The sequence below is a fragment of the Nycticebus coucang genome, chromosome 5 (genome assembly GCF_027406575.1).
Source record: "Nycticebus coucang isolate mNycCou1 chromosome 5, mNycCou1.pri, whole genome shotgun sequence".
Lineage (NCBI taxonomy): Eukaryota > Metazoa > Chordata > Mammalia > Primates > Lorisidae > Nycticebus > Nycticebus coucang.
In genome coordinates, this window is record NC_069784.1 from 16448861 (window position 1) to 16901689 (window position 452829).

At 41.6% G+C, this 452829-nt stretch overlaps 7 protein-coding genes, 3 non-coding genes and 1 pseudogene across 24 annotated transcripts; 3 read left to right on the top strand and 8 right to left on the bottom strand.

The window, feature by feature from the left end:
• Window positions 1-484: 484 nt before the first annotated feature.
• LPAR3 (lysophosphatidic acid receptor 3) lies at window positions 485-85811 on the bottom strand. Of its 3 annotated transcripts, none has more exons than XM_053592761.1 (3): window positions 85792-85811; window positions 57487-58243; window positions 485-2487 (listed from the first exon to the last, which is right to left on the bottom strand). In XM_053592761.1, exons 2-3 carry the CDS (start codon window positions 58220-58222, stop codon window positions 2159-2161), a joined length of 1065 nt encoding a protein of 354 aa, XP_053448736.1. In that variant the 5' UTR covers window positions 58223-58243; window positions 85792-85811; the 3' UTR covers window positions 485-2158. The 3 variants fall into 3 exon arrangements, with proteins under 3 accessions (XP_053448736.1, XP_053448734.1, XP_053448733.1); XM_053592759.1 differs by lacking the exon at window positions 85792-85811 and adding an exon at window positions 80735-80817; XM_053592758.1 differs by lacking the exon at window positions 85792-85811 and adding an exon at window positions 80269-80468.
• An 8211-nt stretch (window positions 85812-94022) lies between these two features.
• On the top strand, window positions 94023-94129 carry LOC128586872 (U6 spliceosomal RNA). Its single transcript, XR_008380331.1, has one exon. It is a non-coding gene; the product is annotated as a U6 spliceosomal RNA (small nuclear RNA).
• A 16753-nt stretch (window positions 94130-110882) lies between these two features.
• Window positions 110883-168036, bottom strand: MCOLN2 (mucolipin TRP cation channel 2). Of its 2 annotated transcripts, none has more exons than XR_008380275.1 (14): window positions 167798-168036; window positions 150140-150299; window positions 143981-144154; window positions 141984-142137; window positions 135219-135303; window positions 135017-135113; window positions 130604-130703; window positions 125277-125389; window positions 124003-124152; window positions 122106-122207; window positions 121886-122008; window positions 115351-115557; window positions 114187-114334; window positions 110883-111676 (listed from the first exon to the last, which is right to left on the bottom strand). XR_008380275.1 is itself a non-coding variant. In XM_053592643.1 (14 exons), the coding sequence occupies exons 1-14, from the start codon at window positions 167872-167874 to the stop codon at window positions 111640-111642; spliced, it is 1701 nt and encodes a 566-aa protein (XP_053448618.1). In that variant the 5' UTR covers window positions 167875-168036; the 3' UTR covers window positions 110883-111639. The 2 variants fall into 2 exon arrangements, 1 of the variants encoding a protein (XP_053448618.1); XM_053592643.1 differs by having other exon boundaries at window positions 114187-114308.
• LOC128587104 (U1 spliceosomal RNA) lies at window positions 122431-122594 on the bottom strand. The gene has a single exon (XR_008380519.1). It is a non-coding gene; the product is annotated as a U1 spliceosomal RNA (small nuclear RNA).
• A 14953-nt stretch (window positions 168037-182989) lies between the features above and the next one.
• MCOLN3 (mucolipin TRP cation channel 3) lies at window positions 182990-216029 on the bottom strand. 6 transcript variants are annotated; one of them, XM_053591203.1, is made up of 13 exons: window positions 215679-215688; window positions 211742-211969; window positions 208404-208571; window positions 201944-202097; window positions 200198-200282; window positions 200034-200130; window positions 197432-197531; window positions 193407-193519; window positions 193172-193321; window positions 189400-189501; window positions 189170-189292; window positions 187610-187816; window positions 182990-185183 (listed from the first exon to the last, which is right to left on the bottom strand). In XM_053591203.1, the coding sequence occupies exons 2-13, from the start codon at window positions 211967-211969 to the stop codon at window positions 185049-185051; spliced, it is 1662 nt and encodes a 553-aa protein (XP_053447178.1). In that variant the 5' UTR covers window positions 215679-215688; the 3' UTR covers window positions 182990-185048. The 6 variants fall into 6 exon arrangements, with proteins under 6 accessions (XP_053447178.1, XP_053447175.1, XP_053447174.1 ...); XM_053591200.1 differs by lacking the exon at window positions 215679-215688 and adding an exon at window positions 215469-215580 and having other exon boundaries at window positions 208425-208571; window positions 211742-211971; XM_053591199.1 differs by lacking the exon at window positions 215679-215688 and adding an exon at window positions 215469-215580 and having other exon boundaries at window positions 211742-211971.
• BCL10 (BCL10 immune signaling adaptor) lies at window positions 187721-426648 on the bottom strand. 2 transcript variants are annotated; one of them, XR_008380127.1, is made up of 4 exons: window positions 426323-426648; window positions 418847-419135; window positions 413935-416647; window positions 187721-187732 (listed from the first exon to the last, which is right to left on the bottom strand). XR_008380127.1 is itself a non-coding variant. In XM_053591205.1 (3 exons), exons 1-3 carry the CDS (start codon window positions 426377-426379, stop codon window positions 416274-416276), a joined length of 720 nt encoding a protein of 239 aa, XP_053447180.1. In that variant the 5' UTR covers window positions 426380-426648; the 3' UTR covers window positions 413261-416273. The 2 variants fall into 2 exon arrangements, 1 of the variants encoding a protein (XP_053447180.1); XM_053591205.1 differs by lacking the exon at window positions 187721-187732 and having other exon boundaries at window positions 413261-416647.
• Window positions 230886-289483, top strand: DNAI3 (dynein axonemal intermediate chain 3). Its single transcript, XM_053591198.1, has 23 exons — window positions 230886-230967; window positions 237499-237600; window positions 238351-238389; window positions 242121-242302; window positions 242909-243013; window positions 244960-245109; window positions 246213-246412; window positions 249801-249917; window positions 253741-253931; window positions 254955-255079; window positions 256308-256397; window positions 258320-258406; window positions 259700-259828; window positions 261238-261311; window positions 266554-266698; window positions 268069-268165; window positions 270448-270566; window positions 272376-272439; window positions 279596-279726; window positions 282227-282431; window positions 284232-284323; window positions 285480-285602; window positions 288773-289483. Exons 2-23 carry the CDS (start codon window positions 237513-237515, stop codon window positions 288914-288916), a joined length of 2697 nt encoding a protein of 898 aa, XP_053447173.1. The 5' UTR covers window positions 230886-230967; window positions 237499-237512; the 3' UTR covers window positions 288917-289483.
• On the bottom strand, window positions 303092-361177 carry SYDE2 (synapse defective Rho GTPase homolog 2). 6 transcript variants are annotated; one of them, XR_008380126.1, is made up of 9 exons: window positions 359687-361177; window positions 346145-346840; window positions 343318-344420; window positions 338668-338794; window positions 324626-324807; window positions 322381-322612; window positions 313846-313923; window positions 313177-313224; window positions 312606-312619 (listed from the first exon to the last, which is right to left on the bottom strand). XR_008380126.1 is itself a non-coding variant. In XM_053591195.1 (8 exons), the coding sequence occupies exons 1-7, from the start codon at window positions 361002-361004 to the stop codon at window positions 313187-313189; spliced, it is 3696 nt and encodes a 1231-aa protein (XP_053447170.1). In that variant the 5' UTR covers window positions 361005-361177; the 3' UTR covers window positions 312496-312619; window positions 313177-313186. The 6 variants fall into 6 exon arrangements, 5 of the variants coding, with proteins under 5 accessions (XP_053447168.1, XP_053447172.1, XP_053447167.1 ...); XM_053591195.1 differs by lacking the exon at window positions 313846-313923 and having other exon boundaries at window positions 312496-312619; XM_053591194.1 differs by lacking the exon at window positions 313177-313224 and having other exon boundaries at window positions 312511-312619.
• Window positions 341707-341813, bottom strand: LOC128586871 (U6 spliceosomal RNA). The gene has a single exon (XR_008380330.1). It is a non-coding gene; the product is annotated as a U6 spliceosomal RNA (small nuclear RNA).
• Window positions 367405-367735, top strand: LOC128585428 (cytochrome c oxidase assembly protein COX16 homolog, mitochondrial-like; annotated as a pseudogene).
• Window positions 402700-409901, bottom strand: C5H1orf52 (chromosome 5 C1orf52 homolog). The gene is made up of 3 exons (XM_053591206.1): window positions 409281-409901; window positions 408451-408649; window positions 402700-403392 (listed from the first exon to the last, which is right to left on the bottom strand). The coding sequence occupies exons 1-3, from the start codon at window positions 409554-409556 to the stop codon at window positions 403319-403321; spliced, it is 549 nt and encodes a 182-aa protein (XP_053447181.1). The 5' UTR covers window positions 409557-409901; the 3' UTR covers window positions 402700-403318.
• Window positions 426649-452829: the final 26181 nt, after the last annotated feature.

Below are 452829 nucleotides of genomic sequence, written 5' to 3' on the forward strand. Positions count from 1 at the left end.
CCGAGGATTTGAGGAGGAAAATTATTTATTTTGGGTTTTTTTTCTCCTCCAATTAAGTTTAGGCTTGTCAAGTGAGCTCCGTGACCTCTGGCACTTGTCATTTCTAAAAATACATGACTTCCCTAGAAATGTATGTGTTTTAAAAACAAAAGCTATATATTCCTCCCTGAGTTTCCACACTTTGGACCCCCTCCAGACACCATTCTGAATATGGCACTCTGCTACAGGGTACTGAAAATGTTTCTTTCCTCAAAATAAAACCTTTAAAGATCCCTTAGTAGCTATTCGGGGACTGGAATTCAATTTCAATTCTCCACCCTTTGGCCAGCTGTAGATTTAAAAGGCTTACATAAAACATCAAGAGTGTGTACTTCATGGCAAATTTGATTTCTCTTCTGCTATAGAAGTGTGTGCTGTGGTTACTGCAAACTATATTGTTACTTAGAAAATGCACAAAGCAATAATGCACCTCCACAAGAGAACAGATCTTTTAACATTTTATTTTGTAGGGAGCTTTGATATAAGTGTCAGATAGACCCACTTACTACACAGAGTTTGTGAAATCTGCACTTTCAAATCACAATACTCTCTATTTTAGGCTATTATATCTAAAAGCATGACTTCTCAAATCCTTTTATTACAAGTAGTTCTTGCACATAAATGTTACATCACAATAGCAAAAAAATGTAAACCTTTTTTGCAAACTACATAAATACTATAATATCCGCCTTAAAGTTATTCTTATCTTAAATCAGAATATATTCTAAGTGCTTTACATAGAAAACTTTGGTCAGTAACCTATGTGTATGAAACATTATTTTTCTTTTCTGCCGATTTGCTTTCCATGCTGCCAATTGGGTCTTTGAAGGAGATAAGTTCAAAATAGAACCCAGATCAAAATTCAGTTCACAAGTAAAACAAGTACCAGCAGTATATTGAAAAGCTGGGGCAAAATGAGATGTGAGATGATCTCACACACTAAATCTGACATCTCATCAGTGGTGTGGAGGTACCTGAAAATACGAGCAGGAGTCCAGCTTCATCTTTGGTGCTAATGAAAGGCATCGGCCTGCTATGGATAGGCCTCCCGCCCTGCTGTATAAAAATGTCTATTTTCAAGGGACTGCCTCTTTCTCTATTGTCTTAGAGCACAACAGGTCACTTCTACAGCGATAGTCCTAGACTGGAAAGTCGAGATGGCCAGTGGCTTGGCTTTACCATGACTGTCCTTGCAGTCTCCAAATACAAAGTTAAACTGTACAAGTATACACACGTGTGCAGGCTTAGAGGACCACATCAAGGCTTTCTTTCACTTCAAATGAGGTTTTGAATGTTTACCTTTTTTGTTATTCTTCTTTTTTTTTTTGTAGAGACAGAGTCTCACTTTACTGCCTTCAGTAGAGTGCCATGATGTCACAGGACTCACAGCAACCTCTAGCTCTTGGGCTTCAGCGATTTTCCTGCCTCAGCCTCCGAGCAGCTGGGACTACAGGCGCCCACCACAACGCCCGGCTATTTTTTGGTTGCAGTTCAGCCGGGTCTGGGTTTGAACCCGCCACCCTTGGTATATGGGGCCAGCGCCTTTGTTATTATTGTTAAGTGGCTTTCCTCAGAATGTTTTTTTCAGTTACAAAGTTAAGTTCAATCTGGAGCCCTCGCTGATTTGTCCTTAGGTTCCTATTGAACACCTAGCTACTGGCCATAGTTTCTTGGAGGATAAAACTATTGTTAGGGAAGCATTTCTAGAAATGTCAAATGCATGCGGAGAAAACTATACAGGGTTTCCAAGCAGCTACTTAAGGTGGCTCAAGTAACATTATTAATTATTTATTTTGGCCTAAGCCCTTTAACAACATCCTTTAGAAACACAGAGAATGGCTCCAAGAAGGGGGCCAGCCCCAAAGGTGCCTGGGCTGGAGGGGCTGTGCCAGTTCCCAGCACAGCAAGCAGGACCCCACTACGCTGTCCCCTCTTTCTAAATGTATCGTGTCATCTCTTTACTGCCCAGGCTTTTAGAGTATGGGAAAAAAACCAACCCTAGCAGTGATTCATTCAGACCTCAAATAACACTGTGCCTGTGCTTCACGGGAGACAGGTAGCCCTCCATTCTCTACTACACCCCCAGAGGAGACGCGGCGGGCAGAGAGGCGCCCCCAGCTCAGGAGCTGCTCTTACTGCAGACGGGGCCCTGGCTAACACTATCTTCCGTGTACTGGCTGCCCGTGTCGCTCCTGCTGAGCACCGTGGAGGGCACGCGGGACGGGCGCCTCTCCAGGCTCTTCTCCTGCGAGAAGCAGCAGACCATCTTCTTCATGGTGCTGTACATGTCCTCGTCCTTGTAGGAGTAGATGATGGGGTTCACCACGGAGTTGAGCAGCGCCAGCAGCAGGAACCAGCGCTTCACGTGCTGCACGCCGCACTGCGTGCAGTTCAGGCCGTCCAGCAGCAGCACCACAAGGCCGGGGGTCCAGCACACCACGAAGGCTCCTGCAGGAGAGAAGAGCGAGCCACAGGGCTCAGACCTCGGGCTGCGGCTCAGGGTCCTCCCGCCCAGCCCGCAGGCACTGGCGCCCGGGCTCTCCACATTCGTTTCCCCTGCAAAGCAAATGACGCCCTTCACCTGGGGCGTTTTAGACCCGGACTTGGGACCTCCTTGACTGTCACCCACAGTCTACTTCACTTTCTCATCTGCTCACCCAGGTCAGGGATGATGAGGCGCGCCCATCGCCCCCATCCCTATCCCATTTTCCTGCCGCAGACAGGCGATCTGTCAGCTCTCTGAACCATACGGGAGCTGCTGCACTAATTACCCACATTTGACAGATGAGAAAACTGAGGCCCACTTCAGGGGGAGACGCCAGGTGTTTAACTCTATATTCTGCTGTCCTCTAAACCAGATGTGCTAAATGCCTACTTGAAAATAAGGCACATTGCATTCCTCATTCTGCCTTAGCAGTTGCATAAATCCATGCTGGTGATTAGTAAGCACTAGAGTCTTTTTGACATACTCACAGGCCATCTGCTTAATCATCTGCCCTGGATTTAGATGTTTTTTGGTCAGAAATAAATCTTCCCCAAGACTTAGTTGGAAATGTACTTTTTAGTCTCTGCAATTGAACACGAATGGTAGTTTCTTTGGAGTCTGTAGTCACTGGAAGACAATTATCTCACCTCTAGACCTCAGGGTATTTTTCTCCTAAAAATGAGACATAGGTTCAGTATCCTTTCACTGAGTTATCATAACTTCAGGTAACAGTAACAGAACTTTTTATACTGTGCTTATCTTAGCCAAGCGGTGATGTAAATGACTTCTCTGATTCCCAGAGTGAATTTTAGGCATGAGTCTCCGCCCCTGGCTTTTCCTTGATTAACTTAGAGGACCACACAATAAGGTTGGCATTATTATTATTCCCAGAAAACCAAGGTACAAGAGAAGCTAAGTAATTTGCCTGTGACCGACTAGCTTTTAGGAGATGTCTGACTTTGAATGCGAGCAGCCTTTCTCCAGAGGCTGTGCTCTTGGCCACTACGTGACCCACCTTTGCAGTGTGATGTGGCTGCTCACTCCCAGCATTTTTATTTCTCAAGGCACGTGCTTATCCATTCAGTAAACATTCATTTCAAGCTTATAATGTGCCAGGAGCTGTACCAGACAAGGTGAGGACCATGAACTCAGGGAGCTGCAATGCTAGCAGAAGAGACAGAATAAACAAGTACATCTGTAAACCATATCACCAACTCGTTACTCCTACTTGTTAGAATTAGTCCCAGGTAGTGTTTCTCTCGTTGCTTCATCTTCCTTCTGAGAGATGTCATGCTAAGCAAGCCAAGTCCTTACAGAGAAGTGACAGGAGCTCTGCGGTGAGACAGGCACGCACAGATCCCCACCTTGGAAGCTGCCTAAATTAGGCAAACTACTAACTGCTCTTAGCCACCACCCCCTGCTTTATAACATCAAGATAATAAACCAACTATGGGGGGTGTCTGTGTGGGTCAGAGGTGATGAGAGGTGGTGCCCAGGGCTGTGCTGGGCTCACCGAGCAATGGTTATTGTGAGAAATATGATTTGTTTCTCCCCAAATTAGAGGCTAGCAGATGGCAGGAGGGCTTAATCCTCCATCCGTAACTGCAGTTCACCAGTGGCTCCCTGTTTTCTCCATCTTGTATTATTTTTGTTCTGGCTGATATACGTGAATAAAGAACAGGACTCAGATATAAGAGAACAGAGATTTGGTCCCTCACTCTTCACTTACTGAACACTTCTGGGATACCTATGTCCTAACTCTGGGCTTTGACTTCCTCAGCTGTAAACTGAGGAATTTAGGGTAGGTGTGGGGTTTTTCAAATTGTGGGTCAGAATCCCTTAGTAAATGTGCAATCAATTGAATGGGCTCAGACTATTTTTTTTATTTTTATTTTAAATGGAAAAACACTTATCATCCCTAATCACCAGACAAATGCAAATCAAATCATAACCTAACCCCAGTAAGATTAGCCCAAAGCTGCAGATTCTGGCATGGATGTGGAGAGAGGGGAACATTTTTACAAAGTCCCAAAGCTGCAGATTCTGGCATGGATGTGGAGAGAGGGGAACATTTTTCCACTGTTGGTGGGACTAAAAACTTATACAGCCTCTTTGGAAAGAAGTATGGAGAATCCTCAAAGATCTCAAACTAGATCTCCCATTTGATCCCACAATTCCACTACTAGGCATCTACCCAGAAGAAAAAAACAATCATTTTACCATAAGGACATTTGCAATAGATTGTTTATTGCAGCTCAATTTATAATCACCAGGACGTGGCAACAACCTAAATGCCCATCGACTCAGGAAGGGATTGATAAATTGTGGTACATGCACACCATAGAGTACTATTAAGTCTTTAAAAAAGATGGTGACTTCACATCTTTTGTAATATCCTAGATGGAGTTGAAACACATTCTTCTTAATAAAGTACCACATGAATGGAAAAGCAAATATTCAATATACTCATTACTAACATGAAGCTAGTAGATGACCCAATGCTGCCCAAATAGGAAAAATACTCATTTCAATTCAAGTTGTGGGGAGGATGGGGTTGGGGTGCTCTCACTGAATTCAAGTTGGAGGGGGAGGGGTTTGGTGTGCTCTCACTGAATGGGCATGGGGTGGGGGGTGGGTTGGGACACCTTTTGTGTGTTGGACATAACCACAAGATGAATTCTACCTGACAAAATCAAATATTTTGACCTGATTGCTTGTATCCTCATATTAACCCGAAATAAATTTACTTAAAATTAAAAAAAAGCTTGAATGCAATAGCTCAGAGTATATTAGATAGATCAAGTGAAGTATTGTTTCATGAAAGTATTGTTTTAGTTTTATAAACTATTTTTATGTGTTCATTGGTTATGAAGTAAAGCATATAGTAGAAGCTTTGTAAGTTGACCACCCAAGAGACGGTAACAAATTAGTCAACATGAGGAACTAGGCCTACATACAGGAGGTGCATGTCCGGTCTATGAAAATTCAATGGTCAAGATAGAGAGGTGGTCAACTATGGAGGTTCCACTGTATTTCTTACTGTTAGGCTTAGTCAAAAGAGTTTAAAAAAACACTAGTTTATATGATATTTGCCTACTCTAATAGCCTGTATTTCCCGTAACTGTAACGCTTTTATTCTCTTTGCTTCCCTTGTCAAGAAAGAAGAATGAAACAAGATAGATATCAAAAGTTATACCTATAAAACTTTCTATATAAAATTGCATAATGCCAAAGAAATCTCAGTGGGAGTGTTCCAAGGTCCTTGTGTTAATGGGAAGCAGAGAAAAACACTGACTATACTTTGTTAAATACGTAAGTGTCTATAATGTTATAAAGTAGGAAAATGAAACTAAAGGAAAAAAAGATCTTAATACAAAAGAAAGCAGGGAGAAAAAAGTGGGACAGGGTTGACCAAAGTCAATGTCAAATTGGTGAATTAAAAATTATAATAAAAATTCACCTATTAAAAATAGGGGAATATAAACAATGTGATGTGTAACATTACATCCATATATGTTAAAAGCCTGAGAAAAAGCAAAAAGATGATTAACACAAAATTGACGACATGGATATCTCTACACAAGGGAGGGCTTCTTGGGTGCCTCCCAGGAGGCTGTAAAGATATCAGTAATGTTCTATGAAACTGTGTGGCAAGTACACAGATATTCTTAGTTTTTAGTCTGTTATGTGTTATCCTTTAAAATCTACACATATTTTATACAGTTTTGTCTGAGTGATAAAGAATACACACACCTGGGTGGCGCCTGTGGCTCAAGGAGTAGGGTGCTGGTCCCATATGCTGGAGGTGACGGGTTCAAACCCAGCCCCGGCCAAAAACCACAAAAAAAAAAAAGAATACACACACATCAAAAAAGGGCAAAAGTAAACTGCCAATGTTTTCCTAAAACCCCACTCCCATTTTCTCAGATGTGATTTCTTTTTTTTCTCCCATCCAAGTACTAACTAGCCCCGACCCTGCTTAGCTTCCGAGATCAGACGAGATCGGGCACGTTCAGGGTGGTATGGCCATAGACGATTTCTTTTTTAATCATGAAAATTTTCTCCCCCCAGCATGAAACTTGGACTTGAATTAATCAAGTGATCTTAACACTCTAAATAAATATTGAAATTGATGCCCTATTTTTTGTAATATGGTAATTCATATATATTTGCCTTTTGCATTGAATTGCATAAGATAATCATCCAATAAAAACTTGACAAACTTTGTACTGAGCAATGATTTTGTGTCAAGTTCAGTTCTAAGCATTTTATAGAAATTAATCCATTTAATCTTCATAGCAACTCTTGGAAACAGGTACTAACACTACCCTCATTTTTTTTTTTTTTTTTTTTGTAGAGACAGTTTCACTTTATTGCCCTCGGTAGAGTGCCATGGCGTCGCATCACACGGCTCACAGCAACCTCCAACTCCTGGGCTTAGGCGATTCTCCTGCCTCAGCCTCCTGAGTAGCTGGGACTACAGGCGCCCGCCACAACGCCTGGCTATTTTTTGTTGCAGTTTGGCCGGGGCTGGGTTTGAACCCGCCACCCTCAGCATATGGTGCCAGTGCCCTACTCACTGAGCCATAGGTGCCGCCCACACTACCCTCATTTTAAACCTGAGAGAACAGAGGCACAGAGAAGTTACGGGATACACACGTGTGCTCAAGGGCAAGTAATTGGTAGATGGCAGGGCCAGGATTTGAACCCAGGCAGGCTGGCTACAGCCTGTGCTCCTGTCCATATGCTAGGAGCCATCGGCCACAAAACAGCTTATTTCTAGAGGGGGCAAAGTGGGAGGAAGTGGTGCTTCAGACTCAAAAGACCCTCCATAGTGTGTCATACCTGACTACGAAGCTGCCTTCATCGTAAGTCATTCCCTGGTTTGCCAAGAGAAGGATTTTCTGGCAGGATGAGGAAAGAAGGGAGGGAAGGAGAACAGGGAAGGAAGAGAGGGAGAGAGGAGGAGAAAAAAGGAGACAAGACAAGAGGAAGGAAGGGGGAAATCCAACAAAAATATTGGCCGGCCCTGGGGTAAGAAGAGAAATAGAAATACCTTCTGACGTTATCTTTATACTGCTTCCAATGAACAACAAAAAGCAAGAACAGGCCCCGCACACCAGGCTGCCAACCTGGAGGGTGGGTGATTCAGAGATGTGGCCTTGAGCTGGTGATCACACTCCCTGGCAGTGACCCTGGGAAACACGGCCATTCTGAGAATCCCCTGCCTGGAGGCCAAGCTCTGGCTCCACACACGTCTCAGAATGGAGGCACGACATACCCAACAGTTCATTCTTTGGGTGTTTTTACTGTCTATCAGCAGGTAGATATGAATGCCCTCTCCACCACACACACACACAAAACAAACAAACAAAAAAAATCTTAAAAGGCAAAGAAGTGTCAGGAATGGTTGTGGTCCTGGGAATCTGTCATCTTGGACACTTCTTAGATGTCAGACATCTTCTGTGGAGATGTCAGAAACACAGAAATGGGAAACTGTAGTAATTCTTAAAAGTGAGGGAGAGGGTGTGTGTGTGTGTGACAGATCCTGGAAAATATAAGTTAGTCGATTCTCTATAGATCTTCAATTCTAGAAGAGAAAATTAGAAGGAGTGTCTTGTGAGTATTTAGCCTCAGTGCTCAGACTATGACTGCTGGGAACCAGCAGGGATCAAGAATGAGTTCAGGCCAAGCCCAGCTCACTTAAAAAAAAATTAGGCATTAACCAATAGGAGTGGGACCAGAGGTGTCCATGCGGGAACCAGTGGAAGAAATGAGGTATGTTTCTTCCGAGGGAAAGGCTAAAGAAAGACACAGCATGTTGTTAATTCTCTCCAAAAACTTGAAGGGCCATCACAGAGAGAGGAAGCACAGACTTATCCTGGCCCATTTCACTCCAAACAAATGGTGAAGTAGAAGGAGGAAGAATTTGGGGATAACATTTCTTTTTTTATTTTTTTTTTTGCAGTTTTGGCCGGGTGGGTTTGAACCCACTATCCTGGGTATATGGGGCCGTGCTCTTTTCCTTGAGCCACTGGTGCCACCCACAACATTTCTTTTTAAGCAAATGAAGGTATTTAAGAGAGGAATCTTTTGTTCAGCAGGGAGGGAGCCTACTCTGACCAGGGCATTTCCTTTGCTGGGATCGTCCAGAGTTCATCTTGAGATGTACAAAGAAAAGAGATTTTTCTGAACTGAAAGTGCTAGGTGGTTCCTGAACTCTTTTCCAAGTAGAAATTGCCAACTTCTTTAAAACTATGAGGTTCAACTCCCCATAAAATTCAAACAAATTTGACTTGTTCCTCAGACATAATTATATGATGATATGTCTGAAAACTTATTAGTATTATTTTTTTTGAGACGGAGTCTCACTATGTCACCCTTGGTAGACTGCCGTGGCATCACAGCTCACAGCAATCTCCAACTCTTGGGCTAACGTGATTCTCTTGTGTCAGCCTCCCAAGTAGCTGGGACTACAAGTGCCCGCTACAATGCCCACCTATTTTTTTTTGTTGTTGTTGTTGTTTTAGCTGGCCCGGGTAGGTTCGAACCTGCCAACCTCAGTGTATGTGGTCAGCGCCCTATTCACTGAGCTACAGCATCGCCTGAAAACTTATTAAGAAGAATTCTCTGAACTGACTCCCCAACTTAGCTGGCCATCCACATGACCAGTGGAGCTTTTCAGTAATGCAGATTCCCCAGTCTCATATCAGACTCAATAAATGGTATCTCTGGAACGGGATGTAGAAATCTGTAGGACCAGAAAATTTTGTGGGTGTTGAGGATACACAGCCAGTTTTGTAAACTATTTCTCTATACTCAGCCCAATGCTTTAATCAATCTGGCCCCTTTGACAAAATTGTAGACTTCGTGTAGACTTTAGCAAAAAACTATGGAAAAGAGAGAAGGGGCGGAATTCTTTAAAATGAGAAAATAAGAATCTCTAGAGATCAGTGTCTTCAGCCTGTGGAAAAATGTTTGAACACATACACATAAAGAAATATACAAATACTAGTAGTGGGCTTGGAGCCCATAGCTTGAATGGCTAGGGCACCAGCCACATAAACTGGAGCTGGAGGGTTTGAACCCAGCCCAGGCCTGCCAAACAACAATGACAAAACTACAACAAAAAACTAGCTGGGCGTTGTAGCAGGCACCTGTAGACCCAGCTATTGGGGAGGCTGAGGCAAGAGAATTGCTTAAAGCCCAAGAGTTTGAGGTTGCTGTGAGCTGTGATGCCACAGCACTCTACCCAGGGTGACATAGTGAGACTCTGACTCAAAAAAGAAAAAAAAAAAAAATACTAGCAGTGAATGTTGTCTACAGGCAAAACGCACACATCCCTCTGGGCCTCTGTGATTTGCCCAGCCAGGAATGCCTTCCACCTCCTAATCTAAGGCCTACTTTTCTTTCTCAGCTTAGCTCCTCCACTGGAACTGTCCCATCTCTCCAACCCACAAGGACCATTCCCTCCTATCAACTCCTGCGGCAAATTCTAACTACAACACCCACAAGGCTCTGCTCACATTACTGCTTCATTTCACCTGCCCCTTCCCAAGAGCTCTGGGCCAGGCAGTGTGCTCAGGGCTTTGTGTGAACTTCCCATATAAAACTCACAGCCTGACAAGGTTGCTCCTCTTATTGTTATCCTAGTCTGACATTCAACAAATTCAAACTTTAGAGCAGTTTCATAGTTTGTCCTCAAAAAATAGAAGAGTCATTTTGAACCCAGGCCTGACTGCCCCATGCAAACTCTGGAGCATTGTGCTATAATGGAGATAGTTTTTTAATACACATGTCCTATCTCTGAGGCATGTTATAAACTCCAGAGGCAAGGAGGCTCTGCCTCATCTGTTTTTATCCTTAGAACTTAGTACAGCGCCCCACACTCAGTAGCAAAGATGAGTTGGGTCAATTAAGAGCTGACACAGGGATGAGTACAGTATTAGCTACAGCACCTGCTGATGTTAACAGTGTACAATCTGCCTTTCAGGTATTGACAAGGACAGAACTGGATCTGGTGGTTCTACCTACTATTCAAGAAGGTCTCAGTTACAGTGACACTCGGTTGAGCGTCTCTTGAAGGGCATGAATGACTATGACCTGGTAAGAATAGTTCCAAATAGTTCAGGGTGATTTTAACCCAGGTAGGTGATTGAGGAAGTAAGAGAAAGTCCAAGGTGAATGTGGGCCAGAGCCAGGTCCTGTGTGCAATACTCAACAGTTAGGATTTATTGTATAGATCAGGCACTAGTAAGCCTTTTTCAAACAGGAGTTCATTCAGAGAATCAAGTCTGAATGCCCTTAGGCATCCATTGTGCATGTAATTAACTTCTTTCCCAAGCACCTAGATTGGTATGCGTTATGTACCATCCTTGAAAGCATTAAGAAAATATTTCTATTTGCCATGGTTTATAGAGGAACCCCATTGAGAAATATTAGATCAAAGGTTTCTTCAGACCCAGTAGCCCTCAGTGGGCTGTGAAATCAATTTAGTGTGTTGCAACCAGCAATTTTTTTAAAAAAGAAATAGAACAGAAAATATCAGAGTGCATCAAGTTTAGTAAGGGTATATTTCATGAAACTCATTTCAATTACACACAAAAACATGTTGTGTGCTGGGCTGTGACACAGAATATATACGATTTCTTACTGTGGGTCCTGATTTTTAAAAAAAATCTAAAAGTTTGAAATCTACTTCTATAGATTAGTGGTTTTCAAACCTTTTTTTTTTTTTTTTTTTTTACCTAGAGGAATACTTTTCCCAAAGGAAAAGTTTAAAAGTTTCCTTGTTAAACTTCAAAATCAGAGCTCTGGCTAAAGAAAGAAATGGAAGGAGTGTAGATGAAACCTCATATGGTAGGACTTGCCCTCACTTCACACTGCAAATGTCCCCCGGCCACACACACACACACACACACACACACACACACACACACACACACACACACACACACACGAGGAACCCCTGGCTAATCCACTGACCATAGTTTGAAAACTATTGCTGTAAACTGGGTGTCTGTAATCCCAGCTACTCAGAGGCTAAGGTGGGAGGATTGCTTAAGCCCAGCTGGGCAACATAGCAAGATCTTGTCTATAAAAAATTGAACAAAATGCCTGTAGTCCCAGTTACTTGGGAGGAGGCAGGAGGATCCCTTGAACCCAGGAGTTCAAGGCTACAGTGAGCTGTGATCATGCCATTGCACTACAGCCTACATGATAGAGTGAGACCCCTTATCTCAAAAAAAAAAAAAAAATCAAGCAACCCTCTCTCCACCTATTGCTATCAAATGGTAGTTCTTTGAGGATGTTGAATCAGGGATGTAGATACATCTTAAATTTTAGAGCAAAGCTTACAGTGATGCTCAGGTGCTCGGGACAGAGAATGGATGTGCAACTGGAAGTCTGCTCCCACCTGCTTCATAAGCTCCATCTGCTTGAAATTCAGATTTCTTAAAACCCTGTCCTGCCAAAGAGAAACTGAGGAGGGTATGATCCAGGCACTTCCAGGGCTGGCTCCCCGGGAAACTACTGGCCTGGGCTGGGAGACTCAACTGAAGACTGGCTACAAACAGGTGAAAATGATCAGGATCTGAAAGGCAGCGACTGTGGCAATGCAGAGAGGGAGATGATCAGAGGGCCAGGGAGGAAGAACCTGATGAATACGAGGGTCTGGGAAGTGAGAGGAGGAAAGAACCCAGGGTAGCATGTGGTTGCGATAACCAACCAGGGACACAGGGTTGGGGGGAAGGTGGGGAGACAGCTGTTCAGTTCCAGGCACTGGCACTGGGAGGATACGTGGCTCTTTCAGCAGGAGGCATGTAGGAGGCAGCCAGAAATGTGGGGCAGAAGTCTGAGAGCTCCAAACTAAAATGTTGACGTGGGTGTCATCACAGTAGCTGGTAACTGAAGCCATATGTCCTTCCATTAATAAATATTTACTAAGCAATCATCTGCCATGTGTCAGCTACTGAGAGCGTATGTCCTCATGATGATTAAGCTTGGATAACAAACCCATTTCCTTCTATTGCCAAGTAATAGGTCAGTTGTATCAGTAAGAAGCCATGATTTTTTTTTATCTTAATGATGTTCTATGTTCTTTAGTACCTGTTTAAGAAACTCACTAATAGTCCAATTAGACTATAAGTGAGCTTTCTTCTAGCAATTAAATAAACTAGTTTGGGTGCTGTACTCACAAATCAATAACGTGAGTCCAATGTTAATATTTAAAGTATAGCGAAAATAGTGTACTAGAATATTCAATTACACTACTGAGATGATTATCTTAATGACTGCAATTTAAGGTAATCAGAAACAGCAAACTAAAGAGTGTCTAACACTTTGGAAGGTACAATTACAAATAAAAATCTTGGTGACAAGTGAAATAAAAGATCTTTCAAAGTCCCTAGTCAATATTATTGTTTACAATCTGTAACCACTCCCTGCCCCGATTTGGAAGTTTACAAAAGACCTCAAACAATACCCTGGCTAATATCTCATCTCCTCATTATAGGAAACAAGAAGGGAGAACACTGTTGCCTCTGGAGAAATGCTCCTCACTGGAGTGTATTTAAGATAACTCAGCATTCCTAGGGTTTGGGCGATATAAGATCTCAAGTTACATGAAGCTTGTTGTTCAGGACTCAAACTCTTCTGTTCCTTCTTGTTAGAGTTGTAGCCTTATTTTCTTCTGTTTAAAAATTCACACATGCAATTAAGAAAAAAAATCTTGACCCATGAAGGGCACACAAATAAAACATTCATAATGATAAAAACACTCACTCACAGAGAATAGTCTCACTCTGGCACATGGACTACTAATTTCATCAAACAGGAGGATATATTTTAAATCTGTTCACTCTGTTATTCTTTCTTTTTCGTCCAGGAAAAAGCAGAAGGGAACAAGCAGTAATACAAACCTAGCAAACCACAGGGCTGTCTGATTTACTAAAATAGAAAATTACAACTCTACATAAACATCAGGTTGCAGACCTCATCCTAGGAAAGTGCTCCTTCTTATTGGAAACGAAATTTTACAAGTCAAATTTCAAAGTAAATATCTATTTGGGGTTAGAAGCATTCTAATGTGGAAGTCACACATTCATAGAATATTCAAGTGAAAATGCTCTTACGGTATTAAAGAATTTGTTCAACAATTTAAAAATAACACTTGCAGATGTGATGTGCGGTCAAAGGCATTTTCATTTACCCACTGCGTTTTGGAAGTCCAACGATTCAGAAAATAGACTGTCACATATGTGAAAGGAATGAAAATATACACTTTTAGTAAATCTGACTTCTTTTGATTGCAGAAAGCCAAATGCTAAGACGATGAGCAGTTGAACATTCCACAAATGATTTATTTCACACTCCTGTCACTACTCCTGGGTTTTGTCACTCTAACAACTGGTTTTAGACACTTGTTTTAAATTTGTGGTCCACTTTGGAAAACTGAGAATCTTAATGCCAAGGGGTTATGAGATAACATTTAAAGCAGAGGCATACCAGCTAGAACCACTGCCTAGGCCTAATTCTAGGGTTTAACTCTGGGCAACAGCTGGAAGTCATAAACTGTTTAAGTAAGAAAACATCATCTCCACCTCTAGATTCCACTTTAAGCATTATATGTATTGTCTAACAATACCTTGGTACCTCACTGTTATATCAAGGGCTCTCTGGCAGCTAAGAGAAGGTGTGAGGTCGGCTGTGCGTACCGGCAGAGTAGCAGCCATTCTCCTTGGTAATCTTAAAGACTGACAGATCCCCACCAGCCTTCCCTGGGATCTGACTCTTCCTGCTGAAGGCATTCCTTTGATTAGGAAGGCCTCTGTTGTATCTCACCTAGACATGCAAACCTGAAGCTGTAGGCATGTAATATTTTATCACATAAACTACCATTAATACAGAACAGAGCCCTGGGGGAACGTAAAAGTGATATCGTGGATGGGTTGAAAAATTGTGCCAGGACTGCAGCATGGGACACTGCACAGGAGAGTTGACCTGAATAGAACCCAAGCTTCTGAACATCCAGATGGCACAAAATACCACCCTGAGTGCAGAGGAAGGGAACGGGAGGTAGTCAGCACTGAGGGAGGGGGCTGAAAGCACAATGACACTCAGGGAGACGGGTCTGGAAGGAGCACAGCATGGCATACAGCTCAGCAATGATGAAGTCCTAACAGGCTACCTCCTCCCATCCTACACCCATGGCCACCGTCGTTAGTCAACCACAGCGCTAGTGGCAGCTGAGCCCAGATCAGACCTCGTACCCTTTGCAGCACCACGCCCCCAGCAGCCTCTAGCAATCAAATGGAATCTGTCCTTGAGATGAAACCCGTTTACTATCCCTGTTACAGTAAAAAGAGCATAGGTTTGAAATCAAGTAGATCCTGAGTTGAAATGCTGGTTATGATCAAGGGCGAACCAGTTCACCTCCCCAGGCCTCGTTTTCTCAGTTATGAAATGAGCAGGATGACACAAACACACAGAAAACCTCCAGAAAGTGTTGGTTCTGGGTGCCCACGTGGTGCTGTTTACAAGCAGACGTGGGAGAATGATGCATGAGCTGCTGCCGTGTGAGCGGGTGTGCTCACACGTGCATATGCCATTTGTGCACTCTGCCCTGAGGGACTCACATCCTCAGTGGGGGGGATTTCTTTTGTATCTTATTTGACTTGGGACACCAGTACCTACCCAAGTGCCGTACCCAGGTAGCTGCTTAATAAATTCTTGTTAAGAAAGAATGAGGAATCCAGGTCTACAATATGATTTTTAAAGGTCATTCTATTCTATTTCCCCGCTCCCAATTTCCTCCCCTATATATTAGTGGGGCTGGACTAGAAGCCTGGTTAAGTTTCCTTCTGGCCCTTACACTCGATGATCGTGGGTTTCTCTCGTAGCTTCCTTCAGTCACAGACAATGTATGGTCCAATGTATGTAATGGAGGAGAAAGGCAAAAGCAGATGCTCCGTGTGGTGACATGTGAGAGAACCCCACAGTGAAAGTTAAGATGCATGTCACATGATTCCAACAGAAACTGCTATCTTGATGGAGCACAGAGGATGCTCTCAGAAATTCCGTTTATTCAGCTAGCACACAGGGAGCATTTGCAAGTGTCAAGCTCTGTGCTCCTCACGGGGAAGGGCAAGGTAAGGAGACAGAGGGGTGAACGAGGACCACACAGGTGAACCTGAGATGATGTAGGGACGCCCTGCCTAATGGCCCCATAAGAGTTAGAATTCGTGTCCTCTGGAGGATCGCAACAAACTGTGTTGCTAAATGAACAGCAGTTTTATTTTTTTCTGTTTTTAGTAGAGATGGGATCTTGCTTTTGTTCAAGTTGGTCTCAAACTCCTCAGCTCAAATGATCCTCCCACTTTGGCCTCCCAGAGTGCTAGGATTATGGGCATGAGCCACCCGGCCAGGCCTTTTTCCTGTTTTGAATTTAAATAGTCATAATGACGCTGGGTTAGTTTTCTATCTTCATGGAAGAGAATAAATTCTTAAAATTAGCTCATATAGATATGAACTGAGTTTTCTTTGTGTCCCTGAAATTATTTAATCTATGAAAGAAGCTCTTGGCAACCTCACCCAAGAGAGGTGGAAAATGTCCTCTGAACACAAGCAGCTGTCTCAAAGCCTTCCAATGTGCTTTATTGCTGATTTCATTCTTCAGAGAGCTACTGACTTTATTCATTTGCAGCTCTTATCAGACATGGATACTTGCACTCTAAGCCCACATAACACATTAGAAGCAACAAACTACATAGGGTGGGCACCTCAGCTGATTAGGGACTACTGGCTCTTGGTCCATCATGAGCAGCTGTCCAGTATCACACACTCTGGGGTGACAGCACCGATGGTGGTAGGCTTCACTTCCCAAGAAAGGGAGGGGACTGGGTGCAGTGGCTCACACCTATAACCCTAGCACTCTGGGAGGTTGAGGTGGGGGGATTGCTCAGGAGTTCGAGACCACCAGCCTCACTCTGTTGCCCTGGGTAGAGTGCCATGTTGTCATCATAGCTCACAGCAACCTCAAACTCTTGGGCTCAGGTGATCCTCTTGTCTCAGCCTCCCGAGTAGCTGGGACTACAGGGGCCTGCCACAACAATTGGCTAATTTTAAGAATTTATTCAGCAAGTAGTTTATAGCTCAGCTAGAAAGTTTCATCTGAGAGCTGGACGCTGACTAGGACTCAGGGAGACACATCCCTCTCTCTCTCTTTTTTTTCTATTTCACCTTCTCACAGGGGCAGCAGACTGAGCAGAGGACGCAGAGCTGCAGAGACATTCTGTCGTGAGCACACCCTGCTAATGCTTAAACACCCAGCTTCTGGGTAACTCATTTTCCCTTTTTATGTTTTCTGCTGCCAAGAGGGAAAAATGCCCAAATGAAAAACATTGATAGTTTTAACTTGGCAGGGGTGTGATTCAGAGGACCATTCAAATTCTGGTGTAATACCTTTGCTGGTACTTGCGATAACATCTAACTTCTTCCTAAGCTAGTTGGAATTGATATTTACCATAATTTGCCTCAAAAGAATACAAGGGAACACCATCTTTGTTTTTCTAAAGACTTTTTTAAAAGTTTGCATTGTAATACACAAAGTAACGTGAGTAAGACCACACTGCTCAGTTGCAATGACAGGGCAGTAATTACTGATTAACCTTTTAACTGGCAGTACGTAAGGCCAAAGCGATGTGGACTTGTTTTCTTTTCTGGACATGGATGTATTTTGTTTTCTTTTCCTTCTTTTTTTTTTTTTTTTTGAGACACAGTCTTACTTACCAACCTCGGTAGAGTGCCTTGGTATCACAGCTCACAGCAACCTCAAACTCTTGGGCTCAAGGGATTCTCTTGTCTCAGCCTCCCGAGTAGCTGGTACTACAGGTGCCTGCCACAGTGCCCCAGTAGCTTTTCTATTTTTAGTAGAGATAGGATCTAACTCTGCCTCTTGCTCAGGCTGGTCTCAAACTCCTGAGCTCAAGCAATCCACCTGCCTCGGCCTCCCAGAGTGCTGGGATTACAGGCGTGAGCCACCGTGCCTGGCCCTGGACTTGTTTTCTTTCTGTCCTTGTTACTTAGCTCCTTAGCTGTCCCATGGCCCACTATGGCCTATTCTCCTCACGTGCTCACCTTTATTTACTTTTCTTCATATTCTGCAAATATCCTATTTGTGATAGCAATCCCATCAACTTAGTCATCCCTTTAAAACGGCACTCTTTGGGTTCCATCTTTTCATATCAATGATGGAATGGGTACGACATGGCTGTCCAGGACTTCATGCATCAGCCAACGAATACGTATTGAACTCCTACAAGGAGCCAATGTTAGAAGTGTTAATTGCTCAGGACACATGTCAACAAGACAGACGCAGGTTCTTTCCCAGCTCCTGACTTCCTCAGTTCCTTCTCACAGTTCCTTCTCTCAGCTCCAAGAGTACCTCTTTGGAGAGGATTTCCTTTGTGCCATATAAAGTAGTCCCTAGCCCAGCTATTCCCTAAAACAGCATTCTGTTTAATTCCTTGTATCACTCCCTGCAATGATTTTGTTGATTAATTGGTAGACTGATTTACTAACTGCCATCACACCAGTTGGAAAGTAAACTGGAGAGTAGTGACTTTGCCCGTTTAATTCATCTCGAGGCACTTTCCAAGGACACCGTGCTATTTAGTTCCCCTCCAGAGATTCTGATTCCATGAGTCTGGAATGGGAGCCCCAGGATCTGAATGTTTAGCAAACTCCCAACAGATTCTCATGCTCAGGTGAATGAAGGAAGTACTCGATTTTAGGATTCACATATACCCTGGTAAGATGCACCACAGGTGTAATCCCAGGTCTTAGCAAAATAACTAAGAAAATGCCACGAAAGCTATGTTAACTAGTGTGATGAAAATGTGTCAAACAGTCTATGAACCAAGTGTATGGTGCCCCATGATCATACTAATGTACACAGCTATGATTTAATTAAAAAAAAAAGAAAAAAAAAAGGAAGTACTCGATTTTATGTAAACCCAGATCTTTAACTCATCTGCCTATCTAAAAGTTTGATGAGCATGTTTGCTTTTACCCCATTGGGAGAATGGTTTCTTGGGGGTCTTTCTGCAGGAAAGAAAAGGGTCTTCAATGTGGATATACTTTGGAGGCTCGTGTGAAATATAATTTGATAATAATGAATGACATATGCCTGGAATTTCCTTCCTTCCTTCCTTCCTTCCTTCCCTCCCTCCCTCCCTCCCTCCCTCCCTCCCTCCTTTCCTTCCTTCCTTCCTTCCTTCCTTCCTTCCTTCCTTCCTTCCTTCCCTCCCTCCCTCCCTCCCTCCTTTCCTTCCTTCCTTCCTTCCCTCCCTCCCTCCCTCCCTCCCTCCCTCCCTCCCTCCCTCCTTCCTTCCTTCCTTCCTTCCTTCCTTCCTCTCTCTTTCTTTTTTTTTTGAGACGGAGTTTCACTCTGTCACCCTGAGTAGAGTGTCATGGCCTTATAGCTCACAGCAACCTCAAACTCTTGGGTCCAAGCAATTTTCTTGCCTCAGCCTCCCGAGTAACTGGTACTATAGGTGCCTGCCACAACACCTGGCTGGTTTGTCTATTTTTTAGAGATGGAGTTTTGCTCTTGCTCATACTGGTCTCAAACTCCTGAGCTCAGGCTATGCACCTGCCTTGCCCTCCCAGAGTGCTAGGATTACAGCCATGAACCACCAAGCCTGGCCAAGAACTTCAAAAATACCACATGAGTCAGTCTCATGCTAAAGAACAAGAAAATTATTGGTAAGGCACAATCTGGTTAATAATTTACTATAATGAACAAACTATGTAACCTGAAAAAGGAGAAAAAAATAAACATTACTTGGAAATCTTTTCTTAGGTTGTACTGAGCAAACTTTTAAAATATGATAGAAGGAATATGAGGGAACAGGTGGTATATGTACAGAGTAAGGATAAAAGCAGAAAGAGGCCAAATAAGGTAGAGGACAGAAGCAGATAACAAGGAAAGGAAAGTAGGGAGAGACAGGGCAGCAGTCCGGTGATGCCGTTAAGTATCCCTCAAGAGCCTGGGAATGAGAGAAGAAATGCTGCAGGCCAGCTCATTTGTCACCCCTTCTGCAAAGCTTTCCTTAGAGTTAAGCCCTAAATCAAAGTCATCACACAGAGATACTATAGTCCTCAGACCTGCAAAACCTTTACTGAAAGCTGGCTGAAGCCAATAACATCTCAGGGGAAAGAAAAATCATCAGAGGCAGGGATGTCTGGAAGAACCTTCTGCAATTCCCAGGGAGAAAAGTTCTGAGTCAAGGTCAGTGTCTCCATTGTTCTGTTCAAAAAGCAGACTCTGATCATAACTAGACTTGCCAGGTAATTATATTTCCTCTGTCCAAATAAATACATGCACATTCTAGTTAATTACACACACACACACACACACACACACACACACTACCCAGAGAGGGAAAGCCACAGGGAGGAAGGAGAGAGGCAAATTTGTTCTGATGCCCCATTCTTCATTCATGTTCTTCCCTCTGCCACCATTAGTGCCTGGCAATCACCATGTCACTCTTTGCAGGCCAGCTCATTTGTCACCCCTTCTGAAAAGCTTTCCTCAGTGACTCTCCCCTAGACTGAGTCACATATTCCCCACCCCACAGCACTCTCCACACACTTAATGTCAACTCAGATGCCATCTGTGGATTATCCCTCTACCTGGCCAGCTGGACTGAGACCACTGCAAGGCCACGACCATGGCCATGTTCACCGTGGACATCTCATCAGACTGGATGCTTACCGGGCTCAATTTTCAGAGAAGCAGGAAAGGAAAGCTGAAATGTCACAAAGAGGAAACACAGAGGTAACCCAATGGAAAGTTAAATGTGGTGCCTGCTGGGTTTTCACATAAAGTGACTCATTCCGATCTATTGTCAGGACATTTCTCAAGCAAGTGACCCTCGTCACTCTGCACGCTCTCAAGGTAAGTGTGAGGCCACAGCACGGTGGGAGACCCACCTCAGGGATTTACTCAACAGCCAGTTCTGTTCTAAGCTTTGCAAGTTGGTTGATTGGAATTCAAAATATCCTCTTTTATAAACACACCGATATATGTGAGCTATAAGTCACTCATAAAAACCTATTTCACCCATATATTTGATTGCTTTATAGGCAATTCCAGACATAGAGCAATTTAATTTGTAGTATTTTTCTTTTCATTCATTTATTCTTTGAAATTTATACCCTTTTTACCCTTGCTAATATTTAGAAGAACTTCCAGTGGTCTCCTCCCAAACTGTGAGCCTCATCTTGCATAAGCCCCGACCAATTCCTCCCAATTCCAAGGGTTAGGAGAGGTGTGTCTCTAGTCCTTCTGATTATTTCTTCAAGACCCTTCCAGTTTTTCCACCACTCTAGATACCTCTTCTACCTCTGTATTTGAAAATAAGCTAAGTTACATCTTAAAATACAAAATCGATTACTTTCTTTACCCTGTAAAATACATATACGTCTATACACACATGCATACTTTAAATACACATACTTGCTTTATGTTATATATAATACAAGTATCTAATTCAGAATTGATAAAATAGAGTATTGGTAAAAATTCCCATTAGAGAGATATTAACATTCCAAGATTTTGGGTGAGAACATAGGTCTCTAGGAAGACATTGTTTCTACTGAAAATGTGATTCAACTTAATTTCGCTCCCTTTATTCTGGAAGGTGAACAGCAAGTTCAAACATGAGGACCGTCTATGCTAACAGAGCTATACTGATAACCATCCCGTGGGAAAGGTCCCTCACAGTTCCAATCTGACCTGTCAATCATAAACAGGCCTGTAACAACACTAATGCAAAATTCTAACGTGCTTTTTTTCTCATTTCTTCCCATAACCATCATCTTATTTACGAATCACAGGTTGGTGTCATTGGAGAAGATGTAATGAAGAAGATAGGGCTTGAGGGTGTCATGAAGGAAATTCAAGAGCTGAGTTATTAGGGGGAAAGAGTACTCTCAATCTGTCTCTCCATCCCTGGCCAAACAAATATCACAGGCAAACACCAAACACCCTTGAGATCAGGCAAGGACAACTCCCAGTGCACCTGTCACTCAAAGGAACTGTCAACCAAACAAACTGTTATCACCACCGCCTGGGAAACCAGGGGCTCCCCCTCTCATTTTGGGATGGTTTATTATAATCTAGAACAGAAAATTCTGAATTCTGAGTCTCTTTTTACATGTTTTTCTGTATTTGGGTAAATCAAACACATTTAAACCACATTACATCATAGTTTGAAAGATTCCTCTCTTTAAAAAGTTACTTTGACTATCCATCAATCAAATTATATTAGTAAGTCAAAATATGGAAGCAACAATAAGTATTTTGTAAATTGTTAACCAGTGAAGAGGAAACTTCTAAATCCTGAGAATGCTGAGGATGAGCAAAGATGCTGAGCAAGAGCAAAGGTTTTTTGTTGTTTGTTTGTTTTGTTTTATTGAGACAGAGTCTCACTCTATTGCCCCAGGCTAGAGTACTTGTCGCATCAGCCTAGCTCATAGCAACCTCAAACTCTTGGGCTCAAGCGATCCTCTCACCTCAGCCTCCAGAGTAAATGGGACAACAAGTACCTTTCAAAATACCCAGCTAGCTTTTCTATTTTTAGTGGAGACAGGGTCTGGCTCTTGCTCAGGCTGGTCTCCGAGTCCTGAGCTCAAGTGATCTCCCACCTCAGTCTCCCAGAGTGCTGGGATTAGGGGCATGAGCCACCATCAAGACCAAAGTTTAAAGGAATGTTTCTTTGAATTAGAAATCAGCTTGGTTGTTTATTATACCCTCAATGAATCCCCCAAAATAAAAGAAAAAAAGAAAAAGAAATCAGCTTGGTCTGGGATATGGGACTGATTAAATACCCTAAATTCAATACAGGGAGTCTGGTATAGGATCTCACTTAAATGGTGGAACTAAAGATAGCACATACTCCAATATTGAAACAGCTCATCTTCTTGTCCCTTGGGCCTCCTCTCTCTTCTCCTGGGAAAAACATTGAAACTTCAAAGTATTCCTTTTTATTTTCCTGGAGCAAATGTGTTTATTATTATGTACAGTGACTAATTTGATATTTTTCCCTAATGATGCAGATACGCCTGACGGATTACTAGTTAGGTAAACTTGGGTAATGCCTCCCAAGCCTTGTTTCTTCATCTGTAAAATGAGGCAGTAAATCCCCTCTTGCAGTTGGTGAGGACTGAAGGAACGGATATAGGGAATCTAGCACTGGGTCACCATCATGATCATGACATTACCTCTTATTAGTATCTAGGAAAGGCCTCTGTGGTCTGACAATAGAACAGCATTAGTCAGAGGGACAATACGGCGCTGTGTTTGAATAGCACAGTTTCCAGAGCCAGAGTGTCAAGTTCAAGTCCCAAATCTACTACTTGCTCATGGGTAACCCTGGGCAGTATAACCCATTAGCCCACCCACACCTCAGTTACCGTATCTGTCAAATAGAGATAATAAGAATGCACAGCTGCTGGGGTTAAATGACTTATTACAGATAAATTACCCAGAAGAGGAGCAGGGCACAGCAAGGCTCTGTGTGTTGCCTTTCTTGCTGTTGATGTCACTCTTCAGCTTTAAAGATGGTTAAAATCAAACTCAAGAGCCTGGGAAGAGTTGGGGAAATACTTAGAAACCAGAGCTATCTTGAGATACACAAATAAACTGTTGTTTTTTAAATAATCCCAGAGCGAGAACAATCTTAAAAAAATAAATTTAGCCATTTAGAACAAACATAGCTGTCCAGATGAAAGACCTGAATGGGAGAAGTAGCGCGCTGAGACCCAGCGAGGTTAGCACACCTCTATGACAGCACTGGCCCCACGCTACAAGTATTTTATTTTCATGTCCATTCTCTCAACTAGAACATTGCATCTCAAGGATGGGGACTGTAAATAGCTTGTTTAACTTCACATTCTCAGGTTTTAGCATAGTGCCTGTCACAAAGCAGGCACCTACTCAATATTTATTAATGAGTAAATGACCAAATTAGTGAATAAACAAGTGGTCTGAAGATACATGTAGCTATTTGCCCAAGTACAAGAAGACTTTTGAATAGTAGTAGACTTTGGTCCTTGGGTTACCAGGCAGGAGCCAATAACAAATGAGAAGACAGATGAACAGGAGTGATATTCCTATAACCTGGAACCTCAGTTTTATAGTTCCTATGGGTCTCTATTTACCAAACAGAGGCTTTATTATAATGATCTTGTTTGTTCGGCAATTCTAATTAGTCCAGGCAGAGCAAACATATTTCATGGGGTCTTTGGCAAGGTTGCTTTTCTCTGTGCAGATAAGGCACACCAATGCATTAAAATATGTAATGTTTGTGCTGAGTTTGAATGAGATCAAGTCAACCTCTCATACTTATAAAAAATCTTATCAATAGATCTACTACATTGTTTTTTGTAGAATCACAAATGCTGGGACTTGCGAGCATTCTTACAGGTTGCCGATCTATCCTTTCACACTAAGAAAGAAACCCCTTAATGACACTAGACAGGAGGGTCCTCCCACATCTGCCTGAACCCTCCAACAAGGAGAGCTCACCCCACTGTGCTAGGCTGCCCTTTCTGTTGAAGAGTAGCTCTAATCTTTAGAAAAGTATTTTGATAAAGACTTAAAATATCCTTTCTGTAATTTCTGATCTTCGTCCCTGCAGTTCCCTCTGTCTTGACAATCCAGTTCCTCAAACAATTACACAGCTTTCAGTACTTGGTTCAATAAAAATGGTCGCTTACACTTACAGTGCAGGGTTCCAGTCAAAACATGTTTATGCTTTCAGACATTTAATCCTCACATCAACCTGTTGACGTAGGTATGGTCCCCTTTCATAGATGAAGAAACTGACATGATTTCCATATCACTTGGTCTGGAAAATGATACTTATTTATTTAAGACAGAGTCTCACTTTATTGCCCTGGGTGCCATTGTGTCATAGCTCACAACAACCTCAAACTCTTGGGCTCAAGTGATCCTCTTGTCTCAGCCTCCTGAGTAGCTGGGACTACAGGTGCTTAATGCAAGACCCAACTATTTTTTTTAGAGATAGGAGCTTGATCTTCCTCAGGCTGGTCTCGAACTCCTGAGCTCGAGCAATCCACCTGCCTCAGCCTCCCAGAGTGCTAGGATTATAGGCGTGAGCCACTGTGCCTGACCAGGAAAGTGACATTGAAAGTGGTATTTGCTAGCTCTTTTTTCTAGATTAATTTGAGTTCTCTATAGATCCTAGTTATCAAGCCTTTGTCAGACTTGTTATATGCAAATATCTTTTCCCATTCTGACGGTTGTCTATTTGCTTTGATTGTTGTGTTCTTAGCTGTGCAGAAGATTTTCAGTTTAATTAAGTCTATTTGTTTATATTTGTTGTTGTTTCAATTGCTATGGAAGTCTGCTTTGTAATATCTTTCCCCAAGCTGACATCTTCAAGAGTTTTTCCCACACTTTCTTGTAGGATTTTCAGAGACATGAACAGAACCTTCTCTGACAAAGACAGATGAATGGCTAACAAACATATGAAAAAATGCTCATCATCCTTAATCATCAGAGAAATGCAAATCAAAACCACCCTGAAATATCACCTAAACCCAGTAAGATTAGCCCACCTCACAAAGTTCCAAAGCTGGAGATGCTGGTGTGGATGTGGAAAGAGGGGATCACTCTTACACTGCTGGTGGGCCTGCAAACTAATACAGCCTCTTAGGAAAGAAGTATGGAGAATCTTCAAAGAACTCAAATTAGATCTTCCATTTGGCCCCGCAATCCCACTACTAAGTATCTATCCAGGAGAAACAAAATCATTTTATCATAAGGACATTTGCAGTAGATTTGTTTATCACAGCTCAATTTATAATCACCAAGATGTGGAAACAACCTAAATGCCCATCAACTCAGAAATGGATTAATAAGCTGTGGTATATGCACATCATGGAATACTATTCAGCCATAAAAAATGATGGTGACTTCACATCTTTTGTATCAACCTGTATGGAGTTGAAATACATTCTTCTCAGTAAAGTATCACAAGAATGGAAAGGCAAATATCCAATGTACTCAATACTAACCTGAAGCCAGTAGATGATCTAATTCACACCCACATAGGAGAAAAACTCAATTCAATTCAAGTTGGGAGAAGGGGGCAGGAGGTGGGGAGTTGGGGTGCTCCTGCTGAATGGGTGCAATTAGGTGTGTATGGCACACCTTTTGGGTGTGGGACATAACTGCAAGAGGCACAATACCGAACAAATTCAAGTATTGTGACTTGGTTGTTTGTACCCTCACAAAAATTTCACCATGAAATTAAAAACAAAGTAAAGTGATATTTGCCTGACCTCTCAAAGTTAGGTTCTTACCTCTTCTACGCACTCCCAGAGCTCCCTGTATTTATTATTAAAATTATTATAAATTATAATTGTGTTTTCATAATGATCTGTCTTCCCAATTTTTTTGCACCACAGACTGTAGGTCCTTAAGGGACAAGACATGTCTCTAAGTAAAGCTCAACAAATGCTTGCTGAATGAATAACCAAAGACCAAACTCTAAAATATGTTATAAGGGGTCAGGTGCACACCCTAGGACCAAGATGTCTGTGTTCAAATCTCAGCTCTTCCAATTACTAACTCTGGAATCTTGAGCAAGTTATTTAACTTCTTTGCCTAGAGTAGGAGTAATGATAAAACATACTTCATGTAAAAACTAAATAAATACTTGCAGAGTGCTTAGATGAGCTCCTGACACATAAGGACTACTTACGTGTTTGCTGTTATAAGTATCAGTGACCATGAAGAAACAAAGATCATTCGTAAAACTGAATAACTACCATTAGCTCAATTTTAGAGGTGACAGGAACTGATAAAGATAAAGTCACCATCTTCAAATATATGTTGGTCCTACAACTAAATATCATCACGCAGATATCTGTTACAAAACACCCAATACCTACCTTAAGGATTTCTTACAAAACACCCAACAACAATAACAAAAGAACAGCAGGTGAATGAATCTGGGTACTAAGAAACTGGAAAGACAAAGAATCCAGGAGTACCATTCAGAGCACACCACTTACTAAGTAAAAGATAAACTTCTCTCAAATTTACATGAAAGTTACAAGAAACTGTTTCCTTAGATTGCTGAAAATGTTTAAGACCAAAGAAATACCATTTTATGAGGAAACTTTTCTGAACTATGTACTCACTGACAGTGAAATAAATTGTGCCCCCAGTCTCCCACAGGGCATTTCCTTGCATGATTGATTGATCGGTTGATTGATTTTGAGACAGAGTCTCAAGCTTTTGCCTTAGACAGAGTGCTGTGGTGTCACGGCTCACAGCAACCTCAACTCCTGGGCTTAAGTGATTCTCTTGCCTCAGCCTCCCAAGTAGCTGGGACTATAGGTGCCCGCCACAATGCCCGGCTATTTTTTGTTGCAGTTGTCATTGTTGTTAAGCAGGGGTTCGAACCCGCCACCCTCGGTGTATGTGACTGGTGCCATAACCACTGTGCTACAGGTGCTGAGCCTCCTTGCACACTCTTTAAATTGAAGCAGATATCTCATTAAAATAATAATTTTATTCAAGAAAAGATACAGCCAAAGGAGTCAACAGTGTGCCAGGATTTTGCGGAGTAATTAAGGATTGCATCCCTTGTCAGGGACACCGTCTTTTGCTCAAAGATTATGGGAATAGAGACCCCATTTCCTGGAAACAGTTGCTGATTTTTATCAAAGAGGACACAGAAATACAAAAATGTTTTATTGAGCATAGACCTTCTGCTGAGCAATCCAAAGCCTTGCTCCTCGTGTGTGGGACAAGTTTAAATGCTCTCTGGAATGAAGAAAGAGTTACTGGAACTTCTACTATAAATGATAACCTGTCCCTCATTTCTCAACAGTTATTCTGCTTTGGGCAATGAAAATAAGAATTCGTTGAGGTTTGTATCTTACCTTTCTTGATCACAGATCAGAAATGAATTCCTGAAACTCCTTTTCTCATTTTTGTGATATCTATTAAATTCTATTTAAAATATAGCTTAATCATGAAAGTCTTTATGTAGCTGAGAGTTTTGCAAGGATAACCAGTGGCCCCTTATGAAAAATAAGGTGTGTTTCACTCATTAATTGTCCAAAATATTTTGAAACAATAAAATTCTATTACATCTAAAAATCTGGAGTTTCGCAGGATTTTACTGGAGTGGAGTTTGTCCTTTAGAAGAAAGCATAAGTGAAGTTCCCATGAGATTCTAGGAAAATTCTCAATGACTCTTCTGCCAGTCTTCACATTCAGATGGACAGCTTCATGTTTTGAGAGTGAGATTAAAATAGACACCTACAAGTCAAAGATCTCCCTTTCTATGGTAATTGATTCTACTTGTACACCCCTCTCAATTAATGCATCCCTCCCATGCACAGGAACACAAACACACATCCCCCACTCACATGGTTACACGGGTGAGACTCCTGACAAGCCTGGTCTCGCCCTGACCAATACTCATTGCTTCAAAACACCTGACCCAGACTGGACTAGTCAAAATCACCTTCCTAAACTCCAGCTTCAGGCCAGACTTCAATGGTCTTAGGGTTGGTATTTGTTTCCAGGCTGGATCAGTGGGGTCCTTTCCCAGAGAATTTGTAACAGAAGGATATATCTATTTAAGAGCTACTGGCTGCCATGTTTTGTGCCATAGAAGCAGAAGCAGGAAAATAAAAGTTTGCAGAAGAAGAATAAATGAGCAGATGAGAAGCGAACAGAAAAAATTTCCAAGGCAACACAGTTCCAGGCGCTCCTTAGGCACGGTAATCTCCATACCCTTGGGCTGCATGAGACACTCCTGTTTCTCCCCTTTTTCACTTAAGCTGACCTGAGTTGGCTTGTAGGAACAAGCTTGGTTCTTGTTTCTGCAATCAAAAGGATAATGAATACCTAAAGAGAACTCTAAGGTAAGAATAGGACCAGAAATCAAAATATATGATTTCTTCCAGATACCTCATAACCACCACTATCAATCAGATCAATAATTTGCTGGAATTTTCGTTTTCCAAACAAAAGAAGTTTGGCCACTGCTCAGAAGTCAAAAAAGAGTGTTTGGAAAAAACCTCAATAATGGATGATTACAAAGTGATTTTAATGATGCAAATGAACTAGAAGAAATTAATCTCATTTGCTTTAGCTTCGTAAGTTACAGGTTTGAAGACACGGTTTAAGAGAAATACACGTAAGCAGATTAGTTTTCATTTTGATAAAATGAACAGTATTAATGCAAATTACAAACCTCATCAGCCTGCTTATTCATAGCATTCTTAAAAATTTGCCCTTAAAAAATATATTCATTAAAGTACTTATGAGTAAGCACATTTTTTTCTTTATGTAGGTAAAAGAGGATAGACTCAGGAGTTCCTTCAAGAAGAAGATAATAAAAACAGTCCTGTGTTTCAATTTCAAGTGCAAGATCACATTTGGCATGGATTTCAAAGTCTTCCAGGGGTGTTGTTTTGTTCACAAGGAGGTTTTTCTTGTTTGAACCTTCTTGCATAATACTCTTGGAGGATAGCAAAAAAAAAAAAAAGATTCCCTACATGTTGAGACAAGGAGGAATTCATGTACAGGAAATGAAAACCGCCCAATAAGAAATGCTTCAGTTTCTGTCAGCTTTCTATCAAGGCAGTATCATCCTTTCCTTCAACCATGAATTCTACAAGGATGGGTGTGGGATAAGGGGCTGAAGAGAACGTCAGCTCCCACCACACAATGCCAAGAGGTGGGCGACAGGGCTGAGCCGAGTCTAGTATTCGAGGAGGCTCTGGCCTGCGGGGAAGTCCACCTGCTGTCCTCATCCTCACACTTACTGCTATCTTTTTTATTTCACCCCCTCATCCTTTCTTGCCCTCCACACGGCTACCTTTCACCTCTCAGCCAATGCCAGAGTCCCTGAGTAGAGGGGGTGGTGACCAGAACTTCCCAGGTCCGGCGAGTGGGAACTTCTCTCTGTGAACCCCTTCCCACAAACTTTCTAATGGTGATTTTTTTCCTGTCCAGTAGTATTAAAATTTAATAATGAATTGGATTTTTACAAGGCAAAGGAGCAGGAAGAAGGACCTGCTGGTCTAAGAGTGTGCTGGCCTAGCCTTTGCCATGCTGGAAGTGAGGTGGGTCTGATGTACACTTGTATAAAGTGCAATGTAGGCCATCTGGTGAGAGGCCGCGTGAAACACCACGCCCGCTGGACCCTGGCAGAGAGCTGCTGATGGATTTCTGAGGTTAAAATCCTACCATACTTGTAGTAATAGCATCACTCATTTAAAGAGACCCAGCAGTTCACAAGTTCATTCATTCGAACGTGGCATTCTATAATGAAAGTTAAGTAGTGCAATTATCCTCCCCGGCAAATCCAAAGTCGGCACAGCCTTGGGGCTATTTCTGGAACCTGCTAAGCTGGCTCCTTTCTCAGGTCTTCTGCTCTCACTGTCTCTGCCTAGAATGGATTCCCCCAGCCATGGCCATTGGGTCGGTCTGGCCTGAATCTGGATCGTGGATCACATGAGCAGAGAAACCTTGCAGGACCATCAGTCTGAAGCAGCCTCCTTCCCCCCGCCGGACACCCTTATCCCTCTCCTTGGTTCCTTTTTTACCTGATTTCTTAACAGTACTTAGACTATAGGTATGTATTCCAGTAATTAATTTGTTGATGGTTCACCCACACTAGAAGGCAAACTCTGGAAGGCAGGGATTTAGTCCTGCGTATCACTCCACTCCCGGGGCCTACAGAGGGCCTGGCCCATTATCTGAATGAATGGATAGGAAGGTAAGTCAAGTATCTCAATTGCTTAGTTTAACGTGTACTCACCTCCCTGTCAGCTTTAATTACCCCTGTATGCTTCCTGGCCTTGGTTTGCTGACAGAGGTTGACAGACGGATAGCTCTTGTCCTTTTGAATGTCTTGAGCTACAGAAGAAATGCTTTCTTTAAAGGCATGTGAATGATAAAAACGTGATGTGGATGAAAAGCATAAGGAGACAGATTTATTGCTGGCTTTGCGAGAGTATAGATGGATGTGATCCATTGGAGGACAATTTAGAAATACCATAACAAAACTTTAAGCAAGCATTGTCTTGACTCACTAGTTCTGGATAATACTGTTAAAATAAAAAACAGTCCCAGGAATACCTGGAGATGTAGCTACAAGGCTGTTCACTGCAGCATTATTTTAGTGGCTAAATATTAAAAATAGCTCATAAAATATCAACAATTCAGTGTGGAATATCGTGTAATCTTATACAGCCACTAAAGGGAGTTAGATATACCCTGAGTATGTTTATAGTGCCACAAAAAATATTCATATATTGTCAAGTGAAATAAGCTGGACACCGCTTATGAATAGTAAGGACACACTTCTGCATAAAAATCATCACTATGTGTGTGAGTAATGTATACACATACACTCTTTTTTTAAAAAAAAATTATTTATTTACTTTTTTGAGACAGAGTCTCATTCTAGAGTAGTGTGGCATCATCATAGTTCATAGCAACCTCAAACTCCTGGGTTCAAGTGATCCTCCTGCATCAGCCTCTCAAGCAGCTGGGGCTACAGGTGCCCTCCACCACGTCCAGCTAATTTTTCTGTTTTAGTAGATACAGGATCTCACTTTGCTCAGGCTGGTCTGGAACTTCTGAGCTCAAGCTACCTACCTGCCTCAGCCTCCCAGAGTGCTAGGATTACAGGTTTGAGACACAGTGCCTGGCCCACACATGCTCTTATTATGTGGATGGAAAAAGTCTGCAAGATGGTGCATCAGACTGTTAATAGTGGTTATAAAATCTCTACAGAGACTACTGAGGAGGACTTCCACTTTCTAAATCATAAATTTTGTAATGTGTACATGTTATTCAAGCACATTGTAGTCATAGTAACAAAAATGATAAAAATTTTAAACCTCATGCCAATTCTGGAGCCAAAGCATTTCAATATTATTTATAAAACTATTGAAATTCTGAGTGCTAGACCTAACAGTTAGACTCACACATTCTGTCATCTTTCTAGGCCTTATTTATTCCTGATCCATAAAATGAGACTGGGGAATGCTTGTCCTGTCTGTCACTCAGGATTATCAGGTGGCTACATCAAATTCACAGGAAGAACATTGGAAAACACTTTAAAATCACTAAGTAAATTCCAAGAGGCCATTATGTCTATTATTTAAGCTTCTTGTTGGAATTATACCTGTGGTTCATTGATTCTTAAGAATACATTCAAGGAGGGATTTGTGTTCCAACTTTTACAGATGAGGTTACTGGCCTATAGAAAAATTAAATTTCTTCCTTGGAAAGCTGAACTAGAATCAAAGGCTCAGACTTTAAACCCTTGTTTCATCTCTAACTCTATTCAGAAAGTAGGTAGGTAAAAAGACCCTGCAAACTATAAATCTGTTCAAGATGAAAGGGAGTAGGATTATAGTATAGTCAAGAGCAGTAATAAGCACCCTTTGAATTACAAAATGAAATAAAACTGTAATGGAAAAACTATATGTTTCTTATCCTGAAAAGTGTTTGATCCATTATTATTATAACCAATTAATCCTTTAACTTATGTTCAGATTATATGCTTTTATGCACCAAAAACAGAAACCAGAACACTTTAGGAAACTTCAGAATAAATATTCGAGACTTTACAAGAAGAAAAGAAAACATAGGCAATGATAAAAAATAAACTTGTTTTTACTTTATGAGAAAATAAGACTTGTAGAGAAATGTAGCAGCAGTGAATTCACCAAGCTATGAAAGGAATACTTTACCTACCTGGAAGTTACTGAAAGTTTGCCTGCTACGGGACTACTACCATTATATACAGACAAGGTACACCAGACACAGGGACAGGAGAGAAGGTTCTACCACTCTACGAAGCCACAAACTTAAATTATTACTCTGACCAAGGCTTCAAATAAGAGGGCACATTTCTAAATAAGAAGGGTAGGCTCTGAGTCCCTCAGCTTCAAGCCAGTAAATTTTAGTCTAATATGACAAAGTTCTACCAATTCCTCAGCACCATGAGTCCAGTAAGGTGATAATCAAGTTCAAGATAATAAGTTCATTGATCATAAAAGACTGTCAAAAAGACTTCCCAGATAAATTTTCCTGAGTATTAATAAAAAGCATTGTAAAGATGCTTCAGCTATATAAGGGTAAAGAAATACCAATTGCATTGCCCCAATTAAGATTAGAAATGTTCTGCCCAATTTGCATTTCCTTGAAAGTTCCAATCCTATCCGGGAGTCTCAAAACCCAATATTGCAGAACCCAGTACAATTTTTATTTTCATGATGCTATAGTGCCAGGCTCCTGTGACCAATTCTGACATACTAGTGACGTGCCGCAGGAAACTAGCTCTCAGGTTAATTCTTCCAAGTCCCTTCTGGCCTTTCATTTATGGCTATTTCTTATTTCTTCATTTCTCTTTATGACTTATCCACATGAAGCATTCTTTAAAATATTTTTGGGCAAAACTTCATTCCAAGCTTCCTCAAGAGTGCAATAATATTGGAAACACAGTTTGCAGGTCACTGTAAGAGGTCAATGAGAAGTCCCCTGGTGTTAATAGCTTGAGTAATACTGTTTTCTCCTTCAGACCACACCATTAAATTGTTTTCATTACCCACAAAGGGATCATCTGTGTCAGAGCAAATGAGACCTCACACAAATTCAAAACTGGCTAATTCCAACCTAGCAAAATAGTTTATTCCTCATAACTGGAAGAATGAGACAATGACAAAAATTTGTAACATCTTTTTTATTTTACACAAGCAGAAGAGAAGAAATGTATTTTTAAAACAGGTCCTACCAGAGCAAAAATTATGCAGCTTCAATGCATTATCTGGAAATTTTAGAGGGTCTATCCTGTAGTTTTTTTTTTGTTGTTGTTATTATTAAATCATAGCTGTGTACATTAATACGATCATGGGGCACTATACGCTGGCTTTATAGACTGTTTGACACATTTTCATCACACTGGTTAACATAGCCTTCCTGGCATTTTCTTAGTTATTGTGTTAAGACGTTTATATTCTATATTTACTAAGTTTCACATGTACCCTTGCAAGATGCACTGCAGGTGTAATCCCACCAATCACCCTCCCTCCGCCCATATCCACCCTCCCTCTCTTCCCTTTCCCCCTTCCCCATATTTTTAGGTTATAACTGGTTATAGCTTTCATGTGAAAGCCATAAATTAGTTTCATAGTAGGGCTGAGTACATTGGATGCTTTTTCTTCCATTCTTGAGATACTTTACTAAGAAGAATATGTTCCAGCTCCATCCATGTAAACATGAAAGAGGTAAAGTCTCCATCTTTCTTTAAGGCTGCATAATATTCCATGGTGTAGATATACCACAATTTATTAATCCATTCATGGATTGATGGGCACTTGGGCTTTTTCCATGACTTAGCAATTATGAATTGGGCTGCAATAAACATTCTGGTACAAATATCTTTGTTATAATGTGATTTTTGGTCTTCTGGGTATATACCTAGTAGAGGAATTACAGGGTTGAATGGCAGATCTATTTTTTGATCTCTAAGTGTTCTCCAAACATATTTCCAAAAGGAATGTATTAATTTGCATTCCCACCCAGCAGTGTAGAAGTGATCCCTTTTTTCCACATCCACGCCAACATCTCTGGTCTTGGGATTTTGTGATATGGGCTAATCTTACAGGAGTTAGATATCTCAAAGTAGTTTTGATTTGCATTTCTCTGATGATTAAAGATGATGAGCATTTTTTCATATGTCTGTAGGCTATGCGCCTGTCTTCTTCAGAGAAGTTTCTCTTCAAGTCTCTTGCCCAGCCTGCAATGGGATCACTTGTTCTTTTCTTGCTTATACGTTTGAGTTCTCTGTGGATTCTGGTTATTAAACCTTTGTCAGAGACATAAACTGCAAATATCTTCTCCCATTCTGAGGTCTGTTTGCTTGCTTTACTTACTGTGTTCTTGGCTGTGCAGAAGCTTTTTAGTTTGATCAGGTCCCAGTAGTGTATTTTTGAAGCTGCTTCAATTGCCCAGGGGGTCCTCCTCATAAAATACTCACCCAGACCGATTTCTTCAAGGGTTTTCCCTGTACGCTCTTCTAGTATTTTTATAGTTTCATGTCTTAAGTTTAACTCTTTAATCCAGTGAGAGTCTATCCTAGTTAATGGTGAAAGGTGTGAGTCCAGTTTCAGTTTTCTACAGGTTGCCAGCCAGTTCACCCAGCACCATTTGTTAAATAGGGAATCTTTTCCCCACTGAATGTTTTTAATTGGCTTGTCAAAGATCAAATAATGGTAAGTAGCTGGATTCATCTCTTGGTTCTCTATTCTGGTCCAGACATCTACTTCTCTGTTTTTGTGCCAGTACCATGCCATTTTGATCACTATGGATTTATAGTATAGTCTGAGGTCTGGTAGTGTGATTCCTCCTGCTTTGTTTTAATTTCTGAGTAATGTCTAGGCTATTTGAGTTTTTTTCTGATTCCATATAAGAGGAAGTATTATTTTTTCAAGATCTTTAAAGTATGACAGTAGAGCTTGAGATTGGGGTCAGGGTGGGGGGCATTTTGCAAAGGTTTTAAATTATATTTTATGTTCTGTAGGAACATCAGATTACACTTTGGGCCTATTTCATCGACCGTCTTCCATTCTGAAACCATCATTTTCTCTGTTTAGTCACCTAAATTTAAAGCTTGGCGGCTGGATTCATCCTTTTGCTACTCCCCTGTGCTGGACATGTCCCCATCTCCTGAGGTTTCAGTTGTTTCAATGTCTTTTAAATCTGTTCTCCCTCTTGCTTTCCCAGCGCCCTCACAGGCGCTTGTGCCTCTGAAATGTTTCTGCCCCCTCAACACCACCTAGATGGCAGCCACAGCCTCTGTGCATCTGCCTGGACCCAGCCACCTCCTCTTCTCCATTAAATCACCCAAGGAGCCTGGCCACAACCTGCCAGCCAGGCGGGCCTTCCACCTGCTGCAGAGCACAGACAGAGGCGGCTGCTGGCAGGGTCCAGTGCTGGCCCTCTGGATGTGGGTGGCCTCCACCCACACTTCTGTAACTTCAAGCACAGGTCCTGCCATCACTATGTGCTGGTCTGGAGTGTTGCAGAAACTCCCCCAAGGGCCCCTCACATCTCCAGGCATCTACTTCCCCACCCCCAGACATGCTACAGAACCATATCTCCTGCAGGAAAGTGGTGCTGTGATCTCTGCATCCACCCTTTCACATTCACCTTGTGAGGGCTGTCTCAGCCCACCCCCCACCCCCACCCCCACTGATAAGCATGGGACACATATTAGTGTGCTCTGGTAAGTCTCTAAGGGACGTTAAGAAAATGAGGCTCTCTTCAGAACCCTCAAGCCCTGGCCTAGCCTGTTCTCTGAAATCCAAGGCTGCCTCTAGCTGACTAGCCCGTGGCCCTGGCTGGCCTATGCTCTGACCCTGCAGGACTGAGCTGAGCCAGTCTCTGAGTGGTGCCAGAGGGCTACTCTCTGCTGAACCTCTTGAGGCTGCCCGTTAAGTCCCCAGAGTCTTGGTGAAGTCGTTTATCGAGAAACTGCATCCTCCCTGCCGATTGTGATGGTCACTAGATCCCCAGGCTTAGCCCAGCCCTCCCTCTACACCCGGGCCAGGCCCGGGCCTGACTCTCCCATCTGTGTTAATCTCATTCTGGAGCTTAAGAGAATCCAAGAAAGCCTGCCCTGAGCCAGTGTCCGTCAACCTTTTTCATGTCACGGCACACTTGAACCTATAGTTAAACTTCTGTGGCCTACTTAAATTATGTTGACCAACCAAAAGATTAAAAAAAAAAAAAAAAAAGAATGTACTTACTGTACTTTGAATTTTTTTTGAAAGTAATTTAATTAATGATCTTTAAAAATTTCCATGGTGCACCTAAGATCCTCTCATGCCACACGATTGAAAAATCACTATTGTAAGAACTCCCAGCATGTCTTTGCCAAGCCCTGAGGTTTCCCTCCCCAGAGGTAGATGTCCAGCATGCAGGGGTGGGCTCTTGGCATTGTCCCTGTAGGGCCATACTCAGAGGGACTCTCTGAGTCAGGAGGCTCTGTGTGATCCCTCACTCTGCAGAGGCCAGTACAGAAAAATCAAGAAGCCTAAAGATTCTCCAAGCTCGAACAGATCCCACCCTCCTTTGAAGCAGGGGGACAGTACTTCCTTTCCAAGTCAGAGCAAATGCAGAAGGATTCAGTTGTCACCCCACAGATTAGCATTAACCTCCTGTGGGACCACCTCTGTGGCCCTGTAAGGGTCCATTGTAGGCAGCTGAGAAGACAAAGTCTCAGTTTCTATGCTGCACACAGACTCAGCTGGCGCCTGCAGAGCAGTGCGTGTCCACTGTGCCACCCTGGCATCTTCGGTACTTCCCCTGGTTCCAGCAAAACCCACTGTGCGCCACTCTGAGGCAGCACTTGTATTTTTCACATGTGTCTGGAGACACAGCGGGAAACCCATGCCATCGCTCAGATCCTAGGAACCTGGCTGCATGTTTTGCAGCTTCCGGACCCTCAGAAATAAACTCAGCACAACATCTCTGGAGCCCAGTGCCTTCAAGGGAACATTAGGCCTAACTATAAGCAGCCCTGGGACCCAGGAGCTTGGGACACACTGACTGTCCAAGGGAGGAATTATTCAAGGGGCATGAAAAGTCTTGACCTTTGGTCTCAGGCCCATCTGTGGGGTGTTCTTGAGGTGAACTCGGTCATGAGGGGGCTTGTACCATAAGCCTTGTCTCAGGCCCAGATAGGCAGGCTTGGAACAGATACAGAGCAGGGACAGACTGTCCCTGACTCATCAGCAAGTTCAGTTATGAAAGCTCAGGAATGTAGAAGCTCTAAGGGGAACTCTGGGACTCACCAGTCACTTAGATAACTTGAGGGAGGTCTCAGCCCCTCTGCCACACAGCCACACAGTACAAGCGGTGCCTTCTGTCAGCGCTCAAGGCCAGTGATAAGGAAAAAGACACTAGCTCTGGAGATCACAGGGAAGCTTCTAAGAAAATACCTCTCAAAATCGAGGAGATTCCCCATGCAACATAGCACAACAGCTAGGCCTCATAATCCTGGGGGAGCTGATTTAATGAGACCTGAGTCTCCCAAGTACCCTGGGTCAAAGCAAGGCTGGTCCTGGACTAGTTATCACCAATGGGTTGAACTCAGCAGCCACCACCAGCCTCCAGGGTGTGTGGCCCTGGGTGGCCACTCAGAGTCAGGGCTCAGAAGGGCTTGTGCTCCTTCGCTGTCTTGCAATCCTCAATGATCTTATCTTTGAACTTGTTTCTTATAAGGGAGCCAAGGGAGCATGAGGGCGAGCAGAGGAGGAGGAAGAAAGAAAGGAGTTTTATATTTCATACCATAAGTGGCACTTTCCCCTGCCTTTTTGAACAAGGGACTCACAAATCATGCAGCAGGCCTGTCGGTGACCCTGATGTAACTCCCTCCCCAAGAAGTTCTGAGTTAAAGACTAATAATCACCAGGGACTCTGGAGATCCCTGGACCTCTGGTCCCAACCCTACCCCCAAAAATGTCCTTTCATGCCCAAAGTCAATTCTGGTCCCAAGCTAACTGAGTGCCCTGGTCAGACTGCCCCAGCTCAAACAAAGATGACCAGGTAGAATAGGACACAGGCAGCCTGTGTTCCAGGCAGCCAATTGTGGCATGGTGTCATAGATTTAGTAAGAAGGGTGCTGAGTGACACAGAGCCAGTCCCTGTGGTTGTGGCTGGTACAAGCACTGAAGGCTGAGGCGGCAGCTCCAGAAGGACCAGCCTGAGGGGAAGGGCCACCGGCTGAGGCCTTGGGTCCCCGCCCCGCAAGAGACAGGATTTCCCACACCTCAAGGGAGGATGTGGGGTGGGTTTCCAGCTCTCTGAACCTCTAATTCCTCATATTTGAAATAGCAGCAGCAACACCTGCCATGCTGGGGTTAAGAAAGTTAAGCAGAGTGAGCATGAAATGCTTGGTGCACACTGGTACTCGGCAAAATAAAGTCCTTTTTTTAATTTCGTTAGGTTGTTATTAGCAATGAGTTGTCATTAGAAATGAGACAATTGTATATATAATAAAAATATCTGACAATTGAAGGTGCTTCATGAATGTCCATTCTCTTCTACGTTCTCCTTCCTGAACCCTCTGATTTTGTTTTTGTGACCAAGCTTTCGTTAACTCTGGGTTCCCATCCCAGGACCCAGCCAAGGGAGTGGGTTTTTTAGTTCATTGTACAAACACTTGTTGAGTGTTGAGTCCCTACTGTGTGCTAGGCACTGTGGAAGTGAAAACAGACATGGTTCTGTCCTTGATCAGCTCCCAGTCTCGTAAGAGACACAGGCACTTAGCAAATAAATTATAACAAAACAGGCTAAACAAATTATAACAAAACAGGCTAAACACTCTCATGCATAGAAACAGTGTGCTATAGGGAATCAGAGACAATATAAAGAGGGAAGACTCGTGAACTGGATCTTGAAAGATGGGTGGGAGTTTGCCACACTACAAACAATTGAGAGGGTCCTGAGCAGTTACTGAGCACGCGTGGGATGGGAGGAGCTTGGTAGAGCAGATACAGGGGCTGGGAGGGAGGAAACTGCTGGGGAAAAGAGCCCAGGAACAGAACTGGGAAAGGAACCTTCTAATCCCAGCTATGGAATTTAGGATTTATCAGGATTCAAGAAGAGACAAGAGAAGACCAGAGTTAACTGTCCCTTTTAGGGAAATGCCTCATCTGGTGGTGTGGAGAAAGGCCTGTGGCTGGAGAGGTCAGAAGAAGGGAATCCAGCCATGGCCAGAGCTGGGTCTAAGGCCAGCAGGAGAGGATCCGAGACACTACAGAAGTAGATTTGGTGACTGGTTAGATCTGGTGACTAACTGCTTACAGATGGTGAGAGGTGATGCTTTTCACTGGAAGGCAGAGCAGGCAGAACATCCACTGTGGAGACTGAGCGTAACAGGTGGAGCAGGCGGACAGAGGCGGTGGATGCATGTGGTGCCTGCAGGACATCCAGCTCTGTGTACAACAGGCACTTGAAATAGAGATTTGGATCTCATGAGAGAGGCTGAGGATGGAGATGCTGCTTTGGGAGGAGTTCACATGGAGGGCTTTGTTCAAGCCCCAGGAGTAAGATCACCTGCAGAGGCCTTGGGGAGCCCAAGGAAAAGGAACAAGGGCATTTCAGGATGGTAAGACATAGAAGGGACAGGACAAGAGACAGGGAGGAACAGAAGGAGGAAGACCCCATCCATCCACCCAGGGGAGCAGGAAGCAGGCAGCCACACAGCGGGATGTCAAGGCAGACCAGTCCACTTGGCAAGTAGGAAGACAATGGTGGCTTAATCGAGCGCAGTTGTCTCAGAATGGTAGGGGAGGAAGCTGGCCTACTGCAGTAGGTGACATTAAGAAAATAGGACAATAGAGTGTAAAAAACATCTGGTGATGAGAGAAGGAGAGAGACAGAGCAGTGGTGAGAAAGGGAAGTAAGGCCAGGGGTAATTTTTTTCATGGTCAAACACACAGGAAACCAAGAATAAGGATGAGAGCAGGCTGCTGGATGGAAGTAAGGGGTCCTAGTGGAAAGGAGGTGAGCGTAGGACCTTTGCAGGTGGACTGAGATTTTGGAGGGGGAGAAACTAGAGGGGTTCATAGCAGACCAAAAAAGCAGGGCCTGGAGGTCAGCTGGGACAGAAGAAAGGTCAAAGCTCTCAGGCCTTAAGGAAGGTGGCAAAGTTGATTTGGTCCAATCTTGTTCTCACCTGATCCTGCCTCTGATTTTAGTTCCTAAGATCGATCCCTTCTCCTGGCTCTTTTTGTCTCTGCCTCCCGTGAGATTTGCAGCAGCCCACACTCTGCTGGCCTGTCACTCACTCCCGTGCACCCACTCTGGCCTCCCCAGCCGCTGCCCTGTTACGCAGACGTTACCTTGCACAGTGACCACCATGATGGACCAGGTCTTCCTCTCTGGGCATCTGAGCTGCCCACCGTGCCCCATGCTGTGGGCCTCTCACGGTGACTCCTAAGTGGTCTCACCCTCTCTGACCTACCTCTCATCTTTTTAAAACCCTGCTTTGCATTTCACAACTCCCACCTTTCTCTCAACCCATCAGTATCCCACAGGGGCTCCTCCTCGCCAGATGAGGCAGTTTAGCTGTGGGCTGAAGACTGGCCACAGTCTACTTAATTTGGCCTGCATTGTCTTTTAACAAAAACTAAATTCTGAATGTCTTCACATAGGGCACAATCTGTCCAGTTTGCCCCAGGGGCCACCCCTCCCTGCTGATTACACCCGTCTCAGGCCCAACTCACAGGCCCATGCTGTCTACTTGGTCTCTGCTAGACATTCGATAATAAAGTCCACATGACCTTAGAATCTCAGGCCTTTCCGTTCTCTGGCTCCAGTACACCTCTCAAAGCAGACGGTCACTACTATTCAAACCTCTTATTCCAGAAATCAGTCTGCCTGGTCCCCCTGGTTCCACCATATCCCCGGCATGGCTGCTCCAGACACATGTGAGCCTGTCTCCTGCCCCCTTTCCTCCATCTGCGACGCCTTGCTCTCGCCTCTCCACCAGTTACACTGAGGTCCGCCTCACATCCTAGCTCTTGGACGAGGTTTCCATGGACATCCAAATTCCAAATTTCTTGCCTAGCCCCCCTTATTTGACCTTTGTGTATATTTCTTTGTTGGTTTAGTTATCTTTTCAGGGTAAGCATCTCATTTCCTCAGATAAGCCTCTAAGTAGGGCTCCCCACAAGTCACACACATGAAAAGCCATTCGGAACAGACCTGCCTCTGTGTAATCTGCTCTCATGTGACACAAGTGTTGACTAATAGACCTTGGTCAACCCCTGAAGCCACAGAACGCTGCGGCAGGCACAGACTCACAGCACCTGCGGGGTACAGGCCATGTCATCATCAGTGCACTGCTCCAAACCTGGTAAGTGGTCAACAGACGTTTGTGATGAGAAAGTATGAACAACAGAAATCTCTCCTTATTCAGAAAATATAAGGCATGACATAAGCCCTCTGTTGGGTGGTGAACTCTCTGACTTGATAAAAGCAAACAGTGTATCATTGTCACTCAGGCATCCAAGGACAGGGATGTCTCACCAAGGCAAGAAGTTGGCACCAAGGCAGGAACTAGGAAGGCCAGAGTTCTGACCACAGCACTAGCAATAATTTACAAGGTGAACTTGTGAGATTTCTCAACAGATAGTGATTCTTCAGAGTTATGGGGTCTTTCCTTCACATACTCTGCAGAGCTATCAATAGCAATCTGGTGGCAAGGGAAGCGAGTGGCTATGCTGGAGGACAACTGTCAGGGGAGGATAGAAGGGCTGCTGGCTGTGGTGCATGCCAGCCAGTGCATCTTGGCTCTCCTGCCCTTTATCCCAGCTTCTATTCTGATCCCTAGGTCTGCGGCAGGGCATGATCCCAGCAGCACCCTTTACTCCCAATCCCCACCCAAGCTGTTGGCCTCAGCCACACTCTGAACACAGCAGTCCCTAGTTGAAATTTTCAAAGTATCAACAGTGTTACATGGAATTTGATAAAATTCTGCCGTGGGTCAGCACACACCAGACTACTCCAGGTATGAAATCAGCCAAGTCACAGTATGCCACCTGAGTCATAGACGATAAACCACATTCTCCCCTGGCAGAAATTAAGGCCCTAAGAGAGGGCATTACTGAGTTCCGGACTTCTAGCCCTGCCCAGATCCTGGGTATTGGCAGGCAGCTTGGAAGTCGGTGGGTAATGGAACTTCTCCCCAAACCTTCCTCTCAAAGGGATCAGATTTGGGAAGTGTTTCTGTACTGCGCACTCAGAAAATGTTCAATAATTGTTTGTCTCAGCTGAAGAGGAAGGTTCCAGGTTTCTAAAAAGAAAAGCCAAACAAAAGTTCTGGAGGAGAGAGCATGAAAGAAGAATAGAAGAAGCTGGGATGCACTTGGTGTGCCAGAACCGAAGGGGTCTGTGGAGGAAACGGAGGAAGGGAGAAGGCAGAGCAGTGGTGACACTAGAAACAAGACAGTGATTCGGAAAAATGACTTTGCACTGGCTGCAAAGGGAGGCACCTGAAATGGTGAAGTGGGGAAAACAAAAAAAAGAAACAAGAGACAGACTTAGATGGCAAACGGTTGCTTCCGGCAGAGGCAGAAGAGCGGAGACAGATTCCTGCAAACGTTCTGGTGGAAGAGGTGTCTAGGTGGCACTTGAAAAGGTGGGACAGAGTGGCAGGCAGTGGGAGCTTTTCTTCTTTCCTTTGAAGCTGTCTTCCTTCTACGATCAGACACTGAGTCTTCTCAATCCCCCTGAGCCCCTTAGAATGTGAGAGATGTGTGAAGAGCAGTGTTGGGGCAGCAGCTGAGAGGGAATTGCATTTCACACCCACTCATCGACAGCCTGCCCCTCCTGGGTCCCCGCTGCCGTGTCACAAGGCACACAGGAAAATCATCTGCAGCAAAGGTGCTCCTGTGATGAGCTGTTTCAAGACGAAAGGACAAACACCCCTGGACTCGATGTACTAAGTGTAAGCGCCTGGATGGCTGGCTGGGCTCTGAAAAGAATTAGTCATTCTCCGTCTGATATGACTCTCTGCACAGCAACAAGAGTGCCCCTGCGTGCCAATGATCTGTTCACTCCACTCAGCATTTCTTAAGGCAAAGCTTCAACTTTTCTTTTTTTTTTTTAACAGATATTTGATTGCTAAGGCATGCAAGGAGCTAGAAGATCACAAGAGCTGCAAACAAATGTTTCAGAATTCCTAGCAACTCTGGTTAGCTTCTCTTGCCTTGGAGTTTCTAAGCGCGCGCGTGCGTGTGTGTGTGTGTGTGTGTGTGTGTGTGTGTGTACATACGCTTTCTTTTTCTTTCTTTTTTTTTCCTCTCTCTCTTTCTGTCCATTTTTTTTTTAATGGAAGAAAGTTTATGGATGGAGCCCACAAACAATATCAAAAGGCTTGGGTTCTGATCCTGATACTTTTCAGACACAGGGGAAATTTTCCAATCCCAGCAAAGGTGATAAGAGCTGTTGACTAACTAGCCACCCTGGGAAGGTTTGTTAGCAAGAAGGGGGCTGTCTCTCAGGAAAAACGCCCTATAATATAGATCTACACACAGGATGTTGGTACTGTTACAGGACTCCTATGAAGCTAATGCTTGGTGGCCAGGGTCTCATTTATAATGTTTTATTCATAAATGTTGCAGAGGTGAAATGAATTATTAATGCAAAGATCATCTGTCAGAGGCAGGAATCATTACCAGAACTTCATGGGGGAAGGGCTGGTATATTGGGACTTGCAGTGCAAGCCCAGAGCTTTTCAGTTCTGTGGTGGCCGTGGGCTCAGACTGTCCTGAGTCTCCAGCAGCAGAGCTGTCCGGTAGCCTCTGCAAAACACACCTAGCCAGCTTCCTCTTGGCTACTTGCTCATGTTACAAAATCTGCCATTACCAGGGCACCAAGAGTAGGCTTCTAGTGCTCATCCCTGGGGAACGTGGTGGCGTTACTGGGATGAAAGGGCACTATGCGTGAATCCGGGGCAAGGCTCTTCAGAGTTAAACTGAGACCTAAGAAGAGTAGCTAATATTTACTTAGTGCTTACTATCTACCAGACACTGCTAGGGACTTCATGTGCATTCACCAAGCCAAAGGTACCAACCATATACCCCTCTTAAAGATGGAAACTAAGTGACAGAGAGGTTAGGAAAATTTCTCAGAGTCACACAACCTGGAAGCAATAAAGGTAGAATTTAAATCCAGTTCCCTCTCTGACTCCAAAGCCCCTACTCTTACCAACTGCTTTAATAAAGTTTCATGAGTATACAGCTATCATTTCCCAGGAGATGTTATCAGCACTGTTGCTACTATGCTGTAAAGTCTTTAGAACAAATCAAAAGTGAGCTAAATGGTGAAAGTGCATATGACTTTATAGAAATAAACTTAAACTTCATAAAAATCAAAGGAGATACAAGTTATAAACATCATGACTTGGGTCCCCATCGTTTGAGCCCCATCACTTAGGAGCAGCTATTAGCGGGCTGTGAAGAGCGGAGTCTGGAGCCAATCTGCTTGGGCTCAGATCTCAGCTCTGCTACTAACCTTGAGCAAGACACTGAACCACTATAGGCTTCGGTTTCCTCATCTGTTAATAATAACAGAACCTCCCTCAAGGGTTGTCATGAATACTCAATGAAATAAAACATGCAAATTGCTCCTACAGTGAATACTAACTATTAATATTTTAACCAGTATGGGTCTTTTGGCAAGATGCTTAGACCACCTAAAATTCCTTGTCTGTAAAACAGATCTATGTAGAGTTGTTCAGAGGGTGATATAAAATCCTAAAAGTATGCAATGCACTGACCTCATCATAAGAGGCATCATAAGAGGCATTCAAGAAATACTCATTTCCTTTCTGCTTCCCAAGACATGACAGTTAACCTTCAGAGACCTCAGTTTCTCATATCATACAAGGAGATGCCCACCCTGCCATTGTCTACCTCACAGGCTAAACTGGAAGAGACAAAACCTGGGTTCTGCTTTTAGCTCTAGCCATGAAAAAGCCACTTAACTTTCTTCAACCTCAATTTCCTCATTTCTTCATTACATTATAATCTCACTTAGCAAGCATGTGGGATAGGGAGCTGCACACTAGATACACACAGCTACGTACACAAGGTGCAGTCCCTGACTTCAGGTGTGCATGCTCTAGTTCAAAATAATGGCAGGTAAACAATTCAGTGCTTTAACTGAGCTATGCATAAGGTCGAGAGGTGGCTCCAAAGAGAAGGAATCAGACTTACCCCAGTAGGGCAAAGAAAGATTCAGGGAAGACAGATCCTTGGGTTGGGTCTCAAAAGATGAATGGAAGTGTCCCAGGCAGAATGAGGGGGAAAGTGAATATTCTAACATCTACAAAGGCTTAGAGAGGCAAAACGGGGAAGTACCTTGAGTATAGGAAGCATCTAGGGGTGGGGCAAGAACATAGGATAATATGACTTTGTAGAAATAAACTTAAATTTATAAAGTTTCCCTACTTACTCTGTAGGATTTCCATGAGACCAAATGAGAACAATGCATTAAAACACTGAAAAAGACACAGTACTGCAGAAACATCACCTCAGTTCGTTGTTAGTACCAGAGCAAAAGTCTTTACAGCACTTCCTTTTCCCCCGTTTCCTCCCAGCATGGGTATGGCTAGAAACTCTGGGTATCTTTTCTTCGCTTACCTCTACTCTGCCTTCTTCCTCTCTCTTCTAAGAGAAGTGAAAGGCATAATGGCTCATGCCTGTAATTCCAGCACTCTAGGAGGCTAAAGCAGATAAACTGCCTGAGCTCACAAGTTCAAGACCAGCCTGAACTAGAGTGAGACCCTGTCTCTAAAAGCAGCCGGGTATTGTGGTGGGCACCTGTAGTCTTAGCTACTTGGGAGACTGAGGCAAGAGGATCACTTGAGCCCAAAAGTTGGAGGTTGCTGTCAGTTAGGACACCAGTGTACTCTACCAAGGGAGACAAAATGAGACTCTGTCTCCAAAAAGAGAGAGAGACAAAGAAAAGAATGATTTAGCAATAATTGAAGTGGAGATGAGGGAGGAAGAAGTGAGAAGAAAAGCATCTAGCTCTTTGTTTTAACTACCACAACCCCCTTCAAAGGTGCTTAACAATGTTTTAAAAGAGTTTAGTCCTTACTGGACAGAAAAGAAATCTTTTCTTTTTAATTAATTCATTAATTTTTAAATGTTTTAAAAGGTTTTAAATTTCATATGAATGTAGGGGTACAAACAATTAGGTTACAGTGTTTGCATTTGTTAGGGAGAGTCCCTGTTGTAGCTGTGTCCTGCCCCAAGAGATGTGCCACGTACCCTTACATTGTGCCCATTAAATGGGAGCACAGCGAAAAGAAATCTTGACCTAAGATTGTGGCTTTTCAAACATTCTTGACCATAAGTCATGATAGGAAATCCATTTGATATCACAATCCATTACACACATATACACACACATGGAAAGGTTATGAAACAACAAGTATTAAATGCAATGTACTCTGAAATAGTATCCTCTTTTAAAATGTTATGTTGTGAAAAACACAAGATGGCGGCCGAGCAACAGCTTCCCTGCAACAGGACACGGTGAGTCTGGAAAGATAAGACTCCAGGCTTCTCTGGCTGGTGAGATATGCCTACAATCATCCCTTTGAGGATACAGGGAGTCAGCAAGGGACTTCTGGACCCCAAGAGGAGGACAAAAACAGTGGAAAACTGGCAAGTGGTTGCGTGTGTTTGATCGACCTAATCCTCCCGGCAGCCGTAAGTACAAGCAGCAGTAAGACTGCAAACCAGAAAGGCCTTACCTGTGAACTGTTTCAGTGTTTTTGGACTTGGATCTTGGTTGAACTGCCTTGGGGAGAGCTTGAGCAGGAGTGCGGAGAACTTTGGGCATTGTGTAGGGCCTCAGACTGAGCCACTGAGCCGGACGGAGCTAACAGTGTTCGGCTGTGGGCCTCAGGGAGCCATTGTGAGAGAACTGCCCCGGCAAGCTCCACCCTCAGGGTCGCAGAGCAAGGATCAGGCGGGAGCTAGTAACCTAGTGACTGAGCAGCCTAAAAGGTGGGGACTGAGCTGCCTTACAGCCTTAACCCTCAGGGGCAGAGTGGGACTGGTTTTGGCACACTGGAGCCTCGGTCTGTTGCCCTGGGTAGAGTGCCGGGACATCACAGCTCATAGCACCCTCAAACTCCTGGGCTTGGCGCCGCCCAGACGTCCATAAGAGCTGCGCCACGACCCCCGACCTGCCGGGCCTCCGCATGCCCTGACCAGGAACTGCGGGAGCCGTGCAACCCTGTGTCCTCCCTCATGTACCCTCCCTGCCTCCACACTAGCCTGCTTGTCTCTGTCCAGGGACTCTGGTAGCCGCGTGCCCTCTGGAGCCCTCCCTGCCTCTGCGCAGAGCCCTTCTTCTGGCCAGAGACTACTGGAGCCTTGGGCTCTCTGTGCTAAAGTCACTGGGTGCCAGGCACTCCCAGAACTGTGCGCACCACCTCCTGCCCTGTTGCTGGATCTGGGTGTGTCACACTCCAGAGCTGCTTCCAAAACCAGAACTCCCTGGCTGGGGCAGCCCTAGAGGAACTACACAGGGTCACTCCCTACAAAGATACAGCAATAATAGAGTGATCCCACTGGGGTCTCATCTTGCAGAGACACCTCCCCAACTCTGAGGACGGCTAGAGGCAATGGTGAAAAACAATCATGAGGTGAAATCAACAGAAAAACTCTGGCAATATGAATAATCAGAGTAGATCAACTCCCCCAAGGATCAATGGGGCAGACACAGCACAAGATCCCATGCACAAACAAATAGCTGAGATGTCAGAAATCGAATTCAGAATCTGTATAGCAAATAAGATCGAATTAGAATTTCAAGCAGTAACCCAAAAGATATCTCAAGAATTTAATGAATTCAAAGACAAAATGACCAAAGATTTTGACATATTGAGACAAGAAGTTGCAGCCCTCAAAGATCTGAGAAACACAGTAGAATACCTCAGTAACAGAATGGAGCAAGCAGAAGAAAGGATTTCTGACATTGAAGACAAAGCTTTTGAACACTCCCAAACTCTCAAAGAGGAAGAGAAATGGAGGGTAAAAACAGATCACTCTCTCAGAGAGCTCTGGGATAATTACAAGAAAACCAATATTTGTCTTATAGGGATCCCGGAAAGCAACGAAGTGGTTTCACAAGGCACAGAGTCTCTTCTCCATGAGATTATGAAAGAGAACTTTCCAGACATGCCAAGAGACTCTGAAATTCAGATAGCTGACAGGTTCAGAACTCCAGTACGACTCAACCCAAATAAAACATCCCCCAGACACATCATAATCAATTTCACTAAAGTTAACATGAAAGAGAAAATTCTGAACGCAGCCAGATGAAAGAAAACCATCACCTACAAGGGGAAGAATATTAGAATAACTGCAGATCTCTCTGCTGAAACCTTTCAAGCTAGAAGAGGATGGTCATCGACTTTTAATCTCCTAAAACAAAATAAATTTCAACCCAGGATCCTGTACCCAGCTAAACTGACTTTCATTTATGATGGAGAAATTAAATACTTCAATGACATTCACATGTTGAAGAAATTTGCCATAACTAAACCAGCTCTCCAGGATATTCTCAGACCTATCCTCCATAAAGACCAGCGTAATCCTCCACCACAAAAGTAAACCCACACAGAAAATTTTGATCAAATTCCAACTTCCACAGTCGCAAAAGGATTAAAAATGTCCACCGGACTCTCGAAAGGCTTATCAATATTCTCGATTAATGTGAATGGTTTAAATTTTCCTCTAAAGAGGCACAGGTTGGCTGACTGGATACAAAAACTCAAGCCAGATATCTGCTGCATCCAAGAATCACATCTTACATTAAAAGACAAATATAGACTCAAGGTGAAGGGATGGTCATCTATACTCCAGGCAAATAGAAAGCAGAAACAAGCAGGCATTGCAATCCTATTCGCAGACGCAATAGGCTTTAAACCAACTGAAATAAGGAAGGATCAGGATGGACACTTCATATTTGTTAAAGGTAATACTCAATGTGATGAGATTTCAATTATTAATATTTATGCACCCAACCAGAACGCACCTCAATTTATAAGAGAAACTCTAACAGACATGAGCAACTTGATTTCCTCCAGTTCCATAGTAGTTGGAGATTTTAACACCCCTTTAGAAGTGCTGGATAGATCCTCCAAAAAGAAGCTAAGCAAAGAAATTTTAGATTTAAGCTTAACCATTCAACATCTGGAATTAACAGACATCTACAGAACATTTCATCCCAAAAAAACTGAATACACATTCTTCTCATCAGCCCATGGAACATACTCCAAAATCGGCCACATCCTAGGCCACAAATCTAACCTCAGCAAATTTAAAAAAAACAGAAATTATTCCTTGCATCTTCTCAGACCATCATGGAATAAAAGTTGAACTCAATAACAACAGGAACCTCCATACCCATACAAAAACATGGAAGCTAAACAACCTTATGCTGAAGGATAGATGGGTTATAGACGAGATTAAGAAGGAAATCACCAAATTTTTGGAATAAAACAACAAGCAAGACACCAATTACCAGAACCTCTGGGATACTGCAAAGGCAGTCCTAAGAGGGAAATTTATAGCACTGAAAGCCTTCCTCAAGAAAATGGAAAGAGAGGAAGTTAATAACTTAATGGGACATTTCAAGCAACTGGAGAAGGAAGAACACTCCAACCCCAAACCCAGCAGAAGAAAAGAAATAACCAAAATCAGAGCAGAACGAAATGAAATTGAAAACAGAAGAATTACACAACAGATCAATAAATCCAAAAGTTGGTTTTTTGAAAAGATCAATAAAACAGATAAAGCTTTCGCCAACCTAACCAGGAAAAAGAAGAGTAAAATCTCTAATTTCATCAATCAGAAATGGTAATGATGAAATAACAACAGACCCCTCAGAAATTCAAAAAATCCTTAACAAATACTACAAGAAACTCTACTCTCACAAATATGAAAATCTGAAAGAAATCGACCAATACCCGGAAGTACGCCACCTACCAAGACTTAGCCAGGATGAAGTGGAAATGTTGAACAGGCCTATATCAAGTTCTAAAATAGCATCAACTATACAAAATCTCCCTAAAAAGAAAAGCCCAGGACCAGATGGCTTTACGTCAGAATTCTACCAAACCTTTAAAGAAGAACTAGTACCTATATTACTAAACCTCTTCCAAAATATAGAAAAAGAAGGACTATTACCCAACACATTCTATGAAACAAACATCACCTTGATCCCCAAACCAGGGAAAGACCCAACAAGAAAAGAAAATTATAGACCAATATCACTAATGAATATTGATGCTAAAATACTCAATAAGATCCTAACAAACAGAATCCAACAACACATCAAAAAAATTATACACCACAACCAAGTGAGATTTATCCCTGGGTCTCAAGGCTGGTTCAATATACGTAAATCTATAAACGTAATTCAGCACATAAACAAACTAAAAAATAAGGACCATATGATTCTTTCAATTGATGCAGAAAAAGCTTTTGATAATATCCAGCATCCCTTCATGATCAGAACACTTAAGAAAACTGGTATAGAAGGGACATTTCTTAAACTAATAGAGGCCATCTACAACAAACCCACAGCCAATATCATATTGAATGGAGTTAAATTGAAATCATTTCCACTCAGATCAGGAACCAGGCAAGGTTGCCCATTGTCTCCATTGCTCTTTAACATTGTAATGGAAGTTTTAGCCATTGCAATTAGGGAAGAAAAGATGATCAAGGGTATCCACATAGGGTCAGAAGAGATCAAACTTTCACTCTTCACAGAGGATATGATCGTATATCTGGAAAACACTAGGGATTCTACTACAAAACTTTTAGAAGTGATCAAGGAATACAGCAATGTCTCAGGCTACAAAATCAACACCCATAAATCTGTAGCCTTTATATATACCAATGATAGCCAAGCTGAAAAAACAGTCAAGGACTCTATTCCTTTCACAGTAGCACCAAAGAAGATGAAATATTTGGGAGTATACCTAACAAAGGACGTGAAAGATCTCTACAAAGAGAACTATGAAACTTTAAGAAAAGAAATAGCTGAAGATGTTAACAAATGGAAAAACATACCATGCTCATGGCTGGGAAGAATCAACATTGTTAAAATGTCTATACTACCCAAACCAATATATAATTTTTAATGCAATTCCTATTAAAGCGCCATTGTCATACTTTAAAGATCTTGAAAAAATAATACTTCGCTTTATATGGAATCAGAAAAAACCTCGAATAGCCAAGACATTACTCAGCAATAAAAACACAGCAGGAGGAATCACGCTACCAGACCTGAGACTGTACTATAAATCGATAGTGATCAAAACAGCATGGTATTGGCACAAAAACAGAGAAGTAAATGTCTGGAACATAATAGAGAACCAAGAGATGAATCCAGCTACTTATCGTTATTTGATCTTTGACAAGCCAATTGAAAACATTCAGTGGGGAAAAGATTCCCTATGTAACAAACGGTGCTGGGTGAACTGGCTGGCAACCTGTAGAAGACTGAAACTGGACCCGCACCTTTCACCATTAACTAAGATAGACTCTTACTGGATAAAAGATTTAAACTTAAGACATGAAACTATAAAAATACTTGAAGAAAGTGCAGGGAAAACTCTTGAAGGAATCGGCCTGGGTGAATATTTTATGAAGAGGACTCCCCAGGCAATTGAAGCAGTATCAAAAATACACTACTGGGACCTGATCAAACTAAAAAGCTTCTGCACATCCAAGAACATAGTAAGTAAAGCAAGCAGATAGCCCTCAGAATGGGAGAAAATATTTGCAGCTTATAACTCCGATAAAGGTCTAATAACCAGAATTCACAGAGAACTCCAATGTATTAGCAAGAAAAGAACATGTGATCCCATCTCAGGGTGGGCAAGGGACTTAAAGAGAAACTTCTCTAAAGAAGACAGATGCACGATCTACAAACACATGAAAAAAAGCTCATCATCCTTAATCATCAAAGAAATGCAAATTGAAATTACTTTGAGATATCACCTAATCCCAGTAAGAATAGCCCACATAACAAAATACCCAAACCACAGATGTTGGCGTGGATGTGGAGAAAAGGGCACACTTCTACCCTGCTGGTGGGAATGCACACTAATACGTTTCTTCTGGAAGGATGTTTGGAGAATACTTAGAGACCTAAAAATAGACCTGCCATTCGATCCTATAATCCTAGGTTTATACCCAGAAGACCCAAAATCACAATATAACAAAGACATCTGTACCAGAATGTTTATTGCAGCCCAATTCATAATTACTAAGTCATGGAAGAAGCCCAAGTGCCCATCGACCCACAAATGGACTAGCAAATTGTGGTACATGTATGTCATAGAATATTATGCAGCCTTAAAGAAAGATGGAGACTTTACCTCTTTCATGTTTACATGGATGGAGCTGGAACATATTCTTCTTAGTAAAGTATCTCAGGAATGGAAGAAAAAGTATTCAATGTACTCAGCCCTACTATGAAGCTAAATTATAGCTTTCACATGAAGGCTATAACCCAACTATGGCACAAGACTATGAGGAAAGGGCCAAGGAAGGGGAAGGCAGGGGGGAGGGGAGGGAGGAGGAAGGTAATGGGTGGGTCCACACCTAGGGTGCATCTTAGAATGGGTACAGGCGAAACTTACTAAATGCAGAATACAAATGTCTACATACAATAACTAAGAAAATGCCACGAAGGCTACATTGAACAGTTTGATGAGAATATTTCAGATTGTGTATGAAACCAGCACATTGTACCCCTTGATTGCACTAATGTACACAGCTATGATTTAACAATAATAAAAATAAATAAATAAAATGTTATGTTGTTTAAAAAAAGGTGACAATCTCAGTAGTGGGTCACAACTCACAGTTTGAAAAGCATCCCCTGGAGAAAGGAAGGTTCATGGAAGACTTCAAAAGTATGGCTTGCAAATCCCTTCACCTTTTCTTTTCTTTTGTATTTTTAGACATTGCAAAATAGAAGAAAGTCCAGCCCATTTTTCTCGGAAACAACACAATGTCTGTGTGCACAGTGCATGTGGTGTATTGTCTGACAGTAAATGAGAGCTTTCCACGGAGGGTTTCTTGTGTGTTTGGTTACTGTACCCGGTTAGGCTTTCTTGACAAGTAGGATTTCAAAACTCTTGGGCAGGGCCCTGGTACCTTTCAGAAAGCTGGATCATACGTCTCCAATGTCTCTTCACTGAGAAAAATCAATACGCGACTTGTTTCACATAAAGGGCCCCATCACACGTCATAACCCAGAAGGGAGCAAGCATTCATTCTGCCTCAGGGCTGCCGAAATGGGAACTCGATGCCCAATGCCTTTCAATCATGCACACATTTGAAACTCACACCACCGTCATCACCACCACCTATACCCTCCAGGACAGAGTCTGCTCCCCATCCAGCTCTGTGAGCTTCTGTGTGCAATACAAATCCTGAAGCTAGAAAGGAATACAAAGGTCATCTGGTCTACCTCTCTCTTTCCCAAGAGGATAGCCAACTAAAATTTTTGGTGCACAGTTGAGCTACTTCCCACTGTACCACAAGTATCTGTGCTCCATGGGGCCTTCTTTGAGCTACTGGATGAGTTTAAATGTTTCCACCATCACAGGTCTGAGGTGTTTCTCCCCCTTAGAATGTCTTCTTCTCTTATCCACACAAATTCCACCTATCCTTCCAGATTCCATCCCAGCCCTCTCCCCAAACTCCATAACCACTGTCCATCCTTTCCCCTCTGAAATGAGGTTAAACTCACTGAATTCATGCAACCATTTGCATCTGAGACACTGTTTAATAGGCAGTTAATATGCATTTATTGGTTGGCTTTGTGATGTTTAAAAGCAGCAAGTAAGAAACTTTAGGATATAATCTTAAATGATCTTTTCCTACATGGTATGTATCAAAGAGTAAATAGAAAGGCTTAGCATTTTATCATGAAGATACTTAAATCATGTCATCATTAGAGAAGTGAGTAGTGCTCTGTTTTTTTCCACAGACTCGGCATGAGAGTGGACACCAGCGCTGCTGATTTCTCTGATACACTATCATTTGGGAGACGCCTGTTTTAGGCAACTGAATTCTTGCATTCATTAGATAAAGCAACTGGGAGCTTTTTATTTAGGAAAATACTGGATATGGCTCCAATGGCAGGTGCTCTGATGAAAGCTTCCAGGCACGGTCAAAATCTACAGAACTGTCTGGCTGTTGCCTTGTAAGACTCTCTCTCTCTCTCCCTGGGAGAATGTCCTATAATATAGCTCTACATGCAAGATGTTGGTGCTATATTTTAGGACTCTGTCTCTTCTCTCTCTGTCTCTCTCTCTCTCTACACACACACACACTTCTCTGTTATTCATCCCTACCTTTGGTTACTTACTGCCATAATAGGGTCATTGAACTTCATAACTTGGGAAGAACTTAAAGATGATCTATTCATGTCAGATGAGGGAATCGAACCAAGAAAAGGTGAGCTAATGTGCTTCACCTCATCCTTGTAGAAAATGAAAGAGTTGGGGGAAAACCTCAAATATCCTGTTACCAAGAGAAATCAGGAGCTAGAAGTTGTAAAAACCTCACACCCCCTGGATTTTCAGTTTCATTTCCCCTATCCCTGAACTTCCTATCTCCCCAGATCCCTCTGTCTGGCCACTGAGGAACTTCCCCAGGAGCCAGACACCAAACTGTTTCCTTCCATTAACCAATTCCTCAATGTCGTCTCCTCTCCATCCTGCCACTTCTCTTACCCTACTTTGCAATTTCATTATTTATTCCTGTTTTTCTTTTGCCTAACACCACATCTGCCAAAACCACACAGCTCCTTTATTTTAAACCCTTTAAATTACACACAAAACTAAAGCTAGTGACCATGGCTATCTCACAGAGAGTCCTGTTCTCTCCATCCAGGACAACAGAAACCTTTTCTATCTCATGTGTAACATAAATAATACGATGAAAAAAGAAAGTTTTCTCTTTAAACAAGCAGGTAATTTCTTAAGACACATAACCAAGCACATGGTGATGCCTACAAGTTATGCCAGGAAAGTGGTGCAGCTCACAGACACTACCTAGAAACACCAAACCTCAACTCTCTAGCATAAAACATCAATATCCTCTCTATCCTTTCAAGAGTAGAAATACTGATTGATATGAACCCTTCCCTTCTTGTTCTTGCCACTGTCTTGTCAAAGTGTTAAACCAATGAGGTGGTCGCAGCAGAAGATAGGACAAAAAGAAGACCAGTAAAAAGTCCAAATAAATCAAAATTAGCTGCAGAGCAATGTATTGAACACATGGACGCTGGAGGCAAACTGCACAGAGAGTCTTGGGTAAGCGCTGTGTGACTGTGGGTATCTTGCTTAGACACTGCTAAGTTTCTTTGCCCGGTAAGCAGGGATAATAGCAGTTCCTCCTTCGCAGGATTGACAGGAGGATCAAATAAGTTAATATTTACAAAAACACTTGGGACAACGCTTTGCATATATTAAGCATTACATAGATATTTGTTAAATAAGCCTTCAGTTTGAAATTTTTTAAATAATCATACCAGGTATCTGCTGACCTCCAGATCCTACCAGCAGTTTCAAGATCTCTAGGCAATGTGCTGGTTCCACACACACCACACATTCTCTAATAATCCCCTAAGAACTGTTGTGCAACCTTCATTCCATATCCCCTTCTTCCTGGGACGTGACAGGAATGTACTCCTGAACTTCTCTCATATAGCGCCCATAGCTATAGCCACTCATGGTGAGAAAAGGCCTCTCTGCCTCCAGAGACGAGGGCTGGAGACCCATGAAAGTTCTTGTTTGCCCAAGAATTTCATGAATTCTACCTGTAACCCAGGACTGGAATTGGGGGACAACAGGTCACCTACCACAGGGGAAAAAAAAGCTAAGGGAAAATCGACCACATCACACAGTGTCTTCTTGGCACAGGGTTCCTGGTGCTAAGTAGAAATCTTCTGAGCTGTCCAAACTTGTTGTCCTAAAGCCTCTTCTCCCTTTCTCTCCTTATTTTACTCTAATCAGGCTCTCAGTTATACCAGACTTGATCTTCTCAAGAGTCAGCAAAAAACCACTTTGGTAAAGGCAGTGGGACCTGGTCTCACTCCACCTGTCAGGAGCATCTACCCAGCCAGCACTCCCTCCCTTTGCCCACTCTCTTCTCCCGGCTCCCGGGCCAGCACAGCCTCCTAGCTTTCCTGGCTACTCCCTCTGGGGCTCCTTTGCTTGTTGCTCCGTGACTTCCTCCTTCCTCCACTGGAGCGCCCTGAGGCTCACTGCTCCTTTCTCTTCTCATTTACATCCAAGTTTGCTTTCAAATGCTGCAGGCTGCAGGGCAAGCTCCTGCACTCTTGTGATTTACAATACCATTTCTTCCCCAGGGTGACTCTCAAATCATATCTCCAGCTCAGACCTAAATTCTGAATTCCTAACTCAAACATCCACCTGCCCACTTAACAGAACAAGCACTCCACCTAAATTTAGCTGGTCCAACTCCTGACCTTCTCCCCAAACCTTCTCTGTCGTCTTCCCAACCTCTCCCTGCCCCTACACTATACCCATCAGCAAAACCTTTCAAAAATATCCAGGATCTGACTGTCACCTCCAGCTGTCCTCTGGCTACTATTATCACCCCTGAGTACTGAGATACCTTCTTAAATAATTTTACGACTTTTGCCATTCTGTCACTCCAGCAAAGAGCGGCCAGAAAGAGATTGTCAAGATCTAAGTCTGATCATGTCATCCCCTTGTTTGAAACCTTCTTGTAGCTTGTCATTTCACTAAGAAAAGCCAAAGTCCTTATCAGTACACGGCCTGCCCCAGCCCATCAGCAATTTGGCCTCATCTCCACTCTGCCACGCGGCCCCTGCTGTGCTCTCCACAGCTTCCAGCCGTAGCTCCCTCCCTGAGACACCCACAGTGTTTGCTCCCCCACCCTTCACTTCTCTGCTCAGAAGTCACTTTTGGGTGTCCCTCACTATGCTTTTCAAAATTGCCAACTATGCCTTCGTGGCAGTCCTTATCTCCTTTCCCTGATTCTTCCACAGAAGACGCATCTATTTTATAAATTTTACTTATTTTATTTATCTCCATTAGAATACTTAGTTTCATCTTTCCCTGTTAGAATCAAAGCCCCAAGTGGGTGGGGATTTATATCCGTTCTTGATCCCTGCTGCCTCCTACTGCTAGCCAGTGCCTGGTACACAGCAGTGCTCCATAAAGATTTGCTGAATGAATGGGACTAATGGTTCACTGGGTTCCTCTTACCTAAGACAGTCATCACTGTCTTCATCAGCTTCATGGGTGCCCTCCGGCGGCTGATGGACCCACTCGTGTGTGGAGACAGGACATTGGTTTTCCTCTTGACATACATGTAAATACGCAGGTATACCACCACCATGATGAAGAAGGCCACGAGGTTGGACACGGTCCAGAAAACGAGGTAACTCCTGCTGTAAATGGGGGCCAGGGAAGAGCAGGCTGAGATGTTGCAGAGGCAATTCCAGCCCAGCGTGGGGACTGCCCCCATAAAGATGGCGATGGCCCAGATCAGCAGAATGAGCAGCGTCACCCTCTTCTTGGTCAGGTTGCTGTGGACCCGCATCCTCATGATGGACATGTGCCTCTCCACTGCGATCACCAGCAAATTGGTCAGGGAGGCGGTCAAGCTACTGTCCAGGAGTCCCTGGCGGAGGAACCAGCGGTTGACAGACAAAGTTTTGGAAACTGGGCCTGTGTTAAACATCAGGAATACATAGGCTATTCCAGCAAAGAAGTCTGCGGCAGCTAAGTTAGCCAACAGGTAGTAGAACGGGAAGTGAAACTTTCTGTTTTTGATCACTGCTGCGATGACTAGAGAATTGGAAAAAAAAATAAACAGGCAGAAAAACGTCCCAACACACAAAACAATCACGAGCTTCGTTCCTGTCCACTCATCGGCAGTGTCGGTGTTGCTCCTATTATAAAAAAAGTCCATCTGCTTGTCATAGTGACACTCATTCATCGTGGAGAAGAACCAAACATCCTAGAAAGAAATTGAAAGAAGAAACAAATATCAGTCTTTGTAAAATCAGTCACTAAACCACCACTTGCTACTGCCAAACCCCTTCTCCTGGCTAGCTCCATTAGGTCCTTCAGGTCTCAGTATAAACGTCACTTGCTCTGTCCTCCTACCACACCATTTAGCTCACATTTTAATCATCTGTTTCCCGGGTGGGGTGCAAGCTCAGTGAAGGAGGGTCTGTGTCTGTTTTTCTCATCATACCATGCTCATAATAACCCCAGGATCCACCTGCCCTGTCTGACTCATGACAGGTGCCTGCGGAATGAATGAATGAGCAAGGAGGCATCCACAGGCCAAAGGTGCTGCCCTGCAGATCCACTCCGTGTTGGTAATAATTACAACACCGTATGTTAACGCTCTCTCCGGATTTCCAGTTCATTTCTTACTTATAGGTTATATTCATTAATCAAGGGCAGGTTGGTGATTCCAAGCACATTCTTGCCAAGATAATGGGGGTTGGATTACTCCCTACATAATCAAATGGTTTCCCCAAGAGATCAATTTTCCACCACTTCTGATTCTCCTTTTGCCATCTTCCGGTTTCAAGCTACAATTAGAATATTCATTTATGAAGCCCATGGTGTAGGGATGGGACTGGGGTTAACACCGCTTCCTTACCTTTTTGTTCACTTCTTCCTTATAGTCTTCTAGTCCAAACCGTACCAACTCTTCAACATGGCAGATGGTGGAGGATCAGGCCTCCCTGGGCAAAACTGAAATTTGGAGTTTGGGCAGATGTCCCCCCTAACGTGGGTGTTACAACATAACTACCAAGCGAAGACAAGTCCTCACAACGTATGTCTGAAAGTAGACCTTACACTGAAATATCCTGCAGACAGGGAAGATACTAACCCTCTCATTCAAAGATCTCTTGCCCCCCAAAGTGAGGGACTCTCACCAAGGAAAAGTGAGCTGGGTAGGGATTCTAAGGATGCTCATCTACCTGTGCTCAGTGGGGGAAAAACAAGTGTTCTGCCTCACAGCAGTCTGGCGCCATCCTACCAAAGGAGATGGGTTTCAGGGCCAAGTCTTCTAGGTAGAATGATTGTGGGCCCCTTAGAAAGAATGAGGCTGTACTTATTCCCTGGAGATCAGAGATCCAGTACGCTCGGGAGCTGAGCAGCCTGCTGGTGGGAATAGCAAAGCTCTGATAGCAAAAGCTTAGTAGAAATCCCCAGCTTCTTAAAGTTCCTGAAAATTCTGAAATCCAATATTACATCCAAAACAGGATAAGCAAACCAGATAATGATTTTAAGTAGTACAAAATAGAAATGGATCTCAGACAATCTTCTTTTTAATTTATATTTTAATGGTATAATGATACTTCTAAATGAATTAAATATTGCCTCTCTGCCCTAGCAAATGGGAGGTAAATGACATTTTATATGCTTAAAATAAACAAACTGGGAGCAGTCTCAAGAGAAAAATGGTTCCACGGCCTTTCAATTACAAAGAAAGGGGACTCAATTTTAATAATGACTAAACAAAAATTATCCTCTTTGGCAGACAGTCGCCAACATTTAACTGTAAATATCAAATAACTTCATACAACAGGCCACTATATCATGTATCTGTACAATATCATAAGTTTTGCCAAATTAACATTACAAATACTATGATAACATTAATAACCTTATAATAGTCCATTATATGAACATACCATACTCTACTTAGCTAATCCTAAATGCTGGACATTAAGAGTCTTTCCAGAATTTCACTTTTATAAGCAAGGCTACATTCTTGTGTGTTCTTTATAGACTTCCCAATTATTTTTTAGGAATGGCCCATAGTCTTCAAATTAAGGTTAAGGATATAAATTTATTTAAAGGTTTCTGATACATCTTCTTGTTAAGCTGTGCTTGAGAGAGAGTATATTTTAATTTCACAAGCAGAAATTGAGAGTTAGATAGAAGGTACTAATTTAACAAAATACAATTTAAATATACAAAGAGAAAAATATAGCTTTCGACCATGTTGAAAGCATATAGAAACTCAGGACAAACGATCTAAGAACTACATGCTTTGGTTTAAATGTTTATGTCCCTCCAAAATTCACATTGAAACTTCACCCCCATTGTGATGGTATTAACAGGTTGGGTCTTTTGGAAATGAATGGGATTACTGTCCATATAACAGAGGCCTAGGGGAATGTGTGAGCCTTTTGGGGGCCATTCTACCATGCAAGGACACAGTATTTGCCCCCTTCTGCCCTCACACAGAAACCAAATCTACTGGTGCTTTGATCTTGAACTTCCCAGCCTCCAGAACTGTGAGCAGTAAATTTCTGTTATTTGTAAATCACCTAGTCTAAGGCATTTTTCTCATGGCATCTGGAACCTTCTAAGATACCACATGAAAGATTTTAATAATACAATTATTATCTGTGCTTTCACTAATTAAAAATAATTTATGTATTTTATTTTATTACCTGCTCCAGATATCTAAAAGAAAGACATTTCTAATTATAAGTTATATTATTGTTAACAAACATATTAGAAACATCAAGATTAATATATCACAAAGATATTAGAATTAAGATACCATAAATGTTAAACTTTTCCTAATTTTATTCTGAAAGGCATCTTAAAATTTTAGTTTTCATTCTTAATATTTGTTTGAATTTGTAATTACATCACGAAATAAAGCCTCCATGATTTTTACTTTAAAAATCTTCAAATTCAATTTTCCCCCCGGAAAATCAAAATGGCATATTTTTGGACATGTTTTAGCAAAAATTGTCCTGAGACTGCAAAGCAGTTTTATTTTACGAAGTTGAGCTGTCACAGAAGAACTATGATTAGCCAGAACTTTCTCTAAGCAGCTCTCCACCTCCAGCCCCAGATTCTATTTTGGGGAGAAACACGTAAGGAGGACAAAAATGTTTATGTAGGGAATTGATTTAAAAAATATATGTAATATTATGCAGAAAATGGAAATCATGTTCACTATGAAATTGGGACAATACACTTATAAGAAAAAGCTCAAGTCATTGTTTTAATAACAAGTACAGTTGAACCTTTGTAAGTTGACATACAAAGGTGGTCAACATAAGGAGCTAGGCCTACTGTACCGATAGGTACATGTATTATATGTCCGGTTTATGAAAACTGGGTGAACTTAAGGAGACAGTCAATGTAGACAGGTGGTCAACTACGGAGGTTCTCCTATAATTATATACACACAAATATTGACCACCTTTAAAAGATACAGAAAAAAGATGAGAAAAAACTCCCAAAATGTAAATAGTTAATTAACAATGGTAGAACTGTGGGTCATTTAAAACAAGTTCTTTCCAGCTTTTTTCTGCATTGCATATTTCCTAAAATGAGTAAATAAATAAACCTTTAAACACTATCTTACAAATTCTTAGGAGCACACATTCTACCTAATGTAGTCTTTATTCTACAGCTAATTATCGTTCTGAAAAATCAAAATTAATGTTCTAAGGGAAAGTCTCAATGATTAGCATTCCTGAAGCTTCACTTGCTGAACCCTGTCCACATCTGAACATAACTATTCACATATCTTTCACCAATTTGCCTACCAGACGCTTCCTAATGGCATCATCTCAGAGCTCCAAAAATGAGTAACTCAGAGTTTTATGAATTTGAGTTAGTACTTTTGATTTTTTTCTCCTCTGCCCTATGGTACCAAATTTGCTGATAGTCCCCAGTACTTATTAACTAAAAATCAGCATCTTTTCTTAGCTGAAAACCACCCAAAACTTTAGCAAGTTTATAACAAATGACTGATTTCTCAACCCTTGCCTTCTTTTAAGCCTTAAAACATGATTCTATGATGTTGACCACCCGAGGGACTGTTTGTCCCCCTTGACACCCCTGCCACATTTAAGCCATTTCACTGCTTTATTTTTCTTACAGTATTTATTTTCAATAAATTAATACGTTATTCCAGTCCTAACCTAAACGTCTCCCCAATTTCAAAGTAGCCCAGCTGCTCTGTTGTCAGAGACCCCTGTGTTAATCTCATCAGAGCCACTCAGTAGCTCATTTGTTACCCAGTATTTTCTTTTATACTTATGTATTTACCTAAGTCTCTCTCCCACCCCCAGACCATTCCACTCTGGCAGAGCCAGGACTCACCTATTATGCTCCCTTCTATAACATCAGCATTTATGTAATGAACGGATCTCTGACCTACACTATCTTTTCCTCCTCCAAAATGAAAAAGTTCAGCTAAATGCCTCTGGCGACTTACATATATGTCAGCCACTAAATATGACAACTAGAGAGCTCTGTCACTTATTAACTATGTGTTCTAAGATAGGTTACATATTATTTCCACCTTATTATTACTATACCTAATTACTAACATTTGCAAGCTTACTCTGTGCCAGGTGCTGTGTTAAACATCTCATGTGGATTATCTCACTTAATTCTCCCAAAAGTGATATAAATACTATCATTACACCCATTTTACAGATGAGAAAACTGAAGCCCTCTTGCCTGAGGACACATAGCTAGGAAGTGGGAGATCCTGGATTCTATTTAGGCAGCCTCACTTCATAGCCCAAATGCTTATCTGAAATGTTATGTTTTCTCTCCATGGGCACATAAAGCACCCGCCAGAACCAAGAGCTATCGTTATATTTACAACAACCATAGAGTTGCCGAAATAGAATAGGCTGATCAAATCATATTCTGTCTGAACCATACTATAAAAAATTGGGGGCGTTCTAAATAACCTTTGGTCTGTCTGTCTTTTTTTTTTTTTTTTCTTCTTAAGTAGCTCTAAGAAGGGTAGAAAAGACACTTGTTTTCTGGAAATAAGTATTCAACGTTTATGGTAAGTAGAAAATGGTGTGGTCAATTTCAGGACCAGGTTATTGTTGCTAAACTTCTGTTTTTTGTTTGTTTGCTTGTTTTTATACTCAGAGTTTAGAGGATTTGATAGTTTTGACCCAGAAACAAAAGATGCTAAACTTTGGAGTGATTACCACAACTTCAAACTTCAGTAATTTAGGACTTCATAAAATGATGGTTTAGAAAGTCTATATGTGGAATCCAAATGAAAACTTCACGAGCAAGACTTTCATTTAGACTCCCAAACTTGCTTCTCTGAAAAAATGTCCAGCCAGCCCAGAACGTGGAAACAATTATGAAAATTAAGACATTTGAAAACCACTCAAGCAGCTTTTATTTCTAGCTCCATCTTAGGAGACAAGTTGCTGCCTGGCCTTTTAGATGGATTTCAGTAATACTCTTCTTCCTCCTGGGAAGAGACATGGTGCATCAAAGACAAGGTCAGTTGACTCTGGGCGTATTATCTTTCTCTGTGGTTCACAAATGTAGAACAGTCCTCTCCTCTCTGAAACCCCATCCAGATGGGAGGTAGTTGGATGTAAGGTTAGTTGGTACCCTAGTGACTCATCCTGCATAAGCAATCATGTTTGTTCATTGAATTATTTTTAACAATTCATGTTAATGGAAATATCAGGATTGCATGGAAGATTTAAATCCACATATAATCTCTGCGGTTCATGTTGGCCATTAGTTTCAAGGCCTTTGCACTTGCTCTCCCCTCTGCCCAGAGGCTCTTCCCCGGGTCTCCCGGGATCACTCCGGCTCACATGTCTCTTCCTCAGAGATTTCTTCCCTGCTGCTTTCTAAAGAGCACCCCACACCCCTGCCACACTTAAACCATTTACACTGCTTTATTTTTCTTACAGCATTTCTCACTTCTGGACACCATCTCCTTGGGATTGTGATTGTCTCACCAATTAGAAAGTATGTTTAGGAAGGAGGCAGGAAGGCTGGGGTGCCATGTGTATCCCCAGTGCCTGCAACAATGCCAGCACATGCAGGCCTCAGTAACTGCTTGCAAAATGTGGAATTATTTGAATTCTCCTTGTGCGCGTACACTCACAGGCCCCCAACCTTCTACCCAAATGGAGCATGATTGCGTTATTCTACCGTATCCTCTCTAATTTGGGTCTCATCATTCTTTCATTTTCCTGAGTACCGCTGGATCCCAGTCCTGCCTGAGAGTGGTACAGAGGAGTGCTTGCCACCCGAGAAGAGCTGACAAGTCAGGGTGGTCTGAAGGACAGTCCCATCATAGCAAGGACACCAGACACTAGGACTCCTCTCTGAATAAAACTCAAAAAGAGAGGGGACCCAAGGGTCAAAGCTAGAACAATTCAAGCAACAAAATAAAGCAATGTGGGATTATAACCCAGAGTATAAAACAAATATGCCAGAGTCCATACTGACATAATAAATGACCGAATCAAATAATAAATGGGAAAGATGAGACAGATCTCCTGGGTATAAGAATCCCAAGTAAATCAGATAGACAGTCCAGCCTACAGGAGGAGGAACGTCACTCCTAGTTCTTGTGTGTGGACCACACACAGAACTTCCTCCCAAAGAGTACAGTATTGGGAAGGGGGAGAAACTTGACCTTCAGCCAGATGCTCACAGTCAATATTAGCAGTGATCAGCCACGTTGCTGGTCTGTAATCCTGAAATGATCACACTTTACCCTGTGCACTTCTGTCCCCAAACCCAACACCCCAGGCTAATCATGAAAAAAATACCAGACAAACCACAGTTGGGGAACATACTACAAAATTCCTGACCGGTACTCCTCAAACCTGTCAAGATCATCAAAAAGGAAAATCGGAGAAACTGTCACAGCCAAGAGGACCCTAGAGAGGCATAACAATTGAATATAATGTATACCTTGAATGGGATCCTGGAACACACACACAAAAAAAAAAACACTGGGAAAAACTAAGCAAAGCCGAATAAGGGGTGAATTTTAGTTAATACTAAAAATATGTCCACATGAGTTCATTAATTCTAATACACCTACCACACGAATGTAAGATTTCATAATAGTGGGTCCTGTGTGTGGGAAAGGGCATAATGTAAGAACTCTCTACACTATCTGCTCCATTTTTCTGTAACTATAAAACGGCTCTACAAATAAACATGAAAAATGATTTTAAATAGAAGATGGTGTTATTTATTCTACTACACTGAAGTGATTTTAAAATAAATAAAGCCCCTGTGTTTCATAAGCAGTTACTTTCATCTTGCTACACAGAGGAGCAGCTTGCTCAGGTAGCTTGCTCTCTCCCTCACTCTTGCTCACGTGAACTTAAACGAATATGGTCTGTGATAGCATCCTAGAAGCCTCACAACGCTGCTTCCCTATTTTAACACTGCAGATAATCTCTACTCAGAAGGCTTTGCTAAAGTTTGGTTACTTCGTCTCCTAGGAGTGAATCTGAAACTCCAGCATCGAAAATTGTTCTCATCTAGATCTTCTGTTCTTCACCTAACAACAAAGTCTATGTGATGCACCCTGGAGGGTTGGTTCCCAGGGGGGCAGCCACGCAGAGGGAGACAGGCATCCAGAGAGTGTGCTGGGAAAATGCGTAACACAAACATGAAAGTGAAGTGACTCTGTCACCGTCAGCTCAGGGATGGTGACGTGCAGGGGGGACTGCGGCCTGAGCTTCAGAATAAACAGGTTATTTTGTCAGCGTAAGTTTATGAACCCTTTAGGCAGGGAGGACAGCCCATAGCATGCCAAGGGCTCACCTACTGCCCTCTCTTCCCCATCAAACAGGATTTATAGAAGGCCGTGGATATACACACGGCTTCTGCCCCAGGACTTGTTTAATAAACAACTATAATCAAAGATATTGTTCCCCAGATGTTCCTGATGACTGTCTTAAAGCTCTTGATTAAACAGGAAAGCAAATGTGAAAACATACTGGGCTAAAGAGGTGGCATGTGGATTTAACGTGACCAGCAAATTCCCTTAGTTTATTCAAACATAATGTAAACCTTTCATTGTTTTTGCTGTGTCTATTAGAAAATTTTAAGCTAAGTTATCTAACTCATTAGGTCACTAAGAAAACAGATACGTTTTGTCCTTTGACCTTCATAAAAGTAAAGATATTAATCAAAATGCTTAAAATATTATGTATAGTTATATAGAACTCCCTATGTTCTATTATATAGTAAATAATCTTTAGACCATTGTGTGATAACATTTCAGCAACTTTACCATTTGAAGGACTCAAGAATGTTGACATTTAAAGTGTGGACATTCAGATCTGAAAGAACTGTGTCATCTGTAAATATATATTTTGAGAAATTTCAATGTGTTTGCTTCCACCATGTGACTTCTGCCATGGTTTGAATGTGTCCCCCCAAGTTCACTGTGTTGGAAACGTAATGCAACAGTTTTGAGTGGGCGGGAATCTTAACAAGCAGATTAATGAATTAATGCTGTTCTCATGGGGCTGGATTAGCTATTGCAGGAGAAGGTTCCTTATACAGACGATAAATTTGGCCATATTTCCTCTCTCTGGCCTGTGTGCACGCGTCCACCTTCCACCCTTCTGCCCTTCTACCATGGGATGACCCTTGCCAGATGCCAGCACCATGCTCTTGGAACTCCCACCCTCCAGAGCTATGAGAGATAAATATATTTTCTTTATAAATTACTCGGTCTGTGGCATTCTGTTATGGCAGCAAAAAAATTGGACTAAGACAATTTCTCGTTAGAAGAAAATTCTATTTCTTTGCGTTGTAAAATAATTCACGACAAAGTTCTTGTCCAAACCGTGTGTCCTAATTCCCCATGTTACTGCGTTCCCTTGCTTCTCCATTTTGTGGCCTGTCTCCTGCCTCTAGTCCTAGGGAGGATATTCAAGAGTCCCTGGCTCTACATGATTTGTTCCAACAATCCCATTATCAGAGACAGGTCTGCAGCGAGGCCTTTTTGTTTCTGGAAGTCACGCCTGCCCAGGGAATTCACTGACTGAATCCTCACGCTCTATGTAGAAAGGAAAATAATATTTTAAAAGCACGCAGCTGTGGTGGGAAACAGTTCTTCTAATCATGGCTTCAGAGATGCCAATGAAGAGCCCTGTTCCTGCTAGACAAGCCCCTTCACATCCTCCCTGCCTTCTTCTCCCACTCCACACCTGTCTGGTAGTGAGGATGGCCAGCTTGTGTAAAAGGATATAAAAGGCATTTAAATGCTGGGCCTGGTCAGCTGCCCCTACCAGCGTCCCTTCCTAACCTTCCCACTTGCCCTGTATCCTGCAGGGCTGGCCCCTAGGGACTGCTGCCTTGCTTTCTCCTTCTCCCTTCCCTCTGGCTTGCTGTGGGTGGCTGGGTTAGCCCTGTCAGGCAGCCCTCTTCATACAGGTAGCCTCCACTTCTCCTCTCCTGGGCCTTCGGGTTGGAGGGTGTTAACTGCTCTTCTATTTCTAGTTCAAGCATGCTGCACCACATCTTGTTGGTTTCTATGAACGCTCCTTCACTCGATAAATAATAGTATCCCCCAACCCCAGTTACCAGATTGCCTCTATCACTACTTCCTGTGGAACTTTGCAGATGTCTTGAAAAGACATTGTAATACAATAAAAACTGTTATTTGAGAAGTTATATATGATATGTTATGGATTTCTCTTAAATATTTTAGAATTACCTAGTACATATAACATTTACTAGTTATAAATATAACAGCCATCAATGAAGGAAAGAGAAATGACTCATGATCCTAAGAGCATGGACCAATGTCACAATTCTTTTGATGTCCCCAGTGTCCCCTCAAAAACCCTAGTAAGTTTCTCCACACACAGTGATTCAATAAGTGAGTGATTTACCCAAGGTTATAGGAATCATATAATACAAAGATGACAGCCCTGTATTCCAATATGTCCTGCATACTGGAGTCTACCTCAGAAATGTGCTTCAATGTAATCCAGACTCATTTCCAACTCTGTCTGTGCTCCTGACCTTGTATACCATGGAAGGTACGCAACATGAACTTAAGTGTTAATTCTAAGGAGTAGCCAGGTTTGAAGTTGGACATCACAGAGAAGAAAGCAGTAGAATTTTCTTAGTCCCTGGAGGCGGGCAAGGGGTGACGACATCCTGAGCCCAGGAACACTGCAGCCCCATGCGAGGCCAAAGCAGTGCAGATGTGGCGACAAGAGCTACATCTGGGTGTGCACCAGTCCACCCTCCACAGTGGTATTGCCAGTGACTGGGCATTTCCAAGGGGATGCTGGATACGTGTTGCTCTCACAAAGTGCTACTGCCTGCAGCCTTGGTGGAACTGCTACGACGTCTACAATGGCAGATGATCTTTATATCCTGGGGTCGTAAGCCATAGTCCCTAAGTAGACAAACAGGCATGGGGACTCAGAGCACTGACTAGGGGCTCCTCAGGATAAGCTCTTCCTATCCTACCACCAGCCTCATCACAGTTTAGCCATTTTAACCTCCCCCTTCCAATCTGAATACTTGGGAAAGCTCAGAGGAAACCCTCAACTTTGAAACCTTTGCAACCTACACAATTGAAACTTTCACCCCCGTGTTAGCGTAGGAGACAGAGCAGAGACTGGATGCAGGGGCTTGCAGAGTGAGGACGGGCATTAAAATAAGCAATGCTCGGGCACAAGCTAATTATGGGGACATGCTGATAACTGCAGGAAGAACCAGCTTCAACCGGCTTGTCAGCTATCTCTGTCACCTTACATGAACTTTGGCTGAGTATAACATCATTTACCTTGAGGTTTTAAAATTTCTCCACCCTTAAAATCACCATGACAGTTCCAAAACAACCACATAGAGTATGAAAATGAGAAGGAACCCAATTCTAGGAATTACTACACAAATTCTTAATAAAAGCTAACCCCTTAGCCTTGAACAGGCTTCCCCTCAACTAGTAAGACCTTGAAGGACTAAAAACCACTTCCTGGAAAAGCTGCTGTTTTGAAGTGGGCTCACTCTCTTACTGGAGAGAGAGTGTACTTTCACTTTCAATCTGTCAATAAAAAGCTGCTTGCTTGGCTTACATGGTACATCCTGAAATTCTTTTCTCCCAACAGTCACCAAGAACCTGGAAAAACCTCCATGCGGGAGTCACCTACACATGTGTACATTGATTCTCCTGCAGAAGCTTTCTAATAACTAGATTCATAGTTAGCACTGGTGGTTTGGGGGGAATACTGTGATACTACACTAGATAAGCATTCTCTACCATGTGTCAGCTTTTACCACCAGACCATGAGCTTTTTAAGGGCAAGAACAGTTTCTTACTCATGTTTTTGCACGAGTCTAGTGGCATGTAGTCGATGCGTAACTAATGTTAATTCATGTGTTAGCAAGTGGGTTAGTTTCAGTTAGTTGGTTGGAAATGGAGGATATGAATACTTGATCACATTGTATTCAATAGTACTTGGGTGATAGAGTTGGAGAAAGAAAGTATAGGCTATCCTTTATAAAAAATTGGCTGAGAAATACTTGTACCTCTGTATGGCATTCAACATACTATTATTAAATACTTATTTGTCTTAATCTCACTTCTAACCTTGTTGGAAGTGCATTGATACCCTTATGTCTCCATGATTTTTGAACCAGAACACAGAATCTAACTTGTAGTAAACATAATTTTTTTAATGTGTTCAATTTGATTGAATAATTCTCAAGACCTCTCTTTGCAGTCCTCAGTTTCTTTGGTTTTACTTGGAAGTTGTTAATAGTTACTCCCTCCTTGACACTCCCCTCCCACCGCCCCTGCATCTCAACTCACCTGGGTTCATTTCTCACTGTCCTCAGCAGCCTGTATTTTGTTCTTTTACCAGCCTTGAAGCGTAGACACTCCTAGACTTGGTTTTCAGTCCTCTATTCTCTTCCCTATAAATTCTCTTTCACCCAAGACACTATGGCTTAAATTCTTTTCTCTATATGAATGATTCTCAAATAATTGCCACAAGCTCTAATGCTCTCAAGCTTTCACTCTCACGCGGAGCTCCCACTTGCATGTCGAACCTCCAACATGCCTTGGCGAAAACAAGAAGAAAGTCACCACGTATGGTCTCTGCAACTCTCAGCCTCCCTCAGTTCAGCTGTTGGAGATGATGGGGCCTCAATAAGGAATAAAGTTTCAAACTTAAACACAAAACTTTCGACAGAGAGTTAAGATGATGATGACTTCAGGCTTCACCAGCTGTTTGTATTGCAGCATTAGCAAGTTGGCAGGGGGGTTTGGACTTGGAAAGCCTAACCCTACACTGTGCAGGACCTTTTGTTCTCCCTCTCTGGCGCTTTGCTTGCTTGGGCTCAGGGTAGACTGAAGGAGCCACTTTTGGCTCAGCACCCAGAGCACAGGGGCTACAGCACCAGCCACATACACCGAGGCTGGCAGGTTCGAACCCGGCCTGGGCCAGCTAAACAACAATGACAACTGCAACAAAAAATAGCCAGGCATTGTGGCGGCTACTTGGGAGGCTGAGGCAAGAGAATCGCTTAAGCCCAGGAGTTTGAGGTTGCTGTGAGCTATGACACCACGGCATTCTACCAAGGGTGACAAAGGAGACTCTGTCTCAAAAAAAACAGGAGCCACTTTCCTAATGACTTGCTGGGTCCTGCCTACTACGGTGCTTCCTGCCTTTGTACCTGCTCCTGACCAGCCCTCTGGACACAGCCTCGTGAATTCTGACTCAGCTCCAAACCTGGGTATTTGGTTTCTGCACTTTTCCCTGAGAATGTCCTCAGCCTCTTCTGACTTAAACTCTCCATTGTTGACATTCTCTAACCCTCAGGTTGCATTAAAGGACCAACAGGACCTCAGATGCCATTCTAAGAAGTACTATTCCACCTGGTGTGACAGTGAACCCACAGCTGTTCCAACTCATTTTCCCCAATTAAACATTGCCTGCGACTCCTCTTACCCCTTTGTATTGTAACTTAGCTGGGTGTTCTGTAGCACTGACTGCTAGACAGGGTCCTCCTTTTCTCACAGAGTAACAGACTTGTAGCTCAGCTGGCAGCTCCATTTCCCAGCCTCCTCCCAGCAAGCAAGGCCAAGGGAAAGGGAAAGGAAGTGCACCCATGACAGTCAGTGCGAAGGCTCTGTGCGGACACCCCTCCATGCTAATTTCCTACATGTAAGCTGGACCACAAACAGGCATGCGATCCAACTCTCTGAACTAGTTTCCATCAAAAAGAAAATAAGCTCAGAAATCGAGAACAAATACTAAAGAAATGTTTACATTTCTGTGATGTGAGTGCATGATCAGCGGACTTGTCTTTGAACACAGTGTACACCAGAAGCAGTGGGTTTTGACAGAAAAGAAGAAATAATTTCTTTAATGGAAATAAAGAAAACCCGCCTTTAACCACAGGGAGTCTGAGAAGCACCACCCTAGTGAACGGCAGAGAAAGAAGATGAGAGGAGCCCATTGAACCTGAACCTGATTTCAGCACTGTGGACACGAGAAAAAGACAGATTTCTGTTTCCTTCCAGTCACTGTATTTTGGGGCCTCTTTGACTAAGAAGCATGCTGTAGGTGAAGGAGTTGGAAATAACTAGAACATGAGCATATGTTGGCTGCTCCTAGCAGCTCTTTGCAAGATACGTATTACAAGAAAGAGATGAGCTCAGGCAAGAATTGTTTATACTTTGTAAGCAAAGGTGGAAAGGAATGGCAGCATCCTGAAACTAAAGGCCTTGGAGGATCAGAAATGTTCAGTGGTCCTGTAACCCTTAAGAAGAAAATATATATGGCACAGCCTTCCAAAAGCCTCTGGATGAGCTGCCACAGTGGAAGGAAGGGTGTTCGCCCTGCAGCAACAATCAGAGCAAGGGTGAGTCTCCCACCCAAGTCCACATTTCAGAGGACCCCAGAATGAACACTGCTAAAGAAAAGAAGAGAGACAGGCCAAGCCAGGAAACAGGCATGCTTGAGAACTTGATCCAGAATGGAATTCGGACGTGGTAACTGGAGTGTGGAACTGACTAGCAGCAAACAGACCACAGTCTTAAAGTTTTTAAGGGACTGTATTGCCAGGGAAGCCACCACATGGCCTGAAAAGGGCCATGTTTGTTTCTCCCCGAAGGAGCACACACATTCTACTACCCACTTCAGATGACCACAGAGGATAAAAAAACAAGGAAGGACTTCTCTGGGGACAAAGGCAAGGCCTCTGGGAGGCCCCAGAAACAGAAGCAGCAGGTACCAGCCCCTCCACTGGCAGGTGGGGGTCTTCATAACTCCTGCCTGGCAGGGCTTCATCATCTTTATGCTCTGTGAATACTGAGTGTTTCCAATTCTTCTGAATGGAGTTTTTATTGTGGTTTTCTTATGGCTACTTTTCCATCAGACACTGGCTATTTATCAGTCGGAACAAAGAAAGGAAAGGACATTTTAATGTGGGTATTTTTTGAAAAGGCCAGAGAAGGGAGAGAAAGACCCATGGAGTTCTGGGGTGACCGACACCCTTCAGGGAGAGCACTGCACTCTGTGATGTCCAGTAGGGGCAAGGTGGTGAGGGAAGGGGAGGGGCATTGGCATCAGCAGGGCCTGGGTCAGATACAGGCACATCCCTTTCAGCTGATCTGGCTTTCACCTGGCACACCACTGATATGGCCAGAACCTTTCCTTTCTTCTCTTAAAATGGCATAATCATAATGATGGCCATGTAGGACTATGGAAATGTTTAAATGAAAGCAATACTTCTAACATATTGTAGCACGGTACATACGAATTACTCAACAAATGGTTGATAGCACCAGAAGGTTAGATGACTCAAAATTTCTAAAACACTCAGGGAAACATACCATTGGCATTCTGTGAGATTAACTGTTCATGCTTTACTACTTCAATTTAACATGGAAGGATGACAAAGTCACCTTGAAACTACATTAAAATAACTAAAGACCAGGAAGGAATTTCCCCTGCCTTAGTATGAGCTCAGTGCCACAGTGACTAAGCTTCAGACACTGGCACTCCCCCCACTCCACTGCTGCTTGAAACAAAGCAGGGAGGCCAGAAGGTAAAAGGGGAAGAGGAAGGAGATAGAACACAGGATTCTGATTCTGGGTTCAAATACTAGCAGATAAGCAGGAGAGAAGAGTGGTGTGGCCCTCACAGCTAATATCACACTCAACAGAGAAAAAGTGAAAGCCTCTCCTCCAAGATGAGGACTGTGGCAATATGCCCACTCTTGCCACTTCTATTCAACACAGTACTGGAAGTCCCAGCCATAGCAATCAGACAAGAAAAATATATAAAAGGCATCCAGATTCGAGAAGTAAAGTTATCTCTGTTCACAGATGAAAGCATCTTCTGCATAGAAATCACCAAAGACTACACAAAAAACCTGTTAGAACAAATAAACTAATTCAGTAAAGTTGCAGGATATAAAATATATATGCAAAAAATCAGATGCATTTCTATGCACTCACAATAAACAATCCAAAACAAGAAATTGAGAAAACAATTACATTTACAATAGCATCAAAAAGAATAAAACTCTAAGAAATGAAATTACATAAGGAAGGAAAAGATTTGTACACTGAAAACTATAAAACACCCATAAAAGAAATTCAAAAAGACACAAATAAATGGAAAGCTATCTCATGCTCATGGATCATAAGACTTAATGTTAAATTATCCATTCTACCCAAAGTGATCTACAGATTCAATGCAAGCCCTATAAAAATCTCAAGGGCATTTTTTACATAAATAGAAAAAAAAATTCCCAAAATTCCTATGGAATCAGCAAGGACCCTAAATAGCCAAAACAATCATGAGAAAGAAGAACAAAGCTAGCGGGTTCCCACTTCCTTATTTCAGAACATATTTTAAAGATACAGTCATTAAAATAGTATGGTGCTGGCATAAAGACAGACACCTAGACCAATGGAACAGAATACAGAGCCCAGAAATAAATCTATGCAAATATGATCAACTGATCTTCAACAAGGATGCGAGAATGCACAATGGGACAAAAAACAGCTTTTCAACAATTGGAGTTGGGAAAATTGGATATCCACTTGCAAATGAGCCTGGCCTCTGGGCCCAGTCAGCCTTGCTTACCAACAAGTTAGTTAATTTCCTTATCCACAAAATGGGATAATCATGGTTAACTTCTTCTTAAGGTTGCTGGGAGATTCAAATAAGATGCTTAGATCAGTGTCTGAGACAGAGTTCTAACTTAATTACTATTATTCAAATGAGACCTAAGAAATTGAGTCTTATTTTCTTTTGTTGTGAGACAAGATCTAACCTGTCAGGTTATTGGGAAAAAGTGACTAACAGGGCAAGTGTAAAGTTCCCTAGTCCACTCCCGGCTCTAGAGGAGTCAGTGAAAGTCCAGTAAACTTCAGAGGTGAGGGAAGAGGGGGTCCCCAGCAGAGGTTATTGAGAAGGGGAGACCAAAGGAGGGATCCCCTCCCTCAGAATGGGTGGGTCACCAGAACAACAAGCCCAAAGCCAAAGCCTTCTCTCCACAACCATCTGTTCTGAGCCACTAGCTGATAATTTTCACTACCACTGAAAACATTTAGTACTGGCTGAATATGTATAATCAGGAGAGAGGGGTTAGTCAGCTGGGTGGAAAACTTGTTGTTTAACTTCCTAACTATCTTATACTTCCTCTTGACCACTGCGTCAGGATCTTAGAATCACAATACATTCATTGATATATCACTGAAAAAAGATCTAAGGGAGTTCACATCTCTTTCCCCACTTGATCCCAGGGTGGGCAATGTAGCATTCTCCTCTTCACAGAGAAGAAAATTAAAAATGGAAGACTGATTCACTCTGGCCAGCTCTCACTCCCCTGGCCCAGGCCTCTTTTAACCACAATGACCACTGGAGCCTCTTTTCGGTAGGAAAGTCTCCTCCTCCTGCCCCAGCTCCCATTGAGAAACTGAAAAGGCATATTTTCTCTCCATAATAACATTAATGCCTTTTGCAAAAATTTACTGATTCTAGAAGAAATACGATCTGATTGTGGTAAATATAAATAAAAATTTGTAAGAGCATCTCTCCTTAGAGTTTCTGACATGAGTGTATGGGGGGAAAGTCCATGTAATCAAATGAAAATATTAGAATAAAACTCTAACTACATGATGGGAAATTGAAATGACTGGTCAGTTTGCGTGTTTCAGAGAATGCTCAAAAGAGAAGAAACTCAAGTTTCCATCTACCCTGATGAACAATGGAAATTAGCACCTTTCCCTAAGGCATTTTTTTTTTTATCCCACAAAATAGTCTATCAGTTGAAATAGGCCACAGATCTCATTATCTGATTATAAGAAACTAGGGTGGAAATGAACTGAGAAAGACTAGTAATTACCTGGTCAGAATCCATGGAAATTTAATCTTGCTACTCCTTTTCATTTCACACTGTTGGGTGTTCCTGGAATTTGCACAAGTAGCAAGCTACATACTTGAAATGGACAAGTTCCACTGGTTCTGTTATAGCAGATTTTACCCAACCACTGATTCTTCTCATCCCTGTCCAGTTAACATGTCCTTAATGATCATAATACACAAGACAAAGACAGAGATAAACATGTGTAAAGATGTGAAAGTCCCTTAGGAAGCTCAGAATCCAGAGCAGCCAGGGAGAATCCTCTCCCCCTCCACAGTTCACTGATGTTCTCCTAATAGACTCCATATCTGGTCCCGCGCTTTGTCTTCAATAACTAGACAGTACCAGTGACTCTGAGCCTTAACTTTGTATTTCCAGCTCTCCTTAGGAAGTGAATGCTGCTGACTGGCTCACTGTAGAGTGGTCTGAATCTGTTTGGGGACAGCTCCAGAATTCCTACAGTGGATGGGCTTTGAAACAGCCTGGCTTATAGAGTGACCAGGGGCTTGCCTTAAAGCTTCATTTACAAGGCAAGTACACTACTTTCATTTATCAGGGGTCCTCAAACTACGGCCCGCGGGCCACATGAGGCAGTGTGATTGTATTTGTTTTGTATTCCCGTTTTGTTTTTTTACTTAAAAATAAGATATGTGCAGTGTGCATAGGAATTTGTTCATAGCTTTTTTAAAACTATAGTCTGGCCCTCCAACAGTCTGAGGGACAGTGAACTGGCCCCATTTAAAAAGTTTGAGGGCCTCTGAAATGTTTGTTTGGATGGCCTTTGGGTAAACTGGCAGGCTTAGGAAGGGGGCTATATAATATGCCCTCCAACCCCAGCCCTGTCACCAGCCAAGCCATCCCATTATAACACCCATGAGACTGCACATGGCTAAGTCAAGGCCAGGGCTAGTGGAAGCTCCAGCCTAGTGTCCCATGGAACAATGAAGACATGGGACTTGGTGGTGAGTAATTAGGGGGCTGATTAACCTCCTTGGGAAGGAGTGGGACAGGCTGTACTGGGTGTATTACCTCCCAGAATGAAACTCAGTCTGGCTCAGCCTGAGAGGTACAAATAATTCACATCTGAGGTGAGGAAACAATGAGAAAGGCAGCGTCAGGGGTCATGGGCAAGGAAGGAGTTCAAGACGAGAGGCAGCCAGACAGGAAGCTAGAAGTCACATGCTGCAGAGGCCAGGCAAGGAAGAGAAGAGGGGAGTGGAACAGAGGGGACACAGGCCTGGGGGGTGATGAAGGTGATGAAGAACAGGTGTACAACCCAGGAGGTCAGCACCTCCATCTCAACGGGTTCTACTCTCCTGACTTGCCAGGTCAGGCAGAGAACAACAAACATCTTTCAGACTGAATTAAATAACTAGCTTAATTGTTTAAAGCAATGCCTTGAGCCAGTTCAGGGCTCTGAAGAGTGAAACGTAGCTGTCAAGAAGGCTCAGGGGAGTGAGGATGGTATGGGGGTGCTCAATTCAACACCCGATATTGCCATCACCACTTTCCTGCTGACTATGTGGGGGGCGGCAGGGGGTGGCTATCTCTTTGTCCACCAAGAACAGAGATGAGCAGACAACATGGGCAATCCTAAGAGGGAATTAAAGCTTCTGTGGAACTCTGCCTTTGACCACGCAGTATTAGGCAGTCTCAGTCCTGAAATTTATCACCCTCTTGTATTCCCCACAGAGAAGTTTCTCAACCTTTGGTACAATTTCCTCCTGGATGTCTAGTATGACATCAGCTGTTTGGAGGGAGGGATGTGGAGAGGCTGCAGCAATGCCCACTTAACACTCAAGACACCCACATGGAAATCCTATCAGCCACAAACAGCAGTGCCAAGAGAGCCTGCGTGGGCTGGCCCCCATCTGGGCTCCCCAACTCTTTAATCCCAGCATTTATATGGCCTTTCACAGGGTACAACCTCTTCCACCTACATAATAACGTAATGGGATCCGTCAACAACCCATGCAGATAAGTAAAAAAGGAATTACTATCTCCACTGTGTAAATGAGAAAACTGATTCACAGATGACAAGTAATATACAGAGGGTGCCAAAAAACAGTATGCATACTTTAAATTTGTAATACTGTAAACTGCTGACAAAGGATCAAAGGATGAATACAAGTCATACTGAGTGCCTCTTGTAATTGCAGAAGTCAAACGTGACTGGAGTATTACAAATTTAACACCATTTTTTTTTTTTGAAGTGTGTATACATTTTTTGGCACCCTCTGTATTCAAGATCACAAGAACTCACAAAAGTGGGATTAGAACCCAGAGCCCTGTGTTCCAAGTGCCTCTAGCCCATCATTTGCATTTGTAAAAGCACAAACTCTCAGTGCAGAGAGCCCCTACCCTCTCCCGGACCTCTTGCATCCATGGTAGGACTAAGTTCCAGGAGACTCCTCCACGTACATACAGAATCCAGAACGAAGGATCACCAAGGCTAAAAAGGAGGAGGCTGGGCACCCGCAGGAGGAACGATGAAGGGAGGGTGAAAGGCTCACGACCAGGAAAGCGAAAAGCAAGTTTAAAAAAAAAAATGTGCATTACATCTCTAAGGCACCCAAGGCTTTGGAAACCCATCTTTGTATTCCCTCCAGAGCAATATGCATTTGCACTCATATGTATACAAATCACAATAGTTTAATGTTTACATGGAGGAAGAGAAGGCAACTAGCATTTAAGAAGTAAGTACTTCCTGTATATCAGAAACCCTGCTAAGTGCTTTCTCTTCTAATCTTGGGAGGTGGATATTAACTTCGTTTTTACAGATGAGGAAAGCCTAGACTGGAACAAGAGCTGTTCTGACTGTAAAGCCCGGCTCTTCCCTTGATGCCACATTAATGATGCCTTGGGCCTGGTCTCTGCCATTTAGAAGGTTGCAATCAGACTTAACCACTCTGTTGGGTATAATCACAGACCAGAAAGCATTTGAACTAATGTGTACTGTAAGGAGAATGGCTAATGGGTAATTTGAGTCATCGGAATTCCCATTTGAGTTATAGTGATTCCCTTTGCCCCAGCCCAAAGGAATAAGAGGTTGGGCCTAAGTTACAGTGAACTGCTGTTCCTCACAGGAAGCTGGGAATGTGGGGGAGACACAGCCAGCCTTGGGCGTGTGTGGACAGCTGATTCTGAGCACTGTGCCTCAGTCGCCTAGCTGCAATGCCGTGAGTCCCTTGGTTCCTTGGTGCTGTGATGTGTGTTTTTGAAAAGAGAGAGTTAACATGTTATAATATCTCAAATAGGTTCTGATGAACCTACAGAAAAAAATTACATATTTTAATATTTTCATTTCTGTCTTCATTTACAGAAAACATATACAGACTTGCTCCATCAAACGTCTGGTCTAACAGCCAGCTACCTAAACCAGATATGATCACATCTAGACAGTCTGGCAGTTGATGTATGTATTTGCCAGATTTAGAGCAGTGGAGCGTCATCTGCAATTAAATCAAAGCTACAAAGTCTTGAATTCTAAAGACAAATAAATAAATAAATAAGAAAATTTTGCCAAAATGATATTTTCCTAGGTACATGGTAGTGACTGTCACTGTGTTGTCCAGATGGTTAGAGGTCCAGGTCTCTGTATGATAACAGGCTCATACAGTCTCAAGTCTGGAAATTTGTCTTAAATACACATTGCAGGGTTTGCTTACTGGTCTTTTAGAATGGTCTAGTTTGTTTAGACAAGCATGGCATTAAAAGAGCCAAGGTTGTATATTTCTGACTGTATCACTTCTGGCCAAAAAAGAGGAAAATTCTACTCCCTTGACTCTGACCAGCACACACAATTGGACCTACCATCTCATAGGAAGCAGGGTTAACAACTAGGGATAGGCCGGTGGAAAACTCAAGAGCTCTCTTCAGCAATACGAAAATCCATGCATTAATGCAATTCTGTGCAGTGCCTATAATAACCAGCTACTGGTAAAGAAAGGATCATCTGTTTGTCACTGACGTTTACTTAATACTCCGACTTAGGAGAAGCAGCTAGGAACTGTGAGAAGTTGAGCGACCCCTTTACTTCTAACGTGACATGCCAACACCAGGAGGCAGAAGAGTGTTGCAGCCACAATAACGAATTACGAAGGACACATTTCCTGGACCTGCAAACGATTTCAAGGGTTGTTCTAACGATTACCTTAATAAGACTAAATTGTTTCCAATAGTCACAGTCACTCCTCAAATTACATGCTCAAGAAATTTCTAAGCGATTTGGGGAGCTGCAACTTGCTACCTGAAAGCAAGAAAGTATCACTGCTACAGAACACAGCACTTTTGTCCTCTAGTGGTGAGGGGGTCACAGGAACTTTCCAGCACCTAGCGCAACCCGGATTGTGTTACTAGTTCACTAATAACTTTTCCCCACCACTGCACGGGGTAGAACTGGAGGCTGGGAGTGTTGTTCCCCCTGCTCCACGGGAGAACCTGGTTGTCTCATCCCCACCGACGGCAGGAAGACCGGGTTTGCAAACAGCACCTGTGCACGCACGGCTCCGGCAGCCGGTGCCGCGCACCCACGCCCCTGCGCTCTGCCCACCAGCCTTCCGCACAGGCGGACGCAAGGCCGGTTTTGCATCCGGATTGCTTTCTGGGAAACGGCGGGGAAAGGGCGAGATGCGCCACACGCCTGCCCTAGAGTCTAGTTCCCAGGGTGTGGAGTTGGTGCGGGGCCCAGGCTGCAGCCAGGCAACCCGGCGAAGCCGCGGCGGGCTCGGCGGAGCCCCAGCGCCCCGGCCTCCCGGTGCGCACCCCGGCCGGCCGCGGCTCCGGGAACCCTCCCGAACCTCCCGCGCCCGGCGCCCCACTCACCGCTCACGCTCGCCCGCGCCGTCGAGCCCGGGAGCCGGGGCCCCCGCGGCTGCCGCATGCCCTCGGGGCCGAGCGCGACGGGGCGGCCGGGCGCCGGGCTCCGGCCGGGCGCCGACGAGCTGCAGAGGACGCGGCGGGCGGGCGGGCGGCGGGGCGCCTCCTCTCCAGCGGCCGCTGCGACGCGCCCCGAGCCCGAGGAAAGTTTGGCCGGGCGAGGGAGGGGACCCAGGGCCCGCGTCCCCGCCCTGCCCCGCCCTGCCCGGCGCGGCCGCCGTTCCCACGGCAGAGCGCCCCGCACCGGCCGGGCCGGGATGTGCGCGCGGGGCCCGCGGGAGCCCGGAGCCGGCTCTGCCCCAGACGCGCTCCCGCCTGGCCTTTGGCCTTGTCCTGGGAGGGTGGCCCGCCCCGAGGGGAGAGGGCACCCACCAAAGGACGTCTCGCACCCACAGTCCCGACGGAGCCGTACCTCGGAGCTCCGTGTGAAGGTGCCGTCCCTTTGTCCCTCTGGCCTCGGAGGTTTGCTTGAAGTGACTGCGGGAAGTGCAGCCCACAACCACAGCCAGCCCAGGCAGGCTCATGCCAGGCCCAGGCCCAGCTCCAAAACGGGAACGAAGCTACTGGAGGGGGTAGGCGGCTCCCGGAGGCCAGGGGGCCAGCGGTGTCTCCTAGGCACCTTTCTATTGCAGCGGGGACCAAAAAAAAAAAAAAAAAAAAAAAAAAATGCTTAAGAGGCTTGTTGGCCGCCCAGGGTAAACAGTTCAAGATAATTTGCTTTTCAAATCTGAAATATAAAGCCTCCACCGACCTACCTTCGGTAAAGAAGAAAGATGCAAAGTAAAACAGAGGTCAGGATGGCGTTGTTCTGTCTGAATACTGCAAAGTAATAATAACAAGGTTACATACAGAAATGCTCAAAGTTGGTCTTTCCCGGTGACCTCACAAGAGGGAAATACTGTGAAGTGAAAAGTCCTTCCCACTCAGGCTTCAAAAAACCTTTGGAAAACACTGAGAGTGGTTCGCCCAGAGGTTTTCCAGGGCCTTGGTGGTTCACTCACTCCCTCAGCCTTGGTGCATTCAGCAAGAATATTGGGCTCTCTGTGTGTCAGCTAGCGAGGACAGCCTAGGAAACAATCTGTCTGTCTGCCCCCTACCATCAAAAAGACTGCTGTCTCCTAAGACAATGTCTCAGTAATGTTACCATCCTTACGGGATGAATCTTACCCCACGGAGCATGACAGCCTAGTGCTATAAACCTTCACAGGGATGTGGCTAGATTATGATCAGCACATGCGAATTATTGTCGCTTCATCTGAGTATTCAGAAAATTACTATGGTGTCTTGTGGGTGAACTGTGTAGACAGAGGTACGACTTGCAAAGCTGGTGCTAAAGAGAGGTCATATGTTTACCAGAAGCAGCAGAAACATTGCCCATGATAAAGAGACTGAGTCAGGGGAATGAACAGCATAAATCAAATATCAGAGTGCAGAAGGGCAACCTGGTGAACAGAAAAATTCTCAACCAGCACTCTGTGAGCACTTGACCCAATGTGTGTAGTGAGTTGAGCAAGCAAGTTATTGTAGGCTGGACTGGGAACTGTAAACACCATTTAGAGCCTTCTTTTGCTGGGGAAATCTGTGCCGAGTTCCATTATTAACTGAAGCACTTTGAAAATATATTTTGTTGTAACTGGGAAACTTCCTGAACTTGAGCATTGTAAAAGAGAACAGGGATTCTGTGGAAAAGCCCAGACTACCTTTAACACACAAACCCTTTAAAATAGAGGGAAGAGAAGCAGGTACAGAGAATTGTGTTGCAAAAGGAAAAATGCATTCTAGCTAGATTTTTCAAATGTGGGTCAGATGAGAGGGGGAGGCAAGAAAGTGATATTGAAAAACAGATTGGGGGAGGGGGTGAGGAACAGCAATAAAACCCAAGGGCAGGAGCTGGGAAGGAAGGATAAGAGGCAAAAGACATCTAAAAGGAAAGATGTGAGCCCCGAATGCCGGTGTTTGGAAGGTAGCTCAGAATTATCCACCAGAACCTTCTACAAGTTCTTGTTCAGTCTGTGGTGTCTCACTCCTCTCTCAAAAATGGTTTTATCAGTAAAACCAAATTAAAATTAACATCACAATGGCAAGCATGAAGCCATTTGGGTACACTTGGCTTTCATGATCCCTGGATGAAAATGTATTCATATCTTTTTCAACAAACATTTGCTGAGTAGGTTTTCTGTATATAAATGTTGTGTTTTGTGTTTCTGGGGATACAACAAGTTATATTGTTTCGGGGATGGTGGGGGGAGGAGGGATATTTCACAGTGTTTGATAGATGGAAATTATGTCTGAAGGAATAACTGTGATCTTGGAGAGCCTGTGTCAGCCAGCGTCGTGGGGCAGATCATGAATACTGCAAGATAAATAAATAATAAATAAACGAATAAAATGTAACACTGCCTCCTGCCACAGTGAGAAGAAGGTGGGACTCTTATAAGAGTTCTTGTTTCTGTCTGGGTTTATGGAAAGACGCCATGTTCCTCAGTCCTCAGCTCTGCCTGGACCTTTGTGTGGGCAGGAATTCACAGATTTGCTTTGCTTTCCTTGACTTTGGGAAGTATCTGAACTGAATCCCTGTTGAATTTTTCTGTGCCATAATCTGTACCATTATCATTAGTGATGAGAATGCCAACAGCAGGTGAATTTTATGGGAAAGTGTATTGGAAGCTGTAAAAGTGATGGATGTAGGTGTACCTAAAATAACACCTAGCTAGAAGGGTCCAAGAAATGACTGTGCAAACAGCTAACTCCATAGAAACCACAGAAATGGAGAGACAGCGAAAGCAAGGCAGGTGGCCCTATGGAATATCTCTCAACAATACCTAAGTAACTTCAAGTCAAAGTCATGGGAATAGTTCATAAATACCAAACCAGAATTTATTTAAGTTCATTTAGATTGAGCAAACCATATCTCATATGAACTGTAAAATAATTTTTCATAGGAAGAAGTAAGAATACTTCTTAGATATTTATCCTATCATTACTTACTTCTACATATTTTTATGATTCAGAAAAGGATGATCAATTTTGAAAATAAAAGTTGTAAAGAAAATCTTCTAACAGATATGAAAATACATAATAAAACAAGAATAACTAAGGTGGCCCATGTGCTGGTTTGTCTGGGACAATCTAGGTTTCTACCTGTCTTCTAGGCATAATTTACTTGCAAAAAATATCTAGTTTAGTTGCTAAATTATATGGTCATCTTAATTAATAATTAAAACAATATGACCCTAAAGTGAAACTAGAGAGACAAAACATTAGACCAGAATTTCTATCCCAAGAACCTAGTAAATATAAAAATGTTTATGTTTGAAGATGTTGGCATCTTAAATCAGAAAGAAAATGCTTAGTGAATGGCAGTGGTAGAAGTTATGGACTTTTGGGGAAAAAATAAAGTTAGATGTTCATCAAAGTATTTTCCATAGTCATTATAAAGTCAGTTTGTTATAAAGGAGAGAAAGTGAATCACGACACAATTAGAGGAGAATAAAGATTAATATTTATTAATAAATTAATAAAGCTTTACATTTATTTGATTTCAAAATATTAATTAGCTTGATGACATGCAAATAGATATTTCTGCACATAATAAAAGAAATCCCATAAATTTAAATAAAAATCAAACTAAAAACTAGGAGAGAAAACTATTGCAAGATATGACGACACCCTTTCTACATCACTGAACGTGAACAACTGGCTGATGTCAGAACACAAATGACTCAAAATTGATGAAAATAAATCTTAAATGATCTAACAATAAAACAAGCGTAAATTAAAAAGAGATACCGGGCGGCGCCTGTGGCTCAGTCGGTAAGGTGCCGGCCTCATATCCCGAGGGTGGGAGGTTCAAACCCAGCCCTGGCCAAACTGCAACCAAAAAATAGCCGGGCGTTGTGGCGGGCGCCTGTAGTCCCAGCTGCTCGGGAGGTTGAGGCAGGAGAATCGCTTAAGCCCAGGAGTTGGAGGTTGCTGTGAGCTGTGTGACGCCACGGCACTCTACCGAGGGCCATAAAGTGAGACTCTGTCTCTACAAAAAAAAAAAAAAAAAGATACCACTTGGCACTTACCACACTGGCAAAAGGCCTTTGATTATAAAGATTCCCAATATTGACTAAAGTTCAAGGGAAATGGGTTCGAGTGGGAGTAAAAACTGGTGAAATTGTCTGGTGAGGAATTTGCAGTATAACACAGTTTATTCATTCTCAGAAGTACTTCTGTAATGTCGCTAAATTAAGATGTGTTTTATGACCATTGTTAGCCAGGCAACAGTTGAGACTTACTTGTCATTGCCAGACCAAAAGCACCAAATTGTAAAGAATGGATGTCAGTGGTTAGAGGAAAATCCTAGAGCAAAGATCAAAGCATATATATTTTTTAAATGCAGCATCACAGTGCTTTTTATGGTGCTCCGATCACAAACTATGTGGCATTGTAAAGTGACTCAGAAGAATAAGGAAGTTCAAGAGTGAATCCTCTGACCAGGGTTTTTGCTTTTCCTACAAATACAACAAAAACAAAATACAAACTACTAATTTTATCTTTAAATATCAATAAGCCCAGAAAATTCTTTCAATAATTATGAAAGAAAAGGTATATATGTCATAAGAAAATATTGCTTTTAAATGGCATCATTTTCTTTCTTCTTATTGAATAAAATAATAAGGGTGCATCTTACAATTTATAAGTTCTTAGATATGACGAACTGTGATATATCAAGAATCCTAACACGTTCATACTATTTAACCCAGTAATTAACATCCAGAAAGGTATCCTAAAGGCACCCTTAGAGGCACATAAATATTTTAATTCAAATATGAACATTTTAGTATTATTTATACAATTGAAATACAATTCAACTATACAATGAATTATATACAATGTTGAAAAGAACCTAAAAAGTCTAACCTAAAAGTCCAATAGAAACTTGATCAAATAAATTATCATACATCCACAGGATTGAATATTATGCAACTATAATAAACATGTTTCAAAGAATATACAATGGCATAGGAACAAATTCATCGCTTCAAATTATGCTTTTTATAAAAACCAGAATGCAAAGCTACATAATCAAATCTGTTTCCTTTTTTAAAAACATTAGTGTTTGTTTGAAGGAAAACATGATTGCAAATAAATACCCCTATGTTAACTGTAATTATTTTGAGGAAATGGAATAATGTGCATTTTTAATTTTTTACATACTTCTCTATATTTTCAAATTTCCTGCAATAAACATGTATAATCCAAATTTTTAAAGCATACCATTTTCAATGAAGAATTTTCAAATAGTCATGCCTTTCAAATAAACAATTATAAAGAAAAATGTCTACAATCAAATGGAAGTTTGAGGGTTTGTTAAATTTAAATGACCCAAGAAACCAGACTCTAAGTTGTGCTTCCTATTTTACTCATTTTCTGCCTCACTGTAATTTCATTTGGATTCACCTGGGTATTAAGTTAGCATACCTGTGAGCTCGGCTAGTGCAATACCATGGGCAAACATTATAATTCTCAGAGGAGAGATTCCATGCAGAAAATAGAAAGCTGGCATTGTAAATCCATTACAAATCCTTTACAATAAGCCTTGGAGATTATGGGATGGGAAATGATAATCCACCACCACCAAGCTTTGTGCTTACAAAGCCCCAGCCCAAGGAGCCTTTGTGTTAGCAACCACTTCACCCACTTCACCCTGGTGATGAAATTCTGCTTGGAGACAACTGGTTTTCTTTTACCACCTTAGCCCACTAAGCCAAGAGCATTTCTTGTTTCTGAGAACATTTATCAAGGGAGGACATAAAACAACAAAACAAACAAAAAAACCCCAACAAATCTTTAAGAGAAAATACCAGAAAGACCAAAAGAAGTCAATTCTCCACTCCTAGGTTCCTCAATAGGTTTTCTGAAACTCAGAACAGAAACAAATAATCTTAAACATGAGGTTTATAGTTTCAAAAGAATGGTTCTCTGGATCTTCAAAGGACCTAAATGGGGAAAGAAGCTAAACATAAGTGTTTTTCTCCATAAACAGTCAATTAGGAGAGAACAGATGAGAACCAGGCCTCTCCCCGTGAAGAACAGACAGGGTTTCCTGACCTGGGGAGGAGAATTTGAGTTGGAGCTGGAGCAACTCTGAAAGCCACAGGCGTGGGTTTTCTGACACCTCACCCTTCACTCCCCGAGCTGTCATTATAGACGCTTGGATCTTCCCTTAAGTTTAGGAACCCAGAAATAATGTGGTTACATTATTACTTAAAATATATAAGCTGTCCCTTTCCAGAAGAGAACTAAAGTTCCCTGTCCCATTAACATCAGGCTTATCCATTTGACTAGCTTTGGCCATTAAAATGTGAGCAGCACATTTTTAGGAGCCAACACAAAATTCACTTTATTCTTTTTCCTCTGTCCTGATGTCAGGTAGCAGTATCAGCAATGGCGCAGCATCAGCTCCGTCAGCCTGGATCCAGGAGTGAGGGAGGCCTGGAGCCGCACCAGGGCTACGGCAGGAAGGCCAGGTGAGTGAGAAATGAGGCTTTGCAGAAAGGCACTGAGATTTGGGGAGCAGAGGGCATTTGTCAGCACAGTGTAACCTCTGGGCCTATACTGACTAATACAAATAGGAGACTGTGCCCTGCTTTCCACCTGTGAGTAGGATGGGAAATATTAATGCACACGTGATTTGTGGGATTGTGATATGGGAGCAGCACTGGTGACATGCGTAGGCAGACACAGGAGGGCAGAGTCCGCAATTCTCCCTGGCCCAGAGTGACACAGAATAGCAGTCAAGTCAGCTCTTTGCTAATAAATACCCAAAAGGAAACATCAGCAGCGGACGTAGCAGGGACAGAGGCCAGTGTCCGGAGACTGGGAGGGAGAATCACCCTCAAAAGAATATATGAGCCAGATGTCCATTACTCACCCACTCCACCCCCAGGCCTGAATACCAGAGTCCCTTCAGAACTTAGATGCCACAACAGGGGGGGAAACGAGAGGGGCAGAAACCTAGGTAAAAACTGAAAATAACCACGACTACTGAATTTTCTTGAGTTAATCTGGAAGCTGATAAGATTAGAGAGGGGGGTTCGAGATAGAGTTTAAATCCACTTTTACAAAAATAGTTATATGTTTGCAGGCTGAGCAATGTGTACACATGAAACAAAGATACCTTAAGAGCGCATCACCAAGGTTGTGTAGGTTCAGCACTTGTGGGATGCTCAACAGCCACTCAAAGATGCAGCCAGTTGTGGACAATGGTAACAGTTTATCTAATAAATATCTCAAGTTCTCCCAAACCTGATGCTTAAGCTATACCTAAATATTGGCCTTTCCTGAAGCAGCCAACAAGAATCTGCTACTAGCAACTCTTTCTGCTGCACAAATATTTATTCCAGTAAACCTAAAAAAGAAAAGGAAATCACTGTAAACAAATCCTGTTAGGATTTTCTGCATCCTATGCACAAAACTTTTTTCCTTATTTTGCAAAAGAAAGCTGCAATATGACACTAAAATTTTCATCTCCAGAATTGATTTTTTCAGCTGGATGTGATGGACACTGGCCAAATTCACATTTAATGGTTTTTGTATATTTGAATATTAACGTAGTAGACTAGAACAGGAAAGCACTGTAAAAACAACCTGAGTTGTCACCCTTTAGACCAGTGGTTCTCAACCTTCTTAATGCCGTGGCCCTTTAATACAGTTCCTGTGGGTCACAACCCACAGGTTGAGAACTGCTGCTTTAGACCATTTAAGATAGAAGAGTGATTCATTTAGAATGGATCTCACTCTTCCTCAGCCTTGAGCTACAGGCGCCGAGCCTGTACACCAGAGCTGGTGGGTTTGAATCCGGCCTAGGCCTGCCAAACAACAATGACAACTACAACCAAAAAACAGCCGGGCGTTGTGTCGGGCACCTGTAGTCCCAGCTACTTGGGAGGCTGAGGCAAGAGAATCACTTTAAGCCCAGGAGTTGGAGGTTGCTGTGAGCTGTGATGCCAAGGCACCCTACCCAGGGTGACAGCTTGAGGCTCTGCGTCAAAATAAATAAATAAATAAATAAATAAATAAATAAATAAATAAAATAAAATGGATGAACGATCAGAGTTAAGAAGTTTTCAGTCTTTAATATTACAAAGTTTTTTTTTTTTTTTTTTTGTAGAGACAGAGTCTCACTTTATGGCCCTCGGTAGAGTGCCATGGCCTCACACAGCTCACAGCAACCTCCAACTCCTGGGCTTAAGCGATTCTCTTGCCTCAGCCTCCCGAGTAGCTGGGACTACAGGCACCCGCCAGAACGCCCGGCTATTTTTTGGTTGCAGTTCGGCCGGGGCCGGGTTTGAACCCATCACCCTCGGTATATGGGGCCGGCGCCTTCCCGACTGAGCCACAGGCGCTGCCCTAATATTACAAAGTTTTAAAATAAAATAAGATTCCATAATATTTTGAAAGAAGCACTTTCAATAATTATATCACGTATTTTATACTCAGCTTTGCAGTCATTAATAACTTTTTACTTACCAATAGATAAACACATCATAATAAATTACCTTACTGTAATAGATTTTCTGGAAGACTCAAATAGTTTCCTTTTAATTAGTTAAACATTGCTCACTCTGATTATGTTGCATTGTGATATGACCAATATAGTGGAGGCAAATATCAACCAGAGAAGTGTGAATATCAGTGAGGAAACAATGACCAATGTGTATAAAAAAAAGCATATAATTTAAAAGTTCTGAAAACCAAGAGAATAAAAAACATGTTATATGATGTAATTAAAGTACCTATGACTTCAAAGACTTGCTGTCAAGTTCAAAAACTTTAGTAGGCACTACTGTATTTACTAGTTATACAACCTTGGTGAATTTCACTTAGTCCCTACAACTATACATGGAATAATACATGGAGTACCTACCTCCAAACACAATGGGAATTAAAAAGAAATAGCATACTATCATAATTTTTAAAAATGAGCTTATTATCAGGAAAAAAAACAGGATTACTTCATAATAATAAAAAGATCAACTCACCATATAATGGACCTTCCAAGTATATGAAATAAAAACCAACAGAACTAAAGACAGACATAGACAAATTCATGATTGTTGTTGGACATTTTAACACTCCCCAGTAATTGGAAGACAGATAGATGAAAAACAAAGTTATAGAAGATTTCAACAATGCTTTCAACCAACTTGACCTTATTATCATTTATAAAACATCATACCCACCAATTATGAAATACACTTCTTTTCAAGCGCGCACACATTCACCAAGCTAGACCATATTCTGAACCATAAAGCAAGTTTCAACAAGTTGATTAAAATTATTACTGGCCAAAATTAAATGTTAATAACAAAAAAAATCTATAAAAATCCCCAAATATTTAGAAATTAAGCAACACACAAATAAATAACCCATGGATCAAAGAAGAAATCACAAGAGAATTTAGAAAACATTTTGAACCAAATAAGAAGGATAATACTTCATATCAAAAATTATAAGCTGCAGTACTTAACAGGATGTTGGCATATTTAAACATTTATACAGTTGTTCCTAAACTTAAAATAGGGTTACCTCCAGATAAAGTAAATAAATCCCAATTCAAACCATTGTAAGTTGGGTGCTGTCTGTATTTGAAAAAAATAAAGTTTACAAAAGTGATTTGAACTTCTACCTTAAGAAGATTAAAAAAAAGAGAGAGCAAAATCTACTCAAAGTAAATAGAAAAAGGAATTCATAAAAATGAGAATGAAAAAATAATGAAATAGAAAACAAACAATAGAGAAAATCAAGGAAACCAAAGTTGTCCTGTTGAAAGATTAATAAAACTCATTGTCAGCATGATGACTTACTAAAACTGTCAGAAAAAGCAATGCAATGCCTATCAACAAAATTCAATATGTAATTAAAGGTCTTCTCACAAAACTCCAGGTCCAAATCTATCAAATACTTTAAAAGGAAATGATATTCATCTCATACAAACTTTTTGAGAAAATAGAGAGAAAACTTCCCTACCTATTTTAAGAGGTCCATGTAGCTGTCATAGCAAAATCTACTAAGAAAGTTGTAAGAAAGGAAAATTACAGACCAATATCATTCATGAAAATATGAAAGACATTCTCAAAAAAGTTTAGCAAATAAGAATTGAGCAGCATATACAGATAATACAGCATGCTAAGTGAGATTTATCTCATTGAATGCAGGGTTGTTTCAACATTTGAAAGATAAATCCAAGTACCATGAGTCACCATATTAACAGCATAAAAATCATGTGATCATTTCAATGCATGCAGAAAATGCACTAGATGAAAGTTAACACCTATTTATGAAGTAAATAAATAAACCTTTTAGCAAACTGGAAATCAAAGGGAATTTCCTCAACCTGATGAAAGGCATCTATGCGAAATCTATTGTTATCATCATATTAATAGTTAATGGCAAAATATTGAACATTCTATACCTAAGATAAGAAAAAAATCAAGGATATTCATTTTTACTATGTCTATTCAACATGATGTAAGAATTTTTAGCTGTGCATAAAGGCAGTTAAACAGAATAAAAATTCATCCAGATTGGATATACATAGAGAGCTATAATAGATACCAACCATGCTGATGGATTAAGATTTTAAATCTCTACAACTCAATCTCCAGAATCAATGCTATCTAATCATGATCCTACCAAGCCTTTTGGTAGAAATTGACAAATTGGGTCTAAATGTATATGAGTAAGCAAAGTATCTAAAATGGTAAAAAAAAAAAAAAAAAAAAAAAAATTGAAAAAGAAGATCAAAGTCGGAAGACTTACACTCCCTAATTTCAAAGCTATAAAATTACAGTAGTGAAGACAGTGTAATATTGATGCAGGTTAGTTAAGAAGACCAATGGGGCAGAAGAGAGTCTAGGAATAGGCCTCTACAGATGTTCAACAAACACACCAAGGTAAATCAGTACAAAAACCATAGTCTTTCAATCAATGATTCTCAAATTTCTAGATATCTATAGGTGGGAAAAATGAACCTCCACTTCAACATCATGCCAAGAAATCATTTTGCAGTGACTCATAAACCTCTGCATAAAGGCTAAAATTTGAACTTTTAGGAGAAAGAATAATATAGGGATAGGCAAAAATGTATTAGACATGCAACAGAAACTAATAGAAAAAATTCATAAATTGGGCTTCAAAACTATAAACTGCTCTTCGAACGATACCACTAAGAAAATGATGATATAACCCTTAGAGAAAAAATATTTGTTCTACGTATTTTTGACAAAGGATTTATATCTGGAATACACAAAGATCTCCTCGAAATCAATAATAAAAGGACAACTTAAAAATTAGCACAATGCTTGAACAGACACTTCATGTAAAGAATATAAATGAATGACTGATAAGCCCATGACCATCAAAACTCATCAGGAAAATATGAACTGAAACTGCGGTGAGCTACCACTTTACACACACTACAATGACTGGAGCAGACCAAGAACACCAAATGTTGGCAAAAAGAGACCTCACAGGGGTCTCTTATGTTGTCAATGGGATTATAAAATGGTATGACCATTTTGAAAACCTATTTGCCATTTTCTTATAAATTTAAACGTAGACCTGCCCTGTGACTCAGTAACTCCACTTGTTGTTATTTACTCAAGAGAAAATGAAAACAAATGTCCACAAAACGTATCAGCAGTATTCAGGGCAGCTAAAAGCTAGAAACAACATAAATGTCCATCAACAGACAATGGATTAACAAATGGTCGCGGATCTACACATTGGAATACTACTTAAAAAAAAAAAAGTAATAAGCTACCGATGCGGCAACAACTGGAATGAACACCAAAAGCATTAAGTTGAATGAACGAAGCCAGACATAGGAGAGAGCGCAGTGTGAGATTCCATTTACGTTAAGGGCAGACGAGACTAAGGTGTGGGGATAGAAATCAGAGCAGCAGGGCTCACGGGATGGAAATGTTCTGTATCATGATTAAAAAAAAAAAATCATTGATCTTCCCCCTGAAAATGGGTATTTGTTATGATTCTTTCTACTTCGAGGCATTTTTTTCATTTCTAAAATAAAATTTTACGGACATTATAAAATACAAAATGATTCTAATAAATGATTTTAGTGGTTTTCTCTCCTTTTCAGTTGTGGCTGACATCCCACAGCCTGAGAATAAAGTAGATACCAGGACCTTATGTTCTTAGATGACCTTTTAGACCCTACTTGTGCAAATATGAGAAGTGATGGTAAAACTGTTGCTTCCAGCACTGGCAACCTTCTCCCTCCATCCAACAAAAAGGTTCACATGGAAGAGGTCAGGCAAGGATATTTTTAAGAAAATGTTACCAAAATTCTGAGATTCTTTTTTTACCTTCGCTAAACCCTAGTTAAAGACAAGTGTTCTTTCCCAGATCTCTAGCAAGTGAGAACAACATTGAATAAACTTGAGGTATTTGCCCTCCAGCCTTGCTACTCTAAGTGTGGTCTGTGGACAAAGACACAGTCATCACTTGGCAGCTTCCTAGAAATGCAGAATCTCAGTGTGAACCCAGACCACTGAATCAGAATCTGCATTTTAACAATATTCCCTAGGTGACGGTTTAGGCATTAATGTTTAAGAGGCACCGGCCTGGAGTTTGGGTGATGATAAGGCCTGGAAAATGGAGCTGTGACCAAGGTGCGCAGAGACTTCAGAGCAGAGAGGGGGAGACGGCCACACTGCATTTGCACACAGCATGTCCCCCCAGGGCAGCACAGAGGTTGTTAGTGTTTCCATAAACCAAATGAAATTCACACAGTGTGTCATTAGCCGGAGGCTGGTCTGAAGAGGGCTTTGCTGCAGAGGCAGCCTTAAGAGCCAAGTGATCCATGATGGGGGACATTCTAAGAGGCAAAGGCAAGGTTAGAGAAACATGCAGTTGTCAACAAGTAAGGTATTGCTGTTGCTGACTCACAGGAACCGTGACTGCAGCTTCCTAATGCTGGGAGAAGAGTGGGTTTCTTATCTCTGAGAAACCCAGAAAAGCATCCTATGAGAGAAAGAGATAGTAATTGAATATTTGCTCTCCAAAAGGTCCCTAAGCCAATTCAGGACAGTATTTGCTCTACAAGAATACACCCTTTGGGCTCAGTGCCTGTTGCTCAGTGGTTAGGGCACCAGCCACATACACCAGGGCTGGCAGGTTCAAACCCAACCTGGGCCTGCTACACAGCACTGACAAGTACAACAAAAAAGTAGCCAGGCGTTGTGGCAGGTGCCAAGTAGTCCCAGCTACTTGGGAGGCTGAGGCAAGAGAATAGCTTAAGCTCAAGAGTTTGAGGTTGCTGTGAGCTGTGATGCCACAGCTCTGTACCAAGGGCAACATAGTGAGACTTTGTCTCAAAAAAAAAGAAAAAAGAATATGCCCTTTGTCCTATTCCCCTAACTTCCTGGGCTAGACCCTAAGGAGGTTAGAAATTAAGGCAACAAACTAGAGGCTGTTTCAACCTTTTTATCTCATGGCACACTTGAACCTATAGTTGAACTTCTGTGGCACACTTAAATTATGTTAATAAAAAACAAGAGTAAAAAAAAAAGAATATGCTTACTGTGCTTTGAACATCTTTCAAAAGTAATTTAATTAACAGTCTTTAAAAATATTCACAGCAACCTAAGATCCTGTCTCGGCACACTGGTTAAAAATCACTGGACTATGTGCTCACTTCGGCAGCACATATACTAAAATTGGAATGATACAGAGAAGATTAGCATGGCCCTTGCGCAAGGATGACACGCAAATTTGTGAAGCGTTCCATATTTTTTTTGGAGAATGCTTAGAGATCTAAAAATAGACTTGCTGTTCAATCTTATAATTCCTCTACTAGGTATATACCCAGAAGACCAAAAATCACATTATAACAAAGATATTTGCACTAGAATGTTTATTGCAGCCCAATTCATAATTGCTAAGTCATGGAAAAAGCCCAAGTGCCCATCAATCCACGAATGGATTAATAAATTGTGATATATGTACACCATGGAATATTATGCAGCCTTAAAGAAAGATGGAGACTTTACCTCTTTCATGTTTACATGGATGGAGCTGGAACATATTCTTCTTAGTAAAGTATCTCAAGAATGGAAGGAAAAGTATCCAATGTACTCAGCCCTACTATGAAACTATTTATGGCTTTCACATGAAAGCTATAACCCAGTTATGACTCAAGAATGGGGGAAAGAGGAAAAGGAGGGGGGGGCAGAGGGAAGGTGATTGGTGGGATTACACCTGTGGTGCATCTTACAAGAGTACATGTGAAACTTACTAAATGTAGAATATAAATGTCTTAGCACAATAACTAAGAAAATGCCAGGAAGGCTATGTTAACCAGTGTGATGAAAATGTGTCAAATGGTCTATAAAACCAGTGTATGGTGCCCCATGATTGCATTAATGTACACAGCTCTGATTTAATAAAAATGAATAAAAAAAAAAAAAGAAAGAAAATTACTGGACTAGTAGGATACAGGCAAGAAAAAGAAAACCAAAGATAGGGTGGTATCTGTGGCTCAAGGAGTAGGGTGCCAGCCTCATATATCAGAGGTAGCAGGTTCAAACCTGGCCCCAGCCAAAAACTGAAAAGAACCCCCCAAAAACAAAGACAACCAGACTTCCCTCTCCCACTAGGTTTTGTGGCTGGAAAAATTTAAGCTTTGGAAGGAGAGAAGATTTAACTTTGAAGCTGGAATATATATATAAATGATATAAATGGAATATATATATATAAATTAAATTTGGAATTTATATGCCAAGTAGGATATTGCAGTTACTGAAACAACAATGTCTTCGTATCTAAAAATAATCACAAGATGACTAATTATCTAATAATAAATAGAATATTTATGAGACCTAAGATTTCACCCAAAAGTTGGATAAAAGGCCAGGTAGAAGGCTTCAATGGGCAATTGGGAAAGATTAAATTTATCTTCTGTTCACATCTTACTGAGTTCAGCTTGTTCAATAAATGGAAAATAGAGTAAGACATTTGAAAAAGAAAAGTGGTCCATATAAAAAGGACTCATAAAGAACTTCTAGAAATAAAAAATTGAGTTACTGAACTAAAAAAAATTCAATAAACCACTTAAAAGTTTAAAAACAGCTAAAGAGAAAATTGATGAACTGAAAGATAAAGAAATTTATTAGATTGTAGAAAAGAAGATGGAAAATATGAAAGAGAGATTAAAAGATGCGGAAAAGAGAACGAGAGGGTCCACCATGCTTTTAATCAGAGTTTCAGAAAGGGAGGTGAATGAGAATGGGAGGAAGAAGTTTTTCAAAAACTAATGACTCAGTATTTTTCAAAATTGAAGAAAGGCATGCCTTTTCAGATTGAAGAAGCACAACTACAATACTTCATGTTTGAAGGTTTAAATTTCATACAACACATATGCATGTGCACACATACACACACACACTAAAACATTAAAGATGAACAAACCTTAAAAGCAGCCATTAAGAAAAGACCAATTAGAGGGCGGCGCCTGTGGCTCAACGGGTAGGGCGCCGGTCCCATATGCCGGAGGTGGCGGGTTCAAGCCCAGCCCCGGCCAAAAATAAAAAAAAAAAAAAAAAAACCAATTAGAGTGACACTAGACTTCTCAACAACAGAGACCAGTAAACGCAGTATCGTTACCAAAGAGTTAAGGAAAATACTGGGCAACCTAAAATTTCATTTATAGCTAAAAAATTATTGAAAACTAAAAATATATATTAAAAACTGAGAATTAAATATTGTTTTCAGATAAAGATGAAGACTCAAAGAGCTCCTCAAGAAAGAAGGGAATTGAACCAAATTGAACCTGGAAAAGTCAGCTGCAGACAGCATTTTTGTTATGGTAAGTGGTAAAAGCACAAGTAAACTTGAATAATATTGTCTATTCCAAACAACAAGTGAAACAATTTAACAATTAATAGGGAAAAGAAGATGAAAAAGGTAACTTAAATATTAGACAAGAAAAACAAATAAGAGAGAATAAATGGAGATTAAAGAGGCCCCTGGGCAAAAAGTCTAAGGTTCCTGTGTTATTGAAGAGCAGCACAGAGATTTTGATTAACTTTAGGTTTTTCTAAGTCAAGTAAAAAGTTAAAAGATTATGAATAAACATCAAAAGAAAAAAGTAGAAGAAAATAGAGTCTCCATTAATCCAAGAGAAGGAAAGGAGGGGAAGAAGAAACAAGAAAAACAAAAAGTATGATTAATGGAACACACAAATCAGGATATCACAATAAATATAAGCAAAATAAACTATTGAGTTCAAATGAATGAGCTATATCTAAATCATAAGAAATATATGTGTATATGAACCACATACTAACCAAATGAAAGCCTATGTTACTCCACTAATATCAAACAAAAACAGACCTTAAGGCAAAAAGTGTTATTTGGGATAAAGAGAAACGCCATATAGATAAAAGAACAATTCTCCAAGAAGTTACTTTGCTCAAAAGCAAGACTCTGTCTACAAAACCTTTCTCACAAAGGTTTCCTGCAATGAAGAATTCTTACTGGAGCGGGCTGGGAGGATAACACCTTCTTATCCCATCTTCCAAATAAATCAGATCTAAAATTACTTAGTTTGGTTCTTTTCTCTCTTTTTTAAATTAACACCAATGGCAATGTAAAAGGTTTAAGGCTGCTTAAAATTTGCAGCAATGTCAAAGGAAAGATTCATGTTCAGAACTTGTGTTATTTTATTTATTAAATCCTGATCACAAAGAGCAGCAAAAGGAATTATAGATTTAAGTGAGGATCCTCCATAGATTGGGAACACTGATCCTAGTATGTTGGCAATTATATTAAATATTATAAAAGAAGTGAAATTTTTCAGGCATAACAGTAAGTAAGTAATTTCAGAAACTGAACACTGCTTATGCCAGGTTTCAGATACATTTTTTATAATCCGCGGGCATTCTAGTTAACTTTCTTTCTTTAATTTTTCTGTTTGTGAAAAAATATAATTCCCCCACCCATGTAAAATAAGGATAGCATTACTTTCTAACCCAGCACAGGTTATTGTAAGGATAAATGTAGAAAATGTCATAAAAGTAAAAGTTCTTTGAAAACTTTTTAGTAGTATATGAATAAAATATATCCTTATTTGGAATCTGTGCTCCTATGATTGTTAGTATAATATTAAAAAGTGTACAGATCATTTCTTGAACATGCTGTAAAAAATCTCAATTACCTGTAACTGTGCCCTTTGTCTAACCTTTAAGAGTAAAACTGCCATTTAGACTACATATATTCACACAAACATAAGCAAATTATGGCTCCATACAACAGTTCTCACCACTCACCTGTTTATCATTGGACATACAACTAGAGCTATATGTATATACAAAGAGAAGAAAATTCGTTTCAGGATTTAGTGTAAGGAAATGTTTTTTCTTAATAATGAGTTTTGCAGATTTTTAGAAAAAATTTTAATTTTTGTAATTTCAGATTAATATGAGGGTACAAACAATTAGGTTACAGGTTTGCATCTGTTAGGTAATGTCCTTGTTGTAGTTGTGTCTGCACCCGAGAGGTGTGCCCTGTACCCTTACATTGGGCCCATTAGACTCAGGTTATGTGTCTGTGGCAAGTACACCACAGAAGCTCTGTGGTGTCATCATATTGCCATATCCAGAGGCACAGGATATTGGTCTGCCCCTCATTGTTGAGACTTATTTCTATCCCAGTGAGAATAGCTCACATCACAAAATCCCTTACATGTGGGAGCACACCAATCCCCCTCCCTCTTCCCCTCTTTCTCCTCTTTTCTCTCCCTCCCCTTAACTTGAATTGAATTCGTTTGAGTACGTTGGATACCTGCTTTTCCATTCTTGTGATACTTTACTAAGAAGAATGTGTTTCAGCTCCATCCAGGTTAATACAAAAGATGTAAAGTCACATCTTTTTATGGATGAATAGTATTCCATGGTGTACATATACCACAGTTTATTAATCCATTCCTAGGTTGATGGGCATTTAGGTAGTTTCCAAATCTTGATGATTGTAAATTGAGCTGCCATAAACAATCTATTGCACATGTTCTTGTAATAAAATGATTTTTTTCTTCTGGGTAAATGCCTAATAATGGGACTGAGGGATCAAATGGAAGCTCTACTTTGAGTTCTTTGAGGATTCTCCATCCTTCTTTCCAAAGAAGCTGTATTAGTTTGCAGTCCCACTAACTACATACAAGTGTTCCCCTCTCTTCACAGCCATGCCAACATCTGCAGCTTTGGGATTTTGTGATGTGAGCTATTCTCACTGGGATAGAAATAAGTCTCACCAATGAGGGGCAGACCAATATCCTGTGCCTCTGGATATGGCAATATGATGACAACACAGAGCTTCTGTGGTGTACTTGCTACAGACACATAACCTGAGTCTAATCATAGGGAAACCCCAACAAATCCAGATTAAGGGGCTGTTTATAAAATAATGACCAGTATTCTTCAAAAGTCTCAGCGTCATGAAAGACAAACAAAAGCTGAAGGACTGTTCCAGATGAAAGGAAACGAAAGAAATATGACAATTCAATAGTGACCGTGGATTAGATCCTGTGCTGGAGGGCAAAAGAATGTTATAAAGAGAATTTGGGGGATAACTGATGAAACTGGGGATTATGGAATGCACATTGATAAAAGCATCGTGTCCAATAAACTTCCTGAATTTCACCATTGTGCTGATTATAACAGATTGTTCTTGATCTTAGGAAATACACAATGAAGTATTAAGCCATCCCTTTTATACTTCCTAGTACTTAAATCATGACCCTTTTCCATAATAGTATGTGAACCTGCTCTCAAATGGTTCAGAAAATTAAATTATATAAACTAGAGAGAGAGAATAGGAAGGGCATCTTCTGACACTGATTGAGATGCACCTACAACTGCTGATTTCATTGATGATCAAATACTGCATTGAGGCTTGAGAAGTACATGAGTGATATGGAGATATGTATCAACACCAACTCTCCTGGCTTCCAGACAGCAAAAAGCTGAGTCCAGGCTTTATGGACTATCTTTTTTTCAATTACAGCTATTTGATGATTCATTATTGCACATGCCAGAAACTCAACCCTGTGGATGCAATCATCTTTTTTTTTTTTTTTTAAGGAGCTTGGTGGATAAGATTATAATTGTGCCGCATGCTGACTTTGACCCTTTAATCGGGACTGCCACACTAGTTTACTGTAAGGGGGTGAGAGGGAGGGGATGATCAGTCTGCCAGTTTGCCTTTTAAGCTATAGAAATACTAAAATAGCAGGTCAAGAAGAGCACACCCAGACATCTGAGATGTCCACTTCAACTCCAATTTTCACAATTCTTGCACAATAAAACAGTTTTATTCCTTTATCACTATTTATCCAATATGTCCAGTGTATCCTTTTCAAAGCTTGCTTATAATCATTTTCTCGTAAATATCACGTCAACCTTTTGAACAATCCCTCTTTAAAGATGGACTGCCTAAGCCTCACTCCCCACTCAAGCAGGTACTCCTGTGTGACATTGGGCAAGTTACACAACCTCTCTGTACTCTCAATTTTATTATCCCTGTGTATGGATTTTGATACTTGAAGCAGCTTAATAATGTGTCTAAATTACTAAGTAATTTAGTGTTAGAGCTGGGAGCCTCTATGGGGCTTTCAACTTCCCAATAAAGATAAAAATTATTTTCCATTAGCACCAACATTGTTTTGAGTTCAAGGAATGTTGCTCAACAAGGTGCTATTTGAAAAATAGAAGTCACATTTCTCATTAAGTAGGCCAAGTTCTGCCATTCAATTCCATTCAGTAAGCATTTGTTCAGTGATTCTCAACCAGTGTGCCATGAGCGAATTTTAGGTGTGCCACGAAACTTTTTAAAGATCATTAATTAAATTATTTTTGAACAAAGTTCAAAGCCCAGTAAGTATATTCTTTTTGAGGGTTTTTTGTTTGTTTGTTTTGGTCCACATTATTTAAGTGTGCCATGGATTTAACTGTTACAGGTTCAAGTGTGCTATGAGGTAAGAAAGGTTGAAAAATACTGATGTTGAAGATGATGGCAGACAGGGAGACAACTGTGTGGTCAGAAGCTTTGGGTTTGAAGCCAGGCTCTGCCACCTGCTTACTCCATGCTCCGTTTACTCTTTGGTGAAATGGAGACCCTAAGAGGTAGCTCGTTTGTTGGGACGAATGGTAATAACACATGTGCACAGTAGGCATTCAACCAAATATAGATCTTAAAAAATACTTCATTTGTTGAATTCCCTGCTTCTCACCAGGAACTTGCGAGGCACAAGAAGTACAGAGTAAGAAAACACCATCCTTGCCACTGGGGCTCCAGGAATTACAAGGGTTCTTCATGCAGTAAGGGTACTAAGCCAGACTTATATGCTGTAGTTATTTTTTCCCCAGTATGCTCTTTCAATTACATGTGCATTCTTACTTTTCTGAAATTTTTTGGTTTTATAAAGTAAAATCTATTTGATTTTTCAATGGTTTTCTGAGTTTTGAACTCAGAAAGCCCTTCTTTGGGGATCAGATCAATATTTATCTATTTTTTTCTAGTTCTTTTACAGGCTTAATTTTTCACCTTTAAATCTGTAACCCATGTGTAATTTTTTGGCTACATGGTCCCAAGGTGTCTTTTGAAGACATATTCCTGATGATACTGGTCGATGATGACAGATCCTTTGGCTTCTACCCATTCCTGTCTCAATAACTCACTTTCTAAGCTGCCTACTGCAAAAATGGATTGAGTTCTTTGAAAAGGACAAAGGAGAAGAAATACATATCTGTGGGTGTTAGTTCAGTTAGTTGCTTCATTTTTAATGCATAATGGTAAATATCAACTCTGTTGTCTCAGTCACAGAGATGTGTAAACTTGAGCAGAGGGTTTGACATAAGGGCCGACGTCTGGGCCTCCCGAAGCCTAGAGAAAAGTGTGAAGGGGGTCAAGTCAGCACTTCCCTTATCTGCTGGCCTCCTCTTATGCTTATCTTTTCCAGATGGACTGTGGTATCATTTATGCAAGGAAGATAAAAATCTGGTAGCAGGATCATCCCTGATCCAGTCATCCCTTTCTCCAACCTTAACAGCTATTCCAGGAACTTGACCTTCAGGAGAAAAGACATGAGAAGGAATCTCCACACTAGTCTGGATTGAAGTTGAAATGCATTTTGCCCAGAGATCAAGCCAGGGCTGGGTGGTGTTGTTCAGGAATGATTGTTATACAATATAGTTTTCCCTCCTAGTGTCTTGATGGTCATCCAGGGTCACTGTGCTGGTGTGGAGCACCATAAAGCTGTGGCTTGGCCCTCTCCGCATCCCTATGATAGCTGAATCTCCAGCGCTCTCTGCTAGGTGGTCCACTGTGCCCCTCAGGGCTGGGGTGGGCTCTCTGCTTCATGGTCAGCCTGCAGCGCTGCAGGAGCTCTCTCACCACCAGCACTCAGCCTGACTCCCCAGACTTCGAGGCTTGGAGAGGTGAGGAAACCCCTGTCTCTGCCCCTATATGTTCCACACATTAAGGGAGAGTTAGGAGTTCACCACCTCTAATCCTTGTGGGGGTCACATTCGTCAGGGCTGGAAGAGTCAGAAGGAACATCGCTAGGGTTGATCTCAACACACAGACTACTGGCTATCTCTACCAGGGTCTGTATGGAAGGAGGCAGATGAGTACCATGCACACCCAGGCATTTGTACAACTCCACATTTTCTTCATTTGTGACGTGGGGCCATGCCACCCTCCCTGCCCTGACTCCCAGTCTCAGGCTACCCTGGCCTGGGAACATTCCTCTAACATGACTATATTTACTACCACTTTGCAAATCCCGCTGGTGGTGGGGTGGACACGACGCAATCCTTTCTCAGAGTTCCCCCATCAGTTCACCTTGCCCCACTGCTGTTCCCCCACCCCCCAACACTGTCCTCACCTCAGGGAGGCCAAGGCCAAGCACCTCCTAGCCTTGGCTGTCATAGCTTCTTCCCCAGGCAGCCACACTCAGCTCTAAAACTTTGAGATCCCACTCCCACAACTTGATAGCAGTCACAGGTGGGGAACAGGATGGAGTTGTTATGATGTCCCTATGGAGTCTGAAAGCTTCAGCTAAGGAAGTCAGGCTGACTTTGTTAGTGGTGACACCTACAAGTCTTGCCATCTTATATAGACAGAAAATTTCTACTGGCCAATTTTAGAGCACTTCAGAGCCTGTGGGTGTAGGGGTGGGTGGGGAGGGATGACACAGAAACAGAAAGTCTAGGATAAGCTTCTTTTCTTAAAATTGTGGGAAGGAGAAATCTCTATGAGCTAGAAGTATGTATTCACCTAACAAATATATTTCTCAATAACAGCCCTTATGAAAAGAAAGTCTCCCCTTCAAAAGCATAATTCAAAAGCATGAACCCTTAAGAAAATAACCGGGTAGTTAGCAAAGTCTTTTGATGAAGAAAAATATATAGTTGGCCTTCCATGTCCATTCGTTCTCAAATCTCACAGATCAAAAAGAAAAAATGGATGTTTGCTGCTGTCCTGAACAAGGACACACTTTTTTTTTCTTGCCATAACCCCCAACCATTACAATATATCAGCTATTTACAAGGCATTTACACTGTATCAGGTGTTACAAGTAATCTAGAGATGATTTAAAATATATGGGAGGATGTGTGCAGGTTATGTGCAAATACTGTACTGTTTTCTATCAGGGACTCAAGCATCTGTGGATTTTGGCATTCCAGGGAGGTCCTGGAACCAATTCCTCCATGATACCAAGAGGTGACTATATATAATATATACAGATGGATAAAACGCATGTATATGCAATCTGGTGTATCACTTAGAGAGTTTGCAGGCAGATTTCTCGCCGTGTCTGTGATTGTTAATGGCATCTCTCTCTTTAACAGGATGACTGCGGCAGCTTCACGACTGACCTACCTGCCTCACCCCCACCCCCCACCCACTCTCCACAGTTCTGCCTTTTCTGGTCCTGTAGCTCCCAGGTCTTCAGTCCTCCCGCGGCCTTACCTTGTCACTTTTCAAGTCTTGTCTTATGTCATTTTCCCCAACATACAACCTATACTCTGACCTCTCCAAAGCACAGATCTCCTGCCTGAGCAGGTCTCTCTCAGATGTCCAAGCTATTGTCATTCTGCTGTCTGTATCCAGAAAGCCCTTTTTCCACCCAACACCATGACCCCCTGGTCACACAGCATAGTCTTCAAGGCTAAGTTCTAGCGTTGTCTCATCTCCTTAAGTGGCAGGCAGGAGCTACCTCCGTTCTGTTCTCATATAGGACCTTGGATTGACCTTGCTTTTTATGTGATTGTCTCTCCCCCCAAACTTGTTGAAGGCCGGGATCTTGTTACTTATTCCTCGCATCCTTAGTACTTAGCACAGTACTGGAAATCAACAAACGTGCATTGAATTGGTCCTTAATAGCACCATCATTTTCCTTCTACCCATCATGTGGCTCTCCACTGTGTCCCCAAATTAAGGGTGCTTATCACTGTCCTTGCTTGTTACTTGGGAAACTTCCATGCTTATTAGCTAAGTCTACTTCTCAAACCTCATCCCCTTAGTTGGAGAAGATTAAATTTGATAGCAGAACTCTGATTTCCTCCTGAAGGCAAACCAAGAGCTAAGAGACTCAACTCACTGTCCTGTCATTCTAGATAACAGATGCAGGATGGTGTCAACCCATGCAAGGTCGAAAAGCCATTATTAATGTCATCGCCTCTGGAGACCTAGCACAGCAGGCTCACACGTGAGGTTGTAAATTCGCTTTGTCAGAGCAAACATTCCTCGTGGGGGACATCTGCACAACCCCAAGGAGAGAGTAATGGCCGCAGTGCCCAGGCGGCAAGAGATGAGTAATTTACTGCTGCTAGGCAATTAGTGTTGCTAGAAAAAAAAAATGGCTTTCATTTAAAATTCTCTTTACACCATATGTATCACGGCCCATGGGGTAACTTATGTATCATTAGAAACTAAAAAACATACATCACCCTAATCGATTGTCTCCCCCATTCCTCGCAGCCAATAGCTCCCAGGGGTCTGGAAGGAGTCAGAGCTTCTCTGTCCTTCTAATGCAAGGTGGTGTGGAAACGCTCGGCTGTAACGCGTTCGCTTTCTCATTCACCCCTGGTTCTCTGGCAGAGATGGATGGTGGGAGAAGCGCGTGCCATCGCTCTCACCCCCCCACTCCACCCCCACCCCACCCCCCGGTGTGAGGCAGCATTTGCTATGAATGAAAAGAGCAGTCATGAGCTGTTTTGTTTTCCCTGACAAGGTCGGAGGCCATATGGCAACTGAACAAACTGGAGTCTCTGTCGGGGGAAAGACTTTAAATGGACAGCCAAGGGGCAGAGTCTGGGGAAGGGGCGGTGGCTCCATGTCCAGCCTTGAAGGTGGCAAGAAAAAGCCCCTGAAACAGCCTAAGAAGCAGGACGAGGAGACAGATGAGGAAGACGAGGCGTTCACGCCGAAACCAAAAGAGGAGCAGAGGGAACTAAAAGCGAAGGCCGTGGGGAAGGGCCCCCTTGCCACGGGGGAATGAAGAAATCTGGCAAAAAGTAAGCTGTTCCTTGTGCCTGAGACGATGAGGACCCTTGATTCCTGCCAGACATCGTTTGCCCCTGTAGCTACATGAAGCGCGTCTTAGAGCCTATTGTACATTTAAGAATAAACTTTCGTTAAAAAAACAAAAAAGTCATACAGTAAAAAAAATAATAATAAATTAAATCAATCAATCAATCAATAAACAAGGAGCCAGGAAATGCAGCCCTTCACTGACGGCCGTGGGGCATGGGACAGGGAGAGAGCTTGGCTCCTGCCTGCAGCACACGGGAGCAGAGCGCTTGTCACAACCACAGAAGTTTGGTCTCCATCTTTGCAAGGTAAGGAGCAGCCCCAGAGCCGCTTGTGTGTGAGCAGAAAGGGGTTCCTGAGTGCCTGTTAGACAGCAATTCCATGAGCGGGCATGGAGGAATCTTAAATGCATATTATTAATATCAAATTAAAGAAGCCAACCTATGTACAGTTGGCTTCCAATGACACAACATGTTGGGAAAGGAGAAATTACAGAGACAGTAAAAAGATGAGCTGCTGCTGGGAGTTCCAGCGGGAGGTGGTGAGGAGGACGAGGCAGAGGAAAGGGATTTTAGGGCAGTGAAACTACTCTGTATGATACTAGGGTGGCTGCTACATGTTATATATTTGTCCAGACCCATAGAGTGTTCAACACCAGGAGTGAACCCTAACATACTAGGGCCTTTGGGTAATGGTGCAGGGTTGATGCAAATTCAGTGGCTGGAGTGTCACAAATGTGTCACCCTAGTGTGGGAGGTGGGTAGTGGGGTGTGGGCGAGGCTGTGCATGTTCGTGGGCAGGATGGTATGAGACCACTCTGGACCTTCCTCTCAAGTTCACTCTAAACCTAAAACTGCTCTAGAAAATAAAGTCTACTTTTTAAAAAAGCAATTCCAACTCAAGCTCTCACTTTCCTTTTATAAATTTAGCTTTTTTTGTTTTGGGGTTTTTTTTTTGAGACAAGATCTCACTCTGTCCCCCAGGCTGCAGTACAGTGGCACGATCACAGCTCACTACAGCCTCCAATGCCTGGGCTCAAACGATTACCCTGCCTTGGCCTCCACAATAGCTGAGACTGTAGGCACAGGCTACTGCGCCTGGCTAATTAAAAAAAATTTTTTTGTATAGACAGGGTTTCCCCAGGCTAGTCTCAAAGTCCTAGTCTCAAGCGATCCTCCCACCTGCTAGGATTACAGGTAGGAGCCACCATGCCTGGCTCTATTCATTAAATTATAAAGTTCAGCAGTTTTCTTAGATGTCCATGCTTTAATCATCAAGTTCTGTATTTATCAGGATTAGCTATGTAACCTGTGGGACCTAATGACTTAAAAATGAAGTAGTAGCTGGGTGCGGTGGCTTACAACTGTAATCCTAACACTCTGGGAGGCCGAGGCAGGTGGGTTGCTTGAGCTCAGGAGTTTGAGATCAGCCTGAGCCAAAGTGAGCCCCATCTCTAAAAAAATAGCCGGGTGTTGTGGCAGGCACTTATAGTCCCAACTACTAGGGAGGCTGAGGCAAGAGGGTGGCTTGAGCCCCAAAGTTTGAGGTTGCTGTGAGGTACGATGCCACGGCACTCTATGTAGGGCAACTGAGTGGGACTCTCTTTCAAAAAAAAAAAAAAAAAAAGTAGTGTTAAAATTTAAGGCAGACCAGGAGGCCACGTGCAGAGTTCTTTGAGAACACACAGATCACAGAGCCGGGAAGCAGGCCCTGAATATTATCACTGTCCAGCGCCACGAATGTCTTACATGGGATGGAGGGAAGGAGAGGCACTCCCCACGACCTCCAGCACACGCAGCTGGCCGTTTCCTGTCCCCATCTCCACTGTTGACTGTCCCTCCTGAAGTGCCTGGTGGCAGTGTGCTAGTCTGTGACGTCCTCATCACCACTCCCCAGGACCCACTGCCCGCGTGCTTTTACCCACCCTCAGTACTGGGCGGAGAAAGCCCCAGTGTCACTGGAAGGCAGTATGTGCACACAGCCCTCCCTTACCCAAGGATTAGCTTTCTGTGGTTTCACTTAGCTGAGATCCACTGAGGACTGAAAAAATTACATGGACATTTCCAGAAATAAACAATTCATACATTTTAAATAGTATGCTGCTCTGACATGATGAAATCTCACACTGGCCACTCCAGCCAGCCTGGGACTAGCATCGTCCCTCTGGCCAGTGGATCCACGCTCTGTAGGCTCCTGTCTGCTCGTCAGCAGCACCGTCTGCTCCTGACATCTAACCGTGGACGTCACAGTGGATCCAGACACGTGAGGTTTGATCCTCCTCCTGATGTAGCAGCAGCAGGTCAATAGCAACCTGCCCTCCATCACACGCCTGCATCCTTAACCTCACCCTCACTTCAGCTCATCCTCGTAGGCATTTTATCATCTCCCATCATCGCATGAAGAAGGGGGAGTTCAGCACCATAAGATAACTTGAGAAAAAGAGAGACTGCATTCACATAACTTTGATTACGGTGTATTATTACAATTGTTCTATTTATAATTGTAGTTAATCTTTTACTGTGCCTAATTTATAAGTCAAACATTATCATAGCTATGTGTATATGTAGGAAAAAACCTAGTACACGCAAGCTGAGTCTCTCATATCCAAAGAGCTTGGGATGAGAAGTGTTTCAGATTTTTAGCTTTGCTCAGTGGCAGTGTGGTAGTTACAGGTTTATCTGAGGTATGATTATTGCTAATGGAGAAGTGTTGCAGATTTTGGATTTTTTGGTGGGCAGAGGATCTTGAAACATTTTCATACACATGAGATATCTTAGGGATAGGACTCAAGGCTAAACATGAAATTCATTCGTAGTTTATATATATGTATATATCTTATAAACATAGCCTAAAGGAAATTGTATACAATATCTGTAATGATTTGGGGCATGAAACCTTTTTTCCTGCATTTTGACTGTTCCCCATCACATGACTCCACTACTGAAGTCATGTCGGCACAAGAAGTTCCAGCTTTTGGAGCATTTTGGATTTGGGGTTTTCAAGTTAGGGAGCCTCGACCTGTGCAAGTTCAGAACTGTGTGTGGTTTCAGGTGTTCTCTGTGGTCTTGGAAAGTATCTTCTGTGGACAGACGGGGACATGGTAGTTACAGGGTTGAGATGTTCCAGCTTTAAGTGAAGCAAAATAAAATGTGCCCAAGTTTCGGGAACATAAAAATGGAACTGATTAGTGGTAAAATGAGGACTAGCAATCCAATGTTACTGCAATTTGTGGCTGTCACAAGTGAATTGTTCCACTATCTGGAATTGTACCTGGAAGCCTCACAGTTCTTTTATTGTCAGGAAAACCTCTGTGGCCAAGGTCATGGCAGTGGTTTATTGGGCGTGCTTTCTCAATGACTATAGGGACCCTGAATACCAGTGACAGTACTGGGCTATTTTTACACAAAGGTCTTCAGGTCCAAAAAGGTGACTGTTTGCCTCTAGATCAAAAGGCTGGGCTACTGTGCTTTTCATAAAGCTGAGATTCCAAGCACTGGCCAGCGCTCCCCTCATGCCATCACTGCAGTACAGGCTGTCAGCAGGAGTTGGGGGCAGCGACTGGAATCTCACAAGGGTTTCCTGAACACCCTCTCCCTCTCCCACCCTTTTGCATTCACCACCTTGGATCGGCAATGGGCTGAGAAGTGGGCTGGCCTGTGTTGGGTGCATTCTGACAAGTTTGGTTAAGACAGGGGGCTCCTGGAAGACTGAGAGTCTTGCCCAGGGGGCAGGAGTGGGGCTTTATGACAGCTCCTGGACCTGTGAGACCTTTTCCCTTCTGTCAGGACTGATAGCTGTGCCCCTAGCAGCAGGGCATTCAGGCTGCTTCTGCATGGCTAAGTGTAAACTTCTTAGGGGTGAACTGATAATTGCCCCCAGGACGAAGCTGGATGGGGAACTTTTCTACAGGTAAGTCCTACCCAGAACAAAGTCCACCAAAAGTGTGTGGGGAGCCCTACAGAACAGAGAGCTTCCTGGCTGGCCCAGGTAAACACATTTGTACATTTGTCAACCGTGCCAGAAAAGCTTTTTTTAAAAGCCAATATTCACTGAACACGGAAAAGTCCTATCCTACGCTAAGCTCTTAGTGTTTTATTTAATACTCACGATCCCCTAATTTCAAAGATGAGGAAATTTAGGTACAGTGTGACCTGCCCGTGGGGACTCAAACAGTGGTAGGAGAAAAGCTGAGCAGACAGGTTGCAGAAGTAATGCGCTTAATCTTTGTACTATTCTTTGGCTCCATGGAACCCACCATGGGAGAGAATCAAAGGCAAAGATGGGTCAGGTATCAATTCAGTGCCAGGCCTTGCAGGAGCCGTGTGACTTAAACGCCCCTATCAGTGTGTTGGCATTTCTTATCGTCACTTAGAGGCAGAAAGTAACTTCCCAGGGCCTCAACGCTACAGGATAAGCTCTTGCTTTTAACTGGGGTCTGTCTAGATGGTTCCCCTGGCTCTTGCTTTTAACTCTAGATGGCTCCCCTGCCCCTGCTCTTTCCTACCACCCAAGTCAACTGGCTTTAGGATACTGCATGTGGCTTTGATGTGTCACAACAAACCAAGGAGGTAAATTCTGCAGAGGTCCGAGATCCCAGAATGAAACCCACAAGCAGAAAGAACGGATCTCCTAACAATTGAACTAAACTGTCCATGGGGAGGCCAGGGGTAAGGGAGAAAATGACTGCTCCTAGCTGTGTCCACTAGCATGTGCCTAGGAGACGACATTGTTCAATAAAATACAAACAGGTGGCACGCTAGGTAAAGTGACAAGTGTTAAAATCATTAAAGAGGGAGAAAACAATGTCTCCACACATGTAGGATAAGCTTGAAAAAGATTTTTCTTCCTGGAGCTTCTTCTTTTTTTTGTAGAGACAGAGTCTCACTTTATGGCCCTCGGTAGAGTGCTGTGGCATCACACAGCTCACAGCAACCTCCAACTCCTGGGCTTAAGCGATTCTCTTGCCTCAGCCTCCCGAGTAGCTGGGACTACAGGCACCTGCCACAACGCCCAGCTATTTTTTGGTTGCAGTTCAGCTGGGGCCAGGACCCGCCACCCTCGGTATATGGGGCCGGCGCCTTACCAACTGAGCCACAGGCACCGCCCTAAGATTTTTCTTCCTGAAAGGGTTTTGTCCAGCTGGAGGGAAAAGAAAGGAAACATGGAAGCCAAGAAAAGAATAACACAGACGTGGGAGATCATCATTAATCTTCTCTCCAAATGGCAGAGACAGCCGCAGGATAAGCGAGAGGCTTTAATGGCAATTCTGCTCAGAGATAAAACGAAGTATATAAGAATATACTCAGAAGTTAATAAGTGCTCCAATTATGTCCCTGACTCCAGAGTCATGTAAATGATCCCAGAACCACCAGTTTAATGATCCTTGGTTTAAAAAATTGAATGTAACGCTTGACATTTTTGGCAAAAAGAGAAAAAGAAGTCTAAAATGGTAATTTTAGCAGAGAATTCTATGTGTAGACACGTGTCATTTACTCTATTACAAACTTTAACTATATTAACTGGATGCTTTTCCCTGCCTAGATTGCTGCGGACACAGAAAGATAAGAGTGAGGGCAAGGGGATGGGAGGGGGACACAGGAAGGAAAATCAGGAAGTGTGTTCAGGTGAGGGGCACAGCTGGGGCCAGGGAAAGAAGGTGGCCCTGGAAGGAAGGCCCTGCTTAATTCACAGTCTAGTCTTCACCAACAATTTTAAAATAACTGACCCCCAAGATAGCTCAAGTATGAAATAAGTCTAGGCACGAAGTGGTGTTCATCTCTTATGTCATTACCATAAATATGTATTGATTCACTTCTATATCCTGGCCCCTGTATCTTCTTCATTGCTTTTAAGAACGTGGGAGATCTCTCCCTTTGGAGATCAGCTAATTAATAGAAGTGTGATCTGAATTTTTCACTGGGTAGATGTTAAGAGACAACAGCAGTGTCATATGGTATGACAAAAATAAATTTATTTGGAAAAAAATATACCGTATTTCCTTACTTGACAAAGGTAAATCTCCAACACAGTGGAGGTCAATCGTCAAAATGAGTGACCAGGCCACAGTTCACACTTGATTGCACAGTGAGTACAAGGAATAAGGCGTCCAAATGACCATTTCCTATCCGTCCCACTGACTATGCCAACAGTTGCTTCATATGCTGGTGAAGAAAACCCACAGGGAAATAGTCTAAAAGACCCTCACTGCGTGAAGTCTTTCATGCATTTAAGTGTGATCTTTAAACAGCTTTATCATTTCTCTAACTTGGAGTCTACAAATCAGTATCACAACCAACTTCATTTCTGTGCAGACCACAAATCAACAAACGTCTCCCAGCCCAAGAATCACTTTTTAAGTAAATCCTTATTTGACAGTAAACACACATCCTTAAATACATGGCTTTAAGCACCATTGTCTCCAGCTCTGCAATGAGGATTTCCCATCCCAACATCATCATGTCATAAATTAACAGACTAATAGAGAATTTCATTATCATTGTGCAATTGCAGTAAAGTCCAGAAGTGGCCCATGGTCTGTTCTTCTTCATATAAGCTTATAAAAGTAACTCTGGAACTTCAGTCATGGTCACCAGGTGACAGTCAGTCCTCTCTTCTGCACCACAACTAAAGAACACAGTCTGCGGGACCTGCTGGTCGCGGGTGCATCGCCGCTGGAAATGGAGCCCTAGACCTTCAGTCTTTAGCAGAAGGACTTTAGTTAATAAGTATCAAGTGATCGCCGCTTCCTTTCCTGTAACAGAAATGGGCAGGAGGAAAGAGAAAAAAGAGAAATGATTTCAAAATCTTTGAGGAGAAATGGGGATACTCTTGATTCTATAGGTTATAGACACATCGAATAGAAAAGGCAGACCATGGAAGAGGAAGAAAAACAGTGAGGGTGATTTGAGGTGTGAGTAGATGCTTCTGGAAACAAACTAGGAGGAACAGTCTCTCTCTCAAGACCCTCCTAACCCCTCTGCTAACAAAGCAATGGCTAGAGCAGCCAATTCTCCTCCTTCACTGCAGTAAAGAAGGGACAAGGTTAACTCGCGTCTCTGCAACCGACCGTCTCTCTCCAAAGACCTACCTCTGTTTAGAACTGAAAGAGGTTGCAGAGGCCGTGTGGTCTGCCCTGGTGACACTGGGGCATCCAAGAGGTTTAGAGCAGGTCACAGGACACAGCTGGTTAGTGGCAGGGCTCAAAGGGAAAGCCCAGGTGTGCCGACGCTCAGGCTAGAGGCCCTGCCAGCAATTCAAAGCAGGATGGCTGTGTGGTGCTTTGGACCGCTTAGCTGGAAATGAGTGACCACACCCATGCCGTGCAAGAGGCAGCAGCCTGTCACGGTCACCAGACAGGGCACAGACACCGTCTCTGCAGTGCTGAATCTTGGCGCTCCCCACACTGCATCAGTGGGGTCCAGTATTTACTCGCCACTGCTCTTCGGTCCCTAGCTTTTGAACACATCGAGGTAAACCTATGTTTACCTATGGTTTTTTTTTTTTCTTTGTAGAGACAGAGTCTCACTTTATGGCCCTCGGTAGAGTGCCATGACGTCACACGGCTCACAGCAACCTCCAGCTCTTGGGCTTACGCGATTCTCTTGCCTCAGCCTCCCGAGCAGCTGGGACTACAGGCACCCGCCACAACGCCCGGCTATTTTTTTATTGCAGTTTGGCCGGGGCTGGGCTTGAACCCACCACCCTCGGCATATGGGGCTGGCGCCCTACTCACTGAGCCACAGGCGCCGCCCTACCTATGGTTTTTGATGGAGTCAAATCCATCGCTTGTGTCATGGCCCCATGGCAATCCATCTCCTTCCATCAGGCCCTGTGGCCTTCATTCACTCAGCACCGCCCATCCAAAGCCCTTGGGGCCCAGGCTCTGGGTTGTGGGTTCCACTGAAAATTTGCTAGCTGACGTCACCTGTCAACATCTTTTGGCCAAAGTGGCTACAGCCCCCTCTGTCTTTGTATTTGTTTAATCATTTTTTTTAAGACTTTCATCATCCTACTTCCCCTCTCCATTTCCTTGGAGGGCCTTCTCGCTCCATCCATTCTCCCTGTCCTCCAGATGGGCAGGTGGGCCTCCTTTACCCCAGGGGCCTCCTCCCTAGCGCTTAGCACATCCCAGGGCAAACTGTCTGCTGTTGCTCCCTTCTCACCACCCAGACCCAGCCTTATCAGAAAACCTTCCAGTCCACCTCTTAAATCTTTCACATTTGTTCCACACAGCGGCACAAGAAAACATTTAACAACCTTCCAGGACTTTAACTGGTGCAAACCACAGTCTCAGTCACTTTTCAGAATTCACCACGACATTCTCCAGTGAATTTTCTCCTCCCTCACAGTTAACCATATAACAGGAAAGCCACTTTAAGAAGCTTGCTTCATATAGGGCGCCTCTTAGGAGGCAACTGTCTGTTAAGAAGATTAATTTCCCTCTTTCCCAGCTTGCACAGCAACGATTTAATGCTCTGAGAGGCTAAAATGTGATTTTGAAAACAGCTCTTCTCAGAAGGCCTCATTTCACATTTCCCAGACCTTCTTTGGATATGCTTAATCATATAATTTCAAATCCCAAGATAAGGTATGAATTGATTAACAGCAAAATATATCCTGTGATTTTAAATAGCAATTATGTTCTCACATTTTCTTCTTAAAAAAAAAAAAAAATGGGTGGGGCATATTTTCAGTTACAAACTTCGACCTTGGCTTCAGATGAAAACAAATATGTTCACATTTGAGAAATGGCCCTCATCTGACCTCCAGCCCCCTCTGTGAGCTGTGTGGTCCACTGAGGTCTAGACCAGTTTCCCAAGGGTCCTGCTGAGCAGGCGGGCAGGCATCCAGCCAATGCAGAGCTGATACCGATGTCCCAACCAAGCCCATGTGCGGCCTCCTCTTAAGCGGGCCTCCCGCTCTGCTCAGGAAAAGACACTTCAGGCAGTCCCAGGGTCCCCTCTCCAAACACAAGAGCTTTGGATTCAGCCTCTTGACTTCAAGGACATAATTCATTTCTTCCCTTACCACTCTCAGACATTCCTAAGAGAGTCCAATCATGTCATGGAACTTTCTTCCAACTCTGTTTTATAAGACGCAATTCACTTCTAAACCCAATTTCCAAGGGAGAAAAGAAAAGAGAGATGACTTATGTTTCACAACGAGCTGATTTCTGCATGTCATATTAATCTTGGGACGGCTCTTTCTCAGGGGAACAGAATAGGCCATCTCAGGAGCGTGGCCGTGACCCGCAGCACTGACCTCCTCAGACAGCAGACGCAGGACAGGAGGCCGGAGGACTCTCTGGGACACTCGGCTTTGCTGCCACATTCCTTCAGGAATTTCTTCAGGTCTGTTTCAGGAAAGCCATTCTGTTGGAATTTCTTTCAAAAGCACACAGTGTTGTTACCTTATTAACAGAACATTGAGAATTGTTCCCTTTGTTGACAAACCAAACCCACCTTTGCTAAAATCAAACTCTCCCACATTGCTAGTTCAGATCTTAGAACTGATATTAGAGATGATGAATCAATCTGTCAGTTCAAGAATACCAAGTCAGGGCAACCCTGGGGACAGAGAACAATCCAAAGGAAAACTCCAGAAAGAAAGCCAGGGTAGAGCCGGCCAGAGGTGTATTAAAAGTCAGCTCTTGTCTCTCCAGCCCAGCCCTGCCAAACACCATTCCCAACTGAACACTAATCTTCCCCCACACTAAAAATATGCTCAGGACCTTTTCCAACGGACCGGCTTTCTTCTGAGTTCCCCAGGGGTTAAGCAGGGGACAGAACCCAAAGGTGCCAACATGGCCCCCCTGGTTGCTCAGACACTGACCCTGAAATGGCATTTCCCAAGCACTTGCCATCTGCTGTGAAGGTACCAGCAGTGGAAAAGTGAATTTCCTTCAAGCTAAAAATGAGTTATCTGGGCCCAGTCTGAAATGATACCGAACTCGCCAGATAACTTAAGAAAGCAGGAAGCTAAGTAGTCACGAAAACCTTAATGTTCAAAATTTAAAGGGAATCTGCACTACACAAGTAGCTGTTATTGCCCAGTGTAAGTTGTGCCAATATTTGGAGAGTTGTCAGGGTGGCAACCACCTCTTGTCACTGAAACTGACCCGAAATCTAAACTCCAGGCACCATACAGCCCGGTGCACCTGTTTTCCCACACCCGGCCATTCCTGCCCCTTCCTTGCTCTGTTCCCCCAACATCCCTGAACCAACCCACCCTCATCTGAGGAACAGGGACATGACCTAAATGTATATTTAAAATTAACCTCCAGTATCCAGAAAGTTTCTTCTCTATACACTTCAAAATCTAAGTAAAATTGTAATGCTTTAATTAAAATATACAATATTTTTCCAAGTTCTAATCCATTCAGAATTTACAGTAATTTGTTGGCAGCAAATACTGAAAATTACTTACCTTAATGGTGTCATAAGAATCTGTAATAAGTGCAATAAAAAGGCTCAGAATCATATATATAAAAAGGCTGATAAAGGAATATAAATACAGGCGACTGAACAGCCACACCAGGACGCTCTTCTGCTGGATTTGAGCAAAGGTTGCAAACATGTCATCACCGTTGACCAAAGAAAACAGACACTCAGCAACTGTGTTCAGATTTTGAAACTGTAAGAGAGAAAACCAAAGTTAGTTTCTGTGATACGATACCCTGAAAAGCAGAGGGTATCCAGTTAGCTCGTTTTGTTAGCTGTCATTGTCGTTTGTGGTAAGAGTAACTTATTCATCTTAAGACAGCTAGAAAACCATAAGAAATAGGATAACATTATTCAAAGTACTTCCTCCATACTCTCGAAGATAATCTCTTGATATTTCCCTCAGTTTTTCCTTCTGCACTTTTTATACATTTATAATTGTATCATCATAAAATGATTTTTGATGCTGATTTTTTCCTACTTGATACAAGCATCTTCTCATGTTATTCACACTTAGAGTATGTTTCTTACATAACAGATCACTCCTCAAAAATGCCAACAAACTAAAACCTTCTACCATCCTAACCAGGAAAATAGGCTTTGCTTCCAAATTTCCCTATTGTGGTTAGTAATTCCAATCTCCTACCAAAGAAACACTTAACTACAAAACAATCAAGTGTTTAAAACTATGTGTTGGAACGGGTGCAAAGACTCATATACGTTAATCCTAGCACTCTGGGAGGCCAAGGCGGTGGATTGCTTGAACTCGGGCATTTAAGACCAGTCTGAGCAGGAGCAACATCCTGTCTCTACTAAAAATAGAAAAAACTAGCTGGGCATTGTGGTGCATACCTATAGTCCCAGCTACTTGGGAGGCTCACACATGCCTGTAGTCCCAGCTACTTGGGAGGCTAAGGCAAAGAGGGTCCCTCCAGCCCAGGAGTTTAAGGTTGCTGTGAACTATGATGATGCCACAGCACTCTGCCTAGGGTGACAGAGCGAGATTCTGTCTCAAACAAAAACAAAAATAAAAACAAAAACAACTATGTGTTGAAAAGACTGAACGTCCTCTCCCTTTAATCTTCGAAGGCCTGTTGGTTCCTACTACGCGGTTCTCTGATCCCAATGGCAATACTTCTCATCACTGATTATTACACAAACCCCTATAAGAGTTTTTGTCACTCCAACCTCTTCGCCCTCCAGTCCAAGCTGCAGTAAAACGAAGCTTCCTTAGAAGATGGTCTTGAGGTCATTTCTCTTACATAAGACTTTACAAAGTTTGGATGCAAAATAAAAATCTGAACCCAGAAGGCTGGGTAAGCGCCTCCCTCAGGGGTCTCATTGCCTTCCTCACTGTCAAGATTGACACCCTGCTCTGTCTCTTCTGACAAGATTAGACCCACTTCTTTGCCTTGGCCTCATGAGATTTATTCTCCTCACCTGGCACCTTCTTGAATCAAGCCCCTTTCCCCAGTCTTCTGCCCTGGTGGCTCCAGTCCCTTCTCTGTACTGTCTCAGTAAGAACCACACAGTGAACACTTGGTCTTCCCAGTGTTTGCTGATCATCCACACTTCTCTATGCCCCAGCCAGATAGCAAATGCTACATCCTAACAGTCCCCAGGGCTGGACCAGGCAGGGTAAAGTTGGTGGCCACGGGAGACGGCATACAAATGCCCCCCACAAGAGTCATCCCTTGGCCATGTGAGCACCACAGAGTCTGATGACCTAGACTAACATTCCCACAGAGGCCCGAGGGAACATCCAGCTGAGCAAACCACTTAACAATATGCAGATTATTTAACAGTCAGACAGGCAGTTCCCAAAGTAAATGTTTTCCATCCCCTCCACCAGCCCGAAGACAGTGAAGTTCAAGCTGGTTTCTGTGGATGTCAGTTATCACTTTGACTGACTAGCACTAGTCATATTTCCAGTAGTTACTTTTAGAATCCGGTCAATTCTTTTCTGTAGTTTCAAGGACCCCTAACAGCCTGTGCTTCAGGTTTCAGAACTGCAAATAGCTACTTGATCCACGCATATCAAATTCATTCTGTAGTTCCCGTGTAATTCTGTATTATCCGTCAAACACAGTATCTGCATGAACATTATTAGGTGAGACGTTATTCAGAACCATCTCACCTTCCCTCCTCTGCGCACATGAGAATTATTTTAACACACCTGAAATTTTAAGTAGTGACTCAATAAATCAGGTGATTGAAACACACCCTGCCACAAGAAGTGGCTGTGAACCAGATTTAATTTCAGTGGTCAAATTCTATAATACCATGTAGAAGTGAGCTTTAAAAATATCTAATGTAAGGTCCTAATGGGTTTTCAGTCTAAAAGGACCAAATTTATGGGGCATGGTCTGTGTTTTGTTATGTTTTTTGAAACAGAATCTCACTCTGTCACCCTGGCTAGAGTGCCAAGGCGTCATAGCTCAAAGCAACTTCAAACGCTTGGACTCAAGCAATCCTCCTGCCTCAGCCTCCTGGGTAGCTTGGATTATAGGCACCGACCACCATGCCCTGGTAGTTTTTTTCTGTTTTTAGGAGGGACAGGGTCTCACTCTTGCTCAGGCTGGTCTGCAATGCCTGAGCTCAAGCAATCCACCTGCATTGGCCTCCCAGAGTGCTGAGCTTACAGGCATGAGCCACCTCCCTCTGTCTGGCTTTGGTTCTTAAGAGATCATAAGGAAAGCAGGCCCTGCTGTCTCTCTGTCTTTTCTCATTCATTCAACAAACTTGTCAAGCACCTACCATGTTCTATGCACCATGCTGGACACTGGGAACAGAACGAGGAGTAAAGCGTCATTTCTGCCCTCTAAGAACTTGGTCTAGTAAAAGCTCATAAATATTTGGTGCGCTGTAGACGTATAATAGACATTAAATGGGTATTTCCATGAGAGTCCCCACAGGTTCTCTGAGACCACAGCAAAAACTCAAGCATTCATTTCGCAAATGAAAATTTTGTAATTGATCCAAAAAGTTTCATTTGAATAAAAACATAACCTGCAATTACGCCATGTTAGCAAACAACATAAAAATTTGCTTCGAAAGCTGGTGCTCAGAGTCTCATACAACTTTTAAGTAAAATGCTATAATTGGCTGACGATTCTTTTGGATAAGAGAGGTGCTTGGCTGTAACCAGAGGGCTTGGAAGCATGAAGATATAATGTAAGGTCTGCCAAACTTTAACCCCTGGCGTCAGCAAAATCCAGCAATTTTTAGTGCCTTACTCTTTTTATTTGTAAAATGGGGACAATGTAAGACTATGATTCATTCTTCCTGGTAAAAAAAAATAAAATAAAATTTAAAGTCCTCTGGAAATGTAAAAGCCACATTAGAGTAATGTTTAATAATTCAAGATGCGGTTTGGAAGAACACCAACAGTCTCCAGCCGTCAGTACCCAGACATTTGAAAGGGTGCTGTGCCGAGGTCCATCAGAGCTGGGAACAAACTCCAGCAGGGCACTTTCTGCTTCTCACTGCCCTTCAGCTGAACCACTGAAATGAGGTGTCTAACAGTAAGAGAGGACGCTAAAGCATCATGGGCCTCTAGCTTTCATGTTCAAGGTTGCTGTGATTTTAAAACTCCCAGAAAACACTTGCTCTAATGCTTATCTTTTCAAGGCTTCAGGCAACACTGGAAGGCCTCTGCTTCAACAGATACCGGCAGAACCTTAAAGTTTTTGATAGTTTGGGTTAATCTGGGGGAAACAGGGCAGGAGGCAGTAAAATTTTCCAGCTATAGATTCAAAGAAGCAATAGAGAGAAGAAAAGCTGACTCCAGTTCTTTCCCTCCTCTAACTCACGCCCTCACTGAATTAACTCAACTATGTATTTCCCAGGGTATCAGCCTGGCTACTCTCCAGCAGGATAAAGGGGAGGCTGGCATTCAGTGAGACGTGAGTGGGAGTTACAAGGTCCATAATGGTAGCCACTAGCTACATGAGTCTATTGAACACCTGATCCATAGCTGGTCTAAATGTGCTGTGAGGATAAAACATACACCAGATTTCACAGACCTACTATGAAGAAAGGAATGTAAACTACCTCAATACCTAACACTGGTTATATACCGAGATAATATTTTAGAAATATTAGGTATGATAGAACATATAATTAAAATTAATGCCGTTTGTTTAATTTTTTGATGTGGCTACTAGGAAATGTTAAAGTATACACATGGCTCTCATTGGCAGACTGCGTTATATTTTTATTGGACACTGTTGGCCCAGAGTGTCCCAAAGCCACCTGGATCCTTTGAAAGGAAAAAACTGAAAATATGGAAATGCACTCAGGTTCACAAAACCAATTACCTCATTTGCCACAAGGTGACTTTGAGGAACATGGAAAACCTGAGAGTGATTAGGGGGCTCCCCTCGCACAGTTGATCTAGAAATACAACACTGCTTCTTGGGTCCAAATGAATGCTCTTTTGCAATGGCCTGCTTTAAATAATAACAAGAAAAGCCCTACAGTGTATTGGTGAAAGCATGTGTGTACTGGGGTCAGACAGATCTGGGTTTGAATTCCTGCCATTTGCTAACCAGTAACCTCAGGAAAATTATTTACTATATCAAGCTGTCTATTCTTTGTCAAAGGATAATAATATTCCTCCATAGAGAAAGAGAAGAGAGGGTTAAAATAGCAAGGCAGGTGAATGCTTGGGCACCGTGCCTAACAAATAGCACTTGAGAAGGTAGCCATCTAGTAAAATTAAAGCAACACTATCAGAGCATGTTCCGGAATACTGATAGGCTAGAGGAGATTAGGATGGTGGTGCGGGGTGCAAAGGAGATAGGACCACTTGTCCTGACATCTCAGGCCAGTGAAATAAAGCCAAACCCTTAGGCTCAATTATTTATTCCACATGGCAACACTGCCCTCTAGTGACAAGGAGCTGGAAAAGCTTTCAGAACATGAGGAAAGTAAGAAAAGAAAAATGTAAATTTTCTTGGGCACTAAGACAGTTAAGCTCTCCAGATCAGAGAGATCATATCAAAGAAAAATCTCTCTCTCATGAGTCACCTTTAAAGCATGACATGGAATTTGAAGAGCAATAAGATGATCAACATTTCCTATTAACCTAGAGATTTTCACTCTGTTAATTTCACAGCATCTCATACAGGAAAAGCAGTAGTAATTATCTCTGGACATAGTAAATGTGACCCTTAAAGAGGAGAGAAATTCTGAATGTACCAGGTTGCTGCGCTTTATTTTAGTAGGACAACACAGAGGTTTGAGATTCAAGTACAGCTTACTGTTTGCCAGCAGTTTGGGAAGCCAGATTTGATCAGATGTTTTGATTAATGCAACTATCTAGATCAAAACTTGAGGCTGCACTGCTACACGAACTTGGAGGCAACACTTCACATTTGTAGCCTCTTTTCTCCTTGCAGAGCACCCAGGTGAGGATGATAGTACTCTGGGCTGTCAAGGTGATTAAGTGAGAGTGACACCTAACGCCTAAGTGGTAAGTATTAGCTGCTGTGGGTTTTGGTGATTTTGTGTTGCCACAGGCCATGGCAGAAAAACTGTAAGATGAAATAATTCCTTTTATTTGGGGGTTTAAAAGCAAGGCCGACCTAGTTTCATTTCCAGAAGCATCTACCGATCAAATACATCATTTTAAAACAAGAACATCTTAGCATAACTTCGATGTCTCAGAGATTAGGATGTCAACTGAACCTCAGTGATAGTTTAGAACTCAGATACTGATCTTAATAAAGCACAATGATGGTGTAATCAGAACCACCTGCACAGACACGACGTGCTGATCATTTAAATGATAAACCTAATGTGGTTATTCTAGGCAATCTTTGCCCACCTTCATTCTTCTCAATTAACTTGGATGAAAACTCTGCTGTTTTAAATTTAAAAGATTTTATACAATTTTCCCTTTTACCATAGTGATCTCATGTCCAAACATTTCTCATTTGACAACTAGTGTGTGGATATGTGACCTTTAAGCCAGTCCCGAACAACTATAATATCTGCTTTCTATATATATATATTTTTTTTTTTTTTTTTTTTGAGACAGAGTTTCACTTTGTCCCCCTGGGTAGAATGCTGTGTCATCATAACACACAGCAACCTCAGACTCTTGGGCTCAAGCAATTCTCTTGCCTCCGCCTCCCCAGCAGCTGAGACTACAGGCACCCACTATAATGCCTGGCTATTTTTAGAAACAGGGTCTTGTTCTTGCTCAGGCTGGTCTCGAACTCATGAGCTCAGGCAATCCACTTGCCTCAGTCTCCCAGAGTGCTAAGATTAGAGGTGTGAGCCACCGTGCCTGACCTAATAATACCTGCTTTCTAGTCTCATGCAATTCTTGTTCCAATATCCTGCAGTCCCTTCAATATCCTGGTAAGGAAAAGAAAAAGAAAATGGATGGAAAGATGGACACTTACTGGTGTCAAGGGCATGTGCTGGAGAAGAGAAGGCAGAAGCTCGTCTAAACCCCATTTTTAAGGGTCCCATGTGCCCAGTGTGCAGAAGGAAGGATGAAGGCTACACACCTTGTCATGATATGGTCCTAAGACAATCCAGCCGCAGAATGTGTAACCTAGATAAATCATGCCGGCACAAGCACAAAACCGAAGGACTTTTGGCAGTGAGGCTTGCATCGTTAAAATGAGCACCTGAAAAAAAATCAACAGAATGAGGAAATGAAAAAGAAGCTACCAGAACCCAAGGAAGAATTAAGACTCAACTGCAGGAACACCATCTCATGCTTACATTGTATGCTTGGAAATAGCCCAGGTATCTGATGACTCCGACCCAAACCAAGAGTGTGGATGTCCCAAGCAAGATGCTGCACAGGTCATAATTCGTGAGATTCTAAGAAATGAAAAAAAAAGACAAATGAGTTAAAAGTCTTCTCCACTCACCTTTGTAACTTCACTTAAATTGACTGGAAAAGAATGACTTACTTACTTCCCTATAGGTGATACTAAAAGTTTTTTAAAAGAAAAAACAAAAATGAGAACATAGTTCCACATGTGTTTCTCATTCCCTTTTAGTATGTCAATTGGTTGAACTGATTTTGTTATTTTTTTTAAATCAGGGGAAAGCGCAAATGCAGTCCCCCACTACCATAAATTATGCAGTTGAGTTTCCCACATTTGGGGAAATCTCAGGGGTCAGCCCATCCGGAGTGCAGTGGATAAGCCTTGCCCTGGGAAAACCACCTTCGCCATCATGGTATCTCCCCTGCCAGATAAGTATGGTCGAACTGATTTTTTTTTTCCTAAATAATATTCTGAAATAGAAATTGCATTTATCACTGCACTTAAGAACATAGGCACTTAAGAACATAAATTAACAGTGTCTGTTAAATATCAAACAATACAATGCAGCTTTTTTTTTTTTTTTTTGAGACAGAGTCTCACTTTGTCACCCTGGGTAGAGTGCCGTGGTGTCATAGCTCACAACAACCTCAAAGTCCTGGGCTTAAGTGATTCTCATGCCTCAGCCTTCCAAGTAGCTGAGACTACAGGTGCCTACCACAACAACCAGCTATTTTTAGAGACAAGGTCTTACTCTTGCTCAGGCTAGTGTCAAACTTGTGAGCTCAGCAATCCACCTACCTTGGCCTCCCAAGTGCTGGGATTATAGGCGTGAGCCATCACGCCCGGCCAATTCAGCTGCTTTTGAAAGAATGCTTCAACATGATCCAAATATAACAATGAAAGACACCATGCCTAGCCTGTCACAGAGGGATTCCCATAAATGTGCCCCCAGTGCAGTACTGGGCCTGCAGGACAGGCTGGGGCAAACACCACAGATAGGTGGACAAAGGCTGAACGCAGGCACATGCCGAGAACAGTGAGAAGTCCTCAGGGCGCTGGGGCAGGAGCAGAGGCAGAGCAAGGACCCTGGAGGCCATGCTGAGGGGAGGCCACTGACTCCCAAAGCAGGCCTCAGGAGGGTTCTAACAGGAAGATAGACACTTCCAGAAAAAGTCCTCTCACAGCAGTGTGGGTGCACACGAGGAGGCCGCTGGAATAGTCCAGGCCAGAGAAGAAGATGGCCTGACGGAAGGGAGAGGTAGTCGGGGGTGGGGGGGAGGGAAGTACTTCAGTTGGGAGGTAGAGGTGGTGAGACCAGCCGACCGCAGCAAACTGTGGGTGATGGGGGAGTCACGGCTTAGCTGTGAGATTAAATCAACTGGTCCATACAAAGAGTCAGGCATTGGAGGACCCAGAATTCCTGCCCCATCCCTCAGCAACTGCCAGTCAGGACCCTCCCCACAAGCCCTGGATTTGCAGGACCAGGGGAAGCGACTGGTCTATAAGTAAGCGTCTCCTTTTGCAACTTAAAAAGAAAAGAGATAAAGCCCAAATAACCAGTCTTTTCAAACTCCATTACTATCCTGAAGGTGTTTCCAAGTTTCCTGGAGGCTTTCACAGGAATATCACCTCCCAAAGTACATCGGCTTCCTTATTTTCCCGATTACTCCAGCCAGAAGAGGCCTCACTTGCACGGGAGTAAGAAAAGAGAAAACACGAGAATCAAGCTAGTCTCCATAGGATCTTACGTCTGAAAATGCCCAAGAAAAAAAAAAGAAAGAAAATGCCCAAGGTCATCTGGAAGAACGTAAAGGACAGAAGACATTAAATGGACTGCTCCTTACTTTGGCTTTGATTTCCATTTTTAATATGGATCCGATTATCGTCATTAGGTCGCTGATGATCACCAGGACATACCAGCCGTTGATGAACTCCCACTGGTCAGCTTCACACACCCGCCGCTTGTACTTCTCCAGGAAGAAATTGAGAAATCTCTATGGAAAACATTTTAAAAGGCATTTCTTACAAACCACACTGCCCTCAGAAAGGAAAAGGCCAGAGCAAAACGGCGCCCTCACGTGCGGGATGACAGGACATTGCCTGTTCCAACTGGAGAGAGCCACTTCCAGGGTGGACAGTGTGGCACGCACTTCCTCAGAATCCACCCCAGCAACAGGAAGCATTCCACTGCCCACTACATTAACTCGAATAAGCTCTAACGCCAACTGACTTGTCATCATAGCTAACATAGGGTATGTTCCAAATACTTTACATCTCATCTACTCATTCATTCTGACAACAACCCAATGAACCGGGCACTATCAGCCCTACCCTCTGGGTGAGGGAACTGAGGCACAGGGAGGCTAAACCAGGACCGGCATCCAGGCGGGCGGCTCCAGTGTGCCATTAACCTTGGATTCAAGGGCATTAGGGAGCAGGGAAGAGAAGCGGATATTTACAAGGTAAATCGACAAAGGTCAAGATTAAGGAAAATAGGATGTGGACTATTTCCTTGCCCCACAGATGGCATTCTGCTGTCTTTCTACTTACCCTGACCCCCATATGCGTGTTACACATACCACAAACCAGAGTAAGATTTAGGGGAGCTGGAACCTCTACTCAAAAGAACTCGGAGGATAGAAAGGTAAAATGAAACTCACAGAAGAGTTTTTAAACCATTTTAAAAAGTAGAAGAAAGTATTTTATGCTTCATTATAATACATTTACCATGCCTCCCTGTCAAAACAAACTCTGATTTGAAGACAAAAGATGAAACCCACATGTGCTATTACTTTGTTCTTAAGATCACGCCTGCATTAAAAGGGCCTCGTTTATTCTGAAAACGTTCAAAAGCTTGAGAGTGCACCACTGCACATCTGTACTGATCAGCTCAGTTTACAACAGGATAATTATCTGATCCCACCTGACATCTTCAGGGCCTTTACTCACTTTCGACCCCCGAGGCTGATCAGCGCCTCACAGGGGCCAATCACTCAAAGGCATCTAATTTAGCCACAGGGCTCCAGAAAGGGCAGATGGTACAACATGAGTTGTCCACTGTTTGGGCGAACAGGGAGCGGGCCAAGAGGGCAGGGAGAAAACACGGACCCACACTTACCTTTCGTAACTTCAGAGCAAGAACAATGGATCTCGTGCACAGGGTAAGAGATGCCAAGCAAATCACAATGACAAATGTGTCAAACACCAGGACATACTGCATATTTTTCTGAGCTGAGGAATAAAAGCAGAATCCGAAAGTTAAAACACACCTTACCCAGGAAAAATTTCCAAAGAAAATGGCAGTGTGAAGAGAGGTACAAATGATACATGTTTTTTATCCTTTGTTAAAACAAAACGGTAAATTTCAGAAACGAATCCCACTACATTCATTCAGGTCCATAAATAGAGTAAAACATTCCCTGATGTGATCATTTATACATTTAAAAACACGAGCTGCTAATAAATGCATAAATGTGTTTATAAATATTTATTATAGAATAGAATTCAATTGAAGGTGATCCATTGGGGTGCCATTCAGAGAAGGCAAAACTACTGACATACTCTGAGTTCTTTCACATGAAAGCACAGACATCAAGTTCAACATCAGTGATAGAGCAAACACATTAAAACACCATCGCTCAGAAGCACCATTTCCGCTTATCACCCTCACTGTGCACTTTTCCAGCACAGTGCCAATTCAAGAAGCTTTCTCTGCATGTGGAGAAATAACTCTTTGGAATGGAAATAAGTGGGAACCTGGTAATGAGATTTGGGGTTTGGCATACACAGTAGGAGGGATTATGTACTGGAGGGAGATGAAACTGTAGCCTTCGCTCCTCTCAGACTTCACAGTGGCCTCCCAGATTCCACTCTCGCTCCCTCCTTCCCGGCCCCCACCTTCTCTCCCCGCAGGACTGTGCACATGCTGTTCCCTCTGTCTGCACATCTCCCCCCCACCGACCCTCATGCATGCTCAGATTATTCAGATTCAGCCTCAGGTTTCAGATTAAAAATCCCCCACCTCACAACAGAGTTCCCTAAATTCTCATCTTAGCTCCCTCAAATCCTTTCATAGCCCTCTCTGCGCCTGCACACGCACACGTGCTTCTTCACTCTCCTGGGCTAAACTTATGTCTCCAAAGACAAAACAGCCTGGAGCAGGGGCAGTGTGAAACGGGAAAGGAGTCTGATGTCCTGGATCTGAATCTCGGTTCTGCCCTCACAAGCCGCAGAGCCTTGGGGAAGAGGCTGAACCCCCGTGTCTCAGTTTCCTCATCTGAAAAGTGAGTAGAATAAAAACACCTACATCATGGGGCTGTTGTAGTGAGGATTATACAAGTTCAAATATGAAAAGCCTTTGAACAGCCCTAAGGAAATAATAACAGCAAACCCTTAGTGGTTACTATTTTATCATTCAGTGTTCATCTTCCCCACCAAATGATGCGCTCTGTGAGGCAGGGCCCATGAGCAAGTGCTGTGGTTTGCATATTTATTCCCTCCAAAACGCCTGTTGCAATTTAATGTGTGGTGTGGCAGTCTTGAGAAGTGGAGCCCTTAAGTGGTGATGGGGTCATAAGGCCTCTTCCCCCACAGATGGATTCATCCACTTAAGGATTAACGGGTTATGGTGGGCGTGGCCCTACGGGCTTCATGAGAAGAGGAAGAGCTGAGCCGGCACGCTCGGCCCCCTCGCCGTGGGACGTGCCATGCTGCCTCGGGCTCTGCAGAGAGTCCCACTGCCAAGAAGGCCCTCATCAGATGTGGCCCCTCAGCTCTGGACTTCTTACAGTCTCCAGAAATGTAGGAAACACATTTTTGAAACAAATTGGCCAGTTTCAGGTGTTCTGTTAATAAGGGACAGAAAAAGAACAAAGATGGTGTTAAACAAAAACTGCACCTGAGCTTAGCAAAATGCTTCAGGGTGCTAATGAATAAATGAAGAGAACGGAGAAGATCACGGGACAAACTAAATCTGAGTAGAACTTGAGAAGCTCTGAGATAAGCAGGGCAAAGGGAAGAGAGAACGGGGCAGAGCTGCAGGAGATGAAGGAGGAAGTCGCAACATGGTCTGCTCCGGGTCGCTGGACCTTGGTTACAAGGAAGAAGGACAACCAAGAATGGCTCCTGGTTTTGTGTTGGGGAAACTGAGTTCAGTCTGGACATTCATGAAAAGAGGACGATTCGGTGGCAGCTGAAGCTTGGGAGTGGACAGTACTCAGGGAGCCGCAGCGAGACCAGCAGTGTGGGAAAGAGAGTGGAGTGGGGGCGGGGGGGGGCAGTGTTTGAGAATTAGAAAAGGAGATGAGCTCAGTAACGGATGGAGAGAAAAGGCCAGAGGAGAGGGACACAGGACTGGGGACAGACACTGTCAGAGGGGGTCTACAGCAGGGGACTCCACAGCTACACCTCTGCAGAGAGGCGTGTCCTCGGATTTAATAACGCAAAGGCGTGGCCGATATTGGCATGAGTGTCTGCGGGCAAAGCAGCTCAGGCAATGCACAGATAGCCAGCCAGCTAGTATGTAATTCCTCAAGCAAATGACTTACCCTTACTAAGCTTCCGGTGCCCCTTCAAAATGGGGAGGTCCAGGGCCTACATTCACCATTGCCATTGTATACTCAAGAAATTTCAGTTAACTTGCGGTATCACCTCATGTGGAGGTGAGAAGACAACTTAGCTCTATCAGAAGACCTTCTTTCTTTTTTCTTGGACTCATAGAATGGAGAAGAAAAATAAAGGCAGTTCTTTCTATTTTAGATGGAGCTGAAAATCCTATGAAATACAAGGACAGCATCTGGTGCCTTCCTTTCTGACATATAACTAGAACAAAAATCTCTAATCCATGGGATTGCTCGTATCACACCATATTTACAGAAGGGAAAACAAATCTAGAAAAACAAGCTATCCCTCCTGACAGAATCCACCATAGCATTCTGTTTTCTTTGAATTATTGAGAAGACTACTTTATAGTAGTCTTTATATATTTATATTTATAAAATATTTTTATATATTTTATAATTTTATTTTTTATATATTTTATAATTTTATATTGTATGTAATACATTATATATATAACATAATATATACATACATATATATTTTATAAGCATCCTAATTGCTTTCTCATTGAAACAATGTCACCCCACTGGAACATTTCCCAAACCTGGGTTTATAAAACTCTAGTCCAGAAAGACGCCCGACCCACGGCCAACCTGGTTAGGGAAGTCCCCCAAACACTCAGCCCTTCAAAGGCCTGAAAAGTCCTACCATACCACCACTAGCCTGCCTTTGGGACCAGGGCTTCCCAAAATTATTGGAACCCATTTCCCCTTAATACTGTTTATATCACTCATCACTGGGGAATCCCACTAAGTCTTCCCCAAGCCCTTCATCTCCAAATGGCTACATTTATAAAATCAAGTTACATAAAGATGAGTGGCCCATTTAGAGATGGGAATCAGAGTCACAAAAGGCAACATGAGGTTTATATAAGAACATGGACATTTGCCTTCATATTCCCCCTTGAGATCATGCGGTAACACAGAGATAACAAGAAGGAGAGGGAGCCCTGGGGTAAGTGTATGAACGTGAAAGGACCTGAGAATTTTTTGGAAATAAGCTAAGAACCCCACCAGATGGCGACCTTGCCTTTGTCCCACTCTCCTCAAAGCCGAGAGGATCTGGATCCATCGGACAGCTTCATATGAGGGGGGAAAATCCATTTTTCATAAGGTTTTCATGGCACATCATTTTATTTTAAATTCGTATTCTCCTGGTGATAGTTTCTGAGGACAGCTCCAGAAGCACAGCTAAATGTCAGCACTGTTACTCCACCACAGGCGAGGCCCGTGTTTCTCCCAGTTTGCCACAGGAGGGGGCTAGGGAGCCTCTCTTCTGAGACAGGCAAGCGGGGCAGGGGTGGTGGCGGGGCAAGGGGAGATGAGGGGACCCCAGTATTGTAAGGGGGGCCCTATGGGGAGGAAGGAAACGCTGTTCTGGCAGCACATTCGACTAACTCGTTCTGTCATTTTGATCTTCCTAATGATCACTTCAAATCACATATGTGACAAAGGTTAGCTTTTTTTCATAGAAAATTGTACCCTGCATTTGGACTTGGAACATGCACCTAATCTCTGTGTATCTGTGAGGACAGTGGTGTCTGCTGGGGACTGGTAACCACTTTCTAAACAAAAACCAAAACAGTGCATTCTGATCAGAGGCTGAAGTCAGTTAGTACAACTACTGAGATCAAAACTTTGACATCATCAAGACATATGATACAACTGAAAAGCTGCAGGCCACAAATCAATTATATTTTAAAACACATCTACAATAGGAAACACAGGTATTTTACAATTTATTTTGTACTGATAAGCTAGTCACAGAGCAATTCACTTAAACAAAACTTGCAAATTAAAAAATACTGACCACCCACCATTAACATCATCCCAACCCCTTGCTGAGCAAATGGAATAGGTTCTTAGGTAGCCCATTTTAAACGTGCATTAAGAGGCATTTTCCCAGTAATCACTGAGTGAATGACCCAGTTTGTTGGATCTCCAGGTCTTGATTCTTTTCCAGTGTCCAAGGCTCAGGTCAAAGCATACCTTCTCCAAGAATCATTTTTAAACTTATTTCTCACTCCACCCAAGTCAAATTTAACTTTCGCTTTCTTTCTCCTCATGCACCACTTATTTCTATCCATAAAAGTTAGAGATTTTAAAAGCATGTCAGTCTCCCTCAATAAGACTTTTCTTTCTCTTCCATGATGCCTTGTAATTAGTGTGCTATGTGCCAACTCTTATTCCCAGCGCTTTGCTTTACATACCAACTCATTTAATACTCAGCATCCTGGAAAGATAAGTGCAAGTTGAGCACCCCTTGCCCAAAATCCTCAGGCCAAGGTGTTTCAAATTTCAGATGTTTTTGGATTTTGGAATATTTACAATATACTTACTGCTTGAACATCCCAAATCCCAAAATCTGAAACCTGAAATGCTCCAATGAGCACTTCCTTTGAGCATCATGTTGGTGCTTGAAAAGTTTCAAAGTCTGGAGCAATCCAGATTTCAGGTTTTCACATTTGCGGTACTTAATCTGTACTGTTATGGGTACTGTTACTGCCCTAATTTTGCAGAGAAAGATATTGAGACAGATAGGTGAAGTAATTTGTTCAGGATCATAGGCACAGTAAGCAGACCCAGAACCCAAACCTGGGTAGTCTGGCTCCAGAGCTTGAGCTCCAAGCCACTGAAGCATGCAACATCTCTTGTGAGGAGTATAACAAACATTTGATGAATTAAACAAAAATTCAAAGCTTTGGGATATGCCTTACAGAGTTTAATGCTAAAAATGTGGTTTTCTGGAAATTTTCTTCCTATTAGCATTTGAATAACCCTTTAAACAGCCCTAAATCCCTAGTGGGTAAGTATGCAGCATACTTACTAGATCCAAATATGTTCAAGTCTTTACACTCTTCAATGTTGGCATCACTGTCAAAATATATTTTGATTTTGCCACTGTGAGCTTTATTGTCAAAGGTAATCTGGAGACACAAATGTAGACAGAGGTTACAGCCCAGCAGAAAATATAACCTGTTTGATCAACTTGGCTTTGAAAGAAATCAATGGCATCCAAACAATGTACTGATCCAAAGAGAATTATACTAGTCAGCAAAATGGTGAACCGGAGTTGGCTGGTGCTCACCCACTCTCCAAGAAAAGAAGCCCAAACAATAAGTAAATATATATATATATATATATGTATATATATATATATATATACACATATGAGAGAGAGAGAGACCTTGTCATGCTCAGTAGAGTGCTATGACATCATAGCTCACAGCACCCTCAAACTCTTGGGCTCAGGAGTTTCTCTTGCCTCAGCCTCCCAAGTAGCTGGAACTATAGGTGCCTGTCACAACTCCTGGCTAGTTTTAGAGACAGGGTCTCACTCTTGCTCAGGCTGGTCTTGAACTCCTGAGCTCAGGCAATACACCACCTTGGTCTCCCAGAGTCCTAGGATTACAGGCCTGAGCCATCCTGCCCAGCCAACAACTATATTTTGACTGGAATGACTGAGGAAGTGTGCTGGAGAGCATCAGGGGAGTGAGGAATGCTGGGGGAGCAGAGAAGCCCAGAACACACCATAGAGAAAGAAGCAAGGTACCCTGCCTCTGCCATACTGTTTACCTCACTGAGATCAGCTCAGACTCAGATTGGAACTTATTGTTATATGAAAAAGTTAAGCCGGAGGCCCCCCCCCCCCCCCGATGCCATTACCATCACAGAAGGCAGCAGTCTTTGCTAAAGGAAAGTCCTCCTCAGACCCCACACACATAATCAGCCAGTCAGGTGGCAGCCTCTGCAGCTCAAAGACCCTCATCCCCCTCTAGCAAAACCATGCTATTGCTGGCACAAATTCCCTCAGTGTAGGCTATGAAGGCAATCATGGACATTGCTGACAAGGATTATGTCTGAAGAAACTTAATAGAGACCACCCAGAAGCAAAGCCAATGCAATATATTCAACTGACACCCAAGAGCCCATCTACAGGAAAAACTCCCTTTCTATGAAAGATACTCCATAAAATTTGGAAAAAGCAACTGTTCCACAAGATGCATAGAGATCAATATAGGGACATAAGAAACATGAAGAAACAAGTAAACATGACACCCCCAGTAGGAACACAGAAATTTTCATGTAACAGACCCCAAAGAAAAGGATGTTTACAAAATGCCTAAAAAGAAATTCAAAACAATGACCTAAAGAAAACTCAGCAAGATACAAGAAAATACAAATGATTCAGTGAAATCAAGAAAACAATTTATGATCTGAATGCAAAATTCAACAAAGAGATAGACAGCATAGAAAAAGATCCAAACAGAAAACTTGGAGCTAAAGAATGCAAGGAATAAAATAAAAAATACTACTGAGAGTTTTAACAGTAGACTATATCAAGTAGAAGAAATAATTTCTAAATTTGAAGACAGGTCTTTTGAAATAACCTAGTCAGAGGAAAAATAGGAAATAAGAACAAAAAAGAATGAAGAAGCCCAGAGACTTACGGGATACCATTAAGTGAACAAATCTTTGGATCATAGGAGTTGCCGAAGAACAAGAGGTGAAGAAAAGCACAGAAAAACTATTTAACAAAATAATAACTCAAAACTTCCCAAGTCTTAGGAGAAATTTAGACATCCAGATGCAGGAAGCACAAAGACTTCAGTTAAATTCAACCCAAAAATATCTTCCTTGAGGCAAGCTATAATCAAATGGTCAAAAGTCAAGACATAGAATTCTGAAAGCTGCTATAAAAAAGCATCGAGTCATATACAAGGGAATCTCCATTAGACTGTCAGCAGATTTCTCAGTAGAAATCTTGCAGTCCAGGAGAGAGCGGAATGATATATTCAAAGTGCTAAAATAGAAAAATTGTGAGATAAAAATATTAAATCTATCTAGGAAAGCCATTCTTCAGAAATGAAGGAGAAATAAAGACCTTTCAGATAAGCAAAGCTGAGGGAATTCATCAACACTAGACCAGTCGTACAAGAAATGCTTAAGGGGTACTATAACTGGAAATAAAAGGACAAAAAATTATTATCAGGAAAACACATGAAAGTATGTAACTCACTAGGAGAGGTAAATTCATAATCAAACTTGGAATACCCCAGCGCTATATAAATCTTTCAATCCTCTAGTATGAAGGTCTAAAGTCAAAATTGTCAAAAATGACATACAGCCAATCAGTGGCTATGGAACCCACAATAAATAAAGATATAAATTAGAGCAACAAGGAAAATTATACTGATGAAAATGTCCTCATCATGGGATTTCTTTAAAATTTCTTTAACAGATTTCATTCTGTTATTAATGAAAAAATATAACCTAAAGGGGGAATACACAAAGCCCATCAAAGCCAGGATTTCAGATCCCTGGTTCAGAGAAATCATAGAGCAAAACAACCAACCAGTTCTGGGAACTTAAAAAAAAAAAAAAAAATAGACTTTATCAATCTTTGACAAGAGAGCACAAAGCTCTTATTATGCTAGATGAAATTTAACAGCATTTCCTTCGATTTAGTCCTTTAGGTATGAAATTCTAGGTTTTTACTAGGCTGAGAATTATTTTTCTATTTGCTTTAAGAACTACAAATTAAGATTATTCCTTAAGCAAAGAAGCTTACTTGCTGTTTAAGATTGCTCCTCAATCAAGGCTGCAAACTGAATTCAGGATGTCCAAATGCCCTCAACCTTCCACATTATGAAATTTAAACCAATCATTTAAAGTTTACAAGTGGTATATGCCAAGTACTCCTTGTGGTGAATATATTAGGAAATCCAAAAAGTTCACAGGTAAAAAGCTGGAGAGCTGAAGTGCAGGTGATCAAACCCACATTCATCTGCATGTCTCTGAACGCAAGCCAGAGTTCTATGTATTCTAAAAACATCCCTACCAGACCCTGGGTTCAAGAATTAAACCAAGAATCACTTAAGCCCAGGAGTTTGAGGTTGCTGAGAGCTGTGATGCCTCGGTACTCTACCCAGGGCTACAGCTTGAGACTGTCTCAAAAAAAAAAAAAAAAAAAAAAAGAATTAAACCACATGACTCTCATTTCTATACCTGCAAACTTTGACTAAACCTCTACTGACACCAAAGGTAAACCTCTACTGACACCAAAGGTCTCCGTTTTTCCCAGAAGAGCCTTTTCTCAAGCCTTGGGAACCTTAAGCAGATAAAAGTCCAAAGAACAAAACAAAAATGAAGGGCCATTATGTTTTGACCCTTGGGTTGACCATATAGTGACAAAGTCCTCCATAACCCATCCTGGAAGACCCTGCTCCTCCAGGCTCTTCTCTTCCCTCCAGATGTTCCCAGGGCCCTTCTGGCCCACCCACCCCAGGGAGGGTTATCTATGCTAATCTCATCTGGAGACGCTCTTCCTTACCATGTCTCACGAGCTGCAGGGACTTGTACCTCTGTTACTTGTTTTTCTGTCTGTTTCCTTTACTAGACTGTAAGTTTCCTGAGGGCCAACGCACCTCTAGAGCAGAGCAAAATGCTTGGTGCACAGTAGGAACTCATTGAGCAGTTACTGAGTATTGTTAAATGAAGCACTCTTATGAATTGCTAAAAGGGAGTGTACATGACTTCCAGCTAAGCATCCCAGCTTAGCTCTTCAAACAGGAAAGGAAAGGACAGAGGGAACAAAAAAAGCACAGAAAGAAGGACACAGAGGAGACAAGACAAATGGAAGGAGAGAGAAGGTGGATCAAAGTGAGAAGGCAGCTTACTCTCCCCACAAAGTGGACAATCTCTTCTACTACACACGCCCCCTCCCAAAAGCAACTGTACCTTTGCAGACCAGCCTTCAGATCAAGGGGGCAATTTCTGCCTCAAGGTTGGAAAACATTTGTGACAATGTTTCTAAAGAGACCTTCCTTAGAAGCTGGTAGTAAAATTATAGATAGTGGTTCTCAACCTTCCTAAGGCTGCGATATATTTTCATTGTTACAAAGGAGTTGCGACCCACAGGTTGAGAACCGCTGCTATACATACTTAAAATTCTTGTCATGAACTTTTTTTTTAACATATTAGAAGAGTAGGAGGTCAAAGCCGATTTTTAAAATTCTTCTTTCAACCCAGAAATCTAGTTTTTAAAAGTTGAAAAGGTTTTGCTTCGTCGGTCAGAAGTAATGGTCTCTGGATCAACAATACCATAACATATCATCAAATCTGTTTGAAACACAAACGCATCTAATTCATGGATACACCAGGGTGTTTTATACTCTGCATCTACAAAGAGAGTAGGGAGAAATAAGAGAAAGTGGCTTGGTAAAATGAAGACACTTGCCGTATTCCGAAAGACGTAACAGTCTGGTAACTCACGGTAATGAATTGTTTGCAGGTCAATGCCTTTGAGTCGAAAGGAGATTTCAACTTTTAGGAGCCTGAATAAAATATATGAAAAGGTGTAAATTATCATAATCTTACTATCCTATTCCACTTCCCCTACCCTCATTTCCTGGAAAATGAGACTTTAAAAATGTATTTACCGATAAAATTCCAGTCTGAAGAATGATGAGTTCTTCCAGTCCTCAGAGTTCCTGGAGAGGGCCTGGAGGTCTAAGTGAAGGCAATCTAGGGCAATGAAAGAACAAGAAATGGTTGTTTTGGGCAAGAATCAGCTATTAAAATTCATGGGCAAAAGTGTGAGGAGAAGCAGGATACTTAGAAAGTATTGAAGTATCTCCCCAGAAAATGCTTACTAATTACATGGGAAGAATAACAGTGACCTTACAGTGGAGAACCTGGCAGAGGCCACACTAACCACGTGGTCAAAGTTAACATCACGAGTAATGAGAAAATAGACACGTGCACCTCCTGATACAACGTCCTGAGGAGGACACAACATCACTTGCATGGTATTCCTGCCAAAAACACATCACCTCAATCTACTCAGGAAGAAACAGAAAAGCCCAATCAAGGGATATTCATTCTACTCTTTAAAAAATGTCAAGATCATACAAGTTAAACAAACAAACAAAACCAAGGAATTTTATACCCAGAAGACCAAAAATCACAATATAACAAAGACATCTGTACCAGAATGTTTATTGCAGCCCAATTCATAATTGCTAAGTCATGGAAGAAGCCCAAGTGCCCATCAACCCAGGAATGGACTAGCAAATTGTGGTACATGTATACCATGGAATATTATGCAGCCTTAAGAAAGGTGGAGACTTTACCTCTTTCATGTTTACGTGGATGAAGCTAGAACATATTCTTCTTAGCAAAGTATCTCAGGAATGGAAGAAAAAGTATCCAATGTACTCAGCCCTACTATGAAGCTAAATTATAGCTTTCACATGAAGGCTATAACCCAACTATGGCACAAGACTATGAGGAAAGGGCCAAGGAAGGGGAAAGGGGGGAGGTTAGGGTGGAAGGAGGGTAATGGGTGGGGCCACACCTACGGTGCATCTTAGAATGGGTACAGGCGAAATTTACTAAAGGCAGAATACAAATGTCTACGTACAATAACTAAGAAAATGCCGTGAAGGCTACGTTGAACAGTTTGATGAGAATATTTCAGATTGTATATGAAACCAGCACATTGTACCCCTTGATTGCTCTAATGTACACAGCTATGATTTAACAATAAAAAAAAAAAGGAATTTTATCTTGCTCCAGATTAAAAAGAGACTGAAAAGACATGACAACTCCATGCCAGATGTGAACCTGGGCAGCATCCTGGAAGGCGCAGAAGGGAATGTTTTTATTCTGATATAAAGAACATTAAGACAACGGATGAAATGTGAGTAGGACTTGAGAGTATTGGGTCAATGTTAATTCATCATCTTGGGCACTGTACAGTACTTATGGAGGAGAATGTCCTTGTTTGCAGTAAATGCACACCAAAGTATTTAGAGGTAAATAAATAGTACGTCTGTTACTTTAGGAGAAATATTTATGCAAAGGAAAAATGATCAAACAAATGTGATAAAATGTTAGCATTTGGGAAATCTGGATTGCAATTGGAGAGCAAATCTTTGTGCTATTTCCTAACTTTTCTTTTAAGTCTTCTTCAAAATAAAACATAAAGAGAAAGGAAAGGAGCTCAGGTTATATTCAAGTAAAAACAAATTATGAGCCATAAACTATAGAAGAAAGATTCCAGAGCCTCACATGTAAATTTGTCCCATTATTATATAGTCTAACACCCTCGCTTCACAGGCAGGAAGCCAGGAGGCCTAGCAAGGTGCACCTTTCAAAGTCACAGACACCTAGAGGCAGAACAAGTGTGAAACCAGCACAGCTGCCCCTTCCCCAGCCTCCCACCCCCACCCCATGTTGCCTAAATGGAAAAGACAAGGCCTAGTTCAGTGCCTGGCACCCAGAAGGTGCTCAAGAGAGTCCTTGGTGGACCCAATGGCTAATTCTTTAAGAGTGTTATCTCACAATTCCAACTCTTAACTTGCTTATTTATCCCTTCAAGTGTAAGGTCTTTGAGATCAAAAACACGACTATGTAGTACCTCGTTAAACACTCTTGCCTACCATATAGCTGGCACTCCTAATAGGTCCTGGCGTGTGGGACACACTTATGTTTAGTGAAAATTAGGCTCCCTCTTAAAGAAAGATGGAGACGTTACCTCTTTCATGTTTACATGGATGGAGCTGGAACATACTCTTCTTAGCAAAGTATCTCAGGAATGGAAGAAAAAGTTTCCAATGTACTCAGCCCTACTATGAAGCCTTTCACATGAAGACCATAACCCAACTATAGCACAAGACTGTGGGGAAAGGGCTAAGGAAGGGGAAGGGAGGGGGGAGGTTTTGGTGGAGGGAGGGTAATGGGTGGGGCCACATCTATGGTGCATCTTAGAATGGGTACAGGTGATTGCACTAATGTACACAGCTATGATTTAACAATAAAAAAAAGAAAAGAGGAAAAAAAAAAGAAAATTAGGCTCCCTGAGCCAAAAACAGAGACACAGAACTAACTCAACAGCTCAACAGGCATAATATTTTATTTAAAAAGGTAGATTTTACGGAGTGTGTCTCCCTGTGTTTGGCAAATAAAGTATTAGTGTCAAGAAACAATTCAGTGTTGGTTTCCTGACTAGACCTCAATACAGTGAGAATAACTCATCAAAAAGAATCTTGTTTTCAGCCAGGAAAAGACTGATGCTGATAAAAATAGCAAAAACATACTGGGCACTTACTCCATACCATGCTAGGGCTGGAGGTGTCCTCTCAATGAAGGCCTCGTGCTGTTGAATCCTCAAACAGCTTGTGAGACAGGAGCTATCTGCCTTTCCACAGATGGACAAACTAAGGTACAGAAAAGCTGAGAAAGTTCCTCAAGGGCACATAGGTAGCTGTTTGTCCAAAATTTAAATCCACCTGTTCCCATCACACCGAGGGGGCTGATCTCTGAGAACATCAGAGGCCCAGGCTCCCTACCCAACTCATTCATTTATTCAGCCAATACTTGCTGAAAGCCGCACACCATGCTCGGCGCTGAAGGTAAAGCAATGAGCGAGACAGACTTGGTCACCACCTCCATGGAGCTCACATTCTAGTGGGGGGATTAAATATATATATACAGTACTTCTAACATAGTGAAATTATTATATATCATAGATCATATACACACATACACACACACAAAATAATTTCACCACGTGAGAAGTTCTATGAAGATGGAGAAGAGTGACTGAGATCAGGTAGGACAGCCCCACCTTAGGAAAGAAAGGTGGTCAGGGAATGACTCTCAAGGTGCTAAGATGTTTGAGCTGAAACCATTTTCCTAAAGGAAAAAGAATCAGCTGTGTATAGACCCAGGGGGTTACTACTTCCCTCAGAGCAATCAATAAAGCCTCCGGGCAAGAAAGAGCCTGCTTGTTCAACCAACAGAAAGGATGATGTGACAGCAGAGAAATGAGGTACAGAGGAGGCGGGGAGGCAGGCAGGTGGCCACGGATTCCTGTGAATTTTATTCTAAATGGAATGGGCAGCCACTAATGGTTTCTAAGCCAGGAAGTGACATGACCTGATTTACCACTGAGGTTGCTGTGAGGCAGGGCAGGCAGAGGAGGAGGAGGGAGCCAGGGAGACCTCTAAGCAAGCAGCAGCTCGGACCGCAGTGGTGGCAGTGGAAATGGAAAAACCAGCTACTTCAAGTGTGGGGTTTGAGCCACTGGGCTTGTCACAGTATGGCAGGAAAGCATTAGTGTCCTTTTCCAAAGTGAGGAAGCCTGAGAAAGGAACAGGTTGGGCCAGGGTAAGCAGAGAGATGGGGGAGGTCTGAGATGTTCTGTGGGACACAAGTTTGACATCTCCACTAGGCAACACAATGGAGTTGTCAAGTAGCCAGTTGAAGATAATGAGGCGTGTGGCCCTCAGGAGAGAAATTTGGGTTAGAGGGGTAAATTTGGGTGCCAGAGAGAGAGGGCATGACTTCTCAGGAGCTGAAGGGTGGGCCCTGCCGCTCAGGTGAGGCTTTTGACTGTGGCCTCGGCTCTGCACTCCTTTGTAACTTGAGGCTGGAAGAGGCCATGCAAGGGACATAGGGTGGCCTGCAGAAGAAGTGTGCTCTGGCACCAGCATCCTGTACACACCAGCTGCATGGGGCGGAGGAAGAGGCTGGGGACCAATGGCCCTGGAGGGGGTCCAGGTGAGAAAGGAGCGGCGAGCACCCTGACGGTGTTGTGAGGGAGGGACACTGATGGGAACGGGTACCTGAGCTGGGTACAGAGGGCACTGAGGACAGGAGGTGAAGAAGTCAGTAAAAGGGAACAAAAAGATGCTTATGTGAAGGGAAAGATCTTCGGTTGGAAAACACTGAATCAATGCTTCAAAAAGTTAACTTAATCACCTGGGATCTCATCAAGATCCACGTTTGGATTCAGGATCAGGGGATGGGGGCTGAGCTCCCAGGTCAAGTCCATGTTGTTGGTCTTTGAGAGCAAAGACCTCCAATCACTAATTCACTGCATGATCTTGGTGTACCTGCCTACCTTGACTGAGCATTAGTTTCCTCGCCTGTAAAACGAGGGCCACGCTGGTGCTTTTTTAAGGTCCTTTTATCTCTAACGTTCTTATTCTAAAGTGAAGTAAAAAGAAAAATTAAACTGATCTGAAAGAAGTTTACATTCCGAAAGAAGGGACTGACGTAGTCTGTGTGCCAGACACTGTCCTAGGTGTTTTTCTCCTGTATTTCATTCATCGTGAGACAAAATGTTTTCACTTTCAAACATCTCTAAAGCAGGTGGGCTACACAATCAGTTGTGGCACACAGGGAAAGCTAAGAGGCAAGTCTGCGTTCAGCACAATGAAGGAATGATTCTCTCAGTAGTAAACTGAGTCTAAAACAGCTGCTGCTAGTTCACCCACCTAAATTAATGACGCCAAACTCAATTCCTATTTATATCGTCTGCATAGTTCCTCCGATGTGTTCAAGAAAAGTGGGGCTGGGCGGCGCCTGTGGCTCAAAGGAGTAGGGCGCTTTTCAAACCCAGCCCGGGCCAAAACTGCAAAAACAGAAAAAAGAAAAAGAAAAGAAAAGAAAAGTGGGGTTCACATCCAGGATCAAATATTCTCAAAATCTTCTTTACACCTTTTGAATAGATGCATCAAAAGATTCTCTTTGACAAGTTATATTTAATAAGTCAAAGATTATAATTAACCTGCTTAAGAAATCTCTCTTAAGGGTCAATTTAGTGGCACCTATGGCTCAGTCAGTAGGACACCAGCCTCATATACTGAGGGTGGTGGGTTCAAACTGGGCCCTGGCCAAACTGCAACAAAAAAATAGCCGGGCATTGTGGCAGGCACCTGTGGTCCCAGCTACTCGGGCGGCTGAGCCCCAGAGTTGGAGGTTGCTGTGAGCTGTGTGATGCCAGGCACTCTACCGACAGTGATAAAAAAAAGATAAGGTCAAGTTAATAATCAACTTTTGTCCATTCAGTTAAAAGTATTCCATATTCTGGTTGAAAGGAAATGAACCAGGCCCCACTGACCAGTGATCCGGGAATAAATCCTGCTTTCCAGCAAACCCTGGCCTGTCTAGCTACTGATACGGACTTTGACCATTCTTTAATCAATTTTTCCAGGAAAAATCAATTGAGAAAAAAACAGCATTTGAATCACTGGAAAATAGCCATATGGTGTATACAGTTTGGGGTGCACATTTTTAAAAGGGCAGGTGACAGATGGCTCACTTGCAACCCAGGGTGACAGCCCCACCTAGCTAGTCCTCTTGTCACAGCTATAGGAAATCACCCACAGGGAGACACACACTAGAGGGAAAGGAAGAGCAAGCCATGCTGAACCCCTGCAGGGGGACAACAGATAGATCTTAGGTTAGCAGAAGCCTCCAGGGCGATAAGACAAGCCACCTTTCAGTGTTGCTGGCCGTGAAACTTAGCCTCCAAATGGTCTGTGAAAGCAGCCTGGGAGCCGGACACCCCAGGGTCCTGAGGGTGCCAGCACACACACTCACAGGCAGCCCGCAGAAGCAGAATTAAAACCTCTATCATATAGAGGTGTCCTTCTGTTGCGTTAACAGGGTACCTCAAGGTCAAATTATAGGAATATTGTCAATGCACTGAAATGTGGTCAAATGTGATGTTCTCATTTTAAAAAAAAACCATTCTGAATTTAAACTGCTATTCAGACCTCTACTCCTGGACTGATAGGTACTTGAGGAACCACATTAATTAATCTTTGCAACCCCAGTATGTAAAACTGAGTGTCTTGACCTGGCAGCTATACGCCAGAGGTGTGGTGAGTGAATAACAAAACCCACAAAGTCTTGTCAAACACTTTGCACTTACATATAGTGTTCTTTTAAATTGTTAACAAAATGGCACGAAACAATTCCACATGGTTAGCTATTAACTTTTTGCCAACCAGTCTCCTGAAAAAAAGAAATGAGTTATTCATGCTTTAAAGAGCACTTAAACACTTTATAAATAAGAACAAGAGTATAAAGCATTTTTACATATATTATTTCATTTAATGCACATTTTTTCAAAAAGTCTAGTTGCTCCTTCATGGGGAGGATAAAATTTAAACACTAGGAAATACCTGCTTTATCCCAAAACCAAAATTCTTGAATTGCACCCCAAATGATCCACAAATGCTATAGTTTCTTGAGCCAGAGCCCTCTGTAGGCAAAGGTCAAAAGTGGCACTCTCCAACAGGCTGGCTCCGAAGAGCCTCGCTGTTCCATCTGGTTGCCAGCACCTGAGGGCGTTTCTGCTCTCACCGCACCGATGATAAAGACATATAAAGAAATCGGCATTGCCTTACCTATCTCAATGTCACTGTCCATGCTCAGTGTCTCATTGGAAGGAAACATGGTCCCTTTCTTGTAGTGCTGCTTACAGACTTTTAAGCCAATTCTATTGTCTTCATTTTCTCCATAGCCAAGGGTCCCCAGGGCAATGTCCTTTAGATGATGATACTATTAAAAAATAGTTAAATAAAAACACATGTGAACTTTTAAACATTTGACCACAAGCTATAGCATATGCTATCCAACTTTACTACTTTTTTTTTTGTTTTTTGCAGTTGTCTTTTTTTTTTAGGCCAAAGCCGGGTTTGAACCTGCCACCTCCGGTATATGGGGTGGCACCCTACTCCTTTGAGCCACAGGCGCCACCCTCAATTTTACTACTTTTTATTGCTTACAACCTGCCTCAATAGAACCTCCCCACTGAAGTTATTGGAAAGAACTTTTCTCAGGTAGTGCAGGAACACGCTGCCTCACAGGGCCCTAAGTTAAAGTAAACACATGTACAGATGGCTGCATCTCATGGACAGCCAACATCGAGGTCCTGCCTTGTCTCTCTGACCTCATCCCTACTGCTGTCCACTGGCTCCGGGCAATTCCTGGAGGTGGCCAGGCACACTTCAGCCTCTGGCCTTGGCTGTTCCCTCTGCCTGGAGCCCAGGTATCCCCACGGTATCCCCTGCTTGGTTCACACTCCTTCAGTTCTCAATTCAGATATCACCACCTCAGTGAGGCCTTCTCTTGCCAGTGAAAACTGCAGATAAACATTAAAGCAGCACTTTGTACCCCATAAATGTATAACATATACAAATACTGTTTGTTAATTAAAAATAAAATTGCAAAGGCCCATCACCACGCCCAGGGACTCCCCACTTCCTTTCCTGCTTGATTCTTTAACAGTTACCACTTCTTTGGCCCAGGCCACACACCCTTCCCCCAGAGCTTGCATCAACGCAGCCAACCTACATGACCTTACGTTAGCTGACATTAGCACCACTTTACTGTTTGACTGCCTGCACTAACAAGGCTTACCAGCCCCATCTTCATTAATCTGGCTTTACTATTCCAAGAAGCTTTGCCCCTGGAACATAAAAGTTGCAAATAACTGTACTATTTATTTTAGGAACATTAAAAAAACCCTTATTTAGACACCAATTTGGAGATTTAGTGTGGTAACAACTCCAAGACTTTTCTTTGAAACTTGCCCCCTACAAGGGATCCTAAACTACTCTGCCCTGATCTTATCACGCTCCTACCACATTGAGGAACTCCCTGTCTCCCCAAGGCGCTCCTGAGAATGATCAAGGCAGATCTCCCTTACCACTGTAAGGAATTAGCTCAGCAAATTTTTGGGATCGTGTTTTCAGGGAGTTGGCATTTAATACAATATATTTTGCTTCTTTTCGTTTGCCTATTTCTCCCCTCTAGAATTAAACTCTCTAAGGGCACAGTTTTTATCTGTTTCATTCACTGCTATATCCCCATCCATGATAAATAATACCTGCTAAATACTAGGTACTTGAATATTTATTGAAAAACTGAAAAAGAACAAGAACAGTTTCTCTCCTCTAAGTTCTTTCTTCAGGTCCACCAATCCATCCTCTCGTGCCTGTGTGGATACAACTATACCATATCCGTGTTCTGAAGATTCAGCTGGGGTTATTAATGCTAAGACATCAAAACTGAGACCACTGAGTCTTAGATTTCATATCAGGTATTCATCAAATTTCCTGATGACAAATCTACTGGCTATTTGATTTGGGGTAACCTCCCCAAAGTAGTGGGTGGGAAGAGATAAATAAAAAAGATAAATCGTAAAGAAAAATCCAAAATAGGCCAACTCTATTGTGTGGAAATACAGCTTCAGAAATAGCAACACATATTTTTGGCAAATTATGCAAAATTTACATCAGAATGTTTTCAGAGATGTATAATTTGTGTGTGTTTGCTAAGAGAAGGCCATGTATCAATATATTCTGAAAGTATAGGTCATTTGCAACCACAGAACACTTGCCTGATTAATAGCAAAAAAGATGCTGTCATAGGCGTCCTCTTGCGTATAGACACTGGTGCTGTAGTCATCTTCATCTATACCAGAATATCCCTTCAAAAACAAGTGCTTAAAAGCCACTGTGTTATCTTCTTTAAAAGCAACTACCAGCTGGTTACTCAAACCAAAACGAACAAGCTGGAAAAGAAAATCAAATAGGAGCACATCAACATCACCATTTACCAGGGAGGCAAATGACTTCCCATTATCATATACCCTCGCCTAGAAACTAGCAGAAGCAAAAGATCAATTTGGGGGTTTATATAACTAGCATCAATGTCAAAACACAAATCCCAAACAATAGCTTCATTAAACTCCATCAGCAATTCAAAGTAGCATAAAATTAAAAGAGATTACTATTTCCAGTGACTAAGGACCCCACTGCTAAGAAAGAAAGACTCCAGTTAAATCTGAATCCACTTTTTTATAATTGGATTTCAAATAACTGTTTTCATATTTGATTACTTAGTAAATAAAGCAATAACTCATTTTTATTGATTTACTATTTAGAAATTGTATGTGTTTTTCAAATCACACTATGTTTTCATGTAGCTTTTTTTTTTTTGTAGAGACAGAGTTTCACTTTATGGCCCTCGGTAGAGTGCCATGGCATCACACAGCTCACAGCAACCTCCAACTCCTGGGCTTAAGCGATTCTCTTGCCTCAGCCTCCCGAGTAGCTGGGACTACAGGTGCCTGCCACAACGCCCGGCTATTTTTTGGTTGCAGTTCAGCCAGGGCCGGGTTTGAACCTGCCACCCTCGGTATATGGGGCCGGCGCCTTACCGACTGAGCCACAGGCGCTGCCCAGTTTTCATGTAGCTTTTAAAAATGTTTTTGAAACGTGGCCTACCTAAATACTTATTCCAATGAGGAGGTAATAATTCTCAAAGGAATTTAATTAATCCAGCTTTGCAAGAATTCTTACATGAGATTTACACCTAAGAATTTCTCCAACCAAGATCTACAATATCAAAGCATTTGAAAGAATAACAAGGCTGCTTTGCCTATAAGCTGTCTCGGCATTTATTGTCACCAAGCGCCCATCTGTTCCTGATCAAACACTGTTGATTCCCCCTTATGCTGTATTAAAGCACAAGGTCAGGTGCCTGAGGGCTGACTTACCGAGTGAAAGTTTTCTTCTTGGAATTCAATGAATGGAGAAACTAGCCAGCACCAAATTTCGCAAAAAATATAGGAAACAAGCTCTCTCTCCCCCTCTCTCTCCCCTTCCCTCTCTCCCTCTCTCTCTCCCTCTCTCTCCCCCTCTCTCTCTCCCTCTCTTCCCCTGCTCTCCCGCTTTTTCTCTTCCACTCTCTCTCCCTCAAGCTCCGTCTCTCCATCTCTCTCTCTCTTTCACATACGCACACTCTCGTTCTCATCCCCTCTCTCTTGTCTCTCTCACACACACACAGGCTGTAGTAATGGTGAAGTCAGAACTCTATAAGCCTCACACACCTTTCCCCATCTCCTTAAGCGATCTCCTCGGCTGCCTTATAAAACAGAGAGGTTCTGGAAAGTTTGCCCAAGTTCTCACTCAACTAAGTCACCAAAGCATCCTGGGACTGTTTCTTCATGTGTGAAATTAGCAAGTTTATCCAGGTGACCCAGATAGTTCTGGCATTTGTTGTCATCCCAGGGTTCAATATGCTATCTCCGAACGATCATATGCAAGATGTGGATTATGGGTGGCTCAGTGAGTAGGACACTGGCCCCATATGCCGAGGGTGGCGTGTTCAAACACTGCCCTGGCCAAACTGCAACAAAAAATAGCTGGGTGTTGTGACGGGCACCTGTAGTCCCAGCTACTCAAGAGGCTGAGACAAGAGAGTCGCCTATGCCTGAGAGCTGGAGGTTGCTGTGAGCTGTGATGCCACAGCGCTCTACCGAGGGGCAACGAAGTGAGACTGTCTCTAAAAAAAAAAAAGATGTGGATCATGAGCAATTCAAATAAAACTGTTAATTTACATATGCAAACTGGCATGAGGATTTTTTTAAGTGGTTTATGTTTTTTAGCTTTTACATTTTGTCTGATGTTTCTTAAAAGACTAATTAAAAATAACAGCCACCATTTTTCAGCAATTATATGCTAAGTGCTGTACTAACTGCTTTACACATATTATCTCCTTTACCCTACAACCACCCTATGAAAATGTTACTATTATCCCCATTTCATTACATAGAAACTGAGATTAAGCTCTATTAAACTGCCAAAGTCACTAACTAGAATAAAAACCAGTCTTCATCTTTGTTATGTTACACAAACAATTTCCTTCCACAGTTGTCTCTGGGACACTTCTCATAAAAACAGTCTAAGTGCCAGCTTTTTAGAATTATGAAAATCAACTACAGTTTGAGAATGTACATAGATATCACCCTTTAGTCTGTGAATCTGACCATGTCACATTCCCCAAATACCAAGTCAAAAGAGCCAGCAAGTGCTCAGACCCAGCAAGTGCCCAGACCCAGCTATTTCAAGGAAAGTTCTTCCAAGCATGTGATGTCTGTCAGTTATGCCTACAGGAGAAGTCAGAAAGGGTTATGTTGCTCTTTGAAAGCTAAAAAGGTAAACTAGAGAACCACATAACTATTTCAAGGTTTTATGAAAAATAATGATTTTTTCTTCTATGGAGAAAAAAAGAAACCCAGTACCTGCCCACGTGAAGTAAGTTCTTCAACCAGGGTTTGCTGAGTGCTTACTCTGCAAAGCTGGGATACGGTGTTGGCAAGATCAACACTGCCTGGTGTTGAACGACAAATCTTATCTGTTGAGTACCAGGCACTTAGCTAAAAATTTTTAATAATTATGGTTCATTTAATTCCCTAAACCTCTATGAAAGAGCTGTTCAAGTGAACACCACAAAGACAGGGAGTTTATTTTTCTTTTTTCCCTGCTCAGAAAATGAAATAGTCCCCGTCACCATGTCAGGGTCCAATACTGAATCGGTCGGTAGATGTGACCCCATGTTATATGGAGACAATCTGAGGTCAAGTAATTTATCGAAGTAGGGACATCTATAAGGTGTTGGAGTGAAGATCTGAACTCAGGTCTGTTTAACTTTAGAACCTGTACATTCTCTCAGCCGCATGACCACAGTGCCCCTTAAACCAAAATGCTGCCAGCCTAACTCTACTCCCACACTCATAGTGAAGCTAAAGAAACACAAAATATTAAAGTAGGGAATGGACAAATTTACCAAGAATGTGTCCTATAATCTGCTAATATTTGAAGGCACCACCTTATTTAAACTTGAATCTCGTCAACTCAACTTGGGAATGAGAGGACACAGAGTTGTAATCTCTGCTTGGAACCACCCCCACTTGGCATCAGGAGCAGAAAATTTCCTCCATTCAATTGTTCATAGAAAACCCAAGATCCACATATATGGCTCAGCATCAGAGAAGGGCTGGGATTTTCAAAGCATCTCTGAAAGAAGACAAATCCTGAGTCGGAAGTCCCCTTTTTGCTGTCCCAGAACCAAACACCCCTGCAGAGCAGCAGTAAGGACGGCTGGTATTGGTTGAATGCCTTTATTTTATTTTATTTTTTTTGTAGAGACAGTCTCACTTTATGGCCCTCAGTAGAGTACCGTGGCCTCACACGGCTCACAGCAACCTCCAACTCCTGGGCTTAAGCGATTCTCTTGCCTCAGCCGCCCAAGTAGCTGGGACTACAGGCGCCCGCCACAACACCCGGCTATGAATGCCTTTATTTTTAAAAAGGAGTTGACAACAGAATTGTATCTTGGTCTCACTACCTAGATCTTAAAATGTACTGAGAATGTAACATAAAACAAACAAACAAAAATGCTCATTAAGTGTAGTCTGGAAAAGATTGTGGGAAAGAGTAGAACTGGCCAAGAATGTAGACAGCACCCTTGAGTTTATAAGTTACTGCAGAATGCAGAGTAAGAGTGTTTAAAGTTTCATCCCCATCGATCTTGATAAAAGGTCACCCATCCCATGGGACGTGGGAATGTAGCACTAAAAGAAAAAGAAGAGAAGGGGAAAGTGGGATTGGATGGAAGGGAGGTAGTCAAGAAATCTGCTCTAATCAGTTATCACCCAAATACTAAATTAATTAGAATGATGCTACAGGGGAAAACAGTTTAATCCCTTCTAATTTTATTAGGGAGGACAGCATACATCCACATGAAAAGTAAATTATAGGTTCCCAGAAACATATCTGAAAATAAATACTTTTTTCTTTTTTTTGAGACAGAGTATCACTCTGTTGCTCTCCGTAGAGAGCCGTGGCGTCACAGCTCACAGCAACCTCAAACTCTTGGGCTCAAGAGATTCTCTTGCCTCAGCCTCCTCAGTGGCTGGGACTACAGGCGCCTGCCACAACACCAGGCTGTTTGTTTGTTTAGCAGGCTGGGGCCAGGTTCAAACCCACCAGCCCTGGTGTATAAGCTAACCCTAACTGCTGAGCTAAGGGCACCGAGCTGAAAATACATACTTTTTATTAAGTAAAGATATAAGAGTCTGTGCTAGTGAGAAGATGGTAAATATGGAAAAACAAAAGTAGATGCAGGTTTTCAGAACTAAGAAGGTTAGTCAAAGTTGGCAATGATGTTCTGTGCCTGGGTGAGTTTACAATTTTGGTAATATTAGTAAATCAAAAGGTTGAAATAGAAGCTGGTTTTAGCAAGAGAAGAAATCGGGAAACAATTAAAATTAACTAAATGACAAAAGAGAGTATTATTTCTTCTCCTTCCAAGTAATGCTAACGATACAGCTAAGTTATTGGTCGCCAAATCTAAAACTTCAAAACCAAGAATGAAAAAAGCTAATAACAGGCATGTACATTTAACAGTGTCCTGTATCTCAACCTTGTTTCTTTTGAAGTCTTTCACGACAACTTAATGAGCTGGTAGACACCATGTCATACAACCAAAAGCCCCCTTCGTGTTTTGTTTGTTTGTTTGTTTTGAGAAAGAGTCTTGCTTTGTCACCCTGGGTAGAGTGTCGTGGCATCATCATAGCTCACAGCAAACTCAAACTCTTGAGCTCAAGCAATCCTCTTGCCTCGGTTTTTCTATTTTTAGTAAAGACAGGGTCTTGCTTTTGCTCAGGCTGGTCTCAAACACCTGAGCTCAAGCAATCCACCCCCTTGGCCTCCTAGAGTGCTAGGATTACAGGCAAGAGGCACCCCACCCAGTCTTTTTTTTTTTTTTAAGACAGAGCCTGACTCTGTCACTCTAAGTAGAGTGCTATGGTGTCATAGGTCACAGCAACCTCAAACTCTTGGGCTCAAGTGATACACTTGTCTCAGCCTTTCTCCAGAGTAGCTAGGACTATAGGCACCCACCACAATGCCTGGCTAATTTGTCTATTTTTAGTAAAGACAGGGTCTTGCTCTTGCTCAGGCTAGTCTGGAACTCCAGAGCTCAAGCAATCCATCCGCCTAGACCTCCCAGAGTGCTGGGATTTTTGAGGTGTGACTCACTGCTTCCAGGCTCAAAAGCCCTTTTGTATAAATGGAAATTAAAGAAGCAACTTCAGTTTTCTCATTTCTAGAACTATTTAGAGGTTTTATTTTAAGTGTATATTTTAGTTTTATTGGTTTAAAAGGGCACAAGTTTCAAATGCAGTTACATAAAGAGAAGCCTCTTTAAAACTGGTCAATGCCACAGGCCCAAACTAGATGGCAACGTTGATGACTGTTCTGATACTGGTGATAAAGTATAGACAATATGAATAAAAGGTCCAAAGGTAGTTTTGGACACTCCCAATAGCACCTGGGGTTAGTACTTAGAACATTTGCTGCTGATAAAAGGAAACTGGCTATAAGTCTGAACACGAAAAAAACAAAAAGCTATTGCAAAAGTATATTTGAATAAGGAGTATTTGAAGAAAGACGAGAGATTACAAGACCACAAATCACTTTGGATTTATAGCCTTGGCCTGTAGAGAGATGACCTTGTGATAACTTACTAAAATAAAGACATCTTCTAAACTGAACTTCACCCTATCGTCTGCCCTTCAGAGTCAACATCATTTTATAGTTTTATGAACTTGAGTGTGGACTTTTCAGAACCAAAATCAAGTACAGAATATGTGAAGGAAGTTTCATCTTGGGGTAAGGAAGAAACTGGAGGAGATGATGGTGTAAATTACCTGTGCAGTGACCATGACTATCTTCAAAATCTGCAAACCCAGTTTCCACGGGATCTGGCGTCTGGCTCGGTATTTTTCACAAGGGTTCATGAAGTAAAACTTCAGGTCTTTCCTCAGACATTCTTCTTTCACCTCGGAATCAAGAGGCGCCATTGCATTTCTGCCACGGAAGATTAGTTTTTAAATACCCAGAACAGGCTGTCCCTCAGAAAGTTTCTGAAAAACACTTTCCGCTCTCATGCTTTTCCGAGTCACACAAACAAACTCTGTCCAACCAGTGAACTCCTTTTCTGTTGAGAAATCTACCCCTATCGCTTGCTTCTCCCCTTAGACACTCTTCTGGTTCAAAATGGCCATTCTTCAGAATGATAAAAAATAGGATCTTATTTGCAAGACTCATCCCTTCCCGCAGCTTAATATAAAGTGTTCATCTGTAACTGAAGTCATTTCAGGAAAAGTGTGCATGCATGTGTGTGTCTGTGTGAGTATGTGTGAGTTGGGTGTGAATACATGTATGGACAAAAACTGGACAGGACACTTTCATGATACTCTAGGTATGAAATTAATGTAATTTAGTAGAGACTAAGCAGGCGTGTCCAACCTTTTTTCCCCTCTGCTACACTTTGGAAGAGCAAGTGTTGTCTTAGGTCACACATTAAATACATAAACACTGATGAAAGCTGATTAGCCAAAAAAAAAAAAAAAAACAAAAAAGGTCCAGGCATACTTTCCATGATATCTGACACTATAGGAAAGCAAAAAAAAAAAAAAAAAAAACAGTCCTCACAAAATCAGTGTGGGGCCACAGGTTGGACACCCCTGAAATAGAGTTGTTAGATCATCGTGGAAGCAAAAGGACCTTTGTTCTGTACTCTAGACTGAGAGAAGGATCATGTCCTCCCTTTTTGGAAAAAAATATCAGTGGTTAGTTATAAGGTTCCAGAATATAAATTGCTTTAAAGTTCAAATAAACTCCCTATTTATGCCTAATCAGATATGTGTCACTTTACAGTAGTAAAATTTTGCTTGTACTGTTTCAAGGACTCTGGACTCAGGAATGGGCACATAACATAAACAAGACCAAACAGAACCAATAAGATGTAGTCACAGGATTGCTACGATAGCTGAACGGAGACATGTAGCCTTTCCAATGATAGTCCCCAAAGTGGGGTGGGCGAGACAACCCCCTGGGAGTATAAATCCCATTACTGCTTCTGTTTTCTTCTTTATCTTTAAAACTGAAAAACTGTGCCTCTAACAGGTATAATAAACACTATTCAGGTGATGGGTAGACTTATAGCCTTGAGTTAAGAATTATAAAAGATATCTACACAACAAAAACATTTGTATCCCCTTGATACTAAAAATTAAATAATTTTAAAACAATAAAACTAAAAAACTGAACTCTACTAATAATAAATATAACAAGGAAATACATATTATATGCAGATAACATAGCAATGTAACTTATAGAATGAATGCAACATAATAATGTAAGGTAATATTTATCATATATAATACACATAAAAGTAGAGTATATATTAGCATGTCATTGATAAATGTACACACATTGGGAATAGCATGCTCAGGTTTTGCTGTTGTACATTTAATCAACAAAGTTTGGAGACCATAGACCGTGAGTGTGGAATTCATAAAATACAGAGACTGGAGCTAACACAGAAAATCAGACAGAATAAAGACACTAAACCTTGTGACAATACTGGAGTTTCTGGATGGATGTAGCTGTTTCGGAAGCTATCTATTTGGAGACTTTCGATTTGAGCCAATAAATACCCTTTGGGGATTAAGCCAGTTTCAGTTAGAATTCTTTTTTCAGAAAGTGTCTTGATGGTAAGTTTAATGAGTCATCTTTGTCATAGCTCAAAGAAAAGTCAAACTCTTGGGCTCCAGCAATCCTCTTGCCTCAGTTTTTCTATTTTTAGTAGAGACAGGGTCTTGCTTGCTCTTGCTCAAGCTGGTCTCAAACACCTGCCTTCAAACAATCCTCCTCCTTGGCCTCCCAGAGTGCTAGGATTACAGGCAAGAGGCACCCGCAACTTCTATTAAGTCAGGCTAATCATTCCATTAACTCATTTCTTGGGAAGTTTTTATAATTGGAGGTCATTTTTAGGGATCTTTTTACTGGAAACATCTACACAACATAATTTTATACTGACCTTCTGATCTCTGTTCATCTACCTTGATAACAAATTTAAAAGAAGTCTGATATAGTTTAGACATATGTCTCCTCCAAATCTCATGCTGAAATTTGATTCCCAATGTTGGAGGTGGGGTCTGGTGGGAAGTGTTTGGTCATGGGGGAGGATCCGTCATGAATTCCTATGGGATTCAGTGAGTTCTCACTTTACTGTTAGCTCACATAAGAACTGGTTGTTTAAACAGCATGGGCCCTCTCTGGCTCCTTCGCTCACCATACGACACACCTGCTCCCCCTTCACCTTTCCCCTTAATTGGAACATGCCCGAAGCCCTCACCAGAAGCAGATGCTGGCACCATCCTTGTACAGTCTGCAGAACCATGAGCCAAGTCAGTCTCAAGTGTTCTTCTATAACAACACAAAATGGACCAATACAAAGGCAACGCACATTTTAAGACTTACACTCCATTGTTAATAATTCACAAGTATTAAATTTATTTGTAGATCTCCTGTTTCCAGGATTAGTGGACTAGATTATTAAGAACTATCCTGCAAAAAAGGAAGGGAAGAGAAAAGGGAAAAATAAAGGAGTGAGGGAGAAAAAGGAAAAAAAAAGAAGAGGAAAGGGAAAGACAAATCCTGAATACGGTACACACTTCTGCAGGGAAGAAGGAGTGGGAAGTACCTTTAAAAGAGAACAGGGCCTTCTGGCCCAATCTTAGGGGATCTGTGGGGAAGTCAGAGCTAACTTCCCTTTCTATACACTTAGACTTTGGTTCTGTAGCCTCACAAAAGGAACAAGGGAGCCAGGACTTAAGCCCCTGGGTCTGACAGGAGACTGTCCTCATATCTAGATGGTGCCCCCAAAGGGATGGTGCTCCCCTTTCAGAAAAATAAGGGCCTTGAAACTGCCTGTCCCCAAACTTTTAGGACTACAGAGAAGGCCAAGGTGGTTCTAAATCAAAACAGAAGAAAAAGGAAATTAAAAAATAGACCCATCTTGAGAAGTAGTGGCCACAAACCAGGCCACCATCAAGTGAAGCTCAAACCTTTGAGCCTCACACCGGCTGAGTCAGAGAACTTCCAAATGTCAGCTTGCCTGGGGACGAGGGTGCCAGACTGGAACTGCATTTTGTATCTCTGAAAACAGACACAGACCTCTCCAGAGGTTCATCCTAGGACTTAGGGGGCACTCTAACAAATATCTTGTAAAACACAATGACCAGCAGGTATTTAAACATAACTAAGCACACGAGGAAACCAAGAATACTTAGAAACAGACAACAGAAAAAGTGCTGACTACATTAACATTAGACATAATGAAAATAACCAAGTTCACCGTCTGTGATACCCTGATAGATACACGTGCTGGTTTTCATCCACATTTCCTGGCTCACAATGCCCATACGCCCGTGTTATAACACTGGGGCACTTCAGGCTTCAGAAGCAGCCCTGTGAAAACAGAATTTCTCTCTCTGACCTTCTGCCCTCCTTTCACCTGCTCCTTTCTCCCCAAGACAGGGATCTTCACACCTGTCTGCCTTGGAGCTGGCTGAGAAGGGTGCTCCAACCTGCCATACAGAATCCTAGGTCGTAAGACCCCCACCCACATTGTAAGTCTTGCTTCAGACCGTGGAGGAAGAAATGCTACAAGCAGGTCAAGAACAGCAGGCCTTGCTGGGCTTCCCCACTCTATCAGCTCATGTCCTTTTTGTCCAACCACATTTCCACATGGTTGTCATTCATAACTATCCAATGAAGTCTCCATAAAAGGCTCAGAGGCTCAAGAGAACAGGGCTCAGAGAGCTTCCAGGTAGCCGAACACATGAGCTTCCTAGAGGGCAGTCTGGGGGGGCGTGGGCGCTCCCTGCCCCTTCCCCGAACCTCGTCCTACACATCTCTTCATCCGTATCCTTATAATAGCCTTTATAATAAACCGGGGAACATGGTTCCCTGAAGTTGGTGAGCTTCTTAGTAAATTAACTGAACTCAACAAGAAGGTCTTAAGAACCCCAACTTGAAGCCAGTCAGGCAGTCCTGGAGGCCAGACTCATGGCTGTATCTGAAAGGGGACAGTATGGAGACTGAACCCTCGGAGTGTGGGATCTCTCTATGCATCAGAACAGAAATGAATTAGAAGACTTGCAGGTGGTCTCCCCTGCAGACCTGAAGGCATGCTTATTGGTGGGCAGACATTCCCACACATCTGCTCCCAGAGGTCTTCAGCGCTAATTGTGGCTGTGGTGTGAGAGCAGAAGCAAAACAGTTTGTGGTTTCCCCACCTCACACGCATTGTCTTTGAAGACAAACAACATAGTAAAAATATCTGTAAGAAAATTTTTGAAAAAACAAAGAAAAAACCTTTAAATGAAAAATCAATTACCACCATGAGTCTCATTTCAAAAGTGAAGACTTCAAAAATGTGTTTGTCAGGCCTAGTGCAGTGGCTCACGCCTATAATCCTAGCACTCTGGGAGGCCAAGGCTGGTGGATTGCCTGAGCTCAGGAGTTCAAGACCAGCCTGAGCAAAGTGAGACCCTGTCTCTAAAAATAGATGGTCAAAAGTAGCAAATAATAAATATCAGGATTGCTCATTGTGTTACATTATTTATACTACAGTATCTTTTCAGAAATTGTTCCACTTGGGTATTTATGGAGCAGTTGCAATGCTTTTAGCAATGTGAAAGGTAAGAAAAATGGAAACTAACTAACTTGAAAAGTATTTCCCTCAAGAGTCCATGAAAGGCTGGGCGCCATGTCTCATGCTGGTAATCACAGCACTCTGGGAGGCAGAGGCGGGTAAATTGCTTGAGCTCATAAGTTTGAGACCAGCCTGAGCCAAGAACAAGACCCCATCTCTAAAAATAGCTGGGTGTTGTGGTGGGCACCTATAGTCTCAGCTACTTGGGAGGCTGAGGCAAAAGGATTGCCTGAGCCCAAGAGTTTGAAGTTGCTGTGAGCTATGAGAACAGGGCACTTTACCAAGTGTGATCAAGTGAGACTCTGTCTCAAAAAAAAAAAAAAAAAAAAAGAATACATGAGCTAATTGGGGAAATTTAAGGTAGTAGTACTAATCAAATTGGACAGAATGATAGAAATACAAAAAAACTGAATATAAATGTATATGATAAATAGGTGTTTTTTTGTTTGTTTGTTTTTTGCAGTTTTTGGCTGGGGCTGGGTTTGAACCCACCACCTCCAGTATATGGGGCCGGCGCCCTACTCCTTTGAGCCACAGGCGCTGCCCTGAATAGGTGTTTTTTAATAAGTTGAATTTAAGTTTTAAAATAACATTTAAACTTGTGAGGAAAAGGTAATATTTTAGTTCAAAAATTTTGATATCTTAAGGAAAATAATGAACTTCCTAAACTTGACTTTTCTGAGTGCTCTTTCTTGCCCCCATCCCCAATTTGTAGGTTTACCCTGGTAGATGTATCAAACACACAGACACACACACCCTCACACCCTTAGACATCTTATTGCTATAACAAAATAAAATGGTGGGGGAAAATGGTGCAAAGTGAAGAAACAGAAAAATAAAAAACAAAAGAGGTTAATACGATAGGACTACAATGTTCCTTCATTTGACACACGTCTACTCAACATCTGTGGCTGAGCACTGCCTGGGTCTTTGGTACAGGAGACTTGAAAGCTGCAATCCCAACTTCATAAGCAAGAATTAGATCAGCAAATAGGAGAAATACTGCAATGTCCATCACGAATCAGGGGACTGACAGAGACTGCACCATAAACCGTCATGGTTAAGGAATAGACTGACCCATCAATTACACGAAATGAAGAAGGGCAATCATGACTCTGACAGATCACTTATGCTTCATGAGACTGTAGCAAAGGCATGGTCTTGACTTTTATAAGATTTATGAACAGACCATTCAGACCAAAATATCAAAGGAAAAGAACCCATAGTATTTGAAGAAACAAGATCTAGAAGAATGAAAAGTTACCCACACTGTGGGCTAAATAAAAACTAGAGATGGTGGAATGGAAAGGGAAACAGAACATAGAAAGAAACCTGAGAGGGTAGGAGGAAACCACGTCAAAACTGTCAGTTATTAGGAAAACCTGCTCTTTTCCTGGATAACCAGGGCTGTGTGAGGTTGGCTAAGTCTGAAGCTATCTTATGACCAACGACAATTTTAGCCCTATGAAACCAACGACTAAAAGTGTCTATGAAAAAAAAAAGTTACTAGTGATTCTTAACCTTGTTAGGGTCATAAATCGCTATGAATAGGACGAGGCTCTTGACCTTTGCCCCAGAAAAATGCACATGCTACCTTTCCGTGATGATGAAATCTTGGAAGCAAATATCCTAATAGCCCTGGCAGCTATTGCCTTTGGCTTCAAACAAGAACGGAACTTGTTTTTTTTCCTGATGTAGAGGTCTCCCAGAGTGCTGGGAGTGCAGGTGTAAGCCACCTCACCCTGCCCTTGGCAATTCATTTTAATATCCTTATCTAAGCCCTTACAATGTTCATTTTATCTTCTGCATATGGTCTCACAGGCAATATATAAATGAATATACACTCAGAAAGGGTGGATGTTCTTTTAACTGATGGAGGAAAATTACAAAAATATATTTGGGAATGCTTCTCTAGGGTTTCAGAGCTCCCCGCAAACCTTAGATGTGCTTATTTTTTGTTATTCCAGCTCATGTTCCTTATCTTTGAAGAAACAGAAGTTTTCTCCTGGCTCCAACAAAAAACCAAAAAATAATCCTGATGGTCACCTTTTCCTTCCAAATGTCTTCAGATGCCACGTGTTGGTGTCATGGAACCAGAACAGAATGGTTTTTGTTGTTTTGTTTTTGTTCACAACTGTCTGTTACGAGGAGCAGGGGATGGAGCAGACAGGCAAGCCACTTCCTAACCCTGTCCTTCATCCTGTATATTCACCACAGCGAGGGTACAATCAGCCTCCCAGGCCCCAAACCAGGAACCCACATCCGGTAGCTCTGTGGGATCTAGTCCCACCTAACTCCTAGCTGGTTTTCTTTTTCTTTCTTTCTTTCTTTTTTTTTTTTTTTTAGAGACAGAGTCTCACTTTATCACCCTCAGTAGAGTGTTATGGCATCACAGCTCACAGCAACCTCCAACTCCTGGGTTTAGGTGATTCTCTTGCCTCAGCCTCCCGAGTAGCTGGGACTACAGAGACCCACCACAATGCCTGGCTATTTTTTTTATTGCAGTTTGACCGGGGCTGGGTTTGAACCCACCACCCTTGGTATATGGGGCCAGTGTCCCCAGCTGGTTTTCTTTTCGCCCCCAAACAAACGTGAGATCATGTACAAAATTTTCAAGGAATAATAATGAACCCCATTGCTGATTTCTGCTCCTTTAAAGCAACTACTTTTATCTATTTTTTTCCAGTCATTTGGTTTAATGTTTCATTTTTTACGTATTTGCTTTAATATTTATATTATGTAATATATGATTTATATTATATAATATATTATATTTACTTTTAATATTTATATTTTATTTATATTTGCTTTAATATTTCTAAAGAATACTTATGCCACTATTTTTTTCTCTTTCAGATAGTATCAATTTGCATTCTCCCTCAGCCAATATGGACTTCACCCTTATACTTGGCCTCTCCCCACCAACACACACATTATACCTACTTACCTTCCCAATATAGTTTTAATAAAAGTTAGGATAAACGTTCAGATTTTAAGAAATGAATATGCAAAAATTCTTCACAGTTGCACTATTAGTCCATTGTAATACTATATTCTTCCTAGTTAAAAAAAATGTTTTTTCTAGAACGAATTGCTTTTTTCTCTGTTTGCTTAATTTTTCTGCATACCCACAATGACTGTATCGCCAGACTCTGACTGACTCTGACAGCACCCTAAATACACCCAGGCCGAGTGTATTCTGGTCATTCCTTCCTTTCCTGGGGATGTCAATTCCTACAGCCTCATCCTTTTCCCTCAACCTACACCGGTTGCTTTCTAATCCCTACTCAAACCCATCCCCGTGGGAAGCTCTTTGACTCCCTCCCAAGTTGGATTCCCCATTTCCTGGGTCCCGTGTTGGCCCTTCCTTCACTCTCATTCTGTGGACAACATCTTTCAGTCACTTCCCGTGAAAGGAAACCTGAAAAGTAAATGTTGAGACTTCTTGAGAAAGACACTGTAAGTTTCCAGCCCAGTATCCATTCCTCTCTTCTTCCTGATTTTGTTGAGGGGAAGGAATACATTAATACCCAAGGATAAAATAACTCAGTACTGGGGCTATCCAAGACTTTGGAGCCATAGTTTTCAAACTTGACTGCAAACTGGCTTACCAGAGGAGCTTCAAGAATACGGGCGCCCAGGTTCCTCCCTAAGCAATTCTGGCCTAACTGATGTGGGTGCAGCCTGGGCACAGGGATTATTTTCAAGTTTCTCCAGGTGATTCTAATGTGCAACCAAGTTTGAAAACCACAACCTTAGAGGTTACCTTTTGTTATCTTTCATTTTACAAATAAATGTTATAACTTTCCCCCAGTTATAAGAATCCAGTTTTACTGATCCCTCTGTCCAGTTTTCTTTCTTGATCCCTGAATTAATAATATTTAAGGAGCAATGGCTTATAAGGTGATGAGGAAGGAAGAAAAATGTTATGTTCAAATATACTCATATTTCAAACATAACTTCTCTCTTTAGAAAATGTTTGACATTTTGGCAAACAGCTACCCTAGTCCACAAATTCAGGAAACTTCTACATGTTTATGTTATTGAAGTAAAAAGTGAAAAACAGGGCAGCGCCTGTAGCTCAGTGGGTAGGGTGCTGGCTACAGGCACCAAGGCTGGTGGGTTCAAACCCAGCCCCAGCCTGCTAAAAAAAAAAAAAAAAAAAACAGCAGGGCGTTGTGGCAGGCACCTGTAGTCCCAGGGACTCAGAAGGCTGAGGCAGGAGAATCGCTTAAGCCCAAGAGTTTGAGTTTGTTGTTTGAGTGATGCCACGGCACTCTACCAAGGGCAACAAAGTGAGACTGTGTCTCAATAAGAAAAAAAAACAAACAAGTACCTGTGGCTCAGTGAGTAGGGCACCAGCCCCATATACCGAGGGTGGCGGGTTCCCAGCCCCGGCTGAACTGTGCAACAAAAAAAATAGCCAGGCCTTGTGGCGGGCACTTGTAGTCCCAGCTACTCGGGAGACTGAGGCAAGAGAATCGCCTAAGCCCAGGAACTGGAGGCTGCTGTTGCTGTGTGACGCCACGGCACTCCACCAAGGGCGATAAAGTGAGACTCTGTCTCAAAAAAAAAAAAAAAACAAGTAAAGTCATCTGGCGGAATGAACCCAAAATTTACCTCACTCAGGTATCTTTATCCTTCAGATTCACTGTAAACACTGGGTTTCCATGTCTATTACTCCACTGAAACTGCTCTGAGCAAACCATCTCCTTCTGTACATTCCAGCAAATGCTTGTTAAGCTTAGTGGTTCAGCAGCATCAGATACAGCTACCTCCCTGGGACAACCTCTGTCCTCTGCTTCCAGGACACCACACTCCTCTGAGTGCCGCAGGGCACAGCCCAGGGCTCTTCTACTCTCTGCCACCCTCATCCTAGAAGAGCTTGTCTGGTCCTGTGACTTTTAAATATTATCCACAGATGTGGACTTTCACATTGGCATCTCCGGCAAATCTCTCTCTCCCTTATGCCAGCTCTTTCTGAAATCTGTCCTCCATCTGCTCCTCTACACATTGGCTCAACACAGTGATCTGTGCACATTCATCTGGATGCTTCAGCTGCAACCCCTAGTCCATTCAGTCCTTCTCTGCTTGGCTGCAAAGAACCACCTAGGGATTTAAAAAATATTTCAGTTCCTAGCTCCCAGCCCCTAGACTGATTTCATTGATAGGAGGTGTGCAGTGGGCATCAGGATTTTGATAAGCTTCCCAGGAGATTCTAATGGGCAGCAAAGTGTGGGAGCCCTGCTCTAAGGCAGACTTGAGTTGGCCCTCTTTTTTTCACATCCAATTCATCAAGTCTCCCTTCAAAGACATCACAGAGGGGTCCCCACTCTCTACGTGCACTGCAGCCTCCCCGGTTCAAGCCCTGTCATCTCTCACAAGACAGGTACAAGAGCCTCCCAATTCTTCATCTAGCAGCCGAGGGGTAATTTAAAAAGCATAAATCAGAAGGCACTTCCCTGTTTCAGAGATAGGCTTTGTCAATAAGCAAACAAGTCACTTCCTTGTTTAAAACTTTTTAGGGGCTTTCCCTGCTCTCAGAGTAAAAGCCAACCCTCCTACCCTGGCCTAAAATATTCCTGCTCACTCCCTGCACACCTCTCTTCCCCTTCCTCACTGTGCCATGGCTTCCTTCCTGGCCATGGCACATTCCCACCTTGCAGAGTTCACTTGCTGTTCCCCATACCCCAGTGCTGTTCCCCCAGTTCTTTGCATGTCTGGTTTTTTCCCATCCTCTGTCCCCTAACAGAGAGGGCTCCTGTTCAATGTGCTTCCCCCACTGATTCTAAAGTCATTTTATTTCCTTTGTAATCAAGATCACCATCTTTGTTGGCCCTCTCTATAAGAGTTTCCCGAAGGACTCTTCTTGCTCATCACTGTATACCCCAGCAAACAGCAGACCACATAATAATAGTTCAATGACTATTTGTTGGAAAAAATAAATGAGTCAACAGATGAGACAGCAGCCCTGATTATAAGAACTTTTCCTTAGTACGTCCTAAGATATTAACAACAGCAACATTAATAAACCAATACAAGTAGAAAGTCTAAAGTATTGATATGGAAAACCAAATTAAAAAGGTATTGAAGAGTCTTGCATAGCCCAAATACATTAAAGTGTTTCAGGGTAATTTAGGTGCCTGGTTTGCTGATAGAAACTCTATTTTGTTTTATTCAGTATTCCTAAAATCCTTCCAAAGAACGACTTATATAATGCGTTGTTATCATCATAATTTGCTATCCATTTGGGAGAGAGAAAGAGTCTTCCCTCAAACCAAATGCAAAAATAAAATTTAGGCACATTAAAAGATTAAGACTGATGCCAGCATACGTTGTAGAATTTTTAAAATCATTTAGCATGCCTTGTTAACTACAACAGAATTCAGAAAACATGAAAATAACTGACAGATCTTGATATACAAATTTAAGATTTCAAAAAGTTAAAAGACAGAGAAATAGCCATAATGTATTTAAAGAGTCAAAATTAACTGTTATCTGTAGATAGCTTGAAAATTATTAATAAGAAAAAGATGATCCAACATAAAAAGAATCTGAACAAGCCAGTGAACATATTTAACAACAATGTAAATTCACTAATAATCAGGTTGGTAAAAATCTATCTTAAGTTTTATTTATGAAAAGCAAAAAAAAAAAAAAAAAGCATCTGAGGAAATCTGAACTTTAAGAGAACTTGGGCTGGGCAGTACCTGTAAGAACATCTGTGATTTAAGAACGAAAATTTTGCAGATTTATACAACAAATTTAAAAGTATAGCAGTCACAAGGGCAGCACCTGTGGCTCAAAGGAGTAGGGCACTGGCCCTATATGCCAGAGGTGGTGGGTTCAAACGCAGCCTCGGTCAGAAACTGCAAAAAAAAGAAAAAGAAAAAAAAAGTATAGCAGTCAGAAAAATAGTTACAAAAATGTTAGTTACGGCTTTATTTGTGCCTCTGCCCTGACTTGAAGATGTCTGTAGGATGTTGTTAATGTTTTTTAAAGTTACAAAATAGATGTATTAAGATTCTGTTTTTAAAATGTATCAGCATGTATGTATGTAGACATTTAAAGAAGTATAGAGTGCATAAAGAAGCCACACACACACACACACACACACTCTTCATCATTTTGGTAATCTCTGCGAAGTAATACTATAGGTAACCTTAATTTTCTTCATCAAGTTTTCTATATTTTCTTTGTTTGGGGTGATTAACATGTGTGCATCCTTGAGACGTTATGAGTTAAAGTCTAGCATGTACTGTGATCAGTTTGTGCCCTTAGTTTTGTGTGATGGGGGAGGGTGGAGGAGCCACCCACAGAGACTAGGAGGCAGCGTTTCTGCAGTAATGACCATGCTATGCCCAAGGTGAATGCCAAGGACAATCCAGCAGATGGAAAACTTCAGACCAATTTTAACTACTCCAATTTCATTGTTTCACTCACTCCAATTTCTACTATGAACTAATTTTCTCATGATCAATTAGTCTCACAAGAGAAAAGAAAAAAAAGTCTAACAAGCTGAGACTCTGGGGTAGTCACACCACAAGTCACACCACAAGTATAAGAAAGGAAGTTGATGGGGTTAAAAAAAAAAAAAAAAAAAAAAGGCAAAGAAGAAACTGTTCTTTACCTTTTTAGCACAGCTCTCCGAACATAAATGAGGGGTAGGTTTTAACCTTAAGAAGCACCCTGAAAGAAGGCCACAGGGGCTTTTCATTTTCCATTTCCATACCACCCACAAAAGAACAGGAATTTCCCTAAAGACAATCGTGTGACCAAGTTCCTATGAAATCATCTCTGGTCACCACTTGGCTACCTCAGACCACCAAGAAAGCAGACGGCATACTTTTAAAGTGCTGGTTCCAAACAACCCAAACTCCATTTGAAAACATTGAGGAATCAGCTATATGGGGCGCAGATAAGTAAAGGCAAATTCAATTTCTCAGCAATATGAGATTCTAAATGCAGTAAAGCTGGGGAAGATGGCTGGCATGATAGCATTTCCAAACATTTTTCTTTCTTTAACATTTTCAGTAAGTTCCTGATTTAATAGAGTCATACTGATGACTCTAAGTGAAAGTAAAAGAAGCTACAAAGAAACAATCATTTTTCCCTCAAAGCACTGAATTTAATTTTGGACTAGCCCAGTTCATTGTGATGATAGTGATAGTCACTGTATCTCTAGCAAATCCCTCTAGTTAGAACTGGTAATATGGTTTTCTTAAAGCCTACCATCTGAATTGTGGGTCTTCTAGAATTACACCAAGGAGAATTTTCAAGAATTTTCTGCTTCGTGAGTCACCAATAGTGCCTGGCAGATGTATTAGCTTGAGATTATAGAGATATATTCAAGGAAATATTACAAAATACAACACTCAAAAGAGAAGAGAAAGTAAACAGCCCACCCAACTGAGGAAAAAGGAATATGGGCAGCAGACCCCTGAGAAGTCTCTTCTATACACACCAGGGAAAAGGAGGCTGAGGCCCAAGCTCAAAACAGAGTAGAAAGCTTGGCTAGAAGTAGGCTGGGGAAAGTGGAAAGAAGAAAACTCACGGGACTGCCAAAGCAAACAAATAAGCCAAAAACATGACTTTAAACCTTTAATACTGAATAGAATGTTGCAGTCTGATAATGAAAATGAAGTCTGGATAAAATTATAGTCAACCTCGGAGATATTGTGGGTCCAGTTCCAGACCACCACAATAAAGCAAGTAACAAAATGTTTTTAATTTCCCAGTGCCAAAAAAGTTATGCTTACACTACACTGTCATCTGTTGAGCGTGCAATACTATTATTTCTTTTTAAAAATTTACATGCATTAATTTAAAAATACTGCTAAAAAATGCTACTGACAAAAATCTGAGGTTTCGGCAAGCCATAATCTTTTCGGCGTCGATGGCTGTTGACTAATCAGGGTGGTGGTTACTGAAGGCTGGTGTGCCTACAGAAGTTTCTTAAAAGATAAAGTTCGCTGCAACTCTTTCTTCCACAAAAGCTTTCTCTAAAGCACACAATGCTGTTTGATTGCATTTTATCCATAATAGAACTCTGTAAAAACTGGAGTCAGTCTTCTCAAGTCCTGCTTCTGCCTTATTGACTAAATTCATAGACTATTCTAAATTCTTCATTGTCATTTGAACGAGGTCACACATCTTCACCAGTAATAGATTCCATCTCAAGACACCACTTTCCTTCCTCATTCATAAGAAGTTATTCCTCATCTGTTCAAATTTTATCATGAGGTGGCAGCAATTCAGTCACAGCTTCAGTCTCCACTTCTAATTCAAGTTCACTAGCTGTTTCCACCACATCTGCAGTTGCTTTGTCCACTAAGTTCTTGAATTCCTCAAAGCCATCTATGAGGGTTGGAATTAACTTCTTCCAAACTCCTGTTAATGTTGGTATTTTGACCTCCCAGGAATCACAGTTGGTCTTTTTTTTTTTTTTTTTGAGACAGAGTCTCATTCTGTCGCCCTGGCTAGAGTGCTGTAGCATCATAGCTCACAGCAAACTCAAATTCTTGGGCTCAAGCGCTTCAGTCTTGCCTCAGCCTCCCACATAGCTAGGACTACAGGCACCTGCCACAATGCCTGGCTAGTTTTTCTATTTTTAGTAGAGATGGGGTGTCATTCTTGCTCAGGCTGGTCTTGAACTTCTAAGCTCAAGCAATCCACCTGCCTCAGCTTCCCAGAGTGCTGGGATGACAGGCGTGTGAGCTACCTATGATGGTCTTAATATCTTCTGAACAATGAATCCTCTCCAAAAGGTTTCTATTTACATTCCTGAGATTCATCAGATGAATCATCATCTACAGCCTTATGAGAAGTATTTCTTTAATAATACATTAAAGAATAATAAGACATGGACTGCAGAAGGGATGTTACGTTAGCATGAAAACAACATTGATCCCCTTGTACATCTCCATCCAAACTCCTGGGTCACCAACACCATTGTCAATAAGTGGTTATATTTTGAACAGAATTTTTTTTTTCTGAGCAATAGGTCTCCACAGTGGGCTTAACACATTCAGTAAACCACATTGTAAACAGTTCTGCTGTCACCCAGGCTTTGTTTTTCCATTTATGGAGCACATGCAGAGTAGATTTAGCATAATTCTTAAGTGCCCTAGGATTTTTGGGATAGGAAATGAGCATTGGCTTCAACTTCATGTCACCAGTTGCATTAATCCCTAACAAGGAAGTCAGCCTGTCCTCGGAATCAATCAGTCAGGCATTGATTTCTCCTTTGCAACTACGAATGTTCCAGGTGACATTTTCTTTCAATAAGAGGCTGTTTGTCTACTTTGAAAATCTTTTGTTTACTGTAGCCATTTTCATCAATTATCTCAGCTAGATCTTTGGGATAACATGCTGCAGCTTTCACATCCAGGAGCTGCTTCACCTTGCGTCTGTATGTTATGGAGATGACTTCTTGCCTTCACTGCATGAACCAACCTCTGCTAGCTTCAAAGTGTCTTCTGCAGCTTCCTCACCTCTTTCAGCTTTCACAAAGAGTTAGGGCCTGGTTCTAGATTAGGCTTTGGCTTGAAGGAATGCTATGGCTGGTTTGATCTTCTAGCCAGATCACTCAAACTCTCTTCCCTCCTTTGCATTCAACCTTGACTAACTGTTTGGCACAAGAGGCCTCCCTGTGGGCCTGTCTCAGCTTTCAACACGCCTTCCTCACCAATCTTAACGTCTAGCCTTTGATTTAAAGTGAGATGCGCAACTCTTCCTTTCACTTGAACCAACAGAGGCCAGGGCAGGGTTATTAACTGGCCTAATTTCAGTACTGTTGTGTCTCGGGGAATAGGGAGCCCCAAGGAGAGTAAGACAGACAGGGAAATGGTTGGTGGGTAGAGCTGTCAGAATACACATCACATTTATTAAGTTCATCATCTTATATGGGCAAGGTTCATGGCACCCGGAAACAATTACAAAAAGCAATGAGCACTGAGCACATCACCCAAGCAGATGTAATAAAGTGTGACAGATCACAAGAATTATGTGACACAGAGACACTAAGTAGCACGTGCTGTTGGAAAAATGGTGCTGATAGACTTGACTCACTGTTGCCACAAACCTTGAATTTGTAAAAACCAGTCTCCGTGAGGTATAATAAAACAAGGTATACCCGTAACTTTCTCAGAACCCCTTGATGAGGGATGCAAGAGCTCTCAAGAGCAATTGATTTCTTCAGAACTGACACTTGGAACTTAGTCCTTAGGCCTTAGCTACAGAGAACAGTCCGGCTCCAAAGGAGTGTCCACCTTTAACTTTTAAAGCCCAAAGAGTTTTCTTTAGCCGTTATTTTTACTTTGAAAACTGAAGCTACAAGAAGCTACCTCTTTTCCCACTAAGTTTGAAGAACTGTCTTAGTCTGGGTTTCACTTCACCGACAGAAACCTAGCCAAAATGATTAGCTCATGAATATGATGGTTCCTAACTTGCAGTCTGTATGCTCCGCCACTCAGATCAAAGTTTATCTCTCAACTCTTCTTACTTGCTACACTAAAGAGTGTTATATTTATGACATTATGATTAAAAACAATACTTTTTATATGTTCCTCCTTGGGAGAAAAGGATGGGACTATCTCAAACACTGTATCAGCATTAACCCATTTTGGGGGGTATAGGCAGTTAAAGAAAATTGACATTATTTTGATGGCCTCTCTCTGGGAGTGGTCAGGAGAAACAGGGGAAATGTGCTTGTTTTTAAAGGGGCCCAGCCACAGAATCTGCTTTATGGAAGGTTTGCTAAAGGAGAAGGGTGTGGCTGTGGAAAGTTCCCAGAAAGGAGAATTCGACTCCTTTTCAGGTATAAACAGGAAGATAAACGAAATCTCAAGAGACCTCTGACTCAATAGGAAGAAGCTATCAAGATTCCCCAAGCTTGTGTTGTTTTGGTTAGCGCCTCACAGAAGGAGTGAGCGGCTTCTCAGTGTTAAGTCCACATCCAGCTTCTGGGGAGAAGGATGAAGTTGGTTCCTTGTCCGTAAAATATCGGAATCTGCATGGACAGCCTCTTTCTCCTCTCAATACCCCTCTCTTCCATTCTCAGTTTACAATAGCACACAATCTTCTGTTTCTCACCAGTATGGTACAACCAGATCTTTACAGAATCTGAACACCTGCAAAACTTTTTGTGCACAAAAAAAACAAAAAACAACTTTTTGTGCACACACCCAAGTGTGTCCTTCAACCACGGGAGCATGCATGAAAGTTATGTTTTCTAATTCAAAAATTTCCCAACACTCTAAAAAATACATTCCCACTTGCAGGGAATTAAATACTTAATCTGTGCAGTGACCAAAAATTAAGGAAACTTTTCTCTTGAATTTTGGCTTTTCTTGCTGGCCCTACGTCCATTTATACCAAGCTGGAAGCGGGAAAGTCTTAACACTATTTTGAGAGTTTAACAGCCCACCACTGTATTAGTTTTGAGAGCAGAGAAGGGGAGCGGTGGCCTGTGCCCGCGCACAGCCCCAGCTCCGCTGTGCTCTGGGCGGCTGGAGCTGCGGCCACGCAGGAGCGGCCTTTGGCAGCGCCGCCGGGCTGAACTGGGCGCCCTTTCATAAAAGCAGAGGAACCCGAGTTAACCACATTGCAACCCTCCCACCTGAGAAAAAGGCCTGTTTGTTCCGGAAGGCGAAGCCCAGACTTATTTAACTAACTGCAGGCAGTTAATACAGCATTCCCAAGGCAGCAGTAAAGCTCCAGTCGGGAACAGTAAAGCCATCGATTTATGAAGATTTCTCCAGAGTCGGGTACCCCGAAAGATGCCGCCCCGACGCCTCACCTGGCAGTTAACCTGAAAACACCTGATCCTCTCTCTGGGTTCCTCGCCTGGGGAGAACGATAAGGCTGCCCGGCCATGCCGCCTCCTTCGCGACTTTTCCAGGGCTCCCGGAGTCGGGCCAGGGAAACGACTCACTGCGCAGCCGGAATGTGCCCCCTGAACTTGGCGCCCTTCCAGGCGAGGTCCCCTTGGCCCACCTGTCCCGCCCGAGAGCAGGCGCGGCGGTCGGCGGCGGACCCTGCTCGGGCGGGTGGCCCTGTGCGCGCCGGGCAGGATGCGGCGCGTGGCCAGGCGTGCCCGCCCCGCTCGGGTCCCCGTCTCCGCCCCCCGCCTCCCACGTGGGAGGGGTGCCGCGGGGACTGTGCCCACGTGTCAGCAAGCCCGGCCCCAGGAGACTGAAGCGGCCGACGGTGGGACTCCGGCCTCGAACCGTGGGACTGAGGGGAGGGACGGGACGGGCGCCGTAGGGCACCGACCAGGGACAGGGTCGCAGGACAAGGCCGAGGCGCGGTTCCACTCCACCAGGTCGGGCGCGCGAGGCCTGGCTGAGCCCTGCAGCAGGAGGGGGACCCGAGGGTGGGACTGCCGCACCTGTCCCCGGCTGCGTGCCGCCGAGGGCCAGCGTCCCAAGTTCCCAGCGCTGCCACCGGCTTGCTCCCGCTCCCGCTCCGAAGTGACTGCAGGGAGGCAGGGCTGGGGAGAGGCGCCTTAAAAAGGGAACCGGCGGTGAAGGACCAGAGAGTTCAATGCCGGTCACCCAAGCCACTCAACTGACAGATCTACAGTTTCAGTTGTATTTACAGAAATGCCAGCAGTTCCAGAGAACAGGGAGGGTATCTCCTTAAAGAGCGTTCCGCCCCGCTGTGTCCCACTGTTTCTTTTTATTCTCTCAGTAAAAGTGAACATCAGCAATGTTATCCCTCCTCATAGGTTACAAGGTTGCAACAGTATCTTCCGATCTTAAAGTGGTTATATCTTCAAAGTATCTTTACTCCAGACTACATTTATAGCTAGTCAACACTTCACTGGGTGCACAGAGTGTCCTGGGTCCTTGACCGGACCATGGAGTCCAGTTCCCCAACTTACCTATGACAGTAACCTTGGAAGTGAATAAACAATCTCCAGAAGTCAGCACTTAGCTCAGGTGGCCTTGTAGGTCCTGACAGCAGCGCCCCGCGTGGCCGCTCAGGGTAACAGCGGCTTATACCGAACCCCACGGAGCGGCCCTAGCACCTTGCCCACCGCCCCTGCTGCCAGGCCTGGCGCGCCCTGAGCGCCCTGGCTCCTGCCTTCTGCCCATTCTGATTTCTCTAGTCTTTTCTTCACTCTCCCATGCATTCATTTCTTGCTTCTACAACCTTCCATTTGTCCATTTCTTTAGTCATTTTGAGAGAGGATAGGAACTGTAAGATCTGAGAGAACAGAGGTCTTCTCAAGGAGACCCCAAGGATACTCCTGCAGGGTACTCTCCATGGCCACTCAGCTCTTAGGAATTTCCTAGGACCTGGAAATTTCTGCTTCTGTGAAATCCTGTAGTTCTGTGGGGGCTGCAACAGCTTCTCCCCCTTGATTCAAACTGACCTATGAGAAAGGTATCTGTGGGTTGGAAGCCAGTTGGGGGCATGGCCGTTTTGAATTCTTCTATGCCGTTAGCTCCGCTGGCGGAATAAAAGCCTTTTTCATCTTAAATACCGTGTTTGGGTGCTCTTTCTATCCAGTGGGCCTCATCTTCCTGCAACAATTTCCGTGTTGGGGACATACTGAACACAAGGCCGTGTCTTGGATACTGTGCACACAGGGCTGACAAAGTGACTGACTGACACCCAAGGAAAATACAAATGAATCTCCCTGGGCTCCACTTGAGAGCTGGAGGTGGCCTCCTGTGTTGGGAGTGAGTGGCGGTCGCCCTTCAGGAATGTTAGAGGCGATGGACACTGGCCCGCGCCCGAACGCCTTATTTGGCTGAGTGGGATTGACTTGACCATCTAGACGAGGCAACAGCCTCTTCCCAGACTCCTCCTTCCCAGAGGAGTCTTATCCCTACTCATAAAAGGTAGCAAAAGTCCCCAGTTCCTGACTCAGGATAAGCAAGTGTTTAAAAGCTTGCTAGGTTTAACTGGGGGAAAGAATATTCCGCAAGGTGGTTATTTTAATAGGTTTACCAGTTGGACAGAAGGATGTATGTATAATTGACCCTCTTTTAAAAGTCACTTTCAACAGGTTATTAGGCAAAAAATGATTTATTTTTCAGCCTGTTTCATCAAAGGTCCCACTGGGTACAGCCAGGCTTGGATGGTTTCATCTGTGTAGTCACAGTCATTGCAAATGGGTAGGACAGTGGTGTGGGTAGGTTTCTTTTTAGAAGAAAAGGAGAGGAAATGTTACAGTTCTGTTCTTATGGGAAGGATGTGGACTCTGATGAAGAAGTGAGACTGTGCTTAATTGGAGAGTGTTATATATGTAAGTAAATATATTATATATATATATATATATATATTTTTTTTTTTTTTTTTTGCAGTTTTTGGCCGGGGCTGGGTTTGAACCTGCCACCTCCAGCACATGGGGCCTGCACCCTACTCCTTTGAGCCACAGGTGTTGCCTGGAGAGTGTTATATTTTAAGAAATTATATATAGTATAATATGCTAAAGAATTTATCAAAGGCTTTTAAATTCAAAGAAAAATTGCCATAAAGGGGCAAACTTATTAGCTCCCAAATGCTAGTACTCCACTCAGCACAGCAACCCCTTTAGAAGGGGATTGTAAACTAGGATACAGTTTTTTTTTGGGGGGTGGGGTGGGGGGTTGTATCAGTAAATTTGTTATTAAAAGTGTTTCCTAAAGCCAAGACAATTCTACTGAATAGCTTACCAGTGGGTAACTATTCACAGTTAACATTGCAATTTTTGTGTGTGTGTGGTTTTTTTTGGCCGGGGCTGGGTTTGAACCCACCACCTCCAGCATATGGGACTGGCGCCCTACTCCTTGAGCCACAGGTGCCGCCCCAACATTGCAATTATTAAGAACATCTACTGTGTACAAAGACTGTATTTCGAAATGGCCAGAAGTCACCCTGAGGGCCTACTGGATCCTTAGGTCGATTTGCATAACAGGTTGTCTTCTGGAACACTCAGGATTCCATGTATTGTCATATTCCTCTTGAAATGAGGAAATGGGTTTAGAGAGACTTAAGTTACTTTCTTGAGGTCACCCACAGAGTAGATAGCAGATGCAAGATCTCTATGCAGGTCCCCAAAGCCTTTATTCTAACCACATGGCTACTTTAACAGAGACAAGATTAATAAACAGTCATTGCCCTTGAGTAGTTTCCTCTATTTGAAGGAGATTCTATAAACAGTCTCACATCTGTAACAGTCTATAAAAAAAACTGAAGAAGAGGTACATGTATCTGGGGACATGGGGTCTGACAATTAAGTTTGCAAACTCATCCTAGACAAAGTGCTACATAACCTCATTGCTGAATTATCACTCTGGTCGCCTTTGATGTACTGCCTTTGGGAAGCTCTGCACTAATGCCAGTGCCTCATCCACCCTTCAAAGCAATTTTGAAACTCTTTTCCCAGAATGGCCATCAGAGCTGTGATCATACAAGGAATGACAATTAAGTTTGTTATTGGACAAAGAGGGTCCAGCCATCTGTTACTGTCAGGCAATATGCAGAGATGGGGATAGGTCCACCAAACTTTTTTTGTCAGAAGCCAGCGATTCTGGAGAACAGTGAGAGTAACCAAATTACAGTTTTATACATAAAACTTCAAAGCAAAGACCACATTAACCCTTATTTTAAATAATAATCAGCATAATTCAGTGACCCATTGCAGCATTCCAATTCAAAAGTGAATCTCCTTAGCCAGGCGTTGTGGCAGGCACCTGTAGTCCCAACTACTCGGGAGGCTGACGCAAGAGAATCGCTTAAGCCCAGGAGTTGGAGGTTGCTGTGAGCTGTGTGAGGCCACGGCACTCTACCGAGGGCCATAAAGTGAGACTCTGTCTCTACAAAAAAAAAAAAAAAAAGAAGTGAATCTCCTAAATCAATCCATGTAAACTACTCAAAATGGGCATCTTTAGGGTAGGAGCTAAATTTAAAAAATAGTAAGAATGGGAGACAGGGGGTGAAGGTCAGACAGGACCTAAACTGACCAGCTGACCAGACCACCTGTGCCATGTCTGCCCTAGCCTGTCAGATTCCATCTTATTCTTACTACATGCGCTTTCAAGCTCACAAACTTGCCACCATATGCTTACATTGGCAGCACTGTACAAACAACTCGGTAAGGTTTCATAACCTCAGTATATCAGTGTCTCTCAGATATATTTAGGTCAACGTGTGGCTGTGTCTTGCTGAGAGGCATTCATTATTGTTGTTGGATGTTTTGTGTGTCATGAGACATGTAAAAGGAGAAATAGTTTCAAAAGGGACATATAGGCACCTATAGCTCAGTGGTTAGGGTGCCAGCCACATACACTGGGGCTGGCAGATTTGAACCCAGCCTGGACCTGCTAAACAACAATAACAACAACAAAAAAAATAGCTGGGCATTGGGGCAGGTACCTATAGTCCCAGCTACTTGGGAGGCTGAGGCAAGAGAATCACTTAAGCCCAGGAGATTGAAGTTGCTATGAGCTGTGACTCCACGGCACTCTACCAAGGGCGACATAGTGAGACTCTGTTTCAAAAAAGGGTGGGGGGACATTTCGGAACCTCAACCTTTAATATGCACATGAATCATCAGAGGATTTTCCTGAAGCAGACTGATTTAGTATGACTTGAGTTTCTACACTATAACAGGAAGATGCTACTGCTGGTTCATACACAGCTCTTTAAACAGTGGCATACCAATGGGGGGGGTGGGGAGTGAGAGGGGATGGTGTCATTGAGGGGCTGCCCCCACCGACTGTTTGTCTTCACATACTCAGTTGTCCACCTTAACCAGATGTGTGAACACTGCTTCTGTGGGGTTTGTTCCAGGTTGGTATGGGACTGTTTAAGCAGCAAGGGTCTAAGAAATATTGAACTGAGAGCTTGTGGAAATGGGGGCAGAGCAGACGGGAGAGGGGTGAGAGCAGAAGATAATTGCCGTCAGATGCGTAAGGAGTTTTGACACCACACAGACTGAGAGATGTGAGCTATGGTTCCCTAATCTAACCCTTCACAATTAGTAAGTTTAGTTCATGGTAGGTATTATGTTTTTGACTTTCATTTGTTTATCATTTGTTTATGTTAAAGGTCCCAGCTCATTCATCACTGGGCAGCAGTGGGCCTTGTTTGTGCTGTGAGTTGTTCCCTTCAAACATCTATCTTCTTTATGTCATAGTATAAAAAGTTTTGTGCCTCAACTCAAATTTGTAATGGCCAACAAATAACACAAGAATCTTTTGCTTAATCATGTATTATAACATGGCATTTAAAATTTACAAGCCAGAGGTCTTGAATTTCTCTAGCAGGTTACCTTCATGCAAAAGTTTCACTAATTTACAGTGTTAAAAGGGAAATTTTTTAGGCAGTCTAGAAAATGTGAGACAGACTGACAATAAGAAAGCAATGATTATCTGGGATAGGCAGACAAAAAAAGTATTTGTTGTGAAGCGTAGTGGAGCGAGAACAGAATAAAATAGGAGAAAAATAATGCCCTTTATTTACCTACTTTCACATCCTTTCCACCTTGGGGGATGTGCATGTGGTTTTTGTACATTGCAGATGTTAATTCCTTGCCAGTTTTAAACACTATAAGTGTCTTCCTCATTTACCTCTTACCTTTGTTCATGGTACTCTTCCTTGGATGCAAGTCCTAAATATTGAATTATAAAATCAAAATTAAGGATATTAATCCTTATAGTTTGTGGGGGATTTTTATCTTTTAAAAAAAGTCTTTCTGTACCCTTAAGTCACTAATATTCTTTAATACTTCATATTTCAGTTTTTTCTATCACCTTAAATTCCACTGTACTTCAACTTTACATAAGGCAGGAGACATGGCTGCAACCTAGTTTTTCTACATGAAGTAAGCCAGCTTTCAGCAAGCTATCTTGAAGATCAGAAATTGGCTCTTTTTTTTTTTTGTCCTATAAAAATCCAGTAAATATTTTAGAGTTTGTGGATTATACTGTCTCCTTGGCAGCTACTCGACTTTATAATATATTATCACAGACAATAAGTAAACAAGGAAGTGACTGTGTTTCATGTCTTGTGAAATATTCTTATTTTCATTTAAAAAAAATAGACTTTATTTTTTAGAGGAATTTCAATTTTCAGTTTACAGCAAAAGTGAGCAGAAGGTACAGTTCCCAAATATTCCTTGCCTCAACCCAAGTATAGCCTTCCCACTAGTAACATCCCACACCAGAATACCACGTTCATTATAATCAATGAATCTACATTGACCAATCATTATGCAAAGTCCATACTTTACAGTAGGGTAGTACAGCCTGTGAGTTTTGACAAATGCATAATGACATGTATCTAACACTGTAATATCATAAAGAATAGTTTCACTGCCTGCTGTGGAATGAATGTTTGTGTCCCCCAGAATTCATATGTTGAAGCCTAACTCCCCAGTGTGATGATATTTGGAGATGGGACATTTGGGAGCTAATTAGGTCTTAAGAATGAAGCCTTCTTGAATGCCATTAGTGCCCATATAAGAAAAGGTAGGCGCTGGGCGGCGCCTGTGGCTCAGTTGGTAAGGCGCCGGCCCCATATACCAAGGGTGGCAGGTTCAAACCTGGCCCCAGCCAAACTGCAACCAAAAAATATCCGGGCGTTGTGGCGGGCGCCTTAGTCCCAGCTACTTGGGAGGCTGAGGCAAGAGAATCACTTAAGCCCAGGAGTTGGAGGTTGCTGTGAGCTGTGTGAGGCCACGGCACTCTACCAAGGGCCATAAAGTGAGACTCTGTCTCTACAAAAAAAAGAAAAGGTAGGTGTTTAATGTTTAGATAGTCTTTAATGTTTAGATAGTCTTTTAAAAGGATGCAGTAATTATATTGTAAGTTCTCAAGCAAAGGCAGCCTACTGCAAGGACCTTCTTTGCTGCCAGTTAACACAAGCTGTTTCAAGTTAGAAAACTGAATTGCAGCTCTGAATACTGTAGAATGCACTTTGCTCAGTAAGACTTGCATTGTTGCAATATTTGATTATCCATTTGGTCGTTACAGAAAAGAAGTCTTAACTGTAATTGATGGTTGTTGCAGTAATAGTATATTGCCTGTATTTCTACCTCTGGTAATGGGCTTTATGAGCCAGATTTTAGTATCCTTGAGCCTGGACAAGTGCACAAGTCTTTTTAAAAAGAAACATGGTTTACTTGTACACAACTGATCAGTTTTGAGAGATCGTTAATGCCCTTGAAGTGGTTTTTGTGAGTGTGAAACAAATGGTGAGAATTTAAAATTGGTCCCTCTTATTATAGTACTGAAATTAAGTCTAATTAATCTATCAAGTCATGTTCATGCCCTGATTTTATACACTTGCATCTATCAATAAACATTGTAATACTTGGAAAAGAAAAAGAAAAGGAGAGAAATCATCAAGACAGCTGCCTGGAGACCAGGAATAGAACCTTACCAGATGCTGGCTCTGCCGTCATCTTGATCTGGGAGTCTCTAGCTTCCAGAACTGTGAGAAATAAATTTCTGTTGTTTAAGCCACCCAGTCCATAGTACTCTGTAACAGCAGCCCATACTGATAAAAACACTGCACTTATGATCCTCTGAGCTCCCTCTAGTCATCTCTCCCCACTGCCTCTGGCAACCAGTGATCTTTTTACTGTCTCCTCAGTTGTTCCTTTCCCAGATGTCGTATAGTCAGAATCATACAGCATACAGCCTGTTCAGATTGGCTCTTTCCTTAGCAATATGCATGTAAGCTACTTCTTTGTCTTTATGTGACTTGATAGCCCTTTTTAGCATGGAATACTTGTCCATTGCATGGATATACCACAATGTATTTATCTATTCATATGCTGAAGGGCATCCGATTGATTCTAAGTTTCAGTAATTATAAATAAACATCTATGGTGTGGCACTGTTGCTCAGTGGTTAGGGTGCTGGCCACATGCACTGGGGCTGGTGGGTTCGAACCCAGCCCAGGTCTGCTAAACAACAATGATGACATCAACAGAATAGCTTGGCACTGTGGCAGGTGCCATAGTCCCAGCTACTTGGGAGGCTGAGGGAAGAAAATCGCTTAAGTTCAAGAGTTTGAGGTTGCTGTGAGCTGTGACGCCACAGCACTCTACCAAGGGTGACATAGTGAGACTCTGTCTCAAAAAATATATATATAAAATAAATAAACAAACATACATCTATGTTCAGGTTTGTGTGTAGACATAAGTTCTCAATTCCTCTGGATAAATACCAAAGACTGCAATTGCTGGGTTGTGTGGTAAGAGCATAGTTTTGTAAGAAATTGCTTAACCACCTTCCACAGGGACAGAATCATTTTGCATTCCCTCTGGCAGTGAATGAGAGTTCCTGTCACTACATCCTCACAACCATTTGGAATTTTCAGAGTTTGGGTTTTGGCCATTCTAATAGATGTGTAATGGTATCTTGTTTTAACTTGTAATGTGATGTTGATAATCATTTCATACGCTTACTTGTTGATCTGTGTGTCTCCTTTAGCCAAGTATCTCTTCAGGCCTTTTGCTCTTTTTTTTGAGACAGAGTTTCACTCTGTTGCCCTGGGGTAGATTGCAGTGGTATCATAGCTCACAGCAACCTCAAACTCTTGGGCTCAGGAGTTCCTCTTGCCTCAGACTCCTGAGTAGCTGAGACTACAGGTGCCTGCCACAATGCCAGGCTAATTTTTCTATTTTTAGTAGAGTCGGGGCCTTTTTTTTTTTTTTATTGTTGGGGATTCATTGAGGGTACAATAAGCCAGGTTACACTGATTGCAATTGTTAGGTAAAGTCCCTCTTGCAATCATGTCTTGCCCCCATAAAGTGTGACACACACCAAGGCCCCACCCCCCTCCCTCTATCCCTCTTTCTGCTTCCCCCCCCATAACCTTAATTGTCATTAATTGTCCTCATATCAAAATTGAGTACGTAGGATTCATGCTTCTCCATACTTGTGATGCTTTACTAAGAATAATGTCTTCCACTTCCATCCAGGTTAATACGAAGGATGTAAAGTCTCCATTTTTTTTTAATGGCTGAATAGTATTCCATGGTATACATATACCACAGCTTGTTAATCCATTCCTGGGTTGGTGGGCATTTAGGCTGTTTCCACATTTTGGCGACGGTAAATTAAGTTGCAATAAACAGTCTAGTACAAGTGTCCTTATGATAAAAGGATTTTTTTTCCTTCTGGGTAGAAAGAATCAACATTGTTAAAATGTCTATACTTCCCAAAGCAATCTACCTATTCAATGCCATTCCTATCAAAATACCAACATCGTACTTTCAGGATTGGGAAAAAATGATTCTGCGTTTTGTATGGAACTGGAAAAAACCCCGTATAGCTAAGGCAGTTCTTAGTAATAAAAATAAAGCTGGGGGCATCAGCATACCAGATTTTAGTCTGTACTACAAAGCCATAGTGCTCAAGACAGCATGGTACTGGCACAAAAACAGAGACATAGACACTTGGAATCGAATTGAACACCAAGAAATGAAACTAACATCTTACAACCACCTAATCTTCGATAAACCAAACAAGAACATACCTTGGGGGAAAGACTCCCTATTCAATAAATGGTGTTGGGAGAACTGGATATCCACATGTAAAAGACTGAAACTGGACCCACACCTTTCCCCACTCACAAAAATTGATTCAAGATGGATAAAGGACTTAAATTTAAGGCATGAAACAATAAAAATCCTCCAAGAAAGCATAGGAAAAACACTGGAAGATATTGGCCTGGGGAAAGACTTCATGAAGAAGACTGCCATGGCAATTGCAACAACAACAAAAATAAACAAATGGGACTTCATTAAACTGAAAAGCTTCTGTACAGCTAAGGAGACAACAACCAAAGCAAAGAGACAACCTACACAATGGGAAAGGATATTTGCATATTTTCAATCAGACAAAAGCTTGATAACTAGGATCTATAGAGAATTCAAATTAATCCACATGAAAAAAGCCAACAATCCCATATATCAATGGGCAAGAGACATGAATAGAACTTTCTCTAAAGACGACAGACAAATGGCTAACAAACACATGAAAAAATCATCATCTCTATATATTAGAGAAATGCAAATCAAAACAACCCTGAGATATCATCTAACCCCAGTGAGAATGGCCCACATCACAAAATCTCAAAACTGCAGATGCTGGCGTGGATGTGGAGAGAAGGGAACACTTTTACACTGCTGGTGGGACTGCAAACTAGTACAACCTTTCTGGAAGGAAGTATGGAGAAACCTCAAAGCACTCAAGCTAGACCTCCCATTTGATCCTGCAATCCCATTACTGGGCATCTACCCAGAAGGAGTCGGGGCCTTGATCTTGCTCAGGCCGGACTCAAACTCCTGAGCTTAGGGATCTACCTGCCTCAGACTCCCAAAGTGTTTACCGGTGTGAGCCACCACAGTGGGCTTCTTTTGCTCATTTTTTAATGAGGTTTTCATTTGCTTATTGTTGAGTTTTTTGTTTTTGTTTTTTTTTTTGGCCTGGGCTGGGTTTGAACCAGCCACCTCCGGCATATGGGGCCAGTGCCCTACTCCTTTGAGCCATAGGCACTGCCCTCTTATTGTTGAGTTTTAAGAGTTCTTTTCATATTTTGGATCAGTACTCCATCAGCTATGTCCTTTGCAAATATTTTTCTCCAGTCTGTGTCTTTTCTTCTCTTTCTCCTGATGATGTTTTTGCAGAGCAGAAGTTTTAATTTTAATTTAGTGTAATTTGTCAATTATTTCTTCCATGGATTGTGCCTTAAGCACTGTATTTTAAAAGTCATTTCCAAACCCAAGGTCATATAGATTTTTCCCATGTTATTATCTAGGAGTTTTATACTTTTGCATTTGACATTTACATTTATGACACATTTTGAGTTAATATTTATGAAGGGCGCAAGCTTTGTGTCTGGATTCATGTTTTCTCGTGTGGATGGCCAGTTACTCCAGACCCCCTGGTTAAAAAGACTATCTTCTCCATTGTATTGTCTTTGCTCCTTTATCAAAGATCAGTGGACACTATTCACGTGGGTGAATTTCCGGGCTGTTACATTGGTTTACTTATCTATTCTTTCACAGACCACACTGTCTCCTTTACTGGCACTTCATAGTAAGTTAGTCCTGACTTTGGGAGTGTCAGTTTGACTTTGTTCTTCTTCTTCAATATTATATTGCTTATTCTGGAGTCTTTTGCCTCTCCATGTAGACTTTAGAATCAGTTGGTAAATATCCCCAAATAACAGATTTTAGTTGGGAGTCTTTTGAATCTAGAGATTGAGTTGGGAAGAACTGACATCTTAACCATCTCGAACCCTCTCTTGCAAGTGCATGGAATATCTCTCTACTTATTTAGTTCTTTGATTATTTTATCTGACTTTTGTAGTTTTACACATATAGATCTTCTACATAGTCTATGAAACGTTTAGCTAGGCATTTCATTGTGGGGGGTTACTAATTTAAAGGGTATTATTTTTAATTTCAAATGCTGATTGCTTCTTGCTATTTGGCTGACTTTTGTGTATTAAACTTGTATCCTATAATCTTGTTATAAGTGCTTATTAGTTCCAGGAGTTGTTTTTTTAATTCTTTCAGACTTCCTATATAGACAATCATGTCCTCTTCCTATAAAGACAGTTTTGTTTCCTCTTTCCCAAATTGTATAACTTTCATTTCCTTTTCTTATTTCATTGCATTAGCTAGGACTTCCAGGACGATGTTGACAAGGAGAGATGGGAGGGCAGACCCTTGCCCTCCTTCCTGATCTTAACAGGAAAGTTTCTTAAGTTTCTCACCATAAGTACCATGTGAACTGTAGGGTTTTGTTCTTTACCAGGTTGAAGCAGTTCCCTTCTATTCTTAGTTGGCTGAGAGCTTTTCTCATGAATGGATGTTGGATTTCTTTTTTTCAAATGCTTTTATTGCATCTACTGATAGGATCGTGTGTTGTTTTCCTTCAGCCTGTTGATGTGGTAGATGAAATTAATTGTTCTTGGAATGTTCGACCAGCCTTAATAACTTCAATAAGTCCCCTGGTTGTAGTGCATAATTCTTTTTGTACATTGTTAGATTTGATTTGCTAATATGTTTGTTGAGGACTATTTGCAGCTATGTTCATGAGAGATGTTGCTTTATAGTTTTCTTTTCTTGTAATGCCTTTGTCTCGTTTTAGTATTAGGGTAATGCTGACCTCAAGAATGAGTTAGGAAGTATTCCCTCTGATGCTTCTGGAAGAAATTATAGAGAACTGGTATAATTTCTTCCTTAAATGTTTAGTAGAATTAACCCATGAACCCATATAAGCCTGGTGTTTTCTTTTTTGGAAGTTTTCTTTCTTTCTTTTTTTTTTTTTTTAAGAGACAGAGTCTCACTTTGTTGCCCTCAGTAGAGTGCTGTGGCATCACAGCTCACAGCAACCTCCAACTCCTGGGCTTAGGTGATTCTCTTGCCTCAGCCTCCTGAGTATCTGGGCCTACAGGCACCCGCCACAACATCTGCCTATTTTTTCTTTTGTTGTTGTTGTTGTAGTTTGGCTGAGGCCGGTTTTGAACCCACCACCCTTGGTATATGGGGCTGGCTCTCTACTTGCTGAGCCACAGGTGCCACCCAGAAAGTTATTCTTTATTGATTCCATTTCTTTATAGATACAGGCCCATTCAGACTGCTGATTTCTTCTTATGGGAGTTTTAGGAATTGTACCTTTGAAGGAATTGGCCCATTTCATCTACAATTTCAAATTTGTGGGCATAGTATTATTCATAATAGTCTTTTATGATCCTTTTGATGCCCATGAGATCTGTACTGATGTTCCTACTTTCATTTTTAATAATAGTGATTTGTATCTTCTTTTTTCTTAATTAGCTTGATTAGTGGCTTATTGATTTTACTGATCTTGTCAAAGAACAAGCTTTTGGTTGTGTTAATTCTATTGATCTCCCATTTTCAATTTCATTCATTTTTGCTGTAGTTTTCTTTTTCTTTTCTTTTTTTTTTCCTTTTTGCTTACTTTGGACTTTATTTACTTTCCTTTTTTCAGTTTTTGAAGGCAGAAGCTTGGAGGATTGATTTTTAGATCTTTTTTCTTTTCTAATATATTCATTTAATGCTATAAAGTTCCTGCTAGGCACTGCTTTGACTGCATCCTACAATTTTTGATCAGTTATATTTTCATTTTTTAGTTCAAAATAATTTTTAATTTCCCTTGAGTTTTTTTTTGTTGACTCACACGTTATTTAGGTTTTGTTTTTCTTACCATTTTGAAATATTAAAACCATTCTTAGCTGAAGGGCTAGGCTAGATTTAGCCCAGAAGCTATAGTTTGCCAATCCTGTTTTAAAGTCTATTCTTTCCTCCTTGTTTTATGGTGACATAACAAGTTCACAAATACACATATCTGAGTATATTTCTGAGCTGTACATTCCATGCATTGGTCTCTTTGGCTTTTTTTTTATTAATATCATATTGGTATCATTTACATGTTTTATTCTCCTTTGAGTTTGTAGGATAGCTTAATATTGGGTAAGGTGACTCTCTCCTTTTTGTCCTTTCTTTGCAAATTTGATTTGGCCATTCATGGGACCTTTTCCCTCATAGGAATTTTAGAATTAATTTTTTGCGCCTGTGGCTCAGTGAGTAGGGCGCCGGCCCCATGTACTGAGGGTGGCGGGTTCAAACCCAGCTCCGGCTGAACTGCAACCAAAAAATAGCCAGATGTTGTGGCGGGCGCCTGTAGTCCCAGCTGCTCAGTAGGCTGAGGCAGGAGAACAGCGAAAGCCCAAGAGCTGGAGGTTGCTGTGAGTCCTGTGATGTCATGGCACTCTACCGAGGGTGGTTAAGTGAGACTCTGTCTCTACAAAAAAAAAAAAAAAAAGAATAAATAAATAAATAATAATTTTTTGAACTTCATAAAAAGCTTCCAGAAGTTTTATAGCTATTAGGTTGAATTGATAGATTAATTTAAAGAGCATTGAATCTTTACTGTTCAGTTATCCCCATCCATAAATATATTATCTCTGCAATTATTCACGTTTTTTTATGTAAGGGACATTTTCTCTGGGAAGTTCTCATGCTTTCTGCCTTAGGATAATTACCGGATAATTTATAATTTGGTTTCTACTATAAATGTTATTTTATTTCTGTTAATTTTCTAGGTGATTACCAGTAGTGGAGTAGAAGCCTGGAGAGTTTTAAAGTTGATCTTTGCACTCAGCAACCTTGTTAAATCTTCTAGTAAGTTTTGAGAATTTGGTGATTCTATTAGACTTTCTACCCAGTTTCCCCGAAAATAAGACCTACTTACAGGAAAGATAAGACGTCCCCTGAAAATAAGACCTAGCACATCTTGGGAGCGCACCTTAAAATAAGACACTGTCTTATTTTTGGGAAAACAGGGTACGTAGATCATCATATCTGCAAATAATGAGAGTTTTATCTTTTTTTCTTCTCATCCATATACCTCTCCATTCATATGTATTAATTTAGTTTGAAAATGGTGTTCTGGGACAATAGAGATTAAAAATCAATATGTATTTGATATTTTAATGCTTTATTAAATAAAGGAGAAAATGGCACCTGAATTATTTAAAGAAAATGTGGCATCAGTAAAATGAAATTCTACCTACTGATGATTTTAACACACAACACAAATCCTAAAATATCCAAGTTGACTTCCATAAATCCATTTACTAGGGAATGTGGTTTCTCTCTTGATTAACAGAAGGTGGGTGTGAATCCTGAGTCCTATAGAGATTTCCTCATTTGTAGCCCCCAACAAAGGGATTTGCTCCTAGGCCATGGAACCACCACAAACCACTTTAAGCTGAATTACCCTGTGTACCTGCTGAAAATGCAAATTCCTGGCCTCCATCTAGGACTTCATAAATGAGAATTCTGCTTAGGCTTTGATAATGTACTGTTTTGAAAAAGAAAGAAGAAGAAGAATCTCTGGTAGGATTACCTTGACATCCACAATTTTAACAAAATCCCCCAGTGATTCTTACGCCCACAAACTTGAAAATCATTATAGTGGAAAGAGGGGACAAAGAATCTGACCTTCAGAGAAAGGGGTATCACCAACAAAAAAATCCCACCCTGATCTCTTGGGCTAGGGAGACTAGAAGCCCAGGAGAAAGCAGTAACTTCCATTTCCCTGTTCCTTCTTCCAACTACCTTGACATTCTCTATGGTTATACATACATGTTAGGGGAACTCTGAAATGACTGGCCTATAATTTATCTGCCTACCCAGATGGAGCCATTGTACTGGTTTGGGGACAGTTCAGAAAAGTTAGTTGATGCTGTTTCTTTCAGGAAATAGTAGAACTATTCTCTCATGGGTATCAGTACTAAAAATTAGAACTTGGAATTTATCAGGATAAGAAAGCTAGGAGAATCAGGAGACAGGAAGGCGCCAAGTCACTGGCTGCAATTCCACAGAAGAAGCATAATGACTTCAGAGCAAAGCCAAAACCCTAGGTCAGTCGTTTTATGTTTCCATTGACGTATTAGTGTTAGTATAAAAATATCACAAAGAGTAAAGAACAGGATTTATCAGATACACATAATTTCAAAATTACACTGGATTCTACTAAATTCTATAAATGATAGTTACAGAAATACTAACAGGAAGCCCTTCCCAAAACGCGCCTAAACATTTAGATTTTTGATATTTTAAAAGCCATAATAATACTACAAAATAGTTTATACCTATTATGAAACCTCACATTTCAACACCTGGCATCTTTATTATCATGGTCACTATGATTAAATATAGGATTTCAGTGTCTCAGGGCTATGTTCATTTAGACATTAAGACAAAATCAGAAACTTAGAAGTCAGTTTCCTTTTAAAAAAAAAAAGTGTGCTTTAAGAAGAACTTTATTGAACATCATTGAATTTATTACTATTTGAATAGTACACAAAACAGATGTTCGTGCAGTGAAAATCCCTGCAGTGATCAATCAGTAGTCTGCAAGAGTAGAGACTCTTGGTATCTTTTTAAGGCATACATTCCTCACTTATTTTTAAACTTTGAGCATACTTGTTTTCCAGAATATTTTTAATATTTTTCCAGAACACCAAGTGTACCCATGAAAGGCACAGTCCATCGTAAGTTTCACATGTTGCTCGGGTACTAATGAAATAATCACTTTTGGATCAAATAAGATTTGGGTATGTGTTTTGATTTTCATCAGTGTATAAGATGCTCTTCCAACTTTGTACGTTAACACTGAGGAGGAGAGAAAATTTGTACATGAACTTTGAAAAACCTGATTCTCTTCAGAACTAAAAGCAGATTCAAATAACAGTCCTTCAGAACCCAATGCAGTCATGTGCCACATGGGACATTTTGGTCAATGATGGACCACATGTACAACAGTGGTCCTCTAAGAATGTAATACGATATTTTTACTGTCCCTTCCTTATGTTTAGATACACAAGTACTTACGGCTGTGTTACAACTACTTACAGTATTCATTACAGTCACATGCCGTGCAGATTGGTAGGCGCGTGTAAGCTATAGCATCTCGGTTGGTGTTAAGTACACTCTGTGATGGTCACACAACTGTGAAATGACCTAACCACACAGGTCTTCAAAGCAAATCTCTCATTAGGTGTGCATAACTGTGTTGCACTGTTATCTGGTGATGGTTGTTTCTGATTCTGCCTATTAAGAGAAGATTTTAAAATGCAGTGATTCCTGGTCATACAGTAGCTGTCCCCACTCTCTCAGGGTGCACCACTGAGAGAAGAAACTGTCAAACCAGGGATTGTTTTCCATGAACAACACAATCCCCACAGTCAGAACAGCTAGAAACAAGAACAGAAGAGTTAAAGAGAGGCACAGAGAGCACATTCTAAAACTATGGCAAAATAAACAAGAAAGAATAATAATCCAACAGTTTCCTTCATCAGTTTTTTAAAACAAGTCCAGCATAAAACTGCAAAGACATTAAATATTGCTTTTAAAAATATAAAAGTTATGTAGTCCTTGGTGAATTATGGCTATCAATTAGTCTTCAAACATACGGTACCTGATCTCAAAATATTCATGTAGTTTTTTTCAACTCTGTGACACATTATATTTTCCTCTTAATCACAGATAAACCTGATAGTTACTTTTTACAACAGCAGAATAAAGATAATGGAGGCTCATCATCTAATCTGTATTTTCCGGAGTTAGGCAGATCTTTACACTCTGATATAAATGTACGAAGTTCAGTCTCTGGGAAGCCATCTTGTTGGTAATGCTGTATAGAAGAGTTTGAAAAACCCTCATTAATAAGCCCCTTGCATGGAATATTATGCAGCCTGAAAGAAAGATGGAGACTTTACCTCTTTCATGTTTACATGGATGGAGCTGGAACATATTCTTCTTAGTAAAGTATCTCAAGAATGGAAGAAAAAGTATCCAATGTACTCAGCCCTACTATGAAACTAATTTATGGCTTTCACATGAAAGCTGTAACCCAGTTATAACCTAAAAATAGGGGAAGGGGGAAAGGGAGGGGAGGGAGGGGGGAGGTGGGCGGAGGGAGGCTGATTGGTGGGATTACACCTGCGGTGCATCTTACGAGGGTACATGTGAAACTTAGTAAATGTAGAATATAATTGTCTTGACACAATAACTAAGAAAATGCCAGGAAGGCTATGTTAACTAGAAAAATAAATAAATAAATAAGCCCCTTGGAAACAGCTTTATTACAAATTCAAAATGGATCATTTATCAAGGGACAGGATTTTTTTAGAGGGATAGTTTCTGCACTTCCCAGCACTTGCAGGGAGATGTAGCATCTAGAGTGACTCTTAGGTTTGGCCGAAGTAAAGTAGGCCTAGGATTCTGAAGTAGACCCTATGTTCTTGATCTACTTCAGCCCATAATGGGCATGTTGGGTCTGAGTGTGGATCCTCCTTGTAGGGAGAAGTGAGTCAGCCCCATCCCAAGTCTGAGAATCTCTGTCACAACTCTGCCCTGCAGGTTCATGACCGTCAGGTCCGTGTGAAGCAGACATCCAGGTGGAACCTGGTTCAGGCCACAAGAGGCCCGAGTGATGGGGATTAACAGGGTGCTGTTGAGCACTGACGGGGGCACACCCCTAGGCTTCCCAGAAAGCTATCTCAGGTGTCTGGGCAAAGATCTGAACGCTATAAGGGGATTTTCCGACCTTCACACCCTTTTAGAGTCACCCTTCCAAGCACATAGATTTGTTTCAAGACATCATATTTATATCAATTTGGGGTCTAAGATCTCTTGGATTTTCTCTGACCAAAAATTTCGGAGGAGAACTAATTTAGCTTGCCCATTTGGCAAGTACTCTGAGCCCATGAAAAGAGGTTAGCATCCAAAATATGAGTTTCAGGCCAGGTGCATGGCTCTTGCCTGTAATCCTAGCACTCTGGGAGGCCAAGAACTTGCCTGAGTTCATGGGTTTGAGGCCAGCCTGAGCTCAAGCAAGAGCCTGTCTCTATAAATAGCCAGGTGTTGTGGCAGGCACCTGTAGTCTCAGCTACTTGGAAGGCTGAGGCAAGAGAATCACTTCAGCCCAAGAGTTTGAAGTTGCCATGAGCTATGATGCCATAGCACTCTACTGAGGGCGACAAAGTGAAACTCTCAAAAAAATAATAACAAAAATAAATAAATAAAATAATGAGTGTCAGACCCATGTCATCAAAAGTTAAAAAACCTATGTTACTCAGAGACTTCTAATGTTACCCTTAAATAACATCCAGTTCCCTACATGCAGAGTTGAAAGTAGTGAACTTTTAGAGTACCTTTGGGAGGGATTTGGATAGTTACAACTGAATTCTTTCTTTCCCAGTTGCTTTGGTGACCCTAAGCACACATCTCATCTTCTACAGAGAGAGCAAGGAGGATACTTTGTCCCCGAAATCTCACTAATAATGAAGTCATAGCCCTGGCTTCAGGAGCGAGATATTCATAATGATCAGCTCCAAACCAAGGCATTCTCTTTATCCCTGGGGGCAACCACATGACATCATGCTTCCTAACCCCTCAAACCCAGAAACAAAAGTCCCGGGGTGGAAGTGTCAATAGTACACCTAATAGTATAAGGTTATTAGAAATTTAAATAGACATGGATGTTTAATCTTCCTTTCCATATTTCAAGGGGCTCAAACTGATTTTTAAAATATTTCACACAAATGATGATAGTTTTTCAAATCCGGTTTCTGACTGTGTAAAGCATACCTGTTAGTACTGGACCCATCAAGCCCCCTGCTATTCAGGAGGCCAGACTGGACAGGCGCCATCAGGCCCCAAGACTGTGCCAAGAGACAGCACCCTTCAGAGGAAGGGGATAATTTTTCTTCACGAAAATTAGATTTTTGAAGTTCCCCACAAATTTTTGGCTTTCTGAAAATGCCATCTGTTTTATTCACCCAATATCTACTAACTCTTAAAATTCTAATTAAAAAAAAAAAAGGTTAGAAAGCTTGCTTGAAAAAGCATAATTACTTAAAGATAAGACTTTCGACATTCTAAAAGTTCTATTTTCTCCTCCATTTCTGTTTCTCAATCTCTAAAGTTGAGGTGCTTTTCTCTAGCATAAAGAAATTAACATCTTGTCAACTACCTTTCCCACTTAGGTACTAAATTTTATTGCTATTATACAATTTCTAAATGAATGCTGTTGGGTATGGCTCTTTACAAACTTACCTTGATCGTTTCATATGTATCAGTGATCAGTGCTATAAAAAGACTTAAAATCATATATATAAAGAGGCTGATGAAGGAGTAGAGATAAATTCTGCTAAACAGCCAGACCAAGTAACTTTTCTGCTGCATTTTTGCAAATGTGGCAAACATATCATCTCCATTTATTAGGGAAAAAAGGCATTCAGAGACCATGTTCAGAGAACGAAACTGGAAAAAGAAAAGAAAAAAGTTTGTTTTATTCCATACCTCTTCCCATCAAAGACCTTGTTCACGATATCATATTCAACAAATGGACCAGATAGCCCCAGTTACCTTTTCAAACCAATAACCCAAGGTAAATACACACATCCACTCTGTGGTATATATAACACGCACAAGCCTTCATCTCTCTCTGGGTACTCCTCCTCATAGTTGGAGCAACCTGAATCAAATGCACAAGGGGCTGGACTGCAGCCTTCTCTTTAAGCCTTATCCTTACCGCTCCTTTACTTCCACAAAAAGACAACCACAGAACGCTTCTACAGAAAGGCCCAGGTCCCAACCATGCATGCTCAGGCATTCCATTTTAAGATTCATTCCACTTATGGTAACAGCATAATATTCAAGACTATATTATATAACTCTGATAACAAGGCGTTCAAATATTTTTACAAATTTCTCCCTATACTACTTTTTGTATAAAGTCCCATTTTGGGAAGGCTTACCTAAATGGCCCGCTCTCATATATATTGATGAATCAAACTGATCAAACTTGGCTTCACTGGTGGCAAAGGGACTTAATAATCTGACATATTGCAAAAAAGAATTTGAGGCAGTTGAGCTAATCAATTATTCTCTCAAGCTGGTCACACCTTACCAGTTTTTTTTTTTTTTTGCGGGGGTGGGAGGTGTTTTTGAGATAGAGTGTCACTTTGTTGCCCCCATTAGAGTGCCATTGAGTCATAGCTCACAGCAACCTCAAACCCTTGGGCTCAAGTGATTCTCTTGCCTAAGGCTCCCAAGTAGCTGGGACTACAAATGCCCACCACAGTGGCTGGCTATTTTTAGAGACAGGGTCTTGCTCTGGCTCAGGCTGGTCTTAAACCCATGAGCTCAGGCAATCCACCCACCTCAGCCTCCCACAGTGCTAGGATTACAGGCGTGAGCCACACCTTACCAGTTTATAAATATGGCAACAGATATACTACCTTCGACCTTTTTATTTTTTTTGAGACAGAGTCTCACTATGTCATCCTCTGTAGAGTACTGTGATGTCACAGCTCACAGCAACCTCCAACTCTTGGGCTTAAGCGATTCTCTTGCCTCAGCCTCCCAAGTAGCTGGGACTACAGGCACCCATCACAATGCCCGGCTATTTTTTGGTTGTAGTTGTCATTGTTGTTTGGCAGGCCCGGGCTGGATTCAAACCCACCAGCTTCGGTGTATGTGGCTGGTACCCTAGCCACTGAGCTACAAGCGCTGAGCCTACCTTCAACATTTTAAGATTAATCCACAAAATAAAAAGAGTTCATTTTAAAAGGATAAATTTTAATAGAAATAGGAACAGAGTTGTTTCTCTACCTTGTCATGGTAGGGCCCCAGCACAATCCATCCGCAGAAGCAGTAACCCAAGTAAATCATGGCCGCACAGCAACAGAACCTGATAACATTGGGCAGTGCCGCCTGAAGGGTCAAAATAAGGAGCTGGGAAAGTAAGAGAGGTCATTTAGAATCCCTTTGTCCTTCAGCCAAAGCAGTGCAAGACCTTTGAGAGTAATAACAACAGCATGGAGAGCTGTGGCATTCCTTACATTGTACTTCTCAAAGAAACCGAGGTAGCGGATGACTCCAAGCCACACGAGCATGGTAGAAGTCCCAAGAAGTATGCTGCAGACATCATAACTTGTTAGACTCTAAGAGTGGAAAGACATATTATCAGATTAATACAGCAGAAATTCATTTGGGCAAGATATATTTATTGAGGTAGCCATGACTCAGGCACAGTTCTGGGTACTAAGGATAAAAAAGTAAACAAACAAAATTGTCTGCCCTTGTGAAGTTTACCTTCTAGTGGTGAGGGGTTGTGGAGAGAGACAATAGAAATCAATTCACAGAATCTTTGGCACATTAGCTGACGGTGATTGGTGAGGAGAAATTCTGGGGGATAAGGAATGGGCATGGGTGTGTAATTTTAAACAGAATGATCATGGAAAGCCTCACTAAAAAGGTGGCCTTTGAGCAAAGATCTGAAGGGAGTGAGAGAGAAAGTCTAGCAAAAATCTAGGGGAGGATCTTTCCAGCAAGTGCAAAGGCCCTGAGGCAGAAGGGCGTCTGGGAAAAGAGTTGTCTGGCTGGAGTGAGCAAGAGCAAGAGTGTGCAGTGGTAGAGACAAGGCAGCAGGGAATACAGGACCCCACTTAACAACGGTCTTTTACTCTGGCCATCCCTGAACAGGAGTGATAGGATCAAATGCTGACTGCTGGGGTTGAGAGCAGATTGTCAGAGGGAGGAGGCTACTGTGATAACATGGGTGAGAGGCAGCGGTTTGAACAGGGCTGGTCCTCGTAGAAGTGATGTGGTGATTTCAGAAGGCAGAGCAACAGGACTTCCTGTCGCAGTCTATGATGAATCTTGATTTTTGGCTTGAGCAACTGAAGAGAGTTGCTGTTAACTATGATCAGGAAGGGGCCAGGAAGGGTTTGGACTGGGAAGATAGGGATTTTAGAAGTTCTGTTAAGTATGTTAGATTGGAGAGGAAAAGCAGACATTGGTGGAAATGTAAAATAGACTGTTGGGCATTTGAATCTGGAGTTTGGAAAGAATTTAAAGCTGGAGATATAGATTTGGGAATCAATTGTCAAATAGATACTATTTAAAGCCATGTGGCAGGATGAGATTCTCAAGCCAGTGGCAGCAAAGAGAAGATGTTCAAGCACTATGCCTTGAAGCATCATCACCGGAATAGGCTGGTGAGATGAGACGGGATCAGCAAAGGAAAGTCAGAAGACCAACTGGTAACTGAGGAGGAAAGCTGGGTAGGTGAGAGCCAGGGAGAGTGTGCAATGAAGAGGGAGGGCTCTGTAGTGTGAAAAGCAGCTGATAGGTCAAGATGAGGCTAAATGATTGAAGACTGGACTCATCAGCCTGGCCAAATATCGGAAAGAACAGTTTCCATGGAGTGGGGGGCAGCCCGATTGGAACAGACATAGTAAAGAATGGTGGCTCGGCACCTGTAGCTCAGAGGCTAAGGGCGCCAGCCACATACACCAAAGCTGGCAGGTTCAAACCCAGCCAAATAACAATGACAACTACAACCAAAAAATAGCCAGCTGTTGTGATGGACATCTGTAGTCCCAGCTCCTTGGGAGGCTGAGGCAAGAGAATCACTTAAGCCCAGGAGTTTGAGGTTGCTGTGTGAGCTGTGACACCACAGCACTCTACTGGGGGCGACAAAGTGAGACTCTGTTTAAAAAAAAGAATGGTAGCAGCTGAATCAGAGGCAAGAAGATTAACTACTCTTGAAGTCTTTTGCTTATTTAATATTTGCTTATTTAATAAGAGGAAGCCGAGAAATTGGGGGACTAAGTAAGCTAGAAGGAGAAATAGGGTTGAGATGCTGTCTTTCCAAAAAGAGGCAAAACCAGGCTAATAGGAATGACCTGGTAGAGAGAGAGAAACTGATGATGACGGCGCTGAGAAGGAAGACGAGCAGCTTCATGCTCTTGAATGAGAAAGTGGGGATGGCGTCTGGTAGGCAGGTGAAGGGCTGGCCCTGGACAGTGGCCAAAGCAATATGTCCACAGTAACAGGGTAAGAGCAGAGCATGTGGGCACTGATGCTGGGAGGCAGATAAATGACATGGGAGTTTGAGGAAATTCTGGGTTTTTTTCTATTGTTTTGGTGAAATAGAAGGTACTAAATTTGAGCTAGATTCCTTTGAACAATATTAGTTGTTTTTTTTTTAATTGGGTTTTTGTTTTGGAAGAAGAGTTGACTTCCAGGCTAGGTTATTCTTAAGATGGATAACTTTGTGGCCCATCAGTGGGGAACCCTCACTTTGCATGGACACAGGAAACAAATACTGTAACTCACACAATAGGACTTTGGCCTCACTTCCCCTTCAGCTCCACTCATTTTGGGTTGAAGATTTTAGCATTCTTTGTAATATATATATATATATATATTTTTTTTTTTTTTTTTTTTTTTTTTGCAGTTTTGGCTGGGGCCAGGCTTGAACCCACCACCCCCGGTATATGGAGCGAGGGCCCTACTCCTTGAGCCACAGGTGCCACCCTCCTTTAAGATTTTTTAAAAAACAAACTTTTACCTTTCCTGTAATCCTAGCACTCTGGGAGGCTGAGGAGGGTGGATTGCATGAGCTCAGAAGTTCAAGACCAGCCTGAGCAACAGAGAGACCCTGTCTGTACTAAAAATAGGAAAAATAGCTGGGCGCCGTGGTGCACCTATAGTCCCAGCTACTTTGGGAAGCTGAGGCAACAGGATTGCTCAAGCCTAATTTGAAGTTGCTGTGAGCTATCATGCCACAGCACTCTACCCAGGGCAACAGAGCAAGACTCTATCTCAAAACAAAACTAAATTAACTAAACTAAACTCTTATCTTAGTTACCTTGGTGTGTGTATGAATTTTTATGTGTGTAAGAATTCACAGGACCCTCTGAAGAGTCTGAATTCCAGAGTTTAACATGAAGCCTTTTATCAGACACACAAACAATCCTGGTGCAGTGGTTTGTAGATTTCACTATGGAAAACTCTGCCTAAGAGACTTTCTGAATAGACTTTTAAAAATGACTGACAAAGATATTTGTACCAGAATGTTTATTGCAGCCCAATTCACAATTGCTAAGTCATGGAAAAAGCCCAAGTGCCCATCGATCCACAAATGGATTAATAAACTGTGGTATATGTACACCATGAAATATTATGCAGCCTTAAAGAAAGATGGAGACTTTACCTCTTTCATGTTTATGTGGATGGAGATGGAACTTATTCTTCTTAGTAAAGTATCTCAAGAATGGAAGAAAAAGTATCCAATGTACTCAGCCTTACTATGAAACTAATTTATGGCTTTCACATGAAAGCTATAACCCAGTTATAACCTAAGAGTAGGGGGAAGTGGGAGAGGGAGTGGAGGGAAGGGGGAGGTGGGCGGAGGGAGGGTGATTGGTGGGATTACACCTGCGGTGCATCTTACAAGGGTATATGTGAAACTTAGTAAACGTAGAATGTAAATGTCTTAACACAATAACTAAGAAAATGCCAGGAAGGCTATGTTAACCAGTGTGATGAAAATGTGTCAAGTGGTCTATAAAACCAGTGTATGGTGCCCCATGATCACATTAATGTACACAGCTATGATTTAATAATAAAAAAAAGAAAAGAAAAAAGAAACACAGTGTTTATTAAAAAATTGACTGTTATTTATAATCAAGTTTACTGGATGTAAGTGTAATAAATCATTTGAAATAAATGATTTACTCTGAAAATTCTCATGGTCTGGGAAAATGCATTACCATTCATCCAAATGCGATACTGATTATAACACAGTTAGGGAAAAAAGTTTACCTTTGTTTGGATTTCCATTTTTAGAATTGATCCAATGATTGTCAATACATCACTGATAATAATCATAATGTACCATCCATTGACAAATTCCATTCGATCAGAAACAGAAACTTCCTTCTTATAATGGAGGAGGAAAAAATTGACAAATTCCTGTAAGGAAAAGAGGGGAGGCACAGTGAATTTCTCTGTCATCAGTCAAAATATGAGTAGCTTTCTCAGAAAGCAAGAAACCTACCTGCTGAAGCTGAAGTCCTCTGACCACAGATCTGACACAGAGGATTAACGATGACAAGCAGGTCAGAATCACAAAAGCATCGAAGATCATCATGTAGTGGGTGTTCTTCTGAACTGAAAGCAAAGAGGATTACACGGGGTTTATGCACCGGGACCTTAATAGGATGACAACTACTTCTTTTTAGGGTAATTTAGATAATTCAAGCATTCTTTCCAGAAGACAACAAAGAAAAGAAGTCTTGATGAGCATTCTTCCAATTAGTACTTAAACAAGAGTGTAAGTGTTTTTAAAAAACACCACAACCATCAATCCCAGATCTTTAATTATCAGCCCAAGGTCTTTTATTCTTAATACAATTAGCTTCCCTGCATAGTCTCCTAAAATACACTTATCTATGAGGTCTGGCAATGAAGTTCACAAACTCATCATAGGAAAAGCACTACAGACCTCATTGCTGAATATCACTACGGTCACCTTTGAAGTGCTCTCCTTGGCCATCTGGTGACGGGAGTGATGTTCAACAATGAGATAGGCAGCACTTTTCCTAGGACGAGTTCATGAACTTAATAATCTGACCTCATAGGTATAAAGTATTTATTATGCATGCACCATGCCAGCCATTTTTCTAGATGCCGGGATATGGTGGTGAACAAGATAAACAAGGTCCCCAATCTTGTGGAACGTCTACTGTGCTTCACTGAGACAGACAGAGAAGGAAACAAGTACAGGAACACTTAGTAGTAAGTGCTACAAAGAAAACCAATCTTGGCTTAGTCGCTAGCAAGTACTGAGCACATGTCTTGCCAGGCATAGCTCTAAGCACCTTATAGGTGTTAACTGGTGTGATCCTTGCAGCATCCCCAATGAGGTGGGCATAACTATTTCCACTTTGCAGACTGAAGCCCAAACAGCTCACATGATTTGCCCAAGGTTACGGAGCCAGTAGGTGGCCAAGTCAGGACATAAACCTTTGAAGTCTGTTTCTGACTCCCATCAGTCTCTGGCAGTGGTTCTTGACATTCTTTGGGATGTGCGTTTTAGGCCCAGTGCAGTGGCTCACACCTGGAATCCCAGCACTCTGGGAGGCCGAGGCAGGTGGATCACCCGAGCCCAGGAGTTTGAGACTGGCCTGAGCAAGAGTGAAACCGGTCTCTAAAAGCCAGGCATTGTGGTGGGTGCCTATTGTCCCGATTACTCGTGAGGCTGAAGCAAGAGGAAAGGAAGGGAGGGAGAGAGAGGAAGGGGAGGGAAGGAAGGAAGGAAGGAAGGAAGGAAGGAAGGAAGGAAGGAAGGAAGGAAGGAAGGACAGTTAGTTTGGTTGATTGATTCTTGGGTCTAACCCAGACCGACTCTGGGTTTTTACGAGGCTTCTAGATGATGCTAAAATTGGAGCGGTACTACCCTGTCTGAGGGAGGTTAGCCTGGGGGAAAGTGAGAGAAAATGAGAGACACTCATTTATATTGCCTAGTAAAGGGAGATTTCCTGAGGGAGAAGTAGGTTTTAGCTTAAACTTAAGTGATGAGAAAGAGCCACCCTTCCAGAGACTCTGGAAAATCAAAAGTGCAAAGTCCTGGCCAGCATGAATGGAGCCAAAGAAGAGAAGTAGGTAGGTCAGCCCTCCTGTCCTCTGCTATAGGGTTGTCTCTACTTAACACGTCAGACTGCTCCATACTGATGAAACGAGGACGTGCTTAAGCTGGTTCTGTGATGACGTATCTCATTAATGTTTACTAAGGGGCATGTAACTGCTATACAAATGTCTAAATCTACTGTAGAAAAACTTAAAAATCAAGAGGCAGGCTGGGTGTGGTGGCTCATACCTGTGACCCTAGCACTCTGGGAGGCTGAGGCAGGTGGACTGCCTGAGCTCAGGAGTTCACCTGAGCCAGAGTGAGACCCTTTCTTTAAAAATAGACGAGCATTGTGGTTGGGTGGCTATAGTCTCAGCTACTCAGGAGGCTAAGGCAAGGGGATCACTTGAGCCCAAGAGTTTGAGGCTGCTGTGAGCTGTAACGATGTCACGGTACTCTACCCAGGATGACAGAATGAGGCTCTGTCTCAGAAAACAAAAACCCAAGAAACATATTTGAGGCAAAACCTATGTGCCAGGTACTTTAATACCCTCTTATTTTCTTTATTCTAAAGTTGTGGAGAGGCTTGGCACCTGTAGCTCAGCAGCTGAGGCATTGGCCACATACACAAGAGCTGGCGAGTTTGAGCCGGTCTGGGCCTGCCAAACAACAATAACGACCACAACAAAAAGACAGCCAGGTGTTGTGGTGGGCACCTGTAGTCCCAGGTATTTGGGAGGCTGAGGCAAGAGAATCATGTAAGCCCAAGAGTTTGAGGTTGCTGTGATCTGTGACGCCACAGCACTCTACTGAGGGTGACATAGTGAGACTCTGTTGAAGGAAAGAAGGAAGGAAGGGAGGGAGGGAGGGAGGGAGGCGAAGGTAAGTTGCGGAGAAGCCTTATGAAGTTTACAGATGACAAAATAGGCTTGTGTTTCAAATAAACAAGTCTGTGACTGAAATGAAAATTTATAATTCAAGAGCCTCATGTATTTGAAGTTACTTATAAATAGTGAAAAGAATACTGGGGTGATAAAGTGTCACTTTATTTACTCCTACTATCTTGTTATTACTTCTGAACCTGGCAATTCAATCAGCAGGCAACCCTAAAACAGTGATTATCCAAGGACAGTCTGAAAACGGACTCTCCACACACTTCTAGGGCCCACCCCAGACCTGACCGTTTCTCATGGAGTAGGGGAAGCTGCATCTTGACAGGTATCTGGATTCTTTTGCTCACAAGAATCTGAGAACCCCGACCTCATCATTAAGTCCAGCAAAACATATCATTATGTTACTTATGAGGGACTAGAAAATGAGACAGAGAAATTCCTTCCAGGCAATTTTCTCCAGTTTAGCTCCAAAATTCTGGATTATATTCTGTCTACACCTAAATTATTATCTGCGTTTCTAAGAATAAACAACTGTCCTCCTCTGATCTACTTTAAAAAATTGTTTTTAATTAAGAGGTGGGGTCTCATTGCATTGCCCAGCCTGGACTGCAGTGGCTGTTCACAAGGCATGGTCACAACACAGTACAGCCACAGCAACACAATGAGACCCTTGGCTCAAACATACCTTGCCTGCCTCAGCCTCCCAAGCGGCTAAAACTATAAGCACATGCCAGGGTGCTCAGCTCCTAGTCTACTTTTTAGCCTCGATAGAAGCAATGATAATGTGTATGATGGTTTAGTGTCTCTCCCTGGCTGTATGACCATGGACACCAAGTGTCACTTCTGAGCCTTAGTTTCTTTTCTTTCTTTCTTTCTTTTTTTTTTTTTGAGACAAAGTCTTACTTTGACACCCTTGGTAGAGTGCCAGGGTATCATAGCTCACAGCAACCTCAAATTCTTGGGCTCAAGAGATTCTGCCTCAGCTTTCTGAGTAGCTGGGACTACAGGTGCCCATCACAACACTGGCTACTTTTTAGAGACAGAGGGTCTCACTTTTGCTCAGACTGGTCTTGAATTCTTGTGCTCAAGCAATCCACCTACCTTGGCCTCCCGGAGTGCTAGGATTATAGGTGTGAGCCACCGCACCTGGCTCTTAGTTTCTTCATCTATAAAAATAAGGGTTCTGCCTACCTCAAGGAAATTTTAAAATACTGAAATGAGGAAAAGAAGGTCCAAGTGCTTCTGTGGCATGCACTCAGTAAGTACCATTTGGGTATACAAATGTACAGTCTTGGTGGGGGACTGTAAGTACGTTCTTGCTGAGGAATAGACAGGGAGGGTCATCTGAAGAAGGGTAGGAAGGCCATTTCACTATGAATAACTTAGGTATTGCTTGAAACGTTAGGTGTCTACCATGAGTTCATCTACTTACAGAGAATTAGGAACTTGGGAATGGTTCTCTTTTATTTGATGTTTCACCTACCCAGGGGAGCAGTAATTTAATAACCATTTTACATTATTTAACAGCCACTCTGAAAACTAGTAAAGCTTATCACTTACTTGATCCAGACACGTGCCAGTCTTTACATTCTCTGATGGAAATGTCATTATCCAAACTTATTTTAATTCTTCCACTGTGGGCCTTGTTGTCAAATGTTATCTGTGAAGACAGAAAAAGGGTCAAAACATACCTGTAATTCTGGAAGCTAAGATGCCTCTATGTACTAATTAGAAAACAATTCTTTCAAGGAGACAGGAGACCCATATTTTCATCTCAAACCTGCTGTTAATTCTGTCCCCTTTATTTCTCTGTGAAATGAGAATATTGAACTAAATCTTCTAGACAGAACTTGTAGTCTCTAAAGCCCTTTGTTTCTAGGACAGCGTTCCGGGCCTGACAAACTCCTGAGACAAGATGCTTCCCTCTCCAAGTACCCCCATATGCCCTCTTGACATGTATGGGAGCTGATACAACTGTGCTTTCCCCCAATTTACAGCTGGACCTCAGCGAGGGGGTCAATTTTTAATGCTCCTACAATTTTTTTTTTTTTTTGAGACAGAGTTGCCTTCAGTAGAGTGCTGTGGCATCACAGCTCACAGCAACCTCTGACTCTTGGGTTCAAGCGATTCTCTGGGCTCAGCCTCCCAAGTAGCTGGGACTACAAGCACCCGCCACAATGCCGGGCTATCTTTTGTTGCAGTCGTTATTGTTGTTTTAGCTAGCCTGGGCTGGGTTCAAACCCGCCAGCCTCAGTGTATGTGGCTGGCGCCATAACCACTGTACTATGGGCTCCTACAATTCTTACTGCTTCAGTGGCTCATTATTTCTGCCATTTTTATCTGCTCATTACTTTTTCCATTTTTATTCTGGGCCTAGATTTCGTAGTCACTTTGACACAGGTATTACAAAGGGTTTGGTGACAAGGCGTCCACAGGCATGCCTGGCCTCGAGGAAAGCCACTTCAGGACAGCAGGTGCCAAGCAGGACAGAGCTATGCCAGCACCCTCCATAGTTCTTCCACTGTCTTCCCCTCTAGCTCCCTTCCCTGTTCCCATACAGGGGCCTTTTTTGTTCTGTCTCTTCTCTTGCTCTCAAGTCCTAAAGAAAAAAAAGTTCTTTGAAAAGTCTGTCATTTAAATGAATTTAATTGAAGGTTCTCCGTGTTGGGGATAGTACGTATAAGATCTTATATCACTTCAGATATTAGATTTCACTCTATTTATCCTCATGACAGGTTGTGCCTTTCCTAGACAATCAACCGAAGGCAAGGTCAGTGTCTGCCCATGTCCATAACAGCTGGAGAACCCAGCCCACGGCCCCATGCAAGGAAGATGCTCAGTGTTATTTGACTTAGTTAGAAATCCTTGTCAAGGAGAAACCATGTTTTACTCACACAAAGGGACCTGTGGCTTTACAAATAGTGGGTGGTCATGGAACATCTACTGAGCAAATAAGCTGCAGGTCAGTCAGTCACACCTTGCTAAGGGTCAGAAGAAGCTGGATCCCTCAAAGAAGAAAAATGCTACCTGAGATTAGAAAAGATTAGATGGTACAGAAAAAAATAGTAGTGAATTTGAAAACATAGGAACTATGCAAAATGAAACACATAGGGGAAAAAAGGCTGAAACATAAAACAAACAAAATAAGCCATGGGACAATTTCTAGTGACCAAACGTGGATAGAATTTGGAATCTCTGAAACAGGAAAGTGGGAGAGGGGTGTGTAACAGAAAAAATATTTGAAGAATCATGCTGAATAAATATCAAATCTAATGATAACTATAAGCCCACGGACTGGAGACACTCAGTGTACCCCAAACACAGGAAGGAATAAGAAAAAAGGCATTGAAGTGAGAGCAATCTGGGTGGTATGAAGGTGAGTTGTTTCAAATGCTGTCCCGCATATTACCCAACAGCACGGGGTGACTGATTCTGATCTTGTGTTCTCCAGAGAACTTAATATTCCATCTGCAACTGGCTTATAAAGAATGCAGAAGTGAGAGGGTAGGCTGAAGGGGACAGCCGAACCAGTTGTGAGGAAAGCACCATGAGCGATAACAAAGGCTGCCAACATCCACAGTGAGGAAATTCAGTAGCAAGAGCCCCCAGCCACAGGCTGCTGAGAGCCAGCATCCAGAACCTGCTAATCCCTGTTCCCAGTGTGACTGAACATCCAGGCGTCCTCAAACTTTTTAAACAGGGGCCAGTTCACTGTCCCTCAGACCACTGGAGGGCCAGACTATAGTTTAAAAAAAAACCAACTCTGAACAAATTCCTATGCACACTGCACAGATCTTATTTTGAAGTAAAAAAACAAAACGGGAACAAATACAATCACACGGCCTCATGTGGCCCACGGGCCACAGTTTGAGGACCCCTGATCTACTACTGAGCCAGGCACTGTGCTTGGTACTAGAGGCAGGGGTGAACAAGACAAGGTCCCTACTCTGGCAGAACTTATCCAGAAGTACAAAAGACATAATTAGTAAGTAAATAAGTTACTATAACAAGATAGAGCTAACTGTATCAACGTTTCCCCTGTGCATATCTAAATGGAACACCCTCTATTCCTAACCATTACTTTATACGAGCTTATGAAACAGAACGAGATAGAACCACTTTTCTCCAGACTGGCCCCAGATTTTGCCTGGCCCACACTTACGGTGAGAGTAAAGTCATAGCAGTCAGGGAGCTCTTGATGACGGACTGTCTGCAGATTAATGGCTTTCAGTTTAAACTGAAGCTCCACTGTGAGGAGTCTAGAAAACAGAGGAGACTTTAGTATGGTGGAAATATATACACACAAACCTGAGTTTGTACCCTCACCTGTGGAAGTCCAGCGTTAAGTTGAGTTTGTTTTCTTCTGGTGTTCCAATGTGAAATGGTTCGTCTGGTTCTACAAAGAAACATTCTGCCATAGAAAAGAACAACAACAAAAAAAATGATATAGTACCTAAAATAAATAAAAACTGCATTTTGAAAGGATAATTCATTTAAGACCAGTTATTCAGATCTTATTTTTCTGAATTAAGATTTTAAAAGCTAAACGCCAATAGCACTTAGTTATAGGACTCATTTGTTTTTAAGACATTAGTGCGGCTCAGCACCTGGAGCTCAAGCAGCTAAGATGCCAGCCACATACACCAGAGCTGGCAGGTTCGAATCCAGCCAGGCCTGCCAAATAACAATGACAGCTACAACCAAAAAATAGCTGGGCGTTATGGCAGGCACCTGTGGTCCCAGCTACTTGGGAGGTGGAGGCAGGAGAATCACTTAAGCCTAAGAGTTGGAGGTTGCTGTGAGCTGTGATGACAGCTTGAGGCTCTGTCTCAAAACAAACAAACAAACAAAGACATTAGAGGCTACCACATTTCTAGAGTGAGTGGAGGCTAGAGAAAGATCTGAATTCTATCTCATTACTGCTGTATAGATTGTTAACTTCTTTCCTGTTGTTTTTAAGCCTCGATAAATTTTGAGCCCCCTCCGCTTCCCTTTCTTGTATCTTAAGCATAAAATTTGAATCACTTGCAGTGACTACAATAAGGTTTTTTTTTTTTTTTTTTTTTTGAGACAGAGTCTCACTCTGTCACCCTGGGTAGAGTGCCCTAGTGTCATCATAGTCCACAGCAACTTCAAACTCTTGAACTTGAAAAATCCTCTTGCCTCAGCCTCCCAAGTAGCTGGGACTACAGCCACCTGCCATAACATCTAGCTAATATTAGCTAGATGGTCTTAAATTCCTGAGCTTAAATGATCCATCCACGTCAGCCCCCCAGAGTGCTAGGCTTACAGGTATGAACCACCGCACCCGGCCCTAAAATAAGATTTTTAAAGTAATCTTAAGGATCTATTTTTTTAAATCTGTGCTGATAATTTTTCCTCAATAAGCATTTTAAAAAAGGAAGATAGTATTTTAGAAAGTTTCCACAAGTTGGTACTATTATCTTTTACTATCCCTCTCAAAAAGAAAATCCTGATATCGATTAAAAGTATTTGAATATTTACTTTTTAACTCAATGCCCTAAGCTAATATTTTAGGTACGAGTTGCAAATAGAATTTTGCTATAAGAATAAGCTCTGCTAATCCAAGTTCTGATTCTCGTCCCCCTCCCTCCGAACTGCTAAATAGAGATAATGAAGGAAATGGGGGAAGGGAATTTTATATACGACAACTGTCTGTAAGCATAATGCTTTGTAAGCATCAGATCTGCCTACTTAATTGGCATATGCAGCATAAGGTGATAGCACGTGGTATCTAAGAGCACAGACAGCCCGGGCCAAATTTCGGCCCTGCCTCTTACCACTCCATCGTAAGCAGATCACTTAATTCTTTGAACCATACTATAAAATAGGGATAATACCCATCCTTTCTTTTTTTGTTTGTTTTGTTTTTTTTGAGGATTCTTGAGTCATAGTAAAGAACTCAGAACCTATCTGACACATAATGACTCTTAAATAGCTCGTACTGTGCCCTCATAGCACAAACCAATGTTTTCAGACACAAAATTACTAATTTTTAAGTACGGACCAAGGAATTAAAAATTGAAGTTCTAGGTTACAGAAACACATTACCAGTTTCGATTTCTGGATCGATGTCAAAGGTGTCGTTCCCAGGACAGATGTTTCCTCGCCTGTAGAAGTGCTGACAGATGGCCATGGCCGACGGCTCGGTGCCCTTGTTCTCATAAGCGTGATTCCCCACCGAGACGCTGCGGAGCTGCAAGTACTTCAGCCACAAGGAGAACCAGAAGATGGGACACCAGTGAGGGCAGGAGCGAAGCCACAGTGTCCCTCCCGCCCCACCTTTGAACCTGGCAGGTCCCCACCTCCCCGCAAGGTACAGATATTCACAGTGACCTGCTGTTGGGCAGGAGGAAGGAGAGGGCAGGGAGAGCTCATGAATTAGAGCTCTGAGTTCAAATCTCATTTCTGTCACACACGTGCTAAGCTTCTAGTTCCTTATCTGAAAAAAATTAAAGTCTGAAGCCACACCATCTTGGAGGTTCTTTCCTCCCTTAAAGAACTATGTTTAGGGACTGATTTTTGAAATTTAATGTTAACACAAATTTATTTATCTTTGTTTGAACTATATTTCCTGTAAAGTCAGAGTTCTACTTTACTCCTGTAACATATGTACAAGAAGTGGGATACAATTAATTGTTCAAAGCTAACCAGTAAAACCTTTTCTTTTTTTTCTTTTCTTTTCTTTTTTTGGAGACAGCCTCAAGCTGTCGCCCTGGGTAGAGTGCTGTAGCATCATAGCTCACAGCAACCTCCAACTCCTGGCTTAAGAGATTCTCTTGCCTCAGCCTTCCAAGTAGCTGGGACTACAGGTACCTGCCACAACACCTGGCTATTTTTTTGTTGTAGTGGTCATTGTTGTTTGGCAGGCCCAGGCTGGATTCGAACCCACCAGCTCTGGTGTATGTGGCTGTCACCTTAGCCCCTTGAGCTACAGGCACCAAGCCAGTAAAACCTTTTCTTAAAAAACAAACAAGATATACATATCTGTATATATAAAACACATACACGTAGATTTAATCTTTATCTTTGCAAGAATGTAATTTTATCACTTTTATAACAACATTCCTCTATCCTGGCGCATCCTCTACATTAAACAAAATATTGCTTTTACGACTGAGAATCTTATGATACCTGAGATTAATTATCAACTTACACTCTTAATGGATTTCTGTAGACATTTCCAAAGGTGTTTCAGAACCTTACTGTGAGTAACACATGTTTAGCACACCTGGTCATACGGAGGTAAGGATATGATGTCTATCTCTCTTGAAATTAACATTTTTATGCAATAGACACACAAAAAAATAATTCGACGGAAAGAGGCCTGTGAAACATGCTATGCTAAATGAAGGAACTAACTTACAATCTGGGTCTAGGGGATGGATTCTGAATTGGGCCTCAAGGTCGCTGATAAGCTCTGCTCTGTGTCTGGTGAAGCCCTGAGGGACACGGCCCCCAGCTTCTCCGGCCCTGTCTCTGTCCCCTCACACTGGCCTCCCTTGTCTTGCCCCAGATATACCAAGTGCTTTCCAGCCTCAAAGCCTTTGCCATCGTTGCTCCTTCAGCCTGGAATATGCTTGCCCAGATTTCAAATCTTCAGAAAGGCCTTTCTAACCAGCAGGAGGCCACTGCTATTGCTGTTTTGCTCTTCCTCATGGCCCTCATCACTCCTTAAATGATTCTGGTTAAACTTGTTTAGACCCATCTCCTCCTTTAGAACGCAGGCTCTACAGAACGGGAAATGCATCAAGTCTGCAGCTCCAGCGTCAGTACCTCAGGCACATGGTAGATGCTCAAATATTTGCCAAATTTGTGGTGAGGTGAAAAGTTATTATTATTATTCATTTATTTATTTATTTGGAGACAGTCTCACTATATCACCCTCGGTAGAGTGCTGTGGCATCACAGCTCACAGCAACCTCCAACTCTTGGGCTTAAGTGATTCTCCTGCCTCATCCTCCCAAGTAGCTGGGCCTATAGGCACCTGTCACAACGCCAAGGCTATTTTTTTTTTTTTTTTTTGTAGTTGTTTAGCAGACCCAGGTTGGGCTCAAACCTGCCTGCCTCAGTGTTTGTGGCTGGCACCCTAACCACTGAGCTATGGGCTCCAAGCAAGGTGAAAAATTATTACGCGTGACAGTAGCTCTTCGTTACTAGAGCTCATGTGTGCACAGTGAGGTGTTGGTTAACTGTCAGTATAAGGTTCAGGATTATGGCACCAAGCTTTCTGATAGACTGAGAAAATGAGCCTGAAATTTATGCAATCAGACACAAGCTATATAAGTTGTTAAATAGCATTACGTCCTACATGTAGAGGGAAAGAGTAAAATGCGGAGGATATTCAGGTTTGGGTTTTGTTTTTTTTCTGAGACAGTCTCACTCTGTCACCCTGAGTGGGGTGCTATGGCCTCATAGCTCATAGCAACCTCAAACCCTTGGTCTCAAGAGATCCTCCTGCCTCATCCTCTGGAGTAGCTGGGACTACAGGTGCCCGCCACAATGCCCGGCTAGTTTTTCTATTTTTAGTAGAGACAGGGTCTTGCTCTTACTCAGGCTGATCTTAAACTCCTGATCTCAGGCAATCTGCCTGCCTTGGCCTCCCAGAGGGCTAGGATTACAGGCATAAGCCACTGTGCCCAGCCTCAGGGTATTCAGTTTTAAGATTGTTGTTTTCCATCTGAGGTCCTCAGCAGACCTCTATGTCTCCATTGTGAGATATGAAATAGAAGGTGAGCCTAGCCAGACAGTAGGGGCCACGAATCAGAGCCAGAACTTGGACAGGGCCCTGTAGCCCTTCTGAATGCCCACCGGACTCTCCAAAGATCTGAACCTCCTGATGAAGAATCTTGTGTCTTAAACTTTTAAGATCTTGAAAGGCAAAAGATCTGAGGCCCAGGGCTGCAGGTACCTGCTGACATCAGAAGCTATGCTGCAGCTGGACTTGCTTGCTATCTTGATAAGGCTCTCAGTGGAGGGAGCACTGGGAAGGAATGGAGTCATCTAGTGAAGGGGCAGGGCTGTGCTCAGCTAAAGGGCAGCTCCAGAGCACATGTCAGATGGCTCTGGGAGGGGACTGTCGAGTGGGACTGGCTGGACCTAACTGGTGGAGCTAACAGTGGGGAGACTACATAGAGCACTGTGGCATTTGTGGGGCTTTAACTGGGCTGGGCACGTCCATCCTTTCTGGCCTTTGCTGCCCCATCTTGAGAAAAGAATGGTCCCCAGGTCATCCTTTGAGTAATAACATAAAAACACCTTAAAGGTCCTTAGCTGAGTCCAGGCACAGTGGCTCACGCCTGTAAACCTAACATGCTGGGAGGCTGAGGTGGCTGGATCACCTGAGCTCAGGAGTTAGAGACCAGCCTGAGCCAGAGCAGGACCCTGCCCTTAAAAAAATAGCCAGGTCTTATGGTGGCCACCTATCGTCCCAGCTAGTTGGGAGGCTGAGGCAAGAGGATCACTTATGCCTAAGAGTTTGAGGTTGCTGTGAGCTATGACACCGGGCACTCCATCAAGGGTGACAAAGTGAGGCTCTGTCTCAAAAAAAAAAAAAAAAAGGTCCTTAGCTGAGTGAAAGGCATCGAAAGTCAGGCAGATGAAAACTGCTCCCTAACGACAGGTTGCTTGTTTGTGGTCCTTCTGCGATCTCCTGATCCAGACACATACCATGAGCCTTGCTAGCTCACTCCCTCCTTCACAAACATGGAAGTGCCTGTTCTGACCCTCTGCCTTCATGGAATAAATACGTCAAACGCTATGGTGATGAACACTGTTTGCGACAGGTAGAGACAGAGATATATACAGAGGGTGCCCCCAAAGCATACAAATTTTAAGAAAGGTAAAACACTGTACTAAATTTGTTACACTCAAGTGGCCTTTGACTTCTGCAGTTACAATACATGCTTAATGTGACGTGTATTCACCTTTTGTTATCAGTATATACTGAGTATTACAATTTTAATGCAGGTTTTTTCCTTTCCTAAAATGTGTATACTTTTTTGGCACCCTCTATAGATATAGATCTATCTATATAAAGAGGAGTGTTATGCAGTAAGATTTGTAATTTCATGCAAATTCCTTAAAAAACAGCCAAGAGGTGGTAGGCAGGTGGGTGGGAGAGAAGGGAAGCCAGTTAGAAACAAGAGTTTATAAACTATGTTTCAGTTGAAAGAATAAACAATTCCAAGAAGGCCTTGAGTAAGCAACAAAGAGAAACCAGTCTGAAGAGAGTAAGTGGGAGGAGAGGATGAAGCCACTCCCGTGATTGTGAAGGAGCTGGCACACGACAGCGGGAGCAACTGCTTGGGAGTCATCTCGTCCTGGTGATGACCAAGGTCATGTAGTGGAAGACACTTCTGAAGGACAAACCTTTGAGGACTGCTCAAATTTCTGGGGCAGATGGAAGAAAAGGACACAGTAAATCTGACACCAAAAATGATTGAGGAAATATGAGGAAAACCAAGATAGCCTATAGAAACAAAATAATTGGTCTTTGACATTTAAATATAGAAGCATATAAAATGCTTCTATAAGCATTTGTTGTAAGTATAGTATTGGATCAGCAAGAGCCGTGGTACCTTCAGGATAACTGGTTAGTCACGGGTGTACTGTAAGGACTGAGAAGTCACTGTTCTTCTGGTTGGTTCCCCTCAATATCTATCACCCCAATTATCAAGGAGGGAAACAAAGATCCTTCCTGCTTTGTGATCAGCCCATATTTGATCTCCTCAGTTCTCTGGCAGCATATAGAATAACTGACTTCTTTAACCGCCAAATTCCTACTTATTCATGACAATGTTGATCAAGACACTTTATATCTTCAACTAAAAGGGACAAATGGTGCTTGGAAGACGGGAAATGCTCTGCCCAAGGTATACCAAGGTATACATGATCTCTCTGTATACTAGTGCGGTGGTTTCAATGTATGTCATGATGTTCCTCCAAAATTCTTCTGTTGGAACTTAAACCCCAATGCGCTATTAGTAAGAGGTAGGGCCTTTAGAAGGTAGGTCATGAATGGGTTTAGTGACGTTGTGAAAGGTTAGAGGAAACTAAGCCCGTTTGCCCTTCCACCTTCTACTAGGTGAGGGTCAGCCAGAAGGGGCAGCCCTCACCAGATACCAAACCTGACAGCAACTTGATTTTGGGCCTCCCAGGCTCCAGACTGCGAGAAGAAATCTCTGTTGTTTATAAATTACTCAGTCTTGGATAAGAACAGACAAAGGCAAGCATAGTAAGAAATCTACATGAATTTCTGTAAAAAACACGGGAATCTGATAAGCAGTATGGCCTGAATACCAAATACCACGTTCTGAAGACTGCATCTAGGCCTCCTACCCAGGGTAAAGATGTTTTATAAATAATTTAATGGATTGTTTACCTCTTGCCTCTAATCCCCTCACCACCATAACGAAGTCCACCCAACTACCAATTTGGTTCAGACTAGTTTTAGAGAAACTTAAAACACAGCAAAATTTTCAAAACTGCATTATGCTATTTCTCCCCTGAAATTACGGGATATAACCCTGTTTAACAATTTGTGCAACTTACTTCTATTACTAAAGATTTCTGGCTTGCTTTCCAAATCCTAATACTAACAGAAAGCCTTGGTGCCATAAAAATGTATTTTATTTTATCCTAGCAGTTTACCATCTCTCTGCACACAGATGGTGACTAGAAAATTAAGAACCATGATTATACTATGATAAATTTTTTTTTTTTTTTTTTTTTTGCAGTTTTTGCAGTTTTTGGCCTCGGCTTGAACCCACCACCTCTGGCATATAGGGCTGGTGCCCTACTCCTTTGAGCCACAGGCATCACCCTATACTATGATAATTTGTTTAAGAAGAGGTGTAATAATTTTGAATTATGGTCTGCAAACTAACCCAGGCTGGGAATATTAACTTTAAGAACACTTTCAATAATACCTACAAAAAACAAAATCTGGGCTCATTAGAAGGTATTGTTTATAGCAAAACTAATTGATTAGGAACTTGCAGTGAAATAATTTCATCTGTATGAAAAGCTTACTTTTTGTTTAGCAGCTAGTCAATATCACAATAAAGTCATTGTCAAGTATGACATAAAGGCCTTGCTTATTTATTTAATGAATATTTAGGTCTTCCATCCTGTACAATCTCTACAGAGAGTTAACATTCTCTTTATTGGTTAAGGGCCTGTAAAAGTATAATAAGCTCTTAAGATTTAATGACTACTTACAACCAGGGTCATAGTAATCTTAAATATTTGAGGGTCCTATGCAAAGCCCTAGCTCTGATTCTTTTAATTAAAGTTTCCGTTTCTCTGTTACTCAGCTAAATCTTTCTCAATTTCTATTTTGTTCATTGATAATATTTTTAGAAAACAATTTAAAACGGTTGTATACATAAGTCATTTCCAAGCAGAAATGTTCACCCTTCTACACGTGAATGTTGGTTATTTTGTACATTGCTACCATTTTTCCAGCCTATTTCTTCTCCCAAGCAATGAATGCATACTCTGGATTTACCTGGTTCACCGCGAAGCTGACCTGATCATACACGTCCCTCTGTGTGTACACGGCATACGTGTCATCCATCCGGTCCATGTATCCTTTTAGAAAGAGGTGTTTGAATGCTACCGTGTTCTCTTCCTTGAAAGCTACCACCATCTGGTTACTTAGCCCAAAAAAGACAAGCTTAAAAAAAAAGAAAGAAAGAAAAGGTAAGAAGGTAGAAAATGTGAGCAGAAAGAGTGGAGGCAGAGGGGGTGCAGGGATTTGAACAGGAAGTAGAAGAGTTTAAAAGGAATTCTCTAGGACATAAAGGTTTTTTTAGCCAGGTCAATAATACAATGTAAGAAAGTTCAAGTTCTATGACCAAACTATATCCCTAGATCTAATTACCCAAACTGTAACAATGAGATCAAAAATAGAAAATATTCTTTCAACATGCCTCTAAATTAAAGTATAAGAACATTATGTGTCCTTAATATTCATGCAGGATTGACCTCAGAGTTTTACATGAAACTCAATTGTTCACGAACAAGGAAGTAGTTTCACTGCTCTGCCATCACGTTAACAGAAGGCGATTCAGTCATACCCCAAAGCGTACTTTACTCCAAACTCTCTTTTGTCCTCTCTTCCCTCTCCAACACTCCTCCAGCCCCCCTACACATTGTAAGCATAGAAACTACAATCTAATTACACTCTGACTTAGCTGTCAGAGTGAGGGAGGGTGTATTTTACATGGAAGGTGGGACATATTTTATGGACCAGACACTATTCCAGGAACTTTCCTCATACTAATCCTACCTTATAGTTCCTAATACAACAGTTTTACAGGTGTGTATGTAAATGCTCAGAGAAGTTAAATGATTTTTTTTTTCAAATCATATCACTAGGCAATGGAGCCCATATCTGACAAGCTAAATCCAGATTCTATTCACCCTATCATGCTACAAAAAGTAATCCAGGGCCTGATCAGGAAAGTATAGGGCAGTGGTTCTCAACCTTCCTGATGCTGTAGCCCTTTAATACAGTTCCTGTGGATCATGACCCACAGGCTGAGAACTGCTGGTATAGAGATTAGACTAATCTTTTGCCCTCTCCACTCTGCTTGTGATATATGGCCTGTACACCACGCAGATCATCACCCCCACTTCTGAAAAGCCTCTTTTAGCTACGTGTCCTTATTTAAATCCCAATAAGAGGACAACTTGATACTCCAGGAATTTTATTTGTATCTATTGAAGGTGGTGACCAAAAAGCCTCCAAAGAATTTCCAAAGATATTCTCACCAGTCATTCAAATACATGAATACCTTCCATGTTCACCACTGAGCTAGGGGTAGAGGGTACAATGAGAAGACGATCGGTCTTGGTCTTTAACTGCTTAGTGACAGTCAGGAGTGAAAATGGCTAAGAGGGAGCTGCTAGAATTCAGAGACTAAGCCAGGTTATGAGAAAAGGGAAATTTTTTAGCAGGCTGCAAATCACTGTGGACATCTTTCTTTTGCTTATTCAGACACAAATTCTCCAACTTAACAGAAAGCCCACCTTCTTTTCCCTGTAAAGAGATAATCTGTCACCAAGTCACCCTCACTTGCTCAATTACAAGGTCGCCTTTGTGTGATATTTGTTTGATTCCTCAGATATAGATTAAGGAAACATTGCAATTAGGAAATCCTCAGTCCCCTTTTAAAGCTCTCTCAAACACCTTATACACAGTTACTCCTGACAGGCTTAGTATCTTCACCACTGGCCAGTTTTCTTCTTGACCACCCTAGCAAACACCGGAAGATTAGAAGAGCTCCCTAAACATTAAGAAGTAATTAAGAACAAATGTCTTAGAGGAAATAAATCTGAGTTAGAATCTCAATTCTATATTCCTGATTATATTAGGAAACTAGATTATATTACCCTACTAAGCCTCAGTGTTCTTATCTGTGAAATGATACTACTACCTACCGCCATGTTGTTTTGAGAATTGAACATGATGGTGTCTGTTAAATGTTTAGCCTGGTGCACAGCAATACTCAAGTGGTATCTGTTATCATTATGAGTAGAAGATATTCATGTTCAACAGATACAGGCATTTCCCCCTTATAAGAAACAAGACAGATAAATTTTTCACCATCGTGACCTACTGTATTATCTATTCCATGGAAGTTAAGAATTTCAAATTCAACTTGCCAGATACTATATGTAGAATTGAACATCCATTTTCAGAGTGATAAATTAGAAAGAATGTCTGCCCTTAAAGTCTTGATTTTGCCACTGACTAGCCATCTGACTTTTAAAGAACTCTTCAAACATGAGTTTTCACTTCCGTAAGATGACAGATGCTAGTATTGGTCCAATGGAAATGTTGTTAGAATTAAATGAAGTAATGTTCTAGAACAAAGAAGTCACTCAAATGTTTGTTTTCCCTTGACACAATATCTAATATTAGAAACTTAAGCAAGCATTCCACCAGCCTCATGTGATTGTAGAAACTGCCTTAGTTTCTAATAAGCATTTGTTCTCAACAAGTAGTTAAGATTACTAACAACAAGTTTTTTAAAAATCTCTCCTTTGATACCAGTTATTTACTTACTTGTGCATTTTTTTACCAAGAAGATAAAGGAATAACAACAATAAACTTAACACATCTATTTTTTCTCATTAAAATCTGCTTTTATTTTTGCCCTTTTGCTTTTAACAAAAGACAATTACTCTCACCAGTAGGAAAACATGCTTTCATAAGAATAAACCACAACTAATATATCTAAGAATAACAAAATACGATTTCTCAGAAAAATGTTAAGAGAAGCCAAGGAAATAAGATTCATAATTTCTCTTTGAACTAAAATACATCTAGTCCAATATTTCACTATTTAATGCCACTTCTGTTAATGCCACATTCTTCCACTCCAAGATTCTCATGATCACAAGGCTGTGAGAACCTACCAACTAGCCTGTAACAGAAACCCTTAAAGTTTCTGAAGAGAGTGAAATTCCCAGGAAACTAGGAAGGAAAAGAAGTCTTCCTGATAGGCAATGCTAGTTTCCATGGTTCACTACAAAACTTTCAGCTAAACCTCTTGACTGAAGGCCAAATATTAAAATCTTCTTTTTCTGAAAACTAATCATGTAACTAAAATTATAACTTAATGAAAGACAAGAAGATAAAACAGTGAGGGTGAAAAAAGCCAGTCTTGCATAAACATTAAAGAGAGAAAGGTTTAAGATTCTGTTTTCTTCTTTTTCTGTAATTCTTCTCCATTATGCATACAGTAAAAATTTGTAAAAACCATTTATAAAAATGGCACACAGTTCTCTTTGCTATTAAATGAGACTTTCACCAAAGTCATGATCTCAGATGCTTACCTGGATAGTCACCATTGCAATTTTTAGAATTTGTATGGCAAGTTTCCATGGTTTTCTACCTCGAGCCCAGAACTTCTCACAAGGATTCATAAAAAAAAATTTGAGTTTTCGCCTCATCTGGTCTTCCAAGAGCAGCTCCTCTGATGGAGATGTATGCTGGTTAAAAGGGCCACGATTTTCATCTTCATTAGCGCTGCAACTACTCACAACCACCTCAGGATTTACCATCTCTGGGGAGGAAAAAAAAAAGCCTAACATTTCTATTTAGCACGAGTCCATATTCTTTGCTATTGTAGGAAGAAGCCCAAGCAACAGATCTGGTTTCAGGCTCTGCCAGTACTTAGGGCACCTGCCACATACACTGAGGCTGGCGAGTTCAAGCCTGGCCCTGGCCCGATAAACAACAATGACAACTGCAACCAAAAATAGCCAGGCGTTGTGGCGGGCACCTACAGTCCCAGCCACTGAGGAGGCTGAGGCAAGAGAATCGCTTAAGCCCAAGAGTTTGAGGTTGCTGTGAGCTGTGATGCTGCAGCATTCTATCGAGGGTGACATAATGAGACTCTGTCTCAAAAAAAAAAAGAAAATCCGGTTTCAAACAAGTTCTGTTGCTCTAAACTGCACTTTTGCTGTTTAGAGAATCAGGCAGAAAGTAAGATGTTATATTTCTGTTTCAATTACTGAGTTTTCACCTCATTAAAAGGTACCATATTTAAGGGCTGTTCCTATTAGTAAAAGATGGGCATACACCAAGGGCTGTCCGGAAAGTAGCCAGCCATTGTTAATACTAGTTTTCATAGTATGTGGCTGGATACTTTACCGGACAGCCCTCATATGTAGTATGGACATGTTTTCTGCCTTGTTCAGGGCCTGGGATTGGAAACTTGAGCCCGGAGAAGGTCTCTAGAGCCGTGGTTCTCAACCTTCCTAATCCCATGGCCCTTTAATACAGTTCCTGTGGGTTGCAACCCACAGGTTGAGAACCACTGCTCTAGAGGGGAAGTGGACCCTGAAATTGTATGCAAAATTTTGTATATGTGGATATGGGCATTTTTCCCCGGGGAGAAACAAAACTTTCATCAGATTATAAAAAAAAAAAAAAAAAAAAGAAAAGAAAGAAAGAAAAAGAATTTAGGCCAGGCGTGGTGGCTCACCCCTGTAATCCTAGCACTCTGGGAGTCCAACGTGGGTGCATTGCTTGAGGTCAGGAATGACCAGTCTGAGCAAGAACAAGACCCTGTCTCTACTAAAAACAGAAAAACTAGCCAGGCATTGTAGTGGGCACCTGTAGTTCCAGCTACTCAGGAGCCGAGATAAGAGGATCACGTGAGCCCAAGAGTTTGAGGTTGCTGTGAGCTATGATGCCAGAGCACTGCGCCAGGGCAACAGAGTGTGAGACTCTTGTCTCAAAAAAAAAAAAAAAAAAAAAAGGTTTAAAACCACGAAGTTTAAAGGCGGTAAGGTATCGTGTAGAGAACCAAGATCTAGACTGGCTTCTAATATGGGTTCTGTGACTTAACACTTTTGCAACCTTCTGCAAGTCACTTAGCCTCTCTGAGCCTCAGTTTCCTTTTTGGAAAAATGGTAATAACAATGCCTACCCTTCTCTGATTATACCCAGCATTAAATAAAAATGCAAGCAAAGCCCTAGCACTGAGTAGGCTCACTTACTTAACACCCACAGCAGACAGGGCAGTTTCCTAAACAGCCAACAAGGTTCTCAAGAGGCAGTGTGAGCCTCAGGAACAAAAGGAAAGTAGGGCTCAAGTTAAGACTAATTCCCAATCAGCAGTATCACTTCATCCACAGTTTTTGTCCCTTTGAAAAGGGTCAGGCTAGTTTCATTGTCTTCATAGCCAGATTTTCCAAAGTGACAGAGAAGTCATTCCAGATTCTGGGACCCATTTTGGACTTTCCTTCAGACTAAGATGGATACTATGGAAACCTGTTCAAAACAAAATACCTTTGACCAACGGGAGAGTAGAGTCCTTCCATGCAGAATAGAAAGGCTGGCTTTGGTATTTTTATAACAGTTTTCACTTGATGATGAAGTGGGAGGGGGGATTTAACCTGCATTCATGCAGGATCTGACAAGTCAGCGTTTAGGTACCACACTGCTTTCAAAATCCAGTATCCCACTTTTGATTTCTATTCAGACATTCTAAGCAATCCCTCCCCATCTCCAAACAATATGAAAACTAGCCATGGGAAAATTTTTCATTAAAAGTAATAAGATTATTAATAAGAATATTGCTGAGCGAATAAAGCATAAAACATATCTACTATATAGCATATGCCCCGTCTTCAAAATGAAGTAGTCATGACAGAACTCATTGAAGTGTGGCTCATACATGTGTGTTAAAATGCCCGTCAACATTATCAACTATTGTTGATAATGATATCAACTGTTGATATCAACTATTATCAATTATCAATAATTCTTAGGTGAAGACATGAGGGAAAGAAAACAGTTATTAATTCCTTAAGATCTTCTACCAGGAACACAATTTTATTTTCTCCTTCAGAAAGGCAGGCTATTTTAACCAGCATTCAAGGAGACTTTTCCTATGTGGATTAAAAACAGGGGGATTTCGCGTTGAGCGAGGCTCACGTTGGAACACCAAGGTTATCGCGAAGATGTTCATACTGAAACCTGTGGCTGAAGAACAGACGTGGCGTTAGGCCCCTCCCATTTTGATACTGGGAAAAGTACGCTTTAAACACATCAGCTGCACGTCATGTAACAGCAAACCAGAGGAACAGACCGAAAACGAGACAACCTCCATTAATTCATCCAGCACATCACAGCAAATTGCCCCACAAGCAAGACGTTTCGTTCACAAGGCCCGATCGCTGAACTCGAAAACGTTAGCTTTCCCCTAACTCAAAGCCCTTCCGAGGGCGCGGCTTAAACCCCGCCCACGGAGGCCCCCCGAAGCTGAGGGGACTCCCTGCCCAGCCACCCCGGGGACGCGCGGGAGCAGGTGCGCGAAGGGCGGTTCCGGAGAGTCTGCCGGAGGGATTAGCACCTCTCAGGAGGGAAAAACTGACGCCCGGGTTGTCTAGGCACCGCGGGCAGAGCCTGGCTCGGATTAAGCTGCAGAAAATTAGAGAAAGACCGGGAATACGCGTAAATAGTAAAAAACTGTCGACAAAGTAACGCAAGCTCGTTTCTTCGAAGCGCTTTCCTGCTTCACCAACCACTGTCTTCGTTCACTTCTTTCTTTCTGTAAACCACGTTCAGACTGACTCTGTGGGGCTGGTGCTCTGCTCCGGACAGGACGTGGAAGGTGCCGCGAGGATGCAGGGCCACCAGCCGGTGCCCAGGAGCGCTCCGACGGCCCGAGCCCTGCTGCAGGCCGCTCTCAGCCGCCGGAGCGACCCCAGCTTTAGCCCCCATTTCCACCCGCCTCCCCCCCCCCCACACACCTCTAAGAAAGAGACGATCCGAGTTAAGAGAGGCCGGCAGAGCAACCTTAAGACCCTCTCAGAGAACCTGGCCGGCGTCCAGACGGCCGCCCGCGCCGGAGGCCTGAAGCTCGGGGCCCAGGTGCCTTCAGTTCTCCGAGTCCTTGCCTCGGGCTTCCCGGTGGCGGCGACCCGGGGGGAGCTGAGGAGCAAAGTCCGGATCCGCTGCGCTGCAGCTTTGGGCGAGAACGAACCCGGCGGGGACGCCGCCGACCGTACCCGCGGTCCGGAGGACCCTTCTCAGCGCGCTCCCACTGACCTTTGGCCCGCGGCACAGCCCGGGCTGTGCCGAACAGCTGAAGCTCGCGCCCGGCTCCCACCTCTGTGCCCTCCATGGCGCCGATGGCGAGGGGCCGGACCCTCCAGCTTTCCGTGCCCGAGGGCCGTAGGCATCACTGTCCCTGCCTGACCCAAGCGGGAGCAGTTTCCACGACACCTGATGCCTCCGGGCGGCGCCGGCTCAACTCACCTGCAGCCCGCAGCGCGCGGAGGGGGCGCCTGGAGGGAGCTGGCGCTACACGCAGCCTGGGCGGCGGGGAGGCGTCGCGTCTGCTCAGCCTCCGGGAGAAGGGGCTGGTCGGCGCGCAGCTCCACTACGCACTGAGGCTCCTCTCCGCCCGCAGTCCGACGAGAGGCCGCTACCCCCAGTCGCAGCCGGTGGCATCCTCCCTCCTCCGGCCGCCTTAACTTGTGGCCCTCCTCCCCAGGACTCAGGTTCCTTTCCACTCCCCCTGTGGGGCCGCCTTTCAGGACAGGTGAGCGGAGGAGGCAGTCTGAAGGATCCCGGGGCTGTACTTGTTCTCTGTCGCCCCCACCCCGACACGCCCCTCCCTTTCACCGTAAACAACCGGCTCGCTGCTGCTGGGGTTTTCTCTCTTGGCTCCGAAGCTGGCGCTAGTGCGCAGGCTCCCGGCTTCAGACCGCCCAGGGGGCCACCCCCTCCGGCGATTCGTCTCAGGTGTTAGTGAGGCTTCAATGCATCGATGGATGGACAGCGCCCAGCGTGGGCAGGGTGCGCCGAGCGTGGGGTGAGTGGGCCCAGCATGGGGTGAGCACGCCCAGCATGGGGAGGGTGCGCTCAGCGTGGGGTAAGCGCATGCTGCAGCCTTCCACTCTGATTTTTGCATACAAGCGTTACCAGAGGAAGAGGGTCCCGCTGCCTGTCACCGTCAGACTGTATGAAGAGAGGGGATAGGTCAGAAGGCAGGGATTCTGGAGAACAGTGAGAGTAGCCTCTCCAAGACTGTTCTGTTCCGCCACTTCCAAAATCACAGTTTTATACATAAATAAAAGTTCAAAGCAAAGTCCTCATTAAGCCTTATTTTAAGTAATAATCAGCATAATTCAGTGACCTCTTACAACATTCCAATTCAAAAGTTAATCTTCTAAATCAATCTGCCTCAACTACTCAAGATAGACATCTTTAGGGTGGGAGCTAAAATTACAAAACAGCAAGAATGGGGAGGCAGTGGGCGAAGGTCAGTCAGGACCTAAACCCACCAGACCAGCTGTGTCACGTCTGCCCTAGTCCGCCTGACTCTTAGTCTCCTTACGTGTGCTTTCACAAGGTGAAATCATGAAGCTCAAGACATTTCAAGCCTGCACCTTGTACCCTTCCCAGGCTTCCATTAAATAGTTTCAGACAAGGGCTAAGAAATGTGTGGACAGTTGTCTCCACTCTTCTCTAGACTGGGTGCAGGGACAGAAAGGGCCCTAGAAATCTCTTTCAAGAAATGTTAATAGAAATACCTGAGGTAGACCTTGAACCATAACTCTTTTCTTCGTAAATTATTTTTAAATATTAAACCTTAGCTCACTCCTTATCAGGAATGGATCAAGAACTTTGGTTAATTTTAATTACAATCACTTCCCTTTTTTTTTTTTCTATTTTTATTTTTTGGCCATGGGTACATTTGTAAAGGTCACTGAATTTCCATCACAGGTACTCCTGAAATTACATCCACAGCTGTCAGACCTTTTATAAAACCTTTTTCTTTTTTCAGATCCCAAACCAGTCTGCATGCATACTTTGTAAATGGAAATATATTTCTTGCAATAGGTCCAAGAATTTTACGCTGTTCATTAACCTGAATCCCAAGTGCTTTGAACAAGGTAGAAACCCAAAGGGTATAATCAGCACATTCAATTCTCAAAGGCAATTTGGAAAATATAATTTAATCTTTAGTACCCATATGCCTTCTCACAACTTAATTCTATTTTCTTACTGTAACACTTGGGAGAGAGGTTTGCAGGCATAAATAATGGCCCTCACTTAACTCTGGTTTATAGGCAAATTATGTAGACAGGTGAATAAAAAATGCTAGATTTTAGAGTCAGATGAAAGTCTAAATTCCTTTCCATGATACTTACTCAGTTGGGCACTAGGAGTTACTTACCCTCTCCATCATCTCGTTTCCTTCTGTGTATAATCTGTCTAATAAAAGGAATGGCAAGCTTTAATTCATATAATGCATGTAAAGGATTCGTTATTGCATCAGGGATATTTTATGTGCTTATAAATGTTGATGCCTTTTTTTTTTACTCGAAAGACCTAAATTAATGAAACGATGGACCTCAATCATAAATTTCAAAGCTCAATATTGTTAAAATGTAAGTTTTCATCATGTTCATTTATAGATTCAACCCAATCTCACTGGAAATTCCAGCAAACTGTGTTGTAAATATTGACAAGCTGATTCTAAAATTCATATTGAAATGCAAAGAATCAACAATAACCAAAGCCATTTTTTAAAAGGAAGATAAAATTGGAGGATTTATCCTACCTGATTTCAAAAGAGATATTTAGAATATGTGTACAGACAGTGAAACAAACAGAATCTAGAAACAGACACACACATACATATGGTCAATTTATTTTTGACAAAGGCATCAAACAATGTAAGGGGAATATTATCAACTTCGTTATGTTACTAGCTCAAAGGAATATATTGACATCAAGTCAAAAGCAAGGAAATGCTTACCTTTAGAGTAAAAGTTTAGGTAAGCATTTCTAGAAAGCAGGAGAGGACTGTGTAAAAGAGCAGCAGTTAAGATCTAATCAGTCAATCTGACTTTTAACTTTTGCTGTGTTATAAGTGTCTACTTCTAGACTTGCTAGTGATTCATTCTTGCAAAGAAAACAAACATCAGTACATTTATACACATAGAGTGCATTCTGCTAATCCTATGAATAGTATTTTAAGAAATAAGTTTTGGAAGCAAAATAAATTCCCAATTGGTGATTTCAACATATGAGTCTAAATAATGCTGTTGATGTTGCCAGAAGGTCCAAAAAAAGTTATGTTACAGTTATGCAAGGCGTAACACTGTCAAGGACAACCAAGTATAAGATGGTGATCCCATAAGAAAAAATTCCTATCACCTCATTTAGGGATAGGGAAGCTTTTCTGTTTCTTTTTTCATTTCTTTCTTTCTTTCTTTTTTTTTTTGAGACAGAGCCTCAAGCTGTCACCCCGGGTAGAGTGCTATAGCATCACAGCTCACAGCAACCTCCAACTCCTGGGTTCAAGCGATTCTCCTGCCTCCACCTCCCAAGTAGCTGGGATTACAGGCTATTTTTTTTTTTTTTTTTTTTTTTTGGTTGCAGCCATCATTGTTGTTTGGTGGCCCAGGCTGGATTCGAACCTGCCAGCTCAGGTGTATGTGGCTGGCGCCTTGGCCGCTTGAGCCACAGGCACCGAGCCAGATAGGGAAGCTTTTTATGTTGGAAGGCCACATTAATTTAGCTGTAATCAAATAAGACCACATTCAAGACATTTCAATCAGATATACTTAAAAATGTAGAAATTTCTCTAGGGTAAATATTTAGGAGTAGAAATGCTAGATGTACACAGTTTCAGTTAATAAATAGCGACAAATGACATTCCCAAATGATTGCTCCGGACCATTTAATGAAAGTTCGTGTCATACCTTCTATATGCCAAGCATAGATTAAGACACTGGGGGTGCAGCGGTAACCAAGGCAAAAATCTCTGCCCCTGTAGAGTTTACATTTTAATGGACAAAGACAGTCAATGAACATAAATAGTATATTGTACAGTTGTTAAAAGGCGATAAAAAAAAAAAAGCAGAGACGGGAAAATGGGGAGTGCTGATAAGTTGCTTTTTAAAGAGGGTGGAGGATCAGCCCCACTGAGAAGTTAACATTTCAGCAAAATCTTGAAGGATAGCTCCATTAAATGTCCCAGGCAGAGGCAACATCCAATGAGAGAAACAGAAGCTGTCTGCCTGTCTGCCGGGGTGTGCTTGGTGACCCGCAAAACATGGGGTCTGCAGCGGTGTGATCCTCCAGGAGCACTGGCGGGAAGCGAAGCCAGTGACAGAACCCAGGTTATGCAGGGCCTTGGAGGCCTTAGTAAGGACTTTGGCTTTTACCTACAGCGCAGTGGGAGCTATTTTGGAAGGTTTGGGGCCGAGGACGGAAAACATTTGACGTGGGATTTTTTTTTAAGTGTATCCTGAGGTGTCACCGAGGTTGTCCCGGTCTGGAGCGTGGGAGGCTTGGGGAGCTCTGCGAGGCCGCGGGCTCCGGTGGCCCGCAGCGAGCAGGGCAGGGTTCTGCGGCATTGTGAGTCCCTAGAGAGGGACGTTTATCCCTCCGGAATGAAGCTCTTGCTGGCGCAGCTGGCGCCCCTTCTGGGTGCGGAGGGAGCCCGCGGGCCGGCGTGTTTCTCATGCACTAATCAGAACAGCTCCGACTCGGGCGTGACCCTACTTGCTGCTTCTGGCCCTGGGAACTAGCGCACTCCGGCCTCACTCCGCGCAGGGACTATCCGGGGTCTGCCCTGGCCCGTGCGTTAAACCCAGCATGGCATCAGCGGGTACCCACTGCCGCCGCCTGCGCCAGGACCTCGGGCTCCTGCCCAGCCTGCCGCCCGCTCTGCTGCGCCCTGACCACTGCGACCCCCAGCTCGTGAAGGAAACCCAGTCCTCACAGACCCCAAGAGGACTTCGGAGCCTCCGCCTATCCCTCACCTGCCTGGTCCCACCGCGTTGGCCGGGGATCCCCAGGGTCAGGCACCCGCTGCTTCTACACAGGCATCAGCGCCGGCCCAAGTGGGGCCCGCGGCCTTCACTTTCGTGGTTAATGTTGTGACCTCCCCTGGGATGTGGAGGAAAGGATGAAGGTACCCCTGGAATCTTAGGGTCCGGGGACAGAACTGAGTCCCGTGGACGCCCTGGGAGGGGCTCCCAGTCAGGCTAAGTCAGATGGGGACAGTGGGGCTGAGAGTGTGGGTGGTGTGTGGTTGTGGGTGTGTGGGCAGGTGTGAGCCCCACCTTCCCCAGCCTTGCTGCATCCACCTGCACTCACTGGGGGGGGGCACCACTCTTCCAAGTCTAGGTCCCCAGCCTGCCCCTCTCGCCCCCACCCTGGGGCCCTCCTGCTACTTTGTTGCCTCAAATAAACACAGGTGTCCCAGATGTTCCCTCCCACCCCTAAAAGTGCATCTCTCTGGCTGCAGTGTTGGAAATATATCCCCAAAGTGTAAAGGATGGAAGAGGAGGCATCAGACCTTCGGTGATCAGCCATAAAGATGAAATTCCATCAATTGAGATGAGACTGCAGGAAACGACTGCACAGGTAGGAGGGAAGGGTCAGGAGCTCAGGTTTGAATGTGTTTTTTTTTTTTTTTTTTTTTTTGTAGAGACATAGTCTCACTGAACGGCCCTCAGTAGAGTGCCATGGCGTCACGCGGCTCACAGCAACCTCTAACTCTTGGGCTTACACGATTCTCCTGCCTCAGCCTCCCGAGCAGCTGGGACTACAGGCGCCCGCCACAACGCCCGGCTATTTTTTTGTTGCAGTTTGACCGGGCCGGGTTTGAACCCGCCACCCTCGGCATGTGGGGCCGGGGCCGGCGCCCTACTCACTGAGCCACGGGCGCTGCCCTGAATGTGTTTTTGAGATTTCTCTAGAAACCTCAAATTACTGTCCGCCTGGTGTTTTTGCCACAGCTGCCTGTCCTGCTTAGTAGCTAACTTGTCCCGCCCAGGCCGCAGTGCGCATATGTGGAATGTGGCCAACACTCAGACTCTGTTCCCCTCCGGGTGCTACTGCCGTCCTGCTTAGCAACCCACTCTTCCTGCTGCAGTGCATGTGTGGCTTGTGCCCCACACTCTCCAATTCCCCTCCTACTCTCCGACTCCGCCCCTCCTTCTCTCTGTCTCTTGACTCCTCATCTCAGTCTCTGGTGTAATCGGAGGAGTCACCAGGTTGTCTGTGCAGATTCTGCTGCTGCCTAAGGACTGAGGTAAGAACAAGTTAGGATTTTTTTATTTTTGAAGTTAGGAGGTCTTTTTTTTTTTTTTTTTTTGCAGTGAAGGGGGGCCTTTTTTTCTGAAGCTAGGTGGTCTTTTTTTTTTTGCAGATGGGGGCAGTTTTTTTGAGGTTAGAAGAGCCTTTTTTTTTGAAGTTAGGAAAGCCTTTTTTTTAAGTTGCTTCGTTGGTTGGGGATAGTTTCTTGGGGGTTTGCATCACAGTAATAATGCAAATAGTCAGCGCTCAGTACAAATGCAAATTGTCAGTGCTCAGAGGTAATGCAAATAGTCAGTGCTCAGTGGTTATGATAATTGTATGTGCTTGGTGTTAATGAAAATTGTTAGCACTCAGTATTAATGCAAATTGTCAGCAGTCAGTGTTATTGCAAATGGTCAGCAGTCAGTATTAATGCAAATGGTCAGTGCTCGGTGTTATCACATGAGGGCCCCAAACTGGTAATCTGCCTAGGGCCCCCTGGGAACTTAATCCAGCTCTGCAGACAGCCGAGGAGTAGGAAACTCAATTTAATTGCCAGTAAGTGCATTTATATTCTGATTGCTATTCAGTTGTGTATGATGTTGTATGTTGTGTGCTGTGTAAGCCCGGGTTCACACTGATGCGATCTCTGAGCAGTGCATTAGATTTGGAAGAAAAAAGGCATATGTGCCTTCTTTTTTCCTGCAGTGGAATCTGATCGCATGGGTCTTCTCACCCATGCGATCAAATTCCTGAGTGAGTTCACAGATTGCAGTGCGGTTCACACAGGGTAGTGTAAACTGGAAAGATGGTGGAGGAACTGGCTCTGTAATCATGCCTGTTCCCACACCACACCAGGGTGAGCCTAAGGTAAAAGTGGAGTTCCACCATATGGGCACTGGTGAGGCTGAAATGATGTGGACTGGCAAGGCTGCATTGATGGACACTGATCAGACTGCATTGATGAGCAGTGCAGTCTATATGTCTCTGTGTGGGCAAAGTTATTGCTGGTATATTGTTTTTGGAGCACTGTATATATATATATATATATATATATATATATATATATATATTGGTATTTTATTAATAGCAATTTGGAATCCCTAGGAAACAATGATATCAAGAAAGAGAAAAATTGACTTGGAGTGTAGGATATTCAAAGAACAGTGGACTTATGATTACTTTTTCATGCAGTACAAGGAAAGAGCTGTGTGTTTGATATACCAGAATATAGCATCTGTGTTCAAAGAATATAATTTGTGTCAACATTATCAAACTCAACATAAAGATAAATATGATAGTTTGGTCAGAAAAGTGAGAAAAGATAAAATGTTAAAACTGAAATATACATTGACAACTCAGCAAAATATGTTTGTGAAGCAGAAACAGCTAAATACTTCATCACTGTGAGCAAGTTTTTAAATTGCCAAGATAATAGTGTGCACTGGCAGACCATTCATGGAGGGAGAATTTGTTAAAGAATGCCTTCTTTCTGTTGCCAAAGAGATGTGTCCAGAGAAGGCCGGACTCACTGTATTTTGTCTTTCAGGACCCCCAATTACATAAAGGATTGAAGAAATGGGAGACAATTTGCATCAGCATTTGCAAAAATCCGCAAAAACCTTTCCTATTTTTCCTTGGCACTTGACGAAAGTAATGATGTTCATGATTCTGCACAACTTCTAATTTTTATTCATGGTACAAATGACTATTTCGAAGTCACAGAAGAGCTTGCTGCACTGCAAAGCATCAAAGGAACAACTACAAGAGAGGATATTTATGAAAAGGTTTGCCAAACTGTGAATAGTTTGGAGCTGGACTGGGCAAAACTAGCCAGTGTGACAACTGATGGTGCTCCTACTCTGTTTCCCCAAAAATAAGACTTATTTTAAGGTGTGCTCCCAAAGATGCGCTAGGTCTTATTTTCAGGGGATGTCTTATCTTTCCTGTAAGTAGGTCTTATTTTCGGAGGATGTCTTATTTTCGGAGGATGTCTTATTTTCGGGGAAGCTGGGTGGGGTCTAAGAACCAAGAGATGGACAAACATAACCATTCTCATCCAATAGCCGTACACTGCCTCATCCACCAACAAGCACTGTGTAGTAAATCACTGAAGTGGGACTCTGTTATGAAAAGTGTGGTATTTTGTGTTAACTTCATTAGAGGTAATACACTAAACCACAGACAATTTTAGGAATTTCTGTCTGAGCTAAATGTTGCCTTTGAAGATGTTCCGTACCACACAGAAGTCCATTGGCTGAGTCAAGGGAGAATTTTGAAACATTTCTATGACTTACTTCCACAGATTACAGCTTTTCTGCTTTCAAAAAACAAAGAAGTACCAGAGCTCAGTGATGCAGAATGAAAATGGCACCTTGCCTTTCTGACAGAAAGATGTAACAGAGCTACTCAACAGTTTCAATGTGCAACTTCAAGGAAAGGGGAAGCTCATCTGTGATATGCAATCACATGTGAAAGCATTTGAAGTAAAATTAGGTCTCCTCATCAAACAAGTGAAAGAGGAAAATTTCTGCCATCTCCCCACAACTCAAAATCTGTTAGCAGAAAATCCATTGGTTGCATTCCCAAATAAAACATGTGTGGATTCACTGGAAAAGTTGCAAAAGGAGTTCCAATTTAGATTTAAAGAGCTTCATCTCCATGAACAGGACATACAGCTTTTCCGTAACCCATTTTTTATTGACATTGAAAATGTGGATACGATTTACCAAATGGAACTGGCTGAACTGCAGAATTATGACTCTCTGAGAGATGCATTCAAGTCAAGCAGCCTTCCTAATTTCTATGCATCTCTCCCCTCTGACACATACTCTAATCTCAGGAACCATGAACTCAAAATGGCAACCATCTTTGGCAGCACTTATGTCTGTGAACAGACTTTTTCCAGCATGAAACATCTGAAATCTCCAACCAGATCTAGACTAACTGATGCACACTTGCATCACTTGTTACGACTAGCAGTGACAAATATGGAACCCGACATTGACCATCTCATTAGCCAAAAGCAGGCCCATAGTTCCCATTGAAATACTGGTAAGTTTGTTGATTTAACTTTACTTGTTCTTCATTTTAAATATTGTATTTGGTCCCATTTTGTTTTTTTTTCTTCAAAATAAGATATGTGCAGTGTGCATAGGAATTTGTTCATAGTTTTTTTTTAAACTATAGTCCGGCCCTCCACCGGTCTGAGGGACAGTGAACTGGCCCCCTGTTTTAAAAGTCTGAGGACTCCTGCTCTAGAGTGCTGCTTATACTGTCACAGGGGGCAAGAGGATCTCTTGAGCCCAAGAACTTGAGGTTGCTGTGAGCTATAATGCCACAGCACTCTAGTCATTTCTTTCGCTGGCTGATGCTTCTATAAAATACAGAGCAAATAAACTGCCGGAAGAATAGAATAAAGGCATTTGAAATCCACATCTCTACATAGCATAAAGTTACTCTGTCAAATTGCTAAAAAGATTTTAAACTCTTTCAGTTTCTGTACTTCTTTTGTTGTAGATGAGTGACAAATACTTCATGAACTTGTGAGCTAGTGACAAATGTTTCCTGGTTGGCACTGACCCAAGGGCCATGCTTTGGATAACTGCGTATCGGACATAGAAGTGGAAATATCTGGTACACAGTTGGAGAGCCAGATCTACACTTCATGGTCACCAAAGGACAGAGGCAATTCCGTAAATTCATGTTGAGCAGAATTTAAGATTAATTCTGATTCAACAACTATTCTTTGAGTATATACCATACCTGAGGCACTCTGCTGGGCTTTTCATGGCAATGCTATGGGGAAGAGACAGGTTAAGATCTGCCAGCAATCTGTACAGGCTAACAATCTGGCATTCCTTCATATTAATACTTCAAATTTTTTCACCACTTATTAGTGGAAATAGGGAAGAACCAATTTCTGTTAACAAATATACATGTTCTTTACATTTGAAATAATTTATTAAACACAATTTTCCAAATTACACAACTTTGGGGGAGTATAGCAAAGTGTTCAAAATTTACATTTTAAAACTGACTAAACTCAGGGATAGGAATATTACCTTTTTTGAACTTAATAATTTGTAAGTGGCAAAAATATTCAACATAGGCTGGGCAGAGTGGGTCTCACCTGTAATCCTAGCACTTGGGGAGGCCAGGGCGAGTGGATCACCTGAGGTCGGGAGTTTGAGACCAGCCTGAACAGGAGCGGGACCCCGTCTCTTCCAAAAATAGAAAAACAGAGGCAAGAGGATCTCTTGAGCCCAAGAACTTGAGGTTGTTGTGAGCTATAATGCCATGGCATTCTAGTCAGGGAGCCAGAGTGAGACTCTGTCTCAAAAAAAAGAAAAAAAAAACTTAAAATATAGATTTTATTTCAAATCTGAAGCCATCTGTTTGGTTTAGAGCAGAAGAAATGTATTTTTCTCCTGTTATATATAAACTCCCCTGGGGAAACCCCAACTAGTTGACAAGCCTATTTGCAGCTTTCTAGGGGAAATTTAATATCTTTTCAAGAAAGTCCTTGGGGAAGTGATCTGATTGACTTCACCTTTTATCTGCCTTGGCTCTGAGGAATCTATTATCATTTGGAAGAGGAAATTTAGAAAATTTAAGAGTTTGTCTAATACCTTTTATCCAGAAAGTGACAAATTTAGGCTTCAATCTAATTTTCTTAAATACAGTATTACTTAAGTGATTCCACCTTAAAAATATTTGAAGTCTCTAATGGCATGATCATGATACAAGCAGAACTAATATCGTGCAATGATATTGTAGGGGCTGTAACCACCATATAAGGCCTCTCACATCACCAGCTGTTTCAGGGTGCAGGGAGTGGAGTCTCACCCATGCTCACTGATAAGTCTACTCTGCTACCACAAGGCCCCATATTTTTCTCTTCAGTCCTTGCCTTGGCTCTTGTGGAGATACCTGCTGCCTGCAGCCTGCTGTAGGATGCTTTGCCAGCCAGATCAGACATAGTACCCCACCTCCACCAGGTAGAGAGGAAAGACAAAAATACTATAAATCAAACCAAAACAAACAAGCAAAAACCCTTACAGGATAAAATTGGGAGAAAAAAATGATAGGGGCAGAAACACTGGCAAACCTCTTTATAAGGTTTTTGTTTCTAGTCCTTACCTTAAACATTGCTATTGTTATTAAATTTTAAGCCTTTTTAATTTCGTGAAGGCAAAAAGTGGAAATCTAATAAACACATGCATATGTAAAAAAAAAAATAATAAAATGTTGAATGGCAAAAAAAAAAACGCACAAAACAAAACAGCTGTAGGGGTCTGCCTTCCTTTGTGGAAGGGGTTAACAATTACTGGAGCCAGGTACAGCCTGAGTCCTCCCCAGTAGAATCAAGCCCATTTTGCACAGAAGTAAATGTCTCTTCATGTTAGTTTGCACATATTCTAATTTGTCATTAAAATTTTAATCCCTTTTTTTTCTAGAATTGCCACAATTGGCCTATTTTTCCAACAGCTAGATCTTTGTTCCTAGGTCGAGGGTGGGGGCGGGGGTTATCTTGTTTTCTTATTTCCAAAGCTGAATATTCTTCTGCAATGCTCCTCAGTTCTTCATGCAATAGGTTGTGGTAATTTTCCCCCAAACACTTGGAAAACATGTGGTAATCTCAGCAGTTTAGGGCTCAAAGAAGGACACTTCTCCCTCCCAGGCATGAAATAGGATCCTCCAGCCTTGGTTTCTCAACTCTTTTTTTAAAAAAAATATATCCATATAAGGGGTTGGTAGAGTTACTCACTAAAATAATTAGTAAAAATCCACAACTCACATCTAACTTGTCAATTTGTCAGATTATCCTTTTGCAAACCCAATCTGAAGTTTATCAAGATGTCCTTAAAGAATCAGAGAAGTATTTTACCTTATGACTTTTTGTCTCATTACATTTACACTCAACTAATAAAACTAAATTTAATTTTTAAATATCTTCACATCTCAGGAAAATTCAATCCAGCATCCCTTGAGAAAACATGTGAGTGTTCACTACCTACCCAGGTGAGGCTTCATTTATTTCTTACCACTCCTGTTAAAAGACAGATGGTAAAAAAAAAAAAAAAAGACAGATGGTTAATCATGAGTTTACAACATGAAGAAATCACTAAACATTTCCTATTCAATTTCTAACTTTTTTTGTATTGTAACTTATGACTAATTCCATTTAATGGACAGCCCCTTGGGGTTTCTCTAAAGATGACAGAAAGGCTTGTCTGATCCAAATCACAAGGTTACAGCCCCTACTTCCTTAAATCTGCAAAGGATTATGGATTTTTTTTAAGAAAGAGAAATTCTTTGGAAGGATACAAAGCATGTTTTGTTAATAGAGCTCCTTTCAGACTTCAAGAATAGTCAATCAATGACATAATTCAACATATGTATTGAATGACGCCACCTATGTCAGACGCTGAGTTAGACAATGGAGGTAGAAAGGAATGAGACGGCATCCCTGCCACAAAGTTCAGATGGGAGACACCCATGTGAACAAGCCACTGTTACATGACATAGGACTGGCTATAGTGGAAAAACAGAGGATAGGGTGACTAGTTCGTCTGGATGCCTATATAGAGTACCAGTAAGCTTTACAGAGAAGGTAACATTTGAGTTGGGTTTGGAAAAATAAGCAGAAGTTTACCAGGTAATAAAGACACAGGAAGGCGTTACCGAGTGAGGGAGAGGTGCAGGTGGGGGTAGTGGGATGGGCAGACACACAGTTGTGACAGGGCTGGGCACAGGGGTGTGGTTGGGGGCCACGTGTCATCAGAGCTGGATCGTAGAGGCTATGGAAAGCCAGGAGACAAGCATATCACAATCACCTAGGGTTTCTTTGTGTTTATTCCATTTTATGTCAGTTGTAGTTAATAGTCACTTTAGACATTTAAAAAAATCAAACACAAATACATTGTAGAGCAGAATGCAAAAACTTTATGAATTCTTTATAGCAAACAAATATATCTCAGTTACAGAAGTCTACTTCAGTTATAACCCTTTTTACCATCAGCCTACTACCGACCTCTGACCTCTGTGGTTTCATGCCCATTGGCACTTAGGGGTCTTCAGTTGAGAAGCACTGGACAAAAGCATGGGTTGGACTGGGGAGGGAGGTAGGGGATGAGGTTAGAAAAATAGCTCATTACCTTCTAGGTATCTTTCTGGACTCTTTCAGATCCCTCTTTGTACAGGGTACCATGTGCCAGATTGAGATAGTGAAGCAGAGTAATGTCAGGATTGAATTTCTGATTTAGAATATTCTGTGGCAACTTGGCAAATAAATTAGAGGGAAGGAGATAGAACAAATCAAGAGACTATTACCACCATCTGGGTGAGAGATAAAGCATCCCTGAAATAAGGGAGAGGCAAAGGATGGCTAAAAGGAGATGGAGTATTTGAGAAATATTTAAGAAAGAAAAATGGGAGGACTTACTGATACGCTAGCTGTGGTCAGTGGGTAATGAGTCAGGATGACTCTCAGATTTCTAATGTTGCAAACTGATTCACAGTGATGCTATTAACTGAGGAAGGGAATCAAGGAGGAACAAAAAGCTTCTGAAAGATAATGAGTTGACTTTGGCTCTGCTAAACTGTGGTGGCTGTGGTACAGTAATCCATTCATTCCCTCCTTCAGTCAGTGTCTTTTTTTTTTTAGCAACAATTAAACACTGTGAACTGAACTACGTAGGTAGTTGGAAATGTCCAGTAGCTAGTGGAAATTCATGTCTGGAACTTAAGAAATGTATTAGGCTGAGAATATGAAAATGGAAGTCCCTGGTAAGTGTTGAGGTGATGGCTGAAGATGAGGGGAATACAGTATGCCACCAGGAGAAGGCAAAGTGAAAAAAGAAGACTCAGGACTAGGGTGGGGGGCTAAGTCACTGTCAAGGAGTGGATGAGCCTAGGAAAAGGGCATCACAGCATTAAGATAAGACCTCTTCCTGGGGCTTTTTTTTTTTTTCATGATTTCTTTAATAAATACACATTCTTCAGAAATTTGAAAGAATCCACATGATCTTTCTACACACCACGTAAAATCCAATATTCATTTAGGACCATTAAGTCCCACGTTATACATCTATAAGCCTCTTCTCAATGAAATATTTAACTTAATTTGGGTGTGAAAATTAACTTAGACCAATTACAGCAGTCAATTGCATTGCTTTATTAAATTTTGCCAGTTTCAAGTTAGGCAGTTATAATCATTTTTTAAAGGAAAGGAGGAAAAACAGTGTTCAGAGAGATGAGCGTCACTGTATGAATCCCATAGGAATCACAATCGCAGGGGAAAAAAGTGAAGCTTCGAGTTACTCATGTTACCCATTGGAGAGGGTCGGGTCACATGTCATTGTCAGCCAGTATGCAAAGATGGGGATAGGTCCACCAAACTTTGTCAGAAGGTCAGCAATTCTGGAGAACAGTGAGAGTAGCCTCTCCAAGACTGTTCGGTTCTTCCATTTCCAAACTACAGTTTTATACGTAAAAGTTCAAACCAAATATTACATTAACCCTTATTTTAAATAACAATCATAACTCAGTGACCTCTTACAACATTCCAATTCAAAAGCTAATCTAAATCAATCCACCTAAATTACTCAAGATAGGCATCATTATCGTGGGTGCTCAATTTACAAAACAGTAAGGACGAGAGGCCAGGGGCGAAGGTCAGGCAGGACCTAATCTGACCAGCCAGCTGTGTCACGTGGGCCCTAGCCTAACAGGTTCCATCCTATTTTCACTACATGTGCTTTCGTTCAGGGATTCAAGTTTCTTCCTCCAGAGACTCAGAATTCCAGTTTTGAGTCAATCTCTAGATAAAAGTTATTTTGGCAAGAGGAAAATGTAACATTATAAGTTTAAGTTCTGGGTCCTCCACGACACCCGGTCCTGCCTGACCTCCTCTCCACACCGCCATCCAGGAAAGGTCCCCAGGAGGGCCCCTCTATCCGCAGAGGGTAAATAGGGAAGCAGCCCCAAGGATTCCCGGGCAGACAGCTTCATAACACCCTTCTCTCCAGGCTCCGAGCGTCCACAGCCCAGGATTCCCCTTCGTGTACGGTAGAGGTGGCTGTGAAGCGTGACCCAGCCTGTCAGACCTCGGGGGATGGGAGGGTTGTCAGACCAGACCACTGTCACCAAAGCACCTAAATTACAAAACTCTCTTCGCGGTGGAAAACTGCAGACAAAGCCCAGGACTTGTTGGAGGACGTCACATCAAGGCAACCAGTCACAAGTTTGCTTTGAAAGGGCCTGGTAGGGAGAGGACACTGTATTGGTGGTGGTCCTCTGTCAATCTCAGCAGACGCCTCGCCTCTTTTTTCTTAGCAACGGATGCGTCCTAGCAACGGCCAGCGGAGGAACCGCAGTTTGTGCTTCGCAGATTTGTTTTTCTTAGAAGGGTCAAACTCTCATCTCCACCTCTCGAAGGAGCTTTTCTCCAGGGTTCTGGAAAGAGGATTCTCTCCATTCAGGTTAGCGGCGGCATCAGGTAAGGAAAACTCTGAATGGAAGGGAGGCGTGGAAAACAAGTATTTCACTCTCTCAAGGGCATTAAAACGCTCCTTGGGCCAGCGAATGTGGTAGTGGCAGTGAACAGTACAAAAAATTGCAAGACTTTCCCTGTTTTCAGAGAACTTCCATGCTAGCCAGGGAGACAAAAATAACAGCAAGAAAGCAGTTAACGACACTCCAAGAACTTTGAGGGCAGGTGCTGCTGTTTTGGTCACAGGTGTCTCCGGGGACTATCACATTGCTGGCACATAGTAACAGCTCAATGAGCCATGAATGAATGAATTCAAAAACAGCATGGTTCAGGTTGTTCATCGGTATTGGTGGGGGGTCAAAGCAGAAAAGATTAATGTGAGCTGAAGTAGTTAGAGAGATGACTTCAGGACTGTTTTTAAAAGGCTGGAGTAAAGAGAGAGGGAGATGAACCAGGAACACAAACTCTTTGAAAGTAGTGGCCTTGTCTTATTCCTTTAGCGACTACTTGACCTGGTTTCTAATTGCTACTCAATACTTTCTCTGTCCTTCTCCCCAGTGTATGCTGAATGCTGAATGAATTCACAGCAATCTTTCAGCTCTGAGTTTGAGACCCTTTCCCCCTGCAGTGACCTGACACAATTAGCTACACACAGCGTGATTGGAAAGTGTCAGGGAGAGCAAGATGGTTCAGCCTGAGTGAGAAAGTCAGGGAGGCTTTGGAAAGAAGGTCATAATGGAGTTATGCCTTGAAGGATGAGTAAGTTTTAAGCAAGCAGAAAGATGCACACACGCTTGGAGCTGGGGGCACAGGAGGGCTGGAAAGGAAAAGGATTCTCCAGAGAGGGAGGTGAGATGCCCCAAGACTGTTTGGAAATGGATGATGACCCTGTGAAGCTTGAGTAAAACTGGAAAGGTGGGTATGGTGAGGAGGGCTGTGAAGGGTGTTGAAGGCCATAAATACAAGTTTGGACTCCACCCTGTTTTTCAAAGTCTGGTCTGAAGATCACCAATGCAAGACTGCCTCATAGTACTTTCTAAAATGCGGAGTCCCAGGGTCCGCCCTAGGTCTACAGAATCAGAGTGAGACCAGGAAATTTGCAGCTCCAATGAGCTCCATGTCTGTAATACTGGAAGAGATTCTGCTCTGGTCAATAGGGACCCACAAAAGTCATTACACAGGGAAGATTGGCATTTTAGGAAGAGTGCTCATGAGTGATTGTTCTAGATAGAACAGAGGCAGAGAGGCCAGTTAAGTGTCCATGATCGAGGGTGAAAGGGAGAGGGAGAAGAATGTGTGGATTTTTTTTTTAATTACAAGTTTATTTTCACTAACCAGCAATTGAAATGTAGGCATTTGGTAACAGACCACAGTAGTATTAGCAGGATCTGTGACTTTGTCATCAAAACAAATTACAGCTCTTTTCTTATTACACTACAGATGTTGCAGATATATTATTTATGCTCATTGCTACCTCAAAATTAAGGTAATTAGTAGATCCATGACTAGATTTTGTTTTTAATGTGTCAATAAAAAGCACGCAAATTATTGTTTAATTTAGAATGTTGTAATAACTATAGTTCCATGTAACCTGTCTCCCTCGCAAGCCATGTTTTCATTTGATGCATGGGCTTCACCAGGCTGCCACAGAGGCTCATGGCATAAAGCAGGTTAGGAACGCCAGTCTGGGAGGAGATGTTCCAGAGACATTTTGAAGGGAGAAGTATAATAATAGCAAATGAGTAAATATCCAATCTCAGCAATAAGAGGAAGTAGGTCTGAAGAGGGAGACACAGAAGAATAGACCATTGTAGGAATGAGTATCTGGAAGGGGGGTGGGGTGGGGGGTGAGTGTTGTGTACTTGCCAAAAGACAGCTGAAGAATCCAAGAGAATCTTGAAGTTTAATCAGGGTCTTGGTAGAGATTTCCTAAGTATTAGTAGTTCTCGTGGACACATTTACCAGATGCTCAAGATGTTAGTTTGGGGTTTTATTCTAAATCACTGTTTTAAATAAAAGATGAGAGGTAAGCATGATACACTTGTAAATACTTTGGGAATAGAAAAGAGAATGAGGACCACCTAGATAAGGTCATTGAAGACAACTCAGGAAGGGGAGAGTTTCCTAAGGAGACCCCAGGTGAAGAGAAAGAAATTGTAGCCATGCTACTGGTCTTTCAGAATCAACATCTCATGATTTCCATTTCATGGCTGGAAATACGCCACACATTCGCATAGGCAACAGATGGGAGCATGAAAACAGGTGTGTGCTGTCAACCTAAATAGCAAACAGGGAAGATTCTCCAGCAGAAAATTTCATTTATTCAGAAATAGGCATTGCAATGGGAATACTCCTGCCATTAAAAACTATGTGTATTTAGGGTGGTAAAAAAAACTATGTGCATTTAGGGTGGTAAAAGAAGACAAAACTCTGAAGGGAAAAATGAGGAGGATCACATCATTGTCTGGGGATAATTATTTTTGGCTACAAGGATCCCTTACAAAGGTGGCACCAGGCTGAGGTTGGACAGGCAATTGCTAGACAGATGTCCTCGAGAAAGGATTTGTATGTGTATAAGTTTGCAATGACCTTCGTGCAAGGTTGTAGTTTTGTACAGTCTTTTGTGATCTTGCTTGTTATCGGGCATTTCTGCAGGAAAATCCTCCTTTCTGGCTTTGTTGGCTCTGTTTGTTAAAGTTGTTAACACATGACTGCACTTTGATTCTGGCAACTTTCACAGTGTGTTACGTGAATAAATTAATAGGGGTTTAAATCACTGTATTGTGTCAATTCAATTTTTACCACTTATCCCTTCGTCTATAGTAGTTACCCTCCTAAATCGAAGCATCATAAAAGGATATAGCCATGGTCAAGTCCAGAGAGTTAGTTTGGAACCAGATCATGGCTGTGGATGCCATGCTGCTCAACGACTGTCACCGGTTGTGACTGTCATACCAAGCACTTGCTCAATACCTACTTTTGTTGGTCTCTAATGTCTTTTGCTGTCAACATCCAAGCTAGAAAAAGTGACCTTTGTACGTTAGTAGCCCACAGGTATTCTGAAATGGAAAAATTAGTTTACAAAGAAAACAAATGATTTTAATAGCTAAAATATTTTTTTTTTCTTTTTTTTTTTTTTTTGTAGAGACAAAGTTTCACTTTATTGCCCTCGGTAGAGTGCCGTGGCGTCACACAGCTCACAGCAACCTCCAACTCCTGGGCTTAGGCGATTCTCCTGCCTCAGCCTCCCAAGTAGCTGGGACTACAGGCGCCCGCCACAACGCCCGGCTATTTTTTTGTTGCAGTTTGGCCGGGGCTGGGTTTGAACCCACCACTCTCGGTATATGGGGCTGGCGCCCTGCTCACTGAGCCACAGGCGCCGCCCAATAGCTAAAATATTTTAACAAAATGCTTAAACATTTCTAAGTGTTACCATCTACCATTTCTGTTTTGAAATTCAATCAGCTCTAGTCCTTTGAAAACCAACCAAAATACAAGCCACTTGGTCAGGCACAACATTTACTTTAGGAGTAGACGAAATGTCTCTTCTGCTACTCAGAACAATTACAAATTGACTTCAGTTGATCTCAGAAAAAAAACAAGCACTTCAGAGTAATCTTAGTAAAGTAATATCTGGTATTGAAAATTGTTCAGATCTTTTATTTAATGGAAAAGTAAGATTTGGAAGATACAGCATAGTCACTCTATGAAACATAATTTTATGAAAAAACCTAGTAAGCCCTGCTATCATTGAAAAGCAGTATTTTTGTTGAAATTTTTTGAAAAGCAAGATCTCCATAAAAAATACACTTGTATAAATGTGTTTATTGAAATTATACAGATTACATTACTCATTTGGTTTAGATACCTCCAATTAGAAGTGACTTATTTTCTAGATATAATATTGGCGGGATTTGTATTATTTGCAGTTACTAAAACTATAAAATTATGTCTGAAACACAAATACAATCTAAGGCGGCTACTGCCAAAGTAATCATTTTCTTTCCATTTTAGACTATATTCATCTCAGCCAGTGACTGTTTCTAACTATAATGCCTAGCAACTTAGATATAATGCTTTTCAATTAAGAAGAATTAGGACTTCTAAAAGCCTTTTGACCAATGTGGTCATGAGTCCTTTGTCCCTAGGTCAATAACTACCCTTGGTCAATAATTCAGACAAAGAAGTCAATTAATAGTTGTGAAAGTAGTAGATGGGCTATGCTGGTAAGGTAGCACACATCTAATGCATGTTCAATGTGATTGCCTCATTTACTGCTGAATTAAAGAGGAATTAAGGTCATAGATGAAATTAAGGTTGCCACTCAGTTGACCTTCAATTAGGGAGATTATTGTGGGCCCAGTGAAGTCACAAGATGAGTGGAAGAGGAAGGAAGATGAGGGCAGAGTGTGCTGTGTGAAGAGAAGGATTTAGCACCTTCTTCCCCCACCTCCTCCCAGCTTTGAAGATGGAGAAAGGAGCCAAGGGGCCATAAGCCAAGAACTGCTGGTGGTTTCCAGAAATTAGGTAAGGCGAGGAAACAAATATCTGCTGACTCCTTTATCTGAGCCCAGGGACCCCTGTGCCAGACTTCTGAAATACAAAGCTGGAAGAGAATAAATGCGTGTTAAGTCACAAAGTTTGTGATGATTAGTTACAACAGCGATGGAAAATTAATAGGGCATATATACAGGGTATTCCATAGACCACTAGGCAAAAGCCTTTTGTTTAGACTGGAAATCCAGAAGCTAAGAATAGCAGAAGGGAAGCAGGGGACCAAGGAGTCATTAATTCGACTTTTTTTTTTTTTTCCAGTTCATTCAGTTGCAGGGGTTACAATAATGGGAAAAAACACAATCCTCATCCTCTAGAGTCTATGGTCCAGTTTACAGGCTCATGTCACATTTCCCCAGTTGAACTCCTTTTCAAATCTGCTCTTCCCTTGGGGTCGCCATCTCGGTGTACAGCAACCCATGCTTTCAGCATCTTAGGCAAAAGTCACTGATGTCATGCTTGATCCTTCCTTTCTCTCAGACCCTAAATCCGAGTCACCACCAAATCCTATTGGCTCTACTTACAAAATATACCCCGAGTCCAGTCACTTTTTCCATCCCCTTCTCAATTCCCTGACCTAAGTTAGCATCATTTCTCCCAGGGATTATTAAATGTCTTTCCATTGGATCTCCCGATTCAGCCCTTTCCTTGCTGAAGTATTCTCTCAGCACAGCTGCCATATTGATCCTTAAATTGTGAGGCAGGTCAAGTAAAGTAACTTCTCAGCTCAAAGCTGTCCACCTCCTGCAGAGTGAAAGCCAAGGTCCTTTCGCACATGCGTGACCTAGCCCTGTGTGGTATATTATACGCCTGTTCTCTTCATTGCCTCCCCTCCCTGTAAGAGAAGCAAGCCTTCCCACTTATTGCCAAGCAGGCAGAGAATTCCTCCCCTGCTCTTAGGGTTGACTCTATGACTGGCTTGCACTAGTGGAGTGTGAGCAGGAGGGACAATGTGCCAGTGCCAAGGAGAGATGTTGGAAGCCATTAGCTCTGTTGTTTTTCCTCTTGTTACAGAAGCAGCATGTGTCAGATAGGGGCTGCTCCTTCAGCCTCATCCACACTCATAGTATATAACCTAAAAAGGAATAAATGTTTGTCTTCATATCTTGCTGAGAATTGGGGGTCACTTGTTACGGCAGCAAAGCTGACTCATGTACCCCCACCACTGCTCTGATCAGCTTCATCTCTGGTCTTTCCCTCTCCCTCTGCTCTGGCCATGATAGCCTTCTTGCTGTTTTCTTAAATGTGTCAGGCGTGCTCCTGCCCAGAACCTTTGGATTTACTGTTTACCTGGAAACACTCTTCCTCCCCCACATCCTGCATTTCTGGCCTCTTCCTTCCTCGGGTCTTTGCTCTCATATCATTGAACGAAGCTTCCCCAGGTCATCTAATATAAAATTACAACCTCCCCCTCCTACAATTCCCTTCCTTTTCTTACTTTATCTTTCTCCTTAGCAGTTATCACTACTTACGGTACTAATTATTTTCCCTTTTTATTTGTTTTGGAGGCATTCTCTGTGCAAAGAAGGCCAAGACAAAAGTACAATTTAAATGATGTTAATTTAAAAATTACGTACATAGATACATATGGCAGGCCTCTCTCTTGGTATCCAAGGTGGCTGCTGGGGAGCCCAGTACAAGCTACCACCAAGCCTCTGCCTGGGATGGGAACTTCAGCTGGAGACAAGTGAACCAGTGTCCTCTGTCGCATTTCCCTGGGAGGGCCTGCAACCGAAACCTTGATGTTTTGGCAGGTCACATAGTGTGCTCCAGCTGAACGGTTCCACCAGAACAGCAGGATATTATCAGCAGGCTTGTTGTTGCAATAAGCCTTTGGTGGCAGAACACCCACTCTGTGAAAATACATGTTGATTTAGTCCAGGGCAAAACTTAGACAACATATTCTTACGTTCAATAGGTGATACTGCTTCATGTTTGAAATTGTAAACTAGAGCTTATTGATGATGTCATCTCTTTGCACAGCCTACGTCAAAACCATGGCACCCAAAAACCCCAAAGAAAAGAGTCCAGGCGGCCCAAAAAAGGCAACACAAGGCAAAAAAAGACCAAACGTGGTATTACCTGGTAGGATTGCTTTTCGTTTAATGGGATATGTTGTGAATTTAGTGTTTGCACGTATGTTAGCAGCCAAAATGATTGTGGCTTTCTACATCAAACAAAGTGAAATATTTTTGCTATCATAAAGATGGCAAATGCAGAATTAAATATATGGAGATTAATTGTGACTTTTGATTCATTTATAGCAATTAAATGCCATATGCCATATAATAAATGTCACAGTAAATATAGGTGGCACTAAGAGATAACTCTGTATGAAAGATAATTATTCATATTTTCTCTAATTATTCACAAGATAGTTTAAGTTTTCATTGTATTTGTATTCATGTTTTGTGTTTTAAGGTTTGGTAAAAAATTATAATTGTGGCCAGGCACAGTGGCCCATGCTTGTGATCCTAGCACTTTAGGAGGCCAAGGCGGAGGATTGCTTGAGCTTAGGAGACCAACCTGAGCCACATCGAGTCCCCCTCTCCACTAAAAGTAAAAAATTAGCCAGGGGTGGCAGCACCTGCCTGTAGTCCCAGATAGTCTGGAGGTGAGGCAGGAGGATTACTTGAGTCCAGAAGTGTGAGGTTGCTGTGAGCTATGATGATGCCCCTGCACTCTAACCCAAGCGACAGAGCGATATTCTGTCTTAAATTTAAAAAAATAAAAAATTTTAAAAAAAGAGGAAAAAGAAAAAAATTGTAATGGTAAAAAACTGTAATAACATTTGACTCAAAAAAGTAATTTTGACATCATTTTTTACTATTCTAGTTAATGAAGAAGTGGAACCAGTAAATATGGAGGTCATGGGTAAGTGGAAATATGATTTAGAATTTACGTCCTTAGTTTTATAATATTTTAATATGTAACAAGCAGGCGAGACTACTACAAATTGAAGTGATGGATCAAAATGTACTTGGGCTAAAATTACACCATATCATTTAGAATGTAAAATAAAAAAACTTAAAGAATAAAAAATAAGAGTGGAAAAGAGAATTTCAAACTGAGAAATAGACAAGGACCAAGCAGTCCCTTAAAAATCTATTCTATGATTATTGAAAGACCTTTGTAGCTGTATAGTATTGTAAGCCTGCAAGTTATTACTTTTATTAGAATAGCATATTTTAAATTCTGACTCATAGGTAATACTTATCTGTACTTCATGGTAAGATTCCGCTATTTCAAGGAAAGAGATTGATTTTTAAGCAAATAAACTCAAACTTAGACAATTAAACTGATGTTGTTCCTACTTTGAAAGGCTAAGTCATTTTATTCCACCAGGACGTTTTGGTGGGATGAAGGGGGACCATTTCCCTTAGACTTGAGTTAGGTGCCACACTTCACTTTCAGAAACAGAAAGGAAACAGTGAGGGTGAGCAGGAAAAGGTTCTAAATTCCTTGTAGGCCGCTGTGAAGATTTTGGCTTTTAATCATATAGGATGAAGAAATATTGGTGGTATTTAAGCAGAGAGCAAAGTGATCCGACTTCTGTTTTTAAAGGGTCACCCAGACTACAGGCCGTGCAGAAGAAAGGACAGAGGCAGGCCATCCAGTCAGTAGGCTGTGGTGGCATGTCAGGGGAAAGAAGGTGGGAGCATGGGCCAGGGTATTCGAGGGGGCAGAAATGTGGCGTAAGCAGGAGGATGTGACAGGTGAGCGGTCCTGGCGTCAGCCCTCAGCACGGTGCCTAGAGCAAGATATGCTACCTAGTGATGAATGCACTGCCCAGAAATTTGGGAGTCATCCTAGGTTCCTTTTTTCTCCTCAACTCATCCCCACTCTCATCCCATCCAGCCCAAATTCTGTCAATTTCACCTCTAATATATGTCTCAAACCCATCTGCAACCTTGGTCCAAATCTCCACATCCCTCACTTAGCATGGCTCCTAAGGCTCTAACTGACATCCCTGTTTCCGCTCAGGCTCCTTCAATCCATTTACATGCAGCGACCTGACCATGCCTCTTCCCTGCTTAAACTCCCCCGTGGCTCTTTGCCAGTGGAAACTTGGTACAGTGGTCCTGGATCTGCATTTCTTCTCTAACCTTGTCTCCTGCTCCCTTCCCTTGAGCGGCAGTCCGCCAGCCTTCCTCAGCACAGAACATTGCAGATTGATTCCTGCCTCAGGGCCTTTGCGTTTGCTGCTCCTGATGCCTGAATACATCTTCCCTTGGATCTCTAGGCAACTCCCGCATCATTCCATTCTCACCTACTCTGTGGGCCTTCCTTGACTGCTCTGTCAACCATGACTCTGTTCAATTGCTTTCACAGCACTTAAAATTCTGAAGTTAAAGTACAGTGCTTGTTATTCATGCAAGTTCTATAAATTACCTTTTGAATACTTACTGTGGAAGTTCTGTGTGGGCTGTTGGCTGCCAGGTGCTGGCGGTTACTACTGATTGCCAACGCCAGCTGAAAACAGTCTACTCATTTTACCAACTTCTAGATAAAGGACTTTTAGAGCCTATATTAAAATTGCCTCGAAGAAGTCCAATTAGTGTGAAAAGATAGTTTTCTTGTAAAACAAAAATCAAGCTAGTAGAATCTCAAGTGTGTGTTTAGTGGGGGCAGGTACCCTAGGACGCAGTCTTGGCCTGTGTCCTTTCTGTTTCTTGGTCTGCAGAGAGCTAGCTTTCTGGGCTGTCTGAAGGCCTGGTTTATGAAGGATGGCCGCCGCCTTCTTTTTGGTGCTAGCCCGGTGTGGGTCTCACAGCTCCACCTAGTGGCTTTAACTAGGCACGCAACGCTGTTGTAAGTGTTTTGTTTTGTTTTGTTTTGTTTTATTAAATCATAGTTGTGTACATGAGAATGATTGTAAGTGTGTTTTCAAAGGGTTGTGTTGATCAAATCAGCAGTGAGTCTCCTATGTGCTAGGAGTTATAGTTAATATTTTGAGGAAGATAAGAATGGGTACTTTGTCCAATTCACGAACCACTTGAATTATAAGTGTTACACAAACTGCAACTTGCTAAATATTCCCACGTAGAATCAGTGTTAGCACACTATCATTACCCCATTACCTGAATACGTAAAGCCACTGGGGGCGGGGGTAAATATCTCCATGGGGAGGACACTTACACTTTCCGCCTGGGGGGGGGCTCATCAGTTCAGCAGTTGGAGGGAGGATGGTGGGGTACCCAGGTGCTTGGGAAAGATGGGAGTGGGCCCTGGGATCCTTGGAGTGCTGAGGTGGGGAGAGTTCTGGGGGCAGATACAAAGCTGAAACTGGTGTGGCAGAAGCTGATGGTGGTAAAGATAAGAAAATGAGAAGAAGGCTGGAGAGAGGAGATGGCATCAGGCAAAAAATGCTCCCAAGCCCTTTCTTTCACTGCTGCCAGGTTCTGGCCTGGGGGTGGGGAAAGGGACTGGAAGAGCAGGGTGATGGTGAGCCCTTCCTCCCTCCTCTTCTGAGGGCAATACTGGAACTGGGAAGGCAGAGGGGGAAAACGGGATTCCCCACCCACCTTCCTTCCTATATCCAAGGGTGCATTAACACAATTCCAAGGGGATATTAGTGCAACCCACTTGAGAAGTCAGTAATTGAAAACTATGAAGAACTGAGTAACAGTAACTTTGACTCTGTAAAAGAGGAGCCTTACAGAGCAGAGGTCCCATAAAGGGTCCAGGAAAAGTTTCTTCAAAATGGGAGACTATTGAGCAAATCAATGCCTCTCTTTCCAACACCCATTTAGGAAAAGTGGTATAAAAGTATGAAAACTTGAAGGGGAGGAGAAAGTCAGATGGGGCCAAGATGGCCAGGGAGGGCAGATATGGGAGGACAGGTCCTGTGGAGCTGGGGGAAGGTCAGAAAGGCTGGTTCCCGAGTTGAACAACAGGTGGGCCGAGCTGCAGGACCTGGCAATTCTGGGCTATTGCAGAGGCTGTTTTCTCTGTGAAGCAGGAAGCCAGTCACGGGAAGAGACAACCAGCAGGTGAGATGGTGAGGCTGGGGTTGTTTTAGAAAAGGGACATAGGCTGAAAAGAACCTACAAGGGTTGGTCATACCTTCAGACCAATAATATCGCTTTTAAAGTCTATCCCAAGACAATAATTTGAAATGTTATAAAAATTCATAAACTAGAATATATTTGTCTATAGAATTATTTACAATAGTTGGAAACAAATGAGGAAAAATTAGAATACCTACCAACAAGAGGATGGTTTAAAATTATGGCACAGATTTAAATTAATTTAAGATGATATTTTAGAAACATTATTTAAGTTGACGGTAAAATACTTGTAACATAACAATAAATCTTTAAAGCAGGATTTAGGATTTCATACAAGGTATATATGGAGTGACTAGAAGAAAACAGAGCAAAATATTAATTTTTTTCTTGATGGATAGTATTATGGGGCATCATTTTCTTCTTTTTCTCCTTTTTGACATTTTTATAATAGATAAATTTACTTTAAATATACGAACGATAATTTTAAAGTCTTAGAATTTTAATCAGGAGAATTACTAAAAACATTGTATATTTTCTATTGCTAATATTTTAAGTGATTATATTTAATGTCTAAATTCTACTTTTTTTTCCTAGGTCATCCAGAAATTTATCCTTTAGTATTAACTACTAAGACCCAGGAAATATTTAACTGCCGAGTAGATGAAGATGTTACCGATGAACAGCCTTACAAGCTTATCAAAAAAGAAGATATTTTTGAGGACTTTAAGAACAGAGCTGCAGTATCTGATTTCCACCCAGTCAAAAAAATTATCCAGGTATGTATAATATCTTTATTTTTCAGTCCTATCTCAAGAAGTTCTTGGTACAGAATAACAAAAGTTGGAGAGAATGTTAAATTCAAATCTGGCATTCTCCATTACTGTGGGCAAGTGCTACCTGGCCCAGGCCCCCTTGAGAATTCTGTTTGATGATCCTCTGTGAAAAGGAAAGTTCTATCGGATCTTTCACAGCGGCTGTCTCATCCCACACCCAGAAAAGTTTATCCTTGTTCAAACTAGAATAGGAATCTGCCCTTATTTTCTCATATTGCTGTAACTGTTAAATTTACAATTTTGGTCCCAATTTATCTCCAAGCATGCTACAGACCACATACCACATAAAAATAATGCCTCTCTCTTCCTTTATGCCTTTCTCTTAGAAATTAAATTGCCTGGTAAATTTCCCCGGACCCATTATGTTCTTAAGTGCTTTTTAAAGGTAATAAAATAATTTTGCAATTTGGGGTTATCAGCCATGGATTAGCACGATGGTTGTCCTTTAGACTTGGTAGTTTTGAGAAAGATCAAGTTTGCGTCAGTATTGGAATGAACTGGATGGCCATTGAACATTAACTTTCTCTTTTGATGATAATATTCATGTAGGAATATCCCGGAGATGAGATTCTGCTTGTTTATGACAAAGACTTCAAATACGGACTGAATTTTTATATTATTGGAACCGAAGAGGGCAAGGAAAACTATTTAAATGTAAGAGAACCCCAAGCCCTTTTTATTTGTTGATCATCGGAAGGAAGCACCTCTGGGGGTCCCTCCCTCCATATGATGATCATTACTCTCCTTTAGCTGTTTCCCTGGGACCCGGAACAAGTTCTGGCACCTAGAATAGGTGAGCAGTAAGTTGGGGGAGAACTAAATCAAGCATCTCATGGTAGCAGGTGCTCTGTTTATTGGCCCTTCCATCCTTGACCCAGTGAGAAAGGAGACGGCCAACCTGGAATGCTGCTGCTCTCAGCCGCTCTCCGGCCCACTTTTCTGGTCCTCTCCTTGCCGTCTCTGTCACTTCCAGTAAGTTACTGTGAGCCTCTCAGCTGTAAAATGGTGGCACCAATAGTGCCCATTTGCAGGGCTCTCATGAAGATCAAATGGGCTCACACAGGTAAAGCCCTTTGTTCAAGTTGTTCCAGGTGGGCGAGAAAAGTGACAGATGCATGAAGCTGGCCTTCCAGTCTTGCTTGGGAGGTTTTGTTAAATTGTTTGAGGGTGACAGAAGGGTTTGTGTGGTTGTCCAGTAAGCAAGAAGAATAAAAGAAAGCTACAGAACTAAAAAATACCTCACATTTTTAAATTTAAAATATTATTTTATTTAGCTTTAATAGTTTCGCTTGTATTTTTATGGTTGCTTTTCCGCTTTTAGTTTTTTTTATTATAGTGAAATGTTATAAATATATACTATAGAGAGTAATATAACAAATATCTATACAATTACCACCCAGCATCAACAAGTATTGAGATTTTGGCTAATTTACTTCAAAGCTTTTTTTAAAAAGAAATAAATATTACAAATAATGTTTCACTGCCCCTTGTATCCTCCCTAATTCCACTTTTTTCACTCTTTCTGTAAGTAACCACTATTCTAAAATTGTTATGTATCCTTCTTGCCTGTGATTTCATACTTTTAGCATTTATGTATGTTCCACAAATAATGTATTATTTTATTTTATTAATTGAAAATTGACACAGAAATTAAATTATTTTATATAGATCGTTCTGCGATTTTTGTTTTTGTACTCAATTATAAAATTCTAGGATCTATAAATATTCTTACATTTAGATGAAGTTTGTTCATTATAACTGCTCTTGGGTATTTTTTTTAATTATCATACTACTAAGTCCAAGTTTGTTCATTATAACTGCTGTTTTTTTTGTTTGTTTGTTTGTTTGTTTGTTTGTTTAATAATCACACTACTAAGTCTGGCACGGTGGCTCACACCTGTAATCCAGCACTCTAGGAGGCCAACGCGGGTAGATTGCCTGAGCTCACAGGTGGGAGACCAGCCTGAGCCAGAGCAAGACCTTGCCTCTAAAAATAGCTGGGCATTGTGGCAGGCACCTGTGGTCCCACCTACTTGGGAGGCTGACACAAGAGAATCACGTGAGCCCAAGAGTTCGAGGTTGCTGTGAACTGTGAGACCATGACACTCTACCAAGGGTGACAAAGTGAGACTCAAAAAAAGAAAAATTATACCCCACTGTCATCAATTTATTCCCCTACTTTAATAGTCACTTGGTTGTTCATTGTTTCGCTATTACAAATAAAGTAGCAGTGAGTACACACACACACACGTACAGACACACACGTGCACAAGGTGGCCATAACGTTCGTGTTGCACACTATTTACACGCTATTTTTAAATTGCACATGAACTTTATGGCCACCCTGTATATATTTTGTCTCCCATATTTTCCTCTTCTTTATATATTTTTGATGTTTCTTTGTTTTTCATTTCCTATTATTTCTTTTTTCACTTTGTTTCCTTCTCACAATTCAAAAGCATGAAGCAAATAAGATAAATAAGAAAGTGTGTTATTCATTATATAAAAGTAAAGTCTTTTTTAAAAAAAAAAATATATATATATGTAGCTATAGCCTACATTTGGTCCTGTGTTCCAGAAGACGATTTCTTTTATCTTAGCCTCCAGAAGTACTGGAAGAGCAGGAAGAATATAAAGAACATATTTCTGAAGAGGTGTATATTTACAAAGCACCTGTCTCTAAACCCTGGATTTCTTTGGGCAGTGAAAAAGAAATTGAGGAAGAATCGGTTAAGGAAACCACAAAGCAGGTCAGAGGTGTAAATATAATTTCCTTGTCCCTCTGCAGCTGGACAACGTTGATTCCTGAGGGATTCATAAGAGTTGCTGTTTGCTATGGGCATATGGTTTTTTGTCTTAAGTGGGAGTTACGGGTTGAATTGCATCCTCCACATAAAATATGTTGAAGTCCTAATTCCCAGTCACTCAGAATGTGATTCCATTTAGAAATAGGGTCATTACAGGTAATTAGTGAAGGTGAGGTCATACTGGAGTAAGGTGGGCCCCTGGGACAATATGACTGGTGTTCTTGTAAAAAGATGGCCATGTGATAACACAGAGACGCAGGGAGTAGCATGTGAGGAAGGAGGCAGAGATCGGAGGAATATGTCTGCAAGCCAGGGACACCAAGGATTGCTGGCCGTCACCAAAAGCTAGGAGAGAAGCAAGGAACAGATTCTCCCTCAGAGCCCTCGAAAGGAACCAACCCTCCCATACCTTGATTTCAAACTTTTAGCCTCAAAACTATAAGAAAATAAATTCCTGCTATTTCAAGCCATCCAGTTGGTGGCATTTGCTTGTGGCGGCCGTGGGATGCTACTATTAATCACAGAGTAACATTCCCTCCCAGAGCAACTCCTGTGAGGAGGATTTGAGTCTGAGAGATTCGTTATGAAGGTGCCCCACCGAGATGATGGGCAGCTGCAGGACAGAGACCGGGCGGGAGCCCTGCGGGAGTGCCCCCTCAGGTCCAGTCTGGCAAAGGGAGTCTGTAGCCTGAACCTGTAGGAAGTCCGAGTGTCGGTTACACCTCAGGGTTGTCCCTCAGAGTTTCCCAAGGAAAGAAGTTCAGTTGTGCCCCTTCCCAGTCCACCCCTGGTCAAGATATACACTGCCGGTCACTTCCTGTTCTTGGTGCCGGCAGGCACCGTGGCCCCTGTAGCCTCAGAGCAGTCCTCCAAAGAGGCACAGAAGGTGCAACTCACGGGTATGGAAAGCCCAGGGAGCTGGGGGTCACACAGGAAGCCCCCAGGGGGACCTGGGAGGATCTGGGCAGGCCACAGTGTTATCCACCACATATCCACGCTCCTCTGGGATTTCATTCTGTTGCCTTCACTGCTTACACGTGTTGCAGACTACATATATGATTTCTCGAAAGCGAAGGAAATTTGGCGCACCAATTAAGTTCAGCGACCACAACGCTTCCAATATAAAAGATGCCTATATCGAGTGCACGGCCTACCCAGATAAAAATTTTACTCTTAAACAAGTTGAAAAAGATGTTGGCATGCAAGTAATCCCCCAGATCAAGGACAGGAGTACTCAGACAAGATGGTAAGTATATGATGGGTTTGCATATTCTTATAGCCAATTACAGGAGAATCTAGCAACTCCCATGATTATTTTGAGAGATCTTTAATAAATAGATCTCCACAGAATAATTCAATTCAGGAAGACCTGACTATATACAATACCTTTAAAAACCATAAGAGGAATGCAGACTTTGCATCTTTTGTATTAACCTGGATTGAGTTGGAACACATTCTTCTAAGCAAAGCATCACAAGAATGGAGAAGTAAGAATCCACTGTACTCAACTCTGATATGAAGGCAGTAGATTGTTGAATACAAGGTGGGGGGTGGGGGAATGAGGGAGCAGGGAGCGGGATGGGAGGTTATGGTGGATAGCGCACCTCTTGGAGGTGGGACACAATTATAAGAAGGACTTTACCTAACAAATGCAATCAGTATAACCTGATTCTTTGTACCCTAAGTGAATCCTAAACAATTAAAAAGAATCATAAGAGGAAATGAGACGCAAGTGAATAGAACAGTAAAGACTAGGGGCAAGCAAGTAAGTGACGCTGGTAATAATGGCAGTGCTGGGCTTCTCTCTCCTGGAATGTGACAGTTGCCTCCTAACTGCTCTGTTCAACCATCTAAGTCATTGTCCCTCCACCTCACATCAGACTGTTACTTCATTGGCTAAGTTCCTTCTTTGGCTTCCATGGTTTACAGAAATACATCCATCCAGAGCTCTTAAGTGGCATACAAGGTCCTTCTTCAGTGACAGACACTACCCCTCCAACCTTGGCACCCCTGTTCCTAAACAAGCCCTCCGTCTCTGTGCTCCAACCCCAGAATACCTGCTGTTCCCGTTCCCTGCCTTTGCCCATGCCAATCCTCTGCATAAAATGTCCTCCCCCTCGTCTACCTGGGAAGCCCCTCTTTACCACCAAGACCCTTTGCAGTAGTCCCCTTTCCTCTGTGATGTGGAGATGCCAGGTGGAGTTGATCACTTTCCATCAGACCTGTGAGCCACGCTGTACCCGTTTGTTTACTCATCTGTCTGCCTAAGATCTGGAGCACGTTGGGGGTACACAGGCATCGATTTCACAAGGCGAGCACTTAACTAAGACGTATTCAGTGGATGAGTGAATTGATGTGAAGTGGATTGCTGTGGCAATCTTAAAGTTTTTTTAAAACTTTTTCTTTGGAAATAATTTTAGATTTATAGGAGATAAGACATGGATTTGGAACAGGATTTGGAGACAAGGAAAATGTGGAGAAAGCCCTAATTTTTTAAATGAGCCTAACAATTCCAGGGCGTGGGAAGGACAAGGAGACCAGCCTGGGTAGGATGAGGGAATGGCAGAGGTGGGCAGCTGGGTGAGGGAATAGGAGAGGTGGGCAGCTGGGTTCTCCGGGGCAGACAATAGGGTGCTTTGGCAAGTTCTGAAGCAAGGAAGAGCCAGAATGATAAAAGCATTAAAGTGAAGATGAACCAGACAGCGGGGCTTGGGGGGCAGGATAGGGAAAGCCTGGCATTGAGGAGATTGGCCAACTAAGATCCTGTTGTAATGAAACCCACTAAAATGTGACCAGTGTCTAAAGTAAGGTGTTGGTGTTAAACAAAGACAAAGGGTAGAAAGGAGACATGTGTAAGTACAAAAGGTGTTGTTATGAAGGCTGTTGTTAAACCCAAACCAACTTTCTTTACCCCTGCAGCTGTTTCCTAATACTTCTCCTTTTCTTTACAATAAAACTCCTTACAGCAGCTGTCCACACCCTCGAGTTCCACATTCTCTTCTCCCATTCTGTCTTATTCACTCCCAATGGTTTTAACAAGGTCACTAAACACCGGATTGCCTAATCCAGGGGTCCATTTTCAGGCCTTCTCAACAGAGTGCAACATGGTTGACGACTTCTCCTAGAAACACTTGTCTCCTCTCGACTTATGGACGACCCTTACTGTCCTCCTAACTCACTGGCAGCTCTTCCCACTTTCTCTGACAGGATCCCCCTCTTCCCATTTCTGAACATTAGGGGACTCCAAGGCTAGTTCCTTTTTATCTTTTCTCTAACTGTATTAATCCCTGGGTGAATTTATCCAGCCCTGTGTTGTCACCTATCAGCTGTTTGCTGATGGCTTTCAAATCCACAGTCCCCCTCAACCTCTCCCCTGAAATCCACATTCATCTGCTTACTTGAATGTCCACCATGTGTCTCAGATCTAACATGCCCAACCACAAAGTTTGTATTTTCTGTCTTCAAATCAGCAACTCCCGAAATCTTACTCATCTCAGAAAATGGTAATGATATTCTTCTAAACACTGAAACCAAAGGCCTGGAATTTTGTTGACTCTATCTTCAAACTGTACCTATTCCGTCCTCCTTGGTCTAAGCCATCATCAGCTCTTGCTTGGATTATTGTAATTTCTCCCACCTGGACTTCCTTTAGCCATCTTTTCTCTCCTACATTCTGTTCTTCGTGGAAGACCAGAGTAATCCCGCTAAAATGTGTCAGATCGTGTAACTGACCAAAATGCTCCAGTGGCCTCCTATCCTGAGGCCATAAAACCTTCCTGCAAGGTGTTATGTGATCTGGGTCCTTTGCCCCTCTACCCTCATTTCCCAGAGTTCCCAGCCACACGGGCCTCCTAGTCCCTTGAATCCACCAGGCATGCTCCCACCTGACTATTCCCGGTGTCTTTATGCCTCATTCCCGTCTTTATCCTGATCTCTGCTCACATAAGACATTCTCTGGCATTCCTAATAAAAGCAGCAACAACTCCCATTAGTGTCCATTTTCTTTATTGCTTATTTATCATCACTTAATATGGATTTTTCTTTTTTTTTTCTTGAGACAGAGTTCCAAGGTGTAGCCCTGAGTCGAGTGCCATGGTGTCACTGTTGCAACCTCCAACTCTTGGGCTCAAGGGATGCTCTTGCCTCAGTTTTTCTATTTTCAGTAGAGATGGGATCTTGCTCAGGCTGGTCTCTAACTCATAAGCTCAAACAATCCACCCTCCTCGGCCTCCCGGAGTGCTAGGATTACAGGTGTGAGCCACCATGCCCAGCCTTAATGGGTACATTTCATCGTCTCTCTTCTTTCCCCTGCCTTTGGATTTTAAGCCCCACGACAGGAAGTTGGTGTGTTTTGTTTGGTACTTGATGATTCTGGGTGAAGTGTTCCTTATACCCTTCTTACACCTTTTCTATATGTTTGAAATGATTTCTAAACAGCAATTTTACAAAGTAAGAGCTTTCCAGTTGTGTTAGAGATAAATACATGTAGACTTTGAATGGTGGTCCAAAAAATTCTGCGTGGGAAATGTAAACATAAAATAATATCATTGTCACAGAGGCAAACTTTTGTCATGACCTGTAGTTACTTTTCTTTGACCTAATTTTAGGTATTGAATTTTCTTTTAATATATTAGGACATATCCCAAAAATGCTACTACACAGTATTATCCAAGAGAATTCTCAGAAGAGGAAAAAGGGGCACTTGGACAATCAAAGCCTTTCGCTGACTTTTTTGACAACGTGTCTGTAAGGTACAAAATTGTCTATTTAATTTTAAAATAAAACATAAAATGTGTATATTGACTTATAATAATAGGTCTTAATAAACAGTTCTCTGTATGATATGATGTCTAGGTAGAAAGTATGAAAACACATAATCAGATAGGATCCGAACGTATGGCACATTCTACAGATTCTCAATATCTCTTTCCTTTCTGTTTCCAAGCATCCTCTTAGACCTCCCAAGCTAGAGCCACACCAAGCACAGGGTGAACAGCTGAGTGTGTGAGTGAGATAGGATACCCCAAAAAGGTAAGGTCTAACAGAGGTCTTCTCAAGGAGACCCCAAGGATACACCTTCAAGGTCCTCCCCGTGGTGACTCAGCTCTTAGGAATTTGTAGAAACTTAACTTCCTAAGACCTGGAAACTAACACTTGCTTCAGCTTCTGTAAAAGCCTGGGGTTCTATAAAAGCCGGAGGGGGTTGTCTAGCTTGATTCAAACTGACCAATGAGAAAGGTACCCATGGGCAGGAACTTTTTGACTGGGGATAAAAGGGAGCAGACGGAGCCAGTCAGGGAGCGTGGCCATGTTGAATTCTTCTGTGCTGGTGCCCTGCCAGCTGAAATAAAGCCCTTCCTCTTTGAACACAGTGTTTGGGTGTTCGTTCTCCCCATTGGGCCTCGTCCTCCTGCAAGATGAGAATGTTTCTCTACTTGCAAATTAACAATTATTTATATTTACCATGGTTGCTTTTCTGGAAGTCTTTTTTTCCCACTCTTCACCGCCCCCATCTTCACTGACTTGTACAGGATAATAAAGATGAGGATTCTATGGATATTAATTCCCAAAAATACCTTTTAAATAAGAACCTGAATTTAATTCCAATATGTATGTTTCACCCTTTTCACTAATTTCCGTGCCACTCCTACTGGCTCTGAAAGAAAGATGTCTTCAAAAGTCCCTCTAGGCTGGTACAAGGACCCTGAGCAGAGCCTTGGGGCTTCTAAACGAGAGAAAGAGTTTGACAAGGTCTCACCAAGCTGATATCAGAGTTCAGAGAGGTAGAGCCAATGATGGCCATGTCTGCCAATTATATTCAATAAGTCAATTTCCATTGCTATCCAAAATTAAAAATTTGGGCTCAGCACCGTAGCTCAGCAGTTAGGGTGCCGGCCACATACACTGAGGCTGGCAGGTTCGAACCCAACTCGGGCCTGCTAAACAATGACAACAACAACAACAACAAAATAGCTGGGCATCTAGAGTTCCAGCTACTTGGGAGGCTGAGGCAAGAGAATCGCTTAAGCCCAAGAGTTTGGGGTTGCTGTGAGCTGTGAGGCCATGGCACTGTACTGAGGGTGACCTAGTGAGATTCTGTCTCAAAAAAATAAAAAACCAATCAGTTCTTTTGGATTAGAGAAACAAGGAGGTGGAAGAGGAAGAAGAAAGAAGAGGAGGGAGGAGGAAGGTGGAGGGACGAAAATTGGCATACCCCGTTTCCCCGAAAATAAGACAGTGTCTTATTTTAAGGTGTGCTCCCAAAGATGCGCTAGGTCTTATTTTCAGGGGACGTCTTATCTTTCCTGTAAGTAGGTCTTATTTTCGGAGGATGTCTTATTTTTGGGGAAGCGGGGTAATAATTATAGTCTAAGAGCCCCGGCCGGGAGTAAACGAGAAACCTACTTTGACATCACTGCCATACTACCAACTGTAAAACTGCTTAAGGTTTATTTAATATTTTCACATTAATACAAGCTTGGTTTTGTTCTAGAAGAAAGCCCTTGTAGAAATGAGCTATTTCTTTCTCATAGAATGGTATCCAAGGGAAGCATTATCTGCAAGAAAAGGCAATGGTGTGAGAGGGGGGACCGTCAAGGGGACTCACAGGCATCTAAGAAACTCTTACTGGGGGATTAAAAAAACCCGAGAATACAGATTTCACCGCAGACTACAGGCTTTATCTCCGTTGGTTACTCTGAGGAGCCACGTGGTTCCTGGAAATCAAGGAACTGGGGAACCCTCGGGAAAGGTGCTGTCTTCATTTCTTCCTTGTGAAGTACTTCCCCATTCTCACTGAGAGGCAAGAATTAAGAAACCAGAGCAAAGGTCACGTATCTGATGTCTTTTTTGAGAATTCCTTTCTCAATCAGGCTGAAACAGAAAGGAATAAGATTTTGCAATGCTAACTAATACTTTTACTTGAAACTGAATTTAAACCTTCCATTGCAAGGTGTCAACATGCCCTATGCAGAGATATTCAAAGGTTTGTTTGTTCGTTTGTTTTTAAGACAGTCTCTCTCTACCCCCGCTCCTCCACCCACCTACCCCCGACCCCGGTAGAGTACCAGTGGCATCATAGCTCACAGTAACATCAACTCTTGCCTCAGCCTCCCAAGTAGCTGGGACTCTAGGTGTGCGTTGCCACACCCAGCTAGTTTTTTTGTGTTTTTAGTACAGTCAGGGTCTTGCTCAGGCTGATCTTGAACTCAGCTCAAGAGATCCACCCGCCTTGGCCTCCCAGAGTGCTAGCATTACAGGAATGAGCCCCTGCGCCCACCTGGCTGAGTTATTCCGAGTTTAAGGTGCATACGAACCCTCTGGGGATTTAATGAAAATGCAGGTTCTGACTTGGTGCAGAGTGGTGCCAGTGACTCTACACTTCTAACCAGCTCCTGGCCTCACTGCTGCTGCTGCTGCAGGTCTGTAAACCACAGTTTAAGTAGTGAGGTTCAGAGCAAGAAGACTCGCAGTGTTAACAATGAACGAGGTAACCAATGGTACCCTTTTTTACATTTTAGGGGTATCTGTCATGATATTTAGTATCTATATTTAATTTTCTAATTCAGTTTTTTTCTTATGTTAAGAAATTAATAATTGAGAACTGCTTTTTCAGCTTACCACATTTATTTGAAAAAGTTGGACTTCTGATCATTACAGTGAAACCTGGGGTGACATGCTAATTGTGGGAGAGCTCTAAGGGATTCTCAGAGCAAGAGGAAGCAGAGCTTTCAAACCAAATACAATAAACATCATAGTAACTACATGCGTCAAGACAGGAGCCTGTCAAATGTAGTCCCTGAACTAGTAAGAGATGATCCTAGGCCTCAGATTGTTTTCTAAAGGAGCTATGTCAGCATTAACAGAATAATTCACTTTGGGCCATTTTTTATGCATTGCACAAGGTTTACTAATGGAATCAAACACAGTAGCACCTTCCAAGGATGGTGACAACTAAAACCACCAAATACAAACACATACTCACACACTTCGAAACTCCAAATCTCCCCTTGTTGAGAATCTCTTATTTGTTGTTTTGAATTATGTATGTATTTGGGCTACCCTTATTTGGTATAAGTGATCAGTTAGTACTGAATATGCCTAAGAAAATTGCCTTTCGTGTCAGTTTGAACTTTCCAGAAAGTGAATAAGCCACGTTAGAAGCAGGGGTTTCCCAGGAATTGCACTGTGAAAAATAACCGAGCAGGCAGAGCTGCAGACAAATTCTCACTGACCCTGAAGGAGCTTCAGAGCAAATGGTCAGGCCCCAGCTCCCTGCAGCGGCCGTGCTCAGTTGCTGACCTGGAGAGAGCAGAGCTTTGGCTTAGAAACTGAGGCAGATCAGGGAGCTGTTGGAGGCTGTCTGTCAGGGCAGTCCTGAAAGCTGACCAACAGGTTCTTGAACGAAGTTCTGAGTAGCACACCACCAGGATGTCATCTATTTCACATGAGGTTAATTCTTATTAAAAAATACAAGTGAGAATTATCATACTAGAGTAGAAGGAGCTATTAAAATAACCGTAACATTAACTACTAAAACCCAACATCTTCATTTTTTTTTCAAATACAAAATAGTGTTGAAATAGCCCTGCAGCAAAATGAAATCATGAACACGTTTATCGACGACTGGAAATGCCTTGCGGAAGAAGAAGGTACCTTTGCAGACAAGACGGATACCCAGTTGAAAGAGTACCAGTCCTTCACCGACCTGCATAGCCCGATGGAGAAGATGATCACCTGCGTAGCATGGCACCCAACCATCTATGGTGAGATGGAAATGGCAGGGACTCCCTTTTGTGACAACATTGAAACTGTACACCACTGTTACGTGTAAAATCGCCAACTGGCTCAATTCCGATATAACAAATTGCATTTCCTAAGAGCCAGCCATCTGCCAAGTGCTTGTCACACCTTCTTCCCTGTCCAGTGTCCCAGAAATCATGTAGGACACACCCCACTTGTACCATCTTCTCTATTTTACAACAAGACCAAAGCTCCATGCAGGGAAATGACTTGCTCAGGTCACCCAGCTGGCACAATGCAGAGTCTGGATTTGACTAGGGCCTATTGCCCTCCCAGCGCCAAATTCATTCCTCCTAACACCCTGTTTTTCTGATTACTGGACAAGATAGGAAGCACACTTCCTTTAAAGCAGTGGTTCTCAACCTTCCTAATGCTGCAACCTTTAATACAGTTCCTCATTTTGTGATGACCCCCAACCATAAAATTATTTTCATTGCTACTTCATAACTGTAATTTTGCTACTGTTATGAATCGTAATGTAAATATCTGATATGCAGGATGTATTTTCATTGTTACAAAGGGGTCACAGCCCACAAGTTGAGAACTGCTGCTTAAAAGGGTCAGCAGTCGAGGGAGGTCACAAGGTGTAAAGGTGGAAGGAACCACGGAAAGAGAGAGGCCTTTGCCCTCTTTCCTCCACTTTGCACTGGCCCTTTTCTCACAAAAAGAGAAGCAAAGCAAGCTTTTCTTTTCCCATTAAATCTTCTAAACCCACTGTGTGTATTTTACACTAACACAGATCTAACTAACTAGCACATCTCACTTTGTGCCAGCCGGATTTCAATTGCTAAATAAGTGACATGTAGCTAGAGGCTACCATATTAAATAGAAAAGCTTTAAGAAAACACTTGGTCTCCTGTGGAATATTTTTACTCAAATGTCATCAAAATGGAAATAATCCTTGATTATGTAGAAAAGCAAAAGTTAGAAACATTTCCCCATGCACGGTTGCTGTTGACTTTGGTTTCTGCTTGTGTGTTTATCAGGACTGATAGCCGTGTCAGTGGCCGTGCGACTCACCTTCGAAGAGAGAGTCCAGTACTCTGGTAAATTATTGCTGCAGCCATCGTTGATTCTTTTCTGGAGTTTCTCTGATCCTATACATCCTCAGGTAATCAAGGAGAGTAGCCATGTAGGCTAGACTTTCAGATAATCACTTTACAGTCAACTCACGTTGCAAACTCGTATGAAGTTTTGGCTTTCTTCAATGCAGAACTTGACATCATTCAACATAAACAAAACTGAAGTCTACCATTGGTTTATTAAACAAATCACCAAGTCTGTATTTTATTTATTTATTTATTTATTTTTTGAGACAGAGTCTCACTCTGTTACCCTGGGTAGAGACTCCACAAAGTACCAAATAAACCCAATTTTATCTTTATCCCAATTCCCGTTTGAAACCTTTAGCCCTGTGGTATTAAAATAATGGCCTAAGGCTGGGCACAGTGGCTCACACCTGTAATCCTAGCACTCTGAGAGGCCGAGGCTCGTGCACTGCCAGAGCTCAGGAGTTTGAGACCAGCCTGAGCCAGAGCGAGACCCCATATCTAAATAGAGCCAGTCATGGTGGTAGGCACCTGTAGTCCCAGCTACTCACAGGCAAGAGGATTGCTTGAGCCAAAGAACTATGATGCCACAGTACTCTACCAAGGGCAACAAAGTGAGATTCTGCCCAAACAAAACAAATCAATGGCTTAGTAGGGCTTATGTTTTTGGTTGTTATGTTTAAAGAATGATAAACATGGCGGTATTTTGCTTTGGGGCAACACAGTAGCACGGGTACCCACTCTTATAAATACAATGATTGCTTCAGGCTTGTGTTCCCTGCAGGACTTGTTCGACTTCTGGGTTCTGTATTATTTTAGAATTTGAAATATTATTACCATAATAACTCCATCTTACCTTATTCCACAGGTTTTGTTTTTAAGTGCCCAGCATTTGTCAGCCTAGGTATACGGCAGGGAACAGAACCAATACCCTGCCCACGCAGAGCTTGCCTTCCACATCTTTCAGAAACACAAATCTGATAGCTTTTTCATTTATCAAAATGATAACATACCCCCAAATTGCCTATACTTTCTCTGTGATGGAGGGTAAGTGAGGGGAGAGACCTGCATCCCCTTGAGAATATACTTCCAAACATACGACCAATGTCCACAAGAAAATTCAAAAGAAGCAGCTTCGGATCCAGTGGTAGAACTCTGGGAATAGCGTCTACATGAGCATTGCTCATAGATAACTATAAAGGTAGACTTTGAATTGTCTTAATATCGTTTTCTAGGACTAATCATATGAGCTTTTCTCATTCTTTCTTGAATTTGTGGGGTTTATTTCAGTTAATGCTGGAGGGCCCAGATGACATCTTCTGTTTCCAGTTCTGTCCGAGTGACCCTAACATCATTGCTGGAGGATGCATAAATGGACAGGTGCTTATAGGATTTTTCAGCTGTGTATCAAGGTAGACAATACTCTGTAATGAGTTTTGATTTGGTAGTTTTCAAACTTAAGCATTCAGCTTAACAGAAGGAAGGCATGGCAATTGTGTGCCAATCACTATGCCAGGAATTAGGACATAAAGATGACGTAGACTGGGCCCTGTGGTTCACGCCTGTAATCCCAGCACTCTGGGAGGCCTAAGTGGGTGGATTGCCTGACCTCACAGGTTCGAGACCACCCTGAGCAAGAGCGAGACCCCACCTCTAAAAATAGCTCGGTGTTGTGGTAGGCGCCTATAGTCCCAGCTACTCGGGAGGCTGAGGCAAGAAAATCACTTGAGCCCAAGAGTTTGAGGTTGCTGTGAGCTATGATGCCATGGCAGTCCACTGAGGGTGACAAAGTGAGACTCTGTCTCAAAAAATTAAAAAAAAAAAAAAATTATGTAGTATCTACACTGGAGGGTTGTCACAGGGTAACCCAGTTACATAACTGAAACAAAGCTGGGTCACATCTGTTTGTGTTGCTGAGATGGAACCACAGATCCTATTAAGACTCATGGAAGAACAAAGCTACAAGCATACTACCTCTTGGGAAAAAAGGCCTCTCTGAAATTTCCTTGGGGGAAGGAGTTAGGATGATACAGAATGTAATTAGAAATTCACTGGAAAGTACACTAACATCATTGAATTTATGTATATGAAATTTGACATCATGTTTGCTTTTTTCCCTTTTTAAGTTCTCTAATTTATAAAAAGTTTAGATCCTATCCTCCAATAATTTGTTTGTCTAATAAAACAAACTGAAAATCTTAATGCTGTTTTATGATCAAAGTTTAAATTCATTATGATTGACTGGGTTTGACCATTAAAAGGGTATGTGATCTTTTTGTGTGCGGCTAGAAAAATTTCCTTGTGGTTGAAATTTAAACGTCTACAGCTTCCATGTCCATTAATCCAGAACCAAAATAACCAGGGAACCAAATTTCTCTCCCTCAATTCTGTTTTAACTGAGAGTCATAAGGATGGCTCAGAGCCTAGCCCCCAACCCCTGCAAATCCTGAAGGGCCTTTTTTTACTCATTAAAAAGGTAATATGACTTTGTTTCAGAGCTTTTCATTTTATTTTATTTTTAGAGACAGGGTTTCACACTGTCTTGGCTGGAGTGCGATAGTGCAATCATAGTTCCCTGCAGCCTCACTCTCCTGCCATCCTCAAGCCATCCTCTCGCGTCGGCCTCCTGAGTATCTGGGACTATAGGCATGTCCTCCCACCACACTCAACTGTTTTAGAATATTCTAAAAAAGCACAAGATAAAAATAAAGTCACTCACAATTTAATAACCCTATAGTTTGTAAACACTCTAGTGTACTGAAATAACTTTTAGCCATTAGAAATTAATCTAATTTAGTATTAACATATTCTACTTTATTCTGATTTTTCAAAAACTAACCATCCAGATATATGCGAATTCAGAGTTGGTCATAATATTCATTTAAAAAGAAAGCATCGTTTCCCAGCTGTTGGATATTTGTGTATTTATACTTAAGTCTGGAGAATGGGCTTACACAGTTGTCTAAAGCAACTGTCTCTACAATCACTGCACTTTCCCAAAACAAAGGGAGAACTCTGACCAAAGCAAAGGAAATTGTGTGACATTCATATTGGATTTTTTTAATATTAGAATTTATTAACACAAGCTCAAAAATCAAAGTGCTGAAGATACTTTTATAGAGAAAACATGCTTTTTTACATTACCTTTCAAAGTTGCTGAATTACTGAAGACTTAATTTTATTATCCTCAAAGGTGATTGATTTATCAGGCTGCATACCAGCCTGATAATTTTTCAAAAAATCTTTAAGACTCGATTAACTATTTCCTGGAGATGTTATACTGACATTTATTTCCATTTCAGATCGTCATGTGGGATATCACTGCCCATGCCGATCGCATAGAGAACATTAAGTCAGGAGGCGGGAGAAGTAAAAAACCCATACTCAAGGTTGGCTTTTTGTATCTTTTCACTTCCAAGTCTTTCCATTCAAGAGTTTATGGGCATGTACATACAGAGTTGCCAAGGTTAACGAAAACTCAGTAGAAAAAAGGAGGAAAAAAGAGTGTTATTTTTTAAGCCTTCAGATCTTCTTCCAAACATGTTTTGAATTCCTTTAGCATAATCCTTGTGATCAAAACACAACGAAACAAATCGCATCATCTGTCCCAGGATGTAAGATTCTTTCTTGTTGTTACTGTTGTTATATAAAATGAAGGGACCAAGGGACTTCCCTACAGCAAATTAGCATGAGACAGAGGCCAGTGGTCCAGGCTTGGCAGCCTTGCCCTATGAGTTGGATGTGCCACCTCATTTTGGCAGGAATAGGTGTTCTCAGGTATAAAAATGAAGAGATGACAGTCCTCTCTGATGATAATATGCTATGATGATTCCCAAAGGCCATGGGCTCTATTAAGAGAGCTGAGAGGGAGCGGGACACAATTATAAGAGGGACTCTACCTAACAAATGCAAACATTGTAACCTAATTCATTGTACCCTCAAATTAGCCTGAAACAATAATTAAAAAATAATAATTTAAAAAATAGAGAGCTGAGAAAAAAATTCCTCAGCTCCCAACTCAGTACTTGCCCACCCTGTTGTACGCTCCCTGAGCCCAATTCTTTAGGCTTAATATCAGCAGGTCTCTTACCAAGGAAGAGTAGGATGTGGCCTTCTCTGAGTGCAAAGAAATCCTCCTTCAAGAATAAGAGGTCTCGGTTCTTGACCTGTGGCTCAAGCAGCTAAAGCGCCAGATATATACACTTGAGCTGGCGGGTTCAAATCCAGCCCTGGCCCGCCAAACAACAATGATGGCTGCAACCAAAAAATAGGGGGGGCATTGTGGTTGGCACCAGCTACCTGGGAGGCGGAGGCAGGAGAATCGCTTGAGCCCAGGAGTTGGAGGTTGCTATGAGCTGTGATGCTACAGCACTCTACTCAGGGCAACAGGTTGAGGCTCTGTCTCAAAAAAAAAAAAAAAAAAAGGAAGAATAAGATGTCTCAAGGATTCTCTAGGGAGAAGGTCAATAATACATCCTTGTTCAATGCAGAGATAAAATCTTAAACTAAAGGGGAAAGTAGACATCTCCTAAATACATGGTTTATAGAGACATTAATTTATGTTTTTTCTTAAAGTGGTATATCTCCAAGTTACTAATTTTGATTGGAATGATGAGTAAAGTAGAAGTTGATTCATCAGCTCTCTGAAATTAGCATGTAACTTTCTTTAAAAATTTTTTCAGCCTATGTTTCTCCTTGAACCAGATAGTAACAAAGAAGCAATGTATATCAGACACTGTGCTGTCTCTTCAATAGAAAACGGGCACAGGAAGGTAATCACAGACATACACTGGCTGGCTGACACATTTGAGGTGAGTCTGGAGGGCTTTCTGCTTTTCTGTTGGTTGTAAATTTTAGATTTTATCCAATGACGTTCTTTCAAGCCAGCAGTTCATTCACACTGACATTGTAAAGTAACCAGGAACTAAGCATCAAAAAATCGGATCACTGTCACCAGACCCATATCTGACTTGGAACTGGAAATAAAGCCAATCTTTCAACTTGGTTAGCTTATAACTGAAAGAATGTGGTTGGCATCAACCCTGATATAATAGTGGTGAAAACAAGGATTTGATATGTAACAATGAAGTACAGATATTTTATGTCCTTAGCATTTATGGGTTTCAATTTTATGAAATCAGCTATTTAGGAACAGGCAACTCGAAAAACCTGTGACATATTGTAGTATGTAATTTTGCTGAGGCACAGTCTTGAATTGCAGCTGGCAGGTGCAAACTCTTTGTGTAGTAAGTGAGCACAGCTGACTGCCCAGCATCTGCCTTGCAGTTTGTTTTTGTGGTTGTGTACTTGACTGTAACCTCACAGTGTGGTGCTTGTGAATTTGGAAATAGGCAAGCTTCTCCAAGGTTTCCCTCAAGGCAGGATCTACCATGTCCTTTGCAGAATTAAAAGCTGAGAATATTGGCTGGGCGCCTGTGGCTCAAGCGGCTAAGGCGCCAGCCATATACACCTGAGCTGGAGGGTTCAAATCCAGCCTGGGCCCACCAAACAACAATGACAGCTGCAACCAAAAAATAGCCGGGCGTTGTGGTGGGCGCCTGTAGTCCCAGCCACTTGGGAGGCAGAGGCAGGAGAATCGCTTGAGCCCAGGAGTTAGAGGTTGCTGTGAGCTGTGATGCCACAGCACTCTACCCGGGGCGACAGCTTGAGGCACTGTCTTAAAAAAAATAAAATAAAACTGAGAATATCAGGCTGGGCATGGTGGCTCATACCTGTAATCCTAACACTATGGGAGGCTGAGGTGAGAGGACTGCTTGAGCTCAGGAGTTCTGAGACCAGCCTGAGCAAGAGTGAGACTCCCATCTCTACTAAAATTAGAAAAACTTAGCTGGGAGTTGTGATGGGTGCCTGTGGTCCCAGCTACCCCGGAGGCTGAGGCAGAAGATCTCGTGAGCTCAGGAGTTTGAGGTTGCTGTGAGCTATGACGACACCAAGGCACTTAGCCAGGCGCCTTAGAGTGAGTCTCGGCTTCAAAAAAGACAAAAAAACTATGTGAAAATATTTCTGTGACAAAAGAATGGACAAAGAATATGTGGCACGATCGTATTTTGATTTTAAAACCCTGTAATTCTGCAACTTCTGTGATAGTGTTTTCTTAAGATTTAGAACAAGAAAAAAAAATTAAAGGTGAATAGCTCTGAGAAAACAATGTTACTCTTCTAGCTACACAGAATTTACTTTTCTTGCATTAAAAATATAGATTAACAGAATGGGCGCTGTCTTTGAAAATCGAAGTGGAATTTGCTGCCAACTGGTCACATGCTCAGCAGATTGGTACGTTTGACTTTAAACGTTGCTAATATGTTTTTATACAGCACGCTTTTTCCTTAGATGCTCCTAAAAATCAGTGCCATTTTCTGCTCCTTAAATAATCTTTATTGTTAAATGAAATGTAACTAAAGGACAGAATGTTATGGGTTGTTGCTAGTTCAAGAATATCCTTTCACTGGCCGGGCACAGTGGCTCACACCTGTAACCCAGGACTTGGGAGGCTGAGATGGGTAGATTGCCTAGGCTCACAGGTTCGAGACCAGCCTGAGCAAGAGTGAGACCCTGTATCTAAAAAACAAACAAACAAACAAACAAAAATAGCCAGGCATTGTGGTAGGCGAGGCAAGAGAATCACTGAAGCCCAAGAGTTTGAGGTTGCTGTGAGCTATGATGCCATGGCACATGGCACTCTACTGTGGGTGACAAAGTAAGACTCTGTCTCAAAAAAGCAAAAAAACTCTTTCATAGAAATGACTATGCAATTAAAAGAAGAATTAGGCCGGGCACCTTTAATACTAGCACTTTGGGAGGCTGGGGCGGGTGTGGTCAATCACTTAAACTCAGGAGTTCGAGACCAGCCTGAGCAAGAGTGAGACTCCTGTCTCTACTAAAAATAGAAAAATCAGCCAGGCAAGGTGGCGGGCACCTGTAGTCCTTGCTACTCAGGTGACTGAAACAAGAGGACCGCTTGAGCCCAAGAGATTGATGTTGCTGTGAGCTATGATGACGCCCTGACACTCTACCAAGGCAACAGAGTGAGACACGATCTCAAGAAAATAAAATAAAAGAATTAACTAGGCTTCCTGGTTGAGAATGTTGCATAGCATTACCCATAGTTATTGCGTTTCTTCACATTCTCTTATTTGTAAATTTGCCATATGTGTTATTTATATTCAATTTTTTCTAACGATTATGAAGATTATAATATTTAATTGGGGGAAATTTTTTTTTTTTTTGGCCGGGGCTGGGTTTGAACCCGCCACCTCCGGCATATGGGACCGGCGCCTTACTTCTTGAGCCACAGGCGCCGCCCATGGGGGAAATTTTTTTAAAGTAGAAGAGTTTTTACATTTTTATGGTGTATCTATAAAAAGTGTTTTTGTAAACAATTTGGTAGCTATATTGAAGAATATTCACTTAAATAAAGTTACATCTCAGGTGGCGCCTGGGTCTCAATGGAGTAGGGCGCTGGCCCCATATGCCAGAGGTGGTGGGTTCAAACCTAGCCCCCCCCAAAAAACTGCAAAATAATAATAATAAAGTTACATCTCCCAATTGGCAGCACTAAAAGTCCACAGTGAAATAGGAGCTAAGAAGGATAATATTATTTATCCACCATCCAAGTACTGGTAAACTTTGCCACTCCAAACAGCATCAACCCCAATAGAAATAATGATCCCTTAGGCCCCAGAAGCCACTATAGGGTGGCAGAGGGTACAAGTGATGTCAGCAGCAGCCAAGGCAAGGGCCAGGCAGATATGATGGGATCCCAGGGGCACATATTGCAGAAGACTCTGTTGAGTACAAGCAACAGAAACTAACTGCGGCTAGCAGAAAGTGAAGAGATGCATCTATTTGCAGTCATGTATTGGATATTTATACCAATTCTCCACTGAGTGCCTTAATAGGTTAACTATGTGTATATTCACAACATTTGTTACTGGAGCAAAGGAAGTGCTGATTCAGACCTTGGAAAGAGCCCCAGGGATTTGGGCAGCAGGAATGAAAGGCCAGCCACTTCCCTCTGAATGAATCCGCTCCAACCATTGTGTCACTCCATTTAAGATTTGGAGTGACTGGACAGGGTCTGACCAGGGAAGATAAGGCAAAGAGCCTTGAGTGACATCCCAGCCTGACTGCAGACAACGGGAAAGAGGCAGTTCCCCAAACAACAATTTGAATACTCTTGCCAAAGAAAAGAGGGTTGTTGTCTCCCAGGCAAAAACAACGCATCTATACCTATCATCTTTAAGGTCGTATGGAATTTTATGCAACAATTAAAATTGTATTATAATTTCATGGAATATTTATCCTATAATGTTAATTGTAAACAAAATGTAAAGCTAGATTGCTCTTCAGAGGCCGGAGAGAATATTTGAAAGCGTATAGACACAGATCCTTGGTTAGTCAGTTACAAATGATGGCCCTCGAGTTTGAAAGGAAGGAGATTGGTTGATTAAATGATTATTTTAGATGGTTAATTATATACACATGGCAATATTCTGGAAATATTTCTTTCAGAAGTTGTTAAAGTAGAAAATAAAGCTTATGCATCTATAGAAAAGCTAACTGGAGAACTCCATCAGTCCTAACCTTTATACTTCGGCTATGTAGGATCTTACAATATAGAATATAAGAAAATAAATTTTCATTAATTAAGAATGTATATGTACACAGCTATGATTTAACAATAAAAATAAATAAATTAAAAAATGTATAACTGATTTATATAGGAAGTTCAACTGATGATATCTGTATTTAGCAATGCCATTTCATAAATGCTATGAATAACATCCAATAAGAGCTATATAATCTTGGAAAACAATTTTAAACCAACTATGAACATCTTCATATGTCACTTATGGGGGTCTCTCAAGGATTTATGTTTTAACAACATAAAAATTATTACTATTTTTTTATTTGAACCATTTATTCATTGAGATGAGCAAATGATTAACATTGATTAAACTATATAAATGAATAACAATTTTGTTAGTCTTAGTTGAGTTGCAATTTGTTAATCTAAATACTTTAAAAACAATTTTTTTGGTTTTTTGGGTTTTTTTTGAAATAGGGTCTCACTCTGTAGCCCTGGGTAGAATGCTGTGGCAGCATCATAACTCACAGCAACTTCAAATTGTTGGGCTCAAGAGATCCTCTTGCTAGAGTAGCCGGAGCTACAGGTGCTGACCACTATACCAGGCTAGTTGTTTTTTTCTATTTTAGTAGAGAAGAAGTCTCACTATTGATCAGGCTGGTCTCCAACTCTTGAGCTCAAGCAGTCTACCTGCCTCAGCCTCCCAGAGTGCTAGGATTACAGGTGTGAGCCACCAGGCCCAGCTTGTTGTTGAAAAATTTTAACCGGCTGAGGAGGGAGAATCACTTGAGCTCAGGAGTTCGAGACTCGCCTGAGCGACAGTGAGACCCCGACTCATGAAAAAAATGGAAAAACCCAGCCAGGCGTCGTGGTGAATGCCTGTAATCCCAGCGGCTTCCAGAGGCTGAGGCAGCGGGGTGCCCGCAGCCCGAGTCTGAGGTTGCAGTGAGCTACCACGCCCACTGCACTCTGCTCAGGGGCATAGAGTGGGACCCTGTCTCAACAAAAAAAAAAAAAAATTTTAACCAAACTCGGGCAGACACAAGGAATGCTATAACATGTGTGTACTATTGTATAGTGGTGAAATCAAGGCTTTCATACCCATCACCTGATTAAAGTACATTGTACCCCATGGGGAACTTTTTGTCCCTCACCTGCTTTCAGCCTCCCCCTTTTGAGTCCCCAGTGTCCCTTACACCACTCTGTGTGTTTTTACCCAGGCACAGATTAGCTCCCATTTATAAGTGAGAACTCACAGCAATTCATTCTTCCACCCTTGAGTTACTTCACTTAGGATTCTGGACTCCAGTTCCGTCCAAGTTGCTGCAAATGACGTGATTCCATTCTTTCCTACGACTGAGTGGAATTGTATAGTATATACACATGCACCACAGTTCTTTTTATCCATTTATCAGTTGATGGATACTTAGGTTGACCCCATATCTTTAAAATTGTGAGTTGTGCTGAGATAACCACACAAGAGCAGGTACCTTTTTGTTATAATGACTTTTCCTTTGGGCAGAAACACAGTAGTGGGATTGCTGGATCAATGGTAGGTCGATGTTCTTTGAGATACCTCCATTTTTTTAATTGACGACCCCCCCCCCAACATACAAAGCTTTTCTACATGGGATTTGGAGTAACAAATTAAAACTCCGATTTTATGTGTTTTGTGGCTCCTCAAAAATAGGAGAAGTCTCCATTCTGATCTCCAAAGAAGTCGTACTAATTTACATTCCCACCGACAGTGGATAGATGTCCCCATTTCACTGCATCCAGAACGGCATCTATCATTTTTTGACTTTTCAATAATTGTCATTCTAATTGGAGTAAGATGGTCTCTCATTGTGGTTTTAATTTGCATTTATGTGGTGACTCGTGATGTTGAACATTTTTTCATGTTTTTTTGACATTTGCATGTTTTCTTTTGAAAATGCCTGTTCATGTCAAATTTGCTCACTTTTTAATGGGGTTGTTTATTTTTTCATTATGCTAAGTGAAAAGAGGCAGTCACAAAAGTCCACATATTTTATTATTATTTTTTTTTTAGCAGTTTTTGGCCGGGGCTGGGTTTGAACCTACCACCTCCAGCATATGGGGCCAGTGCCCTACTCCTTTGAGCCACAGGTGCCGCCCCACATATTTTATTTTTGAAATGTCCAGCCTGGGAAAATCTGTAGAGAAGGAAGTATATTATTAAAGGTTGCCTAGGGCTGCTGGAAGGGCTTGGAGGAAACTACTAATGAATAGTAACTACAAATATATCTGGGATGTTGGGGGGAGGTGATGAAAACCTTCTAAAATTGATTGTGGTGGTGCACACACAGGTCTGTAAATATATTTAAAACCATTGAATTATACTAATTAACTGGGTGAATTTTGTAGAATATGAATTATATCTCAAAACTGTTATATAAAAATGATTATATGTATGGCTTGGCACCTGTAGGGCACTGGCCACACACACCGAGCCTGGCAGGTTCAAATGCCACCTGGGCCTGCCAAGCAACAATAACAACAACAACAAAATAGCCAGGCATTATGGCAGGTGCCTGTAGTCCCAGCTACTAGGGAGGCTGAGGCAAGAGAATGGCTTAAGCCCAAGAGTTTGAGATTGCTGTGAGCTGTGATGCCACGGCACCCTACCAAGGGTGACAAAGTGAGATTCTGTCTTAAAAAAAAAAAATTATATATACAACTTCCCAAACTCAATTCTCATAAATGATATTAGTCCTGAGATGAAGAAGGCTCTTAAAAAACCCTATAAACAGTATCATTCTCAAAAACAGAAAATGCACAACTGTTCCATGTCATTAAAATCTTAGTTTCAGAGCCATGGTCACATTGCTCATATTAGACGTATTAATGGTAGTTCTGAGGTTGCACCCCTTATTCATACTTAATAAAAAAGTTACAAACTTTTTTCAGCACAATATGTTTTTGGGATATTAGACCACAGAAAACTTTAGTCCCCCAAGCAGCAGAGAAGAAGAAAGAGGAAATTATTGAAATTCCTTTTGATGTTCCAGCTACGTTTTTGCATCTAGATCTCTCTTGGAAACCTCTTGCTAAGGTAAGTAACATGGCATTTAACCCCCCTATTCGCATACATACCCTATATAATTTGAATGCATAGACGTACATATACACCCACTCCAAAAGTAGAGCAACTCACATTAACACGAGACTTTATAATTTACGTATTCATTCAACCAATACATTTATACCTGCCAAGGTATAAAATTATTTTGATACCTGCCAAGAAGAGCAAGCCAGAAATCAAAACCATTGTGAACTCAAGACTGATATTCATGTATAAGCAAGCTACAACTTACATATGGTTTTTGTAAGTAATTATTCAGTCGCACATCAGTTATTTGCAAAGTAGTCAAAGCTCAGGTTAACAGAGAAAAGCTAATTTACCCTGCTATTGTAGCCAAAGTTCTGCATATTTTGCATGGTAGTAAAAGGTACCAGTATTGTTTTAAAAGCTATGACCCAACAGATCCGAAAAGGAATTGAATGAAAAATAATGACAGAACTTGAAGAAAAGCAATTTTAGTTTGAGAAAAATATGGCTACAGATAAGATATGTGCGGAAAGTAGGAACGGACTTCTGACGCTGATGGCTCTCTTTCTTTACAATGTCTGATTTTAATTCCAAACATAACACTTTTCATTTGCAAGTATTGCACAAATTACATTATTATTCTCTGTAGAAAAGAGAGCATGGAGGGATGAGAACATTCTCAAAGTAACCAGGAAAAAATTGGAGAGAGAGGACTAGAATTATTCTGGGGTAAGACTTACTGAGCTATGAGTAGTTCAAACACATCAACAAAAACCCAGCTAAGAATAACTGTGTGGCACGTGGGTATTTGTCTCCCTTCTAAGGGAGAAAGAAGCTGTAAAGGGAAAATGGAAAGTGTGACAGTTTCTCATTCCAGCCACCAGGGTGTGTTGCAGGCCCAGGGCCACTTCTGTAACTTCCAGCCTGTGCGTCCCTGAGGGGAGTCAGAGGTGGCCAGCTGGACACAAGGTCCCTGTGCAACCTCCTGGAGTTTCATTTAACTGAAAGATTTAGGGAGCAGGGGAATAAGTCCTTGTTCTATATTAAAACTAATAAGGATATATTATGGAATCGAATACAAGATATTTTCAGGAATAAAATGACTCAAGAGAATTTGGGATTTGGAAATGTGCCCCTAGATGAGCTCCCTTCTGTGGCAAGGTTTTGGAAATGGGCTTTAGATGCTTTTTGTTTTAGTGCTTTTAGTAGGGAACAGCAACTAAAAATTTGAAAAAGACAAGGGAAGTGGGAAGGTGAAGGAGATCGGTTTCCTTCAATCTGGGAGCAATAGGAAAGACAGGAATGAATTACCCAAGGATACCTGAAGGAAATATGGAAATAATCTTTATTATGCATATATGTTCTCCCTAAAGGTAAGGCTGTCTAAGGGTGAAACAAGTGTAGATCACTGCCCAACCAAGATAAGCCTGAATGAAAGCCATCTTTATCCAACCCAAGGTAATTTCCTTTGCTTATTAAAAGGCATTTAATAGTTAGTGTCAGCGACCGATTATGTCTAAGGTGAAAGTGAGTCACTTCCTAGGGTAGTCGAATTTGTAAAAAGAATTCCAAAAATCAAAGCCTCCAATATGGAACTTTATAATGGCTAGAATAGCTGTAGTTAACACATTAAAACGACCTATACACACAAAGAGATTCAGTTCTATTCAGTTTCACAAACATTTATGGGATGCATTTATGTGTTTTTAAAAACTCATTACATTGGCTTGGTACCTGTAGCTCAGTGGCTAGGGCGTCGGCCACATACACTGGGGCTGGCAGGTTTGAACTCAGCCCGGACCTGCCAAACAACAGTGACAACTCCAACCAAAAAATAGCCAGGCCTTGTGGCAGGGGCCTGTAGTCCCAGCTTCTTGGGAGGCTGAAGCAAAAGAATCGTTTAAGCCCAAGAGTTTGAGGTTGCTGTGAGCTGTGATGCGACAGCACGCTACCCGGGGTGACAGCTCGAGGCTCTGTCTCAAAGAAATAAAATAAAATAAATTATAAATGGAAATCCTTTTCATAGGCAAATGTTTGAAAAATACTTCTGTTGTTAGTTATTCCTATACAATTCATTCTGCATTGCTTTCCGGATAGCATATTCATCCAGACCTTGTTTGAATAGTCCTTACTATATTTTAGACACTAGTGCTTTATCAGATGAGACTTGCAACTACGTCCTCTTATTCTGTGATTTGTTTTCTCATTCTCTTAACAGTCGCTTAGAAATCAGAAGTTTTTAATTTGGAAGAAGTCTAATTTACTGATTTGTTCTTTTATGGATCATGACTTGGTGTTGAGTTTAAAAAATCTTGACCTTGGGCGGCGCCTGTGGCTCAAGGAGTAGGGTGCCGGTCCCATATGCCGAAGGTGGCAGGTTCAAACCCAGCCCTGGCCAAAAAACCACAAAAAAAAAAAAAAAAAAAAAAAATCTTGGCCTAACTTGAGTTTCATGGCTTTACATTTAGGTCTGTGATCCCTTTTGAGTTAATTTTTGTATATAGCACAAGTTATAGCTCAAAGTGCATTTTTTGTGTATGGTGGTCCCACAGCATTTATTGAAACAACACTATTCCTTCTCTACTGGGGATACCTCTGTGCTTTTGTCAAAAATCACTTGTGCTTGTATGAGGGTCTGTTTCTGAATTCCCTACTCTGGTTCCTTACTCTGAGCGTCTGTCTCTACCATGCTCTCTCTTTTTTTTTTTTCTGCAGTTTTTGGCCAGAGCTGGGTTTGAACCCACCACCTCCGGCATATGGGGCTGGCGCCCTACTCCTTTGAGCCACACACGCCACCCCACGCTCTCTTTATTATTCTAGCTTTATCATTAGTCCTGAAATGCCTTTTTCAAAGTGTTTGGCTATTGTAGGTGTAGGCTATTTATGCTTTTCTATGTGAATTTCAGGAACAGTTTGTCTTGCATAGAAGGAACTATGATTTTGCTTGGGATTGTGTTGAATCTGTAGATCAAAATGTTGTGGGAATTGGCATCTAATAAAGAGAGAGCCTTTCAAGGCCAGGTGCAGTGGGTCACATCTATAATCCCAGCACTTTGGAAGGCTGAAGTGGGGAGGATCACTTGAGGTGATGGTAGAGAAATAATATGTTTATAAAATCCTATATCTTCCCCAGAATTTAATATCACATGTCTGAAAAACTAATAAGTGATCTGGGTAAATGCTCAAGACATATCTTTAACATAAAAGAAAAGCAGGATTCAAAGCTAAAATATAATATGATTGAATTTTTTAAAAATCTATTTATATATAGTCACAGAAAAGTCACTACAGGGGATATATATCAATATTTTAATCCTGGTTATCTCTGGGGGACATGATACTGGAGGGCTTTTGTTCTTTTACCTTTGCTTTTTTTTTTTGTTTTCCAAAGCTTCATTAAGCAACATTAGTTTTTAGATCACAAAATGTCTTGGCTTTAAAATGAGGCGAGATAAGTACTTTTAAGAAGAAAGAGGTTCCACGTGAGGCTTGCATCGCATCCCTAGGATTAGCTAAACTTTTACCTTGCACATATAGCTAGAGCTATTATGTCGTAGTACAGCCGCTGATGTTTTGGTTTGAGAAAGTTACTACTGCTAAATTAAAAGTTTTAAAAGGTTTGGACTCATGCCCACCACGTTGGGAAGGGCATGGGCCAGACGCATGTCACAGGGATGGAAAATGTAAACTGTTTATTTCTTTTTAATTTTTCACTATAAATATGTGGTCCGTCTATCCATACTCCTCACTAGCACAGGACAGAGCAGAGAAGACGGAAGAAGTGGACCCATACCATAATCTGGAAAGCGGGATGGCTGCTCATCTGAAGCCAATAGAGGAATTCTGCACAAAGTTCTTTGTGGGAACAGAGGTAAAGTGGAATCATTTGCTCTTAAAATTATTATCTAATTACACAAATACGTTAACATCTATTGTACACGTTTGTTATAGACAGCTTAGATTTATCACTTTTATATTTCAGTATGATTATTTCGATTACAAATTTAACCTTGGGGCCTCATAGATTTACATTTAACATGTTTATAAACAGATATGGAAAATAGCTATAAAATTAAGTACTCTTTTTACTAGTAATTTACTGATCAATCTGTAAATATTCATCAACTACCTTTACTATATGGAAGAAATCATGCTAAGTAGTAGAGATTTACAAAGGAAGCATATTCTTTTGTTAAGCTAGCACAATCTAGTAGGAAAGACAGTGAAAAACTCATTGAGTTCTAAAGATAAGTAGCAATTGGATATAATAATGGTAAGTCACGGCCGCCCTTTTTCAGCACCTGCTATAATAATACCAGAGCGAGCTCACATTAATTGGGCATTTTCTATGTATCAGGGTCTGTGCCAGGTTATATTCCAAATGGTATTCCAATTAAATATCCCATTTAATCCCAGTAATCCTGTAAATGTGAAATTGTTGTTCTCATTTTACAGATAAAGAAATTAGACTCAGAACTTGATCTTACAGAGCAGAGATGCTCTTTTCATTCATGTCTCTCTTTCCCGGAAATAAAGGCTATTTCTCCCAGGCCAGGCCACCCTGGGAAGATTCCATAGCCCAGTCGCATCAGAATGCAATTTGCGTTCCCACTTTGGTGTTAAGAGATTAACAAAGTCCACTAGCTCTGAGAGCATACTGCCTGCCTGGCACAGTGCTGGGTGCTGGGGTCAGAGGTGAACAGCACCGTCCCGCCACCCTCCAGGACTCACTACCTAGCCAAAGAGCAGACACGTTGACAACAAGATGGAAAAACACCAACAGGAGGTCAGAGGCCACTCAAACAGGAAGGGGGAGGCAGGGAAGGTGGCTGGATCTTGGAGGCTGAGAAGGAACCGGAAAGAGTATGGCAAGAGTACAAGTTGGAGTTATGAAAATCCAGGATTTGCCTGGAGACAGTGAAATAGTTTGGTGCAAGAGGGAAGGCTGCACCTAGAAGCTAGGCTGGGGTCCAGTACCGAAGGGCCTGTCTACTGCACTGGGTCTTTTGAATTCCATTTGGCAAGCACTAGTCGATAAGATGCATATTTTGTAACTTGGAACAGGCTGGGTGCTGTGGGCTCACACCTGTAATCCTAGCCCTCAAGGAGACCAGGGAGGGTGTATTGCTTGCAATTAGGAGTTCGACCCCAGCCTCAGCAAGTGCAAGACCCTGTCCCTAAAAATAGCCAGGTGTCGCAGTGGGCACCTGTAGTCCCAGCTACTGGGGAGACTGAAGCAAGAGGATCTCTTGAGTCCAAGTTTGAGGTTGCTATGAGCTATGACGTCATGGTACTCTACCGAGGGCAACAGAGTAAAACTCTGTCTCAAAAATAAATAAATAAATAAGATGGACCTGAGCCCTCCCTTCATGGATTAGTGATAAAATCTTTGGAATCCCAGTGGCTGAGACTCTGATATGTAAATTATCGGCATAACTGTCTACGTTCCTGTCACTATGCGACATATGTATGTAAACACTCAACACACTCATTGTTTTGTTGACTATAAAATGGAGTGATCATTTTGAGCCTTCCCCATCCCACTGTTTCAAATTATTATTTGATTAAACTGACCTGTTACATTGTATTTGTTTTCATTACAATCAGTCTCAGCACATGAATGCGAGGTCTTAAGTCCTTAAGTCGTCAGGGTACTCACCAGGAACCCGTAATATTTCAGGAAGGAGAAGTGATATATACAGATTGGAAACTGGAAAGAGACCCTGAGACTGGCCGATTCATGGGTAAGTGCTGTGGGTCGCCTTGTTACTAGTAAGATGTTCCTTTTAATTTAAACTACCCCCAGGAATCTGGGAAGTACCGAGTCTTGCTAATGGGAGGGAGGACGACTAAGGTTTTGACTCTAAGTGAGGATCTTGAATAAGCTGTAAAGCACCACCGGGGAGCTTGCTAGAGACACGGGGCTACTGAATCTGAGTCTGGATTTTAATGACACTTGCTAGGAAATTTGTTTTCATACTGAAATTCGAGGAGCATTGACCTGCATAATGTTTAAATGATTGAGACACTTAAAGAGTTTAATTAAGAAATAACATGCAGGCTCGGCGCCTGTGGCTCAAGTGCTAAGGCGCCAGCCACATAAACCTGAGCTGGTGGGTTGGAATCTAGCCCCAGCCCACCAAACAACAATGACGGCTGCAACCAAAAAAAATAGCTGGGCGTTGTGGCAGGCTCCTGTAGTCCCAGCTACTTGAGAGGCAGAGGCAGGAGAATTGCTTGAGCCCATGAGTTAGAGGTTGCTGTGAGCTGTGATGCTAGGGTGCTCTACCCAGAGCAATAGCTAGAGGCTGTCTCCAAAAAAAAAAAAAAAAAAGGAAAAAGAAATAACATGCAGCTGGGCACGGTGGCTCATGCCTATGATTCTGGCACTCTGGGAGGCCAAGGCAGATGGATTGCCTGAGCTCACAAGTTCAAGACCAACCTGAGCAAGAGCAAGACCCCGTCTCTTAAAAGAAAAAATAAAAAAAAATCTGGGTTTTGTGGAAGGAGCCTGTGGTCCCAGCTACTCAGGAGGCTGAGACAAGAGAATTGCTTGAGCCCAAGAGTTTGAGGTTACTGGAGCTGTGATGCCAAGGCACTCTACCGAGGGTGACCAAGTGACACTCTGTTTCAAAAAAAGAAAAGAAAAGAAAAGAAAAAGAAAAAGAAATAACATGTGGTTTCAATAATTCAAAAAACTGATAGTTCATCTATGTGGAAAATCCGTCGATATGCAATTGTCAGCTAAATTTATAATGGTTTTTTTTTGAGACAGAGTCTTACTCTGTCACTCTGGGTAGAGTGCCCTGGCATCATAGTTCACAACAACATCAAACTCTTGGGCTCAAGCGATCCTTTTGCCTCAGCTTCCTGAGTAGCTGGGACTATAGGCAACCACTATGATGCTCAGCTAGTTTTTTGTAATTTTAGTAGAGACAGGGTCTTGCTTTTGCTCAGGTGGTCTCGAACTCCTGAGCTCAAGTGATCCACCCTATTTGGCCTCTCTGAATGCTGGGATTACAGGCGTGAGCCACTGCGTCGGCCTTTATGATGGTCTTGAAGATCCCCAAACAGTATGGAAGAGGTAATTCTCCTTTGGGGTGATGACAGGTGGTCCTCCTGTCTCCTGTCCCTGTCCTAGAGAGTCTCAGGACCCAGACTCTGGGCAGCTGAGACGAGGTAAGCAGGTTACCCCAGGTGTGAGCCAGGATCACAATTCGGAGTGCAGGCACCCCAATAAGCAAAGCTCCTGTCTTTAACAGGTTCAGAGCACTGGGATTCACTAAAATGACAACTACTCACTTTAAAGCTTTGAGTTTTATTCTGGAGTGAAAATATATTCTATTCTAACTGCATTTCAAAGTTTGGGATAACCATAAGCAAAGGCAGAGGTGGCTCTTGGGACAGCTCAGCAGACAAAGGCTGGTGAAAAGCTTCAGAGCTCCCCCGGGGGGGAGCAGGGTAGGGGGGCAGCTGGGCTCAGAGGAGGAAATCTGCTTAACCCCATGGGTGGCTGGACAAGTTGAAATGTAAGTGACTCACAGGGGTTAAGGGTCAAAGATTAGAGCCACAGCCTGCAGGGGACAGCTGTTGGCATACTTACAACTTCACCCCCCTTCCATCCTACTGAGTCTGGGTCCTGAGAGCAGGGTCTGCCTTAGAGCTGGGAAGAGATATCAGCCACACCTGAGAAAAGAGTAACAGAAGCTCTCCTACTGTTCCTCCCTGACCAGAAGCCCAGATGTGTGTTATTGATGACAGTGGGGCATTGAGAGATGTTTAGCCCAAGGTAGGGTCAAGTGTACTCAGAAATGAGACTGATTATCCATTTTCCACTGACTCCCAATTCAGAGATTTAAAGTTGAACTCAAAATTAGATATTGGCTATAATAAATTACTTTCAACTTCCTTCGTGCTCTTGCACGTATCTATTTATTCAGTAACTCATGAGTGTTAGCTGTGCATGGGTTGCAAGCCAGGCCCTGTATAATACAGCAGCGGTCTTCACCACATCTCTGCAACACAAGCTGAGGACCTGATGCCATGACCTGGCTGTGCACAGTGGACACTCATTCCTCCTGGCCTCCTCTGAGGGCCAACCTCCTAGGGCCACAGTGCTTTTGAGGAAGCCCATGATCAACAGGGTTACTTGTTTTAAATGGATTTTATTCCATTTGTAAAAAGAACCAATAACAACACATTTAATACACAAAAGCTTTATGTTTGAACCTCATTGATGTTTATTCTTTCTTTCTTACTTGCATTCATTCATCAAACCATTATTGAGACCTACTATGTGCCAGCACTGGAGCTATAAAGATGACCCAGGATGTTATCCTTCCCCAGATTATATTCTGTAATCTACTGGAAAAGTCCAACAAATAAATAAATGGTGCCATTACAGTGTCATTAGTGGCGTGGTTGTAAGCAAACACAAAATGATGTGGGAGCCCAGGGAAGGACTCTGTTGAGCTCTTAGAGAAGATCCCACTGCAGCCACAGTTGACCTGGTCTGGATTGGAATTCTCCAGATGGATGAAATGGGGAAAGACATTCCAGAGAGAAAGAGTAGTGTTGGCAGAAACATGGAAGCCCAAAAGAGCGTGGCCAGTTAGGAAACAGGCCATCTCCCGGCTGAAGCACTGTAGCAGGAGAGGTGACAGCAAAGACATTTGCGTGCAGATGACAAAGCGTCTTGAGAACTTTGGATTTTGTCCTAGAGCCACCCATACAATCAGAAAATCACTCCAGCAGGAGAGCAAGGCCTGGATGAATTCATTGGTACAGCTCAGAGCCGGCTCAGGAAGGCCAGCTGCAGAGACAGGGGAGGGGTGGTGAGGCTGAAGTGCAGGCCTGGTTATGGGGTGGGGGGCAAGGGATGTGCCAGGGCCATCAGGAAGAGGGGGAGCTGCTTGTCATTTCTGACATTTAATTTAGTGAATTAAAAAAACTGGAAATAACTTTAACCATGGCCTCTAAAGGGTTATGATAATACTTTAAATCATCAGCCAAGTATTTTGTAACATGGACAGCCAAACAACACTGTTGCTCCCATTGACTAATGGTTGAAGGATAAGGGAAGTCAGGTGCTCTGAACTGTGAACTATGTGTCCCATTTACATTCTGGGAACCGACAGTGTTTTCCTTGGGACCTACCAGCCTAGTGTCTTCCATAGACACCACAGAGGTTTCTAGAGTAAAGATGAGACAGCCACTGGAACCCAGCCTCTCTTAGTCTGCTTGGAATCCCATGTTCTTAGAACAAAAATCTACACCTAGGCAGGAAGGAGAATTTCCCCTTCTAAGAAGAAACTGCTGAAAGACAGATTATGCTGAGTTCTGTGTGAAGAAGCCAAATCTAACAATAATTCCAGGTGATCTAAGTAACAAGCCAGAAAATGCAAGTTGGATGTCGACCGCTGACGTAATCATTTCATGTGCTGTACTCACAAATCGGCACATGGCAGGTGCCAGGCACGCTGCCAAATGCTTTCTCTGGAGAATGCATTCGATCCTCACACCAGCCCTACAGGGTAGCTATGTGGGTGGCATTGCCAGAGTTGGAACCCAGACATTCTGCCTCCAGATTCTGTGCTCTTAACTGAATTGCTATACTGCATCCAGCACTAGACAATGACTCTGGAAAATTGCTGTTACATTTATTGTAATTTTCTTATAATAACTTAGCCTGGAGGCCCTAGCAGTCCACTTAATAATTTAAGGACAGCTCCATTAGTTTCTAAAAGGACTAAGGTTTTTTTTTTTGTTTGTTTGTTTTGTTTTGCAGGTTTTGGCTGGGGCTGGGTTTGAACCCACCACCTCCAGCATATGAGGCCAGCACCCTACTCCTTTGAGCCACAGGCGCCGCCCCAAAAGGACTAAGGTCTTTAAGGCTCAGCACCTGTAGCACAGTGGTTATGGCACCAGCCACATACACTGAGGCTGGTGGTTTCAAACCGGGCCCAGGCCATCTAAACAACAATGACAACTGCAACAAAAAATAGCTGGGTGTTGTGGAGGGCACCTGCAGTCCCAGCTACTTGGTAGGGTGAGGCAGGAGAATTGCTTAAGACCAAGAGTTTGAGGTTGCTGTGAGCTGTGACACCACAGCACTCTACCAAGGGCAACATAGTGAGATTCTTGTATCAGAAAAAAAAAAAAAATAGGACTAAGGTCTTTCAAAGAACCAAAAAAAAAAAAAAAAAAGTAGTTACTATGGGCTGAGAACAGCTAATGGTGTTTTAAAGTACAAACTTTACGATTATTGTTATTGCTGTCATCAGTGAGGGTTATAGTTTGCAGAAGTTTCCAGACTCCTAGGTGGTCCTGCTCACCAGGAGGAGGTGGCATCTAAGGAAGCCTTGCCAACCCTGAGGCAAAACGAGGCTCTAGGAAACTCTGGCAACAGCAGAAAGAAAGGTCTTGTGCCTTCCCAGGAATCTTCTAGATCATTTTCAAGGTGGCCTTAGAAGTATGTCTTCCATGCTCTCTTTAAAATGGGGCTTTGGATGAAAGAAAATGGGTCTTTTTTTTTTTTTTAATACAGAAGAGCTACATTTAAATTTTGATTACTTAGTTTTACTTTTTAAGCTTTTTAAAAAATAATTTTTTAGGGTGGCACCTGTGGCTCAAAGGGGTAGGGCGCTGGCCCCATATGCTGGAGGTGGCAGGTTCAAACCCAGCCGCAGCCAAAAACTGAAAAAAAAAAAAAAAGAAGTTAAAAATAATTTTTTACCTTGTGAGACACACTTACACATAAAACTTAACCATTTCAAGTGCACAGTTCAATGGTGCTAAGTACATTCACGCTATGTGCACCTCATCTCCAGAATTCTTTTCTTGCAAAACTACAACTCCGTATCTGTTAACTAATTCCTTTCCCCAACTCCCCCACCTGCCTGTCCCCCAGGCCTGGCAGTGGCAATCCTACTTTCTGCATCCATGAGTCGGACTGCCCCGGGTATCTCACATGAGGGGAATCGTACAGGGTTTATCTTTATGCCACTAGCTTATTTTATTCAGCACAATACCGGTTCATCCATGTTATAGTGTATATCAGAAAGTCCTTTTTTTTTTTTTGAGACGAAGTTTCCCTATGTCGCCTTTGGTAGAGTGCTGTGGCATCACAGCTCACAGCAACCTCAAACTCTTAGGCTTAAATGATTTTCCTGCCTCAGCCTCCCAAGTAGCTGGGACTACAGGCGCCCGCCACAACGCCCGGCTATTTTTTTGTTGTAGTTGTCATTGTTGTTTTAGCAGGCCTGGGCCAGGTTCGAACCCACCAGCCCTGGTGTGTGTGGCAGGCTCCCTAACCACTGAGCTACGGGCACCAAGCCAATCCCTTCCTTTTCAAGGTTGAATGAATAATATTGCATGTATATACCGCATTTTCTTTATCCATTTACCTATGAATGGACACGCCATTGCTTCCAACTTTTGGCTCTTGTGAATAATCTATAAGCTTCTTACAAGACTTACTAGATCTTATTCTGCTTAATGTCTCATTAATGTTCTGGGGGGGGGTACCCATCTTTCACCTAGCTATTAATATAATAAGATTATGTAATTTATATACATATTTATATTATAATTATATAATATGATTATGTGGTTTTAGTATAAAGCAGCTAGATGCTGTAGTTTGGCCTGGATGGGGATATATTTTTACGGCCATCGCTGGGGCATGTGGATATGGGCAACATGGAGTGAGGAGCACTGGGCTCTGCAGCCAGGCCTGGGAGAGAGGAAAGCCAAGCAGAATCCTCCTGTTCTCCGTGTAAGGACGCTTGAAGAAAGACCCCTAGTCTGAGGCAGAGACCAAAGGGAACTCAGATCTCCACATCCAAACTTCTTCCCTTGGTATACCAGGTTCAACAAATGGAAACTCCACAGCTCTTGTTGAAACCAGCCTGTCATTCTCAGCATTTTTCATCTCTCGTCCTTCCTATTCAAGCCAACTCAAGACCTGTCATTCTAGCTGGCAAATGTTTCATGATTATTCACTCTTGCCCATCGCACCTTAATCTGAGCCACCGTTCTCTCTCACCAGAGCAACCATGACAGCCTCTTATTACATCCTCTTGTCTAATCCATTCTCAAGCAGCAGCCAGAGAATCTTTTGGAAATGTCAGATCGTCTCAGTGCTAGGCCTGAAGGACTCAGCAAACCACACCATCCTTAGGATGGAGTCCAGACTCCTTCATGCAAGGCCCTGCGTGGTCTGGACTCTCTGCATCCCCCTTCCTTTCACATGTCTCACGCCGGCATCACCAGACTCCAGCCCTATTGCCGTCTTCAAGTGTGTAAATGCACTAGACACTTCTGAGGACTTGGACGTGTGTGGCCCCCTCTGTCTGCATTGTTCCTTCACGCCAAAATCGTCCATACTGGACTGCTATGACTCACCTTCGCAGAAGTGTTTTCTGAAGTCTAAATTACAAATGCTGCTTGTAATATTTTTTCCTTCATAACCCTTTTGACAGTTTTTAAGTTATATGCTTTGGGATTTGTTTATTGAGTGTCTGTCTTCCCTACTGTTCCATGAGAACAGAATCCCGTTTGTTTACTAACCACTGTTGACCCAGCCTCTTACAGTACTTGGCACATACAGGCAATCCACAAACATTTATGAAATAACTAAATGAATCAAAGAGTAAACGAATAAGAATATGAAGTATTCCTCTGGGCCTGCAAAGTGGCCCTGATGGGAGGTTGCCAGGATTTTTCATAAAAAGAGAAGGCATCATCTCTTGACAGATTGATTCACCCTAACTAGCCTCTGGTTTTCCACTCATGAACCTCATTCATTGGTCCTGTCGGTCCCTCAGAGGTCTGTCCATTCTTCCTTGTAAGAACGTAAGCAATGTTAGTAAAGATCAGGTGGCCTTTCCACCCCAATAGCAAAGAAGCCAGTGAGCCTCCACACTGTCCACGATGGAGCTGTCCACACCATTCAGAGATCACCTTTTTACAACGACATCGTTCTCACCATTGGGGGATGGAACATGGCCATCTGGAAAGAAAATGTTATGGTAAGTTGCCTTGAAAATGGAGGAGTGGGTGTGTGGTCCTTGGCTATAGAGAAAGACAGTAGAAGAACAGCCTGTCCTGACACAGCAGTGCCTTTGGGATGTTTTTTAGAGAAATTAGAACAGGTGGCCTGGGCTCCAGCTTGTCAGCAGAACCACTGTCAGCCTTTTGAAAACACATCCATTTATTTTCCTTTCCTGAGGGAAAGAAGCAATGTCTATGAGTCCTTTGATGTCTGAAACCCAACAGTTTTTCTTTGAAATATCTGCTGTGGGCAGTTGATTTGACTTGTGTTTCGTCCCCATTTTAAAATATAAGAAGGGATGCTGAGTTCTGTATGACATCCAAGGAGAAACCTGGGGTCTGTCATCTCTGCTTCTTCACTAGGAATGTGTTGAGAGGCAGGTTCAGGGAAGTGGGAGTGAGTGAGCGGAGGGCTGACAGCAGGCAGATCCGAGCCTGTCCTGAGGCAGGAGCGAGAGTGTGGTCAGGGTCAGGAGAGGGGCTGGATCCAGGCCAACGGGTGCTCAACTGCCCCAAACTAGAAAGACTGATAAAATCCAGGGAAGCAAGGGTGTGGGGAAATCAGTACTTTTGGTGGGAGTATAAATTAATGTGTCTTTTGGGTGAGCAATTTGAGATTATCAAAAGCTGAAATATTGTGTGTAGACAGATAGATATGTATAGATAGATAGATGAATTCTATATATGGTGTCTAGAGAGTATCTAGCCATATAATACACAAAATAGAGGTATACATGGATGGATACTTTGTAGACAGCCGTGTGTGTGCACGTGTGTTTGTGTGTGCGTAACATACAGGGTGTCCACAATTAAAAATTAAATTGCACACGAACTTTATGGACACCCTGTACATATAAAGGGTGCCAAAAAATGTATACACATTTTAAGACAGGAAAAAACTATATTAAAATCATAATACTCAATATATACCAATAACAAAAGATGACTACAAATTCTGTGGAGGATCTTTTGTAATTGCGGAAGTCAAAATGACTTGAGTGGTACAGATTTAATACAGTTTCTTGCTTTCTTCTACATTTTTTTTTTTTGGCACCTTCTGTATAATTCAACCTACCATCGCTGCTTGGGGAACTCTCACAAACACAAATACTTAAAATGTGCATGTGAATATATGTACACATTGATATGAAAACAATGAGAAACACTTCAGTGTCCATCAGTGAAAGGACTTCTGTTTTATACCAATGGATTTCTGCATGTTTGAGGACTTTGTTACAAAGAGCAAATTTTGTAGCAAAAAGGAAAAAAAGGCCAAGATGGTCCAAAACTATGCCGGAGCCAGAAATCTGGTTATCCATAGAAACCGAAGTTACTGGGAGAAGTGGACAAGGGCAGCAGGTGTGAAGGGTCACTCTATGGCGTGCATGAATGTGTGACACTCTTCTTTGCCTAGAGAAGTTTCTTGTGGGTGTGTTGGAGGGTAGGAGGCAGCTCCATGGTTTAGCTTGGTCCCTGAAGATGTGAATAGATAAATGAGCTACCTGGCCGCCAAATGGAGCCTGACAGTGGGTGGAAAGCCAGCCATTCTTTTCTGTTAAAACCTCCCAAAGAAGGCAAATTACCCCATGGTAGAGAAAAGATGATCTCAGGATGCTCTAACATCGCTTCCAAATACATTTGTAAGCCATCAGATGCTTCCACTTGAAATTACTTAAAGAGAATTTTCCAATTTGCTATTGATTTTCAACAGCTTGAGATTGACAGATTTTTCACTTGCTTTTACTGGCTACCAGGGCTCTTGCCATGGGAATCAGGTATATGGCAGCAAAGTAAAGGTGTAAGCAAAATGTTCTTATAATTTTTACTTACCAAACGTCCACCAATCTCTACAGAAAGAGTAATGGATTTAAAAGCAGCTGGATTATTAGAGCCATCAGCTCAGTTGAAAGGTTTGGTCTTTAAGTAAGTAAAAAAAAAAAAGTAAATCATTTATTGAAACAAATAGGAAACATGAACTATTACAGTGGTTCATGCTTGTAATCCTAGTACTTTGGGAGCCTGAGGCAGAAGACCACTTGATGCCAGAAGTTCAAGACCAGACTAGGCAATGTAGCAAGACCTGGCCTCTGCAAAAAATAAAAAAATAAATTAACCAGGCATCATATGCACCTATGTTCCCAGGTACTTGGGAGGGTAGTCAGAGGATGACTTGAGCCCAGAGGTTTGAGGCTATAATGAACTTTGATCATGCCTTTGCAGTCTAAGCTGGGCAACAGAGTGAGACCCTGTCTCAAAAAAGAATTAAATAAAGAAAAGCAAAACCAAAAACTAACTAGGAAAGGAAAGAGCTTGCATTATAACAAGACCCTACATCAAAAAGAAGTCAGACCTCCTAGTGGGCATAATTTTGCAGTCATATGATCATAGCCAGCTAAACTGTACTTAAAGAAATCACTGTAAGTTTCTCTCTGATAATAACTAAGTCTTTTTATTTGTCTTTAAAAAATGTCTTTGAAGACTGGACCCCTCCTTCAGTCATGCTGTGCACCAAAAAGGTATACCTCAGGGCACTGGTCGCTGACGAGGCCTGCGGTTTTCTATGTTGGCCGGGAAGATGGATACATCGATATCTGGGACCTTCTGGAGAAAACCCATGAACCATCGCTGTCACAAAATATTTGCATCACTATGATCACAGGCATCAAACCCTGGCCCTCTTCTTGTATGTTAATTCTAATCGAATGAGCTAAGTCCTTGTGGGTAACGTGGGGACATTTTGACATTTATCTGGAAAGCCTCCTGTGTTTTTCCTTGGGTTTTCGTTTTTCTTCCCACCCTCCCCTTTTCCTTCCCTCTCTCTTTCCCTTCCATTCCATTTCCTTCTCCTCTTCTCTCCTCCCTTTTCTTGCCACACTTACGTTTCCTTTCCCTTCTCTCTTGCTCTCACATCGTAACCACAACCCGAGCTTCCCTCACCGTTCTGCCTCGTCTGCACTGGTTCTGAGCCACGTTCCGTGGGCCTCAGCAGAGCTGGTTTTGAACCACACCATGGAAGGCATCTTTCTCCTCTACTCCAGGCCAGACAAGCTGTTCTCTAAGTCCCTAAATCATTATTACCTTTGGCTGCTTCTTTTCCAGATAGAATAAGTTTTATTTCTTTAACTTTTCAAAATGTCACCTTTTCCCACCTTTTTCATATTATGGTCACTTTTATGGTTCTCTCCTATCGAGCATTTATCTTCCTTAGATCAGATGCCTGTCTGGGTTACATATCTATTTAAACTTTAACCTTTGAGTGAATTAAGTGGGGAAAAGTAAGGTATAACAAAGCAAGCATAAATTCAAGGATGTGTCTGTGGAAAAGTAATTTATTTCCTTTGTCCCGATTTTTCTGTTTCACCCAAGTAGCACTTTCTATATAAATCCAATTACCTCTCTTAAAAGAATTTCCTTTTGTTTCCAAAAGTGGGTAGGCATAAAATTGTCTTTCTTTCCATTTCTCTTGGAAACTTTACTTTGGAAACTCACTCTTCAGAATCTCTAGAGTGTCACAGTCTGACTACTGCTTAACCATATGTATCATCAAAGAATTTTTTTTTTCCATTTTTAGTGCAAAACATTACTTTTGTATACCTACAGGGATTGGGGGGCTGGCATTTAGCAATTTGAACAATTTCTTCTGAAAATGAGAAGAAGAAGAAAAGCCCACATACAATGAGATGGCAAATTAAAGTTCTCGAACACTTTGTATATTATACACCTTTTAAATGCTTAATGGAAGCAATTTGTTTTTATAATAAGAAAACTGTGGTTCTGGCTATATCTTTGAAATTCATTTGGATAACGGTAGCTTTTAGCCCTTACCGTGTTTGGTAAAAATGTACTTCAGGACTTTTCTTTTAAAGTCTTTCCATGAATGGCTCAGCACCCGTGGCTCAAGCGGCTAAGGCGCCAGCCACATACACCTGAGCTGGCGGGTTCGAATCCAGCCCGGGCCCACCAAACAACAATGACGGTTGCAACCAAAAACTAGCCAGGCGTTGTGGCAGGCGCCTTGTAGTCCCAGCTACTTGGGAGGCAGAGGCAGGAGAATCGCTTGAGCCCAGGAGTTGGAGGTTGCTGTGAGCTGTGATGCCACAGCACTCTACCCAGGGCGACACCTTGAGGGTCTGTCTCAAAAAAAAAAAAATCTTTCCATGTATTCTCCCACTTTCTTCCCAAGTCTGCCCAGCAGGGCCAAGCACAAAAATGGTCACCCTAGCTGGGAGCCACACTCCTCCTTTAGAGGCCAGGAAAACAAGATTCAAGATGGTGGAGTCTTAGCTGTCAACTCATCAACTGACAAAAATGACTTTTTCATGTTTATCTGGTTCAGTTATGAACATCTGATAAAGATCCCAAGATCCCTGTATCCTTAGAAAGTTCTTTGGGAGGCCACAAAACAAAACCACATTTCCTATTTAACCTCTTAAGATGGCTTTCTGTTTGCTGATTTTTCTTCCCATTCTAAAAAATTTTTCAGCTAAGCAGCAACTCTTAGCTATAGCTGATTATTTTGGAACACTGCATATATTGGAAATTCCTTGGACATTAAGTCACCCTTCCACCAATGAGGTGAGTAACCTTTGGCTCTGAGGACTTAATATGACCAGATGTTGCTGAGGCATGTCTCCAAAATGTGTTAGAAATGGAAGCATTTTCTCTATAAGGGAGCAAAAGATCCACGTAGTCAAAAATGAGAGGATGTATTTCTGTCGTATGAGTTAAAAAGTTTGAAGACTTAAAAGAAAAAAGAACAAACATGGGATGAGAGGGAAACAAAGTAAATTAAGTCCAGACTCTGAGAGAATACTTGATGTAAAGATTCATAATCGTAGAATGTTCTTTTCTAGTTGTAACTAACCTGTAGGAGGTTTGTGTCAGCAATGCCCTTTCCTGAGGGCTCAGTTGACATTTGATACACCCACCTTCCCCTCCTCCTCCCTCAACTTGGCGTATTGCAGGTAACACTTCTGAACTGGCAATATTCTGCACACCCCTCCGTCTGGCAGCCGCTACATGCGTATTTCTAACTAATGCTAATCATGAGGTTTTGAAATGATCAATGAATAGAAATACATAAGTAAATAAACAACAAAAATTAAATCTATACATGGCAATCGGTTGCAAGTCCCAACAACATCAGCTTAGTTATTAGCAGGCAAAACGTATTCTCTCCCCCACTTGCCTCCCCAAGGTCCCCGCTGACTTTCCTGCTTCCCGTTTTATGCTTACTGTGCTCAGCACTCCAGGGGACCAGGAACTCAGCTTTGCCTTTAGTACCCTTAAGGGTCTCCATTGATATACTCATCTGGGTTTTGCAAGTTTGGTTGGTGATGTGAACTTTCACTCAGTCTTAGAAGGGAGAAAAGGAAGAAGTAATTGCTGAATATGGCTGGGTTTTGCAGTTGTCTCCTTCCCAGCCCCCTCTGGAAACCTCCAAGTCACAGGGATAGAAATCTTATCGCAGTAGACCCCAAATTGAAATTGAGCTAGCTTCTCCGGTAGTAGGTCTGGAAGCCCAATTTCCAAATGACATTCACCTAAAAGGTCTGAAGTATCCCAAAGTCGGTAACCTGCACGAGGATTAGCCAGATGGTCATTAGTAATGACAAGGAAGATGAGGGAGAAGGATTTGACGGTAACCTGCCTACTTGCAAGCGGCAGGAATTTTCACAGAACCTTATGCAGGGACTCTAGGGTTACCTTCTCCGGCCTCTGTTTCCTGCAGGTATCAAGTGTACAACATTACTTTGAAAGAGAGGTGAAGCATCTGGAATACGTAGCACAGCGCAAAGTTATTCGCGACAAAGAAATCAAAGAAATCAATCTGGAAAAGGAGAGGAAAAGAAGTGTAAGTTAAATTTCAGAAGTGAGAGATGCTTTCCTCTAACACCAGTGGAAATCGGATTGTTTAGCTTATTCCACATTTTCCACAGGGGAATTGTGCCCTTTCTCACTCTCCTCTTGTTCTCTGAGAGTCAAAGGGCATTTCTTTGATTTCCAACCTCACTAGGAGTGAGAACTGCCAATTGGACACCCAGTGAGATTCTATCCAGCCTAAGTTTCTTTTTTTTTGAGACAGCATCTCACTTGGTCACCCTGGGTAGAGTGCTGTGGCGTCACAGCTCACAGCAATCTCCAACTCTTGGGCTTAAGCCATTCTCTTGCCTCAGACTCCCAAGTAGCTGGGATTATAGGCACCTGCCACAATGCCTGGCTATTTTTTTTGCAGTTTGGCCGGGGCCAGGTTCAAACCCACCAGCCTCAGTATATGGGGCCAGTGCCCTACCCACTGAGCCACAGGCGCCACCCAGCTTAAGTTTCTGAAATTTTCTATAGTTTTAAAATCCTTTAGAATAGATATGTTGATTCAAAATTTGAATGCTTTCATTATATAGATTTTAGTATCTGGTAAAGAACGCATTAAAACAGGCAGTGGGGGCAGGATGCGGTGGCTTAAGCCTATATAATCCTAGCATTCTGGGAGGCTGAGGCAGGTGGATCCTTTGAGTTCATGAGTTCGAGGCCAGCCTGAGCAAGAGTGAGACCCATCTCTACTAAAAATAGAAAAATTAGCCAGGTGTTACGGCAAGCACCTGCAGCCCCAGCTACTTGAATTGGGAGGATCACTTGAACCTAGGAGTTTGAGGTTGCTGTGAGCTAGGCTGATGCCATGATGCTCTAACCTGCAGCAACAGAGTGAGACTCTGTCTAAACAAAAAACAAAAACAAGCAGTGGGAAAAGAGTTGAATATAGAATCAAAACGTGGGCTCTGGCTCAGCACCTGTTGCACAGTGGTTACGGTGATGGCCACATACACCGAGGCTGACAGGTTTGAACCAGGCCTGGGCCTGCTAAACAACAATGACAACTACAACAAAAAAAACAGCCAGGTGTTGTGGCGGGTGCCTGTAGTCCCAGCTACTTGGGAGGCTGAGGCAAGAGAATCGCGTAAGCCCAAGCGGTGGAGGTTGCTGTGAGCTGTGATGTCAAGGCACTCTACTGAGGGCGACACAGTGAGATGCTGTCTCAAAAAAATCCATGTGGGCTCAAATCCCAACTCTGCCTTTTATGAGCTGTGAGATCTGGAGCAAAGGTCTCATCTCTGCCAAGCATCAGTTCTCCCATCTTGAAAATGAGAATATTGATAACTGCCTTTTAGGATTACTGTAAGGCTTTCAGTTAAATAACAGGGCAAATGGGAGACTTTCAGTAAATGGGAGCTATTATAACAATAGATAGAGATAGATACATGATGGATAGGAAAGGGAGAGAGAGATGGATTTTACCATATGCAATATACTAGAGCCATGAAACTGGAAACAAAGGAAAACCTGGTACAAGACTCGTCCATCTGAAACTATACCAGAAAGGAACCCAAGCTCAAAAGGCCCCCACTCTGGTCTTTCCCAGCCTTTCCCTGTCTGATTCTTTGACTTTGTCGGTCTTCCCTTACCCCCTGGATTTTGGCACTTTTACATTTCTGTGAATTTGTCTCTTCTCTCAGTCTGTATTTCTCCTTCCTTCCTCATTTCTTCTCTTGTGGGATTTCTTCATTGTTCCTATCTACCGTTTCCTTATAGATAAATACATTTCCTCCTCCAACAGAATTATTCACATGAGACCCGCAGTCTTAATAAAAAAGCACCAGCATGTGGAAATATTTTAATGTACTGCATTAGCAAATAGGTTAACATTGTCACTTACTGGTAGATACTAATTAGTACAATAGAAGCAGAGGGTGTCATTTCAAAACACATTGTTTAGTGGTAATGAAGTATAAAAGAAATGCCAGTTAATTAACTTTTTGCTGGGCCCCACAGCTCTCAACAAATTGGTCTTGATTTGGTTCTTTTGTGCACTTAACAAACGTTTGAAATTCCATTGTGGGCAGTAATCTGCCCCCTTCTCCTACCCCAGCAATTATCCACAATTAGCATGAGTGTTTAAATACCCTAGTGACAGCTCCTCCAGCTCCTCATTACCTGCCCGTGTTGGAACAAGTAGACTTGTGCATAATCAAAAAATAATTTGCATGTGGAATACCTTTAAAATTCTGGAATATTATTAATAATTGTATCTTAAAATCGTACTGTGCTTTTTAGTTTCCAAAACTTTCCCACCCCTCATTGTACCCTTGTTTGATTTGATGCAGTACTTTCTGTTAAGTTGGAGCTCCCATTCTCAAATGCTCTCTGGATCTCGGTGGTAAATAAGGGAATTGACTTTGAAGGTTCCTCCGTTACACTTAGGACATAGAAAAGGTCACTGAGTAGACATTAGTGTTAGGGAGACATGCCTCCCCGAAGCAACTGCTGATGAAAGGGCAAATGAAAACAAGAACTGTGACAACCTCAGAGGACTGCAGTGGTCGCTGGATGCCTGTCACTGGCACAGAGAAAGTGCTAGCAGGTTTTTGCTGTTAATACTATTACAGAGGCCAGGAAACAATCACACATTCGTCCAGCAAGGCTGATCCTAATGAATGCCCACCAGGTGCCAGGATGAGGCTGTACGCTTTCCCCACAGATTGCAGGAAAACCATACAGCCTTCTATTTGTACACATAGGAGGTGGACAGAGCTCACAGCTTAAAGGATATGACATGGGAATTTTCCAAACTGAAATTTCAGCTGTAGACCCAAAGCTGGGAAGAAGAGTCATTACCATGTGCTCCACAAGCTGTGCTGTCTATGTGGGATTTAGGAGAGGAGGGACTTGAAAAGAATTCTGTATGCTCTAGGCAATGAATCACCTTCCAGGCTACACCAGGGAGGCCAGAATTACCATGAAGAAGTCTGGAAGAGGAGATTTGTTTTGTTTGGGGAGAGAGGGGTTGGAGGGCCACCTTGGAGGGCCTCGTCGTTCCCAGCACTTGAGATCCCTCCCACTCTTTCACCCTCCGGCCAACCCCTTGCAGAGAGCAGCAGCCAGGCCAACTGTTCCCAGACAGCCCCTTCTCGTCCTCTGGTACTGTTAACTCTCAGCACCTTATAGGATGTCTTATTTTCCTCCCCATAGAAAACATATCAGAAGTCAAAAGAACAAATTGAGGCTGCGTTGAAAATGGACTATGACCAGTATCTGGAACTGGAAAAGACCGTCCTGGTCAGTCTGGGACTACTCAAAGTCTCAGAGAAAAAGTCATACATAGACTTGCTGTAGAATAGCCTTCCGGGGGGTGTTTGGAGGACTTTGTGTGACCTATCCTCCTTTGGTTCATTATTTTTTATGTAAAATGAACGAGCAAACTGAACACGTATAAGGTTATTTATAAATATAGGCTTTTATTTCATGCTATTAAAAAACTTCTAAATTATAACAATAATATTTGTTTCCATTTTTATACTGAATATGTATTGAATCTTGTACTGAATACGGACATTTTCGACAACAACATTTGTATTTTCTTATAGTAATAGAGCGCTTCAGACATCCCCACACCCCGGCCTTTGGTGTCCGTGCAGAGGCCCTAATCCCAGGCAGGAGGGAAAACTCAAACTTTGCTTTAACCCCTCTGCTTTTTATCACCTTTCCAAAAAATGCTTCCACTGCACAAATTGTAGGGCCATGTGCTAAACAAAAAGTTAGCAAATTGAATCTAGGAAAAAAATATTTAAAGGATAACACATGAAGCTCAAGTCGGATTTATCCAGAGAACATATTTTAATCATAAAAGATGAATCAGTGATTGATTAAAGGAGGGAAATTATGGGGCCACATAGATGCAGAAAAACATTTGATAAAGCTGGACATCCAGTCGTAATAATGACAATAATTTCTTAGCAACTATGGAAAGAATTCCCTTAATCTATAAAGGGCATCTAAAATAGTCCTCAACCAAACGTCACACTTAATTGTAAAACGTTGGACGCTTTCTTCCCAGACTTAGAAGGAGACATGGGGCTCCCCAGCAGGCCTCCTGGTCAGCACTGGGGCTTGACTAGTATAGGCACAAAAAGGCAGTAACAGCACGGGACACCACGATGGCAAACCTTAGAGTCCTATAGTCATATTTGTATTAAATCTTAACTGTGTACATTAATGCATCTGTGGGGTACAATGTACTGATTTTATATGCAATTTAGAATGCTTATATCAAACTAGTTAATACAGCCTTCACTTCACTCACTTGTTGTGTTAAGTACATTTATGCTCTACTCTTAATAGATTTGACATGTACCCTTGCAATATGCACAACAGGTGAGGTCCCACCAATTACCCTCCCTCCACCCAGCTTCTCCCCTCCCCTCCCTCTTCTTCCCTCCTTCATTCTGGGCTATAGTTGTGTTTTATCATTCATATGAAAGTGTGGGTGATTATATATTGGTTTCATAATAGTACTGAATACATTGGATACTTTCTCTTCCATTCTTGAGATACTTTGCTAAGAAGAATATGTTCCAGCTCCATCCATGTAAACATGAAAGAGGTAAAGTCTCCATCTTTTTATGGCTGCATAATATTCCTTGGTATACATGTACCACAATTTGTTAATCCATTCATAGGTCGATGGGCACTTGGGCTGTTTCCACAACTTGGCAATTATCAATTGGGCTGCAATAAACATTCTGGTGCAAATCTCTTTGTTGTAAAATGACTTTCGGTCGTCTGGATATATACCTAGTCGAGGAATTGCAGGATTGAACAGCAGGTCTACTTTTAGTTCCCTAAGTGTTCTCCAAACTTCTTTCCAAAAGGAACACATTAGCTTGCACTCCCACCAGCAGTGCAGAAGTGTTCCCTTCTTTCCACATCCACACCAACATCTGTAGTTTTGGAATTTTGTGATGTGGGCTAATCTTATTGGAGTTAGATGATACCTCAAAGTGGTTTTGATTTGCCTTTCCCTGATGATTAAAGATGATTAGCATTTTTTCATGTGTTTGTAGGCCATGCACCTGTCTTCTTCAGAGAAGCTTCTGTTCAAGTCTTTTGCCCACAATGAAATGGGATCACTTGTTCTTATCAATTAGTTTGAGTCCTCTGTGGATTTTATCAAACCTTTGTCAGAAACATAACCTGCAAATATCTTCTCCCAATCTGAGGGCTGTCTGCTTGCTTTACTTACTTTGTTCTTGGCTGTGCAGAAGCTTTGTATTTTGATCAGATCCCAGTAATCTATTTTTGTGTGTTTTGGGTGTTGCTTTAATTGCCAGGGGGAAGGAGAGTCCTCCTCATAAAATGTTCTCCCAGTCCAATTTCTTCAAGTATTTTCCCTGCACTCTCTCCAAGTATCTTTATAGTTTCATGTCTTAAGTTTAAATCTTTTATCCAGTGAGAATCAATTTTTGTTAATGGTGAAAGGTGAGGGTCTAGTTTCAGTCTTCTACATGTCGCCAGCCAATTTACCCAGCACCATTTGTTAAATAGGGAATCTTTTCCCCCCTAAATGTTTCTAATTGGCTTATCAAAGATCAAATGATGGTAAGTGTCTGGTTCATCTCTTGGTTGTTAATTCTGTTCCATACATCTACCTCTCTATTTTTATGCCAGTACCATGCTGTTTTGATCACTATAGATTTATAGAATAGCCTGAAGTCTGGTAACATGATTCCTCCTGATTTGTTTTTATTTCTGAGTAATGTATTGGCTAGTCGAGTATTTTTCTGATTCCATATAAATCAAAGTACTATTTTTTCCAGATCTTTAAAGTATGACAGTGGTGCTTTAATAGGGATTGCATTAAATTTATATATTGCTTTGGGTAGTATGGCTATTTTAACAATGTTACTTTCTCCCAGCCATGAGCATGGTATGTTTTTCCATTTGTTAAAATCTTCAGCTATTTCTTTTCTCAGAGTTTCATAGTTATAGTCCTATAGTGAAGACTCCCATAAACTAAGCTCAGGAAGCTGGATTATAATTTGTGGAGAGAATTAATAGAAGTTAAGCAGGAAGGTGACACGATCAGCTTTATTTGGAGGAAGATAAGGAATGGATTAGTGTGCAGACAGGCTCACGGCAGGAAATCCGATCAGGAGGCAATAATAATAGTTCAAGGTAAAGGATTAGGATATCCTGTACCAAAGCTGAGTGTGGAAATAGAAGCGAAAGGCTTTCCTGTGCCCTGCAAGGCCGGTGCAGGGAAGATCCCTGCTGCCTCCCAACTGGTCCCTGGCTCCTCTCCGCTGCTCACACCCCCCGGGCCACGCTGGCCTCCTGTTCACCAAACGCCTAGCATCTTCCTACCCCTGGGGCATCTGTGCTTGCTGTTCTGCACTTTGTCTTGAGAACTTTCTTATTTTATTTTCATTAGTTCACTTAAAAAAAACATACACACTGAGTGCCTACTATGTGCCAGACTCTACCATTTTAAATAAGGTTGTCAGCAAAGGTGACATTTGAGCAAAGACCTGAAGGGAGCAAGGTCTTTCCCCTGCAGGCTTGAAGAAGGGTGCTCTGCGACCTCATCCCCCACCCCCAGTACAAAACGAGCTGGGACTTCAGACAACAGGAGTGTCATGGCTGTACGACATAAACCAGGACCTGGGGTGGGCATGCTGGCTCATCCAAAACCAGGTGTGTTTAGCATAGGGGATGAGAGTGATGGATATTGAATAAGCGTCTGCCTTAGGGTTGTCAAATAAAGAGCTTAGCACAGTGGTCGGTTGAGAGTAACGAGGAGACACAGTTTGCTATTATTTTGCCTAATTTGCAAATAGGCAATGACTGTGACCCCTGTAGAAACTAAATCTGGAGCACCTCATGCTTTGGAGAGCAGTTATTATCACTTCAGGATATTTTTACTGTGTGTTTTCAAGCTCAGCTTTTCCAGGTCTTGTCACCTCACCAGCGCATTACCACCAAGAGGCAGAGAAACAGTGGTAGCCCAAGCACTGTGGGCTTTCGCCCCACTGGCTGATCAGCTATCTCAGCCACTGCCAAATGGCTGCAGGTATGTCCACTAGTCCCTGGAATGAACAAATCATGGCTCAGTGCCTTTTGCTCAGTGAGTAGGGTGCTGGCCACATACATTGAGGATGGTGGGTTCGAGCCTGTCCTGGGCCTGCTAAACAATGACAACTGCAACAACAACAACAACAACAAAAATAGCCGGGCGTTGTGGTAGACACTTGTAGTTCCCGCTACTTGGGAGGCTGAGGCAAGAGAATCGCTTAAGCCCAAGAGTTTGAGGTTGCTGTGAGCTGTGACGTCACAGCACTCTATGAGGGCAAGAGGGTGACATAGTGAGACTCTGTCTCAAAAAGAAAAAAAACAAGTCACTCGTGTTAGAAAACAAGCCCACACCCTGCAGGTGCTCAAGGCTCCCTCTCTTAAAATGCTGGCACTGCCTGGTGGCCGGTACCATGGGGGAATGTGCTAGGACAACACTTTTGGGTTAGGTCAAGTCCAGCAAGAAGCAAACACTGAGGCAGGCGTAGATGAGTGAGGGATTTACTGGGGTGACAGCAGAAGCGTGGAGAGCCTTAGACTTCCAGGCAGGCCTGGTGCATGGGGCAGGAAAGAGGACCGAGGCTGGGTGGGAGGTGGCTGAATTAGCCCCATACTTCCCTTTGTCACCCACACCTAGAAACTCAGGGAACTTACTGTGCTGCCACCTCCTTCCTGGGGTGTTTTCTGGGGAGCTCTCCAGCCCCTCAAGTGAATGTTCTGTAGTCTGGCCCAGACCCTCCATTTGGCAGCCCAGGCCAGACCGGTTGACTGACCGCAGCTGAGGCCACACTAGGGCGCTCACCATCCACAGCTGGAGGTGCAGGGCCGCTGGCCATGAGCAGAAATGGACCAACTGGGTGCCCCCTTCCAATCCCCAAGCTCTAGCACTTTCCTTTCCGTTTCTTCCTGGCTGTCCTGTGGGTCAATGCAAGCTTCTTTCTCTGCTCTTAAGTCACTTGGTCTGGCTCATGGTGCAGTGAGTAGAAGCCCAGCTGCACTTGCCCAAGGTAGGGTAGGCGTAATCACTAGCCCCATTTTAGTCTTAGTTGCCTCATCTGTAAAATGGGGATAATAATTATACCGACCCTGCCTCCTACGAAGACAGTGCATGCAAAGTCCCTGGACATAATTGGTGCTTAACATCGCTTCCTTTTCTTGCTTGTCTTAGACACACCAGAGAAACCAGAGCTTCCTCTTTGTTCTATGAAACAAGTTACCTGATTTTATCATTTTTGTTACCGCTAATAATGGCAATGTCTTCCGGCCTCAGATGTGACTGAAGCAGGGACCAAGCATGCCTGGATTAATGTTAGCCTTTGATCATTTCCATAGGAGACCACAAATGGTAGACATACTCTTTAAAATAGCTTTCTTTTTGCAAAAGTTAAAATGCTACTCAGAAAATTAATCATTCTAATAATATTTGATTTATTTAGATTAAAATTTAATCATCATTCAGCTTTACAAATTGCTTTTCACCCACTAAGAAATGTGTAATTAAGCCAGCATATTTTCGGGTCCTCAGATAAACCCATTGTCTTGTGTGCCCTTCAGATGAAAAGGCAATTAACTCCAGTGGACAATGGCTCAGGCGCTCTTTGCAGCTTCACAAATCCACCACTGTAAATAATTAACAACTCCCTCTGCCCTTCCACCTGGGAGCACTGCCCAGGGGGGGTGGCATTCCACCCAGTTGCTAGGTTGCCATTGCCAGAGCAGATCTTGCGTAACTGAGCAAGGTCCTCGAAGCGGAAATTAAATATCTCAGTGAAGGGAAGATGAAACCCTGTGTGATGAATTCACTCCTTCCATGGAGCTGAGCTGCCTGAGAGTCACAGGCTCATGTGAAACAATTGCTACTCCATCAGAGTAGAATCCCACACGCACCAACAAAACCAACCTTCGAAGCTTATAATAGGGAAACGATGGGTTTATTTCAATTGTGTAATTGCTTTCTTGTTAAGTATGACATACAAAATACACACAGCATGGCACATAACACGGGCTGCGTTTCCCTGCAACAGCACCTATGCTCCAAACTTAAAAGGACAGAAAATAAAGTTTCTCTAACACACCTGTGCATGTGGTATTCTGAGATGTTCTTATTCCTTTTAAAGGGAAGGAAGGATGATGTAAAACAAGATTTTACATTCTTCCTTGTCAATTGCAAATACATTTCTCAGCCCTTTTTTAGGAATAGTTTCTCTTTGAAAAAAAAACTCTAAAAAGAAAATTAACACCAAGTCAAATCTAAAATATGGAAAGTGTCAGTCAAATAGTAACGTCTGCAGGACTGGACAATAATTACTGATCGTCAGCAGTACAGAGACAGCCAGGTAGATTTCATACTCGGGCCTTGTAATATGGGGCAAATAACCTCTCTGATCCTTCATTTCCTTCATCCAATAAATAGGGCTAATAATTCCTACTGCCCAGAATTATAAAACTTAAAGAAGATAAAACACGTGAATGTACTTTCGAAGGTCTAAAGGTGATTTTTAAAATATAAGGAATAATAACAATGATAGATGCCGAACTACTTGGGGATTCTAAGGTGACTTTTGAATCCTCAAAGGAAGATTACCATAGTATATTTTTATTACATTGTAATTCCTGACTGTTTAATCAACATTTCGCTAACCAAAATCTTCCATTCTCTCACCCCATAGGATAAATACAAAATATACATAAATCAGCAGCCAGTTAATTAGGTTTGACAATTACGTATATCTTAAAGTCTGAAACTTAGAAAAAGAAAAAAAATTAAACATTATCTTATGAAGGAGAGCCACCTGTTTACAAGGTAGGACAGCATTTTCTATGTCCCTCTCAACACTATCCATGTCAAACAGAAAGCCATGTAGCCATCACTCAGTAATGTTTTATTTTTTGAGACTATTGGGATTTTCTTTGTATTTCTCCAGCGTCCATCTTAGCACAGCTTTAGGAGAAGGCCGACCACAGAAAAACCCACCCAGGCTCTAGCTAGGAGTACTGGTGAGGGAGTCTAGTTCTCAGAAATGACACAATGGAGACGGAGTTTGAAACAAAAAGACTTTGCATCAGTTCAGTTCATTATGAGAATCTTAACTGTAATTGAGGATATCAGAAAGTCTGGGCAGGAGGAGGCAGAAAACACTGGGGCTTGTCAAGTCCCCAGGAGCACTCCACCTCTGCCCGTCTCCCAAGAGTGGGATCCGGACTTTGTGACTGAATTCCAGCCCCGAGGATGCAGGTGGACATTATGGAAGCTCCTCCAGGCATGACCAGCCCATCTCATGGAACCCTCCAACTTTATCTTCCAGAGGCCATAATCTATAAAATAGAGAAAAGTTTCTCTACCTGTACCAGACTCTTAACAAGCAGGAAATGACCCTGTATCATTTTAAACCACTGTGGCTTTCGGGTTTGTTAAATCATAGCCAAGGCCCTCCTGATGAATGCAAGCAGAGTAGAGAACATTCAATCTCTTTAGAATAGGACTACACAATTATCACTCGGAAGCCAGGAATTGGACTTAAATCTATGCACAATGAATAAGACACCAACAAAATAAAAAAGCCATAGCAAAGATATCGAAAGGGAACAAAAGCTTCCCTAAATTGAAAATTACCTGGGGTCTACAGGTTAAAAGAGTATATAACATTCTAAGCAAATTCTAAAGTAGGCAGCATGTGGGTAAATTGGGATTTACATATCACTCCAAATCTCGTGCTCTTAAATATTCAATAACCAAGCCAAAGTGGTCATTTAAAAAATGGAATCTGAACTCAATCACTTCCCTGCTTACAACATTTTCATGGCTCCTCCTCCTCTCTGGCTTTGGGTCTAAGCTCTTTGCCTGCTTGGGCCTGGCCCTACTTGCCCTGTATGTGAAAAAAGATGTTGTTGACTGTGTTTCTTGGAAGTAAAATATTGTTCCATCACCCAGTCTGTCTCAAAACTTCCGTAGTGACCCATGTATACTCATCTCTTACGCTTTTGCTCTCCTTCCTTCTGCCCCAGCCATCTCACTCCATGCTATTCTCCACCCATGCTGTGCTCTCACCTCTACGGCCTTGAAAATGCTATTCCTTTCCTATGGATAAAAAACTAGCAAGAATTCTAAAATGCTCTAAAATGAATTAGTATCTTATGCAATGCAACAGTATCTATACATATTTGGAAAGTTACTCATATATAATCTTCCTATGGAGAATGAACAGTGTTCATAAGATTTGGTTTGGGGTTTTTAAAAGAAACTGATAACATGATATTCATAACTTTAAAAGTCACAAAGAAAATATCTGGACCATAGGGCTTTGGCATCAGAATTCTGAACACTCAGCCACTTACTTATATACTTGAATAATGTAACCATGATGCACCTCTGCTGTGGCAGAAGGATTTCTCAAAAATGGCCAGAGCATTACTGCTGTACAAAGATCACAGGGAAAAAAATGCCAGAGCAATATTCCCTGCCCCACATGCTCTTGCCACGGCCCCCATAATGAGATAGATTCTATATTCCCTCTCCTGGAAATCAGGTGGAGCTCTGAGGCTGCCTCAAGATTACAAAGCATTGGAAATGACACTGAATCACTTCTGAGGCCAGATCATACAGGGCGATATAGCTTCCGCCTGGCTTTGTCTCACTGGGTACTTGCCTTTGGAACCCAGCCACTATTGTGCAGTGGCCCATGCAGAGGGCACAGGGAGGTGTCCTGGTCAACAGCTCCAGCTAAGTTTCAGCCAAGGGCAAATGTCGACCACCAGACATGTGAGTGAAGAGCTTCCCATTGATTCCAGACCTGCGCCTTTGAATTACCCCAGCTGATGCTGAACAGAGAGAGATGCGCAGAGATTGCCTTAGACTCTCCCGAATTCAAATCTGTCACCAAAATAAATGCTGTCATTATTTTAAGCCACAAAGTTTAGGGACGGTTTGTTATGAAGCAAGTTGGGAAAATCACTTCATAAGGTTCTTGAGAGGATTAAATGAGATAAACTATATAAAGTTCCTAGTACAGTATCCATAAAATAGTAATCCTCAGTAAATGTTATTTAGAATGTGTCAGTAACTGTGGAGATTAGCCCAAGATAGGTTTGTTTCTTTCTATATCTATTTTGTTCCACGAAGGATTATAAAAAGAAGAATAGCATATAGCAGATCCATGCCTGTAATTCACATCGAGTAGAGACAGTAAGCCACGTACTCAAATAACTGTAACAGAAAATAGAACGAAAAGAGTACCACATGTCTCAAAAACTGATAAAGATGAGGATGGAACTATAAACAGTGGAATCCCCGGAGAGGGGGAGTGCAAAGATGTGGGACCGTGTCAGAGCAAGGCCCTGGTAGTTGGGATCAGCTACAACGGGGAGTAGAGAAAGAAAGAAACAGGTGAGTAAATTAAACAGATAAATAAGCCCCTGTGTACACCATGAAAAGCCATTAACTCATTTTTTAATCACTAGTTTTAAATACATAATTTTGTTCCATTAAACTCATTTTTTTTTTTTTTGAGACAGAACCTCAAGCTGTCGTCCTGGGTAGAGTGCCGTGCCATCACAGCTCACAGCAACCTCCAGCTCCTAGGCTCAAGCGATTCTTGTGCCTCTGCCTCCCAAGTAGCAGGCGCCCGGCTATTTTTTGGTTGCAGTCGTCATTGTTGTTTGGCGGGCCCGGGCTAGATTCGAACCCGCCAGCTCAGGCGTAGGTGGCTGTGCCTTAGCCACTTGAGCCACAGGTGTCGAGCCTAAACTCATCTTTTATCACCAGTTTTAAATACATAATTTTGTTCCAAAGTCTGCAAAGCATTCCTTGAAAGAAAAGCAATTAATAAGAATGACAAGTAACAAGTTGAAAGAAATAGCAAAATTAATTACAGAACATTGTGAATAGAGCTCTGTTTTTAGTCAAATCACTCCTAACTCAGCAGCTTGAAACAATGGGAGTTTGCTCACCTATGGTTCTAGGGGCCAAAAGGCCCAGAAGGGCGGGGCTGATTGTTCCTGGAGGCTCCAGTGGGGAGTCCATTCCTTTCCTCCTCCAGCTTCCGGGGCCTGCCACTCCTTGGTTGAATCACTCCAGCCTCTGCTTCCACCTGCACCCCACCTTTTCCTCCGTGAGAGTCAAATCTCCCTTTGTCTTTCCTTCATAGGAACACTCACCATTATGTTTAGGGGATGTCTAGATAATCAGGAAAATCTCCCCATCTTGAAATCCTTAATGATATCCATCAAATCCCTTTTGCCACCTGGGGCAACAGTCAGAGACTCCAGAGATTAGGGCATGGATATCTTTGGGGTCATCGTTGAGCCTACCATAAATTCCCAAAAAGATTCATTTGGGCTGGGCCTGGTGGCTCACACCTGTAATCCTAGCACTCCGGGAAGCCGAGGCAGGTGGATCGCCTGAGCTCACAGGTTGGCGACCACCCTGAGCAAGAGCGAGACCAGGTCTATACCAAAAATAAAAAAATATTAGTTAGATGCTAAGGCAGGTGCCTGTGGTCCCAACTACTTGAGAGGCTGAGGCAAGAGAATAACTTGAGCCTAAGAGTTTGAGGTTGCTGTGAGCTGTGATGCCAGGCAATTTACCGAAGGTGACAAAGTGAGACTCAGTCTCAAAAAAAAAGATTCCCAAATTGGAAGGAAAGTCCAGCAAAGATTTTACTCATTATTTACTACTTTTGTATGTGAAACACAGGATAAAACCTAAGCATAGAACACAAAAAAGCCTCCATGGAAATAATAAAAAGCGTGACTTAGAAAAGAAAAAAATTCTTGAGTTTGTGAATTAAAGAGCAACCTTTAACTCTTGGGCTTAAGCGATTCTCTTGCCTCAGCCTCCCAAGTACCTGGGGCTACAGGCGACAGCCACAACACCCAGCTATTTTTTGTTGTAGTTGTCATTGTTGTTTGGCAGTCGCGGTCCAGGTGTGAACCTGCCAGCCCCAGTATATGTGGCTGGCACCCTAACCACTGAGCTACAGGCGCTGAGCCTCAAGGAGCAGAGTTTTTTTTTTTTTTTTGTAGAGACAGAGTCTTACTTTATGGCCCTCGGTAGAGTGCCATGGCATCACACAGCTCACAGCAACCTCCAACTCCTGGGCTTAAGCGATTCTCTTGCCTCAGCCTCCCGAGTAGCTGGGACTACAGGCGCCCGCCACAACGCCCAACTATTTTTTGGTTGCAGTTCAGCCGGGGCCGGGTTTGAACCCGCTACCCTCGGTATATGGGGCCGGTGCCTTACCGACTGAGCCACAGGCGCCGCCCAGGAGCAGAGTTTTTAATTTTGATAAAGTTCAGTGTATCAATGTGTGTGTGTGTGAGAAAGAATCTCACTCTTTCACCCTGGGTAGAGTGCCATGGCATCATCATAGCTCACAGCAACCTCAAACTCCTGGGCTCAAGAGATCCTCTTGACTCAGGCTCTGGAGTAGCTGGGACTACAGGGATGCATCACCACAACCAGCTAGTTTTTTTGTTTTCAGACTGGTCTCAAACTCCTGAGGTTAACATAATCCACCCTCTTCAGCCTCCCAGAGTGCTAGAATTATAGGCATGACCATGGCACCTGGCCTATCAATTTTTTAAATGAATCATGTTTTTCGTGACCTGAGAGATTTTTGCATAACCCAGGATTTTCTCCAAGAAGGTTTATGTTTTTTGGCTTTACATTTAAGTCTATGATCCATTTTGAGCTAATTTTTATATATGATATGAGATATGGATAAAGTTTTCTTGCATATGAATATCCAGTTGTTGAAGCACCATTTGTTGAAAATACTATCTTTTCTCCACTGCATTACCTTTGTCAAAAATTCTTGTCCATATGTATGAGTTTATTTTTGAATTATTTTGTTCTATTGGTTTATTTATCTATCTTGTTACCAATACCATACTGTTTTGATTACTGTCACTTTGTAAATCATCTTAAAATCAGATAGTATTGGTTCTCCAATTTTGTTCTTTTTCCAAGCTGTTTTGGTTAGTACTTCATATGTATATTTATTTTAATTTACATATATAATTCTTTCATAAAATTTCCACTAGATGATTTATTAGAAGCACCAAAATGCCTTTGTTATATGCCTGGCCCCTGTGTAAATGGATTAAGGATATTGCTGATAATGGCTTAAATACTATTCCTGGATGGCTGAGGATGTTCATAGATATGGGTCACCGAGATGGCTGAGACAATCACCAATAGCCTTTCAGAAGTGAACACAGCACGGAACTACAGCAGCTGCAGGGAGGGATCCCACAGTTAACAAAAGCGAAACTAAAGATCTCCTCTGATACTTTCTTAAGAATAATCTTTAAAGGGGATTTAATAAGTTCCCATTTTAAAATAAAGTGCAAGTCAACCCTGGCTGTCATTAATACCGTAGTGTTTTAATCAGGTGATGAAAGCGTACTCTTCTAGGTGAGCCTGTAGACGCAAAGAGAAGGCACATTTTCCCTGGAGGTGGAGGAGGAGGAGGCAGGTTCTGCTGGGCACAGAAAGGAAAGGCGAGAGTGACAGGGATCTCTAAGGCTCAAGACAGCCAGAGCTGGCACATGGCCCTGGGGGCCCGAGGGCGTTTACTAGGACACGTGAGAATGTGCCCAGGGTGGGCACTTTGCGAATTAACTGGGGTCCCCCATGGCAGCACTTAGCCTAGAAATTAACTGGAAATGTTTCTGGGCTGGTTTTGGCGCCAACATGCAGGGCAGCGTTACTATTTCCTGCTCCCTTTGTAGAAGGGTGCCAGCTTTCATCTTCTGGCTTTGGTCACGATGGGAGGAAGCAATAGGAGGTCGTTGTTAGGGGATGACATCCTGTACTTCTCCTGTTTCCATAAAAGGGAGCGAACTTCTCCACTGCTCAAGAGGAAAGAGTGTGGAGAGATCCCTTCCAGCTTCCCCCTGACTCTTGTTTACTGCTCCCCACGTCGCACAGAGTGAATCATCCGAGTGGTGGACGGAGGACTGCAGCACGCTTGGCTGGGTGCCTTCGGCGTTCGCGCACCACGCACGAGCCTGTTTTTCATAGCACTGACAGGCTCTGCCCCCGAGAGGCCTGTTTTCTTAACTCTGCCAGTGCCTGGTTAGGAGTGATCAGATCACAGGGCAGGATCACACAGGGGATAAGCCCACTTGGCCACAGAACCCAGCCATATTCTCCAGCTCAGCTTTATCAGTAGTAAATTTGGTATTTTGCTGTCAAGATGTCCGGCTCCTATGTCCCGGCTCTAATCTTGGGAGGAGATAGTTGTTGGTCTCCTATCACCCAATGTTAACATAGAGGTAATTCAGGGAGAAATAAGCTGGTGGGAGAAGGTTAAAAGTTTGAGAAGAAATAAAATGGGAAAAAAAAAAAATGTGGTCAGAACAAAAGCATTGAAAAGTCCCCAAGACAGAAATTCAGCCTGCAAGGTTGGGCCTTGGCTCTCTCCAGGGCTCTTGAAGAACGGGCCCCTCTTGGGGCATGGCCCCAGATAGGCTGCAGACAGACCCTCCTCAGTCCTGCTAAGGAATACCAGACCCTTCACCTCTCTCCAGCATCAGCTCCAGATGGGACTTAGGCAAGTGCTTTGCATACATGAGATTCTTTCGTCTCTTATAAAGAGAGCAGCCTGGTACTGCGTCCAGCTTTCAGTACAGCTTTGACTTTTCTTGTGTCCCAGCATTTGTGAAAGGAAGGATAGAGGCTGTCTAAATCCATTTTGTGCTGCTCCAAAGGAATACCACAGGCTGGGTATTTCATAAAGAAAAAAGAGGAGGTTTTTGTTCACAGTTCTGACAACTGGACAGTTCAATCTGAGGAGGGCCTAAGGCTGCTTCCACTCCTGGCAGAAGGTGAAGGGAAGCCGGAGTGTGGAGTGAGCAGACATTCCATGGCAAGACAGGAAGCCAGAGGTGGGAGGTGCCAGGCTCTTTTTAACAACAGGCTGTCCTGGAAGTAATAGAGTGAGAACTCAGCCCTCTCCCCAGCAGGAAGAGCATTATTTATGAGTGATCTGGCCCCATGACAAAATACCTTCCTTAGGCCCCTCTCACAACATTGCCACATGGGGGATTAAACTTCAATCTGAAGTTTGGTGGGGACAAAAAAAAACAACATCCTCAGACCATAACAGAGACTCCACCTCAGTACTTTCCAAATCGTGGTACGTGTAACTGCACAGAAAACACACGTTTTGATTAGCTTAGTAGTTATGAATTCGTTTAGTCTATAGAAAAAAAGTATGCTTAATTTATTATTGACAAATGATGCTGGTTTCCATTTAAGGTAGCAATATGAAGTTTTACTCATATTTAATTAACAAGATTTTTAGGGAAAACAAGAAAACTTTGGATTGTCATAGAAATTGTGAGGGTTGTCTGTGAATGATGAAGGACTAGGGTAGCTAAAAGTAATATGGAAGGATCGAAAGAGACTCAGAACACTTATTTGTCTTTAGAGGCTTTTAATGGGAATTTTGGTTCTTTTTAACAGTGATGAATCCTAAAATTCGTGGAGAATTAATACAAATCTTCTAGAGATTAATTATAATCACACAAAGTACATCCCTAATTCTTTTTTGGTTTTTTTTTTTTGACACTTACTGTGAAGAGTACTGATGCCCACGATTTACTTTGAAATGCACCAAAAAATTAAGACAGGTTATGAAAAGATGTGCGATCAAGAAAATGTAACAAAAAGCTTACACTGTCCCAAAAGTTGCCTCTTAATAGCCATCCAAATGGGAAATTGTAGCTAAATGTACCTTTATGTACATAAATTACAAAATATTCATTACAAAATTTTACAAAATATTGACAAAATAATCTCTACATTTTGGACATTTTCCCTATATATGTTAAGGGGTGACTTTGGGGACACTCTGTACAATCCAGGTGTTAGATCTATAGGTGTTCACTTTACAATTTTAAACTTTTTTTTTATATTTGAAAATATTTATTTAAAAATGCCAAGGATGGCTGGGCGAGGTGACTCACATCTGTTATCCTAGCACTTTGGGAGAACAAGGGAGGTGGATTGAACTCAGGAATTCTAAAATCAGCCTGACAAGAGCAAGACCTTGTCTCTACTAAAAATAGAATAACTGGCCAGGGGTCGTGGTAGATGTCTGTAGTCCCAGCTACTTAGGAGGGTGAGTATCACTTGAGCCCAAGAGTTTGAAGTTGCTGTGAACTATGATAATGCCATGGCACTCTATCCAGGGCAACAGTGAGACTCTATCCCCACCCCCCAAAAGTGACTTCCTTCATGTATATTCATTTGGCTTTACAGGTGCATTTTGACAGAGTACAGATCAAACCCAGATTCATAACTGAGACGGCAACGGCTTTGACATTTCTTATCTACCAGTTGAGACAAGCAGTTTTCACTTGCACAATGATCAAACTTGCTCTTGGGTTAAAGAGTGGGTTTTACGATGGCTACAGGGGGAACAAAGTCAGACAAGCACAGGTGCAAACAGAGTGGTGAACATTTTGTTTCTTGAACAAAGGTCAAGAACAAGGGGTCACTGTTCATTATCTGCAGCTGTTAAAAAAAAAGTGAGCTCCAGGCATGTCCTTGCATCACTTTCACAAGGAATGTCTTGAATGCCAGGGGCTTTCCCTTTTCTTGAGTTAATGTACATTGCACTTTGTTAAAGCTGAAATTTCAAATTGTCCTTGGAGGAGTATTTTGAAGAGTAGAGCTTCCAGTCAAAGAAGTATATGAAATATACAGGGCAATCCTAAGTTTTCACTACATCTATATCTCCATTAGGTGAAAAAGCAAAATTAACCTAAATGATTTACAACCATGTCTAGGGTCATTATCAAACTTGTAAGGACGAAGTTAGCCCAACCAAGGGCAATAGCTGGGCATTTAAAACTGGTGCTTGACATTGAGAAAAACATTAGAACATTAAATGGAGTGTCTGTCTCCAAAGTGGTTTCTCTATTCTTTCTAATAAGGAAGAGTGGTATTTATATGCTTCATTCAAGCTTATGAAAACATTCTAGTATAATGAAAAGTAGCTTTTTCCAGTTCTAGAAAAAGTGCATACTAAAGAGAATCATGCCAAAATTAAGAGGTTATATTTTGCTTCTTTAAATAAATTAAGATTTTTTTAACAAAATATTTCTATTAACCTTCTTTTCTTAACATGAGATGTACCTTTTTTTTTTTTTTTTGAGACGGAGTCTCAAGCTGTTGCCCTGGGTAGAGTGCGGTGGCATCACAGCTCACAGCAACCTCCAACTCTTGGGCTTAAGCAATTCTCTTGCTTCAGCCTCCCAAGTAGCTGGGATTACAGACACCCACCAGGATACCTGGCTATTTTCTTTTTTTTTTGGTTATAGTTGTTATTGTTATTTGGCAGCCCAGGCTGGATTTGAACCCACCAGCTCTGGTGTATGTGGCTGGCACCTTAGCCGCTTGAGCTATCGGCGCTGACTCATGAGATGTACCTTTTTATACACATATAATTTAGATGACTTTTATACCAGACTCTACAAAAAGCCAGAATCGGCGCTGACCCATGAGATGTACCTTTTTATACACATATAATTTAGATGACTTTTATACCAAACTCTACAAAAAGCCAGAAACTAATTGTTTTTGTAGCAAAAAACAATTACTACAAAAAATTAGCCCAAATTTGCCAACCTACTGACTTGAAGAGTTACTTTTGTTACTTTTCCCAAAAAAAGGACAAATAATTTTTTTAAAAAAGATAACTTTCTTAACCAGAAATAATTATGCTCAGAAATGAACACTTAAAATTACATAGACCATGCATCTTATAATCCTTTATCTTTTTCTGACAAAAAAGACAACCATTCTCCAAGTATCCCTTTAAAGTCATTCATTTATTAACAATTAACCAAACATCTTCTATGTCATAGCAATGAACTAGATGTATGAGGTGCCTGCTGCCAGGCAGATTACATTTAGACAGGTGGACATTGATGATAAATAAATAAGGAAATAAATAATTTCAGATAGTGATAAATGAAAGTAAGCCAGACTGATAGGACAGTGACAATGAGTATAAATATAGTTTTTAAAGTTTTTCTTCAATTTGATTTAAATGTGAACAGTTATCAAAGCTATAAATGTCTGCAGTGCCATAATGAAGGCCAAGGAAATGATGTGGTTTATCTTTTTGAAACTAGTGTCTATGAATAGAGTGGACTGTGGGTATAGAGAGGAAAGAGTGATAGCAGAGATGAGCTAGGAAGAGACAGAGGGACAACGGTGGCTTGACAAACTTATGTGCAGTTTCAGGGCACAGCACTCAGACCTGTTGATGGGTAGGGTAAGTCGGCAAAGGGTAAGACAGACTCCAATCTGGGAGCAACAAGGTTCTGATGAGGACTAGGGAAGTGCTTGTACATTTGTCACTGTTTTGCCTACTCTGCTAGCAAACTCCCTCCTTGTGGTCAAAGAGTTTACCACTGAGATACAGCCGATTGCCCTCTCACTCCCGGAAGTTAGGGTACAATCTGATGCTTCCATCAGGAACTGAGAACCAGCAAGGATGCAGAGAAGCAGGATGTTCCTAACTATTCCCAGCGGTGCACACAGGCTGATCAGTGGCAGGGTGGCAGCCGTGTAACCAAGTGTGCCCTTGACTGCTGTCATTCCCACAACCTAGACTTTCTTAGTTTCCACGTCTATTTCTCTAGGCTTTCCCATTAAAAAAAAATTACTTTAGGCTCAGCAGCTAGGGCGCCAGCCACATATGCTGGAGCTGACAGGTTCAAATCTAGCGTGGGCCTGCCAAACAATGACAACTACAACCAAAAATAGCCAGGCGCCTGTAGTCCCAGGTACTTGGGAGGCTGAGGCAAGAGAATTGCTTAAGCTCAAGAGTTTGAGGTTGCTGTGAGCTGTGACGCCACGCATTCTAATGAGGGCGATATAGTGAGATTCTGTCTCAAAAAAAATAAAAATAAAAGTAAAAAATAAATTAAAAAATTACTTTAAAAGATTGAGGCATGACTTATATTAAGGGCACAAACCTTAAAAGTATGAAACTTGATATGTGAACACCCACGAAACCACTGAGATCAAGACACAAAAGATTTTTAGCACCCTAAAATATCCTTCCCTTTGACACATCATTTTTTCAATGAATTCTGTACCTGTTGGGATTAGTTTTTGGTTAAGGCAGAAGAGTACCAACACTCTGACCTGTGGAACTTCAATGTTTATCAAATGTGAGTCTTATTGAATTCAAAAAGAAAATTGGTTAGGAAAAGAGTAAATGAACGTTTTTTCTTTTTGTACCAAAGTTCTCAGGTCAGTAAGACTCAAATTAGAACTAATTATTAAACATAAGACAACATTATCATAACTGGTTTTTAATTTAAAAAATCCTGTCAATTTGTGTTCTGGAAACTAAATTCTTTTCAGGAACCATACCAGTATCTAACCCTTTTTCTTGTAGGATCCCGACATATAAAGCTACACAATCTGAAAATTTCCAAAGACAGTCACTATGTGGGATTTTTCTTAGATATATATATGAATTCTTCCTGCCTTCTTATTTTACCAGTAACTCTTGTGAGCATCACCATCAGGTACACAGCATCAATACTAATGCTTATGGGATGTTATAAGGCATTTTAATAACTACTATATTAACAATAGCAACATACACTACAAAGAACTCAAAAATATGGAATCATTTCAATCTCTTTTGATGGCAACTCCATCCTTCATCTGCTTAGGCCCTATCCCTTTCCTAGTCCACTAGCAGATTTTTTTAGCTCCTACTTTAAAATGTATCCAGAATACAACCATTTCTCGCCATTTCTATTCTTTCTATCCTGGTCTGAATTATCTTCTTTCTAGCCTAGATTACTGCAAAACTGGATAACTGCAGATAATAGTGAAATACCTTCAAAGGGAAAATCAGCTTAAACATGGAACTGAAGATCCAATAAAAATGAAGTGTGAGGAAAAATAAGTCTCATCAGACATGAAGGATTCAGAGTTTATCTCCCATGTACTGTTCCTGGGGATAAAAAAGGCGTGTGTAAATATATTTCAGCAAACAACCAGAAAAACAAACTCAAGAAAGAGTAGGATCCACAAAAAGACCATAGCAGTACAAAGAAAATCCTAAAGTAGCTAAAATCACTTTGTCCAAATTTGATAAAGTTGCAAAGCATTAAATGGGGGTGGGTGCCCATAGCTCAGTGGTTAGGGTAGCAGGCACATGCTCTGGTGCTGGTGGGTTCAAACCCGGCCAGGGCCTTCTAAACAAACAAACAAACAAAAAACGTAGCCAGGTGTTGTGGCGGACACCTGTAATTCACAGCTACTAGGGAGGCTGAGGCAAGAGAATTGCTTGAGCCCAAGAGTTGGAGGTTGCTGTGAGCTATGATGCCACAGCACTCTACCCAGGGCAACAAAGCGAGATTTTATCTCAATTAAAACAAAACAAAACATAGGCTCAGCACCTGTGGCTCAAGCGGCTAAGGCACCAGCCACATACACATGAGCTGACGGGTTCGAATCCAGCCTGGGCCCACCAAACAACAATGACGGCTGCAACCAAAAAATAGCCAGGCATTGTGGCGGGCGCCTGTAGTCCCAGCTACTTGGGAGGCTGAGGCAGGAGAATCACTTGAGCCCAGGAGTTGGAGGTTGCTGTGAGCTGTAATGCCACGGCACTTTACCCAGGGCAACAGCTTGAGGCTCTGTCTCAAAAAATAAAATAAATAAAATAAAATGTACTTTCATGCATTAATGTATACATGATCTATGTGTTTATGATTTAATAAAAGAATTTAAAAAATTAAAAAAAAAAAAAAAAAACATAAAATGGGACCAGGTACGGTGGCACACGCCTGTAATCCTAGGACTCTGGAGGCCAAGCAGGTGGATTGCCTGAGCTCACAAGTTTGAGACCAACCTGAGCAAAAGTGAGATCCCGTCTCTAAAAAGATAGCTGGGCAGGCAGGACAAAATTTTAAGAGAGATTTTTATCCAACAAATGCAATCAGTTTAACCTAATTCTTTGTACCCTCAATGAATCCCAAAGAATTAAAAAAAAAAAAAAAAGATTACGACTATAGAACCAAGTATTAAAGGACTGTTTAAACGTCAACAACAACAACAAAAGCCAGGCATTGTAGCAGGTACCTGTAATCCCAGCTACTTGGGAGGGTGGGGCAAGAGGATTGCTTGAGCCCAAGAGTTTGACATTGCTGTAAGCTGTGATGCCACAGCACTCAACTGCAGGGCAACTGAGACTCTGTCTCAAAAAAGAGAAGCATAAAATGATCTTAGGGTTATAATGAAGAAGATATAAGAAAAATAAAAAGATAAGAATAAGCTTTAGGAATCCCAGGACGAGAGCTAAAAGCACTCCACAAATTTGGTAATTCAACAGTATGACCAAAAGGAGAGCTGAATTACAGTAAGGAAAGGATTCTTCTTCTGTTCAAGAAATAAAGGCAATTATATACTCCAGGAAAAATAATAATAATCTGTTAAAGTCATGACTCAATCATGAAGCAAATGATGTATGTTATGATTCGGAGGAGCTGATGGCTAATAAGCAAAAAATCCATTTGACTTCTGCTTGGAACAGTCTGCTTAAATCAGCACAGACTTAAGGACATAAGATTAGAAACGTTGGAAGAAAGAAATCAGCTGGTTTGCCTGTGAATACTTTTGTGTAATTCAGTGGGACTCCTAATTACTGACTGAAGTTCTTAGAGTCCATATACTACATAAAAGAACTTAAGTACAGTCCCACAAAATAATATACATGTATTAACGCTGATTATAAAAACTCTCAGTATAACTCATGGAAGTTAGGAGGTAAGGGTAGCAGTGAGGGGGATGGTCACGTCTTCAATGGCAGGGAATCAACAAAGACTGTCTAAAAACGATGGATCAAAAATAAAGATTATTAATTAAGCTACACAGGAAAACAAACAGAGAACTAACAACACAGCAAAAATGGTACGAAGAAATGGAGTGAGATAAATTGCTTATCATTCATAATAGAAATATTCTGCTTAAATGACAAATGAAGAAACATGCCGTTACCTCTGAGAAGTGAAATTGGTGTGGGTGGCAGGACTGTTTAAATAAAAGTTTTATTCAGCCATTTGCTTGAAAATTAAAGGCATGAGAGCTAGCAGGCTCATAAAGGAATGATAGCAGACAGTGTGGAAAGATACCAGGAAATAATAAAAAAGCAGGTACAAAAACTCAAAAATGATTTGAAATAAAAGGATATTTAAAGTAAAGGCATTTAAACTTATTCAGCACTTCTAGTGCAACAAAGAATATAAAAGAGGTTTATAATTATGACTCAATGATTAGGCAAAAAATGTTGAGAATTCTCTTTATAAGAAGACAGATATTAACTTTAAAACTATCCCCATCCAAAATAATACAATAATATAGTAATATAAGCATGGCTCTTAAGTATTTCAGACCCTGGAAAATTAAATTTTAGGCAAATAAATGTTAATATATATATTTATAGATAATACATGATGGTCCAATACTTTAACACCTTTGTTTAAAAAGAATATTAAAATAAATGATCCTTAAAATCATTATGAGAATAGCATGACATCAAGGTTACAATACTTTAATAAAATTTTTACATTTCTGAAACAACTTACTCAATTCATACAATATACATAAATAGCAAACAAAAAGGAAAAAAGTAAATCAGTCTTCCTATAAAATATTTAAAAGTACTTTCCTTTGCGCAATACGTATGTTCTTTCGGTATTCTGAATTTTGACATAAAGCTTTAAAAAAGGAAAATTTCATATAAAAATAGTTATCTTTTTTTATAGTTATCTTTTTTAATAATGGATTTTCAAATTAAATAACAAAGGTATTCTGTTTACCAATATATATTGCATAGAAATAGTTAATTTCTTTAATATTTAGAAAAGCATCGGGAAGTCAGTTTTTTAATGGATACTATATCTTAAAAGCTGGTAATTTAAGTTTTACTGTAATTTTAAAATTACACCTTCTTTAGGTATAAAAGTTAAAAAAATAGATTTTGATTTAATAAAAAGGCTTCTAAAATTACATTTTTTAAACACCACTATGATTGCCATAATGACTACTTTTTAGATACATTTAGCCAAAATAAGTTAATTTTAAAAAATAACATGCAATAAACTGGCAAGATGATTTCTTTAAAAACAAATGAGGGTAATTATAAAGTCAGTGTCATAAATGTACTACTACAAATAAATAAAGCAGAATATAAAAATGCACAGAATAGATTAAGTTTTTTTTAACCCAAGTTACCCATGCAGAGTTAGTGTACTTAATCCCTCAAGGAGTTAGAGAATTGTAAGTTTAAAAGATGACTTTTTGGCTGGGCATGGTGGCTAACATCTTTAATCTTACCACTCTGGGAGGCTGGGGTGGAAGATCCCTTTAGCTCAGTTGGAGACTAGCCTGACAAGAGCTAAACTCTGTCTCTACTAAAAACAGAAAAAATAAGCCCAGTGTTGTTGGGGGTGCCTGTAGTCCCAGCTACTTGGGAGGCTGAGACAGGAGGATTGCTTGAGCCCAGCAGTTTGAGGTTGTTGTGAGCTAGGCTGATGCTACCACACTCTGGCCTGGGCAACAAGATGAGACTCTGTCTTAAAAAAAAAAAAAAAAAAGATGATTTTTCACAGACGATACTGTGACTTTCTGTGAATCAAGAAAATAAAGTTTATTATTTCCAATCAGATGCTTCTAGAGTGGTTTTGGTCAGTGTTTTTATGTAACTCCTTTCATTTAAATGTCCTTTCCCTGAAAAAGACATTTACAAGCTAATGATTTTGGCCTCATGACATATATACTTTAAAAATACATGTGCTTCTATAGGCAACCCCTCCATTCTAATACTTCTATATATATGTGCACTTATAAATATACATAATTTCAGGATTATAAAAATATTTAATTCTTATAAACTTAAATAATTACTGAATGTTAATACGGAATACATTAATATTTGTATACTTTTACTTATAAAAAGTTTTTATAGCAGCATTTGCACTGCAAATGAAATGTGACCAAATGATGTTTCATCGTACCAGGACTCACACTGAAAATCAGACTGAGCAGCAGTGTCCTTCCTCTAAAGAAACATCTTAGCTACAGAATAGCAGTTCCCACAAAGTACTAAAACCTTGAGGGGCTAATGACTTGCCTAAACCTTCTAAATGCATGTGAAAATTATATCCACAGAGTTGGCAAGATTTATTAAAATATCCCAAGAAGTCCAAGTTATTTTTATCCCCAGAAAAGTGTTCTAGTAAGTAAAAACTATATGAGTGAATAATGTTTTTAGTTCAATCACAAACTTATTAGAAATGAACTGAAAATTTCAAGAGTAAAAAAATAAAAAACATCACTGTGGGAGGTATAAGTAAGAAAGAAAAGAAAGTGAGAAAGATAGATCCGAAACTTTAAGGCATTCTGAAAGATCAAATAAAAACTCTCAATCTCAAATACTCATATTAGCTTATTTTTGTTGAGCTCATGTTCCAGATTTCCAATCAAAGTATCAATACTTTCTTGTAGATCTTTGAGATTGACTTTTCTATCCATTGTAGATTCAATAGTCTGCATTGTCAAATATGTCTGAAATGTGCGCTCTTTGGACATGGGAAGTGGCTGTTCAATCACTATTTCTGGTCCACTCATTTTGCTATAATTTTCTCCGTTTTCTCTGTCTTCTGAAGGGACATCATCATAATCCACATCATTTAAGTTTTCTCTTGTACTTAAAAAGTAGTTTTCTCCACAGCTGCTCCAGTCTCCTGCATAACGATTGCTAAGTGGACTGTCTAATCTGGTTTGTCTTGGTCTAAGAACTCCTGATGAATCAGAACCGCTCAAATCTAACATGTAAGGCCGTTCTTTCTTCCTCCTTAAATAATTCAGAGATGACTTCTGCTCTGGGAACAAATTGTTTGTTGATTCTTTGACAGTTAAACGTTGCACTAGAAATGAACAATAATTTTGTTTTAGTGACACTAAGCCAGCTGGCCTTAAAAACACACAGCTGAAGATAAGCCATTTAATAATCAACCACAAACATGCATTAAACAAAAATACATGCACACTGCCATAAGAAAGCATTCCATAATTATTTTTTTCTATCATCAGACAAAATCAAGATTAGGGATAGAAGCAATCCAGTAGAATGTTTGGTGGTGCTAATTCATGCTATAACATCCCAAAACAAATCAAATTTCTAATTTCTGTGCAAGTTAATTATTATCTAGCTATAATTCAAACAGTAGCTAAGCTGGTAGCTTCTCCTAAATTAAAAGCTACAGCAACAAGCAGGCAAAGCATGTTGATGTACAAACAAAACAGAAAGTTCCTTGTCTGCAAACATCTAAATGAGCCAAAGGCATTTAAAGTGATCACTCTAAAAGTTCTGACCTTTGTGGGCTTTTATGAAATTCTATTAGCAGCAGTTTATAATTTATTTTACTAAGCAGCCCAAATTTCACTTTGATAAAAAGCGTGAATACCAGATTTGGCCAATTACCTGAATTTGATTATACAGCATTATCTACTAATAGTCTTCGTTTATTGCCTGGAAATAGTATAGATATTTTATTTTCCCATTCTGGTTAGGTATTTAACAATAACAAATAACATTCCCCATATTAAGACTCATTTCTTCTGAGAACAGGCATTGTGCTGTCCATATAGAGGCACACACTATTTCATTACAAACCAAGGCTTTATTGCTTACTCTTTTTTATACATTGCACAAATTATTTGTCTATGGCTCTTTTGTATACAAAACGGACTTAATATAAAATGCTGAGACACAGCTGTCCGTGATACCTTTCTCTTTCTGCTTGTTTATTTTCTGTTAATAAGTTCCTCTCCATTTAGCGTCCCCATCCCCTTGCTTTTCTCCTCTCATTCGGTTACTCTTTTTCTTTGTACTTAACTGTCACATTGTTGTTTTAACCAGCCAGCTACCCTACTCTGTTCACCTTGAGATTACCTAATCTGATCTAACCGTGTATCTTTGAATCTGTCTCAAGCTTGTCTTATTGTGCTTACATTTTCTGACATTTGCTTACAAAATTCAGACCCATTTTGCTGCCAGTTGGTTAAAGTTGTTTAACTAAGACTCTATTTAAACATTATTTTTGCATAATATCTTAGAAAATATTTAAGAAGATAAATTGATAGTTTATACCTTTTAGATTAAATATCCAATTTCTGAAAAGCCAACATCAGCGGCTTTTTAGATTACGGATGCTGGAATGGTTTCCCACTAAATATGCAGAGAAAATAGCTAATTTTAACTTCAAGAGAAAAGTCCTGGTTTTCCCACCACTGTCAATTACCCACTTCAAAAGAATAAAAAATGCAGTTGATAGAGGCTGCTGGAAACATTTCAAAATGCAGTAAGTACTAAAAAATTTAACTTTTCCTTACTTCACCCATAGATTTGTTTTTAATTGCCACTTTATTAGCCTTTTATCTACAGTATAATTATTCCTATGTAACAGAAATACATTATGTGTTTAGTTAATGCTGGTGAAGACCTGGGAATATAAGGTTAAACAATAACATAATCCTTGACCTCATAAAACTTGCAATCTAATAAGAAAAATAAAATAAAAAGAATTACAGAAAAATGGACACCATTTCTAAAAAACCTATCACAGATTTTCTCATCATAGAAAATGCAGTATAGTGGGTGGCACCTGTGGCTCAAGGAGTAGGGCGCCAGTCCCATATGCCGGAGGTGGTGGGTTCAAACCCAGCCTGGGCCAAAAACCACAAAAAAAAAAAAAGAAAGAAAGAAAATGCAGTATAGCAAAGATTTAGAAGTTACATATTCTCTCTAAATCTATTTCTCCATTTGTAGAGTGACGGGGTAACATATAAGAGATTTTTAGTATTCTTCAAACAGAAACCCACACTAAAAGAAAAATTTTTATGAAAACTCAATACATAAGACAGATAAAAAGAAGGCTGAATTGAACTGTACTGAACTGAAATGTGTTTTCTTTTCTCTTTTCTTTTTTTGAGTCTCACTTGGCCGCCCTGGGTAGAGTGGCATGGCGTCACAGCTCACAGCAACCTCAACTCTTGGACTCAAGAGATTCTCTTGTCTCAGGTTCCTGAGTAGCTGAGACTACAGGTACCCGCCACAACACCTGGCTATTTTTTTTAAAGAGGAGGTCTCGCTCTGGCTCAGGCTGATCTCAAACTCATGAACTCAGGCAATCCACCTGCTTCAGCCTCCCAGAGTGCTAGGATTACAGGCGTGAGCCACCACACCCCACCATGAAATGTGTTTTCTGAACTGAAATGTGTTTCTGTATTGTCCTCCCCACCTATCAATCTGCCCCCAAAGCCATTTCCAAAAAACCTCAGAGCTCGGTGGAAGATAATCTGAAAAAATATTAGCAGGATAATTTTTACCTTCTAGTGCACTGATATATTATAGTTCTACCTAATTAATTTACTGAACACACGATTTTTCAAATGGAAATCTCAAAGCAAATTATCTTCTTACCCTAAACAGAAAGTTTAGAAAGTAAAAAGTAAACAGAAGATGGAGGCAACTCTTTTCAATTCCGAAGTTGGAGAAATTCCAAATAGAAAAATACGATATGCAGAGCAAGGAAAGTCAAAATGTACAATTGAATCCATGGAGAAAAGCATTCACTGAATTAATATCCTACAGCCTGGTGGTACTTGCCACATTTCCTATGTCACCATCAGTTTTCTCAGGCCACCCATTGACTTGATTTCTGTCTTTTCCTAAATCTAACAGCAGGTGACTTAGAAGGTAAAACTATTATTTCCTCTCATCCTTCTGCCCTGTTCTGTCCTTTGTCTAACGTACTACAATTAAAGAAAAACAGTGTTGGGCAGCGCCTGTGACTCAGTGAGTAGGGCACCAGCCCCATATACTGAGGGTGGCGGGTTCAAGCCCACCCTAGCCAAACTGCAATAAAAAATAGCCCGGCGTTTGTGGCGGGCGCCTGTGGTCCCAGCTACTCAGGAGGCTGAGGCAAGAGAATCGCCTAACCCCAAGAGCTGGAGATTGCTGTGAGCTGTGACACCACAGCACTACTGAGGGTGACAAAGTAAGACTCTGTCTCTTAAAAAAAGAAAGAAAGAAAGAAAGAAAGAAAGAAAGAAAGAAAGAAAGAAAGAAAGAAAGAAAGAAAGAAAGAAAGAAAGAAAGAAAGAAAGAAATAGTGTTATAGAAAAAGGAGCAGTTATTTTTAAAATCAACAACATAAACCTTTGGAATAGGTGCTATACACTAAGAACAGTTGTTTAAGGTTTTCATTAAAATACAGGAATATGAAACGTGAACCTACTTTTCCTATAACACAGAATATAAATTGTTTCTGTTCACAAACTCAAAACTGAGTTAGCTATTACAAAATGATAAAATGACAGTAATCTCCGATACAGAATTCATGACAAAGAACTAAGGTTACTGACAGTAAACCTAATGGTGTCTCTAGGGAAGCAAATTTTCATTTGTGGTTACAATGGTAAGATGGCTTTTTCCCAAATTCCTGATGTTTATTAAACTTACAGCTGTTCTAGGAAAAAGAAAACACACATTTAAAACTTGAGAGATCCCTTAAGTTAGGCATCAAATGCTGAAATCATCCCAATTATCCTGAGAATTTTGATTAGGGATTTTTAAATAATTAAAATACATTTAAATTCCATTAAAATAGATATTAAAATAATTTTTAAGCCTGCATTTAAGACAAAGTAAAAATTTTAACTTAACAAATTTAAAAGTTGAACACTTACTAACTTAATGTTTAATTCACTTTTAAAATTAATCAGATTTATTTCAAAAGACTAAACTGGGGCTGGGTATCGTGGCTCACGCATGTAACTCTAGCACTCTGGGAGACCAAGGCAGATGCATTCCTTGAGCTCAAGAGTTCGAGACCCAGAGAAATTAAATACTTCAATGACATTCACATGTTGAAGAAATTTGCCATAATTAAACCAGCTCTCCAGGATATTCTCAGACCTATCCTCCATAAAGACCAGCGTAATTCTCTACCACAAAAGTAAACCCACCTAGAAAATTCTGATCAAATTCCAACTTTCACAGTCGCAAAAGTATTAAAAATGTCCACCGGACTCTTGAAAGGCTTATCAATATTCTCGATTAATGTGAATGGTTTAAATTGTCCTCTAAAGAGGTACAGGTTGGCTGACTGGATACAAAAACTCAAGCCAGATATCTGCTGCAACAAGAATCTTGTCTTACATTAAAAGACAAGTATAGACTCAAGGTGAAGGGATGGTCATCTATACTCCAGGCAAATGGAAAGCAGAAAAAAGCAGGTGTTGCAATCCTATTCCCAGATGCAATAGGCTTTAAACCAACCAAAATAAGGAAGGATAAGGATGGACACTTCATATTTGTTAAAGGTAATACTCAATTTAATGAGATTTCAATTATTAATATTTATGCACCCAACCAGAACACACCTCAATTTATAAGAGAAACTCTAACAGACACGAGCAACTATATTTCCCCCAGTTCCATTGTAGCTGGAGATGTTAACACCCCTTTGGATAGAGCCTCCAAAAAGAAGCTAAGCAAAGAAATTTTAGATTTAAACTTAACCATTCAACATCTGGACTTATCAGACATCTACAGAACATTTCATCCCAACAAAACTGAATATACATTCTTCTATCAGCCCACGGAACATACTCCAAAATCGACCACATCCTAGGCCACAAATCTAACCTCAGCAAATTTTAAAATATAGAAATTATTCATTCCATCTTCTCAGACCATCATGGAATAAAAGTTGAACTCACTAACAACAGGAACCTCAATACCGATACAAAAACATGGAAGCTAAACAACCTTATGCTGAAGGATAGATGGGTTATAGATGAGATTAAGAAGGAAATCACCAAATTTTTGGAACAAAACAACAAGCAAGACACGAATTACCAGAACCTCTGAGATACTGCAAAGGCAGACCTAAGAGGGAAATTTATAGCACTGCAAGCCTTCCTCAAGAAAACAGAAAGAGAGGAAGTTAATAACTTAATGGGACATCTCAAGCAACTGGAGAAGGAAGAACACCCCAACACCAAACCCAGCAGAAGAAAAGAAATAACCAAAATCAGAGCAGAATTAAATGAAATCGAAAACAAAGAATTATACAACAGATTAATAAATCCAAAGGCTGGTTTTTTGAAAAGTTCAATAAACTAGATAAACCTTTGGCCAACCTAACCAGGAAAAAAAGAGTAAAATCTCTAATTTCATCAATCAGAAATGGTAACGATGAAATAATAACAGACCCCTCAGAAATTCAAAAAATCCTTAACAAATACTACAAAAAACTCTACTCTCAGAAATATGAAAATATGAAAGAAATCGACCGATACCTGAAGTACGCCACCTACCAAGACTTAGCCACAACGAAGTGGAAATGTTGAACAGGCCTATATCAAGTTCTGAAATAGCATCAACTATACAAAATCTCCCTAAAAAGAAAAGCCCGGGACCAGATGGCTTTACGTCAGAATTCTACCAAACCTTTAAAGAAGAACTAGCACCTATATTACTAAACCTCTCCCAAAATATAGAAAAAGAAGGAATATTACCTAACATTCTACAAAGCAAACATCACCTTGATCCCCAAACCAGGGAAAGACCCAACAAGAAAAGAAAATTATAGACCAATATCACTAATGAATATTGATGCTAAAATGCTAAAATACTCAATAAGATCCTAACAAACAGAATCCAACAACACATCAAAAAAATTATACACCATGACCAAGTGGGATTTATCACAGGGTCTCAAGGCTGGTTCAATATACGTAAATCTATAAATGTAATTCAGCACATAAACAAACTAAAAAATAAGGACCATATGATTCTTTCAATTGATGCAGAAAAAGCTTTTGATAATATCCAGCATCCATTCATGATCAGAGCACTTAAGAAAATTGATATAGAAGGGACATTTCTTAAACTAATGGAGGCCATCTACAGCAAACCCACAGCCAATATCGTATTGAATGGAGTTAAATTGAAATCATTTCCACTTGGATCAGGAACCAGGCAAGGTTTCCCATTGTCTCCATTGCTCTTTAACATTGTAATGGAAGTTTTAGCCATGGCAATTAGGGAAGAAAAGGCGATCAAGGGTATCCATATAGGGTCAGAAGAGATCAAACTTTCACTCTTCGCAGATGACATGATCATATATCTGGAAAACACTATGGATTCTACTACAAAACTTTTAGAAGTGATCAAGGAATACAGCAATGTCTCAGGCTACAAAATCAACACCCATAAATCTGTAGCCTTTATATATACCAACAATAACCAAGCCGAAAAAACAGTCAAGGACTCTATTCTTTTCACAGTAGTGCCAAAGATGAAATATTTGGGAGTATACCTAACAAAGGACATGAAAGATCTCTACAAAGAGAACTATGAAACTCTAAGAAAAGAAATAGCTGAAGATGTTAACAAATGGAAAAACATAACATGCTCATGGCTGGGAAGAATCAACATTGCTAAAATGTCTATACTACCCAAAGCAATATATAATTTTAATGCAATTCCTATTAAAGCTCCATTGTCATATTTTAAAGATCTTGAAAAAATAATACTTTGTTTTATATGGAATTAGAAAAAGCCTTGAATAGCCAAAACATTACTCAGCAATAAAAACAAAGCTGGAGGAATCACATTACCAGACCTGAGACTGTTCTATAAATAGATAGTGATCAAAACAGCATGGTATTGGCACAAAAACAGAGAAGTAGATGTCTGGAACAGAATAGAGAACCAAGAGATGAATCCAGCTACTTACCGTTATCTGATCTTCAACAAGCCAATTAAAAACATTCAGTGGGGAAAAAATTCTATTTAACAAATGGTGCTGGGTGAACTGGCTGGCAACCTGTAGGAGATTGAAACTGGACCCACACCTTTCACCATTAACTAAGATAGACTCTCACTGGATAAAAGATTTAAACTTAAGACATGAAACTATAAAAATACTTGAAGAAAGTACAGAGAAAACTCTTGAAGGAATCAGCCTGGGTGAATATTTTATGAGGAGGACTCCCCAGGCAATTGAAGCAGTATCAAAAATACACTACTGGGACCTGGTCAAACTAAAAAGCTTCTGCACAGTCAAGAACATAGTAAGTAAAGCAAGCAGACAGCCCTCAGAATGGGAGAATATATTTGCAGCTTATACCTCTGATAAAGATTTAATAACCAGAATCCACAGAGAACTCAAACATATTAGCAAGAAAAGAACACGTGATCCCATCTCAGGGTGGGCAAGGGACTTGAAAAGAAACTTCTCTAAAGAAGACACACGCACAATCTACAAACACAAAAAGCTCATCATCCTTAATCATCAGAGAAATGCAAATCAAAACTACTTTGAGATATCACCTAACCCCAGTAAAAGTAGCACACATAACAAAATCCCAAAACCAGAGATGTTGGCGTGGATGTGGAGGAAAGGGCACACTTCTACACTGCTGGTGGGAATGCACACTAATACGTTCCTTCTGGAAGGATGTTTGGAGAATACTTAAGAGACCTAACAATAGACCTGCCATTCGATCCTATAATTCCTTTACTAGGTTTATACCCAGAAGACCAAAAGTCACAATATAACAAAGACATCTGTAAGAATGTTTGTTGCAGCCCAATTCATAATTGCTAAGTCATGGAAGAAGCCCAAGTGTCCATAAACCCACGAATGGACTAGCAAATTGTGGTACATGTATAACATAGAATATTATACAGCCTTAAAGAAAGATGGAGACTTTACCTCCTTCATGTTTACGTGGATGGAGCTGGAACATATTCTTCCTAGCAAAGTATCTCAGAAATGGAAGAAAAAGTATCCAATATACTTAGCTCTACTATGAAGCTAAATTATAGCTTTCACATGAAGGCTATAACCCAACTATAGCATAAGACTATGAGGAAAGGGCCAAGGAAGGGGAAGGGAGGGGGGAGGTTAGGGTGGAGGGAGGATAATGGGTGGGGCCACACCTACAGTGCATCTTAGAATGGGTACAGGCAAAACTTACTAAAGGCAGAATACAAATGTCTACATACAGTAACTAAGAAAATGCCATGAAGGCTACGTTGAACAGTTTGATGAGACTATTTCAGATTGTATAGGAAACCAGCACATTGTACCCCTTGATTGCACTAATGTACACAGCTATGAGTTAACAATAAAAAAAGAAAAAAAAAAAGAGTTTGAGACCAGTCTGAGCAAGAGTGAGGCCCATCTTCACTAAAAATAGAAAAATTAGCCAGGTGTTGTAGTGGGGGTCTGATGTCTCAGCTATTCCAGAGGCTGAGGCAATAGGATTGCTGAAGCCCAAGAATTTGAGGTTAAATAAAAGACGAAATCAAGCATTCCTTTGTACTTTGGACTTTCCTTCTCATCTCCATCAATAAGTGAGAAATGGATGACATGCACTGAGGGCTTGTTTTGTGTTAAACACTTTGCTCACTGCTTTGGATGTATCCAGTCTTCACACAACACGGAGGCAGGCCCTATTGAGAGAGCAGCAAACTGAGGCTTGAAGAAGTTAGTCTCTGCATGAGCCCACACTGCAGGCAAGCCAGTGACGCCAAGCCTGACCCCCTCCCTTCTGTGCTCCACACTGAGCACCTGTGTGGGTGAAGGCAGTGGGGGGTTACCATACGATAAGATAATTTTGGAACTTAAATACAGGATTCTTTATAGAACATGTAATTAAATACATATTTATTTAGTTTTAAAACTGTCTAAGAGATACATTAGGAAAATAACTGTCAATCTTAGGGTTTTTTGTTTTTTTTTTCCTGAGACACAGTCTCACTTAATTGCCCTGGTAGAGTGCTCTGGCGTCATAGCTCACAGCAACCTCAAATTCTTGAGCTCAAGCAATCCTCTTGTCTCAGCCAAGTAGCTGGGACTATAGGCACCCATCACAACACCTGGCTATTTTCAGAGATGGGGTCTTGCTCTTGCTCAGGCTGGTCTTGAACTCCTGAGCTCAAGCAATCCACCTGCCTCGGCCTCCCAGAGTGCTGGGAATACAGGCATGAGCCACTGCACCCAGTTAGTCTTAGGTTATTAACTGGAATAAGGAGTGGATAAGGAAGGTAAGGTCAAAGATAACTGCCAGTTCAAACTGGGCTAATCTGAAGGATGAATATAGGAAAGATGTGTCAGGAATAACTGATTCAAGGAGAAAAATGAATTCTGCTTCATACTGGTTGAACTAAAAACGAGAAGAGTAAAGGCAGTATTTACTGAGTATCTAGTATGTGTCAAGAGCTATGCTGAGCACTTTACATATTTGTTTATTTAATCTTCACATAAAATCTACATACATATTATTAAATCCATCTGACAAAAAATTATTCTGAGGCTCTAAGATGTTAAGGAACCTGTCTAAGGTCAGATCACCAGTAAGTGGCACAACCAGGGTTCAAAACTACATCTGACCTAAGTGGGTATATTGATCTCTATGTCTGCAATGCTATTAGCAAACAGACAATTCAGATGAAAAAAAATCTAAAGGGCAGGTATTCATTCATAACTGTGTGAAAAAGCAAAATCTAGAGAAGATTTTGTTCAATGATATATGCACATATTTTATGATTAGCTAAATCAAACACTCTATCATTGAAAGAGAATATTTTTGCAGAATTACTTACCTGGCCAGAGCTGGAGTAAATAATGAAGAACTTCAATGTGCTTTTTAAAATCTAAAGCGCTTGCAAGTTCTTCCGAATCAGTAAAGACTCTGTTGTTATGGGTTGAAGTTTCTTGCCTCTGACTTAATAATACTGGCCCAAAGCACACAGCCAAATTCTGGCAGGTCATTTTATTTACTTCATGATAAGAAGCCACCAGTTTCAAATGATCCAACAACATCTTTAGGGTTTCCTAAATTAAAGTTTACTTAATATAGTCATATAGGAACAAATTCAAGAACACAATTTATAGCAAAACTATGTACATATAGCTAGGCATCCTGTTACTTTTAAAAGGGTTTTACCAAGGTTTGCTTGTAAGTGGCATGTTTGAAAACTGAAACATATTTTCTTGTGGAAACATTACACAGAGCCTAAATTATGTTCCAATAACATAATTTAATCTCTTGAACAGTTAAAATATACACTCTTTATAAAATGCTTATGAATGCATTTCAAATTTCAGCCTGAAGGCTGGGCGTGGTGGCTCATACCGATTGTCCCAGTACCCTAGGAGGCTGAGGTGGGTGGGTGGCTTTGGCTCACAAGTTTGAGACCAGCCTAAGCCAGAGGGAGACCCCCCCATCTCTAAAAAAAAAAAGTAGGATGTTGAGGTAGGCACCTGTAGTCCCAGCTACTTGGGAGGCTGAGGCAAGAGGACTGCTTGAGCCCAAAGAGTTTGAGGTTTCTGTGAGCTACGATGCCACGGTACTCTACCAGGGGCAAAAAAATAAGACTCTGTCTCAAAAAAAAATAAAATAAAATTTCAGCCTCAGTTAAAATGAATCATCAACTCTTTCCTTTCTTCTAAAATGGTATAGGCTGTGATGGAAAGTAGATTAGGGTAAAAGAGTTCATTGTTAAGTACAGGTAAGTCCTGTAGCTGTAAACGGAGGCTATCATACTTAAACCTGGGAAGTTAGCCATTTCAGAACAGGGTCAGGTTTTATAATAATCCAGATGATAAAAGACTTTTTTAATAGGCCAATATGCTCCTTAACTAATAAATATTTTAAGTAGACAAACCTTTGAAATGAGAATAATACAGTCAGAAATGAAAAAAATTTATTGAAAAGATCTATTTTTTTAATCCTTAAAAATGAGAGCACATACAGGAAACCAAAGTAAACTAGTGAATAAAGTTAGGGGGCTTAAAGCTTCTACCACTCATTCTTGTACTTTCTGCTCCATATGATAAGAAACGTAGGCAAAATTGGCTTCATCTGGATAAACTCATAGTCTTTCTCTTATTCACCCTTCTGTTCTAAGGAATAATAGCCAAAGTTAGGCGAAGGCTGGCTCTCCAGACACAGCCATCCTTCTGTGTCTCTCCTACAGGCAAACCTAAGGATGCTGGTCCCAAGACTGAGATTTGGGGGAGGGAACAAATGAGACGAGGTTAGGAGGAAAAAAATGTGAGGTGGGGATATTGCTTAAACAGCATAAATCTAGAAATGCTTTCTTTAACAGAATAGATCTAGAAAAGGCCCATCTTTTCTGTATAAGATTTTAGTCCAGGCATGAATAAATACTCCCTGTAAGTTTTTTACCGTTTTATTTTTATTTTTGAGACAGTGTCTCACTTTGTTGCCCTTGTTTAGAGTGCTGCGGCGTCATAGCTCACAGCAACCTCAAACTCTTGTGCTCAAATGATTCTCTTGCCTCAGCTTCCCAAGTAGCTGGGACTACAGGCATCTGTCACAATGCCTGGCTACTTTTTTTAGAGACAAAGTCTTGTTCTGGCTCGGGCTGATCTTGAACCTGTGAGCTCAGGCAATCCACTCACCTCAGCCTCCCAAATGCTAGGATTATAGGAATGAGCCACCATGCCCAGCCTCCCTATAAGTTTTTTAAAGTGTATTGTTGCCATATTATTACATTATTGTAATAATTGCAATATTCTATAAATAATTATGCATTTATTATAGAAAAACTGGGAATATATAGGAAAGAAGAATGTAAAATTGCACTTATCAGTATCTAAAGGCAACTATAACATTTTGGTGTGTTTCCTTTTAGTATATTTTAGAAGTTGAACTTTTTTGGTATACATGGCTTAGCCTAAAGACTTAAAAACAGTAAAGGCAGAGCCTAATTCATAAGTGCCACAAATGTCAACTAACCTAAATAGGTGTTTGTAGTTTTGGAGCTAAATACATAAATCATTGGCCGACTTTCAGGAAAAAGGTATTCCAATTATGCTTACCTTCTCAATCTCTGGCAGACAATCTAGCAGGTCAACAGCAAACTTGGAGTCACTGGGGTCATTCTCACAACCACTGGATGACATTTTCAAAGGACTTTTTGCCATTGCATCTAACACAGCCTCATAAAGCTGCTTTGTTATCAGAGGAGAAGGAAGTTCTCTTAAGTAATCCTTAAGAACACCTTTAGTAAACAAATCAGAGATAGTTGGGGACTAAACTTCAGTATGAAATAAAGAACTATGGCCATTTTTTAAAATTTAAGTATTAAAGCAGCTAATTTTTAATATTATGAAGACAGTAAAAGAAATGTAGAAACAAAATATTAGAACAAAACATTAGCATTTTGTATTCTTTTAAGTTGCCTGCGTAAGTGGCCTTTTCTTTTGAAAGCATGTTAACAATACACATATGTAATTTATAGTTACCATACATACTAGGTTAATCATAAAGTAAGCTATTCTTGATACACAGACCCTTATTCATCCTGCCTGCCTATAAAAAGCTCCTCTAAATATATGTAAAATAGAAGTTAAGAAACAAGGCATACTTATTTTAATTGTAAATTGTTACAATTATTTGAGTTGTGAATTTCTAGATTTTTTTTTTTGCAGTTTTTGGCTGGGGCTGAGTTTGAACCCACCACCTCTGGCATATGGGGCTGGTGCTCCACCCCTTTGAGCCACAGGCGCCGCCCAAATTTCTAGATTTTTAATTGACAATTAAAGAGTATCAATGATCCAAAACCCTTCCAAATAAATGCAAATAATATAAACATATTTCCTCGTTAATACTGGAGATGTGTCTTAAATAATATAATGGATGTTTGGATAATTTCTAATGCTATACTAGCATATAGAAGCAAGAAATCATTCCTAAAAGCAAACAAATAAAATTCGAAAGCCAAGAACAGAAAACATCAAACTTGTCACTATAATAGTAGTGACAGAAGCCAATTACAAACACACCACAAGTGGTTTTGAACTAAGAGATATTAACTATAATACAGGAAACTGGAAAGAATAATGGTTATTATATGTAGGATATAAATACGGTGGGTAAGATATTAGCTAAAGGCTGGATCGTAATCACAAGGGAAAGGAGAGGTATTCATGACACCAAAAGCCTAAATATATACAATATTGATTCAGAACAGGTCTTCAGCTTACCCAAGAACCTGGTTTGAAAGTTTAGTTTGAACTTAAACATGATTATATAGGACGCTTACCATCTGATAATTTCTAAAAATTTAATAGGAACACAGTTATTAGTTTCTTATACATCTTTATGGTGTTCATTTATACAAATATATTATTTGTTTCCTTTTATGACACAAAAGATAGTGTATGTCAGTTGAGTATCCCTAATCCAAAAATGCAACATCTGAAATGCTTCAGTCAACATTTCCTTTGAGAATCATGCAGGTGCTCAAAAAAGTATAGATTTAGGAGCACTTTAGATGTTGAATTTTTGGATTAAGGATGCAAATTCAAATGCAAATAATTCAAATGCAAATGGTTCAAAAAACAAAAAAAGAAATCTGAAACCCTTCTGGTCCCAAGCTTTGCAGATAAGGGATACTCAAACATATATCTTGTTTTATTTCTTGTTTTCTCATTTTAAATCATACCCTTGAGATCCTTTCAGTATATACAGAACCTCCTCAATCATTCTTACAGCCATATTGTAAGGCATGGATGTCCCACAGTTTTATCTATTCAATCCCTTACAGATGGATACTAAGATTATTGCTAATCTTTTGTTTATTCCAAAACATGCTACAGTGAATGACCTTGTACATCATCACTTTATATGTATGCAGTTATGAGCTGCTAAGTCAAAAATGCACTTGTAATTTTGAGAGAAAAAATGTATTTCTCCCTACATTTGGAACTTGAGCATCTAGGTGGATACTAGCAAGCATTACTTGAAATAGGGAACAAAAGAGGAATAAAAAAATATCCAGCTTCCAAGAAGGTAAAATTTATATTTGATGTCTAATAAAAAATTACCACATATATAAATAATAAAGCAAATATGACCTATAATGAGAAAAATCAATTGAAACCAACCCAGAAAAGATACAGATGATAGAACACATAAAAACAGTTATTATAACTGTATTTCATATGTTCATCTTAGAACAAAGATAGAACTCATTAAGTAGAGAGATACAAAAGTATTTTTAAAAACTCAAATCAAACTTCAAGTATTGAAAACTAGGAAACCCCTGAGACTAAAAATGTTAAAAATAAATGGTATGAATGTCTGAAGAGACTAGGTATTTGAAGACAGAGCAATAGAAACAATCCAAAATGAAACAGAAGGAGGGAAATAAAAATAGGATTATCAGTGAGCTGTATAATAACTTCAAGTGGCCTAATACAAGTGTAATTGTAAAAAAAAAAATAAAAAAGGAAGGGGGGGCAAGAGGCCGGTAGTAGTGTAGAAACAAAAATAATTTGGGGTGGGGGGATAGGGAAACAGAGAAAACCGCAATCAGAATTAGAGATTTTAACACTCCTGTTAGCAAGCAGAAGGGTACGGAAGACTGGGACAACGTTATTAACCAATGTGACTTTATTGATAGTTACAGCACAGACCATCCCAAACCACCAGAACATCGAATTCTTTTCAATAGCTTAAATTGAACATTTGCCACAAGAAAATCATATTCTGGGTATTAAAGAAAGTCCAGATAAAAACAAAAGCTTTTAAGACATATGAAGTATGTTCTCCAACTACGAAGGTTTTGCCGGTAGGTAGAACAAAAAGACAACAGGGCGAGGAAATCAAGGACCTATGCGTGAAAGTGGCTGAAATGAAGAAGCATGAAATCTAATGTAACCACGGCAGGAAACATCAAGAGAAGGGAACTGACCGAGCAAAAATAAATCAAAGGATAACTAATGAAGGGAAAAGCAAGAATAGGAAAAAACTTGAGGGATAGAAACTGTAGCTCTACAAGGAAATGAATTCAAAGTTTGAGAGCCAAAACAATTCTAGATAATGAGAACCAAGTTATAATCTTAGGAGTAGTCACTAAAGTAGAGCTGGTATAAGGTCACTGGGAATCTTTGTAACTGATACGAGGAACTGATAATCTAGGCTTCTGAATTGGACATCTGTAGGATAATCACGTAGGATTGTGGCATGACTTGAAATATAACCAGAGTTGAGATATCAAACATAGGTCTATAAAAAGGCAGATGTTTGTGGTTCATGCCTAAAATCCTAGCACTCTGGGAAGACAAGGCTGGTAAATTGCTTGATTTCAAGAGTTTGAGATTAGCCTGAGTAAAAGCAAGACTCCATCTCTACTAAAAATAGAAAATGTAGGCGAGTGCAGTGGCAGACACCTGTAGTCCCAGCTATTCCACAGGCTCAGTGAGGCAAGACGATCACTTGAGCTTAAGAACATGCGGTTGCTGTGAGCTATGATGCCATAGTACTCTACCCAGGACAAGGGAGTGAGACTCTCAAAAATACAAAAGCCAAAAAACAAACAACAAAAAAACCTCAATTAAAGTAGGATTAAAATCAGAAAAAGGCATGACCAAATGAATTTTTATGTACTAAACCTAGATACTGATTGTGTAGCATTGATACGAAATCCATTTTACTGTGAGCAAGCACATTTAAATTGAATTTCCTCCTCACCCTGCTTATAATCACTGGCAAGAAAAAAAAGAAAGATAAAACATAAGTTAAGAAAAAAAAAAGAAGAAGAAAAATAAATTTTGAAATGAAAACAATAAATTTCCTCATCAGAAGACTTACTCTTTTTTGGCTCGGCACCCATAGCAAAGTGGGTAGGGCGCTGGCCACATATACCAGGGCTGGTGAGTTCAAATCTGGCCCAGGCCTGCTAAAACAACAATGACGACAACAACAACAAAAATAGCTGGGCATTGTGGCAGGTGCCTGTAGTCCCACCTTGTCCCTGTACTTGGGAGGCTGAGGTAAGAGAATTGCTTAAGCCCAAGCGTTTGAGGTTGCTGTGAGCTGTGATATCACAGCACTCTAGCAAGGGCGACATAGTGAGACTCTGTCTCAAAAAACAAACAAACAAAAAAAGTACTCTTTTTAATAATCAGATAAATATTTTTACTTTTTAAAATTCTCCTCTCATTATCTTCAGTAAGTAAGCCCTAGAAACAAGTCTAAGTAGACTGCATAGCTTAAATTTTGTACTTGATGAAAAAACCTGGTTTGTCTGGAGTATTTCATTCTGTGTTCCAGACAAACCAACTACGAAAAACACATTAAACTGTGAACAAACTCTATTACTCACTTCATTAATTTCTCATTTTTTAGACCTACTGAACTATTAATTATATTTCAAGTTTACTCAGAAATGTGAGTTCATGTGGAACAAACACAAGAGGCAACACCATTACCGGCCAATTCCCCAAATCAACAACAGCCTTTATTTTGAGCCACGTTGCCTTTGTGTCATGCAATTCCAATGATATTTCTCAGACAAATCTTAAATCACTTCATTGGCTTTTTATCAAGAAAGAAAACAGCTCTAAATTCTTTAGAAAAACAGCTTTACTGAAATGGAACAGTACAAAGAATGCAGCCAAGAAATAATTTACAAATTACAGACATTCGCAATTTTAGAAAAGAATGTTATAAATCTAACATTCACTGACCTACGTTCGTATATTCTGCATATGGTGCAAATTTCCAAAACTAAGGACCCCTCTCTTCATTTTGTCTTTTTAAATTATACATGTTTAACCTAATTTTTATTCCTAAGAGAAGGCTTCCCCAAGACAATATCTACTTTTACATACAGCATATAAGTTCCTGGAAATTGGAATTTATAAAATTTCTTTCATGAATTCATAAAATTTGGGTCCTTTGCTAATTTTTAAAATGATATATCAACAAAGTAAGAAAATTCCATTTTTTAAGATACCCCACTTTTTTTGTAGAAATAAGCCTCTCCCTTTATTCAAAAAAAGAAACCATTATTTCTGATTTGGTGAAATGTACACATGGAAGAAAGAAAAGTGCCTTGGTTTGTTTTCTCTGAGTATGAAATGCTTGGGTGAGCCAAGGGTAGATACTAAATACTTTATGAAAACACAGTCATTCAGCCTTTAGAGAGTGGGAATCTCAACAATTCAGAAAGCCTCAATCTCTAAAGTAAGCTTTAAGGATTTCAACCAAAACAAATCTCTTTAAGATGTACAAGCTGAACGTTCTTTAAATTCTCACCCAAACAACTGTGTTTCAAATAAGAGAACAAATTAGAAGAGATAAATAAACTTCATTACAATAAGAAAAGCCTATGGCTGATAGTAGAAGAGAGCCGTCAAAATACTTAGTAGGTTTGAAGACACTCACAGAAGCATCTGTAAAGAAAAGGACACGATGGCTGGGATTTACTTCAAAATGATCCAGGGCTGGGTGGGGAGGATGAAATGGCCCAAGTATCAATGACACAAGTTTGGTTATATGTTGGCATTATGAAAACCAGGTGACAGACAAAGAGGGCTCATAATATTTTCTACTTTTGCATGTTTAAAAACTTTGATAATAGGGGAGGCGGAGCAAGATGGCAGCCGAGTAACAGCTTCCTTGCATCTGGGCACCGTGAGTCTGGGGAGATAGGACTCCAGGCATCTCTGGCTGGTGGGAACTGCCTATCATCACTCCTATGAAAATACAGGGAGTCAGCGAGAGACTTCTGGACCCCAAGAGGAGGACTAAAACAGTGGAAAGCCGGCAAGTGGTCGCGTGTGTTCAATCCGTCTAAACCCGCCCACAACTGTAAGTTCAGTAGCAGCGAGACTGCAAACCAGAAAGGCCTTACCTGTGAACTGTTTTGATGTCCTTGGACTTGGCACTGAGTTGAACTGCCTTGGGGAAGGCCTGAGCGGGAGTGCGGAGAACTTTGGCCGTTGTCTAGGGCCCCAGTCTGAGCCGCTGAGCCAGACGGAGCTGATAGTGTTTGGTGGTGGGTCACACGGATCCATTGTCAGTGATCTGCCCCGGCAAGCTCTGCCCTCAGGGTCGCAGAGCTAGAAATGGGTGGGAGCTGGTAACCCAGCAACCAAGTAGCCTAAGGGTGGGGTCTGAGCCGCCTTGCAGCCCTAACCCTCAGGGGCAGAGTGAGATCGGTTTTGGCACACTGAGTAAGTGCATAGCCACTTCAGCAGCGATTCCAGCGAGAAAGCTGGGAAAGCTTCTGCTCAGCAAGTTTACAAGTTCAAAGTGCCTTTTAAGTAGGCTGAAGAGAGATTTAGGGTGTCTACCTGCTGGGGTTTGAGAAATCAGCAGCCTCCAGTCGTATCAGAACTGTGACTAACATCTCATACCCCAGAAGACCACGTGTTGCCCAGACAATATTCAATAACATATACAAACTGCTTTGTTTTTGGTTGTGTATTTTTTTCTTCTTTTTTTTTTTTTGGTTTGGTTGTTTTTTTTGTTTGTTTATTTTGACGTTGCTGATGTTCTTTTGTTTTTTTAATTTCAATCTTTTCCACACAGATCCCTTTTTCTTTCTCAATTTTCCTAGTTTAATTATAATTTCCCATTGCTGCCTTTTTTAATAACTTCAACTTCATTTTTGTTAGTGTTTCTACCGATATAATTTGGTTTTTCACCCAATTTTATCCCCATAAAGTTTTCTGTTTGCTTCTTTTGGTTTGATTTATAGCATTTTTGTCTTTCCTCTCTACTTGGTGGAGGTGGGGTACTGTATCTGATCAGGTTAGCAAAGAGCTGCTGACCTCAAGGGAACCACGCAACTGGGCACCCCCAGAAGGTGGGGTTTTTTTAAGGTTGTGTCAAAGTACCCTACTGTACACCTATATTGCCCTGTCTCCCTCTTTCTGTGCCTCTCTTCTTTTTGTCAATATTCCTTATACCCACCCCCTCTCCTTTCTCTATCTTTCTTTTTTTCTTATCACTTGGTCCTCCTTTCTTTCATCCCCTTTTTTTGCTCTTCAACCTTCTCACCCTTCTGGTCCTATAACCCTTAGTCCACAGGCATAAGAACTTAAAGAGCAAGAGGAAGTGAAAGGAAAATTAGGGCAAGGAAACAGATAAAAGAAATCACTCATGAGGAAGAATCAGCAGAAAACTCCAGGCAACATGAAGAACCAGTCTAGAACAACCCCACCAAGGGACCATGAGGTAGCTACTGCAGATGATTCCACCAGTATAGAAATGTTAGGAATGACAGAAAGGGAATTTAGAATACACATGTTGAAAACAATGAAAGAAATGATGGAAACAATGAAGGAAATTGCTAATAAAGTGGAAAATAACCAAAAGGAAATCCAAAAACAGAATCAAATAAGAGATGAACGATATGAAGAATATAAAAAGGATATAGCAGACCTGAAGGAACTGAAACAGTCAATTAGGGAACTTAAAGATACAATGGAAAGTATCAGCAACAGGTTAGACCATGCAGAAGAAAGAATTTCAGAGGTAGAAGACAAAGTTCTTGAGATAACTCAGACAGTAAAAGAGGCAGAAAAGAAGAGAGAGAAAGCAGAACGTTCACTGTCAGAATTATGGGACTTTATGAAGCGTTCCAACATACGAGTTATAGGAATTCCAGAAGGGGAAGAAGAATGCCCCAGAGGAATGGAAGCCATACTAGAGAATATTATAAAAGAAAATTTCCCAAACATCACCAAAGAGTCTGACACACTGCTTTCAGAGGGATATCGAACCCCAGGTCGCCTCAACTCTAACCGAGCTTCTCCAAGACACATTGTGATGAACCTGTCCAAAGTCAAGACAAAAGAAAAGATTCTGCAAGCTGCCAGGAGTAAGCGCCAGTTGACCTACAGGGGCAAATCCATCAGAGTTACCGCAGACTTCTCTAATGAAACTTTCCAAGCAAGAAGACAATGGTCATCTACCTTTAATCTACTTAAACAGAACAATTTTCAGCCCAGAATTCTGTACCCTGCTAAGCTAAGCTTCAGAATTGACGGAGAAATCAAATCATTTACGGATATACAAACATTGAGGAAATTCGCCACAACAAGACCAGCTCTACAGGAAATACTTCAACCTGTTCTGCACACTGACCACCACAATGGATCAGCAGCAAAGTAAGAACTCAGAAATCAAAGGACAAAACCTAACCTCCACACTGATGCAAAAGATAAAATTAAGCAATGGACTCTCACCAAATAAGACGAATAGAATACTACCACACTTATCAATTATCTCAATAAATGTTAATGGCTTGAATTCCCCACTGAAGAGACATAGATTGGCTGACTGGATTAAAAAACACAAGCCATCCATTTGCTGTCTGCAAGAAACACACCTGGCCTCAAAAGACAAATTAAAGCTCCGAGTCAAGGGTTGGAAGACAATTTTTCAGGCAAACGGAATTCAGAAGAAAAGAGGAGTTGCAATCTTATTTTCAGATACATGTGGATTTAAAGCAACTAAAGTCAAAAAAGACAAAGATGGTCACTTTATATTGGTCAAGGGAAAACTACAACAAGAAGACATTTCAATTCTAAATATTTATGCACCCAATTTAAATGCTCCCAGATTCCTGATGCAGACCTTACTCAGTCTGAGCAATATGATATCTGATAATACCATCATAACAGGGGACTTTAACACACCTCTTACAGAGCTGGACAGATCCTCTAAACAGAAATTAAACAAAGATGTAAGAGATTTAAATGAGACCCTAGAACAACTATGCTTGATAGATGCATATAGAACACTCCACCCCAAAGATAAAGAATATACATTCTTCTCATCACCCCATGGAACATTCTCCAAAATTGATCATATCCTGGGACACAAAACAAATATCAACAGAATCAGAAGAATTGAAATTTTACCTTGTATCTTTTCAGACCATAAGGCACTAAAGGTGGAACTCAACTCTAACAAAAATGCTCAAGCCCACCCAAAGGCATGGAAATTAAACAATCTTCTGTTGAATAACAGATGGGTGAAGGAAGAAATAAAACAGGAAATCATTAACTTCCTTGAGCATAACAACAATGAAGACACAAGCTACCAAAACCTGTGGGATACTGCAAAAGCAGTTTTGAGAGGAAAATTCATCGCTTTAGATGCCTACATTCGAAAAACAGAAAGAGAGCACATCAACAATCTCACAAGAGATCTTATGGAATTGGAAAAAGAAGAACAATCTAAGCCTAAACTCAGTAGAAGAAAAGAAATATCCAAAATCAAATCAGAGATCAATGAAATTGAAAACAAAAGAATCATTCAGAAAATTAATGAAACAAGGAGTTGGTTTTTTGAAAAAATAAATAAAATAGAGAAACCATTAGCCAGACTAACTAGAAATAGAAAAGTAAAATCTCTAATAACCTCAATCAGAAACGATAAAGGGGAAATAACAACTGATCCCACAGAGATACAAGAGATCATCTCTGAATACTACCAGAAACTCTATGCCCAGAAATTTGACAATGTGAAGGAAATGGATCAATATCTGGAATCACACCCTCTCCCTAGACTTAGCCAGGAAGAAATAGACCTCCTGAACAGACCAATTTCAAGCACTGAGATCAAAGAAACAATAAAAAAGCTTCCAACTAAAAAATGCCCTGGTCCAGATGGCTTCACTCCAGAATTCTATCAAACCTTCAAGGAAGAGCTTATTCCTGTACTGCAGAAATTATTCCAAAAAACTGAGGAAGAAGGAATCTTCCCCAACACATTCTATGAAGCAAACATCACCCTGATACCAAAACCAGGAAAAGACCCAAACAAAAAGGAGAATTTCAGACCAATCTCACTCATGAACATAGACGCAAAAATTCTCAACAAAATCCTAGCCAATAGATTACAGCTTATCATCAAAAAAGTCATTCATCAAGATCAAGTAGGCTTCATCCCAGGGATGCAAGGCTGGTTTAACATACGCAAGTCTATAAACGTTATCCACCATATTAACAGAGGCAAAAATAAAGATCACATGATCCTCTCAATAGATGCAGAAAAAGCATTTGATAAAATCCAGCATCCTTTTCTAATTAGAACTCTGAAGAGTATAGGCATAGGTGGCACATTTCTAAAACTGATTGAAGCTATCTATGACAAACCCACAGCCAATATTTTACTGAATGGAGTAAAACTGAAAGCTTTTCCTCTTAGAACTGGAACCAGACAAGGTTGTCCTCTGTCACCTTTACTATTCAACGTAGTGCTGGAAGTTCTAGCCAATACAATTAGGCAAGACAAGGAAATAAAGGGAATCCAAATGGGAGCAGAGGAGGTCAAACTCTCCCTCTTTGCTGACGACATGATCTTATACTTAGAGAACCCCAAAGACTCAACCACAAGACTCCTAGAAGTCATCAAAAAATACAGTAATGTTTCAGGATATAAAATCAATGTCCACAAGTCAGTAGCCTTTGTATACACCAATAACAGTCAAGATGAGAAGCTAATTAAGGACACAACTCCCTTCACCATAGTTTCAAAGAAAATGAAATACCTAGGAATATACCTAACGAAGGAGGTGAAGGACCTCTATAAAGAAAACTATGAAATCCTCAGAAAGGAAATAGCAGAGGATATTAACAAATGGAAGAACATACCATGCTCATGGATGGGAAGAATCAACATTGTTAAAATGTCTATACTTCCCAAAGCTATCTACCTATTCAATGCCATTCCTATCAAAGTACCTACATCGTACTTTCAAGATTTGGAAAAAATGATTCTGCGTTTTGTATGGAACCGGAAAAAACCCCGTATAGCTAAGGCAGTTCTTAGTAACAAAAATAAAGCTGGGGGCGTCAGCATACCAGATTTTAGTCTGTACTACAAAGCCATAGTGCTCAAGACAGCATGGTACTGGCACAAAAACAGAGACATAGACACTTGGAATCGAATTGAACACCAAGAAATGAAACTAACATCTTACAACCACCTAATCTTTGATAAACCAAACAAGAACTTACCTTGGGGGAAAGACTCCCTATTCAATAAATGGTGTTGGGAGAACTGGATGTCTACATGTAAAAGACTGAAACTGGACCCACACCTTTCCCCACTCACAAAAATTGATTCAAGATGGATAAAGGACTTAAATTTAAGGCATGAAACAATAAAAATCCTCAAAGAAAGCATAGGAAAAACACTGGAAGATATTGGCCTGGGGGAAGACTTCATGAAGAAGACTGCCATGGCAATTGCAACAACATCAAAAATAAACAAATGGGACTTCATTAAACTGAAAAGCTTCTGTACAGCTAAGGAGACAATAACCAAAGCAAAGAGACAACCTACACAATGGGAAAGGATATTTGCATATTTTCAATCAGACAAAAGCTTGATAACCAGGATCTATAGAGAACTCAAATTAATCCACATGAAAAAAGCCAACAATCCCTTATATCAATGGGCAAGAGACATGAATAGAACTTTCTCTAAAGATGACAGACGAATGGCTAACAAACATATGAAAAAATGTTCATCATCTCTATATATTAGAGAAATGCAAATCAAAACAACCCTGAGATATCATCTAACCCCAGTGAGAATGGCCCACATCACAAAATCTCAAAACTGTAGATGCTGGCGTGGATGTGGAGAGAAGGGAACACTTTTACACTGCTGGTGGGACTGCAAACTAGTACAACCTTTCTGGAAGGAAGTATGGAGAAACCTCAAAGCACTCAACCTAGACCTCCCATTCGATCCTGCAATCCCATTACTGGGCATCTACCCAGAAGGAAAAAAATCCTTTTATCATAAGGACACTTGTACTAGACTGTTTATGGCAGCTCAATTTACCATTGCCAAAATGTGGAAACAGCCTAAATGCCCACCAACCCAGGAATGGATTAACAAGCTGTGGTATATGTATACCATGGAATACTATTCAGCTATTAAAAAAAATGGAGACTTTACATCCTTCGTATTAACCTGGATGGAAGTGGAAGACATTATTCTTAGTAAAGCATCACAAGAATGGAGAAGCATGAATCCTATGTACTCAATCTTGATATGAGGACAATTAATGACAATTAAGTTTATGGGGGGGGGAAGCAGAAAGAGGGATGGAGGGAGGAGGGTGGGGCCTTAGTGTGTGTCACACTTTATGGGGGCAAGACATGATTGCAAGAGGGACTTTACCTAACAATTGCAATCAGTGTAACTGACTTATTGTACCCTCAATGAATCCCCAACAATAAAAAAAAAAAAAAAAAAAAATACAAATAAGCATATTTTTATTGGTAATATGCCATTAAATATTTTCTATTAACAAATTAACAAATTATTTTATAAAATACTGGAATATATGCTAAACTATTAATACTAGATGGTTCTTGAAGGCGAGATACTTAATAATGAGATACTTTTGTGTTGTGATTCCTACAATTCTGCATTACCTAATATTTTAAATCAGAAAACTTATAAGATTTGAAAATAATCTTCTGCAGGGTAATCTTGAATAGCTTTACAGCATTCCATTATACAGCTAATTAGCTAAAACAAAATTTATTTTATTAAGCTACCATTATTGGATATTTAATCTTTCCAATTTTGGGTGAATAATATGATTTTAATGATTTTCATGATAAATATATAAAATACCAGCCACATTATAAGCTAATTAGACTTTCATGGACTAGTGGTAATATATAGTTTGGCTTTATATTGGAAAATTGTATTAAGCATTCTGAACAATTTATATAAAAACTAAGCTTTGGAGCATAAAAAAAAAAAAAAATAAATAAAAATAAAAACTTTGATAATAAAAAAGTAAAACAACAACAAAGGCCGAAGTGAAATTATAGTCCCATAGCCCTGAAGATTATCAATAAGCTTATGAACAATCTCCCAACAGCTAAATTCAAAGGCCCTTTCTTTTTTTTTTGAAACAGAGTCTCACTATATTGCCCTCAGTAGAGTACCATAGCATCACAGCTCACAGCCATTTCAAACTCTTGGGCTTAAGCAATTCACTTGTCTCAGCCTCCCAAGTAACTGGGTCTACAGGCACCTGCCACAACGCCCAGCTATTTTTTTTGTTGTTGCAGTTGTCATTGTTAAGCTGGCCAGGTTCGAACCCGCCAAAGACCCTTTTCTATTCTCATCTTACATAATCTCTCCACAGAATGACACTGCATCATACCTTTCCTTAACCTCTGTGGTCTTGTACCTCCCAAACTTTCTGACTCCTTTCCTCTCAATCTATTTAAGTGTTTCTTCTTTCTTTGCCTGCCTCCAAAGTTTGGAGATCCCCCAAATTTTTGTCTTTGCAAACTTTATGGACAATTGGAAGGCTGTAATTACACCTGTACGCCAGCAACCCTCAAATTGTCATTTCCCCATCCCTCATCTCTCAGGGATCCTAGAAGTGTATTTCCAATGCTAAACACTATTATTAATAAAGACCCCTAATTTGTTAGACCCACAGTTGTTTGGGTGAGAATTTAGGTCTAACGATTAAGCTCAAAGTCATGTTTGTCTCGTTCCTCTCTTCACATCTGCTTGATTCTACTCCTTCCTAATTTCTACTGTTAACAAGTCTCCTTTAGTTCTTATCACCTCTTTTCTGGGACTCCAGTCAAGGCTTTCCACCTGGTCTTTTCTAATTTCAATCTATCACAGAGTTGCCAGATCAATGTTCCTGAAAATCTCTAATAATTTTATTCCCTTACTCAAAAATCCTTAATGAATTCACCGTGGCTAGTAAACAAATCCAAATGCTCTAACTGGATAGTCAATGCCCTTTACATCACCTAAGCTACAGTCAAATTCCAACTGGTATTTTACTTATTCCTTTGTGAAAACACCCTTTCCTTTCTGCTAGCTACAAAAGCTAATTTAAAGCATGTTTACTTCTCCCATCATTTGTCCGCTGTTTGAGGGTAGCCATAGCTTAATTATCTTCCCACAGAAAATAACACAGTTAAATAGTGTTCGTACAGAAAGAAAAGACTTCAGAATAAAACCAAATTAAATTTAGGCTACAAGTAGTATTTCAATTCTCCTTGTAGAAATAGTCTTTTCATAATGAGTACACAAAGTAAAATCTATTTATTACCTGTTATTACATTTATATCTGGGTACCGGTTTTCACAGAGACTGACAGCTTTGCTATCTTTCTCAAAAGCCTCTCGAAGTTCTTTCTTGACTGCAGCCGAACCACATAATCGATATAGGCCTACTACCTAGAAATAAAATTATGATTATATTATGGTTAAATCTGATAAAGGGAAAATATAATAGTATAGTACAAATCACAGGAACTTGGTGATGATTAGTTTAATAAAACAGTCTAAGCTTTCGTTGAAATTCAAACAATACACTGTGACTTCTAGTGTTGGCTACAACTATGAAGCAAAGATACAATCCCTTCACTTTAGTTTTATATGCTCAATCAATATCCCAATGTTCCAAGAATGTGCCCTTTCACATCTTTTGTTCAACAATGAAGTGATATAGCACAGAGGTTACAAGGACCTTGGCCCACTTTGCTTAGTTGGGCAAGTTATTTAATCTCTTTAAAACCCAGTTCATCTTTAAAATTAGTATATAATTAAAATAAGGTTCCAGTACACCATTTGCGTATAGCTTTTTGAGAAAGAAAAAGAAAAAAAAAGAAGAAAAGATTCTTAAGAAATAAAAGCAAATGTAGGGTTTTTTTTTTAACTTGTCAAAGTAACTGATTATAAAGGGATGGAGGAAATTTAAAATACTATATTAATGATAAAATAAAACCTCTCGTTTAAAATTTACTGATACGTAATATAACAGACACTCCCATCCTATCAACCTGCATTGAAAAGACTTGGTTTTTAAACACTATTAGTCCATATACATTCTAAAATATTAAGTCCTAAGATATTCACTGTAAATTCACTGAAAGGAACTCAACATAGTCTCTGTAAAGAGAAAATACGCCTGATTAAGCTAACAGAATTCTTTCAAAGAATAAACCTTCAAAACAAATTAAGAATGAGTGGTTGTCATCCACACTTCCACATCAAAGACTATTTAGGAACCTTGAATTGAAGGAAAAGTTATGGAAAAAGAAATTATTTTAAGACAGAAATAGGCCGGGCATGGTGGCTCACGCCTGTAATCCTAGCACTCTGGGAGGCCAAGGTGGGTGGACTGCCTGACGTCAGGAGTTGGGAACCAGCCTGAGTCAGAGTGAGACCCTGTCTCTAAAAATAGCTGGTGCCTATAGTTGTGGCAGGTGCCTGTAGTCCCAGCTACTTGAGAGGCTGAGGCAAGAGGATCACTTAAGGCCAAGAGTTTGAGGTTGCTGTGATCTGTGACGCCACAGTACTCTACCGAGGGTGACAAAGTGAGAGTCTGTCTCAAAAAAATAAAGACAGAAATAAAATACAATCCTCAAGGATTTGAATTAGGAATCACTGTAAAATATTATAAAATAAATGATCTAGAAAGGATACACACATGGAATTTACAGACACAGATTTACTTATGACACTAATTTCTTCTGATTCATTAAATAACTGATAGAATCCACTGTAGAAAGTAGGTCTCAATATGGGCAGCTGTCAATAAAGGATACAGGGAGATGTTATCTAAAATATCTGAAATGATAAGATCTAAGTAATAATTGAAAAATAGTAAAGGCTCTACAATTAATTCTAAAAGATAGTAATGCAAGGTGCTGCTACACTCAAAAGTATCACTGTAATATGGAAAACAGAGGAATATACTAAAAAGAAACTTCGAATTTCCTACTCTTACCCACATTTATGTACATTCACATTGAGAACAATGTATGTTACACTGGTCACGTCATCTCAAGAAAAACACAATAAAAAGGCAGATGGCCCAGAGAATGAAACTAAAATGTTAAATGGGATCAAAGGAAACGCCTCCACAATAAAAAAAACCAATGTGCCTACACCAAAAGGGCTATAGTGCTCTTAAAGTGTCATAAAATCCCATAATAAGGATGTATTCCTTGAACTTGAGGAGATGTATCAAGAACAATTTAAAGGAACTATTACTTAATAGGCAATAAGTCAAAGGAACAGTTTATTCCAAAGCTGAAATCACAAAACTAATTTTTAAAAACATGAATAATGAATAAAGAAAGGAAGAACCAACATAGGTATTTCAAGGACAGTATATTTTAGGGCACATCCCTAACGTCAGAATCAAACCCTTGAAGTATATGTTCGATACTTCTATCAGAATCTGTCCTGGGTGGACCATGAATTGATTACTGAAGTAAGTTTTCCACTGGAAGCAAGAGACAGGTAGTAGTGGCATTCAAAGCATCTGGAAGATGCAAAGACTCTTGCTCCAAACTATTTTTGTATGACTATCAAAGACTATTTTCATAGTGAACAAACAAGAATAATTACTGAATAAAAATATTATTTAAAATGTCTTTTTTAAAAAATTGAAACAGGGTGTCCACTCTGTCACTTAGGCTGGACTGGAGCGACACATTCATAGTTCACTGCAACCTCAAACTCCTGGGGTCAAGCAATCCTCTTACCTCAGCCTCCAGAATAGCTAGGATTACAGACACACGCCACCACACCTGGCTAATTTTACTATTTTTTGTAGAGATGGGGTTCTTGCTCTACTGCCTAGGCAGGCTACAAATAATCCTCCCACCTGAGGTTTCCAGAGTGCTGGGATTACCACTGTGTCCAGATGGTATTCATAATTTAAGTAGGATGCCAGCCGGCAAAATGCAGGCATAATAAGCCTCTTTCTCTCTCTCTCTCTTTCTCTCTCTCTCTCTCTCTCTGTGTGTGTGTAGGAGGGGAAAGGAAGAAGCAAGAGAGACAAAACAAAAAAGGTCTTTAAAAAGTACAGTTCCAAAGGCACAACAGTAAAACGTACTTTTTAGTTCCTAGGAAATCATTATTAAAATATAATCTTTCTAAACTTTAAGTACAGATATAAAAAGCATTGCTAAAAATGTTCTCTTGGCATTTACAGTAAGTGTTAACAATCTTTATACACCTGCTCATCATAAGTATTTCAGAAAATAGACTGCAAAAGTACAGTGTCATTTGAGTTACTTATTTTAATATTCAACTATAAAAGTTTCTGCTTAATAATTAGTTTTAGATTTTTTAAAAAAAATATGGAATGCTTCACGAATTTGCGTGTCATCCTTGCGCAGGGGCCATGCTAATCTTCTCTGTATCGTTCCAATTTTAGTATATGTGCTGCCGAAGCGAGCATTTTAATAATTAGTTTTAAAGTCTGCCTAATCTCTTAAGTCTCTACATACTGCATAGGAAAAAAAAAAAGATGAAGGGAAAAACAGAGAACCTTAAGGAAGAAAAATAATGGACCAGAAGTTGGATTAGGAAGTAAAGATTTCACTCCCACATAGACAACACAAACTCAACACAGAATCATGTACCTGAGTTAGAAGTTGTTTGAAAAGTTCAGCCTCAGGAAACCACTATATCTATTTCTATAGATATAAGCAAATAAGACCCACAGAGATTAAGGGACTTGCCCAATGTCACACAGCTAAGTAATAACAGAGGAGAAACCAGAATCCAGGTCGTCTGCATCTTATTGTAAAACCTCACTAACTTGAACCGCTTCTATAGTTACCATGTTAAGTTCAAAGTGAGTTTATTAAAGAAATCCTATTTCAGATTGTGATAATTACCCTCATTGTCTTTTACGTTTTTAACCAATACTGTAAAACTGTTGGCACTAAAGCAGAAATAACTTAGAACATAATGTGTTCACAACATACATGTGATTTAACATGTATCACAAAAACTAGAATAAACTATCACTTACACCCACGGATAATATCCTCAGTGATATGCTGTTTCTCATTGTCATGAGAATAAAAATAAAGACAAGGTCTATTATAATAACTAGCTAATATGTACGTATCTTGTTACAACACCAGATTTTTTTGTTTTAATGGATTCCCTTTGCCTTCTCACTTAAAAAGAAAATGAGATGTGTTCTTTTTTTTTCTTTTTTTTTGAGACAGAGTCTCATTTTGTCACCCTTGGTAGAGTCCCATGGAGTCACAGCAACCTCAATCTCTCGGGCTTAAGCAATTCTCTTGCCTCACCCTCCCAAGTAGCTGGGATTACAGGCGCCTGCCACAATGCCCGGCAATTTGTTGTGGCAGATGTCGTCGTTTAGCTGGCCCAGGCCAAGTTCGAACCCACCAGCCTCAGTGTATGTGGCTGGCACTGTAACCACTGTGCTACGGGCGCCGAGCCAAGGGATGTGTTCTTATTAGTAGGACCTCTCCTCATCCTCCGTGCCATCCCAGAGTAAAGAGTAGTTTCTCAAGAATGGGACTGTGACAGTGTGGGGAATAAGGGCAGGGAGTTAATTTTAGGAGAGAAGCCGGGCTACAGGAATCATTGTTAGAACTCCTCACAGGAATGTCAAACCATGAAGGAACATTTCTTAAATGGCAAGTGCAATTAGAAAGCAAACCTGACCTCTCGATATGAGGCCCGTGCAGTGCTGTGCCACAACTTATATTGTGGAATCATGTAGCATGCTCTCAATTATTGACAACAGTAATGAATTATGCCCTAAACAGTAATAGAACAAAAATAAAGAACAGGAATGGGAAAAATGTCTAAATTAGATTTTTTTTTACCTTACTCTGAATTCCTTTCCCCAAGACTTACAATCAACCAATTAATTAATCAGTCAATAAAGGAGGCAGTAGAAAAACGTAGTGAAATAATACCTGACAGCCTCTCTTTTCAATTTCCGTAATACATCTCTGTATCAGGAGTGGCACCATCAATCCTATATTTTCTTTCTCTACAACTTTTCGAATATCAACTCCAAATATTACTGGTTCACAATTTATATCTAGCCCATTAAGAGAATTCTCCCACTGTTCCATAAGAGTCACCTTCACATAAATAAGACCTCTGGGCTCAAGTTTGACAGCCAATTGATGTGTCTTTGTTACTCTGAATAAGGTGGGAAGAACTACAGTTCCATGACAACAAACTCTATTTTTTCTTGGAGTGGGTTCCCAACTGAATACTACTAGTTTCAAATGTTGCGCATTTTCAATTTCGATGTTGAAAGTGTGATCCATGTCTAAAAATGTTGTCCGGCATGTGAGCAAAGCTGTTCTTGCTTTGTTTACTGAATCTACCTGAATTGCACAGAAGACATCTTTTGAATCTATCCGGGGTGGTTTTAAATCCTCAGCACCATAGAAATGCACACTCATGAGCCCAGATATGTACTGTGAACACTTGGGTTGATCAGAAAAGCTGTAATGTCTAAAAGCATCAATGTCTATTTCATTCTTGCTACTATTATTAGAAATTATTTCTTTTCCTTTTCCAAATTTGTTTTCAGACCCATGTTTGCTAGATTTAGTTATAAGTTCAGGTGAGTCTCCATCACTGAGGTAACCACCTTTACAGGAATACTTCGAACTCGCAGAGGTTTTCTTCTGGTAGCTGTGCTGAGAAGATACACTGGTATCAAGATGGTACCGACTTATAACATTCCTCTTGGCAGCTGTGGCTGTGTTCCCAGAAGAGAGAAGAACAGTGTGATGAATTTCTTGACAGTTACATTTAGACAAAGGAAGAGTATTATCTGGACTGTTTATATAGTTCAGGGTTCCCTTAGCGCTCAGCTTTCGGCTAAATTCTGGCAACCTTTTCATTTTCATGGAAAGTTTCCTCACAGTTCGTGGAGATTTTATTTTATCTGGCAAAGACCAATTAATTGAATTGCCTTTTTTCACAGGGCTAGGGGTTGGAGAAGATGGTTCTGTAACTCCTAATTCAGTCCTATTTGTAGCAGCTAGGACCCCAGGACCTTTAAAAAACAAAGATAAAAAAGATATTATAAAGTGATATGTTTTGATTTCTAATTTTATTCCCATTTTATAAACCATCAACTAAACAAACACTCACATGGACAGAAATTATTACCTTGTTTCATCTCAATGAGGAGATTTAGCTAGAAGTTCAGGTCAAATGCACCACATTCAAGAACACTGTGTTATGCCAATTATTTAAAATTTAAATTAATTTTTTGTACTTTATCCTTATAGAGGAAGATCTAATAATTCTCATATCAGAATCTAATTTATATAACATGTATGTCACAAGTAAAATGAGAAAAAGTGTTCATTTTTAAAAATCAATATATGAAATAACCTTTCTTTAAAGTACAGTTGAACCTGGTCCATAGCTGACCACCTCCCTACATTGACCACTTCCTTAAGTTGACTTAATTTTTCTGGCCATTCATGTGCCACAAGTACATATCAGTACAGTAGGCCTAGCTGACCACCTCTGTGTGTTGACCAGTGGGTGACAGTCCCTTGGGAGGGTCAACTGACAGAGATTCTACTATATTAATATTCTCCTTCCATCCCTCTCTGTGTCCTACTGACAAAGAAGCAGTTTCTTTGTATAGAGAGGACTATTTTAAGTATGCCTACTGGGCTTTTTCTGGTAAGCATCTAATAAGAAAGAGTGTTTAATAAGATAGACAAAGCATCCCTTGTATTGCTAATCATAGTACAATTCTACTGGCTTACTACTCTAAAACATTATATAGTAATCAGGATCCCGTTTAGTCTATAACCATTAATCATTTTTCCCTAGCCTAGAAGAGCTATCCTGTATATTAAGTGGCTCTTGATTTTATTAAATTATTGAGTTTAACATTCTGACTCTATTTACATATTTTGAGTAAATAATTCCTACTGAAGTCCTTAACTAATTATTAAAATAAAATAATGTACATGGTAGCAACTTTCAATGCAGACAAGATTTTATTAAAACAAAATTGCTTTTTTGTTTTATGAAATCCAAGAATTTGACACATTACCAAATTCCACAATCATTTAAACCAGAAGTATACCAGTCAAATCACACACTAGTTTTAAGAAGAAAGCACAGGCCTGGGCACAGTGGCTCACGTCTATAATTCTAGCACTCTGGGAGGAGTGCCTGAGGCTAATGCAGGATAGCTTGAGCTCAGGAGTTTGAGAACAGCCTGAGCGAGTGTGAGATCCAGAGACCCCATCTCTACTAAAAATAGGGGGAAAAATTGTTGAGTGTTGTGGCCTGTAGTTCCAGCTACTCAGAAGGAGGCGGCAAAGAGGAAAATGTGAGCCCAAGAGTTTGATGTTGCTGTGAGCTATGATGCTACAGCACTCCACCCAGGGTGACAGTTTGAGGCTCTGTCTCAAAATAAATAAATACAACTGTATACAACTGTATCCTTCTCTTCTATTCCCCACCACTCCATTCTTTCAACTAAGAGGAAAGCAATTACTATCTCAAAGAGTCAACACACTACAGCATAGCAGATAATAAAATCAAATTTGTGACAGGAAGAATTAAACCAGCATGTATATAAAAATATTTATGAAACATTATGAGTATTCTTTATTTTCATGAAAATTTATTCACTTTGTATGAAAACTTGCATAAACATAATAAACATTTTCTACATTTAGTTTTAGCTACCATCAAAGAATTGAAAAATGGAAGAAGAAAGAAAAGGCAAACATATGATCATTTTACCTGCAAAAGGAGATTTCAACAAGGGACTGTCCTCCACCATTATACATTCTTGGGTCTTATGTCCCAGCCTTTGCTTGTACTGCTGCACAAGTTCTGTGGAATGAATGGAGTCTATAGGATTCATTTCACTTGACTGCATGGCTTGAATATCACTTGCATGTTCGGAAGAGCACAGCAAGTCTTCAGGATGCTGCTCTGCTTTCGTCAGGTCACTACCAGATAATGTGCTCAAACCGACAACGGGAAGCTTTAGAACAGCAGAGTCTGCCTCACCAAAACTCAAGGCACGTGATGTACCAAGGTCATCATCCTCAGGAATAGGGTTGTACCATATTTCTCCTTCATCATCTGCATCATTTTCCTCATTAAGGTCTACAGAACAGTTTCTTGATAATGAAGAATTCGTAGCATTACACATCATATGTGTGCAGTATTCTTCAGACGATCGGAAGAAAGGTTGTGATAGCTGAAGTTCAGGTAGAGACACCGGTGAGATGGAGAACTGACTTCTATCTTGGCATCTCTTATTTTCTTCTTCAAGACTAAGAGATCTCAGAGTGCTCTGATATAACCAATTGCGTTTCTTCGAAACAGTGATGCTGTTCAGTGGCTTTTGACCACTGAATTCAATTTTATCCTTCAGATCTTTAAGCTCTTGTCTCTTCATTGAAGACCCATAGACATTTTCAAATAAATCTGTTTCAGAGAAGAACACAAGGTAGAATATAATGCCTGGCATATCAGGAAAGACATGTTACTTCAGAACAGTTATTAAAATTTTTAAAAAGAAAAAAAAGAGAGGAAAGTAATATTATGTTCAGAGCCTAAAATTGAATAAGAAAAATTTGAATTTTCTATCTTGACATGATTTTTATGATTTAGAAATCAGACTGCCAAACTGTCAAGAATTCTGAAAGAAAAACCAAGATTGCCATACTGTTGGGCGGTGCCTATGGCTCAGTGAGTAGGGCACTGGCTCCAAATACTGAGGGTGGTGGGTTCAAACCCGGTCCTGGCCAAACTGCAACAAAAAAAATAGCTGGGCATTGTGGCAGGCCTCTGTAGTCCCAGCTACTCAGGAGACTGAGGCAACAGAATCGCCTAAGCCCAGGAGCTAGAGGTTGCTGTGAGCTGTGATGCTGCAGCACTCCATGGAGGGTGACGAAGTGAAACTCTAGTCTCTAAAAAAAAAAAACCTATACTGTTAACAAAATCTTATCCTAAGCAACTAAGTCTACTTTATAAAAAGGTTATATACAGTGCTCTGTACATAGTGCACACCTTTAATTAATATTTGTTGGGGTTTTTTTGTTGTTTGTTTTAAGACAGAGTCTTGCATTGTTGCCCTCAGTAGAGTGCCCTAGCATCATAGCTCACAGCAACTTCAACCTCTTGGGCTTAAGTGATTTTCCTGCCTCAACCTCCCCAGTAGCTGAGACTACAGGTGCCTGACACAACACCCGGCTATTTTTTTATTTATTTTATTTATTTATTTTTATTACGAAATCATAGCGGTGTACATTAATGCGATCATAGGGCACCATACACTGGTTTTATAGACCATTTGACACATTTTCATCACACTGGTTAACATAGCCTTCCTGGCATTTTCTTAGTTATTGTGTTAAGACATTTATATTCCACATTTACTAAGTTTCGCATGTACCCTTGTAAGATGCACCACAGGTGTAATCCCACCAATCAGCCTCCCTCTGCCCACCTCCTCCATCCCTCCCCTCCCTCTCCCCTTCTCCCTATTCTTAGGTTATAACTGGGTTATAGCTTTCATGTGAAAGCCATAAATTAGTTTCATAGTAGGGTTGAGTACATTGGATACTTTTTCTTCCATTCTTGAGATACTTTACTAAGAAGAATATGTTCCAGCTCCATCCATGTAAACATGAAAGAGATAAAGTCTCCATCTTTCTTTAAGGCTGCATAATATTCCATGGTGTACATATACCACAGTTTATTAATCCAGAAGAACACAAGGTAGAATATAATGCCTGGCATATCAGGAAAGACATGGGAGCCCATGGATCGATGGGCACTTGGGCTTTTTCCATGACTTAGCAGTTATGAATAGGGCTGCAATAAACATGCTGGTACAAATATCTTTGTTATGATGTGATTTTTGGTCTTCTGAGTATATGCTTAGTAGAGGAATTATAGGATTGAATGGCAGATCTATTTTTAGATCTCTAAGTGTTCTCCAAACATCTTTCCAAAAGGAATGTATTAATTTGCATTCCCACCAGCAGTGTAGAAGTATTCCCTTTTCTCCACATCCATGCCAACATCTCTGGTCTTGGGATTTTGTGATATGGGCTAATCTTACTGGAGTTCGATGATATCTCAAAGTAGTTTTGATTTGCATTTCTCTGATGATTAAAGATGATGAGCATTTTTTCATATGTCTGTAGGCCATGCACCTGTCTTCTTCAGAGAAGTTTCTCTTCAAGTCCCTTGCCCAGCCTGCGATGGGATCATGTGTTCTTTTCTTGCTTATACATTTGAGTTCTCTGTGGACTCTGGTTATTAAACCTTTGTCGGAGACTTAACCTGCAAATATCTTCTCCCATTCTGAGGGCTGTTTGCTTGCTTTACTTACTGTGTTCTTGGCTGTGCAGAAGCTTTTTAGTTTGATCAGGTGCCAGTAGTGTATTTTTGAAGCTGGTTCAATTGCCCGGATGTGATTCTTGTATGCAGCAAATATCTGGCCTGAGTTTTTGTATCCAGTCAGCTAACCTGTGCCTCTTTAGAGGACAGTTTAAGCCATTCACATTCATGGAGAATATTGATAAGTCTGGTCAAATTTTGGGTATCGAGTTTTTCGAAAGTCCAGTAGACATTTTTAATCCTTTCGCCACTGTGGAAGTTGGAGTTTGATCAAAAGTTTCTGAGTGAGTTTACTTTTGTGGTAGAGGATTGGGCTGGTCATTATGGAGGATAGGTCTGAGAATATCCTGAAGAGCTGGTTTGGTTATGGCAAATTTCTTCAACATATGAATGTCATTAAAGTATTTAATTTCTCCATCATAAATGAAACTCAGTTTAGCTAGATACAGGAGCTGGGGTTGAAAGTTATTTTGCTTTAGGAGATTAAAAGTCGATGACCACCCTCTTCTGGCTTGAAAAGTTTCAGCAGAGAGATCTTCAGTCATTGTAATATTCTTTCCTTTGTAGGTAATGGATTTCTTACCTCTGGCTGCTTTCAGAATTTTCTCCTTCATATTAACTTTAGTGAAGATAATTATGATATGCCTGGGGTATGTCTTATTTGGATTGAGTCATGCTGCGGTTCTGAAACTGTCTGCTATCTGAATTTCAGAATCTCTGGCATGTCTGGAAAATTCTCTTTCATAATTTCATGGAGAAGGGCCTCTATGCCTTGCAAGGCCACTTCATCATGTTCAGGGATTCCAATGAGGCGGATATTAGCCTTCTTTGAATTATCCCAGAGTTCTCTCAGAGAATGATCCATTTTTGCTCTCCATTTCTCTTCCTCCTTGAGAGTTTGGGAGCATTCAAAGGCTTTGTCTTCAGTATCAGAAATCCTTTCTTATGCTTGCTCCACTCTGTTACTGAGGGATTCTACTGTATTTTTCAGATCTTTGAGGGCTGTAAATTCTTGCTTCAGTGCGTCAAAATCTTTGGTGAGTTTGTCTTTAAATTAGTTAAATTCTTGAGACAACTTTTGAATTTCTTCTCGAATTTCTAATTCCGACTTTTAAATTGCTGCTCGAATTTCTAATTCCAAATATTCCTCCAATTTATTAATCTTGTTTGCAATCCAAATTCTGAATTCGATTTCTGACATCTCGGCCAGCTGTTTATGAATGGGATCTTCAGTTACATCTGCCATATCTTTCCTTGGGGGGGGGTTGATCTATTCTGGTTATTCATGTTACCAGAGTTTTTCCACTGATTCCGCCCCATGATTATTTTACACCCTTTGATTTTTCCCCTGGAGCTTTGTCAAGGACCTGTACAGTGCTATGGCCTGAGAAACTGGGGACCTGTTTGGTGTTGTGGGGCTAAGTGGTTCTGTCTTGTTTTCAGCTGGTCTCTGTTCGACCCTAGTAAAACAGTTAACTCTGGGTTGAAGTCTCAGCTGTGGAGAAACACCAGCAATTAAGTCATCCCGCCCCCCATAGGCAACAATTGGAAAAGGAAAATCAAACCTTCCTACAACCTTCCTACACCCAGGGCACCACCTGAATAGTCCTCAGGCAATTGGCTCAGTTCAAAAGGTCCAAATCAATTGTCTCAGTCAGCACTCATCTCAGGTGGGAGAGTTTAAAAGGTCTCTGACAACTGGATCGCAGGGGTCTGGTAACTACTCAGATATGGCTTGCTCTGGTGCTCCGTGGAGTCAGGAGGACCCACCCAGCAAATAGATCAGTCTGGGAAGGTTGATGCTTCCTTCCCAACCTTGCACCTCTGTCACACCTAGTCGCTGATAACCCCACAGGGCTGTGACCTGGTTGCCTGTAGTGACCAGATACTCCAGGGGTTTTCACCTGCCTGAATCACAAGTAAATCTATTTCTACTCAGCCAAGCTGCTGCTCTCTGCCTCTATCTAGCAGGGGGAGGTGAGGCCTGACAACCTTGGGCGCTTGATGGAGGCTGGGGGGTTCACTCAGTTCCAGCCCCGCCTCTGATTGATGTTACTGACAGAACAGAACAACTTTGCGGGAATTTGTTTCTGTCCCTGCTAAATTCCCCTGCAGAAGAGAGCTGTTTTGAGTTCCCAGAGCCTGCGCCTCAGGCCCTGTCTTTGCTCCTGCAGGTTTGTATTTGGTTACCTGTCAGTTCTAGCCTCCTGTCTTCCTTTGTCTATAGGCTGACGATCCCCTGAGGGGCAGGTGTGTCTTAGGCTCAGTAAAGCGGTCCTCTGGGCCAGCCCTGCCCTGGTAACTTCCTGGTTCTGCACGTGCGTTTCTAGTCCCTGCACTCCACCCAGGCCAATAGCACCTCAGGCAAACCCTTTACTCACAGGGCCTGTGTTTCAGTCCCAGATCTGTTCCATGGTGGTTGCCACCTGAGTAGATGCCTGGCCTCCTCTGGTTGCCCAGGGAGACAGGGGCTGTGGCTTCAGAATATCCGAGAGTGAGCCCTATTGTTGCCAAAAGATGGCTGCTGCTCTGCGCGTTGGGGCACCGCTGCTCCGGTGTGGTTCCCTCTAGGCCGACCGTCCTCTCCTCACTCCCGTGCGGCAGAGTCAGTACTGACCAGCTGCAGTTTAGGCCCTGTCCACACCCCTTGAGAAATCACCCAAGAATCTGGACTCCTGGGGGACAGGCCTCCAGACCTCAGAGTAAGAGTGAAGGGGAGTGCTGGAGCTCAGAGTTGCAGGTAGAGAATATATATAGTTTTATACAGTTTTATGCCTGGCAGGAGAACACCGTGGCACCCTAGTAGGGGAGGTAGGCCAAGTTTTTAGAGGGTCTCTCCCGTGGAGTGTAGTGGGAGAACCTTTGAACTCTGCTCGTTTGTTTGTGGGGCACTCTGAGCCATTCTCATGGGGGAGAGGACTCCCGTCCGCTTGGTGATGGATTTTGTACCTTTTGTTTGTATCCTTGGGGTTGCAGCTCGCCTTAGCGAGGTTGATGTGTGTTCTTCAGCCTTCTCTCTTGGTGCAGCTCTAATCCACCAGGTTACTTGCTAAATTTCTGTCCTTTAACTCTCCTTCTGGATGGAAGCCTTTGTGGAAAGCTGGCTTCAGTCAGCCATCTTGTCTCCACCCAGCTTACTTCCTGCACCTCCTTTTTTTCAGTTTGACAGAAACCATTGAGTGAAGAATGGCAGCTTCTCCATTAAACGTGGAAGCTCTGGTACTGTTATTGGCCACTTGCAGGTGATCTGCAATGCAAGGATCATCTGGTGGGGAACTGAATGTGAACTGACTTCAGAGGAAGGAACTGTTTTCCATATGCTGATACCTAAAAGCAATGCTTCTTTTCTTGCCACATCCTGTCTTTACACTTCTGCCCAGGCCCAGTGCAGCTAGCCACTTTGTTTTTACATTCCTTGGGATTATGAGCTGTGTAAGAGGGGCTCATATTTCTCATACACCTCCACAGCATCAATACCCAGGACCTATATGTATGTTGTTGGGAAAATGGAAGAATGTCATGTGACAGTCACTCTAAGTACATTACTGGATGATTATATTTAATCTACACAAGGAACCTTTCAAGTAGAAACCATAATTCTTGTTTCGCCAACTGGATCTATGGGTCTCTACCACTCCCGGCTATTTTTAGAGATGGGGTCTTGCTCTTGCTCAAGCTGGTCTTGAACCTGTGAACTCAGGCAATCTATAGGTCTCGGCCTCCCAGAGTGCTATGATTATAGGAGTGAGCCACTGCGCCTGGGCTTTTAATTAACATTTGAGTAAATTCTAACTATTACAAGGACCAGAAGTCTTTAGAAAACACAAGTAATTTTCCTGCCTTTTCAAACAAAGATTGTTTTATCAACCTAACAAAAAATTATGCCTTACTGATTATTAAAATTTCAACATAACATTAGTTTCCTAAACTATATACCACAGTAGTGCCTTATATAAGATTTAAGATCTAAAAATCTAGGGTAAAAATAAAATTAAAAATCTTTTAAGAAGGCTACAGATTAGAAACAGGTATGTTGTCTCACAGGGAGTACAATACAGTTATTATTATTGGAATAAACTTAAGGAGCAGGGAAATAAGAATGAATAAAACAGGCTTGGCACCCATAGCTCAGTGGTTAGGGAAGGCACCCGCCACATACACCAGGGCTGGCAGGTTTGAACCCAGCCCAGGCCTGCTAAATAACAATGACAACTACAACAACAACAACAACAAAAATAACCAGGCATTGTGGCAGGTGCCTGTAGTCCCAGCTTCTCAAGAGGCTGAAGCAAGAAGATTGCTTGAGCCCAAGAGTTTGAGGTTGCCATGAGCTACGACATCAGGCACTCTACAGAAGGTGACAAAGTGAGACTCTGCCTATAAAAAAAAGGAATTCATAGTCCAGTGGGTGACCTCAAATACTTAGATATGTACATATCTTAATATAATGTGATAAGATTCTAAAAATATATCTATAAAACATTTATTTCATTTAAAGAAGAAATTTTTTGTGCTTCCAAAGAGTTGCACAAAACAGACTTCAATGACAATCAACAAGGTAAATATATATCTATCATAATAATTCACTGCAAAACCACATTTGTAAAAATCTATGATCCTGTCAGATTTGTACATTATCGAATTATGAGTGATTAACCTTAGTGTTATAGCAAGTAAAATACAACGGTCTAACAATAGAGTAATAAAACATACTAAGCTATGAGGAGCTTAAAAAACAACCAGAAAAATTAGATTCAGACATAATCAAGGCTTTCAGTAATCTTCCTTGAAGTAAAAAACTCCTTAAAAATGGGCTTAGTGCCTGTCAAGCGGCTAGGGTGCCAGCCACATACCCCGGAGCTGGCAGGTTCTAATCCAGCCCGGGTCCGCCAAACAACAATGATGATAACCACAACCAAAAAAAATAGCCAGGCGTTGTGGCAGGCACCTGTAGTCCCAGCTACTTGGGAGGCTGAGGCAAGAGAATTGCTTAAGCCCAAGGGTTAGAGGTTACTGTGAGCTGTGATGCCACAGCACTCTACCCAGGGCGACCTTGAGGGTCTGCCTCAAAAAAAAAAAAAAAAAAAATTGTTAAAAATGTAAACTTGTCTTTTTAAAAACATCCCAAACATGTACCAAACCAAGCAGATTAATACAAAACAAAATCAATACAAAACAGAAACCAACCAAACATCAACAAAAACATCATTAAACACAAATGAGGGCTCAAGTTCAAATCCAGACGCAGGAATTAGACTCGGGATTAGAAAGGAAGGAAGCTCCCATGGAGACCTACCATGCCAGACATTTATTTACTCCACAAATGAATGACATTCATGCGCCAGGCGCAAAAGATAAAGCTCTAAGGAGGGAGGCCCCTACCTCATTTAACTTCTACAACAATTCTTTGTTACCAACTTGAGAAAAATGATCAAGTTGCTAGCACTGGGATTCCAATTTAAGCCTGTCTAACCCACAACCCATGCTCTCACCCTTCCTTCTCCTTACCCAGTAGACAACCCTCTCTGAACATGAAGATATTATCATCACAGTTTATCGTATGAAGTGGCTGCTGGTAGAGATTAAGTGAGATAACATTCAAAATACTTTGAAAACTATAAAGTACTACTCCAAAAAGTCAATTAACTTGCCCCAAACCACCTAGTTGGTAATGTGCTCAAATTGATAGCAGGGAACTTTAGAACAGCAGAGTCTGCCTCACCAAAACTCAAGGCACCTGCTATATCAAGGTCATCATCCTCTCGAATGGGGTTGGACCATTATTTCTCCTTCATCATCTGCATCATCAATTAATCATTAATTTTTTTTTTTTTTTTTTTTTTTTTTTGTAGAGACAGAGTCTCACTTTACAGCTCTCGGTAGAGTGCCATGACACCACAGGACTCACAGCAACCTCCAGCTTTTGGGCTTTCGCGATTCTCCTGCCTCAGCCTCCCGAGCAGCTGGGACCACAGGCGCCGGCCACAACACTGGCCATTTTTTTGTTGCAGTTCGGCCGGGGCTGGGTTTGAACCTGCCACCCTGGGTATATGGGGCCAGCGTCCTCCTCACTGAGCCACAGCGCCAGCCAATCACTCATTAATTTTTAAAAAATATCTTTGTTGTTGTGATTTTCTCCCCAACGTTTATGTTGAAAAAAATTTCTACTGCAGAAACAAATGTTGCTTTTCTTTACCTCTCTAAAAATCCAAAAGAATTCTCACGAACATCATATTAGATACTTCAGTCTATGTTTTAAAAGCATTAAACATTTCTTAAAGTCGTAAGTGTAAATAAATGTAAGCATTCCCTGCTTACAGAGTCAAGCCAGATAAAATGACTAGAACGAACTTACGCCTTAGGTTTCTGTGTGTGTTTTTGTGTCTTTATCTTCCCTAGATAAATCTAAAATGGGGAGAGGGGAGAATAAAAAGGAGAGAAGTACTTTCTCTTTTATTTTCCTTCCCTTGTGACTAGCAATAAGAACCCTTAAGAAAGAAAGCTGTGTGCTAGCTTTTGAGACAGGAAAGTAGAGAAGAAAATTTTGAGACTGTTTTCAGTTCTTTAAAAGTAATGCAACAAGACAAAGCAGTACAAAAGAAAAGAAAAGATGAGCAGAATAAATAAATACCACCACCACCACCCCCCACAAGGGTGGCGCCTGTGGCTCGAGGTAGAGGGTTCAAACCCAGCCCCGGCCAAAAACTGCAAAATAAATAAATAAATCCCACCCACACCCACCCCCAAAGTATACTGTAGCTCAATTCCCAATGCTCCTCAAGGTAGCACACCTCAACGCCAATCTTTTCACTCTCCATCCAGAATCCTAATGACCTGGGGCAAAGCAGTATTCTCATAAAGCCGCTAGCCTCTCTCAGTAACAACGGCTAACCAAGCGCCTGGCATACTACCAAACAGATTATCTTTTGTCATCCTCATAGCAACCTGAGTGAGGACTGAAGCTACACAAGGTTAAATGACTTATACCAGATCACAAGTCTGTAAGTGGTGGAATCTCACTAGAAACTGAGAATTTCTATTCTGTTAACCATTATACCCCACGACCTCCTCTCTTCAGATTACAAAATCTCACTAATATTTATTGGTGCAACATGTGTCCAATGTGGAGGGAACTACTGGAACTCAACATGTATGACCAGTAAGTATTAAATCACACGTATAAAACAAAAGCAAAAAGAGCTCAAGTACTTTGTTCTAATAGAAGTTTACTGGAGTATCAAGTATCAGAATAAGGTAGAATGCTTTTTCAAAACTTTGGGGACCTGAGAACTCTAGAACTTTACCACTCAAAAGTGTGGTCCACCAAATGGGACCATCTATACTAGGAGTTTGTTAAAAAGCATAATCTCAGGTCCTACCCCATACTAATTAAATCCACATTTTAACAAGATTTCCAGGGAATTCATATGCACATTAAATTTAAAAAGCACTGCTCCAAAACAGTGAACCACACTTTGAATGGCAACGGTCTAGAAAATAGCCTTTGTGATTATCAAAAAATAAACATCTCTTAGAAATAATTAATCTAGAACTGTAGGACTTTTCAATTAACAACACTGTTTTCTGCTGAATTTGTAATTCTTGAAGTTTTCCAGCCACCAGCAACTCTAATGTTCATGGCACTCTTCCAAAACATAAAAAAGCAACTGCACTTGCTTCTAGTGCCACAAGGGCAGGATCTCCCAGAGAGCAATTTAAAGCCAGAACACAACCAAAAACTATATACCTATTGCTATTAATCTAGAAGAGGCCAGTGCAGAAAGAACTAGCTGGAAAAATGCATAAAAAATGGGTAGCTCACAAAAACGAGAAATCAGAGCTACAAATACTTGCATAAGGAAAAGTAGATGGGAGTGCTGACTTCACTTTAAGATGGTTAAAGATCATACCAGCTATAATTATTACCACCTTAAAAGAAACGTCTAAAAAATTTAGACAAAATATTACTAAGTTATACAACCTAAATTGTAACCTAAATATTAAGTTATTCAAACTAAATATTATTAAGTCATACAACCTAAACTTTTTCTTTCAGAGACCATACATCAGAAAAACTGGAGTCAAAGCAGGTTAATCATTTTTTTAAACCAATAAAGGGCTGGAATGGCTCAACCTGGTGCTTTTGAATTTATTTCTCAGAACAATATGATAATTAAAACTTATTTATAAAGACTTATGATGAAGTATAGTTGGCAAATAAATTAAGATTCCTTCCTAATCTTAAGGCTTGCAGAAACTTGACAACATTTAGTATGTGTAATGACTTTAAATTTCTTAAATAATCATCTCAAGAACAAATTAGCTAATCTGGAAATACTATAACTGCATCAAGTTGTTGGCATTATAGTAATAATACCATCAAAAGTTCATCAGAATAAAAAATCATTTGGGGTTCCATCTGTCATAGCCTCAAGACTTTTCTTTTCTTTTTTTTTTTTTTTGGCCGGGGCTGGGTTTGAACCTGCCACCTCCAGCATATGGGACCGGCGCCCTACTCCTTGAGCCACAGGCGCCGCCCACCTCAAGACTTTTCAAGTTAGGTATCACTCACTATCCCATTACACAGTTACCCCACAGCATAAATGTTAAATATAATTTTATTTTGAAAAAAACTTCATCATGAATAATACTTTACAGAAAAATGTGGTACAAACCTGAACATCTTTATCAACCAAGAATGTACTACTTTATTTAGACGGTTCCAATAACTTTTTAGAAAATGTAACTTAAAAGTAGAATTCTAATAACATCAATCTGAAGTAAATATTTAAAGCTAGAAGTTTAAAATGGATACAGTGCTTACTTTAAAAATGTTTTAAAAACTATTCTAAGATTCCCCGCTCTTCTCTGCAATTTTGCAGAAGTTACTTACCCCTCTAAACCTTGTTGAAATTCTATCCATCTCAATTCAAGCACCTTAATAGAATTAATTACATCAAACCTCAAGAACTTTAGAGTCTCTCTTACCTTATATAAATAGAAACTTAGGAATCATGAAGATCTGAGTTTGAATGCACATAAGAGTTTAAATCCAGGTACAGCTGAGTAACCCTGGACAAACTACTTAACCCCCCTGTATCTTCTGCTGTTAAATAATAGCTGTCCTATGGGATGGGGGTAGGGATGGGGGCAATAATAAAGTTATGAAAGAATCAAAGTATCCAAAATGGTCTTAAGAAGACCAACTAACTCAAAAACTCTCCAAATCTATAGGAGAGATGTAAACATTACACGAATTCTTTTCATCTTTCCTAAAGATGAATTAGTATTGTAAAAGGAAGTAGTATCTGAGAAAAGTTGTTTAAACCAGAGATTACAGTAGCTTTGGCTGAGATTTCTTATAAAATATCTAAAACACTATCATTTAGTTATTCTGTTTCATTTTAATTTCCTTTAAACTTAGTTTCATTCAATTAGTTTCTTCATGGAAAAATCAACAAATTCATTCTTAAAAGAACTATACTTGGGCGGTGCCTGTGGCTCAAGGAGTAGGGCACGGGTCCCATATGCCAGAGGTGGCAGGTTTGAGCCTAGCTCCGGCCAAAAAAAAAAGAACTATACTTATTACTTTTTAAATTCTTGAATGTTTACCATCTGATGGCATTAAAAGCATTAAAAGCCATCAGATAGTAAATGTTTTATCTTTGCAACAAAAGGGTAAAAAAACATTTGACTATTAAACAGATTTTCATTACAGCAAAAGTTCAACTATCATACAAAAAGTTAACTGAACCCAAATCAGGGGAGGTAAAGACACTGTGGCAATAAAATACAACAACAGATTACAAATACTTTACTCCTGGAAATGCATGTGTTTAATATTAACTTAGCACATCTTTCTTCATAAAGAATTTACCTTCTATTCTGTAGTTCAAGAGAAATGTAATACTTAAACTTGAGGATAAAATTCAACAGGTATGTATTTAGAGATTTATAAATCAAAAGAACTTTTCAAGTTGACACACACTATAAATGAATCATTTGTTTATCCTCATTGTTTGAGCAGAAGTTTTGTGAACTTTATTTCTCCCCTATGTTGTGTGTTTATTGGTTAAACAAAGTTCATGTGTATAAATCCAGCCTTGCAGGATTTGTATTTCTTACCAGGGAAAGTGCCAAGTACTGTGAATACCTTTTACATTTCGGCATTTATGTTTTTAAAATAACTGACATTTAAGTCTTTATGATCACTAAAAATTCTTTATATTGAAGAGTGCAGTTCAAAGACCATGTTGTTTTGGCTCAATTTGAAAGTATTATATCATTTCGGAAAAGAACTTCTTTATATTTACAACATAATTAAGAGATTCCTAGAAAGGATAACCTAAAGCTTCAATGGTAATTAAAAATCATGCACATAACCAAAAAGGACAAATAGACCTTTTAAAAAACTAATATAAATGTAACAGCCCCAAGCTTGGCTTTACTGGACCCACTGTCCATTAACTGGACATAAATAAGGTTTCTTTACGCTTACAAATAAAGAAAAAAGTTTTAATGAGTAAAATGACAGTTTTCGAAGCCTATAAAATCTACCCTGGTTCAAATTTAAATTCACAAACTCCACAAAAGTCTACGGAGAATAAAAATTAAGGCAGCACTGCTCATCCCTAAACCTGTGTGGTGAATGTAACCTTTACTCCCTGTACTTAGGGTGGAGGCACGAGTCTTAAGGAAAAAAAAAAAAACATTCTTCATGCCATTGTCTTAAAGAAAAGCAAGACAAGTAAATGCATTATACTAAGTAACCTTGAAATCGCGGTAAGCCGCCACTCCACATGACACTTTGGCATAGACAAGATACCTGTCTGCAGAACTATCTCATTCTTGGCTCTAAAGTCTGAAGTCAGTTGGTAAACACCAAGGCTCCCGCGTTAGCACTCCGATCGCACAGTATCCTACCTGTGAACGTAATTCTCTGGTCTGGTGGCACAGAGAGGACTCGGTTTTCATGTACCTTCACAGCGCCCAAATGTGGGGAGGAAGCCTGCGCTCCAGTGACTTTGGGGTATGTCCCACGGCCACTACCCTTCATTCCTAGGGACAGCAGGCGCCCTTTGTACATCCATTTCTGCAGTTTCTTGACTGTCACTGCAGGAGGCTTGAGGGGCCCCTCCTGGCGGTCACCTTTGCCACAGCGTAAAACAGAGGACCCCGCTGGATCCCCAAAAGAGTTTCCCGAGGAGCGGCCGGGGCCCTTGGAGCCCGGAGGCAGAAGGCCGGCGGGCGCCACAGCCCGGGCGCTGCCCCCGCGCCAGCGGTCCATCCTGCCTCCACGTGGCGGGGGTTCGTCCCAGTCCTGGCGCGCGCCACACCTGATCCAGCTGTCGCTCGGCCACCGCTGGAAGGGAAGTGGCTTGGCATCCACCCGGAGGCTCTCGAGGCTTCGGCTGCACTGCAGCCGCATACGAGGAGTCCCCAGCCGGCCTCCCCCCGACTCCCTCGGAGGCGACCGGGGCGGGGACACCTGCAGCCTCGGGCGGTCGCCGCCTCCCCACTGCCAGTCTCGAGGGCAGGCTTGGCGGTCCGCAGCGCCGCCGGGGTAAGACGGCTGGCACGGAGCCCAGACTCCCGTGGGACAGCCGTGCTCGGCCAAGCCCCCGCCACCACGCCGCGCGCCGGAGTCAGGGGGCAGGTCGTGCATGGCCTGGATCAGCAGATAATAGGCCTCTTGCAACTGGGTCCGCAGCCTGCCCGTCTCCAGGCGGCCGCCCTCCGCCCCCGGGGAGGAGCCCGCCGCGGGGGGAGGCGGGGGCCGCCGCTGCGCCTCCGCCCCCTCGGGCGCGGGCGGAGAGCCGCCGGGGAGGTTCTCGTAGTAGTCGGCGTCGGGGTCCTCGGCGTCCTCTTCCTCTTCCTCCTCCCGCCGGGAGCTCGGAGGGGCGTGCAGAGAGGCGCGAGCCCGCCCGTGGCCCCCGGGGGCGACCTTCTGCCCGCCGCGCGGCCGAGGCCGGAGCGCCCCCGACTGCCCCGGGCGGCCTCCGGGACCCTGCGCTCCGGGGCTCCACGCCCCAGGTGACGGCGGGGGCTGCATCGGCCTCGGTCCGGCTTCCCCGGTGCGCTCTCGTCCGGGGCAGTCCGGACCACCCCAGGCGTCTCCCTCGGCCACCGGGGAGGTCGCCACCGCAGCTGCGGCAGCCGTCCGGAGCCTGAGCCCCCCGGCGCCGCGGGGACCCCGCCTTCCCCGGAGCCTGGACAGCGTCCTCCTCAGAGGGTCCGCCATCCCCTGCGCCTCAGGGAGAGGTCGGAGCCCGGCGGCGGAGAGAACCGCGGAGGCGGCGGCGGCGGCTCGCCATGACCGGCGCTGGCCCTCGCCGGCTCCTCACATACTTGGCATATCTCTGCCGCGGGAAGGTGTGGGGGAGGGCGGTGGCGCCGCAGCGCGCATGCCCCGCAGCCCCGGGCCGCCGCGGGCTCCCGGCCGCCCGCCCGCCGGGCTGCGTTCCCGGGGTGGGCGCGCGGCGCAGGTGGAGGAGGACGGCCCGGGAGGGAGGGAAGGAGGTGGGCGGCGGGTCAGCCGAGAGAACAGACTAGAGCGGGGTGGAGCGCTCAGCGCGACCGGGCAGCGAGAGTAGAGGCGGGGAGGAGGGAAAGAATGAGCGGGAAAGTGAATCTGGGCTGGGACTGCGAAGTCTCGGTTAAGCAGCCGGCAAAGAGAAAGTGCCCTCCTGGCTGTCAGCGCAGCACCTTCCCCACCTCTCCTCCCCATTGCCACCGCTGCTCGAGACTTGTCTTGGGGATAGCAAGTCCTAGCTTGAGAGAAAACAGATTGTTCTGACGGACGAAGTCTGAGTACAGGTGTATCTCAGCGTGTTCTAGAATGTTTCGGTCATGTTCATTGCACAGAGAGCCAGCTATGTAAAGGAAATTTGCAGCGATTCCTTTCCAATAAGGAAGAATGCTTTGATCCAAAAAATCACCGTTGGTGCCTTTCCCTGACGTCTATCCCCCACCCCACACCCCCATTCATGTGCACTAACAAAATTGATTCTTAACATCAACCAATGGAACCATAAATATCATAGTGGCCCTCATCATCCAGTCTACAAAACTACCATATAAAAATACAGCCTTGCAGCTTTCGTATGAAAAATGAACACTTCATACTAGTTGAAGCAGTGGAGTGAGAAGCAGGTGAATTGAAGTTGAGAAACAATGTCATCTGGAAATACCAGCTCTGTTTCCAAAACATTAAATACTGTGTTCCAGGTAGCAGCTGTAAACTAAAGTACCCCTTGCTGCCACAAATTCCTTGACCAACCAGGGATTGATAAGAATCAGTTTTGCCATTATCTCTGATTTCAAAGTTACATGTTTTAGTGTTTACATTTTAGAACGGGCCTTTGAGTTACTCATAAATGTACTAACACCTGGCACAGTACCTGCATATGGCAGGTACTGAAGTACTCAGGAAATACTTGAATAAATGTTTGCATTACTGAATAAAAGAAAATAACATACTTTAGTTCCAACACAGTGCATTTCCCTATGGCAGTTGTTTCCTTGTTGTTTGCATCAAATGCTCCAGTCTTTAAATGTGCTTTGATCCTGCCTTGCAGCAGTACCTAGTCTCTCTGCCTTTTTTTAATTTTTTTTATAGTTTATTTATTTATTTATTTGTTGTTGCAGTTTGGCTGGAGCCAGGTTCGAACTGGCCACCCTGGGTATTTGGGGCCCGCGCCCTACTGCTTGAGCCACAGGCGTCACCCTCTGCCTTTTAGAAAAATTGTACCTGCATCTGTATTTGTAGAAATCTTACACATTCCTTAAAACTTTTCTCAACCTTTTTTCTCTATGAAATCACCTCTGATCTCCCAGATGGAAATGATCTCAAGTTCTTTTAAACTGCAATAATACTTTATTCCTGCCCACTCATAATTTATTTGTTATTTTATACAGTGCATTTGTATATATGCTCTATCCCATTTACAAAAAAATTTATCAACTCCCTCAGGGCAGGGACTATTTATAATTGACCTGCATATTCTCCACCCAGTAAAACATCTTATATAGGGTACATAATAAATATTTTTTAATTAATATCAATTTTAATTTACGGGGAAAAATGACTTTAACATTTAATCTATTGCCTAACTCCTCATTAGACCATCCTATGCCAATGTTGTTTTGGAATTTTTTCAGTGATGAATGAGAAACAGTTTGCTAAATAATCTTAATTCTGATCTAGGAAAATACTATGAAATGTTACACTGCTTGCATATATTAATATTTATAGTCCTACACTGTTTCATTTCATGGACCCAAGGCTATTTTATAAACAGTCAAGGCATAAAATTATATCCCAGTGAAATATTCCCACAGGAAATGACTGATAGCAACGCTGCCAATAATGGTTCTATAAACACAATTTGATCTCTATCTCAGAAATTGTTTCCATTCCAACTCTGTTGCAAAATCATTTTTCTTTGTAGTTAACAGTTGTTGAGAACACCATAAGTTATATGCACATATATATGCACATTTATACAGGTATTCTTTTATTTTCTATTCATATGTGAATAGAAAAATAAGACCTTGAAGGTCTAAGCTGAATTTCATCTTTAATTGAACTTACCAACTTGTTCAATAGTTACAAAACATTACCAATAGACAATACGTGGGTCTAGGCATTATTCAGAACTAAGTCTGATGCAGCTCACCACAACTGAACCTAATGCTACTCTAAAGTTGAGAATGTTCTATCTGTTTTATCCATATTTGGGGGTCACAGCAGACATTAACACAGTAGTCATGGCCGTGTGACACTAGTTAAAGGCTTTAAGAACGTAAATCCCACTTCTCTGTATGTGCAGTACCCATCAAGGAAAGGTTTTGTAAAACTCTAAGTTTGTAAACTCTAAGGAGACAGTGCCTACAGAACTTACATTGTACATGGTATACGTGATATAAGACAATGACAAAATATGAACACAAACTATAATTTATAAAATCTTTAACAATTTATGCCTTATTTCTTATCTCAGTTTTCATATCTTTCTAATCAACAGGTTCCCACAAAAATTAGGGGGTGGGAATACAATTTTCATTGTTCATACTTGTTTCTCAGTGACTTGGAAATCATTTGGATGCCCCACAAATTAACAACTAGGTGTGTTGGCACAGTCTCTAAAGATAGAACAACTATGGGAGGATAGAGCTTCCGTAAGGCAAGGAGCCAGACAAACTAGGGATGGGGTAGAACTGACTCAATCTGGAAGGAGAAGGGGAAAAGCAGGCAGGTGGAGGCAGAGGGCTGGGTTTAACAGTAACAGAAGTGTTTGCGTGTTAGGGTTATTTTCTAGTCGATTGGGAGTGCATTTCCATCTCACCGGTGCTCAGTTGTCCATCATGCTCTTAGAGGAACCAAAGGCAAGTTGAGCTCTGGCATTTGCCCAGTTCTCTCTCCATAAACTGCCTCATAGGAATTGTCTGATGTACACTGAAACTGGTGTCCCATGCAGCTCCGTCAGTATGGAGTAAAAAGTCCTTCAGCCTAAAACTGGCCACACTACCACTGCCCTGAGAATCAAAGATGGCATGTTCTCAATACAGCAACTTTTTTTTTTTTTTTGAGACAGTCTCACTATGTTGCCTTGGGTAGAGTGCCGTGGCATCACAGCTCACAGCCACCTCAAACTCTTGGGCTTAAGCAATTCTCTTGCCTCAGCCTCCCAAGTAGCTGGGACTACAAGTGCCCTCCACAACACCTGTCTCTTTTTTGTTGTTGTTGCAGTTGTCATTGTTGTTTAGTTGGCCCAGGCTGGGTTTGAACCCACCATCCTTCGGTGTATGTGGCCAGCACCCCACCCACTGAGCTATGGGCACCGCCATCAATACAGCAACTTCTACTATTTCATAATTAACAATATTGGGCAATTGGCAACATTCTGCTTACATCATCCATTCCTTCAACTAAAGTAATAAGAAAACACACCTGTAATCCTAGCACTCTGGTTGGCTGAGGCAGGAGAATTGTTTGAGCTCAGAAGTTCAAGACCAGGGTGGCGCCTGTGGCTCAGTCGGTAAGGCACCGGCCCCATATACCGAGGGTGGCGGGTTCAAACCTGGCCCCGGCTGAACTGCAACCAAAAAATAGCTGGGCGTTGTGGCGGGCGCCTGTAGTCCCAGCTACTGGGGAGGCTGAGGCAAGAGAATCGCTTACACCCAGGAGTTGGAAGTTGCTGTGAGCTGTGTGATGCCATAGCACTCTACCGAAGGCCATAAAGTGAGACTCTGTCTCTACAAAAAAAAACAAGTTCAAGACCAGCCTTGGTAAGAGCAAGACCCCATCTCTATTAAAAATAGGAAAACTAGCCAAGTGTTGTTGTGGGTGCCTGTAGTCTCAACAACTCGGGAGCTGAAGTAAGAGAGTCACTTGAGCCCAAGAGTTTGAGGTTGCTATGAGCTATGATGCCATAGCTCACTACCCAGGGTCACAGAGTAAGACTTGCTAAAAGCATGTGACTTTTCTAATGTTTTAGAATATTCACTGATATTTCAGATTCTATTATATATTTAGAATACATAAGTGAAGACACTCAAGCTCACCATAATAAGTGAAGAAAAATTCAAATCCCATCTGCATAATTTCAAAGAAACTACATACCTGTGGCATTTCCTTGTCTAGGCCAAGAGATTAGACACTTGAGGTAATAGTCCTTGCACTGGCTTGAACCTTAATTTTTATAAATTATTTAGATGGTCACCTTTCAGAAAGGTGTTTAATCTTTTATGAGCTTTTGTGAAATGCACCTGAATGACCTGAATGTTGGGAAGCTGCTTGTTGAACATTTGAATGCCCAGTGCAGTTCCCCTTCAAGGCTGTCAGGAAAATGCTATATTCCTGTTTAACTATAAATCTATTCATACTAAACCTCAATGCAAAATTGCACCCTGAAAACATCATCTGATTTTAAAAGTAGGACAAGGTACAATTAAATACTTTAAAGGCTTAGCGGGGTTCAAATCCAGCCTGGCCCTGCCAAACAACAATGATAACTACAACCAAAAAATAGGCAGGCATTGTGGCGGGCGCCTGTAGTCCCAGCTACTTGGGAGGCTGAGGCAAGAGAATCGCCTAAGCCCCGGAGATAGAGGTTGCTGTGAGCTGTGTGACGCCACGGCATTCTACCGAAGGTGATAAAATGAGACTCCGTCTCTATAAAAATAATAATAATAAATACATACATACATACATACATATATACTTTAAAGGCAAAATACATGCATCCTCTTATAACCACAGGCGTTCCAAAGTGAATGGGTGGTAAGTGAAGGAAAAGTTTAGCCTGGTTTTCCTACCTGATAGACCTCAGGCTAATCAAGCAGTTGGTGAAGGGAAGTTACTCTGTTTGAAAGTTGTCAACCTAATAAACAAGAGGACTTGATAGAATGTCACCATTTGCACTCTAATGAAGTAATGGATTGAATAATGGATCTAGGTGAAAATCACATCTGGTCAAATATGCATCACTACCTAGAATTTTATTAATTTTAATGTTCTTGCCAAAAATGAAACCCATGTCTGATTAACCTCAAAATCTGATTGCCAATTTCCGTGAATTACAGAAAACAAAGGAGCATGTTAAATAACCCAGACTTTGGGAAACTGCGGGACAAAGGACCCAGTTTTTTGAACGTATTAACCAATTGCAATGAATGGATTTTATCTGAACAAACATCTGTCAAAAAAAAAATTAAGAGCCAATCAGGAAGGTTTGAACACTGAGTAGATATTTGACAATATGGAAAAATGATTTTAATTTAGGTGTAATTTTTAAAAATAGCTCTTGGCTGGCATAGTGGCTCATGCCTATAATCCTAGCGCTCTGGGAGGCCGAGGCCAAAGGATTCCTTGAGTTTAGGACTTCAGCCTGAGCAAGAGTGAGACCCCGTTTCTATTAAAAGTATAAAACATTAGCTGGACATTATGGCAGGCTGAGGCAAGAGGATCACTTGAACCCAGGATTTTGAGGTTGCTATGAGATAGGCTGATGCCACGGCACTCTAGCCTGGGCAACAGAGTGAGACTTGGTCTCAAAAAAAAAAAAAAAAAAAAAAAAATCAACAAACGAATGAAAAATAGCTCTTTACCTTTTAGAGATAAATATTGACATTGTAATCAAATTAAATAAAGTTAGGGATTTGTTTCAAAACAATCAAGGAGGAAGGAGACTAGGCATATGGAAAAATGAAGATGGGGAGGGTAACGGGTGGGTCCACACCTACGGTGCATCTTAGAATGGGTGCAGGCGAAACCTACTAAATGCAGAATACAAATGTCTACATACAATAACTAAGAAAATGCCATGAAGGCTACGTTGAACAGTTTGATGAGAATATTTCAGATTGTATATAAAACCAGCACATTGTACCCCTTGATTGCACAAATGTACACAGCTATGATTTAACAATAAAAAAAAAAGATATGAATAAATCTTGAATGGCTCAGGTTTTGGTTTTGAGGACTGTATAAATGGCAGTGCTAATCACCCACCTAAGGAGAAAGAAGGAGATTGAGAGAACAGGAAAGGTCTAGAAGATGGAGTGAAAGTAAAGAGAATAAGGCTAAAGTCAAGAGAATGAAGTTGATTGAAGTTAAAAGGACAAGATGGAGGAACACATACAACTGGATTAGGGAATTAAATAACAAAAACACAGCACACTACATAATATACAAAAAAGAAATTGAGACTGGGCATGGTGGAGACAGGGATGTGAAAACACATTTGAAGACTGAATCTCACAGATCCAGAATGAGACAGATTGATCCTGAATTGGAAAAAAGGCTGAAAGCGAATAAAATTATCTTTAGAATCAGAGTATGAGAAAATAAAGGACTCTGCTTTTGATGACTGGAAGAATATTTGAGGACCCAGGCCTTGGGAAGATCCTGACCTCCTCCAAGGACGAAATCCAGAAATTCTTAAGACTAAGACAACTTGGCTATGCTGATTCCTCTTTTTTATTAATTAAAATATTATAAACTATTCTTCCCACTACATACTTCTTTTTCGTAGGAAGAAAACTCCAGGTCCTGGGTGGCGCCTGTGGCTCAAGTAGTAGGGCGCCGGTCCCATATGTCGGAGGTGGCGGGTTCAAACCTAGCCCGGGCCAAAAAAAAGAAAACTCCAGGTCCATGGAAACCTGGATAAGAGTAATTTAATGTTAGATAATCTTGATAAAATGTCAGGTCCAGGTATTGCACAGGTCTTACTACTGCTCAGCTATTCCATTTGCAAATAAAAGTAACAGTGTTGACCAGACTTATACCTTTCACAGAGTACTGCTATTAAATTTTGTATATATTCTAAAAAAAAAAAAAAGAAGAATGAAGATGGGCTTTGAGTTGATAATTGTTGCAACTGGATGATGGGTACACAAGGGATTCTAATACTAATGTCTGTATTTCTGTACACATTTGCAATTTTCCATAATGACATTTTTAAAACAGATCCTGGCAACTGTTAATTTTTTTTTTCTTTTTATAGAAATGAGTTTCTCTATGTTGCCCAGGTTACAGTGCGGTGGCTATTCACAAGTGCAGCCCTAGGACACTGCAGCCTCGGACTCCTGGGCTCAAGCAATTCTCCCACCTCAGCTTCCTGAGTAGCTGAGAATACAAAGGCACACGCCAACATGCCTGGCTCTGCAATACCACGTTGAGGTCAGCCAAATGGTGAGAAAATGTTGAAATTTAGGTCCAAGAACTATAATTCCTGAGGTGGTATAATGGAAGTGATTAGAAATCGCACAGAACTAGTTTGAATCCTAATTGTATCAGTCATATATCCCTAAAGCATGGGTCACGAAAGTGAGCTCTTGGTTACCTTTGCAAATTGCAGACCATTACAGGCAATGCCTGAGTTACAAACGGGATAGGTTCTGTAGGTTTGTTCTTAAGTTGAATTTGTATGTAAGTTGGAACAAGCACATTCACCAATTATCTGTAAAAGGCCCCATTTGTAAGTGCAAGTCATAGGTCAGCCAGATGTTCATAACTCAGACACTGCCTGTATTCCTCCCTCATAAAAATCTGCAGCTTTTGTGAAATTCCTGCCATTAAGCTCTATGCGTGCTTTTTCCTGCCAATGGTCATCTGCTTTTTGTAGTCTGCCAACTTCCCCCTCATTCATTCTAGCATCTGCAACATTATTTCTTTCTTTTTACCATTTTTGTCATCACTCTTGGTAACTGCATTATTCACAAAAAGGATTCATCCAGCACCCCAGCTTATCATTTTCTTACCCTCCACCCATCTCAACCACAGAGTCTCAGAGTCACACATTAGAACTTGTCAAAACCAATAACTACAAACTTTCCAAACACCACTTCCTCTTTACTAGCTCACTCCCTCCAGGATTCAGACTCCATTAGTGCTTTGATCCTCCTATCCCACCAGTCTTCTGTTCCCCTTCTATCCCTTCCTCCCTCCTTTTCCAATGGAGATGGCATGGTCTTCGCATGATCACATACCAGCCCTATTGTCCTTCTATCTCATTGCCCTACTCGGTGGAATCTCAACCTTAACTAATTTCCCTTAGATTGTACATTGGCACTTGGAAGCTTTAATGTGCCTGGGGAAAAACATGTCACAAGTGTTCCCTCAATGCTGCCAGACAACTCCACCAAATATCCCTGGTTCATTTACTCTCTTATTTTCTCAACATTCTTTTCTTTTCTTTCTTTTTTTTTTTTTTTTTTTTTTGAGACACAGTCTCATTCTATCACCCTGAGTAGAGTGCTGAGACTACAAGCACCTGCCATGATGCCCAGCCAATTTTGCTATTTTTCGTAGAGACAGCGTCTCCCTCTTGCTCAGGCTGGTCTTGAACTCCTGAGCTCAAGCAATCCGCCTGCCTCAGCCTCCCAGGGTGCTGGGATTACAGGCGCGAGCCACCCTGCAGGCCTTCTCAAGTTTCTGACACCACTGTGGCTCTTCACTCTCAGTTATCACTTTTTTCTTGTTCTACTGCGATAACAGAAGCTTTCAGAAGAGAACTTCCTCATCCTTCCATCCCCAGGTTCACCAACCAGCATCCCTGTACTCTGATACCCTACCATGTCCTCCTGCCCCCAGCCAAGGCCAAACCTCTGACCTCCTCTATCCTCACCTCTCTCTTCTCATTGCCAGCCAGTCACATTATCTTCCTTGTCCCTCACCACATGCACTCCTGTCCCAGGGCCTTTCCGTGTGCTGTTGGCTCTGTCTGAAATGAATTCTTCATGACCTACTGTCTCCTTTCATTCAGGTCTCATCTCAAACGTCCCCTCCTCAGAGAAACACCTACCCTGACCACCCTATCTAAAATACTACCCCGGACACTGCCTATCCACACATTTTGCTTTAATTTTATTTATTGTCTTGTTACTATCTAACATCATATTAGATGTCTCTTTGTTTATGTGCCATAACCTCACCTTGTAGAAGATTCTGGTAGGTGTAGGTGCTCCATACAGATTTATTGAATGAAACTGAGTTTTGTGCCCATGAGCAAGTTATATGTTTTCATTTCCTCTGTGATTAAATTGGTTTGCCATTATTTTACAGGGTGTCTGTTGTAACAGTCAACCCACATGAACCCTGAAAGCCCGCTAAATTAGAGAGGCCAGAGTAAGTAGATCTATAGAGGCAGAAAGTAGATTAGTGGTTGCCCAGGGCTGGGGGAAGGAGGAAATGAGTAATTTCTAAAGGCCATTGGGTTTCTTTCTAGAATGATGAAAATGTTCTGGAATTAGATTTTGGTGATGGTTGCACAACCTTATAAATAGACTAGACTTTAAAATGGTGAATTTTATAGTGAGCAAATTATATCTGAAATTTTAAAAAGAAAACTATTTTCTTGCATTTTTATTTTTAGCTAAAATCCCAACTAATACTCACGGAAAATGTAAACAACTAAGAAAATGTAGGGCACCCTTAAGAGAGGATTGGAGATGAAAATAACAGCATATAGCTATTTCACTGGACAATCACTGTCAGGAATGCTTTCACATCCTAAATCCTAGTTTATCAACATAGCCTTTAGTTCCATACAGCCGGATCTTGGTATCCACCAGAGATTGGTTCTATGACCCGCGCCCACCCACCTCAGATACCAAAATCTATAGATGCCTAAGTCCCTTATCTAGAATGACGTAGTATTTGCATCTAATCTGTGCCCATCCTCCTGTATAATTTAAATAATCTAGAGATTATTTTTAAATAATAATTACATTAATGATAACAAACATTATTATTTAGAAATAATATCTTTAGATTATTTAAAATACCTAACACAATCCCTGCACATCAGTTCATCTGTATGGATTCAACATAGTGCTCAATGTGGGCCAGATTCAAGTTTTACTATTTGGAACTGTGTGGAATTTTTTTTCTGAATAATGTTAATCTAAAGTTGGTTGAATTCATGGATGCAGAACCTACAGATGTGAAGGGCTGACTGTATATTCAACAAAAAAATACAAGTGGCTTTTTGAAGTTTAATTTTCTCTATCAGCCACCAAATAATTCAAATAGAGATTTACAAGATCAAGTAAGACTTCTGACCCCTCAACTCTCATTTCTACCAAGAAAACAAAAACATTTTTCAACATTTGGAAGTAACAGTCTACTTTTCTTTTTTTTTTTTTTTTTTTTTCTGGCCGGGGCTGGGCTTGAACCCGCCACCTCCAGCATATGGGACCGGCGCCCTACCCGTTGAGCCACAGGCGCCACCCCAGTCTACTTTTCTTTCCTTGTAGTAACTTATGGTTCTTTCGTGTAAACAACACCAGAGAGCATTACTCTTAGAAGCCAGAGACCACCTGGAAAAACCATAATTACACTGAAAGAGATAAGTAAACACATCTTTAGCCTTTTGTGTTCTTTTACTGGAGGATCTTCTCTAAGGTAGAGGGTAAAGAACTACATATTACCTAACATTTTAGAATAACGGAGAACCAATTAAGGGGAAAAACACAAACTAAAGCTACCTGATAATGTCTTCCCTGATTAAAATAATCTTCTGACTATTCCGTTATACATCAAGAGAGGATTATGGGTAAGCACCTGTTTAAGAACTATTTCTGATTATCCAAAAGGAAGCTGGATTCTTGTTAATATACAAACTTATTTTCTTCCCAGGCTCATTTTCATCATGGAACATATAACTGTTAACAACTCTATGTTTTTACTATAGAAAAATCTCAGTTCTAGCTCAGTGGCTGTTTTAAGTTGTGGAGCATGCCTGCAGTTATGGTACCCACAAGAAAGTGGGACATAGTATATACCAGGCTAGAAATGTCCATTCAGTACAGAAATGATAAAACCCAAGAAATATACTTCAAGTGGATTATTTCAAAACAGGAGAGGTTGTTCTTTTATTTGAGTCAGACTCACTCTATAGCTCTGGGTAGAGTGCCATGGAGTAACCTCAAACTCGTGGCTCAAGCAATCCTTTTCCCTCGGTTTTTCTATTTTTCTTTTTTCTTTTTTTATTTTTTGCAGTTTGGGCCAGGGCCAGGCTTGAACCCACCACTCCCGGTATATGGGGCTGGAGCCCTACTCCTTGAGCCACAGGCGCCACCCAGTTTTTCTATTTTTAGTAGAGACAGGATCTTGCTCTTGCTCAGGCTGGTCTCAAACCCCTGAGCTCAGGCAATTCTCCCTCCTCAGCCAACCAGAGTGCTAGGATTACAGGCATGCACCACCAAGCTGGGCTTAGGAGAGTTTTTTTGTTTTTTTGTTTTTTAGACCGAGTCTCACTATGTCGCCCTTGGTAGAGTACCGTGTGTCACAGCTCACAGCAACCTCAAACTCCTGGGCTTAAGCAATTCTCTTGCCTCAACCTCCCAAGTAGCTGGGACCACAGGCATCTACCACAACTCCCGGCTATTTTTCTTTTTTGTTGTTGCAGTTGTTATTGTTGTTTGAAATAAATACTGATAAATCACACCAGGAAGTTAGGACAAATGCTTTGCTCTGAAAAGTTCTGCTTTCAGTAAATCACAAGACAAGGCAGTAATTAGCAAAGAAAACTTTTTCTGCATTATTATACTTTCCTTGAATGATGGATCATGTGTTATTCTCTGAATCCATAGAGCCCAGCACTGCACATCCCTGCCTAACTCTTAAAGTCCAAACACCAATCTCAAGTCACACACCTGTTCTCAAAATATACTGTCTTATGGGCAGCGCCTGTGGCTCAAAGGAGTAGGGCACTGGCCCCATATACTGGAGGTGGTGGGTACAAACCCAGCCCCAGCCAAAATCTGCAAAAAAAAACCAAAAAAAAACCTATACATAAATAAATATATATATATATATATATACACCGTCTTACTATTTTTACACATCCAGGAGTTAATGAAGTTGTTTCACATATTAGTAGTGAATCCCAGATGAAAAATAGAACTATCTGTTCTGTCATCAGACTAGACAAAATCACGTGTCTTTAAGATGAAGTATGACAGTTTTCTAAGATGCACTCAGAGATGCAGATTAAGAACAGCTTGCAAACTATCACTGGGCAATTACTGTCAGAAATGCTCTCATGGGGCCAGGCACAGTGGTTCATGCCTGTAATCCCAGCACTCTGGGAGGCCGAGGCATGTGGATTGCCTGAGCTCACAAGTTTGAGACCAGCCTGAACAAGAGGGAGACCCCCTATCTCTAAAAAATAGCCAGGCTTTGTGGCATGTGCCTGTATTCCCAGTACTTGGGAGGCTGAGACAAGAGAACTGCTTGAGCCCAAGAGTTTGAGGTTGCTGTGAGCTATGATGCCATAGCACTCTACCAAGGTCATCAAAGTAAGACTCTGTCACAAAAAAAAAAAAAAAAAAAAAAGAAAGAAAGAAAGAAAAAGAAATGCTCTTAATGCCATATCCTGGTTTTTCAATATAGTCTTCAACTGTACACATTTAACAAATAAACATAAGTGCAAGTGGCTTCCTAATTAGGAGACAATAGGTGCCCACAGCATCATCAGCAACATGGATGATCAATGCCCTATGAAAACTCAATAAGTTCTCTGGAAGAAACTAATGTAGAGTTCATGCAAGTTGTCTTCACTTGATCTTACACAACAAGATTCCAAACTCAGCACCTGCTGGAACCACGTAGGCAGGACCTTACAATGGCTGTTCAAATACAGATATAACAGACAGAGGAGTTAGTAAAAGGGAATAACTACGTTCTCAGCTCAAGGAATGGAGAGCTACAAAGAACTATCTCCTCATCCTTGTCTCATGTTCCTTTTGTTCACTAAGGAAATGAACTTCACATTTAAAGAAAACACTACATAGGCTACCTCTGGGTAGATCAACAAAATACGGTTGCTGCTTACCAGTTTTTGACCTCTGATCTTCAGAGAGTGATACACAGTTGTTTTGAGAATAATGGAATGCACCATACCATAATTTAAAATAATCTACCATTAGCCTCATGACCCAACAGGCTGGTAATGATCGAACTTCTTTGCCTTATTTTTTTTTAACAAAATCTCAGTATCAGCTTGAGCCTCATGTTTGCACAGAATTTTATGAATTGTAAGGTGTCTTTACCAGTCTGATTCTCACCAAAGACCTTTGAGAATAAATAAGAAGAACAGAGATAATCACAATCACATTCAAATTAAAGAGCAGAGAAAGAAATTTAATCATGGTTGTTTAGGCCTGAGGTGGACCCAAACCCGGTTTCCCAAGCTTCTAGTATAAATCCTATCATTTATAAAAGTGTGCTTGCTTTAAAATCATAGGTAACTTAGTAGTATGGAAAAGCAAAGATAACCAAAAAGAAAAATTTCATGTAACCCCCCTTGACACACCCACAATTATTAAAGTGGAATTCAGTTGTCAACTTCACACAAAGAATAGCTGGTGATGGGAAATGATGTTTTTCAATATTTCAACATCATTAGTAATACTAAAATAATATTCTGGTACTACAGAACAATTATCTTAGAGCATGATGTTTTATTGTAAACATCAGCATGGTACTTGCTGGTATGTTTTTGATCTAACATGTCTGAGGAAAGAAAAGTTAAAAACTTATTTTACAACAAGAATTTCAAATGACCTAATAAGAATGTCATTTCTACCAGGATCTCAGTGAAATTACATTGGTGGAAAAATGCATTTCTTTAAATATACAAGAGGTTTGCTAATCTGAAAACTTTTTTTTTTTAACCCTGCACACCAGTCGGCAACCTTATAATTACATGCCTAAAGATTATTCAAATAAAAAAGGAACAAAGAGCCTAACAAAGTTCAATGCCTAAGTCAAGACCGCCTGGAGGTATGAGAAGTTTTATGTCTCTGTTTACCGCAGGAGTAAATTAAGTAAATGCATATTTAATACATGAATCACGGTTATATTTGGTTCACATACTACAGACAGGGAGAAACAAGAGAATTATTTCTCACATAAAATATATTAAGGAAAACTGAACATATACTCATAGGTCTGACTACTTTCTCCCAGAATGGAGTCATGATAAATACAGTATAAAATAACCAAAAAGCAAAACAGCAAACTAGGGCTTTGCATGTTCTGATTCTGGCTTTAGAGTGCTCTAGTTCTTTTTCTTTTCTTTTCTTTTTTTATTTTTTGAGACAGAGTCTCACTCTGTTGCCCTGTGTAAAGTGCTGTGGTATCATCATAGCTCACAGCAACCTCAAATTCTTGGGTTTAAGTAATCCTCTGGCTTAAGCCTCCCAAGTATCTGGGAATACAGGCATGTGCTACCATACTGGCTAATTTTTTTTTTCTGTTTTTAGTAGAGACGGGATCTCACTCAAGCTCTGGCTGGTCTCAAACTCCTGAGCTCAAGCAATCCAGCCACTTGGCTTCCCAGAATGCTAGGGTTACAGGCATGAGCCACTGTACTAACCTTTGATTCTTAATTGTAAAACAGGGACCCCGGCCAGGCCAGGAATTTGAGGTTGCTGTGAGCTATGGGTCACCAGCACTCTAGCCTTGCCTGGAGCAGCAGAAAGAGACTCTGTCTCGAAAAAAAAAAAAAAAAAGGAAGAAAGAAAGAAAAAGAAAAGTAAAACAGGGACAGACTACACACAACACCTAATTGAGGACTCTGAAAAAGGACTAGTAGCAGGTGAATCAGAGAAGAGTTCAAAGAACCACCAAGCTGGTGGTGAGTTTACCTTTTTTCCCCTTCCTACATCCCTTGACCTGAATGTAAGGAAGCCTGAGCCTGGAAATGGGCCCTGGGGCTCAAAAAGGAAAAGCTCCAGGGGAAACACTCTGGTTTTCTCTTAAAAAGCCAAACAGGAACTTCTAATGCTCAGAGAAAGTGCAGAAATTTCTGTGGGTTTTTTCCTCCATTCTCTTGTGTTCCAGCTCCCAAGCAGTTTCATGGGAGGGTGGGAGCAGAGATCACAGTGGGAGCATACTGGAGCCAATAGTCTAAGAGAGGGGAATCTCTTCTCTCTGAATGGTAGAGCTCTGGCCTCAAGAGGGTAAGGCAGACACCCCACTGCCTTTTTCTTCTCTCCATCCTTCTGCTGCTTCGCCTGGGATATAAGTACAGTCACAGATATGTGCAGCACAGCCAGGAAACTAAAGCCTCAGCTTAGTAGACAGGGAATTTTTTTAATTGGAGCACCAGGGAATTGGAAAGGACTATAGAAATTGGGGAGATGGTTTATGAATTCCTGGGCTCAGCACTGAGCTTTGCATATGTGAGTCTGATTCTAATTAGCATACAACGACTATTGCTTCTTGCCCTTTTGGCTAAGGTTTGAAAACTAAACTAACATGTACCACTACCCAGGTCCCAAACTGAACACCAGATGACTCATATGTGAGACAGATCAGAAAAGCAAAACCAAAAAATAAAAAGCTTAGTTAACATTAGAACCACAGCCCACAAAAGGTAGGTCGAAACTTGCAGCCTAAACCTAACTAGATCAATTGTCTGCTAAAATGAAACAAAACAAAAACCAGTGTTCTCTATATGATTTAAATAAGGCCCAGAGTTTTTTTTTTTTTTTTTTTTTGGTTTGTTTGTTTGTTTGGGTTTGGTTTGGTTTTTGAGATACAGTCTCACTATGTTGCCCTTAGCAGAGGGCCATGGCATCACAGAAACCTCAAATTCTTGGGCTTAAGCAATTCTCTTGCCTCAGCTGGGACTACAGGTACCTGACACAGGGCCAGGCTATTTTTTTGTTGCATTTGTCACTGTTGTTTAGCTGGCCCCGGTTGGGTTCAAACCCACCAGTCTGGGTATATGTGGCCAGCGCCCTCCTCACTGAGCTATGGCTGCCGCCCTGGCCCAGAGTTTTAGAACATAATATTCAATATGTTCAGGAGATAATCCAAAATTAAATGGGATACAAAGAACCAGGAAAATCTTAACTTGCATGGGAAACGACAATTAACGGACACTAATATCAACATAACACAGATGTTGGAATTATCTGGAAAAGACCTTAAAGACAGATATTATATAAATGCTTCAAACATTTGTGAACACTCTTAAAACAAATTGGAAAATAGAAAATATCAACAATAAGGGGAAGACATAGAAGAACTAAATGGAAATTTTAGAATTGAAAAATATAGGCAGAAGCAGACAGCCCTCAGAATGGGAGAAAATATTTGCAGCTTATACCTCCGATAAAGGTCTAATAACCAGAATCCACAGAGAACTCAAATTTATTAGCAAGAAAAGAACATGTGACCCCATTTCAGGGTGGGCAAGGGACTTAAAGAGAAACTTCTCTAAAGAAGACCGACGCAAAATCTACAAACACATGAAAAAAAGCTCATCATCCTTAATCATCAGAGAAATGCAAATCAAAACTACTCTGAGATATCACCTAACCCCAGTAAGAGTAGCCCACATAACAAAATCCCAAAACCAGAAATGTTGGCGTGGATGTGGAGGAAAGGGCACACTTCTACACTGCTGTTGGGAATGCACACTAATACGTTCCTTCTGGAAGGATGTTTGGAGAATACTTAGAGACCTAAAAATAGACCTGCCATTCGATCCTATAATTCCTTTACTAGGTTTATACCCAGAAGACCAAAAGTCACAATATAACAAAGACTTCGGTACCAGAATGCTTATTGCAGCCCAATTCATAATTGCTAAGTCATGGAAGAAGCCCAAGTGCCCATCGACCCACGAATGGACTAGCAAATTGTGGTACATGTATACCATGGAATATTATGCAGCCTTAAAGAAAGATGGGAGACTTTACCTCTTTCATGTTTACATGGATGGAGCTGGAACATATTCTTCTTAGCAAAGTATCTCAGGAATGGAAGAAAAAGTATCCAATGTACTCAGCCCTACTATGAAGCTAAATTATAGCTTTCTCATGAAGACTATAACCCAACTACAGCACAAGACTATGGGGAAAGGGCCAAGGAAGGGGAAGGGAGGGGGGAGGTTTTGGTGGAGGGAAGGTAATTGGTGGGGCCACATCTATGGTGCATCTTAGAATGGATACAGGCAATTGCATTAATGTACACAGCTATGATTTAAAAATAAAAAAAAAGAAGGGAAAGGAATAAAAAAAAAAAAATACAGGCAGTACCTGTGGCTCAGTGAATGGGGCACTGGCCCCATATACTGAGGATGGCAGGTTCAAACCCAGCCCCGGCCAAACTGCAACAAAAAAAGACCCAGGAATCGTGGTGGGGCGCCTGTAGTCCCAGCTACTTGGGAGGTTGAGGCAAGAGAATCATCTAAACCCAAGAGCTGGAGGTTGCTTTGAGCTATGGCGCCATGGCACTCTACTGAGGGTGACAAAGTAACCCCACTCTACCAAGGGTAAAAAAAAAAAAGAATTGAAAAATACAATGACCAGGCTCCGTGCCCGTAGCACAGTGGTTACGGTGTCAGTCACATACACCAAGGGTAGTGGGTTCGAACCCAGCCTGGGCCTGCTAAACAACAATGACAACTGCAACAAAAAAAAATAGCCAGGCATTGTGGCAAGCACCTGTAGTCCCAGCTCCTCCAGAGGCTGAGGCAAGAGAATCTCTTAAGCCCAAGAGTTTGAGGTTGCTGTGAGCTGTGACACAGCACTCTACCAAGGATAACATAGTGAGACCCTGTCTCAAAAAAAAAAAAAAAAAAAAAGCACCCAGTGAAAAATAATACATTACCTATAAGAGGAATAGTGATTTCAATGACTACGGGTTTTTCACCAGAGCCACAGAGATCAGAAGGAAGTGTTGAAAAAAAAGAACTGTCAACTCAGAATTACATACCCACTTAGATACCCGTTAGGAATAAAGTAAAATAAAATATTCTCAAAAGGAAAAACAAATTATTTGTTTTCTTTGTGTTCCTTCTGTTATTATTTCCCATTTTCTTTCTTATTTGGGGTATTTGAGTATTTTTTCATATTCCTTTTTTATTTATCTAAGGCAATTTTGACTCTCTTTGTATAGTTTTTAAAAATTGGTTGATCTAGGGGAATAATATATATAGTTGACTTTTTACGACCTACTTAAAAGCAGTATTTTACCAGTTCAAGTAGAATATGTAAAACCTCCCAATATTTAGGTCCTCTTAACTTCCCTCCCCTTTTGTATTATAATTGTCTTATCTCTTATATCTATATATATTGAAATGCCATCGATGTTATAATTTTTGCTTTCACTTATCAAATATATTTTGAAGAATTTAAAAGGAAAAGAATAGTCTATTATATTTACCTAGGTATTTATCATTTCTGTTGCTCCTCTTTTATTTCTTCAATGAAATTATTTGGTAGAATGAAGTGCATGTTAACCCTGACAACAGGGCTGACCTGGTTACCAAGTACCGGAAGTTTAATCTTCAATCAACACAGTCCACATTGAGTCTACAGTACAACATTCCTATAAAAGAAAAGCCTGGCAGCTTGTTGTCAGGTTGATTGTGTTGGACTCTTTCCATTACAGAGGGAATTTGTCCTCCCTGGAATAGAAACATAGTCATAATATAAACTTGCCTTTCTTTCCTACAACACATGTGCTAGTATATAGCACCATCATCCATGGACTTACAAACTACCTTATTCTCTGTCTTAACTTTGATTCTGTACAAGGGATGTATTCTGTACAATGTTGTATAGGATAGATTGCACAGGATATAAACTTTCATTCCATGGTCTTAACACTTATCCCATTACCCAGAAGCAGGAAGCCTTCTAGAATGGCCGAATGGCCTACTGAAGACTTATTTGTGGTGCCAACTGAGAGACAGCACCCTGTAAAAGCATGATATTCTATCTTACAAGATGTACGATATGCTTTGTATCAGCGACCAATATAGGATATTATCTGTACCATTGCAAGAATACAGGAGTCCTAGAATCAAAGAGTAGAACAGATATCCCAATTTCACTTATGAGAAGTCGAGGTTCAGGAAGGAAAAGTAATTTATCTAGGGTTACAGAACTGGTAAATGACTTATAGAATTCACATTAAAAAAAAATTTATTCCAAAGCTTAAACTTTCCCTCTATATCCTACTCCAAATATTTGCTTCTTTTTCTCCCACTCTAGCTACAGGCTTAACCTTTTATTTATTGAATCTTGGGTTTTGGTTGCTGTTTTTGGAAAATCTGAACGGGTCATTTCCCAATCTTAGAAAAATTGCTCAATGAGAAGTCAAACAAAAACTTCTGATTAGGGGCGGTGCCTGTGGCTCAGTGGGTAGGGCGCTGGCCCCATATACCGAGGGTGATGGGTTCAAACCCAGCCCCAGCCAAACTGCAACAAAAATAGCCGGGCGTTGTGGTGGGCGCCTGTAGTTCCAGCTACTTGGGAGGCTGAGGCAAGGGAATCACCTAAGCCCAAGAGCTGGAGGTTGCTGTGAGCTGTGATGGAAGCGCATTCTACCAAGGGTGATAAAGTGAGACTCTGTCTCTACAAAAACAAAAACAAAAAAATTTGTGATTAAAGGGTTCCAAGAAGACTTGGTGAAAGAGGCAGGACCCAAGTGTTGGCTGGAGAGATGAGTGAGAAGGCATCCGGGAACAAAGGCACAGGGGTGGGAAAGCACAGATCACTCTCGGGAACTGCAAGGGGGCTGCTCAACAAGAATTTGGGGGCAAGTCCTGAGTAAGAGGAAGACAGAGAAGAGGCTTAAGGCCCCAGTGAGGAGAATGTCTGAGGTGAGGTTGTGTTTAAAAGAGTGAGTGCTTTCTCCCCAAATGGAAACCACAATCAAGTAAGTAGCAGTTACTGCCAAGACCTGTCAAGGCTGAAGAGAAGCAAGGATTTCATTCCATAGCATTATGTTAACAAAAAAGGGAGCCAAACTATAAATGAATTCTCTGTGTAAACATTCCAAAACTGCTGTTGGAGAAACGCAGAGAGCTTGGTATGCTAAAGAAAATGCACGAATGAGGTCAATGACAGGTCAAGACAGAAAGGCAAAAAGGCATTAGGAAGATGAGTTATCACCGGAAAGGCTATCAACGGACAAGCCCACCAGAAATCTCCCTTTGGGAAGATGTGGAGCAGATGCTCATCAACAACACCATTAACAGCAAGTGCCAAGGCTGAAACTGAACTCATGATTTAATGAAAGGTTTTTAGAAACACATAATGGATTCCTCTCCAAACACTTAAACATCCTAGAAATATAAAGTTCCATCCTGTTAGTGTGATTTTGACACGTGGAAATGGGCACCTTCACCATAAAGGATCTCTCTGCTCTGTTTAGAGAGGCAGTCATGTCTGAACCAGTATAAATAAGGATCACCAATGATTTCTGATTATTTTCAGCCAAAGAAAAGGAAAGAGATAATGATACCGTTCTGTGTCATTTGAAAGATAAACAGTGTCGTAAAGTTGCTCAATTAGTTCATTTAATATGTCTCCAGAGTATGATAAATCCATTTCAAAAATATGGGCTTGCTTTCATTGGCACAGTGCAGTGTTCCAAAGCTTTGCACTTAGGCACTGCCATTTAATTTTTGACTAGTGACAGAATTTTGGTGCAGGAAGCTACTTGAGTAGTCATCATATCTACTTCCACAAAAGATTCTAAATGAAGGGTTCTTTTTTTGAACTTTAACAATTTCACCACACCTTTTTTTTTTGTAGAGTCGCAGTTTGTCACCCTCGGTAGAGTGGTCACAGCTCACAGCAACCTCCAGCTCTTAGGCTTAGACGATTCTCTTGCCTCAGCCTCCCGAGTAGCTGGGACTACAGGTGCCCACCACAACACTCGGCTATTTTTTTTGTTGCAGTTTGGCCAGGGCTGGGTTCGAACCCACCACCCTTGGTATATGGGGCTTGTGCCCTACTCACTGAGCCCCAGGTGCCGCCTGACTTTTGTTTTTTGGAGACAGCGTCTTACTCCATTGCCCAGGTTAGAGTCCTGTGGCATATACTGTAGCTTACAGCAACCTCAAACTCCTGGGTTCATGGGATCCTCTTGCTCAGCCTTCTGAGTAGCTGGGACTACAGATGCCTGTCACAACGCCTGGCTAATTTTTCTATTTTTAGTAGGGTCGGGGTCTCACTCCAGCTCAGATCTGGTCTCAAACTCCTGAGCTCAAGGGATCCACCGGCCTCTGTCTCCCAGAGTGCTAGAATTACAAGCCTGAGCCACTGCACTGGCCCAATTTCACCACACTTTTTATCTTTTCACATATTTGCATGTGAGTCACTTGACTCTAAATACTTCTCCCCACTCCCACATTCACCTGACCCTTCCCTGCTTGAGCCCTTCAGGGTCTTCTTGCTTATAGATTACATTCCAAACTCCCTTCCTCAGCTTGCAAGGACTTACATAATGTGCTTTCTGCCTGCCTTCCCAGCTTCGGCGTCTCAGTCTGAATGGGCTAGGGCTGCTATAACAAAACACCATAGACTAGGTGGCTTATAAACAACACAAATCTATTTCTCACAGTTCAGGAGGCTGGGAATTCTAAGATCAAGGTCCCAACAGATTTGGTGTCTGGAGAGGGCCTGCTTTCTGGTTCATAGATGGTGTCATTTCATGACATCCTTTCTTACCTGGGGGTAAGAGACCTTTCTAGAGTCTTGTTTACAAGGGCGTTAATCCTATTTAAAAGACCCACTGTGTAAAATGTTCCAGAGTCTCTATGGAAACATTCCAAAACTGCTGTTGGGAGAAATGCGGAGAGCTTGCTTGGTATGTTAAAGAAAATGCATCATCAACTTGGAAGTTAGCATTTCAGCACATAAATTGGGCAGGTTGGGGGGACCACGGCACTTGCCTCCTAGCCTTCTCCTTCTGACCATGCCGGCCACCTTCCTTTTTCTCAAACTTGCCAAAGCATCTCCTGCTCAGGTACTTTGTGCAGGAATACCTCTTTGCAGAGCACGCACGACTGTGTCTTATTTATCCTTCAAGTCTTAGCTCAACTGCACTGTAGCTAAGAGTTTCTGGGCATAACACACATCGCAAACTATAATTATCTTCTTTGTTGATACATTTTGCTTTACTGCCTACTAGGCCTGAGCACAGGTAGAACCGAACTTATCCTTCATGTGTCAGTTCAAATATTGTTGTTTGGAATCCTGGGGCCTGGTACATAGTCAGTAGCTGGTGTGTGAATGAATAAATGGAAAAGAAGTGAGGCAAAAGGCAGTGGTCTTCACACAGACATAGAAACCAGACTGAGGACAAAAGTATTTCTGAAACGGAGATACTCCACAAATCCATGGTGTCAATAACACAGTATCATTTATAAACTTCGCAGCCATTTGTTGTAGGTTAAACAAACAGGACACCAATTGGTTCAGGTTGTTCAGTTACTAGTCAAATTATAGCAATATTTTAAATCTGAAAACCTGGCAATTCTTGCTTTCTCCCTCCATCACAAAGCCAATGATAGGAGCAAATAAAGTTATAAAGTTCTTCTAATTTGAATGAATACTACTGCATGAGATCTTCAAAAAGACTACCTTTAAAAAAAAGAAGGGGTGAATAAATCATTGTTTAATATTGAATATTTAACTATTATCAACCCCCAACAGAGCCAGTTTTATTAAAGTTCTCTTAAGGAGAGGGCACCTTGCCATATATATATATTAAATGCCAAATATGTTTTAAATAACTGGCATATATAACTTTCTGTTTTGCTTTACAGGATAAAAATTAGTAATTAATGAATTAAATGTGCATTAAGGAAGATAATATTTTAATAATTTGTATTATTCATGATAATAAGCTCCAGAAAAACCCCCCAAAAAAACGTTGTTACTTTTCCCCACTTCAAAAGAAGAATGCTGGGCAGCGCCTGTGGCTCAAGGAGTAGGGCGCTGGTCCCACATGCCAGAGGTGGCGGGTTCAAACCCAGCCCCGGCCAAAAACCACAAAAAAAAAAAAAAAAAACAAAAGAAGAATGCTACTCTGATAAGGGCTTTTGTTACTAGAAAAAAATTGCTAACTCCTAGATAGAGTAAACATATTTACACTGATAGGTAACTGGAAGTCCTAATCACTCTTCTAATTTCTTGTTTCCCTAAGCAACCTCCCAAATGGCCTTTACAATAATAGCTTTTTGAGGCTCAGTGGTGCATGTGGCTCAAGTGGCTAAGGTACCAGACACATACACCTGAGCTGGCAGGTTTGAATCCAGCCCAGGCCTGCCAAACAACAAAGACGGCCGCAACCAAAAAATAGCCGGGCGTTGTGGCAGGCGCCTGTGGTCCCAGCTGCTTGGGAGGCTGAGGCAAAAGATTCGCTTGAGCCCAGGAGTTGGAGGTTGCCGTGAGCTGTGATGCCATAGCACTCTACCCAGGGCAACAGCTTGAGGCTCTGTCTCAAAAGAAAAATAAATAAAAAATAAATAGCTTTTGGGCGGCGCCTGTGGCTCAAGGAGTAGGGCGCCGGTCCCATATGCCAGAGGTAGCGGGTTCAAACCCAGCCCTGGCCAAAAACCAAAATAAATAAATAAATAAATAGCTTTTTGAATTTTTGCACCCTCTGTTTTAGGAATAAAACAGAGCTAATCTTGGCTAAACATTTAGTTTTCAACCAGGAATGTCAAAGACCACTCCAATTTTAGGGCGTTTTAAAAATTTTACACACTAAAAATAATTCTCTCAACTATGCAGAAAAACTGAAAATTGAAATCTGCTTTTGAATGGAAGCCATTAAGATCATAAATCCTGACAGGCAAAGATGGGAAAAGTCATCTCAAATGAGTAAAACACAATTCCCCAAGAACAGAAGAACACTTGAGCTCAGCCTAAAGGACATTATGGAGTGGATGTTGGCTTGTTATTTTAGGCCTTGTTCCCATTGGCTGCTATAAATAAAATTCGAACCATTATATCATCTCTTAGGAGGGTTTTATAGAAATACCAGGCATAGCTTCAAGTATACAATTTATACAAGTACCTCTCTAAATATATGCCAGGTAATGAGGGGCATTACCACTTTTGCTAAAGCATATTTGTGTGACAGATTATGCGGGGTTTAGGCACCTATTTACAGGTCAAAGCCTGCAGGCCTTGAAAGGAGAAAGCAGGGAGTTCGCCCCGCCTGCCCTCCAGCTCCCAGGCAGCTGTGTAATCCCACGGAACCTGTTTGGCAGCTCCAGCAGTAACTGCTGCAGCTTGCAGATAAGACCCTCTTGGAAAGCCCGATAGCCCTTGTCAATAATGAAGCTGCAGAGAGTGAACGGAATTTTCCAAAACATCAAAACCAATTCTCTGATTTGAAGACACTGATACCCAACCTTTATTGAGAGTCCATTGAATAAGATTTTTGTTAAGGAAAGAGAGATGACCTTTCTTTGCTTCTTTAAAAATAAGTCCAATGCAAAGCTTGATGCTTACCTTAATCATAAACAACCATTGTTTGCTAACGGATTGAAGCAAAATAATTCACAATAGCCATAGAAACAAGACTAACATTGGATTTCCACAGCTCTTTCAGCAATGGTGGTTGGAAAGTCTTATACAAAGCATGGCTATTTCACAAGTTCCCTATTGGATAGGCATTGTAGATTCTATCTTGACAGCAATATGAATTGTTTGCCTCTAGAAAGGCAAAATTGGTGTAGCTCAGGGGGCAAGTGAATGTCATACCCACAACCTATGACAAAGTGAGGCTTTCAGCCAGATGGGGCATGACGCTCTGGAGAGCTTGGACAGCACAGCTGACCTGGCCCAGCGCTCCATGCTAACATGTCTCACTGGGGGACCAGAGAATGTTCCTGAAATTCTGCCGGGACTACACTTTTTGCTTTTCAAAAACCCTGATCACAGATGAGAAGATAGATTTATTAAAACTAGATACCAATAAGCCTTGCATTGTGGAAGAAAAGAAAGGTTCCTGGAACATAATACTCAAAAGGGCTGTGGAGATGTTTCAGGTAGAGAAAGAGGAGAAAGATTCCGCGGGAGACAATAGCGAGAGGGCTGGAATGTAGAAGCCCAGGGGAATCAGCAAAGAGAAAAATGCGGTGTATGTGTCAAGGGAATCTTTGAAACAGTGTCCTATCTCTGTGCGTAGTCACCGACAGTTTATTCTGATAGTGCTTCCACAGCTAAACGTCCTTTCCTCATAATGCCACTTTTTAGAGTGAGGGGTAGAGTTCCTTTGAGGGTGGGATGACTTAGCTGTTCTTTTATAAACAGCTTTTCACTTGTTTAAAAGAAGTTACATATCCATATGAAAGGACTCAAGGAAAAAACTGGAGACCCCAGTACATTCTGTGTGGAGGCCATACGGAGACAAAGTGCTCTAAGTTTGTTACATACCAAGTTGATAACCCCGAAGTGCAATCAAATTTAAGGAAGCAGAATGGGGGGGAAGAAAACCACTAAATACCTGGTTTCAAAAGATGGGAGTGTGGACCACTGAAGAAAGAAAAAGGCTTTCATTATAAGTATTAAAAGAAAGGGCAGCGCCCGTAGCTCAGTGGGTAGGGCACTGGCCCCATACACCCATGTAGGCGGGTTTGAACCCAACCTGGGTCAGCTAAAACAACAATGACAACGGCAACAACAAGAAAAATAGCCAGGCGTTGTGGCGGGCGCCTGTAGTCCCAGCTACTTGGGAGGCTGAGGCAAGAGGATCGCTTAAGCCCAAGAGTTTGAGGTTGCTGTGAGCTGTAAAGCCACGGCACTCTACCAAGGGCAACATAGTGAGACTCTGTGTCAAAAAAAAAAAAATTAATAATAATAATAAAAGAAGTATCCAAACAAAATAAATATTTTAACAAATTTTGTTCTTTTAAATCACAGTGAAAGGTTTCCTTCTCAAATAAACTGAGGTGTGCTACATTGTACTATCTAAAGTAGAAAACTAGAAAGATACTTAAATACTTTTATGGTTTTAAATCAAATTTAAATAAATTAGGAGATTATTCAATATTACCTAAGTATTTAATAACATTTCAAATATCTTCATAAATTAATATCTAATTTGACCAGTAGTTAATAGGGGATTTTCATTCACTTACTTCTCTCATAATGAAAATAGCTTTATGTTTATCTGATATTTAAGTAATCATTTCTTTTTTTTTTTTTTTTTTGGTAGAGACAGAGTCTCACTTTACTGCCCTCGGTAGAGTGCCGTGGCAACACACAGCTCACAGCAACCTCCAGCTCTCGGGCTTATGTGATTCTCTTGCCTGAGCCTCCCGAGCAGCTGAGACTACAGGCGCCCACCACAACGCCCGGCTATTTTTTTGTTGTTGCAGTTTGGCCGGGGCTGGGTTTGAACTCACCACCCTGGGGCCGGCGCCCTACTCACCGAGCCACAGGCGCCGCCCAATCATTTCTTTTTTAATCGAGTGGTCTCGATTTGTTCTCCTGGCTAGAGTACAGTGGTTTCATTATAGCTCACTGTGACCTCAAACTCCTGGATCCTCCTGCCTCGGCCTCCTAAGTAGTGGGGACTACCGGTGTGTACCACCTAATTATTTTATTATATTTTGTGGAGGAAGGGGTCTTATTATGTTGCTCAGGCTGTTCTTGAGCTCCTGGTCTCAAGCAATCCTCCTACCTCAGCCTCTCAAATATTTAAGTAATACATTTTTAAAAATTCAACATCAATTTATACAGTGGTTAGGGCCTCGGCCACATACACCTAGGCTGGCAGGTTTGAACCCGGCCCAGGGCCAGCTGAAACAACAACTGCAAACACCACCACAACAAAAAAATAGCCAGGTGTTGCGGTGGGTGCCTGTAGTTTCCAGCTATTTGGGAGGCTGAGGCAAGGGAATCAGTTAAGTCCAAGAGTCTGAGGTTGCTGTGAGCTATGATGCCATGGCACTCTATCCAGGGTGACAAGCTTATGACTCTGCCTCCAAAAAAAAAAAAAAAAATTAATTAAATAAATAAAATAAATAACTGGGCATTGTGATAGGTGCCTATAGTCCCAGCTACTTGGGAGGCTGAGGCAAAAGAATCGCTTAAGCCCAAGAGCCGGAGGTTGCTGTGATCTGTGACACCACGCCATTCTACCCAGGGTGACAGCTTAAGACTCTGTCTCAAACAAACAAAAAAAAAATCAATTTATAGACATACAAGAAAGAAAGTAAAAGTCCTGAAACCTCAACACCCTGCGATAACCACTGTTAACATTTTTGTGACCATCCTTTTCAAGTATCTTGCATCTCTATATACAAATTTGTGTAAATAGAGTAACATGTTATATTTATTATGACACTTATTTTTTGATACTGCTTGGTTGTTTTCTTGTTGGGTCTTTTCTTGTTGATCCCAGCAAATCAGTATCCAAATATGTCCTTTTCTTTTCCCGTGCTCATATAATCAGATGCTCTGAATGTGCACATGTGCATAAGGGGCGCGTTCATGCATTTTACCTGCCTCATCTAAACTATGTCACTATGTCATGGGAATCCCACCAAGAACAGAGGATGGGTCTAACTTATTCCTTTTAATGGCTGTGTAATTTTTCTATTATATGCCTGAACCATAATTTATTAATAATTTTTTTTTTTTTTGAGACAGCATCTCACATTATCACCCTGGGTAGAGTGCCGTGGTGTCATAGCTCATAGCAACCTCAAAATCCTGAGCTCAAGAGATCCTCTTGCCTCAGTCTCCCAAGCAGCTGGGACTACAGGGGCCTGCCACACGCCTGGCTAGTTTTTTGTTGTTGTTGTTGTTGTTGTTGTTGTTGTTTTTAGTAGAGATGCTCTATACTAATAGAACAGACAGAACCAGACAGAACAGACGCTATCTCTACTCGCTCTTGCTCAGCCTGGTCTTGAACTCCTGAGCTCAGGTAATGCACCTGCCCTGGCCTCCCAGAGCACTAGGATTATAATCATGAGCCACCTTGCCCAGATATTAACAATTATTTTTGTATCTAACACCTAATTTTTTTTTTTTAATTTTCTTTTTTTTTTTTTTTTTTGTGGTTTTTGGCCAGGGCTGGGTTTGAACCCGCCACCTCTGGCATATGGGACCGGCGCCCTACTCCTTGAGCCACAGGCGCCGCCCTCTAACACCTAATTTTTAAGTTTTTTTTTTCCCAATGGTAAACAAGGATGCAATAAACATCTAGGTATATCCATTAATACTGGAGCCTTTATGAAAATGGGAAAATTCCTCCTATGACCAGGTTTGCTAAGAGGAGCGTATGTATTTTTAATGTTAATTTAGCTTCCCAAAATACTGTAACCATTCAATTTCCCTAGCAATGGGTTAAGAATGGCTTTTTCCATGTATTCCTAAAAGCAACAGCTATTGTTATTTCTTTTTCATTTTTGCCACTCTGATGTCTGTATAGGGATCCCTCCTTTGATATTTTAATTTGCAATCCTCTGACTTCTCCGGAGACTTGTCATTTTGGCATCTTTTTCTCTGTTTAGGGGCCACCTTGGATTTTCTCTCACATGAGATGCCTATTTATATCCTTCGTTCATTTCCTATTGGGTTATCACTGTTCTTAAGATTTTGTGCAGTAAAACTCTTAACCCTTTATTTTTCACAAGCGCTGGAAGTATTTTTCCTGATCTGTAATTGTCTATTGAATTTGTTTAGGTATTTTTCCCACACTATAATATTTTTTGTATTTGAATAGTTATCTACCTTTACTTGAACAGCTTCTGCTTTCCTGCTTAAAAAAAAAGAAATCTAGGGCGGCGCCTGTGGCTCAGTGAGTAGGGCGCCGGCCCCATATACCGAGGGTGGTGGGTTCAAACCCAGCCCCGGCCAAACTGCTACCAAAAAATAGCCGGGCGTTGTGGCGGGCGCCTGTAGTCCCAGCTGCTCGGGAGGCTGAGGCAAGAGAATCGCGTAAGCCCAAGACTTAGAGGTTGCTGTGAGCCGTGTGATGCCACGGCACTCTACCCGAGGGCGGTACAGTGAGACTCTGTCTCTACAAAAAAAAAAAAAATAATAAATTAAAAAAAAAAAAAGAAATCTAATGCCTAGGACCAAAAACAATTTTTTTTATTCTTTTAATTAACAATGAAAATGTATGTATTTATCACATACATGAGGTTTTGAAATATGTATACATTGTGGAATGGCTAAATTGAGCTAATTAACATATGTATCACCTCACATACTTATTTTTTGTGATGAAAATACTTAAAATCTACTCTCAATTTTCAATGCATTATTTTCTTCTGTATTCATCATGTTGTGACTTATTCCTTCTAACTGAAATTTTGTAGTGCTAAGTTTCATTGTTACAGTTTTTATATTTATATCTCATATCCATCTGAAATTTGTTTATTGAGTATAAAGTAAGTCTCGCTTTTAGTTCTACCCATATGTAGCAGGTAATTATCTATGTGGAATGGGTCATCCTTATCTACTGTACTGAAGTACAACACTTCGCATGTACCAGACTTTTTCTTGAGACAAAATCTGTCTCTGTTGCCCCAGGTAGAGTGCCATAGCATCAGCGTAGCTCTTAGGCTCACATGATCCTCTTGTTTCAGCCTCCTCAGTAGCTGGGACTACAGGTGCCACCTGCATGTGCTAAAGAAATTACTATATATCCTGAGACCAGAAGTATAGTCAAAATAGAAGCAATTGAAATAGTATGAGCACAGCCCAGATAGAACAGATGCTATCTGTAGAACCTGCTGTGAGGATAGCTGCAAACCAAGTAGGTAGCATGCCTGCCTTGCAGCTATTTCTGAATTCTTCACTTTTTCAATGACATATTTATCTATTCTTTTTTTTTCTTTTGAGACAGAAGAATTTATCTATTCTCTTTTTTTTTCTTTTACATTGCCCTTGGTAGAGTGCCGTGGTGTCACAGCTCACAGCAACCTCAAACTCTTGGGCTTAAGCCATTCTCTTGCCTCAGCCTCCTAAGTAACTGGGACCACAGGTGCCTGCCACAATGCCCAGCTATTTTTTGGTTGCAGTTGTCATTGTTGTTTAGCAGGCCCAGGCCAGGCTCAAACCCACCAGCTTTGGTGTATGTGGCTGGTACCCTACTCACTGAGCTATGGGCACCGGGCCATATTTGTTTATTCCTATGCTGGAATCATATTGTTCTCATTTCAGTAACTTTGGGGATATTTTCACATTGGATCAAGTATGTCCCTTATATTATTTTTTCCCATAATATCTTTGGTTGTTCTTGAATACTTTTCTCTTACATATGGACCTTAAGTTCTATTCATCCAGCTCCAAAAAATATATCATTTTTGTGAAAATAAATTGTAATAAAGTGGTATTTGTTTTGAGAGCTGTTACTGGATCTATTGCTCTTTTGTTGTTTATTCTCTCCTTCTTCCTTAATAATAAAAGTTTTGGCTGGGCACATAGCTCTCCAGAATAAAGACCTCCTTTCCTAGCCTGCCTTGCAGCTGCTAGTGGCCATGTGACTCAGTTCTAGCCAGTGAGATGTTAGTACCCCGTTTCCCCAAAAATAAGACATCCTCCGAAAATAAGACCTACTTACAGGAAAGATAAGACGTCCCCTGAAAATAAGACCTAGCGCGTCTTTGGGAGCACACCTTAAAATAAGACACTGTCTTATTTTCGGAGAAACAGGGTAGTAGTGACCGGCACAATCTCCTGGAAAGCCTATAGCAATGCCACAGGCCCCTCTCACAGCGCTGCTCATCCCCTTAGCTGTTGGTTCTCAGCAGCATCCTACTCCGAGAAATGCCATCAGCTGCAGAGAGCCGCCTTGCCTACGATTGCTTCATCCTCGCAGGGGCAGCACATATGCAATGACCAGTTGGTCCAGCTCCCATACCTTAAGGGGAATCAACTCCAAACGGCCATGACAGCTCCAAAACTCCTGGAACTGGGCGAGGCCTTTGTTGTGACTGCACTACAGTCCATCTTCTCTTCTTGCCCAGTGCCTCCCCAGACAGGTATTCCTGCTGTCAATCTCTGCCTCAGAGTCTGCTTCCAGGGAACTGACCTTGGACGTGTCCTTATAGGGAAGGGCATGCTCTCCATGCCGGCCCCCTGCACCCCTTTGTCCGCTGTTGGATGCAGACATAGCAGAGCATTAGGGGAAAGAAGTCTGGGTCTCTGCCCTGCGGCTCACCTTACCAGCCCTAAATGGCCTATCCAGACTCTTACGTAGGCAAAGATAAAGTTCTAGGTGGTTTAAACCACTGCTAGAATGAATATGTCCTAATAAAGAATTAATAACTTTTGTGTGATATTAAATTCTCCCATTCAAGAACATTTTTATTTTTAGAGACAGAGTCTCATTTTGTCACCCTCAGTAGAGTGCTGTGCATCACAGCTCACAACAACCTCTAGCTCTTGGGCATAGGCGATTCTCTTGCCTCAGCCTCCTGAGTAGCTGGGACTATAGGTCAAGAACATGTTGAGATCTTATTTTCTACCCCTCAAACAAATCTTATAAAGAAAAATCTTTTCTTTATACATGTGTGAATCTCATACTGTTCATGTTAAACTTTTTTTTAAAAAAGTATAATTATTTCACTACTATAAATAAAATGTTTATTCCATTTCCATCTGTTAGTGGTTCCTTTTAGTATAGGCAAAAAAAAAAAAATTGTGGAGTTTATTGCGATGACTTTTTTTTTTTTTTTTTGAGACAGAGCCTCAAGCTGTCCCCCTGGGTAGAGTGCTGTGGCATCATGGCTCACAGCAATCTCCAACTCCTGCTCAAGTGATTCTCCTGCCTCCACCTCCCAAGTAGCTGGGACTACAGGTGCCTGCCACAATGCCCGGCTATTTTTTGGTTGCAGCCATCATTGTTGTTTGGCGGCCCCAGGCTGGGTTCGAACCCACCAGCTCAGGTATGTGTGGCTGGCGCCTTAGCTGCTTGAGCCACAGGCGCCAAGCCTGCGATGACTTTTTATTTGATTTGATTTTTTTGAGACAGAGTCTCACTCTGTCACTCCAGGTGAGAGTTCCGTGGAGTCACAGGTCACTGTAAACCTCAAACTCCTGGGCTGAAGTGATCCTCTTACCTCAGCTTCCTGAGTAGCTGGGACTACAGGTGTGTGCCACCATGCCTGGCTAATTTTTCTATTTTTAGTAGAGACAGGGTCTTACTCTTACTCAGACTAATCTCAAACTCCTTAGATCAAGCAATCCACCCATCCCAGCCTCCCAGAGTGCCAGTATTATAGGCATGAACCACCATGCCCTGCTGAGACGACTTTTTTTTTTTTCCCCCCCAAGAAAAAGGATCTTGCACTTGGGAAGCCGAGTCAGGTAGATCGCTTGAGCTCAGGAGTTCAAGACCAGCCTGAGCAAGAGTGAGACCCCCGTCTCTAAAAAATAGCCGGGTGTTGTGGCACCCCCAGCTACTTAGGAGGTTGAGGCAAGAGAATCACTTAAGCACAAGAGTTTGATGTTGCTGTGAGCTGTGATGTCATTGCACTCTACCAAGGGCAACATCGTGAGACTCCGTCTCAAAAAGAAAAGAAAAAGAAAAGGGATCTTGCAGGGCTAGGTGTGGTGACCTTATGCCTGTAATTCTAACACTTGGGAAGCCAAGATGGGTGGATTGCCTGAGCTCACAGGTTCAAGACCAACCTGAGCAAGATTGAGACCCCTGTCTCTAAAAATGGCCAGGCATTGTGACAGGCACCTGTAGTCCCAGCTACTTGGGAGGCTGAGGCAAGAGAATCGCTTGAGCCTAAGAGTTTGAGGTTGCTGTAAGCTATGATGCCACAGCACTCTACCAAGGGCGACAAACTGAGACTGTCTCCAAAAAAAAAAGAAAAAGAAAAAGGATCTTGTTATTTTGTCTAGGCTAGAGTTCAGAGGTTATTCACAGGGGTGATCATGGCATAGTATAGCCTGGAGCTCACTGGCTTAAGCAATTCTCCTTACCCTCCTGAGTAGCTGGGACTACAGGTACAGGCCTTGTGCCCCCAGTGAAATGACTTCAAATGCTGGGTTTAAATCCTGACTTTGCTTTTATTTTGGGCAAGTTGCTTAATTTCTCTAGCCCTCATTTTCCTCATTTATGAAATTATTTTATGTACCTCACTTATATGGCTGTTATAAGGTTAAAAGATAAACTTAGGTACATTAAAAATTTAAAGAGCTTATTTGAGCATTCAATGATGTATGAATTGGGCAGTAAAGACAGCAAGCAGTTTAGCAGGCCACTGGGAGGGTGGGAAGACAGGAAGTTTTACAAGGTGTTCACAAAAGCAAGAACACTCAGGAGCTGAGGCAAGAGGATCACTTGAGCCCAAGAGTTTGAAGTTGCTATGAGCTATGATGTCACGCACTCTACAGAAGTCAACAAAGTAAGACTCTGTCTGAAAAAACAAAAAAAAGAAAAGAAGAAAAAAAGAAACTTTGTAAGTTGTCACCTAGAAAACACATGTTTAATTCATTTAGATAATTGGTCGAATCCACTAAAAATGCTAAGTCTGTTAGCCAGTTTTCATTGTCAAGTTCTGTCACAAATTTGCTTTTTGATACCATAAATGACTTAAAATGTGTCACAAATCATACAATCCTTTCAACAGTTGGCCTCGACTTAGCCATCTTACTTCTGAAAAGTAAATGATCTCACCATAGCATCAATAATTTTAAGGAATTCCTGGAATTGGTGATGCTTCAATCTCTTGCCCTTATAAATTCAGTCTTGATGATTTGCATGACATTATCCACTTTTGAAGCTTTTGCACATAAATTTTCTTGATGTACTATGCAATGATACTTCATCAAACATGAGTTTGGGGCAGCAATTGCAGCATCTTCTTTTAATTTTACCTACCACTGCCAGAGCACCATCAGTAACTGTACCAGACAAATTCACAATAGACAAAGAAAATCACCTTAACATATTTTTTACTGCTTCATATAAATATCTTAATTTAGTTGTGCCTTTTAATGACACTAAAGAAGCCAAATCTTCAGTGACATTACATGTGTCATCAACACCTCTAATAAAAATGTCAAGTTGAGCTGTACTTGTCATATCAGTGCTGTTATCCATCTCCAAAGCATAAAATTTAAAATTAATGGCTTTACTCCCCAAACTTCTTTCAATAGATTTTCCATTTTCTTCCATTTGCCTGGCTGTAGTCTGGGTTTTTTTTTTTTTTTTTTTGCGGTTATTTTTTGGCCGGGGCGGGCCTGAACCTACCACCTCTGGCATATGGGGCTGGTGCCCTACCCCTTTGAGCCACAGGCGCTGCCCCTGGCTGTAGTCTGGTCAAACTGATGTTAGAAATATCCCCCTTGTTTTCAGGGCAAGTTATATGTACCATGCTTTCCATACATTGCTTACTAACGTCGCCATCAGTCAACGGTTTTGTGTTTTTTGCTATTAAATATGCTACCACATAACTAGCTTTTACAAAGGAAACTGAGTTGGAACTTTAAAAAAAAAAATGTGTTCTATTTTGTCCTTACAACACAATCCTTCCTACCCATTTGGCAGCATGATTTTGCATATAATACTTTTTCAAATTATAGTCTTTGAAAACTTGCACAAATTCCCTACAAATGAAGCAGAGTGCCTTACTATTTGCTTCAGCAAAAAAGTAGACATCTGTCCACTGATAGTCATATGTAAGAACCCCACCCAAATGGAGTGAACCCACCTAAATGGGTCAACCCCCACCCTTCTGACCGATGTCCAACCCTGGAAAGGTGGATGTGCCAACCTCTTACCGTTTCCCACAGATGACACACCCTGGAAAGGTGAATGGGCCAATCCCCTCACCCTTGCTACCTTTAAAACCTCCATCCACCATTGCCCACGTGTCTTTCTTGAACCCAGCTCCCCCTCACTCAGGTGGAAATAAAGGCTGCTGTTGCCCACATAGAACCTGGATTCCATTTTCCTTTCATCTCAAGTCTTGGAATAATTTTTACTTTTGGTCTTTGACCTCTCATCCACTTTTTATTGAACAATCTTTCTTCCCTATTTTCTTATATTTCTTCCCCTAATAATAGAGGAAACAGGAGAGTCTCAGTCAATTGAAGGTTATGATTCAATGGATTATCTGAGGTACAGAAGTCAGAATCCAGACCAGGTTAGCTACAGGGCCAGCAGAGGGAAATAGGGATGTTGGCAAGCCACCTTTACTGAGCCTTCCTTCCCCTTGGCTGCAGTGCCCCCCACAGCAAACAGGCTGGCAGGGGAACAAGTGAAAAGAAAAACAATTCATTTGCTTTAAGATGGTAAGTGTTCATTTGTGCAATTATTTATTGAACAATTTTAACTTTATCACCGGGTCCCTGAGGTTGTCCCAGAAGAGTGTAAGGCTCCATCTACCGCCCTCTCCAGCAGCCTCTAATCTAGAAAGGAAGATCAGATATGCCCAGCAGCGAGCTAACAATGACCGTGACTGAGTGACAAGATGAGAGTTTGGATGATGTTACTTCTCCCTGGGAGCTCCTCTCCTGGGAGTCTGCTTTTTAACTCTCTGGTAATGCTTTACTGAGGACTCTAGTCATGGCATTTCCCCCATTAATAAGGAGGTCTTTCCCTTCTTTCCCTTTTTTGGGGAGCAAATATTCCTTGTACCCCCCCCCTTCACAGTTGGCCAGCTCTGGGTGGCTCCCGCAGTGAAGCAGCCACTCAGGAAATCTGAGAGGTGGGCCCACAGGACGGAGGTGGGTATCTCTTCAGTAGCCTTTGGCTCCACCTAAGGTTTATCTCCACTAATTGCAATAATGTTCTCAATGTAGCTCTGAGGGGAGAAAGGCCTAGTCTAACTTTGTTATTTCTTTCCCCTAGTCCTTTATTTATTTATATATATATATTTGAGACAGTCTCACTTTGTCACTCTCGGTAGAATGTGTGACATCACAGCTCACAGCAACCTCAAACTCTTGGGCTTACATGATCCCTTGCCTCGGCCTCCCAAGGAGCAGCACTACAGGCACCCACCACAATGCCTGGCTATTTTTATAGCCTTACTCTAGCTCAGGCTGGTCTGTGTTTTAGTCTGTGATCTAAAATAAACCTCAAGGGCAAATTAGAAACTCTGGTTTAGCTACCCAGCAAGATGGACATAGGGTAGCCTTCTGGTACAATGCAAACAAAAGTGGAAAAGAATAGAAAAACTTAAGCAGTTCACTCACTTTCAGCAGAGTGACCGAAAGAATTCAGCAATTTCTAAGCAAGTTAAAAATACACAGAATATTGATCAAATTTTCTAGAAAAAGCCTTTTAGTAAGGTTTTAAGTCAACTTTATTGAGTTGGTGCCAGAGACATTAGAAAAATGCAATCCTGGTGGCTCCTGTGGCTCAGTCGGTAAGTTGCCGGCCCCATATACCAAGGGTGGCGGGTTCAAACCCGGCCCCAGCTGAACTACAACCAAAAAATAGCCTGGCGTTGTGGCGGGCGCCTGTAGTCCCAGCTACTCGGGAGGCTGAGGCAAGAGAATCTCTTAAGCCCAGGAGTTGGAGGTTGCTGTGAGCTGTGTGAGGCCACGGCACTCTACTGAGGGCAATAAAGTGAGACTCTGTCTCTACAAAAAAAAAAAAAAAAAAGAAAAATGCAATCCTTTTTCTTTAAAAAGCTTCACATCTTTTTACTACATTGAAGCAGCAAAGCCTCCCTCCTGAGTAGCAATGAATTCCAGGGCTTCCCTTGAGAATTCAGTCATTCTCTCAGGGTTCCAGACAGTCTGGAACCCCAAAGTCAGTCCTGGTGGCAGTCTGGTGTAGAGAGGAGAGTTGGAAAACTCAAAAGCACCCAACAAAATTAAGGGCTTGTTATCTTTCTTCTCCAACTATGGAGCAGTGAAGAAAAATTAACCCTCTCATTTGTTAACCTCAATAGCAGGCTTTAATTGATCTGTAGCCATGGATGGCTCAGATAATTGCCCTAATTAGTTTGGTATGGAGGAAGGCAAGGGTGGGGGAAGTTGGAGTTAAAATAATTAAGCCTAAAAGAAAGGAAAAAAAGCTTTTATAACTTGTAGACTTGACATATGGATTCCAGATGTTATGGAAGAAATTTACTGCTAGGCTTTTAGGCCACTCTTTGTAGTTAAGGACAGAATAGGAAGAGAAGGCCTGAAGGCAGAACAAGGTAAAAAAGGAAGAAAAAGTCCTGAGGACGGTTACAGAACACCTCTGGGTGTATGTATTTGGATATATCTCCAAACCAAAAATTAGCAAAAGCTAGCAGCAGGGTCTTAAAATCCCCCTGGACTGGGGCTGGGGAGTTCACGGGCATTATTTCTGAGTTGGCCTGTTTGCCGCTTTGCTGGGAAACAAGTCAGCCTCTCAGCTGGAAGTGACTGTTCTGTCATTTCACTGCAGTTCCCCTTAGAAATTCTAAATTTAAAACGTTCACACAAACTCCCTAGCATGCCAGGGTAAGCAGTGCTAGGATTTGAGTCCCATTTAGAAACAGAGATAGGTAATTATGCTAGGAAAGGAGCTAAATGTTTACCTCAAATCCACTGTTTCTTCCTCTTTTTTCAGAAAATGGTAAACACAGGAAAAGAAAGAGTAGTTCCAGACTCTGGGTACCAAAATATGACAGACACACAGGAAATGACTTTGCAAATCCAGGCTGTGAACCTGTCATTTCGTGGACTTGTCTGTGAGCCTAGGAAAGCGAGGCAAAGATCACTCTGCAGACATTCCTCCACGTGGGGAAGGCCCAACTGGAGGCCCCTGGAGCCCCTCCCACACTCAGGTGCTGTGCTTTTAAACTCAATTCATAATTCGAAATGTTAGAGGAAAGCCAATGAAATTTGAGACATCTGTGTCTCACTTTGCTTAAAAAGAAGACTTTGAGAAACAAGTGAAAAGCTAAACGATATTTTTGGAGGGAGAGGAGTATGTTTTCATACCCATTACTATATTTTAAAGCTTTCAATTAAAGATGCGCCAAATATGTTATCTACCAAGTCCTTCAAATATACACTAGTTGTCCTAAAACATTCATTTTTTTTTTTTGAGACAGAGTTTATGTCGCCCTCGGTAGAACGCTGTGGCATCACAGCTCACAGCAACCTCCAACTCTTGGGAGTAAGTGATTCTCTTGCCTCAGCCTCCCAAGTAGCTGGGACTACAGACGCCCGCCACAACACCTGGCTCCTTTTTGTTGCAGTTGTCATTGTTATTTAGTTATTTCGCTGGTCTAGGTCCAGTTCGAACTCTCCAGCCTCAGTGTATGTGGCTGGCCCCTTAACCACTGTGCTACTGGAGCCAAGCCATCTGAACTGATTCTTGGAGAACAGAGGGAGTTCACTAGGTAGATGACAAGAGCCATGTTAAGGAAATGGAAGTGAAGGCTCAGAACTATGAAACTAAGTAGCTTATCTGGGGGATTATAAATAATTTATTAGAGCTGGAATAACTAAGTAGCATAAATAATTCATTAGAGCTGGAATAAGAGGTGTTTGAGAATGAGCAGGTGCAAACCGCAGGGTTTACTGACAAAATCCACGTGATGGGAAGTGAGGCAGAGGACAGATTTCTGGCTTTATGGTGATGCACATTAATAAACGAAATGTAGACGGTACGGCTTTTGATACAATGTGTTTGCTTTTGGACATGCAGGATGGGAAGGACCTTTAATAAGACCAAAGTGAGATGTAAGATTAGAGAGACAACCCGGGGCCTTTACAAGAGCACTCTGGCGAGCTGTGAGGTGCAGGGAACCCACAGAGTGCTAGTGATGGCAGTAGTCATGAACTTGGCTGAGATCTTGATGACCAGTGTGGAGAATGAGAACAACAGTGTAGACTGGACTGGGGTGTGAAGGGTAACTGGAAAAGAAGGAATCGAAGAAAAGCAGAAGAGAGCCAGGACAGTATGGAGCCTTTGGAAGAAATCCATGGAGTAAAATGTGTTTTCCATCAGTTAGGACAGTCTTTTCTGTCATTTCTGAAAATGACAGAAAACATCAAGTGACTTAATCTCTGAAAAGGACACTTGGATAGAGGAGTTTTCTTACCTATTTGTATATGGATTTTTATAACTCCTCCCATTGGGTTTCCATTAGATGAACCAAAGCTTGTGCAACATGTTCCCAGGACATCTCTGAAGGGGAAAGAATCCATCCTCTAATGTGCTGATGGGTATAGAGTGATAGCCAAGTCCATTTCCAACCAGAAATATTTCAGCAATCCATGAATAAGTTCATTTTCCTTCCCACTTTTTGGCCATATTTTGAAAAGAAACCCAGTGAGATACAATGGCTGAGTCAGCCTGCTCCAAATATTTACCCTGCTCCTTCCTGAGTCCTCTCTTCCCCCTCAGAACATAAAAACCAGCCATGACCTGTGTGGCACAGGTGCACATCTCCCAGCGACTGCCGAGTAACTCCACAGATGTAGCTGCTTAAAAACACACCTTCGCTCCAAGAGTGACATCTGCTTTCCTACTTCTGTTATTTTCTAGAAAGGAGGTGTAAAGCACCACCAGGGGTGAACTAGTGAGCTTTTGTTCTCTAACACTAATTAATTCATCTAAATTGGGAGTTGAACAAATGAGGAAAAAGAGATTTAAAAGATTTTCAGGGAGTGGCATGCTGAGATTTTGTGAATGAAGTTTGCTTTCATATTAATTTTAAAACCTCGCAGCATTTCAGCAACTTCTGAAATATGTGCTCCACCAATACATGCAAGCGTAGATTCCTCCAGAGCCTGGGAATCACAACCTTGCCGTTATAACTCAGTTCATTTGTGTGTAGTTTGGTGTCACACTGGGTTATGTTTCAGCAGTTGATGCCACTTCTACAGATTTCCAAATTCTTCACAAAGACTTCAATTAAGAAAAAATTCTTGCATTAGCAATTATTTCTATTTTGGAACTCACGTATAGTATTTGCAAACCTCTGGGATTCGTAGCCATGCAACTGTTCTAAGTTCAAGATACAGTGAAAGCTATCGTACTTGTTATGTCCCTTACTCAGTCTACAAAACACCAAGACTGGCACAATCTTTTTTTTGTGAGTGTCACTATGTCGCCCTGAGTGCCGTGGTGTCACAGCTCACAGCAACCTCAAACTCTTGGGCTTAAGTGATTCTCTTGTCTCAGCATCCCAAGTAGCTGGGACTATACAGGTGCCCGCCACAACACCCGGCTATTTTTGTTGTTCTTGTCATTGTTTAGCTGAACAAATGAGGAAAAAGAGATTTAAAAGATTTTCAGGGAGTGGCATGCTGAGATTTTGTGTATGAAGTTTGCTTTCATATTAATTTTAAAACCTCGCAGCATTTCAGCAACTTCTGAAATATGTGCTCCACCAATACATGCAAGCGTAGATTCCTCCAGAGCCTGGGAATCACAACCTTGCCGTTATAACTCAGTTCATTTGTGTGTAGTTTGGTGTCACACTGGGTTATGTTTCAGCAGTTGATGCCACTTCTACAGATTTCCAAATTCTTCACAAAGACTTCAATTAAGAAAAAATTCTTGCATTAGCAATTATTTCTATTTTGGAACTCACGTATAGTATTTGCAAACCTCTGGGATTCGTAGCCATGCAACTGTTCTAAGTTCAAGATACAGTGAAAGCTATCGTACTTGTTATGTCCCTTACTCAGTCTACAAAACACCAAGACTGGCACAATCTTTTTTTTGTGAGTGTCACTATGTCGCCCTGAGTGCCGTGGTGTCACAGCTCACAGCAACCTCAAACTCTTGGGCTTAAGTGATTCTCTTGTCTCAGCATCCCAAGTAGCTGGGACTATACAGGTGCCCGCCACAACACCTGGCTATTTTTGTTGTTCTTGTCATTGTTTAGCTGGCCCCGGCCGGTTTGAACCCACCAGCCCCAGCACATGCGACTAACACCCTGACCACTGACCTACAGGCACCGAACCTGGCACAATCACTTTTAATAATTTTTTACAAATTTTAATCTACTCAATCTGTATTACTAAGTAAACAAATTTTATATGGTTTTTCAAATTTTGTCTTTCACAATGGGGATAACAGGCTGGAGGTTTTTTAAAACTTAAATAAAAAATTACTGTCTTCCTTATGTACTGTGCAGACCCTACAATTAACTCTCATCTCCTAAAAGCTTAAGAATGATGAAAAGATCAAGGCAATGTGTAACTTTTTACCATTCAAAATGCTATAAATAACTGTGCTGCAATTTGTACTATAGAGCTTAAAACAAAGATAACATCTTCCCAACAACCTCTTGTTCATTTTATTGAGTATTACTATATGGAAAACATTACAATAGACCTGGTTACAGGACGTATTAATATCCATAAGTAGTGTTATCAGATATTAAATACATATATTAAACATTATTTATCTGAAATTCAAATTTAAGTAGGATCCCATTTTTTAATTTGCTGAATTTGGCAACCCGGTAAAAGAGCCTTCTCTTAGTAAACTTACTATTCAGTAGAGAAATCAATGAATAATCGTAATATAAGGCATATATAAGTCCAGTGATAGAGTCAGGAGGAAAAGGTCTCCATTAACTACAACAGAAGAGTGCCTGGAAGAGTTGGCAACTGATGCAGCTCCTGGAGGATGACTAATTTTTGATTGACAGGTGGGTGGTTTAATGTGATGATTTTGGAGTTCAAGTATCCTGTATTAAATTCCAAATTAATCACTCACTAGCTGTGTGGCACTGGACAAGTTACTCAAGCACTCTTTATTATACGATACTAACACCTACTTTACAAGGTTGTTTAAGGATCAAGGTTAACATATGCACAAAGCACCCGGGAACATGGGAGACGCCCACTGGTAATATCATTACAACTTAAAACATGTGGCAAAGAGGGTACAAATATTCAGATGTTAATGTTATGCAGTAATAGTAATATTGAATAAGTAATTTTATTTCCATGATCTATTTACACTGTACAGACACTATTGAAAAGCACCCTACAAGTTCACAGTACATCACAATATATTTACGTTAAAAATATATTCCTTTATAAAAGGTTCTTAGTACATTGGCATGTCAACACGTGACAAAATTCTCAAAGCATATTACCAATTCTGTGATAGGAAGAGTATTTCCAAGTGTTGTCAATTTCACAATCACCATTTGAGTTTTAAATACATACGTTTAAATGAAAAATGAATTCTACAGTGGAAAGTACTTGAGGCAATACTTATTAGTTCCTTAACATATGTATCTTCATGGAAATGTTGTGTCATCATAATCCCAGAACATCAACTTATTTTACCCAAAGAAATATTTCAGTAAGTTCAGCAGTCCAGAAATTCTGATCATCTGTTTTCTACTTTTTCTTCTTCGCTGGTTCCCCTGGTTCTACTTTGCGCTTTTTAGAGGTATGCTCATCTTTTTCATCATCTTTAAATAGGAAAGGAAGAGTTTCAATCATCAATTTTTTAAAAAACCAACATGTTAAATATTAAAATTTCACTGGCTTTATACCAAAATCATCACTCTCATCATTTAATGTTTCTTCCAAAGTTTCCCAATAAAAACCGAAAATTAACTATTAAAACTGACTTTAAACTGAACTGAAAGTAAGCAATTTTTTTCAATTGCAGCAATACAAAATTCAGTGATCCTTTAGTGCTACATTAAGGTAGCTTAAAATAAATGATTCTATTTCCACAAAAATGAGGTTTCTTCTGAAAAAGCTGCTCCCACATATTCTCCCCTATTGTATATTCCACTGCAACCTATACTTTGGAAGAATAGGGTATCTTTTTTCCCACAAAAAACAGGCATCAATCTAACCGTGACAGTATGTATGGAAGTGGCTATCAACTGTTATTTTCCTTTTAATCTACTTTCTCTCCTCCCAAAACAATTTCCTTCTCCCCACCTCATTCTGCACCCCTCCCAAATCCTTACATTAAGAGGGTAAAAAGCACTAAGGAGTAGGTTTCACCTAATCCAAGGGAGAATCTGCATAAGGGAGAGGAGTAAGAGCATAACATTATTAAAACAATGTCCTTTATACCTTTCCAAAATGTTATTAGTTTGTAGCCACAGAAAATTTCCAACTCATAAAAATGCTGTCAAACCTGGAAGAGTGGACCCTTTTATTCTATTTGAAAAAATCTAACTGTATATAGTTCAATAAAACATCGAGTAGTGTATACTAGTTGCACATTCTGAGCTCCCTAAAGTGTGGTATTATTTTAAGAACTCCATATAGATAAACAACACGTAAAAGATGTTATGATTTATAAAGTACAAATTTATTTTGAGCACATTACTGAATTAATTGTAACTTCTCATTCTTTTTTTTGAGACAGAGTCTCACTTTGTCGTCCTCTATAGAGTGCTATGGCATCATAGGTCACAGGAACCTCAAACTCTTGGGCTCAAGCGATTCTCATCTCAGCTGGGACTACAGGCGCCTACCACAAAGCCCAGCTATTTTTAGAGACAAGGTCTCACTTTGGCTCAGGCTGGTCTCAAACCTGTGAGCTCAGGCAATCCACCTGCCCCCCAGAGTGCTTGAATTACAGATGCGAGCCACCACACCTGGCCTGACTTTATTTTCTTCATCAAAAGATATTCCAAGTTCCACACGTCCCACATGGTGATCTAGAAAATGTTTTGACATTGAAAGGGGCTTTCATATTAAAAGGTTTGGGAAACTTCTGATAACAAATCATAATTTTTTTGACGTAAATATATTTTAAATTGTAAGCTTTCAATTCCCTTCTCAGATCGAATTTGATGGGGAAAATTAGTGTTAGTAGCAGGTGCTTCCTTTTCATTCAAAGCTTCAAACAGCGTGGAGATGTTATTCCTGTTTCCTACAGCACTATAGATTTATGTTGGCAGCACAGTAATAAGACACAATTCAGATCAATGACTCATCCAAGAAGTTACAAATCAGTTTTAATCAGTGGTTTGAGAATTTACAAACCGAAGTTTTAATCAGTGGTTTTATCACACAAATGCACAAAAGTACTGGCTCTACAAACCAACTGAGCAGTATATGGGTATACTGCTCGCTTTTACTTTTTTTTTTGAGACACAGTCTCACTTTATCACCTGTCATAGCTCACAATATCTCCAACTCTTGGGCTCAAGCAATTCTCTTGCTTCAGCCTCCTGAGTAGCTGGGACTACAGGGGCCTGCCACAAGGCCCAGGTGTTTTTAGAGACAGTCTTGCTCTTGCTCAGGCTGGTCTCAAACCCGTAAGCTCAGGCAATCCACTCGCCTCAGCCTCCTAGAGTGCTAGGATTGCAGGCATGAGCCACGGTGCCAGGCAGGCTTTTACTTTTTAATTGAAGTTAATTATCATCAAAGTTGGTTTTGGGGATAATTTTCAGTAATGATAATTAAAATGTGAAAGTACTAAGTCTACTATAAAATTTACTATTAAAATACATACATTAAAAAGACACTTCAGCTTTTAATCTGCTACTTTGACAAGTAAATTTACTGAATAACAACAAAATCACAAACTAGAGAAGTTTGAAAAAAACCTGTGATTTGCACAGAGTGCTAGTGCCATCTAGTGACAAGGTGTTCTAAAAACTAATGCAGGGGGGAAAAAAATCTGAAAATGTTCACTTATCAGCTTTACTGAGCATTTTACTCTGTGTCATATGTGCAGATGTATTGGTGAGAAAACAATTTTTCTAGTATGGAATTCTAATCACCCAAGATAAATAAGCTTAACTTATCAATATAAACAAACTTTCTAAATTCTAAAAAATAAATAAAAATAATTAGTTACATTAACTAGGCTTTTACAATTAATTACACGTTGATAAAGCTACAGCTAATATCTAAGCCTTACCTACATTTTACAACTGCAAAATAAGGAGCGCTGACAAGCAGAAAGGCTCAGTGATGAATTCGGAGCTTTTCTCAGTTTTTCCTCTGAAGTAACGAAAAGAAGTTACTAGCAAAAAAAGCCCAAAGGGCAGAAAATGGGAAAGCAAACTAAAAACAAGGCAACTTGACAATCTGAAATTTATATAATTTAAAAATATGGAGTTTCTGATAGTTGATAGTATATGAATCAAAAAAATAAGAGGCTAAAAAATGTCAGGGAAATCAATTAACTTTATGAACATGGAAGGGAGTCTGAAAGGGCAAATGTCTAAAAAGTGGGTCTTTTTGTCTTCTGATTTGTTCTCTGTTTTGACAGAGGACCATCACTTAATGACAAGGACAAAAATTTTCTATGAGAAAAGCAAGGTGACTTGGCTCCTATTTGGAACTCCTTCTAACTTAACTAAAAGGCAAGCTGGAAAAAAGAATTCTTTCCTCCATACTTGCCCTGGTTTATACTGGCCTTTTCCACACAGGGACAGACATGTGATAGCACCAGCCTATGGAAACCTAGTTCGGACATCAACTCCAGTGCCCTTACTGCCATCCTCCCTAGAGCAGGATAGCTATTTCTCAAATACTGTAGGCTGGAGAACATAAGAGACCAAATGCCAGTTTAATAAGGCATAATTTCCAATTAAAGCCCTGAATCTGAATCCCTATTCTGCATCTTCTTAGTTGTGTGAATTTGGGCAAATTCTTTTATCTGAGATTGTCCTCTTGTCTGTAAAATAGTAATAATGAATTACTTGGCACTATGTATCAGGTAGCTAAGAGTAATAAATTAGAAAGCTTGGGTCCTGGCGTGGTGGCTCATGCCTGTAATCCTAGCACCCTGGGAGGGCCAACGCAGGTGGACTGCCTGAGCTCACCAGTTCAAGACCAGCCGGAGCCACATTGAGTCTCTAAAATATAGCTGGGCAGTGTGGAAGGCACCTGTAGCCCCAGCTACTCAGGAGGCTGAGGGAGGAGAATTGCTTGTGCCCAAGACTTGGAGATTGCTGTGAGCTATGATGCCACAGCACTCTACCGAGGGTAACAAAGTAAGACTCTGTCTCAAAAAAAAAAAAACAAACCTGTGTGAAAGTATCTACTTTAGAACTTGGCATTTTTGAGTTTTATGGACAAATTACCTCACATTTCCACATCTGTCTATCTTGTTTCTCAAGGTGTCATAAGGATTAAAGATTATTTATGCAAAAATGTTTTTAGTAATTATATAAAATACTGTACAATGTGAGTTATTATAAATGCTCTCTTCATTTGAGGCTTCCAGAAAGATGCCAATTACTAAAGATGAGCCTTCAGTAGACTCCTAATACATATTGGGAGATCAGCAAAAGAAATGGAAAAGCTAGGTAGAACTAAAACTGGTAAGAACTCATGCCAGTTAGTTCTCCTTTCCCTTAAAACACCGTAATTTTCTGCATGGCTGTAAAAGGGGCAAAGAAATTGAAATGTGGACAGATCAGAAATCTGTTTAATAAAAATGGCACATTCTTTCTTAAAAAGGATAGTCCAATATATTTAGTTCAATTCAACAACCATCTATTGAATACTTAGAATGTGCTAGTAACTATGAAAGAAACATAAAGGCCTGAATCTTGCTGTTTGAGGAACTCATTTTCATAAAGGAGATAGACTTAGAAAAAAGAAAGATTGCAATTACACAGAGGTGGTAAGTGCAATCAACAGCATTAACACATATAAGGTACAAAGGAGGAAACAGAGATGATACCTGAGATTCTTTTTTTTTAAGTTGGATTTTGAAGGATAATGAGTGTATCAGCCAAAGAGGGAAGAAAGAACACTTCAGACTAAGATGCAAGAGCAAATAGCATGATCTAGTTAGTTCTGGATTTCAAGACCTTTAAGTGCTAGGAAGGGTTCAAAATGAGGGTGGAGATGGAGGCAGGCCCTATCATAAAAGGCCTTGACCCTATCCTGTTGAAGGGTTTTAAGTAGGTAAGTTATATAATCAGATATGACTTTCAGAACTGAATGCTGCTGGACACTGTGGCTCACACCTGTAATCCCTCTTTTGGAGGCAGAGGTGGGAGGCTTGTTTGAGGCCAGGAATTTAAGAACAGCCTAGGCAACATAATCATGTTACTGTGACAATAAGAAATTAAATAATTTATTTTGTCATACTAATTTTAGCTCTAAGGCACACTTGCCTTGATATAAAATGAAGCCTTCAGCACTTTGCAGCTCTAGTCACAAGAAACCATGAATTAATTCGTATGGTTCTAGTAATAAGGCACCATAAATCACAGAGACTACTGCATGAAAAATTGGAGATTTCATTTTTAGCCTGAATAATTTATGATCTTTCACTAAAACATAGCAAATACTGCAGGCTGAGATACAGATGTCACTTTAAAGTCTGTATGTATGATCCTTCTCAAAAACAGGGCAAAAAGTATCCAAGGACCATCACAGGAAGTGTGCCAATTCACTGGATTTAAATTTTGTTCATTAAAAAAATCTCACTCTTCTTAAACCCTTCATAAGATATTACTACCATATCTTAATATTACCATTATATTAATATCTTACCATAAGATATTACTACTGGATTCTGACCTTCTTACCTGATTCCAATGTCTCCTCCCCTTCTGGCAGAAGCCTAGCTTTCTTAGCATTCTGTGGGGCATCATCACCATTGTCCTCATATATGTTAGACCATTTTATAGCCATGTCCAGCTCTGGAGGCGGAGGTTTCTTTTCAGCAGTGTAGGTCTCGGGAGGAGGGACATAATTTGACTTCCATATTTTGAATTCTTTTGGAGGCTGTTGAGCAAGCACATTAAGAAGCACTGTGACGAACCGAGGTTCCGAAGATGGGTGTGATCACATGCATGTCCCTGCCGTTCGCTTATCGTTCAGGCTTTTTTTTTTTTAAGGTTTAAATACACATTTTTCCAATAAAAATCATAATATCGTTAAGTGAAAAGCCAAAGGGTTCCCTATATGAATAAAGCTAATAGCTTTTAGTTACCAAAGAAGAATCCAGTCTCAGAGATACTACGCCAAGGCTGACCCCTTCAGGAGGCTGCAGCAGACACTGTCTTGGAGGCAGCACCGCAGGCACTTCGGCGTCAAAGGGAAGGGGTCTCGGGGACAAGCTGCAGCGGGGGGGCGGGGGAGTCACCACCGTTAGTCCTAGCTGCGTGGGGTCGGGGCACCGAGCGCGGAGGTGTGGGTCTCCTAACAAGGGGCGGGGCTGCGGGTCCGGTCCGATACCCACCAGGCTGGGGGAGGGGACCCAGGCTCCCCAGGGCTGGAGGTGGGAGGGGTGGTGCGGCATCCCGCGGGGGATGACTGCGTGTAGGGGAACGGACAGCCGGCCCCCAGGAGGGGGCCCAGGCAGAAGGGGGCGGAGGCCGGGGCCAAGGCCGGGAAACGGGGTCGGGGACCTCACCTCCTCAGGCGCCTTGACGACGTGCCTCTCCCAGTCTATCTGCTTGTTGAGCGGATTGTAGAGGAAGGCTGGGCGAGTCACGCTGCTGAACAGCTCGTCGGGTCCCGGCAGCCGCTTCTCTGCCTTGTTCCCACAGCTGCCCGCAGATTTCGCCGCATCCGGGGCTCTGCGACTTGTCTCCTCCGGCTCGACGTTATCCTCCTCGCCCGAGGAGCCTGAGCTGCTGCTCCCGTAAGCCGCGAAATAGCTCAGCGGGTCCTTCTCCTCGGCTGCCATGACAGCTGCGCGCGACGACCTAGGACTCCACCGGAAACCGGAAGCCGTTCCAGGGCCCGCCTCGCAGCTGACTCCGCCCCAAGCCTTGCACACGGACTCGCGGTCTGCGCCCCCTGGTGGCTGCGCTGCGCTCCTGCGACCTGGCCGAAGGATAGAGGCTGGAGGCAGGGCCAGCCACCTTACTAAGCTGGGAGCCCTAAGAAGAGGAGAGGTCCTGAGCCAGCCTTCCTAGCCAAACTCTCTGCATTCAGTAGCATTTATTAAAGGCATAGAAGAGCTAAGACTGTCTTTTTACTGTCACTCTCCTTTAGCCTCTGCTCAGAGATACTAGGATTTCTCTCTGATCCACTGCGTCTCCTCTCCCAAATGCAAACTGTCACTGAGCTTCCTGGTGTTGTCATGAAAGATCTGTAGGGGTAGTGGGCACCCCAAGTCAGACACCGAATCCTTTCCTGCTTGACCTTACTCAAGTGCACTCTGACAGCTTCTTTGATAAAATTCCTCCTGGGTCGCATCCGTCCACTCAGCGGGTCCTAGTTTGAAGGACCCGCTGTCAGCCTCACTTTTCCGTATCTGCTTTGCTCCATATGGCCTTCAAATGTTGGTGTTTCCCAACATATTAGTGCTTAACATTTTTGGAGGGCGTTACAAAGTTGCAAGTCGCCGCCCTAAGATCTCTTTCTTATAATACTTTTTCTCTTGCCTTTCACTAGATCACACAATTTCGTTATCTTTGTATTTCACGGAGCCCTTTCCGGTTTTCTGTTGCCTTCTCCTTATCACTTTAGATGTAGAAGCAACTCAGGCTCAGTCCTGAGTCTTCCTCTTTTTAAAAATCTTTCCCATGGCTTTAAATATTACTTTATGTTAATAACTCCCACATTTTTATTACTAGTCCAGAAATCTTCCTGAACACCAAACTCCTGTATTCAATTTCCTACTTAGAAGTCTTACACACACACACCCCAAAACTTAACACATTTGTGGAGATTGTCTACAAAGATGGCCACCAACAATTCCTCCCGCCTGTCTGATGTTTCCTAAAGATTAGATTCAGGTTATAAATCTTTGGCAGGAATACCGTGAAAATGAAGTTGTAGTTTTCTCATTACATTCCAATAAGAGGCATGTGATTTCAATTTGTTCTGGCACTGATTTTACCTTTGATTTCTTGTTTAAGGTGGTATCTGCCAGGCTTCTCCACTATTGTTACTTTTTCTTCTCCTTTAGTAAATAGTGTTTTGTAGGCAGTTACTTTGAGACGGTTAATATCCTGTTCTTCATCAAATTGTTGTTTGTTCATTTGTTTATATTAGCTTTGGGTCACCGTTTCTTAATTTATCAAATGAGTTGTAATCCATTATTATCTTATTTTGATGCTGTAATTGTCCCAGATTTGGCCAATGGGAGCCTTTTCAAGCAGGCTGTGTGTCCTGGGACATGTCCTCATAATTCTTTGAGCGCCTGCCTATATATGTGTGTGTATATGTGTTTTTTTTTTAATTTCAAAGTATTAACGGGTTAGGCATGTTTTAGGTTACATGAATCACTTTTGTACTGCTTGAGTCCCGGCTAAAGGTGTGCCTGTCACCCAGATAGTGTTCATTGTATCTATTAGTTAGGTTGTTTTCCCTCCCCGCTCCCCAACCACCTGGCTGATTTCCAGTTTTACTTCTCTCTGTGCACTCCAGTTTAATAGGGAGTACATGTGGTGCTTGTTTTTCCATTCTTGAGACACTTCACTTAGGTGAATGGTCTCTGGGTGCATCCAGATTGTTGCAAAAGGTATTGATTTGTGTTCTTTTATGGCTGAGTAGCACTCCATGGCATACACATACTACATTTTAGTAATCCACCCATGAATTCATGGGCACTTGTGTTGATTCTACATCCCAGACTCATCTTATACTGTGTCCTGGAATTAGCTATTAGCCATTTTCTTTTAATGAAGAATGGTATTTAAAAGCCAAGATCTGGGTGCTAGATGTGCGCATTGCTGATGAGGTGGTACTGTTTCCAGCTTCTCTCAATAGACAAAGCTAGGGAATGTATTTATTCATCTAGCTATATATATTGAAAACCTTGAGTTCACGCTGATACTTCCAATTTTAATCCAATATTACAGTTTCTTTTAATTTTATCTCTTTCCATATTTATAACTCCGTTCTCGAACATTATGAAATCTGGCTTCCATTATGCTAAATATGTTTACTTATTTCATCAGTCCCCAAATATGCAATCTTATATCACGGCTGCTGGTTCTTTCCCCACTTAGGATCTGATGCACTGCAATAGACTACCCTCTTTACCCTGTTCCTGTTTTAGGATCCGATGCTGAGCTGCCCATTCAAACACCTCTCCATCTGTGAAATCTCATCTCAACCCAGGCTCCCGAGCTCTGCACAGTCACCACTCCCCCACTTTTATATCCCAGCCACACAGGCACACACATTCCGAACGCAGTCTTATCTCAGGGCTTTTAAACCCAGTGTTGCTTCTGTCTGGAAGCCTAACCCTGCTTAGACCTTCCCAGTTCTAAGGGAAGTTCTGGCTCCTTCCTTCTTATGATTTAAGTCTCAACTCAAAGCCTCACCTTCTCTGACAGGCTTTCCATAATAATATAATGCTATCAATAAGTTTCCCACTTTATCTTTGAACTCATGCTTTTTCTCTCCATTGTAACTAGAATTATCTTGGTTTTCCTTATTTTCTAACTCTATCCCCAGTGAGAATGAGTTCTACGAGAACACAGGCTTTGTCTGCTTTATCACTGCTATCTCCAGCACTTAGAATAAAAGGTACTCAGGAATTCTTGAATGAATGAGTGAAAAAGTGCGTAATTCCACTCTTACCTTTCTGCTTTTAAGAAATGCTAATGAGCGCATGGAGCTGTGGAAAGAACATTGATCTTAACAAACAGCCCTGGATTTTAATCCTCAAGAGCTGTGACTTTAAACCATTGACTTTATCTTGAGTTTGTTTCGTACTTGTAAAAAAACAAAAGGAGTTAAAACCTACCTTGCAGGGTTGCTATTAGGACTAAAAACAAGATCACACATGTGGAGACATCAAACACAGTATTTGGCATCCAATAAGGCTGTGGTTCTCAAAGTTTGTTGCACAATGGAGCCTGGAAATCTGATGCCTGGCTTCCACACCCAAACATTCTAATTTAATTGGTATGAGGTGCAGTCTGGTGACTGGGATCTCTAAAAGCTCCCCAGTGGACTCTAAAATGGGCAGCAAGGTTTGGGAACCACTGCAATGAAGACAATGGCGAACTCAGGGTGAAATTTTTAGAACATCTGTGTATCATCTGCGCTTACATTCAGCTCTCCTTCCAGAAAGGTGGCTCAGTGAGTAGGGTGCCAGCCCCATATACCGAGGGTGGTGTACAAACCCTGCCCTGGCTGAACTGCAACAAAAGAATAGCCGGCATTGTGGCGGGCGCCTGTAGTCCCAGCTGCTCGGGAGGCTGAGGCAAGAGAATCGCTTAAGCCCAGGAGTTGGAGGTTGCTGTGAGCTGTGTGAGGTCACGGCACTCTACCGAGGGCCATAAAGTGAGACTCTGTCTCTACAAAAAAAAAAAAAAAAAAAAAAAAGACTACGTTTAACAATTGCAGATTTGCTTCTTGGTTTGCTTCTCCTTCGAAGGCAACGGTGTAGATATTTACCTTGTGACAAAAGGTGAGGCTGGAGTCTGAAACTTCCTCCTGTTTTTCACATTACTTAGGTAAAAAGCTGGTAGTTGTTAAGACTTGACTTCTGCCTCTTATAAAAATTACTTTGAAATGGATCATAGAGCTGAATGAGAAACTAAAGCAACTAGACTAAAACTAACTCTTCAGAAGTGAACTTAGGAAAAGGCCCGGAGGAACCTAACGCTACTGGTAAGAGAAAGCCAATCTGAATAATACAGGTACTATATTATTCCCACTATATAACGTTTTGGAAAAGATGAAACTAGAGACAATAAAAAGAGCCATGGTTGCCAGGGTTAAGGGAGAGAGAGATGAAGAGGTGGAGCACAGGGTATTTTTAAGGCAGTGAAATTATTCTGTACATCATAATGGTGGATGTATGACATCACGCCTATGTAAAAACCCACAGAACATACAATACAGAGTGAACCCTAATGTAAACTATGGGTTTTGGCTAGTAATGTATCAAGACTGACTCATCAATTATAACTAATGTACCACACCGATGTAAGGTGTTAATATGGGAGACTGGGTAAGAAGGGGCTATTTGGAAATACTCTTTTATTTTCTACTTAATTTTTCCATAAACCTACAATTGTCCCCCCAAATAAATTAGTTAAAAAGTAAGCTCAAAGTTGATTTTTTATTGTGGTAATATGGTGTCTCTGGAAAGTAACCGCTCCATTAAATCAACTTAGTAACAAACTGCATCCTATCACATCTGTCATCCTAATTTACATGTTTTTGGTAATAGCTGGTTTTCAGTGTTTAAAGAGGAAAAAATGACTTTGTAGGATTCAAAAATCCAAAAACCCAAACATATAAAAACATTTTATTGTCTATACAGTTAGCTGTCTGTATAGGTACTACAGTATCTCTAAATTATAGTATGTTTCCATTTTTATTTGTTCAATAAAGTTTTTATTTTTCCAAATATACGGTTGGTTGGACCCGGTTCATGCATCTCCACCCTTGGTATTTCCGGTGCAAATTACTTGAGCTCTGTGCTTTGAAACCAGTTTGGTAAGTCCTTTACTAAGGAGCTCCTGAAGGGCTGCCCTGGCCAGGGAGCCTTGAATCTTGTCTCTTAGAGACCACAGCTGGGGTTGTAAGATCTTAGTTCCGACTCCTTACAGAGTTTGTCATATGTAGCTTTGTCAAACAAGACTAGAAGGTTGAGCTTGTTCTGAACTTTGCCTTTGGACCACTTCTTTTTGGCCTTGCCCCCAGATTCGTTCACTGGGTCTTTTTCTTTCTTGGCTTTCTGGCATCTTTCTCTTCTTATTGTCCTTGGGGGACTTTGACTTTGTGAAGCTCAGAGAGGAGCTGCCGCTACCACAGACGAAGATGTCGGACAAAAAATAAATATCTGGTTTAATTTTTAAAAGGGTATCCACATATTGAATTTTAACTAATGAAATACAAACTCAGCTTCTGCTTTTTAAAGCAACTTCTTTAAATGTAATGCCACTATTTTTTCATGCTGCGTGTTGGAGGTGAGACATGTTTTTCTGTAATCCTTAGAAAATGCTTATAACCTTAACAATCATCCAATCTTTAAGAACAATTTTTAAAGCCAATATGACAATATTGTTATGATTGATAAATTCATCAGTCCATCCAGAAATGCAACTCAATCTCACAACTTGAACCAGTACTTTCTATGAAAATTGGTACATATAGAAACTGCTCTAGATATTTCCTACTGAAAAATTTGAAACTCCAAAACATAGCACTACATTATAGAAACTCCAAGATATAGCACTACATTTAAAAAACTTTTATTGTTTTATCTCTGCTTTTTTTGCAATTAGTAACAGACAGATGTCAGAAAACAGGTAAAATTTCAACATAAATGAAAACAATGAGAGTGTAAGATTTAAAAACGCATGTAAATAGTCAAATTTTATTATACAACAAAAAAATAAACCCAGCAAATGGCTTATTCCATTGCCACCCCCCAACCAATTTGTAGTAGCTATTTTTAACTCTATAGTGGTTCTCATTAAAAAATAATGAAAAGTACAAAGAAAATATTTTTTTAATCCCAAATAAACATTATATTTCAGGTTTATGACAAGATATTTTTCTTTAAGAATGAAAATGATAGCAAAGAATGTGAAAATTCTAAACAAGTAGTATTAATAAGGTTAATAAGAAATGAATTTTGGCAAATTGAGGTTTTAGTTGGCTCAAACTCCAGCATCAGAAGACTACAGAAGTGCCTATGAGACCAATGAAGTGGGAAAGAGATTTTGTTCTGTCTCTAAGCAGTTCTCCCGCCAGTGATTTACTACTACACAGAACAGCTTTACGCTGAAAATGTGCTGCTGAATGTCTGGAAGGGGCTATTAGACTCTGAAAATTTCTAGCACTAATATGCCAAGAAGAAACATTATTCCCAGCTTAAAGAGTCTATTCTCAAATACAGCGATAATCCCTATTAAAATTAGTCTTAAAATATCAAGTATACAAAAACACTGAAACACCTAAAACAAAAATAGAAAATACTGAAAAGTAGATGATCAACAAGATTTGCACTTAGCTATCTTAAAAGTATGCTTCTTTTACTCTAAAAAGTCATATTTACGAAGTATCCTTACATTGTGCTTTAAGACGTATTAAATGTAAATAAATCATTATAGCAATTTTATAAAAAGATTCTTATCCTTTAAAACATTTCTTGTCATTACTAGAAAAAATTAAAGGGCATGTAATCTTTTTTTCTTTTTTTCCTTTTTTGAGACAGAGTCTCACTCTGTCATTCAGGTTAGATAGAGTGCCATGCCGTCAGCCTAGCTCACAGCAACTTCAAATCCCTGGGTCAAGTGATCCTCCTGCCTCAACCTCCTGAGTAGCTGGGACTACAGGTACCACCCCCCACCCTCCCAACCCCCGCAATGCCTGGCTGATTTTTCCTGTTTTTAGTAGAGATGGGGTCTTGCTCTTGTTCAGGCTGGTCTTGAACTCCTGAGCTCAATGAATCCACTCATCTCAGCCTCCAAGAGTACTGGGATTACAGGTGTGAGACACCGCGCCCGGCCATAAGAGCACGTGATCTTAAAGGAAGAAACATTTCACTAGAGTTTCCACAAGTTCCTTCTTCTTCTAACTGCAGCTCTGGTGGCAAAGGAGGAGCACCAGGGTCCCCAGGTCTAGGAAGCGTCGTTGAAGAGAAAGTGGTATTCTCAGTTCTGCCTACTTCTAGAACAGGCAAATTCAGAGAAGAATCAGTAGAAAAAAAGGGGGCTGTGCTGGATTCTCCTTCGGGGTGGTATATGACAGTGGATGCTCCTAGTTTTTCAGAGAAATTACTCTCATCTGAATTTGATCTAGAAAGGTTGTTTGTGGCTCCATGTGGAAAAGGCTCACAGCTGCTACATTTCAATCCTATAATAGAAATTTATAAATTCTGTCATAATTGATTTTAAATCGCCCTTGCTTTTCTCAACAACCAAGAAGTATACTATTATTTGCATTTTCTAGATAAGGAAATAATATCTCAATAACACCATGTTATAATTCACATTTAAAATACAGAATACTCATATACTCAACCACTGAAGAAAGTGGAAAAAATAAAGCAGTTTCTAAAATAAAACGTATCTTTCACAACTATTAAACATTCTTTAGTATTCTGGTACAAAATATATTAGCCAATTAAAGACAAAATTTAAACAAGGCATATACAAAAATTTTGTGAGTTGACTAATGGCAATTCTTGAATCACAGGATGTTATAAGCCAGTGGTTCTCAACCTTCCTAATGCCGCGACCCTTTAGTACAGTTCCTCATGCTGTAGTGATCCCCAACCATAAAATGATTTTTGTTGCTACTTCATAACTGTAATTTTTGCTACTGTTATGAATCATAATGTAAATAAATATCTGATATTAGGCGACCCCTGTGAAAGGGTTGTTCGACCCCCAAAGGGGTCGTGATCCACAGGTTGAGAACCACTGTTGTAAGCGAAAGATTTTATAGAGCATGTGAGATAGTCTCTCACTATTACAGATGAGAAAACAGAGGCACAGTTAAGTCATGCTCAACATTCCAGCACTACTTCATTGGAAAGTGAGAACTATAATTAAATAGATAACATCCTTGTTCTCAACCTAACAGTTTATTCAAACAACAGGGGGTGTTCCTATCTACTACGGTTTCAATGTGTCCTCTAAAAGTTCATGTGTTGGAAACTTGGCTGCCATCTGGAAGTGTTAAGGCAGGCCTTTGGGATGTGACTGAGTCATCAGGGCTCCACCCTCGTGAATGGATTAATGCCCTCAGGAGCTCTGCCCACTTTTACCCTTCTGCCAGGAGATGACCCTTGCCAGGTGCTGGCACCATGCTCCTGGATTTCCTAGTCTTTAGAATTGTGAAAATAACTTTTCTTTATAAATTGCCCAGTCTCACACATTGTTATAGAAAATGAACTAAGATACTATTGAAGAATTTTATCATATCCAAAGGGCATAACTAACAATTATCCACAAGATTGAAGGAACACAATTTTTCTAAGTTTTCTGCTACGCTTAGCAAATATTTAACCTGTCTATAGCAGAAATTCTTGAGTTGACAAATTTTAGGTAAAACTTATAATATCTATAAAGTACATATGTCATATATATATTTTTTTTTTTTCAGTTTTTGGCTAAGGCTGGGTTAGAACCCACCACCTCCAGCATGTGGGGCTGGCGCCCTACTCCTTGAGCCACAGGCGCCACCCTATATGTCATTTCTTAAAACTAGTTTTTCAACTTCATGATACATTGAGTATTTTGTCACATGCTATAAAAACTGTTTTCTGCTTACATGGCTCAAATGGGGAAACTTCTAACGTGTCTCAACAAGGACTTATAGATTCTAAATTCCTTCAGGGCAGGGCCCCCAAATACTCATTTCTTTCTCTCCCCAAGGCCTGGAGAGAAAGTCAGAGGGAGAAAGGGGGGAGTGGCATGGGGTTGGTGGAATTTAAATTGTGCGGGCAATTCTACGCAACATTCCAATCAGTGAGTGTGTGTTTTTCGGGTGAGAGTAAAATGGGAGAAGTAAATGCGGTTTTTCCTTAAGTGATCTCAGGCCCATGCCTCTGTACCTTGACTGTGATTCTAGTGTTTACAGTCATGAATATTTTATGCAACATGATCCTATAAACATATGTCAACTACTTCATTTTGTGATCAACTAGTGGGAGAAAAACTAGCAGAGTTGTATTAAAATACTTTGCTTAAACACTGTGTGCTGTACAGTATTTTCAGAGATTACTTTTGAATAGAATATTACATTCTGCTGACTGCAGAAACAAACCCTTGCATATACAGGGATTTCAAGATTGTAACTTTTCTATACATGGCATTGTTAAATAAATATAAATATAGGATACTGAATGGTATTCCAATTTTACAATGTAAAGAAATCACATAAGGTCAAAGAAATGCAAATTAAATATAATTCTGAAATTTAAAGATTTAAAAGTAAAATGATCATTTCTGAGTATTTTGGTTTTAATTTGCATTTTTGTTTTGCTTTTGTATTTTTAAAAAGCACTGCTACATTTATATTAACTCTTAAATACCTAAGATATCTTACCTTTCAGATGTTCTAGTCTTATATTTCTAAGTTTCAGCACTTCATCTGTAATTTTCTGAATCAGGAAGTTCTGTGTTTTTTCTCGTCGAATAGATTCAACAAGGGTATCTAGTCCTTTGGGGTTTTCTTGTAAGTAGTCTAATAATTTTCCAGCCCTTTTTCTACTTGATGTTCGGCAAGAAATTTCTTCAGTATCTTCTCTGCTGAGTATTTTTTTTGCACGCAGATGATCAAAATGTCTCTCAGCTATGAGTTTCTCACACAAGTACACCCTCAAATTTTCTAAAGCCTAAAAGAAATAAAATATGCTTCAATATTGGTTTTTAACACCTAATAAAATCACATAGGTGACTGATTATTAGTTAGAAATCTGGATGATCTGATTATTAGACAATGTTTGAAAGTCAGGTGCTCAAGCCCTCTAAAATGCATGCTACTGGAGATGAAGGTCCAGGGAGATGCAAGTAAATCTCAGACATTCTTCAGTGCTCTTATTTAACACTCACAAATAAAAACCAAGACCAGGCTCTTGTAAGGAGGAGGTCTTCTGAATCTAGAGAACTTGAATTCTTGGAAATAAGGTCTGCTGAGGGCCATCTTCAGTAAAGATGAGTGCAAAGACTAGTGTACATTTTAGGTACCATTTAGCAAGAACTTCAGGACTAGGGAGGATAACTTAAGAGTTTTCACAGTTTATAACTCTCATCTTTGTTATGATTCCATCTCCCTAACGTAAAACTTACAAACAAAAAACAAGACACCTGAAATAAGAAGGACCCTTCTGGGGTCAGCTGGAAAGACTATGCTCTAACTCAGTGAATCAGTCTTTGTGGAAGGAAGACAGAAGAGTATGTAGGCAGAAAAACCAGAAGCAACAGTGAGTGCTGGACAAATTTTAGAAATTAAGAAAAAAGAGACCACAGAAAATAAGCCTAGACCTGAGAAGTGTCTAAGGGGTTTAATTAATAGAAAACTCATACTTGTCTCAATAAATGACATTAATGATTTGATGCCAGTGACTGTATATTAGCTCCTCTACCTACTAGATACTTGATCTCAGATAAGTTAATTAACTCCCCTGTGCTTGTTTCTCATCTGACTGTTGTAAAGAATTAATGAATTAATACATGCAAAGTGCTTAGAAAAGTGCCTGGTACTAAGTAAATGATCAATACAGTCTAAGAGGGTACATGTCAGCTCCATTAGTATAGAGTATAAATGTCTTAACGCAATAACTAAGTAAATGAGATGAGGTACATATTAACCAGTGTGATGTAAGCATTCCTAATTCAATATGAAATCAGCACATTGTACCCCATAAATGCATTAATGTATACATGATCTCTGTGTTTATGATTTAATAAAAATAAATAAATAAAATTGCAGTTCACTCATCCACTCCCCCCCACCTCCAAAATTCTAAGAGTGACAAAAGTAAAGACAATGGAAGAGTTAAGCTAGGTAAAGAGTTCCTGTGGTTCTAGGTCTACGCAACTCCCACCTTAGTTTATTTATTTGCACAACATTTCACACATATCTAATTTCCTAATCTGCCAAGTGCTGAGCACTGAGTATGCAAAGATATATGATCCCTGTATGCAGAGGGATCATGCCTTAGCTAGGGAATATATTATCACACACAATAATTTTAAGACAATGTGATATGGCCCAGGCGGGAAAAAAAAAGATTACCTAGGTCTAGTGCTGGGGAAGCCGAGGGAGCAACTAACTATCCCCAGGACTTGGGAGAGTTACAGAAGCATGAAGGTGTACAGTGGGGGGAAATGCTGAGAAGTCTCAGGTAGGTAGAACACAAGCTGCAGGTGACAGGGTGGTAAAAAGAAACGCAATTGGGAAGGAAAATAGGCTGGATCATGGAAGACCACCTCTCAAATGCCGAGGAACACACACTTTCCTGCAGCCAAAAAGAAAAGTCATCAAGGGTTTAGAAATAAAAGGCAATTAGAAAGCTTTGCAGAGGACTGGGGGATGCCAAAACTGGGGTAGAAGGAGATCAATTAGAAGACCACTACAATTATCTTACATAAGATACGTTGAGTGTATAAATTTAAGCTCTGGGTATTAAGAGGGAGAAGCAATTTAAAGATTTAAAAAATGAACTCTTAAGATCTCATCATTAGTTGTCATTTCACCACCTATATGCTGATGATCATCAATTTATGTCTGTGATTAAGATTTCAACTGGATGATTCAAGGTATTTCAAATTCAACATGCCCCAAACCAAGTTTTCTTCTCTTCCCCTTTGATATTCTCAACTTACTTGGAACTGCCACTATCCATCCAACCTATGCTATAATATAAAACCGAGAATTCGTCTTTTTTTCTTATTATTAAGTCATTTGTACATAGATCATAAATACATTTATGCCATTATGGGATTCAATGTGTTGATTATTTGTACAAATTGGAGTGCTTACATCCTACTAATCAACATAGCCTTCACCTCATTTACCCAATTACAGCATTAAAACATTTGTGTTCTACACCTGATAGATCCAACTTGTACTTGCAATATGCTTCTTAGGTGTGGTCCCCCTACTAACCCTCCCTCTATTGACCTACCCCCTCCCTCCCTCCATCCTTGGCTATAGTTGTGTTTCATTTTTCATATGCAAGTGTGAGAGAATTCATCTTTGACTCTTCCTCTCTTTCCCTTGGCACATCTGATCACTCATCACCAAGTCCTGCCAACCTACCACTTAATATATCTAATTTGCACCTTCTCTTCATCTCTATTATTAGCAATACCCTAGTTTAGCCCTTATGTCTCACATGGACCATTAACAACACAAACCTAGATATATTTAACTACTTCTTCCTTCCTCCTTAAATTTCTCCACTACTACACTAGATCTATCAACCTAGATCTTTCAATTTTTCAAGAGAAAATGAAAATCTGTTACATTAGGTGAATTCTAATGTTGAAAGGTCATTAGTTAATTAAAAAAAAATTTTAAACTCTGTGTTCTGTCCCTAATGTAAAGGATAAAAGTTCCTCAGCTATGGCAAAATAGTAAAGATGTTAAGAGTCAATCTCTAGAATTAGACCTATCTCAGTTCAAATCTTGAATCTGCCATATATTCCTGTAAATCAGGAGCAAGTTACTTTAGCACTGTAAGCTTCAGGTTCTTTCTTTATTTATTTTTGGCCAGGGCCAGGTTTGAACCTGCCACCTCTGGCATATGGGGCCAGCGCCCTACTTCTTCAGCCACAGGTGCCGCCCCTCAGGTTCTTTATTGATAGAATAATAATTAAAACCTTAACTCCAAGGACATATGGGCGGGCTAAATGGAGTAGTGTATATGAATGTTTGGTGCAGTCTCTGATACATCGTAACTGCTCAGTAAATAATCTTAATTATGGCAGACACTGGTTTTTGATAATATGGGTCCTGCCTACCTCTCCAGCTTAAAGTATCACTAACTCTGTCCTGGAACTTTATGCTGTCTTAAGCTGCTGTCTGTGACTTTACACATTTCTTTACGTCGTTACCTTTGTCTTGTTCTCTTTTCTCATACCCTAATCCTCTATTCATCCTTTAAGGCTCAGGTCAGTGGTTATCTCCTTTGGAAAGTTTTACCTAAACTCCCCAGAATGCGTTAGGTATCCCTCTCCTGTCGCTTTAGTACCCTATGTATACATTTGACCTTTCTATTTACCAGGACTTCACCTCATCTCCCAATTCATTCCAGACATTTCCACTCTGCCCTACCACTCTTCTCAGAGTCACCGATGAATTCTTTATTACCTAATACTTTTAGTCTTCATCTACTTGATTTCTCCGCAACACGAACAGTTGCTCACTCCTTCCTTGAAATATTCTTCTTGTCTTTTATCAGTATGACATTCTCATTTTCTTCTGATCTCTGTGGCTATTAACTTCTTAAACACTTTTTAACTCTTCTTTGGCTGGGTATGGTGGCTCAAGCCTGTAATCCTAGCACTTTGGAAGGCCAAAACTGGAGGATTGCTTGAGGCTAGGAGTTTGAGACCTAGGGAAGAGTAGACCCCTGTCTCTATAAAAAATAGAATTAGGTGGGTGTGGTGGTGAGTCCCTGTAGTCTCTGCTATAGGAGGCTGAGACAGCAGGATCCCTTGAGCCCAGGACTTTTTAGGATGAAGTGACCTGTGATGACACTACTACACTCTAGCCTGACAGAGTGAGACCCAAAAAAACAACAAAACCCACTTCTCTTTAAAGGTTTTAAAACTCCTCTTCTAGCTCTCAAATTCCTAGGTGAAATCATTCAATCCTACACTTACGTTTCCAGCTCAGATCTCTCCTTTTGTTACATATCCTTTTGATACTGAGACTGGGCAGATCTAATGGCTGATTTGACATTTCCACTTACTCATCTGATTCCATTCTTTTCCTCAACTCTCACATTTAATCCATCACCAAGTCCTATCATTTCTATTTCAAAAATGCATCTAGAATTCTCCTGCTCCATCCATCTCCATTGCCTTCACCTTGATCCAAATCACCATCATTTTTCATCTATATGAATTCCAAGAGTCTCCTCACTGGTTTTCTTGCTTTTCCCCTGTTCTCCGTGGACCACAGAACAAGCAGAGGGATTTTCAAAAAACATAACAATTTTTCACAAGGGGGTAACAAACAAACAAACAAACAAAAAACTCCAAATCCAAACACTCCACTACCATCTACAAGGCCCTTCATGAACCGGCTGTCACCCAGCTTCACTTCAAGTTACTCTGCCTGCTTCCAATTTCCTCACATTACCAAGATCGTGCCTGTTTTAGGTCCTTGGCAAATACTGTCCTGCCTAGAATGCTCTTCCCTCAGTCCTAATCTCTTTCAGGAATCAGTTTAATGTAACCTCCCCTGGTCATCCTGTCTCTAGTGAGTTTCCCTGGTTACTGTCTTAGCATCATTTGTCTCCTACACAGTACTTACCCTAATAGTTAATTGCATATTTAGTTGTTTTGAATTCTAATGACCTATATTTGAAGTCGGCAGGAACCAGGAATGTTCTGTTCAATGTTACATATCCTGCACTTTTAACCAGAGCATCAAATAGATAGTGTTTTGGATGAATGCAAAATTCACTGCATTTAGTTCGTGATTTAAAGTTATCATTTATGTATGCCCCCCCCCCCCGCAAGAAATCAAGCTATTTTCAAATTAGGATTGTCTTAATTTTTAATTTTTGAATTTTAGAACTATCTACAGTATCAGCCTCAAGTGGTATGTAATCAATATTGATTACATTGAATTAAATTCAACCAAACAGGAGGTGGAGATAATGAAGATGTGGGAGTTCTCAGGAGTCGGAGAAGCAAGGGCTTTGGGGGAAAGACTGGCCAGGTAAGCAACATATAGGGCATAAAGCAGCTTTCCTGTAAACATTTGGAAATAAGGGCCTAGAGCTGAGATAGAAGGAAGTCCAAATATGTGGATAATTTTAAAACTTTCTAAGATCATAAAACATTTTGAACACATCATGGAGAAATCTCTAAGAAAAAAGCACGCACAGAATTTTTCATAGACCCTCTGAAACCCACCCACAGCTTCTTCACGGTTATGAATTTCTGATACAAGTATAAATTGAAACCTTGAAGATGGATAACCTCAATGAACCATAAAATAAATGAATGAAAAATAAAAGCCTGGAAGCCACTCTTCACATCTGTATTTGCGTTCAGGTCTTACTTCTTTCCACTTCTAATTTCTGAGATCCTGTTTCATCAGCTGCAAAATGGGAAAGACAATTATCTCCTGTAGAGGTTGCTGTAAAGATTAAGTGGGGACACTGTAAACTGTATGACACAGCATCTGAAATACAAGAGGCCTAGCTCTTGAAGTTCATGTTTTTACTGGCTCTCATCTTAAATAAGATAACACTTATTTAGTCTATGATAGCTATCAATGTTCCTGTGTTATCTCAATCAGCAAAGCAGGTCCAGATCTTTTTTTTTTTTTGAGACACAGTCTCACTATGTTGCCCTTGATAGAGTACCGTGATGTCACAGCTCACAGCAACCTCAAATTCTTGGGCTCAAGCGAGCCTCCTGAGTAGCTGGGACTATAGGCATCCACCACAATGCATGGCTATTTTTTGGTTGCAGTTGTTCAGCAGGGCGTGGCCACGCTGGAACCCTTCAGCCTCCGAGCCCTACTCTGAGCAACTGGTGCCCAGCCAGATCTTCATTTTTTGTATCTTTTCAGGCCCAAGGACAGTACATTCCATATAGTAAGTGCTCCAAAGATCTGTACTGAATGAGGAAACTAAGTCCCAGTCATATCCAGTACTTTCTGCTGGTGAGTCATACCAATTGAAACTGGAGTACAATGTAATAAACTTTAAAGGGGAGGGAAGAGGAAGGAATTTAGAATGGATATTCCGGGCGCCGGCCACATACACTAAGGCTGGCGGGTTCGAACCGGGCCTGGGCCTGCTAAACAGTAATAACTACGGCAACAACAAAAATAGCCTGATGTTGTGGTAGGCGCCTGTTGTCCCAGCTACTTGGGAGGCTGAGGCCAGAGAACAGTTTAAGTCCAAGAGTTTGAGGTTGCTGTGAGCTGTGACGCCACAGTAATCTACCAAGGGCGACATAGTGAGACCCTGTCCCAAGAAAAAAAAAAAAGGAAAAAAGGGATATTTAAAAGTTGCTGTCCTGCCCAGTTCACAAAGATGATTTAGTAAGAGTACTGTGGTGTTAAGTAAGAACACCTTTATGTTGAGTTCCTGTTCTTAATTGGAATTAACATGAAGTATTTTAGTGGTATTCATATAGGTCTCATCTGGCAAAACAACTAAAAGGAAAGGAAAAAAAAATGTCGTACCTCAGTAAAGTCATTCTTTACAAATTACTATTAAGGCTTGTGCAGTTCTGCACCATCCAAGCAAAAGAGCATAATTTAGCTACTACATATTTTTTAACGTTTACCTATAAATTAATTCTCAGCTACATGCGTTCATCCCCCCGCCCCATTTAAATATGTGGGCGTTTGCTTACTAGGGGAATTCCAGGTTGTGCTTTCAGCTGTTGAGCTTTCCCCAGCCCCCTTTGCAAAAGAGTTTCACGTTTTTGCTCCACTGCTTGTGATCTTTTGTTCTGGACTGAAACAGCCTACGCGGCCGGTCTCAAGGAAGGATCTGAGCTGCCAGATCCCTAACAAAGCAACTCCAAGAGCGCGGGGGGAAAATCATGACGGGATGGGTGAAGGATGGGTTAGAAGCTGACTGCGAAGAAACGAAGCGCTGCACAAGGTCTCAAAAACCCAAGCCCTGCGTTTACAGATTTAAAACACAGATTAAAGGCCACTGGAGAATCACTTCCACCACAGTTCCTAGGTGCAAGGCGTGCCGCGGACCTTCCACTCCTCGGACACCGACTCCGGGTTTCCGCTTTCCTCTCCGGAGGGGTTGCGGCCCGCCCCCGCCCCCGCCCCCGCGCGGCGCTGGAGCAAGGTCGCACTACTCACATCCTTCTTCACTTCGGTTAGGTCCTCCTCGGTGAGGGACGGCAGGGTGGGCTCCATGGTGGAGGCGGGAGACGGCGCTTCTTCCGGGTCCGAGAGGTTAGGCTGCGCCGCCCCGCCCAACCCGGGGCTTCAGCCTCCGGGTAAGGGGGTCAGAAGGAGACAAGGCGGAGCAGGTCGTGAGGAAGACAGCAGCCCCTTCGAAAACAGAGGAGCTCTAGGGTCAAACCGTGGCGCTTCCGGCTCCGCCTCTGGGTCCACGGCGCTGCTAATCTACGCATCCCTCCGCAAAGATCCACGCCTTCCCTCTCCCGGAGGCTCATGCGCAGGCGCCGTATATCGGAGAGGCGGGTCGGTCTGCAGAGCCCGCCCCATCCCCGAGGCAGCCAATCGGTGTAAGCCCGCGGGCCAATCGGCCCATAGCGGGCGTCACCTTAAGCCACGCCTCCGCAGGTGGTAGGCAAATAGAGGTGGGTTGGTCTCCCCATAAGGAGTCATTTCCGCAGGTGCGGCCACCTGCTGCCAGCCTACGGCGCTGGCTTGGCTAACTGCTCACTTTTGGTGGAGTAAGGCTGGATTTGTCAGTACTTTGGGGGTCCCTCCCTTTCTCCCAGAACTGCCATACAATTTTCTGTTGCTGTGTTTGCCCACTCAAGTTTTTAAATTACAGTTTTGGTGATACACAAACAGCCTGACTACAACATTAAACAACCCTGTTCATCATAAAAGTATAATTTTCCTATTTATTTAATCTATGTAATGGAAATATGCCCTCTTTTTCGGGCTGCTGAGATTATACATAAATAAATATTATGGCTTTTCATATATATTTCCACAGATTTTCTCCAAAAGAGTTGTATTAGTCTATCCATGTTTGGGAATGAACTGTTTGGCCACAACCATGTCAGGGCTGCTGATGAAGGAGACAGTTCACAATCCATAAAAGCAAGCACGTTGAATGCTCCCAATGTAACACACCCATTTTGATCCAGCCATTTTAAGGATGCAGTTGTATCATTGTTCTACTTTAAGGAAAATATTCAGAACCCACCAAACTTTAAAGAGTGATATTACAAACACCATACGTTCACTGCCAAGACTTAACAAATGCTGATACATCACCGTATTTGTTTCTGTTGTGGCTTCTCATTATCCAGTGTTAGTAGTAGACACTCTGATTCTTGAACATTCTTTCATCCCCTTGCTATACTTCTCTTTACCCATCTTCAACTGTCATTTCAGTTATGACACCTCCAACTTTCTTCTAGCCTCGATATTCACTAGAATATTATTTATTTTATTTTACTTTCTTTTATTTTGCAGTTTTTGGCCGGGGCTGTGTTTGAACCCGCCACTTCTGGCATATGGGGCTGCACCCTACTCCTTTGAGCAACAGGCGCCGCCCTAGAATATTATTTATTCACTAGAAAAAATAATAGGCATCTTATTTACTCACTCAACGAAGAAGTTGAGTGTTCTGTGTCAGAAGTGGGAGTTATAGATAAGGATTGGGGGAGGGGAACTAAATGAGAATCTTGGGAATTTTTTATAGCTGAAGGTTTATATTTTGCTTTTCAGGCAAATGTTCCCAAGACAAATTGCCTGGGTCAAAGCAGCTGCATCAAAATGCCATATACCTAATCACAGAACTAGTCTGTGGCAAGTCTTGCAGTTCCCAATCCTTCTTGTTTTCTAATGTGTCATATTTCCTTTGTTAACAAACTTCTTTCCCATTTTCTGCTAAATCACAAGGTCACACTGTAATGAAGGTTGGGCATATTTTCAAGAAGACAGCCACACCCACGCAATAGTTCCACCTCCTCCCTACCCACTACCACAGCCTCCATCTCCACCTCAAGTTATAGGTACACCATCTGTACTCCTACTGTGAAATGCAGGGTATCCAGCAAATGTACTGGGAAGGATATGGCGGAGGTTCTACAGACATGCCACAGTGTATCATACCAGTTAAGCATGAGGATGTTTTGCATCTGACAGACCTAGCTAGTGTATTGGTTGGATGCCATACTGAATTACTCCATCTATGTGATTTATAACATTGCCTCACAGTTTTGGAGGCTAGAAGTTCAAAATTGGCAAAGCCATGTTCTCTTTCAAGACTTTATTTATTTATATATTTTTGAGATAGAGTCTCACTATGTTACCCTCTGTAGAGTGCTGTGATGTCACAGCTCACAGCAACCTCAAACTCTCTGGCTTAAGTGATTCTCTTGTCTCAGCCTCTAAAGTAGCTGGGACAACAGGCACCTGCCACAATGCCTGGCTATTTTTTATTGTTGTTGTCATTGTTGTTTAATAGGCCCGGCTCCGGTTCAAACCCGCCAGCCCTTTCTGTATGTGGCCAGCACCTTAACCACTGAGCTATGGGCGCCACCTCTTTGAAGACTTTAGAGAAGCCTTGGCCCTTCTGGTGCAATGCTGGGCACTCCTTGGCTTGTGGTAGCATAACTTCAATCACCACCTTTGCCTTCACACTGCCTTCTTCCCCATGTTTCCTCCATGGGGTTTCCTTCCCCATGTGTCCAAATTTCCTTCTTATAAGGACACCAGTCATTGGATTTAGGGCCCATCCTAATTCCGTATGACCTTAACTTGATTACATGTATAAAGACACTATTTTCAAATAAAATCACACTCTGAGGTTCCAGTGAATGTGAATTTTGGGGTGATGCTTTTAACCCAAGATAGCTGAATTCTAGATTTGACAATTATTAGCTGATTATCTGTATGATCTTAGAATAATTAATAAGGATCCAATAAATATGATGATTATGAGAATGCAGGGAGAGGGAAAAGGAAACCATTTCTGATTGATAAGACAACTTGAAAGAGGAATATTTGCACTGGGCAGGAGGACTTTAATAGGTGGAACTTTAACTGCCTAATGATGTATTCCAAATTTTCTGCCAGATAACAATGCCTGTGTTGAACAACAAATTCTATTGTAGGTGACTGTGAATTATAGATCTCCTATAAACAGATGGAGGAAAAAAGGCCAGTTCTGAGACAGACCATCCTAGGTTGTAATGGCAAGACAATACGTGATGAAATTCAGATATTTCAGCAAAGGGACTTTGTGAAGGTTTCAGATGGTTCTGGTGGACCAGGAGGGTGCAGAGTGGTGGGTGTGGAGTGAACAAATGCCCTGAGGACATTCCCAAGTGTGCCCCAAGATTAGAGTATTGCTGGGCTTGATGAGGGAACCTTGATGAGGGAACCATTCCTTCTGTTCTCCCCCTAGAAGGCTGATTTGAAGAGTATAGAGAGGTGGACAGGCAGTTGGCATTTATTAGAGACCTAAATGTTTGGAGGCCACATCTTGTATAAAGAAAGTTTTTTGTTTCTTTTTCTTTTTTTTTTTTTTGCAGTTTTTGCAGTTTTTGGCCAGGCCTGGGTTTGAACCTGCCACCTCTGGTAAATGGGGCAGGCACCCTACACACTGAGCCACAGGCGCTGCCCAAGGAGGCCACATCTTAATATATCTGGGGGACATTGAAGGAGGAGCTGGATCTCCCAGTCTGACAACTGCCTGAAAAGAAATAATCACTAGCAATTAATATCACACCCACCCAGAGTTAAGCACTTTATAGCTGGTGTCTTAATTTAATCCCTTTAACAGTCCTTAAAGGTAGGCATTATTATTCCCACTTTACAAATGAGAAATCCGAGGCTTAGAAAATATTATTTACCCAAGGCCAGTCTCCTACCTAGTAGCAGAATTGGGATTCCAACTCAGCTCTGTCTGATAACAGGCCAGTGTTTTCAATTACTAGCTATAGACCAGTGGTTTATAGCTTCCTAATGCTGTGAACCTTTAATACAGTCCAAAGGGGTCATGACCCACAGGTTGAGAACCGTAGACTGAAGCAACTGTTCCAAGACATAATGATTTGGAAATGCTAGTATACTCAAGCAAGGCCAAAGGTACAATCCATATAGTCTGTTCTCTGTGCTTGATGTAGAAGAAAGAAAAACCAGGAAACTCACCTTGGGATTTTCATTTTCCCAATGGGAAAGCTAATGCCCAGGATTGGCAGGAAAGGGAGCCCTCAGGCTCCTGTAGGCTGATGAGAGCATCCCGAGAGCCTGGAGCAGGAAGACAGGGTGACTTCCCTTAAAATCCATCCTTTCCCATCCCATTAGCCACAGCTGGAATTGGTAGTTCTCAGCCTGAATTACTTATTAGAATCACTTGGGAGTAAAAGTCCACTTTCCATCAAGATCAACTAAAAAATTCTCTGGAGGCCTGAGCAGTGGCTGTTATTATCTTTTTTGGTGAGAGTTTCATTGAGATACATGTAATACACATAACACAAAATCCACAGATTTAAAATATATAATGGCTTTTAGCATATTTACAGAGTTGTACAACCATCACCACAAAAAAATTTTAGGAGTATTTCATCCCTCTAAAAAGACTCCTGTACCCTTTGGCCATCACCCTAAATCCTTTTATCTTTCTTGGCCCTATGAATCTGCTTTCTAGGTCTCTAGATTTGTCCATACCAGACTTGTATAAAAGGAATGATATGACACGTGGCCTTTTGTGTCTGATATCTTTCACTTAATATTTTTACAGTTCATCCATGCTGAAGCAGGAATGAGTACTTCGTTTCTTTCCATGGCTGGATAATATTTTGTTGTGTGGCTATGACACGTTTGTTTATGTATTCTTCAATTGGTGGGCATCTGGATTATTTCCACATATGTTTGGCTATTACGAGTAATGCTGTTATTAAGAATGTTCATGTACAGATTATTGTGTGAACATGTGTTTTCGTTTCTTTGGGGTATGTACCTAGGAGTAAAATTACTGGGTCGCATGCTAACTATATTTAACCTCTTGAGATGCAGTGGTAGTCTTAAAACTTCCCAGTTGATTCTGATGTAAATCCAGGGCTGAGAACCAATGACATGGACAGAATGGTGAAACTCAGAACATTCTGACAGCTGCAGGGAGACATTTGCAGGGTCTTTCCTGGGGATCCATGTGGAACAGTGAGGTTGGTTCCTAGCTGGTTTTCCTGCCATACTGAGGCCCTAGTGATGGCTGATCATACGCAGAGAAATGTGCCTTAGCTCCATGCTCTCAGCTCTATTTGGTTCAACATTTATACTCATGACTTGAGGGACGAGTATTTGAGACAGGGATTTTCAAACTTGTTTCTAATTGTGCAATCTTATCATCAAGTAAGATTCCCTGGGGGAGCTTAAAGGATAAAACAGGGAAAGATGGGTCTGCTCTAGGTGCCACTGAGAAGAGGCTGAGTTCCGAGGCCCTGTCCTCTGGGGCCTGTAGAAATTTTCTGTCTTGCCCACCCACACAACCTTGATACCTATGAGCCCTTTCTCAAAGCACCCAGGTCTCTGTAAAGCATTGTTTGAAAACCATTTATCCAGAAGTGGTTCACATTACTAATATTTTATTAAATTGTACATAACCTAGAACTGAGAATATAAAATAATTTTAATGACAAACTCAAGGTCAAGACAAACTCTTAACAAGGATCAATAAAAGATAAGCAGAACAAAGCAAAATAAAATGAAACTCTTCTGGAGTGGGTTGCATTGGGAAATAGTAAATTTTCCTCCTTGTAAAGTATTCCAGCCCAGACAATGTTGTTTCATGGTTAGGGGGGTCATAGGAGGTGAAGTGGTTGGCCTTGTGATTTCAAGTGTTCCCAGCGTTAAGCCTCTGTGTTCATGCTGCCAGAGCCACTCACCTAGAGCGTCTCTGCTAGTCAGGAGAGAGTTTGGCCTGAAAGATCAGGTTTTCTTTATCCTTCCCCTAATTTTCTTTCTTTATTTCTTTTTTTTTTTTTGAAATAGAATCTCATTCTGTTGCCCTGGGTAGAAAGCCATGGTGCTGTAGCTCACAGCAACCTCAGAATCTGGGTTGGAGCTATCCTCTTGCCTCAGTAGCTTGGACTATAGGTGAGCACAACGCCCAGCTAGTTTTTCTATTTTTTAAGTAGAGACAGGGTCTCGCTCTTGCTCAGGCCAGTCTCAAACTCCTGAAGTCAGGCTATCCACCTGCCTCGGCCTTCCAGAGTACTAGGTCCTTCCCCTAATTTTCCTGATCCATTGTGGTTTTGCCTTGAAGAACTGGCTGTGAAAATAGAGCATATTATTATATTATCTATTATATTTCTTGTTTAACATTTGATCTATGATTATTCACTTAGACTGTAACTTCAGCAAGGCCACCACTTTGTCTGTGTTTTCAGTGTTGCTCCTACGGCAGTGCCTGGTATATAGTAGATGTTTAATAAATTCGTGTTGAGTGACTGACTAGAAGGTCACTCCTAATCCCTTTGTGTCAGGAGACTTTTCCCATTACCTTCATGGTTCCTCTCAACAGCCATTCTTCTTCAACAAACCAGGAAGCGGCTGGAGGAGAATTCAGAGTTCTATATCTTTTCCTAACCTAGAGGTACCAACCCATTCCCTGCCCCATCTCCATCCTGACCTCCCTTTTTCTGGTTTCTGACTCACACCTCATTTTCAGCCTTATTTTCCTTGGGCTTGAGTCATTTCTTTACCCCTTACTACTCAGGCTCAGGCAGGTCCCCTAACTGCCCGAGGCCCTTGTTTCCTCTTGGCTTGAACAAGCCCAAAGAAAAACAAAGGTGGAATTTTGGGAAACACCGACATATAAGGAAAAAGAAATAACAACATCTTGTCTCATAGATTGATGTCAAGGGTGTAGCATGCTCAGTTTCTTGTATCCCCCCAGGAGACAGTAGATGTTAGCAATGATCACTATTTCACGGTTTTTGAGGCTTCCTATGTTACTAACTTATGCTTCAGATCTGGTGCTTATCAGCGCAATGTTAGTGATGACCTGGGATGCCCTGAGCCACAATGCAGTTTCTCCCCTCAGCCGTGCTCCCTAGAGGAATCTAGCCCCCAGCCTGCCTTCCTGACGCTGTCCCTGTGGGCAGTGCCACACCTTGCTGACCTACCTTCCAGCAGAAATAAAACTATTGATAAGGGATAGTAGTTGATCCTGTGTTTCTGAGTGGACAATCGCGCACCTGGTTTGCTCTCAACCATTTCAAGTTACTGAATGTAAGGATTAATTTGCAGCTCTTCAGCTTCCAGACAGTGAGCTCGAGTCTCCTGCTTCAAATGGCTCGGTGCTGGTGCTAAAATACCCAAATCAACTACTTGTGATTACCAAGGTTGCTGCTAAAATTCCTTTAGCTCTAGCAAGCACCTGGGGTTTCTTATTATCTCTGCTGTTTATTTCAACTATGAATAATTCCTAAAGTAGTGAAAAACATGTCAATCTTCTTTTAATAGGAATAGCATTTTGCTCTGGTTTCAAAAGAAAATGTGATTACATTGTGCTCTTTCTAGATATGATTCTAGTAACAGATGAGCTGGTGTCTCTCCAGGATGTGTTGTTGAGGGATCTTTGGATGGCATATTCCCCACTTAAGATACCTATTTCAGAAAAAAGGGAGTGATAGGATTTGATTTGCATTTTCGGGGGTGGTTCTCCAAGCAGTAATATGGGGACACGTGAGGTACAGGAGCATAAGATGGGGGCCTGGGGAAGCAGAGTGGCCTCAAGGGCGATGCGGTCATCCAGGTGGGACTTAGAGGCACTGAACTCAATGAGGCGGTAAGAGCAGGAGAGAGAAAGGATGGGTTTGAGGGAATCCATGGAACTTGCCAGACCCAGCTGTAAAACCGAACCGCAACTGTTTTGCATACGACATCCAGTCACACTCAGCATTTACGGACTGTTTGGTGATATCTTTGGTGAAAATCTCATGTCAACGCCCCCTCCCCACCCAGCTTTCTGTTGTCTTCCAGCCTCTGACTCATGCTATCCTGTCTCCAAAGGCCACATCCTTCCCTTTCTGGGCCAAAAGGGCATTTTCTGTCTCCGAGTGTGCTCTATCACTGCCTTACATTTATGGGTTATGATGTCAGTTCCATGAGGACAGGGCTCTTTGTTTTGTTTTCTGATGTATTCAATATGTTTACAACAGTGTTTGGTTTACAGTAGGCGCTAATAAATATTTGTTGAAATACCATGAACAAAGAAAAACTTTCAATATGTTGAATCCTACAGAAAATTCAAGCAGGAAGAGAACTGAGAGAAGCCCCCTGGCTTTAAGGATAGGGGGTCATTTGTGACTCCAGAGAGAATAATTTCAGTAGAGTGTATAATGGGGGACAGAATGAAATGTTGTTATTTTAAATTCCCTTTTTGGAAATGGAAGTAGAGGTTACCTTTGGGAGTCTAACTAGGTTAGACTAGTTTTCTGTGTGATAGGTTGTTCATTTATTACGTCTGGCTTAGGGAGGTCGAAATTGGCCTTTACTTGGTAAGAGAAAATGTGCCTGGAAATCTTAAGCAAGTTTCTTAAAGGACTGTTCCATTTTGTATAACGGAAGTGCAACAAACTCAGAGTACAAAAAAGCAGGAAGGAAATTTCCATTTTCACTGGATGAATCAACAACCAAAGATTTGGTTAATATATGTAGACGTTTTGGGGTCAGGTTTCTTCCAGGGCTATTTTCAGGCTCACTGACAGCACTGGCCTTCGTCTTTGCTCTACATTCTCACGGAGTGTCGTCTGGCATCACTCTGAGTCAAGCTCCAATTCCTTAGAAAGCACCTCTTCTAGGAGAATCTGTGACACACAACAGTGCCAGAGCCAGCAGGCGTTTCCACTGGCCATTGGTTTTCCACATTGTTCTCAGAGATACAGAGGGAAGATTTTCTGCAACAGCACATTGTGAATTAATTCACTTGTGCCCCAAGGGTCCTGACTTTACCTCCCAGGCCTACAAAAGGTAGCTGATATTTCCTCCTCTTGTTTTGGTGTCTGCAAAATGTCCTCTGGCCTGTCTGGCGGGTCCCAGGACTACCTTATATGAAAGAAAGATGGGCCCCTCTGCTCTTTTTGCCTGCTTCCTTGTCACCCAGCCACATGGCTGCTGGTGACAGTTGAGAGATGGTCACTTTGCTGGGCACAGCTCTCTCTTCGAGAGCTGCCACTTTCTATCACTTTGGCCTCAGGGAAGGGGACGCTGCTTTCTCCTTTGTTATTTAGGCTCACAGATGGGAAGGGCCTTCCCCTAGGTTGTCATAATGAAGAATTCACCTTGCTATAACTTTTAGGAAGCATTTGCTCCATGTAAAAATAACAGAAAGTTCAACATTGGGATATCTTAACAACTAATAGAGTATGTGGCTATCCCTTAGAGCTTTCAGGCTTAGAGACACCATGTGTTACGTTGAGCTCCCAAGAAGCTGACTTGGAGGAAAGGATTTGAGAGCAAGTAGTTCATTTGGTTGATGATCCAAGGTTGCATTGTTAAGGAAGTGGAAACATTCAGAGAAGGGAAGCAAGAGATTTCCCTCTGGGCCACTGGGCATCAATCCCATGGGGGACCTTTGAGAAACAGTACAGAACTTCCCTGACCTATATGGCAGTCACTAGCCCACGTGACCCCTGGACATTTGAAATACGACTAGTAAGAATTGTGTTGTGCCCCAAATACAAAATATACCTTGGGTTTCTAACATTTATACATACACACAAAACTGTAAAGCATCTCCTGGATAATTTTTCATGCCCATTATATCAGTGATTTTCAACCAGTGTGCTGCAGAACACTGGAGTGCTGTGAGAGGAACTTAGATGTGCTGTGGAAATTTTAAAAGACCATTAATTAAATTATTTTTGAAAAAAGTTCAAAGCATGGCAAGCATATTCTTTTTTTATGAGACAGAATCTCACTATGTTCCCCTCGGTAGAGAGCTCACAACAACCTCAAACTCTTGGGCTTAAGCCATCCTCTTGCCTCAGCCTCCCGAGTAGCTGGGACTATAGGCGCCCGCCACAACACCTGGCTATTTTTTTGTTGTAGTTGTCACTGTTGTTTAGCAGACCCTGGCCTGTTTCAAACCTGCTAACCCCGGTGTATGTGGCTGGAGCCCTAAAAATGTGGCTGGCGCCCTAACAACCAAGATACAGCTGCTGAGCCACATAGTCTTTCTTTTGAGCAACGTAATTTAAGTGTGCTGTGGAACTTGAACTATAGGTTCAGGTGTGCCGTGAGATAAGAAAGGTTGAAAAACACTGGATGACAAGTTGACATGGTAATATTTTAGATAGACAAGGTCAAACAAATATATCAAAATTAATATCATGTTACTGTTTCATATTACTTTTAAAAATATATTTACTAGGAAATGTAAAATTTTATGTGTAACTCCCACGACATTTCTTCCAGACAGGCCTGGGCGCTGCTCACTATAGGCAAATGGGACATCTAATCCAGGTCTAGCAGAGCTAATGGTCCATGTTCTGTTGGAGCACAGCTGTCTCTTTCTGTCCTGAGTGTCCTTCCCTTCTGTCCATCCCCCAGCCTGTGGAAACTTTAATCTGAGATTACAGTTCATGTATCTGGCCTTGGAATTGAGGTTTGGAATTGCCTTGGAATTGTCCCACCCTAGCACACATCCCGAGGTCTAGGTTCCTCCACCAACTCTGCAGCAGGACATCCCAGATTATGCTGAACCAAGCCACGGCCAGCTCCTTTTCCTGCTTCCCCCCACATGAGGTCCACACATCTGTCCTATGGCCTCACAAGAAAGTGTGAGGACAAGAACACACGACCTCTCAGTAACCTAATTATACCTAATCCTGCCTAATCTTACATATGAAGTGGGATAATATATATATTTTTAATTTTTAGTTTTTTGAATATTTTATTCTTTTTTTAACCATTAAAGTTGTTCTATTTTATTATTAGCTGCTGTTAATCTCTCTTTTTCCTTTTATTAAATCATAACTGTGTGCATTAATGCATTTATGGGGTTCAGTGTACTGATTTGATACACAATGTGAAATGCTTACATTGAACTGATTAACAATCTATCACAATTATACTCATTTCTTAATAGTTTTGAAAGGTACCATGGCATCATGCACATTAGGTGAGGTCTCCTCAAATACCCTCCCTCCCCCGCCTTCTCCTTCCCCTCTTCCAGTCTACTTTCTGGACTACAGTTATGTTTTGCCATTCATATGAATGCACAGGTGCTTATATATTGATTTCATAGTAGTTTTGAGTACATTGAATACTTTTTCTTCCATTCTTGAGATACTTTACTAAGAAGAATATGTTCCAGCTCCATCCAGGTAAGCATAAAGGATGTGAAGTCTCCATCTTTTTTTAATGGCTGCATAGTATTCCATGGTGTACATATACCACAATTTTTTAATCCATTCATGGGTCGATGGGCACTTGGGCTGTTTCCATGTCTTGGCAATTATGAATTGGGCTGTAATAAACATTCTGGTGTAAACGTATTTGTTGTAAAATGATTTTTGAGCAACTGCATATATACCTAGTAGAAGAATTGCAGGATCGAATAGTAGGTCTACTTTTAGTTCCTTGAGTATTCTCCACACTTCTTTCCAAAAAGGCCATATTAGCTTGCACTCCCACCAGCAGTGTAGAAGTGTTCCCTTCTTTCCACATCCATGCCATTGAATAACATTTTAAAGAATTAACTGTGTTCTTGCCTGTCCCCAACCCTCACACCCCTTACAATGCCATGCTCTCTGATTTTCCTCACTTGCACCCTGAGATCTTCCTCCCAGTCTAGAATGTTAGTATGAGTTAGTCATTGCTTTAAGGGAAGGCTGCCATTCCCTTAAGAGGCAAGAATAAAAGAGGTTACTTTATAGTGTCTAAGTTCAAAGTCACTTGGGCAGGTATAAGACATAAAGAGCCAGATACATGAACTGTAATCTCAGATTAAAGTTTCCACAGGCTGGGGGATGGACAGAAGGGAAGGACACTCAGGACAGAAAGAGACAGCTGTGCTCCAACAGAACATGGACCATTAGCTCTGCTAGACCTGGGTTAGATGTCCCATTTGCCTATAGTGAGCAGCGCCCAGTGGCTGCAGTACAGTGAGGTTAGCTAAGCCCAACGACTTCTGCCTGTGCCCTAGAACTTTTTTTTTGTTCAGCCTTCTGCCACTCCCACATCACGTGGGAAGCCCCCCTTCTAATAGTCCAAGGTATTTAAAAGCCCCAGGATAGGAGACTTGGTCACCTAGAGGGTCTTCATGCAATAGTACCTGGGCAAGGTGGGGCCAGTTCTGTCTGGCCTAAGGAAGCCAAACCTCTCAACAAGTCAGGACAGTGATGAACACAGATCTGTGTTATGCTTCTTAGGGGAGGTGTATTTCTCCAAAGGAAACATCATCATTGGAAATGGGTCTCTGCCCACAGTATGGCAACTCCTTACATTACCGTGCACGGCAGCATCTCTCTTTGAAGCCATGTCGTTTTATTTCTCCCCATCCTGACACTGCTAGTCCATCAAATAGGCTCCCCTTGACAGAGAAACATTGTCCTTGAAGATAAAAATCCATTGAAAAATGTCAAGTATTCACAAAGGGTATGATCTCATGTAGTGTCACTTGGTAATATATACACCTGGGCTAAAAAGTCCAAAAACCAACTGAATGAGTCAGAAATAGTCACACAGAGAAGCCTAAGACTGTGTGAACAGGCCTCATAATCCTGGCCCAGAGGTATGTTGTGTGTGCATTCAGAATATACTCTTTCTTGTTTTGTTGCCGTCGTTGGACTCAAGTGGGTACACTCTGAGAGTTGTTTTCTTAGGCCCTGAAATTGAAAGAGGAAGGTGGAAGGCTGCCCATGGGATTCCTATAGCATTTGGCTTCCTTAAGCCCAATTAGGCTTTAAACATTTCTCTCTCATTGACCCAGGACCTCTGCTTTAGCGTCACTAACACTGGAAACAAGGGTTTAATGGCCTTAGTGACCCAGCAAATATTTCAGAGGCAGTGTCTTCTGTTGTACGCTTCCCGTGTTAGGTGACTGTGGGCTCATGACAGAGAAGGCAAAGGAAACATCTGGACGGCTGCTTCCCAGGTTTTGAAGTGTGACCCCACCATCTGCTAAGATGGATGTCTTTTGGGGCGATCCTTGGCCACACCGCCCCTTCTCTGAGCCCTGCAGCAGCTGCTGGGGCCAGACAATGTGACCCTGCTCCCCTCACAGCTGAGTGGACAAGGTGTGCATGTGCGCACGTGCTCGACTGTGGGAGTCTGCCCCCCGGGTTGGGAAGCGGCCCCCCGAGACTCCTGTGCACAGGTCTGCAGGGAGCGAGGGGCAGGAAGCATGGGCGCAGAGCAAAGGAGGGACGGGGACAGGGTGGGCGCAGAGCAAAGGGGGGAGGAGACAACTGGACGAGGAGTGGCAGCATCGCAGCCCTGGGCCCAGGCTTTGCATGTCCGGCAGCTGCGCCACATGTTCATAGGTGCCACGGCGTGTCTAAAGTAAACCTCCAACTCTGTGTAAATGCCTGTGGGTGTCTGTGCAAGCTGTGCTCCCCACTGACCTCGCAGAAGCTCAGTCTGTCCTCTATGAACACAGGCAGTGTGTCTGGAAGCGTCTCTGGAAGGTTCCACATCTCAGGATCCTGACGCTGTTCTTCCCCCGCATCCTGAACTGTGACCCTGCAGTCCGTGTTAAAGAGCCAGGCCGACAGGTCCCTGAATTGCAGAACAGCTGTCTTTTTCTTGTGGTGGTTTCCACAGCCCTACATTAGGAAATGTTGATCAAGTTGGGCAAAAGGAGAGGGGAGACTGCCTCCCTCCCTCTCTCTCTCAGCTTAGCCATTCGACTCATACTCGTTAGGCGCTTACCTATCCAGGCACTCTTTAAGATCCTGAAGCTTTCTTAGGCTGGGCACAGTGGCTCACACCTGTAATCCTAGCACTCTGGGAGTCCAAGGTGGGTAGATTGCCTATGCTCAGGGGTTCACGACCAGCCTGAGCAAGAGCAAGACCCAGTCTCTACTAAAAATAAAACAAAAAAGAAATAGCCAGGTGTGATGGTGAACACCTGTAGTCCCAGCTACTCAGGAGGCTGAGGCAAGAGGATCGCTTGAGCCCAAGAGTTTGAGGTTGCTGTGAGCTGTGATACCACAGCACTCTACTCAGGGCATAGAGTGTGAGACTCTGTCTCAAAGAAAAAAAAAAAGATCCTGAAGCTATAGTAACTCATGGAGTTGACGTTATAGTGAGAGAGTCAAACAAAAAATAAACGTACAGCTAAAATAGTTTCAGATCATGAAGAGCTATGAAGCAGATAAAACAGGGAATAAAATGGTGTTTGTGTGTATCTGTCCTGTGTGCTGATGGTGGCTTTGTTAGGAAAGATGTGAGGAAAGGATGTTCTGAGTGGGTGACATGGTGTGGCCATGGGAAAACTTGTGGCAACAGCTTTGCAGAGAGGGGTGCTAGCACATTCTAGGAGGCTGGGACCTCCCTGGCCTCTTTCCCTTCCCTTCCCTTGCCACAAATATTAACTGAGAGTCAGGAGCTTGTTGGAATAGATCAAAAGAAGGATAGGACAGAGTTTTTACCTTGGCGGAATCACAGACCAGGAAAGGAGAAAGACAAGTTGTCAAAATACAGATGGCATGCAGTTAGCAGAGGAAGCGTAAAGCATTATGGGGAGGATGGTGGCACACGGACCACCTGCCAGGTTCTCTAACACACCTGCCCAGCAGCCAGCTCCTGGAAGAATCAGCAAGTTCCATTTCTTTACAATGTCATTCTCTCTGGCTTTTGCCTTCAAAAATTCTACAGAGTGGGAAGCTTTTTTGAACAATCCAGTGAAGCATACACACAAATTCTAGAGAGGAAACCCAGCGGAAAGCTGGAATTGATTTGGGTTGCTGATAAAACTGGAAAGGTGACTTCTGTTTGCAGGCCCAGGATGCTGACATGAAGCGCGCACACATTCACCAGCTAGAGGGACTGAGGGCAGTGGGAGGAGTTGGCCGGTATCCCTGGACTGTAATCCAAGAACAAAAGTATTGCAGAACGAGGAAAAACCTTACACAAGGCCAGAGTGAACCTCGTGGTATTTATGCAACTGATTTCAGGTTTAAAATGAAACTGTGTATTGACTTAATGGTATGACTCATTTAAATGAGATGGGCTTTTAAAAACACATACTCAGTGATTAGGTTTTCCATTTATTGTTGTTGTGGGACATGTGGCACCGAATGACACTGCAGTACAAAAATATAGAAGCAACCAACAGAATGGGTCTATGTAAGGACAAAAGAAGGACAGGTTGAATCCTTTAAATAGTTTAGAAAGGGAAGCTAGACTCAAGCCTCTCCGCCCCAGAGAGGCCTCAGACTGCAGCTGGTGGTGAGGAGGCCCTGGGCGCCGCTGTGTAAACGGAAGAAATGACTCTGGTGGTGGGAGGTTGTGACTGGCAGCACGCAGCTTGGGTTTGCGGTAAACACCAGCCAGGGCAGGGAAGGGAGGTATTTTAGTTACTCTGTCAGAATAGAATGGATTGGAGGGTGACCAGATGCCCCTCTTGAGGGAAATTGTCACTGGATAAACATTTGCCCCAGGAAGATAGTCCCTCCATAGGACTGGTCTGTGGCAGAGTTCCTTCTTTGCTTGGTGAATTTGGGAAGAAACTCTGGGCGCTTATCTTGGTACCTCTCTTTCTCCTCCTGGGTACAGGCTCACCTGCTCCGAGCACATGTTGTGCTCAGCTCCTCCAGGGCAGGCTCTGGCCTGGGAGGTGTGTGTGTGGCAGTGTGTGTGTGTGTGTGTGTGTGTGTGTGTGTGTGTGTGTATGGCTTGCTCTGGTCCAGCACTGCCTTGAAAAGTTTGTACTGAAATCTGAGTTTCCATCTGGGTCTTCCGACTTAAACAATAACTCTGATGAATGCGGTATTGATATTCAGACTTCTAACTACTGGGTCTTATGTCTTATTTCTCAATAGGTTCAGAACTTTGGGTGGTAAGCAAAAGATCATGACTGATAACCAACAGGCTCTCAGGAGCACATCAAAGATTGGGAATCAAGGTTCAGTCAGAGGCCCATGCACTTGCCAATCTGTGCAAAGGAAATACAATGTGGTTTCTAATATGATCCCAAACCCAAGTCACAATTATGTCTCTACCTCAATCATGCTAGGAGGTCTGTTAGGTTCTTAAAATACCAATCATTTCCTTATGGATCAGAATGTGCACAGCCTCCAGAACTGACTGACTCCAACATAAACCCAGTGCTTTAACTGATGGTATGTGATATACACCAGATAACTCCTGTTCTGAAAAATAAAACAATACAACATAAGCTCTCGATAGCACTTCAGAGTTCTCTTCGACAGCACATTCAGACACTTCTGCTTTGACCCACACCTTGTAGTATTACTTTGCTTCCCATTTACATTCAAGGGTGAAAAGAGGAAGAAGAATGGAAAGGAATGAGGGTGGGGCAGAGAGGGGGAGGCAGGAAGTGCGTCGGATCCCTGGGGAGAGAAGCCTGGACCACCACATGCAGCTGTGCAAAGCTCTGCCCTGCACAATCCCCACGTGATCTCGGGGATATCTGCGACGTCAGAAAGAACATAGGATTGTGAAATTATTGCCTTTTATATCTCTAACCACATCCGATTCCAGAAACAACTTCTGCTACTAAGTGAGGCCACGATTCTGCCACACAGCCAGTCACATTGTCCTGGTTTCATGTCCTGGTCCTGACCTCTGGGAATCTTGCTGTTCCGGCACTGGGGCCCTTCCTGGGGATTTTGGGGGCAGCAGATGAGTGGGGTGGAAGAAAAAGTTTATTTCTTGAGCACCTGCAATGTATCACAAATACACAGAATAGGAACATGCATACCAAAGGGTAGCTTGGAGGGGCATTATCTATCTATAATCTCCACGAGACCCCACGCTATCCTGAAAGATGGTAACAATTGCCATTGTGATGGACGATTGAAATGTTCTCAAGCTTTGGTATGGCCATTGCCATGGCCCATAATAGTGAATGACAGAGTTTGGATCTGAGAGCAGCTCTGACCTAAGAGCCCAGGCCTTGTTACTACCTCGCCATCTCTGAGTTGTGGAAGACTTGCTTGAGCATCCAGTCCCAGTAGGTGCTCAATAATTATTTGGTGCCCCAGGGATGAAGGGAGCAGTCAGTGAGTGGGCGGATGGAGCAGTCAGTGAGTGGGCGGATGGAGCCCGTGGCCATCTCCCCAGAGTTAGGGCTAGCTCTGCTTCTTGGAGCTAACTGAAAATCGCTGTTAGCATGGTCAGGATCCAAGACCCACTTTTATAAATCTATATCCTAATATTCTCTTCAAACAGAGAAGAGAAGGCTTTGTAAAATCTCATCTTGCTTGTTGTCAGCACAGATATCCAGAAACTGTCAAAACCAATAGGAGCCCTTTGGGCAAAGGCCAGAAGGCTGCCCCATTCATGCTGTCTGTGGGGACCTTCTGAGGCACCTCAGGTTCTTTCAGGAAAAATGAAAGTTCTGCCTGAAAGGACGCTGTGGCAGCTAGTAAGCCCGCAGGGCTGCCAGCAGATTTGCTCTAATGCTGGAAGACAGGTATCCAGAACAATCTGGAGAAGAGTAGAGATACAGACCAGTTTCACACTTATCTGCCAAAGTCTCTGCTGTTTAGGGAATGCAAGAAGGGGAGATCTACCTTTTACATTTCTGTGCATCAGTTTTGCTTGTGAAAAACAGTGATGGTGGCTCACAGAGCATCACAGGTGAGGGAGGGAAGCTGGTAGGTAGGTAAGCACGGTGGTTTCATTATGGGGAGTTCAGCAACCCCCAACTGCTCAGGTGGAGGGCCAGGCTCAGGGAAAAACCAACTCTCTCGGTAGTCAGCAAGTCTTCCACCAACTCAGAGATGGCAGGGTAGTAACAAGGCCTGGACTTTTAGTTCAGAGCTGCTCTCAGATCCAGGCTCTTTCACTCACTGGCTTGGGCCATGGCAATGGCCATACCAAAGGGTAGCTTGGAGGGACATTATCTATCTTTCATCTCCTTGAGAACCCAGACTATTCCCAGGCAGGACTGGGAATGCAACAACCTGTTTGTCTCCTAACTCACTCACTATCCTCTCTGTAAAGGACAACAACTATATTTTCTTTATATTGGGCCCAAATCTGTGAGTTTGTTAGTTTATCTATTTTTGTACTTTTCAAACACCCTGAGAACTTACTATTTACTGTGTAGGTCTTATGCTAGATCCTGGGGTCTGGTGCTAGACAAGGAGGTTTCTGCCCTCAGCCTCTACAGTTTCAGGTGACAGCAGCCTGGGCACAAAGAACCAGAAGGCAGCCACTGCCAAGTATGATAATCATTGTATGTGTCCACTTAACTGGGCCACTGGGTGCCCAGATGTTTGGTTAAACATTATTTCTGGGCGTGTCTGTGACGGTTTTTATGGATGTCTCAAGAAGCTCAATGGTCCCTATAAAGAACATTGGTGTCTAGTGAGACAACTACTTAGATTTGAATTAGTAGACAGAGTAAAGCAGATTTCCTGCCCCCGCCCCCACCTCGCCCCACACCAGGGTAGGTGTACTTCATCCAGTCTGTTGAAGGTCTGAATAGACTAAAAGGCTGAGTGAGGAAGAATTTTTCAGTCTCAAAACTTTCAGTTGAGATACTGGTCTTCTTCTGTCTTCAGACTGCAGATCTTATACTTGGCTGCCATAATCCCATGAACCGATTCCTGATAGTAAATCTCTTTCTCATACACACACACAAGCTCACATGTGCACACATACATATTCTATTGGTTTTGTTTCTCTGGGGAACTCAGACTAATATACTAAGCAATGATGGGAGTCCAGAGGGACCACTGAGACATCTTGTGCATCAAACAGAAGTACACCTGCAGGCCGGGTGCAGTAGCTCATGCCTGTAATCCTAGCACTCTGGGAGGCCAAGATGGGCGGATTGCTTGAGCTCAGGAGTTCGAGACCAGCCTGAGTCAGAGAGAGACATTGTGTCTACTGAAGAAATAAAAACTAGCTGGGCATCATGGCAGGTGCCTGTAGTCCCAGCTACTTGGGAGGCTGAGGCAGGAGGATTGCTCAAACCCAAGAGTTTGAGGTTGCTGTGAGCTATGATGCTATGGCATTCTACTTAGGGCAACAGAGTAAGACTCTGTCTCAAAAAAAAAAAAAATGCACTTACAGGTTTTTCATCCTTTTGAAGCCTGGGCTAGGGCAATGAGGATGAGTCAGATTGCAAAAGGGTCTCAGCTAATGCCCTCCCCTCCCCTCCCCTTCCATCCCTTCCTTTCCTTCTTCTCCCTGCCCTCACTCCTTCTCCCTTTCTCTCTTTCCTCTCCACCTACTGCTGACTGTCCATATTCTTAGGCTCTTTCCTGTCTTACTTTCTTTTTGCAAACAGAGTCTGTCTCTGTCACCCCAGCTAGAGCTGAGTGGGATCATCACAGATCACACAGAGTCCTGAGCTCAAGTGATCCTCCTGCCTCAACTTCTCAAGTAGCTGGGACTACATGCATGCACCATCATGCTCCACTAATTTTTCTATTTTCAGAAGAGACAGGATCTCACTCTTGCTCAGGCTGACCTTGAACTGCTGACCTCAAGTGATTCTCTACCTCATCCTCCAGAGTGCTAGGATTACAGGTCTGAGCTACTGCACCTGTGCCTTTGACACTTTTTTTCCCAAGTAAGGGTCAGATGAACATATACTGACATATGAATGATAAATAAGAGTTCAACTGGTGCTATCCCATTCTTCCCCAGGGTTTGAGGTCTTTTCCCCTCAAAGGGGGACAATCTCTTCTCTGCAAGTGCTCCAAGGGAGGAAATGGAGGTATGGGCCAGGAGGTGATGGCCGTGGTGCTGTTCCTGGCTGTGAGGCCTTCAGACCCTCTCAGAGTCCTGCGTGTGAATGTTAAACACGCCACCAGGACTTTCCGATTCTGGTTTCAGCCAAGGTGGGAGAGGGTGGGCCTTGGGGTCTACGCAGGCCAGGGCTGACAATGGGTCCTAGAGGTGACTTGGTTGGTCCATGGCCAGGTCTGAAGAAGTTACTCAGAGCATGAAAGCCCCCCTGTGTCCACAAACCCACCCAGGGGGCAGTGGCAGCATCCTTGTTTCTCCTCCCCTCCAAAAGGCCTGCTGAGAAAACGCAAACCAGCACCTGAGGGCGCTGTTTCTCCACAGTTTTTCTGCAAACTCTGAGGCTGGCATCTGGATTTGTTTTTGAGGCTAAATCATGGGATGTCTCTGGAGAAAGAAACATGTATATACACACACACACACACACACACACACACACTCTCTCTCTCTCTCAGATCTGCATTAATGTGAAAGAGCACAGGTAGGGAAACACTTTAAACATTCTGAAATGCCTCGATGTATAATAACTTTGAAATTTTAATAGGGCTCCTGCTTTCATGCTGCCAAACAGAATCAGAGTTTGAGCCCAGTGTGTGACTTTTCCTTCTGACTGAGTCTCTCTGGGCCTCAGTTTTGTCATCTGCTTCCTAGAACACTCACCGGGGTTAAGGGAAAGAGGCACGTAACATGTTATGGCCCTATGCAGGGCATGTAGGGCTGTGGGGAAGAAAAAGGAGGTGCTGGCTCAGCACCCATAGCACAGTGGTTACAGCGCCGACCACGTACACCAAGGCTGTCGGGTTCAAATCTGGCCCAGGCCAGCTAAACGACGACAACTGCAACAATAACAACACAAAAGTAGCTGGGCGTTGTGGCGGCTGTCTGTAGTGCCAGCTACTTGGGAGACTGAGGCAAAAGAATCGCTGAAGCCCAAGAGTTGGAGGTTGCTGTGAGCTGTGACACCATGGCACTCTATCCAGGGCAATATAGTGAGACTCTGTCTCAAAAAAAAAAAAAAATGGAGGTGCTATTATCACTAAACATGGATTAGGAAAATTTAAACAGAAACTAAAAGGGCATCAGCTGTTTGCAAACCAAATGCAGGGTGGGCTGTGGTTCAAAGCCATGAATGAGAAAGTGAATGAGAAAGGAAAGGGTGTGTGGGGTACATTTTGGAGAGTAGGATTGGCCATGTTAGGCCAAGTAAAGAAAGGGCACCCCGCAAGGCTAGCTCGATTTCTCCACCGCTCTCCCACGTAAAGATACAGCATGGATACTGGACTCACAGGACAGCTTCTGCCCAGACGATTCCCAAACTTGCCACTTTGAGAAAATTTCATTCTTACCTCCTTTTGCTCGTTCTGACTGCTATTCATCCCAGCTCAGAGGGGCCTGGCAAGGGCCAAAGTGTAATGCTGGGCTTGGGAATGTGAGCACAAAGCAACGATTACCAGTTAGCAAATTATTATAAGGGCCACGTGGGCGCCAGGGTTGACATAATGAGGAACTTGGTATGTGTGGTAATTGCACACACTTGCGTTGAATCTTAGGAAAACATATAAAAGAAACATTATTTTTGTTTTTCAAAAGGCTATGATGGCAAGATCCATTCCACGAGCAATTACTACACAGCATTATTGCAAGGATTGGGTTCTGTCAATGAGTTTTAATCACTAAAGAAAAGGAATTCTAACAGAAGGCTTAGGTAGTTCTAGGAAGGGCAGCATCTGCATTTTGTACTGACAGGTGCTGGTGAAAAGCTGATTAATCCCATTCAATAATAGAATAGGCTACATTTGTATAGCACTGCATCGAGGACCAAGTAAAGTACTTTTATATAAATCCTCTTATTTGATGTTCCCAACCACCTTTCAAGATATGAGGAGGACAAAGAGTAGTATTACTGTCATTTAAGAAAACAGCTTTATTGAGATATAATTCATATACCAAATAATTCACCCATTTAAAGTGCAATTCAGTGGTTCACAGATAGATGCAACCATCACCATATTGATTTTTGAATCTTTCATCACCTCCAAAGAACCTCCCCATTCTTCAGTTAGCACCCTCCAACCTCTCCCTCCTCCTCACGTGGCACCCTCTGCTCCCCACACAACCACTGATCTCCTTTCTGTCCGTACCCATTTACCTATCTGGACATTTCACATAAACGGAACCATGCAAATATGGTCTTTTGTCTCTGGCTTCTTCATTTAATATGATGTTTCAAGGTTTACTCATGTTGTAGCCTGGTCAATACTTTGCTTCTTTTTAATACCTGAATAATATCCCATTGTACGGATATTTCAGTTGATCCATTCATCAGTTGCTATACATTTGGGTTGTTCGAACCCTTTGGTTATTGAATGCTGCTATAAATGTTCATTTTTGCTGGGACATATGCTTTCATTTCTCTTGAGTACATACCTGGAAGTGAAATTGCTGAGTCATGTAGTAACTCAGCATTTACATGAATAACACAGTGTTTATTTAAACAGACTGTTTTCCAAAGCAGCTGCATTTGATACTCCCATCAAGAGTGCAGGGAGACTCTGATCCCCCCATGCTTGCTGAGGCTTGTTATCTGACTTTCCGATTCTAGCCATTCTAGTGGGCGTGAAGTGGCAACTCACTGTAACTCTGATTTACACAACTTCGATGACTCATGATGTCGAACATCTTTTCACATGGTTATTGGACATTTTTTTTTTAATGAAAAACATACTTATAGAACTAAAAGACTGAATGGAATAGCACAACACAACTGAAAGAATACTATTGAAGAATGATTTATTTATTTATTTATTAAATCATAGCTGTGTGCACTAATGCGATCATGGGGCACCATACACTGGTTTTATAGACAGTTTGACACATTTTCATCACACTGGTTAACATAGCCTTCCTGGCATTTTCTTAGTTACTGTGTTAAGACATTTACATTCTACATTTACTAAGTTTCACATATACCCTTGTAAGATGCACTGCAGGTGTAATCCCACCAATCACCCTCCCTCTGCCCACCTCCCCCCTCCCTCCCCTTCCTCTCCCCCTTCCCCCTATTCTTAGGTTATAACTGGGTTATAGCTTTCATGTGAAAACCATAAATTAGTTTCATAGTAGGGCTGAGTACATTGGATACTTTTTCTTCCATTCTTGAGATACTTTACTAAGAAGAATATATTCCAGCTCCATCCATGTAAACATGAAAGAGGTAAAGTCTCCATCTTTCTTTAAGGCTGCATAATATTCCATGGTGGATGCTATTTCAGAACTTGATAGGGGCCTGTTCAACATTTGCACTTGATTCTGACTAAGTCTTGGAAGGTGACGTGCTTCAAAGTATTGGTCAATTTCCTTCAGATTTTCATATTTCTGAGAATAAAGTTTCTTGTAATATTCATTAAGGATTTTTTGATTTCTGAGGAATCTGTTGTTATTTTGTCTTTGTTGTTTCTGATTGATGAGATTAGAGATTTTACTGTTTTTCCTGGTTAGGTTAGCCAAAGGTTTATCTATTTTATTGACCTTTTCATAAAACCAACTTTTTGATTTATTGATCTGTTGTATAATTCTTTTGTTTTCAATTTCATTTAATTCTTCTCTAATTTTGGTTATTTCTTTTCTTCTACTGGGTTTGGGGTTGGAATGTTCTTCCTTTTCCAGTTGCTTGAGATGTCCCATTAAGTTGTTAACTTCCTCTCTTTCCGTTTTCTTGAGGAAGGTTTGCAGTGCTATATTTCCCTCTTAGGACTGCCTTCGTGGTATCCCAGAGGGTCTGATAATTTGTGTCTTGATTGTCATTTTGTTCCAAAAATTTGGCAATTTCCTTCTTAATCTCATCTCTGACCCAGCTGTCATTCAGCGTAAGGTTATTTAACTTCCATGTTTTTGTATGAGTATGCAGATTCCTGTTGTTACTGAGCTCAACTTGTATTCCATGGTGGTCTGAGAAGATGCATGGAATAATTTCTATTCCTTTAAATTTACTGAGGTTAGACTTGTGACCTAAGATGTGATGGATTTTGGAGTATGTTCTGTGGGCTGATAAGAAGTATGTGTATTCAGTTTGTTGGGATGAAATGTTCTGTAGATGTCCGCTAAATCCAAATGTTGGATGGTTAGGTTAAAATCTAAGATTTCTTTGCTCAGCTTCTTGTTGGAGGATGGATCCAACACTGCCAAAGGAGTGTTGTAATCTCCGACTATTATGGAGCTGGAGGAAATCAAGTTGCTCATGTCTGTTAGAGTTTCTCTTATAAATTGAGGTGCATTCTGGTTGGGTGCATAGATATTAATAATTGAAATCTCATCATATTGAGTATTACCTTAACAAATATGAATGACCATTCTTATCCTTCCTTACTTTTGTTGGTTTAAAGCCTATTGTATCTGCAAATAAAATTGCAACACCTGCTTTTTTCTGATTACCATTTGCCTGAAATATGGATGACCATCCTTTCACCCTGAGTCTATATTTGTCTTTTAAGGTAAGATGTGACTCTTGTATGCAACAAATATCTGGCCTGAGTTTTTGTATCCAGTCAGATAACCTGTGCCTCTTTAGAGGACAGTTTAAGCCGTTCACATTCATGGAGAATATTGATAAGTTTGGTAAAATTTTGGGTATCGAGTTTTTCGAAAGTCCAGTGGACATTTTAAATCCTTTCACCACTGTGGAAGTTGGAGTTTGATCAAAAGTTTCTGAGTGAGTTTACTTTTGTGGTAGAGGATTGGGCTGCTCATTATGGCGGATAGGTCTGAGAATATCCTGAAGAGCTGGTTTGGTTATGGCAAATTTCTTCAACATATGAATGTCATTAAAGTATTTAATTTCTCCATCATAAATGAAACTCAGTTTAGCTGGATACAGGATCTGGGGTTGAAAGTTATTTTGCTTTAGGAGATTAAAAGTTGATGGCCACTCTCTTCTGATTTGAAAAGGTTCAGCAGAGAGATCTGCAGTCATTCTAATATTCTTTCCTTTGTAGGTAATGGATTTCTTACCTCTGGCTGCTTTCAGAATTTTCTCCTTCATATTAACTTTAGTGAAGTTAATTATGATATGCCTGGGGGATGTCTTATTGGGATTGAGTCGTATTGGGTTCTGAAACTGTCTGCTATCTGAATTTCAGAATCTCTTGGCATGTCTGGAAAATTCTCTTTCATAATCTCACGGAGAAGGGCCTCTGTGCCTAGTGAGGCCACTTCATCACTTTCAGGGATTCCAATGAGGCAGATATTAGCCTTCTTTGAGTTATCCCAGAGTTCTCTGAGAGAATGTTCCATTTTTGCTCTCCATTTCTCTTCCTCTTTGAGAGTTTGGGAGCATTCAAAGGCTTTATCTTCAATGTCAGAAATCCTTTCTTCTGCTTGCTCCACTCTGTTACTGAGGGATTCTACTGTATTTTTCAGATCTTTGAGGGCTGCAAATTCTTGCTTCAGTGCGTCAAAATCTTTGGTGGTTTTGTGTTTAAATTTGTTAAATTCTTGAGACAAATTTTGAATTTCTCCTCAAATTTCTAATTCCGACTTTTGAATTGCTGCTCAAATTTCTAATTCCAAATTTTCTTCCAATTTATTAATCTTGTATGCCATCCAATTCTGAATTCAATTTCTGACATCTCGGCTAGCTGTTTATGAATGGATCTTAAGTTACATCTGCCATATTTTTCCTTGGGGGGGTTGATCTATTCTGGTTATTCATGTTACCAGAGTTTTTCTGCTGATTCCACCCCATGATTGTTTTCGCCATTTGATTTTTCCCCTGGAGCTTTGTTGAGGACCCATACAGTGCTATGGCCTGGGAAACTGGGGACCTGTTTGGTGTGGTGGGGCTAAGTGGTTCTGTCTTGCTTTCAGCTGGTCTCTGTTCGACCCTAGTGAAACAGTTACTCTGGGTTGAAGTCTCAGCTGTGGAGAAATACCAGCAATTAAGTCACCCTGCCCCCCACAGGCAACAATTGGAAAAGGAAAATCAAACCTTCCTACAACCACACACCCAGGGCACCACTTGAATAGTCCTTGGGCGATTGGCTCAGTTCAAAAGGTCCAAATCAATTGTCTCAGTCAGCACCTGTCTCAGGAGGGCGAGTTTAAAAGGTCTCTGGCAACTGGATCACAGGGGTCTGGTGACTAGTCTGATATGGCTTGCTCCAGTGCTTCGTGGAGTCAGGAGGACCCACCCAGCAAATAGATCAGTGTAGGAAGGTTGATGCCTCCTTCCCCACCTTGCACCTCTGTCACACCCAGTCACTGATAGTCCCGCATGAGCCACCATGTCTGGCATGTATTTCTCCTATTAAATTTATTGCTAAGTATTTTTTAATTTTTGATGCTATTGTAAATGAAATTGTTTTATTAATTTTATTTGTGGATTTGTTAGTTGGAAGCATATAGAAACACAATGATTTTTTAAAATATTGATCTTGTATCTTAAAACTTGGCAAATTTATTAATTATAATAATCTTTAATGTATTTCTTAGGCTTTTTCACATACAAAATCATGTCATCTGCAAATAGAGATAATTTTATTTCTTCCTTTCCAATCTGGATATGTACAATTTAGCCTGTATCTCCAAAGAATCTACCAACCTCCTCCCAAATGCCTTTCACCACAACCTCCATTGTTTTTGAGGGCAACCTTAGACTTGAACTTCATATTCTGTTGCAAATGAAGTCTTTTCTTTGGGGAGGGATTTGGAGCTCTTTGTTTATACACCTGCTTCTTCTGGGTCACATCTCTGGGCCA

Excerpts from the sequence above, each read along its gene's own strand:
- LPAR3 (XM_053592761.1), bottom strand. The coding sequence starts at position 58,222 with ATGAATGAGTGTCACTATGACAAGCAGATGGACTTTTTTTATAATAGG. Across the intron at positions 2,488-57,486 it reads GACAGTGATGACTGTCTTAG|GAGCCTTCGTGGTGTGCTGG; the intron begins GTAAGAGGAACC and ends TCTCTCCTGCAG.
- MCOLN2 (XM_053592643.1), bottom strand. The coding sequence starts at position 167,874 with ATGGCCGGGCAGCCTTATCGTTCTCCCCAGGCGAGGAACCCAGAGAGA. Across the intron at positions 124,153-125,276 it reads TTGCTCTGAAGTTACGAAAG|AGATTTCTCAATTTCTTCCT; the intron begins GTAAGTGTGGGT and ends TGTTTTCCATAG. Across the intron at positions 111,677-114,186 it reads TGCGTCTGCTGTCTGAGGAG|GAAAGGAAGCGGCGATCACT; the intron begins GTCAGTGCTGCG and ends TTTCTGTTACAG.
- MCOLN3 (XM_053591199.1), bottom strand. The coding sequence starts at position 215,544 with ATGGAGGGCACAGAGGTGGGAGCCGGGCGCGAGCTTCAGCTGTTCGGC. Across the intron at positions 202,098-208,403 it reads TCAGCTTCGCGGTGAACCAG|TACTTGCAGCTCCGCAGCGT; the intron begins GTAAATCCAGAG and ends TTGTGGCTGAAG. Across the intron at positions 185,184-187,609 it reads ATACATATGAAACGATCAAG|CATTACCAACAAGATGGCTT; the intron begins GTAAGTTTGTAA and ends TCTTCTATACAG.
- DNAI3 (XM_053591198.1), top strand. The coding sequence starts at position 237,513 with ATGGCACCCAAAAACCCCAAAGAAAAGAGTCCAGGCGGCCCAAAAAAG. Across the intron at positions 238,390-242,120 it reads AGTAAATATGGAGGTCATGG|GTCATCCAGAAATTTATCCT; the intron begins GTAAGTGGAAAT and ends TTTTTTTCCTAG. Across the intron at positions 279,727-282,226 it reads TCTGGAAAGAAAATGTTATG|ACTGGACCCCTCCTTCAGTC; the intron begins GTAAGTTGCCTT and ends ATGTCTTTGAAG.
- SYDE2 (XM_053591192.1), bottom strand. The coding sequence starts at position 361,004 with ATGGCGGACCCTCTGAGGAGGACGCTGTCCAGGCTCCGGGGAAGGCGG. Across the intron at positions 344,421-346,144 it reads GTTGAAATCTCCTTTTGCAG|GTCCTGGGGTCCTAGCTGCT; the intron begins GTAAAATGATCA and ends TGTTTTTTAAAG. Across the intron at positions 322,613-324,625 it reads GTCTGCCAGAGATTGAGAAG|GAAACCCTAAAGATGTTGTT; the intron begins GTAAGCATAATT and ends ACTTTAATTTAG.
- C5H1orf52 (XM_053591206.1), bottom strand. The coding sequence starts at position 409,556 with ATGGCAGCCGAGGAGAAGGACCCGCTGAGCTATTTCGCGGCTTACGGG. Across the intron at positions 408,650-409,280 it reads TCGTCAAGGCGCCTGAGGAG|CCTCCAAAAGAATTCAAAAT; the intron begins GTGAGGTCCCCG and ends CTTGCTCAACAG. Across the intron at positions 403,393-408,450 it reads GGAGGAGACATTGGAATCAG|ATGATGAAAAAGATGAGCAT; the intron begins GTAAGAAGGTCA and ends TCCTATTTAAAG.
- BCL10 (XM_053591205.1), bottom strand. The coding sequence starts at position 426,379 with ATGGAGCCCACCCTGCCGTCCCTCACCGAGGAGGACCTAACCGAAGTG. Across the intron at positions 419,136-426,322 it reads TAACCGAAGTGAAGAAGGAT|GCTTTAGAAAATTTGAGGGT; the intron begins GTGAGTAGTGCG and ends TATTTCTTTTAG. Across the intron at positions 416,648-418,846 it reads AAGACTAGAACATCTGAAAG|GATTGAAATGTAGCAGCTGT; the intron begins GTAAGATATCTT and ends TTTCTATTATAG.